Source organism: Mastigoproctus giganteus, chromosome 12 (assembly GCF_048544385.1).
Source record: "Mastigoproctus giganteus isolate SK-2022 chromosome 12, ASM4854438v1, whole genome shotgun sequence".
In the NCBI taxonomy this organism is placed as follows: domain Eukaryota; kingdom Metazoa; phylum Arthropoda; class Arachnida; order Uropygi; family Thelyphonidae; genus Mastigoproctus; species Mastigoproctus giganteus.
The window spans coordinates 52,616,022-53,021,656 of NC_143586.1; the positions used below are offsets into that span (position 1 = coordinate 52,616,022).

Sequence of the window (405,635 nt, forward strand, 5' to 3'; positions counted from 1 at the left end):
CATCACACCTTTTCTAATGCATTTTATGAAGAGTCTTGCCAGTTTTTGTGTTATGTCTCTTCCTCCCAATTTTAACAACTCTACAGTAACTTCATCTTCCCCCAGGGCTTTCTGATTCTTCATTTTCTTCAATGCATGTTCTACCTCATCAGGAAGAATATCAGGTATGTCGTATGTGTTGCTACTTTGCAATCCATCTTCCCCACTGCTGGCATCATTCCCTTGCTCCTTGTATAATTCTCTATATTAGCCTTCTGCTATTTGAATTATGTCTTCTCTGCTGTTTATAAGTACACCATCGTTATTCTTCAGTTTCAGTATCATTTGTCTTTCTGTATTACTGCTCATGGCTGTTGATTTAAATCCTTTGTTTTCCCTTAATGCTTGTTCTAATTTTCTTGTGTTAAATCTTATGTCCTCTCTGAGTCTCTTTCTAATGGCTTTGCATAACTCAGTACACTCAATTTTCTCCCTGTCAGTGTTTTTCTTCCTCTTCATTTGTCGTCTTCGGTTCATCATGACAAGTGTTTCTTGACTAATTTTTTCTTCTTTGGATTTCTTTTTTCCTATAGGTTTCTTGGGCTTTATCACTTTCAGAAAGTTGTAATATTCTTCGTCAATATCTTGGTCCTGAGCAGTCTGCAGAAGCTCAAACTTGTTCTTAAGTTCCGGTACATACTGCTTTTTCTCCTCTTCTGTTATCTCAAAGACCTTTCCATTATTTACTAGAGTCAGTTTTTTCCTTTCCTTTCCTACATTTATATCAAGTATACATCTTACCATTCTGTGATCACTTCCAACATTTACCTTATTCAGGACGGTAACATCATTCACATTGTTATCAGTCAGTTATCATTTTAGCTGGGTCCCAAAGACATCACAATAAACAATGTCCACTGTAGTTGATAGTTGGCTCTCTTGACTCAGGTGAGTTGAGTCTTGAAAATCCCATGCAGCCTTTGGCCACATATGGGGTCTTCAAGACTGTGGATATATCTTGCATCCGGTTATCAAAGTGCATGCTACTTATGCTTTATGGCAGTGCATCCACTCATCTTGCTTTCCATCACATAGGATGTCTTGATGGTGTACGATTGTTAAAGTGCATGGGTTGATTATTGACATTTCTCTCATTGTTCATCAAAGATGGTAATGTTCAATTAAGAGAAGATAAAAAAATAATAATAATGTTGAAAGCAGTGCAGAGGTATTTTTTATTTTCAAAAAAATAATTAAAAATATGTTTTTAATATAAAAAATTGAAAATAAAGGTAGCATCGAAATGTGAACAATTTTGAATTATTTCTAGTTGATTACTAAGGTTATAAATGAGATGACTTTTTATTCCATCAATGAGTTCACATGTGAGGGAAAGAAAATCACTAACATACCCAGTTATGAGTTAAATGTGGCCAGCCTAAATTTTTTGTTTAGGCTGACTAGAAATGGTAGCAATGGCATATCAAACTGCAGAGACTAAATGCGATTACTGTGGATTTGATAGTAGCTTGAGCTACTGATTTAGATTTGATAGCACCTTATGCATTTAGATTATAGAATTTATATACTTTAGATTTATATCTGACAGCACCTTGTATGTAACTTTAGTAATGTTAGCATGATGTATGGTGTGTCATTTACAACGCCATATTTTTTTAACTTAACAGCAAGAAGTAAAGTTGCAGTATCTAACATATCCATTTGTAGTCCATCACAAAAATTCTGGCCGGCCTCCGTAGCCAGGTGGGAAGGAGCAGCAGTGTGTAGCACATGCTTCTTGATTAGACCGGGGTTCGAGCCCATCACCACCAAATACAGAGCATGCGGAAAGGTCAGGGAATGACCACTGCACCGGAGCAATATGGCCTTAGTTGCTAATGCTCCTAAAAAACCAAATAACAACAACAACAAAAATTCTGAAGTCAGTAAATCATTCCTTCGAGTCCTGGCTAGCTCCAAGACAAGAACTTAAAAGTTGTAATTAATCGTTACTCTTTAGAAGACTTGGGTTAGAGATGAAGGCCCTTCTTAAATTATATATTTGAAAGGATTCACCACTGATGATGATGATGATATGAAGATATAAGAGAGTGGTTGTTGATCATTAGCTAATTCTGTTAAGCAGTACTTAGCTGCTCAACAGAATTAATATTCAACATTGCAATTAACATTACAAGAATGGTGCTTCAAGGTGACTTAGGCTCAGGGCTATTGTAGCAAGTATGTTTTAACTGTGAAATATAAGGTTTAACACTTTAAAAATCATTGATTTATAATTTTCACCTTGTTCACTGATATATGAAATGTACTCAAGAGTGTTTAATTGCAGTGAAAGCATTTACCTTGGAAGTAGAACATGCATTTCCTGAAAAATCAACACTTTCCATGCATCATTTAAGATACATCAAAGACAGTAATGAAACTACAAATTCTGTCTTCCACCCACAAAATTTCAAGTGCCCCATGACCTTTGATAACCATTGAACCAACTCACAGGCCCTCTAACTCTTTCATCCCCGCCCACACAGTGGCAGACCTGGCCATATGATAGTTTTGTCACTGATCAATGAACTTCTGATTAGTGTTTTCTGAAACATTCTTGCATATATGATAGAATAGGCTTTCCATCTGGGAAAATAAAGTGTTGGTGGAACTGATCTTCATGTTCCATTTGCAAATTGTGCATCGAATTTCAGCAGAGTCTGGTCATTCTTTTTTTTTTTATTAAAACCTCAAACACGAGAGTATTAGAACCTATAGTACTTAGTATTGTGCTTAGGTTGGAGATTGAGAAAATGAAAGAAGATATTTGTTGACATTAGATTTGAAATTCTGTAGACTATAATTTTCAGGAAATACGTATGAAGGAAGGTTGTTCCAGAAAACAGCAGTTGAATAAATAAACGAGGAAGATGAAAAGTTGGTTCTGTGAGTTTGAAGTTGGACAGTAAATGAATGTTGGCTGATGGCAGCACGTGTTCGGACTGCTTTGAAAGAGAGAGCGGGAATTATAGAAGCCAATTCAGAAGAACAGTGCCCATGGAAGTGTCTGTAGAAAAGGCATGCAGCAGAAACAGTACGTCTATGAGACAGCGAGTGGAGAGATTCTGTTAGAGTTGAGTCATCAGTTAACCTAACTGCCCTCTTCTGGATGGAATCTAGAAGCCTGAGAGAGGTTTTGGGGGCACTGCCCCAGATGTGGGAACATTATTCCAAGGTAAGGCGGATTTGCGATTTGTACAGAGTGAACAGCTAATTTCTTAGCTAAAACAAGAAAAGTAATGACGAGAGCGAAAGAGAAAACCAAGTTTTTTAGATGCAGAGGAAGCAATATTTGTAATGTGCTTGTGCCAAGAGAGATTAGAAGTCAGGGTAATCCCCAAAAGAGATATATCATCGTGCCCAAAAATCGGAGTGTCACCAAAGATAAGCATAGGAGCAGAAGAATCCTTTTTGCGAGATATAAGACAAGACGGAGTTTTAGAAGGATTGAAATCAACTAAGTTGTCTTTGCCCCACTGGAGAATTACCTGGAGATTGGCATTTAAGGAACTGGTAGCAGATATTCGAGAAGTTGAAGCTGATTGAGCAGGGCAAGGTTTCTCAAAATGGAAAGTGCAATGCAATGTGCTATCATCGGAAAAACTGTGGATAGGATTTCCAGTCAATGGAAGAAGGTCATTAATATACAAGAGGAAAAGAGTGAGGGAAAGAACTGAACCTTGGGGGACACCAGCATTAGTGAAGAAGTTAGAAGACAGAGCCATCTACCATTACCCTCAGTGAGCGATCAGAGAGAAAACTGGATAACCAATTACAAAAAACAGTTGGCAAACCATAAGATTTAGAAGACCTTTATGCCAAACATGATCGAAAGCCTTTAAGATGTCAAGAGCAACTGCTTGTGTTTCACCAAACTTTTCCATTGAATTTGTCCATAAATGGGTAACATAAGACAGAATATCACCAGTGGATCGACACTGATGGAATCCATACTGGCGATCATTGATCAGATGGAAGGTTTCTAGGTAGTTTAAGAGTTGGCAGTGAATTGATTTCTCCATTACTTTAGAAAGCGTAGAAGTAATTGCAATGGGACGATAATTTGATGAGAGGGATTTGTCACCCTTTTTAGGAACTGGCTGGATATGAGCAAATTTCCAAGGAGAAGGAAAAACACCTTTGGAATAAGAAAGTGAAAAAAGGTGGCAAAGAACAGGAGTAAGTTTAGGAGCACAGGTTTTGTGAACAAGTGGAGAAATACCATCAGGACCTGGAGCTTTCTTAGCATCAAGATTCGTCAAAATCCTTCTGACATCCTTTTGACGGAAGACCACAGGATGCATTGAATGGAGCGTGTTGGGAATGATGGGAGGTGTTTTACCAAGATCATTAATACATGAGTTGGAAGAAAAATGGGATGCTAGCAGGTCAGCTTTATCCTTGGCTGAAGTGACAACAGAACCATCTGGTTTTGACAGAGATGGGCAAAATTTGTGGCCAATAGATTTGGCAGGGGGGGGGGGTTATCACCAAGAAAGAGAAGAATGATGATATCCAGCTTAGTATCCTGGGTTTGCCGAGCCCATACTCACCAGATGTGAGCTCCTGGAGTTATTTTTGTGTTCATAAAAAATTGAAATTATAGGTGGCATCAAGAAAATGAGCAATTTTGAATTATTTTTTGCTGATTTTTCACATTTTTGCACAACCAATACAGGGTAAAGGATCTTATCAGCCAAAAATTTTTATCTTCCTTCAGGAAGAGAATTGGCTCCACTATTACATTTCTAAATAATGCTACTGCTTTTCTAATTTCTTAGCTAAAACAAGAAAATATGCCAACAATTTATTTACAATTCTTGTAAGTCACCTTTCCAAAGACACATTCTAAAAATTAGGGATATTCCAGATTTATACCTCTAAATCATAGTCCATTTTTTTCACTTTTGATCTTGGAAAGTGGGGACAGCAGCTGAACTTCCCAGGTTATCAAGCCCACGAAAAGAACAAGCAAAGTAGTACCACCAAATGGTTTAAAGTTCACACAAAGAGAAAAATAGAAGAGTGACTTCCCTTTCTGAACTCTGCTTACAACTTGTACAAGAAGTTTACTTTATAGTATAAAGAAATTAAGAGCACAATACAATATAATTAAAATAAACTACCTTTATTTAATCAGTATACTTTTTTGCATGTGAGACTGTTCAGTCATCAGAAGGATATACTTGGAGCCACTCCTATGAGAACTTACACAGTTATAAACAGTCAATTTCGAATGCAGTGCAGTGTTTTTCATTCCTACAGCAGATGTGTATAAGAATGAAAAACCTACTGATAACAATTAAAAGTTAGATACAATTATGCCATTACACCATGATTATTACCATTACCTCTGCTATCACAAGGGGGCACATGACAAATTAGATTAATTACTCTCTTATAACGTCAACATCATCTTCCTTCTCTTACTTTCCTGCATATCCAAATCACTAAGGGCAGTAGTACATGATCGAGTAACTGGCAGCAGTTCCAGTGCATGATGCTGTTAACAACTGGATTTGCTCCTTAATGCACCAATCTCATACTGCGCACGCACTTCACCTTTAGTTGCACACAGCATTGCATTACATTACATTAAATAAACACTGTTCCAAAGGTGAAAGCTAACAAGGAAACCTGCTATTTATAGTAAATATCATTACACACACACATGGCTTTACTTGCATAATAATATTCTATCACTCTCATTGCATGAAGCTTTTTCCTAAATTTTCAAAATTATAGTTAAGGTTCATGTTCACAATATCATAGTAAAAATTAAATCCAATTTTCGATTTAGTTTGGATGGTGGACCATTTACTAGTGGATTTTTTTTTTTATGTAAACCCCAAACACGAGAGATATTAGAACCTATAGCACTTAGTACTGTGCTTGGGTTGAGAAGACAAAAGAAGATATTTGTTGACATTGGACTTGAACTTCTGTAGACTGTAATTTTCAGGAAATACGTATGAAGGGTGGTTGTTCCAGGCTGTTGAGTAAATAAACGAAGAAGATGAAAAGTTGGTTCTGTGAGTTTGAAGTTGGACAGTAAATGGATGTTGGCTGGTGGCTGCACGTGTTTGGACTGTTTTGATAGAGACGGCAGGAATTATAGAAGCCAATTCAGAAGAACAGTGCCCATGGAAGTATCTGTAGAAAAGGCATGCAGCAGAAACAGTACATCTATGAGAATAGGATAACAGTCTAGGATAACATTCACTTTGAGGATAACTGCATATATAGTGCTTTATTATGATTAAATATTGCATGGTGTTATTTGCTTTCAGTATTCAATACAACAATTGCACTTCATTCTCTTTATATATATATATATATATAAAGAGAATGATATAAATATTGCATGGTGTTATTTGCTTTCAGTATTGAATCTCACAATTTGTATCAGATATAAATGAAATGAAAAAGTTTATATATGCCTTAAATTGCTTTTAACATTTCTAAATCAGAAATTTTGTACTACAAACATATTACTAGTACCAATCACTGTAATAAATGGTATTGCGAGTTCCATATAAGATGGTATCCATACTTTAAAACGTGGAATAGATCAATTGGGTGTTTTGATAAATGACGTTAATCACCGAAAACTATTTCGAATCGGGCATTATCTAATAATAGCACTTTAAGTATTTCAGTACATATACATATTTCATTTTTGATTTAAAAAAAAAATGCGGTAAACATGCGCGCTGACATTTTAAAATAATATTAGACAACGCTTAGCATATCCTTACAATACTACAACCAAATATTTATACACAAACTGTTTCATTATACTTCAACTTGTGCGTACACTAAAAATAGCATCTGTATTGATTTGCCATTCTTTTCTTATTTACCTCAAGGGAATTTCACAAAAGGATGGAGGGGATGAGGGACACACGGTTATTACCAGTTGTATGACAAACGTTAACACAATTGTTACGCTTAGCAATACCATATTACTTACCAGCTTAGATTTTCATGATGAAGCTTGTAAATCTGCCTTAATATTCCCGAATAAGAATTACAAATACGGAAACGAATAACTTCATTTAAAGAAATGCCAGGAACCATGTGCTGCGTTTAGCAAATTTCGAAAAATGTGATATTACTTGTGAAAGCATAATAAATATATAAATGATATATTCAGTACAAATCTAGCATGCTCGCATCCGTTACCATTACTACGGAAGAACAAGATTAATGATTTTTAGTAATTCCCGATTTGGATACCAAGTGTTCAACGGGAAGTTAGTACATCACTACGTATTCCACCGTGGGAGAAGCGGCTAATACTCTCACCGTGTACACACTGCAGGTGTTTCTGAGACTGTGAAGGCTGTATTATCTGAAACCCAGGCGGTTACTATTTCTGAGTGTAGCGACGGACCGCATCGTTCCCATGGCAATAACCAAGGGCTGGATAGGTGACGGCGCCTGAGACTTGCAAATACATGAAAAGGCCGTGTACGGAGGAAGTACGGATTCCAGTAGCAAGTATACAGTGGCAACGCAGAAACTTTCCCATGGGGAACTTCAGTAAAAGTAACAAAAGCTATTGCTTTATAATGCAACGTATATTTAAAACGATGGTTAAGATATAGTTCAAATGCAATTTATTCACGAAATATTTCTATCTTTATATTGGTTAACACAAATGTTCACGATAAGAAGTTCAAAGAGTGAGGTTCAATAATTTCAGAAAAATTACTTTGCACAGGTTTTTATACAAAAGCATATTTTCTATACAAATCACAAGAAATACAGGGACTTCAAACCTAAATTCAGATTATAATTCTTATAGTGTAGCGAGATCAAAATTCAACGGCTTAACTAAAGAAAACTAAATTTATAAAAAACTAATGTCACAGAAGAGAATTTTTCGAAATGTAATTCACACTTCCTTCTCTTTTAATTGAAACTCGATATAAGCATGTCTCGGTTTAATTAATAACTGTACCCGGGAGAACGTAACCCTCTATGAAAATCTTTTCTGAAATAGATCATTATATTTTTTTTTCCAGAGAACATATTTCCTCACAGTTAGCCCAGTGGCTGCGATCGCCATAGTAGTAGAAGTAGAGGCATGTGATGCAAGAAAGCAAGCTTCTGTAACATGAGCTAAAAAAAAAAAAAACATTTCATATCCATTCCCTCTAAATCTCTGTCCAGTTAAGCCTTAAATTTATTTAAGCTATCAATTTCCCCAACAACAGTTGGAAGTCAGTTCCAGCAATCAACTACCCACTGGTTAACAAATTTCCACACATCTATTCTATAACTGTTTTTCCCTCGATTTGAATTCATGCACTCTCTCAGGTTCAACCCATTTCAAGGTCTTATACACCTCAATCAGATCACCTCACACGTGCCTAGTCTCCAGACGCTGCAATTTGAAGAACTTAAGCATTTCTTCGTAAGACCACCCTTTTGGTCCCCTCACAAATCTTGTTACCTTTCTCTGTACTCGTTCTAGAAACTCTACATACTTCGTAAAATGAGGCATCCAAACCATATACGCAGTAATCAAGGAGTGTCCTGACCATTACCTTATACAAAGGGATATTCACTTTCTTTTCCCTACTAGCAAAATTCCTGTATATCAATGATATACAGGAATTTTGTATATCAATGTCCTGTATATCAATAATATACAGGACCCCATGACCTGCTCTGGCAGCCTGTTTTTACTGCTCAGAAAATTTCATATCTGAGTGCACAATTACTCCCAGGACTTTTTCATTTTCTACCACCCTAAGTGTAGTACCACACAGTTGGTACGTTTCTCAGAGGTTACTTCTGCCCCCATGTAGTACTTTGCATTTGTCAATGTTAAACTTTAGTTGCCACTTCTCAGCTCATCTGCCCAAATTTTCTAGATCCTGTTGCAGTACCACACTGCCATTAACAACCCTGCCAACCTTTGTATCATCTGCAAACTTCGACATTAAGCAATATATACCTTCATCAATATAATTGATAAATATACAAAACAACAGAGGGCCCAACATCTAACCCTGGGGGACTCCACTAATAACATTAGTCCACCCACGAAGAGCAGCGTCCATCGATTACCACTCTCTGTCTTCTCCCACTCAACCACCCTTTTATCCATTGTACCAACTAACCCTTAATGCCATGCTGCTCCAATTTGTACAGTAGGCTTCCATGCGCAACAGTGTCAAATGATTTTCAAAAAAAGCAGAGAAAATAAAGACAGAGTGCAGACAACTTAACACTAATTACTATTTTCTGCTTCGGTTGATAATTTTCACTTAACAACATTTATTTCTTTGATTACGTCCCTGGGTGCCAATCATTAAGAATTACAGATAGTAACATCATCAATTAGCTTGACCTCACTGAAAAGAATTTAAAACTCTCTAAGACTTTTATACTTTGTATAAACCGACACGCATGAGCGCAATTGTTATTTTTAAAACAGACTAATCAATTTTGAAAATCACACACTTGTTCAGAATACGAATCGAGACCCCATCCACATATTCAAGTGATTTTAGATCTTCAAAAAGGTGTCGCTAAAACGACAAGATTAATGAAAACAAATGCAGAATTTTTCCCCATAGCGTTTTACACAGGAAAATGTCAATTTTATTCAGATAATATAACGAAAAATATGTATTATCCCTTATACACTACATTTTGTCTAATCAGAAATCGTTTACGTATGTGATCCAATTCACTTCATAGAAACAGGAAGTACCCTCTGTACCTGTGACATTATCTTTATCATTATTAGCAATACGGTGAAAGGAAGCCTGAGGCTTTTGCTGCACCAAGCAAAAAAAAAAAAATTTCTGAGTTACCGTGTGAGAGAGAGAGAGAGAGGGGGGGGGGAATCACCAAGAAAGAGAAGAATGATGATATCCAGCTCAGGACCCTGGGTGTGCCAAGCCCTTACTCACCAGCTGTGAGCCCCTGGGGTTAATGTATGGGAAACTACCAGAACAGTCCAAAGCAATGTGACTGTGAGTGTGTGTGTGTGTCTCGTCTGACCCTTGATGTCAGCCAACGAGTTCCTGATCTATGAACGCGAAATCGCCGCTATCATTTCAGGCTTGCACTTCCGATCAGTTGATTCAACGTTGTATTGTGTAAAACGATAGACTTGCTCATGCCTATTTTTTTGAAAGGGAATGAAATGACCCCAGTTCTGACTTTGTGATTCAAGTTTTGGTTTTCGCTCGTGGTGCTACCATCCAAAATATCAGTTGAACCTTCTAACATAGGTAAAAATAATTTTGTGTTCTATCGAAAATTTGAATAGCAATCAACTCTTCGAGTTTCATATTACGAATTCGATCCCGTGGTGGTCCTTGAAAATGTAAACCCCTTCATACGTCCTTCCAAAACCCGATGGCAAGCATTAAAAATAAAACTGAACGAGATTCTTTTACTCTGAGCTCATGATGATGACACCCTACAAGTCGCCAAAGATTTAGCTCTTGAGATGGAAAATTCATTCGCAACTTTAGCATTGAACGTCAGAAGTGGTAAGCTTGCCACCCACTTAAACACATTCTAGAATTGTAACTTTTAGAGTAGAAAATTCCATTTATTGATGATTGCTTTCAAATTTTGGAATCCGAAAAGACAATATTCCATTTGATGGCTGACTGTATCACTGACAATATGGAATTACAACTGAAGTGCTGAAAGAGCCGTTTAATTTTCGAAATGCTGACATCCTTTTTTTTTAAAGTGTACGAATATTACGCACGAAGTGTTGTTCCTTTCAACGTCGTGACCAGCTTTTTAGCAAAGTGTAAGACAAGATGGAAACAGTCAGTGTTCAACTCCTTTGGTATTTTCCAAAGCATTATGGCTATGATATGGGAATTGGAGAGCACATATAATTTCAGACTAAATCCACCTCCCTAGAAATAAGTGTGAAAGGACTAATTGTACCTTTTCTTACGCCGTGGGGAGCTATTCGTGACTATATATTAATTTTGCATTCGGTCGGTTCAGATTGTAAATAGTTTGCATGTAATCTCAGGCTTAACTGCTTCCCTTGAATTGGGTGCAAAAGGACATATTGTGCTTCTTCTTCTTATAAGGTGAGTAATTCTTAGTGACACTATGAATATGCATTTTTGCTGGTGTTATCACATGAACAGTGGTATTCCTTTTAATGTGGTCGCGAATTTTTTAAGCAACGTATAAGAGGACCGATGTCATGTAAACAAGTTCATTTCCATTCAACAAACTCAAAAGGAAAAAAAATATTGGAATGTAGGTGAATAATCACAATTATGTCGATATGAATCTGTATTCTATTGTTAATTTGAAAAGGACAATTATATGTGTGTTTTTCTATCAACTGTGAATACTTCTTGTGAATTTGCATTCGACTTATAAACTTGTAAATACCGGGAGGTTATAAAATAAGTTTCCCTATTCAGAAAACCCTAGTGTCAAAACGATTAAAGTTAGCGATGTGAAAACCGGTGAGTATGTCATTTAGGATATGGGAAAGCGATCTGTAGAAGGAAAAAAAAAAAAAAAAAAGTTCAAATTTATGCCACTAGGGGGAAATGGCGCTGCACAAATGTAAAAGTTGTCATTTACTTCAATACACTATGCTTACGCAAATGACATCCTGTTAGATAAAAGCAGAAAGGCCAACGCAACAGTCAATAACCATTATGGCTCTTACAAAAAAAGGAACGTGCTCTTTTAGTAAAACTGTTTTACCAGAATAACAGTAAAACTAATGCAGCAGTACGTGAATTTGGAAACTTAAAGGTTTGCGTAAAGGATCTTTAACGTCAGTGAGGCTTCGAAAACTAATAAAGAAATTTGAAGCGACCTGGGAGTTGGGTGTAATTCCAGGCAGGCCGCGACCACGTGTCGGAACGGAGGTAGTGGATGAAGTGGCAGTTGCAATCGTCAGAATGCGAAACACTACCAGTCAGTAGTGCCTGCCAGGTGTGTCAAGAGAATTGAACCTTCCGGGGTTTACTGTACATAAAGTGCTTCGAATAATTTTATGTTGGTTCCCGTACAAGGTTCACGTAGTGCAAGAACTAAAGTCTTGTGATCAGCAACAACGAAAAGATTTTGCTCTACGATTTCTGGCTCATATGGAACTTGGCGATACATCTGTTCATGTGATCTTGTGGTCTGATGAGGCACATTTCATGGGCTGTAAATACACAAAACTTCTGAATATTCTCGTCCATCTGCTGTGCATGAAAGACCACAACAAAGTCCATACGTTACAGCATGCTGTAGATTCACGGCAGTGTTTATAATTGGATCTTCTTTGAAGAGACTACACTCCATGGGCCCATAAGGTGTATGGTAACTAGTGCATGGCACTGCACTCTTCTAAGAGATCACATTATTCCCGATCTGCAAGAAAGGCAATGCCTGGAGACCATAGTGTTCATGCAAGATGGTCTCCCCCCCACACGTTGGTCGACAAGTGAGGGAGCTGATTCGTTCAACATTCGGAAAGGATCGCATCATTTCTAGAGACTTTGCGCAGTTCTGACCAGCCCTCAATCCCATCAGATCTCAACCCCTGTGATTTCTGGCTATGGGGATACCTGAAAGACAGAGTTTACCATGGCGGCATACAGATGCTTGTCGATTTGAAAGCAAGCATTAAACAGCATGTAGCCAACATCCGCAATGAGATGCCACAAGAAACTGTGTCACACATAGTCCTCCGTTTCCAGAATGTCATCTCAAGTGAAGGAAAGCACGTAGAACAATATCTGTAACTTTCTAAGTTCTGATATTAAAATCTAGTCCCAAGTTAAGTATTCTATCCCATGTTTACAGTGCCAATTTCTCCACTGGTGGCGGAAATTTGAACTTTTTTCCCTTCTACAAATCGGCTCCCCATACCCTAAATGACATACTCATCGATTTTCACAGCGCTATCTCTAACAGTTTTGACACTAGGGTCTCCTGAATAGGGAAACTTATTTTATAACCACCCGGTAGTTTTGTAAGCTTGATGTTAACAATAAACTGTGGTTTTGTAAAATTTAGTTGTGTCAGCGATTACTTAGGCTATAAGTGCTTTTGAGAAAAATGAAATTTTAAAAAATAACTACTAACTGTTGATAAAAACAACTTAACTGCCTAATTTTCAATCTTAAAACTCTTACTTTGGAAATTAAAAGTATATTCAGTAAACTCACTTATAATTTAAGCTTAAAACTTTTACTTTGGAAATTCTCATTTTAAGTAGTTTTAGAAAACACTCTTATTTGCTGGTCGAAATATACACTTAAGAAGGAGTTTGTCCATGGCAGTTTTTCATCCAATGCCAACACTATTTGTTTGGTTGGAAATTCTAACTTCGATAGTCACAAGTCAAATTTTTCAGCGTTTCATCCCGCATAACGAGTAGGCACTTTGGAACAATACCTACAAATAAGATGGCAGTGTCAGCTTTTCATCCCAGCTATCAAAAAAAGGATGGAAAATCTAAGCTTAATGCCCACAAGTGAGATTTTTTTCAGCCTTTCATAGGCTATGAAATTCGCTTACACTGACGACTTAGTAATTGCTGTTAAGGGCCGTTCGAGGAGGATACTTGAGGAATAAATGCAAATTATATTAAATGATCTGTTTGTATGAACCAAACTTAACAAACTAAAAATATCACCAACAAAGACCAAATTTATGAACTTCAAAGCTCATTTCAACTATAATCGACCTCCTAAGATCTTGATAGACAACTTTCAAATCCCATATGTATCCCAAAACAAATATTTAGGCATCCTAATTGATGATAAATTAAGCTTTCTGCCACATGAATGTAACCTTAGAGATAAAATAAGGAATTTTACTGCCTCAATAATAAGAATATCAAGGAAAGAATGGGGACTTAGTAAAAGGATTTTGTTTTTATATTATAAAACAATATTTCTGCCAATAGTCTCATATGCTGCAACCATTTGGTATCACAGAGTCATAACGGTTAAAATGAAAATGAAACTTATTTCTTTTCAAAGATCCATGTTATTATCTGTTTTAAATTCCCCTAAAACTGTATCAAACAACGCATTTCAAGTCTTAGCAGGAATCATTCCAATGGATCAGTATATCGTATTCAAGGGGATGATAGGTCAGCTTAGGAAAGGTTTGGCTTCGGAACTAATGGGAATAACATCTGATCCAGTGAACAAGGTCAAACAAGAAAAGAAAAGATTGTGGGAACATCTGACATCTGTGTGGCAGGATCGGTGGAATGCCAGGGAACATGGAATAGTTACGAGGCAATTTATAACCAAAGTGGACTTTACTACCGCCAAGAAAATAAATCCTTGGTTTGCTCCTACGATGAATACAACATACTTATTAACGGGACATGACTCCCTCAGAGACAAGTTGCATGAACGTGGACTTGAGCCAGACCCTTACTGCACTTGTGGGGGTGTGGGAAACTTGGTCTCATATTTTATTTGACTGCCCACAGTATCTTCAGGCACGTTTAGTGTTGTTTTGCAGTGTATCGGATCGGACAGAAGATAACGTAAGTCCCTCGGTAGAAAGCTGTAGGAATTTTAATGCTTTACAGACATTTTCAGTGACTGTTTTTAAAAGAAGGCTAGAAATAAGATCCCTTCACCCTCGAGGAAATTAGATATAGGATGTACAGCTGAATTCTTAAAGTCCCAGTGTTCTTCTCCGTTCTGTGCCAGCATGTCTTAAAACTCTTCTTCAGGTGGTTCCCTTCTAGTTGCTGAAGACTTCTAATTATTCTTTTTCCCGAGAGTCCTAATTTGTGTATGATTTGGAATTCCAATGGCAGTCCATGGGTATCATGCCCCAGAACCAATCAACATTCTTATGAGAATCCTGTTAACACCCGAAGGTCCCTGTATATCCTCCCATTAGAATTCTATCAAAGCATCCGATCTGCAACTTCCAACCAGCTGAGAACTGGGGAGGACTACTGGAACTGACTTCTTTCTTGAATGACATCAAACTCAACAGTTCAACATGTGACTTCATCTGAAAATAAGAAAATGTACTGAGAATAATTGAACTGTGGGTAAAAGGACTAAGACTAGGAAAATATCGTATATATAAGTAAATATAATTGTTACAATTGTTTTGCTAGAACATCCTCCTAGCCTTGGAGTGGTTGGGCTTGGTGACTCGGGAACAAAATTACCTATCTCCTAAGAACAGGAGTGTGTTTGATCGAAATACTCAGACCATAATGTATATAATTACTAGTTTTTTTTTGCTGGCTTTCCGGTAAGGACAACCTGGGAGCAGGATTGCAGGCACTCACCAGTATTGCACTCCCTCTGGAGGATGCGAGGTTTTCGGTGGTAATAACACCGGTACAGGAGGGCTGTTGACCCAGGCCTGGTGCTAGGGATGGGCACCAGGCAGCAGCTGCCCATACGTTGGCTGCACCCTGGTGTCATAATAGTGTGACACAAACAAAACAACACACATTAATATTGCACACTGACACTTTTCACGTCCATTATGCAGAGTTTCTACACCATAACAGAGTACAAAGGTGGAGATGGGGTAAGGCCTATGAGCCACACCGATATAAGAACATACACGCAAACACACACAGTACCTTGATTACCATTATATAGAATGGATATATATATATATATATATATATATATATATATGATAATATCTATAAAACTGTATATAATCTTGTATATAAATTGTTTATATCATGAGAATGTAGATAAAATTGTGGGTGTAAATCAATAGAGTGGAATGCAATGGAATCCCGCAACAGTACCCACCAATTTTGTGAAACTCTCAACAAACATAATTTCGGGGCCCATACAGGACCGTATCTTCAAAGCAGGCACGTGGTGGCGAGCAGGCAAACCCCCACTACAACACACAGACCTAGATGCCACGAAATTTTCATCTTTCACCCATCAACTTCGAAGTGATCAGAACTGGCACGTTGTAGAACCTACCTTAAGGATCCACGTATACCCTCCTAGACTTCACACTTGAAACGTTAGCATTAGCAAAAGCATATGATGCAAGAAAGCAAGCTTATATAGCAGGGTTTCTTAACCAATGGATCTCAGGGGGTCTGTGAGCTTGGATGGGAAAAAATTCAACTCATTAATTTCCTTCACTTATGAATGTATGTAATAAATTACAATTGTATTAGCTGTATCTGTAGTCACCAATAGATATAACAGATATTTTCATATATTATAGTTATTGAATATCTCAAAAAACCGCTTACGCTTCTGCCACAGCATTTTCCGTCGTATTATGCGCTTGCCTATGAACGTACTCGTGAATCACTCGGCTTCCAGCAAGACCGAATGATACCATGTGTATCCAGAAAAACCTGGGTTTCAAATGATCTTCTAGCAGTTAAATTAGGACAATAAATCTTACACCCTCAAGCCCACTCAGACATAAATAAGAGTAAACCCGCAGCAACAAGATCGTGTTGTGATTAAACTCAAAGGTTCCTTAAGTTGACCTTTGAGCCCCGCAAATAATGGTTCCTAAAAAAATGTTCAGTGAATTGTGTGTAACTAGATGGAATGGTCAGGATCCAAAATAGTAAACAAAAAAAACAAGGTTTATTAAACATATAGGTATACAAAAGAGTACAATAGAACTGGTACATAGTTTGAATTAAATGGCATGTGATTGTTAGGTAAATTAACTGAATCGAGCATTATCTTGCTGTTAGCAATATTATAGTTTTGTAATGTTCTTCATGTGGCGTTTCCACTAATTCTCTAGCAAGTACAAAATGATTGATGTTTGTCAACACATATAACTGTTCAAATACTAGACAGGGTACTATATTAACTTAATAGTGTAATTAGTATTTTGACAACTAGATTAATAAGTCGCATTATCTATTAAAACTAAGTACTAAGAAAATGATACAACAATTATCTGGGTATATATATATACATGTGAGGAAAGATGTCTTATAAATGCATTAAAACGTGTGTAGATGGTAGGTTTGGCTTTGGGCAATTTAATACAGTTTGTTATTAAACAATAAGGGTTGACTTACCCGAAAATATTCTGCACCGCCTCGGTGGAGGGGGGAGGGGAAGTTCTGTACCAGCTGTCATTATGGTTCTTTTCTCATCTCTTACTAGTAATTATTATTTTACTTCTTCTTCACACAATGACAAAAATCGGCCAAGACTCTCACTGCTCTCATCTTCCTGTCATGTCTCACCCAAAGTTAATGTGTGTCCTTGTGCTTTCCCCTTTTCCAAAATATATATCTCTGCATCACCTCGGTGGCGGGAGGGAGAAATAAATGGATATTGTACCATGCATGGAGTGTCGAAGTGACACCTAATATGTTTATAAAGGTCTCATTACGCAAGATGTGCTGTGCCTTGTTCTGCTAATTTCTACTCTTAATACCATCGTCGCCTTCCTGCCTAACCTGCTCTTGGTACATTACATGTTCATTACATGTTCAACAGAGCTTAAAAGTTTAAGCTCCGTTGAAATGACGCTATCTTAAGTATATATGGCTGTGGCAAAAGTAAAGGGCGTCTTGAGGTACTGAATACCTCTTTTAAGGTCAAGAAAAAAAAACTAACAATGAAAATGTTTTCTTTTTTTTACACTCCTCTATCCTATGGCCATAAATTTTGTGCATAAAGAAAAAGTAATTTCACATGCTCAAAATTTATGAGTTTCTATGAAGTAATCGCGGAACATGAAATCTTCCGGTAAAACAAAAAGGGGAGGGGGGATGTAGACACGAACATCTCTCCTCTTACAAAATTGGATTATTCTTAACTATGATAAATGGTACCAAAAGAAATAATGTGTTTATATAACAATCTTCTGGGTCCTCTAGTAACAAACAATGATAATTTTATATAAATTTTAACATATTGTTTTGATATCGTTGCACCGAATGTTCTCCAAGCTGGGAAAGTCGGGATTGGAAATATGAAGCACTGGAATACTGATAAGATTGTTCATTGTTGGTCGGGGAAAATACTGGAACTTCTTCTCAAAGAATTATTTGGACACATTTCCTTTATCTTACTATTGACTCGACACAATAGTATTACACGCAACAAGAAAAAAAATCAAAGAATCAATATCTATTCTTGTTTTGACATAATTACTTTAATATAAAACTAGACATACTATTCGCTGTGACATTTTACAACTGAGACAACATAAATATGCAATACACATCACATTCTTTTGTAATGAATGTATTTGTAAATATATCAAGCAAACAGCAAAAAAAATTCATCTAACACATGAACAGTTCGCACTTATTCTATTTTATTTTTTTTAAAAGGGAAACATAGCAAATATCAAACACTAAGTGATTATATAATATAAATTCTCAAATATAATAGCAAATTCTATATATTATTTGCAAGAAGAACAAAAAATCAAAGAATACATTGAATAAATATGGCTGCAAGTTCCAACTTATAACTTGCAATGTTATAAGACTACAAATTGAACTGTAAAAATTGAGACAGTTATGTCAACTGACCAACTATATAGTTTAACTGTTCAGCACCTTCTGGTGGTGCCAATCATCATCTGTGGGGTATCTCACGACCTCTCCAGACAGAGAGAGTTCTCGGCTTCAGAAATCCTTTAAGTTCAAGCCTGAGAACACTTGTCGCCTGTGAAGACAGCATAATGTTCCTTGAGTGATGGGGGAAAAACCCTTCACCGCTGGCATGAATGTCATGTCCGGGCAGGAGAAAATTAAATGTTCACTAAAGTTCTGAATGGGAGAACTTCTTGCATGCCTTCAGAAGATTGGTTTGGTTTGGTTTGGTTTTGGTTTTATTGGCACATTAGCTACTAAGGCTATAATGCGCCAAGACCAGGTCATATATTAAAAAAAAATTTAAACTTTCAGTGACCTAATTGGTTAGGTCACTATGTTAAAAGGTATAACAAATGTATAAAAGGTATAAAAGAAAAATGTAAATTTTATATAAGAGCAAAAATTTTTATTGATTTTAAAAAGCTAAAAACGGCAGACACATGGTCATTGTCGGATAAAATCTGACTGAGTGTATACGGCTCAGCCAGATGATTAAAAGCAGTAAAACGGATATTGCTAAAATCTGGACAATCAATTAAAATGTGTCTAATAGTTAAAATTGAGCCACAGGACTCACAGATAGGAGGGTCATCAGCCATCAGCAAAAACGAATGTGTCAAATGACTATGCCCTATGCGGGTCTGGGCAAGAACAACTTCCTCCTTACGATTCCTGCGCAGACTAGACTGCCACGGTTCAATTACAGGCTTTATACGATATAATTTATTCCCAGTCTGTCTATTCCACAAATCGTGCCATTGGGAGTGTATCTTATGCTGTATTATTTGCCTGTAGTCTGTATAGGGGACTGACAGGCAGCGATTATTATTGGGGATTGCTGACTTGGCTGCGGTGTCAGCCAAATCAGCCTTCAGAAGAAAATCAACCGTCGTGCACAAAAAAACACTAAGACATCCTGAAAAATCTCATGGAATCAACTGAGCAAGAAGAGGGTAAAATGATAAGTGGATCTCATTTACTTTTTCTTTCTTTCTTCTTTCTGTTCAATACGTTCAAATGACAGGTTCACAACCTTTATTCATCTTTTCGCTTTTTGTTTCGACTACTAGGAGAGGGGGTGAGGTCTCATGTCATTTACATTTCACCTACATACTTTCCTCTCACTCTTCCTGTACTTGTTCACATTCCAAAACTGTCACTTTCTTATTTCCTTTCATTTCTTTACAAAAATGGACCTCTCTCTTTTATGTAAATTTTACATAACAAAACAGAAACACACAAGTCACTCATGACAGAATAACAAGATTAACATAAAAAGGAATTGGAAACCATCCTCTAAACTTGAAAAATGAGCTCTGATCTTCTCAATCAGCACACTGTTTTAATTATCAGCTGTTTGGATTATCAAAGGCAAGAGCACAAGAGCGATACTTCAACAGTTTGATTTCTGTTTTCTTTTTATTGTAGTTGATATTGACTCAATATGCAGACTATCTAAACCCTTTTACTTTAATACAATATCACTTACCCTTCTAATGTCATATGTGATAAAACTGTGATTAGTGAATATACTTCTTTTTAAAAAAATAATAATTTTTTATGGAACTACAACTCTGATTTATATTGTTTCAAAACTTTAACTCAGGATGAGGCTGAGTATTCTTTTAAAAATGGTACAAGGAAAGATCCTCTTATCTTCATCTTGAAATACGGGTGTTACTAATTCTTAAATTCTACTCTTCTCTTCGGAAGAACGACAAAACAAGCAGTGACTGGGTGGAACCAGCCATCTTCAGGCCACTTATTTCATCCGATCTTCAAAAGAAAACACCGAAATATATATAGATTTTTCTTTTCTCAGGATCATTTCTCTTGGACTGTAATTTTAGCCATGCAATGAGAGAGAGAGAGAAAACAAAAAGAAACTAGGGGGTGCGCCCATAAGGCCCTAGTCCCAACTGCAACCTTCCTCTCTACCTTGGCCTATAATTGCAACATGTTTTGCGGGAAGAGGGTGATAATATAGGTTCCATAAGAAAATATTTTCTCAATGGTCAAATTTGAATAGGAGTTCTGATACTTATCTTCTTTTACCCTTCATTTTTTTTTTTTTTTTTGACTCCTGAAAATAACCCTTGCCTTTATTAGAAATCCAGATTCTCTTTCCCGTGTTTTCACCTTCAACCAGCCGCTTGGTCACTAAGAGGCACTGCTCTTGCCTCCACGTGGCGGGGCTGGTAACCTGGGAGAGGAAAGTAACACTCCCAGTGCCAAAAGAGCAAACATGAGTAGTAAAATAACTACTAGTACTATAGGGCTTCAAGAGAAAGCTCTACTAAGTAGTGAAACAGAAAACACCAAATCAAAGAGACAGAAGACAGATATGGACCCACCAAAAATACCAACATTCATTGTCATACATGCAACAGGAGATCAGACATTAGGACATATGTCTCCGTTTGTTATTCAGAAAACATTAGAGGGTCTAGTAGGATCTCCCAAGTCAGTTCGACAGCTGAGATCTGGAGACATACTAGTGGAAACAGAAAATCCAAAACACTCCCAGAAGTTACTTTCAACAACAAATTTTGGAAGAATGCCAGTAGTTGTAACACCACACAACACACTGAATTCTTCCAGAGGGGTGATCTCAGAGTGGGACCTCTTAAATGTGTCATAGGAAGAGCTCACAGAAGAATTAAGAAGCCAAGGAGTTACAGGAGTGAAGAGAATTAATATCCGAAGGGATGGAAATATAATTCCAACAAGAACCCTTATCATTATTATAACATTTAATACCCCAAAACCTCCAGCAACAATCAAAGCAGGATATCTGAACTGCCAAGTATGACAATATATACCAAATCCACTGCGTTGTTACAAATGTCAGAAATTTGGACATTCACAAATGGCATGCAGAAACTAAGCAACCTGTGCAAAATGTGATTCTAAAGAACACGAGACTACAGTTTGCTCTGCCAACATCTTGAAATGTACAAACTGTAAAGGGGAACACCCAGCCTACTCAAAAACGTGTGAAAAATGGAAACACGAGAAACTAATTCAGAAATACAAAACAGAACACAACACAACGTACCAAGAAGCAAAGAGAATAATACAGCCGCGACCTACAAACAAGCCAACATATGCACAAGCAGTAATCCAATATAAATCAGTAGAAGTTCAAACCAAAATTTCCATGATGCCAAAAGAATCATCTACTGGATTGAAGGCACAGAAACAGGAGAAAACAGTGACTACCTCAATTTCTCTTCACACAGAACAGATATCCAAAAATCAGCATCACAACGAAAACCGACCTAAACTTATAAACACCAAAGAAACCGAACAGATGGAAATAGGAGAAATAAACACAACGGAAGAACCAGTATTAGAAATTTTCACAGAAGAAGATATGGACATGGACCGGCCAAACTATCTTAAAAAAGATAAGACAAAGCAGAAGAATGCTTCCTTTCGGAAGCAACCCGGAAGCCCTAGAAAAACCAAATAATGGATCAGTTCATCCAGTGGAACTGCAGAGGACTACGTGCCTATTACGAGGATGTCCAGTATTTAATAACACAACATACGCCAATATGCTTTTGTCTACAAGAGACATACCTTAGACAACAAGACACCCTTTCAGTGAAAAATTATAGAATGTATAGGAAAGACAGATTAAGAGAAAGGTCAACACATGGAGGAGTAGCCATCTTACACATACCTTTAAACAGCAATATAGAAGCGATAACGGTAGGAATAACATTGAAATTTAGGGTAACCATCTGTTCAGTGTACCTTCCACCAAGACCAGATATACCATTTGAGGAAATAGACCAACTAATCTCCCAACTCCCATTACCTTTCTGTATAATGGGAGACATGAATGGGCATAGTCAACTGTGGGGAAACACTGATACCAACAGACGAGGACGGATAATAGAAAGAATAATAGACCATCATAACCTTTCTCTACTCAATAATGGCAAACATACGTATTTTCACTTTCCTAGTCGTACAACCTCAGCAGTAGATCTAACTATATGCACGCCTTCCCTTCTACCAGAATTAAAGTGGCAAGTAATAGAAAACCCATACAGCAGTGACCACTATCCAGTAATCACCATACTGACCAGAAACCCTCCTTGCCATTCAAACAGACCACCCCACTGGAAAATAGAAAAAGGTAACAAAACAAAGGTAACAAAACAAAAGAAGACAACAAAACAAAGCTTGGAATAAGTTCCGGAGATATCCTACAACGGATAATCTGATAAAATTTAAGCAAGCACAAGCACTAGCTAGGTATACATGGAAACAAGCCAGAAAAACTTCCTGGATCCAGTTTACTTCCTCTATAAATAGAACAACAAACGCGAAAATAATATGGAATAAAATAGGAAAAATGAATGGGAAGTATAAAAACCAATCATCCCTAGTTTTACATTGGAATGGAGAAAGCATTACTGAACCATCAGAGATAGCTAATATATTAGGTGAAACGTTTGCTAAAGTATCGTCAAAACAATCCTACACTACTGAATTTTTGACCTATAAGGAGAAAACGGAAGAAAACAGAATTAATTTTAATACTAAAAGGATTGAACCCTACAACCGACCAATTACAATACATGAATTATGTCAAGCAGTATCACAAACAAAACCAAGTGCAGTTGGACCAGACAACATACACAATGGTATGCTTAAACACCTAAAGCAGAAAGAGATAGAAAACCTCCTTCAACTGTACAACCGCATATTTCTAGAAAACCAATATCCTGAAGCGTGGCATCACGCAATAGTATTAGCTTTCCAAAAACCCAATAAAGATCAGAAGGACTCAAACAACTATCGTCCGATAGCCCTCACAAGCTGCTTAAGCAAAGTACTAGAGAAGATCATCAACAAAAGATTAGTCTGGTTTTTTTGAGACAACCAAGTGGTTCACCAATATGCAGTGTGGGTTTAGACACAATCGATCTCACCTTGTACAAATAGAAGCAGATATAAGAGATGCATTTTTAACCTAAAAGCATATGGTTACTGTATTTTTGATATAGAAAAGGCCTATGACACAGCATGCAGACATGGTATATTACAAGATATTCACGATGCAGGACTCAGAGGACATTTACCACTATTCATTCAAAATTTCATGAAAAATAGAACATTTCAAGTTAGAATACAAAACACCATGTCAAAATCATATAAACAAGAAGAAAGAGTTCCCCAAGGGTCTGTCTTGAGTACCATACTATTCTCCATAAAAATAAATAGCATCACAAAACAACTACCACCCACAGTGTCATATGCACTATATGTAGATGACTTCAGTATTTCATATCAAGCACAGAACATGGGAACAATAGAAAGACAACTACAATGTGCAATTAACAACGTCAGTCATTGGGCCCAGAAAAACGGGTTTAGAATATCAAAAGAAAAAACAGTCTGCATACATTTCTGTAGAAAACGAAGTTTACACCCTGAACCTGAACTAATATTGCAAGGAAACACAATACCAGTTAAACAAAGTGTAAAATTTCTTGGACTTATTCTAGACAACAAGTTGACCTTTGTAGAACATTTAAAAGAACTATGAATAAAATGTATGAAACAACTCAATATTCTTAAAGTCTTAACAACAACATCTTGGGGGGGCAGACCGTTATACCCTACTCAACTTGTATAAAGCACTAGTAAGGTCAAAAATAGATTATGGAGCACCGGTTTATGCATCAGCAAGAAAGAGCGCCCTCAAATGGCTAGATCCGATTCACCATAGTGCAATACGAATAGCAACAGGAGCTATCCGCACATCCCCTATATACAGTCTCTATACAGAGGCTAATGAATCACCACTGTTCCTGAGGAGAGAACAGTTGTCACTGCTGTATGCTTACAGGATAAGACCCATAAGAGACCATCCGACTTGGACAGCTTTGTTCTCGCCAAAATGGGAAAACATATATAGGAACCACAAAAGAGCAAACCAGCCCCTAGGCATCAGACTACAGGAGCTACTGATAACACATGATCTAAAAATAGATAACGTTGCAAACCAAGAAGGACATATAGATCCACCATGGATAAACCATACCACAGCTTATGAACTCCTCACACCAAACTGGAATAAAAATACTTTATCAGACAGCAACTTTCAACAACTGCATGCAACACATAGAATGCAATATCCCAATCACATACCAATATATACAGACGGATCAAAATCAGAGAACCATGTAGGAGCAGCAGCAGTATTCCCAGGTGTTACATTGTCACGCCAACTCCCAAAAGAATGCAGTGTCTACACTGCAGAATTTGTAGCAGTTCAGATAGCCCTGGAGCATTTCAGAACCATCTCCCACCTGAGAACAGTAATATACTGTGATTCATTAAGTGTAATCCAAGCCATACAAAACACAAGCAATATAACCCATCCAGTACTCTGGAAAATTAAACAGATACTAACAGGCTTCACAAATAAAAAACAAGAGATACTTTTCTGCTGGATACCAGGACACAAAGGGATAAAAGGAAATGAAGAAGCGGATAGAATTGCAAAATCAGCCACTAACCTTCAAGAACAATATTTCACAGTTCCACATAAGGACAACAAGCCAATCATTAAAAATCGCTGTCTAACCCAATGGCAAGAACACTGGCAAAAACAAACATGGAATAAATTATATGAAATAAAACCAAAAGTTGAGCACTGGAAAACGAGCATAAGGAAATCAAGGAGAGAAGAAGTTGTTCTGACCAGATTGTGGATAGGCCATACACATTTCACAAATGGTTATCTATTACGTGCAGAAGAACCCCCAAGTGCCAAGTATGCAATACTATCCAAACAGTTAAACATATACTTATAGAATGCCCAACATATGAAAGTGATCAACACCGAATTTTTTCATCATTATATAAAGGAAACCAAAACATCACCCTTAAAGATCTTTTAGGTGACAAGGAACACGTGTCAGATATTTTTAGGTTCATACAAACAATCAACATATACCATCTGCTGTAAATTATAGTATAATACCACAGAAACAGTTAACCTTGTACATTCGAACAAGATTTATATAAAGAGAACATTGTATAACAAATGAACTGACGCACTATGATCTCCGTTGTTGATGCACCAATAAACACCAAAACAACAACAACACCTTCATCCTTTAATCCTCTTTGCTCACTGCATCATCCATAACAAAACTGCTGATAACCACATTAATAGAGTCTGATGAAAACTATCCTTTCTTTTCCCCTTGGAAGCATAAATTTCATGGGTCTGATGCTCTAATTAATCAGAAGCTTCATTTAATACATCTCTTAACTTTATAATCAAATCATCTTCAGCTGAATGCAATATTCATCTCAGGACACTATGAATCAATTTATCATGATATTGGAATCATCATTCTTGTGTAACTTTCCAATTTTCCCTTTCTAAGAACTGACTCCTTTACTTTAAAGACAGATGAAACATAATAACAAAACGTTTCCTCATACTGTTTTCTCTTTCTCCAAAATTTCAATTTTACTAATTTTTTTTAATCTTTCCACGCATCTCTGATAAGACCTGCCAAATCCAATCTTTTTCCATTACATGGTGCATCTAACCTCGCGGTAAGTGGACCTCCCAACATCCACTGAATAGTCCTATCTAATCCACTGGGTTGATCTGCTTGATCTGCACTTCCATGTTTTTCAATAATGAGCTCTGAAGGTTCGTCTCTCTGCATCTCCATTTCGCGAGAAGAGCTTCCCTGTTCTGTTTCCACTCTACTGTTAGAAGCTGATTCGGGAATTCTCACTTCATTTTGTGATGGTGGGTTAAGGGTTGCTACATATGGTGTGTGAGTTACATGACTATGACTATGCAAATTGTAGTCATGTGTCTGTGCTGGCCTATGGGTGGATTTAACTGCCTCCTCAGACTGTTTTATCATGGATGGCCTATTTTGGCTCTCATATTGAGACATCGTCAAAGGTTCTGGAATAGGCACTGTCTCTGTACAGGACGGATCCTGTAATTCACCATCTTCTGATTCTTCTGACTCTTCTACTCTAAGTTCAGGAAAAACTTTTCTATTTACTACCTTTGTCAATCTGTCAATGTGCAAAATCTCCTTGTCTTTCTGGTTATTCATATTCTGTATTTCATAGTTGACCAATGAAGGTTGACTGATTACCCTGTAAGGTCCTGTACTCAAGCCAGCCAGTTTCTTCGTGGTACCGACTTTTACCTTAGAGTGAAAAGGTAAACAAGACTTCCTACTCGAATATTCTTATGCACAGCTACTGCTGCTCTACGTTGTTCTTGCTTCAGCACTGCTTCCTCCAAATGTTCAGAAACAATTTCATAAGCTCTCTTAAGTCGTCCATACATCTGTTCTGAATAGTTCTCCAATGATGCATAATTTTGCCTTAATTTTGCATGCCATAAATCTGAAGGTAACGCTAAATCTCTGCCATAGATTAAAAAGTTGGGGGATTCTTGAGTAGCACTATGAGTTGCAGCATGATATACAGCCACAGCGAATGGTACCATCTGGTCCCAATCTGACTGGGTCTCATTTACCACATAGGATAAAATGTTAGCTAAAGTGCCATTCAAACGTTCAACTTTCGCATTCCCTTGTGGGTGGAACGACAAAGTATGAAGCTGGTGAATACTCAATTTTTCACACACTTGCCATACTAAGGAAGTCATGAAGTTTGTATCTTGATCAGCGAGAATGTATTTAGGTATTCCATGCCTCGCAATCACTTTGTTTATAAATGTTGTGGCTACTTCATCTGCCTTCTGGGTTTGGAGTGGAATTACTTCAGCATAACGAGAAAAATTATTCACTGCTAATAATAGATATTTGTGTCCTCTCAAGGACATTGGAAGAGGTCCTAGGATATCCAATGACACTCGCACCCAAGGTGAATTTTCAATGGGAACTCTCATCAGAGCTGCTCTGGCCTTAGGATTGTAATCCTTACGTTCCATACAAGACGGGCATGAATCAATATGGTTCTTTACATCAGAAAATATCTCAATCCAAAAAAAACTCTTCCTGGGTTTCTCCAACATCTTCTGCAGTGCCAAATGTCCGCCACTGAGAACATTGTCATGGCATGCCTTCAACACTTCCGTCTTCAGGCCAACTGGGACTACTAGTTGTTCTGTTGGCTGCTATTGTGTCGCTCCAGGGTCAGATAAAGTGTAGTGATATAGTATTCCCTCTTCAGTTAAGTAGAAGGAATCTGTGATATTTGCTGATGCCTGGGGTATTCCTTCTAATTGTTCTATTAACTTTGGTAAAACCGGATCTTCTGTTTGCAGGGTTTTAATTAAATTTCTTGTTTGTTGCTGGGGTATCACCAATGACTCCATGGTTAAATCAGTTGATATGGGAGTGACTAACTCAGTTTTTTCAGCTTTCCTTGGCCTTTTTTCTTGTCACCCTCCTCTAACACTGGCCTTGAAAGATAATCTGCATTTGAATGTATTTTACCAGGACGATACACGATTTGGAAATCGTACTCTTGTAACAGCATGCTCCATCTAGCTAAGCAGGGCGTTGGAATTTTTAGATTGAGCAAATGACTTAAGGGTTGGTGTTCTGTTATCAGGGTGAAACGATTTGACAATAAAAAAGGTCTGAACTTTGTTACTGCGAAAACAATGGCCAAAGCTTCTTTCTCCGTCATACTATAGTTCGCAACTGGCTGTCATGAATCCTCATTTACCTGGACCTTTAAGCATGCTGCAACACAATATGATGATGCGTCCGACGAGACAAAATTTTTGGCAAAATCAGGATAGACCAGCAAAGGTGGTGTAGTCAGAGCAGTTTTTAAGTGGTCGAAGGCCTGCTGCGTGGAACAGTCCCAAACAAAAGTTGTTTCTTTTTTTGTTAGCGATGTGAGAGGTCTCGCTATCTCCGCATAATTGAGAATGAATTCCTGTAGAATTCCCCATTCCGAGGAACGATCGGCCTTGTTTAATCGTTCTGGGTGGTTTCCATTCTCGAACTGCCTCAACGTTTTCAGGATTTGGGTGAATACCATCGCTGCTCACCAGTTGGCCAAGGTAACAAATTTGTTGTTTAACAAATTCACAATTTTTAGGCTTTAATTTTATTTTAGGTCATATTCTCTTAAACGCTGGAAGACTTTCCGCAATTTGGCAAGATGTGAATCCCAGTGTTCTGACACGACGATTACTTCATCGAGGTAAGCAAATATCGATTCACTTTCCAGGCCAGAAAGCACCAATGACATGGCTCTCACAAACGTACAGGGCCCATTCTTTAATCCAAACGTCATTCGAAAAAATTCGAATAAGGATTCACCAGTGGTGAAGGCGGTTTTGTGACGATCGGCGGGGTGCACCTCAATCTCAATTTGGTGGAAACCACTTTGCAAATCAAGCGAAGTAAAATAGCACGCTTGTCCGAGAAGTTGAAGAATTTCATCAATATTAGGGAGAGGGTACGAATCCGAAACAGTTTTAGAATTTAATCTCCAAAAAATCCACACAAAGTCTACATGATTGGACTTTTTTACGTACCAAAACAATTGGTGCTGAATATGGGGAGTTGCTGGGTTGAATGATGTTTGCCTCCAAAAGTTCATTCACCTGCCTTCGAACTTCATCTTTCAACAAAAAAGGAACTCTATTAGCTGACTGCTTTACTGGTATATTTTCCGTCAATTTAATTCTATATTTAAATACCTTTGAATTATCTAGCTGAGCTGGAGATTTAGCAAAAACATCTCTATATTCATACAACAAGTCTGATAGTTGATATTTCTGATCACTAGTCAAATGATTGAGTTCAAAATATTTTAAAGTCACAGGAAATGTCTTATTTTCCTCTACTTCCTTACCTGCAAAAGTAACTGGATTATTTTCAACACTTTCCAAACTAGTAATTCCCATCCCCTTTGAAAGATGTAAAGGCTTAGTCGTCAAATTTGCCACCAGGACTGATACCAATCAGCCGGACTGTTCTTTGTCCACTGAACAACAGACAGCTAAGTCTTCACGACCTAGGTTATAATTAGGCTTGGTTAACACAAGTTGTTCTGTGGAAACAGCAAGCTGGTTACAATATGCTGTCACTACCCTCTCTGAAGATGCTGGTTGCACATGTTTACATGTGAGCTTAGCTACCACAGGTTGAGAACTCATACTTCATTCCCTAACACCTACTTCTCTTAAACAAATATTCAATGGGTTTGATCGAACCATTTTTTGCCTAAGTCTATTATAAAAGAAAAACGTCTTAAAACATTTAATCCCAATATTACATCATATTGGTCTTTGAAATTCCCAATAGCCACCAAAACATCATCCTGAAAATTTTCACTGTCCAGCTTAAGGTTTACTATAACTTCCATAAGGATGGGCACTACATACCCTGAAATACCAGTTACAGTCACGTTTGGAGCCTTTAGATTTAGAGATTTATCATGTTTAATTTTATTAAATAAGTCTGTGCTTATTAATGTTATGCTCGCGCCTATATCTACCAAAAATTTAGCCTCAACATTTTGAAGTGATCCCATGATCAATGGCAATTGAGAATCATTATCTAAAATATATACCCCATGTTGTATATTTTTGTGGTTGGCATAAGGTTTATTTCCTCTATAATAATTTTTACTTGGTAAAACAGTTCTATGACACTGATATTCCCTTATATTTCCTTCAGACACCTGTTTATGTTAGAAATGCCTATCTCTATCTTGTCTGTAACTTACATTGCCTACCTGGTTCATTGACCTACCAAAAATTGCTTTAGGGTGAGTTTGTACCTGATTAAACTCATTTCTAGGTATTTCTTTTCTTACCCCTGTGTAATAGTTCATATTAGTCCGATTTCGATTATTATAATACATTTGATTTGCATTTCTAAACCCATTTCCATCAAAATTACGACTTTGTCTGTTAACATAGGGTGACCAATATTTTGGTAGCACAGTGTATTCGTGCACTCCGCGACTCGGGCACGGACGGTTAGGATAAATTGGTGTCAGTCAGGAGCTGCTCGGACAACCACAAGCCGCATAGCGTCTTTCCCACTGTCTTGATTCATATGTAGGATTACAGCATACATGCTTCCTAGCATAGCACAGTGCAAAATCGCGTCTCTCTGAAAAATCGATTTCCTTGTCCATGAAGCCTGAGGGCATAGCGACTCTTCATTCATCAGATGGCGAATACCCAATACGGATCGCTCTGTAACTGTGGGGGAAAATGATGGGAAGGCTACTGCATCATGATTTTGAAATCTTTCCATTTTGTTAACTAGCGTTTGTAAATTATTACAAGTAGCGTTATTTACAGTTAATGCTCCAAATAACTGTTGTAAGTCTAATATTCGATCTTGCCAATGTTTAATAATTTTTTCGAAATAATTTTCCTGCTGGCTACCGACTTCTTCACTGTTAGATTGACAATACATGGCATTAACTGGTCTGTGATTTGTTTCTGTAAGAAGTTCATTAATTTCTTCACGCTTGGCTATCGTAATTCCCTGCTGAAAAGTGAATGGATTCTGTGAGAGTACCATCCTTCTAATTTTATTTGAAACACCCCTGAGAAATTGGGCCAACATCGCCTGATCTAAAATCATATTTGCCTCATGAGATTCACTCTGTGTTTTGAACACCTTTCTTTCCAGATTCTAATTCTGGCACCAAAATTGGCGACATTTTCGTTAGATTTTTGCACAGTATTAGCGAATTCGCTTAAGCAAGTGACTATGGGTTCCGTTTTTTTCGAAATGGGCCACGAAAGCATTTTTGAACACGCTATAATTTTTTTTCTTACGTAATTCAGTGGATTTTGCTAGAAATTCTGCTGCCAATGAACGAAATTTTGATTTCGAAATGGCGATCATTTCGGAATTTCGCCAAGCTGCTAGTTCCCCTATGCTTTCTAAAGTTTCAAAAAAATATTGGACAGAAGGGCCTTCATCTGTACCAAAAAATGTGTGCACAAGGCCAAGAAAACCCACGATGTTAGCCACGTATGGACTGCCCGATTCGGGAGGGGATTGTGTTTGTTGCATATCAAACAATGCAGCCCACAAGGTCAATTGAAGTTTGTGGGAATTGTTCTTCCATGTTGGATTTATTGGTGTCTATGTTAAATTAGGTGGCTCTATTAATATTTAGGTAAAATTTGGGGTGGGAAGGGTCCCTCCAAAATAGTGTACTTACCTTTACGTAGCTGGAATAGAACTATACTGTTAGTACTGAACAATTCTAAAAAACAAAATGAGTTTCTAACATAGAGCAACTACAGTTTTTTTTTACATATAATAAACTAGTTCCAAATACTTCTAGTTGCTAACTGCTATTAATATGTATGTATTTGGAGATATCTTTGTTATTGTATTACTGAAAAAGAAAAATAAGATTAATAAAAATGCCTCTAACCATTCTCTGTATACACACAAAATCACTAGTGTTGGACGTTGTCCCTTTCTATTACAACAGTAATCACTTTTATTTTGTCTTCTATTCACTAGTTTCTCCTGTTGTGACTTTGCTCTTCCGTTTACAGTAATCCTCATAACTCACAAGCTTTCATATAAAAAAAGGTTTTTCATCCCGCAAAGCACATTACATCTTGGGCACGGCACCAGTGTTCCACAGCATTTTCCGTCGTATTATGCGCTTGCCTATCAACGTACTCGTGGATCACTCGGCTTCCAGCAAGACCGCATGATACCATGTGTATCCAGAAAAACCTGGGTTTCAAATGATCTTCTAGCAGTTAAATTAGGACAATAAATCTTGCACCCTCAAGCCCACTTAGACATAAATAAGAGTGAACCCGCAGCAACAAGATTGTGTTGTTATTAAACTCAAAGGTTCCTTAAGTTGACCTTTGAGCCCCGCAAATAATGGTTCCTAAAAAAAAATGTTCAGTGAATTGTGTGTAACTAGATGGAATGGTCAGGATCCAAAATAGTAAACAAACAAAACAAGGTTTATTAAACATATAGGTATACAAAAGAGTACAATAGAACTGGTACATAGTTTGAATTAAATGGCATGTGATTGTTAGGTAAATTAACTAAATCAAGTATTATCTTGCTGTTAGCAATCTTGTAGTTTTGTAACATTCTTCACGTGATTTTCCACTAATTCTCTAGCAAGTACAAAATGATTGGTGTTTGTCAACACACATAACTGTTCAAATACTAGACAGGGTACTATATTAACTTAACAGTGTAATTAGTATTTTGACAACTAGATTAATAAGTCGCATTATCTATTAAAACTAAGTATTAAGAAAATGATACAACAATTATCTGGGTATATATATATATATATATGTTAGGAAAGATGTCTTATAAATGCATTAAAATGTGTGTAGATGGTAGGTTCAGCTTTGGGCAATTTAATAGTTTGTTATTAAACGAAAATATTCTGCACCGCCTCGGTGGAGGGGGGAGGGGAAGTTCTGTACCAGACGTCATTATGGTTCTTTTCTCATCTTTTACTAGTAATTATTATTTTACTTCTTCTTCACACAATGACAAAAATCGGCCAAGACTCTCACTGCTTTCATCTTTCTGCCATGTCTCACCCAAAGTTAATGTGTGTCCTTGTGCTTTCCCCTTTCCAAAATATATATCTCTGCATCACCTCGGTGCGGGGCTGGGGAGAAATAAATGGATATTGTACCATGCACAGAGTGTCGAAGTGACAACTAATATGTTTATAAAGGTCTCGTTACACAAGACGTGCTGTGTCTTGTTCTGCTAATTTCTATTCTTATCACCATCGTCACCTTCCTGCCTAACCTGCTCTTGGTACATTACATGTTCGATGCTCAAATTACACAGGAGACAGGTGACGTCACTTTAGTGTAGTATTACGGCGACTGCACCCCTGGGGTGATTGAAAACGAAAGTAAAAGTTTAAGCTCCGTTGAAGTGATGCTATCTTAAGTATATAGGGCTGTGGCAAAAGTAAAGGCATCTTGAGGTACTGAATACCTCTTTTAAGGGCAAGAAAAAAAACTAAGAATGAAAATGTTTTCTTTTTTTTTTTACACGCTTATCGTTACTTTGAAATTACGGCAGTTATTCGAGCTGGGCTTAGATCGCACTTGATTGCACTCCTGATGTGGACAGACTATCGTGTCACATGTTGGCAAACTATCGCAAATCAGCGCCTAGTAGGCCACTTTTAACACGAATAGACACACGGGCTACGATGTAAACCAGGTATGTTCAAACACGTCGTACGGTTTAGATAACTGAATCAAGTTGAAGTAGTGTGTAATTTAACCTTTTCGCTACTGTGTGCATGTATACCGGTCCAACAGGGAGGCCCCTGCAGTGCTACAGGGGCCTCCCTGTTTGTGTCTGTCGATGCATACAGTCTTTGTATATGTCTTTCTTAGTTGCTAATATTGCATTAATTATTTTTACATTAATTATTTAACATTTGTTACAGACAAAATTTACGTTGAAATGTCGAAGAAAAGGAAGTATGATGAAAACTAAGTATTATCTGGTTTCACTTGCATTAATCAAGGTGACTGGGCTCAAATACCGCAGTGTTTTTTGTGTGGAAAAATTCTTGCGAATGGAAGTATGAAGCCAGCAAAACTGAAAGGCCATCCCAAGTCTGCCCATTCTGAAAATGCATCTAAAGATGCTGGTTTTTTTGTGCGAAAAAATATCAATTCGAAAAACCATGGACACTTCCGAAACTTTGATTTGCAATTTCACGAAAACCTTTTCTTGAAGCATCCTATAAAGTTGCTTACCAGATTGCCAAGCAAAAGAAGCCCCACACTATTGGAGAGACTTTAGTAAAGCGATGTGCACTGGAAATGGTTGAACTGGTCTGTGGACTGGAACAGAGAAAAAACTGGAAGCTGTTCCCTTGTCAAATGATGTAATACATTCTAGAATAGTTGATATGTCTTTTAATATTTTGAAGCAGGTCATCGAGGAAATGGCAGCCTCGCCATTTCCCTTCAGTATGCAATTGGATGAAACTACAGACATTTCTCAATGTAGCCAGCTCCTTGTTTTTGTTCGCTATGTGCATGCTGACGCCATCAAAGAAGGATTCTTTTTTTACAAACGAAACTTTGAATGGAAAGGAAAACTTCATTCTCTTTGCACTGATGGGGCTCCTGTGATGCTTGGTAATACATCTGGTTTTGCTACTTTAGTAAAAAAAGAAGCTCCTCAAGTCGTCGTCACTCATTGCTTTTTACACAGACATGCACTGGCAACAAAGATTCTTCCAACGACCCTTAAAGAAGTATTGTCAACAGCCATAAAAGTTATCAACTTTATCAAAAGAAGTTCTCTGAATCATCGTATTTCTAAAAGATTTTGTCAAGAAATGGGAGCAGAACATGAAGTGCTTCTCTAGCACACAGAAGTGTGCTGGATTTCAAGAGGACAAGTTTTGAAGCGTGTGTTCGAACCAAGGGCAAACGTTTCACTTTTTCTGGAAGAAAGAGAAAACCCACTCTTGGAACATTTTGAAATGAAGTATTTTATCCATGGGTTGGCTTACTTGGCAGATATTTTTCACCATATGAATGAGATAAATCTTTCCATTCAAGGTCATGAAGTCACCATTATCGATGCAACTGAAATATTACAAGCTTTCTTGGCTAACTTACCAATATGAAAGACGAGAGTAGAGACCGACATTCTTGCAAACTTTCCACTGTTACAGGAAGTGCTTTACCAAGATGTAGTTGAAATGCAAACTTCTCTGTCAATTTTTTTTGAAAAGAGATATCTGCGAACACTTGGAAATATTACAGAACCCTTTTAAAAGTTATTTCTATCTTGATGGTTTAAAAATTGAACCATGCATCCGAAATCCTTTTCTTTCTGATATAAACTGTATCGAAGATATTGGGTATTCTGCTGACGAGGCAACTAGAGACGGTCATGTTCAAAGCCACTAAGTGGATTTTTCTTATTTATTGATTTGAAATTATTGTTTTTCTAAAACTTTTCATTTAAATTTAGTAATATAACATTATTTTGTGATTTTCGGATTAATTTGGTGTATTTATTCATTACCCGGCCTTGTAATTGCATAAAAGTATCGGTAAAGGTTTCCACGTGTTTCAACTCCGGTACCATTCGTAATTTTCCCGCCTTTGTGATACGATAGTTTTATACCTACTAGATAGCATTAGTTGAACTTCGTTAGCAGTTAAATTGTACGTTTAAATAAATACATATAACGACTTAGATTACAAACGTAATATAATTAATTATATTTAACATAATTAATAACATAACATAATTAATTATAATAAATTAATAGAATCATGACTCAGACCAGAGCAGCAAAGCAAAAGGCTCAAGCTAATGGAAGTGCTGTGGCTCAGAGCAGAACTGAGGGGGGCAGTTGTCCTCTGACTCACAGCCTTATAAAATGCACTGTTTGCTTGATGTTTGCAGAGCAATCGGGTATGGGACATGATACTGCCAAGGGGGATGTCTTTGTGTGTGCGCGATGCAAGGAGTGTATCGATATCAATCAACAACTCGGCGTTCTTGTGGGCCTATATGAGAGCTTGAAGGACAGGGTGGATGCCCTCGAAGAAACTAAATTGAGGGGCCCATCAAGCTCTCAGCTGCCCACGTCAACGCCAGAGCTTGCACCTGGGCATCGCGTGACACAGAGACAACCCCCAAGGCAGAATGCGCTGGTCCCGAAGGAACTAGTAGTTGTTGGTGACTCTATTGTCAGAGAAACGGGGAACATGCTTTGTAAAAAAGATAGGTGGAACAGGACCAGGGTATGTCTGCCAGGGGCAAAGGTTGATGACGTTGTAGAGCGAATATCATCTTTTAAGGGCACAAAAGGTGATATAGTTGTACACGTTGGCACTAATAATATTAAGAGTAGGAGACCGGCAGAATTACTTAACAAGTACAGGTCACTGTTGAACAAAAGCCGAGAATTAGGGTTGAATTTGAAAGTGTCTGCAATTCTGCCCAGACACGATAGGAGGGAGTATATGATGAGAGCCTTGTCGATCAATTCGGCCCTGGAAAGATTGTGCAAGGCTCAAGGGGTAGAATTTTTTTCACCCTGGACTGTACTTGTTAACAGGAGAGATTGCTTCTACAGGGATGGGATACACTTAAATAGAAAGGGTGCAAGAATATTTGCTGATGCTATCGAGGCAGTGTTAGGTGGGTCGGAAAACTGCTAGCTTGGGGGGAAACAAAGACCAATAGATTGACAGTAGCCACTGGCAGAGGTGAAAGAGATTCTTGCACTGCTTCTATTAGAATGAGCAGAAGCCTGAAAAACAAGATGCATGGTATTTCAGAGACTGCTGGGAGCCATTGCGGTACAAGTAAACACATGGGTTGTGTTACGGTAGCTAAGAATAGAAACAGGTGCAGGTATACTTGTGTGTACACCAATGTTAGGAGTTTAGTAAATAAATTTGATGAATTTGAGGTATTGCTCAAAACATCAAAGGCAGATATTGTTGGGATATCAGAAACGTGGTGTCACACAAATATAAGGGATGCAGAACTGCAATTTGGGGAGTACAACGTCTACAGAAATGATAGACAGGATAGGAAGGGGGGAGGGGTTATGCTATTAGTTAAGAAACACATAAAAACCAAGGAAGTGAAGCCAGTCGACATCGCTGGACAGTGCAGTGTTGAGTCAGTTTGGTGTGACATAAGCATTGGGAGATCAAAATTGAGAGTAGGAGTGTGCTATAGGCCTAATGACTCTGATGAGTATAATAAGGAACTGTACAGGGAAATAGAGTGGGCCAGTAAATCAGAGAGTCTTATAATGGGAGATTTTAATTTCCCAGATATTGACTGGAATTTGGGGGTTGGTTACTCACACACTAGCAGGGCTTTTGTGGATTTATTGGATGATTGTTTTCTACATCAGCATGTTCGGGAGGCAACTAGAGGGAGTAATACTCTTGATTTGATTATCAGCAGTGATTCTTCATGCATTAAGAATCTGCAGATAAATGAACCACTAGGTGGCAGTGATCACAGTGTGCTGAAGTGGGATTTACTCAAAGAGGTAACTACCATTAGGGGTAAAAGGAAGGGTTATTGCTTCCGTAAAGGCGACTACGATGGACTGAGACAGTATTTAAATTCTATACAGTGGGTCCAACTGATGATGTTACCAACAGCAAAATCAAAATGGGAAGCATTCAAAGAACTTATCTTGGAAGCTACTAGGCTTTACATACCAACTAAGAAATATTGTTCAAGGTTTAGGCCAAAATGGATGTCAGATGAACTAATGAGGCATATGGCAGAGAAGAAAAATGCATGGGATACTTACAAATTAACACATGACACAGAAGCCTATGATAGATACAAGTTGATATGCAACCAAGTTACAAAGGAGGTTAGGCAGGCAAAGGCAGATTACGAGAAATCCTTGGCAAGGGATACAAAGAAAAACAGCAAAGAGTTCTTTACTGATGTTAACTCTAGAAGGAAGGGGATGAATCAGATTGGTCCACTTGATATTGATGGGTCAACTGTTGATGATCCTGCTCAGGTAGCTAACAAACTAAATGAATATTTTGCATCGACATTCACACATGAGGAGTTATTCAGCAAGGGGAATGCCAGAGGTGTATTCAACTCTAGCAGTAAGCTACAGAATCTTGAAATAACTGGGAGTAAAGTGGAGCAGAGGCTGTTGAAGATAAACACAAGAAAGGCACCCGGGGTGGATGGGATCTATCCAGTTCTATTAAAGGAGGCAGCAAAGGAAGTAAGCAAACCCTTAACCATAATTAGGAGAGCTTCCTTGGACTCAGGGGAGGTACCCATAGACTGGAAATCTGCAAATGTGACCCCAATTCACAAAGGAGGATCAAAGGCTGACACAAGTAATTATAGACCTGTGAGCTTAACTTCTGTTCCAGGAAAATTAATGGAGGCACTGGTTAAAGAAGCACTGCAGGATCATTTAGACAAGACTTCAGTTATAGCTCAGACACAGCATGGTTTTGTTAAGGGGAAGTCTTGCCTGACCAACTTGATTGGATATTATGATGCAGTCACAAAAGAACTGGATGCAGGGAATAACTTTGATATTATATACTTGGATCTTAGAAAGGCTTTTGATACTGTTGCACATGGAAGACTGCTACACAAATTGGAGCAGTGTGACATTGGAGGCAAATTGCTGCTATGGATAAAGGGGTGGTTGAGGGGGAGAAGACAGAGAGTGGTAATCAATGGACACTGCTCATCGTGGACTAATGTTATTAGTGGAGTCCCTCAGGGCTCAGTGTTGGGTCCATTATTGTTTTCTGTATTTATAAATGATATTGATGATGGTATATCAAGCTTAATGTCCAAGTTTGCAGATGATACAAAGGTTGGCAGGGTTGTCAAGGACACTACTGACACTATGCTGCTGCTGCAACAGGATCTGGAAAGGTTGAGCAGATGGGCTGAGAGGTGGCAAATGAAGTTTAACATTGACAAATGTAAAGTACTACACATGGGAAACAGCAACCCCAGAGCAACGTATCAACTCTGTGGTACTACACTGACAGTGGTAGAGAATGAAAGGGACTTGGGGGTGGTTGTGCAGGCAGATGTGAAGTTCTCTGAGCAGTGCAGACGGGCTGCAAGAGTAGCTCATGGAGTATTGTCAATGATATACAGGAATTTTTCTAGCAGGGATAAGGAGGTGATTATTCCATTGTATAATGCAATGGTCAGCCCACACCTAGAGTACTGTATACAGGTCTGGAGGCCTCATTTCAAGAAGGATGTAGAGCTGCTGGAACGAGTACAGAGAAGGGCAACAAGATTAGTGAATGGAACAAAGGGGGTGCTCTTACGAAGAAAGGCTTAAGTTTTGCAAATTACAGTGTCTGGAGACTAGGCACCAGCGAGGTGATCTGATAGAGGTGTATAAAGCCTTGAATGGTTTAAGCATGCTCAATGCTGATGGGTTTCTTCCTCTAGCTCAGAAAAATCACCTGAGAGGGCATAAATTCAAATTGAGGAAAGACAGATGTAGGATAGACGTGAGGAAATTTGCCTTTAGCCAGCGGGTGGTTGGTTGGTGGAACAGACTTCCATCCCTTGTGGTGGAGGTTGATAGCCTAAATAAGTTTAAGGCTCAGCTGGACAGGTATTTGGAACGAACAGAGGGGTGATGTGGAAGTGGGTTTTTTTTTTTTTTTTTTTGGCTGATGCTGCATAAGCTTGCTTTCTTGCATCAAATGCCTCTACTAATGCTAATGCTAAGTAATGCTAATGCTAATGCTAAAGATGTTGACCTAACCAAAGATGAACTTATTGATCTTAGGTCAAAAGACTTACTACGATTGGAGTTTACCTCAAAAAGTCTTGGAGAATTCTGGTGTTCCCTGAGAGAAGCCAATCCTCGTCTTGTAAAGCGAGCTATGGAAGCTTTGATACCATTTGTAATAATATATCTGTGCGAATCGGGATTTTCAGCACTTGTAACAATGAAAACAAAAAATCGATTAGATGTCCAACATGACATGCGTATTGCCTTGTCAAATACCACACCACAGTTTAATGTTCTTATTCAAGAGAAATAACAACAGTCTTCACACTTTTATGTCCTTAAAAAGTAAAATTTAACTTCAACTTTCCTATATTTTAAATGTATTGTATTATTATTCAATGTGTTAAGAAAGGAACACATATATTACTGTATAATGTTTTTTTAAAATTTTGGTAACTATTTCATTAAACTGGTTTTTTTTGTAATTTTATTTTATGCATTTAAAAACATTATTCTGAGAAGGGGTCCGTGGCATTCACCTGACTTGCAAAGCGGTCTGTGGAACTAAGAAGGTTAAGAATCCCTATTATATAACATCAGCCAAAAAAAAACTTTATTTCACCCATCCACTCGCTCCAAATTTTTGTCAAGTTCTGCCTAGAATCTATTTAAGCTGTCAGCTTCTACAACGACAGATGGAAGTTTATTCCGGCAATCAACCACCCGCTGGCTAAAGTCAAACTTCTGCACATCTATCCTACAACTGTGTTTCTTCAATTTGAATTTATGCCCTCTCAGGCGATTATGCTGAGCAAGAGGAAGAATCCCATCAGCACTGAGCATGCTCAAACTATTCAAGGCTTTATACACCTCAATCAGATCACCTCGCAGGTGCTTAGTCTCCATACACTGTAATTTGCAAAATTTAAGCCTTTCTTCGTAAGAGTAACCCTTTCTTCTGTTCACTAATCTTGTTGCCCTTCTCTGTACTTGTTCCAACAGCTGTACATCCTTCTTGAAGTGAGGCCTCCAGACCTGTATACAGTACTCAAGGTGTGGCCTGACCATTGCTTTATACAAGGGGATAATCACTCCTTATCCCTGCTAGAAAAATTCCTGTATATCATTGACAAAACATGATGAGCTACTCTTGCAAACCGTCTGCACTGCTCAGAAAACTTCATATCTGCCTGCACAGTTACCCCCATGTCCTTTTCACTCTATCACTGTCATTGTAGTACCACACAGCCGATATGTTACTCTGGGGCTACTGCTTCCCATATGCAGTACTTTACATTTGTCAACGTTAAACTTCAGTTGTTACCCCTCAGCCCATCTGCTCAACATTTCTAGATCCTGTTGCAGCAGCAGTGTCATTAACAACCCTGCCGACCTTCGTATCATCTGAAAACTTGGACATTAAACCTGATATACCATCATCAATATCATTAATGACTACAGAAAACAACAATGGACCCAACACTGAACCCAAGGGGGCTCCACTAATAACGTCAGTCCACGAAGAGCAGTGTCCATTGATTACCACCCTCTGTCTTCTCCCACACAACCATACCTTTATTCATAGCAGCAATTAAAATACAACTCAACAGTGGACTACTCCGACTCCACTTACACTGCTCAATGTAGAGGCAGCACAACGGCCTAGACGACTCAGTAATACCACAATAATGGACTCCACGGACGGGGCGACGTTCCCATGTATGGCCAAAAACCTAATTTAACAACTCTTGGATGGGACTGCACAGTCCTAGGAACTGAACTTGACCTACTTGATTTGACTATGACCTTTATTCTTTCTCCTGGGTGGGAGGACAGGAGACGGGCCTCTGTTTCCTCCTCTCCCACTTCTTCCTCTTGTGGGGCGTGCGCCTGGCCTGTCATGTCTCCACTGTTCTGTCTGGGGTACACTTCTGTATAGTCCCCCTATTTCTGCGTGTTTTCTCCCAGTCTTCAGTCTCCCCCTCCCACACTCTAACTAAAATGGCAGCCAACGCCCTCTATATTAACACAGCCAAATTGCTAGGGTTACAATTCACTCTGGCTCTTATTAAACCACAACACAACCAAATTACCAGCGTTAAAATTCAAACCTGGCTCTTATTAAACCATTTCGGCCTAATCAATCTCTAGCGCTTATCTCTTTTTTTGGTCCTTGACACTGAAATCTTCGGAAATTTGGTGGGAGGGCCTCCAGGGCACGAAATATAATCTACTGGGTACCTGACCTGCCACCTCATGGCAAAGTGTGGGCAACTGTGGGTCCCATTAGGGGCTCAAAGTCTAAATGGTCAGAAGATACAACGCACCACGACATTACACTACAGAACATTACCTGTATACTTTTTAAATCTCTGCCCCCACAGAGTTCTGTGTTTCACAAACGATGCATAGAGCACGGAGACGGGGTAAACCCCTGGTGCCGTTAGACCCTAAATACTTTAAACTTTACTGCAATGCGCCCATTTTCGACACCATAATTAAGTTATTATTATTATTATTAATATTATTATTCTTACAGCCATATAGTGCAAGGAAGCCTGAGGCTTATGCTGCACCAGCTAAAAAACAAATTTCCGAGTTACCCTGAGAGAGAGAGAGAGAGAGAGAAGTAGAAGGGCATCACCAAGAAAGAGAAGAATAATGATCCCCCAGAATACACTGTCCACAAATTAGCTCTCAAAATATTCACAAGTTTGATATTACAACCGATACATTTAGAGGCAACATCTAACCCGAAAGTAACGAGTGAGCCGTGATGATACGTCGCCAGCAAGCAGGCCCTAGTTCGAAACCAGCTCAAGGTTGATTTATTTGTTTTTTTCATAAACGAAAAACACGAGTTTTTCAGAGTAGAAAAGTTTGTTGTCCATGCCTGACTCCCATTAACTCTTCTCGAAATGAAAAATGCCCATAAAATTTCCTTGTCATTAGCGAGAGTCGAACCGGAGCCTTTTCTACACAGTGTGGGGAGTGTTCTTATAACTATTCGTTACCCACGGGGAAATATGATGACCCACTAACTGATTCGTATGACGTCTAGAGCGTTACCGATAAGTTTGAACAAAGACCATTTTTTTCTTATTCTAGCCTCGAAATATAAAGCGTATTAAAGAATTGATTTATGCATTTTTACTGCTTGTACATCATTTCTACCTGGATAGTAGAAATAATGCATTGTTACTGCTTGTACATCATTTCTACTGTCCAGGTATTACACTGAAAGGACCGAATTCATGTGATACCGTGTTCCTGGACTAACCGCTAGGCAGGTATGTAAGTACACTGCATCCACGTTGGCGGTAATTCGATGTCAATATGGATAAACGTCGTGAGTTAACCGACATTGAAAAAGGGATAAGAGTGGGTCGCTCTATTGTAGAGGTGGCACAGAAATTGTACTATCCCCATTCGATAGTATCAAGAGCGTATCGGGAATACGCCATTTCCGGAATAACATCTCATCTTGGATAGCGCTGTGGACAGAGAGAGGTGTTGGATGAACGTGGTCGTTAACGTCTGCCTCGTATTGTTTCCGACAACCAGAGAGCGACAGTGGCACAAATCCCCACCGATTTTATCAAGGGAAGTGCCAGAAATGTCTCTACCAAGACCATTAGGCAATCACTAGCCACAATAGGTTATGGGAGACATCGACCCACCAGAGTCCCATTGCTAACACTACTACACAGGACTCTACCCCTCAGCTGGGCGAAAGAACATCGGTAGTGGACTGTGGATGATTGGAGACAGGACTCCTGTCTGATGAGTCCCGTTTCCAGTTATTTCGAGCAAATGGGAGGGTGCGTATCTGGCGGAAACCGTAAGAAGCTCTGCACTCCTGTCAACAAGGAACTGTTCAGGCAGGTGGACGATTGGTAATGGTCTGGGGTGTGTTAAATGCCACACGTCTGGACTTTTGATATGTCTAGACGCATCTCTGTACGGTCCACGTTACATGTCCATTATTGCAGACCATCTGCATCTGGCCATGTTCTTTGTGCACCACAGGGCAATAGTTTCTTCCAGCAGGATAATGCACCTCCCCTCAGAGCCTTGGTGACTGGAACATAGTTCCAAGAGCATTCTGCAGATTTTACCACTATGGAATGGCCTCTCGTTTCATCGGTCATGAACCCTGTGGAGCATCTTTGGGATGAGGTGGAAAGGTTCGTTCGAGCTTTGGATCCTCCACTCAGGAATGCGATGGAATTATGGACAGTGGTGCAGCAAGCAACGATAGAAATACTCGGAGAACGCTTTCGTGAACTAGTCGACTCAATGTCTCGCCGTGTGACTGCCCTTATCCGGGCGAAATTTGCTTCTACCTGTTACTAGGTAGGTATCCCATGATTTCTGTCCACTCGGTGTGTGAATGCATCCTTTTATTATATCTCATATTGTGAATACCTTTACAAAAAGTGGCCGCGGTATTGCACTGCTTTGAATAAGTAACACCCATTGTGGACAAGGCACATTATAGCCTTAGCAGCTGATGTGCCATTAAACCTCCAGAGCAACAACAACAACCATTGTGGACTTATACTCCATAACTGGGTTGTCACTATTGCAACAACAGGGTACCTCCCCACTTACCAATGAGTAAGCCAACAAGCTTCGAAATGGTGGTGGTATCCGCCGAGAATAAGTAATATTAGTCTTCTCTACTAGTGAAGCATTACTTATTCAAAGCCATGCAGTACCTGGTCACTCTCTGTGAAGGTATTCACAATATAATTAAACGATGAATTCATACTACCTCGGCAGCAGAAATGCAGTAACCATGCATAAACCTACTCTTTGATACTCTTAAGACATTTAGTCAAGATATTATTTTTAGATAAAGCGGCCCATATTTATTGAATTTACACTAAGTATGGGCCGTGTACTTTAACCTTCAATTTCATTTAATTAAATTTTATATTTCATTATAAATTTGATTATGACCAAAACCGAAAGATGACACAACTCTCCCCTGCATGACTAACTAATTGTGAAACAACACTAGTGTCTCTCGACTGTCGAAAACCACCGCACCACACATCCAGCTCCAATCACTATCTTGCCCCAGCTACTGCTAATAAACATACCGATGTAATACCACATAACCCTGCTTTTCAATCACTTTCAATTAACAGTATAATTTCCATCAGGCCTAATCTGTTGAGGTGTTCCAAAGCATCTACAAAGCGATCAGCACTTATGAAAATTCCCTTTCAACTCACCCTTAGAGTTTTCTACCAAAATGTCCGGAGCCTCCGAAATAAGCTTGAAACTCTCGAACAACTCTTGTTGTCCAATAGCATGGATGTAATTTGTCTATCAGAAACATGGCTTGAACCTGACCAAGAGTCAATAGCCTATGCTGCGGCCGCTGGTTTTTCATCGTTCTTCACATCAAGATCTCAATCTAGAGGCGGCGGTGTTGCCATCTTCGTCAAGGATTCCAACCTGAAATTGGTGCACGTCACATCTAGCAACTCCTTATTTTATGAAGCAATACTCGTGACTGTGAAGTTTAATGCCTGTTTAATTGATTTAGTGGCAATCTACATTCCCCCAGCTCCAGATACTGCAACAATTGACGATGCTACTAGCTGGATAATGAGTAAGTTACACCCTCCTGCTACGCACATTCTCTGCGGCGACTTTAACCTTCCACCTCACCTGAGCCCTCTCCTTCAACGACTAATGAACAATCTCTCTCCATCAAACTTCACGATTATCAATGAGGAGCCAACGAGAGGCGCCAATCGCCTTGACTTGATTCTATGTTCTGGAATTTGCAGAGTCGACATTCCACCAGAAACGTCCTTCAATTCAGATCACGACCCAATTGCATTACTTCTTGTTCTGCCTATGCCCAGCTTCAATTTCCGTAATACTGTTGAAAAGAAAATCATATTTTCTCCGAATTTTCTGGATCCAAAAAAGTGCCTCGAGGCAGCGCAGTCTATTCCATGGCATGTGCTTGATGGATGTGACCCAATCCTCGCAGTTGACCTAATCACAAGATGGATAAATACAGTCACCCTCTATGCATCAGCCAAAACTGTACACATTTCTCCAAGAACTAGAGCTTGGTGGACCAAAGATCTAGCGCGCAGTTTCCACAACAAGCAGTACCTTCACAGGCAGTGGAAAATCTCTGGCACAACCCAAGATCGAATCCTATACTCCAGAACAAGAGCTATGTTCAACAGACTCAAGGCATCAGCAATAAAGAGATACACCGATACTACCTTGTCTAAAGGAAAAGCGCCATACTCATCAAGACACAGTTGCATTAATTCAAATCTTGATCTAGATAACTGGATGAACTACATTTCAAGATTCAAAACCAAGTCCGCTTCTGCCGAAATCCCTCTCCAAAACTCTCAATTTGCTGCTACTGATGACCTCTCCATAATTTCCATCACAAGACAGCAACTGATATATGCAATTAACTCCCTGCGTCCATCTAGTACCGCAGGCTGTGATAAGATACCTCATTTCATGATTAAATGCCTTAGCCCCTATATCCTAGATGCATTACTCTCAATCTACAACTCAGTTCTTTCCACACGAGTTTTCCCTGCTCAGTGGAATGAATACTCTGTGAGGCCACTACCTAAGGTTAAAGCACCAACAAGCCTAAAAGATTTCAGACCAATCTCAACTTCTTCCACCCTCCTGAAACTTCTAGAAAAGGCACTTCTTCCAGCATTAAACAAACAGCTGATGCCACAGAAGCTGAAACAGTTCCATTTCGCAGTCGAAAATAGATCAACCATAACAAACCTCATGGCCGCACAGATATCAATTCTTCAAGCCTTCGAAAATAAATCTGAATTAGCTATAGTGTACGCCGATATTGAAGCTGCTTTTGACAGTCTAGACGTCACAGCCCTTCTCAGTCTTCTACAATTCTTCTTCAGGATTAATGGAGACCTTCTAGCTTTCCTCACCGCCTTATTGAAGAATAGAAGTGTCCACCTCACTTTGAAGAAGACCCACTTTACAAGAAAAATCAATGCAGGAGTCCCACAAGGTGGTGTCCTGTCTGGCCTTCTTTTCTCAGCCATTCTGATTCCTTTTATGCGTCTTCGTGATGATGCTATAATATATGCCGACGATATAAAGTTTCTGACCTTAATCCCACCGTCTGCAGACCCAATGGCAATTACGTCTTCCATCACAGAGAATTTGACCGACCTTTCAACTTACTTGAAGATGTTTGAATTAAACCTTAACCCTTCAAAATCTGCAATAATGATAAACTCATTGAAACACCAACCAACAATAATTCAACCTTCAGTTTTAGGTACTCTCATCCCAGTAGTTACCTGCCATAAGGATCTCGGTATCTTTTTTGATCCGAAGCTGAAATTTAATGTTCACACGGAATACCTCCGGAAGCGATTTAACACCCTACGCTGGAGAGCGAAACAACACCTACTTCATTCTAATGATGCCGCAACCACTACCAGATATCTTCAAGCCACTGTTTATCCGGCTATTTTATATGCAGCTGAGATCTGGGCATCTGCGTCGCCCTCTCTTCAAAAACCGGTGTTCTCGTGTGAATACTGGACCCTGAAATGGGCCACAAATAAGCATCGCCGACCCCCTCAATTGAGAACAACTGACATGGCTGAGCAGCTAAATGTACCCAGGCTTCCGAGGTTAATTGACAGCAGGCGTTTAATGACCTCAGTAAAAATGTACACAGGAGTGATAAACGCCCCAAACATCTGGGATTTCTGTCAGTGGCACAATCCTCCGCCATCCTTGAGGTCAGAGCCCACACTAACCTTCAAATACAACCGGCTGAAACTGTGTAGTCGGTTCTTACCTGCCCAGGCACTCCCCAAAATTCAGGCACTGCTCCGTCTTGGAGTCGACCTACAAAAAATGGCTACCGACTACAAATACCGTCACATGCTCCTCGAGTGGATTACATCGGTGGAACTGGGATAACTTCCTCCATATGACGTTCAGTCCTCATATTTTCATTATTATAATTTCATTTTTACATGTTTAATTTGTGTAACTAATAATTTCCATGTAATGGTAAAAAAATGTTTTGCCAATTAATCTCAATATTATAATGTAAAACTCCTGGCCATGTCGCCGTGATGAGTATTATTGTCTCTAGTACATGTCCTGTACTTATCAGCAATAAAGAATTTATTTATTTATTTATTACAGTTAAAAAAAAAAAAGTTTTTTTTTGTTTTTTTTTTTTTTTCACTGTAGTTCACTACTAGGGCTCCCACTCACAAATTTTAAAAAAACTTAGATTGCAACTTAAATAAACCCAAAAAAAACCTAGTTTTCATCATATAGTATAGCAACACAAATAAGATAAAACTTACCATGCAAAAATATCTTTTATTTAATTGTAATCAGAATTTTCATCCCATTCAGTTCCCTCCACATTTATTTTTTGAAGTTCTTTCATTTTTTTCAAACGTTCTTCGTATCTTTTATGACAAGTTCCTTGTATGACTTCTTTTACCAATTCTGATTTAGGTTTCCATGTATAGCAATTTTGATTAGATCTATTTATCGCCTGTTTTGCCATTAGTCGATTTTTCACAGTTTCTAGTTTAAGGGAGTTTGTGGCTTTTGTTTTTATATGGTTTACTTGGGAGAAGATTCTTTCTACGCTTGTCGAAGAGTGAGGTAAAATAGTTAGACTGGTCATAAAGTTAGATAAAATCTCATATTTAGAATTATTAAAGCCATCTTTTACATTACGTAACAGATACCAAAACTCAGGGATGGTTTTGTAAGAGAAATCTAAATCTTGATTTAAACGAAATGATCTCCATTCATAATCTAGAAGATCTAGTTTGTCTTCAGAAACAAGGTGAGGGAACTGCATTGCTAAATGGAAAATTGAGGATGGCGAATTGGCACGATCATGTATCACTGCTGGGTCAAGAACATTGAGACTGGCGATAATTCCATCATCATTTAGAGGAAATCTTTTTCTGATTTCCATACAAAGTTCAACAAGAAATTTTAAACAATCATTTTTAAACCTGCTTTCACTGTCACCAAGTGGTGTTGAATTTAATAAGACCATATAACGGCCTCCCAAATATATTTTATTCAGAGGCTTATGATTTATTGCATTGCTTGGATCAATTTCAACCAGCTTGCACGAAGTAATGACTTCTTTTATGAAAAAACTAAGAATATTTTTATACTCAATTGAAACCATTGAATGAAGTAAGTGCAATCTGAAATGCTCAGATTGAAATTCAATATTCACAGTTTATTTTCTCCAGTACATATCCTAAAAACAACAACATATGCTTAGTTCCTTTGGTGATCATAGTATTGTAAATATTCCCTGCACCATCGATTTTGTCAATTTTTGATTGAGACTGAAAATAAAGAACTAACGCATCCCACTGCTCAATAATAATTTTTATTACATTGCCACGGGATAACCAACGTGTTTGTGCTAATTTGGGGATTTTATGCTTAGCAGTATCTACAACATCTTGAATCATTTTGAACTCGTTTAATCTTTTACTACTACAGGAAAAATAACAAGAGATATCTTTTATAAATATTTCTAGATATGATGGTAGTACCTTGACTGAATGACTAGCACATAATGCAAAAGAATGGCAAACACATCCCATTATAAATACTGATGGTACATCCTTTTTTAGCAATGACTGGAACCCACTCTTAGTACCCATCATAGTGGCACAATTATCACTATCAAAGCCAACGAGGTTACTTATTTGAATGTTTTTTTCTATGAAAAGATCTTTTACAGCTTGATAAAGCCCTTCTAAAGTACTTTTCGACACAAGCAGTGTCAAGTAACACATCTACAACATCAAGTTTTTGAATATCAAAATATCTAACAACAACAGCTAGAACTTGCGATAAAGATAAATCTGTACTTTCATCTATTATCATTGAAAACTTGTTGTTTCTGCATATGTTAGAAATGTATATTTTTTCATGATAGGCTATGCCATCTTGTATAAAATAAGAGACTTTAGTCGCCTTCATCTGAACTTGTTTTGCAATATTGCTATCATGAAATGCTTTCTTACATGCTTCTATAAGGTGATCACATTGCGCAAATGGAATATTATGCTCAGAAATGAGTGCAGCAATTGTTAACTCTGCCTTTGCTACTTCTTCATTCTCCGTAGGTTTACGTTTTGTGAAGAACGTGTCTAACGTTGAACTTGTCTTAGCAATATTTGCACTTTTTTTATGTTTAACTGTATTTTTATGCGCTAGTAACATCGATTTATTGGCATTCTTTAATTTCATTTCACAACAAATACAGTAAGACGCACCTTTTTCATTACTATCTTCTTTCAACCAATCCTTTAATTCCGCATCTTCTAACCATTCATTTCTAAAATTTTGAGTATACCACCGTTTACTCATCTTTCTCTGTGGAGAACAAGTTTCAGACATTGTGGGCAATTTGTGGGTATGGCTAATTAGCAGTTATCTTATTTAAAATGTTCTATAAAATAAAAAATAAATCACTAATCCATTAACATAAAATAGAAATAGTCACTACAATTTAAATTTATTATATCACTGTATGTAGTACACGCATAAATATAAAAATCACACCAAATAATGCAATAATACCACGAACGATCACGAAAGACTGTGCAGTAAAGACCGCCTTCCGCCTGCTCAATAGGCTGTGCATACATGTTAGTAGCACGATCATGTATGCTTACATGTATGAACATGTAGGCGTAATTTCATAGTGTAGAACCCTGCGAAAACTTTGAAATCCTTTTACATTTGTAGTATTTTGTACAAGCACTTGAGATATTACAAATTATGATCAGTATTGTTAGAATATAAAATTAAGAAAATTGTAAACTGTTATTAAATGTACAGTAATACCCCGAAGTTACGCGATAGGTGGGTCCGACGAAAATCGCGTAAGTCGAATTCGCGAAGTCGGGGTACAACTTTGCATATAAATACATATAAATTTTGCTTAATTGGGACCAAGGACTAACAAAAACACTAGTTTAGAAGAAAAATATTAATAAAATTGCAGTTCTTTATACATATTAATACAAAATATGTATTAAAAAAACAAATGACTTACGTTAAAAAGTTATTTCGATGTCGATGGCTTCATAAAATCTAACAAATTCGTCTGACGACACAGCGCGTTCTTTTTTTCACGCAGAATTTCTTCGTAGCAAGCTAATAATTTTTTTATTCCTTGCTTTGTAGCTATAACGCGTTCTTCGTTGGAGTCTATGTTTTCTAAAAATTTTAAGCCCTTTACAATTGAGCCCTTTTCAATTTTCAACCTCTCAAGTTTGCAATTGTCATGTGCTTTTCGCCGTTGCTTCATTTAGGCCTGTAGCACGTGCAATATCACATGGTCTTTCATTTCGCTCAAAGCGTTTCACAATTTCATATTTTTTCTCTATCGACAGAGGCGGACTGGCCATAAGCCTTACCGGGGAAACCTCGGTGGGCCAGTGTGATTTTGGCCATAAACCATAGTGTGAGGCCACTATAAATTTTCCCGGGTAAGAATTTTTGATCCAGTCCGCCTCTGTTTATCGATAATTGATTTTCTTTTTCTCTCTGAATCTGCAGAGTCTTCACCAGGACGCTTCCTTTTCACACCTTTTAATTAAGTATTTTACTCATTTTTAGGGAATAAAGCACAATTACAAAACGAGGAGGCACGCTTGATACGCATAAACAAAGCTGCGCGCATGTAGCAACTGAATAAACAACACCATAAAGGCAGAGATACACTATTAACACCTCACATTTCTAGGGGTTACTACCATAAAACAATAAAAATCCAGTTGTGTTTCTGCTAGTGAAATCTGTTATAAACTGGTAGTAAACTCGATCTAATTGCATTTGCGATTATACCGATAGCTGGAATTGTGTTGGTTTTTACGTTATTATGGTGAAATGTGTTTCCCCTTCACTGATGTAAAAAACATAAAAGCAGCAAAGTTGAATTTTGTTCATCTTTCGCTCTCATTCTCCGCCGTTGCACCGTATATCGATAACATATGAAAAACGACCTTGAAGATAGTGGGCGGCAGCGTTGCCAAACGAAAAAATCAAGAACCGCGTAACTCCGAGTTCGCGTAAGTCGGGGTAGCGTAAGTCGGGGTATTACTGTATTAAATTTTATTGTATTTACAAGAAATAAAAATAAATTTTGACTTAAAATTAAAAATTACCGAAAAAACCCAGATAATGAGATATTTTTGCGAAAAAAACCTATCAACCCAGATGACAATCAAAAAACCCAGGAGTGGGAGCCCTGTTCACTACAGTATTATGTTTTAAATGAGCAAAGAAGTTCCACCATTTCTTATCGCTATCCTGAATTTTCTAATCGCCACCTATTGAGAAATCTCTGATATTTCCGTTCGCCGCCGTTATTGTTGTAGTGTATTTCAATCATTTTTGCGCATGTTCATTGCGTGTCCATTACTACGTTATTTCTTTGAACTTGTATTATAGTCATAATGTTTTTTTTTTTGTTTGTTTGTTTTTATTTTTCCTGATGCAGTGAAAGAAGAGAAATAAATCTGTTTTAAGGTAATCATTTCGGTGTTTATTAGTGGAATATCGGTTGGTAATCTTTAACTAATCCATTGTTTAAGACATTGTCGAGAGCAATCTTATTAGATAGGAAAAAAAAAAAAAAATACTAAAATGGTTTGAATATATTATATCCAGTAAAAAGGCATGTAGGGCTGATATGATTTTCCACGTTGCAGATTCGCTCTCCACATTCATTCTGTAGAAGTTAAACCTTTCTGATCATTGAAGAATCTTCCGATAGCACAGTTCCAGTTTTTCTTTTATTTACAAAATAAAATTTTCTAGACAACACGCATGATACGATATCCCCCGCCTTCCATGTGGTATATTTATCTAGCCTTTCTGAATAGCTAACAACTTTAACTTCAAGCCAAGAAATGATGAAATCACAAGTATCATTCAACTACATGAAAGGGATATACAGTGGTTTACACCAAATGTCAAATTTAAATTGTTTACACCAAAATCCACAAGAATGAATAAAATAAATCATATTATTTCATTTTACCATACACATGGAGTACATTGGAACAAATGGTGTGCACAGTGAAACATAATGCTAGAGTGAGTAGTAACTAAAGTGACCAGAAGTCCTGGATCATGCGGGAAAGTCCCGGATTTAAGTGTTTGAATTATTAATTTATTATGAATCAACAGGGCTTACCTTTATTTTAGATATAGGAAGCTTCTTTTATATCTAAAATAAAGGTAAACCCTGTTGATTCATAATATAATAGAATATAGGAAATATCAAGCACTTAATAGCTCTCTAGTATCAAATCTATTGAATTATTAAGAAAATTTATTTCCCAGAAAAATATATTTAATTCCTGTTGTTTTTATTGTTAGAAGAAATGTATTTTTATTATGATGTTTATTTCACAGAAATAATCTATATAATAAAAATACCTATATAATATAGGTATTTCAGTGTAATTAAACAAATATATGTGGAAAAAAAAAAAAAAAAAACAAATGTAAAATCTGTCCCTTTGGTAATAACAGAATGGTCACTTTAGTAATAACAGAGCAGGATGTGCTACAAGATGGAGAATTTAGGCAAGTGGGCTGTGAAGTGACAAGTGAAACTTAATATTGATAAATGAAAGGTATAGAAAGGAAATGAATATTTATGAGCACTTATTAATATTAAGTTCGTTCATTGGACAATGAGCTGGCTGAAAGACAGGAGAGAGAGAGAGAGAGTAGTAATAAAAGGCAAATTCCTCAGGACTGTTTTATCAAGTGAAGTCCTCAAGATTCAATATTGGGGGCAAGTTCTATTTCTCATCTTGTGAGGGAGTGCAGGGTGAGTTGTCAAAGTTTGCCAATGATTTAAAGGTAGGAAGGGTGGTTAATGACAGACCATCCCATTTTGCTTCAGAATAACAGATTGACATAGTATAAAAAACCTTAAGGGAATCTTGTTGTCTAGAAACTTTAAACTAGACATGTTGGACAGACAACTTGTGTATTTGAGACCCACTAATATTCGTAAAATCAGACAAATGTTAACTTATTGGGATTTTTTCTTGTTTGAGGCAACAGATTCTCTACAAGAGAAAATCACTATAAGTTAGCATTTGTCCCATTTTACGAATATTAGTGGGTCTCATATACCCAAGTTGTCTGTCCAACATGTCAAATAACAGATTGATTGCAAAAATGGTTTGAAAAATGGCAACTGCAGTATAATGCTTCTAAATGTGAGGTTTAGCAGCTAGTAAACAAATCCAGAAGTTCTTATAAGCTGGGGGGGGATGGAATGGAGTTAAAAGTAGTACAGGAATGAAAACAACTGGTTATAGTTCAGTCAGATATGAAAATTTTCATTCAATTTAAACAAGTGGCACATAGTGTCCAGTTAATGATGTATAAGACCTTCACAAATAGGGAAAATGTTGTGAATGCCCTTTTTTCATAAGATGGTGAGACAGCATTTAGAATATTTTGGAGGAGGCCACACTTGAAGAAAGACATGAGCTTCTAGGGTTCAAAGAAGGGGCACGAGACTGGTTACAGGTGCTAATTGATGTCCATGTGAAGAATGGCTTAGGAGGTGCATACTGCAAAGTTTGATAACTAGACACCTTAGGAGCAATTAATAGAGTTGTATAAGGCCTTGAAGGGAATCATCAGAACAAGGGAGGTATATTTCACTAGTAGAAGAGAGAAAAACCAGGGGACACAGAAACTTTTGTGGAGAAACAGAAGGCAGGATCTCACAAAGTTTACTTTTGGACAAAATGTTGTAGATCATTGGAATAAATTGTCTGTTATGGTGGTTAAAGGAGAGAGTGGTAAAGTTGAAAGCAGATTTGGATCATCACTTTTTGGTGTATTGAATGTTTTTTTTTTTTTTATTTTTTTTTTGTAGATATAGAATTTGCTTCCGTATATCCTTTAGCCATTATAATAGTAAATATTTTTCTCTAGTTTCATATGTTAAGATTTTTGGGATGGGGGATGCCAGAGCTATACCAAATTATAACTGGGAGCTAAATGATTTTGTGATAGTTGCAAGGATAGGGGAAGAGAAATTGTTGAAGCTACAAGTGAATAATTCACCTGCAGCTGATGGAATGTATCCAGTTATATTAAAAGAAGCAGCAAAAGAGGTAAACTTTTAGCCTTCATTTTAAGGGCATCCTTAGGTTCAGGGGATTTGAGACGTGCAAGCATCTCCCATATTCAGAGGGATCTGAAGGAGAGATGTAATTACATACCTATAAGCTTGACTTCTGTTCCATGGAAAATAATGGAGTCAGCAGTTAAAGAAGTATTACAGGATTATCTGGACTGGAATATAGTTATGTGACAGTTACAGCATAGATTTTTGAGTGGAGATCTCTTTGACTAATCTGACTGCTGTAGTAACTCAAGTAACAAAGGAACTGAATGCAAAAAATAATTTTGTCATCATATACTTAGATTTTAGTAAAGCTTTTGACTCTGTTCGGGATGGAAGTCTACCGTACAAATTGGAGCAGTGTGGCATTTGGGGAGAAGTTATTTCTGTGGATAAAGGGATGGTTGAGTGGAAATCTTCTGCACCAGAAAATATCAAGATCTGCTAGTACATCTCTTGGGGTGTATTTTAATGGGTATTGCCCTTCTTGGATTAAAGTTATTAGTGGAGTTCCCTCAGGGTTCAGTGTTGGACCCACATTGTTTTCAGTATTTACTAATGATATTGATGAAGGCATATCAAGTTTAATCTCTACGTTTCCTGATGATACAAACATATTTTATAAGACCTAAATAAATTTGCAGAGAAGTTGCAGTTGATGTTTGCATTGATAATTGCAGAGTTCTTCCTGTGGATAGCAGTAATGCCAGAATAACATAGCAAGTGGATGATACTGCACTCAAGCTAGTGGAGAACGAAAAAGACCTAGGAGTAATTATACAGTCAAACATGAAGTTATCTGAGCTGTGTAGACATGTTACTAGAACAGCTAATTCTGTCAGTGATATACAGGCATTTTGCCAACAAGGATAATGAAGTCATTAACCTGTTGTGTATTACATTGGCTAGGTTACACCTTGATCCTTGCGTACAGGTCTTCTCATTTTGGGAAGGATGTAGATCTATTGTAAAGTGTGCAGAGAAGGGCAAGACGATTAGTCAGGGGCACAAAAGGGTATTCTTATTGAGAAAGACTTTTTGCTAATTGCAGCTGCTGGAAAATAGGCACCTGCCAGGAATCTGGAATGAAATGTTTAAAGCTTCTCGGACAAGCCACATAAGGGGACATAAATGTAAATTGAAAATGGTTGGTTGCAGGATAGATAAATGAAAATGTTGCTTTCAGCCAGAGTGTAATTGATTGTAGGAACAAACCTTCATCTGGAGTTGTGGAAGTGGCTAGTATGAATAAATTTAAGGAAGGATTAGGCAAATTATTGGAGGAGATGGACTGATGGTATGAGTATTTTTTGGCCGATTCTGCAAGGGAAGAAAGTTCTGTATACACTTTCTTCCCTGAATTACTTATCACTACTACTGCTTCTTTCTCTTTTGTTCCAAGTTCTTTTCGCTTGAAAATGACTTTCAGTAGTGCTTACCAAGATTTTTTTTCTCATGTGAGGTATGTTTCATTGTGTGCAACACTAAATATGTTTGAGGAAAAAAGGCAAAAAAAAAGTATCAATTTTTTAACAGCAGTTGCGTTATCCAATGTAAACTTACATGTAGCGAGAGAAATCAAAGCTGAAACCAAAATCAACATATGCATGGCCTGTGTGGCCTATTTTGTACATACACCTGAAACCGTAAAGAACATTTTTTAGCATTAGCATTAGTAGGGCATATAATGCAAGAAAGCAAGCTTATATAGCATCAGCCAAAAAAAAAAAAAAAAACACCCTTCCCATTTCCACTCATCTATTCGCTCCAAATGTTTGTCTAGTTCTGCCTTGAACTTATTTAAGTTGCTGACCTCCACTACGACAATTGTACTTCACTTAAAAACTAAGCAACTATGCAGATTGAGACTGCATACCATACTCGTGGAACACTAAAATTCACACTAATATAATTCTACCAGATATTTTAATTTTTCTTATTTTGTTTTATAAAATATACCTAGTATGCCTGCTAGACAGTTCAATAACTTTCCGTTATAACTTTGCATATTGTGATCATCATAAATAGAGGTTTGTTTGCATATAGAGCAAATACAGTTATCTATAACATTGTTGCTAATTGTAAAAAAAAAATAGGTAAATGAGATAATGGGCTGTTTGTTCCATTGTTGAGAGAAACAAAAATATTTTAACATGTTGAAAAGAGCACGGCATTGAATACATTATGTTACAATTATTTAAGTTATTCAGACATAATTAATTGCTCATGGTCAGCATTATTAATTAACTGTCACTGGGCATTCTGGTATTGGTCACCCAAAAAAATCTACATGGAACTGTAGAAGTGCAGTGCATTGCAGGGATGTTGTGAGTTGTTTGTAAAAGGTTTAATTCACATTGCAGGAAACATCAGTTTTTTGAAGACTTTCAAGTGGAGTTGTTATTAGCTGGGCTCAGGTGGTATCATTTGTTTTTCCAAAGAGCTGGCTTTTTCTCATATTTTCAGTCCAACTAAGAATGTATATATAATTTTCAGACAGTGTATTGGTGCTCCATAGTATTAGTTACCTTGGCACTTAAATAACCCAACCCATTAGCTCATATGTGTATTTATTTTCAGATTACTAAAGGAGCATGCAGTGATAAAATAATGATTGTATCAATAATTCAGTCTTAATCAGTTGTCAGGCATGTGAATCAGAATTAAGATTGCAGGCATATGAAGAAACTGGAGTTATGTCGATTGCATATTAGCACTACTAGATGAAGTTAAAGTCATGGTGATACACAGTTTGGATCTACTTTTATGCATCCAAATATACTTCATCTACTTAACATTTTCAGGTCCTTAGTTGACCTCTACAATATGATTAGTCATCCAGTTAAAATCTTTTATGAATCATTATTATGTTTAGTATTTCTGTTTTAGAATAATCATGGGAGACAGTGATGAAGAATATGATCGACGACGTGCGCGAGACAAATTTAGAAGAGAGCGAAGTGATTATCAGGAGAGGCGAGAGGAAAGAAACAGGCGGGAAGACTGGTCTGAAAGGTAAAGGTTTGAAATTTAATATTGTTAAGAATATCGGAGTAATTTTACTGTATAGTGAAATTATTTTCTCCATTTCATTATAGTGAATACAGCAGATAGTTGTATGCAGAAATTTTGGAAGATTTAAATAGTTAAATTATAATTTATTGATGTGTTTCCAAAATGTGTCACAACACACCAATTTATTGCATTATGTCCCAAAGGATGTAGTCAAATTTTGTTTGACATCGTATCAGCATTGTTCTCACTCTGAGTTCATTTCACTACATATATTGTTGTAATTGATTGATTAAAATATAATTACTGAGTAAAGCATTAACTTTCCAACAAATTTTTTACATGTTAAATTTTTTAAATTGGGAGCACATCACTCATGCCCTCAGTTTAACAGAGATGCTCACATGGCATATGTGACACACCCCTTTTTGTTTTAATTACAAAAAATAAATTTTTTGATTTTCTTACTGAATTGAAACAGTAATCCCTTAATTATAATCGGCTAAACTCAATTAAAAAATAATGAACAAGAATAAATAGAAACCAATAATAATAATAAAAAGAGGTTTTTATCATATTTTTTCAAATTTTCAAGGTCCCTCATTCCTCATTGAAATATGCTCACATGATATGGCAGAAACAATGTCTACATCTGTATTCTGGTCAGCTGTTCATGTTTAGCCAGTGAACTAAAGCCTATGGCAAGATTAGACAACTGTCACTGGCATCTCATAGATGCCACATGGGGATAGGATTTGCTTAGAAGAAAGATAGGTGCTTTTGGTATCTGTTAAACTCCAAACAAAAAATTTAATTGCTTGTAATTCATGGTATAAATAACCCTCATATAACACAGTAGTTAGGTTCCTATAAAATCTTGTGTTGTGCAAAACTGTGTTATACAGGACTATGAACCAATACAAAAAAGGGGGGTGGGGTTACGTTCCAAAAGCTAACAAAAATACATCATTTTTTTTATAACTATTGGAAACTTAATTTTTATTAAAAATAGTAATCTCAGCAAACATCTTACAAACTGTGATAATATGTCAGTTAATCAATTTAACTAAACAGATTAACTGTCATAATATGTCAGTTAATGTATGTTCATTTAATTGTCTTCCTCTTCATTGCTGCTAAGCACAATCAAATGAGAATGTTTTCTCTGTTGCAGAATATCTTCACCTTCTGAACTTTCTTCTGCAGCATCTAGATTTCGTGTATCTTCTGCTCTCTTTAAAATATGAGATTGTTTGCTTATGCTTGATAGATCTTTGTAAATTTCATGGTATGAAGCTAAGCATTTTTGAAGCTCCCTTTTGAACTTTGTATTCCTTCCAGTCGAAGAATCTGTATTAAAAAAAAAACAGATTCTAATTGCTTGGCTAAGTTTATGCCTTCCTGTATGCTTTTTAGTGCAAAATTTGGAACTTCAGAATTTTCATCTGTGCTATCATCCTCTGAATTGATTTGGTTTACCTCTGATGCCATTTCCACCAAATCCGCTTTGCCAGCCTCTTTTCTGCTAGTAATTCTTGAATGTCTTCAGTAGTCTTATTATCCAAACTTTCCCTTCCTACCAACTTAGCAAGTTCTACTATTGCACCGATTCTATTTTCTGCCGGTTTGACCATATTTCATGAATGAACTGACTCTGTCCATACAGTTTTCCAACACGCGTGTTAACAGTACTTCTTTGAGCGATAAAAAAACAAAGCCGACCGGGCTAGCCGGGTGGGTAACGTGCCTGCCTGGCAACCCAAAGGTCGCGGGTTCGATTCCCGCCTTGGATCAAAGTACCGCAAAAACCTTGGGAGGTGCACTATGGCCACAGAAGCCTATGCGCCAACAACTACCAAAAAAAAAAAAAAAAAAAGCGATAAAACTATCATAAAGCTGATACAGTCCACAATTGAAAAATGCTTCCATGCCTAAATCACTTCAATAGATTCGGAATCAATTTTTTAAAAAATCCATTGTAACGATTTTCTGATGTAATGAGTTTTGAAGGTAGGTATAATGCCTTTATCTGATGGCTGAATTAAAGAAGTTGTATTAGGTGGTAGGAACATTACTTCAACATTTTGGATGACTTAAATCTTTTGGATGGCCTGGCGCATTATCCAATAGTAATAAAACTTTAAATAGTTTTCCACAGCTGGCACAAAACAATTTAGAAACCATCCTTTAAATAAATCGGCAGTTACCCAAATTATGCCTAATTTCCTTAGGCATAATTTAGGGCTGGAATTTTGTTCACAACAAAGAAATTATTCCAACACGGTTCTTAAGAACAAAGTTTAGTAATAAATACCTGGAAAAATTTATAAACAATCAAATAAAAACCAATATGACCTTACAAAAACCTTTAAAAGTCACGAACTGCACGCTTCAAAGTCACAAATTTTTATGGTCCCAAACAAGCACGAGTTCAATAGCACAGAACCTAACATGGGGATTTCCCAATATATTTATTTTTTTTTTTTTTGCATAACGACTAGTGAGTCAGCAGCGAGGATTCACAAAAAATAATGGAAATACAGTGAAACTTCTCCTAACGGACACCTCTTGTTAACGGACATCTCTCTACAACGGACATTTTCAAATTCCCCAACTCACCTCCATTGGTTTTAACATGTTTGCAGCTTCTGTCTAGCAGACATTCTCTGTAACGGACGCGGACAGGCAATCTGCACTGTTTCATTTAGATTAGCACTTAATTTGATCTCCCCATAACGGACAGCGGGCGAGCTCACGGCCCTTTTTCTAGGAATGTTTCTTCCACGTATTGTCTCAATCGTGTGTTTATTTTCTATTTCCGATTCTCTGAATTTTATCAAGGTTTACATCGCGGTTCTAAACCCTTTTTCAAGAATTTTAAGGTACGTGTAAAATTTCTGATGAATTCGGTGTGTGCAGGGAGGGGGGGAATATGGTCGGCCTTTCGTCTTTTCAGTTTTACTTTTAAGTTTTGTTTAGTGTCGTGTGAAGTGCACAATGTCTTCTCGTAAACATTTAACTTTAAAAGATAGTCGAACTCATTAATGCATATGATCGGCAAAAAAATAGTGTTCGCAATCTCGCTGTAAAATTCAAAATCGGGAAGACGCAGGTAAGCGACATCCTAAAGAAAAACAATGAACTGCTCAAACAATTTTGGCAACACGTAAATGATCAGGTTCAAAAATCATTTCCGAAAACTGTTGGACTTCAAATTTGTCGCGCACGTGCTAAAAAAATTCCCATTAATGGGCCTATTATTAGGGAAAAGGCTTTGGAGGTTGCAAAATCTATGGGAGTAAATGAGTTCAAAGCTTCTGTGGGATGGCTAGACAAGTTCAAAACTCGGCATAAAATTTCTTGGAAAACCGTAAGTGGTGAAGGTGGATCTGTTGATACTGGGGTTGTAACAGAGTGGACCGTCAAATTGGAAGATTTATGTCGTGATTTTGAAGCTAAGGATATTTACAACTGTGACAAAACAATGAGTCTAAAAAACGAAAAGTGCCAGGGCGGAAAAATTTTTAAGGAACGCTTGACTGTACTATTGTGTACAAATATGCTGGGAGACTTTGAACAACCTCTTGTTATAGGAAACCCACAAAATCCTCGTTGTTTCAAGGGCATAAAGTTGAATCTTTTGGATGTTGACTGGAAGTCTAATAAAAAAGCGTGGATGACACGAGATATCATGAGCGAATGGATGTCACTTTAACCAAAACATGATTCGTCAAAACAGAAAAATTATTCTTTTCATGGATAATGCTGCATCTCACCCACACATTGAATTGTCCAACATTCAAATCATTTTTCTGCCACCAAACACATCTGCAGAGTGTCAGCCCTTGGATCAAGGGATAATAAAAAATTTTAAACTTCACTACAGAAAACGTGTTTTAAGACATCTCATTGCAAACATGAACGATGTAACATGTGCGAGTGACCTTGCAAAGAAAATCAGCATCCTAGATGCGATTCAGTGGATTTCCTCTTCGGTAAACGCAATTAGAAAACAAACTGTCGTGAACTGTTTTGTAAAGTCTGGCTTCTCAAACGCAAAAATTGAAGTTGTGAACAGCAATGTGGAGCACCAAGAAGAACAAGAACTTCAACATCTATTGATAATGTACGATACTTCCGCTACAAGTGACCCTGGCTACAAAGATATAGACTCGAACCTCACTACAGAAGATGGTGCTCTAGATATCAACGACATTATCATCGATATTTTTTCAACAAGTTCCTCATGAGGATGAAGAAATGGAAAGAGGTCATTCTGTCGAAGAACATATTAACGACAAACCACCGATGAAAATAGAAGAAGCGCTCATACAAATCAATCGTTTAAAAATGTTTTTCGCCGCTGAAGAAGATACTGAAGGACTTTCGATGGTTTCTTCACTCCAAACAAATGTTGAAAACAAAATTATCAGCCGGAAGAAGGTGCAGAAGAAAATAAGTGATTACTGTATGTATTTTTCTTAAGATAAAGTCATAATATGCATAGCACAATTGTATGTATATTATTTACAAAAATATTGTGCAAAATCTGTATATAATTTAATTTAATTTTACATTAAACGTTTAACGATTTGACTTTATCTCTTGTGTATGTAATTGTATATTATTTACAAAAATATTGTTCAAAATCTGTATATATTTTAATTTAATTTTACATTAAACGTTTAACGATTTTTCTTTCTTTCTTTTTTTTTTTTTTCTCCCTCAGACTTCTTGTTAGTGGACACTTCTCTCTAATGGACACATTTTCGTTCCCCATGGTTGTCCGTTAAAGGGAAGTTTCACTGTATTGAAAAATTATATCCAACACAATAACAGGGTTTTCTTCCACACAAAATCTCAAAAATACTGTGTTATGTGTAGTTTGCCGCAAACTGCACATAACATCTCTAACCATTTTATATGCAGTTTATCGCAATTCTCTATAACTGTGTTAGAGCGAAACTGTTTTATATAGGTACCGTGTTGTGCGAGGGTTGCTGCAATTTATCAATCGTGTTAGAACAAAACTGCATTGCAGAAGTACCGTGTTATACGTGGGTCGCTTGTATATCAAAATGAAAGCAGAAAATACTGTATAATCAGTTAGAAAATATTGGTGGGCATAGGTACGTAGGGGGATTTGAGTTCAATATAAATATAAAGGTGCCTCCATAGCCAGGTGGGCAGGAGCAGCAGTGTGTAGTACACGCTTCTTGGTTAGACCGGGGATTTGAGTTCAGGGAATGACCACCACATATCCCCGGAGCAATATGGCCTTAGTTACTAATGCTCCTAAAAACCAAATAACAATAAATATAAAAAAAATAATAATAAAAAAAAAAATTGGACATTTAAAAAAGTGATATTTGTCGGATGCCATACTAGCATCAAAAGGTTAAAAATTTGTGACATTTATTTCTTCACATGCTTTGTACTCTGTGATTAGTAAGCTGTGATTAGTGAGCTTATTCTGATTTACAGTTTTGGCTTGAAACAAGGAAAGTTAGATATTAAACATAAAGATAAGGAATAAAAAAAAGGGTGAGCGTTGAATGATTACAAAATTCTGGATGGGGATACACAGTTATTTTTGACTCATGTTTAGTGTGTATCACTATCAGAAAGTTCGTAAGGCACTGGTTTAGTGCATAACTCCAGCTTTTCTGCTGGAGTTATGCACTAAACACTCTGGAAATTGCACGTCTTTTGCTTCTGGAATTCATTAAAGTATGCATATTCATCCGACTTTTGGCAGGACAGTCCTGCTCACTCCAGTTTGCAGAAGTCCTTTTAAAATTCTGTCCCACTTTCACGCTTAATATTTCCACCTATTATGAAAAAACAAAAGTAGAATTCATTTGAATTTGGTGATTTATATTGAAGTTCATATCTTCCCCTCCTTCAGTGATATTGTTTCTCATGTTCTATATAGCCATTTCCAGTCTTAACCTTCTAACTGGCATGCCAAATTTATAAAATCATTAGGTGTGATGATGCCTTTTGTACACAGTTCAATTTGTGGATGAAAAATGCCAAGAAATTATTTGGAACTGTTTACTTTTTTTGATGGTAACATGATATTCAAACTTTTGTGAACGCTGCTGTGAAAAATCCATTTCTTTAGTATTGGAAACATTTTAAAAAAAAATACCCCCCCCCCCCACTCTCTTTACACATGCATTTTTTAACATTGATATTTGAACTATTGGCTAATGAAACTTGAAAAAAAAACAAAATTTGAAACCCCTGTGCACCTCAGTAACTGTATTTCACAGAGACACTTTCTGCAGAGTGTCAACAATCTCAGATGTTGCATAAACAACATTTCTGTTCATAGAGAGCATTTCAGGTTTTTCTAAAAACTTTCCTTTTTTTTTAATGGCCATTACAAAAGCATTAATGATACAGATCAAAAGTAAACTGATATTGAAGGAAAACTAAAATTCACATTGATCACTTTAATAGGGATTTTTATTTTCAAATTTAAATTATTTGGTGTATTCCATACACCAAAGCGATTCCTCCTGGGTTAAGGAGTAACTTATTTATCATTTGTTTAGTTACCCGAACATGTTGCTGCATATCATACCATGATGTTTATTCTTTATTCTTCTGTTTTAGACAGTTGTTTTTAGTGTATTTTCATATTCTGGATTCCAGAACTGAACAACAAAATCAGTTTGGCTGATATGAGATGGATGGTCATAATTATATAGCATTTTTCAAAAAATGAAATGCCTTATGAAAATTTAAAATGGACGTGGATACATATTATACTTACAGGAAATAATTTGAGTAGTGAACAGGTTTTTTTTCTGTTTGCAGAATTTAGGAAATTGGTGAATGAAATTTGGGCTACTTGCATTTAAAGTGGAATTTTTTTTTTTTTTTTTTTTTTAATGAAAACCCCAAGCACAAACAATATTAGAATCTATAGTATTTAGCATGGCAGCAGTTCTCATACTTGTACCACCAAAACTGAAAATTTCGGTACCACTCATTCAAATATGTATTTGTATTATGAGGAAAAGTCAAGAATATTCATGTAATAAGGCTATGTTATAAATTATACATATTTTTATTTCATTTTTAATACAAAAATTGAACAAACTAAATAACAAATATTAAACAAAACAAAACAATACAAAATAAACTATAAAATACGTGATTAACATGGTGATTTAATTGTAATCAATAACAATTGAATGCAATAAATCAGAACTTGAACAAATATTTAACAAAAATAATTAACTTAATGTAACACTTGAGCTTCTTTGACAGTAATTAGTTTCTTTATATCTGGTTCTATTTTACTTAATTTCAAACATAAATTTGGCTCCAAAACGAGTCTTATTCTACATTTATTTTTTAAATACAGCATAAAATAAAATCCTGTTTCATAAATATGTCGAACAAAATGGCATTAAAAATTTTATTGCTCTTTCTGAAATTTCTTTAAAATCTTTCTTATGCTTAATCCAAAAATTTATTAAAGTGTTGTTTTTGAAATCCTTCATTAAATTTCTGTCACAAGAAATTTTTAAAAGTTGCTCTTTTGCTTCAGAAAAAAGATATTCTGGTACATAATCTGAAGAAAATGGTTTCCTGATCCAGTTTTATTTTTCATAAGCTTCTGGGAAATACAATTTGAAATTATGTATTAACTAAAAACAATAATATTTTATATTTGGTACTAATGCTCATGATACATGTCTCAATGTTAAATTATTTTCTCCAAGAAAATTTTCTAAAGTTGGTAGGAAACTTAAGACCTTTTTATCCAAGTCTTTGATGATTAACTCAAGTTTTTTTATTGTTGCATTTACTTTGTCACTAACAGTGAAAAGAGTCACATTTGGTCCTAGTAAAGTTAAATTCAGATCATTGTTTTCCAAAAATATTAGCTAAATATGCTAATCTAGCCTACCATATATCATCAAAGAAATAGATTTTTAATTCACATTTTGAATCGCAAAGGAAAATTCACACTTCCAATCGAAGTTCAAAGAAACGTTTAAAACTTTACATCTGAACAACCATCTAACTTCGCTATGCAGTATTAGTTTTTCATGGTCACTCCCCCATCTCTTGGCATAAAATTCTGAAAATTTAGTGCACTGGATTTAATAAAATTAACAGTGTTAACCAACTGATCTAAAACAGTTTTCAGTTCTTCACATATTGCTTTTGCAACCAAGGCTTTGCGGTGAGTACTACAGTGAGTGAATTTAGCTTCAGGAGTGACATTCTTTATTGTAATTACAACACCACTATGCTTTCCTGTTAAAGCCTGAGCTCCATCAGTACACACACCAATGCAATTCTTCCAAAGAATATTGTGTTCTGTCATAAAATTGTCCAATTTTTTAAATATTTCATTTGCAGTTGTGTACTAAATCCTTACGCAGATCTTTACTAAATCCTCAATGCTGCACAGTAACTTACCAAAGCAGCAATGTGTGGTGACAGCAACACTGCCATGTAAGAGAGTTTTTCAGGAAGGAATAGAAAACTACGCGAGATAAGACTTGGTTGCTTTCCGAGAAATATATAGCTATCCTCTCGGAGGTTGAACAAGCAAAATATTTAATAAATCAACACATGATTTGTGAACTCCTGTTAGATTGAAAAAAGATTAGGCAAAACATGTAATTATTAACTTTAGAGGGGAAATTTTTAATGTTTTATTTTTCGTAATTTCATATTTATGTACCACCAGATCTTTTTCCACATACCACTGGTTGAGAAATGCTGTAGTATGGTCTGTAGGATGAAAAGACAAGAAGATACAGGTTAAACTTGAATTTCTGTAGATTGTAATTTTCAGAAAACACATGTGAAAGAAGGTTAGTTCTGAAAATGGAAACTGCAGGGATAAACAAGAAAGAAGAAAAGTTGGTTCTGTGAGTTTGAAGTTGGACAGTAAATGGATGATGACTGGTTGCGGCACATGTTCAGACTAGTGTGGAAGGGGAGAATTTACAGAAACCAATTCAGAGGACTAGTGCCCATGGAAGTATCTATAGAAAAAGCATGTAGCAGAAACAGAACATCTTTGAAATAGAGAATGGAGAGACTTTGTAAGAGATTGGTTATTAATTAACCTAATGTCCTTCTTTTGAATAGAGTCTAGAAGCCTGACAGAGGTTTTGGAGACACCAACCCAATTGTGGGAACAATATTCCTTAGTAGGACAGATTTCAGATTTGTACAGGATGAGTAGTTGTTTAAATGAAAAGTAACACCAAGCATGAAAAAGAAAATCCAGTTTTTTAGATCCAGAAGAAGCAATATTTGTGATGTGCTAAGAGATTAGAATTATAAGGTATTTGCCAAGAGATTAGAAGTCAGGATAATCCCTAGTAAAGATATCTGATTTTGTCTAGAAATCTGTGTCATTGAAGGTAAGCATAGAAGCAGTAGACTCCTTTATGCAAGATATAAGACAGGACTGAAAATGTTTTTTTTTGGAATACCGGTATCTCGGTTTCATAAATTAAAAATACTGAAATACCGGTATTGTGAGCCCTTTTTTATGAATTTCATGATGATGAATTTTGATTCCTTTTCAAATACTCCAATCACCCATTTCTTCTTAGCAGTTAAATTTCGTCTTCTGTGATGTTTTGGTTTTACTAATACAGTTTTCCCTGATCCCCCAACTTAATGGGTTTTTTAAAAACTGCAATTCGCAAATATCTCTTAGTTTCTTATAAAACTTAATTGCTGTTACTTTTGAAATCTCCAGATGGAATGCTGTCGTAGTTACTGGCGTGCATGTTGACCAAAAGTATATAATATACATTATCTTTTTTAATGGAAGTTTTGTATTTTCCATAAAACTATATTTTAATAAAGAAACGCACGCAGAACATTTTTTACAATACCAGAACTTTCCACATGACTGTTCATGATTCAATTAATTTAAAATAATCATTGCACTTAAAACAGTACAATTTCTGTCTTATTAACTTAGTTTCATCAAAAAATCAAGCAACGTTTTATTTTCCTTACAAATTTCTTCCATCTTTAAAAGATTCATCGCTACTATTATCTGTGTACCGTTCATTACAAAACTAATTATGCACCGTTCTTTACTCATAAATACACATCATAATGCCAACCAATGACTACACAGTAGCTTGTCATCTGTCACTCCCACCACCAATCATTTCATCGTTTGCCACGCCTACCTGTCAGTATCGTTCTCGACTTCTGCTCCAGACTGATAACACTTACCATCTGTGTACCGAGCAAGCAGCACTAGAGTGCGGTATCGGGAAACTAATTTTCCGGGTAAGTTAGCCGACATTTCCAGTGGTTCTCGTGTTGGCTTTCTTTACCTCAGCCAGAAAAACATCAGTGGAATAAGAAATTGTAAAAAGGTGACACAGAACAGGAATAAGTTCAGGAGCAAAGGTTTTGTGAACAAGTGTAGGAATACAATACCATCAGGACTTCGAGCATTCTTGGCATAAAGATTGCTTATGTTTAGAATTCTTCCGACACCCTTTTGATGGAAGACTGCAGCAAACATTGAGTGGAGAGTACTGGGAATGATAGGAGGTGGTTTACCATGGTCAGAAATGCAAGTGTTAGAAATATGATAGGATACTAGTCAGTTGACTTTATTTTCAACTGAGTAGTATCCCACCTCCGTTAAACCCTGATGGTAATTAGAACCATCAGGGTTTAACAGAGGTGGGAGTATAGATGAGCAAAAGTTGTGGCAAGTAGCTTTGGCAAGAGACCAGAATGCTCAACTACTGTTTGGATAAGAAGCAGGTTTTCTGCTAGTAGTCTATTCAAAATCTAGTTTGGAGTGATTAATAATTGCTTTACAATTGTTGGAAGCTTTAGTGTAGGCTGTTGTTGTTGTTTATGGGGTTTTAAGTGCAATGGCTACTTAGGCCATATTGCACTTAGTGTAAGAGGAAAATGAATGTGGAAATTTGGATGCAAGCCACTTGCAATGTGCAACAAACATTTCATTCTCATGGATATTGTTCAAACTTATTGTTAAAGAACCATTATTTAGTTTAGTATTAGTAGTGGTAAATTATGTAAGGAAAGCAAGCTTATGCAACATTAGTCACAAAAAAAAAAAAAAAAAAAATCCATTGCCTATCCATCCCCTCCAACAGTTTTTCCTATCCTTCCTTAAATTTTATTCAGACTACCCACTTTGACAACACCAGATGGAAGTTTGTTCCAGTAATCAGTTACTTTCTGGCTGAAAGCAAATTTTTGTACATCTATCCTGCTACCATTCTTTTTTCAATTTAGATATATGTAACCTTATGCATTGTATAAGAAAGAGTAAGGATAGTTTGAGAAATAACACTCAATGCATTCATTTTACTGTCTTTTCTGAGAACTTTCTTATATAGTGTGAGCAATATTTCTCAAACTGAAACAGTTCGAGAAATACTGCTCACACTTTATAAAAGAGTGTTGCTCACACTGTATAAGAAAGACACTGTAAACTAAATGTCTGGAAAACATATAGTTTACGTGATCGATTCAGAGCATGAAACACTTCAGTCAGGTCTCTGTGCAGCTAAATGTTTCCAGACACTGCAATTTGCATGCAGAACTGAAGTCTTTCTTGGTAAGCTTAACTTATTGTGCCCCTTACTAATCTTGTTGCTCTTCTCTACACCCATTCCAAAAGATCCACATCCTTTATAAAATGAAGCTTCTAGTCCTGTATGCAGTATTTCAGATGCACCCTTGCCATTGCTTCATACCATAGGATAATCAACCCCCTGTCCCTGTTGGTATAATTCCTGTATATCATTGACAGAACCCCGTGAGGTGTTATAGTGCCTGACTGCAGTGCTTAGAGAACTTTGTCTAACTACAATTACAGATCTTTTTTGTTTTCCACTTTTCATTTTTAAAAGAATTTAAAAACTGTCCTAGACCATTATAGTCAATCACCTTCATTGAAGAAAAATCCCTTCCCTTACCTTTACCCCTGACAGTAGTAATATCTTTTGGAAGATCTCACATCAATACACTGTGATCACTTCCACCTAATAGTTTATCTAGAGATTTATAATGCACGAGTCATTGCTGATAACAGATCAATAAGTACTGTTCGTTGGGGGGAAAAAATATGGACTGGATAGATCTTTGGACACTGTTCCAAATCTGTTTTTGATTTTCCTCTAAACAAGTCTAGTTTTTGTCATGGGACCAATTAATGAACATAATGAGACCAGTTGTAGCACTTGCATGCCTGTTCACCCAACCTACATGAATATAATTATTTATTTATTATTATTGTTTATACATTCATATTTATTTAATTGTTTAATTGTATCTGTATCCTTGTTATGTCATTTCAGTAATATAATTATAAATTGTTTCAGGTAAGATATAGTGAAACATGCTCATTGTCACACCTTAAAAGTATAAAAATCATCCTAACATATTATGCTGTATGCAGCTTTTTTCATAGCTAAATTGTGATTTTCTGAATATACGACATGCTGTCCTTTGGTTGTCCTTGATGATGTTTGCCATACCCATGATATGAAGGGAGCCAAAAGATCACAGTGGTGATTATTACTTTTGTAATGTGAATATAAATGGATTTTCAGTGAACAATCATAATATTGCTTTTTCTGAACCTAGATTTAGCAACAAGGCCAGTCCCTCATGATAACAGTATGCCAATTTTAGTACCTCCACAATGTGGACTGCCAACCGGGCTAGCCAGGTGGGTAAAGTGCCTGCCTGGCAACCCAAAGGTCGCGGGTTTGATTCCCGCCTCGGGCTTGGATCAAAGTACTGCAAAAACCTTGGGAGGTGCATTATGGCCACAGAAGCCTATGCGCCAACAACTACCAAAAAAAAAAAAAAAAAAAACAAACAATGTGGATTAAATTGTTTAGGAGATGAAATGGAAAGTGATGAAGATGTGATTGCTGAAGATGTGAGAACTTATAGCATGAATTTGTTGTGGGAAGATCTTGTCTGACCAATATGATTGGCTAGTATGATATAGTAACAAAGGAACTGGATAAAAAAAATAATTTGTGAAAAGTATCAAAAAATATTCTTAGTGTTTGTATTAGTAGTGGCAAATGATACAAGAATAAAGCATCAGCAAAAAAAGAAAAAACTTCCTGCATCACCTGTCCAGTACCTCCAATAATTTGTCTAGTTGGAATTATTCAAACTACCCACTTCCACAACAGATGGAAGTTTGTTCCAACAATCGGCCACCTGCTGGCTGAAGGAAAACCTCCACACATCTGTCCTCAATCATCCTTCCTCAATTTGAAATTATGCCCTCTCGTGTGTAATCTGAGCAAGAGAAGAATGCCATTAGCACTGAGCTTGCTCTCAATCATTCCAAGCCTTAAACATCTTAATCAAGATCACCTTGCAGGTGCATTTCCAGAAGCTGCAGGTTGCAAAAAAGCCTTTCTTGGTAAGACCACCCTTTCATTCCCGCTGATCTCACTGTCCTTCTCTGCACCTGTTCCAGCAGATCTACATCCTTCCTAAAATGAGGCATCTAGACCTGTATACAGTACTTAAGATGTGCCTTAACCATTGCCATACAATGGGATAATCATCTCCTTCTTCCCACTAGCAAAGTTCCTGTTTTTGTATCATTTTCAAAACCCCATGAGCTGTCCTGTCAGCCCATCTGACTTGCTCAGAGAACTTCATACCTGACTGCACAATTACCCCCCAGGTCTTTTTCATTTTCCATTATCCTGAGTGTAGTTCCACGCAGTTGATACATTAATCTGGGATTACTACTACCCATATGCAGTACCTTGCATTTGCAAATGTTAAACTTCAACTGCCTAATCAACTACCTTCTCAGCCAGTCTGCCCTAATTTTTTTATATCTTGTTACAGTAGAATACCCTGATTGCTATTGTTAACCCCCCCCCCTCTGCCAACCTTTGTATCATTTGCAGACTTAGACATTTTAATGTAGCTGTATCAATACTATTAAAGGGATGGTTGAGTGACAGAAGGCAGAGTGGTAATGAATGGGCAGTACTCATTCTAGACTGTTATAAGTGGTGTCCTTCAGGGTTCAATGCTGGGCCCTTTATTTATTTATTTATTTTTATTACTTTCCCCAGAACAGAAGTTAAACTAACAAGTCTGTAATTACTCATGTACCCCTTTGTGAATTGGAGATACATTTTTCAATATTTATTAATGAAGATATTGTTTAATATCAAAGTTTGATAATATGAAGGTTAGCAGAGTGGTTTAACGAGAGAAAAGAGTATAGTGTTTCAAGAAGACTGAGAGAAATTAGCCAGATGTGCTGGGAAGTACAGTTAAGGTTAACTTTGAAAAATTCAGGGTACTTCATATAGGAAGCAGTAATCCCAGAATAACATGTCATTTGGGTAGTACCACACTTGAAGGTAGTGGAGAAAGAAAAAGACTGGGGGGGGGTTAATTGTACAATTTGACTTGAAGTTTTCTGAGCAGTGCTGACAGGCTGCGAGAACAGCTCATGGGGTTCTATCAATGATATACAGGAACTTGGCCTGCAGGGACAAGGAGGTGATTATCCCATTGTATAAGACAATGGTTAAGCCACATCTCGAGTACTGTATAGAGGTCTAAAAGTCTCATTTTGGGGAGGATGTGGATCTTTTTGGAATGGATGTAGAGAAGAGTAACAAGGTTAGTCTACACAAAAGGGTACTCTTACCCTTAAATTGTACTCTTACCAAGAAATACTTCAGTTCTGCAAATGGCAGCATTTGGATAACTAAGCACCTGTGAGGAGATCTGATTGAAATATAAAGCTTTTAATGGATTGAGTAAATTAAATGCATTTGGCATCCTAACTCTTGCTTGGATGACACATAAGTGGACATAAATTAAAATTGAAAAAGGATGGTTGTACGATAGATGAATGAAAATTTGCTTTTTGATCACTCTTGATAGAAGATAGAACAAACTTCCATCTGATGTTGTGAAGAGGAGTAGCTATAATAAATTTAATGAAGAATTAGACAAATTATTAGAGGGATGGAGAGATGAGGGTTTTTTTTTTGACTGACTAACTTGCTTTCTTGCATTATTGGTCACTACTACTAATACAAATACCAACAGCCAATCATGATTACCCAACAAAGAGACTTTGGAGCTATAGCTGTTTATCCAAAATGAGTTGACTGATCTCATTCAAGATCTAACTCCCCCTTCCAAAGATAAAACCAAACTTGCCTCGGGTCTAAAGCAGAAACACTTATTTAAGAATAAAAGAATTTTCACAAGTACACATTACATCTGAAGAGCACCTCTTCTCATAATGAAATTTTAAAGCTGCTTTTTTGCATAACTGGAACTTAAAGCCATCCATCCCCATTGCCACACTGTTAATACTACTAAGGAGACATACATGAAGAACAATTCAAAGAAATTAAGTACATCAAGAAAATATTGATGATAGCCTCAAAATCATTGGTTTGTTAATGGCCATGTAAGAAGGGTTCACAAAATATTTGTGTCTTTCTGGCGCCTATGGGACAGCTGTTCTACTGCAGACCATTACATCAAACATAACTGGTTTCAAAGAAGCACATATGTGCTAGGAATGAGTAGTTTACAGTACAGTGGTACCTTGGATTACGAGTAACTTGGTATGCAAGTGTTTTGCAAGAAGAGCAAAAATTTTTAATAAATTTTAACTTAATAAACGAGCGAGGTCTTGCAATACGAGTACAGTCAGTCCTCGTATAACATGTGTTTACACTACACGAATTCGATCATACACGATTTATAAATACAGGAACGATATCTTATATAACACGAACCGAATTCGCTTATGCACGATTCGCCTTTGTGTTTACAAGAAATGGCAGTCGAACGCAGAATCACCCCAACTGAACGCAACCCGATAGGAATGAAGAGAAGATTTTGAAAATGTATTTATGGTTTTTTTATATCAGTGAAGGGGAAACACATTTCACCATAATAACGTAAAAACCAACAATTCCAGCCAGTATAATTGCAAATGCAATTAGATTGAGTTTACTACCAGTTTATATCAGACACTCAGCCTAAAACACTGATGGATCCAATATCTCTCTTACAGAAGATTTAGGAGAAGTCCGGTTGGCCTGCCTCCCTAAAATCCACTCATGCACACCTTCTCGATGGTAAGCCCTGTTACGTCACTTAGGTGGCAACGAACGTGTAGAGTGATTCTCTTCAAGATGCCTGGTCAGCGTGAAGAGGAAAAGACCAAACCCTCCAGCAATGAGAGCACAACAATACAAATGGCCCTCAGTCCCCAGCAGCTTTCACTCTCCCTCTTACGGCAGCGAGAGGATCAGAGTGGAGGCAGAGGGTGCTAAGAATCTCTGGGTACGACCAGGCTGCCATGCACGGAAATTGAACTTGGCCTGTTATAACGTACGATCACTCATCGGTGAAGACAGGATATTAGAGCTGGAAAAGGAATTAGAAAATGTGAATTGGAATATCATCGGTTTGGCTGAAAGAAGAAGAAGAAATGAATCACTTATAAGTTTATCAAGTGGAAATCTGCTGTACACCAATGGAAACAGTGAAAGGAGTGAAGGTGGAGTTGGGTTTCTGGTCCATAAAGATTTTAAAAACAACATTTTGGAATTCAAAAGTACATCACCAAGGGTGTCAAGACTAATACTCAAGATTTCTAAGAGGTACAAGCTAAAGATTATAATGATTTATGCACCAACATCGAGCCATGATGATGAAGAGGTTGAAGAAATATACACTGAAATTGAGAGTCTTCTAGATGAGCAGAAAACCCACTACACTATTATTATGGGGGACTTCAATGCTAAGGTTGGAAAAAGGCAAAACAGCACAGAAAGAGGAACTATAGGAAATTTTGGAATTGGTGAAAGAAATAAAAGAGGTGAAAGACTTGTGGAATTTGCAGAATCTCAAGGAATGTCAGTAATGAACACTTTTTTTCAAGAAAAGGGTGAACAGAAAGTGGACATGGAAGAGTCCAAATGGATTAACAACTAATGAAATCAACTTCATCCTCACTAACAGAAGATATATTGTGAATGATGTTACCGTCCTGAATAAGGTAAATGTTGGAAGTGATCACAGAATGGTAAGATGTACACTTGATATAGATGTAGGAAAGGAAAGGAAAAAACTGACTCGAGTAAATAATACAAAGGTCTTTGAAATAACAGAGGAGGAGAAAAAGCAGTATGTACTGGAACTTAAGAACAAGTTTGAGCTTCTGCAGACTGCTCAGGACCAAGATATCGACGAGGAATATTACAACTTTCTGAAAGTGATAAAGCCCAAGAAACCTATAGGGAAACAGAAATCCAAAGAAGAAAAAATTAGTCAAGAAACACTTGTCATGATGAACCAAAGACGACAAATGAAGAGCAAGAAAAACACTGACAGGGAGAAAATTGAGTATACTGAGTTATGCAAAGCCATTAGAAAGAGACTCAGAGAGGACATAAGAAGATTTAACACAAGAAAAGTAGAACAAGCATTAAGGGAAAACAAAGGATTTAAATCAGCAGCCATGAGCAGGAACACAGAAAGACAAATGATACTGAAACTGAAGAATAGCGACGGTGTACTTATAAACAGCAGAGAAGGCATAATTCAAATAGCAGAAGACTACTATAGAGAATTATACAAGGAGCGAGGGAATGATACCAGCAGTGGGGAAGATGGATTGCACAGTAGCAACACATACGACATACCCAATATTCTTCCTGATGAGGTAGAACATGCATTGAAGAAAATGAAGAATCGGAAAGCCCCGGGGGAAGATGAAGTTACTGTAGAGTTGTTAAAATTGGGAGGAAGAGACATAACACAAAAACTGGCAAGGCTCTTCACAAAGTGCATTAGAAAAGGTGTGATGCCTATGCAGTGGAATAATGCAATCATAGTTTTGCTGCATAAGAAAGGAGATAAATCAGAAATTGGAAATTATAGACCAATTAGCTTGTTATCCCATATCTACAAGTTGTTCACAAGGGTCATTACTAACAGATTAGAAAGAATACTTGATGAGAATCAACCGAAAGAGCAAGCTGGCTTTAGGACAGGATTCTCAACTATGGATCACCTTCACGTAATATCACAGCTAATGGAGAAAGCAAATGAATATAAAACACCATTATGCCTGGCATTCGTGGATTATGAAAAGGCATTTGACTCCATACAGCATGAGGCAATGTTTCGGGTACTGGAAAGACAAGGCATAGATACTCCATATATTATGATTTTGAAGAAAATATATGAGAGTGCTACATCCTTTATTAGACTAGACAAAGACAGTAGCAAATTTAAAATCGATAAGGAGTTCGACAAGGAGACACAATATCTCCGAAGCTGTTTACTGCTGCCCTTGAGGAAGCTTTCAGAAGATTAGACTGGTCGCAGAAAGGAGTCAATGTGAACGGAGAGTACCTAAACCATTTACGATTTGCAGATGACATTGTGGTCATAAGCCACGATCCCAAAGAATTAGAGGAAAATCTTAATCAGTTAGTAAGGATTTTGGACTAAAGATGAATATGGCTAAAACAAAAGTAATGATGAACAAGTATGCCACGGAAAGGGAAATAATGATTGAAGGAGCAGTAATTGAAAAGGTGGAGTCATATACTTATCTGGGACATGTTATTAGCTGTAATAATGATAAATGGCTGGAAGTCAAGAGAAGAATAAATTTTGGATGGATAGCATTCAGGAAATATAGTCACATACTGAAGAGAAATATCCCAGTTTGTCTGAAACGTTAAATAATGAATCAATGTATACTCCCCACCATGACTTATGGAAGTGAAACTTGGGCACTCACCAAAAGAATGGAAGAGAAGCTAAGAACTACACAACGAAGAATGGAACGAATTATATTGGGAATCAGACTGTTAGATAAGAAGAGAAACACATGGATTAGGCAGCAAACTCAAGTAAAGGACATTCTTATCAAAACTAAAGAACTAAAATGGTCTTGGGCAGGACACATAGCTCGAAGACATGATGGCAGATGGACTAAGAAAATAACAGAATGGTACCCAAGAGGAGCTAGAAGAAAACCTGGAAGACAAAGGCGGAGATGGATAGATGAAATTCATGAGTTTTTGAGTAGTAAATGGATGGCCAGTGCTCAAAACAGAAGGAACTGGAAAGTTGCTGGAGAGGCCTTCATCCTGCAGTGGATTGAAAATGGCTGATGATGATATAACAGGTTCCACTAGCAGGAACACAGCTGGAAATTGTTTTTATTGTTTTATAATAGTAACCCCTAGAAATGTGCTTTAGTAAAATGTGAGGTGTTAATAGTGTATCTCTGCCTTTACGGTGTTGTTTATTCAGTTGCTACACGCACGCATCTTTGTTTATGTGTATCAAGTGTGCCTCCTCATTTTGTAATAGTGCGAGTGATGAATCTGATTTCCGTGAAATTCTCAAAAGGAGGCAAAAGCAAGTGTCATTGGAAAGATTCCTTGTTAAAATCGCACAAAAAGAAAAAGTCAACAGATAGCAGTGATTCCGTTAGAGAAAGTGAAAGTCGTCCTACCCAATAATTAATAAATTCGATTGCTTTATGTATATTAAATTTAAATATTAAAAATATGAAAAGGTATGTATTTTGTATTAATCATTTTTACAGTATATGAATATTTTTGAGTTTTGGAATAAATCATCTGGGTTTCCATTATTTCTTATGGGAAAATTCGTTTTGATATACGAGTGCATTGGATTACGAGCACGTTTCCGGAACGAGTTATGCTCGCAAACCAAGGTACCACTGTATGTTCCATTAGTGGATCCAGCAAAGATTTTCATTCTACCTCTCCACGTTAAACTTGGCCTAATGAAGTTTGTGAAAGTTATGGCTAAGATGAATTTGAGAGGATTTCCTTACTTAAAAATGAGAAAGTTCCAAAGATCAGTGCACACTTGCTTCCTTGCAAATCAGAGTTTCTAGGTTGTTGTTATTTGGTTTTTTTTTTAGGAGCATTAGCAAATAAAGCCATATTGCTCCAGGAATATGCGGTGGTCATTCCCTGACCTTTCCACATCCTCCGTATTTGGTGGTGACAGGCTCGAACTCTGGTCTAATCAAGAAGCATGTGCTACGCACTGCTGCTACTTCCCACCTGGCTACGGAGGCGCCAGAGTTTCTAGGATAAAAACGTGGAAAAATGCCTAAGTGTATTAGAGCTAAAAGCATGGCAGGCTTTCAAATGGCTTTGTGGAAACTTTTCTGTTACCACAGATCTACTGCATACCATGATGGAGTTCAGAAACTTCTCAGTGCAAAAAGAATGGGATGTTTTATGATGTTCAAACTTTATTTCTTGAATTTGCATTTAGACTTCTTTCCCTAAAACCTTGGAACAGTGAGCGATGAGCAGGGAAGGCAATTGCATGAAGACTTTAAATGAGTGGAAAATTGCCACCAGGGTTTCTGAAATGAATGTATGTTGGTAGGCTATTTCTGGGTGTTGTGTTGCAACTAGGGCTTACAATACCAGGATCCTGGTCATTTTTTTTCCAGTATTGATACAAAAAATACTGGTTTTTCATTACTAATTTAAAAAAAATAATTGTTTATAATTTAATCACATAAAGGTTATAAAATCAACTTTATGTGATTATGATGTCATTATCTCTACTAGCAAATGTTCGATAAATCATCGATAGGACACCATGCAACATTGCAACCTGTCCACAATTCTTGGATAACTTCATGTCTGACCATATTGTAACCCCCAAGTCCCATTCCTCCACTACTGACTTTAGTTCAATTCCACCAAGTGTATAAGTTATTTTGGGGTTGCTGTTCCCCAGGTGTAAGACCTTGCATTTTGCTGAATTAAAGCATAGATGCCACTTTTCTGGCCATCCTGGAAGTCTATCTCGGTCACTCTGAAGAAACTCTGCTTGGCAGCGATCATTAACTACTCTACTGATCTTTACATCATCTGCAAGTTTAGACCTCACGGCCTCAATCCCTTCATAGATGTCATTTAAGATAATCAAAAACAACAGGAGCCCCACTACTTACATTAACCCAATCTGAGGAATAATCATTTATCACAACCCTCTGCCTGGTACCCTCAAGCCATCGTGCTATACATTTAAGGATTTTCCCTGATTCCAGCCTGCTCCAACTTATAAAGTAACCACTCATGTGGGACTGAGTCAAATGCTTTGCTGAAATCCAAATAAATAATGTTGAAATTATTCTCTAAATCAAGCTCACAAGTGACCTGTCAAAATGGCTAACCAGATTTGTTAAACATGATTTTCCCTTTACAAAACCATGCTGTGTATCCTACAGGATTCCATTTCCATTTAAATGACCTTGAATTCCACCCTTGATCGTTACCTCCATGATTTTTCCTTCTACTGAAGTTAGACGGGCCAGTCGGTAATTTCCCGTTACACTCCTAGAACTGCCTTTATGTTCCAATTTACACCAATCCAACAGAATCTCTCCTGTCCAGCGATGCTCTCACAACTAGCCTTAATAGTTCAATGCACTCACTTGCCACCTCTTTTAAGATTATAGGGTATATGCCATCAACCACAGGAGCCTTACTCACCTGTAGGCGCGAAAGTTCTCATTAAATAATCATTTGAAATTTTACCATCATTAATTACATTTTTTTTTCAACTTCACTTCCATAATATCTCATTGACACAAAGGTTTTTTTTTATGTAAATATCAATGCAAAGTAACTTGAGTTCATCTGCAACTTCAGATATGGTATCTAATACTATCCCACATCCATTACATAAGGGTCCAATCTGATTTGTCCTTCTGTTCTTTGCATTTATATATGAGAAGAATTCCTTAACTTTCTTTATTCCTTATCCCCACTCTTTGCTCTCTCCAAGACTCAGTAAAGAGGCACCTCCGTAGCCAGGTGGGAAGGAGCATCAGTGCGTCGCACACGCTTCTTGATTAGACCGGGGTTCGAGCCCATCACCACCAAATACAGAGGATGCGGAAAGGTCAGGGAATGACCACCACATATCCCGGAGCAATATGGCCTTAGTTGCTAATGCTCCTAAAAACCAAATAACAAATAACAAACTTAAATAAATTTAAGGAAGAACTTTTGAAAGGAATGGTGAAATACAAAGGGTTTTTTTTTTTGTTTTTTTTTTTTCAGCTGATGCTGTATAAGCTTGCTTTCTTACATCATATGCCACCACTAATGCTAATAATAAGTGGATCCCCCCCACAACTCTCAGAGCAGCCTGGATTCATCATGTCATACACTCAGTGTGACATTGAAAATGTGCTACAAAGATGCTGGTCCATATTGACTTAATTGCTTTTCATATTCATTGTGAATTGGATGTTTGCCGATCTCTATTCTGAAGAGATTGTTCACCTAATGTAACAGATGCTTAATTGGATTGAGATCTGATGACTGGGCAAGCCACCACTGTAGTCTGAATTTCTTTCATGTTCCTGGAATCAGTCCCCTCGACGTGGGCACCTGTACGTGGTGAGGGGACCTCCCAGTTACGCTGCTGGACTTCCAGACTAGCATCACTGGGATCCAACGCCCACAGCCCAGGTTCCAGGCTTACATCAATGGAATCCGGCGTGTTTGCCGTGCGCTGCGACCCGTGAAAATTCGGAAAGGGGGATCCTGGTGGTTGAGGGGCCCAGCTTCAATACACCACTTTGGCCCCTGCTTCGACAAGACGGGTGGTCCTGGAAGGCCCGGCTAGGATCAATCGGCTAGTAGGCTCGCCTGCGAGGGTCAACCGTGTCAATGCCACGCCCCTACCCTCATGGTCCGAGGGACAGGATTCAGGCTGGCGGCGGTGCGGGTATAGTGTCTGGGTAGCCCTGGCGTCCCACTCCCGAGCGCATTTATTGCATGCCGGGTAGTGGGCGTCCCTTTGGGCTCCGTGGTGGGTGGGGAGCCCGGGCACTGAACAACTAAATAATCTCTATGAATCCTGATAAACTTACTCCTTCAGGGGCCCCAACCCGGTCCCTATCTGAAAATTTAGATAGTGGAGCAGATAACATTATTGCTAAAAAGAGGCAGCGAACCGAATTACCATCAGGGCCAGTCCCAAGGTTCTTAATCATGCATTCTACCAATGAGACACCGATTGGTAAAATGTCGCCCTTTTTCATTCAAAAAGGGTTAGATGGGTTAGCAGGTTCACCCAAATCAGTTAAGAGGCTTCGTTCTGGAGACCTCTTAATTGAAACTAAAAATGACAGGCAATCTGAACATCTCCTCCGAACAACATCAATCGGAGGAATCCCTATAACAGTGACACCACACAGAACACTCAATTCATCGAGAGGTGTCATTTCGGAGTGGGACCTTCTCGATGTAACCGAGGAGGAAATCTGCTCCGAATTAAAACCACAGGGAGTCATTGCCGTCAAGAGAATTACTGCGCGAAGGGATGGAAAAATTGTTAAAACCAGGAGCGTTATCCTGACTTTTAACTCTCCTAAACCTCCTGACGAGATTAAAGCTGGATATATCAACTGTTCAGTGCGTCCATACGTTCCGAACCCTTTACGGTGTTTTAAATGCCAGAAGTATGGACATTCTCAAATGGCCTGCCGTGGAGTCCTTGCATGCGCTCGATGCGGTGCAAAGGACCACGAAACAACAGCATGTTCAGCCGCAAAACCCACCTGTATTAACTGTGAAGGCGAACACCCGGCCTATTCACGAGCATGCCAGAGGTGGAAAGAAGAAAAAGAAATCCAACGGCTGAAGGCAGAGCTAAATATATCATACCAGGAGGCAAGGAAATCGGTCAAACCCCTGAATATCAAGAAACCTACCTACGCCCAGAAGGTAGCAGGGAGATGTTCCGTCGGAACTCAGACGGACATGACCATTCCTCCAAAGGAGTCTTTCACTCCCATCGCGCGTTACCTTTTAAGTTCTCAAAAACCTGCGCAGAAGGACCAATCAGCTGCCACTCCTATATCGGTACCTCCTAATGCTCCACAAGTTCCAAAGGTAACTATGAAAGAAAAGAATAAAAAAGGGGAAGTGCCCCATAGTACCCAAGAAAAGATGGATGTCGAGCAGAAGGAGGTACCCGAAGATTCAGTCTTGGAACTCTTTGCAGAGGAGGAAATGGACACGGGACAGCGTCCATTCTTCCCCAAAAAAGATAAACCCAAGACTGATAAAAATAAGCCCTCAGCACCTCGGAAGCCGCCTGATGGACCCACCAAGCCAAAATAATGGCTAAATTCCTACAATGGAATTGCCGTGGATTCCAGCAAAATGCAGAAGACATCAAGGCACTCCTGCAAAAGCACAAACCATCTTGCTTTTGCATACAGGAGACTTACCTAAGGGCAAATGATGACCCCAGGATGCACAACGTTACTGTCATTCGCAAGGATAGAACTGGGGATGGCCCCGCTCATGGAGGAGTCGCAATCCTTGTGGGCAACCATACCCCTTTTCAGCATCTGCAACTTACCACCAGCATAGAGGCAGTAGCAATTCGAATAACAGTGGGGTTTTTACTAACCGTTTGCTCTATATATTTGCCACCTGGTACCTACATCTGCCAGAAAGACCTTGATGATCTCGTAATGCAGTTGCCACCCCCTTTCTTACTTCTTGGGGACTTTAATGGACATAACACCCTGTGGGGTAGTGCTAGCATTAATAGAAGGGGACGAGTCATAGAGCGTATGCTCATTGACAATGACCTCTGCCTTCTGAATGTGGGAACAAACACCTTTTTCCACATGCCTACCCGTACGTTTTCTGCCATTGATCTCTCTATCAGCTCGCCTTCTCTTCTCTCTTCACTTACCTGGGAGGTAGAAGGGAACCTGTATGGAAGTGATCACTTCCCCGTGATAACCACCTTAATTACTGGGAGACCTTGTCTTCCTGTCAGGTTACCGCGGTGGAAGTTTGATCAAGCTGACTGGAATGCCTTTCAACACCTGGCAAAATTTGACAACTCTACAGTCAGTCAGGAGCCTATCAATGATGCAGTTACGTACATAACAGAAAATATTATCCATGCAGCTGCAACCACAATTCCAAAAACATCCACCCGGTTTCCTCCATTTCCAAAGCCATGGTGGAATCCAGAATGCACAGCAGCTAAAAAGGCTCAAAACAAGGCTTGGGGGATATTTCGAAGATATCCTACCACAGTCAATCTATTAGCCTTTAAACGTGCCCGAGCCAAAGCACGCTACATCCGCCGTCAGAGTCAAAGGGAATCGTGGATCCGTTTCACATCATCCATTACCCAGACGACCAGTACTAAGGTGGTCTGGGAAAAAATCCGGAAAATGAAGGGAAAATACACAGCACACCCCTCATCGGTCCTTGAATATAATGGATGTACTATTGCAGACTCTACTGCAATAGCCAATGCTCTTGGGGAAACCTTTTCTAACATCTCTGCAACATCATCTTACTCCCCAGAGTTTCTGGTCTTAAAGCACAACATTGAAAAACAGGCCCTTAAATTCACATCAAAGGGTTCCCACCCATACAATGGGCCGTTTAATATCAATGAGCTGAAAACAGCACTCGCCCGTACAAAGGCTACAGCTGCTGGACCAGACAACAGCAATTATGAAATGATCAACCATCTTTCACCAGAATCCATGGACCATGTGCTCTTCCTGTACAACAGAATTTTCCGGATACCTGGCGCAAGGCAACTATTCTTGCTTTTGCTAAGCCAGGAAAGGATCCTACATGTCCAAAAAACTATCGTCCCATTGCTCTGACCAGCTGTCTGTGCAAAATATTGGAGAGAATGGTCAATGCCCGTCTCTTATGGTATTTAGAATCGAACGACCTTCTCTCCCGCTTTCAGTGCGGCTTCCGAAGAAACAGGTCCACACTGGACCACTTAATTAGACTGGAAACATCTATCCGAGATGCTTTCCTAAAAAGAGAACATTTGGTGTCCATCTTCTTTGATATGGAAAAAGCGTACGACACAACTTGGAGATTTAGTATTTTAAAAGACCTTTACAACCTTGGTCTAAGAGGCCACCTTCCAATTTTTATTAAAAATTTTTTATCCTGCCGCTATTTCCAAGTTCGTGTAGGATCCTCCCTTTCGCGGTCCTTTTGCCAAGAGGAGGGGGTGCCACAAGGATCCGTCTTAAGTGTCACGCTTTTTGGCATTAAAATAAATTCTATTTCTGAACAACTTCCTCCAACTATAAACAGTGCACTCTACATCGATGACTTCAGCATATTCTCTCAATCATGCAATATGAGGGTTATTGAGAGACAACTACAACAAGCTATTGACCATCTTAACTCCTGGGCCACGGCCAATGGTTTCAGGTTCTCACCGGAGAAGACCATTTGCGTACATTTTTGTCGCAAACGTAACCTCCACCCCGAGCCTGAATTACGACTTGGACAAAGCACCATTCCAGTTGTATCAGAGGCGAAATTCCTGGGACTCATTTTTGACAAAAAGCTGACATTTGTCCAACACATTCGTCAGCTTCGCACAAAGTGCACGAGAGGGCTTAACATCCTCCGCTCTCTCTCTCTTCTACCTCTTGGGGTGCAGACCGGTGCACTCTTCTACGTCTGTACCGTGCACTTGTACACTCAAAATTAGATTATGGGTCTCAGGTATATGCATCTGCCAGAAATAGCGCTGTTCGTTGGCTTGACCCCATCCATCATCAAGCCATTCGTATTGCTACTGGTGCATTCAGAACATCGCCTGTCCAAAGTCTGTATGTCGAAGCAAACGAACCATCCTTGTCGCTTCGACGAATGCAGTTGTCTCTACAATATGCCTTCAAGCTGAAGTCCCTGCTGGACCATCCCACGTGGACATCCGTTTTCGAGCCACGATGGGAAAATCTCTACAACACACGACGGTCCGCTAATTGCCCATTCGGCATTTGTGTTCAAGAGCTACTCAATGAGCTTAACATCTCAGTAGACAAGGTCGCTCGATCACCAAAGGAACCCATTCCACCCTGGCATGCACAAACACCAGCATGTGACTTCTCGCTCAAGATTGCGACGAAGTCGAATACTCCAATTTCAGTCTACCTTCAGCTCTATTCACAACACCGTGCAGAACATTCTGACTTCTTGCCAGTTTACACAGACGGCTCGAAGTCAGAATCGTATGTGGGATCTGCTGCTGTCTTTCCAAATAATACCATATCAGACCAGATACCCCTTGACTGCAGCATTTACACTGCAGAGCTGCATGCCATAGAGTTAGCTCTAGATCACATAAGAAAACACCGTTACCCACGGTGTATTATATATGCCGACTCAATGAGTGCACTACAGGCTTTATCAGCGATGTCACACACTAATCATCCAACCCTGTCCCGAATCCAGCAGATAATATACAGTCTCTATGAAAGTGGATTCAATATCCGCTTCTGCTGGATCCCCAGTCACATCGGGATTAGAGAAAATGATTTGGCTGACACTGCAGCAAAATCAGCAGCCCTGACGGATAATCTTGACCTGTTAGTCCCCTATACAGACTACAGGCAAGTGATCCGTAGTAACTTACGATCTCGGTGGCAAGATTCGTGGCATCGACTGATTACTACAAACAATGTCAATAAGCCTATGATCCATCCTTGGCGGTCCAGCTTACGCAGGGATCGCAAAGAGGAAGTTGTTCTTGCTCGGCTCCGCATAGGACACTGTCATATTACACACTCCTTTTTGCTGAGGGCTGATGACCCTCCTATGTGCGAGCAGTGCGACACCATTTTATCCGTTAAACATATTTTATGTGACTGTACCAATTTTAGAAATGCTCGTTTTACTGCTTTTAACCATCTGACTGAGCCATATACACTCAGTCAGATTTTATCCGACAATGACCATGTGTCTGCTATTTTTAGTTTCCTAAAAACAGTAAACCTTTTAACTCATATTTAAAAAAAAAATCTTATTATTTTAAGATTTACTACTGTTACTTTTTTACAGATATTTGTCTTTTACAGTTTATAATTGTTTTATACTCTGACATAGTGACCTAATTCATTAGGTCACTGAATGTTTTACTAATCGTTTTGGCGCATTATAGCCTAAGTTGCTGATGCGCCAATAAAACTCAACTAACCAACCAACCAACCAACCTGGAATCAGTTTTGTACAATCCTGACCTGTACAGAACTGATACAATCTGTACAATCATCAGTACAACTGATACGATCTGTACAATCCTGACCCTGTAAAGTTATCATGGCCTCATGTCACCTTGTGATAACGAAATGATAATGAAAACATTTGTGATACACATCACATCCCATATTGTTGATACCTTGCAGGATAAGTCCATGGACATGTGCAGTTTTTGCCATATTTTGGTCCTCTCATCAGTGCAATATATCAGGTTTCATCAGATCAGACAATGTTTTTCCAATCTCCACTGTACATTATGTTCCTAAACCTTTTATAGTCAGACTTTCTTGTTTTTGCGGATGGGAGTGGAACCTGGTTCAGTCATCAGCTACAATACTCCATTCGTGACAAGGTATGACGAGTTGTGTATTCTGAAATTCTTCTTTGATTACCACTGGAGGCCATTGGAGACTTGTTAGTCGGCCTCCATTGGCCTCTTGCATCAATGAGCTGTTTCCAATCATATTGCCATTTATTGGATGATATTTGGTTATTGGACCAATCTTCATATACCCAAAATGCAGTCATATGTGAAAACTCAAGCAGGCTTCACCTCTCCAGATACTCATATTGGAACATCTGGTACTGACTGCTGTGTTCATGAAAAGTGCAGGTGTTTGTAATAAAATGGCCACTCAGTGTATAGTATACTTTATAATATATACTAAGCTTAGTTTATTGTTTTAAGAACATAAGAGTAATAAGAATTTTTTTACTAGGGAAAGAGGAAGTCGGAGAGAATACAGGGATTATGATCCCCGAAATCGTAGGGAACGATACAGCCCAGCTCGTCATGACTTGAGTCCTCCAATGAAGAGAATGAGGAGAGACTGGTAAATTATTTTGTTATTTTGTCTGAGACAGTGTAGGTTTAATACAGTAATTAATGTTACATAGACAGGTTTTTTTTGTTAAATTTATATTTATTGAGGATGTGATCTAGATAAAATGTATATATGATTTGAATAAAATGATACAGAAATTATTTTACCAAATAACAAAAATGTGAAGTTGTGGCAGCAATCGTAAGTAGTAACAGAAGGGAAAACCAGGGCCAGATTTTCTACTAGGTAAAGTAGGCATTGATATTAATACTGTAACTCCTGCATTGTCTTTACATTATTTTTTTTTTTTTTTTAACTGGGGGGGAAAAAAAAAAAAAAAAACAGAGCCACTGGAACTCATGTCCCTGGGGGCACATAATGTGCAAATCCAGTCCTGGTTGAATTCTCTTTAAAGATCAGTTATTATTTTCAGCAGTTTATTTTCATTAAAGTGAGGAGGGGGCTAATGAAAAAACTCCCCATTGATTAAAAAAAAAGTAGATGTGTAATTTTTGCAATATTTAGATAAAATAGTTCACAAAGATATACAATATAATTTCTTAAATATGAACTATAACCCTTCTTTAGATTGAATATACCCCCGTATGTGTGAGATTTTTCCATTTCTTATTGCTTATGCAAAATATTATATTTTTAAACTTCCCCGATTTATAATGCATTAGGGCTTATGCCTCAAGCTGCGAGAAAGTTAGACAATGTACAAATTAGTGCAAAAGTATCGTGTTAGTACACAGCTAATCCTAAATTAGCAAATTATTTGCAAGAGCGGCATCGTTTAAGTCATATCTCATATTGTGAATACCTTCACGACAAGTTGCCATGACATTGTACTACTTCGAATAAGTAACACTTCACCCGGAGGAGAAGACTATTGTTACTTATTCTCAGTGGATACCGCCACCCAGATGGCACCGTTTCAGGGCTATTTGGCCCTTCTTCAGTGGGTGGGTAGGTACCCAAGTGATGTAATGATGGCAAAACAGTTATGAAGTATAACTCCACAATATGAGAGATGCCTGATGCATAAGCCCTAATGCATTATAGTCCTAATTCATTTTATACACCATCAGGCGTTTCTCATATTGTGGAGTTACACTTCATAACTGTTTTGCCATCATTACATCATTTGGGTACCTACCCACCCACTGAAGAAGGGCCAAATAGCCCTGAAACGGTGCCGCCTGGGTGGTGGTATCCACTGAGAATAAGTAACAATGGTCTTCTCCTTCGGGTGAAGTGTTACTTATTCGAAGTAGTGCAGTGTCATGGAAACTCGTGAAGGTATTCACAATATGAGATATGACTTAAACGATGCCGCTCTTGCAAATAATTTGCTAATTTAGGATTAGCTGTGTATAACATGATGCTTTTGCACTAATTTGTACTTCCCTGATTTTTAACTTTGTAGCAGTATTTTTACTATGTCATTTACAGCCAAAAGCAGATTAAAATCAATGAATATTCTACTGTAAATGAAGGATTTTGGTGCTGGGGAGTTTTATTTGCAACAATTGTTTGTTATACTGACCAGTTAACAGTCCTCTAAATGGTGCATCATCTTATTTAGTTGTCATTGTGTAGTATTGATATATTAATGTCTGACCAAATTCAGCATATGCATCAAAAGGTTCTACTTTTTGCATCAGTAACATAATTCTGTTGGCAAAATGTGAAGATATCTCCTTAGGGTGCTGCTTTTGGCTAAGAATCTAGGCGTAGCCAATGCCAGCATCTCTTTTCTAAAAAAATTCTTTAATGAATGCTTCCTTCATTACAGAATATGAATCAGTGTTCATTTGGTGAGGAATATAAGAGAGAACCTGGCTTTGCCTTGCACTCTGTTGTGTATAATACTAACCAGATGAACATCAGGCCAACCGGAAGTTGTCTGCAACCTCTTAAGAGGTTCAAGGAAACTCATGATAATGTCCAGAGAACATCTGGATTACTGAATCAGGATTCAGTATGCAAGCACAAGAACTAGATTGAGATGCAGCAGAATAAATAAGATAGAACAACCTTGTTGACAGATGAATGCTCCAGAATTGTCAACCCTTTGTGTATAAATCTAAATGTGTAACAAGAGAGGATATTCAATCCTTGGGAGTTCCACTTTTAAATGTGTGATTACAACTCAAATCAAATTGTCACAAAATAACATTTAGAGCATCTTACTAAAAAATTAAAGGAAAATGCAAAATTATTTTTTCTAGTTTTCTTTCAGTAGCAGTTCCAAAGAACCAAAGAGATAGAAAGTTATGTGGGCAGCATATTTGCCAATGTTTAATCCAAATATATTCCTGTTGCAGTGATGACTTCAGGAAATTACACAATAAAGATGTGAGGAACATCTGGCAAAAAATATACAGACTTGTTGCATGTCACACCATTAAACTTCTCACAAAATAACAAAATAAATTATAGCCTTTTGTTGGACTGTCTTTTACATCCAGTCATATTCTTTCTCTGTTTATCATTCTTCCCTAGATACAACATTTGAAAATCAGTAACACTGTTATGTGCATATTCTCTTTAATACAATATTGTGACCACTGGATGCTGTGAGCAGCCATTTGTGCTTCAACACCTCATTGGTGGTCTTTATAGTTTCTCTTTTTTTTTTTTTTTTTGGAACAGTCAAAATAAGCATTTACAAGAGAAATTACATACAACTGAACATTAATTCTTTCTAGAAATATATTGGATTATTAGATTAACAGATAAGTACAATTTCAGTAATTAAATGTTTAATTTACAGTTTTCACAAGCAAATTACATAAAGCAGAACTTCGGTGCTGTAATGTAAATATACGTGTTGTTAAAATTAAAATATCCCTATGTAGAGAGGGCTCTGGAGCGAGTTCTAAGGCTCGTACTGAAGAGAAATTTGGACAACAGGTACAATAAAGAATGCACTCGCCATTTATTGGGGAAAAAAATTAGTTACAAAATTTGTCATGGCACTGTGGCAATACAAATCAGTTGAACAGTGCTACAATTGTTCAATGTGTCCTCCATTTTGGCCAACAACAGTTTCCATTCGAAGAACAGCATTTTCTACAGCAGAATGTAAAATGTCAACTGGAATAGCCAGCACATGGCGTCTAATGCTGTCCTTCAGATCTGCTAGAGTTTGACATCCTTCCTGATACACTTGGTTCTTCAAAAAACCACAACCAGAAGTCGCATGGGGTGAAGGGTGGCGAAGAAGTCTGGAAACAACAGCTGATGACCCTTTCGTCTATAAAGTGCGTTGCCTTATCAATCTTTGGACACAGTGGTGGATGTTGGGTGGCGCACCATCTTGCATGAATATGATATCCTGAAGGCACCCACGTTGTTGCAGCTCTGGTATTGCGAAATTTTCCAACATTTCATAATATCGATGGAACAGGTGCAGGGTCCAGTCGGTGTTACCTGTTCCAAAAAATATGGCCCAATCATGAATGTGGCCGTAAATCCACACCACACTGTCACTTTTGGAGAATGCAACAGGACCTCTTGGATAACTCGAGGATTTTCTGTTGCCCAAATGCGACAGTTGTGCGTATTCACTTGTCCATTTAAGCAGAAGTGGGCTTCATCACTCCAAAGGATGTTCCATGGCCAAGTGATATGCACTGTCACTGAAGTGCATATGTGAAACAAATATCTGCATCACCATGCTTTAGCTGCTGTAGCATGTGCATCTTGTAAGGATAGTACCACAACGTTGACGCATTACTAGCCTTACAGTGAAATACGGCATGTCCACTTCATGAGAAACAGCTGGCACACTTGCACTACCACATGGAGATTGACTTGATAAATCCATGACAGCCATAGCCACATCTTCAACACGAGAGGACTCCACTTGTTTTCAACCTCTACCTGACTGAACACCAAGATGTTCTGTCGCTTCAAATTTCACAATTATTCTGTGGACAGCACAAACAAGTCATAGGTCCATGCCTTATATGCTTCTGATGCCAGAATTCTCTGATAGCCGCAGCTGCATTGTTGCTGTTCTGATAGTACAGCTTCACTAATAGCGCCTTTTCCTGCAGTGTTGTTGGCATTGCTGCTGTAGTCCAGGAAAACATCTACTGTATGATTATGAAGAGACTGCTTTGCTTGGGCGCCTCCGTAGCCAGGTGGGAAGGAGCAGCAGTGCGCAGCACACGCTTCTTGATTAGACCGGGGTTCGAGCCGGTCACCACCAAATACAGAGGATGTGGAAAGGTCAAGGAATGACCACCGCATATCCTGGAGCAATATGGCCTTAGTTGCTAATGCTCCTAAAAACCAACAAAACAAACTGCTTTGCTTTTATATAGTACAGTGGTGCTGTGGCAATAACTTACGATTATTATTATTTTTTTTTTTACTCAACTCATCTTTTTCTCACACACTTGGAGGGGATGCCGTGATGTGTAGTGTAAATTTAAATACTAATTAAAACTAGGGTTAGTGTTTACTTAACTGTAGCCTTTATGGTTTGTGTTCTTTTTCTCACACGCTTGCACTTTTATTCATTCTTCTAGCTCTCATCTCATTTATCCATCTCTTACTTTCTGTACTGCACTCTCTGGGCACCGCAACTTACTGTTATTCTTCAGTTGTGGTGCAAGTTTTTTTTTTTCAGGCCAGGGAAGAATGCAGTGGTAGTGTTTATGTGGTTAGTAAATGTTTGTTGGTACAGTATATATAAAGTAATGTAAGTTATTTTTAACTTTGTATTCTTTCGGCCAATTACATTTGCTCTTCCACTCATTCTCATTCACTCTCTCTTTCCCTCATGCTAGGTCACTCTTTCTTTCACCAAAACTGCCATTTATTCCCTTTTACCATAATTTCTAGTTCACTCAGTGCCCAGCCTATTTATTCTATCTTTCATTTTCATTCATTCATTCTATATTGTATCCCCTTGCTACTAGCTTACTGATATTTTTCAGTTAATCTGCTTCCCTGGCTGCCCATACATCTCCCTCCCCTACATGGTTACTTATTTGGTGTGGGGCTCCAGGTTCCTACACATGGCAGGGTAGTCCTGGGGAGTTTTGTTATGTAAGGTTTCTGCCAGGGTGCAGAATACTGCTATCCTAACAGTTTTTAAGTCATCGTCTGGGCATGGTAGGAAACGGGCAATTTTATTATTGTTTAATTGCTGGGGGGGGAGCTGAATTGCCATTCTTTGCATTGCTCTGTGCATTTCGAATACTTTCTGTGTGAAAGATGTAAAAGCTTTATAATTTTGCTCTTCTATGATGAACAGATGTTCTTCTCCCCCTGGGCCAACCGGGCTAGCCGGGTGGGTCAAGTGCTTGCCTGGCAACCCAAAGGTTGCGGGTTCGAATCCCGCCTCAGGCTTGGATCACAGTACTGCAAAAACCTTGGGAGGTGCATTATGGCCACAGAAGCCGATGATGCACCAACAACTAACTAAAAAAAAAAAAAAAAAAACTTCTCCCATGGGAAGGGGACCCATCTGTGCTATTAGCTCAGTTCTGGGGATGCTATATATTGTACATTCATATAGAATGTGTGCCCAGTCTTCACTTTCGCCACAGGTGTAGTTTGGGTCATCGGTCAAGCCTAAGGAGGTTAGTTTCGCCTTTAGGGAGCCGTGACCTGTCAATATAAATGTTGTAAAAAGTCCAGGGGCATACCACTTAGGTGGCTTTGGGCTAACCATTGACACCCGTGGCAGAAACCATTTGGTAACCAGACCTCTGGTTTCCTGCTCCCACTTTGTTTGCCTTAGCTCGTGGAGCTTTGTGGCTATTCTTTTTCTTTCATCATTGAAGGTGTTGGTTGTATCAAGGGCTATCCCCAGAAATTCTGTGGGTATGCCCTTTTTAAATCTATAATATAAGCCTCTTTTGGCTACTTCCAGGTAAAGTGGGAGAGTTCCAGCCAGCAACTGTAGTGCAGGTGTGCTTACTGTGCGACCTGCTCTGGTAATAGTGAGTAGTATTGTCCTTTGTATTGATTCTAATTTATTCCTATTTCTTACTATGGCCGAGCGGATGAACCACACACCAGCTCCATAGGTGATAACAGGTAGGAACATTGCACAGTATATGATTGCCGGGGTCTTTCTTTTGAGTCCCAAGTCTGCTCGACTGATCCTGGCAATCATACCTGCATAATTTCTAACTTTCTTCGCCAAGTAGATCAAATGTGGGTAAAAAGTTAATTTGGAATCAAAGACCACTCCAAGATATTTTAGTTCTGTTACCATTTTTATAGTGGTTGTGTTAATTTTGATTTGTGGACATCTTCTTATGTCCAAATTGCCTTTTAGAAGTATTTGTTTGGTTTTTTTCAGGTGATATTTTGAGCATGTACATTTGTGCCCACTCCTGCAGCTGCAAGAGGGCGGCATTGGATCTTCGCTCTACAGCCACTCATGAGTTACCTTTTACAAGGAAAATCATGTCATCTGTAAAGGCCAGGCTTTCCACGGGGCCCAGATCCAAGGCCAGAAATTCATCCAGAACAATGTTCCAAAAGAAAGGGCCAAGGATTTTTTTTTTTTTTTTTTTTAATGAAAACCCCAAACACGAAAGGTATCAAAACCTATAGTACTTAGTACCGTGCATGGGTTGAAGGAGAAGTATGGGGAGAGGGGGGATGCCAGAAACTTTGCTCTAGAGACTAAACATGGGTTTCACCACTTCAAGCCTCCAATAAGCAAAGTGGTGGTATTTCACTGGTTGATGAAAGTCATCTACCACCTGAAACCTGCGGATTGAACCCTGCGGGCAGCCTTTATTCACAGGGCGTGTCAATTCCTGGAACCTTGTGCGTACTGAGACACTTCTGTCTGTAAGGTAGCTGTTTATTACCTTATAGAGGTTTTGTGGGGCATTTGCCTGGCAAAGTCTCCTAAGGATACTAGGCCACCAGAGTGAGTCAGATGCCCCAGCAAAGTCAATGGAGATTGCCAGCATATATTTCTCCTCTGTTTTTAACTGTTGTCAGTAGGTGGTGCATGGCATCCTCCGTAGAATTGCCCTGCTTAAAACCATACTGATTGTTGGAATGCAAACCTGCTTCTGTGTAATATTGAGCTAATCTGCTATATATTAGTCTTTCATGTATTTTCCCTAGTACAGGGAGTAGGGCTATTGGTCTATATGATTTGGGATCAGTAGGGAGTTTTTCAGGGTTTTTGAGGATTAATCTTAACACAGCTTGTTTCCATATTTTTGGGAATATACCTTCTATCATACAGTTATTATATAGTGCTATTAATTTATCTGGTGCTATTTCCGCTAATTTTTTGATAATCTCAACCTCTAAGAGGTCAAAACCTGGGCATTTATTGTTTTTGGTTTTAGATAGTGCTATTTCTAAGTCTTGTATAGTGAACAGGGGTTCAATATTGGCATTGTCATATTCAGTGTTTTCTTTTATAATGTCTAGCTGGGTGGGGGAATGATTTCCAGTTTCAGTCTGAATGATACTGTCTAGGATGTTATTTACAGAATCCACCCAACACAGAGTTGGGGTTCCATCTGGTTTGAAAGTAGTTTCTAAGACTTGGCAGCTTGTTGGTCACTATTCTGTAGACAACTCCCCAAGGGTTATTGTTTCCAGTAGTTCCCACCAAGTGCCTCCAGCATTCCTTTTTCTTCTCTCTTGTGAGGGCTGTATACTGATTCCCGAGAGTTCTATAAGAATCTCTCAGTGCATCCACCTCATTTTGTGGCCAAGATGTTCTGGCTCTTTGAAAATGTCTCCTCGCCTTGTGTACCCTACTTCTGAGTATAGTCAGTTTGGGGCACCACCAGGGAACTGTCTGCTTTCTCGGTTTTTTCCGTGGGATAGACAGGGTTGCTGTTTTTGTTAAAATGTTTGTCATAGTTAGTGCTTGCTCGTCCGGGCTACAGTTGCCTGATCTAGACCACTCATTTTCCTGTTTTTGCAGCTCAGCTGCTGTATGTTCTGCAAAAATCTGCCAGTTTTCCTTTTTAAGGTTATACCTTTTGATATCCAACAGGGAGTGTTGGGTTGTTTGTAATTGCCTGTTTAGTTTGAAGGAAATGGCTCTGTGATCTGATGTGGTCCAGGCTGGCTAGACACACCAGTCTGTGATTTTATAAGCTATTGAATTGGTGGCAAGAATAACATCAATGTCACTCTCCCACATGGTACTGCTAAAAGTTGGGAGGTTATTTGGTTGGTTTAGCACTTGAAAGGATGAGGTGGCTATATAGTCTGAAAGTATCTGGCCATTGTGGGTGCCTGCTCTGTCTTCCGTACAGCTATGCCATAAGGCTGACCGGCAGTTGATATCAGCACACACTATGATATTTGCAGTAGGTAGCAAGTTTGTGACTACTTGTAGGTATTCAATAGTTGGATTTATATCTTCACCTGGTCTGGAATATAGTGAAATAATGTAAAACTGTCCAACAGCACTGATATGGGCACACACTCCCACTGGGGAGCAGAGGTGACCCACCTTTGTGACTGTAAGGTCAGTATTTTTAACTACTATTGCTGTAGAAGGGACACCTGAGGTGTATTCTATTATTTTATACCCTCTTGGGTATCCCTGAACCCTACCCATATGTGTGTAGAGTTCCTGGAGTACCAAGATATCTATATTATTTTCTTCCAATTTGAGTTTGATCTGATCTACAATGGCTCTTGCTCTTTAAGCATTCAATTGGACAAGATTTAGAGCCCTGGTCACATTTATGTTTTCAATCTGGCCCATAGTTGGTTCTAGATTGAATAAGTTTTGCCATTTTTTTATAACTGGGGCATTTATCATCCCTGATGCTATGTGTATAGTCAGTCAGCCGTGCTGCCTTGCAGGTAACACATTTTGGCTGCTGAGACTTATTTTTGCAATTTTTGTAATCATTACATTAGCATTAGCATTAGTAGAGGCATATGATGCAAGAAAGCAAGCTTATTCAGCATCAGCCAAAAAAAAAAAAAAAAAACCCCGCTCCCATTTCACCCCTCTGTTCGTTCGAAATACCTGTCCAGTTGAGCTTTAAATTTGTTTAGGCTATCAACTTCTACAACAAGTGATGGAAGTCGGTTCCACCAACCAACCACCCGCTGGCCAAAGGCAAATTTCCGCACATCTATCCGACATCCGTCCTTCCTCAATTTGAATTTATGCCCTCTGAGGTGATTATTCTGAGCAAGATGAAGAATCCCATTGGCATTGAGCATGCTCAAACCATTCAAAGCCTTATACACCTCTATCAGATCACCTCGCCGGTGCCTAGTCTCCAGACTCTGTAATTTGCAAAACTTAAGCCTTTCTTCGTAAGAGCAACCCTTTGTTCCATTCACTAATCTTGTTGCCCTTCTCTGTACCCGTTCCAGCAGTTCTACATCCTTCTTGAAATGAGGCCTCCAGACCTGTATACAGTACTCAAGATGTGGCCTAACCATTGCCTTATACAAGGGAATAATCACCTCCTTATCCCTGCTAGAAAAATTCCTGTATATCATTGACAAGACACCATGAGCTACTCTTGCAGCTCGTCTGCACTGCTCAGAGAACTTCATATCTGCCTGCACAATTACCCCCAGGTCCTTTTCATTCTCCACCACTGTCAGTGTAGTACCGCAGAGTTGATACGTTGCTCTGGGGTTACTGTTTCCCATATGTAGTACTTTACATTTGTCAATGTTAAACTTCATTTGCCACCTCTCAGCCCATCTGTTCAACCTTTCCAGATCCTGCTGCAGCAGCATAGCGTCAGTAGTGTCCTTAACGACCCTGCCAACCTTTGTATCATCTGCAAACTTGGACATTAAACTTGATATCCCATCATCAATATCATTCATAAACACCGAAAACAACAACGGACCCAACACTGAACCTTGAGGAACTCCACTAATAACATTAGTCCACGTTGAGCAGTGTCCATTGATTACCACTCTCTGTCTTCTGCCACTCAACCAACCCCTTATCCATAGCAGCAATTTGCCTCCAGTGCCACACTGCTCCAATTTGTGCAGCAGTCTTCCATGTGCAACAGTATCAAAAGCCTTTCTAAGATCCAAATATATAATATCAAAGTTATTCCCTGCATCCAGTTCTTTTGTGACTACATCATAGTATCCAATCAAATTGGTCAGGCAAGACCTGCCCTTAACAAAACCATGCTGCGTCTGAGCTATAACTGAATTCTTGTCTAGATGATCCTGCAGTGCTTCTTTAACCAGTGCCTCCATTAATTTACCTGGAACAGAAGTTACACTAACAGGTCTATAATTACTTGTGTCAGCCTTTGATCCTCCTTTGTGAATTGGGGTTACATTTGCACATCTCCAGTCTATGGGTACCTCCCCTGAGTCTAAAGAAGCTCTCATAATTATGGCTAGGGGTTTGCATACTTCCTTTGCTGCCTCCTTTAATATAACTGGATAGATCCCATCCACCCCAGGTGCCTTTTTTATGTTTATCCTCAACAATCTCTCCTCCACTTTCCTCTCAGTTATTACAAAACCATCCAGCTCACTGCCAATGTTTACTTTACCTACATCATTCTCCTTCCTGAATAACTCCTCATGCGTGAATGTAGATGCAAAATACTCGTTTAGATTGTTAGCCACCTGAGCAGGATCCTCAACTGTTGAACCATCAATATCCAGTGGACCAATCTGATTCATCCCTTTCCTTCTCGAGTTCAAATATGTAAAGAACTCTTTTCTGTTTTTCTTTGCATCCTTTGCTAAGGATTTTTCGTAGTCTGCCTTTGCCTGCCTAATCTCCTTTGTGACTTGGTTACAGACCAACTTATATATATCATAGGCTTCCATGTCACCCATTAATTTGTATGTATCCCATGCATTTTTCTTCTCTGCCACATGTCTCATTAATTCATCTGACAACCATTTAGGCCTAAACCTTGAACAATATTTCTTAGTTGGTATGTAAAGCCTGGTAGCCTCCAAGATTAGTTCCTTGAATGCTTCCCATTTTGAGTTTGCTGTTGGTAACATCATCAGTTGTTCCCACTGTATAGAATTTAAATACTGTCTCAGACCATCATAGTCGCCTTTACGAAAACAAAAACCCTTCCCTTTACCTCTGATGGTAGTTACCTCCTTGAGTAAATCCCACTTCAACACACTGTGATCACTGCCACCTAGTGGTTCATTTATCTGCAGATTCTTAATGCATGAAGAATCACTACTGATAATCAAATCAAGAGTATTACTCCCTCTAGTTGCCTCCCGAACATGCTGATGTAGAAAACAATCATCCAATAAATCCACAAAAGCCTTGCTAGTGTGCGAGTGACCAACCCACAAATTCCAGGCTGTTGGTAACATCATCAGTTGGTCCCACTGTATAGAATTTAAATACTGTCTCAGACCATCATAGTCGCCTTTACGAAAACAAAAACCCTTCCCTTTACCTCTGATGGTAGTTACCTCCTTGAGTAAATCCCACTTCAACACACTGTGATCACTGCCACCTAGTGGTTCATTTATCTGCAGATTCTTAATGCATGAAGAATCACTACTGATAATCAAATCAAGAGTATTACTCCCTCTAGTTGCCTCCCGAACATGCTGATGTAGAAAACAATCATCCAATAAATCCACAAAAGCCTTGCTAGTGTGCGAGTGACCAACCCACAAATTCCAGTCAATATCTGGGAAATTAAAATCCCCCATTATAAGACTCTCTGATTTACTGGCCCACTCTATTTCCCTGTACAATATCTTATTATACTCATCAGAGTCATTAGGCCTATAGCACACTCCTACTCTCAGTTTTGATTTCCCTATGCTTATGTCACACCAAACTGACTCGACACTGCCCTGTCCATCGATGTCGACTGGCTTCACTTCCTTGGACTTTGTGTTTCTTAATTAATAGCATAACCCCTCCCCCCCTCCTGTCCTGTCTATCCTTTCTATACACATTGTATTCCCCAAATTCCAGTTCCGCATTACTTATATCTGTGTGACACCACGTCTCTGATATCCCAACAATATCTGCCTTTGATGTTTTGAGCAATACCTCAAATTCATCAAATTTATTTACCAAACTCCTAGCATTGGTGTAAACGCAGGTATACATGCACCTGTTTCTATTCTTAGCTACCCTAACACAATCCATGTGTTTACTTGTACCGCAGTGACTACCAGCAGTCTCTGAAATATCCTGCATCTTGTTTTCCAGGCTTCTGCTCATTTCAATAGAAGCAGTGCAAGAATCACTTCCACCTCTGCCAGTGGCTACTGTTAATCTATTAGTCCTTGTATCCCCCCCCAACTAGCAGTTTTCCGACCCACCTAACACTGCCTCGACAGCATCAGCAAAAATTCTTGCACCCTTTCTATTTAAGTGTATCCCATCCCTGTAGAAGCCATGGCCAGTTACTGCACAGTGACCACAAACAGGTTCTTTCTGACTGCAGTCTCTGGCAATGTTACCATATTTATGGCAGTTAAAGCAACTTTGGATAGGGAAGTGTTCTCTAAATCTATGACTGGTCCAGCCAGCATAGATTCTCTGTTGTACCTGCAATAACTTCCAAATTTTTGGTGTAATTTCTGCAATTATGTTGAGTTGTCCATTTCTTTTGTTTTTTGTTGCTCTTTTCAGCAGCGAATTCATCTATTGTCATTTCAATGTTAAAGTTTTTGAAGTAGATATCCATCATGAATTCTTTTTCTATTACTGACACAGGTACATTAAAGATTATAATATTAGGATTTTTCCCTTTTGGTTTTTCAGGGAGCAAGCCCAGTTTTTCCATCTCAGGATGGGTTTTATTTTTCCTAGATCTTCTTTGCTACCTCGATCAGGACTCCATTATTCCTGATTTTCCACATGTTGTTTATCTTTATTTCTCTCAGATGAGGCCTCAGCTTTGTTACCACTGTGTCCTTAACTGCCTCACTGGTTTTATGAGTAGAGTCACTTTTTGCGTTCAGAATAGTAATGTTGCTTTCCTTGTTTATATTAGATTGCTTAGTAGCTATTTGTTTTGCTTTAGTTATGTCCTGTTTGCCATTAACCTTTGCACATTGGGCATAGATTAATGTGTTCATTGTTTTATAGTTGTTCTTCTCCTCAGTTGTAACCTCTAATTTTGATTTTAACACTTGGTTCTCTGTGTTTAATTCAATCAGGTGCTGCTCAAGCAGTGACCAACAGTTCACTATCTGCAGCCTAATTACAGAAGTAATCCTGCTGGTTTGCTTGTGCATATATTCTTCTAGATACATTCTGGTTTCCTTTTCCTGTTTGATAGGGTCAGTCAAATTTGTTAGGTAGTCTAGTTTTAGTTCTTCTTCTGTCTTTTGTTGCATCTCTGGAATTTCTATAGTTTCTTGATTTTTTCCTTTCCTGCCCTTCTTAATACTGAGGAGGCCAGCTATCCAGTTCATTACCATTTTCCTCATTAACAGGGGCTTTCTCCCTGAGCACTCTAGCTTCTTTTTCAGAGGAGTCTTTTAAGTCATTGTCCAGAATTTTGTCATTATTTGATTTTTCAGCCATAATTTCTGCATTAAATTCACTTTCGTAGCAATAAGTCAATTTCTGACATTTTAAGTAGTGGTTTAAGGTACTTATTTCCAGTGTAGGCTCACAAGAAATCAGAAATTGCGATTTTCCAGTTTTGGCGGGAAACGCCAGTAGACAAAGAAAACTATCTTATAAACTAAGTATAAGTTAATTCTGTCAGTAGTATTATATTTTCCATACAAAATAATCTTATCACAAGCAGTTTGAAGTATAATATATTCAAATTTTTGGACTTTTGAGATGTACTCAAATCAGTGGCTTGCCAGTGGGCTCGCTACCGCTGAAGCTGTAGCGATCGTGCTGAACAAAAACACTCTCAAAAGAGCAGAAATAGGCAAATACAATCACAAAAAAACTATTCTTGCCGGACATAATTTACTTACCTTCTTCTGTGATACTCTTCAAACCTGAAAAATCCATGTTGTAATACTTGCCTAAATCGAAGATCGCGCAATATCGTCGTCCGCCGTTTACATCAAGTGGAGCTTCGTGTAGATGCGTCACTACACTTCTGCGACCACAGCGACTCTCCTCTCTCTCTTGGGTAATGAAATACAGAGATTGATCAGAAAATAGAATCATTAGGATGAAAGTTTTAAACAAAATAATGAAAGTAACAGATAGAAGTAGGGGCAAGACCTTATTACAGATGGGGTAAAAAAATATACTCCATTAAATAATATACTCCAAATAATATAAAGCAAACTCAACTTCAGATGTTATGGCCACGTAGAAAGGATGAGGGAATGGAGATTAACTAAACAGATATTTAGAGGGAAAAAAAATAGTAATGGACCTATAGGCAGATCAGTAAGAAAGTATATTTCACTGGTGACAAATAAACATTAGAATAAAGAGGGGGACCTTACTTAGCAGGGCTTAACAAGAAATAGGAATACCTAGAGGAACAGTCAATGGAGGAAGGCTCATAGTCTAGGAGGAATACCTAGAGGAACAGTCAATGGAGGAAGGCTCATAGTCTAGGAGGACTATTTGTACTACCGTGCCCTAGATCATCATTTTCAGCGCTTCCTAAACTTTTTTAGTCACTGAACACTTTTCATTTCACAATATATTTACGGAACACAAGTTTGGCGGAAGCCAAAGAACTGTTTGCTAATATTTTATTAATTATGACACACTGTGCACCAGGAGCATCTTTATTTCCAAACATGTAAAGCCAAAATTCAAATAACTGTCATCATACTTTCGTTTTGGTCTTTTATTTTCACTTCATATTTTTGGGGAACAAAAGGCTGTGATTGTTCATCCTTACTTTGAAGTGTGACAATATTGTGTTTGTTTTCATCGACCACAGTTGCCATACTAGAAGGACTGGCTTCTTGTTTTAAAGTTCCTTTTTTCAACGACAGATCCATGGTCATTTATTTTAATAATAATATTTTGAAATACTGATAATTATCAAAAAAAATTTATACAAGGAAGTGAGTTTAGTTATGATATCGGTTCACTTCCCCCTCTCCTTCAACCCATGTACTCCAAACTAAATCGCATAAAAATGGCATATAAGATCACTACATTGCTACTTTTTTGTAGATCATTAGTCTACGCATACTTCTGTGCAAAAGCCCACCAAAATAGTGTTTCCCGGCCTATTTGATTATTAGTCTATGCCAGTATATTAATAACCAAAAAAAAAAAAAAAATGTTAAAAATTATAATGATACAAAAGTGGTGTACTCTACAAATATGCAAAATTTATTTATTTTTTTAATTATTAATTACGATTTTTCATGGAACACTAGTGTTTTACAAAACACAGTTTGCGAAATGCTGCCCTAGATTGCTGTGTAATGTACACCTGATTTAAAGGTGTTTTCCATCAGAGTTCTAGTTAGTCAATTTTAAGTAAAAGGAATGGTATTTTTTCTAGTAAGTTATTCTGAATTTTTGAGCCTACATAACATGCAGGTTTAAATGAGTTTAAATGTATAAGCATGTTTGTGTTCAAAGGAACACACACACACGCTTGTGGTGGGGAGTTGTTAATAAGACTTCATGCAAAAAAGTGCTTCATAGGCATGTGGCATTCTTGTATGGATTTTGAGTATTATACCACAAGAAGCATTAATTGTTGTTAACCCAGAAGTGTTTCCTCTCAAGAAAGGGTTTTTAAAAACACAGATACTTTAAACTTGTGATAATTGAACATTTCATTGCATTAAAAAATTTGTTTGAATGCTTGTACTGATAGTTGTGGGTGGCACATATTGATGCGCTTCTTTTTGGGTTTTCTTTAGTGGAATAGGGAGGTAGAATAATAGTTACAGGTTAAGAAATTAATTATTACTTTATTTTTGTTGAATACATAAAATATTATTCATCAACTGTATATTGTACAGCTATACAAATGAATTTTTTGTATCTTTTCCAAGGCCCAAAAAAGTAAGACAATCTTGATCAAATTTGAAGGTTATCCATATTGTATTTTTTTTACTCTGAGAACATTGTTCATTATAAATTTATCCCACATGTACAAACAGTGAACCAGGAATATTACAAACATTTCCCACAGCAGTGATTGTGCAATGCTTTTTTTTTTTTTTTTTTTTGATAAATGGACAGAAAAGTGGAATTCTAGAATGGACACTTGCATCATGACAATGTCCCGGCATGCTCAGTACTTCATTCAAGGATTTCTTATGAAGCACTCCAGCACTCCATTTATGAAAACCTAACCAAACATAAGAGGTATTAGAACCTATAGTACTTAGTACCGTGCATCGGTTGGAGGTTGAGAAGACGAAAGAAGATATTTGTTGACATTAGACTTGAACTTCTGAAGACTGCAATTTTCAGGAAATATGTATGAAGGAAGGTTGTTCCAGAAAACGGCAGTTGAATGAATAAACAAGGAAGATGAAAAGTTGGTTCCATGAGTTTGAAGTTGCACAGTAAATGGAGTTGGCTGGTGGTGGCACGTGTTCAGAATGTTTTGAAAGAGAGAGAGCAGGAATTATAGAAGCCAATTCAGAAGAGCAGTGCCCATGAAAGTATCTGTAGAAAAGGCATGCAGCAGAAACAGTACCTCTATGAGACAGAGAGTGGAGAGATTCTGTTAGAGTTGAGTCATCAGTTAACCTAACTGCCCTCTTCTGAATGGAATCTAGAAGCCAGAGAGAGGTTTTGGGGGCACTGCCACATATGTGGGAACAATATTCCATGGTAGAGCAGATTTGCAATTTGTACATAGTGAACAGCTGTTTGGAAGAAAAGTAACACTGAGAGCAGAAGATGAAAACCAAGTTTTTTAGATACAGAGGAATCAATATTTGTATGTGCTTGTGCCAAGAGAGATTAGAAGTCAGGGTAATCCCCAAAAGAGATATATCATTTTGCCCAGAAATCGGAGCGTCACCAAAGATAAGCATAGGAATGGAAGAATACTTTTTGCAAGATATAAGACAAGGCTGAGTTTTAGAAGGATTGAAATCAACTAAGTTGTCTTTGCCCCACTGGAGAATTACCTGGAGATTGGCATTTATGGAATCAGTAGCGGATATTCGAGAAGTTGAAGCTGATTGCGCAAGGAAAGGTTTTTCAAACTGGAAAGTGGAATGTGATGTGCTGTCATCAGCCAAACTGTGGATAAGATTTCTGGTCAGTGGAAGAAGGTCATTAATATACAAGAGGAAAAGAGTGGTGGAAAGAACTGAACCTTGGGGGACACCAGCATTAGTGGAGAAGTTAGAAGACAGAGCCATCTACCATTACCCTCAGTGAGCGATGATGGAAGAGATGGGGAAGGGCTGATCGGAACTTAGCTATGCAGACTAAACTTGGGTTCCACCACTTCACGCCTCCAATAATCAAAGTGGTAGTATTGCACCGATCGATCAGAGTCATATACCACCTAGTATTGCCTGGTAACACAGAGGGGTGTCATTTCTCCGTGTGGTGTGGGCGCCACACCTCCACCCCTGCTACAGTGGTTCACACCTGGGTGGTCACCACAGTGTGCTTGTGCATGGGGGTTATACCCAGGGTTACTAACAGTCCCACCATTGTGAAGGTTCAAGCAGAGAATTTGGCTGTCACATACCATCTTGACTTCTTAGATTTCTCAAAATAAATTTATGGTTCAGTGAATACAAAGCAATCTGTAAATAGGGTAATGCAACAATCAGAATGCCAATGCACCATTATAGAGCCCCTGTCCTTGAAAGGACAAGGTCATAAACCAGTCGCTAATTCAATGCGGGTGGTCATAAAAGCTAAGTCGCCCTTTTCATTTTTGTCTATTCCAAGAATTAGGTTTTTTCGACTACCTGAGCAATTGAGAATGTTTGCATAGTTACCAAAATTTGTACGGTATATCCGTGTAGTATGCTCGTTTTAACAGTGAGTGATTGTATGGGAATACGCATAAATTAAAATCATTATGGATTTTTGCTCGTTACAGCCATAATCTCATTATTTCTGTGCTCATTATAACCAAGTTTGACTGTACTTGATTTCACAATCATTGAAAACTTTAGTCTTTAATTTTTATTTTTATTAGATGTGCTGAGATGACCTATTGTGCTGAAAATACTGAGATTTTTACTATGTAAATAAAATGGTGTCCAAAATGGTGTGCATTTGTGTATGTGTTTCATCATAATGAATATTTTTACTATTTCTTTACTAGGGATGACCGAGGGTATAGTGGCTATGACATGGCATACCATGGTGGTGGTGGTGGAGGTGGTATGATAGGAGGTCATCCAGGTGGATGGGGTGCTGCTATTTCACCAGAAATTGGGATTTTGCATGGACATGGCTTTGGAGGACCACAGGGTCCTCAGAGGTATGTTTTATATAAACAGTTTTAATTATGTACAGTAAACCCCCACTATTCGCGGGGGTTACATTCCTGAGAAATGTTGCGAATACCGAAAATGCGAATACTGAGTTATGGCACCCATAGTAATAAAGGGGTTCCGTTCCAAAGTATGAAATGTATAAGAAAAACTAGTCTAAAATTGTGTCTATGTATGTATTATATGTACCTTCATAATATGACTATGTACATAGACAGTACATAGAGCGCCTCTGTAGCCAGGTGGGAAGGAGCAGCAGTGCGTAGCACACGCTTCTTGATTAGACCGGGGTTTGAGCCCGTCACCACCAAATACGGAGGATGCCGTAAGGTCAGGGAATGACCACCGCATATCCTGGAGCAATATGGCCTTAGTTGCTAATGCTCCTAAAAACCAAATAATAACAACAACAACAACAACAACAGTACATAGTGATATGCAAGCATATGGCATCAAAATGAAAATAAGAAACAATTTAATATTAAATGTAATATTTATTAGAAATGTCAAACAAATCTTTCAAACCAGCTCCTTTGCTAGCAAAAAAAACTTATCCCACCAGTGCTATCACCAGTTTCGCTAAAGTGTTGATAAAGGAGTTTTGCCTTTTCACGAACGATGAGTGAACTTAACGGAATTTTATTTTGAGTTCGGTCTTCTATCCACAGATTTAAAGCCTTTTCCATTTTTTCTAATTTAACATCACGAGTTACAGAGCAAATTTTTGAAGCAATTAGCACGTTTTCACGGACACTACGGCGAATTTTTTTCTTCCGATTTCTTGATTGATCGTACCGTTGACTCATTGATTTTATGTTTTGCCACTCAGGAGACACTTTCACCATTAGAAATTTTATTTAATAACTCAATTTTATTCGCTAATGTCATCACCTTTGATCTTCTCACATTTCCCTTGTTATTCGTAGCCATATTTTTGTAGGGGTTAGAAAGAACTTGTCCACAATAAAGTCACTTTCTTCCGTTAACACACTCGAGAAAGTCTGTTTTACACTACAAAATGGTAGATTTATCAATTTTGTAAGCATATCAATGTATAAATTGATAAATTTATTCAATTTATAAGCGTATAAATTAAAAACAAACGACGAAACCTTCCACGACAAGCACATAACACATACTGAACAAGGATTAGCGAGAAACATCCACACTCGCGATTTTGTCATCCCTCACCCCCCACCCACTGAACGCTGTTTTGACCGGGAAAGATAATTTTAGTCACGCCCATGTTTTTTTATGGCGGAAAATGTTCACGGTGCTTTAAAATTCACATTTGTTTAGGTTTCATTTTATATTAAATCGGCGATCGCGAATACGCGAAACCGTGAATACAGATACCGCAAATAGCGGGGGTTTACTGTATTTAGAAAAGAATAGAATGATGAAGTAAGTTGTGGGACTTAGAATTATATGAAAGTTCTTTTTAGTAATATATATTCAAAAAATAATTTTCTGTAGAAAGCATTTTAGTTCAGTTATCATTTATTTAAACTTTTGCATGTTGAGCAATCTAAAACTCTAAATATCAGCTTCAGGTCATGTTTATGTAGATCATTAATTCCATTACATAATGATTGTTCACTTATGTTTTAGTTTTGTTCTAGTACAAAGTCAAGTTTTAGTAAAAAAAAGTAAAGTGCAGCCATTATCAACCCACTGCAGGATGGGAGCCTCCTCAACAATTCATGCTGAGGGAAATGGACCATAATCTGCCACGCTGGTCCAGTGCGGGTTGGCAGATCGACCGTATTCAGCAGTCAGGGGCTTGAACCCCGGTCTACTCAAAGAGCGTGTGCTACTGCACTCCCGCTCCTGCCCACTTGGCTGCTGTGTATCTTGTCTGGGAGCAACTGTTTTGTCCAGTCAAGCTGGACAAAACAGTTGCTCCCAGCTGGACTTCCCCTCTTCTACTTTGCAAACCCATTTATGCTTTAATTTAATGTTTTTAATAAGAAACTAATCAATATTTTTAATTTCTTTGTACTATATATTTCATAGCAAATTGTTTTGCAGTATTTTTCACCATTTAGATAAATGTAAGCCACAAATGAATGATCAGTAAGGTTGTGATTCATTTTACTTTTAACTTATTTCCTTGTTTTACAAATTGCATTTATTTACATTGAATAGTACAATAACCACAAGATTCATATAGTACAATATTTCATTGATTATTAGATGTGGAAGCCAATGTTAAGAAAACAAAGCATACTACACTGAGTGGACAGAGATCATGGGATACCTACCTAGTAACAGGTAGGCCTATCTTTCCCCCTGGATAAGGGCAGTCACACGGCAGGGCACTGAGTCTTCCAGTTCACGAAAGCATTCCACAGGTATTTCCATCCATGCTTGCTGCACCGCTGCCCATAATTCTGGCATATTCCTGGATGGAGGATACAAAGCTTAAATGGACCTTTCACATCATCCCAAAGATGCTCCACAGTGTTAATGTCTGGTGAATGGGGAGGCCATTCCATGGTGATAAAATATGTGGAATACTGTTGGAACCATGTTCCATTCACCACTGCTCTGTGGGTAGGTGCATTGTCCTGCTGAAAGAGTCTGTTGCCTTGTGAGTGCACGATTGACCACAAAGGGATGTAGATGGCCTGCAAAGATGGTAATGTGACCTGAACCAGAGATGCATCTAGACGTACCAGAGCTCCCAATGTGTGCCAATTTAACACACCCCAGACCATTACCGACCGTCCATATGCCTGAATAGTTCCTTATTGACATGACTGGTGCATAGCTTTGTGCACCCTCCTGCTCACTCAAAATAATTGGAAACGGGACTCATCGGAGCAGGAGACCCATCTCCAATCATCCAAAGTCCAGTGCCACTGTTCTTTCGCCCGGTTGAGGGGTAGAGTCCTGTGTCATGGTGTTGGCAATGGGACTCTGGTAGGTCGGCAGCTCCCATAACCTATTGCAGCTAATGATCGCATGTGAATGCAGTGTACCTATATACCTGCCAAGCAGTGGGTTTGTCCACTAGTGAGAGGGGCGACAGTGTTGCATTGCCTAGGAACCAGGTATCTCATAAATTCTGTCCTTTCAGTGTATATGAGGGAGGGTTGAAAAGTTTTTAACCCAGTATAGTTCACAAAGGTTTTCATGAAAGACAACATTGCCAATCTGTGCTGTGACTCTTGTGTGTTCTCAGAAAATTTCAGGTTTGTAATTATATTCCTTTTTACAGATGGTGTTGAAGTATCGTAAGTGAATGAAGATTGCAACTGTTGAGAGAATCAAGCACTGTGCAGTCATTGAGTACTGTAATTTAAAGGGAATATCACCAATAGAAATTCATGAAGACATGCAGAAAATCTTCTCCTTTATGTGCCACAGTCAAAAACTGGGTTGTTGAATATAAGTGTACATGAGACAGTGTTCAAAATGCACCCCACAGTGGGAGGCCTGTTGCTGTCGACACTTATAAATGTGGAAACCATTCATGACCTGATCCAGGAAGACTACAGAATAATGTTGAAGCATGTTGAGACAATGTTCAACATCTCCCATGAGCGAGTTAACAATATTGCGGTGAATGTTTTAGGAAGGAAGGTTTCTTTGAGGTTGGTCACTAAAGCACTAAGGCGCCTCCGTAGCCAGGTGGGAAGGAGCAGCAGTGCATAGCACACACTTCTTGATTAGACCGGGGTTCGAGCCCGTCACCACCAAATACGGAGGATGTGGAAAGGTCAGGGAATGACCACCGCATATCCCGGAGCAATGTGGACTTCGTTGCTAATGCTCCTAAAAACCAAATAATAACAACCACAACTAAAGCACTGATTGCAGAAGCGGGAAATGGCGAGGTGTTGTCATGAGATTGTGCATCATTTTGAAGCTAACGAAGCTCGGTTTACGGCCAGTATGTCACTATGGATGAAACGTGGATGCATAACTTCGATCCTGAACCTAAGGAACAGTCGAAACAGTGGAAACATCCCACTTTTTCTCCTAAAAAGTTTAGTTCAGAAGTAGACTGGAAAAGTCATGGCATCCATCTTCTGGGATGCAGGAGTGATAATAGTTGATTTCCTTAAACGGGGTGCCACTATAAGCTGAGTATTATTCTAACTAACAGTTGTTTTGATGAGGAATTGAAGCTGAAGAGCTGTGGGAAATCAACCAAAGGAGTCATCTTGCATCAAGACAATGCACTGGTGAACGCAGCACATGTGACTCACACAACACTTGTGTGACGTGGGTTCGAGCTATTACAGTACCTGGCATCTCCGTAGCCTAGTGGGAAGGAGCAGCAGTGCGTAGCACACGCTTCTTGATTAGACCGGGGTTCGAGCCCGTGACCACCAAATACGGAGGATGCGGAAAGGTCAGGGAATGACAACCACATATCCCCGGAGCAATATGGCCTTAGTTGCTAATGCTCCTAAAAACCAAATAACAAACAAACATTACAGTACCTGCTCTACTCACCGGATTTGGCTCCATTGAACCGTTTTCTATTTCCAAATCTCAAAAAGGACAAAATTCGACAGTGACAATTCTGACAATGCCCTCAACAACTGGTTTGAGTCAGAATCTTTTGAATTTTATTTGAACAGGTTATGAATTCTAGTAGATCATGTCAGAAAGCTTTGACTTAAGGGGGGGGGGGTGGGCTACGTTGAAAAATAAATGGATTTTCAGAACTTTCCAGCATTCCTTCTATGAGAAGCTAGAAACTTTTCAATCTCCCCTCATACAAACCAATTTTAACCTTTTCTAGAGTATACGGGTAAATTTATGTTTTCCACAATCATTTCATACATAGTTCAAATAATTCATCTGTTAACATATAAATTGTTTTGAAATCATCCAGTATATGCTGCATTTTATTTTTGTTTCCAACTAATAGTATATACAATTTTAATAGATGGTAACACAAAAATAGCTTTGAAATCAGAGGAGCAGCAGTTTACACCTGTGTGCTGTTTTGTCCAATTTGTGAAGTTGAAATTCTCTGGAATTCAGTTCTAGAAATTGTATCGAGTGATGAATGAAGAGATATGTAGGATATTACTATATTAAAAAAAGATAACCACATTTTTTTTGCAAATTTTTAGTGTTTTTTATTTTAATTTAAAAAAATTTTAATTGAATTTTTTTATAATTTTTTAAATTAAAATTTTAGCATCTTTTAAAAATTCTGATTATATTTTTGACAGTAATTTCATCCTAACGTTGAGCAATCAGGTCAAAATAAGAATAAATTAATATTTAACATTTTTGCAAGGTTGCACACACACACACACACACGCACAAGCGTACACATATATTTATTGTTTTTTCATGTAGGGGAACAAGGCAGTACGAATTTATACATAGTCCTTTCATACTCTTTTGAAGGTAGTTTCAATGCAAGATCAAAAATTCATGTTTGTATTTGTGCAGATTTTCTTGAAACTCTCCAGAGAAGTGCTGCCATCTATCAACTGTGTTTTCAAGTAATGCTAGCCATGTTTATATTTATGATAGATTCAAAAATTGACATAGGAGGCTGTATTGTTTCAACAGGATTCAACATACCAATACTTTACACCAGCTAAAATTTAAGAAATTCTTTGGAATTGTGATCCAGAAGGAGGTTCTATCACCTTCTGAACTTACTGTAGGTACCCATGAAGCAATGCACCTGGATCCAAACTGATGAAACTGAATCATTTGTCATTGTGTACAAACTTAAAAATTCCTTGAAGAAATTTACTCTGTGTGACATACTACGGTTCAAAACCAACTTTCAAAAAGGGTTAAAAGCATTTAGATGCAAAGTTTTAATTTTTACAATTTTTTAAAAATTGTCTTAAAAAAATTCATGCCACAGAGCTAGTTGAAAGCTCACTTCCATGAGCTCATGAACTCATTGCTTCTTCTTCCCCAAGGAGAAAGCTGAATTGTTATTTTTCTAATAATTTACTTTTGTAACTTATAATAATAATAATTGGTAATTTGCATAAAAATGACTAAATGAGATGTTGTAGTACTCTTCACCACTTGATTAATCTTATCACCTTCTGAACTTACTGTAGGTACCCTTCATGAATCTTAGCTAGGGAGAGGCAACTAATTTTGTGATTAAAAAACTGGAAAATAATGGAAAAGTAAAGTAATGCAAGTTATATGTATATAAATATAGCAGTTTAAGTTAATGAAAGAAGGCATCAAATGGTTTCTTTAATGTCTTCCTCAAATGAGAGGTTGAAAGATGTTATTAGTTTATGTAAAAGATAAGAGGTGTAGGTGCAACAGCACTTGATGTAGTGGAGGTACAAATTGACTCCACGAATTTTGTGATTAAAAGTTGCTTATCTTTAATTTTGATTTCTTTATATAGTTCTTTATTAGGACTACAGCCTTTTTTAGGTGTATTAGCATATATGCACAAAACACTTGGTGTCATCCTTGTGTATGCCATCCGCATATAACAGCCCAATCCTGGTGGATGGATTTTCATGAAATTTTGTGTGGCTCTTAGGAAGATTTGTCAAACCACCCTATATTTCATTAAAATCGGGGCAATGCAGTTTCTGCAATGTTTCTTTGTCCATCTATCTGTATGTAATAACTCAACTCCCAGTGGATGTGGATTTCCATGAAATTTTTTATTTGGCTCTTTTAGAATGATTTTGCAAATTCTCCCAAATTTGATTAAAGTCAGACCAATAGAAATCTATCAGTTATTGCTTATTTTCAGTAATATCACATAGGTGATAGTGTATATATGGTTCGCTCATAAAATGCTTTTTTTTCCTTGTTATCAATCATAAATTGTTATTTGCTAATGTGTCTGAAATGTAATGCACTGCATATATTTAACTTAATCTTTATGGTTTTAAATGGCATCCACTTTTTTATAATAATTATTGTTAATTATTGTTTAATATAAATTAATATTTATATTAATTTATATTAATTATTGTTGTTAATTATTGTTCCATTTCTCTCTTGTTCCTCTCTACTTACCTTTTTTTTTTGTTGATAAAGGTTAAATAGATATTCACTGAACAGTTGCTCCTGTAGTTTTTGAATCCTTTTCCTCCAATATTCTTGACTAGTTCAAAAACCCTCACTACCTCTCCTTTATAATAGGAAATCTTTGAAGATCTTTGATGCATTCTGGCCAGAGTTTCTTCCAGAAATTCATCATGGTCAGATGTGGTAAACATTCACTTCATCCAGGATGCTTTCATCATTGTCAGAATATTAAAATCTTTCCAGAAATCCTTAACAGTTAACAGCAGGATCAGCTTCAGTTGCTTAAAAGATATGGCTATCACTAATATTTTACTGATAAAAATTGAACTCCGCAACATTGGCCTAGCAACAGTTTGCCATACTGTATGCAGAAACATTATCTTTAAATATATATATATATATATTTTTTTTTTAGTTATTGGACAGTACTAGGTTTGCCCAGCTTATATTTACATGTAAGCTACTGTATTAGTATTAGAAACCAATTAAATAAATCAAAATTATTTTATTATATAGCATAAAAGTGTGTTTTCTCTTTTAATATTGATAAATTTAAATCTTGATAAATAATAAAGAGTTATGCTGATATTTAAACTTTTTTTTAATGTTTTTTCCCTCTCAACTTATCAAATATCTTATGAATATAAACTCAATTCATTCTCTGCAAATAAACAAAATCTAGTTACTGAATGGTAAAACTGGAAAGTTAAAACCACTAATATGCAACACTGCAGTTTTCATAAATGAGAGTTCACATTTACAATTATATATGGGATCACTTTCTGATAATTCTTTTTTTAATAGTTTTGATGGATACAGTTTTTCCAGTAACCCTAAATGGTAAATTCATTCTCAAGTGATGTCTTCATATGGTAAACATAATCTGTCTTAAGAAAATGAAAGCCTCTTTCCCCTAACTGTAATTTCTATGAAAGTACCAAGACATTATTAGTCATTACTTCTTAACTTTAAGATTTTTAATAGCAAGCAGAGAATGAAAAAGATCTTGTGGGGGGGGGGGGGTAATTGTGCAGTCAGGTATGGAGTTCTCTGAGTAGTTTAGACAAGCTGTCAGGACAGTCCATGATATACAGTAATTTTTGCCAGTAGAGATAAGGAGGTGATTATACTGTTGAATAAGGCAATGGTTAAGTCACATCTTGTGTATTACATACAGGTCTGGAAGCCTCATTTACAGAAGTGTGGATTTGTTGGAGGTGCAGAGAAGAGCAACAAGATTAATGAGAGGGAATCGGGGGGTATTTTTACTAGTTAAGGCTTTTTAAAAATCCTCTGATGGTTTTCTTAGCTGTTAATTATTGTTCCATTTCTCTCTTGTTCCTCTCCACTTGCCATTTTTGTTGATAAAGTTTAAATATATATTCTGCAAATTGCAGCATCTGGACACTAGACACCTGTGAGGAGATCTGACTGAGGTATTGTAAGGCTCTGAATGGATCGAGTAAGCATTGAGCCAATGGAATTCTTCCTCTTGTTCAAACTGCACTCATGAGGAAGCATAAATTTAAATTCAGTAGGACGGTTGCAGAATAGTTGTGTGGAAATTTGTGTTCAGCTGGTGGGTAAGTAGTTGGAATAAATTCAAGGAAGAACTGGACAGACTGTTAGAGGAAATGGACAGGTGATATGGGAAGTGCTGGTTTTTTTTTGGTTGATGCTGCAGTACAAGCTTTCTTGCTTTGCTTGTCACTACTAATACTAATCTTTAGCATTAGCCATACAAGGCAAGGAAGCTAAGAGACTTTTGTTGCACCAGTAAAAAAAAAAAAAAAAACTAAATTAATGTGTTGTCTCTTTCCTTTGTATCAATCCAGAGCTGGTCTCTGAATTTCCCCAAACTGTCTGCCTCAGTTATCCCTCTTTATAAGGTGATGATTAGAATGCATTTGGAATATTGTATTTAAGTCTGGAGACCACACCTAAAAAGAAGACAGAACTTCTGGAGAGGCTTCAGAGAAGGGCAATCAGATTGGTGATGGGTGCAAAACAATGCAGATATGATGACCAGCTTAGAAGGTGTGGACTGCAAACTTTGACAACTAGACATCTAAGAAGAGATCTAATTAAGGCAATGAAAAGATCGGCTGTTCTTTCTTGTGGATGAAACACAAACCAGGAGGGATACAAATATAAAATCTCAGCATAAAGATTGGATGTCATGAAGTTTCACTTACAAGCAAGTGGGTTTTGAACATTGCAATCAGTTGCCTCCCAGTGTGGTAGGGGCAGTGAATCTAAGTTTAAAGCACAATTGGATGATAACCTTGTGGGAATGGAATTTGTATGAATATTCTGTTTTGTTTAAATTTATTTTTTTTTTTTTTTTGACTGACACAGAAAACGTTTTCTTCCTTGCATCATTCAGCCTTACTAATACAAATTATCCATGGAGGCAACTTATTCCACTTTGACTAAAAAAAAAAAAAAAGCTTTTACAATCCAGTCTGTATAATTCTTCCCCTTAGTTTGAATTTGAATTTATTCCTTCTTGTTCTAGCATAATTTAATACCATGGTAATTTCTCCCTCATTCATTTTAGTATTTTCTCTTGATGTAACCCCAATTTGATCCCCTTTAGGATACCTGGTTACTAAGTTCTGTAGCCCACTTATTCAGGGTCTCTTCTCGTATGGGTGTCTTTTAGCCAACCTCACTAGGTGCATTACTCCAACTTTGGACTTTTCCAGAATCCCACTTTTTTGCATGTGGTTTCCAATATGTGGTCATAAAGGAAGGTAATGAACCACTAGGTTGCAGTGGTCATAATTCAGTGACTTCTTAATTTATGCAAGGATTACGTTCCAAAACGTCTCGCACAATTTGAATTCACACATAATGTAACTGATCAACAAAAAATGCAATAATAGGCCTATAAGAGTATCTCTTGCATCTAGCTAAGTTACCCCTACTGGTGCATACCATTCGTTTTCTTTGGTTGGAAGCCTGGACACTCTAATAAAGAAAATTATGAGCAACCAAAGAGATTCACTCATTTTTATCAATTTCTTATTTTATTTATTTATTATTATTTTTTTTTATACAGTAAGAAAAAGTATGTTTGCTATAACCAACATATACAGAGTATAACACAAACAACAATTGAGAGAGAGAGAGAGAGATTGGGGCGGAGGGTTGCCTTAGGCAGATTGATGACAGGGATCATCATGGTCAAATTCTGTTCCCTCGGATTTGGACATGATAGGTGGGGATGTTACGCTAACCCAGGAGGTGGGAGGGTTCACTTGATTGCTTGAAAAAGGAATCCAGAGTTAGTTGCTGTGCACATTGTCTCTTCTCATGCAACAACTCATAGTAGCAACCAAGTTCTAGCATAACTTTTGTTGCATTTTTGAGCTTCATTCAAGATTAGGGTCCTCATCAGCTAACACATTTAGGTCTTCATCTATAACATTTAATGCTTTCAATATTCTTTTACTATCAGGCTCTGTTCTTCTTTAACCTCTGGGCTTTCACTCACTGCTGCCACCTCCTTTTGAATGCAATGCTGCTCCAGTGCAAACAGATCTTCATTTGCCAATTCTTGATGATGCAAATCATCAGTTGCTCCCACTTCGGTGACCCTTATCTTTTTAGCGAGTTTCACGAATTTGTCTTTAGTTTGTGCATCATGTTCATCGGTATCAGAGCCTTTGAAGGAGTTGCTAAGATCTGGACATAACTTATGCCATGAACTTTGAATACAGTTATGTGGAATTTCATGCCATGCAGCATCAATGAATTTTAAAGCATCTTTTATATTGAAGACTCACCAATATTTCTGCACACTCATCTGTTCACGGTCAGTCTTGTCAATTAGATCAGCCAGAATGCATTTTAAATACTGAGCCTTAAAAGGTTTAATCACATGTTGGTCCATAGGCTGGAATTATATTTGTCAGAAAAAAACAGTCTTGATATTGGAACAGACACCAGCAATACTAGGTAGATGAATCAAGGTGCCAGACCCTGCCAAGATGGTGGCCTTAAGGCAGTTAAGAGTTGATATAATAATACCGATGTTATTATGATATTATAAAGTTGACTACTGGGTAGATGGCTTGTGGCATTATCAAGAATAAGTAAGATGTTGAATAGAATTCCTTCTGCCTTGCAATACACTTCCAGTTCTGGTCGTAACTGTAATCCAAATAACTTCTGAAAATAAGAGCAGTCATCCACCCTTTAGGGTTTGAGTACCAGTGCACAGGTGTGTATGACCTGTCGTAACCTTTAAGGGCATGAGGATTTTGATAGTGGTAAATGCACACAGGTTTCAGTTTCTATTTGGTGCTAATATAGTGCTGACCATATTAGCACCAAACAAAAGTGTTAGCTGATCTTTCACCACTTTAAAGCCAGGCATAGTCTTTTCAGCAATGGAAAAATAAGTGCAACCAGGCATTTTTTTCCAATATAAACCTGTTTCGTCGAGGTTGAATATCTGTTTGGGTATATTCCCCCTTCACTATGATTGCCTTTGCTTTCACAGGGAATGCATGCGCAGCATTTTTATTGGCTGATGCAGCTTCTCCACACGTTTTCACATTATGAAAGCCATACCGGTGAAGAAAATTTGCAAACCATCCTGAACTTGCCGAAAACAGCTTAAATTCCCCATCTTCATGTTCTTTTAAATTATTATAAAGGCTATGAGCTTTCTCATGCACTTGCGCTAGGCTAATCTTATCGTATTTTTTCTTTTGGTCATTGATTCGTGTAGCAAGCATTTTTTCCATGCATTCCAGCAAACTTGATCGACCAAACAACAACTTTTGTGCAGTTAAGGGCACACCATTCTTAACACTTTCTTTAATTTTATCAGCACTAACTCGAATAGTACGTAATGTACTCTCACTCAGACTTGGAGCATGTTTAATGCATACTGTGCTCTCACCTCGTTTGTTTGTAGTGGCTTAAGCACTTCGAGTTTCATTTCATTTGAGCGCTTACCATCATTTCCACTAGAACAACGAATATGCTTACTAGCCATAAGGGTAATAATAAAAACAAAATGAGCACAAAAGAAAAAAAATATATATGCACTTCCAATAGACCGCCATTCAGCAATCTTCAGCAAAACAAAATTAGAAAATACCACTGGCCTCTTGTGGCACTTTCCGTGTGGTTGCCACGCATTATTTTAAATTCTCAAGTAATTTCAACCTGCATAAATCAAAGAAGTCACTGTATATTGATGTGGGATGTCCTTAAATATATAGCTGCAGTCAAGAGTATAGGGTAGGGATTTTGGTTTTGTAAATGTGACTACAGTGGTCAATTTTTGAATTCCTTTCATTGGGATCAACTGATGTTACCATTTGCAAAGATGCTCTCAAAATATGGCCTTTGGCCATAATTATGAGAGTTTGGTTCTAGGCCCATTGTTGTTTTCTATGTTTATTAATGATATTTCTGATCATTTTATCAGGTTTAATGTCCGAGTTTACAGATAATACAAAGGTTGGCAGAGTGGTTAATGACAGTAATGAAGGTAGGTATGTTGCTGCAACATCATCTAGAAAAATTAGGCAGATGGGCTGAGAAATGGCAATTGAAGTTTAACATTGATAAATGCAATGTACTGCATATGGGTAGCAGTAACCCCAGAGTAATGTATCAACTGTGTGGTAACTGAGGCTAGTGGAATATGAAAAGTTCCTGTGGGGGGTAATGTTGCATTTAGACATGACATTCTCTGAGCAGTGCAGACAAGCTGCCAGGACAGCTCATATGGTTTTGTCAATGCTGTACATGAATTTTGTTAGTGGAGACAAAGAGGTGATTATTCCATCATAAAAGGCAATGGTTAGGCTGCATCTGCAACAGGTCTGGAAGCCTCATTTGTGGAGGGATGTGGACCTGTTGAAACGAGTACTGAGAAGGTCAAAAAGGTTTGTCAGGGACATTCAAAAGGGAACTCTTACTAAGAAAAACTTCAGTTCTGCAAATACAGCATCCATTATTCCAAGTGTGGTCTTTCAGTTGCCGTATACAGTGAAATTATAACTTCTTGTTTATACATGCAATTGTTTGATAAACCAACTGCACATTATACAAAGGGTACTAGGAAAGTTTTGCAATACGACGCAACAATGAATCACAGGAAGCTGCTTGTTGCTGCATGTTGAGACATGTTCATACGTGCATAGTAGCCACCGCGCCAAGTCAACGGGCTCAGTTATTCATTAGTAGTGAGAGTGTAAAGTGCTTGCGATGGCATCGTGGTCACGAAATGAGATAAGGACAGTTTTGCGGTATAATTTCGTGCGTGGTTTAACCATAGACCAGTGCTTAGAAGAAATGACTCTTGCACTAGATGATGATTGTCCACATCGTACAACGATATTCAGGTGGTATAGAGAATTCCAAAGGGGAAATTTCACTCTGGAGGATTCTGAGAGGACGGGAAGGCCACGAACGTCAGTTACGGAGGAAAACGTTACTGCTGTGAGGAAAATGCTTGACAAAAACAGGCGAGTGACCTACCAACAGATAGAGGATACTTTGGGCCTAAATGCACCAGCAATTCGTTCGATTCTGCAAGATCATTTGCACGTGAAGAAACTTTCTCTCTGGGTGCCGCATCAACTGACTGAAGAGCAGATGACACGACGTGTGACTTGGTGCCAGGAGAGGTTAAAAAAGTTTGATAAGGGACAATCTCGGTATGTGAACAACATCGTGACAGGTGACGAGACTTGGCTGTACTATTACGATCTGCCGACCAAGGCTCAAAACAAAGTTTGGGCTTTTGATGATGACGACACACCCGTAATTGTCAGAAAATCCTGATCTGTAAAGAAGAAAATGATAGCCGTATTTTTCAAATCGAGTGGAATTGTGGAACGTGTCGTTTTGGACACACAGAAGACAGTCACAGCTAAGTGGTATACTGAACAATGCCTGCCTAAAGTCATTGGATCTATGAAGAACCTGCGGCCAAAGTCAAGAATGGACACCTGGTACCTCCATCACGATAATGCTCCAGCTCAACGCACCAAAGCCTGCACCGAATATTTGACCACGACAGGACTGAAACTTCTCGAGCACCCTCCCTACAGTCCAGACCTTGTTTCCTGCGACTTTGCACTGTTCCCGCATGTGAAAATGAAGCTAAAAGGGAGGCGGTTTTCCAGTGATGAGGACCTTCTACGGGCTTGGGACGAGTGTGCTTTACTCCCTAGTGAAACTTGGCAGAACTGGTTTAAAGATTGGTTTCGGAGGATGGAGAGGTGTATTGAATGTAGAGGAAATTACTTTGAAAAAATTAAATAAACAAAGCTGTATTGCAAAACTTTCCTAGTACCCTTTGTGGGCCCTTACCATTGCTTGTCTCCAGTGCACTAAGAATTTCATATCTGCCTTTGTAACTCTCCCAAATTGCTTTCTTCCTCTACCTTATTAACTCAACCTCCACATTGCATAAGTTATTTTAGGGTTTTAGCATTAAAAAGTTGTTGTCATTTATCCGATGATAAATGGCAACTACTGAAGAATGAGTTGTCCTGAAGCACTGCTTGATACTGGTTATTAACCACTCTCCCAATCTTCACATTATCTGCAAATTTTGATATCATGTCCTGTACCTCTTCACCAATATCATTTAAGAAAATCAATAACAAGAGCAGTCCAAACCAATATCTAACACTAGTCTGTTAGATATTGGCTTGGCTATACACTTCTGAAGAGTAACTGTTAATTATAAGCCATTGTCTCCTGTTGTGTAGCCATCCCATAATCACTCTAAGGATTTTGCTTGTAATCTTATGTTTCAACGTATATTGCAATATTTCAATATAAGTTAAAACATAATTACCCACTCATTCTTTGAACCACCTTTATGAATTGGAAATACTTTGCTTCTCCAATCAAAGGGAATCACTTTTGATTTTAATTTGCACCTCTCAGAATTTCCAGTGCATTAATGGTTTGATGCAGTTCCTTGCCACTTCCTTTAAAATAACTATATCTGCAGTGTACTACAGCTCTCAAAAATTTTTCTTACTTGCCTGCAGGACCAGCAGTTTTTTTTCTAGCAGTCATCTGTTATTTCAGTATTGTTGATTTTATAAAGCTCAGATTCACTATTTTCTCCTTGGTGCAAAGGGATTCATCTGCAAAGACTAATGTGAAGAACCAACGTGAATGGAAGTTAGTATTCAGAGAGAGAGTGCATGCATTTTGGTAATGGCTTAATTACTGTAAGATTTTGTTAATTGTAATGTAATATTTTGTAAAGTTAATTCTTACCTTCATGGTTGTTATAAGACCCACTTCAAGTACTTTGTCCAAGGATATCATGACTCAGATTGGAATGACTGTATGTGATTCACATTTGAGTTTGTCACTTGTGTATCCTGTGACATATATTCCAAGGTCCATCTAATAGATAATCCTAGCTCAACTAAGTTTTTTTCTTTATTCCTGATGTAAGGGGTGCACCAATCTCAAATCAGGGATGGGGTACACTTAAATAGAAAGGGTGCAAGAATATTTGCTGATGCTATCGAGGCAGTATTAGATGGGTCTAAAAACTGCTATCCTGGGAGGATACACAGACCAAAAGGTTAACGGTGGCCGCAGACAGAGGCAAAAGTGATTCTTGTACTGCTTCTATTAGAATAAGCAGCAGCATGGAAAGCAGGGCCATGGAGATTTCCATGACTGTTGGGAGTCATAGTGGAACAAATAAATACATGGACTGTGTTAGGGTAACTAAGAGTAGAAACAGGTGCATGTACACCAATGCTAGGAGTATAGTTAATAAATTTGATAAGCTTGAAGTGCTGATCAAGATATCAAAGGCAGATATTGTTGGGATATCAGAGACGTAGTGTCACACAGATATAAGCAGTGCAGAATTGGAATTTGGGGAGTACAATGTGTATAGAAAGGATAGACAGGACAGGAGGAGGGGTTATGCTGTTAGTTAAGAAACACATGAAATCTAAGGAAGTGCATCCAGTTGATGTTGGTGGACAATGCAATTTGACTCTGTTTGGTGTGACATAAGTGCTGGGAAAGGAAAAATGAGAGTAGGTGTGTGTTATAGGCCTAATGAATCTGATGAGTATAATGAGCATTGTTCAGAGAAATAGAGTGGGCCAGTAAATCAGAATGTCTTATAATGGGGGATTTTAACTTTCCAGATATTGACTGGAACTTGTGGATTGGTCACTTGCACACTAGCAAGACTTTTTTGGATTTATTGGACAACTGTTTTCTACAGCAGCATATTCGAGTGGCAACCAGAGGGAGTAATACTCCTGATCTGATTATCAGCAGTGATTATTCATGCATTAAGAATTTGCAGATAAAGGAACTGGCCCCGAGTGCCAAGCGAGTGATCTAGCGATTTACAAAGTGAATTTGAAAGAGAATTTGTAAAAGAGATTTCCGAAGGCTTTACTTTCAAAGTTATTTATTTTCTGGCTCTTTGTAAATAAAGAAGGAAGCCTCCTACAAGAAAGGAAAGACACCTTTCTTTTGTATATATAACTACTTTTCTAACACACTAACCACTAACCTTTTATCGCTTGGTCACTGGTTGCACCGCTCCTGCCTCCACGTGGCGGGGCCGGTAACCTGGGGGATAAATCAACCCTCAGGGCTAAAAGGAGCAGTAATGGAAACCAATGAATTTCCACGTCTAGAGCCCAAGAGTGCTCAATATGAAAATCATGAAACCGACCATGACTTCTCTACCTCGAAGAGAATGAAAAAAGATGCAGGCAGACAGGAATCACCAGCCTTCCTGATTATCCATTCTCTGTCGGCACAGCCTGTTAGCAAGCTCTCCCCTTTCATAATCCAACGATGCCTGAAACATGCAGCAGCATCACCAAAAATGATGAAACGTCTCCAATCCGGGGACTTGCTAATAGTGACTTCTTTCCCAAGACACTCTGAACAACTATTGAAACACACCACTTGAAGCGAAATTCCAATACAAGTCACTCCACATAACACCCTGAATTCGTCCAAGGGAGTGATTACTGAGTGGGATCTACTGAACGTGTCTGAAGAAGAAATAGTACAGGAACCAAAGACACAAAATGTAACTCAAGCAAAAAGAATCATGATACGAAAAGATGGTACCTTAGTTCCAACACGTAACGTAATTCTAACTTTCGATACACCGAATCTACCAGCATCAGTCAAAGCAGGTTACTTAAATTGCCGTGTTCGACCCTTTATCCCAAATCTCCTAAGATGCTACAAATGCCAGAAATTTGGTCACTCCCAGACAGCATGCCGTGGCGCTTCAACATGTCCAAACTGTGGCTCCACAACTCATATCCAGTCAGAATGCAAAGCACAAACTCCGCATGTCCTAATTGCAGGGGAAGCCATCCAGCGTACTCTAAAGAATGTGATCTCTGAAAGATAGGCAAAAAAATACAAAAATATAAGACTGAAAATAAAGTCTCCTATCAAGAAGCTAGGAAACAAATTAAACTAATCATGCCAAATAGCTCTTATGCCTCGGTTATCCACTCTCACCAATCAGTAGCATGTCAGACAGAAGTGTCACTCTCTCCAGATAAACCGATCGCAGACTGGGCTCGATCAATTCTTTCGACCCAGCCTACATCAAAGCCAAACACAGTAGATCAAAGTATGAATACACCTCTTACGGTTCCAACCCAAGGTAAAGTAACAGAAAAACTGCAAAAATCCGATCCTGTCGAGGTTAATCAACCAACCTCAACAAGGATGGATACTGATTATACGATTACCCAAGACCTTCTTGAATTACACGTAGATGGTGAAATGGAAGATATGGTGAAATGGAAGATAACAATAATTCAACACGCCCCAACTTCCCCAGAAAAGAAAAACCTAAACTGGATCGTCACAAACAACCCACTTATAAAAAGCAGTCAGATTCATCTCCTTCTTACAAATCCAAATAATGGAACAGATCATCCAATGGAACTGTAGAGGCCTTCGCAGTAATATCGATGATATCCATGAATTAATTCACCACTACAGACCTCTTGCAATGTGCTTTCAGGAAACGAATTTGACACCTCAGATCTCAATCAAAATCAAAAATTATACTATGTTCAGACAAGACAGAGCTGGCACTAACAGTGCACACGGAGGAGTAGCAATACTCGTGGATTCAAGCATCCCCTCCAGACTCATCCATTTACAAACCTCCTTAGAAGCTGTTGCCACTCGCGTTGTAAATGGTATTACACTGACACTGGTTTCAATCTATCTTCCACCAAATCATCAATGTACCATTCAAGAAATCGAAGATCTTGTCTTGCAGTTACCATCTCCATTTTGTATACTAGGAGACTTTAATGCCCACCATCCAATATGGGGTTCCCCTATATCAGACAGACGAGGGAAGCTTATTGAAATGTTGATAGACAGGCAAAATTTAACTTTACTAAATACTGGCACTCCCACGTATATCTATCTCCCTACAGGTTCAACTTCTACAATAGACCTTACCATTTGTTCCCCAATCCTCTTTCCAAGAATAGAGTGGGTAACTCTAAGCGATCCTTATAGCAGTGACCACTATCCCATAATCTGCAAAATTCAAACATCCTGTTCTTTCCCAACGGAAAATCCAATTAAATGGAAATTTTCAAGAGCTGATTGGACAAAATACAGAACGCACATATCATTTGACAACTACATTATTCAGTCCTGTTCCATCGACAGTGTTACTGAGCACATCACAAATCAAATTCTGACAACCGTATCTGCTACCATTCCTCAATGTCAAGTAAGAAATAGACGAAAAACAAATTACTGGTGGAATGAAGACTGTAATCATGCGAAAAAAGAGAAAAACAAAGCTTGGAACCTTTTCCGCAAACACCCAACCACCTCCAATCTTATTAGTTATAAACGTCTTAGAGCAAAAGCCCGTTTCATCAGATGTAAAGCGAAAAAAGAAAATTGGAGTAAATTCGCCTCATCAGTAAATAAAAATACCGATATCAGATTAATCTGGAGAAAAATAAAATGTTTAAACAGTAAATTCCCTTCTTTATCCATCCCACTACTGAACTGGAATGGACAGGAGCTTACTACTCCTACAGAAATAGCAAATGCACTGGGGGATCGTATTTTCTCAGTTGTCCTCTTCTACCGCCTATGATCAAACATTTCAAAAACTTAAAACGGTTGCAGAGAAATCGAGATTAAATTTTACTGGAAATTCCGCTTTATCTTATAATAAACCATTTACCATGCTTGAGCTGCAACAATCCCCTAACAACTCAAGAAACAGTGCTGCTGGCCCAGATGGGATATACTATGCAATGCTGCGAAATTTGGATCAGAGATCACTCTCCTTACTGCTCATATTTTTCAATCGAATTTTTTCCGAACATACCTTCCCAAGTTCCTAGCGTCATTCTTATGTACTAGCAATTGCAAAGCCTGGTAAAGATCATTCTGTTCCGCAAAATTACAGACCAATATCCCTTACCAGCTGTCTAAGCAAAACCCTCGAGAAAATGTTACATCGCCGTCTCACTTGGTTCCTGGAGTCCCAAAACTTGATTAACAACAACCAATTTGGATTCCGGAAAATCGAACTTCATTGGATCTCATGATCAAAACCGAGACAAACATTAGAAATGCTTTCGTCAAGAAGGAACATCTCGTAATGGTCTGTCTTGACGTTGAGAAAGCCTTTGACACTACATGGCGATTCGGCCTCTTAAAAGATCTGCATTCTCTTGGCCTGAGAGGTAATTTACCATACTTTATCAAAAATTTTCTACATCAGAGATCCTTTCAAGTTCGTTACCGGGGAACCCTCTCTAAGATCTTTACCCAAGAAGAAGGAATTCCGCAAGGGTCGGTTCTCAGTGCCACTTTATTTGCAATGAGAATGAACCATATAATTGAACTCATTCCGAAAACTGTAGATTCGTACCTTTTTGCAGATGATCTCTCAATATCCTGTCATTCTCAAAACATGCATTATATTGAACGCCAGCTACAAATATCAATTAATCGCATCCTGACATGGATGACACAAAATGGTTATAGACTGTCCAGCCAGAAATCTGCTGCCATACACTTCTGTAACAGATGCAGTATGCATCCTGAGCCTGAGCTCCACTTGAATAACCATCCTCTTCCCATAGCTAATTGTATTCGTCTAACTAGGATTATTTTTCGACAGCAAGTTAAACTTCCAAAAACACGTTGAATATCTCCGGACAAACTGTCAAAAGAAACTGAACATACTCAGAGTTTTATCAGCAACAACATGGGGAGCAGATCGTTACAGCCTGCTTCACCTATACAGAACCATAATTAGATCACTCCTGGACTACGGGGCGCCTGTTTTCGATTCTGCTAGGGAGAATGTTTTATCTCACCTCAACCCTATTCAACATTCAGCTCTTAGAACAGCATTGGGTGCGTTCAGAACATCTCCAGTGCAAAGTTTATATATCGAAGCCCATGAACCTCCTCTAAATATCAGGAGAAAGATGTTGCTGTTAAACTATGCAATCAAGATCCAAAGCCAGGTAACCCATCCTAATTGGTCAATACTTCATGATCCGCTGTATATGACCCTGTATAGAAACAAACCACAGACAGTTCGGCCTGCTGGTATTAGGCTAAAACATCTAACAGAAGATTGGGATATACACTTCGATAAAATCTTGCAAGATCCTATAGATCCTGACCCTCCATGGTCTGTCATCATGCCATGTTGTGACAAGTATTTCCATCAGTGGGGTAAACACTCTCTATCAGACTTCACCATCCAACAGCTACACATTGAACATGCTCAACATTATCCTGACTTCTCTAAAATATATACAGATGGATCGAAGTCTGAGAGTGGATCGGGTGCAGCAGTGGTACTCCCTGATAAAATAATTTCTCAATCTCTTCCGACAGAGTGTAGTAGCTACACAACTGAATTATTTGCCATAAAGCTTGCATTAGAAAATGTCTTCCATATGTCAATTCAAAAGAGCATAATATACACAGACTCACAAGGTTCCGTATTAGCATTGCAAAACAATTCCCCGCCTACTCACCCGATATTAAAGCTCATCAAAACAGTTGATACGTCTTAGAGAGCATCAGGAAAAGGTTATCTTCTGCTGGATCCCAGGCCATACCGGAATACCAGGAATCAAATTGCAGATGATGCTGCCAAAAATCCATCCAGCCCAGCCCCAACGAATTCGCTAGTACCCGTCATAGATTATAAAATGAATATACAAAGAATATGTAAGGATCAATGGACTCTTCAGTGGCAAACACAATTCCATAATAAACTACTCCAAATAAAACCGTTACCAAAATTATGGGCTTCTAGCTCTATAGCAAACAGACAAGTAATTCTAGCCAGAGCCAGAATCGGTCATACTCATTTAACCCATCTGTTTCTTCTGTCAGGAAATGATCCTCCCCAGTGTAATCATTGTCATACACCACTCACAGTCAAACACATACTTCTGGACTGTACTCTATATTATAATGCTTGACTAATGTCTTTCAATTCTCTGTCAAATTTAAAGGAACCTTTGTCACTTCGCCATATCATAGGCGAAAATTCAAATCTCGCAGAATTCTTCTCCTTTCTAAAATGAATAAGTTGTATAACCGTATTTAACTGCTTCTAAATCAACAAACGCAGACAGTATGCACCACTTCCATAAGTGCAATATGGCCTAAGTAGCCATTGCACTTTAAACCCCAACAACAACAACAATAAAGGAACCACTCGGTGACAGTGATCACAATGTATTGATATGAGAATTACTTAAAGATGTAACTACCATCAAGGGAAGGGATTTTGGTTTCGTAAAGATGACTACAGGGATCTCAGACAGTTTTTAAATTCTGTGCAGTGGGATCAACTGATGATGTTATCAACATTGAATTCTAAATGGGAAGCCTTCAGGGACTTAATCTTGGAGACTATTAGACTTTTCATTCCCACTAAGAAATACTGTTCAAGGATTAGGCCTAAATGGATATCAGATGAATTAATTAGGCTCGTGTAAGAGAAGAAAAATGTATGGGGTGCATATAAATTATCAGATGACACAGAAGCCTGTGGCAGATATAAGCTTGTCTGTAATCAAGTCACAAAGGAGGTTAGGAAGGCAAAGGTAGATTACGAGAAATCTTTGGCAAAGGATGCAAAGAAAAACAGCAAAGAGTTCTTTACTTATGTAAACTCTAGAAGGAAAAGGATGACTCAGATTGGACCACTTAACATAGATTGGTTGGCTATTGATGATCATGCTCAGGTAGCTGATAAACTGAATGAGTATTTTGCATCTACATTCACACATGAGGAGTTATTCAATGGGAGGAATGCCAGAAGTTTATCAAACTCTAACAGGGAGCTACATTATTTTGTAATAACTGAGAGCAAAGTGGAGGAGAAATTGTTGAAGTTAACCATAAGAAAGGCATATATAACTGGGGTAGATGGGATCTATCTAGTTATATTAAAGGAGGCAGCAAAGGAAGTAAGCAAACCCTTAGCCATAATTATGAGAGCTTCCTTGGACTCAGTGGAGGTCCCCATGGACTGGAGGTGTGCAAATGTATCACCAATTCACAAAGGGGAGTTCAAAAGGTGAACTCCCCTTTGTGAAGTAACTATAGACCTGTTAGTTTAATTTGTGTTCTGGGGAAAATAATGGAGTCACTGGTTAAAGAAGCATTGCAGGATCATCTAGACAAGACTGCGGTAATAGTTAAGACACAGCATGGGTTTGTTAAAGGGAGATCTTGTCCGACTAATTTGATTGGATACTATGATGTGGTCACAAAGGAATGGATGCAAAAAAAATAATTTTGATATCATATACTTGGATTTCAGAAAAGCTTTTGATAATGTTGCACATGGAAGACTGGTGTACAAATTGGTGAGGTATGGCATTAAGGGTAAGTTGCTACCCTTAAAGTTGCTACCTAAAAGGGATAGTTGAGTGAGAGACGACAAAGAGTGGTATTCAATGGACACTGCCCTTCGTGGACAAATGTTATTTAGTGGAGTTCCCAGGGTTCGGTGCTGGGCCCATTGTTGTTTTGTGTATTAATTAATGATATTGATGAAGGTATATCAGGATTAATGTCCAAGTTTGCAGATGATACAAAGGTTGGCAGGGTTTTTAACGGCAGTAAAGACAGTATGCTACTCCAACTGGATCTAGATAAGTTGGGCAAATGGGCTGAGAAGTGGCAACTGAGGTTTAACATTGACAAATGCAAAGTACTGCTTATGAATTGCAATAAGTCAAGAGAAACATACCAATTGTATGGTACTACACTCAGGGAAGTGGAAAGTGAAAAAGACCTGGGGGTAATTGTGCAGTCAAATATGAAGTTCGCTGAGCAGTGTAGATGGGCTGCCATGGCAGGTCATGGGGGTCTTGTCAATGATATATAGGAATTTTGCCAGCAGGGACAGGAAGGTGATTATCCCGTTGTACAAGACAATGGTCAGGTCACACCTAGAGTACCGTATACAGGTCTGGGGGCCTCATTTTAGGAAGCATATAGAGTTGCTAGAATGAGTACAAAGAAGGGAAACAAGATTGGTGAGGGGACCAAAGGGATGCTCTTACCAAGAAAGGCTTAAGTTCTGCAAATTGCAGCACCTGGAAAGTAGGCACCTGCGAGGTGATCTGTTTGAGGTGCATAAGGCCTTGAATGGGTTCAGCAAGCTGAATGCTGATGGGATCTTCCTCTTGCTCAGATTAAGAACCTGAGGGGGCATAGATTGAAATTGAGGAAAGACAGTTGTAGAATAGATGTGTGAAAATTTGAAAATTTGTTAACCAGCGGGTTGTTGATTGCTGGAACTGATTTCCATCTGTTGTTGGGGAAATTGATAGCTTAAATAAATTTAAGGCTGAGCTGGACAGGCATTTAGAACGAATGTAGGGATGAAATGGGAGGGTATTTTTTTTTTTTTTTTTTTTTTGCTGATGCTGCATAAGCTTGCTTTCTTGCATCGTATGCCTCTACTAATGCTAAAATCTCAAAACTTAGTGCATTGCAAGATGAATTTGCATTGCTGAAGAAAGTGGATGTCCTAGAGACATAAAACTAAGGAATTGTCAGGGACTCAAGTATCTAATGACCTGCCTTGTGATGCACTCCCAATGAGGCCCATGAGCAGAATACTCAAGTACATATAGTTCTGGTAAAGAGGATTTAACCTGATTTAAGATTCCCTTATATTTTGCTGCACCAAAACCAATAACACTCTAGTTCAGTGTTACTGGATTTGATGATTGTCTTCAGCGTTGACAACATCACTGCATTGGTAAATTCTGCTACTGCCCATAACAGTGTTCCTGCTGCACAAGCACCTGTGATAATGCCTTTTGTGCAGTTGTTGATATCATCTGGCTTTCCAGTATTGATCTGTTATACTACATGATCCACCATGCCATAGATTTTTTCATTTTCCTACAACACGTGTAGAGGTGTCAGAATACTGGATTTTCTAATAAATTTTTAGAGTAGTGTATATATACATATGTTTTTTAATTAATTAATGTCATCTGAGGAACCCTGAAATTCCTTGTCATATAATCTGTGCACATTACAAAATCTACTGTTGAAAAAAAAGAAAGAAAAACACAATTGAAAGTAATTTAACTCATGTAGTTGTCTTGTGTTATATTTAAAAATATTGGAAATGATTCATTGCTTTGAAGCATGACTTGAATATCAATTTTTCATCCTTTAAATATTATTATAGAAGTTTTTAGTTTCTTCTGGTAATGCTTTTTGAGATGGTACTATATACATAAAATCCAAATTGATAATAATTGCCTTCATATATTGTATTTTCTATAGGGATGTAGAACCTGGTCTTACTCAACCTCCAATGATGACATTCAAGTACTTCTTAGCAAACCAAGATGATGGTATTGATGACCAAGAAGCTGTAAAAAAATATGGGGAATATAAACTAGAATTCAGAAGACAGCAGATTAATGAATTCTTCTTAAATCACAAAGAAGAAGAATGGTATGTATGCAAGTTTCTAAGGTTATCTTGTGCCGAGCAATAGGAGTTAAGCTTGTCGGGTATTAGACCTGACAGGTTTGATATGTGAGATATTAGAAGCCATTTGGAACAGACTTTAAGGTATTAGAAACCAGCTGAGCAGCCTTTATGTGTGAGACTATTTTTTTTTTTCCCTTTGTCTTTTGTTAATTTGAAGTTTTGAACGTTGTTTTATTTACAAACGTTTAACTTAAAGAAATTATGGTATTTTATCTATAATTATGGTATTTTAATTATGGAAATGTTTAGAATTATTTATTTAATTCTACATGTTTTATTTTTGTGCTTGAATTTATCATTAAGTTTTGGAGAGTCACAAGTTATGTATTAAGTGAGGTAACTTATGTTAGTAATGGATATCCTTTTGAACCTAGAATACCTTAGATAACCAAAAGCTCAAAAAATCCAAAAGCTTAAAACCAAAACACAAAGCACAACCAAAAGCTTAAAAATTTGCTGTTTTTTTATAGTCAAATACAAATAAATAGAAAGTAAGTACACTTTCAGAATTAATATATGAATAGTACAAAAACCGATTGCATTTCAAGATACGGTTCATTACATTGCTCTTTACTAATAATAATCCTGTTTACATCATATGCACCTTGATGAGTTGTTTGCTTCTATAAAAAAGTAATGAATGAAAATGAATGCTGATTATTTATTTATTTATTTATTTATTTTGTATTGTGAACTTTTAATATTAGTGATGTAGTCAACAGACTTTTACTGCATGTACAAAAAAAAAAAAACTATAACTAAATTTTAAAAAATAATAAAAAAAAAAATAAAAGGACGTAAGCAGCTTATGTGTTTCCTCCACATGTAGGTAGCTAACCAGGTAACCTGAATATCTCCAAGCTATCAGCCTCAAGGTAACTTATTCCAGTAATTAACAATTTGCTGGCTAAAAGAAACTATTGTTAACAGGAGAGATTGCTTCTACAGGGATGGGATACACTTAAATAGAAAGGGTGCAAGAATATTTGCTGATGCTATCGAGGCAGTGTTAGGTGGGTCGGAAAACTGCTAGCTTGGGGGGAGACAAAGACCAATAGATTGACAGTAGCCACTGGCAGAGGTGAAAGAGATTCTTGCACTGCTTCTATTAGAATGAGCAGAAGCCTGAAAAACAAGATGCATGGTATTTCAGAGACTGCTGGGAGCCATTGCGGTACAAGTAAACACATGGGTTGTGTTAGGGTAGCTAAGAATAGAAACAGGTGCAGGTATACTTGCGCGTACACCAATGCTAGGAGTTTAGTAAATAAATTTGATGAATTTGAGGTATTGCTCAAAACATCGAAGGCAGATATTGTTGGGATATCAGAGACGTGGTGTCACACAGATATAAGGGATGCAGAACTGCAATTTGGGGAGTACAACGTCTACAGAAAGGATAGACAGGATAGGAAGGGGGGAGGGGTTATGCTATTAGTTAAGAAACACATAAAAACCAAGGAAGTGAAGCCAGTCGACATTGCTGGACAGTGCAGTGTGGAGTCAGTTTGGTGTGACATAAGCATTGGGAGATCAAAATTGAGAGTAGGAGTGTGCTATAGGCCTAATGACTCTGATGAGTATAATAAGGAACTGTACAGGGAAATAGAGTGGGCCAGTAAATCAGAGAGTCTTATAATGGGAGATTTTAATTTCCCAGATATTGACTGGAATTTGGGGGCTGGTTACGCACACACTAGCAGGGCTTTTGTGGATTTATTGGATGATTGTTTTCTACATCAGCATGTTCGGGAGGCAACTAGAGGGAGTAATACTCTTGATTTGATTATCAGCAGTGATTCTTCATGCATTAAGAATCTGCAGATAAATGAACCACTAGGTGGCAGTGATCACAGTGTGCTGAAGTGGGATTTACTCAAAGAGGTAACTACCATTAGGGGTAAAGGAAAGGGTTATTGCTTCCATAAAGGCGACTACGATGGACTGAGACAGTATTTAAATTCTATACAGTGGGACCAACTGATGATGTTACCAACAGCAAATTCAAAATGAGAAGCATTCAAAGAACTTATCTTGGAAGCTACTAGGCTTTACATACCAACTAAGAAATATTGTTCAAGGTTTAGGCCAAAATGGATGTCAGATGAACTAATGAGGCATATGGCAGAGAAGAAAAATGCATGGGATACATACAAATTAACACATGACACAGAAGCCTATGATAGATACAAGTTGATATGCAACCAAGTTACAAAGGAGGTTAGGCAGGCGAAGGCAGATTACGAGAAATCCTTGGCAAGGGATGCAAAGAAAAACAGCAAAGAGTTCTTTACTTATGTAAACTCTAGAAGGAAGGGGATGAATCAGATTGGTCCACTTGATATTGATGGGTCAACTGTTGATGATCCTGCTCAGGTAGCTAACAAACTAAATGAATATTTTGCATCGACATTCACACATGAGGAGTTATTCAGCAAGGGGAATGCCAGAGGTGTATTCAACTCTAGCAGTAAGCTACAGAATCTTGAAATAACTGGGAGTAAAGTGGAGGAGAAACTGTTGAAGATAAACACAAGAAAGGCACCCGGGGTGGATGGGATCTATCCAGTTATATTAAAGGAGGCAGCAAAGGAAGTAAGCAAACCCTTAGCCATAATTATGAGAGCTTCCTTGGACTCAGGGGAGGTACCCATAGACTGGAAATGTGCAAATGTGACCCCAATTCACAAAGGAGGATCGAAGGCTGACACAAGGAAGACTAGACCTGTGAGCCTAACTTCTGTTCCAGGAAAAGTAATGGAGGCACTGGTTAAAGAAGCACTGCAGGATCATTTAGACAAGACTTCAGTTATAGCTCAGACACAGCATGGTTTTGTTAAGGGGAAGTCTTGCCTGACCAACTTGATTGGATACTATGATGCAGTCACAAAAGAACTGGATGCAGGGAATAACTTTGATATTATATACTTGGATCTTAGAAAGGCTTTTGATACTGTTGCACATGGAAGACTGCTACACAAATTGGAGCAGTGTGACATTGGAGGCAAATTGCTGCTATGGATAAAGGGGTGGTTGAGGGGGAGAAGACAGAGAGTGGTAATCAATGGACACTGCTCATCGTGGACTGATGTTATTAGTGGAGTCCCTCAGGGCTCAGTGTTGGGTCCATTATTGTTTTCTGTATTTATAAATGATATTGATGATAGTATATCGGGCTTAATGTCCAAGTTTGCAGACGATACAAAGGTTGGCAGGGTTGTCAAGGACACTACTGACACTATGCTGCTGCAACAGGATCTGGAAAGGTTGAGCAGATGGGCTGAGAGGTGGCAAATGAAGTTTAACATTGACAAATGTAAAGTACTACACATGGGAAACAGCAACCCCAGAGCAATGTATCAACTCTGTGGTACTACGTTGACAGTGGTAGAGAATGAAAGGGACTTGGGGGTGGTTGTGCAGGCAGATATGAAGTTCTGTGAGCAGTGCAGACGGGCTGCAAGAGTAGCTCATGGAGTATTGTCAATGATATACAGGAATTTTTCCAGCAGGGATAAGGAGGTGATTATTCCATTGTATAAGGCGATGGTCAGGCCACACCTAGAGTACTGTATACAGGTCTGGAGGCCTCATTTCAAGAAGGATGTAGAGCTGCTGGAACAAGTACAGAGAAGGGCAACAAGATTAGTGAATGGAACAAAGGGGTGCTCTTACAAAGAAAGGCTTAAGTTTTGCAAATTACAGTGTCTGGAGACTAGGCACCAGCGAGGTGATCTGATAGAGGTGTATAAAGCCTTGAATGGTTTAAGCATGCTCAATGCTGATGGGATTCTTCCTCTAGCTCAGAAAAATCACCTGAGAGGGCATAAATTCAAATTGAGGAAAGACAGATGTAGGATAGACGTGCGGAAATTTGCCTTTAGCCAGCGGGTGGTTGGTTGGTGGAACAGACTTCCATCCCTTGTGGTGGAGGTTGATAGCCTAAATAAGTTTAAGGCTCAGCTGGACAGGTATTTTGAACGAACAGAGGGGTGAAGTGGAAGTGGGTTTTTTTTTTTTTTTTTTTTGGCTGATGCTGCATAAGCTTGCTTTCTTGCATCAAATGCCTCTACTAATGCTAATGCTAATGCTAAATTTTAAAAAATAATAATAAAAAAAATAAAAGGACGTAAGCAGCTTATGTGTTTCCTCCACATGTAGGTAGCTAACCAGGTGACCTGAATATCTCCAAGCTATCAGCCTCAAGGTAACTTATTCCAGTAATTAACAATTTGCTGGCTAAAAGAAACTATTCTGCAATCTAGTGTAAATCGCTTTCTTCTTAGCTTTAAAATCATTTATAGTAATGAAAAGTTTGCCTTCATTAATTTTATTATTCTCTCTCAGAGCCTTATATACCTCAGTGAGGTCTCTCTCACTTGGCTGGTTTCCAAGCACTGTAGCCCATATATTCAAAGTATTTCTTCATATCGATGCCCTTTAGCAGCCCTCACCAAGTGGTTTGCCCAGCTTAAGACCTTTTTAAGAAGCTTGATATCTTTTCTTAGGTGCAGTCTCCATATTTGGACACAGTATTCCAAATGTGTAGTTTTTTTTTCATGGATGACTGCATTCTACGCCAACATGTTAGAAGGGTAATGAGAGAAAATAATATTCTTGATCTGATTATCAGCAGTCATTTGGTTTTTTATGGCACAAAGCCGACTAAGGCCAGCTCCCTTCTTAACAAGCATAGACCATGCTGAGAAAAATTTTACCTCATGAGCCTTACACAGTCTTTGTGGCCAAATTTATTGACAAGTCTTATGTATATTCTCTCTCCTGTCATGTCTGAGCTGAATTGCAGACTTTCAAATTTAATCCTAGCTCACAGCTTTTTTTTTTTTTTTTTTTCAACATTTCCATATATTTAGTATTAGTAGTAGCAAACAGTTCAAGAAAGCGAGCTTATATACATCGGTAATAAATTCAAGAAGATTGGTTTATCATTGTTGATTTATTTTTAGTCAATGGAATTAAAGAGAAAATACAAATATTGGTTTAAATATGCACCTGGTCACTCCTTGCTGCTGACTGGTGGGTGGGGAAGAGAGAGGTGGCCATTAGCTCATAGTGATGAAAAATTAGTAGACAACCCAATTATTTTATCTCTTATATAATAATCTATGGTTAGTTTATATAATAATCTAATGTTATTAGATTATTATATAATCTAATGTTTATATAATAATCTCTTATATAATAATCTAATGTTTCCTCAGAACAGGTGTGTTGTTGCTTTAAATGATCTGTATCTGTCGTAAACATTTGAAATTACTAGTAATTGCAATTAGTTATTTCTCTGAATTAATTTGATAAAACTTTGTAGCATTGTTTAGACCTAGCTATATGTGATAGGATCTTTCATTAGCATTAGAGATAAGTTAATAATATTAACTTTTGGAATCTGAATTGATACTGATTTTTAAAATTTTTTTTATTATTATTATTATTATTAGCAAAGTAATAAAAGGAAATAAAGCTTATACAGCATCAGCCAAAAAAAGAAAACAAATAGTCCCTTCATTTGCCAATTCCTTCCGATAATTCATCTGAATCTTTCAAATTTCCATAACACTAGATGAAAGTCTATTCCAACAACAAATTACTCTTTGAATGAATGTGAATTTCCATCCATCTATTCTGCAATCATCCTTTCTTGATATAAATTTTTCCCCTTGTATGTATCATCTGATTTGATTTACTTAACTCTTTAAAGCATTATACGCTTCAGTTAGGTCACGCAGATGCCTAGTTTACTGATGCCACGATTTACATTACCCTGGGAAAAATGCCAGTCTTTCTTGGTAAGAATAATGTTTCTGGCCCCAATTAACCTGGTTCTCTTCTCTTTCTAGCTCATCTATGTTCCTACTGAAATGTTTCCAAGCCTGTATACAGTATTCCAGATGTGGTCTAACCATTTATTTATATAATGAGAGAAACACATATTTTTCCTGCTGCCAAAGTTCTGGTTCAAATAATCTCTAATTAACTGCAAAGGATATTCTCCTGAAAAATACCATAATTTATGAAACTACAATCACATAGACAAAGGGTATTGGGAGAAAAGCAATAAATAAATATGCCAATAAAATATATGAAAAAAAAAAGTAACATTCATTGTGGAACTTAACAAACTTGTTGAGCACTCATGAGATGTTTAGAGGCTATAATAAAGTGGCTGTGACTGTATTTGTTGAAAATTTAATTTGCAACATGCATGGTAATTTAATATGAACCTAATTTGCTTTTTCCCTTTGTCTTACTTTACTAATACTAATATCGAATGGAACTATATAAATTTCAAAGCATCAACTTGGCAGCAAGAGCTACATCTCTTTGCTGTGTGTGTGTGTGTGTGTGCGTGCGTGCGTGCGCGTGCGTGCATGCGTGCGTGATTACAGACTGATTAAAGTTACACTCTAGTACCCTTTTCTGTTTTAACATAATGGATGCATGTGGGCACAAAAAAAAAACCTCCAGAATGAGTTAAAATTAACTGTATAACAGTAAAAGTGAAGAATTACCGTAATATGACTAGAGTGAGCTATGCTGTAGAATGCAGAGGTCAGGGATGAGGGTTTCTTAGACATTCAAGGGGTCTTGTCTACAGAAGCATTACAAAATATAAACATGTTACAGGTGTTGTAACAGATTCCACATTTTTTTTTTTTTTTTTTTTTTTTTATCCAGCTTAAACTTACATAGACTTCCTCTCATGTAGTATTAGTATTGGTAAGTGAGGCAAGAAAGCAAGTCTGTACAACATCAGCCAAAAATATAAATAAATAAATACATTAAATAAACAAAAAAAAAAAAAAAAATACTTCCCATATTATCTTTTCATTCTCTATAATAATTTTTCTAATTCCTCTTTAAATTTGTTCCAATTAGCCACTTCCACAATCACCTTTGGATTATGCCAGATTTTGTCCAAAAGCAAGGAAAAGAAGGGTCAAAATGGATTGCAGTGATAATTGCATTGTTACTGGTGATAAAATGTGGGTATACAGCTATAACCCCCATCCCCCATAAAAAAACAAAATTCCAGTCAATTTAGTGGAAGTCACTAAACTTGTCTTATCCAAAGACTCATGGGTCTAAATTACTCTGTACTTAGAACCTTGAATGTCCTTGGGTATCATGTGTTGAATGCATTGACAGACTTGATCAAATACAAAAACAGTGTTTCTTGGTTTTTGGAATAGTACCTTACCATTCGAGGTACTACTGTTCATCATGAATTTTAGAATGGTCAGTTGGTAAACCAGCCATATTATAAAGAAGTTCTGGTTTGATTAGGGGAAAAAGTTAGGAGAAAATGCCTGAGCTGTTTAAAAATTGTTGGTTGTTTCTCTTCCACAACAGTGCTCCAGCACGTACCGCACTCTTTATTCAAGAATTTTTGTCAAAAAAAAAAAAAACTTTTATAGTATTACTACCTTCATATTCACCTGATCTTTCCCTCTGTGATTTGATAGAATTTTTTTTTCTTCTCCAAACTCAAAACAAACTTGAAGAATAAAGATTTGATGATATTCCAACTATCTAACAGAAGATTGCTACCAGCTTATAGTCAAATACTTTAATTGTGACTGTAAGCTGATTAAAGGATAATAAGTAAGTATCCCAAAATTCCTGCCATTCTGGAGTGCTTCCAGAAGTTGCAGGAATTTTGGGGAACTTGTTTATCATCAGGGAGAAGCTACTTTAAAGGAGACTGCTTATAAAAGTGTTGTGTGCATCCTATTTTTTTTTGAAAAATAGTCTTAGAACAACATCTTGAACATACCTGTATACAGTGGGGCAGAGTCAGCTAAATCCTTACAGTGTTATAAAGACAAAATTTCTAACTATTAGAGGCTTAAATATTACACAACAGATTATTTTTGTAATGTAATGTGAATTGGATTAAGGGAGGTAAAAGTTGTAACGGGGGGGGATCTTAAATTCTTGTGTCACTGCACCGGACTGCATTTTATAATTAGAATAAAATCACTGAAATAACCAGAAAATTTTACTGGCAGATCCTGTTTGAGACATCCCGGTTCTAAGTATTCTCAATAACAACTTCTAACAGTTTCAATAACAGTGCTCAATAAGTGCCAAAGCAACACTTCTTGCAGAGTGAGCAGTAGATGTTCATCTGTAATTGTTTGAAGGCTGTCAATCATATTTAAATGCACAATTTTATTCACATCTGTGGGTAAACTTTTTACCCAGTTTTTCTTGTGCTGAGTCAATGTAATCATGTATTTCTATGACAGTTGAGTTCTAAAAATATTAACACTTAAGGCTTTGAATGAAGTTAATTATGCTCTTGATTCCTGGAGCATTAGTGCAATGTTGCTCTCTGCCCTCAACATTTGTTATAAGTTGTATTTTACTTGCACAATGGCTCCTCTGTATCCAGGTGGGAAGGAGCAGCAGTGCGTAGCACACGCTTCTTGATTAGACCGGGGTTCGAGTCCGTCACCACCAAATACGGAGGATGCAGAAAGGTCAGAGAATGGCCACCACTTATTCCCGGAGCAATATGGCCTTAGTTCCTTTTTTTTTTTTTTTTTATGCAAACCCCAAACACGAAAGGTATCAAAACCTATAGTACTTAGTACCGTGCATGGGTTGAAGGAGAAGTATGGGGGGAGGGGGATGCCGGAAACTTTGCTCTAGAGACTAAACATGGGTTTCACCACTTCAAGCCTCCAATAAGCAAAGTGGTGGTATTTCACCGGTTGATGAAAGTCATATACCACCTTAATTTGCTAATTCTCCTAAAAACCAAATAATAACAACAAAAACTTGCACAATGCATAAAAAATTAAAAAAAAAAAATAGTCCATTTTAAAATATATATATTTTTTTATAGATATAGTAATTTGATGACTCTAAATTATGGATTCTGAGTACCTGTTTTCCTACTTAAGCTTAAATCTGCCACTTGTATTGACCCCTTGATGAATACAAGTATTGGTAGGGCACAGAGATTGATGATATAATTTATTTTTGTAGAAAGCCAGTAGTGAAGTTTAATGATAAAATAAGCTTGTTTCTTCATAAATTCATATATAGGTTTTTTTTAATGCATATAGAGTAGTAGCATATTTGGATTATAATATAGTAATTCAATTTTAATAATTACATTTCAATAATAACTGTGTTAATTATGAATATAATTATTACTGTATAGGTTTTATAGACTGTTATGCACCTGATTGAAATTAGTTAAAAAATAGAACACAAGCATGCAGTATATAAACAATACAGGTAGAGGTTGGTAAATCTTCATTGTGTAGGTGACCTGTTTTGATCATAATTGTGGTTAAAGTGAAAGTTTGGTGGTCATAGTACTGCAGTGTAAACCCATAGACCAGTGATTTAGAAAAACTAGATTCCAAATTTAATGAAAGTGCTTTTATATTTTACTTTAAACTGTGTGAAACAAAGGTGGCTGCAGAAAAACATTTCACTATTACTCACATATACTGTAATAAACATTTGAATTTATCATGGTATATGTGAGTAATGTATGAGTCAGCAGGCAAACAAAAATAAATCTGAAGTCCTCCCTGCTCACACAAACTGACTTATACCAACAAATTACTCTTATTTTACCTGGAATTGCATTAAGTTTTTGTATGTGCTGATATAAGGATCCTTTGAACAGGTTTAGCCATCCAAATTTTCATAGGTTTTTGGATTTATGTACCTGCAGATATCTGTTGAATCCACTTGTGTAAAAATTACTTATGAATAGTTTAGCACTATGATGCAGTGTAAAAGGGAGAAAAAATTTGTCTCAATTGGTGAAACAACTGATGTAGGGGGCTGGTTTATGGCCATTGGGCTCTTGAATCTGACAGTCTCAGCCATGTATTTCTTGATATATGACATAGAGTAAAAAAATATGTGGAGGTCCTAAAGTCTCAAAACTTTATTAGACAGTTGGACAGACAACTTGAGTAGCCAAGACCCACTAATTTTCGTAAAATCAGACAAATGCTAATATTTTATTGTAATTTTTCCTTGTAGAGGATCTGCGCTCTCAGTATAGATTTAAAATAAATTTTGTGGATTTTTTTTAAAAGGGTAGTATAGGCTATTTTTTGAAATTTTAAAGGAATATTAAATTTTAGGAATATTATATATTTTATTTTAAGGCAGAAGAATATGCTTACCTGGGGTTTTCTTCAGGAATGGCTGCATCTGGGTGAGGTGTAATTCAGAAGGTGTTGAAATTGCAATTATATGGAAGAAGGATGAAGGAAAAAGCCAGCTTTTGTCCTAAATCCTTGCACGGAGAGTAATTGTAGGCATAAAGGAAGATGATGTCCTGAAGCCTGATGGGGCTTTTCGTTAATACCGTCTTCAAAGGAGGGTGAATACGTATTGAGGCCATCTTGTATAGCCCTGGCACATTCCATTGCCGTATTTCAAAAGCGTGGGTTCAGGTTGAGTAGTCGAAAAAGGTTGGTTGGTTGGTTTGGTTGGTTGGTTTTTAGGAGCATTAGCAACTAAGGCCATATTGCTCCAGGATATGCGGTGGTCATTCCTTGACCTTTCCGCATCCTCCGTATTTGGTGATGACGGGCTCGAACCCCGGTCTAATCAAGAAACGTGTGCTGCGCACTGCTGCTCCTTCCCACCTGGCTACGGAGGCGCCTGTCGAAAAAGGGTGGAGAGGAAAAATCCATAATGAGATCGCAGATCCGCTACAAGGAAAAATTACAATAAATTATTAGCATTTGTCCGATTTTACGAAAATTAGCGGGTCTCAACTACTCAAGTTGTCTGTCCAACTGCCATGTATTTCTTTCGACAACTGCTGTTCAGAAAAGGTCACTCGGTGGTCTGCAAATTGTTTTATAAATCTTTGTTCTGCTACAGGTCAGGGTTGTTCAGCATGAGAATGTTCTCTTTTTTTTTTTTTTTTTGAGTAAGATAGTTACTGCAATAAGAGCATTCTGTTTCAGAATGTTATATGTTAACTCAACATAAAAAGCTTATGCTTTTATCTTGAATTGCTGAGAAACTATAAGCCCAATGTTTCAAATGCTGTGAAACACTTATAGGAAATGCTGAAAGTATTTTTGGAAGAGCCAGTTCTAGAGTTCGGGGAGCCTGGGTGCAAGAATTGTGCCTGTTTTTGGTCCATGGTCCTGGGTTCATTGCATCCACTGCATCTCCCCCCCAGGACCAGCTCTGGCTAGCTAATATTGAATACAGTCAGTCCTCGTATAACACGTGTTTACACTACACGAATTCGATCATACACGATTTATAAATAGGGGAACGATGTCTTATATAACACGAACCGAATTCGCTTATGCATGATTCGCCTTTGTGTTTACAAGAAATGGCAGTTGAACTCAGAATCACCCCAACCGAACGCAACACGATAGCAATGAAGAGAAGATTCTGAAAATGTATTTGTTTTTTATATCAGTGAAGGGGAAACACATTTCACCATAATAACGTAAAAACCAACACAATTCCAGCTATCGGTATTATCGCAAATGCAATTAGATCGAGTTTACTACCAGTTTATAACAGATTCCACTAGCAGAAACGAAACTGGAATTTTATTGTTTTATGGCAGTAACCCACAGAAATGTGAGGTGTTAGTAGTGTATCTCTGCCTTTACGGTGTTGTTTATTCAGTTGCTACACGCGCGCAACTTTGGTTATGTGTATCAAGCGTGCCTCCTCGTTTTGTAATTGTGCTTTATTCCCTAAAAATGAGTAAAATACTTAAAAGGTGTGTAAAGGAAGCTTCCTGGTGAAGACACTGCAGATTCAGAGCAAAAAAGAAAAGCAATACTGTATCGATAAACAGAGGCGGACTGGGTCAAAAATTCTTACCCGGGAAAATTTATAGTGGTCTCATACTATGGTTAATGGCCAAAATCACACCGGCCTCCGGCCCACTGGGGTTTCCCCGGTAAGGCTTATGGCCAGTCCGCCTCTATCGATAGAGAAAAAATATGAAATTGTGAAACGCTTTGAGCGAAATGAAAGATCATGTGATACAGACCTAAATGAGGCAATGCCGAGAATTAGAAAGAATGCAGAGAAAATAAAAAAACAACTTTCATAGCAGGAACAACTCAAAGCATAATTAAAATCCATTAGATTAAGACACAAAGAATTGGAAGAGATGGAACGGCTGTCATCTGTTTGGATAGAAAATCAAACAAAAAACAAGTTTGCTTACGATAGAAGCAAAAGCATTAGCAATATTTTATTACGTAATAGTCGTAATAAAATACTTGATTATTTATTGTGTTTGGTAATGTTTTGGTTACAAATGTGTGTTCAATCTTGGGTGGTCGGCACCTAACCCTATTTTTCCCATAGGACCTGTTGTTTGTATTGCACAATTTTGCATTGCATGAGGGTTTCTAGGAACACAACTATCGTGCTATACGAGGACTGACTGTATTTTCAAAAGAAAAGCAAGCCTCTATCCTTGTATTACCTCCACAACCAACAATAACAAGGCAAGGAATTTGATCAAATGCCTGTATTTATTATTGTACAGCTGGGGTTCAATCCCGTGCCCACCAAATACGGAGGATGCGAAAAGGTCAGAGAATGACCACCGCATATCCCCGGAGCAATATGGCCTTAGTTGCTAATGCTCCTAAAAACCAGACAACAAACAACAAACTTCAATATTGTGAAAGGAGTAGTGAACAGGGAAGTTGCTGCTTCCATCAAAATTGCACTAGACAGATTTGCCAAACTGAATATGGAGGAGAGTTTAATATATTAAATTAAAATTTGGTATTTTATAAGAAACAATTGCATACCTAGGAAAAAGGAAACCAGACATTTAATGATTGCTATGAAAAAGGTGTGTGTGCTGGTAGTGAAACTCAAGACAAGCTAATCCCATTGAAATTGAAGTCAATCTGCCGAGTTAAGGGCTGAATGAGAACACAGGATCTCAAACTGTGTGTAAAATTTCCAGTATATGTGATTTACTTCAGATAGTCTTCAAAGCATCTATTGTTGAAAACAGATTTTCCAGGTATAAGACTAGATAACCGCTGTCACTCCTTTACATCTGATAACCTGAGAATCTACTTCATTGTCAGCTGCAATGCAGATCGTTATGTTCACATGAATTGACAAACAAACTCAGATTTATGAGTTTATTTTGTTGTGATTGGAATTTCAAAATATATGATTGGAATGTATGTGATGATCAGTTAAAAGGGGTTAGTTGCTACATATTTCTAAAACTCACAAACAAAAACATAAAATGCTACACACGTTTTAATATCATATATATAATTTACTGACTTACTGGTGTTTATTTTATATTATTGAAAATTACTCAATTTTTGACTACCTCTCCTACCTCAGTGCATGAGATGCCAAAGTTTTTTCTTTGTTTTTTTTTCTACACAAAGTATTCTTTTTGGAATACTGAAATTTCTTTCTGTTTCCATAATTTTCATTTTATCTCTGGTTACAGCTCACATATATTATACAGGTCTTCTTTTGTCCATGATTCTCAGTTAATTTTCTTTTTATAAACTCTAGGTGTTTTATTAAAACAGTGAAACTGAAGACAATCCATATCTGCCAAATTAAATAAAGTGCTGAATAAGAACACGGTATCTGAAACTGTGTATAAAAATTTTCAGTAGTATCCTACTAAGAGAAAATTATAGTCATGTTTGCATTGAATAATTAACACCACATGATTTGATTTACTTTAGATATGCTCTGAAAACCTTCTATGTTGTATTGTGCAGCATAAGGAATGTGGCATCTGTATCCTCCCTCCAAGGGATAGACACTGCAGCACACCATAATGAGAAAAAAAAATGGCAGACAGTCTTAGCACAATATAAAGATGATGATGCCCACTATCCTAAGAAATCAGAATAACACATTTTTCTGGTCTCAGTTATCATAAGAATAAACAGAAATGTGCTCAACAGATCCGATCACCAGGTCACCATGTTAGATGAGAAAGTTGAACCTCACAGCCACTGAGTGGTCAGTCTAGTAGCTGTGAGGTTCAACTGTGAGTTCTTTGTTTTAATTTGTAATCTGTTCTCTGTACCTTGCTACAAGTTGGACTTTTGAACAGAGGTTTAGCACAGTGAACTCTTATTATGGACACTAAACTGCTGACACCATTCTGTTATGGAACAAATTTTATTGGTTATAGGAATTTTACAAAAAATTGTAAAACCCAGTCACATCTGGGAAATTTAGTGGAATTTTAAGGAGATAAATAAAGTCCAACCACCATTTACTTTGCATAAGGTAAATGGAGCAATTAGATAAAGAAGAAACTATAAAATGTCAGTGAAATGATAGGTCTTTTTAAAAGTTTTCCTAAATAAATTACACAACTAGCAGGAAGAGAATTTTCTGAAGTGAAAAACTCCATGAAAACAGTGAGATAATGCTGTCCATGGAGATTACATGTTTTATTAGAAGTATACTTATTATTAGTGTATGTTTCCATGTGCCATCAGTTTGCCAATTTTGGTGACTCACAAAAGTCACCAAAATTTCATATTGAAGTTTGTTCATTCCTTTTTGCCTTATTATGACATATTAAAATTATTATTTCACATTCTGTTATAATCTAATATTTTGTTTATTTAAGATTTTTTATTTGTTTTTGTGTTTGTTAGCTTGATCGCCAGTGTATTTTAATATTATAGAGAAAAGTATTGTATCGACCAGAAGAAAACTTTTCAGTGAGAAGTATTCATAACTACCTGTGCTATAAGCATCTTAAAATTTTTGTAGTGCAGGCTAGCTAAACTCATGTTTCAGAATGGGTTTAAAAATTTTTAATCTACTATGACCAAGAAACTACTACGATCAGCCTGTTTTAGGCACTGGTGCCTGATCAGGTAGCAAAAACACAGTGATAATGACATTCATAATTTTTCATAAATTTCTCTTTTCATAATTTTGAATAAACTAAAATAGCATTAGTCTTATGATGCAGTAATAGTAAAAGGGCTTGTAACAAATGATACAGTGGCACTCTGCATTTGTTAAATTTAAATAACTGTATGTATTCACATAATAAATATATTAAAAAATAACAGTGAACACTAATGGGTAGCACTGGTCATACCCAGAGCTACAATAGTTTGAAATGAAGTCACATCTTTGTTTGAAAGCATTGTATATCTGAGGATGACTGATACTTGTATATACTCCTGTTGTTGAAATGTCAGCTTTTGCTGATTATATTATATTGTAATATATTTATTTTGTTAATTAATATAGTTATTTCATTTAATGAACACAGTGCAATTTCATCATTCATCATTATTACCTACATAATGCCCTACAAGTTATACATCACTAATAGCTATTTATAATTTCAAAATTGTAGTTACCAGAATTGCACTGCTATATAGATTGAACTATCTGACATGAAAAAAATAAATCTACAGTAAAATAATTTGGATTTATTTACCTAACAGCCCTTTTATGAACAGAGAGAACTATCAAATTAAACTTCTGTATTCTTATTCTTGATGAATGAATTGTGTGGTGATTCTGTTATTCTCCTACTGACTACAGTTATAAGTTAGTCTTTCTTTATGCATTTATTTTTGGTATTCAGATTAAGGAAATATTAATTACTTATTGATTTGTTACAGTGATGACTGGCAAAGGCAGCTGTATGCTCAGGTACATGGCAACTTATTAAGGTAACTGCTGCACCTGAAATATTACTCTCAGCACTCTTAATCGTCTAGAACTAATATTAATCCCTTTCAAGCATAAGCCTGTCTCCTGTTCATAGAAGTGATTGATGGTCAAGGGATCAGTTTCTCCACTAGGGTATTGTGGTTCACAATTATATTGAACTTTACTTGGAATACTGAGAGCCTGGACCATGCTGTTGATAGGTTTCCTGTGGTCTGATGTTCAATGTTGCACTGCTTCCTGGATATGCAGTGCAATGTTGATAGAGCATTATCTACAAGTTCTGTGATGTTCTTTTTCATCTGCCATTGTAATAATCCTTTCAAATTAGCTGAATCTCTCATCTGCAGTTGGCACTATTTCAGTGTGCTTTGCTGCATGAAGAATTCTGTGGTGGAATATTGTCTTGGACTATCATGTGTGTTATTGTCATTTTCAAGATGTATAATTGCACAGACAGCTATAGATAAAGAGATTGGACAGAAATTGATTTTTGCCTAGCCTCTGAATTTTGCTGTGCTGTCTAATTGTTATACTGAAAACTCCAAAAAAAAATACCAATTTCATTCCCATTCTCACAGTCTACATTTCTCCATTCAGTATCTTTGCAATTAAGGACAAGCATACAAATTGAAAGTAATACAGTATGCTGTGCTTTGTTGTGTGAACAAAATGTGGACTTTGGTTTAGGACATCTATTCAGTGGTATATATACTCCTATTTGGAACATGGTTTTCATACTTAGTTGTCCTAATTTTGACAAATGTTATTTGTTCAAGTTTTGAAATTCAAGTGGTCAGCCCTGGTTCTGTTTTTGGCTGTTCTAAGACTTTTTGAAGTTCTGGTAACTTTTCTTTGCATAACAAAAACCAGAACACTACTACTACTAATATTTTTTAGAGACCACAATTTGTTCAGTTTCTGGCCAGTGTTTGAGCAATAAATTTCATTTCACTGACAAGTTTTTTTTTTTTTTTCCTTCTCTCACTTATTTCTTAAATTATACAAAGTATACAAAGCAATGTGCGTGGTACTTTAACAATTTTTATGGTTTTAATATTAAAACTTTAAAAACCTTAAAATTTAAACCAAATTTTATTTTGTTTAAATTTTAAGGCTTTGAATGCACTGAACTTTAAAATTTTAAATTTTAAAGTTCAGTGCATAGGTTGTTAATTGGTAGAAAAGTGAGCAGCTTCATCTTAATTGTCTTCATTTGTGAACGAATTTTCATTTTGCCATAGGTACAATGAGTTCAAATGCCTATATCCAGCTTTTGGAGTATCATGTGATTTCTGCATAAGTGATCACTTCCATTAGATGGATAACTGCATTTTTTAAGATAACCTTGCACCATGTCATTGTACAAAAAAAAAAAAAAGTTTATTTTTGTAGTTAAAAAAACAACATTCTGTTGTCATTTTCTAGCCATTTCATACCAAATAACTCAGTTAAAAATTATTACGATGATATTTTTATAACTCTCACACTAGTTTCATCTCCAAGAGAAGCATATATATATATATATATATATATATTTCTCTTTATATTTTCTATGTTAATATAGAAATGCAATTTTAATACAGTATCTACTAATGTTTTACTAGCAAAAATGCACTGTAGTATTGTCAGAACAATATGAAGAGCAGAAGACAAACATATGTACTGGAAAATAGGAATGTGAATCCAAAGTCACTTTAAGTATAAATCCTCAAAATATAAGTAACTGGAACAAGATCATAAAAGGTAGTTGAACAGAGCAAAGGAAATTGTATGCATTGAAATAAATAAAAAAAAAAAAAAAAAAAAATTGAAATAAATATTAAATGTTATCTTACAGAAACCTGTTTGATTAATTGGTTTCCAGTAACCTTGTGAAGCATCTCCCCCCCCCCTCCCTACCTGGATTAACCAAATTAGCAAAGTTGCACATAGCCAAATCATACATGAAAAGTAAAACAGAAAGGTTATATTTTAATATTAGTAAGGCAACTTGTGAGCAACTGAAAAATACAATAAAAATACAGTAATGGTATATGTTATCCCAGTTTGTCTTCCTGTAAATAGATTAACTTTTTAGTGCCATTCCCTAGTTTATGTTGTCAAACTCACAAACGCGTTGGCACTGAATTAAATTTCATCTTGTTGTGACCAAATGCTGTTTAGTTTATGCATGGAACTTTTGACATCATGGATAATAACTTGAATATATACCTGAATGTATTTTCATATTTTTGAAATATTTTAAGTATTATCCCTATTCACAATACATTTTAATGATAATCATCCATCTACAGGTGATACAGGCCTTCAAAATGCATAATTTAAAGACTTATATTTAGAAAATGGCTTAGAAAGAAATGGACAAAAGTTGGGCAATAGGAAAGGAATGATGGGGTAAAAAAGTTCTGTACATGGGAAGAGGGTGAGGACAGCGCTCATATATAGCATTTGGTTTGAACAGCAGTTATGCAATAGCTTAACAGCTAGAGGATGGTGCTATACATTGTGTGAACTGATGTTAGTTAAACATTAATGTTTGTCAAACTGTTCAATGTGATGTCAGTAATCTACTGGAATCCTAAAGCCATATTGTCAGTTGCCACTTCTAACATTTAATTTGGAATATTCCCGACATGTCTTGTTATGTTGTCTTTTACATCTGGCTGGATTTCATTGTTATCCCCGTACCTTTTGTCCTAATAAACCTACAACAAAAAATTACCTAGATTAGGATCAGGTGAGTGAAGTGGCCAATTAATTGAGGAAAACAGGTGGGAAATCCATGAAATCTGCTGTATCAATCTGCTGGCTTGAAGGTTGGGAATAATGTTAGGTAAGGAGATTTTAGTAATGCACCAGTCACAGTACATGCTATAAGACCATGTGGTTGAGCCTGAAACTGCACTGTAGTAACAAGTGGGAAATACCATTGATAACATGGATTTGATGTTCCCCATGTCTGACCTATAGGTATTGTGAACTTAATCTTACTGTTGTTAACCTTACTTTTGCTTAAACTGTCTTATCAGTTTAAATCCATCCTAATAACTTGAAAATAAAATCCAAACATTTCTCTGGACCAATTTGAGCCACCTGTGCACTGTATGAAATTTATACAAATACTAGTATATTATGCCTTAACAGGACCTTGCAGAGAGTTGGCCATGAATGGTTATAGCACATGTGCTGAAACTAGTGGATGATTGCAACAGCAGTCTCATCAACAAACCATGAAAAACTGGTCATCTCTCTCTACTGTTGCATGTCAACAAACTATCCATCTCCTCAATCTTCTACATCGTGTTATATCTTGGTTTTTTCCATGTGCAGTACAGTTCAGTTCTAGTTATCTGAAAATTTTCAAAGCTAATTCACTGATGAATTACCAAATTCAGAATGAAATATCGATTATCCTTAAATTTCATCAAGATATGTCTCTGCAATGAATTTTTGATTCTAGATTCTTAGTCTTTATTAATGCTTGACTTACCAGAACAAGTATTGAGTACACCTAGCCATTTCTGTGAGACCAAGTGTATAAACTGTCAATAATTTTAGCATCACGAGGACTAGTCTAGTGTTCTTGCCAAACAGTTCTGTGATCTTCCAGCCTAACTTTTAATCTTGTTTTGCTTTCACTCATGCAACTAACCTCACAATCTAGCCATAATATTCAATAAACTAAACCACTCTCATCATAGTAAGATGAGATATTTTTATGTTAGATGATAGTCTGCAGTTTTATTGAATACAAAATTTGGATTGTAAGTGTAGTTACAATGGCAAAACAAGATTAATAGATAGGTTTGCAGAGTAAAGGACTGCCATTTGTACTGTTAATTTTTAAAAGTCTGCCATAGCCCAATATTTTTTCATCGGGGGCTTAGGGGTTTTTTTTTTTTTTTTTATGTCAACTGCTTTGGTCATTGTTTATCATTATGAGCCTTATTATGTATTATATCTGGACAAATGTGTGTGTCCATGGACCAGTTTGTTATGCTGGCTTAAAAATGCTACCATAACTTGGTTATAATTAGCCCGAGACCTCTTAATATAGCCTTGATTGAAGAGACTTTTAAAAGTTCCTCCGCTCTCTAAAGTGATTTGAACCTAGACCTCTCCAAACAAGTTACAAACTTATTATACTGTCGTGGAGGGTTCAACTTTTTCTCTACTAGATGTGACATGATGAACATCAGCATCACACTGGGTTGGCTGTTTTCTTTATTCCAAATACAGAATATGTATCATTTGATCATAGGCTTGAACTATGATTAAATGATATACTATTACATATTTAGCATTGTAGAACACTAACACATGTTTAGCACTGTAGTGATATTGCAGTAGTATGATGCTGACACTGCTGGGAAGTTGTCTTGCTACACATAATGTAGTACTCTGTTTTTGCTTTCTTCAGTATGAACAGTGATTAATTTCCTATTATATAAAAAAGAAAGTTTTGTTATATAAAAAATAATAATTTCCTGTTATATAAAAAAAATTAATAACTACATACAGGTATACAGTGGCATAGAAAGCAAAGATAGCAAAAGGAGGAGTAGCACTGATGATACACAAATCCCTGGAAAAGAAAATTGACAACTACGTTTATTGGAGCAAAAAAAACACCACAAATCAGAATTAAACTACGCTGGGGAAATCTGACTGTCATTGGGGTATATGGCACCGGTGGAAGGTGAGAAAGAAAGTAGTGATAATTTTTCCTCTTCTTTACAAGAGGTAATGACCAAAGTAAACAAATCAGGTTTACCTTGTGGTAATGGTGGTTAATAAACATTAAGACCTAATGCTAGAATTGGAAATAGTAAAATCAATTCAGTTATGAGCATATATGGTGAAACCATATATGCTCATAAAAAATATATGGTATTAAGAACAGAAATGGGATAACACTGATTGATTTTGTGACCTATAACAACCTATAGATTAATAATACTTTTTTCCCACACAAGGACTGCCACAAATACACTTGGTTGGCATGAGGCAGCAGGTCTATAATAGATTATATATTAGTAAACAACAAAGTAACAAAATTTGTTTCGGACACAAGAGCATTCAGAAGTTTTGAATTGGAAACTAACCATTTCTATTAGTGTCACCAATCAGATTACTACCACAGTGGTTGAAAACAAAGAAAAAATGAATAGAAACAAAGAATGAAGTTTCAAAGTGAACCTCTTTCACAATCTTATATGGCTTTTCTAACAGAGTGTTAAAAAATTGAAAAAGATATACAAACTAGTGAATCAGTCGAAGAAGAAGAAGAAGAATGAACACATAGTTGTGAAATATTAAAATAGATAGTATCTAAAAGTTTAGTTAACAAGAAAAGATGGCACCACAGAAGAGGTCTACGACAATGGGATGAAGAAATTTCAAATTTATAGAAGATAAAAGAAATGCATTTAAGAAATACAGTAAACCCCCACTATTTGTGGTCGCTGATTTAATATAAAATGAAACCTAAAAAAAATGTGAATTTTAAAGCGCCGTGAACATTTTCCGCCATAAAAAAACATGGGCATGGCTAAAATTATCTTTCTTGGTCAAAACAGCGCTCAGTGGGTGGAGGGAGAGGCGACAAAATCACAAGCGTGGATGTTTCTCGCTAATCCTGGTTCAGTATGTGTTATGCGCTTGTCGTGGAAGGTTTCGTCGTTTGCTTTTAATTTATATGCTTATAAATTGAATAAATTTATCAATTTATAAATTGATATGCTTACAAAAGTGAAATCTATCGTTTTGCAGTGTAAAACAGACTTTTTCAAGCGTGTTAATGGAAGAAAGTGACTTTATTTGGACAAGTTCTTTCTAACCCATACAAAAATATGGCTATGAATAACAAGAGAAATGTGAAAAGATCAAAGAAGGTGATGACATTAACGAATAAAATTGAGTTATTAGATAAAATTTCTAATGGTGAAAATGTCTCCTCAGTGGCAAAACATTATAAAATCCAATGAGTCAACGGTACGATCAATCAAGAAATCGAAAAAAAAAATCCGCCGTAGTGTCCACGAAAACGCGCTAATTGCTTCAAAAATTTGCCCTGTAACTCGTGATGTTAAATTAGAAAAAATAGAAAAGGCTTTAAATCTGTGGACAGAAAACCAAACTCAAAATAAAATTCCGTTAACCATATTCACTCATCATTCGTGCAAAACTCCTTTATCAACACTTTAGCGAAACAGGTGATAGCACTGACAGGATAAGTTTTTTAGTTAGCAAATGCGTGGGTTTGAAAGATTTGTTTGAAATTTCTAATAAATATTACATTTAATATTAAATTGTTTCTTATTTTCATTTCGGTGCCATATGCTTGCATTTCACTATGTACTGTCTATGTATATAGTCATATTATGAAGGTACATCTAATACATAATAGACAAAATTTTAGACTAGTTTTTCTTATATATTTCATACTTTGGAACGGAACCCCTTTATTACTATGGGAGCCATAACTCAGTATTCGCGGCATTTCTCAGGAACGTAACCCCCGCGAATAGCAGGGGTTTACTGTACTTATCAACAAAATCAGCTGATGATAAAAGTAAATATAATAGGAAAAGAGCCATAGCCAAAAGAGAAGTCAGGAAAAAGAATAGAGAGCTGAATTAACTTTGTCTCAAACTTAGAGACCTAACAAAACTGAACATGGTTACCTATAAAATTTTAAATAATTTAAATTGGGAGACAAGAGAAAATATAAGAATTAGTGTGATAGATAAATCTACATGGCTTCAATACTTCCAGAACCTTTGGACACAGCACAAAACAATTAGAAATGCCAAAATCTAAAAATAACCTAGAAAAGGAAGTTTCCATACAAGAATTAAATGAAAAGTATTAAGTTTTAAGAACAAAAAATCGCCAGGAGAAGATGGTATCAACATAGAATTGTTCAAATATGCTGATGATACTTTGGCATTAAGACTTATGAACCTGCTGAACAAAATATGTCAAGTTGAAGCTCACCAGAATCGTGGCAGAAAGTCATAGTCCTTTCAATATATAAAAAAAACAATCGCAAAGACTGAAAATTTCAAAAGAATAAGTGTCCTTAATAGTGACTACAAAATATTTGCAAAAAAAAAAAAACTAGAGAGTACTATGGTGATAAAATCGGAGAAGAACAGAATGGATTTAGGAAAGGTTGATGTTATTGCATATGGATTTTTTTACTCTGAAATTACTGATTGAAAAACACACATAGCACTCATTGAAAGATAAATATAAGAAAGTCTTTGACCATGTGGAAAGAAATAAACTGTTATAAATACTAGCTGATGATGAAACTAGCAACCAAATAATAGTTGCAATCTATAATATATATAGACAGAATTCAACATCAATTAAATCAAATTGGAAACCAATAAATTGTGGTGTCCATCAAGGTTGCTCCTATCTCCACCTCCTTTTCAACATATACATCAATGCCATTGTCAGATGCTGGAGACTAACAATCCAAAAATTACATTAAAAAACGGTAATCACCTTAATACTTTATTATATGCTGATGACCAGGTGCTCCTGGCCAATAACAAAGCTGAGTTACAATACTCAATACGCTATCCAAATCTTATTGCAAAAAAATTTAACATGAAAATATCAACCGCATAAACAGAAATCTTAGCTTTTCAAGGAAAGGAACCTTCCTGAAGTAAAATTTGTATTGATAATACAATTCTTGAACAAGTAAATTGCTTTATGCATCTTGACTACAGCCTGACTTATAAAAATGAAAACAATATTAGTAATAAAATTCAGCACTATAACAGAGCACTTAGGATAATCAATCAAGTTTTTAATCCAACAGAAATACAGAGATATACCAGAATAAAAGTATATAAGACACTAGCGAGACCAGTACCTATGTACGAAAATGAATCCTGGACCATCAAAAAACAAGATGAATGCCGAATCACTTCAGCTGAAATGAAATTTATGAGAAAAACTGCAGGATTTACATTGCTAGACCACATAGAAAACAAGGACGTAATAGATAGACTAGAAATGACACCTATAATTGGATACATCCAACAGTACATACAGAAATGGTTACAACATGTGAAAAGAATGGATAAAACCAGGATACCTTGTCTATTCTCTGATACATCCTCAGAGGAAGAAGAATGCCAGGAAGGCCAACCAACAGATAGCTGGAGACTAACAGGCCACCTAGGCCTATTACCTGATAGGATGATGATAAAAAAAACCCGTGTGCCCTCTAAGCATGAAAGATGTTTTATGTGAAAATATCCTTGCCTTGGAAGAGGTTAGCAAAATCCAAGCCAATAGCCTAATTAGCAAGTATGATTGTAGCCATTTGTTGAATGGTATGATTGGAACAATACAAATATTTGTCAACAATTTCTTTTTTCATCTCGCATTTTTGTTACATTCCATTGTTGGTGCCGCTATAGATGTTTTCTCATCAAAAAGAAAGCATCAGCTTTTGAATCCTTTGTTATATATTTAATTCTTTCATTATATCAGTTTTATGTAGTACTTTTTAGTACAGTGAATAAACATTTGTAGTTGTATGTTGCGTCTTTAGTATAGTTGAGTAGCAAAAAATTACCTTGAATCTTTCATCTGACTTGCATAGATTTTTTTCAGATATAATCAGCTATTTTGTAGACTATTAATGCTTTGGATATATTTTTGTTAATTTTTCATTCCATTTGAGTTTTACAGACTGAAATGAACAATGAACTCTCTCCCTCTGAAAATCCTAATGCAAAAGGTATTAGAAACTTTAGTACTCCTGTTGAAGGCTGAGAAGACAGAAGATAGTTGTTCATGTTACATTTGAATTTCTGTAGATTGTAATTTTTGGGAAATACATGCAAAAGAAAGAGAATAAATATCCTCTGTGTTCTCAGCACATTCAGCAGAACAGTACCCATGGTATCTGTAGAAAAGGTATTCAGCAAGAATGGAATATCTATGAGACAGAGAGAGAGGAGAGACTGACTTTGTAAGAGGTAGGACATTAATTAACCTTCCCTCTTTTGAATGGAGTCAAGAAACTTGAGAGATATTTTGGGGTACCCCCCCCCCCAATATTGGAGCAATATTACAAGAGGAAGAGGAATGGGAGAAAGAACTGAACCTTGGGGAACACCTGCATCAATGAAGTTAAAAAACAGAGGCATCTACAATTACCTGATGAATGATCAGATTGAAAACTGGATACCCATTTGCAAAGAACACTTGGCAATCGGTAAGATTGAAGTTTGTTCAGAATCTCTTTATGCCAAACATGATCAAAAGCATTAGAAATGTCAAGAGCAACTACTTGAATTTCAGCAGACTTTTCTATTGAATTTATCCAAAGATGAGTAACGTAGGGCAGTGGTTCAACACTAACAGAATCCATACTGGTGACCATTAATCAGATGGAAGGGTTCAAAATAGTTTAAAAGTTAGTTGCTGGATTTCTTCATTACTTTGGAAAAGAGTAGAGGTAAATGCAATGGGGCAATAACTTAATAGAAGGGAGGATTTGTTACCCTTTTTAGGAACTGGTTGGATATAAGCATACAGCCACTCCTCGACTTGCATAATACTCGACTTTATGTAAGTTTTTGCCTACCGATGCAAACTTAAAAAAATCGTGGAACCATACTTTGCATCCCGTAGGAATAAATGGAAGTATCATGAAAATATTGTAATGTGAACCCAATAACACTTTTTTTTTTTGGTAATTCATTCAAAGACCTTGGAAGTTGAAATTTTCACTATATAACTAAGCTTTATTTATCTCTCTAAAAGGTCATTTTTATAATGGAAATTGCACTACACTTTCATTGTTATCATATGTTCCATAATAAGAATCAATTTTGAATACCTTTGTGATATTTTTCTAAAGCACATTTCTGGAGGTCACTACCATAAAACAATAAAACAATTTACACTTTCCAGTTTATTGGGCTTTTCTGTTAGCGCAATCTATTATAAACAGTTGTAAACTCAAACTTATTGCATTTGTGATAATACCGATAACTGGAACTCTGTGGGTTTTTACATTACGGTGTTATGGTGAAATCTTCAGTCATAAAAAACATAAATAAATTTTCAGAATCTTCTCTTCATTCCTATTTACTTATTACAATGGTGAAGGAAAAGGAACCAATGGAAAGTGCAAGTGCTGGCAGTGCTAGGAAACAAAACAAAATTGATTTAGAAATGAAGATGATTAATTAAGAAGTATGAAGCAGGACAAAGTTTGTCATCTATTGCATGGAATTAGGTCTCGCTGCTTTAACAGTGAATACTATTTTAAGGGACAGTGCACGTATAAAAGAACATATTAAAGGATCAATGCATTTAAGATCAGCAGTGATCGCAAACAGCATTCAGGTGCTATGTCGAAGATGGAAAAGCTATTAATGATATGAATGGAAAATCAGATTCAAACGCAAGTGCCCCTGAGTCCAATGGGCATTCAAGCAAAAAGTATTTATGAAGATATTAAGGATAAGTACGGCGAACCCCAAGCCAAGTTCATGGCAAGCAACTGGTGGTTTAATAGGTTCAAGCATCACGTTGGTTTCCAAAACATTAAAGTATGTGGTGAAGTTGCCAGTGCCGATTCTGCAGCTGTTCTCAACTTCCACAGCAATGTGCTTATCAGCTGGAGAGTTAATTCTGGCAACGATGCTCGAAAGGTAAAACTTGCTAGCGTTATGCCTGTCTCCTCTCTATTTTTGTAATTTTTCCTGCGTGTGAGATAAAAAAAAAAAAATTTAATAAATAATTTGTTGAAAAAAGTTTGTTGAACTTTTTTTTTTTTTTTTTTTTTGCTTCAATCAAATTCAATGCTTCATAAGCGTTTAGGGAAATTCCGGCTTACATAGAGTTCCACAGAACGCAACCCTTACATAAGTCAGGGAGTGGCTGTATTTCTAAGCAAAAGGATATACACCAGCGGAATGAGAAAGTGTAAAGAGGCGACACAGAATAGAAGCAAGCTCAGGACATTCAGACAATTAGTAAAATATCTTAAAACAGAACTGTTATTTAAGCTTCACTTGCATTTTTGTGACAACTTCTATTTTATATGCTTGTTAAATGCACATTATATTGTTTAAAACAAATATATGCACTTTAATAAGTATATATTTGCTTTATTTAATTTTTAATTATCATTATAAGCTTAGTATTAGACATGCTGCTGTTAACAAGGGGTGCCTGGGATGCCACAAAAAAAGAAAGAAAAGAAAATAATAGATTATAGATTAATAGATTACTTAGGTATAATTACAAACCCACCTTAAGTTCTGTATTTTGAGAAGTAAATCTTTAAAGAGAGTTTTGTTTATATTAGATATATAAAGATAAAGATGTGTTCTTATAGTTTTAGGAATTTATAACTGAAAAAAAAATGCAAAAGAAAGAAAAGAAAATAATAGATTATAGATTAATAGATTACTTAGGTATAATTACAAACCCACCTTAAGTTCTGTATTTTGAGAAGTAAATCTTTAAAGAGAGTTTTATTTATATTAGATATATAAAGATAAAGATGTGTTCTTATAGTTTTAGGAATTTATAACTGAAAAAAAAATGCAAATGACGATTGTCATTGCTAGTATTTTTAAACAACTCTCATGTTTAATAAATATTACTTCTACAGTTAATGTTTTGGTCTTTAGTCAAGTCCAAGAATAAGGTAGGAGGATATTCATTATTTCTCTTTCAAATTGAGATGTAAAAGGAATTATCACTGCTATTTTGAGGTCTGGTAGCCTTAACTTCATTACATGCTTGAAAATTTACATTACATATGTCTACTACATGAAATTGTTTTAGATGCTAGTTCTAAACATTAATTGTATTTATTTAGTGGCCACCATTCTAAGTGTGTTTAACATCATTAGAATTTAGATGCCAATTTTGTATGTTTTGAATCTGCAATAATTTGTATATATACATATATATACAGGGTGATTCACTACCAGTGCGACAAACTTGCAGGAGGTGTAGGGGGGGCACAAAGACGAATCGGAATCACATAGCATTGCAGGGTCCGAAATGCCTTCGTCATGCGGTAGAGGACGTTGAACGGGGGGTCGCGTGAACAGCGATCCCGCTGGAAGTCAGCATTTGCGAACCGGTTCCCGAGGCAGTAGGATGGGCGAATATTCAAACGTTGAACTGGCCGACATGCACCTCGCGTATGGAGCTGCGGACTGTAACGGGCGCGTCGCTCTGCGCTTGTACCAAGAACGTTTCCCGCACAGGCGTGCTCCTCATCATACGATTTTCGCACGTGTGCACAAAAGGTTACATGAGACTGTGGTTGTTTCACGAGAGGTACCATGAATCGAGAGCGAACGACGAGGACACCAGACAATGAGGAGAATGTCCTACGTCTTGCAGAAGACAATCCGAGTACGAGTACTCGAGCTATAGGCCAACGATTGGGTATTTCCCAATCCACTGTATGGAGGATACTGTCAACAAACCAAATGAGTTTCATACTATTTGCAACGCGTCCAATCATTGGAGCCTGCGGATTATCCACTCCGGAGGACTTTTGCTACTTGGTTTCTTCAACAGAAACGGTTCGCAAATGCTGACTTCCAGCGGGATCGCTGTTCACGCGACCTCCCGTTCAACGTCTTCTACCGCATGACGAAGGCATTTCAGACCCTGCAATGCTATGTGATTCCGATTCGTCTTTGTGCCCCCTACACCTCCTGCAAGTTTGTCGCACTGGTAGTGAATCACTCTGTATATTCTTTTAGGAAGTATATGATTTTATTTTTTAGAAACTGTTTAAGTTGAGTGTTTATCAGTGAATACAGAAAAGTCATTACGTAGGAGACCTAGGTCACTAGTGCTGGGTGTGTACTAGGGAGCCCCATGTCTACCAGAAGGATATTTTTAAAAGAAAATATCTTTGATTTAATTTTTAAAGTTAAATGGGTTGAAAATTATCCCAATTAGAGCAGTTTTAGGTGATTGCATGATGAGTTGCTTTTAAAGATAAAATAAGGGAGAAAATAAATTTAAGAACCTGTTAATATCGTGCAAAGTTAAGAACCTGACAAAATACTCAAAAGATTGAAATAATTTCATATAAGGTGCATCCTCAGAAACACTATAGCAATTTCGTCACTTGTTTAGAGAGCACTTAATTCAAATCCTATCAGAAGCTGAAGGAATTCTTAAAAGCCTCTTCAGTTGGGGACTGCAGTTATTCAATCTCAGGCAAAGGGAGTGCAGTTTTAACCCATGAATTATTCTTGGTTTTTTTAGCCTGCACAACATGCAGATTTGCTTGTGAACACACACTTGTTCTGACATTATTCATATAGTGCAATATGGCCTTAGATATTAATGTGCTATATAAATAACAAAAGCAACATGCATCAGGTGACCATATCACAAAATTCCTATACTATCCTCTTACTAAATTATTAGGCTTCAAAGCAGAGAATATATGGTGGTTCAATTTTTTTTTACTTAGAGCAGTGGTGTGCAACCTGTGGGGGGTAACATAAATATTATAAATGTATATAAAGTGAGTGTGCCATGGATAAGACTAAGGATTGAGGCACCACTGACTTAGGGGGAAAAATTTATGTTTTTAATGTAGAGAATTGCTTTTGTAAGTCGCTGTGAATACACGAGCAATGAAATAAACAGCTTAAATGTAATTTAAGCAAAGAAGTAGAATTATTGAAGAACTGGGTTGATATATGAGAACAGCAGGTATCACAGAAACCAAGAGGGTAAACACAGGAGATCCACAGCTAAACTAATTATAAACTAATTTATTCTGAAAGTAAGATATGGTATGAATGATTAAATAGTAGGAAATTGACAGTTGCAACTATAGAGAAATTCTTTCAGTGTAATAGTTTAAAGAAACTCAAGCAGATGCTCTTGACATTTTAAAGCTTTTGATCATGATTAGCATAAAGGTCTTATAAACAAGCTTCCATCTTATAATTTGCCATCTGTCCATCCCCCCCACGCAATTGGGTAGCAAGCTTTCTCTCTGGTCACTCACTTCATGTGATGATTGCTCTCTCAGTTCTCAGCTAATACTCCCCAAGGTTCTGTTCATTCATTCTCTCTTTTTCATCCTATAATGGGGCTTCATCCATTCCTTGCTGAATGCCTTTTCTATAAAAATCCTGTCCATTGTTTTTCTAATGGTATTGCACTAGCTTACACCTTTCAGTTCAGCAGATTGTGCCTTACAAAAACATTTGAAATTTCTAGAACGTTGCCACCAGTTTATTAAATGCTAATCCACAGAATGTCAGTGGGGAGATAAAAAAAAACATGGTAACTTAAAACCTTCTAAAAACCCAGGCATGCCTTTCCTTTTTTCCTTGTCCAGAAATGTGTAAGCAGCCCCCATGTTCATTCTTCAGCGACATGATCTAGAGACAAGATCATATATCTTTACTGAGGATATTCTGACTTCTAACCTTCCTTGGCATAAGAATATCATGAATGATTGTATAAAAAGAAAAACAATTTTTCTCTTTTGCTCTCATTACCTTTGTTATAAACAGCCACCTTAGCTGAGCAAACTGCAAATCGGCTCTACCGTGGAATATTTGTTCCACTGAGATGGTGCCTTGTAAACGTCTCTGAAATACCTAGACTCTCTATAAAAGTGCATTTAGATTCATCATTCAGTTTCTTCTGCATGCATTTTCCGTTATACAGGGTGTTTCAAAAGTGATGGTCAGTAATTTAAAGGTGAACTGTACAGACTACAATATGCAAAAAAAGCCTAGTAAACATGGATCCGTAAGTGAATCGTTTTCGAGATATTGCACATTTCTAGTTGGGCTCTATCACTGACAAGGTGAACTGTACAGAGATGGGATCCACCACTGACTTGTTTGTTTAGGTTAGGGTTTGCTCATTCTCTCCGTTTCCCCTCTCTCAATGCTTTGAGATGTAGGAGGCATACTAGTACTTGTCAAAGGATAGTCAACATGGAAAGAGGTTAAAGCAACAAAGAGTATGCGGACATGCACTTCGTGTATGGTAAAGCCAATGGCAGTGCACTCGAGACTGCACATTTGTACAAGAAACATTTCCCTTAAGGTAGCCCAACAGTTTTCACCTTCATCAGAGTACATCAATGCCTTAGAGAACATGGATGCTTCGCACATGGAGTACGAGCAGGTAGGACCAGAAGCATAACACCTGATGTTGAGGAAAGGGTGTTAGAAAGAACATCCTGTAACATGTAACATCTATAAAATCCTGTGGTGTTGAAACCAAAAATTAATCTTATGTTTAATAAACCCACCCTTATCAAAGGATTCACAGCTTTTTGATAAACTAGTGCTCCCATAGTCAGTGGCAGATCTTAACAGAAAATGTGCATTATCTCGAAAACGGTTCATTTGCGGCCCGATGTTCACTGGGACTTTTTTGCTTATTTTAGTTTGTACTTTTCACCTTTAAATTATTGACCATCATTTTTGAAACACTGTATATCTGTGGGCATCTGTAATTCCACCTATCTCTTCCAAACTAGCTCAGAGGCGCCGCCGTAGCCAGGTGGGCAGGAGCAGCTGTGTGTAGCACACGCTTCTTGATTAGACCGGGGTTCGAGCCCGTGACCACCAAATACGGAGGATGCGGAAAGGTCAGGGAATGACCACTGCATATCTCTGGAGCAATATGGCCTTAGTTGCTAATGCTCCTAAAAACCAAATAACAAACAAACAACAAACTAGCCCAGACATGTGCCTTGGCTAGTCAACATCCATTTACAGTTCCATCCCAAACTCATCCAACTAGCTTTTTATCTTCCTCATTTATTTCTTCTGTTTTTGTTCTTTGGAACAACCTTCCTTCCTATATATTTCCTGAAAATTATATAGAAAGTCATGTTCATCATCATCAAGTATCTTGTGCCTTCTCAACCTTCATCTTGTCCCCTATTGTGTTTTTTTAATTTTATTTTATTATTATTATTATTATTATTATTAGAACCTTTGTGTTTGGGGTATACATTAGAGGAGGGGGGGACTACCCATAATTTTGTGGAGATCATGATAGAAACAAGAAAACATAACTGGCTATATCATCACAAGAAAGAATCTTAAAAAAACTAGTTGAAAATGCAATGGTACATAGAGGATTTGTGCTTGTATGTGACTACCACCTTGTATCAAGCCAATTAAAAATAGTAATTAGTGACAAACAATAAGAAGTATATAAAAAAAAAAGGCATTCCTAATGCTAACATGATTTTAGGTACGAGTGTAAAATTTTAAGAGAACTTCAGTGGAAATGAAAAAATAGGTATATAGTTTACCCAAAAATAAATAATTAGAGAAATGAAAAAATATAAGAAATTTTTTGACAAATAAAACTATTCAGTGTTCATTGGAATATAAAGAGAAGTGTAAGAGAGTTAAGAAAAAGTGTGAAAGAGGCTAAAGCAGTCTGTCAGGAACTTATAAAATTCATGGAACACAAGAATCAGGAAGCTAGGAATATGTTTTGATGTTTAATTGTAGTAATCCAAAATGGTAAGTGAAATTAAAATAGATGAGAAAGGTGTTTTAGATATATGGAGTATGTTGATGAATATCTAGATGGAGCTGAAGCTATCATTGAAAAAGAAGAGGAGGAGAAATTTGTGGATACTTTCTCTGTTATTGAGGTGAAAAGGCCATGGAGAAATTAGGCCTGAAATGTTGAAACTTTGGGAAAAAAATAAGTGTCACAGTGGTTGCATAATATTGTCCAGAGGTGATTTAATGGTTCATTATCCAGAGGCTGGAAATATTGAAGCAAAGCATGATTGGTGTCAGTATGAATGTGGAATTACTGAAGAATTTCATTCCCTAGTGTACCAAGTAAAATTTATGCAAGCATTTTAGAGAAGAGGGTTAGGATATTGCTCAATGCAACCTTATAAAAGAATAATCGGGTTTCAGGCTGAACAGTGGCTACCAGAATCAAATATTTTCACCAAGATAGATTATAGAAAGGTTATGGAACCATAACAAAAACCTGTATAGTATATATACAGGTTTTTGTTATGGTTCATGTGGTGTATGGTTCATTTGAGATTTTTCATATGATAAAAAGCCTGACAAACTACTTAGAAATCTGCTCTTTAAAATTTTACAGAAATATAATATAAAGGGTTATCTTGATTATCTCTAAAGGGAATAAAATTCTCTTTGTATAAAAATAGTAAATTATTGATGAGAATTTAGAAAGCATTGAGAAATGGTTTTAAAGTTAAACTCTGAGTGATGCATGGCTGCACTTTGTTGCCTTTTGTAAGCTTGGGAGATTTAAAAATTGAATTATTTCCTGATGATATTGTACTATTAAAAATAGTAGCTTGCAAGTTCAAGAATCTCTGAATAAAGATAAAAGTTGCAGCAATTTGGAATGAAAATTAGTTATGCAAATGCAAAAATTCTAACATTTTAGAAATTATAAGTATGTAGAAAGGGTTCCTGTTATATTGTCACAACTACCAGGTCAGAGGAGTTTACAGTAATTCAGAATACAGTCATGCAGGTTAGAACCTTTTAATGAAGTAATTAAAGGATTTAAACCTTTAATTTATATAATATAATTAGACATAGAAATGATCAGTAAAGTAAGGAAAGCAGGAAGTCTAAAAAGTCAGCTGAACTGATTTCAGCAAAAGAGAAATTTACAGTTTATAACAGTGTTTAAGCTGATTTTAATCTATGGTTTAGATAGCTGGATAAGGAATAAAGGAATTGATTAAAAATTAGAATATTCAGAAATGAGAATTTTATGAAAAATATATGAAACTAACAGTTGGAAGTAGTAGAAAGATCATATTACAAATGAGGAAATAAGAAAAACTCTTAGGGTAACTAATATACAATCAAAGATAAATGATATGGGCATATAGAAAGGATGGAGAAAGTAATTTAACTAAACAGATATTTTACACAGAAGTGAATGATAATAGACCACGAGGCACACCAAGAGGAAGGTGGATTGATGTTGTTAAGAAAGTGTTAGAGGAAAGATGTTTTACTTTGGTTGGGGCCAAAGATACAACAGTAAAAAAGGTAGCAAGGAAAATAGTGATGGAAGGTTTGATAGCTCAGAATGACTGATTTGTAGAATCATAGTGACCTGTATACCCATTTAGTCATATTATTATGTCAACGGTTCTACATAATTTGATAATGATTGTATTGCATTTTTTCTTAATATCTTTTAATCAGACATAATTTTTTATAACGGATGTACTTCCACTTTATTTTTATTAACTGGGAAAAAGATTCATTAATTTTAATGGTTCATGCAAATGCAGTATATTCAAAGATTTTGATGGGCATAGTATTTTTATTTTTATAATTAGCTGCTCTGTGGTAGAGATGAATTGTTAAAGGTGATTGGATTTTGGAAACACTGTATATTTACATCATTATCAATTGATTGGGATGGGGTTATAGGGAAGATGTTGATAGTAATCTGTTAATTGAATTTAAAAATTCAATAATTTTTATTGGCTGTTTATATAAAAATTTCATATTAATTTATTTATTTAAAAAAATTCATTGTTGATACTGACACTGATTTATCTAGCATTATGTAAATCATTTAATTTTGATTTATTAAAGTTGTTTATTATAGCTGTCTCAAAAGGCAGAGGAGGGGGGATGCCAGTTTATAGAATGCTAGACACCAGTCATCTGAAATATTCTTTATCCTTAATAGTATGCTTTTTAATGTAGTGATTTTCATTGCCTGTCTTTTTTTTGTGTGATGCTGCTTATTTAGTGTATTTTTTATTTAAGAAAAGAGAACTGAATAAGTTGTTAATGTGTCCCATTGTGAACAAAAAAAAAAAAAAAAAAAAAAAAAAATGTAACCAGTTTCTTTTGTAATTCAGAAAAATCAAGGTTTTTTATTTTTTATCAGTTTGTAGGAATGAACAGTATTGTTCTGCAGGGGTTTGCAAATAGTTGTGTGTGTATGTACATATATAGAATGTATAGAATATTATTTGTATGCACACATACTACCCTACCAAAAGTGTTTGAACACCATCATCTTTTGAAAAAAATGAGTTTTATAGAACAAATTAATAAAGTGTAGCCCCACCTTTGGCCACAATTGATGATCCATAATGGAACAGTTTCAATCAGGTGGCAAGAATTTGTGTCTATCTCTTTCCAAGTATGGAAGTCATGAGCACAGTTGTGTATGGGGGGAAGGGATATTGGCCCTTGCCTGAACTTAGCAAATATATTTCATGAGATTGAGGTATAGATTCTGGCTCTCTCTCTCTCTCTCTCTCTCACACACACACACACACACCATTTCCATAGAACTTGTAGTGTAGGGACCATGAAATTGTCAAAAACATTAATGTGTTGTTTCACATACATTAGCACAGTACAGTGGTCTTTGGCATTACGGCTAACAGTCTGAGTCAGAACCCTGAGAAGCAGCCCCACTGTCATCTGTCTGATCTGAAGACTGTAACCTGATAATTCTCTCTTGCACCTGTTTCCACTGTTCCATGCTCCGAATATTAAGCACCATTGTAGACTGTGTGGCATTCATTGATGTAATATAGGGCACATTAATGTCAGCTTTGTCATGAGAAATCATGCTGGTGCAGTTCCTTAAATAACATGGACATGTACTAACACTCCTGTGGACATCTGGGACTACAATATGATGCTTTCCAAGAACGTTGCTTTGGAAAATAAGCATTTCCAATTGTTCAATTTTTTTTTTTTTTTTTTTTTGTGTGTGTGTGTGCGCTTGATCATTTGTGCATATCTATATGGCTCACTGTTTTGGTTGTAGTTAACTTTGCAAAGTTCTGATGTGTGACTGTCACCATATAGTGATACATTGCTTATATGGCATCCATTTATGGCATTTCAAAGATGCTTATATGAGCATCTTTGAAATGCCATAAATCCTTGCTTATTCATTCTCCTTGTTTGTGATCGTTTTTAAACATTTGTATGCTTCTCATTTTCACTGTTAACTACATTAGGAGTGAATATCGAAATGCTTTTGTTAGGGTTATGTGTGTGTTATTTGCAATTTTTAACATTGATATTCAGTTAATGGTTTTTATTTTCATGTGTTAGACTTAAGTATATAATTTACTTTTGGTTTATAATTTTAGCAGCCAAATATGCAGGCCTAAAGTATTTTATGAGAACTGAAAACCACGTGTGCTGATTCTTCTTATTATTCTTATCTTCTTTCCTTTTCAAACAGCAGGTCTCACCAAAAAAGAGAGATCTTGACTGAGACCAGTAACACTTTGACTCCAAAGCATTCCCTTAGGAGTCTTGTTTGAGCACCTCATTTATGTTGTGAATGATTGCAAGCTTAATGCACACATAAAGCTTTAGTTAGGGAGGCTGCGCACAACGCAGTTGTAGATTTATCAGTGTTGTTAGGCTAGCTAGTTATGTATTTGAAATCAAGGCATTTGGAAATTGTGCATATTTCTTGTGCAACGGAGTCTGAAGGTGAGAACATTTGTAAGTTACTGTGTGTATATACATATATATATATATATATATATATGTGTGTGTGTGTATATATATATATAATATTTCTATATATACATAAGAATTTAATAATTTTTTTCTTAAATCACTTATTTCCCATTATAGATTGAGAATCTTTTTATTATAAGCTTTATTGAGAAATGTTATATTAAGAAAAGAAAGTAACTATTTCAATATTTAAAATGTACTACAAATAGATCTTAAAACATCTCTCCATCTATCTCTTTCTTCATTGTAACCAATAGATTGCATATTAAATGTAAAACAAATAATAAACAATAAAAAATTGTAATGAAAGATACAGTGACACCAATAAATTAATGATAATTCTCTAATGCAAATTTACTATGTTCAGAAAATATCTTAAATATTTCACAATAATCCACCAATTTTTTTAATTCTTTCATTACAGTTTTTATTAGGGTATCCAATTTAAATTTTTTATTTAAATAATCTGGCTTTTCATATAGAATTTTAAAAGTAATTTTAATACAGTTACTAATAACAATACATTTAAAAAACTGTTTGATATTTAATTTTTTGTTAAGAAATAAACAAGAATAAATTTTCTGTTGTTGAATGGTTTTTAGGTTTAAAACCAAATTCCATCCAGAAGAATGTGGCAGAAGAAAATCAGAACAATTAGCAGCTTTCAAAAGAAGACTGGATGTATTTTTAGACTTATTGGAAAAAAGTTGGGTGGACTCAGTAAGTGTAGATGTTGAAAAAGCTGATCAGATAGTACGTCTTCTTGATGCAGGTACTAATTATCATTATAAAAATTTTAAAAATGTTTGTAATAATTAATTCTCTTAAATACCACTTATTATAAACTTTATATACTTCTTTCTTTCAGGGCATCCTCATTTTCACAGTTAGACTTATTGTTTCTCTCTCATATTATAATTGATTGAAAAAAGAATTTAAAACGGCCTTCTGGCCAAAAGGCTAGAGACCAGAAGGCATGCAACTATTTGCCACAATTTCTGTCCATCCATACTTTTGCTTCTGCTGCAATGTGATGATTCTGTTGCATTGTCATCAAATTATAAAGCTTCCTCAATAGAGTCCTACTTTTTCTCAAATCCTTGCATCACTGAACTTGGTAAATCACAACTTGGCCGTACATAAATAGCAAAATATCAAGGCAATTTGTGCATTAACAGACTATTATTTAAAGTGACCGTCAAGGTGTATATCTATGTTATGCTTTTTTTTCCGAGTCATGGTTACATCTTTATCATCAAGGAGTGCAAAAATTTAATAATTATAGATTTTTTTTTATCTGAGCCACCTTCACCATTCCCCACACACCCATCTTGCTAATGTGTTAGCAGTTTTCTTTTTTCTTTAGATTAATTAAGGCCAAAATTCCCTTGGGATTAAAGATTAAAAATAGATAAAATTCAAACTGTCTGTTAAATTTAAGTGTCATAGATAGATACTCCCCTCCCCCAGATGTTGGTAATATTCTGCTTGTGCAACCATGCATGCCAACATGTAAAATTGGAGACTTTTAGTTGGTATATTAATTTGATTTCCTTAGGGCAGTACATATAATATAGAGAATATAGAACACATTCTGGCTGTGTATCATGAGAGGATTTATGTTACAATGCAAACTTCTTGCTAAGCATTTAGAGTGGAGTGCTTCCTGTTTATTGTAGAAATTCCTTTCTGAATCACTTGTGTGAGGACATTTTCAGTTAACACAGAATGAATCCTGAAACACTTATGAATTGTGAATTGTTTTTGGAATGAATGTGATCTACAAGGTAGGATCAAAATGTTCCAAGGCTGAATTTTGATTTTAACAAATATATTTTCAGGAAATCATGATATTGAATTTTTCAGAATAATGAACATGGCCATTCACACATCTTTTCATCATTTATATAAATTTCAGAAAGCTTTTGTGAGAGTTCCTTGATTGTACTTGTAACCGCTGTTGTAACTTCAGCTTCTCTAAAAAATTGTTGAATCTTTAAGGTCTTTTGTTTGACAAAACAATAAAAATCACATGATGAATGAGGCGAATAAGGAGGAACATTGTCATTGAATAATTTTTTGGTATCCTTGGATTCATGGGAGGTCCCTATGGACTGGAGATGTGAAATGGTATCTCAAATTCATGGAGGGGATCAAAGGGTGACATGAATAATAACTACAGACCTGTTAGCTTGTCTTCTGTTCCAAGGAAAATAATGGAGTCGCTGGTTAAGGAAGTAATACAGAACCATATAGACAGGAATGCATTTATACTGCAGTCAAAGCGCGGATTTGTTAAGGGATGACCTTTTCTGATTAATTAGATTGGATACTACAGCACAGTGACAAAGGAAACAGATGCAAATAATAATCTTGACATCATATGCTTAGATTTCAGGAAAAACTAAAAAAATAAAAATAAAAAAACTAACTTTAGGAAAACTAAATTCAAATACAGATTGATGCAGTGTGGCATTAAAGGCCAATTACTGTCATGGATAAAGGAATAGTTGAGTGGGAGAAGAACAGACAGTTGTTATCAGTTGGCACTGCTCTTCTTGGACAAATGTTATTAATGGAGTTTCCCCCAGGGTTCAATGATGTGCCCATAGTTGTTTTCATTATTTATTAATGATGTCGATGAAGAAATATCAGGCCTAATGTGTAAGTTTGCAGATGATAAAAAGGTTGACAGGGTGGTTGGGTTAATGACAGTAATCAGGGTGTGCTTCCACAACAAGATCTAGGTAAATTAGACATATGGGCTGAGAAGTGCCAGTTGAAGTTTAACATTGACATGTGCAAGGAACTTCATATGGACAGCGGTAATCTCAGCTTTACTTATCACACTCTCAGGGTAGTGGAGATTCAAAAATACTGGGGTAATTGTGCAGACAGATATGAAGTTCTCTGAGCAGTGCAGACAGGTTGCCAGCACAGCTCATGGGGCTTTGCCAATGATGTACGGGAATTTTGCCAATAGGAATAAGGAGGTGATTATCCCATTGTATAAGGCAGTCATTAGGAATATTGTGAGTACTGTATACAGATCTGGAAGCCTCATTTGCAGAAGGATTTGGACCTGTTGGAGCAGGTGCAGAGATGAGCAACAAGATTTGTGAGGAGAACAAAAGGGTGCTCTTTTGTTCTCCTCACAAATGTGTGCTCTTTTGTGTGTTCTCACAAAAGGGTGCTCTTTTGTGTGTTCTCCTCACAAAAGGGTGCTCTTTTGTTTTCCTCTCTTACCATTTAAGCAAATTGTGGTGTCTGGAGATTAGACACTTGCAAGGAGATCTGAATGAGGTGTTGAAGGCTCTGAATGGATTGAGTTAAACTCAATGCCTATGGAATCCTTTGTCTTGCTTAGCCAACACACACACACACACAAGGGGGCATAAATTTAAATTGGGGAAGGATGGTTGCAGAACAGATGTATGAAAATTTTTCTTCGGCAAGCAGGTAGGTTAATTTCTGGAACAAACCTCCATCTTGTGTTTTAGAAATGGATAGGTTGGATAAATTCAAGGAAGAAGTAGACAAACTGTTAGAGGGATAAAGAGGTGATATGAGAAGTGTTTGGTTTTTTTTTTGTTTTTTTTTGCTGATGCTGTATAAGCTTGCTTTCTTGCATTATATTACTATATTAATACCATCTAGTATGAATTCATAATGAATTATGCCTTTATAGTCAAAAATAATCCTAACATAACTTTACCTTCGGATCTGTCAGTCAATTTTTTTCTTACTGGTAGGCATTGGAGATTTCCATTCAGAGCATTGATGTTTTGTTTGTAGGTCAGTGTTAAAGACCACATTTCATTTCTTTTTCTATTGTTATTAGAAAGCTTGTTTACGTCTGATCTGCTCTAAAATCATGGGAACAAAGTAGTTTCATAATATTTTTATGTTTAAAATATGATTGTATGGCAACTGTCATATGATATTCAACTTGAAAGTCTATCTCTTCAAATATTAACATTGGCTGAAAAATTCTTCTGATGCAAGATACAAGTTTGTCATTTGCTCACATGCTTGGTCTCTCACACCTTGCATCATTTTCTGTGATATTATGTGTCTTTGAAGTGCTTTTACTCTTCAAATATCCTTCCTCTTAATAAAGTCTTTTTGCTATATTAAACAGTTGTTTCTAGTCTCTGAGCCTGATTACTTTGACAGAAGACAAAATTTTATTGATCTTCATACAAAAAATGACATAAAAATGACATTATGAATTACTGTCCAAATAAAAATAAACCTTTGTGTGTGTAACTGGTCTTTGATCCTACCATACGTTATGTGGTTTCACCTTTGATTTGTGTTACCCTGTTATTAGCACAGTGGCTTGCAGTTTTAAAGAGTTTTCTTCTGAAAGAAATTTTTCATTCTACAAGTGTGTAGTGGAATATTAATTGTACAGAAAAGGAATTCTGTGCAACAAGCTTTGTCCTCTTGCAATGTAGTGGTTTCACTGCGTGTCACACATTTGGGGAGGTCTAATACCAAGCCATTTGAGTGGTTATGATGTGATGTATTATTGTTATTGCAAAAGATGAAGACCAAATATTGGTTGACTAGTTTTTAATATGCTCAGGTGATTGGGCACATTAAAAGCCTTTATGACAAAAAGCAGTGTAAAAGTACTGTATAAACAGTTTAATTAATTTGAACAGGTTTGCATGGCTGAGAGGCGCCTCCGTAGCCAGGTGGGAAGGAGCAGCAGTGCATAGCACACGTTCTTGATTAGACCGGGGTTCGAGCCCGTCACCACCAAATAAGATGCGGAAAGGTCAGGGAATGACCACTGCATATCCCGGAGCAGTATGCCTTAGCTGCTAATGCTCCTAAAAACCAAATAACAAACAAACAAACAAGCATGGCCGAGTTCCATAAGAATGGATGGTAATCCAGAAAATTGCTGTTTGTGTTGGATGTGATCCTAGGATATTTAGCCAATATTGACATAAGTGTATAGCAGAATATACTCTTTGCCATTTGTGCTCTGGTGCATCTGTGATGACCAAATAATTTGTCAGGCTGTAGCTAATAGATGTCCCTCTGAAAGAAGATTGGAGATGGCATTGATTCATAATTGGGGTATCCAGTATCAAGAGGCACCATTAGTAGACAGCTAGAAGAAGCAGGATTGCATTCATGTTGTGCTGTGTGACACCCCACCACTGCATCTTATTGTGAATTAGAGAGAGTCATCTGGAATAGAGAATGGCAAATTGTCTTTACAAGTGAGTCAACTTCTATTTTGGGAGCCATTACAGGAGGATCCATGTGGGACAACACCCTTATGAAGAGGTGTTCCTAAAAAGGTATACCAATCAAACATCAGGTATCATGATGTATGATGCCATCTCTTATGATAGCTATTCATCACCGAGGTTTGTTCATGATAATCTCACACGGTAACATTACATGGAAACTATATTTAGACCTGTCCTTTTGCCATTTATCCAATATTAATATAACCCTTTAGTAAGGCAAGGCTTTGCTCAATTTCATGCCACTAATATTGTCAATTTCTCTTGTAATGAGTCACACTTACATCTTTTCTTTTCCACTCATTACTAATTCAAAGGTTTAGTGTCAGACAACGTTAACTGCAAAATCATTTTGTAGTAAACGTTTTTGTAATTAACCAAGAAAAAGTCATTTGACATTTCGCAGTTAACCCAAAATGTGCTTATAGCTGAAGCTAACCTGTAAACTACTAGAGAAATACATTTCTATGACACTATATGCATTGTTATTTGTATAAAGTTAAACTAAAGTTGTCTCAAAACAAAAATGCAATTTTATAGTTAACGTTGTCTGACGCTAAGCCTTCAAATTGCAAATGTAAAAGGATACGAAGAGTCATCACCAATTCACATAACAGTGAAAAGTGTATCTTTAGTAGTGTTATTGCTCAATTGAAGTTAAAATATATTGACTAATGAACTGAACTGAGGTAATTACAAGCTTTCCTTTGTAAATAGTTAATTATATGATTTATGCTTGAATAATTTTATTTCTTTAAGATTTGTTATTTACAAAGATATTTATTCAACCAAAGTTTGCACGCATGTGCGCGCGCGCGCACACACACACACACACACACACACACATCAATATATCCACACTTCCTTCAGAAACATTGTTGTCAGAAATACAGCTGAAAGGAACATTTCATGTTAATGAGTATCTCTTTCTTTTCCCACTGAACCTGTTGATAGTGTTATGATAGTGAATGTAGAGCATTTCTGTTTAAAGTTTTATCTGTTTAAAAATCTGTTTTATCTGTTTAAAGCATTTCTGTTTAAAGTTTTATCTGTTTAAAAATCTGTTTTATCTGTTTAAAGCATTTCTGTTTAAAATTATAAAGTGTTATTATATATATACTGCATTTTTGGCACAGAGGAGGAGTCAAAAAAGGAAGAACAAATATAAAAGCATGTAGCTATAGACAAATGCTGATATGAGATTACTTGGAATTTTAATGTTGAACTGCGATAAGCAGTCAATAGTTTCCGCATGTCTGCAAAGTTTTATTTGTTTTGAGCAAGAATAATATTTTAAATAACGTTATCCAGCATTTCATAAGTTTAAAGAGACCTTTTAACTAGTTTGAAGGTGTTGTTCATTAATCCTCTGTTTTCTACAGAAAGAGAAAAGGCATTCAGCTACAAAGTGTTATTATATTTTACTATAGTCTGCTTCTTGAAAGATAATCACTCTCAAATGATAAAGATATTTTGACCTATTGTCGATTGCTATATAATTATGAAGTTAACAAAGGTAAGATCTTTTATTTTATATTCATCTTACATATGTGGGTGTGGAAATTTGTTTTAAAGAACAGTGTTCATTATAGAAAATGCACTCTTAAGGACAAAGGAAAATCAGTTATGAAACTATTACTGAAATGTTTTATTCCTGATGAAGAAAACTGATCAAAAGCGATTTTTTTTTTTTTTTTTTTTTTTTTGTGTGTGTAACTGCATTCTATATATTTGGATCTTTGGCATGTGTGTGAAGCAATATGTTGTTCTTTGGGATTCCATCTATCAATTAATATAAATTTAGTTGTTAATGGTGGCAATCATTGGATATAAGCAATAGTGTTTAGAGATAAAAAATTCTGAAAAGAACTGTATACATTTGCACGTTTGGACTATAAACTAAACAAAATTATTTAGAGAGAACAAAATATCTGGTGTCACTTCTTTTGCATATGTCCTGACTAAAAATGGTCACATGAGAACAATAAAGTTATTTTATTTTATTTTTTTTTTTTGGCATGATCAAAACTACTTATTACTTCTTATGTAGTAACAAGAGCATATTATACTTATTACTTATGTAGTAGCAAGCGTTCTCTAAGAATTTATCTATTGTTGCTGTTTTCTGATGAATTTTTGTTCCCTTGTCAATAATAATCGTTTATTTTCAGGGGGAAATTTGAATGTATATACAGTTGAATCTTGTTAATACAAAGTTCAAGGGAACTAAATTTTCACATTTTGCAATAACGAGATTTGTAGTAACAAGGTCCCCAAAAGTGCCAAAATTTTACTAGTTTTTTTTTTTTTTTTTTTTTGCGTGCTATATATATCTAAGAATAATAAAAAAAAAAATATATCAAAACTAAATTAATTTAAATTAATGAAATAAAATAATAAAAAGTCTTGTCTAACAATACAGTAATAGGAATAACACATTTTTTAAAGCTTTTATTTTATTTGTAAGATAAACTAAGAGAAAAGCAATTAGCAGAAATGAAAATGTTGTACAGTGTATATTTTTGATATATACAATATTTTAGTATCACAGTAAAAAGAATTACAAACTTAATATAAAATGAGACATACAAAGCATTAACTTTTTAATAAATTCATCTAATTTAAAGAAAGAATTCAATGTTATTTGCACAGTTTTTGTCCTATATGCATTTTTAACTACAGCACAGACATTATCAATTCCAATAGTTGTTTCTTTTTCAACATCACTGCAGGCCAATGCATTTTCTATTATGCTCAGTGCATTTTGGGCATCATTCTAGATGGCAGTGTGTGTGCGTATGCATGCTTCACTTTCGCTCTCACTGGTAACAAAAACATCATTTTGCTTGGTGCTCAGCAGTTCTTCTGGTGTTGGCGTGGTAGCAACTTCATCATCCACCTTCAAAAACTCTTCAAATTTGCCAACAAAATCCATATGCTCCTTCAATTTCCTTCCACATTCGTCTGCTGGACCATGTTTTTCAATATTCTCAACGAAGCCATTCTTTCTGAAGCAGTTCATTATTATACTTGATGCAATACTGTTCCAAGCAATAACAAGATTACAGATAGCATCCAAAACGTTCCAGTTTGGCTGCAAATTGTTCCCTCTTTCTGTGTTGCAGATTGAGTACCTTATCAGGTGAGCTGTATATGCTCTCTTGGGGTTATAAATAATGCCTTGATCCAGTGGCTGCATAAAACTGGTGGTATTGGGAGGTAAAAACAACAGCTGTATATTTGTCAACTTAAGTGTTTCGGCAGAATGTGCTGTACAATGATCATCAAATCATTGTACAGCACACTAGAATCATCAAAATGTTCCTTTTTTCTGAAGCCATTCTTCTGTCCACTTTTTGATAACCAAGATGAAAAAATTTTTACCATAAGGCAAGCACTTCTATTGGCCTCATCATCACGGGAAACTTGGTTAACTTCTTTAAAACGGCTTGGCTTGGAAAACTTAACAATCACAAATGGGCTTAGTTTTGTACTGCCATCTGAATTGCAGCATAACAGAACAGTGAGTCTTTGTTTACTTAATTTTCGCCCATGATAAGACTCTCCTTGAACAGCAAATGTTTTGTTTGGCAGAAAATTATAAAATAAACTTGTCTAGTCAAGATTAAAAATATCATTGACTCATATTTTTCAAGAATGAACCATGCAGAACACAAACCAGTCTGTAGCTTTTTGTTTGTTGACTAATCCAGACTCGCCACAAGCATTTCGCGAAGCCAAATTATTTTTAAATCTTTGAAATCCAGCCACTGCTGCATTTGAAATTGCTGATTCCACGTTGTTGAACTAGATAATTTGCCTTTTATTGCAAAATTGGACCTGATATTGGCAAATTAGATGCACACATTTGTTGGTGCCACTCGGTTTCAAGCTCCTTGTGTTTTGCGACACAGATACATTTCCTGTTTTTTTATTGCTAATCCAGTATCATGCACTTCAAGTTTTTTTTTTTTTTTTCCCGGTTTTTCAGTATTATAGATAAAGTAGGTAAAGGGATGTTGCATTCTTTTGCAATGTCCGATTTACTTTGATCCATCCTACCATCCAACCTATTTTAAGTTTAATTTGCAGACTTAATTCCATCCGTTTATGTTTTGTCGCCGTAACACTGCTAGATGAGATTTAATATAAACAAACTTTAAATTAATTTAAGGAGTGTATGTAAACAACTTAGAAAAACTGTTTTTGTTCTTTTGTTAATTTAACATCTCATCATTCACAATGATGTTTTTCAGAGTGCACTTACATTGTAGCTACCATAAACTAGTTTTGTTTACACAAAAGTAAATTCTAACAAGTCCTTTGGGAAGCTGGGAACCAGGTGGCCAGAGGCAATAATAGGGGCAATAATCAGACAGCTGTTGCAAGACTTGTATTAAACACACAAAATAACAATATTTATTTCTCACAGGGTGAAAACGAACTTTGTAATACATATCAACCAAATTTTGTGATATCCCTCTGCAAAAGGATAGGGCGGCTCTCGAACACCCTATCCTTTCGCAGAGGGTGTTCGAGAGCCGCCATAGTTAAAGTGTACCAGGACTGGCATCAAAATGGTCAAACAACGACCCGACAGCAAAACGTGAGAGGGCAGTGAAAAGTTGATGTTAGAGGTGAGCACCGGGTTCAACGACTCATACAGGTGAACAGGCGCAGCACTGTTGAAGAGTTGACTATCTGGAACAATATCTGGCATGACCATGCATCGCACGTATGGGCTATACCAGCAGATGACCCCTACGGCATCTCTCCTAACCAAGGTTCATCAGTGTAAAAGACTCGCCTGGTGCAAAGAGCATGCAAGTTGGGTGTTAGAAGACTGGAAGAAGGTGTGCTGGTCGTATGAGTCACGTTATTTACTCCACGCCATGGATGGTCGTGTATGGATTTGGCATCAACAACTTGAGGCTCTTGACCCATCATGCATGGTATGAAAAGTGCAGGCTGATGGAGGCAGTCGTATGGTGTGGGGCATGTTTCACTGACAGGAACTTTGACCCCCTGTGCATGTGGAACAATATATCACCCATGTATTTTTTCTGACAGGATCTCAGTTATCAGTTAATTGAGGTGCCTCCGTAGCCAGGTGGGAAGGAGCAGCAGTGCGTTGCACACGCTTCTTGATTAGACGGGGGTTCGAGCCCGTCACCACCAAATACGGAGGATGCGGAGAGGTCAGGGAATAACCACCGCATATCCCGGAGCAATATGGTCTTAGTTGCTAATGCTCCTAAAAATGAAATAACAACAATCAGTTAATTGAACTACTGTTCATCTCACATGCCCAAATTATTCGCTGTATGATTCCTTTCGCCTCAAAGGTGGTACTTGTGCATATGTCCGTTCCGATATTCCCTGTCAGAGAATTGGTAATTTGGAATCTCCTCTCTTCGATCTTCTCTGGCTTAAAATCTCTCTACCTCATTGTGTCAAATTCATCTGTTGTCTCTACCGTTCTCCCAACTCCACTAATCACTTGGAACTCTTTGACTTCCTCTCTTTGCAACTTGACTTTTTCCAGTCCAACTTTCCTAACAGTGAGGTAATTTTCCTTGGTGATTTTAATGTTCACAACTCCAGCTGGCTTCCGTTTTCTAGTCACACTGACCCAGCTGGTCAAGATGCTGAAACTTTTGTAATTTCTAATGACCTTGCACAGATTGTTCATTTACCTACAAGAATACCAGACAATTCTAACCATACAGCCAACACGCTTGATCTTTTTCTCACAAACAACCCTTCTAAGTATATGGTCGAAGTGAGTGGTCCTTTGGGTACCTCAGATCACAACTTGGTGATTTTCTCTTCTCCAGTGGACCCTTTATCGCATGGCTATTCCCAACCTCATATTGTTCGGCATTACAAGAATGCAAAATGGGATGACCTGCGAGATTTCTTTTCCTTGGTCGGACTACTGTTTCAAAACTTCTGATGTCAACGTTTTCTCAGATTGTGTCAGTGAAATTATTCTTGTAGGAATGGAATCCTGTATTCAACACTCCACTTTAAAATCTCGTCCTTTATATAAACCTTGGTTTTCCAATAAATGTGCTAAGGCTGTTCAAAAGAAGAATGTTGCATATCATAATTGGCTTGTTTCCAATTCTTCAGTTTCATTTTCTGCCTACACCAATGCTCGCAACAGTTGTAAAGCAGTCATTAATCAGTCCAAACTAGATTTCGAACAGGCTAAGAGTATAAAACTTGCTTCTTGCCCTAATGATAGCTGAGCATTCTGGTCTCTTGCCAAAGCTATTGGCCACAACTTTTGCCCATCCATCTCTGCTCTCACCTTTGTCAAAACCATATGATTCTGTTGTCACTTCAGCCAAGGATAAAGCTGACCTGCTAGCGTCCCATTTTTATTCCAACTCATGTATTAATGATCTTGGTAAAACACCTCCCATCATTCCCAACTTGCTCCTTTCAATGCCTAAGAAAGCTCCACGTCCAGATGGTATTTCTCCACTTGTTCTCAAAACCTGTGCTCCTGAATTTACTCCTGTTTGTCACCTTTTTTCACTTTCTTATTCCAAAGGTGTTTTTCCTTCTGCTTGGAAATTTGCTCATATCCAGCCAGTTCCTAAAAAGGGTGACAAATCCCTCCCATCCAATTATGATCCCATTGAAATTACTTCTACTCTTTCTAAAGTAATGGAGAAATCAATTAACCGCCAACTCTTAAACTACCTGGAAACCTTCCATCTGATTAATGATCACCAGTATGGATTCCGTCAGTGTCGATCCACTGATGATGTTCTGGCTTATGTTACCCATTTACAACATCCAAAATCTCCTCCTCTACTTCTGGAGTCATAGATCTTAGTTGTCCTGTGTCAGCAGCACGAGGTGTAAAGGTCCCATGTTTACAAAAGTGGCGATGGATACCTTCAAACGTTTTCCTGTCATGACATCTTCTTTCTGGGAACCTTTCGTGGTACAAATGACAAACCTCCAGAGCATTGCCATCTGCCAAACCGTACATAAAATGCATATCCGCTTGCTCCTGATTTGAGTACATGGTCGGAATGGAAAACTACTAGATTCTGCCAGTACCTTGTGATGAAGGAAATCACCTGCGAGAAATAAGACATTCCGGTTAATAACTCGGGAACCAAGCATTTTCGTAACTACAGTGATATAAAATATTTTTATTGTCTACATATGAGGAACTCATTTCTAAAGTTATGCTGTGTATTTTTGAGACACCCTGTATATATACACAGTCCATTCCGGTTATGTGGGACACATCGGGACTAGTGCATTTTGGCCCGATTAAGCAGCTGCCCCAATTATCGGAAATTTCACGTAAATAATTAAAAATACAATGTAACCCCCCCCTTTACAATTGGTTCAATGTACAATCAAATCACGTTACGACGAACTCACCATAGTAAAGTACCGTTCACTATACGATGTGTAGTAAGCGTCGGTCATTGTGATCACGCGAATTGAATTTTAATTCTATTAAACAGCAATTCTAATTAGCGAAAATAGGAGGAATATTATCCACGGGCTATAAAAGCAAAGACATATTAAGCACAAATTTACCCTTTATTACCTTACATTACTTTATTACCTTAATACATGCGAACTAGCCCCCTTTACAATTGGTTCAATGTACAATCAAATCACGTTACGACGAACTCACCATAGTAAAGTACCGTTCACTATACGATGTGTAGTAAGCGTCGGTCATTGTGATCACGCGAATTGAATTTTAATTCTATTAAACAGCAATTCTAATTAGCGAAAATAGGAGGAATATTATCCACGGGCTATAAAAGCAAAGACATATTAAGCACAAATTTACCCTTTATTACCTTACATTACTTTATTACCTTAATACATGCGAACTAGTTGACATTTCTGTTCACTGACATTTGTGGGTGGGGGTTAAAATTTGAAACCGTAAAAAGATAAGCAATCAATAACAAAGAACACAGCACACACAAATTGCAAGTAACACAATACGCGCAAGTGAGAACGGAGTAACGAGTTACAAAGATTTAAAAATAAGAACGAAGAGAAGATCTGAAAATTAATTTTTTTATATGATTGAAGATTTCATGGAAGTGTAAACACATTTCACCATAATAACCCACAGAATTCCAGCTGTTGGTATTATCACAAATTCAATAAGATCGAGTTTACTATCCATTTATGATAGATTTCACTAACAGAAAAGCCCTATAAACAGGTTACTGCTAATTGTTTTTATTGTTTTATGGTTGTGACCTCCAGAATTTTGACCGAACCATGTGGTACCGTTGGAGACAATTGTAGGGTAATCTCCAGTGCTGCGGTCTCCTGCCCCAATTAAATGGCATGCTGTCCCAATTAAGCGAAGTAAGCCCTGGCTATTTTCTCGATTGGTTTCTGTTTTTTAAGATTTGCCCCAAATAAACAGCTGCCCCGATTAACCGGTGGCCCAAATAACCAGAATCCACTGTATATATATATACACACACATACACTCTTTACAACTGTATGTAAAATAAGGTGGAATGGATGTTTCGATATCCAAAAAAAGGGTACTTTTACCCATTTATTGCTGAAATTATTTTTAATAAAGTCGCTTTTACTAAACACAAATCCAAAGCATAACTTATACCAGTAAACACACTCTGCAATGTCAGTATACTTCTCTTTTATGCTATTTGATTTGTTGATTATTGAGCATGATATGTCAGCAACTTAGAACCATTCCTCAACCATTCCAAAAATGGTGATTTTAAAGTGTGACAGAATGTAAGCATTGATCTAAACATTGAAGAATATTCTTCAGGAGAATACTGGACACTTTTGTTTCCAGGCGAAGATCTGTGATGTGTTGCATCATTGTCAGAAGGATTATTTCAGAATATGGCAGCTTTTCTGATATTGAGGGTGTAAATTGGTGGCTGTAGCTTGTTTATGTATCCTTATATTAATTTCTTGTATTTTGTATTCTGTTTTAATCAAAAAGGTTATTAAAAAAAAGGACTTTTCCTTTCTTAGTTGTCATAAAATTGGAAGGAGGAACAGATAATGATCTTAAAGTTTTAGATGAGAATTATGAAGAAGAAAAGCCTAAAGACACTGAGCCATTTATAAAAGTAGTAAAGTAAGTAAACACTAGAGGAATTCATTATTGTGATTCAAATAAACTAAAGTTGTTGGCAGAGAGCGTTCGCCATATTTATTTAAATTTAATGTGTGACCATCCTGTTTCAGACTGTTATATATCACCCTTTGTAAGTTTAGAATTATGCTGAATTCTCTTTAGCATTATAATAATCATATTTTATATTCCCCAAAGATTAAAAGTTTGAATGTGTTGCCCTCCAATATAAGCTGTAATATATGTGTAATGGCTGCTCCATGCTGCATAGAATTTTTTTAGAGAAATACTATTCAGTAGGACTATCAAAGGTCCAGTATACCCTGATTTATTATATAATATAAATATTATATAAAATTATTATACATACAAAATTTGTATAATTTTTTTCTTTCTCTTTCTAATCACACATTGCAATGTTAGTATGCTTCGCTATTTGATTTGTTGATTATTGAGCATGATAAGTCATTGTTAAGCATGATAACCTTGTTGAGCATGATATATCCTTGTTAAGTCGATATTGGACTATTCAAAATGCGATGTATTTTTCAGTTGCTTGTCTAATTCAAAAAGACTGGTGAAACCAAATAAAGGCAAGCATCATTAAAATGAAATTGAATCAAGGAATAATGAAAATTTATTAGAGTACTGCATATAGTATCATTATATACTATATGGCACCTTTAAATTTTGCATTTCTACTTGCTTTCCCAAGAATTGCATGTGGAGAATTAATATAATTGTAACTTACATTATGGGTGCACAAGTTGTTGTTGTTGTTATTTGTTTTTAGGAGCATTAGCAACTAAGGCCATATTGCTCCAGGGATATGCGGTGGTCACAGGCTCAAACCCCGGTCTAATCAAGAAGCATGTGCTACACACTGCTGCTCCTGCCCACCTGGCTACGGAGGCACCAGGTGCACAAGTAATCTATTTTATTTGCACTGATCACTAATGGTACAAAACACATGATTTCCCAACATCAGGTCACTGCATATATGCTCTCAATTTGTGGGAGAGTGACAAAGAATGTGTTTCAGAGAAAAATATACTTTCACATTGGAATATTTAAAACAAATTAACTATTCTTCTTAAGGAATTTACAATGAGGTGTGTAAAATCTTTTTCAATTTCTCACATGTAATAACAATCAATCAGTTTCATTTTTGTAGCCATAATGCAGCCCGATATTATGAGCTGTATATCAAAACATGAGCTATATTGTTTATTATGCATAATTATACATAGCTTCTAAAGAGAGAGAGAGTTTCCATATTTCTGGATATTATTTGCTGTTTAATAGTTATAATCCATGTAAAAAATATGACATTTCTCTCTTCTAGCACTATTATTTATTTACTGAACTTTGTAATTTAGTGCAAACCACTCTTGCAAATTACAGGTATGTAAGCTAGTTATGAAGCATTTCCATGCACCAGTGACTATTTTGATAATACTTAGAGCAAGAAAGGGAGACTACTCGGCATGTGGAAAGCTGGAAAAATGTGTTTAATTACATTTGTGAAATTTTACCCTGTTTGTGTGGAATTAAATCTGTTTTTTATATGCATAAATTAGGAGACACTATTTATGGAAGAAATACAGCCCTCCCCAATTAACACAAGGGTTGTGTTCTGCACTCACAACTATACGTTCTGAATATGATAGAAGCAAAAAAGAAATGTTTGATGAACATGTAAATAGAATTATTTATTCAATTTTTTTATTTCATGTGCAAGAAAAATTAAGAAAACTTCAAAATTATAAAATTACAAAAAGAGAGGAGACAGGCATAAAGTTAGCAAGTTTTATCTTTCGAGCATCATTGCCAGAATTAACTCTCCAGCTGATAAGCATGCCGCTGCGGAAGTTGAGGGCTGTGGAGATTTAGAAGAGGTTTTTTCCAACACATCACAAAATTTTTCTGCAGCTGCAGAATCGGCACTGACGACTTCACTGCGTACTTTAATGTTTTGGAAACCAGCGCGATGCTTGAACCTATTAAACCACCCATTGCTTGCCACAAACTTGGCTTGGGGTTTGCCGTACTTATCGTTATCTTCATAAATACTTCTTGCTTGAATGGCCATTGCGCTCAAGGGCACTTGCTTCTGAATCTGATTTTCCATCCATATTATTAATAGCTTTTCCATCTTTGATATAGCACCTGAATGCTGTTTTGTGATCACTGTTGATCTTAAATGCGTTGATCCTTTAACATGTTCTTTTATAGGTGCACTGTCACTTAAAATAGTATTCACTGTTGAAGCAGCAAGACCTAATTCCGTGCAATAGATGACAAACTTTGTCCTGCTTTGTACTTCTTAATTAATCATATTCATTTCTAAATCAATTTTGTTTGGTTTCCTAGCACTTCCCATTGGTCTCCCATTTCCCTTCACCATTGTAATAAGTAAATAGGAATGCAGTGAAGATTCTGAAAATTTATGTTTTTTATGATTGAAGATTTCAGTGAAGGGGGAACACATTTCACCATAATAGCATAAAAACACATACAATTCCAATTATCGGAATTATTGCAAATGCAATAAGATCGAGTTTACTACCTGTTTATAATTAGATGCACTAACAGAAAAGCCCAATAAACCGGAAAGTGCAAATTGTTTTTATTGTTTTTTGGTCGTGACCTCCAGAAAAGTACTTTAGAAAAATATCATAAAGGCATTCAAAATTTATTCTTATAATGAAACATATGATAACGATGAAAGTGTAGCACAATTTCCATTACAAAAGTGACCTTTTAGAGAGATAAATAGCTTAGTTATATAGTAAAATTTTAAACTTTCGATTTTAAAATTTCTTGGAACAAAGTACCAAAAAAAAAAAAAAAAAACAGTGTTATTGGGTTCACGTTACGATATTTTCACGATACCTCCATTTATTCCTATGGGATTCAAAATATGTTTCCGCAATTTTTTTAAGTTTGCACCCGCTGGACACCTGTCCTGCAGCCAACTTTGCTCAATTTGAATTTATCCCCCCCCCCATGCATAGTCTGAGCAAGAGGAAAAATTCCATTGCCATTGGGCTTACTCAATCCATTCAAAGCCTTAAGGCGCCTCTGTAGCGAGGTGGGCAGGAGCAGCAGTGCGTAGCACACGCTTCTTGATTATACCGGGGTTCGAGCCCATGACCACCAAATACAGAGGATGCGAAAAGGTCAGGGGAATGACCACTGCATATCCCTAGAGCAATATGGCCTTAGTTGCTAATGCTCCTAAAAACCAAATAACAAACAAACAACATCAAAGCCTTAAACATCTCAATCAGACTTCCTTGCAGGTGCCTATTTCCAGTCACTACAATTTGCAGAAATTAAGCCTTTCTTGGTAAGAGCACTCTTATTTTCTTCACCAATCTCGTTACCTTTCTCTGCACCTGTACCAACAGATCTACATCCTTCCTAAATGAGGTATCCAGACTTGTATACAGTACTCAAGATGCAGCCTAACCATAGCCTTGTACAAGAGGATAATCACCTCCTTATCCATCCTAGCAAAGTTTCTGTATATCATTTACAAAACCTCATGAGCTGCTCTGCCAGCCTGTCTGCACTGCTCAGAGAACATCATATCTGACAGCACAATTATCCCCTAGGTCTTTTTCATTTTATAACTGTGTGTTAATTTGGAATACTGCTGTCCATGTGCTGTCTCTTGCATTTGTCAGTGTTAAACTTCAATTGCTGTTTCTCAGTCCATTGGCCTAATTTTTTTTTTATCTTGTTGCAGTAGCTTACCTTGATTACTGTCTTTAACCGCCCTGCCAACCTTTGTATCATCTGCAAACTTAGTCATTAAACCTGATATACATTCTTAAATATCATTAATAAATATAGAAAACAACAATGGGCCCAGCACTCATACTTGGGAGATCTCCACTAATGACATTAGTCCACGAAGAGCAGTGTCCGTTGATAACCACTCTGTCTTCTCCCACTCAACCATCCCTTTATCCATATAATAAGAAACTGTTCGGAGAAATAGAGTGGGCCAGTAAATCAGAGAGTCTTATAATGGGGGATTTTAATTTCCCAGATATTGACTGGAATTTGGGGGCTGGTCACTCACACAGTAGCAAGGCTTTTGTGGATTTATTGGATGATTGTTTTCTACATCAGCATGTTCGGGAGGCAACTAGAGGGAGTAATACTCTTGATTTGATTATCAGTAGTGATTCTTCATGCATTAAGAATCTGCAGATAAATGAACCACTAGGTGGCAGTGATCACAGTGTGCTGAAGTGGGAGTTACTCAAAGAGGTAACTACCATTTGGGGTAAAGGGAAGGGGTATTGCTTTCGTAAAGGCGACTACAATGGACTGAGACAGTATTTAAATTCTATACAGTGGGATCAACTGATGATATTGCCAACAGCAAATTCAAAATGGGAAGCATTCAAAGAACTTATCTTGGAAGCTACTAGGCTTTACATACCAACTAAGAAATATTGTTCAAGGTTTAGGCCTAAATGGATGTCAGATGAACTAATGAGGCATATGGCAGAGAAGAAAAATGCATGGGATACATACAAATTAACACGTGACACAGACGCCTATGATAGATACAAGTTGATCTGTAACCAAGTTACAAAGGAGGTTAGGCAGGCGAAGGCAGATTACGAGAGATCCTTGGGAAGGGATGCGAAGAAAAACAGCAAAGAGTTCTTTACTTATGTAAACTCTAGAAGGAAGGGGATGAATCAGATTGGTCCACTTGAGATCGATGGGTCAACTGTTGATGACCCTGCTCAGGTGGCTAACAAACTAAATGAATATTTTGCATCGACATTCACACATGAGGAGTTATTCAGTGAGGGGAATGCCAGAGGTGTATTCAACTCTAGCAGTAAGCTAGAGAATCTTGTAATAACTGAGAGCAAAGTGGAGGAGAAATTGTTGAAGATAAACACAAGAAAGGCACCTGGGGTGGATGGGATCTATCCAGTTATATTAAAGGAGGCAGCAAAGGAAGTAAGCAAACCCTTAGCCATAATTATGAGAGCTTCCTTGGACTCAGGGGAGGCACCCATGGACTGGAGATGTGCAAATGTGACCCCAATTCACAAAGGGGGATCAAAGGCTGACACAAGTAATTATAGACCTGTGAGTTTAACTTCTGTTCCCGGAAAATTAATGGAGGCACTGGTTAAAGAAGCACTGCAGGATCATCTAGACAAGACTTCAGTTATAGCTAGGACACAGCATGGTTTTGTTAAGGGTAAGTCTTGCCTGACCAATTTGATTGGATACTATGATTCAGTCACAAAAGAACTGGATGCAGGGAATAACTTTGATATTATATATTTGGATCTTAGAAAGGCTTTTGATACTGTTGCACATGGAAGACTGCTGCACAAATTGGAGCAGTGTGGCATTGGAGGCAAATTGCTGCTATGGATAAAGGGGTGGTTGAGGGGAGAAGACAGAGAGTGGTAATCAATGGACACTGCTCATCGTGGACTAATGTTATTAGTGGAGTCCCTCAGGGTTCAGTGTTGGGTCCTTTATTGTTTTCTGTATTTATAAATGATATTGATGATGGTATGTCAGGCTTAATGTCCAAATTTGCAGACGATACAAAGGTTGGCAGGGTTGTCAAGGACACTACTGACACTATGCTGCTGCTGCAACAGGATTTGGAAAGGTTGAGCAGATGGGCTTCGAGGTGGCAAATGAAGTTTAACATTGACAAATGTAAAGTACTACATATGGGAAACAGCAACCCCAGAGCAACGTATCAACTGTGTGGTACTACACTGACAGTGGTAGAGAGTGAAAGGGACCTGGGGGTGGTTGTGCAGGCAGATATGAAGTTCTCTGAGCAGTGCAGATGGGCTGCAAGAGTAGCTCATGGTGTATTGTCAATGATATACAGGAATTTTTCTAGCAGGGATAAGGAGGTGATTATTCCCTTGTATAAGGCAATGGTCAGGCCACACCTAGAGTACTGTATACAGGCCTGGAGGCCTCATTTCAAGAAGGATGTGGAGCTGCTGGAACGAGTACAGGGAAGGGCAACTAGATTGGTGAATGGGACAAAGGGGTGCTCTTACGAAGAAAGGCTTAAGTTTTGCGAATTACAGTGTCTGGAGACTAGGCACCGGCGAGGTGATCTGATAGAGGTGTACAAAGCCTTGAATGGTTTGAGCATGCTCAATGCTGATGGGATTCTTCCTCTAGCTCAGAATAATCACCTGAGAGGGCATAAATTCAAATTGAGGAAAGACAGATATAGGATAGATGTGCGGAAATTTGCCTTTAGCCAGCGGGTGGTTGGTAGGTGGAACAGACTTCCATCCCTTGTCATGGAAGTTGATAGCCTAAATAAGTTTAAGGCTCAGCTGGACAGGTATTTCGAACGAACAGAGGAGTGAAGTGGAAGTGGTTATTTTTAATTATTTATGTTACTCTTTTTTTTTTTTTTTTTTTTTGGCTGATGCTGCATAAGCTTGCTTTCTTGCATCAAATGCCTCTACTAATGCTAATGCTAATCAGTAACATGCCCTTAATGTCACATTGCAGTTTGTACAGCAGTCTTTTATGTATCAATGGTATTAAAAGCCTTCCTGAAATCCAAGTATATGATATCTGTATGCATCCAGTTCCTTTGTTACTGTATCAGATAAGTCAGACAAGGCTGCTTCCTAATAAACCCATGCTGTGACTGCAATATAATTGCATTCCTGCCTAGAAAGTCTCATTATGTCTTTAACCAGTGACTCCATTATTTTCCCCTGGAACAGATATTAAGCTAACAGGTCTGTAATTACACCATTTGATACCCCTTTCTGATTTGGGAATACATTTGGACATCTGTTCATAGGTACCTTCCATGAATCGAAGTGTGCTCCATAATTATGGCTAAGGGTTTGCTTATCTCCTTTCTACCTCCCTTAATATAATTTAATAGATCACATCCACCCCAGGCACCTTTTTTACATTTAGCTTCAACAATTTCTCTTCCACTTTCCCTTCAGTTATCACAAAGTCATTTAGCTCCCATTAGAGTGTGTCAGCAACCTGTGCAGGGTTATCAACAATTAAACCATTGACATCATGTGACTCAATGTGATTCAATCCCTTCTTTCTACAGTTAATATGAGCATAAAAGTCTTTGCTGCTGCTGTTTTTTGCATTCTTTGTCAGAGACTTGTAATCTGCCTTAGCTTGCCTAACCTCCTTTGTGACTTTATTACTGTACCAGTTTATATCTATCACAGGCTTCTGTATTACCTGATAATTTATATGCATCCCACGCATTTTTCTTCTCTGCCACAAGTCTCATCTGTTCATTGATATCCATTTAGGTTTATGTATTGAACAGCATTTCTTAGTTGGTATGAAAAGCCTAGTAGCTTCTATGATTATTTCCCTGAATGCTTCCCATTTAGAATTTGCTGTTGGTAACATCATCAGTTGGTCCCACTGCATAGAATTTAAAAACTGGCCGAGACCAATGTAGTCCCTCTTACAAAAGCCTTCCCTTTACCCTTGACAATAGTTATGTCTAACTAAATTCTACATCAGTACACTGTGATCACTGCTATCCAGTGGGCCTTTTACCTGCAGATTCTTAATGTATGAAGAATCACTGCTGATAACCATATGCTTCTCTAACATGCTGCCATAGAAAACAGTCATCCAAGAAATCCACAAAAGTCTTACTAGTGAATGAGTGACCAAGCGACAAATTCCAGTCAACATCTGGAAAGTTAAAATCCTGCATTATGAGACATTCTAATTTGATGGCCCATTCTATTTTCCTTAATATATAGCTGTTCGGTATATTTATCACTGTCATTAGGCCAATAACTCCTCTCAGTTTTGTTTTTCCAGTGCTTATATCACACCTGACTCAACATTGCACTGGCCAACCATATTGTCTGGATGCACCATCTTAGATTTAATATGCTTCTTAATTAAGAGCATAACCTTACCTTCTTTCCTGTAATTTTTTTGTAAATCATTTCAGGTAGGATCTGTTGAATTACTGAAGCACTTCGTGCCTCAAAAATGTAAATACAAATTCTGCTGTGTGTGTGTAGCTTGTTCCTGACAGAATTGCAGTGCTATGCAATCATGATGGATATTTAGAAAATTTATGAGTTAGTGCTGTTTTCTAAGTTAACAAAATGAAGTGTGGGCACTACCTTATTGTACTGTCTTTCAAATGGCATTGAAGGTGATTGATTGAACAAAAGAAAAAGCTAATGTCAATGCTGTTTGCAATACCCATGACATGGAAAGAACCAAAAGATCATGATGGTAATTTTTCCTCTTGTAATGCAAATGTTACTAAGGTCCTAGCATAGAATAAGCACAAGAGTGATAAGTTCGATCTCTTGTGATGACAGTGTGCCAGTTCTACTGCCTCCGTTGCATGGACTTAATTCTTTAGAAGACAAAATAAAATGTGATGAAGGTGCAATTGGCAAAATTTTGAGAACTTTAGCCAATCCTGAGTACTCATATGACAAAGAGACATTGAGCCAGAGCAGTTTACCCAATATGAAGTGAATGAACTCGTTAGAGATCTGGCCCTCTTCAGAGATAAAAGTGAACTTCTTGCCTTGAGACTAAAGTAGAAACACTTAGTTAAGAAAAATTTTAGTGTTTTACTATAGAAAAAGAGGCAAGTTTTGGCAACATCCTTTTACAGTAAACAGTCTGGTCTGCTGCTGCCATGATATCAATGGAGTTTTGGGGAATTGTCAGTACACATTACATGTGAATGGTGCCTCTTTATTGACTCCTCACAGCTTAGAAGCTGTTCTCTTGCATAATAGGAACTTAAAGCCATCGATTTGCATTACTCACTCTGTTCACCTAAAGGGGACACTATTAAAATGAAGGCACTACTCAAAGCAATTCATTACAGAACTCCTCAGTGAAATATCTGCAGTGACCTTGGAGTCATTGGTGTGTTAATGACCATGGAAGGAGGATTTGCAAAATATGTCTATGTGCGTCTTTGTGGCTAGTCACATGGGATGTAAATCCAATGTGACTAGCCACAAAGAAGCACATAAGAGTGCTAGGAATGAGTAGTGTGCAGTATGTTCCATTAGTGGATCCATCAAAGAAATTTTTTTCACATTTTCATATTAAACTTGCCCAAAGTTTTGTGAAAGTGATGGATAAGACGAATTCAGGAGGATTTCAATACTTAGTTGAGGAATTTCCAAAGATCAATGCAGTGAAAGGGGACATCTCTGTGGGTCCTCAAATCAGAGCTTCTGCAGGATGAAAGCATTTGAAAATGTCTCAGTATATTAGAACTAAAAGTATGGCATTCTTTCAAATGGCTTTGTTGAAATTTTTTTTTGGATATCCACAGGCTTCTTGTCTTTGTATGTTGCTGAGACTTCTTTCCTGAAAACTTTGACACAGTGATGACGGTCAGGGGAAATGATTCCATCAACATTAAGTCAGTTGAAAGTTGCTACCAAGCTATTCTGGAATGAATATATGTTAGCATACTGCTGGATGTTGTACAGCAACATTCTAGATAATAAAGTGTACCAGAGGAAATCTTCGCACAACACTTTAAAATTGTACATACTTTTTTTACAATGGTGTACTCATTAGATTTATTTTAAAAATAAAGAGAGGAATTACCTCAATATATGCATGTAGAACGTTTCTTCACTAACACTCTCCTTGAATTTAAACGAATATTAAAATAACGAAATGACTATTACCCCCGGAGGAACCCATTAGCAATCCAATGCACCTGGTGGCTGTAGTCCGAGAGTTCTAAATCCGTCACCAAAATACATCAGCCCTCCAACGAACGATAATGAGCGGGAGAAGACATTGTGTCTATAAATTAAAAATAACTTCCGAAAATCTTAAAGTTCTAAAACCTTATTTACTTTCCTTAAGTGGACAGGACTTTTCAACCTTAGTCGTGATCACAGGATAGTATGCTTAAAACTAAAATGAATTGTTAAATTATATATGAGAGATTATTTGCTGTCATGGAGCATCTACATAAACTACCAGGGATCAGATATATCTTAGGGAACCGACATCACAACAAACTAAATGCAATATCTCAAAAATTTGGAGACTTGCATAGCATCAATTATGAATACCAGTCTATGCCTGACCATCCACATGTAACCAAACTCTCTTCATTTAATTTGACTCAAAACTATTTGTCTCACTCCTATCAAAGAGATTAAATTACAGTTTACCTCCAAATACATTCCCCAAGGAACAGTTAATTATAAATGTTGAATTTGGTCTCCGAAACATAGCACAAAAAGACATAACCATCCAGTAGATAATTCAAGTAGTAAACAACTTTAAAATTCCATGTCCCCTAAACTTAATAAGACTGAGCTTATTAAGTTTAGGGGGCAATATACAATAAGATTATTGCATATTGCCACATGGAACAATGTTGAACTTGCTTACTGTGATTTTTTAATGATAATGTAATGTTCAAGTGTAACAGTATTGAGAGGTCTGTATTTCTAGAGATTCTTATTTCAGCATACTCAGAGTTAGTAGCCACGAGAACAGGCATTCATAGTCCCTTACCTCCAAATAAATAAATTTTTCAAGTATTTTATGTAAGTATTAGTATTCTACATTTATAGATTTCATAATAAGCGTGAACTTGAAGTCAAAGTGGGATTAGTTTTGTGGGATTAGTGCATATGCATATTATGTCAAAAATTTTGTAAACATTTAAAATATTTCTTTTTCATATCAAGGCCTCATAATTTTGGGAATGTAGCTTATATTTAGGTGAATAGAGTACTTCACTAAATGTAAAGAATAATTACTATTTTTTCATACTAATAATTACAGATACCTGAAATATGTGTTGCACATTTCAATTTTTATAAAATCCAGAAGGAAATAAATAATGTACATTAGAAAATTACATTGCAAAAAGTTGATTGAATATTATGTGTGAGGTATGTGCAGCCAAAGAATCTTTTATATTGGATTATTTATTTTGTTTTCACTTATGTTAATCACAGGAAAGTGGAAAATTTCAGTTCATTTAAGGGTAAAAATCAACATGCCTGGGATGTAATGCAGTGTTTACTTTCTATAGATTCACTATTGGATTATTGTTTTTATTTAATTTTACAGGGAGGAAGAGAAGAAAGAAATTAATGAAGAACCAAAAGATACAACAGAGGTTAGAATATTGTATAAAATTCAAATTTAATGAAACTTAATATTTTAACAATAAATCCTAGCATGCCAGTAGGTATGGTGATGTGGTATTCCAGAAATTTACACAGAATTTAGTTAATTTGGCTTACTTCCCAACCAAGGAACAAATCCAATTCTTTTGATAGCGTAACAGTTTAAAACAGGAAATACTGAGTCAACATGTGATGAATGACCTTTCCACTTCTGTCAGTTGAACTTAGTTCAGTTGATGGTTGGACAATCTCTCTCTTTGCTTTGTTGTTACTTACTTGCCTTCCAAAGTTAAGGCTTAAATGATAGGAGCAATGCCACACTTTTTATCATTAGCATTAGTTGATGCATATGATGTAAGAAAGCAAGCTTATAGAGCATCAGCAAAAAAAAAAATAATAAAAACTTTCCCATTTCAGCCATCCAGTCATTCCAAATGTTTTTCTAATTTAGCCTTCAACTTATTTAAGCTAACTTCCACAACAACAACAACAAATGGAAGTCTGTTCCAGCAATCAGCTACCCACTGGCTAAAGGCAAACTTCCGCACATCTATTCTGCAACTGTCTTTCCTCACTTTGAATCTATGCTCCCTCAGGTTCTTAATCTGAGCAAGCGGAAGTATCCCATCAGCATTGAGCCTACTCAAACCATTTAAGGTCTTGTACACCTCAATCAGATCACCTCACAGGTGCCTAGTCTCCAGATGTTGTAACTTGCGGAATTTAAGCCTCTCTTGGTCAGAGAACCCCTTTGTTCCTCTCACTAATCTTATTGCTCTTCTCTATACTCATTCTAGCAACTCTACATCCTTCCTAAAATGAGGCCTCCAGACCTGTATACAGTACTCAAGGTGTGGCCTGATCATTGCCTTATACAAAGGTATAATCACCTCCTTGTCTCTGCTAGCAAAATTCCTATATATCACTGACAAAACTCCATGACCTGCTCTGACAGCCCATCTGCACTGTCCGGAAAACTTCATATCTGACTGCACAATTACGCCCAGGTCTTTATTCCCCACCTTCCTAATTGTAGTACAACACAGTTGGTATGTTTCTCTTGGGTTACTGCCACCCATATGCAGTACTTTGCATTTGTCAATATTAAACTTCAGTTGCCACTTCTCAGCCCATCTGCCTAACTTTTCTAGATCCTGCTCCAATTGCATACTGTCTTTACTATCATTAACCCTGCCAACATTTGTATCATCTGCAAACTTGGACGTTAAGCCTGATATACCTTCACGATATCATTGATAAATACACAAAACAACAATGGGCCCAGACCGAACCCTATGGGACTTCACTAATAACATTAGTCCACATAGAGCAGTGTCCATTTATTACCACTTTCTGCTGTCTCCCATTCAACCATCCCTTTATCAATTGCAGCAACTTGCCCTTAATGCCATACTGCTCCAATTTGTACAGCAGTCTTCCATGTGCAACATCATCAAAAACTTTCCTGAAATCGAAGGTATATGTTATCAAAATTATTTTTGCATCCAGTTCCTTTGTTACCAGATCAAAGTATCAAATCAAATTGGTCAGACAACACTTCCCCTTGACAAACCTGTGCTTTGTCTGAACTATTACTGCAGTCTTGTCTAGGTGATCCTGTGTTACTTCTTTAACCAGTGACTCCATTATTTTCCCCGGAGCAGAAGTTAAACTAACAGGTCTATAATTATTTGCGTCATCCTTTGAACCCCCTTTGTGAACTGGGGATACATTTGCACATCTTCAGTCCATGGGCACCTTCCCTGACTCTAAAGATGCTCGCATTATTATGGCTAAGGGTTTGCTTATTTCCCTTGCTGCCTCCTTCATTATAACTGGATAGATTCCATCTGCCCCAGGTGCCTTTTTTATGTTTAACTTCAACAATTTTTCCTCCACTTTGCTCTCCGTTATTACAAAACCATTTAGCTCCCTGTCAGAGTTTAGTAAGCTTCTGTCCACCCCTTCCTTACAGAATTCATGTGTGAACATAGATGCAAAATACTCATTCAGTTTGTCAGCTATCTGAGCAGGATCATCAACAGTCAAACCACCAACATCAAGTGGACCAATCTGATTCATCCCCTTCCTTCTAGAGTTTCATTAAGTAAAGAAAGTCTTTGTTGTTTGCATCTTTTGCCAAGGATTTCTCGTAATCAGCCTTCACTTGCCTAATCTCCTTTGTGACTTGATTACAGACTAGCTTATATCTGCCATAGGCTTCTGTGTCACCTTATAATTTATATGCATCCCACACATTTTTCTTCTCTGCCACATGCCTCATTAGTTCATATGACGTCCATTTAGGTCTAAATCTTGACCAGTATTTCTTAGTTGGTGTGAAAAGCCTAGTAACTTCCAAGATTAATTCCTTGAAGGCTTCCCATTTAGAATTCACTGTTCTTAACATCATCAGTTGATCCCACTGTATAGAATTTATAAACTGTCTGAGACCACAAAAACCCTTCCCCTTACGCCTGATGGTAGTTACATCTTTAAGTAAATCCCACATTAGTACACTGTGATCACTACCACCTAATGGTTCCTTTATCTACAGATTCTTAACACATGAAGAATCACTGCTGATAATCAGATGAAGCGTATTACTCCCTCTGGTTACCCCTCGAACATGTTGCTGTAGAAAACAATCCTCCAATAAATCCACCAAAATCTTGCTAGCATATGAGTGACTAACCCACAAGTTCCAGTCAATATCTGGAAAGTTCAAATCGTCCATTACAAGGCATTCTGATTTACTGGCCCACTATTTTTCTGCACAATTGTTTGTTGTACTTATCAGAGTCAGTAGGCCTGTAACACACTCCTACTCTTTTAAGATTTCCTTAATGTTTGCCAATCCTTTCTAGAATGTGTTATCATTTGCTTTGTCAAAAATTTGTCAGTATGAATTTTATCAACATTAATCCTTAAAAATTGATGTATCAGGGTTGATGTCTGAATGTAAGTGCTTAGTAAAACATCACTCCACATTCTTCACTTTCTTGTTAGTGTTGTTTATTAAATTTTTTCCGTCACTCTGATTTTACTAATATTATTTACTTTTATTCAGTGGCCAACAACATAGCTGCCAATTCTCTGGATTTATCATGAAGAATCCGTCTTTTTGCTCAATTTGACCCCTCTCCATCTCACTGTAATAATATACTTCATGACAGATTTTATCCATCTTTTTTGCAAAAACTTTTTTTTTTTCTTTTGGACAAGGTTCCAATATTTCTTGGTGTTGTTAAGGATAAAAAAATACATGAGGCAATAGATGTTTTGCAGCATCAGTTCTGTTAGTTTCAATGTGAGAACCTACTGATGCTATTATGAAAGAAGAATTGATGTATATGGTCCTTGTTTTGTGTACTGATAAGTGCACAAGGAACTTTTAAATATTACAAAGTGTCCTAGCTGAGTGTGAGAGAATATTCAGTCAGGTTAGAGAAACAAGAGTTCAGATCTTCTCTTTCTGGTAAATCTTTGGAAAAACAGTCAAGTCTAGACAGCAGAGCCATTGTTATGAAAAAAAACTTTCACTCAACATTTCTGATGATGGCAAAGTTTGCCCTCTTGAAGCAATCAAAATCATTTGATATTTAGTAGAATACCAAAATAGAAATTCACAGCTTAAAAAATGTTATGTAAGCTAATTTGTGAAAGCTGGGTAAAGAATTCTGTTGTTGGATTTTAATATAAAATGTGTGGGGTTCGGAAAATTTACCGGCGCGTCAGTTTATCGCATTTTATCATCTAGAAGCAATGATGTGTTTGGTCAAATCATAAAAAGTTATTTTTTATTTAAGTTTCTGCCTTAAGCTAAGATTAGCATATTTTTTGGAATTCTATGAACTGTGAGGGAATAGTAGGGAAATAAAAAAACACATGTATGGAAATATGTAATTTAATAGGTAGATTATGTATTTTAATAGTTACATGTATCACAAAAATAGTAAAAAATCCATTATTTGAACAATATAACAATTGGTTAATTTCAAAATAAACTAATTATAACATTAGGCATGTCATAGTACTGCAAAAATTCAAAATGAATGTTTATGCAATTTTCAGAATCAGTCACGGGATAATTAATTACTAAGAAACTGTAATATTTACAACACAGTATGTAAATTATTAATAAGAAATATTATGCACTATACCTCTTAGATAATCAACAATATCACCCCGTTCATCGTATGCACTAACAAGCCTTTTAATTTGTTCATCACAATCGCGATACTTCTTGTTTTTTTTTGTTGCTCGGATCACTTCCACTTAAATATTGTTCAATGCGCATTTCGTTAATACTTTGTTCTTTTTTAATGCAATCGATAAATTTCCAAATGTTGGGATGATAAGCAGCGACTTGTTCCTCAAATCTTCTATGCCACCCTTCAAACAGAATTATTTGTTCTTGGTAATCCTTCAAGAACAAGCTGGTGTACGTTCCACATTTCATGGGAATACTTTGGTGGTCGATGAAGATGTCTGGTTGGGAGTCCAATCCATGTATCCTCAAAATAATCGACAACTTCTTGTGATTCTGGAGGAAAAACACCATTTTCACACAAATGTTAAAAAACTACCACAATTGTGGAATGGGCACAAATGCAATTGCTGCCAAAATTCGCATATTTAAAGCAAAATTAGCATCAGTTTCATAACGTTGTTTCAATCCATTATTCTGAATGGAACAAAAAATACATTGTGAAAAGTGGAAAAAACAATCCCGTTGCGAAGCGTCAGGGAAAACTCTTCTGGCCATCATCGCCGTCTCAAAATCTATAGTTATTGAATGCGGCGACATAGTCAGTTCCAATACTTTCAGCTGCTGTAGTAGAGATACATATGTTTCCTCAGACTTGTTAGGCAATAATGCATAAACTAATGGAAGCGATATTTTGTCCTTGAATCCATGTGTCGTATGCAGCTGATAAAAAAGTAAGGGAACAGTTTTGAAAGTCCCATTGGCATACCAGTGTTCACTTCGCGCTAACAACTGCAAATTTATTTTCGTACTGAAAATTAACATACGATTGTCCTCAGGTCCAGAATCAAATTGTAGAAACAATTCTCCATTGCATGATGTTTATATTCTTCTGTAAAAACTATGTCTCTACGATGCTTTGGAAGAACTGGGCCATCAAAATTTCGATTTCTTATATTTCGCATCATTCGTTTCATTGTATCTACACTTGGAAGCTTAGGGGCTACTGCTTGGCTACAGATTCTCGAAACATTTGAAATAATACTATGAGGCATATTATTTGTTGTTTCTGCATAAGTTCGAATGGTATCAAGAAGTTGCCTCAACTCCTGCTGAGTCTCCACAATGATTGTGCTCCTACCATGTTTTAACGATGGTGTTATCTACCGTAGTAACTCGAGTGGCACATTTGGTTTTTCGGTAATTTTGACACTTTGAATGAATTTTTTGTTTCATTTTGCCTGTCTTTATAAAACAAATGTCCACTAAAGCACAATTTCGGGTTTCCTTTTTCTGATTTCAAAAATTCCACCAACATGATGCATTCACAAACTCAAAAGGATGAAAAATAAACTCAAAATAAGAAAATGTTGTGATTGTAAGAGATTATAAATATATAAGTACCTCCCTAATCGGCATGCCCTACCCCCATTCCCCTAAAACATGCTACTTAAGTTAAAGGAATTAAGTGGGTACCTACCTAATTCCAATTTTGGAATTAGGTAGGTACCCACTTATGTTTCCAAAATTAATTTTGGAAAATAACAGGCAATTAAATTAAAGCACCTGCAATGGTATGTATTTTTAGGAAATGTATACCTAGCATATAACTTCCATTTTTAACTGCACTTAATTCTTAAATAACACCTATAGAAAAGCCTTATTTTCAATTTAAAATGATCAATAAATTTATATAAATTATATGTATTGCCTGGCAATAAAATATGCTAGCGATCATTTGTAGGCTATAAATTGTTTATAAACTAAAATTTTCTTAAACTTTCGGCAATAAACTTTCCTAGACTAAGTCTAGGAAAGTTTATCGCCCGCTATTCACCGCCAGCAATTAATTGCTAGCAGTTAACCGCCACGTCAGTTTATCGCATAAACAATTTATAGCCTACAAATATCGCCAGGCAATTTATTTTTAACTTAAGTAGCATGATTTAGGGGAGTTGGGGTAGGGCATGCCGATTAGGGAGGTACTTATATATTTATAATCTCTTACAATCACAACATTTTCTTATTTTGAGTTTATTTTCATCCTTTTGAGTTTGTGAACACATCATGTCGGTGGAATTTTTGAAATCAGAAAAAGGAAACCCGAAATTGTGCTTTAGTGGACATTTGTTTTATAAAGACAGGCAAAATGAAACAAAAATTCATTCAAAGTGTCAAAATTACCGAAAAACCAAATGTGCCGCTCAAGTTACTACGGTACATAACACCATCATTAAAACATGGAAGGAGCACAATCATTGTTGAGACATAGCAGGAGTTGAGGCAGCACAACTTCTTGATACCATTCGAACTTATGCAGAAACAACAAATAATATGCCTCATACTATTATTTCAAATATTTCGAGAATCTGTAGCCAAGCAGTAGCCCCTAAGCTTCCAAGTGTAGATACAATGAAACGAACGATGCGAAATATAAGAAATCGAAATTTTGATGGCCCAGTTCTTCCAACGCATTGTAGAGACATAGAAGAATATAAAACATCATGCAATGGAGAATTGTTTCTACAATTTTATTCTGGACCTGAGGACAATCGTATGTTAATTTTCAGTACGAAAATAAATTTGCAGTTGTTAGCGCGAAGTGAACACTGGTATGCCAACGGGACTTTCAAAACTGTTCCCTTACTTTTTTATCAGCTGCATACGACACATGGATTCAAGGACAAAATATCGCTTCCATTAGTTTATGCATTATTGCCTAAATCTGAGGAAATATACTTATCTCTACTACAGCAGCTGAAAGTATTGGAACCGGCTATGTCCCCGCAATCAATAACTGTAGATTTCAGACGGCGATGATGGCCAGAAGAGTTTTTCCTGATGCTTCACAACGGGGTTGTTTTTTCCACTTTTCACAATGTATTTTTCGTTCCATTCAGAATAATGGATTGAAACAACGTAATGAAACTGATGCTAATTTTGCTTTAAATATGCAAATTTTGGCAGCAATTGCATTTGTGCCCACTCCAATTGTGATGGTCATTTTTTAACATTTGTGTGAAAATGGTGTTTTTCCTCCAGAACTGCAAGAAGTTGTTGATTATTTTGAGGATACATGGATTGGACGCTCAACCAGACGACATCTTTGTCGACCACCAAAGTATTCCCGTGAAATGTGGAATGTACACCAGCTGTTCTTGAAGTATTACCAAGAACAAATAATTCTGTTTGAAGGGTAGCATAGAAGATTTGAGGAACAAGTCGCTGCTTATCATCCCAACATTTGGAAATTTATCGATTGCACTAAAAAAGAACAAAGTATTAACGAAATGTGCATTGAACAATATTTAAGTGGAAGTGATCCGAGCAACAAAAAAAAAGAAGTATCGCGATTGTGATGAACAAATTAAAAGGCTTGTTAGTGCATACGATGAACGGGGTGATATTGTTGATTATCTAAGAGGTATAGTGCATAATATTTCTTATTAATAATTTACATACTGTGTTGTAAATATTACAGTTTCTTAGTAATTAATTATCCCGTGACTGATTCTGAAGATTGCACAAACATTCGTTTTGAATTTTTGCAGTACTATGACATGCCTAATGTTATAATTAGTTTATTTTAAAATTAACCAATTGTTATATTGTTCAAATAATGGATTTTTTACTATTTTTGTGATACATGTAACTATTAAAATACATAATCTACCTATTAAATTACATATTTCCATACATGCGTTTTTTTTATTTCCCTACTATTCCCTCACAGTTCATAGAATTCCAAAAAATATGCTAATCATAGCTTAAGGTAGAAACTTAAATAAAAAATAACTTTTTATGATTTGACCAAACACATCTCATTGCTTCTAGACAGTAAAATGCAATGAACTGACGTGACGGTCAATTGCTGGCGGTAAATTTTCCTAGATTCAAAATGTGTGTTTTGCCAGTTAAATTAAATTTTTAGTGAAATGTGAACTTTAAAAAAAAATTCTTCATTTTCTCGATCTGTTTCCTCTTGTTTTTAGGGAAGTACTATTTTTTACAAAAAAAAACTCCTGTTTTCCTCCTGCTTACAAATGCGTGATTTCCATTGTTTTGAAACTCAAAAGTTGAGAGCTATATACCAAGAAAAATTACCCAATTTTGGGATGCAGGATTAGTTAACTACTTCATCCATTTGACCAGTCTGGGTGGTTAAACCATTTCATTGAAGGTTTCTAGTTTATTCCTAACTTTTTTTGCCACCTTACTTGAGCCAGACTGTAGTCTGCTATAATATATATATCATCCCCCCTTTTCCCCCTATCCTGTGCATGTTTTCAAGTTGAATATTCAGTCCTTTATTAATTTGATTGATTAATAAAATAATTAATCATGAAGGATTCATTAGAGTCAGATGAATAAAATTTCTGTGGATTGGAGATAATGTGACTTTTCTGAAAATTTTTTAGGCTTATTTCCACTTGTTGAGATGTATGTGAAATGTACATGATGAAAATTTATTAAAAAATATTTATAAAATAACAGTTCCAGCTTCTTTATGATTTAACCGAACTTATATATAGAGTGTTCCAAAAGACTGTCAAAAAATTAAAAATTGATTACTGGAGAACTACTGGTCAATAAGGAACAGTATTTACAGTAATACACTATGAATTTGTTAGTATATAACAGAACTATGGTGCTCGATACGTTCTACATTGATATCAATATTTGTGCTCATGCATGCGTGTGAAACGCCACGATTATTTATCTTCACACATGCATGCAAAAGACCACGAATCGATAATTAGATGTGGATGACAAACATTAATAAAATTCTCATGTAATTTAATTTATGAGACTATTAATTGCAGAAAATGTCAAATTACGTGAGAATTCTATTAATGTTCGTTGTCCATATCTAATCTCCAATTCATGGTCTTTTGTGTGCATGCACGAAGACAAATAATCACGGTGTTTCACTTGCATGCATGAGGACAAATCTCTCTATTTAAGGTTCAGTCTCACACACCCCATAATTTCCATTCCTGTGATCAGCACACACAGTCTACTTCAGGAAGGAAAATCTTTTTTCAAAATTTACATTTAACTTTAATTGATTTTTTAATTAATTATTTTTTAATTGTTTTTTGAATTGTGTTCAATTGATTTTTTAACTAATCATTTTGCATTAATCTTTTATTCGTTTTAATTTCTGGAGAGTATTATGTGGAAGTGTTCTACTTATCATACTGAGGTAAATTTCTCTTATTCTTCTACAAATAGTAATACACTACAAGTTATGGGATTTTTTGTGGACTTGGAACTCTGTTTAGTTCTAAATAGCATCAGAAGGAACACAGTGATGTTAATGGGGTGTATGATGAATAGCAAATTTACAGCAGAAATTGCTTAATTTGTCCACCCCCAACATCCTAGTTAAGTATAAATGATATACTCTGCTCATGTAATTCCAGCAGATATGGTTAGTAGAAACTAGCATATCTGTTGGAATTTCTGCAACTTATTAGCACACATGGCATCTTTCAACCATGACAAAGATGTCAGATTATTTCTGACTTGAGGTAGCCTTATAACTAAATAGTGTCAAGTCTGAGGATCTAGGGTCTATTCATGTGGTCAACACTTGCCAAATAGATTGTCTGAGCCTAAGCAAAGGTTGATGGGATACACTGTCGTACAAGAATTTATGATGCTGACTGCATTCCTTTTCTCAAGGATAAATATGACAGCATTCTGAAAGGCTGACACAGTGCTGACCTATGGCTGTATAGGTTTACAAGCTGATATTCCTTAAAAAAAAAAAAAAAAAATGCATAATTTTTATATATACAAAGTATATATAAAATTTGGAATATAAAAAAAATATTTGGACGACCTTAAAAAACAAAACAATCATATAAAAAGTATAAACACATATGACTTCAAAAACCTCTTTACAAGTATAGCACACAACAACCTAATAGAAGTACTACAGATATATTACCAAAACTATCAAAACATACTGCAATGCAAAAAACAATACTGGAATGACCTCACAAAAATCAGTGTTAAAGGCAATTACATTCTAATGGGGGGCAGAACATATATACAAAGCAGGGGGATAGCTATGGGCTCCAGCAGTTCATGTGCCATGGCTAACCTCTACCTGCACTATTATGAAAGTAAAATTACCAACAAAATAAAATTCTACAGATACATAGATGACGTACTCGTGATCAACCATGACAACTTTATAAATGTAGCAAAGAACACTTACCCTACAGACCTAAAAATTGAATGCACAAATCCAGATAATAACCAAAAAGCTGTCTACCTAGACAGCGAAATTGCCATCAACACAGACAAAATAGATACACAACACTATGACAAAAGAGACCATTTTAATTTCGAAACAATAAAACTTACACACCGGGATAGTAACATAGCAAAACATATACACGGGAATACCATAAGAAACCAAACAAACAGACTATTAAAAATATGCAGCAATATAAATAGCGGAAAGATAGCAATACAAAAACTCATCAGAACACTGAATATAAATAAAATTCCCAAACAATACAGTAGATATCATATAAAAACTGCCATATACACTAATATTAAAAAACACCACCCCAATGAAGACCCGCATACTTTCATCAAAAACCATCTAAAAATAAAATAGTAATTACTCAGAAGAGTATCCCCATGATTATAAGGTTTACTGCACTCAGGCGAGGCTCGTCGCCTGACTGCACTACAACCTATTGACGAAATTGAAACCCCCCCAACAAAAAAACCCCCATAGTAAGAGGCTGTATATATGTATATAGCTTTGCCTCTGGACATACACGTGCTTTTATGCCTTGGAAAAGTGGTACCGGCACAGGCCGAGGTAAGGCATAAAACAAATGTAAAAATTAATGTAAATACACATGTAAATAAAGGAATTTAATCCACAGTTAACACAAACTACAGAAATTTAACATAATTTCATCGAACCAACAACAAACCACCATAATAGGCATTGGCTTGAAAATCGGGGACTTCGGCCAATGCGACATCAGCACACAGTGAAATGCTAATACGACTACGCCATAAAAATAACCATACATAAAAACAAATTAAAAGCGTGAAATTCCCTTTTTCGACTCTACCACCTACACTGGACCACATTAAGTAAGTAGTTGTAGTATAACAATATAAAATGCTTACCCGTTGGATTTTGTGTATTCTATCACAGTTGCTGAAGAGAATGTAAAAAATTAACTAATTAATAATTAATACTAGTTGAGCTAACAATAATTAAGAAAATTAATATAAATAAAATAGCAAAGCTGTGATAGATACAAACAGAAACGAGTAAGTATAAAAGCATTACATCGAATGGGCTGTTAATCCACTCAAAGCCCCCGATGAAGTAGGGGATTGACGGCCACGTGATGTAAAGCAAAAATGTATAAATATTATTATATAGTTATAAAATAGTATTGATAATTACCTATTGCTACAGATACATAAAAAATTTTTCATCAGTAATTATCATGAAAATTTCTTTAGCAATACGCAATAAGTTTCTAAATCCTAAATGTATAGGCCATGTGAATTTAAGATAACCGAGAAAAGGCTAGCTTAAAGACCAGTAATGTATTAACGCCAATACCTATATGTTAAAAAAACACCAGTATTTAAGAAAATCGAACTATTGTAAACGTATATATATATATAGCCTAGTGGTAAATGATTCATAAAACCACACCATTATCTTTGCTGCCTGCCTTTATTAGAGTCGATGTAGTCTCTTGCCCAGAGTTAGCAATTATGGATGTTCTCTCCCATTAACAAAAAAATGGGCGGGCTTCATCCATCCAAAACACATTGAACAACTAGTTCTTGTCTTGATCAACGTTTATAAAGGTGCATCTAAAAAGTCTCTCTTGCTTCAGTAAATCTTGTTTATAGCAATTGTACATACTGAATTTTATAAGGATATAGGTATAACATATTTTGTTTTCATATTTGGAATGGCTAATTAAAATTAAGTCTGATATTCCTAAAAAAAAAAAAAATGCATCATTTACCACTAGGCTATAATTAGCTGTCTTTCCATGAATAACAGCTAATTCATCAACATGCTCTTCAGTAGCAGGCCCACCCAAAGTGTGGATGTTGATGACCTTCCACTTCATGCACCAGCTGTTAGGTGTCACACTGACCAAAAATAAATAAATAAAATAAAAATAAACAAAACATGCCTCTAGAATAAAATTTGCAGATTCTAAAGGAAAATTATCTGCTCATTTTAAAAATACCAAAATTGTCTCTTTCACATCTCCATTGAAAAATATATTGAAATTTTAACTGATATTGATAATTTAATGAATAATCAGTTTCAAATATCATACAGTAATACATATTCTAACTTAAAAATGAGTCTTATTTATTTTAAAACATAATTTTAATTAAGTTTTAAAACAAATTTTAAACAAACATATAATGTACTACTTACACCGATGAGCCAAAATATTATGACCACCTGTCTAATATGATGTTGGTCCTCCACGTGCAACCAAAACAGCTTGTACCCAGCGAGGCACGGATGCTACAAGATTTCTAAATGTGTCTTGTAGTATCCGGTACCAACACTTAACCAGCAGATCCTTTAACTCCTGTAAGGTCTGTGGTTGAGACGCCGCAGATCAGAGTTGCTGTTCCAACACAAACCACAGATGCTCGATGAGATTGATGTCTGGGGAATTTGAAGGCCAGGGCAATACCTGGAAGTCTTCCTCATGTTTCGCGAATTAGTCTCAAACAATCCGGGTGGTGTGGTATGGTATGGCGCATTATCCTGCTGAAAGACAGCACTGCCAGAGGGGAACACTGTTTCCATGAAAGGGTGTACCTGCTCAGCAATGATGTTTAGGTAGGTGGTAGATGTCAGAGTGCCAGCATATGGATGACTGGACCCAAGGTATCCCAGCAGAACATCGCCTAAAGCATTACACCGCCACACCAGCTTGTTTTCATCCCACGATGCATCCAGGTGCCATCACTTCCCCAGGTAAATGATGCACACGTACCCGGCCATCCACATGGTGCAACAGGAAACGTGATTCATCGGATCAGACGACCTTCTTGCAATCACTCAAGGTCCAGTTTTTTCAATGCTCGCGTGCCCATTGTAGGCACTGTCGCCAGTGAACCGTGGTTAGCATGGGCACTCAGAGTGGCCTCGGCTACGCAGCCCCATTTTCAGCAGAGTTCGATGTGTTGTGACACATTACTTTCGTCACCAGCATTCCAATTATTGGCGAGTTGCACCACAGTCACCCTTCTGTTGCCACGTACCATCCGGGAGAGCCTTCGCTCTCCCGGATGGTACGTGGCATTGATGAGCTGTGTTCGTCCAACACTTTGCCAGTGCTTTGTGAGTTTTCCCTCCTCGAATCACTTTCAGTAGGTACTAACCACGGCTGACCGTGAGCATCTCACCAGCTGTGCTGTTTTGGACATGCTCTGACCCAGTCGTCTGGCCATTACAATTTGGCCTTTGTCAAACTCGCGTAAGTTCACTGCCTTTCCCACCTGAAGAACAAGAGTAAAACTGATTAACGGAGCTCAGTATCAGGTGTTTTTTATACCGACCCGCACACACACCGTAGTTCACGTGCAGTTGCTTCGATTTGCATAACGACTTGCTGGTCATAATGTTTTGGCTCATCGGTGTATATTTCTTTTGAAACATTTGCCACTCAGAGAATTTTTTAATAGTCTATTATGCTTTTCCTCTTAAAAAACCAGCAGTAATCTCCAATCATAGCAGTATCCAGTGACCTTGGTACTGGTTTTCCAATCATGGATATGTCCCGATTAAAGCTCATCACTTACATCCCCTAAATTTTGAGAAAACCTGAGACTGGAATGAAGAAAACGAATTTTCAAAGACATTTGGCAGCCCATATTAAATTGCAGTAAAGTTGACAACAAAGATTCGTAATTAACTTCTTTCCTTCCAGGAAATCCATGCACAACTGCTTTAAAATTTACCAAGCTGCTAGTTTAGCATCCTGTGTTCACAGTAGTTGCTTTGTTTCAAATGCATCATATTTGAGGAGTTTTTCTATTTTGAGCCCAATGAAAATTCCCTCCTTAAGTTTTGCATTTGTTAAATTGGGAAGCACTTCCCTTGGGTAGCAGAATCCACTTCCTTCTTTATCCAGAGCCTTAACAAACTTTTTCATTAATCTAATCTTTATGCAAAGATGGAAGAACTTTTTTTTTTTTAGTTCAATCAGAAATAATGTTTTCTGCTGCATGACTGTCCCACAAACACAGAAAACAACGTTTTGTGAAACCTCTCTGTAGAACACTGTGTAAACCAGTTATCTTAAGATCACACACATTACAAGCAAAGTCATCTAACTGCACTCAGGATCTTGTACCTAATTTTAATATTTCTTTCATGCCAACAGCACAAAGTAAAGGAAATTATGGGAATTTTTTCCGCTGTGCATCAAAAGTGCTTTTAAACTTAATTTTGAAGCATCAGTAAATATATTCACCATTCGGAAGACCATTAATATCTTTACAGAAACATACTGTCTTCCAAAATGAAATACTCTGCAATGTTTTTGATATACTGTAATTTTAATTTCTGATTCAAGTAACTTCTGCTGTTGTAACCTAGAGTCGAGGAGTTCTGTTTACCCTTTAGATAGGTGTAAATCACAGATTAAGTCATTCAACCCTCCTTGCTTAATTAACTGCATTATAATTTTCTGATTGGTAGTCCAAATCTGTTGAAGTTGATAGTCCAGCAAAGTCTTTAACAGAAGAATCCTTACTATATTCATCACTGCTTCCTTTATTCCATGATTTCATGGGATCTGGTATTTTCTGGTCTTCATTATGTGGAACAGGCCTTATTGCAGATGAAAGATATTTGATGCTGTGCTTGCTTTTTTTGGATGGCCCCGATATTTTTGTCATTCAGAAATAGCAATTCTCAATGTGCTTGCACAGTTCTCACCACACCACAGAAACAGCAAAAGGCATGCTTTTAATTTTCCCAGTTAGCCACTTACTCAGATTTGTGGTGCAGGTAATACAACACATGTGTGGAGCCCAAGGTTTTTCCTGATCACCAATCTTGCAACCAGGTATAACAAATGTGCACATTTAGTAATAAAAAATAAAATTTACTGTAGATTTTCTTTCTCTGGGTTTTTGTTGTAAACCATCCACACATGTAGCAGAAATTGTCAAGGTGATTCAGATACATCCTTTGCTTCTGCTTAAACATTTTAACAATACAATGCAAAGCAGAACAAACGATATGCAATAGATATGCAGATGCACATACTCATACTGCGACTGTCTCTTCATTACTGAATAAAAGAGGTGAGAGGCAGACAGATAAGGTTGAACATGTAATCTTCCCCAATGTTACCACCATCTGTGACGACATGCAAACATTACTATTTGTAGGTAATATGACAGATCAGTGTCATATCTACTTCCTCTAAATTTTAATATATACACACACACACACACACACACACACACACACACACACACACACACACACACACACACACACACACACACACAAAGTGGATAGAAATCATGGGATACCTACCTAGTAACGGGTAGGCCCACCTTTTTGCCTGGATAAGGGCAGTCACATTGGCGAGGCATTGAATCCACTAGTTCACGAAAGCATTCCACACATATTTCCATCCATGCTTGCTGCACCGCTGTCCATTATTCCATCACATTCCTAGGTGGAGGATCCAAAGCTCGAATGGACCTTTCCACAGCATCACAAAGATGCTCCACAGGGTTTGTGTCTGGTGAATGGGGAGGCCATTCCATGGTGATAAAATCTGCTGAATGCTCTGTGAACCATGTTCTCATCACCACGGCTCTGTGGGGAGGTGTATTGTCCTGTGGGTGCATGATGACCATGAAGGGATGCAGATGGTCTGCAGCGATGGACGCCCATCACCACCAGATACGGAGGATGCGGAAAGGTCAAGGGAATGACCACCGCATATTCCCGGAGCAATATGGCCTTAGTTGCTAATGCTCCTAAAAACCAAAAATAACATAACATAACATAGCAGCGATGGACACTAACTTGGACCGTTCAGAGATATGTCTAGTTGTACCAGAGGTCCCAATGTGTGCCAGTTGAACACGCCCCATACTATTACCGACTGTCCACCTGCCTGAACAGTTCCTTGTTGACATGATGGGTGCATAGCATTGTGCGGTTTCCACCAGATATGCATCCTCCCGCCCACTCAAAATAATTGGAAATGGGACTCATTGGAGCAGGAGACCTGTCTCCAATCATCCAAGGTCCAGTGCCAATGTTCTTTTGCCCAGTTGAGGCGTAGATTCCTGTGTCGTGGTGTTAGCAATGGGACTGTGATGGGTCGGCAGCTCCCATAGCGTATTGCAGCTAATGATTGCCTGATGGTCTTGGTGGAGATGTTTCTGACACCTCCCTCATTGAGGTCAGTGATCTGTGCCACGTTCATCCACCACCTATCTCCTCCCACAGTACTGTCCACAATGAGATGCTATTCCGGAAATTGTATTCCCGATACACTCTTGATACTGTTGAATGGGGATAGTGCAATTTCTGTACCACCTCCACGATACAGTGACCTATGCATTGGGCACCGACTATCATCCCTCTTTCAAAGTCATTTAACTCACAAGGTTTATCCATACTGACATTGAATTACTGTATATGTGAATGCAGTGTACCTATATACCTGCCAAGCTGTGGGTTCGTCCACTAGCAAGAGAGGTGACAGCATCATGTTGCCCAGGAACCAGGTAACCCATGAATTCTGTCCTTTCGGTGTATTATGGCTAAATACAAAAATTGGTATATGTAAAAATTATGATGTGATGTGAAATTTTAAAAATTATTTTTGAAATCTATAGATAAAAATTAACTAAAAAAATTCATATGAGATGTAGCAATAAAGTTCCCAGACTGGTGCTGTTGCAGTCATATTGAATGAGTTTGAAAATAAATGGAAGTGGTATGTTGTAATTCAAACTTCCTCCAACAGATGGTGTTACAGAAATTGTCCAGCTAGGCTGAAGGTTGGAATCAATTAATTTCGAAGTAACAATCAATTTCGTTAGTAGTGTTAATGTTCCACATCACAATTTTTCAGTGGAGCAACAAATGAATATTATATTTTGCCTTAAACTGGGAAAATCTGCAACAGAAATGTATCAGATGTTGAAAACTGTTTTTGGTGATGCTTATTTCGAGAAGTTGACGGACGTCCTCTGACCCAAGAAGAGGACATCTGTCAACTTCTTAAAATGAGCACAGAATTGCAAAAGTTCAGGAATCATGGCAAGAGATTGCCATTTAACCCTCAGAATGATAGTTGATGAGTTGGATACAAATAAGGAGACATTTCATCAAATTCTGCATGATTTTGGGAAAAGGAAAGCAAATCTGTGCAAAATTTGTGCTGCACAGCCTCATGGATGAGCAGAAGCAAAGAGTGTCATCTTGCAAAGACTTCATCCAGACTTGTCAAGACAATCTTAATTTCCTTGACTGTGTTGGTACTGGAGATGAGTGATTGGTGTTTTCGTACGGCCCAGAGACGAAGTGTCAGAGCATGCATTGGACTTCAAAATCATCACCAAGACCCCCAAAAAGTTTTGCTTACAGAAGTCTAGGATCAAGATGATGCTGATCCTGTTTTTTGACAAATGGTGTTATTTATAAGGAATTTGTACCCTAATAGAGAGAGAGAGAGAGAGAGAGAGAGAGAGAATATAAGCTGAGTTCTATGTAGAGATGCTTCAAAGACTATTGAAGTGCATTTTCTGGGTGAGACTGCAATTTTGAGAAAAAGGCAACCAGTTCTCGTTGCACAGCAATGCCCCTGTTCATTCCACACTTATGAAGACTTTTCTGACAAAACTTGGCACTGTACAGATCAATCATCCATCCTACTCTCCCAATCTAGCACCAGCAGATTTCTTCCTCTTTCCCAAGGTGAAAGAAAGAAAGAAAGAGGTTTAAGGATGTTGAGGACATAAATAAAACCATAACTGCCAAACTGAACATCTCTTTGGATGTCTTTGTTGACTCTTCAGAAACTTTTAAAACAGTGTAATTGGTGCATTCAGTATTAGGGGCGGTGATTACTTTGAAAACAAATAAAAATATTTTTGAATTCCTTCACTTTGTGTTCTTTTTTTATTGTACCATTCCAGGAACTTTATTGCCGCATCTTGTATATTAGTGCTGGTAAAAACATTGGCTAGTGTAATTAGGATATTTTGGATTAAAATATTATCCAGCGATGCACCTTGTGTCATTCTGAGTGAAGCATCTGTAATGTATCTGTCACACTGAATTCTCGTAATACAGTTTATTCTATAAACAGCATAGCAAAGATAACATGGTCATCAATGAAAAATAAATTACCAACATGCCTCCTTTGATATCACTTTGTGCAACCCTTTTCATTTCTGATGATATTTGGAACTAAATAACATTTTAATTCCAAAAAAAATTCCCATAACTTGTAAAGTATTATTTTAAAAATTGTATTCCTCTGCAATTAGTAGTTCTCCTGTAAATGATTTTAATTTTTTTTCCAAAGTTTTCACATGCTGTAAGTGTTATTATCACAAAGCCAAATAAATAAATTGTGAAAAAAAAAATTAAATTAAATATCAAAGTTAAATAAATTGTGAAAATCAGATGGTTGAATTGAATTTGATTTGAATTTGTGTTAAATTTTTATTTGTAGTGCTTAATTAGATTGTCCTGCATTTTTTCCCTCAAGTATTTTTTTTAAATATAATTACAGTTGAGCGTCAATAATCTGAACTAATTGGGACTGGAGGTAGTTCAGACTTCTGATTTGTTCGGATTTTTGAACTTATCAAAAATACTGTTCTGGAGACTAAAATAAAAAGGTTTAGTCAGTTTAGAAATAAAAACAATAAGTTGCACTTACATATTTTTATTTATAGGTAACAAAATAAATGGAACTTTCATCCACAATAACACACATGTATAGGCCTCTAACGAAAATAAGTACTTATTTTTTGCTGCACTATTTTTGAACTACGTTTCTTTATTGTCAGCTCTCTCACTCTTTTCAGAAAGAGCAGTTGAGTTGGACACCATTCAGTTTGTCGATCATTTGTTGTTCAGTTTGTTTGTCAATTTTCACATATAATTTGATTTTGATAATTGTAAGGTAATAAAAGTGTAAATTGGTGCTATATATCGTCATTTTTAAGCCTGTGGATAATATTTCTCTGATTTCTGCTTATCAGAATTGCCATTTAATAGAATCAGAATTCAATTTGCAGACGTGATCACAATAACCGGTACTTACCGTTATTATTTTATGGCACCAGCGTAAAAAAAATAAATGCTTGGTCGGATTTTCGACGCTCTACTGTATTTATTGGAATTGTTTAAGTAAACACAAAATGTTTATTAGAGTTATCTATTGCAGCCTCTTCAACTTCCTATATCACCTGAGCAGGAAGAACTACAACAGAAAGCTAAGGAATACCTTGAGAGGACTCAGGTAGCTAAGGTGAGATGTCAGTGAATGCACAATTTGGAAAAAAAAAAAAAAAAATTATTCTATGCTGTTGTACAAACCTAGACCATAACTAGCAAACAGGAGGTTTTTAAAGCAACTTTTCATTTGAAAAAATCTGACTTTTTATAAATCATATATTGAAATATTTTTGCAAATACAGTCGATTCCTGCTTATTCAGGATGGTAGGAAATAAATTTGTCCAGATAATCAAATAGCTGCCACTCTCCAGATATGTGATGGAAAATCCATCTTTTTTAGTTGATTTGACACCTCTTGCCATCGTAATAAATTGGTGAAAAAGAGTGTCTGTCTATGTTTTTGCAAAAACTGTTTTTGTGTTTTTTTCTTCTCACAAAATAATAAAATTTTAATAAAATTAGAATTTTTAGAAAAAATTGTGAATTTCTGCATATTTTTGATAATGAATTGACTGTCAGGTATGCCTACATTTAAAATTAGCAATGTGAAATAATAGCATTGTCCTCTGTTGTATTATCATTTCATATGATGTGGAATTTCAGAAAACGTATATGCAAGATTTACCATCTATCTAAAATCTGACTTGTGACTTAGACTGATTCAGAATAACTCTGCAGTTGTAGAAACTGTGGCTAATCTGCAACCCAGTTAATTAACCCCCAGGCGATCATGATTTCACTAAAAATTATCATCACTGTCATTATCTGAAGATCCCTAGGACAAGTAACAGTAACAGAAAGGAGTGAGGACAAAAGATGGTTAATGTCAGAGGTTTTGGATGTTAGTATATATATATATATATATATATATGTATATCACAAGATAGTTTTAAAAAAAATAGTATGCTTAATAGAGTTGATGTTGGAAGTGCTAGTTAAACGCAGACAAAATAATAGTATCAGTAAGCACAGTATCATTCTGACATATTGATTGCAAAAGGTGTCAGACAAAATGAATGATGTAAAAGAAGGATACTAGAAAAGTATCTAGCCGAATATGAAAATAGAATAGAATCTTGATTTTTTTTTTTTTTTTTTCTTATTGAGCCATATCTTTCATTGTAATGTACAAGGTGGTTCAAAAAAAAGTTCATGGAATGATCCAGATGATTTTGACTCTGAAAGTGCATGTTTAGAAAATATCATTCAATAAATAAATCTTATGTAACTTAATTTTAGTACAGTAAAATTCCAGTACAACAAAAGTCTTTGGAATATAATAATTATTTCTTTGTACTGATGTAAAATTTCATTTTAATAAATTTTGCTGAAAAGTATTTCCAAAGAATCATCATTTGTTGAAATAAATTCTGCTGTACTTTTCTGATATACAGAGGTAATAACTTCCACTTTATTTTACTTAAGTAGTGAATTTAAAATCAGGAATAAATAAATATAAAATGGTGAAATATGTTTGCTATAAAAAAAATATATTTTGTTCAGAGCAAATATTTTGTTGTTTTTTGGAATAAAATAAAAATATATTTTATTATATGAAAAATTATGCATTCAGAAATATGGCACAGTAGGTCCAACTTATTTTGCTTTTCATATATTAATAAATCAGTTTTGTTTTTATTCTAACTTTTCCCCTATGTAAATATGAAAATTCAACTCCAGTACAGTCAAAAATATGGATGCTGTAGGTGTATATATATATATATATATATATATATATATATATATATATATATATATACAGGGTTGTTAAAATTAAAGTATCCCTATGTAGAGGGCTCTGGAGTGAGTTCTAAGGCTCATACTGAAGAGAAATTTGGACAACGGGTACAGTAAAGAATGTGCTCACCATTTATTGGGGGAAAAAAATTAGTTACAAAATTTGTCACTATATGGCACTGTGACAATACAAATCACTTGAACAGCACTACAATTGTTCAATGTGTCCTCCATTTTAGTCAACAACAGTTTCCATTCGAAGAACAGCATTTTCTACAGCAGAACATAACATGTCAACTGCAGTAGCCAGCACATGACATTTAATGCTGTCCTTCAGATCTGCCAGAGTTTGACATCCTTCCTGATACACCTGGTTCTTCAAAAAACCCCACAACCAGAAGTCACATGGGTTTGAGGTCCAGTTATTGGGGTGGCCATGGCTGATGACCCATTAGTCTGTAAAGTGTTGCCTTAGCAATCTTTGGACACAGTGATGGATGTGGGGTGGTGCACCATCTTGCATGAATATGGTATCCTGAAGGCACCCACGTTGTTGCAACTCTGGTATTGCAAAATTTTCCATCATTTCATAATATCGCTGTTCAGTGATGGAACAGGTGCGGGGTGCAGTCAGTGTTACCTGTTCAAAAAAATATGGCCCAATCGTGAGTGTGACTGTAAATCCACACCACACTATCACTTTTGGAGAATGCAACAGGACCACTTGGATAACTCAATGGTTTTCTGTTGCCCAAATGCGACAGTTGTGCGTATTCACTTGTCTGTTTAAGCAGAAGCAGGCTTCATCGCTCCAAAGTGGATATTGCTTGGCCATGTTCCATGGCCAAGCAATATCCACTGTCATTCACGCCAGAAACTGAAGTGCGTATGTGAAACGAATATCTTCATCACCATGCTTTAGCTACTGTAGCATGTGCATCTTGTAAGGATAGTGCCGCAACACCTGATGCATTACTAGCCTTACAGTGGAATATGGCATGTATACTTCACGAGAAACAGCTGGCACACTTGCACTACCACGTGGAGATTGACTTGATAAATCCACGACAGCCATAGCCACATCTTTAACACGAGAGGAGTCCACTCATTTTCGACCTCTACCTGGTTGAACACCAAGATGTCCTGTCACTTCAAATTTTGCAATCATTTTGTGGACAGCACAAACGCCTTATGCGCTTATGATGCCGGAATTCTCTGATAGCTGCAGCTGCATTGTTGCTGTTCTGATAGTACAGCTTCACCAAGAGCGGCTTTTCCTTCAGTGTTGTTGGCATTGCTGCTGTAGTGCAGGAAAACATCTACTTCACCAAGAGCGGCTTTTCCTTCAGTGTTGTTGGCATTGCTGCTGTAGTGCAGGAAAACATCTACTATACGATTTTGAAGAGACTGCTTCGCTTTTATACAGTACAGTAGAGCTGAGTAGTGGCGTGGTGGCAATAACTTATGATTTATTTGCATAATCGTAACTAAGATAGTTACGTGCCATACATTGACAAATTTTGTAACTAATTTTTTTTTTCCCCCAATAAATGGTGAGTGCGTTCTTTATTGTATCTGTTTTCCAAATTTCTCTTCAGTACGAGCCTTAAAACTCGCTCCAGAACCCTCTCCACAGGGATACTTTAATTTTAACAACCCTGTATATATGAGGGTTGTTCAATAAAGAATTGACCTCACCTACTTCCACATATCGCAGAGTCGTGATATTTTGTGTGTAGCGTCATACATATATCTGTACTAAAGGTGTAAAATTTCAGCCCTGTGTCTTAATTTGTTTTTCTCTTAGAGAACTGAACGTGTGATGAAGTAGCATCATGGACAATGTTGAAGCCAGAGCTGTAATCCTGTTTTTGAAGGGGAAATCTAAAGAAATCCACAAGGAGATGATTGCTGTGTATAAGAATGAAGCCCCATCCTATGGCATTGTGAAGCACTGTTATAGACAGTTTAGGTGTGGTCAGACATCGGTAGAATCTGAGACCATTCCAGGTCATCCCCATTCAGCCATTGATGACAGCACGATCAGAAAAGTGGAGTCATTAATCATGGAAGATCACCGGATATCTGTGTGTGAATTTTTTCCCACGAGGTGAAGATTAGTGTGGGCTCTGTTGAAACAGTCCTTCATGACCAACTCCATTTATGGAAATTGAGTGCAAGATGGATTCCCCGATTATTGACTGGTTTCCAGAAGGCTGATCGACAACAGAAATCACAAGAATTGTTAGCCCTGTGCCAAAAAAATGAAGAAGACTTTCTCTCGTCTAAATCACTCAGGATGAAAGTTGGATACACCATTTCGACCCTAAAAGTAAAAAGCAGTCCATGGAATGGCGACATCATGGTCCCCCCCCAAGAAGGCAAGGGTCCAAGCGTCAGCAGGAAAGCTCTTGCTGACAGTGTTTTGGGATGAGAAAGGCGTAATAATGACTGATTACCTGCCGAAAGGTGGAAAAATTACAGGTGCCTATTATGCCAACTTACTCACAAAATTATGGGAGAAAATCAAAACATGTAGGCGTGGCATGCTGTCCAAAGGTGTGAGAATTCTTCAAGACAATGCCCCAGTTCACACTTCTGAAATTGCAACAACACAAGTGGCCACATGTGGATATGAAATACTGCCCCATCCAGCCTACTCACCCGATCTTGCACCATTGGACTTTTTCTTGTTTCCTTCCCTCAAATCATTTCTTCGGGTGGCCCACTTTTCTGATGACAAGACACTCATTTCTGCAACAGAGTCGTGGTTCAAAGAACAACCTCACCACTTCTACAAAAACGGTATTGTAGCCTCATGGAAAAATGTGTAAATCTACACAGTGGCTATGTAAAGGACTAAAACCTGTGCCAAGAATCAACAGGCTAGCACCTCTGCAGCTAGATCAAGGCGATTCTTTTTTGAACCACTCTCTTATAATATATATAATTTGTATTAATATTAAATTAAATTGAATAAGTATAAATGGATGTGAAAGTTACACAAGGTGCCAGTAACTATAAGGGTGAGGAAAGTAGAAAAAGAATAGTAGATTAGTGAAAGATGAAAGAATATTAATATCCTAAGAGATTATTATGAATGTGAATTAAGTAAATTATCAGCTGAATTACATATTTTCATTTTTATTCCATTTTAATTTTATTTTTATATTTTCATTTTCGTACCATTTTCATTTTATTTTTATTTTCATTTTTATTTGCATTTTATTAATATTTTGTTGTACTAATTTTACTTTACACTTTATATTGGCTTGGCAATTCAGCCCATAATTTACTTAATTCATCATAACCTCTAGGATATTAACATTATTTCATCTTTCACTAATCCACTACTCCTCTTTTTCTACTTTCCTCACCCTTATAGTTACTGGCACTTTGTGTAACTTTCACGTCCATTTATACTTACTCAATTTAATTTAATATTAATACAAATTACATATTAATACAAATTACAAATTACTCCTGCATCCTTTAATGCTGCTTTGCACTTTTAGGTGCATCTGTCATACCTAATTTATTAATCTTACTTTCACCAAAACCATTTCATCTACTGTTTACCTCTTTTCAATGTGACTCTTTAAACTTTTCTTTTAAAGAGTTACATTAAAAATCCACACACACACACACACATATATATAGAGTTGATTCCGGTTATTTGGGACACATCGCGACTAGTGCATTTTGGCCCGATTAAGCGGCTGCCCCAATTATCCGAAGTTTCACGTAAATAGTTAAAAATACAATGGACCCCGCTTTACAATTGGTTCACCATACAATCAAATCACGTTACAATGGACTCAGCATAGTAAAGTACCGTTCACTATACAATGTGTAGTAAGCACCGGTCATTGTGATCACGTTTTTGAATTGAATTTTAATTCTATTAAACAGCGATTCCAATTAGCAAAAATACGAGGAATATTATCCACAGGCTATAAAAGTAAAGATATATTAAGCACAATTTACCCTTTTTATTATCTTACCAATTAAAAAATTAAATGATATGTGAAATTCGGAAGAATATAACGTGATAATCGGAATAATTAATATGTAGTGTAACATATACATATGAACTAGTTGACATTTTTGCTCACTGACATTTGTAGGTGGGGGTTAAAATTTAAAACAGTAAAAAGATAAGCAATCAATAACAAAAAACACGGCACACACAAATTGCAAATAACACGATACGCGCAAGTGAGAATGGAGTAACTAGTTACGGATCTTTAAAAATGGGAATGAAGAGAAGATTCTGAAAATTAATTTTTTTTATATGATTGAAGATTCCATAGTAGTGTAAACACATTTTACCATAATAACCCGCAGAATTCCAGCTGTCGGTATTATCGCATGTTCAATAAGATCGAGTTTACCAGTTTATGATAGATTTCACTAACAGAAATGCCCAATAAACAGGTGACTGCTAATTGTTTTTATTGTTTTATGGTTGTGACCTCCAGAAATCCGATCGAACTACGTGGTACGGTCGGAGACAATCGTAGGGTAATCTTCAGTGCTGCGATCTCCTGCCCCGATTAAACGGCATGTTGTCCCAATTAAGCGAAGTAAACCCTGGCTTTTTCTCGATTCGGTTCTGTTTTTTAAGATTTGCCCCGATTAACCGGTGGCCCAAATAACCGGAATCCACTGTAAATATAGATAGACAGATAGATTGTGGTAAAGGGAGGGAGAGGAGCTAGCCTAATGAAACCAGACCTTTAAAATAAAATACAAAAAATATATATAATAATACTTAATGCTGTAATTCCAATGATTTTAATATTGTCTTCAAGGATCAGTCATTAAAACCAAGAGAAATACAGCAAGAAGTAAGGCCTCTGTTTCTAACATGAAATATATGTGGCACGTGGTGGGAACAATGAATCCAAGTTACAGATTGAGGGTATATAGAAGCCAGGTTAAGCGAGGTGGTAATTATATAGAATGCTGACATATATTTCACGGTGGCGGTAAATATATAGAATGCTGATGTAGAAGATTCCATTACGTCTGCAATGATTTCCTCTTCATTTGTGGATATCCTGAAACATTCGATGTGCCCATCTACTTCTGCATAATCTTTAAAAGCTTGAGTTTTCCTGTAAGTTTAGGTGATGATGCACATGCTCAAATATTTCTTCCTGTTATTGGACTGTTCTTGCAATTAATAGAGGGAGAAGCATGCAAAACATCACACATTGCATCATTCAAGGTGGTAAATCCAGCATGTTTGAAGGAGTTGGCAATCACTTTTTCATCAACTTCATCCCATGCTGAAACACAGAAATACATTGCCTGTGGTATATCGATTTCACACCGAATCTTGCTTTCAAGATAAGCACAGTTTTATTTAATAGCATTCTTCGATAGTTTTTCTTAAAACATTAGATTACACCTTGATCAAGTGGCTGAAACACTGACGTCATATTTGGTGGTAGGTACTCGACAGTGATTGCACATAGGTTGTTTACTTGACAATGAGGGTCACAGTTATCCACAAACAATGAAAATATTTCTATTCTCACTCATCCTGTGATCTAAGTCTCTGATTCATTCTTCATAGAATTGTGATGTCTCCATGCCTTTTGGTTTGCTTGATACATAGCGGGTAATGTCTTCAAACCTTTACAGCATTGAGGCCTCTGGGCTTTCCCAAAGTCCAGAGTCCAGTTTCATCAGCATTGAAGATATCATTGTGGAAATATATCAGTAAAACATTTTTTAAACAATTTTCCTTCCATTCCTTTGTAGCATCAATGTCCACAGCTGCACTTTTACTCCACACTTTTTTGAATGACAAGTCTTAAATTTCTGAAACCATTCATCTGAACTTTTAAATTTTTCCAATATCCATTAGATGCTCAAACGATTCAGCCCTAGCTTTTAAAAGATTACTGTCTTTGGGAACGTTTTTTGCATGCATCATCATTAGCCATTCCAAAAGTACCTTTTCAAGATCCGGATACTCCGCCTTTTGTGCTTGAATTCTACTCAGTGCAGCAGATTTCTCTAAACTTCAATCTTTTTCCAATCTTTCAGAATAGTGAACAGAGTACTAGGAATGCCAAACTATTTGGCAATGTCAGTCTTAGAATGCACACCATTATCCAGCTTGAAAAATCCTAATTTTATCTGCAGTTGACAAAGCTATCTGCTTTCTTGGAGCCATACCAATAAACATACACTCTTAACTAATGAAATGAACTTCTAGCCAATGTTCATTTCATAATCACACTGTGAGAAAAAAAAAAGGGAAATCTTAACAAATGATTTCTCACAGTCAGACTGCAGGCTCGTCGATTACTTCAGTATATTTGAAGTTCTGTCATTTTTGAATGCCAATATTGTAATAAAAAAATAAAAATTAAGAGGTGTAAATTTATGGTCCTTATAGAGAAATCCTTTTATTTTCATTGTCGTTATACTGAATGTAAAATAGCATTAAGGTAATGAGAAATTGGCCAAGACCAACCACATAGGACATTTTGTGATGTGTTTGGAAGTTAAAAAGAGGGTTGCTTTAAAGAGCTCCAACTGTGTATATCAAGCAGATTAAGCATATTGCTGAGTTATTTAGCATTCTAAAAGCAATGCATGTAGTACATCTGTTGATTAAATTGTGAAAGTTGCTGTGCAGTGGGTTCCGTGACTGTTAACAGTAACCTGAACGTTTACTTTGCAAAGATATTGGAGTGCCTTTTGGGGAGATTTAGGTGGAATCTTTCATCCCCCCCCCCCAACTTCTATTGAGTTTACTTAATCACTCGATTAAATTGTGAAAGTTGCTGTGCATTAGGTTTCATAACTGTTAACAGTGACCAGAAGCTTACCATGCAAAGATAAGCTTTCTGGTCACTGTTAAAGAAAGCTTACCTTGCAAAGATATTGGAACCACTTTTGGGGAGATTTAGGTGGAATATTTCATCTCCCCCCCAACTTCTATTGAGTTTACTTAATCACTTACGACAGCATTCACACTGAATAGATTAGTTTAATTAAAACATTAAGCACTAATGTTTTAGTAAAATAATAAGGTAAACTTCTTATTATTTTACAAATATTGATATCTACGTAGAACGTATCTAAGAGAAATTGTATATAGATGGTGCTAATATTTCATTAATTTCACTCTGATTTTCATTTTGAATTTTACCTTGTGGTGGATCATGTTTAGGACATTGGAGAATTCATTCAGGGTTTCCCTTGCCTAATCCCATATGATTAAGGATCAATGATTTATTTCCTTCTCAGTATTTGGGATTATGTATTTAGTATTCTTCTAGGAAAAGGCTTTCCAAGGTTTAAATGAAGACCTCAGTTAGCAGAGGTTATGAGGTGTTCCCATATTAAGACCAGGCTTGTTTTAGAGGGAACCATTAAAGGATAAATATAACCCCCAAAACAAACACATACATCCAGAGGTTTGTGAGGTCTATGACTTTTTGTATACGCAAAGGTTTAATGTAACGTGTATAAATCCTATCATCTAAGATGCTCTTGAGATTCATTTTGGCATCTAGAAGTATAGCAGTGAACACAGTCTACATCAGATGTAACTAAAAGATTGGTGGATGTGGTGGGAATGTTCTCAAGCTTCTGTAAGAGGTACTGACTTTTTTTTTATGGCATAACAGAGATATAAGTAAAACCCCAGGCACCACTTCATCAAAGGACACAACAGAATGGTTGTTCTTTATGGCATGGAGATTTGGAATAATAAGTTGAGAAAGAATTCCAACTAACTATTTGGATACCATTTTGTGCTTGAGCAGATCTTTCTACTTTGAGAGGATAGTCCCATTTGTGCACTTTGCCATTTGCTAACAAATCTGTTGGATCAGTGCTATTGGAGTTCAAATTTTAATTCTAATGTCATCTATCTTCTCCCCTATTCAGTTTCGCTGAAAAGGCTTCTTGGGTTCTTGATATTCTGCCAGCGATGTATAGGAATTTTGTCAGGCCGGACAAAAAAGTGATTATCCTGTCATAAAAGACAGTTGTTAGGCCACATCTTGGGTACTGCATACAGGTTTGGAAGTCTCATTTTAGAAAGGATGTAAATCTGTCGGAACAAGTGTCAATGATGATATATAGGAATTTTGCTAGCAGAGACAAGGAGGTGATTATCCCTTTGTATAAGGCAGGCCTGGCCAACCAAAATCGTTCTGCTGGCAACCTTGACAAACTGCAATTTTCCCCGGGCCACCTTGACAAACTACAATTTTCTGCAGGCCCGCACACAAAATAAACCAATATTTAAAAAAAAAAAAAAAATTAAATGCCATAAAAATTTATTTTATTCATTCATTTTTATTATATATCTACATCAATGAGATATTTGCTTTTCTTTGCGATCACTCAATTTTTTAAAATCTATTTCAATATTGGTAGTTACATAACTTAATTGATTTTCCAGATTTTCATCTCTTTTTGAAGTTCGAGATTTACTTTTAATAAATTTAATTTTTGAAAAGAAAGTTTCACAAACATAAGTGGATCTGAAGCCTCTCGCAACTTTTTTGTGCAATAAATCTTAATTTGGGATACTTTTCCGCTGTCACATACGTGTTGTGAAAACTGATTTTGATGGGTTTTTTTTTTTCCCCCTTTAGAGACGTCCAGTCTTCTCTCCACCTGTACCTATTGAGTAGCTCACTCAACTAGTATGAGAAGATACGAATATTGTTCAGGACCAAGTTCACCCTTCCTGGCATTTCTGTGACACAACATGGTTCAAAGAAGGGAAGGAGTGGTTGGGATTCGGTGGAAGTAGAGCTGGTCTAGTATTATTTTTGCCGTCATTTATTGTGCTTAGTGCAGCTAGTGAATGATTTCCCACTGATACAGTCTAGTATAAAATCATCTGGCTGGCTGCAAAAATAATGCAGAGGGCATTATTGGCCAGGCCTGGTATAAGGCAGTGGTCAGGCCACACTTTGAGTATTGCGTATAGCTCTGGAGGCCTCATTTTAGGAAAGATGTAGAGTTGCTAGAACAAGTACAGAGAAGGGCAACAAGATTGGTAACAGGAACAAAGGGGTGCACTTAGGAAGAAAGGCTTAAGTTCTTCAAGTTACAGCATCTGTAGACCAGGCACCTACGAGGTGTATAAGGCCTTGAATGATTTCAGCAGGCTCAATGCTGTTGGGATACTTCTGCTTGCTCAGATTAAGAACCTGAGGGGGCATAAATTCATTTCATCAGTTTCATCAAATTGAGGAAAGACAGTTGTAGAGTAGATGTGCAGAAGTTTGCCTTTAGTCAGCAGGTGGTTGATTGCTGGAACAGACTTCCATCTGTTGTTGTGGAAGTTGATAGCTTAAATAAATTTAAGGCTGAACTAGACAAACATTTGGAGTGACCGGATGGGTGAAATTGGAAAGGGTTTTTTTTTTTTTTTTTTTTTGGCTGATGCTGTATAAGCTTGCTTTCTTGCATCATATGCCTCAACAATGCTAAGAAGTGCAGAGAAGAGCAACCAGATTAGGCAGGGGAACAAAAAGATGCTCTTACCCAGAAGGACTTGGTGTTCTGAAATTTGTAGCATCTGAAAACTAAGAATTTGCAAAGAGACCTGATTGAAGTGCTTAAGGCTTTAAGTGGGTTGAGTAAACTAAATTCAGATGGCATCCTCACACTTCCCCAGACTACACATGTAGAGGGGGGACATAAATTTAAATTGGAAAAGGATATTTGCAGAATAGATGTGAAGGATTTTGCCTTCAGCTGGGAAGTAATGTGGGTAGGGTTTTTGGTGGATGCTCTATATCATACACTGAAATTTCATTACTTTAAACTGCAATACTACATTACTTCTCTTATATCATTTTGTTGTAAGGCAGCAAGATACTAATTACTATGTTTTTTGTATTAGTAAAATATTATATATGATATTCTGTATAGTTGGCTACATAAAAAATGTATTGTTTCAAAGTTTTAATTTAATTTATTTTTTGGTAATTTTAGAATGATGATAAAAAGAGGAAACGATCACGCGATTATAGTTATGATGAGAATGAAGAAGAAGAAAGTAGTGCAGAATCTGATAGTGAATCAGAACCAGCACCACCAGGTATTGTTACGTAATTTTATGAAATGTGAGCAGATGTATTTAGAAGTGGTAGTAAAGATATTTGAAGGTAATGAAAGATATTTGCAGATGAGTGGTAGTAAAGATATTTGCTATTGAGGAATTGTTAGGTAGGTCAGAAAATTGCTAGTTTCGGGTAGGTGGAATACACAGACCCTTGCCAGCGGCAAAAGTTAAATTTGTAAAAGTTATCTTTTAAGGGCACAGATGGTTGTATTATTGAGCATGTTAGTACTGATAATATTAATATAGGAGATCTGAGGATTTATTTAAAATGTATAGGGAAATGTTAAAAAAACACAAGTTAGGATTAGGATAGTTGCAGGATAGAGATGTGAAAATTTGCTTTATATCCAGGGATGCTGTATAAGCTTGCATCCCTGCATCATTTGTCACTACTATTACTAATTTCAAAGAAGTCTCATTGATCTATCCAGTGATAAAATATAAATAATCTTTGTATTGAATGAACCTGTGGGGTGGGGAGATTTGGTATGTTTTTCAATATTTATTGTAGTTTTTGTTTATTGAACTGAAAATTCATTATAATGAAAATTTCTAAATACATGCATGACCTCAGATTATTTCGTGGTTGTTTATAACATGACATTGCAAAATAAAATTAAATTTAGCACCATGTCCACACATGGGATAATTACCGTATTTCCCCATGTATAAGACGCACCTTTTTTCAAAAAATTTGGGGTCTAAAAACTGGGTGTGTCTTATACAGTGGTTGTAGATTTTTTTTTACTTGCATTTCCCGCTTTTTCGTGCTTGTTGTCTTTGCGCTCATTGTTTCACATTTGTTACCGGTATATTAGGTTACATTTTGCCCAGAAATGGCTCAGAAAAGAATTTCGTACAGTGCTGAATTCAAGTTAAAAGTGATCCGGTTTGCTAAAGTGAATGGAAATCGTGCTGCTGAACATAAGTTTGGTCCTCCAACTGAGAAAACAATCTGCGACTAGCTACTGGAAGAAGAAACCCTACTGAAAACGCTGTGGCGTTTTCAATAGGGTTTCTACGTTTTCAGAGGCAAATCAGCAAAATGGCCTGATTTAGAGAGGGAATTGAAGATATGGATTAAAGGGCAATTGGAATTCCTGTGTCCACAAAGATGGTTCATCATGAGGCAAGAAGAATTGCTGATGAAAAAAAGAAGTTACTGATATCAAAGGAGGACACAATTGGTGTTTCAGGTTCATGAAACCGAATGGACTAAGCATGCATTCACGCACCAGACTTGCTCAAAAGATGCCTGAAAGTTATGAGCAGAAGGTCCTTGAATTTCATCGTTTTGTCATTCAATGTCGGAAGACACATCAGTTTGAGTTGAGACAGATCGCAAATATGGACAAAGTCCCCCTTCAATTTGATGTCCCAAGTAACAGAACTGTTGATAAGAAGGGGGTGAAAACTGTAACTGTGAAAACAAGTGGACATGAAAAGAGCCATTATACAGTTGTTCTAGCTTGTTGTGCCGACGGAACCAAGCTGCCTCCTATGCTGATTTTCAAACACAAAACAATGCCAAAAGAAGACATTCCTCGAGGAGTGATTGTCCACGTTCATGACAAGGGTTGGATGGATCAGGATGGGATGAAGATCTGGTTTGAGAAAGTTTGGAGCAGGAGACCAGGTGGGCTCTTACGCAAACCTGCCCTATTGGTGCTTGATCAGTTCAGGGCACACATAACAAAAAATACAAAGAAGATTGCTGCAGAGCAAAAAAACAAAACTTGCCATCATACCTGGAGGTTTGACATCCCAGCTCCAACCACTTGATGTCAGCATTAACAAACCCTTCAAAGCTGCCATGAGAGACGAATGGAACCAATGGATGAAGTCTTCTGGGGACAATTTGACACCAGCAGGAAGAGTGAAGAAACGAACTATAGGAGAAGCTTGTACCTGGGTGAAAAGATCTTGGGATAATATCAAGATTGAGATCGTTGTCAAGTCATTTAAGAAGTGTGGCATTTCAAATGCCATAGATGGAACTGAGGACGAGGCAATATATGAAGACAGTGATTTGTCATCAGACACAGATGAGGACAAGCTAATGGATGGGAGTTTTGACAGTGATGAGTTGTATGAATTTTATGATGAATAAAATTTGAGTTCAATAACTTTATGTAATACATTTTTTTTTTTTGGGCCCCAAAATTAAGGTGCGTCTTATACATGGGGAAATACGGTACATCATGTGCATCTTTTAGAGACAATTTTCGTGAGGCACCCAAATGACTGTTGTTTATTATAATGGTCCAGTACTGCATTATGTTTATGTTCTAAAGAAAAGAAAAACAATAAAAATGGATAGGTAACAACATAATAATAAAAACTTTTAGTGTGAAGGAAAAGAAGCACTCTTATTTGTGTGTTTATTTTACTAAATCCTCTAAAACAGAGATAGAGCATTTTCTCTAGATAAGCTGAAATCATGAAGTTTCATAAAATATACGGGGTATCCACAGACCTCCTTTATAAAACTAAAACGTTATTGTGTGAATAAGGTATATGGTACAAACCTGAATGGTACTTCCATATGATAGAGGATATCTTTAAGTTTTTATTCACCAGCCAGAAAATGTGTGCATGTGCTGCAGTAGATGGCAGCATAATTGCAGAACCGTAATCATGAGAATCTACCAACAAAATTCCATCCTTTTGGTTTTTTTTGTCAATCAACAAACTAACTTGTATGGTTTCATCCTCAGATAGCAATGTAACACATTACATGCTGTTGACTTGACATGTTAAGATCACAACTGACACGTCATGAGTTTCACTGGGATTTGGGTAAAACTTCCTTGAACTAGCTCCACTGCTTTCTCATTGACCTTTCTTTAGGCAAAACCTCAGCCGGGACAATTGTTTAGACAGGTTACATCTTTTATGAATTTTCTGTATCATTGCAGAACTGTAGGTCTGCTCAGTGGCTTTTTTTAAAAAGATGTTCAAAATTGCACATACCAGTGGTGACAGACTGCAGTTCATTGAACCAAAGTATGCACAGCATCTTTTCAGGATTGGTGAATAAAATTTAAGATATTCTTTATCACCCAGAAGTGGTTTCAGGTATGCATGATAAAAACCCATTATGTGAATAGGATATGTCGTGAATAGGGTATAGGGTGTGTTGTGGATAGGGTATGTTGTGATGCCCTAAAGTGCTGCAGATATGATAAATCTCTATAGCCAGGCCTCACATAACGCGACTTCGATTAACGCGTTTTTCAGTTACCACTATTTGAAAAAATTTTATTACCACTTTTCACTTTACAAATTTCCAATTAATGCGATCTTTTTTTTTTTTTTTTATGCGATAGTTGAAAAAGATTTGAATCGCACGTTAAGCTTACCACGCATCGGACAGGCAATAAACAAATGTTTGCCTGCTGCTCGCCTCAGTGTGTTCCATCAACCATCGGAAGAAGATGTGTTACTCGTTTGTCTCCCTCTAATAAAGTCAATGCAGACTTGCATTTAAAAAATTCAGATTTTTAAATGAGCCAGATGAAAATGTTACTGCGAAGGAGATAACGGTAAAAGAACTAGATGAAATCTTTCGTATCGCAGAGAACCTCAAACAAAAGGTTTGAGGTTCTCTGTGATATTTATTTCGCCAGGGCCCAAGAAGATTGCTGTCGGCTATCGGAAATTGATTGATGAAAAGAGAAAGTCAACACTGTTCAAATATTTCTGCAACAATAATTTCTTCATTGTGTATTTTATGTCAGAGGTTCCCAAACTTTCTCGGTTCACAGTGCCCTTAGCGTCTCATTAGTTTTTTCACGGTGCACCCAGACCAAAAGAAATACCTAACAGTTCCATCTATTAAGTAGTTAGATCCAAATAACTTAATAAGAAATGTTGAAACTGTGAACTACCTTGAGCTAGTAGTTCGCACGGTGTCCGACAGATGTCGAATATCGCTGTGTTTCCGTCGAAAATTTAAAATATTCCATCGCGCAAAGTTTGGGTACCGCTGTTTTATTCAATAAACATTTAATTCCATAATTATTTTCATTATCTTTTACATTGTATACAGTTAAAAAGTTATTTAAAAGGTATTTTTAAAATTTTTTATGGACATTCCAGAAGGTCAAGGACCAATTATAATTTTTCCTATTGATTATTATATTCGATTAATGTGTTTCTGTTTTGCACGGGATGAATTAATCGCGTTAATCGAGGCCAGCCTGTACTGCATTGAAATTTTGCTTTATGACATTCTGTTGATGATATTATTGTAGAATAATACATTTAAATAATAGATTAGTAGTGGAATTTACTCATTTTACACAATGTTTGAGCATTAGCAACATTCTGAATGCTGTCGATATTATCCAAGGCTTACTTTCAGTACTGTGGTACAGGGTGATTGGAAATTATGTATAATTACCACTTATGAGGAAGAACAGTTATTACATTCAAGAGACCAAAATATGTCCATTTTGATGTAAATGGATGCATAGTATCTGTACAATGATCAGAACTTGTCTGTATTAATTAATCAAGAAAAATTTTTAGTCAGATACTACTACTCTTAGTAAAAATGAGAATTTTTGTAATTCTCATTTACATTAATAATATTTTAGGTTCATTGTGGTAGACATTTGTGAGTAGATGGTTATTGCTTTAATTGAATAAATATGAGAACATTACAGTTGTGCTGTGGAGAATTTCAGTAATTACTTGGAAAAAGTGGGTCTGCAGATTTGTTCATTATTATGTTAATGAATTGATAGACACTACACTGTTATATCATGTGATAGATTAAGTAATTTATTACTGAAATGATACCATTTAAAGGATTAGCCACCTCAATGCCAACCACTTAAACAATTTATGGCTGTTTCCAAAACTCACTGTCTTCCCATCTTCAGTCCTATGGGGGGTTAGAACATTGAGGAGTGATACAAGTTTTCAATTTGATAATGATATATTCATTGATTGAATTACGTTAGAGGATAATTTGATTATTTATAATACAATGTATCATAATCACATCTGCAATATTATAATATACTCTATTATCTATATAATTGCCATCTAATTAATATGCTTTTTCTTATTATTTAATTAATTTATTAATTAATAAATAAATATAGTTTATGAAAAATCCCTAAAGTTACTCCCCAATTAGGTTGGAAGGGCTTGCCTGTTACGTGATACAGGAGTGGAGTTTCTTGGTCTGGTTTGCAGGACTGGGAGAGATAGGAGTGGACTGGGTGTTTGTGTAGGTTGGAGTTGACTTAGATGTAGCCAATGGGAGGTTGTTGTGTGGTTAAACCTGACAGATTCTTGGGGCAGGGATATATTAGATGAGGATGTCCAGGAATGGGAGTTGTCCATTTTCTTCTGTTGCTATCCTAAATTTGAATTTGTGGTGGAACCTGTTGAGGTTTTGATGGAAGTTGGTGAGTTAATCTTTTCCTTGACTCCAAATGTGGAGGATGTCATCTGTGTATTTTACCCAAATCCAAGCCCATAGCATTATCAGACATCTTAGAACTTATTGACCTTTTGGGAGGACAATCCCACTTCACCTACAATGGATTCTTCTACATCCAGATCTCTGCCCTCAGTATGGGCAGTTCACTATTCTCCCCTTCTGACAGAAATCTTTATAAGCCACTTAAATCTTAAACACTAAAATTAAAGTTCTGGATCAGCTATGCAGATGACATACTCCCCATTTGAAGTCAAGGAAAAAACCAAGTTCCACAAACACTTCAACAGCTTCCACTACAAATTCAAATTTAAGGTAGAAACAGAAGAAAATGGACAACTTCCATTTCTGGACATTCTCATCTCAAGAAACCCGAACAACCTACAGATGACAGTATACAGGAAACCCATAGACACAGAATCCATCCTAAACTAAAAGTCCTCAAATCACCTCTCTGCCAAAATAGCCATCATCAGAACCTGTGTTGACAGAGCCCTAAAAGTTTGCAGCTGTCTGGAATCACTGGAACAGGAAATCTCAACCATAAAAGCAATAGCTTTAAAGAACCATTATCCTCTAGCATTAATAGACAGCATCATCAACAAAACTCTACCCAATAGTTCCAGACCTCCACAGAAAAAAAAAAGAAGGCAAACCTAAGACCAAGCTCATTATTCCATGCATCTCAGGAATTAGCAGCATCATAGCAAAAGCAGAAAAAATATACAGAATACCTGCATTCTATACAGGAACCCAATCTCTGAAACAAAAACTATCTAGGAACCAACATCAACCACCTAATCTTAGAGGCCCTGTGTACACAATCCAATGCTCATGCAAATCAATCTATGTCAGAGAAACAAATAGGACACTAGACAAAAGGATACAGGAAAATAAGAAAGACACTCAACATGGCAGGACCAAAAAGTCCAATACAGCTGCACATGCAATTTTCCAGCAGAGGCACATGAAACTTCTCAAACACCATAATACTGATGACAGATTTACGTACTCCAGAAGAACTTTCAAAGAACTACTTCACAAAATGTTTCAGAAGCAGCGCAATCAACAAGAAGCAAGGAGTTAACTTCTATGATGATTATTACAATCTATTCCTGGAGAGGAAGGAAGTGAATGAAATAGTCAACAAGAATTTAAAATAGGAATATTGAGGTAAATTTCTCTTATTCTTTTACAAATACAACCTGTGAATGAGCAGCAGCCTGGAAAGTGTGGTACTGGGGATTTCAAAGGCTGCTAGTACATGGAACAAGTAAATAAATGGGTTGTGTTTGAGTAACTAAGAGTAAGAATAGGAGTATGTATACTTGCATGTACACCAATGCTAGGAATATAGTAAATAAATTTGATGAATTTGAAGTGCTGGTCAAGACATCAAAAGTGGATATTGTTGGGATATCAGAGATGTGGTACCATACGGATATAAGCGGTGCAGAATTGGAATTCGGATTAAACATGTACAGAAAGGATAGACAGGACAGCAGAGGAGGAGGAGGAGTTATGCTGTTAGTTAAGAAACATAAAATTTAAGGAAGTACATCCAATTGACATTGGTGGACAATCCAATGTTGAGTCAGTGTGGTGTGAAATAAGCACTGGGAAAAGGAAAAATGAGAGTAGTTGTGTGTTAGCATTAGCATTAGTAGAGGCATTTGATGCAAGAAAGCAAGCTTATGCAGCATCAGCCAAAAAAAAAAAAAAAAACCCCACTTCCACTTCACCCCTCTGTTCGTTCAAAATACCTGTCCAGCTGAGCCTTAAACTTATTTAGGCTATCAACCTCCACCACAAGGGATGGAAGTCTGTTCCACCAACCAACCACCCGCTGGCTAAAGGCAAATTTCCGCACGTCTATCCTACATCTGTCTTTCCTCAATTTGAATTTATGCCCTCTCAGGTGATTTTTCTGAGCTAGAGGAAGAATCCCATCAGCATTGAGCATGCTTAAACCATTCAAGGCTTTATACACCTCTATCAGATCACCTCGCTGGTGCCTAGTCTCCAGACACTGTAATTTGCAAAACTTAAGCCTTTCTTCGTAAGAGCACCCCTTTGTTCCATTCACTAATCTTGTTGCCCTTCTCTGTACTCGTTCCAGCAGCTCTACATCCTTCTTGAAATGAGGCCTCCAGACCTGTATACAGTACTCTAGGTGTGGCCTGACCATTGCCTTATACAATGGAATAATCACCTCCTTATCCCTGCTGGAAAAATTCCTGTATATCATTGACAATACTCCATGAGCTACTCTTGCAGCCCGTCTGCACTGCTCAGAGAACTTCATATCTGCCTGCACAACTACCCCCAAGTCCCTTTCATTCTCTACCACTGTCAGTGTAGTACCACAGAGTTGATACGTTGCTCTGGGGTTGCTGTTTCCAATGTGTAGTACTTTACATTTGTCAATGTTAAACTTCATTTGCCACCTCTCAGCCCATCTGCTCAAACTTTCCAGATCCTGTTGCAGCAGCATAGTGTCAGTAGTGTCCTTGACAACCCTGCCAACCTTTGTATCATCTGCAAACTTGGACATTAAGCTTGATATACCATCATCAATATTATTTATAAATACAGAAAACAATAATGGACCCAACACTTAGCCCTGAGAGACTCCACTAATAACATTAGTCCACGATGAGCAGTGTCCATTGATTACCACTCTCTGTCTTCTCCCCCTCAACCACCCCTTTATCCATAGCAGCAATTTGCCTCCAATGTCACACTGCTCCAATTTGTGTAGCAGTCTTCCATGTGCAACAGTATCAAAAGCCTTTCTAAGATCCAAGTATATAATATCAAAGTTATTCCCTGCATCCAGTTCTTTTGTGACTGCATCATAGTATCCAATCAAGTTGGTCAGGCAAGACTTCCCCTTAACAAAACCATGCTGTGTATGAGCTATAACTGAAGTCTTGTCTAAATGATCCTGCAGTGCTTCTTTAACCAGTGCCTCCATCAATTTTCCTGGAACAGAAGTTAAGCTCACAGGTCTATAATTACTTGTGTCAGCCTTTGATCCTCCTTTGTGAATTGGGGTCACATTTGCACATTTCCAGTCTATGGGTACCCCCCCTGAGTCCAAGGAAGCTCTCATAATTATGGCTAAGGGTTTGCTTACTTCCTTTGCTGCCTCCTTTAATATAACTGGATAGATCCCATCCACCCCGGGTGCCTTTCTTGTGTTTATCTTCAACAGTTTCTCCTCCACTTTACTTCCAGTTATTTCAAGATTCTGTAGCTTACTGCTAGAGTTGAATACACCTCTGGCATTCCCCTTGCTGAATAACTCCTCATGTGTGAATGTCGATGCAAAATATTCATTTAGTTTGTTAGCTACCTGAGCAGGATCATCAACAGTTGACCCATCAATATCAAGTGGACCAATCTGATTCATCCCCTTCCTTCTAGAGTTTACATAAGTAAAGAACTCTTTGCTGTTTTTCTTTGCATCCCTTGCCAAGGATTTCTCGTAATCTGCCTTCGCCTGCCTAACCTCCTTTGTAACTTGGTTGCATATCAACTTGTATCTATCATAGGCTTCTGTGTCATGTGTTAATTTGTAAGTATCCCATGCATTTTTCTTCTCTGCCATATGTCTCATTAGTTCATCTGACATCCATTTTGGCCTAAACCTTGAACAATATTTCTTAGTTGGTATGTAAAGCCTAGTAGCTTCCAAGATAAGTTCTTTGAATGCTTCCCATTTTGAATTTGCTGTTGGTAACATCATCAGTTGGTCCCACTGTATAGAATTTAAATACTGTCTCAGTCCATCGTAGTCGCCTTTACGAAAGCAATAACCCTTCCCTTTACCCCTAATGGTAGTTACCTCTTTGAGTAAATCCCACTTCAGCACACTGTGATCACTGCCACCTAGTGGTTCATTTATCTGCAGATTCTTAATGCATGAAGAATCACTGCTGATAATCAAATCAAGAGTATTACTCCCTCTAGTTGCCTCCCGAACATGCTGATGTAGAAAAACAATCATCCAATAAATCCACAAAAGCCCTGCTAGTGTGTGAGTTACCAGCCCCCAAATTCCAGTCAATATCTGGGAAATTAAAATCTCCCATTATAAGACTCTCTGATTTACTGACCCACTCTATTTCCCTGTACAGTTCCTTATTATACTCGTCAGAGTCATTAGGCCTATAGCACACTCCTACTCTCAATTTTGATCTCCCAATGCTTATGTCACACCAAACTGACTCAACACTGCACTGTCCAGCGATGTCGACTGGCTTTACTTCCTTGGTTTTTATGTGTTTCTTAACTAATAGCATAACTCCTCCCCCCCTTCCTATCCTGTCTATCCTTTCTGTAGACGTTGTACTCCCCAAATTCCAGTTCTGCATCCCTTATATCTGTGTGACACCACGTCTCTGATATCCCAACAATATCTGCCTTTGATGTTTTGAGCAATACCTCAAATTCATCAAATTTATTTACTAAACTCCTAGCATTGGTGTACATGCAAGTATACCTGCACCTGTTTCTATTCTTAGCTACCCTAACACAACCCATGTGTTTACTTGTACCGCAATGGCTCCCAGCAGTCTCTGAAATACCATGCATCTTGTTTATCTTGTTTTTCAGGCTTCTGCTCATTCTAATAGAAGCAGTGCAAGAATCTCTTTCACCTCTGCCAGTGGCTACTGTCAATCTATTGGTCTTTGTCTCCCCCCAAGCTATCAGTTTTCCGACCCACCTAACACTGCCTCAATAGCATCAGCAAATATTCTTGCACCCTTTCTATTTAAGTGTATCCCATCCCTGTAGAAGCAATCTCTCCTGTTAACAAGTACAGTCCAGGCTGAAAAAAATTCTACCCCTATTATGTGTTATAGGACTAATGATCTGATTAGTATAACGAGCAGTTGTGCAAAGAAATAGAGTGGACCAGTAAATCAGAATGTCTTATAATGGGGGATTTTAACTTTCCAGATATTGACTGGAACTTGTGGATTGGTCATTCGCACACTAGCAATTCTTTTGTGGATTTATTGGATGACTGTTTTCTACAGCAACATGTTCAAGAGGGAAGCAGAAGAGTAATACTCTTGATCTGATTATCAGCAGTGATTCTTCATGCATTAAGAATCGGAAGATAAAATATGAGGTGGCAGTGATCACAGTGTACTGATGTGGGATTTACTTAAAGATGTAACTACCATCAGGAGTAAGGGAAGGATTTTCGCTTTCATAAAGGTGACTACAGTGGTCTCAGAGAGTTTTTAAATGCTATACAGTGGGATCAACTGATGATGTTACCAACGATGAATTCTAAATGGAAAGCTTTCAGAGACTTAATCTTGGATGGTACTAGGCATTTCATACCAACTAAGGAATACTGTTCAAGGTTTAGGCCTAAATGGATGTCAGATGAATTAATGAGGCTGCAGAGAAGAGAAGTGCATGGGATGCATATAAATTATCAAGCGACACAGAAACCTTTGGCAGATATAAGCTAGTCTATAATCAAGTCACAAAGGAGGTTAGGCAGGCGAAGGCAGATTACGAGAAACCTTTGACAAAGGATGCAAAGAAAAATAGCAAAGAGTTCTTTGTGTAAACTCTAGAAGGAAAGGGATGAATACGATTGGTAAACTCAACATAGACAGTTTTGCATCTACATTCACACATGAGGAGTTATTCAAGGAGGGGAATGCTAGAATTTATCCAACTCTAACAGGGAACTAAGTGATTTTGTAATCACAGAGCAAAGTGGAGGAGAAATTGATGAAGTTAAACATAAGGAAGGCATCTGGGGTGAATGGGATCTATCCAGTTATATTAAAGGAGGCAGCAAAGGAAGTAAGCAAACTCTTAGCCATAATTATGAATGCTTCCTTCGACTCAGGGGAAGTTCCCATGGACTGGCGGTGTGAAAAGTTGTTCCCAATTCACAAAGGGGAACAAAGAGTGACACGGGTAATTACAGACCTGGTAGTCTAACGTCTGTTCTGGGAAAATAACGGAGTCACTGGTTAAGGAAGCAATGCAAGATCATCTAGTTAAGACTGCAGTTATAGTTCGGACACAGTATGGGTTTGTTAATGGGAAGCCTTGTCTGACAAATTTGATTAGATACTATGAAATGGTCACTAAGGAACTGTATGCAAAGAATAATTTTGATATCATATACTTGGATTTTAGGAAAGCTTTTGATACTGTGGCACATGGAAGACTGCTGTACAAATTGGCATTAAAGGCAAGTTGCTACAATGGATAAAATGATGGTTGAGTGAGAGAAAACAGTGGTTAACAATTAACAATTCTCTTCGTGGACTATTGTTATTAGTGGAGTCTCTCAAGGTTCGGTATTAGGCCCATTGTTGGTTTCGGTATTTATCAGTGATATTGATGAAGGTATATCAGAGTTAATGTCTAAGTTTGCAGATGATATGAGGGTTGGCAGGGTTGTTAATGACAGTAATGATAGTAAGCTACTGCAACAGGATCTGGAAAAGTTGAGCAGATGAGCTGAGAGGTGGTAACTAAAGTTTAACATACAGAAATGTAAAGTACTGCATATGGGTAACAGTAACCACAGAATAACATATCAACTGGGTGGTACTACACTCAGGGCAGTGGAGAATGAAAAGGACCTTGGAGTAATTGTGCAGTCAGATATGAAGTTTTCTGAGCAATGCAAAAAAGGCTGCAAGAGCTCGTGCTGTCCTGTCAATGATATACAGAAATTTTTCTAGCCGGGATAAGGGGTTGATTGTCTCCTTGTATAAGGCAATGGGCAGACCACAACTTGCATACTGTATACAGGTCTGGTGGCCTCATTTTAGGAAAAATGTCAAGCTGCTGGAACAAATACAGAGAAGGGCAACGAGATTGGTGAGTGGAATAAAGGATTGGTGTTACCAAGAAAGACTTAAATTCTGCAAATTGCAACTTCTGGAGACTAGGCACCTGCAGGGTGATCTAATTGAGGTATATAATGCCATGAATGGATTGAACAAGCTCATTGCTAATGGGATTCTTCCTCTTGCTCAGATTACTCACTTGAGGGGGCATAAATTTGAATTGAGGAAAGAAAATTGTAGAAGAGATGATGTGTGGAAATTAGCCTTTAGCCAGCGGGTGGTTGATAGTTGGAGCAAACTTCCATCTGTTGTAGTGGTCAGCAACTTAAATAAGTTCAAGGCAGAACTAGACAAATGTTTGGAGTGAACGGATGAGTGAAATGGGGAGGGATTTTATTTTATTGTTATTTTTATTTTTTTTTAATTTATTTATTTATTATTTTTTTTTTTTGGCTGATGCTATATAAGCTTGTTTTCTTGCATCATATGCTTCTACTAATGCTAATGCTATTCCATGAAGATATCCTGATGAAGTTCTCAGCAAAAAGAAGTTAATGGAAAAGGTAACTCCAAGGAGTCCCAGTGAGAATCAAATCAAAATTATTTTAAAATTTAAACTTATACTTGAATTTAAATAAGCAATTAATCAACCAAAAATTATTATTTTTGTTTTCATTATCATTCTAATAATCATAACAATTTAGCAACCATATGGCAATTTTTTTGGGTTTTGGTAGTATAATATGATCGGTTATGGAATAGATCAGTGCTTCCCAAACCTGGGTAAATTACCCAAAATTGGATAAAAGTGGTTTTTCTTTGGGTAATGACACCTCGGAATTCACATTAAAATTTACCATAAAAGTCTAGACCTACTCTGAAGAAAGTGATCAGTCAGTGTGCACTGATACTCTAAAACAGCCTGACAAGTATTTATTTGCTATTTAATCAATACACCATACACTTGTTATTAGATTCAATCACTTTTGCTGCACTTGCATGCACGTGGAGAATTGACAAAATACGTCTACACCTACCGCCCCCTAAACTAAAGCGAGGGAGTCTAGTCTAAACTTTAGGTGCAGTGTGTTGCTAGTTGTGGCAGTGTGAGGTATGTATTGCACTGACTGTGTTTATAAATCGTACCTACCATACACATTTGGAAAAGATAATCTTCATTATGTTATTTTTAGTTGATTTAAAATAATATAATGAATATTGAAATCCTAATTTATCTTTTTTTCTTACCTAGAATGAGTGCTACCAAACGCACTTATGTGCAAGTTGTGAAACCACAATGTGTTGTGTGCCCTGCTGTGCTATATATTGAGTCATTGAAAAAGAGTAAGCTCCAAGACCATATGAAGCGGAAACATCCAACATTGTTGTCCAAGCCTCCATCATATTTTCAATGTTTAGAAGGGATTATAAAGAAGCAGCAACTTACTAACAAGAATTCCAAAGCAATTAATCAAAAGGATGCAGCAAAAGCAAGCTTTGAAGTGGCTTACCTGATTGCAAAATCAAAGATGCCACGCACAATAGGGGAAACTCTTATCTGGCCAGCTGCTATTCACATCCACAAAATAATGTGTGGGTCTGACCAAGCACGAAAAGTGGCAGCAGTACCATTGTCCAATAATACCATTAGTCACTGAATTGAAATCATTGCTGGAGACATAAAGGCTGAACTTCCATATCATTCGGAGTGGTAAGTTTGCTATTCAACTGGACGAAACCACGGATGTCTCCAGCGACTCGCAGTTGATGGTCTACATCCGTTATAAGTTTGAAACCACAGTTGAACAAGATCTTCTTTGCTGCAAGTTTGAAAATGACCTTGAAAGGAATTGACATATTCCACGCTATTCATGCATTTTTTAGCGAAGAAGGTTTAACTTGGGATTCCTGTGTGGGGATTAACAGTGATGGTGCTCCCTCAATATTGGGTGAGCATTCAGGCTTTATAGCTCATGCAAAGCAACATCACCCCATTGTATGATTTGCCACCAATCTCTGGCTGTCAAAGGTCTTGTTCCTGAACTAGAGGAAGTCATGAAAAACGTCATTACCATAGTGAACTTAATCAAGGCAGGCACTTTAAACACGAGACTCTTCAGAACCTTGTGTTCCAAAACTGATTCATTACATAAGAACCTTGTTTCCTACACGGAGACCCATTGGTTCTCAAGAGGGAATGTTCTGAATCACTTTTGGGGGCTGAGGACTGAAATCGAGATGTTTTTTGTTGAAAAGAAGCATGCTCTCATTGAAAGAATTTCAAACATGAAGTGGTTAGCTCAACTTTGTTATTTAGTTGATATTTTCTCCAACATGAATGCACTTAATCTGCAACTTCAAGGAAAAAAGGAAAATAGTTTTTTTGCAAGTGAAAAAATAACAGTGTTTCAAGAAAAGCTCAAGTATTGGCTAAAAAAGGCAGAGCAACATAAAATTGCATTCTTCCCCACCCTTTCTTTGTTCCTGGAGGATGCTGATGGAGTTGATTTCAGTGAAATCAAGGATGGCTTGATCTAGCTATTAGTCTGGGACACTGCTAGTAATAGCAGTGTCCCAGATCAATAATCCACTATTATTTATTATTATTAGATGTGCTGTTTTATCATTACAACCTATTATATATATATAATAAGAATAAAAATGGGGTGAAAAGTTAAGTGATAATAGAGGGGAAAAAATAAAATTAATATGACAGTTATATGACACCTGAGCATGCAAAGCTGCAGCAAAAGATACAAAAGCTTATATATATGAGGTAAAATCATCATATATATGAAATAAAGCTATTGAAAAGTGTGAAGATGGAGGCATAAATGCACAAAATGCCAAAACTAATAGGAGAAGGATAGCAGAAATTGTAGATATTGAAGGCATGAGAAAGAATGCAAATATTCCTATACACATATGAGCCAAAACATTACGACCAGCGAGTTGTTATGCAATTCGAAGCAACTGCAGGTGAACTACAGTGTGTGCGCTGGTCGGGACACAGAATAAAAAAACACCTTATACTGAGCTTGGTTAATCAGTGTTACTCTTGTTCGTCAGATGGGAAAGGTAGTGGACTTAAGCGAATTTGAAAATGGCCAGACGACTGGGTCAGAGCATATCCGAAGCAGCACGGCTGGTGGGGGTGCTCACCGTCAGCCGTGGTTAGTACCTACTGAAAGTGGTTCGAGGAGGGGGAACCCACGAAGCGCTGGCGAGGTGTTGGAAGACCACGGCTCATCGATGCTCGAGGTGAGTGAAGGCTCTCCCGGATGGTACATGGCAACAGAAGGGTGACTGTGGCACAACTTGCCGGTAATTGGAATGCTGTTGATGGGGATAATGTGTCACAACACACAGCACATTGAATCATACTGAAAATGGGGCTGCATGGCCGCAGGCCATTCCGAGTACCCATGCTAACTACGGTTCACTGGTGACAGTGCCTACAGTGGGCACGCGAGCATTGAAACTGGACCTTGAGTGACTGCAAGAAGGTCGTCTGGTTCGATGAATCATGTTTCCTGTTGCACAATGTGGATGTCCAGGTACGTGTGCATCATTTACCTGGGGAAGTGATGGCACCTGGATGCACTGTGGGATGAAAACAAGCCGGTGGCGGCAGTGTCGTGCTTTGAGCGATGTTCTGCTGGGATATCCTGGGTCCAGTCATCCATGTGCCGGGCACTCTGACATCTACCACCTACCTAAACATCATTGCTGACCAGGTACACCCTTTCATGGCAATGGTCTTCCCCTCTGGCTGTGCTGTCTTTCAGCAGGATAATGCGCCATGCCACACCACCCGGATTGTTCGAGACTGGTTTGCAGAACATGAGGAAGACTTCCAGGTATTGCCTGCCAAGTATGGATTCACACCAGAATCATCAACAAATGAAGCCATCCTAGGTCTGGTCACAAAAGCAGCTCAATGCACCAAGAAGTACTTCCTTGTTATAGCGGTGGACTTTGCCAGGTCATTCGACATCCTTTGGTGGTCGAGCGTTCTGGCCAGGCTCATGGCAGCGAAAGTACCAATGAATTTATACAACAGCATTAAAGCTTACCTCACAGACAGACGGGTACAAGTAGTGACACCCTTCCGAAGCTTAAACAGGCCAGTTGGCAGGGGCTGCCCTCTGTGATCTGTCCCGGGGCCGCTCTTGTGGAATATGGTATTCGATGAACTACTCACCGTGGACCTGGGAGAAGTCGAGGCCCAAGCCTTCGCGGATGACTTGGTGCTAATGATTGTGGCAGACTCACGATCCAGATTGGAGGCACATGCAAACCAAGCCGTTCGAATCCTACAGGACTGGGCCATGCTCCATACTCTCAAAATTTCACCCAAGAAGACAGACTCAGTACTACTCAAGGGAAACTTAAACTTGAGAAGGCCACCGCAAATCAAGATAGTGGGGAAAACAATAAAACTGTTAAATCAGATTAAATACCTTGGAATCATCCTTGATCAAAATTTATCCTTCAAGCCACACCTTATGTACCTAAAAGATAAACTCAGAAAGTATGCGCCATTGGTAGTCATAGTTACACCCAGGGATTGGGGACTAAACAGCCCCCAATAAAGATTGCTTTATAATACAGGGACAGGGTCCCTGTACTATAGAGCAATCTTTATCCCGGTTATCACTTCCGGGTCTCTGTATGGTATGTGAAAGTGGGTACTGCAGTGAATAGAAGATTAATGGAGACAATTCAAAACATTCTGCTCACAATAACAAGGACGTGTCGTACAGTGAGCACAAGTGCACTGCAGGTCCTGGCAGCGGTCCTACCTCTGGACCTGGAAGTGACCCGCTGTGGGCTTATGTATCATCTATTCAAGGGAACGCCAACCACAATAAATGACTTTACCATCGACATTACCAACAATCGGAAGAGAGAAAAACAAAGATTAGTAGATACTTGACTCGTATGTGGCAAAACAGGTGGAGCGAAACCAGCAAAGGAGCGAAAACATGCAAATTCATCCCGTATGTCACCAAACTATATCAAAAGGCCCCAGCATGGTTATACCTGGGATTAAACACAACCTTCCTACTCATGGGCCATTTAAAGCCAAACTGAACGCACTAAGCATCACGGAAGACTCTAGCTGTACCTGCAGAGAACAGGAAACATGGCAGCATATTATACACGAGTGTGAGTTGTACGAGGACCTTAGAAGCTTCTTAATCCCAAGGATCCAATACGTGCCAAACAATGAGGAGCACCACCTACTAGACATGCACTAGGAGTTCACAGCCCTCAGCCTCTATGCACAAGAACTCTTCTCCAGAAGGAAGACATTAATAGCCATCTACCAAGATGGGCCAAACTGAAAAACCCCAGGCTAAAATGACAGATAGCAGAGACATATCCAGCCAAGTACAACACAAATTCAATGCAGTTAGATTTGTACTTATGAATTTTGATAGCTGTGTGGGGCGTACGCTGTTAGGGGAGGGAGACTGAAAGCTTGAGAAAGACAGAATTATGGGGTCAACAGGAAGGTGACCCCAGAGTCTGGCAGTGGGCATGCTCTGTCCCCACCCAGTGGTTGCGAGGGGGAGTCTTCCCCTGCCAGGGAATGAGCAAGGAAAGCAACCACGCTAGGAATGCAGTACAGGTCATCACATGGTGCCTTTGCAACAAATGCAGCGATGCTGCAAAGGCACCATGTGATGACCTGTACTGCACCCTAGCGTGGTGCCTTTCCTTCCACATTCCCTGGCAGGGGGAAGACTCCCCCTCGCAACCCTCTGGTGGGGCACGAGCATGCCCCACTGCCAGATCTGGGGTCACCTTCCCTGTTGACCCCATAATTCTGTCTTTTCCTCCCAGCTTTCAGTCTCCCTCCCCTAAACAGCGTACGCCCCACACAGCTATCAAAATTCATAAGTACAAATCTAACTGCATTGATATTAACCTTTCGACTTCCATTTTATCCGGCGATTTCCCAAAAATTTTATTTTTTATTTTATTTTTTTATTTTTATTTATTTATTTATTATTATTATTTTTTTAAGGTCCTAGCCACTGAAATCTCAGGAAATTAGGTGGCAGGACCTGCCAGAGCGAAACTAAAACTACTGGGTTCCTGGTCTGCCTCCACGGGGTGAAGGTGGAGCAATGTTGGGCCACAGCAGGGGTCCAGCAGCTAAACAACCAAATGAACAACGGTACATGATACTACACATGTACAATATCCATACACACTTTAAATCTCTGGCATTTCTAGCGAACTGGTACACCCACAATGAAACCTATGCAGAGATGGGGGAAACCCCTGGTGCCATCTGACACTAAATACACCTTACATGTTATTGCCCTGGCCTCCAGATTCCCCAGACATCAATCCCATCGAGCATCATCTGTGGTTTGTGTTAGAACAACAACTCCTATCTACGGTGTCTCGACCACGGACCATACAGGAGTTAAAGGATCCCCAGGTTATGTGTTGGTACCAGATACCACAAAACACATTTAAAAATCTTGCAGCGTTTATGCGTTATTGGGTACGAGGTGTTTTAGCTGCACATGGAGGACCAATATCATGTTAGGTAGGTGGTCATAATGTTTTGGCTCATCGGTGTATGATATAATGAATCAAATAAAATTATAGGCTTAATTGGATAGCCAATTAGAGAGAGAGAAGGGAACTGTAAAGGGAAAATGATTCTATTAATATATAGAGTAATAGCAAGATTAGATAAGGGTGGGATACTTTGGTTATAGAAAAAATTATAAAATTAAAATCTGCTGTTAGCTAAAAATAAATATCAATACATTATCAGATATTTCACCAGGGGGCTACACCTGATCATGTATCAAATACTGCATTTCTATACTTGTCTCTACTTGTGGAAGAAAAGCAATTTTTAAAATTGCTTTTCTTCCACAAATATGTAAGAGCAAATAGGAGGATAAAGCAGTAGAACTTCCACAAAAAATATGGACAGGGTAATCCCAACACAGTGTATATTGTAGAATATAAGAAATTAAAGTAAATTAAGAAATAAAATATTAATAAAATTAAAATAAGCGCTTAGAGTGTAACTTAAATGCAGTAATAGATGATTATACCAAGTGTATGATATCAAAATTATTTTTTGCATCCAGTTCTTTTGTGACCTCATCATAGTAACTGATCGAATTGGTGAAACAAGTTTTCCCCTTAACAAACCTGTTCTGTGTTTGAAGTATAATTGTGGCCTTATCTAGATGGTTTTGCATTATGCAGTACAGTAAATTTAAGCTCTTTTAGCTTATATTGAATTTTCCACAACTGAAAGCACAGTTGTTGTTATTTGGTTTTTAGGAGCATTAGCAACTAAGGCCATATTGCTCTGGGGATATGCGGTGGTCATTCCCTGACCTTTCCGCATCCTCCATATTTGGTGGTCACGGGCTCGAACCCCGGTCTAATCAAGAAGCATGTGCTACGCACTGCTGCTCCTGCCCACCTGGCTACGGAAGTGCCATTGAAAGCACAGCATATAATTTATATTTATTCACTAGTGGTAGAGTGGTTGCTAAACCTTTTGTGATCTTCCAAGTGTCCTGTGATTTGCTGGTACCCAACTAAACTGCACATAGCACAGCAGCTGATTCCAAGTTAACTTTTGTTTCTTAACAAGAAACATTTTGATTTTGCTCTTCAATTCTTGGTTTGGATGAAGATAAAGAGTACAGCAATTGGCCTTTGAACTTGCTGTGGAGTGCCAAGGCATTCTTCCAACCAAATGGTAATAATCAACACCTTGAATTGTGTGATGTAGGAAACATCGTCTACTGTGAGTTGCAGTTTCACCACTACATTCATTTTCAGGAACTTTCTTCAAAGAAGTTCACCACATGGATTTGTACCATGAGAGTACACAATAGCATAAACTCCTTGCCCAGCAAGACTGAACTATAAACTGTTTTTTTGTCAGAGTGGTCTTTGTTCATGAGTGAATGCCACTACGTATTGCTTGCCCAGTGACATGGCTGTTCATGTCATGTTTCCAAAAGACCAAATAATATCCTTTCTGTTCCTGCCAGCTTGGCCACCTCACTCACTCAACTTCAGTCCATACAGGTTTTGGTTGTAGGGTTATCTGAAGGAAAAATTGTGCTGCTGCAAAAATGGAACCCTGGCAGGTGTAAAAGACTGTATATGTTGAAAACATTCCAGAATTAAATATTATGTATGATAATTGACAATACAGTTCTATGGTTACCATATACTGTTGACCTCAGTTTTTCAAGTTGTTTATTGAACACCCCATTGAACAATTTTTAAGAAGATTAATGTCTAACACAGGTACCAGTTTGTAATGTGAATTTGTTTTTCACATAATTCCATTTTCAATTCTGTGTGATTAGCCATTTTCTATTTACAGGCTTCCAGGCAGTGGTGGGAATCAAAAATTTTAAAAACTGATTCTCTATCATCTTACTCCCCCTTTTCAAAGTAAAAAAGAAAACCAAACATAGACCAAAAGTAGCGTAGCTCGCATGGCTTTCGGTGTGAAACAGCCTTTAGGGAGCACTTTGGCGAACTCTGGAAATTCTAGGAATAGGTTCGTGCAAACTGGCTGAATCCCACCACTGCTTTCAGGGTAATATGGCTTAATTATAATCACTGTATAAAGATACATTCAGTACTAGCTTGAAGTTTCATTTTGTTATCATTTTACTTAATTACTCCATGGCACTATGGTCCATGTAGAACCTTGACCTCCTCAATGATTTTTCTCCAGCTGTCTTTTTCCCTGGCCATTGTTCTCCATAGTCTCACCCTAAGCTGTCGTAGGTTGTTTGTTCTTTATGCCCTCCACCCACCTCCTTCTTGGTCTTCCTCTCATTCTTCTTCCTCCTGGTTGCCCTTCCATTGCTTTCCTTGTCCATCTGTTTTCCTCCATTCATATCACGTGGCCTGCCCATAAGTCTTGAGCTCTTTATCACTCTTACTATATCTGGCTCTCCATACAGTTCCTTCAGCTCTTGGTTTGTCCTTATTTTCCACTCATCCCCAACTTTTACAGGCCAGAGATTTTCCCTAATATCTTTCTTTCCCACACATTTAAAGATTTTTCTTCCTTCTTATTAAACATCCATGTTTCACTAGCATAAGTCATGACAGGTCGTACCACTGTTTTGTATAACACTAATTTCATTCTTGTAGAGGGCAGTCTTGGTTGAAAATGTTTCTGCAGGGAAAAATAGCATCTATTACCAGCATTAAGACAAACCTGAATTTTGGTATTCCCAGGCTTCCCATCGTTTCCAACAGCTCCACTCTATCCACCCGTGACCACTAAATACGGAGGATGCGGAAAGGTCAGGGAATGACCACTGCATATCCCCGGAGCAATATGGCCTTAGTTGCTAATGCTCCTAAAAACCAAATATTATAACACTCTATCCACACTATCGTATGCTGTGCCGAAATCAATAAGGAGATGATGCAGATCTACATTATATTCGTAGCACTTCTCCGAGATTTATCTGAAGGTGGAAATATGGTCAACAGTTGACCTCCCACTTTGATATTCACCGACTATTCTTTCTGCTTATTATCTTGTTATCATCATAGACAGGCTTATTTTTCAGTATGTAATATTTCAATATGCAGTATTTTATTTATATTTAGAATTGTAGTTAAACATTATTCATCATTGTGAGGATGAGTTAGATGAAACCAAGAATTATATTTTTACCTGGTACTAGTGCTTTATATTTTTCATAAAAATCTACACCAATTAAGTACTTGTCACATCTGTATACTAAATATTTTATATCCTGCTCATAAAAGTCTTTTAGATGCTGTTGGTGCCATGATTTCATGACTTCCTTCATTTCATTGTTCATGTCCAGAAAAATGTTCTGGCATCCTGCCAGAACATTTTTCATTACCCATCAAAGTTGTTTCCTTCCTGTTTATATCACATTAGGTGCTGTATACAAAATCACTTTCACAGAAGTTTCCATTCATTGTTGAGACACTTGGTAACTCACTTTGTGTAGACCTTTCTGTTATGCATTGATATTATAGGTAAACCCATGACAAATATACTTTTCACTGGCAACACTGTCAACTGTTATATACTGATCTGCTTTGTTGACACTACTTACTCCAACAACATTTTCTCTTGTGATAACTGTGCGCTTTCTTGGGCTAGAGTCATCTTCCAAAGTGTTCTTCCTTCGTGGTAATGATATGCCGATTTGTACACTTATGAGCATACAGTTGCTCAGCATACATTTTTTCATATTCTGAAGAATTTAAGCCAGGAATGCATTGGATGCCCCATCACTAAATGCCATATTGTCTTTGCTGCTGCACATTTCCACACATACAGGACAGCCATCATGCCCTGTTGTTTAGTAGAGGCACTAGTACCAATCCATAAATGTACACCCATAGCAACATGTAATTTAAATGTAAACATTCATTCATTTGACCTGCCCTTAATTGTACCCAAAATTTTCTAATTTTGAATCATACTGCTGTTTTTTTGCAATTGTTTCCCCTAATTTATGTTTTCAAAATCTGGTGATGCAATGTTTTGTCATCATTGCATCACCAGGGTACCCACCCACCCACCAAAGAAGGTCCAAATAGCCCTGAAACAGTGCCATCTGGGTAGTGGTATCCGCTGAGAATAAGTAACAGTCTTCTCCATTGGTGAAGCGTTACTTATTCAAAGTAGTGCAATATCATGGGAACTCGTTGTGAAGGTATTCACAATATGAGATATAACTAAAATTATGGCGTTTTTTAGTTATTTTAGGGTTTTGCTGCTGCTGCTGCGTACTGACATGCTGCTTTTGCACAAACTTGTACGTTGTCAAATTATTTCACAACCTGAGGCTTAAGCCCCAAAAGCCGTTTAGGCATTATATGTATTTAATTCTAAATGTATTATTTCTATTCCATCCTTCCTATATACCAAATTTGTGCTGAAAATTTTCTTTATTTTTTACTTATATTAAAGGACTGGAAGAAGAAGCAGAACCTGAGAATTCTAGGGAAGATGGCTCTGTGGACACCAAAAAAAAGAAAAAGAAGAAACCTTCTAGAGATTCTGAGTCAAGGTCTGATCAGGAAAACAGCCCAGAAAAGGAAGCGAAGGAAGGTTTGCAAGATGAAGAAGAGGAAGCAGTCGAAGAAGGAGAAGAGGAGGAAGAGGAGGAGGAGGAGGAAGAAGAAAAGAAGGTGGAAATAGAAAATAATGAGGGTAAAAATATTTTAGTAGCGTAATTAGTTGGGTTTATCATGTGGAACTTTAGAACTAAATCCAGTTTGGGTGTTTTTTTTTTTTTTTTTGTTCAAATGCAATGTACTCCTGTTGTTTATAGTAAAATCATCTGATATTCATGTACAGTGTGAACAAAAGTCAAACAAGCCGACAAGTATATTGTGATAATGTTAAGCACTTTCTCTGTTGCCATTAGACTTGTAATTCTAATGTAATTCTAGTAGAACATGCAACTGCTCTTGTAAGTAAGGTGAGACAGGTTGTACTAGCTGCTAGGAAGCCAAAAATAGAAGCAATAATTAAATGGCCTGTTGGAAAAGTAGCAATTTTAGATAAAGCTACTAGGTGGGGTAGCACATATATGATGGACCGCTTACTGGAACTGAAACTCATGGCATGGACAGGTACCGTGAAGTCGCCTTCCTGGTGAACACTGCTTCGTAGTAACTAAAATGGCCAGAAACAACTAAACAACACACATGCTACACAAACACAGCACTACACTCATTTCTGGCCATTGTACAGAGTTTTATATATCATCACAGAGAACCATGGCTGAGATGAACTAACATTTATGAGCTGCCTTACATAAGACACAACACATGTCCACATATCCTTATATGTACATATCCTTATTGACATGGCCAACCCTGAAATAACACTAACACTAACAGAAGTATTCTGGGACCAGGTGCAGAAACTTAAAAACTTGCTTTACCAACCGCATACTACTACAAAGAAAATTCAAGGTGAAGACTTGACTCCTGGTCAGTTCCTAAATGAATGGAAGCCTCTGATCTACTGCCTCTCCAAGGTATAATATAGTCGAAAATTTTTGAGTTGTGTCACCCAGCAAGAAAAGTGACACAATTCAAAAATTTTCGATTTTTGGATTTTCTCATAAATCTGAAGATTGTGTTGGACTTGTAACAGGAAAAATGTCACTACAATAATACTAAAATAATCCTCTAGGTCGCACTACGTGTCACTTTGGCATTACCGATAATGCGATGGAGGCAAATGGAAATAGTGTCGTAGCAGTTTTTGAGTTGTGTCACTTTTCTTGCAGGGGTACTGGAAAAGTAGCAATTTTGGATCAAGCTATTAGGTGGGGTAGCACCTATATGATGATGGACTGCTTACTAGAACTGAAACTCATGGCATGGATGGGTACTGGGAAGCAGCCTTCTGGCAAGTGATATTATCATTTCCCAATAATATGGTCATGACACCTTCAACTATAGGACCATATTATGGTCCCATAGCTGAAGGTGTCATGACCTCGATGGAAGTTAAGGAAAAATCTTTATTGGGAAATGATGTAATATTAGCTAGTGTTTATGTTGATCTCAAGTACAGATGTTTATTAACAGATGGACAACAAAGCAAAGGAAGCTTTATGTGATAAGAAACCCTCAAGAATGCCCAGCCCCAGGAGATGAAATACAAAGCAATTCACCACCATCATTATCATCTAATACTAATTCTGAAGATGAGTTTGACTTTGAAAAATTATTGACAAACAGCATCGCTCAAAGGCTGTCTACTGGATTTAGAAAAAGGCATACCACATGTTACTCCTATTAGACATTGACTAAATTCAAGTTAGAAGTATGTGTCCCTCACTGAAGTTGAAAAAATTGATCGTCAATCAAAGATGTAATAAAAGATGCAATATTAAAGTACCCTAAAATCATACGAGATGTTATGCAACTGGTGTTCGCATTGCCCTCTACTCAGTGTAGAGCATTTTTTTTTTTTTTTTTTTTTTTTCAGCTCTAAAAATTATAAAATCAGATTTGAAAGCATCAGTGAAAGAGGACTTGCTTAGGCAGTCTTGTTCTTAAGAACAAACTGCTATACATAATTAAAAATTTGAAAATTCAGTTTTTAAGGGAATTAAAGTTAATTTGCATGTTTTTATATGGCAAATATGTCAGTGCTTTTTCCTATAATGCAATAAGTTGTTTTCAATTCATAATTCATTCATTTTTGTTCCTTTTTTTCATTAAATTAAAGGTCAAATTAACTGTGTATTTTTAGCCTGTATTGTAAAGATCATTCCAACAGTGTTTTCATTTGTCAGTTGGGCATGATCATTGCTCACTTCAGCAGTTCAAAACTAAATCAAAATTTTGGTAAATTAAAGGAGCCGGAGATGGAGCTGCAAAATTTTCTTCTGGCTCCACAGCCCTGCTGAGAACTGTCTTTATGTATTGACGATACATTGGCACTTTTCCAATCTAACAGAATCTCTCCTGAGTTCAGTGATGCTCTCATAATTAGCCTTAATGGTTCATTGCATTTACTTGCTGTCTTCCTTAAAATTATAGGGTTAAAAAAAAAAAAAAAAAAAAGGTAAACTGCATCCATTTTCAATCCACTGCAGGACGGAAGCCTCCTCAACAATTCATGTTGAGGGAAACGGACCATAATCTGCCACGCTGGTCCAGTGCGGGTTGGCAGATCGACTGTATTTAGCAGTCAGGGGCTTGAACCTGATCTACTCAAGAAGTGTGTGCTACTGCACTTCCACTCCTGACCACTCGGCTACGGAGGCCTTTATAGGGTTAATTATGGGGTATATGTCATCAACCACCAGGAGCAGTGCTTGCCTTTAGGCTCAAACGTTTTTTCATTAAATAATCATGTGAAATTTCGGTATCATTAATTACATATTTTTCAACTTCACTGCCATAATTTCCCATTTACTACTACTATTTATAATAATTCTCATCATTACTTGCATGAACCAACAGTGTCTCACACATTGACACTCCAACATTGCATATTGAACTGCAATATAAGTGATTCAAACACAGGTCAAATGTAGCTTTCCCCATAACCATCTTTATTCATAGCATATATTGCGCCTCAGAGTGCAGTTTCACATGTTTCCCTTCCAGTCGTGTTCAGTCACTGCCTAGTTAAAATTAGCATTCTGTGGTGTAAATATGGTTATTCAGATGATTCTTGAGTCATCTTTTATTCTTGCTGATCTACCTCTCTTCACGGTATAAACATTGAATTTTGTAAATCACTTCACCTACAAAGGTGACAAATACCAAAATAAATGAATGAAGGATAAAGGTTAAACAAATGAGAGAGAGAGAGATTTAACTAAAGGCAAATTACTGCACTTTGTATATTTCTTAGTTCAATATTGGCACAACTTTGTATATTTCTTAGTTCATTATTTAGCAGGCCTCCGTAGCCGAGTGGTCAGGAGCGGGAGTGCAGTAGCACACGCTCCTTGAGTAGACCGGGGTTCAAGCCCCTGACTGCTAAATACGGTCAATCTGCCAACCTGCACTGGACCAGCGTGGCAGATTGTGGTCCATTTCCCTCAGCATGAATTGTTGAGGAGGCTTCCATCCTTCAGTGGATTGATAATGGCTGCAGTTTTTTTTATTTGGCACAATAGTGTTCTTGGAATATTGAACTGTTTATAAGTCAGTTTCAGGACAAATTTCTCTTTGGTATGCATATTTTGGTTATCTTTTTAAGTTCCATTGAGCACTCATGTAATGAATTGCTCTCTCATTCTGCACAGTGCAGTGCCAACTTATTTCCCTAACCTTTGATTCTTAGAAGATATGCTATATAATGTATCTGCTAAAGGCAAACAGTTGCTTCAACTGACAAGATGATAATAATTATGAAAATACGTGTACTATACTGTATCAGTCAATTACCCATAGATGAATCTAGGCCTTTTCATTTTTAATCAAGTGGCAGGTGAATCAGGCATGGAGAGTTACATGTGAGATTTTATCTTCTCTGCAAGAAGTAGGAAAACTGCTTTTGTTCAAAAAAATACTCTAGTCAAATGTATTGCCAAAATGGCACTGAAAACAATAGCTTTGTTGTTTTGGACAAATTTATGTTGTTAACTGTGCAGTAAATAGAAACTGCATGTTTTTAAAATTGAGTAATTTTTGTTGGTTACAAGATTTTTGTTATCAAAAATGAAATGATGAAAAAACAGATGTTAAAATTGAGTACTACCAGAGCTACCACTGATTTGTTTTTTATTTATGTCGAACAAATATCCAGATTTTTTTGCAAGTTGGTTGTTTGATTTATACATACAGGTACAGAAAAAGTGGACAGTGTTGAAACTACTACTAATGAAACACCCGAAGTAGATGAGGAAAAGGCAGCATCTCCAGATGATGGCATTCAAAAACCTCGGCCTCTTCACAAGACATGCTCCATATTTTTAAGAAATCTAGCTCCCACAATTACCAAGCAAGAAGTTGAAGCTGTGAGTAGTTAATATAGAATAGTCTATATATATACATTATTACTAATTTTCTTTTCACTTTTGTTTATTAGATACATGTGAACCCCCAACATGTATATAGTATAATATGTAACCAGCAGAATATTACTTTTCAAGTTATTTATTTATTTTATTTTAATTTTTCTGCTTATACATTAAATAGCTCTTTCCATGCTGTCACTTTCAAACTAGTTCCCTTCCAGCATTGTGTTATGAACTAATCAGGAGAAATATGGAGGATAGGAGGCAACAGTCATTATGGGTTTTTGGCAAGAAATCCTTGTTTTGCAGAGTGAATAGGCATGTCACCACAATAGAGGAACCAATCCTTGAATTTGGTCCTTGAGGCTGTCACAGACATTCTCTCAGATATGCCAGACAAGCTGTTCTTGCTACCTGTGAGTCTAAAACGCTGATGGAACTGATATTCGGGTGACACTCAAGTCAAAGTGGACCCAATTTCGGCGAAGTCCGGACGGTCTATGACAGCCAAATCCTCTGCTTGCACCTTCACGATGGTGGGACTGTTAGTAATCCTGGGTATAACCTTCATGCACAAGTACATGGTGGGTGACCACCCAGGTGTGAACCAACGTAAGCAGGGGTCGAGGTGTGGCGCCCACACCACATGGAGGAACGCCGCCCCTCTATGTTACCAGGCAGTACTAGGTGGTAGATGACTTTCATCAACCGGTGAAATACCACCACTTTGCTTATTGGAGGCTTGAAGTGGTGGAACCCATGTTTAGTCTCTAGAGCTAAGTCCCGGCCAACCCTTCCCTATCTCTTCCATCATGCAGTATGATTGATGATTTTTGAGGTTATGATGAATGTCGTGGCGAGATCCAATATTCCTTACATTTCGAGGGTACAGCTCTAAAACGGTGTTCGCAGGCCGGCCGCTAGTTAGTACATCGGACTGAACCTATTGGTAACTCTCTAGGAAGCTTCCCGATCAGCTAGTGTATAATCTTGCTACCTCTACTCTGCCAGATAGTGACTGGAGGGAGTCCAAGTAGTGTGTATGCGGGGAGCATTGTCGAGGCCACGTTATGTCAAGGATCTGGGTATATTCTTACCACATGTACGCCATATCCAAAAATTTCATTACTTCATACAGCATGTCCCACCCACTTTTTCTTACTATTGAATACACCACGAATTGTCAAAATAATAGAGCAAGCTTATCTGCGAAAAGATCTAAACCTCCCAAGGACTTCCTAATTCATTTCACAAATATACGTGGTCTCAATTCTAATCTCAATGATGTCCATTTCCACTTGCAGTCTTCCAAACCCCATGTACTTTTTCTGACTGAATCTCAGTTATCAGTTGATTCAACTACTGCTCATCTCAGATGTCCAAATTATTTGCTGTATGATTCCTTTCGCCTCAAAGGTAGTACTTGTGCATATGTCCGTTCTGATATTCCCTGTCAGAGACTTGGCAATTTGGAATCTCCTCTCTTTGATCTTCTCTGGCTTAAAATCTCTCTACCTCATTGTGTAAAATTCATCTGTTGTCTCTACCGTTCTCCCAACTCCACTAATCACTTGGAGCTCTTTGACTTCCTCTCTTTGCAACTTGACTTTCTCCAGTCCAACTTTCCTAACAGTGAGGTAATTTTCCTTGGTGATTTTAACGTTCACAACTCCAGCTGGCTTCCGTTTTCTAGTCACACCGACCCAGCAGGTCGAGATGCTGAGGCTTTTGCAATTACTAACGACCTAGCACAGATTGTTCATTTACCTACAAGAATACCGGACAATCCTAATCATACAGCCAATACTCTTGATCTTTTTCTCACAAACAACCCTTCTAAGTACAAGGTTGAAGTGAGAGGTCCTTTAGGCACTTCAGATCACAACTTGGTGATTGCCTCTTCTCCAATGGAACCTTTATCTCATGGCTATTCCCAACCTCGTATTGTTTGGCATTACAAGAATGCAAAATGGGATGACCTGCGAGACTTCTTTTCTTCTTTTCCTTGGTCTGATTACTGTTTCAAAACTTCTGATGTCAACGTTTGCTCAGATCGTGTCAGTGAAATTATTCTTGCAGGAATGGAATCCTTTATCCCACACTCCACTTTAAAATCTCGTCCTTTATCTAAACCTTGGTTTTCCAATAAATGTGCTAAGGCTGTCCAAGAGAAGAACGTTGCATATCGTAATTGGCTTGTTTCTAATTCTTCAGTTTCATTTTCTGCCTACACCAAAGCTCGCAACAATTGTAAAGCAGTTATTAATCAGTCCAAACTAGAGTTTGAACAGGCTAAGAGTAGAAAACTTGCTTCTTGCCCTAATGGTAGCCGAGCATTCTGGTCTCTTGCCAAAGCTATTGGCTGCAACTTTTGCCCATCTCTGCTCCCACCTCTATCCAAACCAGATGGTTCTGTTGTCACTTCAGCCAAGGATAAAGCTGACCTGCTAGCATCCCATTTTTCTTTGAGCTCATGTATTAATGATCTTGGTAAAACACCTCCCACCATTCCTAACACGCTCCATTCAATGCCTCCTGTGGTCTTCCGTCAAAAGGATATCAGAAGGATTTTGATGAATCTTGATGCTAAGAAAGCTCCAGGTCCTGATGGTATTTCTCCACTTGTTCTCAAAACCTGTGCTCCTGAACTTACTCCTATTCTTTGCCGCCTTTTTTTCACTTTCTTATTCCAAAGGTGTTTTTCCTTCTGCTTGGAAATTTGCTCATATCCAGCCAGTTCCTAAAAAGGGTGACAAATCCCTCCCATCCAATTATCGTCCCATTGCAATTACTTCTACTCTTTCTAAAGTAATGGAGAAATCAATTAACCGCCAACTCTTAAACTACCTAGAAACTTTCCGTCTGATCAACGATCGCCAGTATGGATTCCGTCAGTGTCGATCCACTGGTGATATTCTGGCTTATGTTACCCATTTATGGACTAATTCAATGGAAAGGTTCGGTGAAACACAAGTAGTTGCTCTTGACATCTCAAAGGCTTTTGATCGTGTTTGGCATAAAGGTCTTCTAAACAAGCTTCCATCTTATGGTTTGCCAACTGTTTTTAGTAATTGGTTATCCAGTTTTCTCTCTGATCGCTCACTGAGGGTGATGGTAGATGGCTCTCTGTCTTCTAACTTCTCCACTAATGCCGGTGTCCCCCAAGGTTCAGTTCTTTCCCCCACTCTTTTCCTCTTGTATATCAATGACCTTCTTCCATTGACTGGAAATCCTATCCATAGTTTTGCCGATGATAGCACATTGCATTCAACTTTCCATTTTGAGAAACCTTGTCCAGCTCAATCAGCTTTAAGTTCTCGAAAATCTGCTGCCATTTCCTTAAATGCCGATCTTCAGGTAATTCTCCAGTGGGGCAAAGACAACTTAGTTGATTTCAACCCTTCTAAAACTCAATCTTGTCTTATATCTCGCAAAAAGGATTCTTCTGCTCCTATGCTTATCTTTAGTGACACTCCAATTTCTAGGCAAAATGATATATCTCTTTTGGGGATTACCCTGACTTCTAATCTCTCTTGGCACAAGCACATTACAAATATTGCTTCCTCTGCATCTAAAAAACTTGGTTTTCTCTTTCGCTCTCGGCGTTACTTTTCTCCCAAACAGCTGCTCACTCTGTATAAATCGCAAATCCGCCCTGCCATGGAATATTGTTCCCACATCTGGGGTGGTGCCCCCAAAACCTCTCTCAGGCTTCTTGATTCCATTCAGAAGAGGGCAGTTCGGTTAATTAATGATTCATCTCTAACAGAGTCTCTCCACTCGCTGTCTCATAGACGCACTGTTTCTGCTGCATGCCTCTTCTACAGATACTTCCATGGGCACTGTTCTTCTGAATTGGCTTCTATAATTCCCGCTCTCTCTTTCAAAACAGTCCGAACACGTGCCGCCACCAGCCAACATCCATTTACTGTCCAACTTCAAACCCACAGAACCAACTTTTCATCTTCCTCATTTATTCATTCAACTGCCGTTTTCTGGAACAACCTTCCTTCATACGTATTTCCTGAAAATTACAATCTACAGAAGTTCAAGTCCAATATCAACAAATATCTTCTTTCGTCTTCTCAACCTCCAACCCAAGCACGGTACTAAGTACTATAGGTTTAATACCTCTCGTGTTTGGGGTTCTCATAAAAAAAAAAAAAAAAATCTCCGAGTGCACTGTTCCAAGAATGTGTTTACATATTCTTGATATAGATGCTGCAGAACATCTTTCGAGAAGCCCTCGTGGGTAGCACAGTTGGTAGGAGAGCCATTCTGCCCACACCGGGTGGAAAACACCAAAGTTCGAATCTTGTCAATGACGGGAGGAATTTTTATGGGTCTTTTTCACAATATGGCTGAGTTAGTTGGTCTCAGACGAGGGTAGCATGGTTTTTCATCCAGCGAACAGAAAATCGACCTCAGAACACATGCAATTTACAGACAATATACACAGAGCAACATGACCTTAAACGTCAATGCTCCTAAAACACAACAACAGCGACATCTTCAGAGAAATTTTAATTTACAGTTTGTTAATGTGGGATCAATTCCTGATTTCACAGTTCCATTGGTGTTCAAAAACAGAATCATCACATTCTTCACATCTGTTCTTTTTTTTTCTTTTTCTTTGGACATTGTGTTTTTTGCATTTTCCATTGTGAAGACTTGTTTCTCTGTTTCAAGGTTTATCTATAAATGTATGTCATCATTTATATTGATCTTAGAAAGGAATTGCAGATCTTGATCTTTCATGAAAACTTGCTTATCATTCAATAGATAAGACACGAAGCTCTGAACAGTCTGCAGAATTCATGTCTAATCTGCTGAATGATAAGCAAAAGGTAAAATATATCAAATCTATTATGTACAAATCTTGCATCAGATTGAGATTTAGCATGGTCCAAATGAGATCCCCACTTCATTAACAAAATCATGGATTCAGTCATATTTGTTTTCATGAACAGTTTCTATAATGCATTGTACCTGTTCTTTGCTTGTGGATGCATCCTCATTCAAGAGCATAACTTTGTTAAGCTCTCAAATGTTTGAGTTATATTCACTAGTACCTCTCCAGAAACAAGTTTTAAAAGTTTGAATAGCAATTTGTCCTAGTTTTAAAAAGAAATTTACGTGCTCATGCTGTTCCTAAAGTTTATTGATTATTTTGGGAACAAATCACCAATAGCACTATACATGATGATGTGCCACTTCTGAGTGACACATTCTAGAGTTTGAAATAAACAGCAAAAGATTGCACAGAATGCATCCTTGCTTTCTTGCATCAGAGGCATATGATGCAAGAAAGCAAGCTGATATAGCATCAGCCAAAAAAAAAATAATAAATAAAAACTTCCCATTTCACTCATCCGTTCTCTCCAAAAGTTTGTCCAGTTTTTCCTTGAATTTATTTAAGCTATCAACTTCCACAACAACAGATGTAACTTTGTTCCAGCAATAAACCACCCGCTGGCTAGAGGCAAATTTCTGCACATCTATTCTACAACTGTCTTTCCTCAGTTTGAATTTATGCCCCCTCAGGTGCGTAATTTGAGCAAGAGGAGAATCCCATCAGCACTGAGCTTGCTGAAACTATTCAAGGCCTTATACACTTCAATCAGATCGCCTCGCAGGTGCCTGGTTTCCAGGCACTGAAATTTGCAGGGCTAAGCCGGTGGTTGATTACTGGAACAAAGTTACATCTGTTGTTGTGGAAGTTGATAGCTTAAATAAATTCAAGGAAGAACTGGACAAACTTTTGGAGAGAATGGATGGATGGGTGGAATGGAAAGTATTATTATTATTTTTTTTCTTCTTGCCCTTCCCTTCTCTGTACTTGTAACAGCGCTCTACATCATTCCAAAAATGTGACTTCCACATCTATATGCAATAGCAATACTCAAGGTGTGGCCTGACAATTGCCTTATACAAAGGGACAATGACCTTATCCCTGCTAGCTAAATTCCTGTATATCATTGACAAGACCCCATATCAGAAAACTTCATATCTGACTGCACAGTTGGTACATTACCTTGTGGTTACTGTTACCCATATGCAGTACTCTGCATTTGTAAATGTTAAACTTCAGTTGCCACTTCTCAGCCCTTCTGCCCAACGTGTCTAGCTCATGTTGCAGTAGCATACTGTCATTAACAACCCTGCCAACCTTCATATTGTCTGCAAACTTGGACATTAAGTCTGATATACTTTCATGAATATCATTGATTAATATAGAAAACAACAATGGCCCTAATACTGAACCCCAGGGGACTCCACTAATAACATTAGTCCACAAAGAGCAGTGTGCATTGATTCCCACTCTCTGTTTTCTCCCACTCAGCCATCCCTTTATGCCACCTTTGCTGCCATCTATCAGCTCAGTTTTACTAACAGGCCAAATTTTATCATGCAATGTAAGCTGTTGGCCAAAGTGCATAGTATAATATTGATGATTTGCCATACTTCTGCATCTGGAGCAGGGGTCCCTAAACTTTTAGAGAAGCAGGCCACATATGAATATTTGGAATATTTGGCAGGCCATAGAAAATTCCTAATTATTGAAAACTATATTCAGTCATATTTATGCAGAGAAACAAATTTTATATCTACCTTTATATACAGATTAAAAATTAATCAATGGATATGTAATATAAAATGTATTAGTTTGTTTATATCAAATTTTAATTATTACTTATTCATTGTACTAATCACAAAAATACAGTTAGTAATACAACAACTGAATTTTGTAATATCGGGTTTTAAAAATACTAGTTCCAATTCATAAAAAGTCATGTAAATGTAGTTCAGTTAGACTTGATCATATTTTTGATTTTAGATATTTCATTTTTGAAAAGGTCTGCTTACATATATGTACTTCTGTTCAAATGTACAAATATGTACTTCTGAAAATTGATGTAACCTTTCTTGCAAAATTTTTAATTTTTGGATAATATGACTCAGATACTGCTGAATAAAATTGAAGATCTACCAACTCTAATTGTAAATTCTCATAAACATCATTGATGGGTACGTCAAATGGATTTTGAAAAAGTTCAAACACCTTTTAATTATTTTTAAAATCAGAAAATCTATCCACAAAATTTTCCTGCAACAAACTAATGTTTTGAGCAAAACTTTCAGTGGAAAAATTACAACTAGGCACATTTTTAGATAAATTATCGCAACATGGAAAATGTGAAAAATTATTCTGAAGTAGTTGACTTTTAAATAACTCCAGTTTGTTTCAAATGCTTTGGCAGTATAATATTATAGTTTGTGAATCCAAACATTTTTCAAAAACAATTGATGAGAGTGAAGATACAAGCCATACAACTCAATTACTAATTTATATCAGAGGTGTAAGTCAGAGTTTTGAAGTAACTGAAGAGCTAGTTGCATTGAAAAGCTTGAAAGATATAACAACAGGCAAAAATATATTTTTGAGTGTGTCAGAAGCAATTGACGGCCTCAACTTGAATTGGGATTTGCTATCAGCAGTGGCCTCCATAGCCGAGTGGTCAAGAGCAGGAGTGCAGTAGCACACGCTCTTTGAGTAGACCGGGGTTCAAGCCCCTGACTGCTGAATACGGTCGATCTGCCAACCTGCACTGGACCAGCGTGGCAGATTATGGTCCATTTCCCTCACCATGAATTGTTGAGGAGGCTTCCATCCTGCAGTGGGTTGATAATGGCTGCACTTTACCTTTTTATCAGCAGTTACAACAGATGGCACTAAAAATATGGTCTGTACTAAAATTGGGTTCATGGGTCAGCTTCATAAATACCTTGAGAGTAAAAATATTTAAAAAAACCAATGCAATTTCATATTACAATTCACCAACTGTCTTTACAGAAAATTCAGGCGTTGGCATGCCTGAATAGATTCAGGCATGCCAACACTAGACTGGTCTAAATCATCGACAATTCAAACATTTTCTTGAAACTATTGAGGCTGAATACGGTGATTTGTCATGCCACACTGAAGTATGATGAATGAGTCACAGTAACATGTTGAAGCAATTTTTTGAACTTAGGATTGGAATAGATCTATTTATGAAAGAAAAATTGAAACCTATTCCGAAACTGTCAGATCTCAAATGGTTGTGCAATCTTGCCTTTTTAACAGATATATGTGAATACCTGAATTTTCTTAATATGAAACTACAAGGATGAGACAAACTTGTCAATGGAATTGTATTATAATGCCAAAGCATTTGAAACAAAATTGTAGTTATTTAAAAGTCAACTACTTCGGAATAATTTTTCACATTTTCCATGTTGCGATAATTTATCAAAAAATGTGCCTAGTCGTAATTTTTCCACTGAAATTTTTGTTCAAAACATTAGTTTGTTGCAGGAAAATTTTGCAGATAGATTTTAAAAATAATTAAAAGGTGTTTGAACTTTTTCAAAATCCATTTGATGTACCCGTCAATGATGTTTATGAGAATTTACAATTAGAGTTGGTGATCTTCAATTTTATTCAACAGTACAGTCGGTCCTCGTATAACACGTGTTTACATTACACGAATTCGATCATACACGATTTATAAATAGGGGAACGTTATCTTATATAACACGAACCGAATTCGCTTATACACGATTTGCCTTTGTGTTTACAAGAAATGGCAGTCGAACGCGGAATCGAACGCAACCGAACGCAACACGATAGGAATGAAGAAGATTCTGAAAATGTATTTATGTGTTTTATATCAGTGAAGGGGAAACACATTTCACCATAATAATGTAAAAACCAACCCAATTCCAGCTATCGATATAATCGCAAATGCAATTAGATGGAGTTTACTACCAGTTTATAACAGATTCCACTAGCAGAAACGAAACTGGAAATTGTTTTTATTGTTTTATGGTAGTAACCCCCAGAAATGTGCTTTAGTAAAATGTGGGTTAATAGTGTATCTCGGCCTTTACGGTGTTGTTTATTCAGTTGCTATACGAGAGCAGCTTTGTTTATGTGTATCAAGCGTGCCTCCCTGGCGAAGACACTGCAGATTCAGAGAGAGAGAGAGAGAGAAAAAAAGCAATATCGATAAACAGAGACGGACTGAGTCAAAAATTCTTACCCGGGAAAATTTATAGTGGCCTCATACTACGGTTTATGGCCAAAATAACACCAGCCTCCGGAGCCCACCAGGATTTCCCGGGTAAGGCTTATGGCCAGTCCGCCTCTGTCGATAGAGAAAAAAATATGAAATTGTGAAACGCTTTGAGCGAAATGAAAGACCATGTGATATTGCACGTGCTACAGACCTAAATGAGGCAATGCCGAGAATTACAAAGAATGCGGAGAAAATAAAAACAACTTTCGTAGCAGGAACAACTCAAAGTGTAATTAAAATCCATTAGATTAAGACACAAGAATTGGAAGGGATGGAACGGCTGTCATCTGTTTGGATAGAAAATCAAACAAAAAACAAGTTTCGATAGAAGCAAAAGCATTAGCAATATTTTATTACGTAATAGTCATTACGTATTATAAAATACGTAAGTATTTTATTACGACTATTTTATTTAATATAATAATTTTTTTACGAATAATATACATATTTTATTCGTAAAAAATACTTTTTTAGTATTAAAAATACTAAAAATACTTTATTATAATATAATAAATAATAAAAAATATTTATTATTTATTATATTATAATAAAAAAATATATTATTTTTTATTACGTATTTTAATCGTTATAAAATACTTACGTATTTTATAACGATTAAAATTACCCGATTATTTATTGTGTTTGGTAATGTTTTGGTTCCAAATGTGTGTTCAATCTTGGGTGGTCGGCAACTAACCCCACTTTTCCCATAGGGAAAAGTGGGGTTAGGTGCCGATTTTGCATTGCACGAGGTTTTCTAGGAACACAACTATCGTGCTATACGAGGACAGACTGTATCTGAGTCATGTTATCCAAAAAATAAAAATTTTGCATCAATTTTCAGAATTATGTATATATGTGAGCAGACCTTTTCAAAAAAATGAAATGTGTAAAATCAAATATATGATCACATATAACTGACCCGCATTTACATGACTTTTTAAGAATTGGAACTAGTACTTTAAAACCGGATATTGCAAAACTCAGTCACTCTCCAACCTATAATTAATACGATGAATGTATTAATTATAATTTTGTTGTATTACTAACTGTATTTTTGTGATTAGTACTATAAATATGTAATAATTGATATAAACAAACTGGTATATTTTATATTACATATCCATCAATTTATTTTTGAATCTGTAGACATAGGTAGGTATAAACTTTGTTTCTCTGCATAAATGTGATCGAATATAGTTTTCAATAATTAGGAATTTTTCTCTGGCCCACCAAATATTCAAAAAATTCATATGTGGCCTGCTTCTCTAAAAGTTTGGGGACCCCTGATTTATACAAATCTCGTGCATTTTTTATTCTCTACCACAGGTCTCATTATTTCATCTGATATCCATTTAGGTTTAAGCCTTGAAACAGTATTTCTTATTGGTATGAAAAGCCTAATAGATTCTACAGTTATTTCCCTGAATGTTTCTCACTTATAGTTTGCTGTTAGTAGCACCATCAGTTGGCCCCACTGTATAGAATTTAAAAATTGAGACCATTTTAGTCCCCTTTACGAAAGCAAGAGCCCTTCCCTTTACCCTTGAGAGTAGTTGTGCCTTTAAGTAAATCCCACATCAGTACACTGTGAGCACTGCCACCCAGTGGGTATTTTACCTGTAGTTTCTTAATGCATGAAGAATCACTGCTGATAAGTGAAACGATAAATCTGTGACAAGTTATTGTTAACAGGTGAGTGCGTGGTGCTTACATATATATGGAGTGTGCATGTAGTAGTAGTAGTGGCATGTGATGCAAGAAAGCAAGTGTATGAACTTACGTAGCATCAGCTGGAAAAAAAATTTACAAAACAATTCCCTCTAAATGTTTGTCCAGTTCCTCCTTAAATTTATTTAACCTATCAACTTCCACAACGACAGCAATTAACCACCAGCAATTTGTTCCAACAATTAACCACCCGCTGGCTAAAAACAAATTTCTGCACATCTATTCTACATCTGTCTTTCCTCAATTTGAATTTATGTCCCCTTAGTTTCTTAATCTGAACAAGTGGAAGAATCCCATCAGAATTCAGCATGCTCAACCCATTCAAGGCCTTATACATCTCAGTCAGATCACCTCGCAGATGCTTAGTCTCCAGCCGCTGCAATTTGTAGAACTTAAGCCTCTCTTGGTAAAAGGATTCCTTCATTCCCTCACCAATCTTGTTGCCCTTCTCTGTACGAGCTCAAGCAAATCTGCATCCTTCCTAAAATGAGGCCTCCAGACCTGTACGCAGTACTCAAGGTGTGGCCTGACCATTGCCTAGTACAGAGGGACAATTGCCTCCTTTTCCCTGCTAGCAAAATTCCTGTATATCATTGACAAAACTTCATATCTGACTGCACAATTACTCCCAGATATTTTTCATTTTCTAGCACCTTAAGTGTAGTACCACACACACACACACAGTTAGTATGTTTCTCTGGGGTTACTTCTACCCATATGCAGTACTTTGCATTTGTCAATGTTAAACTACAGTTCCCACTTCTCAGCCCAACTGCCCAAATTTTCTAGATCCTGTTGCAGTAGCACACTGCCATTACTGTCATTAACACCCTGCCAACCTTTGTATCATCTTTCTATCATGTTTCTTTTGAAGCCCCCCCCCCAACTTTACTACTACAGAGGAGGCAGTCAACTTAGTAATTTTGTTTAGGAATCACTGCTTCTATATGATGACCATAGAGGAAGACTTTTTTTTATTTTGCAGAGAGATGTTATTAAGCTTCTAAATATGGTTGTTTTAATTATCAATATGATATTTTGTATTAAATTGCTGCAGGATTAAATGGTAGCATAGACTTCAAAATAATATAATAATAGTATACATCTTTGCATTTCATTTTATGTCTCGGAGACACCAGAAAACACTTTAAGACATTCACTCCTAGATAATGATGTCATTTCATAAGCAAGTATTATAAGCCCACCCATTTATCTGTCACTGTCAGGACCAGAATATCCCCAAAAGAGAAGATGGGAAACAGATGCATATTGTTTTTAAATATTTTATCTTTATGGCACTAAGGATACTCTTGATTCAAAAAGAGAGGAAGAGAGAGAAATATTCATATCTAGTCATGTTAAAAAATCAGAGCATTATGAGGCTTTTTTTATTTTTTTATGAAACAAAACCTACAAATTATTTTCATAACTTTTCATTTTAAAGTGATATTTCATTTTGAAAACATTCATTTGTGGCTGCATTGCTGCTCTCAAAGTTGTAAGTGAAAAAATTGCTGCAGAAATTAGGGTAGTGTAAGATTTTAAATTTAGAGAATTAGCTATGTGTGCCTTCTCATTTGTCAATTTGTTATTAATGACAACTGATATCTATGCAGTATACCAGGGAATAAAAAACAAATTCATTGTACTAATACCAAAAAATAGTAAAGATTATTATCCCTTTCTTTCTTAAGTTAATTAGTAACTGATATGGCGTTGTTGTTGTTTATTTTTGACAGATGTGCAAGCGTTATTCTGGATTTTTGCGAGTGGCAATTGCTGACCCTCAGCCAGATAGAAGATTTTTCAGAAGAGGTTGGGTTACATTTGAAAGAACAGTGAACATCAAAGAAATCTGCTGGAACCTTAATAATATTAGAGTAAATGCTCTTATGTTAATTTTTTTTTAAAAAAATGTAAAAAATAAGTTGTCTATGAATCTGTTTAAACCAGTTTCTTTATTAAGCTACAATTCTTGATATCCCTTGGATACCTTTATTGGTAGTTAATTCTTTTTTTGACCTTGCTATACAAAATTAGATTTAATTATCAATTTAATAAAACAGTGTGACATTTGATGAATGATAAAAGTAATTTATTCATTCAGAATGAGAAAGTTTTCATATACCAACTTATTACATTATTTATTTATAGATTGTTCTGTGATGATTTTAAAAGTGAGTACTGTGCATAATTAGACCGTGATTTCATATACACGGGCATTTTTCTGTCATTTAAATATTACTTTGAAAGCTTTATTTTCCAATTGTAAAAAAAAACAATCTAGTGTACTAATAATATGAGGCTGTTTGAAATGCAAGGCAACATCTGTTACTTTGCTTTAAAAACAGTTTGTTACCTTGCGTTTCTGAGTAGAAACTTCTTTTATCTTACTTCTCCAGCAGATGTTTCTGGGAAGAAACATCTGCTGGAGAAGTAAGAAGTAATCCACATTCATGAATAAAGGCATATGTGTAATTTTCTTTTCTTCTGGTATCAGGACTTTCTTATATTAGGTGATTGAACTAAAATGACTGCCCCTGCTTGAAATGTGAATAAATGAAGATATGCCCACAGTTTTCTGATTTCTATGAGGGGTGATCATTTAATTCGAGGACTGATGAAAGATTTTATGTTTACCACGCAAACTTTCCATAACTGCTGCTGGAGTCACTCTCCCTAATTGCTACTGAGCAGACTGTGTATATGCCAAAACTTGTCAAGCTAGTGTTGCATGAAAGGAGTTTTTTTTAGCCCCATGTCACTGACAGTCATGTTGAAGCACGTATCTTGTTGGACATATAAATTGAACAGCAGTATGTGATTCATTATTCTGTCAGACGGACAGAATAATAAGCTTAAATGTATCAGAAACAGTTAGAGATGAATGAAGCATGTGGTGATAATTGGTAGGATGGCCATATTTAAATGACACAGGCTATTCAATGAAGGCCATGAGTCTGTTGCAGATGACCTCCTCAACTCCTGAGCAAATTGCTAAAGCTCAGGAAATCTTGGATGAAGACAGGCAAATTACGCTTCATGAATTAGCTGTTAGAATATCCATTTCATACAGCAGTGCTCACAATATTGTGAACGATCATGAACGATCACCCGAAAATATCATGAATCTGTGCCTGCTGGATTTGACACAATTTGACTCCAGAACAAAAACATGGAAGAGTAGACTTCTGCAAAGAAATGATTGATCGTTTTGAAACACAGCCGAAATTTCTTAAATCAAATAGTGACTTGTCATGATACTTGGATTTTTCACTATAATCCAGAGACAAAACAACAGTCAAGTGAGTGGAAGCACTCTGATTCACCAATACCTAAGAAATTTCGAGCTTCTCATTCAGCTGACAAACAAATGGTTCTTGTAATTTTTGACATAAAAGGCATTCTTGTTACATATTTTGTGCCTCATGGAACAACTATGAATAAAGAATCATGCTCTGAGGTTCTCAGAGTCAAACTTCACTTCATGAGAAATGTCAAGAACTTTCCAGCATGAAGTGGTTTCTCCATCAAGACAATGCCAGGCTCATACAACTAATATTGTGCAGCCAGTGACCGCTGCCATGGGTGTCGAGGTTCTGCCACTCCCCCTTATTCACCAAACTTAGCCCTGTGTGATTTCTTCCTGTTTCCACATCGGAAGAAAGCTCTGAAAGGCAAACGTTTAGCTGTTCAGGTAGAATATTTTTCTGGTTTGTGCAACATCAAGTGTTCTAATCGGTAAGCATTACTTTTGCTGATTTAATATTTCTTCTCTGTATAAAGTGTGTGTTTAATTAGTGCCTAAAATGAAGAAAGCTAAAATAAAAAAAAAATTTTAATTTAGAGGAAAATTTAAAAATCGTTAAGGAGTTAGAAAATGGCAAAAAGGTTGTGACACTGGCCAAGAAATACAGCATAAATGAATCTAGCATTCAACGAATTAGGAAAAATTCTGAGAAAATTAAAAGTTCAGTTATCTGTTCTGCATCATTGGGTGCAAATAGCACTACAAAAGTGAGAAATCCGTTAATAGAGAAAACAGAAAAATTCCTTTCTTTATGAATAGAAGACCCTAATCAAAATAGAATGCCTTTTAGTTCAGAAATTATCCATGCCAAAGCTCTGCAAATTTTTAATCGCTTAAAAGAAGAAGAAGCTGGTCCATCTAATGCAGATGTCTTTCAGGCCAGTAAGGGTTGGTTTGAAAATTTAAAAAAAACTTTAAAGTCTTCACAATCTAAAATTAATGTGTGAAGCAGCCAATGCTGATACAGAAGCTGCTTCTTTGTATCCAAAAACTTTAAAGAATGTTATTGCCACTGAGGGCTGTTTAGCAAGTCAAGTGTTTAATGCCAATGAGACCGGCTTAATTTGGAAGTATATGCCAAGCCGAACATTCATTGGAAAAGAAAGGAAAACTGCCCCAGGTTTCAAAGCTGCAAAAAATAGGCTAACACTTTTGCTATGTGGCAGTGCAGACTGCCACATAGCAAAATAAGACTTTATAAGTGTAAACTACTTATAATTTATACATCAGAAAATCCTCGTGCTTTTAAAGGAATATCAAAAAGCTCCTTACCAGTTCATTGGAAATCGAGCAAAAAAGCCTTGGATGACAGCTAAAATCTTCAAGGATTGGTTTTTAAATTGCTTTTGCGTCGAAACAAAAAGATACATCACACCCAGGGGCTCACTTCTAGTGAGCCCCTGGGTGTGAATGATATCCAGCTCAGGTACTTGAGCTGGATATCATTCTTCTCTTTCTTGGTGATTCCCTTCGACTTTTGTCACACACACACACGCACGCTCGCTCGCTCGCTCGCTCGCTCACTCACTCGCTCACTCACTCACTCACTCACTCACTCACTCTCTCTCTCTCTCTCTCTCTCTCTCTCTCTCTCTCTCTCTCTCTCTCTCTCTCTCTCTCACTCTCTCTCTCTCTCACTCACTCACTCACTCACTCACTCTCTCTCTCTCTCTCTCTCTCTCTCTCTCTCTCTCTCTCTCTGGGTAATTCTGGATTTTTTTTTTTTTTTTTTTTGCTGGTTGCAGCATAGGCCTCAGGCTTCCTTGTACCATATAGCTAATATAATATTGCCTGAAGAAGAACATAGCATTCAAAATCTTGCTCATTCTTGACAATCCTGCACATTTGTCCGATCTGTACCTAAATGTGAAAGTTACCTTGTATTTACCAGCGAATACAAGTTCGTTAATTCATCTGATGGACCAAGGCATTATAGCTTCTTTTAAACTTTATTACCTGAGAAGATCTTTTTTACAATTAGTAGAAGCTACTGATGGAATATGCAGTCTTTCAATTCAAGATTATTGGTGGAATTATAACATCCTTGATGCTGTAAAAAATATTGAGTTCGCATAGGGTGAAGTTAAGAACTCAACAATGAATGCAGTGTGGAAAAAGCTGTGGCCATATAGCTGCACTAAATAAGCCATGGTTGAAATGCCGGAGGTAGTTGAGATTGTGAGAAAAATGATTAGCGGAGAAGGATTTGAAGAACTGGAACAGCAGATATCACAGAAGTCCTTGAATCTCATAGAGAACAATTATCAGTGGACAATATTTTTTTACAATGTGAAGAAGATAACAAAAAGTATAAAAACGAAGAAGATGCACACAAAAAATTTGACTGCAAAGAGACTAGCTGAGTTTTTAAGACTTGCAAATCAGCTTACCCAAGAAGCTCTGGATATGGATCCTAATTTGGAGAGGAGTTTAAATTTTCGCAGAACTTTATCATTAGCTTTAGTTCCTTATGAAGAAATTTATAGAGAAAAACAGCGTGCTTCTAAGCAAACAGTTTTAATTAATTTTTTCCAAAAAGTGCCAGATACTGTTGCAAGTTTATCACAGGAAAACAGCGACAAATAAGCAATCAATTTAGATTAAAAATCTAGAGGTACGTATTATTAAGATCAGTTTTATGAACGTTTCTAATTTTGAATGAAGACAATTTTTTTCAATTTATTATTATTTTTTTTTTTTTGTGTACAGGTAGAGAACTCTATGTCATATAGACTACGTTTCACCTTGTGTGTGTTAGCATTAGCATTAGCATTAGTAGAGGCATTTGATGCAAGAAAGCAAGCTTATGCAGCATCAGCCAAAAAAAAAAAAAAACCCACTTCCACTTCACCCCTCTGTTCGTTCAAAATACCTGTCCAGCTGAGCCTTAAACTTATTTAGGCTATCAACCTCCACCACAAAGGATGGAAGTCTGTTCCACCAACCAACCACCCGCTGGCTAAAGGCAAATTTCCTCACGTCTATCCTACATCTGTCTTTCCTCAATTTGAATTTATGCCCTCTCAGGTGATTTTTCTGAGCTAGAGGAAGAATCCCATCAGCATTGAGCATGCTTAAACCATTCAAGGCTTTATACACCTCTATCAGATCACCTCGCTGGTGCCTAGTCTCCAGACACTGTAATTTGCAAAACTTAAGCCTTTCTTCGTAAGAGCACCCCTTTGTTCCATTCACTAATCTTGTTGCCCCTCTCTGTACTCGTTCCAGCAGCTCTACATCCTTCTTGAAATGAGGCCTCCAGACCTGTATACAGTACTCTAGGTGTGGCCTGACCATTGCCTTATACAATGGAATAATCACCTCCTTATCCCTGCTGGAAAAATTCCTGTATATCATTGACAATACTCCATGAGCTACTCTTGCAGCCCGTCTGCACTGTTCAGAGAACTTCATATCTGCCTGCACAATCACCCCCAAGTCCCTTTCATTCTCTGCCACTGTCAGTGTAGTACCACAGAGTTGATACGTTGCTCTGGGGTTGCTGTTTCCCATATGTAGTACTTTACATTTGTCAATGTTAAACTTCATTTGCCACCTCTCAGCCCATCTGCTCAACCTTTCCAGATCCTGTTGCAGCAGCATAGTGTCAGTAGTGTCCTTGACAACCCTGCCAACCTTTGTATCATCTGCAAACTTGGACATTAAGCTTGATATACCATCATCAATATCATTTATAAATACAGAAAACAATAATGGACCCAACACTGAGCCCTGAGGGACTCCACTAATAACATTAGTCCACGATGAGCAGTGTCCATTGATTACCACTCTCTGTCTTCTCCCCCTCAACCACCCCTTTATCCATAGCAGCAATTTGCCTCCAATGTCACACTGCTCCAATTTGTGTAGCAGTCTTCCATGTGCAACAGTATCAAAAGCCTTTCTAAGATCCAAGTATATAATATCAAAGTTATTCCCTGCATCCAGTTCTTTTGTGACTGCATCATAGTATCCAATCAAGTTGGTCAGGCAAGACTTCCCCTTAACAAAACCATGCTGTGTCTGAGCTATAACTGAAGTCTTGTCTAAATGATCCTGCAGTGCTTCTTTAACCAGTGCCTCCATTAATTTTCCTGGAACAGAAGTTAAGCTCACAGGTCTATAATTACTTGTGTCAGCCTTTGATCCTCCTTTGTGAATTGGGGTCACATTTGCACATTTCCAGTCTATGGGTACCTCCCCTGAGTCCAAGGAAGCTCTCATAATTATGGCTAAGGGTTTGCTTACTTCCTTTGCTGCCTCCTTTAATATAACTGGATAGATCCCATCCACCCCGGGTGCCTTTCTTGTGTTTATCTTCAACAGTTTCTCCTCCACTTTACTTCCAGTTATTTCAAGATTCTGTAGCTTACTGCTAGAGTTGAATACACCTCTGGCATTCCCCTTGCTGAATAACTCCTCATGTGTGAATGTCGATGCAAAATATTCATTTAGTTTGTTAGCTACCTGAGCAGGATCATCAACAGTTGACCCATCAATATCAAGTGGACCAATCTGATTCATCCCCTTCCTTCTAGAGTTTACATAAGTAAAGAACTCTTTGCTGTTTTTCTTTGCATCCCTTGCCAAGGATTTCTCGTAATCTGCCTTCGCCTGCTTAACCTCCTTTGTAACTTGGTTGCATATCAACTTGTATCTATCATAGGCTTCTGTGTCATGTGTTAATTTGTAAGTATCCCATGCATTTTTCTTCTCTACCATATGCCTCATTAGTTCATCTGACATCCATTTTGGCCTAAACCTTGAACAATATTTCTTAGTTGGTATGTAAAGCCTAGTAGCTTCCAAGATAAGTTCTTTGAATGCTTCCCATTTTGAATTTGCTGTTGGTAACATCATCAGTTGGTCCCACTGTATAGAATTTAAATACTGTCTCAGTCCATCGTAGTCGCCTTTACTGAAGCAATAACCCTTCCCTTTGTCCCTAATGGTAGTTACCTCTTTCAGTAAATCCCACTTCAGCACACTGTGATCACTGCCACCTAGTGGTTCATTTATCTGCAGATTCTTAATGCATGAAGAATCACTGCTGATAATCAAATCAAGAGTATTACTCCCTCTAGTTGCCTCCCGAACATGCTGATGTAGAAAACAATCATCCAATAAATCCACAAAAGCCCTGCTAGTGTGTGAGTAACCAGCCCCCAAATTCCAGTCAATATCTGGGAAATTAAAATCTCCCATTATAAGACTCTCTGATCTACTGGCCCACTCTATTTCCCTGTACAGTTCCTTATTATACTCATCAGAGTCATTAGGCCTATAGCACACTCCTACTCTCAATTTTGATCTCCCAATGCTTATGTCACACCAAACTGACTCAACACTGCACTGTCCAGCGATGTCGACTGGCTTCACTTCCTTGGTTTTTATGTGTTTCTTAACTAATAGCATAACCCCTCCCCCCCTTCCTATCCTGTCTATCCTTTCTGTAGACGTTGTACTCCCCAAATTGCAGTTCTGCATCCCTTATATCTGTGTGACACCACGTCTCTGATATCCCAACAATACCGTGCAGTCCAAACACTTTGGACTGCACGGTGTTTTCCCAGAACATAACCCCTGCGCAAATCGAGGGATGACTGTACCTGAAATCCGTGTACTGATATCATTAGTCCTAGATGTATTGAAGAATGTTATATACAAATTTATTTTAGCAACAGTTTGAAACCTCCACTTCTATTTTGGAAATTGATTATCATAGCAGACTAAACCAGTAGGTTGATTCTGACTAAGTCACAGGCACTTCTACTGCCAAGATCATGGAGAGTCTAAAACAAGAGAAGATTCTGTTCTTTTGTTCACTGAGCAAGTGCTTTATGGCTGCATGCTACACATGATACACAAGTTCCTATTGCCAAATGATGTTTTTATATGCTGAAGAAGGACAAATTTCATTGTTTGCAGTGCATAATTTTAAAATATGAAAATTTTTTTAGACAAGTTTGCAGTACTTCTTGGTGTTATTAAAGGTAAAGAAATAGATGTTTTGCATCAGTTCTGACCAATATGAGGTTAGAAAAACAAATTTGAATTTCTCTTTCTGATGAAGCCTTGGAATCATTTCAAAAACGTTTCCTTTGGAAAAGTTTTTGAAATGATAGCCAAGTCTAGATGGGCCATTCAGAGCCATTGTCATGAAGAAAAGTTTGACTCAACTTTTCTGAAGAGGTCTGGGGATGGGGGGCATGAGTCTGTTGCAGTACCTTTACTAAAGCAATCAAAATTAATTTATGTCTGATTGAATATCTAAACATAAATCCACAGACAGAAAGATGTTAAGTAAGCTAGCTACTGGATAAAAGCATACTATACTGATAAACAGTCCTATGGCTGTATTTTAATATAAAATGCATATTTTGCCAGTGAAATTTAATTTCCAGTGCAAAGCTGCATTAGAAATTAAATTGACATTAATTTTTTAATTAATTTTTGATTTCTAACAGTGCTTGCTTCAGTATATCAGCATTCAGCTGGTACACTGAAGCAATTTGCATTCAGCTTCTAGGCAGATTGGATGAAGTTTGGGAAATTTTTGTGAAATCCAGAGGACTGATAGTGCTATCAATATTTCAGTTATAGGCCTTGCAGTATTTCGAATTTAGCCCTTTCCAATAATTCCCTCCTTCTTAGAAACTTCTAAGAAATTTTTCGCTCTTAAGAAGTAAATGACAAATTATGCTTAGAAGTAATTTGCCTTTACTTAAAACACCTTTCCTGTTTTCGAAATTGAGAACGTTAAATAATGAATATTTCACTCCTCTTGTATTTTTTTCCCCCATTTTTTTTTACCTCTTAATAAAGATTGAATTGAATATTGAAATAATCAAATTACTTACAATAATGCTTTTTATTTCTTGTAATCTTTACTAGCTTCGTGACTCTGAGCTAGGAGCTATTGTAAATAGAGATCTGAGTCGACGAATACGCTCTGTCAATGGTATTGTAACTCACAAGCAGATAGTACGTTCTGATATCAAGATAGCTGCCAGAGTTATTCAAAATTTAGATAAACAGAGGATGCTGTGGATTGGGGAAGAGACAACTGAGGAACCAGAGGAGCAGGCATGTTTCTTTTTTAATATTTTATTTTTTTATTAATTAATATATTTGATAACGTCATTTTACTTTTCAATATCTTTTAGAGCCAAATTAATTTCTCACTAGTGACATCACATGGGATTCTATGTTGAGAAAACAATTTTTGTTTTGCATTCTTATTGAAATTAAGATAAATTGACAGTTTTCTTCTGAACTTTTCACATTTATTCTTCTAGCTTATCAGAATATGTAACTGGCAAAGGTTTTAGACAAACTGCTCTGTAATGAAACATTGAACACATAATAAAAAAATGGGAGGGGGGGGGTTCCAAATGAGGCAATTTTAGTTGGGAACTTAATTGTTAGGGGACAGTGGGGAATATTTTCTGTAATAAAGACGGAACAACCAGAGTATATCTCCTATTTGGAAAAAAATACATATTGACTAGTTATCAGTTTTTATACTGAAGGGTGTATAGTTATCCATGTAGTAAATCATGGTGTAAAGCAAAAAAATGAATTGAAAACTTGGTTGCAAAATGTGTTCAGATTTGAAAAATGATGGAAGATAAGATGAGTAAAAATGTTAGTGTTCTGCAGTACCGTCCAAACAAGCAGTACTGCAGAAACACTCAATAACATTTTACCTGTTTTATGATGATTGTAGGCTTATGTGATGGCAACCTTGTTGATTAACTTTTGATTTGAGGAATTCCGCAAGGCTATTTGGGCAAAATTTTGCAACGGTAAAGAAAGAGACTGAAAACTATCGGCAATCTATGGGAACTGCTTTCCCAGTGATTCATCTGTGTCACTCATTCACTTAAACTTATGACATTATGGTTTGTTAAGCCCACTTGATATACAATCTGTTACTCCCACATCATCCAGTCAGTGGATTTAATAAACTTATTCACTATTATGACATACATTATTAATTTTATGCAGTTGATTTCTGATTGCGTAACTTACTAAAACAATGCAGTTGACTTCCGATTGTGTAACTTACTAAAACAAACCATTGTTGGTTTGCCATCAGGGTTTTTCTTTGTTTCTCCAAACAGACGTTTAAGTGGGAATGTTACTGCTCAGTTGCTGAAGACTGTTGAACATTATCCAACAACATAAAAGATACCTAGCTTTTAACTTTGCATTCAGCAGCAAAATTTATATATGGTATAAGAGTTTGTGCTTAGACATCATTAATTGAGCATACTATGTTTATTTTATACATTGAATTTTAACTTTTCATTTCTTTCAGAGCTGTTTTAAATGCAAAAGTTGTGCATAAGCTGCAAAATTTTAACCAATGGCATAAATAAGAGGATATCTTGCTTTTCACTTTTGTTCCTTTATGCAAGACATCCCTTCAGGTTGTTACTAAAATATTTCAGAGGTTCATGACTTAGTAGTGGCAAATTATGCAAGAAAACAAGCTTTATACTGCATCAACAAAAAAAAAAAAAAAAAAAAAAAAACCCACCTTTCTGACATCAATCATCCAACCTCTAATAATTTGTGTAGTTCTTAAATTTATTCAAGATATCCACTTCTACAATACCAGATGAAAGTTTGTTCTGACAGTCAACTACCCACTGGCTGAAAGCAAAAATCTGCACATCTATCTTGCAACCATCCTTCCTGAATTTAAATTTGTCCCCTTGTGTGTTGTCTGAGCTAGAGGAAGGATGTCATCAGCATTTAGCTTGCTCAATCGGTTCAAAGCCTTAAACAAATCAATCGGATCATCTCACAGGTGCCTACTCTCCAGATACTGCAGTTGGCAAAACTGAAACCTTTCTTGGTAGCATCAGCAGTGGCAAATGATGCAAGAAAGCAAGCTTATACAGAATCAGTAGGAGGACCTTTTGTTTCCCTCACCAATCCCGTTGCTCTTTTCTGCACCTGTTCCAGCAGATACACATCTTTCCTAAAAGGGGCTTCCAGACCTGTATTCAGCACTCAGATGTGGCCTAACTATTGCTTTATACAACGAGATAACCAGCACCTTATCTCTGCTGGAAAAATTCCTATATAGCATTGACAAAACCCCATGAGCTCCCCTAGCATCCTCTCTGCACTGTTCAGGGAACTTTATTATTTCTATTGGCATTCTTTTACCTGTGGGGCTTGGATATTTGTGCAATTTGTAGTGTCTGTAACTGTATTGTAGTGTTTCTTACTAACAATATAAGAGAATTATTAACTGTTATAAAAATGTATAGTAATTTTATGCTGCAGATTGTGAATGTGTAAATTACTGAAACAAACCATATTTATTTGCTGTTGGAAGTTTTATTCTTTTAGTGTAAGTCTTTAAAAGGTACTTTGAACATTCTCACATGGCAGCTGTTTATATTGGTCTCCCAGCAACCATTTCTGCATTTACTATTAAACATTTCAAAAATAACATGTTTTAAAAATAAAACATTACATTAATCTGGCAGTGATGATGCTCCAACATATAGCAAAAATGAAGGCAGGTCACCTGAGACGTACCCAACTTCCTTTTTAATTTTTGGAAAAATGTTTTGGGTTTTTTTTTTTAAATTCCGTTTGAACAGTGCCAATATTTAATATATTCTTAATGGATTGAGGTACTTATTGCATGTACTTTTTAAACTTTAATAAAAATTAAAAATTTTAAAACATGCTATATGTGTTTTACGCCTTTTATTTTAAAAATTAATTCTGTTGATCATGAAAAAAAGATTTTAAATATAAAATAGAAACATCAATACCTTATTCCTTTCATTTTTCAGTTTAAAAGACTTAAGTGCATGAAATTTCAAATGTGTGTGGCACATATTTCTACTTATTATATATATAATTATTATTAAGAAATTTTTTTTTTTTTAAATTGAGTCAAAGCTCTTATAGTGATCAACCAGGGGAATGAGAAAAACAGTCATTATATCAGGTTGTTCATGAAATCAGAAAAAGACAAAGAAAAGTTGAAATATTTAATGTAATTCTACTGATATAGTATAGTAAAATCAATTCAGAATATGTATTACAGAGGGTGGGTAGCTCCTTCTTCCTCTGACCCAAATTGCTGAACGAGAAAATGAAGATTGTACATACTTATATACAGCAATACCTCGCTTAGCACGGCTTCAAACAACTGGCGCCTCCGTAGCCAGGTGGGAAGGAGCGGCAGTGCGTAGCACACGCTTCTTGATTAGACCGGGGGTTCGAGCCCGTCACCACCAAATACGGAGGATGCGGAAAGGTCAGGGAATGACCACCGCATATCCCGGAGCAATATGGCCTTAGTTGCTAATGCTCCTAAAAACCAAACAAACAAACAACAACAACGGCTTCAAACAGCACGGGTTTCACTATAACACGGTTTTCAATTAAATGTAAGTTGAAAATTTACTGTACATATTAAAACTCATTCAATAGCCTAGTCACGTACTCTACATATATGCTATGTTGTTGTAGCCTAGGTACGGGTACATATATGCTGCGATGCCAACTGTATTGTCTCATATATGCTGCACATATGACAGTAGTCCCCTAGACAGTCAGTGGCAGCAGTGTCCACTTTTCTTGATTCCATCCTGACGAGACAACATGATAGCTTTTCATTTCACAATTTATTTTTTACCCCTCTAAATACGATCGAAAATATATCTGCGTCTTGGTTAGAAATCATTGCCAACAACATGCGTTATGTTTGGCAGCATATTTTGCCCCATTTGGCAAATGATTTCATTGGTTTTGAATCGCAAGTTCAGACAATTACCAAAGATATTGTGAAGATCGGAAAAGACTTGGGATTCAAAACTTTGGACACTGCCAATGTACATGACTGCATTGACTCACATGCAAATAACTTAGATGATGCAACTCTCCTTGAAATTGATAAGAAAATTGCATATGAAGAAGAGGAAAACAATTCTGACAGGGATAACACCAAAGTGGCACCAAAAGAATTTTCAACAGAAGAGAAGAAAGTTTTTCGGGGCTTGACATTGCCTGCAAGGCAATTATGAATGGAGATCCAAATGTTGGATGTAGCATCCAGATACAGCAAATTTTATAAGATGGAATTCAATGCTACAAAGACTTGTATACCGAGAAAAAGAAGAGATGACTTCACCAAACTTCATTTTTATAATACCCAAATAAACGATAAGCTTTTTTCTCATCTCTCATGATTGTTACCTTTTCATTAATAAAATTTTTTGCAGTATTTTTTATTTCAAATACTTTTAATTGGGTATCAAGCGCAAATTGTTTATAGATTTATTATAATTTGTTTATAGACTGTTTCTCTGGTACGCATTCATTTAAAACCCATTATAATTATACCTCAATCAGCACGGTTTTGCATAACACGGAACAGTTTCGTTACCAATTATCAGTGCTATCCGGGATATTGCTGTATATATTAACACCTAACAGTTGACAGGAGGAGTTGGTTTCAGACTTAAAAATAATCTGTCAAAATGCAGTCTTTCAGAGGCAGAGCATATTTCAAAAGAGAATTATGAAGGCACAGTGGCAGCTATTCATTCTCTTTTGCAGTTAGGCTGCACTTGAAAAAAACAACATACAAGTTCTAATCCTTGATATGGTTCCTTCAACAAAAATTCTTGCTCAACAACAGTAGGTTTCTCTTTATTGCCAAAAATTTCAGGTTCCATTGCCTCTCCATTTGTACATCCTGTAACTCAATGTCCACATCTACTTTGGCTAATCTTCAAAACATGTTTACACTCTAAGTTGGTGATACACATCCTTAAAAATTTCTACACTATTATCAGACCATTCTTCATGATTAATAGAGGAAGAAGCATGGAAAGCTTCATTTGTTGCATCATTGAAGGTGACAAATCCACCATATTTAAAGCAGTTTAATCACTTTTTCATCAATCTCATCCTGTGCTGAAACATGCAACTACATTTTCTGCAGTACCACTTGTCATTTTGCCTTGTGCTTTTTCTTTGAGACAAGATACAGTTATGTTTTAATAGAATTCTTTAAAGTGCTGGATCACACATTGATCAAGCTGAAGAACAGATGTTATGTTAAGTGGCAGGTACTCAACGGTGATTGTACGTATGCATTCACTTGGCAATGAGGTGTGCAGTTATCCTCAAACAGCAAAATTTTTCTATTCTCTCCTCTCATCTTGTGATCTAAGTCTGTGATCCATTCTTCATAGATTTTCTGATGGTATCCAAGAGCCTTTAAAGCACCGAGGCTTCTGGGCTTTCTCACTTAATCAGTGGAAAGTTTCTCTGTGCCAAATATTTTGCTGCTGGAAGAGTTTTTGCTTTCTTTTTCTCAGCTTACACTTCCCCATTGGTGGAAGGAATTTGTTTAGTAAAAGTAGAATATACTTGGGGTTTTTTTTTTTACTAGTGTCACAAAGAGGACTTAAGAATTCAGTGACACTGGTAATTTGTGTGGTGAACATTATAAAAAGGTCAGTAGCATAGACCAAGGTTCTTGCACTGCTTCAATTCTTCTGTTCAGTTACACAAACTTAAAATGTATTAAGAGAGAGAGAGAGCTGAAATTGACTGCAAGACTAACTGTGGGACTACAACAAATTGCTGATGGATTGTTTCAGAAACTACTAGTGCTGACCAGATAGCCATTAAAATGCAGTTTTATACTAATGCTGGAACTATGGTTGATAAATGGTGTTATGATATACTTCATGCATAATTTGAATATGTAAGTAACAAAGAAAAGTAAAGTAAGTAAAATATATACTGGAAAGACAGATGCAAAAATAGGAAGAGGGGCTAAACTTTTAATTAGAAGACATGGATTCATGAACAATATTAGCATTAGCAGAGGCATATGATGCAAGAAAGCAAGTTTATGCAGGATCAGCCAAAAAAAAAACCCCTCCCATTTCACTCATCTGTTCACTCCAAATGCTTGTCCAGCTCAGCCTTAAATTTATTTAAGCTATCAACTAATATATCCATTGACTGAGAAACATTAGAATAATATTAACACTCTGGTATAACAAAGTGTGAAAACAGAACAGAATAGGAGTGTGTTACAGGCATAATAATTGCATTGAGTGTGATGATCAGTTATGTGATGTATGTTTGAAAAAGTAATCAGATTATGCTCATTGTTCAAGGTTGGGATAACAGAGTGCCATCCAGCAAAGCATAATGTATTTAGACATATCTTATCCTTACTTCCATGTAGTGAGCTGTTCACTTTGTTATGGCAGTTTATTATTGTCAGCTAATGAAGTCATGTTTTCACATATTGTCGTATTAAAATGTTGGAATGTACTAAAAAAGAGTGCACATGTTAAATTTTGCTGTAAATTAGAAAAACTGCAAGTGAAACATATGATCATATTAAAATAGCATATAGGAGAGTTTGTACATGACTGGTACAACATTTTGACTGGTATCATCATTTCAAGGAGGATAGGGAATCTGTTGAAAGTGATCTGTGATCTGGATGGCCCCCATCTTCGACTATAATGAAATCATGCCTCGAGTACAAACTTTGGTATGAAATGACCAACTATTAGCTGTTTATGAAATTGTTGAAGAAACCTGCATCATCCATTGGACCGTGCCATTCCATTTTTGTGAAAACTTTAAGTACGAGCATGTTTATGCAAAGTTAATGCCGTGATTGTCAACAAAGAAAAAATGTGACAGCTGACAAGACATTTTTGAAATTAAACTGGAGGTGAAATGTGGATTTACAGGTATGATCCTGAAAACAGAGAGCAGTCACACCAGTAGAAGGTGCCCTCTTCCTCTCACCCAAAAAAAGCATGGCCAGTGCACAGCAAAATGAAAGCCATGTTGGTAGCATTTTCTTACTCCAAGGTTATCCATTATGAATGTACTGCAGAGGGACAAATAATTAATAAAGAATTCTACATGAAAGTTCTGAAGATGCTTTTTGATGCAGTTGGAAGAAAAAGACCAGAAAAATTAAACTCCAGACTTCTCACTTCATCACAATAATGCACCATCAGATTTAACACTACTTGTTCAGTTTTTTGGCCAAGCACAGAACCCCCAATTCATCACATATGGCCCCGTGTATTTTTTGTTTCCTAGACTTAAAAAACCCCTGAAAGGATGTTGGTTTGATGATGTACATATAATAATGTGATATGACAGCTCATCTTTTGGCAGTTTCAAAATCAACTGTCCTGAAGTGATTCCAATAACGGGAAAATCTTTAAGCTTAGTTTGTCATCAAAGGGGAATTAAGTTGCCTACTTGATGAATGTGCTTGTTGCCACTATATCATAGCAGTCCTGATAATTTTTGAACAGATCTCATACATGCAACTGGATGGCAAGAAAATCAGAATGTTTTTTTTTTTTTATGGGGGGGTGGAACTTGAGCTATTCAGACATTGTGACTTGTGGATAGGATACTTGCCTGTTAACAGTTGGTTCTTGGACCATCTAGATGATGGGTTTCTACATAATCGTTGAAGAAGCCACTAGAATCAATATTTTTGTCATTACTAAAGATTCATCTGTGAAAACTTAAAAGTTTAGTATCCACTAGTCAGTGACAAAAACATTTTGGTATGTGAGGAATCCAAGAATTACAGTTATTTTGAGTAAACTCAAAGGGTTTTCTTAAGGGGGAATATATTGACTTTCGACATAGTTCTATTCAATGAAAGCAGTTGGAATTTCTAAGGGATACATAAGTCAGATGGTAAGTGTTTCAGAAAATAATTGACAAGACACTACAACCCATTTCATACCTTGAGAAAGATATGGCACACTCTGAATGGACATTCAAAGAATTGATATCAGAAAAGATTACTTAGGATATTCACAGAGTAGTTCACAGTCATATTACTCAGGGAATAAAACAGGTAAAGGCAGATTATGATTTTGCAGAGAGAGAGAGAGATGGGGGGGGGTGGAGATTGTTTGCATATGTGAAAATATAAAGGAAAAGGATGAACTGATATTGACACATGACAGGAACAGCAAGATTATAAACACCCCCAAAGAGATGCTAATGAACTGAACATGTTATTTGCATATATATTCATACAAGAATATATAGTTTTACAGAGAAGAGTGTTATAGCTTGGCAGCTTTGAAAAGAACCTGTGTAGTACTATGGTCATGCATAAGGCAATGTTACGTTGAAATTTTAGGGATGTTCTGTATTAGTGGCACATCAATTTTTGACCAAAAGTTAATTAATATTTTGTGGTTAACTTATATACATATGCACAACTATTTATTTATATTCAGACAATGGAAACAAAAATGGCACCAGCCAAAACAAGTATACAGTCAGTCCTTGTATAACCCTTGTTTATACTACACGAATTCCATCATACATGATTTATAAATAGGGGAATAATGTCGTATATAACACAAACCGAATTCACTTATGCACGATTCGCCTTTGTGTTTACAAGAAATGGCAGTCCAATGCAGAATCACCCCAACTGAACGCAACACAATAGGAACGAAGAGAAGATTCTGAAAATGTACTTTTGTTTTTTATATCAGTGAAGGGAGAAACACATTTCACCATAATAACATAAAAACCGACACAATTCCAGCTATCGGTATTATCGCAAATGCAATTAGATCGAGTTTACTACCAGTTTATAACAGATCCCACTGGCAGAAACGCAACTAGAAATTGTTTTTATTGTTTTATGGTAGTGACCTCCAGAAATGTACTTTAGTAAAATGTGAGCTAGTGAGGTGTTAATAGTGTGTCTGCCTTTATGGTGTTGTTTATTCAGTTGCTACACAAGCCAGCTTTGTTTATGTGTATCAAGTGTGCCTCCTCATCTTGTAATTGTGCTTTATTCCCTAAATATGTGTAAAATACTTAAAAGGGGTGAAAAGGAAGCATCCTGGTGAAGACACTACAGATTCAGAGAGAAAAAGAAAAGCAATATGGATAGATAGAGGTGGACTAGGTCAAAAATTCTTATCGGGGAAAATTTGTAGTGGCCTCATACTAGCGTTTATGGCCAAAATCACACCGGCCTCCATCGTCTTCTGGCATCCGGTAAGGTTTATGGCCAGTCTGCCTCTGTCCATAGAGAAAAAAATATGAAATTCTGAAACACTTTGAGCAAAATGAAAGAACGTGATATTGCATGTGCCACAGGCCTAAATGAGGCAATGCTGAGATTTAGAAAGAATACAGAGAAAATAAAAACTTTCACAGCAGGAACAACTCAAAGTGTAATAAAATCCATTAGATCAAGACAAAGAATTTGAAGAAATGGAACGGCTGTCATCTGTTTGGATAGAAAATCAAACAAAGAACAAGTTTGCTTACGATAGAAGGAAAAGCATTAGCAATATTTCATTACATAACAGTCTGTTTGGTAATGTTTTGGTTACAAATGTGTGTTCAATCTTGGGTGGTCGGCACCTAACCCTATTTTTCCCATAGGGCCTGTTATTTATATTGCACGAGGGTTTATAGGAACACAACTATCGCAACTAACTGTACTTACTTTTTTAATTCTGATTACAGTTCATTTTCCAATTCTTTAATACTGATATCAGAGTCAGTTGAATTGCGATTAAGACAATAATAATATCATCAGTGGCTTCATGAAGAAGTAGTGTTCCAGTATGCATCCTCAATTTTTCTCCCATGATCACACAATTTTTGCACACTGTTGAGAAGGTTACTGCCATTGTCTTAATATAATGCTATGCCATTCAGCTGAATTTGACCAGAAATAGGAAAGTTCTTTGCTCATACTGTGCACTGATATATGCTATTAATTTTTTTTCTCTCCAGGGATTTCTTTTGGTATCCCAGAATCCACTTTTAAAGAATATTACAGATTACCTCATAGAAGAAGCTAGTGCAGAAGAAGAAGAACTTCTGGGTATGTCAGAACAAGAAGAGAATAGAGAAGGAGAAGGTGATGTTTCCAAGTTTGAAAAAGATGAAACTTTGATAAAGGTAATTAATGTATTTAATTTAGTATTTTATTAATTTAAATTAAATGTATTTAATTAAGTACTTTATTTAGTTAAATATATTTAATTTAGTAATGTTTTTTTTGTATCTGCAAAAAAAAATTGCATGGTGTGTCATTCAGAATGAAATTGTACATCAGTATTGTATGGAATACAGGCATACCTCGATTAACGAATAGGATGCATTCCACGAAATTACTGAAATTACTTCGTTAAGCGTTACTTCGTTTTCAGAGATAAAAATACGTGGCTAGAATAGGGATACGTTCCTACGTAAAGAAAATGAAAAGCTTTTTTTCGAACAAAGATAAGTTTTATTGAATAAACAGTCAACTTACATACAAAGTGAAATCACATTTTAAAATATGAGTCTAAAGTTGATTGTTTATGCTTTTTTTTCTCTTTCATTTAACAATTGCCTATACGGAGTTATTGCATTTAACACCGTTCGCTTAACAATAACACTTCTTCCTAAATCACGATCGTTTTCACTAAAAAAATTTAAAACGTTTTCAATGTCATTTAAGCACCTTTTTAAATCTTTGGTTGTTAACACTTTTTCGTCAGGGACTTCTTTAACTTTGTCTTCATTATCTTTGTCTTCGTTGCTAACAAGGTTTTCTAAATCTTCCACTGAAAAACTATCATCTTCTGCATTCAATAAATTTCTAACATCCTCTTCATCGACATTTTTGAAGCCTATTGATTGAGCCATCTGGATAACTTCATTTCTAATTTCTTGGATGTTATTTTCTTCTTCTAGTACAATTTCTGGCCATATTAGCATTAGTAGAGGCATTTGATGCAAGAAAGCAAGCTTATGCAGCATCAGCTAAAAAAAAAAAAAAAAAACCATTTCCACTTCACCCCTCTGTTCGTTCGAAATACCTGTCCAGCTGAGCCTTAAACTTATTTAGCTATCAACTTCCACGACAAGGGATGGAAGTCTGTTCCACCAACCAACCAACCAACCACCCGCTGGCTAAAGGCAAATTTCCGCACGTCTATCCTACATCTATCTTTCCTCAGTTTGAATCTATGCCCTCTCAGGTGATTATTCTGAGCAAGAGGAAGAATCCCATCAGCATTGAGCATGCTCAAACCATTCAGGGCTTTATACACCTCTATCAGATCACCTCGCTGGTGCCTAGTCTCCAGACACTGTAATTTGCAAAACTTAAGCCTTTCTTCGTAATAGCACCCCTTTGTTCCATTCACTAATCTTGTTGCCCTTCTCTGTACTCGTTCCAGCAGCTCTACATCCTTCTTGAAATGAGGCCTCCAGACCTGTATACAGTACTCTAGGTGTGGCCTGACCATTGCCTTATACAAGGGAATAATCACCTCCTTATCCCTGCTAGAAAAATTCCTATATATCATTGACAATACACCATGAGCTACTTTTGCAGCTCGTCTGCACTGCTCAGAGAACTTCATATCTGCCTGCACAACCACCCCCAGGTCCCTTTCATTCTCTACCACTGTCAGTCATATTTTGCGACAAACTCCATTTAAGCATTTCTTAGCGACTTCTTTCCAAGAACTATCAATGTTTTCAGTTGCGTTTTTAATGGTGTAGTTTTTCCAAAAAGTTTTAACTCTTTATCCCCTAGTTCAGTTAAATTGCTTAATGTTCGACGCAGATAATAAGCTTTAAATGATGCTATTACTCCCTGATCCAATGGTTGAATTAGGGAAGTTGTGTTTGCTAGAAGAAACTCAACTTTGACAGGAATGCATGTGTCCGACGTGTTAAGATCAGTAGGATGTCCCAGAGCATTGACTAACAACAAAAAAGCTTTTTCTTCAAAGTTATTTTTTTGACAATGCCGTTTTACTTCAGGACAAAAGTGGTTAGCAAACCAATCAGTAAATAACTCCTTGGTAACCTACGCTTTTCTATTTGCTTTCCATATTACAGGTAAATTCATTTTTATGTTACCTTTTAACGCCCTCGGATTTTCTGAATGGTAAACTGTGGCCGTTTCCAGAACAAACTGCTTTCGTCAACATTGAACACCAAATTTGGTGGAAATTTTTCACATTCAATTATTTCCTTTAGTTTTTTTGGAAACTTATTTGCAGCTTCAACATCTGCGCTTGCAGCTTCTCCTGTTAATTTTACACTATGAATTCTGGCCCATTTTTTAAATTTCTCAAACCAACCACGAGAAGCCCCAAAAGTTTCCTTAATTCTTCCATTTGTTTAGATTTCAGGTGATTAAACAAACAAAAATAATGCATTTTCTTGAATCACCATTTGACTTAAAGGCATATGACGTTGTGACATATCATCTATCCACAAACTTAACATTTTCTCCATTTTTTCTAAAATTGATTCCTTAAGCGAGTTAATTTTGCCGCTGTAACATCTGTACAATTCTGAGCAGACTGTTTTATTTTTTTTTTTGATTGACTTAGTATGGTTGTTAAAGTTGATTGCACTAATCCTAAAGAATGTGCCACATTGGATTTTCTTTCGCCTTTTTCAACACGCCGTACGATATTTAGTTTCCAAAGAAATTGCTTTTCTTTTCTTTAATTCTGACATTTTAACTGAAACAAAAATATTTCTATTAAAATTTACAATATGTTATGTAATGCTATCAAAGAACCTACATCAATTATTGCAATGCGCTACACTGAAACAACGTCAATCATGTAAAGGAAATGGAGGACAGTTAAAAATCACGATCTGGCATACCAAGAAAACTGACAGATATGGATCGTTGCAATGCACCACACTGAAACACACCCTGTGAAGTGTAAACAACGATTAAATTAGGCGAATGATGCGCAAAACTGTTATAACAGACACACCCACAGCTCAGGAGCACTCGGGAGTACGTAACGAGTCGCCTTCAGTCACCAATCGGATGATTGTCGGGCATTGGCCTTAAATTTAAATATTTTTTTTATGTTAAATGGGGCTTGAAATTGTGGACTTTGTTATATCGAAGCTTCGTTATCAGAGGTAACGTTAACCAGGGTATGACTGTATTAGTATTGAATCAATGTCAACATGCTAGTTGGAAAATGTTTATTAAAATGTGATGAGTTATACTAAACCTCTTTGCGAGTTCATGCATATTTGTTTTTCATATGTGGACTCTAGAATACATACACATATATCCTTTTTTCTCTGTAGGTTCTGTATATATATTCATGTGCTTATCAAGGTCATTTCAGGTGATGGGCCCATTTATGCCCAAATTGTTTAGAAATCTTCAAATAGATGTTGCCACATCTTATTTGTATTTCCAAGTAATTGTTGATATAGTTTTATAATAGATGGAAAATAGGTTTGGAAATAGGAATAAAAATTCATACCTGTTAGCATCAATAGTCCAATTTAAGCATGTAAAAGATGAAACTGAATCACATGATAAATAGATGTATCAATATTACTGCATAAAAAAAAAGTAACAACAAAGTATTTTTCTTTTTAATTGTGTTTATTTTTTAGAATTTTGATTTTTGACTTATTTTGATTTGATTTTTGGTAATTTCACTGTGATGTTAGAGAACTAATCAAAAAAACAAATTAACATTTAAAAAGTGTGTTATGCACAAATGGAAAACAAGTGTTAATTTTTACAAATCCAAAATTCCAAAAGAAACCCAGAACTGATGACATTTGGAAATTCACTACCTATAGCTCACATGCATTCAAAAATTCATTGCCGCAGGCCCATGCGTGTTCCAGGAACTCACTGCGAGCCCACACATCTTCACGAAACTTATTTTTGAAAAGAGTGATAAATTTTGATAGTTTATAAGGTATAAATATACTTCATGTGATTTTATTTTCCTTCTAAATTTTAAGAAACTGAAATAGATCTATTTCAGAGATAACATTTTGAAACTAAGATGGAATATCAACAGCAAAATTTAACGACCGACTGGAACTACAGTAGTGCTTACTTAATGCTCAGGTTTCTCATTATTTTTAATGTTTTATTTATTTATTATTATTTTTATTTTATTTTTTTCTGGTTAGTAATATTATCTAGTTCATAAAATTAAAAAATTGTATTTATTCCAGTCACTTTCAATTTGATGCTGGATCTTGGAAGTTTATAACATTGCTTCCAAATAGAAAATTTTTCCTGAAATTTCATTATTAAGTCAAATATATATCAAAGAAAGATTTAGTGACAATATAATTTTCAAAAAATAATCCATTATGAATAGTGCACACTTTTTTTTTTCTGTTTTTTTTTTTTTTTTTTTGTATGCAAAATAACAATGGATGCAGAAGTTTCGGTTTGATATCAATTCTTATAATTTTATAACACAGCTTCCAATAGATATTTTTTCTTGAAAATTTGTTACAAATCAGATTCACATTCAGGAAAGGTGCTGTAGCAATGTTGTTTTCCAAAACAATTATGTATGAATATTGCACTCATTTTTTTTATCCAGTGTGCAGTGTTTTTTTTTTTGTTTTTTTTTTCCTATTTGACAACAGTTTTGCAATTTATAATTCAACTGCCAACATTTGAATTTAAATATTGATAATAAGTGCAATAAATACTAAAGAAATATATAATAATTTTCTTTTCAAATAGATAATTTGTTGTGAGGAGCAGGAGTATTTTATTCTTTGCATGCAAGGAAACAGTTATAGTCAATGTCATTTCTATTCACAATGTAAACAAGTGGGAGCATGCGGCTGCCTTAGCTGAGTGAATCGATTGTGACTGCCTCATGCTAGCCTACACTGCACCTTAAATTCTGGAAAAAAACATTCAGCAAATGTGGTTCCTTCCTAAGCAAACCTTAGCAAAAGCAACTCCTACTTGTTTACATAAGAAATACTTGTTTCTACATATTTTCATATTTGTATTTTCGTACTCAGCTTGGCATCATTTTTTCCTGTTTGTGAAATAACTAACAGAGATTTCTGATATTTTCAATAGAGAAATCAGAGAAAGCAATTTTATTTAAAGATATTGGGTGGTATTTGAAAGGTAAAGGTATGAACAGATGGAGTAAGTGAAGAATGTGAAATTGCAGAATGCATAGTGTACATGCATATCTTAATCTTTAATTTGTTTTTTGAATAAATGGGTTTTAATCTCTGATGTGTACAAAAGAGAAATCCTTTCTGATTCAAAAAGAAATTAACATAAAATTATCATCAGTAATCTTACTATACAACCAAATCCTTCATTCCACTTGACATTTACATATAAGTTATATACAGAGATGGCCCTTACCTAAAGAAGAAAATGACATAAACAAAAAATTATACATATTCAGGTAATATAGACTGAGAGTTGTGTTTGCAGAAAACAGCTCAAACAAAAAAAACTAAAAGGTTCTTTACAAACATCAGTTACCCTTTATACCCAAATGCATATAATATATTTCTAAGTTCTGAGATATACACAGGGCTGAAGTCCTGAGACTCAGTATTGAACTTTGGTATAAACAAAACTGAATTTAAATAAAGACCCTTGTTTTGAGGCTGCTTTGTATCGGATCTCTTTTGAGAGCTGCTGAGTGGAACTTTCATGAATTCTAAATATTTATTTAATTTGTTAGTAAACCAAACAGGATCATCTATATTTATGACATTTATATCCAGTAAGCCAGTGTTGCTTATCTCTTTCCTTCTCGTGTTAACATAAGCACATGGTAGGGGAATTCTAGTGTCTCAGTTGTATTTAATGGGTATCTCGAAAGTTCAAATCACATAGGTTGCCGGTAATAGATAATTTTATTAACTGTTTTAATTAACTTAACTTGATAAGTGTAACGGTATAGCATAAACTTGATAACGTATGACTTACATTCATAAACTCAGTATCATAATATATGTATTTAATAATGTAAAACTTAATAGTGTAATATACATTATTGCTGCAAAACAAGTGCACAGTGTTATTATTGCATTTAAGTATATTAGTTTAGTGTAGTATTCTCAATTAAATTGAGAATACTACACTACACTAAACTTTGAATGGAAATCATACCTCACACCAGAGCAGCAAAGCAGTCAAATTCTGTACAATGTGGTTGCTTGTGGGAGAATTGGGGGAGGGGTTGTCCTCCAAATCACAACCTCGTGAAATGTATAACTTGTTTGATGTTTGCGGAAAGAGACATGATACAGCCACTGGAAGGGGGTGGTATCTTTGTGTTTGTTCAATGTAAAGAGTGTGAGAATATTAGGCGTTTACATGAGCTTGAAGAATGGGGTGGATACCGTCAAAGGAATTTAGTGGAGCCCATCAGGCAACTCAGCGGCAACCACAAAGGCAGAATGCACTGGTCCCACAGAAGGTAGCTATTGTCATTGACTCTACTGTCAGGGAAGTGGGAAATATCTTATGCAAAAGGATAGGTGGAATAGCACCAGGGTATGTCTGCCAGAGGCAAACGTTGATGTAGAGCAGATATCACTCTTGTTCATCAGGCAACACAGAGGCAATCTCCAAGACAGAATGCACTGGTTCCACAGGAGTTATTGTTGGTGACTCAATTGTCAGTGAGATGGGTAATATATTGTGTAAAAAGGATAGATGGAATAGGACCAGGGTATGTCTGCAGGGGCAAAAGTTGATGATGTTGTAGAGCAAGCAGATATCATTTTTTAAAAGCACAAAGAGTGATATTACTGTACACGTTGGCACCAATGACATTAAGAGTAGATCTGCAAATTTACTTAACAAGTACAGCTCAATGTTGAAAAAAAAGTCGTGAGTTAGGGTTAAATTTGAAAGTGTCTGCAATTCGCATAGGCACAATAGGAGAGAGTATATGATGAGAGCCTTGTCAATCAATTTGGCCCTGGAGGGATTGTGCAAGGCTCATGGGGTAGAATTTTTTTCAGCGTGGTCTGTGCTTGTTAACAGGAGAGACTGCTTCTACAGGGATGAGATACACTTAAATAGAAAGAGTGTTTGCTGATGCTATCGAGGCAGCATTAGGTGGGTCGGAAAACTGCTTGGGGGAGGGATTCACACGGAAAACTGCTAGCCTGGGGGAGGGATTCACAGACTAAAAGGTTAAAAGTAGCCGCAGGCAGAGGTGAAGGTGATTCTTGCACTACTATTAGAATGAGCAGTGGCCTGAAGTGAGGGTTGCTAGGGGTTTCAGGGACTGATGGCAGTCATCATGAAACAAATAAATACATGGGATGTGTTAGGGTAACTAAGAATAAGAATAGGTGCATGTATACTTGCATGCACACCTATGCTAGAAGTATAGTAAATAATTTTATTGAATTTGAAGTGTTGGTCAAGACATCAATGGCGGATATTGTTGTGATATCAGAGAATGGTGTCACACAGATATTAGGAATGCAGAATTGGAATTTGGGAAGTAGAACGTTCGAGAGGCAACCAGAGAGGGTAATACTCTTGATCTGGTTACCAGCAGTGATCATTCGTGTATTAAGAATTTGCAGATAAAGGAACCACTAGGTGGCAGTGATCACAGTGTGCTGATGTGGGATTTACTTAAAGATATAATTACCATCGGGGGTAAAGGAAAGGGCTTTTGCTTCCATAAAGGTGACTACAGAGATCTCAGACAGTTTTTAAATTCTGTACAGTAGGACCAACTGATGTTACCAACAGCAAATTCTAAGTGGCAAGCATTCAAGGAATTAATCGTGGAAGCTACTAGACTTTTCATACCTATTAAGAAATATTGTTCAAGATTTAGGCCTAAATGGTTGTCAAATGAACAAATGAGCCTCGTGGCAGAGAAGAAAAATGCATGGGTTGCATATAAATTATCAGGCGACACAGAAGCCTATGGCAGATATAAGCTAGTCTATAAACAAGTCACAAAGGAGGTTAGGCAAGCAAAGGCAGATTACGAGAAATCTTTGGCAAAGGATGTAAAGAAAAACAGCAAGGATTTCTTTACTTATATAAACTCTAAAACGAAGGGGATAAATTCAGATTGGTCCACTAATATCTCCTCACACATGAGGAGTGCCGACCAGGCTAGCCGGGTGGGTAAAGTGCCTGCCTGGCAAACCAAAGGTCACGGGTTCGATTCCCGCCTCCGCCTTGGATCAGAGTACTGCAAAAACCTTGGGAGGTGCATTATGGCCACAGAAGCATATGCACCAACAACTACCAAAAAAAAAAAAAAAAATATTAGGAGTTATTAAAGAAGGAAAATGCAAGAAGTTTATCAAATTGTAACAGGGTGCTTAATGATTTTGTAATAACTGAGAGCAAAGTGGAGGAGAAATTGTTGAAGTTAAACATAAGAAAGGCACCTGGGGTGGATGGAATCTCCAGTTACATTAAAGGAGGTGGCAAAGGAACTAAGCAAACCCTTAGCCTTAATTATGAGAGCATCCTTGGACTCTGAAGAGGGGACCACTCCAGATTGCCTTGGACTCTGCAGAGGTCCCCATGGACTGGAGACATGCAAATGTATCTCCAATTCACAAAGGGGGATTGAAGGGTGACATGAGTAATTACAGACCAGTTAGTTTATCTTCTGTTCCAGGTAAAATAATGGAGTCACTGGTTAAAGATGCATTGCAGGATCATCTAGACAAGACTTCAGCAATAATTCAGACACAGCATGGTTTGTTAAGGGAAAGTCTTGTCTGACAAATTTGATTTGTTACAAAGGGATTGGATGCAAAAAATAATTTTGATATCATGTACTTGGATTTCAGGAAATCTTTTGACACTGTTGTGGATGAAAGACTACTGTACAAATTGGAGCAGAATGATATTAAGGGTAAATTGCTGCAATGGATAAAAGGGTGGTTGAGTGAGAGAAGACAGAGGGTGGTAATCAGTGGACACTGCTCTTTGTGGACTAATATTATTAGTGGAGTTCCACAGCGTTCGGTGTTGGACCCACTGTTGTTTTGTATATTTATTAATGATGTTGATGAAGGTATATCAGGCTTAGTTTGCAGATGATACAAATGTTGGCAGGGTGGTTGACAGTAATGGCAGTGTGCTACTGCAACAGGATCTAGAAATTTTGGGCAGGTGGGCTGAGAAGTGGCAACTGAAGTTTAACATCGACAAATGCAAATTACTGCATATGAGTAGAAGTAACCCCAAAGGAACACACCAACCGTGTGGTACTACACTTAGGGTGGTAGAAAATTAAAAAGACCTGGGGGTAATTGTGCATCGACATTCACACACAAGGAATTTTTTAAGGGAGTGAATGCCAGAAATTTATCAGATGCTAACAAGGAGCTGAATGATTTTGTGATAACTGAGAGGAAAGTGGAAGAGAAATTGTTGAAGTTAATTATAAAAAAAAGGTCCCTTGGGTGGATGGGATCTATCCAATTATATTAAGGGAAGCAGCAAAGGTGGCAAACAAACCCTTAGCCCTAATTATGAAAGCATTTTTAGATTCAGGATCCCTGTGGACTAGAAATACACTAGTGTATCCCCAATTCACAAAGGGGAGAAATCAAAGAGCGACATGACTAATTACAGACCTGTTAGCGTAACCTCTGTTCCAGTAAAAATAATGGGGGCAATGGTTAAAGAAGTAAGACAGGATCAGCTAGACAAGAGGCAGTTATACTTCAGTCACAGCATGAGTTTGTTAAGTAGAGATCTTGGCTGACCACTTTGATTGGATACTGTGATGCAGTGACAAAGGAACTGGTTGCAAAAAATAATTTTGTTGTCATATAATAGGATTTCAGGAAAACTTTTGATACTGTTGCACATAAAAGTTTGCTGTACAAGTCCAGGCAGTGTGGCATTAAGGACAAATTACTGCTATTTGTAAAAATATGGCTGTGGTGGAAGACAGAGTGGTTATCAATGGACACTGCTATTTGTGGACTAATGTTATTATTGGATTTTCACAAGGTTCTGTGCTGGGCCCATTGTTGTTTTCTGTATTAATGATATTTATGAAGATAAATCAGGCTTAATATCAAGTTTGCAGATGATAAAAAGGTTCAACAGGGTGGTGAATGACAGTAATGAAGGTATGCTGCTGCAAAAAGATCTAGAAAAATTAGACAGAGAAATGGGCTGAGAAATAGCAGTTTTGAAGTTTAACGTTGACAAATGCAAGTTACTGTATATGTGTAGCAGTAATTGCAGAGTAAAGTATTAATTGCGTGATACTACACTCCAGGTAGTGGAAAATGAAAAAGACCTTGGGGTCTTTTTCATTTTGTGCAGTCAGATATAAATTTCTTTAAGCAATGCAGACAGCCTGCTACAACAGCCCATGGGGTTTTGTCAATGATATAAAGGAATTTTGCTAGCAGAGATAAGGTGATTATCCTATTGTATTAGACAATGGTCAGGCCACATCTTAAGTACTGCTTACAGGTCTAGAGGCATCATTTTAGAAAGGATGTAGAGCTGCTGGAACAGGTACAGAGAGGGGCAGTGAGATTGGTGAGCGGAATAAAGGAGTGGTGCTCTAACCAAGAAACGCTTCAATATGGAAAACTGCAGCATCTGGAGCCTAGGCACCTGCAAGATAATCTGTAATATTAAGGTGTTGAATGGCTTGAGCAAACCCAGTGCACATGAGGGGGTGTAAATTCGAATTTAGGCTACCATCTGTTGTTGTGGAACTGGATAATTGGAATAAATTCAAGGAAAAATTAGACAAACTATTGGAGGGAATGGATAGTAAAATGAGTTTTTTTGTTATTTTGGCTGATGTATAAGGTTGCTTTTTTTTTTGCATCAATTTTCACTGTTAATACTAAGCAAAGAATTCTTTGCTAATGCTTATTTACAGAAACATGAGTTCAATGAACAGATCTGATATGACATTTGTACTGTGTGTACAAAACAGTAAAGTGGTACAAAAGATGTTTTTACATTTTGTAAACAAGTTCTTTTGGAATACCCATGCCACTGGAAAAAGAAAATAAATTTCTGTTGCAAAATTTCAGTTATCTGTAAACAATTTTCAGATTGGAAAGTGGTAGAAAAAATCAATCTCTTTAAACCTAAGTGGATGTCATTCTTTCTCCTTCTACTGTGCAAATTTCCTCATGCAAAAAAAAAATAAAAAAAATAAAATAAAATGCATCAAGCTACTGCCATGTTTGTACTGATACGAAAAGAGGGCAGAAAAAGAGAAAATATTTGTTCTGAATGTGATATGATTTGTTTGTGCATTGATCCATTCTTTAAATTGGCTCAAACTGTACAGAACCTTTGATAGTAATCTGTTGTTCTGAAGATACTACATATTTTGATATCCTTGTGTTATAATTCTAATGTTAATAAAATGTTCCACATATATATATATATCATGCATAAAATTTATTTTCTGTGTCATTTTTCTTATGTTTTTAGAAAAGTCAACTTTTTACAAAAATAACTCAGTCCATGGAGGTAGTAGTATCTTTGAAAATAACATGGTACTTGAGTTACAGCTAATTGCCAGTAAAATATGTCTTGCACTTTTAAATTATGGAATTGATTAGCTTGGTGGTACTATCATCCTTCAACAGCCTTGAAGGCTACCACTTGTAAGAATCCAGATCACAGAAAGTACCTGGAAATGTAAAGCTAGAGAGAAAATTCTATCAGACAATTTTCAATGTGATGGGCAAGATAGTCATGTCTATTGTTTGGGGGGTGAAAGGGGTTGGGATTAATTTATGAATGCCATGCATTCTCGAACCATTTCATTGCGATGTGCTATATCACAGTATGTCAATATATCCTATCTATTGGTTGGGGTGGGAGGGATTGCGATTATCTTATCTTCCTTCTTGGATTAGGCGATCCGCCTGTTCCAATCTCAAAGTGGTCTGCCCATCTTTTCTTTGGTCATCCTCTGTCTCTTTTTCCTTTTGCTCTACCCCTCGACGTGGACACCTGTACGTGGTGAGGGGACCTCCCAGTGACGCTGCTGGACTTCCAGACTAGCATCACTGGGATCCAACGCCCACAGCCCAGGTTCCAGGCTTACATCAATGGAATCCGGCGTGTTTGCCGTGCGCTGCGACCCGTGGAAATTCGGAAAGGGGGATCCTGGTGGTTGAGGGGCCCAGCTTCAATACACCACTTTGGCCCCTGCTTCGACAAGACGGGTGGTCCTGGAAGGCCCGGCTAGGATCAATCGGCTAGTAGGCTCGCCTGCGAGGGTCAACCATGTCAATGCCACGCCCCTACCCTCATGGTCCGAGGGACAGGATTCAGGCTGGCGGCGGTGCGGGTATAGTGTCTGGGTAGCCCTGGCATCCCACTCCCGAGCGCATTTATTGCATGCCGGGTAGTGGGCGTCCCTTTGGGCTCCGTGGTGGGTGGGGAGCCCGGGCACTGAACAATTTAAAAATCTTCATGAATCCTGATAAACATATTCCTTCAGGGGCCCCAACCCGGTCCCTATCTGAAAATAATGACGGAGAGGCAGATAGCATTATTGCTACAAAGAGGCAGCGAACCGAACTACCATCAGGGCCTGTCCCAAGGTTCTTAATAATGCATTCCACCAACGAAACACCGATTGGTAAAATGTCACCCTTTTTTATACAAAAAGGGTTGGATGGGTTAGCAGGTACACCCAAGTCAGTTAAGAGGCTCTGTTCTGGGGACCTCTTGATTAAAACAAAAAATGACAGGCAGTCTGAACATCTACTCCGAGTAACATCAATCGGAGGAATACCCATAACAGTGACACCACACAGAACACTAAATTCATCGAGAGGTGTCATTTCGGAGTGGGACCTTCTCGACGTCACCGAGGAGGAAATCTGCTCCGAACTAAAACCACAGGGAGTTACTGCCGTCAAGAGAATCACTGCGCGAAGGGATGGGAAAATTGTTAAAACCAGGAGTGTTATCCTGACTTTTAACTCTCCCAAACCTCCTGATGAGATTAAAGCTGGATACATCAACTGTCCAGTACGTCCATACATTCCGAACCCTCTACGGTGTTTTAAATGTCAGAAGTATGGACATTCTCAAATGGCCTGCCGTGGAGTCCTTGCATGCGCCCGGTGCGGTGCAAAGGACCACGAAACAACAGCATGTTCAGCCACTAAACCCACCTGCATTAACTGTGAGGGAGAATATCCGGCCTATTCAAGGGCATGCCAGAGGTGGAAAGAAGAAAAAGAAATTCAACGGCTGAAGGCAGAGCTAAACATATCGTACCAGAAGGCAAGAAAAGCAGTGAAACCTCTTAACATCAAAAAACCTACCTACGCCCAGAAGGTAGCAGGGAGGTGTTCGATTGGGACTCAGACGGACATGTCCGTCCCTCCAAAAGAATCATTTACTCCCATTGCACGTTATCTTTTAAGCTCCCAAAAACCTGCACAGAAGGACCAATCAGCTGCCACTCCTATATTGGTACCTCCTAATGCTCCACTAGTAACAAAAGCAAAGGAAAAGAATAAGAAAGGGGAAGTAACACCTAGTACCCAGGAAAACATGGATGTCGAGCAGAAGGAGGTACATGATGAGTCAGTTTTGGAACTCTTCGCTGAGGAAGAAATGGACACAGGACAGCGTCCATACTTCCCCAGGAAAGATAAATCTAAGACTGACAAAATTAAGCCCTCAGCACCTCGGAAGCCGCCTGATGGACCCACCAAGTCCAAATAATGGCTAAATTCCTACAGTGGAATTGTCGTGGATTCCGGCAAAATACTGATGACATCAAGGCACTCCTGCAAAAGCACAAACCAGTTTGCTTTTGCATACAGGAGACTTATTTAAAGGCAAATGATGACCCCACCATGCATAACATTACCATCATTCGTAAGGATAGAATTGTGGATGGTCCTGCCCACGGAGGAGTCGCAATCCTCGTCGGCAACCAGATCCCATTTCAGCCTTTGCAGCTTACAACTAGCATTGAAGCTGTAGCAATTCGCCTTACAGTGGGGTTCATATTAACTGTCTGCTCTGTTTATTTGCCACCTGGGATTGACATCCCCCAGAAAGACCTTGATGATCTTATCATGCAATTGCCGTCCCCTTGTTTAATTCTTGGGGATTTCAATGGACATAACAGTCTGTGGGGTAGTGCTGACATCAATGGAAGGGGACGAGTCATAGAGCATATGCTCACTGACAATGATCTCTCCCTCCTAAATGTGGGAACAAACACCTTCTTCCACATGCCTACCCGTACATTCTCTGCCATTGATCTTTCTATCTGCTCCCCTTCTCTCCTTCCTTCATTTACTTGGGAAGCGATCACTTCCCCGTGATAACAACCCTAACTAGTAGTAGACCCTGCCTGCCATTTAGTTTACCGCGGTGGAAGATTTATCAGGCTGACTGGAATGCCTTTCAGTATCTGGCAAACTTTGACATCACTACAGTCAGTCAGGAGCCAATCAGTGAAGCAGTCATGTATGTCACAGAAACGATTGTCCAAGCAGCTGCAATTGCAATCCCAAAATCATCCAGCCGGTTCCCACTATTTCCCAAACCTTGGTGGAATTCAGAATGCACGGCAGCAAAAAAAGCACAAAACAAAGCGTGGGGGATATTCCGCCGATATCCCACCACTGAAAATTTAATATCATTCAAACGTGCACGTGCAAAAGCACGTTATGTACGACGTCAGAGCCAAAGGAAATCTTGGATTCGTTTTACATCTTCCATAACTCAGGCTGCTAGCTCAAAAGTAGTCTGGGATAAGATCCGGAAAATGAAGGGAAAATATTCACCATGCCCTTCAGTGATCCTCGAGCACAACGGATGTCCAATTGCAGATCGAACTGCAGTCGCAAATACTTTAGGGGAAACATTTGCAAAAATCTCTGCAATAACATCTTTTCCCGCAGAGTTTTTGGCCCTGAAAAAGAAAAGTGAGAAAAACCCACCGAACTTCTCTTCAAAAGGGCTTGAATCGTATAACAAGCCCTTTTTACAGGAAGAGTTAAATACAGCACTCTCTCTCACACATGCAAGTGCCGTGGGGCCTGATGACATCCACTACGAAATGCTTAAACACCTCTCACCACAGTCAAAGGATCACCTTTTAATTCTATTTAACAGAATTTTTATTCGCAAACAATTTCCGGATTCCTGGCAAAGGGCTATCGTCCTTGCTTTCCCAAAGCCAGGAAAAGACCCTAGCAATCCAAGTAACTATCGTCCTATTGCTCTGACAAGCTGTTTGTGCAAAGTCCTGGAAAGAATGGTTAATGCACGCCTCGTATGGTATTTAGAAACAAATGGTCTGCTTTCCAGGACACAGTGCGGCTTCCGAAGAAATCGATCCACTCTGGATCATTCCGATTGGAAACGTCCATTCGTGATGCTTTTATTAAATCCGAGCATTTGGTAGCAGTTTTCTTTGATATTGAAAAAGCGTACGACACAGCCTGGCGATTTGGGATTTTAAAAGACCTCTATAATTTTGGTCTTAGAGGTAACCTTCCTGTTTTTATTAAAAACTTTCTTTCGAATCGCCAATTTCAAGTCCGTTTAGGATCCACCCTCTCTCGAGTTTTCTCTCAGGAAGAGGGAGTCCCACAAGGATCCGTTCTAAGTGTCACGCTTTTCGCAATCAAAATAAATTCTATCGCAGAACAACTTCCACCCACTGTAAACAATGCCCTCTATGTTGATGACTTTGCTATATTTTGTCATTCATGCAATATGAGGGTCATTGAAAGGCAACTGCAGAAAACCATTGACCATCTTACAGCTTGGTCTTTGGCTAATGGGTTCAGATTTTCATCACAGAAGACTGTTTGTGTACACTTCTGTCGCAAACGTAATCTTCATCCTGACCCAGAATTAAGGCTTGGGCAAAATAACATCCCAGTTGTAGCAGAATTCAAATTCCTTGGACTTATTTTCGACAAAAAGCTGACATTCTTACAACATATTCGTCAGCTGAGGACAAGATGTGTCAAAGGGCTTAACATCCTTCGTGCCCTTTCGTCAACCTCATGGGGCGCAGATCGTGCTACCCTTCTTCGTCTCTACTGGGCACTTGTCCGTTCCAAACTCGACTATGGGTCTCAGGTCTATGGTTCTGCTAGAGATAGTGCACTTCGGTGGTTAGATCCAATCCACCATCAAGCCATCCGGACAGCCACTGGAGCATTTCGCACATCTCCTGTCCAAAGCCTTTACGTTGAAGCAAATGAACCATATCTGTCTCTTCGACGTAAGCAGTTGTCCTTACTTACAGTACACCTTCAAATTAAAATCCCTGCCCGATCATCCCACGTGGCCATCCGTTTTTGAGCCGCGCTGGGAAAACCTCTACAACACCCGTCGGACTGCCAACAAACCTTTTGGTATTCGCATTCAAGGGCTGCTGAATGAGCTGAACTTGACGGTAGACAACGTTGCCCAGTCACCAAGGCAATTCTTTCCACCCTGGCATGCTCATTTTCCAACTTGCGACTTCTCCCTTAAGATCTGGGAGAAGGCTACTACACCGCCATCTGTCTACCAGCAACTCTTTGCATCACATAGACAGCAGTATTCTGACTTTCTGCCAATCCATACAGATGGCTCAAAGTTAGAATGTCATGTGGGATCTGCTGTTGTGTTCCCTCACAAAACATTATCCTATAAGATCCCACAAGAAACTAGCATTTATACTGCAGAGTTGCATGCAATAGAAACAGCCCTAGATCACATTAAAAATCGCGACTACCAGAGGTATATGATTTATTGCGATTCATCGAGCATGTTGCAGGCTCTGGTATCGGTGGGGTTTAACCCTCATCCAATCCTGTCCAGGATCCGGCAGAGTCTTTTTTCTCTCAAGAAATTAGAATTCGATATTCGCTTTTGCTGGATCCCAAGCCACATTGGGATCCGGGGAAATGAATCGGCTGATGCCGCTGCCAAATCAGCCATTTCCCTGGATAATCATTGCCTGTCAGTCCCCTATACAGACTACAGGCAAATAATACGTTCTAAACTGCTTTCCCAATGGCAAGATTCTTGGCATGGACAGGCCACAAATAAATTACATCACATCAAGCCTGTAATTATGCAATGGCAGTCCAGTCTACGCAGGGTCCGAAGAGAGGAAGTTGTTCTTGGTCAGCTCCGCATAGGTCATAGTCATCTAACCCATTCCTACTTGCTGAGGGCGGATGACCCACCTATGTGTGAGATGTGTAATGTTATTTTAACCGTCCGTCATATTTTAATAGAATGTCCCGTTTTTATAGAAGCACGGCGCTTGTATTTTACCGCTTTTAATAATTTGACTGAGCCATTTACACTCAGTCAGATTATAGGTGACAGACACAATATGTCTGACGTTTTTAACTTTTTACAATTTATTAATTTTTATACAAAGATCTAAGTTTTATGCTTTTACTTTTATACCTTTTTAACACAATAATTGTTTGACGTGGTAGCCTTGTCTACCAAAATATTTAATAGCATTTTAAAATTTGACTTGGCGCATTATGGCCTTAGCTGCCAATGTGCCATAAAAAACCAAATCAAATCAAATCAAACTTTTGCTCTATATGTATAAGCTAATTTAGGGAATCTATCATCTTCCATTCTTTCTACATGTTATTTCCATCTTTGTCTATATTCTATAATTTTTCCATTAATTGAGTAAATCTTTAATTCCTTTCTAATATTTACTTTTGGTATTTTATCTAATTTTGTACATCCTTTAACATATCTTAAAAATTTCATTTCTGCAGCTTGTATTCTATTAATGTCTCTTTGTTTCGGTATCCATGTTTCAGAACCATAAAGAAGTGTTGGTATTGCCATTACTTTGTAAAATTTCAATTGTGTTTCTTTCCTTGTTTTCTTAGCCAGAGTTTTTTTTATTGTTCCACATATATTTTGAAATTTCGCCAGTTTCTGGTTCATATCTTCTTCAACATCATATGTTATATCACATCCTAGATATTTAAAATGTTTTACTTGTTCTCATATTTTGTCTATAACTATTTTTGCTCTCACTGTATTTTTCCCCTTTAAAGCCATTGTTCTAGTTTTCATCGTTGATATTTTAACTTTATATTCTTCTGTTATTTGGTTTCATTTAAATACTGCTCTTTGAAAATTATCTTCACTATCTTGAATAATTACTTGATCATCTGCAAATAACAGTATATTAATCCTATTCTTTGTATTTAAATATATACCTGTATTCAGTGCTTTTTTTGGGATGGTACGCAACAGTATGCATACCAGGGCGCCTCCGTGGGCAGGAGCAGCAGTGCATAGCACACGCTTCTTGATTAGATCGCGGTTCAAGCCCGTGACCACCAAATACGGAGGATGCAGAAAGGTCACGGAATGACCACCACATATCCCCGGAGCAATATGGCCTTAGTTGCTAATGCTCCTAAAAAAAAACAAAAATAACAAGAAATAAAAAAATAACGGCATACCGGCACCTTTATTAACAGTGACATGTGAATATTTCAATGCAGTGCACTTCAAAATTTTTTTCGCATGTTTACCTACTATTCAAATAAGCTTAAAATTATTTAACTAAATTTGCATTTTTTACTGTCTATTTTTAAGATATTTTCTATATAAAACTGTATAACCATTTTTAAAATTCTAAATTACTCAGTCGGACCTCTGTTTAACGAAGTCCTTTTATAGCGGATTATTTTGAATTTCCTTGGAAGTTACATTTAAAATAGTTTCCGTTGAGCAAAGAAAATTTTCATATAGCAAACGGATTAGGAGAGAATTAACTCGGTACGCACTGTTTACATTTCTGGCCTTCAGGCAATTAGTCCTGCTGCACGACTTAAGAGAGCTAAAGCATTCTACAACTTGGTAAAACCTATCCAACCACCAGTTCCACATACGGAGGAGTTGCACTAATCAAAAGTGAGCAGATCAAGGTGTATTCCCAATGGACTCTGGCCCACTTTCTACTGCAATGGTGTCCAACCTTTTCCCATACATGGACCATATTCAAAAAAATTCAAAGTTAGATTTCTTTAGTGTATTACATTTTCCATATCTTGTTGCATGTAAAAGTAAAATTGAAAGTATTCGAAAATTTTATTAAGTACAATACACAATTACATTTACTGAACAAAACATTTAATGAGAATTTTTTTTTTTTAATAATTAACAAAATTTAAAATGCTGTTTTAGTTCACTTTCCTCGTGGGCTGTAGGTTAGACACCTTTGTGAATCAACTGTAAGCGCCCCATTCGAGAATTAGAAAAGTGATTTTCTTTTACCCCGACAAATAATCATCTGTTGTTTCGCAGAAGTGCATTATCCACATTTTTCCGTAAATATTCCCTATCTCTGTTTACATGGTCACAGTACCTGAATATCCGAATGACACCGACATTTTGGACAGTTTCAAAAAAAAGAAAAGAAAAAATTCAAATTTAAAAACTACTGACAATACCGAGGACAACAAAGGTATTAATCCTTCTAAACATGAATTGTTGGCATTTGGTGAAAATGAAGTTAGAAAATTGTCAATTAGGTTACAGTTAAATGCAAGAGATGCAATTCGTGAATTTCGGGGATATCTAATTGATAAGAAGGTTCAGAAGAATTGAAGCATTTGATGAACGCTCCGAGTACGATACCAGTTTCATCGAGTGGATGTGAATGAGGATTTTCACAAATGAATCTGATCGCCTGCCCAACCAGCGCTTCGTTGATGACAAAAACAGTTTCTTCACTACTGTTTTTTAAAATTATATGCCCACCGCTGACCCGCTTTGACCAAGCAAAATATGTCGATTTGTGGCTTCTTTGAAAACGTCATTCAGCAACCGACACACACAAAGTGGAAGAAAAGAAGTTGGCATAGGACAGGGGTCGGCAACTTGCGGCGCACGAGCCGTGTGCAGCTCTTTTAACATATAACTGCGGCTTTTTAACTTTACAGCTCACGTGAAGCACAATTTGAAATGGAGTTAGAGGACTTAAAAATCAAGGACACGTGGAGTGCAAGACTAAAATGCCTTAAAACTGAAATTGAGGATTTGGACGGCGATAGATGACTTTAAAATGCAGACCAAATTGTGTTCGATGCGTGGAGTAGCTTACCGGACCCACATATAAATTTGAAAATATTTGCATTTGGACTTCTCTCAGTTTTTGGTTCGACGTATTTCTGCGAGCAAATATTTTCAACATTAACTATATTAAAAATAAATCAAGAAACCGTCGTCTGAACAATGTGAGCATGTTTAAAGCTGAACGTGTTTTTTAATTACGACATACTCGCATGATGTTGAGAGATACTTGCTCAAGAAGTTCATCAGCAAAAGTCACATTAAATTGTACCTAATTGGATGTTTTTTTAGTATTAATAAATAATATTTCAAAAAATATATATTTTTTTAATAAACATCTTCCCACTGTATTCCATTTCTTAAAACAACCCCCCCCCCCAGCTTGAGCTGAGGTACGGCTCTTCGGATTCTCTCTTTTTTAAAAAAATTAGATCAAAAATGGCTCTTCACTCAAAAAAGGTTGCCGACCCCTGGCATAGGGTTTCTGATGAGAACTTAATAAAAATTTGGAATATTCTACAAGAACTTTAATATGAAATCATTTTTACTTATGTTATTATTTTTTACTTGTTTTACTTACATTTTACTTTTTTTTTATATACTTGAATAATAAATTTATGCTTAATAAACTGTGTTAATACACTTAATTTGTTGGTTTTATTCTAAAAACATTACTACTAAAGTAACAATGTCAGGGGGAAAAAATTTTCAGAGTACTTTTCATATCCTTTTAATTTTCAATTTTTCCTGATAGCAAAGAATGAGTACCAGCACCTGTTTTTTTTTTTTTACAAAAAAAGCACTGCCTGAGTTAATTTCTTCTTTACATTTACATATCATATCCTCGATATATATGTTAAACAGCGTTGGTGACAAGCTACATCTATGTCTAACTCCTTGATTTATTATACTTTCTTCTGTTAATTTATTACCTGTATCTATTACTATTTTTGTTCCTTGATATAAACTCTTATTTTTATAAGACGCTTTGAGTATCCTTTATTACTCAATATGTCCCATAGTTTTCATCTGTTTGCTCGATCAAATGCTTTTTTATAATCTATAAATGCTAAATGCGTTTCTAAATTAAAATCTTTTTGTTTTTCTATTATTTGTTTTAATATAAATATATTATCTGTAAATGATCTTCCTTTTCTGAATCCTGCCTGTTCTTCTGTTAATATTTCATCAGAGATAATTTTAATTCTGTTTATTATTTTGCTATACATTTTATATACTGTATTTAGTATGCTAATCCCTCTATTGTTCTTTGTATCATTTCTATTTCCTTTTTTAAATATTGAAATAATTTTTGCTATCTTCCATTCTTCTGGTATTTTATATTTTTCCCAACATTTATTAAATAAATTTAGTATCCTGTCTTTTAAAAACTTCCTCCATACTTGATCAGTTCTGCATTTATACCATACATTCCTGCTTTCCTATTTTTTGTAGCTTTCAATGCCTTTTCCAATTCTTCCTTCGTTACCAGCTCTATGTCACTAACTGGGTCTAATTGTATCTCTTCTGTTTGATATGTTTGGTATTCCCACAGTTCTTCATAATATTTTTTCCATTGTTCTTCCTTTATTATATTTATTCTTGAAGTGTCTTTCTCTGTGCTATTCAAGCGTTTCATCTTTTTATATACCAAATTTTGTCTTCCATGAACATCATGTTCTATTCTGCTTATAAATCTATCCCATGACCGCTTTAGCCTTCCTTATTATATCTTTAGTTTTATTGCGTTCTTGTTTATATATATTTCTTCATTCTCACTTGTCCTGTTTTGTATATATTTAAGATATTTATCTTGTTTATCTTGTACTGCTTTAGCTATTTCTTCATTCCATATCTTTACCCCCCCCCCCCCTCTTCTTATAGTTTTTCCTGAATTATCCTAGTGTCTGTTTTGCTATCTTTTGAATTATATTTCGTATATTATTCCATTCTTCTTCTATTTGTTCTCTCTCTGATGTTTTACTTATTTTGTCTTTAATCTTTTTTTTTTTTTACTTAAATTTTGTATACTTTCTTCTTGAAGTAGATATGCTTTATAACCCAACTGCTCCTTCCCCTGTTTAATAGCTTTTCTCTTCTTCCATTTAGCCCATAACTCTATTTTTGAAGCCACTAAAAAATGATCTGAATTAATATCATATCCTCTAAACACCCTAGTATCTCGACATTGTTTTGCTAATTTTTGATTTATTATTACATTGTCTATTATTGATTGTGTACCTCTTGCCGACCATGTATATTTATGTATATCACATTTTCTAAAAAATGTATTTGTTATCTTTAAATTATTAAATGTTGCAAAATCTCTTAATTTATATCCATTTCCATGTACTTTATTTTCTCCGTAACATCCCATAATATTTTTTATTGGCTTATTCCCTACCCGAGCATTATAATCTTCCAAAATAACTACATGGTCCTTTTTTATATTCTTTATATTAATTTATATTATATTAATAATAATTTATATTAATATTGTTACCCCTCCACTTGTTCTTTCCTTTTGATCTACTCCACTGTATATCATTGTATAAGAATCATAATCTTTCGATTGGGATTAATTTTTGAAAATTAAAAATTAGGCATAAAATAGGTTCTTTATTTATAAATGCCATGCATTCCCAAAACATAGTTCGTAAAAATATAGAGCAATATTCTCATGCATTGGTATAATGGAAAGATGCGTTCCAAAAGCAAAACAAAATTTTGTGTCTTCTTTATTGTATTGTTGATATAATTGTACTCTTTTAATACAAACCTTGCACTTTATTTGATATTTAGTATAGCATTAATATCACATTAAAACTATTTTAGCCTTTTTTGATTTTTTTCCCCCTACAGGTTTTAGACCGTCTCTTATTATACTTGCGCATTGTACACTCAGTAGATTATTATAATCACAGTGAATATCCCAATGAAGATGAAATGCCCAACCGATGTGGGATAATGCATGCACGGGGATCTCCGCCTACCAGCAAAGTTACACAACAAGAGAGTAAGTTAATTTTTATCTTGTTTTTATCATGTTAACGTAAAGTTCAAGGGACCTAAATTTTCAGATTTTGTAATAATGAGGTCTTCTAAAAAATGTCAAATGACCATTTTGTTAATACATAAGAATTTTAATTTGAAAATTGTATGCATTTCTACATTCAGTTTTTGTCTTGGAAACATTCTGGTCCTTCCTTGTGATGTGGAGATTTGACTTTGGCCTAAAAAAAATTGGACTTTTGAAAGAAAAACTTTTAATTAAACACATACCAAAAGTTACATGTACTTTTTTATGTGTAAACTTGATTACATTTGCTCTTCACAGCAGAATATTAATGTTAGCAAGGTTATATTTTAATGCAGGCATTAATTTCAAAATTGTATGCATTTTTGCATTCAGTTTCTACCTTGGAACATTCAACCAACCAAAAGTTACATGTGGAATAGCCACATGTATTCAGTGCCCATGGTGAGCATTGTGTGTTTCACATCTGCAATGCAGCACAGTGACCCAGATACCTTTGGTCTCTCCATGACAAGAGATAACTTGGAAAACGAACTTTTGACCTTTGAGGTTGTTGGAATTATGCTGTAGGGAACAAAGTGTCCCAAAGTCAGAAAATTGAGAGCAGAATTATGCATAATTTCTGTATTACTTCAATGCCTGAATTGAAATAAAACTACACAACCTATACAAAAATCTAAGACCCATTAGACATTATTTTTTATACTGATCTGCTAGTCTGATAAAATTTTAGAATCTGCTGTATTAATCTCAGTTTGTGAGTTAGATAAATTTGTGACTTGGTAAAAGGGCATAAAAATAATTGAGGAACAATTCTGTCAATAATTTCTGTAGCCTTTGCACAGTAAAATATAATTAACTTTTCTTCAGTGGGGTGCTTCCTCCCACTTCCTATTTTCCTTGCTTCATTGTCTATGGAATTTTCAATACTTTCGGAAGCTGCAAGCAGTCTGGATATTCCACTTTTTATATGTGTTATTTTGGATTAAAGAATGAACAAATAATTTGTAATACAACCTACATTTTCATATATACAGTAATTTTAATTTCGTTATGTGATATGTAGATTTCATTGAGAAATGCTTTTAGAATTTTTTTTGAAGTTTATATTTTCAGAAATCATTATAAACCTACATGTTAATAATGCTCATTTTGTCCATTTTATTGTTTTATTTTCAAATCACGTATTGATATTTGTAGTTAAATATGAAAACTTGCAAATGTGCACACTAAGAATTTCAGATTACCAGTATTGAGCTTCTTAGGATTTGAATTCTAACAATTTTGAATAATAAAGTATTGTCACTTTAACCTTAAAAACACAAAAAAAAAAAAACAATTTCTAGAAAATATGGTGAATTTTTGCATTTTATGAAAATTATTGAAAGAATATATTCTTGACTTTATTCTGATCTTGTTGTTTTTTTTTTTTTTTTTAGTTAATGATTATATTAGTCATTTTGAACAGAAGATTGTGCCATTTTTACAACCACACATAAAGCTTAGTGAAGATGATGCTATCAAATTAGGAAAAAAAGATCCTGAAATGTATCCTTTTTTTTTTTTAATAATAATATTTTTTCTGTAAATATACACTGTTGACTTTGCATTAGCAACATCCCCTTGCATAAAAATGGACTGTTCTGCGATGCTGGTGAAGGCTCAGAGTTGGGAGCAGCTGATATAAGATTGTAGTTTGAATGTGTGGCAATGTTTTTCGAGTGCCTGCTAAGAAGAAGAAGAAGACCTATTCGCTGACCTATTCTTCTTAGCCTGCTAAGAAGAATAGGTCAGCGTCAAGATCTTTCCAACTTTGAACATGCAATGACTGTGGGGAAAGATGTGCAGGTGCCAGTTTTTACAAAACCCAACATGGTTGAAGGCTCCTATTCTGTGGTGCCAGGAGTCTATCATGACTGGGTTAACAGCAGTTTAACAATCAACCAACCAAAAGTTACATGTGGAATAGCCACATGTATTCAGTGCCCATGGTGAGCATTGTGTGTTTCACATCTGCAATGCAGCACAGTGACCCAGCTCACTGCAAGATACAAGAAACTGCCTCATGTACACACATTAGCACCAACACTTGGACAGCTGACACATGGAAATCTGTCACCTGGTCTGTTGCATGCCCATCAGCTCTGACATGCTGATAGGCATGTCTGCCTTTGGAGAAAGCAACCTGAGGCCATGGCACCTGGATGCATTGTTGGTGTTCAGCAGGCTGGAAGCTCTGGTATTATGGTTTGGGGAATGTTTTTGTGGCTTGCCCTGGGTCTTATCACTGTTAGTGAATGGCTAGATGGGAATGAATACCTGCCTTTCTATCATTGCTGACCCAGTACACCCCTTCATGGTGACAGTGTATTCAGACAACTCTTGTCTATCAACAAGACAACATGCCACAAGGCCCAGCAAGGTGCTAATTGGTTTCAAGAAGATGGCAATGAATTTTTTTTCCTGCCATGATGGCTGCCCAACTCACTTGACATCACCCCGAGTACATTTGGGACTTGCTGGAAAAAGACATTTGATGCTACAAACATCCACCTGACAGTGTGCATACATTACTGGATACCTTGTGCAACACACAAGTAGCACTCTCATAGAATACCATGTGGAGTCCATACCAAGGTGTATGGACTGTGTTGTGGGAAAAATGTGGCCCCCACAAGGTATTAGGTAGGTGTTGCTATTACAATATGAATGCATGTGCAAAAATTGCATGAAACATCGAAGTGCAGTAGAACTTTGATTATCCATCAGTCTCTGTTTAACCATCACTTAACCCCACTACACCATAATGCATTGTGATACTGGTGCCATGTGTCACTCAGTATTTGTTTACAACTCACTATATGTGGTTGTACTTTAACCTCTTATTTCTTATTTTAATAATTTTTATTTAGTAAACCCATTGATATGAGAAACGTAAGCAAGTAGTGTTGGGATTATCACAAAAAAATTGAAATAATCAATCATCTAAGAAAAGGTCAAAGTGCTACAAGTATAGCATCGGTTTGTGGAATAGGAAGAACAACAGTAAATGATATAAAGCATGATGCAGACAAATTTGAAAACCACGTGTCGAAAATGGAAACCACTGACAGTAATGTTAAAAGTTGTAAAACAATGAAGCTTGCTAAAAATGAACAGTTGGGTACTGCAATGTTTCAATGGTTTGTTCAGAAACGTAGCCAAGGAATTCCATTGTTGGGACCTATAATTGAAAAAGCCATTTAAATCAATAAAAAACTAGGCGGAGATCTTTCATTCAAGGCTAGCATCGGATGGTTGGACAAATTTAAATTTTGCCATGGTATTCGACAGTTGTCAGTCCAAGGTGAGAAGCTAAGTGCAGATAGCACAGCAATTTCTGTTTATCGTGAAAAGCTATAGAAGGAAGTAGCTGATCAAAGGTTGGTTAAAGACCAAATATACAACTGCAATGAGACTGGCCTTAACCGGAAGGCACTACCTCAAATGACACTGGCCTCAGTGACTGAACATATGGCACCAGGATATAAGATGCAAAAAGATTGCATCACTATAATGGTATATGCTAATGTCAGCAGTAGTCATAAATTGCCTTTGATTGTTATAGGAAAACCAAAAAAAGCCTAGATCATTTAAAAATACAGTAGATTCCGGTTATTTGGGCCATCAGTTAATCGGGACAGCTGTTTATTTGGGGCAAATCTGAAAAAACAGAACCCAATCGAGAAAATAGCCAGGGTTTACTTCGCTTAATTGGGACAACATGCCGTTTAATCGGGGCAGGAGACAGCAACACTGGAGATTACCCTACGATTGTCTGGGACCATACCACATGGTTTGGTTGGATTTCAGGAGGTCACAACCATAAAACAATAAAAACAATTAGCAGTCACCTGTTTATTGGGCTTTTATGTTAGTGCAATCAATCATAAACGGATAGTAAACTCGGTCTTATTGAATTTGCAATAATACCGACAGCTGGAATTATTGGCGATCTGTGGGTTATTATGGTGAAATGTGTTTACACTTCCGTGGACTCTTCAATCATATAAAAAAATTTATTTTCAGAATCTTCTCTTCATTCCTATTTTTAAAGCTTCATAACTTGTTACTCCATTCTCACTCGCACATATCATGTTACTTGCAATTTGTGCGCTTTGAGTTCTTTGTTATTGATTGCTTATCTTTTTACTGTTTTAAATTTTAACACCCAACCACAAATGTCAGTGAACAGAAATGACAACTAGTTAGTATGTACATATTACAGTACATATTAATTATTCCGATTTTCACGTATCATTTAATTTTTTAATTGGTAAGATAATAAAGGGTAAATCTGTGCTTAATATATCTTTACATTTATAGCCTATAAAAGTAATTTTTATAGGCTATAAAAGTAAAGATATATTAAACACAAATTTACCCTTTATTATCTTACCAATTAAAAAATTAAATGATAATATTCCTCCTATTTTCACTAATTAGAATCGCTGTTTAATTGAATTAAAATTGAATTCACAAACGTGATCACAATGACTGGTGCTTACTACACATCATATAGTGAACGGTACTTTACTATAGTGAGTCCATCGTAACATGATTTGATTGTATAGCGAACCAATTGTAAAGCGGGTGTCCATTGTATTTTAAATTATTTATGTGAAACTTTGGATAATTGGGGTAGCCACTTAGTTGGACCAAAATGCACTAGTCCTGATGTGTTCCAATTAACCGGAATTGACTGAATTAATTTAAATGCTTTGCCAGTTAAATATTTTTCACAAAACAATGCATGGGTGAGCCAAGATATATTTCATGATTGGTTTCATAAAATACTTGTACCATGTGTAAGATCACATTTGGCATCAAAAGGTTTACCACAATATGCAATGCTACTTATGGACAATGTGCCTACTCATCCCATACACGTATGTGATTTAAAAAGTGATAATGGCAAAATATCATACCACTTTCTGCCAGCAAACACGACATCTCTCATTCAACCAATGGATCAAGGGCATGGTTGGGAGTATGTTGAAACTTGTTTCAACAGAAAATAAATTAGATGTGATAGAGTTTTGGAAAAACTACACTATTAAAGATACAATTTTCAATGTTTCTGATGCCTGGAATGATGTTCCAGTTCAAACAATACAAAGAAGCTGAAATAAGTTGTGGCCAGAAATATATTCAACTGAATACAGAAACCATTCCAAAAGAAATTGAAATTTTGCAGTTATGTTTGAATGTTCCTGGTTTTAAAAATATTTCAATGGAGGAAGTAAATGATTGGCTGGATATGGACAAAATGGACATCGGATGCAAAATTTTAGATGACAATGAAATTGTGCAAAGAGTGATGACAATTTTGGTTGATTCTGAAACTGAAGAAGAAAAATCTGCTGCTGATGTTTGTTATTTGTTTTTTTTAGGAGCATTAGCAACTAAGGCCATATTGCTCCGGGGATTGCGGTGGTCATTCCCTGACCTTTCCGCATCCTCCGTATTTGGTGGTTACGGGCTCGAACCCCGGTCTAATCAAGAAGCGTGTGCTACGCACTGCCGCTCCTGCCCACCTGGCTATGAAGGCACCCCCTGCTGATGGAACAACAAACATAATTAACCACTGTGAAGCTGAAACTATATTGTCAAAGTGCTTTGAGTGGTTCGAGGTACAAGAAGAAGCAGATGTTACGCAAGTGTTACTTTTGCGTAAAATTCATAACATTGCCTCCCAAAAAGCTTGAGGGGTAATGAAACAAAAGAAACTGACTGACTGTTTTATAAAAGAAATTTAATTATGTAATATTGTTTTCTTTTAAATTTTTTATAACATTGCTAGACCAGTATAAGTCAAAATATTAAAAATAGGCATATATGTAGATATCTGTACTATGATTTTTTGATGACCTGGTAGAAAATAAATAATAATAATTAAAGTTTAATTAAATTTAATTAGGTTATGTATTATGTAATAAAATAAACAAGTTAGATGATCCAGTCTGTTGTATGTATAATATTTTTAACGTACATATTTTATTATCCATTATGGTCTCTGTCCCGTACCCTGACGGATAATTGAAGTTCTGTACATACTATATGTGAAATTCATAAATGTATAACTATCTACAATGGATTAGCGAATAGCTATTTTGATTAGTGAATCAAATAATGAATAAAGTTATGTCTGGTAAGGTGCTAAAGCAGCCATTCCCAAAGCAAACAAACTATACAAGTTGTCAATGTATACAGTGAGTTACATTTCAGATGCAGTAGATTTTTTTTTTTTTTTTTTTTTGTGATTAATGGATGTAAAAAGTACATAACTAATTAACTTGTTACTACTTAATTAATAATTGATTAATTAATAAAATATAAACGTAATTGTTTTCTTTTTTTCTTTCTTTTCACTACATATACTTCTCAGTGTGATATTCACTCCATGTTTCGTAATACCAAATCAACTGTGTGAAATGCAACATGTATTTCACGCATGGTTTATTAAATTAAACAAGTTTTTGACAGTATACAATCATAATTTACTGTTAGTACTTTTGTAATGTGGTTTTCTTATTTCTTCCTGGAGTTTAATATCAATTAAAATATAACACTCTTTAACATTTCTGCTGTGAATTTATAAGAAAATAGTAATAATTCATGACTTATGTATTTAGTAAACTGATAACAAAAAAATAAGCAAAAAACAACAACTTGTATGTATAAACTAATGTTTCATTTCTCTGCATGGCAACATATATCCACTGCTTTAACTATAATATATGGATAGCCTATGTGCTATGGGTGAGAGAAAATGAAATAATAATTGCCAGATTTCTGGTTTAATAATTGCTGATCAAGTTGTAATGAAATTTGGGAGGACAGAAGAAATTATTCTAAAAGAGCCAAATATAAAATTTATTGTAAATTAACCCAAGTCAAGTCGTTACATGGAGGTAAACATGGTGAAGACAGTCGGTACTTTACATTAATGCTAATATGCCAAAAAATGAGAGTGAAATACTCAATGTGGACATGGAAAATAAGTGAAAGTTCCCAAAAGAAGAAAGGAAAGGAAAGGTATAAAAATCTTATAATCGAGCAGAATCAGTCCTAGTATGCTCCAGAAAATTGCATATTTGTCATCTGTATGATAGGAAGCATTGAAGGGTGTCCCTATGTAATCCATAATTACCAGTAGAATCTAGACACAGAATGGACTGAAATGAATGAACATATGAATAATAAATGAATGCTGAATTAAATATAATGTGGTTTATATCCTTTGTATTAAAAATAAACTAAAATTAAACAAAGATATGCAGGAATAACTGAACATGCAGAACTACCATATCGCCTTAAGTAAACATTTCATTGCTCTAAAGCAACTAAAGAAAATGTTACAATATTATATTATAATGTAAATGTATGAATAAGCACAATGGATTAGTAAATGGTAATAAAGTTATGCCTGGGAGGGCACTAAAGCAACCATATCCCAAAACAAACAATTTAAACTAGACTGTAGAATGGAAGGGTGAAACACTCTGTCGTAGACATAGAAAATATGCAAAAATTACCAAAAGTTCTTTTGTTTTTCAGTTTTTAAGTTATGAACTATATTTTCATTATTTATTAGCATTAGTAGAGGCATACGATGCAAGAAAGCAAGCTTATGCAGCATCAGCCAACAAAAAAAAAAAATCCCCACTCCCATTTTGCCCCTCTGTTCGTTCCAAATACCTGTCCAGCTCAGCCTTAAATTTATTTATGCATTTAACTTCCACAACAAAAGACGGAAGTGTGATCCACCAATCAATTACCCACTGGCTAAAGGCAAACTTCCGCACATCTATCCTACAACTGTCTTTCCTCAATTTGAATTTATGCCCTCTCAGGTGATTATTCTGAGCAAGAGGAAGAATATACACCTCAAGTTTATGTTCCTTCTTGTTATTATAATTTCTTCAAGTTTATTTTGCATATTTGCACATTGCTTTGGCTAACTCAATTTCTGGAGTCTATCTGTATTCGCGATCACTGATTTAATATAAAATGAAACCTAAAAAAATGTGAATTTTAAAGTGCCGTGAATATTATCCGCCATAAAAAAACATGGGCGTGGCTAAAATTATCTTTCCCGGTCAAAACAGTGCTCAGTGGGTAGGGGGAGAGGGGTGACAAAATCGCCAGCGTGGATGTTTTTCACTAATCCTTGTTCAGTATGTGTTATGCGCTTGCAATGGAAGTTTTTGTCGTTTGCTTTTAATTTATATGCTTATAAATTGAATAAATTTATCAATTTATAAATTGATATGCTTATAAAAGTGATAAATCTACCGTTTTGCAGTGTAAAACAGACTTTTTCGAGTGTGTTAACGGACGAAAGTGACTTTATTGTGGACAAGTTCTTTCTAACCCGTACAAAAATATGGCTACGAATAACAAGAGAAATGTGAAAATATCAAAGAAGGTGATGACATTAGCGAATAAAATTGAGTTAATAGACAAAATTTCTAAAGGTGAAAGTGTCTCCTCAGTGGCAAAACATTATAAAATCAACGACTCAACGGTACGATCAATCAAAAAATCTGCCGTAGTGTCCGTGAAAACGCGGACACTACGGCGGATTTGCTCTAGTTGCTTCAAAAATTTGCTCTGTAACTCGTGATGTTAAATTAGAAAAAATGGAAAAGGCTTTAAATCTGTGGATAGAAGACCGAACTCAAAATAAAATTCCGTTAAGTTCACTCATCATTCGTGAAAAGGCAAAACTCTTTTATCAACACTTTAGCGAAACTGGTGATAGCACTGGCAGGATAAGTTTTTTTTTTTTTTTTTTTCCTAGGAAAGGCGCTGGTTTGAAAGATTTGTTCGAAATTTCTAATAAATATTACATTTAATATTAAATTGTTTCTTATTTTCATTTGGATGCCATATGCTTGCATTTCACTATGTGCATAGTCATATTATGAAGGTACATATGATACATGCATAGACAAAATTTTAGACTAGTTTTTCTTATATATTTCATACTTTGGAACGGGACCCCTTTATTACTATGGAAGCCATAACTCAGTATTCGCGTTTTCGGTATTCACAGCATTTCTCAGGAACGTAACCCCCGCGAATAGTGGGGGCTTACTGTAGTATTTTTTAAAAATTTTAGTTTTGTTTTATTTTGTGTTTGGGTTCCTTTGGTAATTAAAGATTGCATAGAGACTGCCAACACTATTATGCAGTTGATATAAATGCAGTCTTTTGGTGCATCCAACAATGCAATCTTTGTATCTTTTTTCCTTTGTATTTTGGTAATTTTTGCTTATTTTCCCTGACTGTGGAGGTTTCACCCTTCCATTTTACAGTCTATTGTATATATAATTGTCATTTATATATAATTATATTAAATTATATATATTATATGTAATTTAATTAATATTATATATAACTTAATTATAAATTAAGAATCTAAACAACTGTATATAAATATTAAGAAATGAATATTGATAAAGCCAAATAGTAGCAGTATTGAAGGTAAAGGACTATTTTTTTTATTATTATTATTATTATTGTGTCCTTTGACTGATCAGAGCCTAGGGTTCCCCCATTATTTCATTGTGTAGAAGCCCAATTAGCAAAGCCATTTGTGTATGTTGTTTTGGGTACTGTGTATAGTGCTTTGTTGTGTTGTATATATTGTCTGACTGGCCACTTAGCAACTCGGGAGAAGTTATACAAAGAAGTCCTCTGGTTCCCATCTCTAATAAAGCCTGCTACTACTATATTACCTTTGATGGGACTACCTACAATCCAGCCATATGTTGTATATGGAGAAAAATGCTTGGTAATATGTGGGAAGATGCAGAGAGAGAGAGAGAGTTGGAAGGTGGGCAAAGATATAATATAGAGGGGGAAGAAAGTATGAGACCACCCCACATGAGGATCAAGCAGAACAGTGAAGAAGAGAGTTCACTGAGTGGTCGCTTGTCCATAATTGTGCACAATGGGCAAGATGATGCTAAAGAAATTTCACACATGAAGGGAAAACTTTACTGTCTGCATTATTCCGCTCCTTAGAAGTTAGGAGCCTGCAGGGGTTATCCATCAGTGAAAAATGATGTTGTTCAGAAACCACATAAGGTTGTTAAAAGTTGTGGAAAACCTTAATAGATTCTGCCAAAGTTTTTTTTTTTTTTTTTTTTCCCCCTTTACCAGTTAAATTGGAATACAGGTACAACAATTCACAATAATGACGGTTTTGAAATCAGAAGGACAATATCAAAAAAAAATTTAAAAATGTGCAACTATGAATACTGGATATGATGTAAAGAAACAGCACAGTGAATCAGATGACAACTGTCATCTGACACACCCAATGGTGTGCTGTAGCCTACTCTTGCGAGCTGATTGTTATGTTTTCAAGAATTTTGTGACAATTAAACTGACAATGGCTATAGAGTGGCACACACTTTAGTCCACAATGGCTAGTGGCATTTGGCAATAAGAAGGTGACACAGAAAATTCAGCTGGTGTGCACTTATTTCAGCGTCCTTTGTGTTTCCTTTCTCCCACCCCCTTCCTTACATGGCAGCCTATGTAGGGATTATCTCTGCTATTAATTTTACAGCAATATTATTTCCAACAAACATCTTCTTAATATTGCCTGGGCCACTTCTTCTGAACCTTATCAGGTTCACGGCAATTCTAGAATTCTCAACAATTCAACATAACTAAGAAGAAGCGGCCCAGGCAAATTGAAGCGGATGTTTTTGATACTGTAATGGAATTCATTCTTTCGGGGGATTGTTAAAAATTTACCAGCACACCACTGGATCCCCATTTACCATCTAAGCCAATTGGATGAAGAGGCCAGAGATAAGAGAACACTCTGTTGGGCCATTATTCTACAGTGTCGATTTGTGAGTTTGTCTTAAAAATTGTTGATTAAATTAATAAAATAGGTGCCACTATGTCACTAAGAGAAGTGCAGTAAAGCCAAGTGAATGTGAAAATGTTGCTAAAAAGTCACGTAGATCTATCACGTTGGAAAAAAAATGGAGGTAGTTCGTAGAATGGAAGATGGTCAGACACATCCTAATGTGCGTAGAAGTATGAAATTGCCCCATCAACTGTGAGTACCATAATGAAAAATGCAGATAAAATAAAACAGTCAATGCAACATACTATGACAGTAAGTGCAACACAAGTGAGTTACAGCAGAAGTAAACTTTTAGAAAAAATGTAGAAGTTATTGTCATTGTGGGTGGATGACTTAAATCAAAAAAAAACATTCCATTGACTCAACTGTTATTACTGATAAGGTAGTCAATTTTTGAAGACCTTAAGAAAAAAGAGGGTGTTATGAGACATTTTTAGGTAGCAAAGGATGGCTCATGATTTAAATCTCAAAGTAAGTGCTGCAGGATAATTATCTTCCTGATCTCATTTTTAATGTTGATGAGACCAGGCTTTATTGGAAGAAATTGCCATCATGAACCTTCATTGCCCATGAAGAGCAGTCTGCACCAGGTTTCGAGACTACAAAAGACAGGATAACGCTTCTGCTGGGCACAAATGTCTCTGGCACTTGAAAATTAAAACCAGTGTTGGTATACCATTCACAGACACCACGTGCTCTCAAGGGCCTAATCAAAGCCATGTTGCCAGTCTACTGGAAATCAAACAGGAGAGCATGGGTGACACAAGAAATCTTTTTGTATTGGTACATAAATGAGTTACCAGCCAAGGCTCTTCTCCTGGACAATACCCTTGACCATTCTGCAAACCTTCCTAAAGTCAGGACATCTCTGGGTGTCAGTGTTGTGTACATGCCACCAAACACCACTTCAGTTTTGCAACCGACCAGGGAGTAACAGGAACCCCCGCCAACCCTTCATGGAAATGCTGAGAGTTTTGGTTGTTGTTGTAGTACTTGGATTTTTTGGGTGCAATGGCTGCTTAGGCCATATTGCACCTATCAGTGTAATTAATACTATTTGGAGAGTTTTGGACAGGTCAGACAAAACTATTTCAAAGAATTTTAAAAACTAAAAGGATTATTAGCTCTCATTTCACATTTTAAAGAGTATTAATAACATCAACTCTGCTTGGAAGGAAGTGTCAGTGAACTGTTTGAATGGAGTGTGGCACAAACTTCTCCCACAATTTATGCATGACTTCACAGGATTAGAGCCAGTGGAGAACATTCTTAAAGACGTTAACAGACTGGTGCAAGAGGTGGGATTGGACAAGGTTACATCTGAAGATGTAACAGAGTTGTTGGATAGCCGTGGACAGCAGCTTTCCAATAAAGACTTGGAAGAATTGACTAAAGAACTAAGCCAACATAAGGAGGAGAAAGAAAAAAGAGGAAGAGCCACCTCTAAAATCTATGAGTACAAGCAATCTACAATGAATCCTTTCAACCATCAAGACCCTCACTGGTGAGCTCCATGAGATCAACTATGACAGGGAGTGAAGTGTGAAAATGAAAAGGAGCGTAATTGCATCCATTGGCCCTTATCCTCAGATTCTCAAAGAAAGAATGAGGAAATCTCGACAGTCAACCCTGCATTCTTTCTTCAAAAAAAGGACAATCAATACAGGGGGCCTTACAGTGGTGCTTACGAAAACTTTCAGTCTGGGCTCGAAACATATCTAAGTAAATTTTTTTTGTTTAATTAAATTTAGTTTAGTTTACTGTATTGCAGTTAATTGATTTATATTCATAAAAATACTGTCATAACATTCATTTCAGAGCTTTAAATATAGTAATATTATATTACTTATGTCAATTTTGAGAGGGGCCTGGAATGTAATTCATTGAATTACATTATACAGTGGATTCCGGTTATTTGGGCCACCAGTTAATCGGGGCAGCCGTTTATTTGGGGCAAATCTTAAAAAACAGAAACAGATAGCCAGGGTTTACTTCGCTTAATTGGGACAGCATGCCGTTTAATCGGGGCAGGAGACCGCTGCACTGGAGATTACCCTACGATTGTCTCCGACAGTACCACGTGGTTCGGTCGAAATTCTGAAGGTCACAACCATAAAACAATAAAAACAATTAGCAGTCACCTGTTTATTGGGCTTTTCTATTAGTGAAGTCTATCATAAACGTACAGTAAACTCGATATTACTGAATTTGCAGTAATACCGACAGCTGGAATTCTGTGGGTTATTATGGTGAAATGTGTTTACACTTCCATGAAATCTTAAATTATATAAAAATTAATTTTTATATGATTTAAGATCTTCTCTTCATTCCTGTTTTTAAAGCTTTGTAACTCGTTACTCGGTTCTCACTTGCGCGTATTGTGTTACTTGCAATTTGTTTGTGCTGTGTTCTTTGTTATTGATTGCTTATCTTTTTACTGTTTTAAATTTTAACCTCTCCCCGCCCACAAATGTCAGTGAACAGAAATGTCAACTAGTTCGTATGTACCTATTAATTATTTCGATTTTCACATTATCATTTAATTTTTTAATTGGTAAGGTAATAAAGGGTAAATTTGTGCTTAACATATCTTTGCTTTTACAGCCTGTGGATAATATTCCTCCTATTTTCGCTAATTAGAATCGCTGTTTAATAGAATTAAAATTCAATTCACAAATGTGATCACAATGACCGGCGCTTACTGCACATCGTATAGTGAACGGTACTTTACTATGTTGAGTTCGTGGTAATGTGATTTGATTGTACAGTGAACCAATTGTAAAAAGGGGGGGGGTTACATTGTATTTTTAACTATTTTAACTATTTATGTGAAACTTCGGATAATTGGGGCAGCCGCTTAATCAGGCCAAAATGCACTAGTCCCGATGTGTCCCAAATAACCGGAATGGACTATATAGTTAGGTTCATTTTACACCTTTTTTTTTTTTTTTTTTTTTTTTTTTTTGTGACAGTTCCTTCAGAAATGGAACCCCTTTGCAAACCTAGGACTACCTGTACTGAGTCCTAATGGCTGTGTACTGCTTCTTAATAGCATTCAGTTCAGCCACAGGAGCATGTCTTTGTCGTCTCTCTCTCTCTCTCTCTCTCTCTCTCTGGGCGCCTCTGTAGCCAGGTGGGCAGGAGCAGCAGTGCGTAGTACATGCTTCTTGATTAGACCGGGGTTCGAGCCCGTAACCACCAAATACGGAGGATGCAGAAAGGTCAGGGAATGACCACCGCATATCCCCGGAGCAATATGACCTTAGTTGCTAATGCTCCTAAATAACAACAACTCTTTGTCGTCTCTGGAACTTGTTGCACATTCCCTGCACAACTGAGTCTTAATTATATTAGTCCACCAAGAAATGCTATTTAAAGGTGTGCACTTTTGTTTCATCACTTTATCTATAGCAACATGGATGGAAAATTCAGACAGATTGCCAAGTGCCTTCATCCACAGGAAGGTCTGTCTTGATGGACGAATCAAATCTTATTTCTTGCTGAAAAACTGTAGATGATTATTCTGTATTCACTTGTCATCTGTAGGGTATGGACCTTCCATTGGCAGGTCTTTTTTTGCCTTGGATGTAGTGGAGAGGGTCACATCTGTGTTAGACTCTCTTGTGGTAGAGCTGTGTGTGTGTGTAGGGATTGTTAGGAGCATTTGTGATTTGAAGGTGATTTAAATATATGCCCCCCCTTGTGCGTTTCATCTTAGAAAGGATAAAGATGCATAGAATTTAGTTTACTTAGCCCTTTTAAGTACACTTTAATTAGGTGCCTAGTTTCTAGAGACTGCAATTTACAGAATCCCAGTCTTTCTACGTAAGAATTATCCTTTTCTGACCCCAGTTAATCTTGTTGGTTGTACTGCACCCTTTCTAACAGATCTACATCCTTCCTGAAATGAGATTTTTTCCAAACCTGTATTAAGTATTCCAGATGTGGGCTAAGCATTGCCTTGTGCATTGGGAGTAATCTCCTCTTTGTTCTTGCTGGCAAAATTCTTGTATAACATTAACAGTACTTCATGATAGTACCAAGCATTTTAATTAATAAATAAGTAGCGTGTAGTTCTAATCACTTGTCGGGCATATATCTTTTTGTGTTTAGCTAAGGATTTTTACTTAGGATATAACTAATATAACACTGTGGTCGTAACAATATAGGGTAACGTATATATTGAACTTGATAGCATTAGGTATAACATATTTGATAGCGTAATTATGTATCACTGCATTTAGGAACCTATTAGCTTAGTGTAGTATTGTAAATTAATCAATTAAATTTATTAATTTTTCATTGTTAATCAATTAAATTGTATTTAAATAGAAATCATGCCCCGGACTAGCACAGCAAAGCAATGGGCACACAGTAGTGAGAGTGTTGTGGCTCAGGGGAGAACTGAAGGAAGTGATTCTCCAATGTATTGCAGCCTAACAAAATGTGCAACTTGTGAAATGGTTGCAGACTTTCTGAAATGAGACATGATCCAGCCAAGGGGGATAGATATCATTGTGTGCTAGGTGCAGGGAGTGTGAAGAAATTAGATGCTAACTCAGCATTCTGATGGGCATTTATGAGAGTTTGAAGACTAGGGTAGATGCCCTCAAAGGAATTAAAATGGAAGTCCCATCAAGCTCTCAGCTGCCCAACTCAATGTCAGAGCTCACACTTTGTGCATCAGACAACAGAACAGCAATCTCCAAGGTGGGACGTGCTGGTCCTACAGGAGCTAGTTGTTTTCAGTAACTCTGTTGTCAGGGGGAGAAATGGGAAATATATTGTGAAAAAAGGATAGGTGGAATGAGGCCAGGGAGTGTCTGCCAGGGGCAAATGTTGATGACATTGTAGAGCAGAATACAAGTAGTAAGTCGCGAATTAGAATTGAATTTGAAAGTATCTGCAATTCTGCCCAGACACGATAGAAGGGAGTATATATTGAGATCCTTGTAAATCAATTCAGCCATGAAGAGATTGTGTAAGGCTCGTGGGGTAGAATTTTTCTAAGCGGGGTCTGTGCCTGTTTACAGGAGAGATTGTTTTCATAGGGATGGGATACACTTAAACAGAAGGGATACAAGAACATTTGCTGATGCTATCAAGGCAGGGATATGTGGGTCAGAAAACTGATAGCTTGGGTTGAAATACACGATAATAGCTTAACTAGAGCCACAGGCAGAGGCAAAAGTGATTCTTGCACTGCTACTATTGGTACATGCAGCAGCCTGGAAAGCAAGGTGTCTGTGACTTCAGGCCCTGCTTGCTGTGGGTCATCATGGAACAAATGAATACATGGGCTGTTAGAGTAACTAAGAGTAAGAACATGCACATGTATACTTGCATGTACACTAATGCTAGGAGCATTGTAAATAAATTTAATGAATTTGAAGTACTGATTGAGTTATCAAATGCAAACATTGTAGCAATAGTGAAAATGTGGTGTCATTTTAATATCAGCAGTCCTCCCAATGTCTTATAATTTCAGTACAGCTAAATAGCATTAGCTATTTTATAATTTTGAATCCTAACTGGGTATAGTTAAATTTCATTCATGTAAATTTCCAAAAATAAAATTTTTATCTTGTGAGATGTTGTCATTTGAATAGTGAGATGCATGCTAACGTGACACAGCATGAGATAGTTGTAGCCCAATTGAAAGCTTCCAACATCTGCACACAGAAGATGAATTTCATTATCAAAGAGTTCATTCTCAAAAGTATTCAAAGAAAATTCGTGAATAACAAATAGTAAGTTTGCAAATATTGAGGTTAGGGTGGTGTATAATGAAAGTGTACAATAAAATATACAAAATACATTAAATATAATGAATAAATAAAGTGAAAATTTTAAGCTCTGTTAAAAACCGATAAAGTTTTCAACTATAATAGTATGACAGAAAGGAGAGGTAAATCTGGCTTTTATTTAGTGGTAAAAATACTGTTATTGAGAAAGACTGTCAGAAGCTTCAGAAGGTATCTAATCAGATTTTATGATTTTTTTTTTATTTATTCATTATTATAAGTTGAGCAGATGGGCTTGAGAGGTGGCAACTGAAGTTTAACATTGACAAGCATAAAGTATTGTATATGGGAAGCAGTAACCCCAGAGTAATGTATCAACTGTGTGGTACTACACTGACAGAGTACAGAGTATTGTCCTGGAGGATTTGGAGTGCATGGTTTGCCAAGGTCTCAAGCTGGGCCCTGGAATTTGCAGCCACCATCAGGATGAGGTCATCAACAAAGGTTTATGAACGAACCTCCCCGAGGTCAAGGCATAGAAATTCATCCATCACCATGTTCCATAAGGTCGGCCCCAGGACCGAGCCCTGGGGGCAGCCACAGTGTATCTGTCTTGTGAGTTTCTGATAAGGTACATTTTCTGTGATCACCCTGACAGTGGTAGAGAATGAAAAGCACCTGGGGGTAATTGTGCAGGCTTCCTGGACACTCTGGAATCCCAGAAAATGAACACGCAGATTTAGCCGCCAAAAATGCTTCAAATCCGATCTTACCCAATTTCAGAACACCTTATGTTGACTGTAAATGCATTATACAGCAGACCTCTAAAGAACAGTGGAAACGTATATGGGAAAAAGAAACAAATAATAAACTTTTTGAAATAAAGAGAGAACCCAAACAGTGGCAGTCCAGTCTGAGGGGAAGTAGAAAAGAAGAAACTGTACTAGCACGACTGCACATTGGTCACATGTACCTCAGTCACAGTTATCTATTAAGAAAGGAAGATGCGGCACAATGCAGTAAATGTTCATGCCCACTCAGTGTAAATCATGTCGTTATAGAGTGCCCACTATATCTAAGAGAACGAAAAACTGCTTTCTCCTTACTTTTCAAAAATTGCAATCAATTAACACTACAGAATGTTCTAGGAGATCGTCAGGATATGGATGACGTTTTTGTTTTTCTAAAATCAATTGATAAATATCACCTTGTCTGAACTGTTATCAGAATCAAAACCAACAAGAAAGATATACTAGTCAGAAATCAGTGCATTATAGCTGCTGATGCACTAACAAACCGAACAACAACAACAATTGTGCAGCCAGATATGAAGTTTTCTGAACAGTGCAGACGGTCTGCAAGAATAGCCCATGGTGTCTTGTCAATGATATACAGGAATTTTTCTAGCAGGGATAAGGAGGTGATTATCCTCTTGTGTAAGGCAGTGGTCAGGCCATACCTTGAGTACTGTATACAGAGAAGGGCAACAAGATTAGTGAATGGAACAATGGGTTGCTTTTACACAGAAAGGCTAAATTTCTGCAAATTACAGTGTCTGGAGACTAGGCACCTTTGAGGTGATCTGATTGAGGTGTATAAGGTATTGAATGGGTTGAGCACACTAAATTCTTCTGCTTGCTCAGATTACGAACCTAAGGGGGCATAAATTCAAATTGAGGAAAGACAGTTGTAGGATAGATGTGCAGAAGTTTGCCTTTAGCCATTGGGTGGTTGATTGCTGGAACAAACTTCCATCTATTGTAGAAGTTGATAGCTTAAATAGATTCAAGGCAGAACTAAACAAACATTTGGAGTGAGTGGATGGATGAAATGAGAAAGGGTTTTTTTTTTTTTGGCTGATGCTATATGAGCTTGCTTTCTTGCATCATGTGCTAATGCTATGTTTTATATTATTATATATTTGTAAAAAAAATAAGAGAAGTTTGCCTCAATGTGATACGTAGAGCACTTCCGTATGATACTCTCCAGAAATTAAAACGAAAACAATTAAAAAATCGAAAATCTTACATTATAGTAAGAAATAATTAAAAATCAACTGAACACAATTAAAAATTAATTTTTTACTTAATTTTTAATTGTGTTAAATTGATTTTTAATTATGTTAAGGTGATTTTTAATTATTTCTTACTGTAATGTAAGATTTTCGATTTTTTTAATTGTTTCGTTTTAATCTCTGGAGAGTATCATACGAAAGTGTTCCACATATCACATTGAAGTAAACTTCTCTTTTTTTTTTACAAATATTGATATCAACGTAGAATGTATTGAGCATTATAGCTCTGGTTCATACTATTAAATATTATTATATATTATATTATTTTTAATTTTTCTATACTGTTATTTTAAGTTTATGCAGTTTTGAAAAGTTTTAGTCCTCAAAATTTATTTTTAGTCCTATTATTTTGTATTAATTACAACCAATTCTAATTCAAGAATGAATGCAAATGAGCTACTTGGCTTTATAAGACTATTTAGTTATGCAATATTATTTATGGTACTTATTTATATTCAATTAAAAATGCTATAATTTTGTGAAAAACACTTTCCTATTAAACCAAGTATTTATAACATTTAAAATAATTACATGATATAAGTCCAGCAACATGATCAGTAAAAAAAGAAAAAAAAAAAAAAACACTAATGTGAAATAAAATTTAGGACCCAATTAAAAGGCTTAAAAACAGTAATAGCTCCAGGTAAGTTTAGCATTGGACTCCAATCACAAAATTTCATAAAAATCATTTTTACTGTGATCAGCCTGATTTCTTTTATTATAGTTTCATGGCTGCACAGATGAGAAAAATAAGTAATCTGAAATGGTGTGTGGTGATTAAAAATCAACTGCAGAAAACAATTTTTGCTTTTTTTTTGTTTTTTTGTTTGTTTTGTATTTTTAATAGGTAAAGTCATTCATTGTAATAATTGTATAGAAAACATATGTAAAAAATTATAAAACTGCCTTAATCCATTTTACCAGTGAAGTAGAAAAATTCATTCAGGCAAACACACAAGAATTAGCAAAAGATAAGTGGTTATGTCCCTTATCAGGAAAGAAATTCAAAGCACCCGAATTTGTTAGGAAGCATATATTTAATAAGCATGGTGAAAAAACAGAAGAAGTAAAGAAAGAAGTAAGTATGAATGAATAATTTGAAATGGTTTAAAAATGTAGTTGGACATGTTAACATTGTGTAAGTATATATGGCTTTGAAGAGAGAATCTCTTCTTATTTATACTTAGAATTCTTAGAGCTCTCTAGAATTCTTGAGTCAGAACTGATATTGTCTCAGGTACAAAGTTAATAGAGGCATTGACAATAAGCTTTCAATTTTTAGCCCACATTCTTTACATCTGTATATTGAACATAGACGGGCTTCTAATATTTTACTGAATATTGTTTATTTGTGTTTTTGATGCTCCTTCCATAAATGTTTTGTCACTTTTATGACATTTCCATGCTATCTGTGACAGTCTCCAACTGTATAACAAACAAATATAGCTTTTGGATTCAAAGAACGGTTCCCAGCCCTCTTTTCTCTTCAGTTACATTTTTCATGATCAAAATTATATGTGTTTATAATTTTTAGTACTTTTGCCACACAGGATTTTTAGTACTTTTGCCACACCTAATTTTTAGTACTTTTGCCACACAGGAACATATTTTAATGTATCAGGTTTTGCAATATCCCCATATATCCAAAATTAGGCTTGTGGATGACAAATGGGGACCTTACCCGATGTCCACACCTCATCTTATGGAAGGGAGCTATACAGCTGCTGACCGAGCAAGGACAGACTGCTCAAATGGGACTAAACCTATCGCCATAGTAGAACAAAGCAATCAAGACTCGTTCAGGCTGGAACGTTTCCCCGGTCCTAGCTGTGCTTGTCAAAGAATCAGGCCACTCATCGCTAATATACTACTGAAATAACTATCAGGATAGGTACTATCAGTAACAGAAGGGCTTAAGTGACAAAGAAGTAGAATTAGCAGAACTAATGCATTTGTGTTGTTAAAATACTTGGTTGTTAAGATATCAGGTAGGCATCGCAAAAATAAGGAACATAGCTGAACTTTCTGGATTAACAACTAAATGGTTCCATTCTTTTGACCCCATCTCCTGTTTAGTGTCCTCACATTGTTTTTCTCCATCTTTTTCACACAAAAAAAAAAAAAAAAAAACCTACATACAGCTTCACCAGTAAATTGCAGTGTTTTAAAAAAATCTGCAACTTTATTTATAAAATTTCATTGTTCATCTGTAGTTAATGAATTGGCCACCATGTCTGCTAGTGCGGAAATTATGTGGAATGTGCGTAATTATATTTTAGATAACACAATATATAAGTTTTACTCTGTGCTAGCAAACTGCAATGTTAAATCATTAGCATTAGCAAAGACATATGATGCAAGAAAGCCAGCTCTTACAGCATCAGTCAAAAAAAACCTCATTTCACCCGCCCGTCCACTTGCTCCAAATATTTGTCTATTGTCTAGTTCGAACTTGAATCTATATAAGCTATCAACTTCTACAACGACAGATGAAAGTTTGTTCCAGCAATCAACCACCCATTGGATAAAGGCAAACTTCTGAACATCTATTCTACAACTGTCTTTGCTCAATTTGAATTTATGCCCTCTCAGGCAATTATTCTGAGCAAGGGGAAGAATTCCATCAGCATTGAGCATGCTCAAACCATTCAAGGCCTTATACACCTCAATCAGATCACCTTGCAGGTGCCTAGTCTCCAGACACTGTAATTTGCAAAACTTAAGCCTTTCTTTATAAGAGCAACCCTTTGTTCCATTCACTAACCTTGTTGCCTTTCTCTGCACTCGCTCCAGCAGCTCTACATCTTTCCTAAAATGAAGCCTCCAAACCTGTATAGAGTACTCAAGGTGTGGCCTGACCATTGCCTTATACAAGGGGATAATCACTTTATCCCTGTAGAAAAATTCCTGTACATCATTGACAAGACACCATGAGCTAATCTTACTGACCATCTGCACTACTCAGAAAACTTCAAATCTGACTGCACAATTACCCCAAGGTCCTTTTCATTCTTTACCACCGCTGTTGTAGTACCACATAGTTGATATGTTACTCTGGGGTTACTGCTTCCCATATGCAGTACTTTACATTTGTCAATGTTAAACTTCATTTGCCACCTCTCAGCCCATCTGCTCAACTTTTATAGATCCTGTTGCAGTAGTGTACTGTCGTTGGTGTCATTAACAACCCTGCTAACCTTCATATCGTCCATAAACTTAGACATTAAGCCTGATATACCATCATCAATATCATTAATAAATACAGAAAACAACAATGGACCCAATGCTGACCCCTCAGGGACTCCACTAATAACATTAGTCCACAAAGAGCAGTGTCCATTGATTACCACTCTCTGTCTTCTCCCACTCAACCATCCCTTTATCCATACCAGCAATTTTTCTCCAATGCCACACTGCTCCAATTCATGCAGCAGTCTTCCATGTGCAACAGTATCAAAAGCCTTTCTAAGATCCAAATATATAATATCAAAATTATTCTTTGCATCCAGTTCCTTTGTGACCACATCATAGTACGCAATCAAATTGGTCAGACAAGTCTTCCCCTTAAACCCATGCTGTGTCCGAGCTATAACTGAAGTCTTGTCTAGGTGATCCTGAATCATAATCTTTACGTGTGAGGCTCAAAGCTAAATTTGATATAACAGTGTCCTTCACTGAGACGCTAAAGAATATTTAAGAAAGCAGATAATTTTCTTTATGTATACTGTATGTAAGTGTGATTTTTTTTCAGTTTCAAGTGGCATAAAAAATATGACGTAATCAGACATCTGCAAACAAACTATTGGAGGAAATGGTTGGGTGAAGTGGAAAATGTATGTGTGGTTTTTTTTTTTTTTTTTTTTTTTCCCTCTTTGCTGATGCTGTATAAGCTTGCTTTCGTCCATCGTTTGCCACTACTAATGATAATGCTAGATATGCATAAGAACAATGTGCAGTGCATAGAAAGAAATGATAAAATAGATATAGCATTTCCGCAGTGAATATGATAATGTCATAACAAGAACATGCAACCTGGTTTTTGTTGATCTCAAAAAAAAAAGATACAGCAAAGGGTCTAGAAATCTGCTCTAGTAATAGTAATAATATTTGCCATATAGTGCAAGGAAGCCACAGGCTTTTGCTGCAATGGCAAAAAAAAAGAGAAAAGAGAAAACAACCAAATAGATAAGAAAAAACAAATTATATGCTTCCTTCCTCGCACAGGTAAGTATCCAGCTGACCTCTGAATTTATTCAAACAGTCAGCCTCTACTACCTGCGAGGGCAACTTATTCCAGCTATCAGTGGCTAAAAGAACTTCCTATAATCTAATCTAAACCTGAAGTCCTGTAATTTGAATTTATGACCCCTGGTTCTGGTATTCTATAGAACAGTGAAAATTTCACCTTCATTCATTTTACTAATCCCTCTCAGAGCTTTATAAACCTCAATCAGCTCATCTCTGAGGTGCCTGGTTACCAAGCTCTCTAGCCTAAATAATCAGTCTTTCCTCATAATCAGTCCTTCAGCTGATCTCACCATTTGAGTTGCCCATCTTTGGATCCTTTCAAGAAACAGTCTTTTTTCAGATGAGGTCTCCATACTCAAACACAGTATTCCAAATGTGATCTTACAATTACCTTATACAGTGGTATTATGACCTCCTATCTCTACAAGATGACATTCGATAAATCATCGATAGGACACTGGGCTTTCCTGGGTGCCTGTTTACACTGTTCAGAAAACTTCATATCTGCCCATATTATAACTTCCAGGTCCCTTTGCTCCTCCTCCACTGTTTTTAATTAACCCCACCAAGTGTATAATTTATTTATCGGTTGCTATTCCCCAGACCTTGCATTTAGCAGCATTAAAACATAGCTGCCACTTCTCTGACCATCTTTGAAGTCTTTTCAAGTCATCCTGAAGGAACACTGCTTGGTACTGATCATTAATTACTCTGCCAATATATACATCATCTGCAAATTTTGACATCACACCCTCTATTCCTTCATTGATGTCATTTATGAAAATGAGAAACAGCAGTGGTCCAAGAATCTATCATTGAAGGACTTCAGATTAGTGTAACATCCACTCCTGATGTTACACTAATCTGAAGAATATCCATTAATCACACCCTCTACCTTCCCCTGTGCAGCCATCCAACAATCCATTTTAGAATCTTACCAATAATCCCAACCTGTTCAAGCTTATACAGTAACCTCTCATGTGGGACCAAATCAAATGCTTTGCTAAAATCTAAATAAACTATGTTGAAATTGTTCCCCAAATCCAGCTCATGAGTAACAAAATTGTGTCAAAATAGCCTACTAAGTTAGTTAAGCATGATTTACCCTTAACAAAGCCATGTTGTGTGCCCTTCCGAATGGCCATATCTATCTAAATGTCTCTTGATTGCACTCTTAATCACTGCTTCTAAGGCGCCTCCGTAGCCAGGTGGGAAGGAGCAGCAGTGCGTAGCACATGCTTCTTGATTAGACTGGGGTTTGAGCCCGTCACCACCAAATACGGAGGATGCAGAAAGGTCAGGGAATGACCACCGCATATTCCCGGAGTAATATGGCCTTAGTTGCTAATGCTCCTAAAAACCACAATAACAACAACAACACTGCTTCTAAGATTTTTCCTACCACCCTGAAGTCAAACTAACCGGTTTGTAGTTACCAATCACTCTTAGAGCCGCTTTTATGTATTGGCGATACATTGGTATTTCTTCTTTGCTGTGTTCATACACATGAAAAATTCCTTGTCCCCATTCTTTGCTGTCTTAGCCAATACTTTCACATATACAGTGGTACCTTGGTTTGCGAGCATAATTCGTTCCGGAAACGTGCTCGTAATCCAAAGCACTCGTATATCAAAGCGAATTTCCCCATAAGAAATAATGGAAACCCAGATGATTTGTTCCAAAACTCAAAAATATTCATATACTGTAAAAATGATTAATACAAAATACATACCTTTTTATATTTTTAATATTTAAATTTAATATACATAAAGCAATCGAATTTATTAATTATTGGGTAGGACGACTTTCACTGTCTCTAACGGAATCACTGCTATCTGTTGATTTTTTCTTTTTGTGCGACTTTAACAAGGAATTTTTCCAATGACACTTGCTTTTGCCTCCTTTTGAGGATTTCACGGAAATCAGATTCATCGCTCGCACTATTACAAAACGAGGAGGCACGCTTGATACACATAAACAAAGCTGCACGCGTGTAGCCCGGTGGGCCGGAGGCCGGTGTGATTTTGGCCATAAACCGTAGTATGAGGCCACTATAAATTTTCCCGGGTAAGAATTTTTGACCCAGTCCGCCTCTGTTTATCGATATTGCTTTTTTTTTTTCTCTCTGAATCTGCAGTGTCTTCGCCAGGATGCTTTCTTTTCAAACCTTTTAATTATTTTACTCATTTTTAGGGAATAAAGCACAATTACAAAACGAGGAGGCACGCTTGATACACATAAACAAAGCTGCGCGTGTAGCAACTGAATAAACAACACCGTAAAGGCCGAGACAACTCTATTAACACCTCACATTTTACTAAAGCACATTTCTAGGGGTTACTACCATAAAACAATAAAAACAATTTCCAGTTGCGTTTCTGCGAGTGAATCTGTTATAAACTGGTAGTAAACTCGATCTAATTGCTTTTGCGATTATACCGATAGCTGGAATTGTGTTGGTTTTTGCGTTATTATGGTGAAATGTGTTTCCCCTTCACTGATATAAAAAACCATAAATACATTTTCAAAATCTTCTCTTCATTCCTATCGGGTTGCGTTCGGTTGGGGGTGATTCTGCGTTCGACTGCCATTTCTTGTAAACACAAAGGCTAATTGTGCATAAGCGAATTCGGTTCGTGTTATATAAGATATCGTTCCCCTATTTATAAATTGTGTATGATCGAATTCGTGTAGTGTAAACACGTATTATACGAGGACTGACTGTACTCGTATTGCAAGACCTCGCTCGTTTATCAAGTTAAAATTTATTAAAAATTTTTGCTCGTCTTGCAAAACACTCGCGTACCAAGTTACTCGTAATCCAAGGTACCACTGTATGCAGCTTTAACCTGTTGTAGGCTTCAGTACTTTTCATTGCTCTGTAACTGTCCCATGCTATCTTTTTCTGCTCTGTGACCAGCCAGCTCCACAGTCATCCATTTCAGCATCCTACTCCAATATTTTCTTAAAGGTATGTATGCGTTCATGACTTCTGTGATTTTTTCTTTAAAAGTATTCCATAATTCAAATATATTCACCATCCTTCGCAATCTACCCAGTTCACAGATGCCGCATAGCATCTTAAACTGTCAAAGTCCCCTCTGCTGAAGTTAAAATCTCTGTTTTTACCTTTAACTACTGCAACATCTTTCTTCATCATCCAACTGACAATTGCATGATCACTTCCTGAAAATGATTCCTGTTCTCTAAGTCCTGTGATGTCATCTAGACAAGACTTCAGATAATGATGAGGTCAAGAATATTTCTGCCTCTAGTACTTTCTCTAATATGCTGGTACAAATAATAATCATCTAGTTTATTTTAAAAAAAGGTTTTCCCCATCGTGAGTTTCCATCCTACTTATTCCAGTCAGTCTGGGGCAAATTAGTCACCCGTAATAAAGCATTCGTGCTTGCTTAACCATTCCATCTGCATATAAAGACTCCTCATATTCTTCACCATCTTGTGGTCTTTAGATTACTCCCACTCTCATTGTTCCTTTGATTCCAACTATCTCACACCACACAGATTCTATGCTGACAGGTATAACTTCAACTCAGCAAAAGCTCCTTTCATTTTCACAGGCTGCTTTTGATAAGAAGCATGACCCACCCCGTCTATCTTTCCTAAATACATTATACATACTATAGTGGAACTCAAAACTCATCATCATCAATTTCCGGGTGTCGCCACATTTCTGTTGTCCTATTATATCAACATTAATTGTCCTAACCAGGAGTTCAAATTCAGCCATTTTATTGACAGTGAAATGGGTGCAAGCATTACTTTGACCCATATCATCAGATAAATGCAGATCTAAATTAACCTTGCCCCCCCCCCCCAACTAGCAGTTTCCCTGAACCCTTAGGGTATCTTCAATGATACTGGCAAAAATCTTTGCACCACTTTTGTTCAAATGAATGCCATTTCTACAAAATAGATTCCGTCTACCTACAGATGCAGGTCATGCTGATAAAAATTCCGCCAGTGCCTTGCAGATTCCCTCAAGTTTCCAGTTAACCCACAAGCTTTCAGCTTATAATCCCTCCTATTGTGTCTGGGCAGAATTGCAGACATGTGCACATGTTGACCTAACTTGCAGCATTTTTTTTTTTTTTTTTTTTCATTTTAAAGTTATAGGTATTCTAAAGTTAATGTCCCTTTGCTTCCTTCCTCTCCAAAATTAATTTGATTTTTAATGTATTCACATTTTGTAATTATGAGGTAACTTGTAATCTTACTATTTTAAGATTGAAGTGGAAAATATTTTATTCTCACTTGGTGCACTTGTCTTTGAATACTTATATTCTGTTCACACATTTTCTGTTTCATTTTTTCTTGGCTTTGAGTGCTTCATTGGTTAGGCGATGTCTGCCTATTAGTGCATAGTGTCAGGACTACAGCTGCTCAACTCAGACTCTTCTGAGTTGAGAGGACTTGGAGTTCCATATAGCTTTCCCCTGAAAAGATGGGCACATCGGCAGCCGAATTTCCTTTCTATTCTTTTTCAGGTAATTTTGTTTATTCTTCATTAGTAACCTTTGTTTTATTCAATTTACTCTCTCAAAATACTACTTCAGTTTGTGTCAGCTTTTGCCAGTCAAGGAGACATGTCATCCCACTGGCATTCTGGAATTCTCACTTCTGAAAATTTCCTTCCATTCATTCTAGTTTTTCATTTTTGAAAAACCCTAAGCCTACAAAGAAATATACCTTTCACTGGTTTTTGGCATTTTCCTTCTTTTCCTGTTATTCTTTTTCTGTATAGACAGAGTTTATTTTACTATTTTATTTTCAGATACATTTCCTTTGCAAAATATCCTGAGTCATGCATAACATTTTAGCAATTCTGAATGTAAGAGGATATTCATCCAGCTGAGAAAAACAAAACTGTGTCCAGAACTTCTCTTTCTGGTGAATCCTTGGAAATTCTCTTGACAGCCAAGTTTAAACAGCAGAGCCATTATTATAAACAAAACTTTCCCTCAACATTTCAGAAGAGGGAAAAATCTAATCTCCAACAGTATCTTTCTTGAAGCAATCAAAAATCAGATATCTAATCAGAAATCTGCAGACAGAAAAATCCTAGGTAAGGTAATGTTTGAAAGCATGTGGTAAATAATCATATTTTAATGTAAAACATGTATTTTATCAGTGAAATTTAATTCTAGTATAGTGTGATGTAGGAAAGGAAAAAACTGACACGAGTAAATAATGCAAAGGTCTTTGAGATAACAGAAGAGGAGAAAAGCAGTATGTACTGGAACTTAAGAACAAGTTTGAGCTTCTGCAGACTGCTCAGGACCAAGATATCGACGAGGAATATTACAGCTTTCTGAAAGTGATAAAGCCCAAAAACCTATAGGGAAAAAGAAATCCAAAGAAGAAAAAATTAGTCAAGAAACACTTGTCATGATGAACCGAAGACAACAGATGAAGAGCGAGAAAAACACTGACAGGGAGAAAATTGAGTATACTGAGTTATGCAAAGCCATTAGAAAGAGACTCAGAGAGGACATAAGAAGATTTAACACAAGAAAAGTAGAACAAGCATTAAGGGAAAACAAAGAATTTAAATCAGCAGCCATGAGCAGTAATACAGAAAGACAAATGATACTGAAACTGAAGGATAGCAATGGTGTACTTATAAACAGCAGAGAAGGCATAATTCAAATAGCAGAAGACTACTATAGAGAATTATACAAGGAGCAGGGGAATGATGCCAGCAGTGGGGAAGATGGATTGCAAAGTAGCAACAGATACGACATACCCAATATTCTTCCTGGTGAGGTAGAACATGCATTGAAGAAAATGAAGAACCAGAAAACCCAGGGGGAAGATGAAGTTACTGTAGAGTTGTTAAAATTGGGAGGAAGAGACATAACACAAAAACTGGCAAGGCTCTTCACAAAGTGCATTCGAAAAGGTGTGACGTCTAAGCAGTGGAATAATGCAATCATAGTTTTGCTGCATAAGAATGTAGATAAATCAGAAATTGTAAATTATAGACCAATTAGCTTGTTATCTCACATCTACAAGTTGTTCACAAGGGTCATTACTAACAGATTAGAAAGAATACTTGATGAGAATCAACCGAAAGAGCAAGCTGGCTTTAGGACAGGATTCTCAACTATGCATCACCTTCTCGTAATATCACAGCTAATGGAGAAAGCAAATGAATATAAAACACCGTTATCCTGGCATTTGACTCCATACAGCATAAGGCAACATTTCGGGCACTGGAAAGACAAGGCATAGATACCCCATATATTATGATTTTGAAGAAAATATATGAGAGTGCTACCTCCTTTATTAGACTAGACAAAGACAGTAGGAAATTTAAAATCGAGAAAGGAGTTCGACAAGGGGAGACAATATCTCCGAAGCTGTTTACTGCTGCCCTTGAGGAAGCTTTCAGAAGATTAGGCTGGTCGCAGAAAGGAGTCAACGTGAACGGAGAGTACCTAAACCATTTACGATTTGCAGATGACATTATGGTCATAAGCCACGATCCCAAAGAATTAGAGGAAAATCTTAATCAGTTATGCACAGTTAGTAAGGATTTTGGACTAAAGATGAATATGGCTAAAACAAAAGTAATGATGAACAAGTATGCCACAAAAAGGGAAATAATGATTGAAGGAGCAGTAATTGAAAAGGTGGAGTCATATACTTATCTGGGACAAGTTATTAGCTGTAATAATGATAAATGGCTGGAAGTCAAGAGAAGAATAAATTTTGGATGGACAGCATTCAGGAAATGTAGTCACATACTGAAGAGCAATATCCCAGTTTGTCTGAAACGTAAAATAATGAACCAATGTATACTCCCCACCATGACTTATGGAAGTGAAACTTGGGCACTCACAAAAAGAATGGAAGAGAAGCTGAGAACTACACAGCGAAGAATGGAACGAATTACATTGGGAATCAGACTGTTAGAAAAGAAGAGAAACGTATGGATTGGGCAGCAAACTCAAGTAAAGGACATTCTTATCAAAACTAAAGAACTAAAATGGTCTTGGGCAGGACACATAGCTCGAAGAAGTGATGACAGATGGACTAAGAAAATAACAGAATGGTATCCAAGAGGAGCTAGAAGAAAACCTGGAAGACAAAGGCAGAGATGGATAGATAAAATTCATGAGTTTGTGGGTAGTAAATGGATGGCCAGTGCTCAAAACAGAAGGAACTGGAAAGTTGCTGGAGAGGCCTTCATCCTGCAGTGGATTGAAAATGGCTGATGAAGTAAAGGACATTCTTCTCAAAAATCTTTTCCTCCTGCTTAAATTACTTGATTTCCAACTTTTTGAAGGTAAAAAATTAACAGTTATGAGGTTAGTGTGGAGGAAAATAGAATGGAGGACTTAAAATAAGTGGGAAAGCTCGTTGATCCTTCAAATAATACCAGTAGTGACCTATACACCCATTTGTATAGTAAGTTTGGATATGATAGCAAATCAAAAATGCACTAGAGTTATTAAGTGAAGTGAACATTTGCATTATTTTCAAGCAGATCCAGTAAATTTTCTTGAAAGGTTTGTGACCATAGATGAAATTTGGGTCCACCACTTTCAGCCAGAGACAAAAGAACAATCTAAACATTGGAAAACACACTTTTCTCCCCTCCAAAGAGAGCCAAGTCAATTCTTTCTGCTGACAAGGTGATAGCATTGGTTTTTTGAGATGCTGATGGAGTGTTGCTGGTGGATTACCTTCAGAAAAACCAGACATTCACATGAGCATACACAGACCTTGTGTGGTGTTTGTGTAAAAATATCAAAGACAAACAGCAAAAAATACTCAGCAAAGAGGTCTTGTTCCACCAGGACAACGTGGCTGCTCACAAGTCTGTCACTACCATGGCTACACTGCATGAGTGCCACTTTGAAATCTTGGACCATCCCCATATTCACCAGATTCGGCATCGTTGGACTTTTACCTGTTTCTTAATTTGAAAAAAATACTTGCCTGAAATCCATTTTCCCACTAACAGTGACGTCATTTCTGCAGCAGATGCATTCCCAAAGCCCAAGAGAAAACTTTATTTGCAGTTGGAATCAATGCATTGCACCATTGATGGGAAAAAGTATATTGTATGAAGGATCAAATAAATCCTTCGTACTCAGGCCACAAATTTTTCAAATGCCTGTCGTATGTTATAAGAATTTTTGTAGCATTTGGGTTTGCACATTAGGATTTTTAAGAGGCATTATCATTGCATAGTGAATATCTATTTACTGACATAAATATTATATTACATATACAGCTGTGCTATTTTATTATAGGTGGAATATTTCAACAATTACTTAATGGACCCAAAGCGACCACAGCTTCCTGAACATCCTTCTAACAGGAATTCAGGCAGTCGGGAAATGCACGGTATGGGACCATTTCATGGAGCAGGCTTTCACCCACCTCTTCCTTATGCTGGTTATGGCCCTAGGGGACCACCAGGACTTCCATTTCAAGGTTAGTAAAGTATTTCTGTTAATTTAGTTAAAGAATTTATAACTGTAGTAACTGTATTAAGATAGAATTTCTCTGGATTGTCAGAAGTTGATGATTTTATTACTAGACTTATTTTTTTACTTTCTCTGCAATTTTTTTTTTTTTTTTCATTACATCATTACATATGATTTTAAGTAGCATAAATTCATAATAGGAAAATACAGGTAAGGCAAAATTAACTTAGTTTAAATATACTGTATATGTGCGTACTGTACAGTAAGTATAAGTAGTAGTAATGGCAATTGATACAGGAAAGCAAGCTTATATAGCATCAGCCAAAAAAAAAAAAAAAAAAAAAAAAAAAACAATTCATCTACTGTACCCTCCAAGGATTTGCCTAGTTCTTCCTTGAATTTATTCAACGTGTCCACTTCCACAACAACAGATAGAAGCCTTACCCAACAATCAACAACCTGATGAGGGAAAACCTCTGCACCTCTATCCTTCAACCATCCTTCCTCAACTTGAATTTATCCCTCTTGTGTGTAGTCTTATCAAGTGGAAGAATACCATTAATATTCAGCTTACTCAGTTCATTCAGGGCTTTCAACACCTCAATTAGATCTCCCCTCAGGTGCGCAGTCTCTAGACATTACAGTTTGCAGAACTGAAGCCTTTCTAGATAAGAGCACACTTCTGTTGTCCTTCTCTGCTCCTGTCCAGCAGATCTACATCCTAAAGTAAGCCTTCCAAAACTGTATACAGTACTCAAGGTGTGGCTTAATCATGGCCTTATATAAAGGGATAATCACCTCTTTATCCCTGCCAGCAAAGTTTCTATATATCATTGACAAAACACCATGAGCTGTCCTGGCATCATGTCTGTACTGCTCAGAGAATTTCATGTCTGACTGCACAATTACCCTCGGGTCTTTTTCATCCTTGCCAAAATTATTGGCATGGTTGTTAAAGCCAGCAATGGCAGTGCGCCACTGCAATGAGATATAGCAGATGGGCTGAAAAGTGGCAACAGAAATTTTAACATTGACAAATGCAAAGTACTGTATATGGGTAGGATAACCCCAGAGAAACGTACCAACTGTGTGGTACTACACTTAGAGGGTGGTAGAAAATAAGCAAGACCTGGGAGTAATTGTGCAGCCAGATATGAAATTTTCTGAGCAGTGCAGATAGGCTGCCAGAACAGCTTGTGGGGTATTGTCGGTGATATACAGGAATTTTGCTAGTAGGGAAAAGGAGGTGATTATCCCTTTGTATAAAGCAGTGGTCAGGCCACACCCTGAGTACTGTGTATAGATCTGGGGGCCTCATTTTAGGAAGGATGTAAAGTTGCTTGAGCAAGTAGAGAGAAGGGTAACAAGATTGGTGAAGGGAACAAAACGGTGGTGTTATGAAGAAAGGCTTAAGTTCTGCTAATTGCATTGTCTGGAGACTAGGCACCTGCAAGGTGATCTGGTTGAGGTGTATAAGGCCTTGAATGGGTTGAGCTGGCTGAATCCTGATGGGATTTAAATTGAGGAAAAACAGTTATAGAATAGATGTGTGGAAATTGCCTTTAGCCAGCAGGTAGTTTATTGCTGGAACAAACTTCCATCTGTCATTGTAGAAGTTTGTTGTTTGTTTGTTATTTGGTTTTTAGGAGCATTAGCAACTAAGGCCATATTGCTCCGGGATATGCGGTGGTCATTCCCTGACCTTTCCGCATCCTCCGTATTTGGTGGTGACGGGCTAGAACCCCGGTCTAATCAAGAAGCGTGTGCTACGCACTGCTGCTCCTTCCCACCTGGCTACGGAGGCGTTTCCGTTGTAGAAGTTGATAGCTTAAATTAATTCAAGGAGGAACTGGACAAGTGTTTAGAGGGAATGGATGTGTGAAATGTGGTTTTTTTTTTTTTTTGCTGGTGCTACCTAAGCTTGCTTTCTTGCATCACATGCCTTGATTACTACCACTAGTACTACACAGTTGAGAAGTTACTGCTACCTGTGTGAAATACCTTGCATTTGTCAATGTTACACTACATAACATGTACTTTTGAATGGTAATGGGTGAGAGGTAAAGGACTAGTAGCAGAGTCATACAATTTAGTTTTGATCGCAGATGTAGCATCATGTGTCTGTTTGTCACAGTAGTTAGTGCATTAAGAAGTGACAGAATTCAACAGGAGTGAATGTTCAGTGACGTAAAGATATGTGGACTGTTTTCCTCATGGAGCAAATGGTAATGAGTATTCACTGTACAGTCAGTCCTCGTATAGCACGATAGTTGTGTTCCTAGAAACCCTCGTGCAATGCAAAATCGTGCAATATAAACAACAGGCCCTATGGGAAAAACAGGGTTAGGTGCCGACCACCCAAGATTGAACACACATTTGTTACCAAAACATTACCAAACACAATAAATAATCGTAATAAAATACTTAAATATTTTATTACGACAATTATGTAATAAAATATTGCTACTGTTTTTGCTTCTATCGTAAGCAAACTTGTTTTTTGTTTGATTTTCTATCCAAACAGATGACAACCATTCCATCTCTTCCAATTCTTTGTCTTGATCAAATGGATTTTAATTACACTTTGAGTTGTTCTTGCTATGAAAGTTTTTATTTTCTCTGCATTCTTTGTAATTCTCGGCGTTGCCTCATTTAGGCCTGTAGCACGTGCAATATCACATGGTCTTTCATTTCGCTCAAAGCGTTTCACAATTTCATATTTTTTCTCTATCGACAGAGGCAGACTGGCCATAAGCCTTACAGGGGAAAACCTCGGTGGGCCAGAGGCCGGTGTGATGTTGGCCATAAACTGTAGTATGAGGCCACTATAAATTTTCCCAGGTAAGTATTTTTGACCCAGTCCGCCTCTGTTTATCGATATTGCTTTTTTTCTATCTGAATCTGAGTGTGCACCAGGACGCTTCCTTTTCACACCTTTTAAGTATTTTACTCATTTTTAGGGAATAAAGCACAATTACAAAACGAGGAGACACGCTTGATACACAAACAAAACAGCTCGCGTGTAGCAACTGAATAAACAACACCGTAAAGGCAGAGATACACTATTAACACCTCACATTTTACTAAAGCACATTTCTAGGGGTTACTACCATAAAACAATAAACACAATTTCCAGTTGCGTTTCTGCTAGTGGAATCTGTTATAAACTGGTAGTAAATTCAATCTAATTGCATTTGCGATTATACCGATAGCTGGAATTGTGTTGGTTTTTATGTTATTATTGTGAAATGTGTTTCCCCTTCACTGATATAAAAAACAAATACATTTTCAGAATCTTCTCTTCATTCCTATCGTGTTGCGATCGGTTGGGGTGATTCCGCGTTCGACTGCCATTTCTTGTAAACACAAAGGCAAATCGTGCATAAGCGAATTCGGTTCATGTTATATAAGATATCGTTACCCTATTTATAAATCGTGGATGATCGAATTGGTGTAGTGTAAACATGTGTTATACAAGGACTGACTGTATTGTGACATACTTCAATAGTTTCTGATTTCAAGATGATTTGCAGTACCAGGGATCATCTTACAATACTATTAGGCACATTTATTTCCATTTCCTTATAGATGTTCAAGTAGGCTTAGATATTTCCCTAATACCTTGATTAGTTGCAAAGACCTGATTCCTTGACTGTTACAATTACCTGACTTAACCATTCAATGTTTCTTATTGATTACAGCTATTATATGTGCCATTACCAAAAATATTATTATTAACTGAAATGTAGTGGTGGGATGTGCTTAATTAATTTCTTAATTACTTTTCAGTAGTGGGATGTGCTTAATTACCTGTGGGATGAACTGCATTTCGACCAGCTGGGTCTGTTTGACTAGAAAATAGAAACTATCTGGAGTTGTGAACATTAAAATCACTAAGGAAAATTACCTCACTGTTAGGAAAGTTGGACTGGAAGAAGTCAGTATTCAAAGAGTTCCAAGTGATTAGTGGAGTTAAGAGAACGATAGAGGCAACAAATAAATTTGACAGAATGTAGCAGAGAGATTTTAAGCCAAAGAAGATCGAAAAGAGGAGGTTCCAAATTACTAAGTCTTTAACAGGGATACTTGTGCATTGTCAGAATGGACATTGCACAAGTACCACCTTTGAAACAAAAGGAATCCTACAGCAAATAGTTTGAACAACTGAGATGAGCAGTGGTTGAACCAACCAATAACTGGGATTCTGTTCAGAAAAAGTACATGGGGGTTTGGCAGATTGTAAGTGGAAATGGACATCATTGAGATTAGAACCGAGACCATGTGTATTTGTGAAATGGACGAGGAAGTGTTTAAGAGGTTTAGATCTTTTCACAGATAAGTTCTATTGGTTTGACAATTCATGGTGTATTCAGTAGTAAGAAAAGGTGCTGTACGAAGGAATGAAATTTTTGGATATGGCATACTAGGATATACCCAGCTCCCTGACGTAACATGGTCTCAACAATGCCTTCCCCTTACACACTACTCAGACTCCCTCCAGTCACTATCTGCCTGAGTAGAGGCAGTGAGATTACACACTAACTGATCCCAAAGCCTCCTAGAGAGTTACCAACTGGCTGCTAAATAGTCCACTGGACTATTTAGCAGCCAGTTTGCAAACACCATTTTAGAGTTGTACCCTCGAAGTACCTACTTTCCATATTCACGAAGAAGTGGATATGGAAAGTGTAACAGTTATGGCCAGTAAGTTTTGAATATTAAGGAAGATTAGATATCGCCGATGTCTATCATAACCTCAAAAGTCATCAATCATCGTGCATGATGGAAGAGATGGGGGTGGGGATATGTATACATATTGGCTGTCCTTGGATAAGTGTTTAATTAGGCACATTATAGCCTTAGCAGCTTATGTGCCATTAAGCCTCGAGAACAACAACAACAACAAAATAAGTGTTTAATTAGACTGGTAGAACATAGCAGCCTCTGACAACTCTATTTAAAGAAGGGGCTAGAAGTAATGAGAAAATCCATATGAGCAATTTTTAGAGTTAGCAATTAAAAATACAAGCAATCATTAGAGAGTGACACTGGCTCATTTCCAAATCCAGTTCACAATCCAAAAGAAATTTTAAAAGAAGAGAAAGTAGTGAACTCCTCAAGGAGAAGGACTTCTGTATCACTTCTGAATGAAGTGATATCTTTATCCTCACTGACTCACTTGCTCACTCTGGTTACCCTCTGTTAAACTTTAAGCACTGTCAAATATGTAATGTTCATATTCACCTTGTTTGCATTATCATGTTTTATCTTCTGACCTAAACCTGATGCTTTATTCTAATGTTTTAACGAATATATTCTTATATTGCACTTTTTATATATCTTTATAATTCTTTTTCTCTCTCTCTCTCCCTCCCTCATCTTCCCCTTTGATTTATTTCATTTTATTTCTTAAGGAGGGTTTGGCTCTCAGGCATATAGGAACAATTTTGATGTATATGGAAGAAGTGGATATGGAAAGCGTAACAGTTATGGCCGGTAAGTTTTGAATATTAATAATTACACTAGTTATTATTATTTATTATTTATTTTTAAATCATATTTGTTTTTGATATTTTCTTTTTTTCCAATTTAATGCAGCTTTTCAGAAGTTTATAATAAAATGGCTGCTAATAAATACATTTTTTTTTTTCCTTTGAAATTTTGTTAGTTGATGCAATGTACCATGAATAAAGAAGATGGGTGTGTTTTTTTTTTTTTTTTTTTCTCTCTCTCCTCTGAAAAAAAATTTATGAGGAACTCAAACCTTTATTTTTATATTATGTCCAAAAAACCACTATAGCTTTTTTCTTTTCTATTCCAATCTAAACACATTAAAGCACAGATTCTTAAAAAATCCAGCAAATGAGATAGCTCTTTCCAAAGCCAGCTTGGTGAGGGCCACTTGCTAATGCCATGAATAAGCAAAAATGGCTTAGTAGAATTTCATACTTTATCCAGTATTTTTTCTGTGTTTTCACAGTAACTAACAGAGATTTATGGCATTTTAAATGGGGAAATCAAAGAAAACATTTTTTGCTGAAAAGTATTGAGCGCTTCAGCTGTGTATGAATGGAATAGGGGAATAGCACAAAATCACTGAAATTTGAACACTAATCTAATCTAAGAATGTCTAATCAACCCACTATAATACTTAATAAATTAATATTACAGGTGACCCCCGCTTAACGCTGATAATTCGTTCCAGAAAAACAGAGCGCTAAGTGAATCCGCGCTAAGCGAGTGCCACATTCCCATAAGGTAACATGTGTATTTGTGAGTTGCGGTCGGTGCCATAGGATATTTCCTAATCAATAATAAACAGTAGTGAAAAGATGCACAAATGTCGGTCAAAATATATAATATTCAAATATTTGTACATATAAAATATTCTGCATTCATCATCATCATCATCATCAGCCATTTTCAATCCACTGCAGGATGAAGGCCTCTCCAGCAACTTTCCAGTTCCTTCTGTTTTGAGCACTGGCCATCCATTTACTACTCGAAAACTCATGAATTTCATCTATCCATCTCCGCCTTTGTCTTCCAGGTTTTCTTCTAGCTCCTCTTGGGTACCATTCTGTTATTTTCTTAGTCCATCTGCCATCATGTCTTCGAGCTATGTGTCCTGCCCAAGACCATTTTAGTTCTTTAGTTTTGATAAGAATGTCCTTTACTTGAGTTTGCTGCCTAATCCATGTGTTTCTCTTCTTATCTAACAGTCTGATTCCCAATATGATTCGTTCCATTCTTCGCTGTGTAGTTCTCAGCTTCTCTTCCATTCTTTTGGTGAGTGCCCAAGTTTCACTTCCATAAGTCATGGTGGGGAGTATACATTGATTCATTATTTTACGTTTCAGACAAACTGGGATATTGCTCTTCAGTATGTGACTATATTTCCTGAATGCTATCCATCCAAAATTTATTCTTCTCTTGACTTCCAGCCATTTATCATTATTACAGCTAATAACTTGTCCCAGATAAGTATATGACTCCACGTTTTCAATTACTGCTCCTTCAATCATTATTTCCCTTTCCGTGGCATACTTGTTCATCATTACTTTTGTTTTAGCCATATTCATCTTTAGTCCAAAATCCTTACTAACTGTGCATAACTGATTAAGATTTTCCTCTAATTCTTTGGGATCGTGGCTTATGACCACAATGTCATCTGCAAATCGTAAATGGTTTAGGTACTCTCCGTTCACATTGACTCCTTTCTGCGACCAGTCTAATCTTCTGAAAGCTTCCTCAAGGGCAGCAGTAAACAGCTTCGGAGATATTGTGTCTCCCTGTTGAACTCCTTTCTCGATTTTAAATTTGCTACTGTCTTTGTCTAGTCTAATAAAGGATGTAGCACTCTCATATATTTTCTTCAAAATCATAATATATGGAGTATCTATGCCTTGTCTTTCCAGTGCCCGAAACATTGCCTTATGCTGTATGGAGTCAAATGCCTTTTCATAATCCACAAATGCCAGGCATAATGGTGTTTTATATTCATTTGCTTTCTCCATTAGCTGTGATATTACGTGAAGGTGATCCATAGTTGAGAATCCTGTCCTAAAGCCAGCTTGCTCTTTCGGTTGATTCTCATCAAGTATTCTTTCTAATCTGTTAGTAATGACCCTTGTGAACAACTTGTAGATATGGGATAACAAGCTAATTGGTCTATAATTTCCAATTTCTGATTTATCTCCTTTCTTATGCAGCAAAACTATGATTGCATTATTCCACTGCTTAGGCATCACACCTTTTCTAATGCACTTTGTGAAGAGCCTTGCCAATTTTTGTGTTATGTCTCTTCCTCCCAATTTTAACAACTCTACAGTAACTTCATCTTCCCCCGGGGCTTTCCAATTCTTCATTTTCTTCAATGCATGTTCTACCTCATCAGGAAGAATATCGGGTATGTCGTATGTGTTGCTACTTTGCAATCCATCTTCCCCACTGCTGGTATCATTCCCTCGCTCCTTGTATAATTCTCTATAGTAGTCTTCTGCTATTTGAATTATGCCTTCTCTGCTGTTTATAAGTACACCATCACTATTCTTCAGTTTCAGTATCATTTGTCTTTCTGTATTACTGCTCATGGCTGCTGATTTAAATCCTTTGTTTTCCCTTAATGCTTGTTCTACTTTTCTTGTGTTAAATCTTCTTATGTCCTCTCTGAGTCTCTTTCTAATGGCTTTGCATAACTCAGTATACTCAATTTTCTCCCTGTCAGTGTTTTTCTTGCTCTTCATTTGTCGTCTTTGGTTCCTCATGACAAGTGTTTCTTGACTAATTTTTTCTTCTTTGGAAAAAAAAAAAAAAAAAATTCTGCATTACGTACGTATATAATTATGTGGTAACTACTTACTTATCAAAAGTAGTAAACTTAAAATTCCAATTAAAATAATGAATTTAATTGATTTAATTTAATTGAGGAATTTAATCATGAAAAATGTGTGGATTTTGGGTTGAACTTTGGCCCTCTTCCAAATAAACTAAAAGGGGTATTAATTTTAAATCCCCCGCAGCGTTACCACTCAACAGTAAAGTCAAACGATCCTTCACCGCTATGAAACCTGGCATGTTTTTTTATTCTTTCAATATGAAATTTCTTTTAGGCATTCGTTTCCACAAAAGTCCTGCTTCATCTATGTTAAAACTTGTTGAGAAGTATAACACATAACACCCCTCTTCAATAATTTTAACATGTTCTTTTTTGAAAGTTTTGGCTCCTTGATCTGCACTAGTGGCTTCTCCCTGGATTTTAAATCTATTCAACCAGCCCTTACCAGTTTTAAATGGTTCCACGTTTTTTTTTTTTTTTTTTTTTTTTAACTTAATTGAATTCTGCATTGGAATATTATCTTCAATAAAATTAAAGTCTTTCCATTTCAATCCTAATAGCCGGCCTAGTCCTAGTTGCAATTTCAATACAGTATTTCCAAATACTGTATTGAAATTGCAATGAGAATTTTTTTAGTATGATGGTGACAAATGCAGACAGTGAATGTTCATTTTCAAAGTTAAAGTTTATAAAGAATGAATATAGAAATAATATGAACCAGTCGCATTTAAATCGTTCAAGTTTAATGGCAATAGAGAATGAGCTTTTACAAAACATCGATTTTAATGATGTCATCCAGGAGTTTGCCACTTTGAAATGTCGAAAACCACTTTTATAATTTTTGTAAAAAAACCTTTTCTTAAAGTTGTTCATAGGTATTTTCTTCATATTTCGAACAAATTTCATACAAATTAAAGATTTCAAAAAATATAAAAATAAATTTTAAATTTTAAAAAGAGAAACGAGAAAAAAATTTATAAAAGAAAAACAAAAAACTTTTTTTAAAAAAAGAAAAAACCATCGGCGGGTTTCCACCTTGACGTGGTGATGGGACATAGTTTCCAGTAGCTCTTTTAATACATGGGTTAGGAATGCGACTGAGAGAGACCCAGAAAAAAATTTAAATTGAATAGGGGCCACATTTGGAAATTTGCCGGGAGGCCCGAGAGTTCTTAAAACAGCCCTGACTCTATTAGGTGTATAGTATATTTAAAAAGTGTCATAAATATGGATCGGCGTAGAGCAGATTGTCTTAAAGTAGACTACACCTGAACTACAAAATTTTGTAGAGACATTCATGTTTTAAATAAACATATGTGATGGCACTTTTTTTATACAGAATTTTTTATGTCAATAAAAGTTATTCATAATCAACTATAAGTTACAAATTACTCAGAATTCTGAAAAATTCTTTTCCCTTTTTTAAGAGTGTATACATGCTTATATGAACATATCTTTTATGTATACTGTCTTGTAATATAATGGCACATATCGGGAAATTTTACTGAGAAACTTCATGTCATTTTATCAAACTCTTTATAAAAATCTTTAATAAAATTCCAAAAAATATATTAAATGTTTATGTAACTTTAAAGAAAGCCAAAGAAATAAGTCAATACCACCAGTTTTAAATTAAAAGGTTTTACATACTGAACTGCTCTTCATACAGTTATATAAAGACCTTATCATCACATAGAACTGTTATATGACAGAAACATGTTTTCAACTTTCTTTACCTGACTTTTCTACACCAGCATGCCAGAGGAATTCTTTTTCCTCTAGAAAGCAGTATTCTTGGTTATCAGCAGTGACTCATCATGGATTAAGAATCTAAATAAAGGAACCACCGGATGGCAGGGATCAAAGTGTATATGGACTTACTTAAAGATATAACCACTGTCAGGAGTAAAAAGAAAGGATTTTGCTTTCATAAAGGTGACTACAGCTGTGTTGGACAGTATTTAAATTCTTTTCAGTGTGCCCCACTGCAAATTCTAAATAGCAAGCATTCAAGGAAGCAGTCATAGAAGTTACTGGGCTTTTTATACTATCTAAGAGATGTTGTTCAAGGTGTAGACCTAAATGGATGTGAGATGAACTGATCAGACTAACAGTAGCAGAAAATAAAAATTCATAAGATGATTATAAATTATCAAGGAAAACAGCCTGTAGTCTATAATCAAGTTACTCAGGGAGTTAGACATACCATGACAAATTGAGAAATTACGGTAAACCTCTGCTATTCGCGGTTTCGCGTATTCGCGATCGCTGATTTAATATAAAATGAAACTTAAAAAATGTGAATTTTAAAGCCCAGTGAATATTTTCCGCCATAAAAAAATGGGCGTGGCTAAAATTATCTTTCCCGGTCAAAACAGCATTCAGTGGGTGGGGGGAAGGGTGACAAAATCGCGAGCGTGGATGTTTCTGGCTAATCCTTGTTCAGTATGTGTTATGCACTTGTCATGGAAGGTTTGGTCATTTGCTTTTAATTTATATGCTTATAAATTTATCAATTTATAAATTAATATGCTTACATAAGTGTTTAATCTACCGTTTTGCAGTGTAAAACAGACTTTTTCGAGTGTGTTAACGGAAGAAAGTGCCTTTATTGTGGACAAGTTCTTTTTTACCCGTACAAAAATATGCTACGAATAACAAGGGAAATGTGAAAATATCAAAGAAGGTGATGATTAGCGAATAAAATTGAGTTATTAGACAAAATTTCTAATGGTGAAAGTGCCTCTTCAGTGGCACTTTCACCATTAGAAATTATAAAATCAATGAGTCAAGGGTACGATCAATCAAAAAATCGGAAGAAAAAATCCGCCGTAGTGTCCCTGAAAATGGGCTAATTGCTTCAAAAATTTGCTCTGTAACTCGTGATGTTAAATTAGAAAAAATGGAAAAGGCTTTAAATCTGTGGATAGAAGACCGAACTCAAAATAAACTTCCGTTAAGTTCACTCATCATTCGTGAAAAGGCAAAACTCCTTTAGCAACACTTTAGCGAAACTGGTGATAGCACTGGCGGGATAAATATTACATTTAATATTAAATTGTTTCTTATTTTCATTTCAATGCCGTATGCTTGCATTTCACTATGTACTGTCTATGTACATAGTCATATTATGAATGTACATATAATACATACATAGACAAAATTTTAGACTAGTTTTTCTTATATATTTCATACTTTGGAACGGAACCCCTTTATTACTATGGGAGCCATAATTCAGTATTCACATTTTCGGTATTCGTGACATTTCTCAGGAACGTAACCCCCGCGAATAGCAGGGGTTTACTGTATTGTAAGAATTATGATTAAGAGATTTTGTGAGAACTGAGAGGAAAGTGGAATGAAGCTAAACATAAAAAAGGCACTTTGGGTGGATGACATGTATTCAATTATATTAAGGAAAGTACCAAAGGAAGTGGGTGCCTCCATAGCCAGGTGGGAAGGAGCAGCAGCAGTGCATAGCACACGCTTCTTGATTAGACCGGGGTTCGAGCCCGTCACCACCAAATACGGAAAGGTCAGAGAATGACCACCGCATATCCCGGAGCAATATGGCCTTAGTTGCTAATGCTCCTGAAAACCAAATAACAAACAAACAAACCAAAGGAAGTAAGCAAACCCTTAGCCATAATTATGACAGCAACTTTGAATTCAGGGCAGGTCCCAGTGGCATGGAGATGTGCATTTTATCCCTAATTCACAGGGGGAAGAGCGATCAAAGAGTGATACGAGTAATTGCAGACCTGTTAGCTTAACTTTTGTTCCAGGCCAAATAATGGAGTCACTGGTTAAAGAAGTACTACAGCACCATCTAGATGGAAGTGCAATGGATTTGTTAATAGGCAATCTTCTCTGACCAATCTGTTTTGATACTAACAAAGGAACTGGATACAAAATAAAATTTTGAAATGGTATCTCTAGATTTCAGGAAAGCTTTTGATATTGTTGTGCATAAAAAGACTGCTGTACAAATTGAAGCAGTATGGAATTAGAAGAAAGTTACTGCTATGAATAATGGGATGGTTGGTTGGGAAAAGAAAAGAGTTGTTATTAATGGACTGCTTATATTGGACTAGGGTTATTAGTGGAGTCTCCCTGAGTTCGGTGTTTTCTGTATAACAATGATATTGATGAAGGTATACCAGGCTTTTATTGTCTAAGTTTGCAGATGATATGAAGGTTTGCAGGATAGTTAATAACAGTAATGATGGTATAACTGCAACAAGATCTAGAAAAATTAGGCAATTGGGCTGAGAAATGGCATTTGAAGTTTAATATTGACAAATGCAAAGTACTGCATATGGGTAGCAGTAAATTAAAGTACCAATTGTGTGGTACTACACTCAGGGTAGGGGAAAATGAAAAAGACCTGGGGTAATTGTGCAGTCAGATGTGAAGTTCTTGGAGAAGTACAGGCAGGCTGCCAGGACAGCACATGAGGCTTTTGTCAATGATATACAGGAATTTTGCTAGCAGGGATAAGAAGGTGATTATTCCATTGTATAATGCACTACACTAGTTAGGCAGCATCTTGAGTACTGCATTCAAGTCTGGAGTCCTCATTTTTTGTAAGGTGCAGAGAAGAGCAGTGAGATTGGTGAGGGAAACAAAAAAAAAAAGGCTTCAGTTCTGCAAATAGCATTGTCTGGAGACTAGACACCTCTGAGATGATCTGATTAAGTTGTTTAGGGATTGAGCATGCTCAGTGTAAATGGCATTCTTCTCCTTCTTGCACAGACTACGCACATGAGGTGGCATAAATTCAAATTGAGGAAGGTTGGTTAGCATTAAAATTAGTAGAGGCATATGATGCCAGAAAACAAACTTATATAGCATCAGCCAAGGAAAAAAAAAAAAAAAAAAAAAAGTTCCCATTTCACCCATATATTCACTCCAAATGCTTGTCCAGTTCTGCCTTGAACTTATTTAACTTGTCAACCTCCACTAGAACAGATGGAAGTTTGTTCCAACTCAAACCACCCCCTGCTAAAGGCAAATTTCTGCACATCTATTCTGCAATTGTCTTTCCTCAGTTTGAATTTATGTCCCCTCAGGTGCATAATCTGAACAAGAGGAAGAATCCCATCAGTATTGAGCTTGCTCAAACTATTCAAGGCCTTATACATCCCAATTAGATCACCTTGCAGGTGCCTAGTCTCCAGACACTGCAATTTGCAGAACTTAAGGCTTTCTTGGTAACAGTAACCCTTTGTTTCACTCACTAATCTTATTCCCCTTCTCTGTAATCTTTTCAACAGCTCTTCATCTTTCCTAAAATGAAGCCTCCAGATCTGTATGCAGTACTGAAGGTGTAGCCTGACCATTGCCTTATACAAAGAGATAATCACCTCCTTATCTCTGCTAGAAAAATCCCTATATATCATTGACAAGACCCCATGAGCTGCTCTGGAAGCCTGTCTGCACTGATCAGAAAACTTCATATCTGACTGCACAATTATACCCAGGTCCATTTCATTCTCCACTAGCCCAAGTGTAGTACCACACAGTTGGATACAGGATAAATGTGCAGAAGTTTGCCTTAAGCCAACTGGTAGATGATTGTTGGAGAAAATTACATCTGTTGTTGTGTAAGTGATTAATTTTAAATAAATTCAAGGAAGAACTAAACAAACTCCATGCCAATACTTATACTAAGTCTTTGACTAAGAGTTCAAATAAAGGTAACAAGGAGTTCTTTTCATTTGTTGAGACCAAAAAAGGGGAGGGGGGATAAATTACATTGATCCAATTGAAGATAAATTGTTGAAGCTAAACATAAATAAAACACATGGGGCAGATGGGATCTATCTAGTTATATTAAGAAAGCTCAACAAACTTTTAGGTATCATTTTCAGAACATCCTGTGGGGTCTACTCAGATTTGAGATGTATAAATGTTTCCCCTATTCACAAAGAGAGAATCAGACGGTGAGTTATTACAGAGTTAAAGAGAGTTATTACAGACCTTTAAGCTTGACTTCTGTTCCACAGAAAATAATGATTTTTTCATTAAATACAGGATCATCTTGACAGGAATGTGCAGTTATGTGCCATTCCTGTCAAGATAGTAGTAGTAGTGGCAAATGATCCAAGAAAGCAAGCTTATATATAACATCAGCCAAAAAAAAAAAAAAAAAATTATGCACTTCACCCATTCATACCCCTCCAAGAACTTGTCTAGTTCTTCCTTGAATTTATTTACACCATCCACTTTCACAACAACAACAGATGGAAGCCTGTTCCAACAATCAACCACCCACTAGCTACGTGGTCTCAATTCTAATCTCAACGATGTCCATTTCCACTTGCAGTCTGTCAGACCCCATGTATTTTTTCTGACAGAATCTCAGTTATCAGTTGATTCATTTATCCTGGGTATAACCTCCATGCACAAGCACACGGTGGGTGACCACCCAGGTGTGAACCAACATAAGCAGGTGTGGAGGTGTTTTGTTTTGTTTGGCATTACAAGAATGCAAAATGGGATGACCTGTGAGATTTCTTTTCCTTGGTCGGATTAGTGTTTCAAAACTTCTGATGTCAACGTTTGCTCAGATTGTGTCAGTGAAATTATTCTTGTAGGAATGGAATCCTTTATCCCACACTCCACTTTAAAATCTCGTCCTTTATCTAAACCTTGGTTTTCCAATAAATGTGCTAAGGCTGTTCAAGAGAAGAATGTTGTATATCATAATCGGCTTGTTTCCAATTCTTCGATTTCATTTTCTGCCTACACCAAAGCTCGCAACAATTGTAAAGCAGTTGTTAATCAGTCCAAACTAGAGTTTGAACAGGCTAAGAGTGGAAAACTTGCTTCTTGCCCTAATGGTAGCCAAGCATTCTGGTCTCTTGCCAAAGCTATTGGCCACAACTTTTGCCCATCTCTGCTCCCACCTCTGTAAAAACCAGATGGTTCTGTTGTCACTTCAGCCAAGGATAAAGCTGCCCTTCTGGCATCCCATTTTTCTTCCAACTCATGTATTAATGATCTTGGTAAAACACCTCCCACCATTCCCAACACGCTCCATTCAATGCCTCTTGTAGTCTTCCATCAAAAGGATGTGAGAAGGATTTTGACGAATCTTGATGCTAAGAAAGCTCCAGCTCCTGATGGTATTTCTCCACTTGTTCTCAAAACCTGTGCTCCTGAACTTACTCCTGTTCTTTGCCGCCTTTTTTCACTTTCTTGTTCCGAAGGTGTTTTTCCTTCTGCCTGGAAATTTGCTCATATCCAGCCAGTTCCTAAAAAGGATGACAAATATCCTCCCATCCAATTATCATCATATTGCAATTACTTCTACTCTTACTTAACCGCTAACTCTTAAACTACCTAGAAACCTTCCGTTTGATCAACGATCGCCAGAATGGATTCCATCAGTGTCGATCCACTGGTGATATTCTGGCTTATGTTACCCATTTATGGATAAATTCAATGGAAAAGTTTGGTGAAACGCAAGCAGTTGCTCTTGACATTTCAAAGACTTTTGATCGTGTTTGGCATAAAGGTCTTCTAAACAAGCTTCCATTTTATGGTTTGCCAACTGTGTTTTGCAATTGGTTATCCAGTTTTCTCTCTGATCGCTCACTGAGGGTGATGGTAGATGGCTTTCTGTCTTCTAACTTCTCCACCATTGCTGGTTTCCCCCAAGGTTCAGTACTTTCACCCACTCTTTTCCTCTTGTATATTAAACCTTCTTCCATTGACTAGAAATCCTATCCATAGTTTTGCTGATGATAGCACACTGCATGCCACTTTCCAATTCGAGAAACCTTGCCCTGCTCAATCAGCTTCAACTTCTCAAATATCCACTACCAATTCCTTAAATGCCGATCTCCAGGTAATTCTCCAGTGGGGCAAGGACAACTTAGTTGATTTCAATCCTTCTAAAACTCAGCCTTGTCTTATATCTCGCAAAAAGGATTCTTCTGCTCCTATGCTTATCTTTAGTGACACTCCGATTTCTAGGCAAAATGATATATCTCTTTTGGGGATTACCCTGGTTTCTAACCTCTCTTGGCACAAGCACATTACAAATATTGCTTCCTCTGCATCTAAAGAACTTGGTTTTCTCTTTTGCTCTCAGTGTTACTTTTCTTCCAAGCTGTTCACTCTGGACAAATCGCAAATCCACCCTACCATGGAATACTGTTCCCACATCTGGGACCATGCCCCCAAAACCTCTCTCAGGCTTTTAGATTCCATTCAGAAGAAGGCAGTTAGGTTAATTAATGATTCATCTCTAACAGAGTCTCTCCACTCGCTCTCTCATAGATGTATTGTTTCTGCTTCATGCCTATTCTACAGATACTTCCATGGGCACTATTCTTCTCAAATTGACTTCTATAATTCCCGCTCTCTCTCTTTCAAAACAGTCCGAACATGTGCCACCACCCGTCAATATCCATTTACTGTCCAACTTCAAACTCACAGAACCAACTTTTCATCTTCCTCGTTTATTCATTCAACTGCCGTTTTCTGGAACAACCTTCCTTCATACTTATTTCCTGAAAATTACAGTCTACAGAAGTTGAAGTCTAATGTCAACAGATATCGTCTTTCATCTTCTCACCCTCCAACCCAAGCACGGTACTAAGTACTATAGGTTCTGATACCTCTCGTGTTTGTGGTTTTCATTAATAAAAAAAAGCGGAGTGCAAACTTCCACACATCTATCCTGGTATCATCTCTCCACAGCTTAAATTAATGCTCCCTCATGTGTGTAATCTCAGAAAGAGGAAGAATTACATTCGTCTTACTCAGTCCATTCAAAGCCTTAAACATCTCAATCAGATCACCCGACAGGTGCCTATTCTCCAGGTGCTACCATTTTGTTCCCTTTATCAATTTGATTGCCCTTTACTGCACCCATTCCTTCCTAATTGAGGCCTCCAGACCTGTATACAATACTCAGGATGTGGCCTAACTGTGCCATGTACAAAGGGATAATCACTCCTTATTTCTTCTAGCAAACTTTTGTATATCATTGACAAACCTCGTGTCTGTATTGCTCAGAGAATTTCGTATCTGACTGCGCAATTAATCCCAGGTCGTTTTCATTTTCCATTGCTCTGAGTGTAGTACCACACACTTAATACAGTACTCTGGGATTACTGCTTCCTGTAACTTGTGGCGCCTCCGTAGCTAGGTGGGCAGGAGCAGCAGTGTGTAGCACGCGCTTCTTGATTAGACCGGGGTTCGAGCCGATGACCACCAAATACGGAGGATGTGGAAAGTCAGGCAATGACTGCATATTCCCGGAGCAATATGGTCTTAGTTGCTAATGCTCCTTAAAAAAAAAAAAAAAAAAAAAAAACTCTATAACTTGCATTTGTCAATGTTAAATTTCGACTGCCATTTCTCAGCTTATTGACCAAATTTTCCTATATCTTGTTGCAGTAACTCACCCTGATTTCTGTTGTTAACCAACCTTTGTATCATCTGCAAACTTTGACATCATGTCTTATATACCTTCATCAGTATCATTAATAAATATTGAAAACAAAAGTGGGCACAGCCACTTAACCATTCCTTTATCCATAGCAGTAACTTGCCTTTAAGCCTACCTGAAATCCAAATACTGTATATGGTATCAAAATTATATTTTGCTCGTCATAGTAACCTATCAGATTGGTTAGGCAAGACTACCCCTTAACAAATCCATGCTCTGATTGCAGTATAATTGCATTCCTGTGCAATTATACTGCAATTACTTCTTTAACCAGTGACTCTGTTACTTTCTCTGAACAGATGTTAAGCTAACAGGTGTGTAATTGTTTGTGTTACCTTTTGATCCTCCTTTATGAATTGGGGATACATTCACATATATCCAGTCATTAGTAACCTCCCGTGAATCCAAGGATGTTCTCATAATTATGTCTAACAGTTGGCTTATCTCCTTCCCATAATATCATTGGATAGATTCCATTCACCCCAGGTGCCTTTTTTTATGTTCACTGTAACTTCTCTTTCACTTTCCTTTCAGTTATCACAAAGTCATTTTGCTCCCCGTTGGAGTTTGTAAAACTTCTGGAATCTCCTCCCCTAAAGTATTCCTCGTTGTGTGAATTTAGATGCAGAATACCCATTCACTTTGTCAGCAACCTGAGCAGGGTCATCAACAGTTAACCCATTGAAATTAAGTGGCCCAATGTGATTCAGTCCCTTCCTTCTATTGCTAATATAAGCATAGAAGTCTTTGCTGCTTTGCTTTGAATTCTTTGCCACAGACTTCTCAAAATCTGCTTTAGCTTGCCCAACCTCCTTTGTGACATGATTACCAACAAATTTATATATACTGTAAACTTATGTATTCCCTGATAATTTATATGCACCCCATGCACTTTGCTTCTCTGCCATGTGTCTCAGTGGTTTAACTGAGTTCCATTTAGGTCTAATCATTGAACAGTATTTCTTCATTTGTATGAAAAGCCTAGTAGCCTCTGTGATTTCTTCCCACTTAGAATTTGCTTTTGGTAACATCACCAGTTGGTCCCACTGCATAGAATTTAAAAACTGTCTGACCACTATAGTCAACCTTACAAAAGCAAAAGCCTTTCTCTTTATTCTTGACAGTAGTTCATCTTTAAGTAAATCCCACATCGATACCCTGTGATCACTTCCATCTAGTAATTCTTTTATCTGCAGATTCTTAATGCATGAAGAATCACTACTGATAATCAGATCAAGAGTATTACTACCTCTAGTTGCCTCCCGAACATGCTGATTTAGAAAACAATCATCCAATAAATCCACAAATTCCAGTCAAATCTGGAAAGCTAAAATACCCCATTATAAGACATTCTGATTTCATGGCCCACTCTATTTTTCTGTATAGCTGTTTGGTATACTCATCACAATCATGAGGTCTATAACACACTCCTACTATCAATTTTGTTTTCCCAGTATCGCACCAAACTGACTCAACATTGCACAGGTCACCCATGTTGACGGGATGCACTGCCTAAGATGTATTATGCTTCTTAACTAAGAGTGTAATCCCTCCACACCTCCTGTCCTCTCTCTGTCCATCCTGTATACATTTTACTCCCCATATTCAAATTCAGTATCACTTAATTCTGAGTGACACCACTTTTCTGCTATCCCTACAATGTCTGCATTTGATGACTTAATCAGTACCTCAAATACATCAAATTTATTTACGATGCTCCTAGTATTAGTGTACATGCACATGTTCTTACTCTTAGTTACCCTTACACAGCCCTTGTATTCACTTGTTCCATGATGATCCACAGCAGGGCCTGAAATCCCTGACACCTTGCTCTCCAGGCTGCTGCATTTTCCAATAGAAGCAGTGCATAAATCACCTTCACCTCTGCCTGCTTCTCTAATTAATTTATTAGTCTGTATCCTCCATGCTAGCAGTTTTTCAACCCACCTATCACTGTTTCGATAGCATCAGCAAATATTCTTGCACTCCCCTCTATTTAAGTGTATCCCATCACTGACAAAAATTCTACACCTAGACCTTGAGTCTTCTACATTCTCTCCAGGGCCAAATTGATTGACAAGGTGCTCAACATGTATATATAGATATATGGATTCATTGAGGGGAGGATCTTGTCTGACCAATTTGTTTAGCTACTATGATGCAATAACAAAGGAAATGGAAACAAAAAAATAATTTTGATTTCATATGCTCCGATTTCATTAAAGCTTTTGGAACTGTCCAACATCAAAGACCGCTTGCTGTACAGTTTGGAGCAGCATGGCATTAGAAGAAAAGTTGCTGGGATGGTTGAGTGGAAGAAGACAGAGTGGTCATTAGCGGACACTGCTTTTTTTGTACTAATGTTATAAGTTAAGTCCCCCAGAGTTTTGGTGCTGTGCTTCTTATTGTTTTTAACATTTAGTAACAACATTGATGATGACATATCAAATTTAATGGCTAAGTTTGTTGATGATAATGACTGAAATCAGGGTATATTACTGCAGTAAAACCTAGAAAATTAGGTAGATGGTCTGAAAAGGGTAATTGATGTTTAACATTGATAAATGCTGTTAACTTCATATGAGTAGTAGTAGTAATTCTAGAATAACATACCAATTGGGTGGTACGACACTTGCGGTACTAGAGAATGTAAAGGATTTAAGGGTAATTGTACAGTCCAACATGAAGTTCTCTGAGCTATGTAGACAGGCTGATAAAACTCGAGATACATATGAATTTTGCTAGCATGGACAAGAAAGAGATTATCCTGTCATATAAAGCAATGGTTAGGCTGCACCTTGAGCAGGTCTGGTAGCTTCTTTTAATGAAGGATAAAGATTGGTTGGAACAAGTGCAGAGAAGAGCAAAAAGATTAATCAGGACATTTAAAAGGGTGCTGTTGCCAAGACAGACTTCAGTTCTACAAATGCAGCATTCCGAAACTAGGCCCCCATCCAGTGACTTGATTATTGAAGTGTTTAAGGCTTTCAATGGATTAAGTAAATTAAATGCTGATTGCATCCATAATCTTTTTTGGATAATGCATATGGTTGGGAGGAGGTAACAAATATAAATTGACAAAGGGTGTTTACAGGATACATGTGAAAAATTTTTCTTTTATTCAGAGAGTAATTGATTTTTGAATAGAGTTGCATTATGGAAGTGGGCAGTTTGAATAAATATGAGGAAGGATTAAACAAATTGTTGAAGAGGATGGATGGATTACCAACTTACTGAACTACTCAAAATTGTAATGATTCTTCTGGAATCCAAATGCATAACAGAAGAGAGAGAGAAAGAGATGTTGAATGAATTGAATCAGTAGTTCTTGTATAGAGATGGGTGTATGAGTGAAATAGGTTCACCTATAAACTTGAAATTTTGTATGCAAGTTCAAAAAAATATTCTAAATAAGTTATGAAATTCTTATTTGGATGAGAACAAATACAGTATATCCTTAATATTCGTCATTTCTCATACCCCTCATTTTTTCCTTTATCTTTCATGTTGCCACCAGTTTCATCTGCCAATATGTCACTTCTTATTATTCAGCAGCATAACTCTACCAGGAATACTCCTAGTGAGAGTGGATATAGTCATATGGATTTATTTTCTTTGTATTTTTTTTTGGCCTTTATTAGCACCCTCAAAGCTTTTCGAGCTCTTTGTTCTTTTGTTCTCAGTGAAGTTGATATCCAGTCAGCAAGTTTGCATGAAATATTGAGGAGTTTGGATACTGTCCTAAACAAGACTTTTGACATTTCCAAATTTATACATAACCAGCAGAACTTTCATCACAAAGGCGAAGAGTACAGGCTTTCTTTATTTGAAGTCAAACAAGAAAGCTTGTGCTATCAAAGCATTACTCCAAGAGTGGTTTTCCATCATTTTTGTCGTACAGTCAAGATTTTCCTCAGCAGTCAAAGACGATATTTCTGACTGTTGACACTGCTTCAGGTCACCCAGACAACCTTGATGACATGAGTTTGAGAAACCAAAAAAAAAAAAAAAAAAAAACCCCATAGGGAGCCAAATCAAGTAAGGATGGGAGATGAGGGAAAGTACAGCAAAATTGTGGAATAAAAAACACGGTCCATAAGAAATTCTATTCTTGAATGGAATGTGGAGTTGCATTGTTATGACGAAAGTACCAATTTCCCAAAACTCGCCTTTCTGGCCATTTTAATTAAATAGCACTGCACAATCGCAGTAGAATAGTTTGAGTATTCCTGATTGACTGCTTGACCATGCAAGACAAATTCGTAATGAAAATCCTGTTCATCAAAAATATAAGTATGATCTCACATTTGATTGATATTGTCTTGTTCTATTGGCCTTGGAGAAGATGCTCCATTGAGATGACTGGACCTTTGGTCATATCCATACACCCTTCATCACCAGTAATGATGGAGGAAAGAAAGTGTAGATCAGCAGAAGCACATTGATGAAGATCTTGATGTGTGGGAGCTTGCTGCTCATTGTGAGAAGGAACTTGACTGAAATGCATCAGATTCCCAAATCTTATGCCGAAATTGATTGACATGTCTCATAAGAACTACCAATATTGCTAGCACTTTCACGGATAGTTAAATATCGATCACTCCTGAATTAGATCATGAACAAATGTGATTGAATCACTGGTTTCTGAAGCTGAAGGGTGACCAGAATTAGAATAATTTTCTACAGACAAGTAACCCTCTAAACTTTGCAAACCACTGGAAATTCTTCAAACAACACAGGGTCTTCTCTAAAAGCTGTTTTTAACAACAGAACTTTTCCATAATTTGAAACAAATCACTCATTTTAAATTCTGATGAAACACCTATTCACTGCATGCTAATTCAGACTGCAAATAAATGGGTGATTTGTGCATTACTATATCTAGATGAGACATCAAACTTGTTGCAACTAGCTCAGACGCTGCAATTTCAATTTCAAGGCACAGGTCAATCCCAAACCTTTTTAATTGCACTTCATATTGTTGTCTCCTCAGAGGTATGTTTGGAATTAGTTTGATTGTGGTAAGGGTCAGCCAAGAAGGCAGGTAACAGGGTAATTGCCCTGTTACCTGCCTTCTATACCAACAGACATTTTAAGATTGTATATTAAGAATTCATGAGCTTGTTTTTTTTTTTTTTTTTTTGTATTTTCGGAATAATTTAAACCCAGAATGACAGTTAAATTATATTGGTAAATATGAACTGGTACATAATGTAGATCTTTTAAGTTAATAACATATGACTTAAAATTGCTCTCTTTCTCTTTTTTTTTTCTTTTTTTTTTTTTGTTACATCTACCAGCTAAAACAATTATCTCTAGCATGTCGAAAGCCATTTTGCTTCATTTTTTTGCAGTGGACCTGATCCTCGGCAGATCATTGGCTATCACGATCTGGATTCCCCGCAGGATGTCGACAATTTTTAAAACCCAGCAGCTTCAGTTCATTATTAAATCTGTTTTCAGATTAGAGCTGATTAGTTTTTTTTTTTTTTTTTCATATATATTTAATTATCGCTTTTTTTTTTTTTTTTTTTTTTTTAATCTTACTCAGTTAGATATCCTCATTGTAAATAAACAGTACAAAGAAACAATTCATGCCTAAAAAGTCAGTTTGACATTCTCTCATGCTGTGATAATGTCTATCCATCTTTCATTTGCAGAAGAAGTCCACGTACAGAACCTAGAAAAATCATCACTTACAGAGACCTTGATGCCCCGAATGAAATGGACAACTTTTAATCGTATACATCTAACTTATATCATTTATCATTTGTTTTGTAAAGCATCTCATGTTTTGAAGACTCTTGTATCATCTTTCAGAATATTCCATATTGACCCTTGGAAAAAACTTGTTTTATATAAATTAAAGATTGTTTCTATAAACAGTGGAGTATATTTGTTTTAAGTATGTTCATTTTTTTATCTCTGTAAATATTTTAGAATTCGTAAAAGTTTTAAGAAAAAAGTTGTACAGGTTAAAATAATGAGCAGCCATTCGTTACTGATAAATTCTATGTAGTTTTAGTTTATAATGAAGAATATATTGGCCACTTAGGGATTTTTTGGTGTATTGGCAACTAAAGCCATAATGCTTCATAAAATTAAAAAAGAAAAAAAGCTTGTTAGATGTGCACTCTGGAGGTCAGCTTCTGTTGCTTACAAAGAAAGCAGTTTCTTGGAAAAATCTGAGAAAGAGTTTTGCCAACCATTAGTGGGGAACTTTGAACCATAGCCCTTCCAAGCAACTATAAACAAACATCACTGAGTAAATCATGTAGTCCTGATAGAAATGTACAGGGTAGCTATAAATTATTCACCTGATTATGAAGCTTGATTAAAATTATAATAGGTATCTTAAAATGGTTTGCTGCAGTTGTCAAAGCAGCTCAATGAGTTTTTCTCGTGCGATTGGCAGCCTTGATCCCAGCAAGCATTGTGATAGTACAGCATTAAAATGGCAACAATGCAGGACAAATCAGTGCGCATGTTGTGGCTGTAGGATACCAAATCTCCAGTGGCTGTAAAGAGATGTTTTCAGCAGGAATTCCAGAAAGATCCACCTACAGAACAATCAGTGAAGCAATGGTTGAAACAGTTTCAAGAAACTGGCAGTGTACTACACCAGAAAGGAAGAGGTAGAACAAGTGTATCTGTAGATAAAGTTTTGGAAATTCAGGAAGATTTTACCCCATTTCTACAAAATCTATCTTCCAGGCAAGCTTGCAGTTGCAAATACTGTGAGCAACATTGCACAGGGTAGTTCACAATACATTAAAACTTTATGCTTACAAAGTGCAAATCATCCAGGAAATTAAGCCTTGTGACAAACCACGAGAGGAATTCACTGTTCATATTCTCAACTGTATGAATGAAGATCAGCACTTCCTGGAAAATTTCATATTCAGTGATAAGTGACATTCCACCTCTGGTAAAATTAACAGACACAATTGTCACATATGTGGATCTGAAAATTCCCACTTAGTTCATGAGCATGATAGTTCCAAGGTAAACTTGTGGTGTGCACTGTTCTTCAGCCAGGTGACTGTGTCATTTTTCTTGCATAAAAACACTGTGAACTCTGCATATTACCTAGACATGCTTGAATTGTATGCTACACTCCTGCTGGAAGATGGCAGCCACGTGTGTTCTAACAGCAAGATGGGGCCCACCACACTGGAGCATGCATGATTTCCTTAATAAAGAAATTTCCCAACCAGTGAATCACCTGAGATGAGATCATCACCTGAGATGATCCCATTTTGTATATGGGCTATATAAAGGACAAGATGTATGCAAAAAAAAAAAAATTAACAATTTCATAGGGTTAAAAGACCAGATTGAACGGACAGTGACTTCCATTTCTCAAGAGCTTCAAAACATTTAGAATGAAATTGGCTACCGTCTTGACATGGAGGTTTACTGAAGCACAGTTGTGTGATAAAAATATTCTTTGATTTGCTTTATTAAGTCCAGCAAACCATTTTACAATGCTTATCACAATGAAATTTTAATCTGGTGAATAATTTATAGACACCCTGTACGTTGACTATATATCTGACTGTGTGGAATATATTGGTTGGCAGGGGCAAATGGGCTTGTACTCATGAACTACTGTATTTCCCCATGTATAAGACGCACCTTAATTTTGGGGCCCGAAATTTGGTAAAAAAATGTATTACATAAAGTTATTGAACTCAAGTTTTATTTATCATAAAATTCATAAAACTCCTCATCACTGTCAAAACTCCCACCCATTAGTTTGTCCTCATCTGTGTCTGATGACGAATCACTGTCTTCATATATTGCCTCGTCCTCAGTTCCATCTATGGCATTTGAAATGCCACACTTCTTAAATGACTTGACAACGATCTCAATCTTGATATTATCCCAAGATTTTTTCACCCAGGTACAAACTTTTCCTATGGTTGGTTTCTTCACTCTTCCTGCTGGTGTAAAATTGTCCCCAGAAGACTTCATCCATTGGTTCCATTCATCTCTCATGGCAGCTTTGAAGGGTTTGTTAATGCTGACATCAAGTGGTTGGAGCTGGGATGTCAAGCCTCCAGGTATGACGGCAAGTTGTTTTTTTGCTCTGCAGAAATCTTCTTTGTATTTTTTGTTATGTGTGCCCTGAACTGATCAAACACCAATAGGGCAGGTTTGCGTAAGAGCCCACCTGGTCTCCTGCTCCAAACTTTCTCAAACCAGATCTTCATCCCATCCTGATCCATCCAACCCTTGTCATGAACGTGGACAATCACTCCTCGAGGAATGTCTTCTTTTGGCATTGTTTTTCTTTTAAAAATCAGCATAGGAGGCAGCTTGGTTCCGTCGGCACAGCAAGCTAGAACAACTGTATAATGGCTCTTTTCATGTCCACTTGTTTTCACAGTTACGTTTTCACCCCCTTCTTATCAACAGTTCTGTTACTTGGGACATCAGTTTGAAGGGGAACTTTGTCCATATTTGCGATATGTCCCAACTCATACTGATGTGTCTTCCGACATTGAATGACAAAACGATGAAATTCAAGGACCTTCTGCTCATAGCTTTCAGGCATCTTTTGAGCAAGTCTGGTGCGTGAATGCATGCTTAGTCCATTCGGTTTCATGAACCTGAAGCACCAATTTTGTCCTCCTTTGAAATCAGCAACTTCTTTTTCATCAGCAATTCTTCTTGCCTCATGCTGAGCCATCTTTGTGGACACAGGAATTCCAATTGCCCTTTGCTTCTCAATCCATATCTTCAATTCCCTCTCGAAATCAGGCCATTTTGCCGACTTGCCTCTAATGGCCTTCTTCTGCCGTGACGTTTTCAGTAGGGTTTCTTCTTCCCATAGCCAGTCTCGGATTGTTTTCTCAGTTAGAGGAGGACCAAACTTACGTTCAGTAGCACAATTTCCATTCACTTTTGCAAACTTGATCACTTTTAACTTGAATTCAGCACTGTACGAAAATCTTTTCTGAGCCATTTCTGGGCAGAACGTGGCAAAACGTAACCTAATATACTGGTATCAAGTGTGAAACAATGAGCGCAAAGACAACAAGCGCGAAAAATCGGGAAATGCAAGTAAAAAAATCTACAAGCACTGTATAAGACGCACCCAGTTTTTAGACCCCAAATTTTTCAAAAAAAGGTTCATCTTATACATGGGGAAATACAGTACTTTATCTTAAAGATGCCCAATTTTGCAGGCTGTGTGGTCCATTTATTCACATTGTGTGGCCTGCAGTCCTAGGTGTTATGTGGATCACTCAAGTTTAAAAATAATGCATCATCACAAATTATAATTTATCTTTTGAAAATATCCGGTTTCAGTAAAATTAAATTTTTCTATATTACTTTCTTATAATGTTTTATGTATCTTTCCCAATATTTAACAATATTATCACAACCTATAATAAGAATTTTATTTAATATTATGTAATAATATTTAGATTTTCGTATCTAATTATTAAATATTTGTAAAAGAATAAGAGAAGTTTACCTCAATATGATATGTAGAACACTTCCGTATGATACTCTTCAGAATTTAAAATGAAAACAATTAAAAAATCGAAAATCTTACATTACAGTAAGAAATAATTAACAATAATTTGATTTTTTAATTTTTGGAGAGTATCATATGGAAGTGTCCTACATATGATATTGAGGTAAACTTCTCTTGTTCTTTTACAAATATTGATATCAACGTAGAATGTATTGAGCATTATAGCTCTGGTTCATACTATCTAATTATTAAATGTAATAAAAATAAACTAAATATAAACAATGATAAAAAAATTTTAATTATATATCTTTAAAAATGTGTAATAAGTGGTAAAGAAATGCTATTGCAGCTGACAACCTTCAGAATTTTATCTGAAGGTTGTCCCCTAGCCAAAAAATGTTGGATACCACTGCTCTAAAATACATTCAATTTATATTGACCTGAAATTTTGATATATGGCCATAATCCTTAGGTCCAAAGCTCCAAAATGTATTTTGTTAAATAGTTAAGCCTTTATTAGTTTGAGCTCTTCTTTTTTTAATGTCATCAAACAATTAATAAATTAATTAATTATTGCTAAATAGATAAATGAAGGACTTTGCTACAGTTTTTGGCTAATTAAGTTTATTGAACCTTAAAGTGAAATAATTGCCTGGCAAAGCCATACAATCAATCCTGAACACAGCTAGTCAACATTTCAAAATCAATTTGGGCACCACTTTCAAGACAGAAGAAACTGGTAACAACAGCACCACTAATGTATATTGATGTCAGCATACTGACATTAGTATATGATTTTTTTTAGAAATTTTTTATTAGAAAAACTTTTCAGCCTAAAGGCAAATAAGGCTCCTGGATTTGATAGCATATGCCTAATAATTTTGAGGGAAGTATCCAGAGTGTATGTAACCATTGGGGTTAATTATAAGGGCATCTTTCAACTTGAGAAAGATTCCTTTGGATTAGAGAAGTGCCAACTACTATGTCTACTAAAGGCAATTCCAAGTGGTAACTACAGAGTAGTTAGTTTGACTTCAGTGATAGGGAAAATATTCAATGAGAGTGCAATCCAGGGATATTTAGAAAGAAATGGCATTTTTGTGGACATGGTTTTATTAAAGGAAAATCATGTTCAACTAACCTAGTAAGCTATTTTGACAGTTACTCGTGAGCTGGATATAGGGAACAATTTCACCAGGTAGTAGTAGCAATGGTAAATGATGCAGGAAAGCCAGCTTATATAGCATCAGCCAAAAAAAAAAAAAAAAAAAAAATGCACAGTTCACCCATCTGTACCCTCCAAGAATTTGTCTAGTTCTTCCTTGAATTTATTCAACCCGTCCACTTCTGCAACGACAGATGGAAGCCTATTCCAGCAATCACCCAGCTGCTGGCTGATGGCAAACTTCTGCACATCAATCCTTCCTCAACTTGAATTTATGTCCCCCTCATGTGTGTAGTCCTAGCAAGTGGAAGAATGCCATTAACATTTAGCTTACTCAATACATTCAAAGCTTTAAACACCTCAGTCGGATCTCCCCACAGGTGCCTGATCTCAAGACACTACATTTTACAGAACTGAAGTCTTTCTAGGTAAGAGCACCCTTTTGTTCCATTCACCAATCTGTTGCTCTTCACTGCGCCTGTGCCATCTGATCTACATCCTAAAGTGGGGCCTCCAGACCTGAATACAGTAATCAAGATGCAGCCTAACCATGGCCTTATACAAAGAGATTCACCTCCTTATCCCTGCTCACAAAGTTTCTGTATATTTTTGACAAAACCCCATGAGCTGTCCTATAGCGTGTCTGCACTGTTCAGAGAATTTCATGTCCAACAGCACAATTACACCCAGGTCCTTTTTCATTCTCCACTACACTGAGTGTAGTAACAGACAGTTGATAAGTTAGTATGGGGTTACTGCTACCCATATGCAGTACCTTGCATTTATCAATGTTAAACTTCAACTGCCATTTCTCAACCCATCAGCCCAATTTTTTTTATGAAAACCCCCAAACACAAGAGATATTAGATAGAACCTATAGTACTTAGTACTGTGCTTGGGTTGGAGGTTGAGAAGAAGAAAGAAGATATTTGTTGACATTAGACTTGAACTTCTGTAGACTGTAATTTTCAGGAATTATGTCTGAAGAAAGGTTGTTTTGGTCCTTGAGGTTGTCTCAGACATTCTCTCAGATATGCCAGACAAGCTGTACTTGCTACCTGGGAGTCTAAAACGCTGATGGAACTGATATTCGGGTGACACTCAAGTCAAGTGGACCCAATTTCGGCGAAGTCCGGACGGTCTGTGACAACCAAATCCTCTGCTTGCACCTTCACGATGGTGGGACTGTTAGTAATCCTGGGTATAACCTCCATGCACAAGCACATGGTGGGTGACCACCCAGGTGTGAACCAACGTAAGCAGGGGTCGAGGTGTGGCGCCCACACCACATGGAGGAACGCCGCCCCTCTATGTTACCAGGCAGTACTAGGTGGTAGATGACTCTCATCAACCGGTGAAATACCACCACTTTGCTTATTGGAGGCTTGAAGTGGTGGAACCCATGTTTAGTCTCTAGAGCTAAGTTCCGGTCAACCCTTCCCTATCTCTTCCATCATGCAGTATGATTGATGACTTTTGAGGTTATGATGAACGTTGTGGCGAGATCCAATATTCCTTACATTTCGAGGGTACAGCTCTAAAACGGTTTTCGCAGGCCGGCCGCTAGTTAGTACACCGGACCGAACCTATTGGTAACTCTCTAGGAGGCTTCCGGATCAGCTAGTGTATAATCTTGCTACCTCTACTCTGCCAGATAGTGACTGGAGGGAGTCCGAGTAGTGTGTATGCGGGGAGCATTGTCGAGGCCACGTTATGTCAAGGATCTGGGTATATTCTTCCCACATGTACGCCATATCCAAAAATTTCATTACTTCATACAGCATGTCCCACCCACTTTTTCTTACTATTGAATACACCATGAATTGTCAAACTAATAGAACAAGCTTATCTGCGAAAAGATCTAAACCTCCCAAGGATTTCCTAATTCATTTCACAAATATACGTGGTCTCAATTCTAATCTCAACGATGTCCATTTCCACTTGCAGTCTGCCAAACCCCATGTACTTTTTCTGACAGAATCTCAGTTATCGGTTGATTCAACTACTGTTCATCTCAGATGCCCAAATTATTCGCTGTATGATTCCTTTCGCCTCAAAGGTGGTACTTGTGCATATGTCCGTTCTGATATTCCCTGTCAGAGACTTGGCAATTTGGAATCTCCTCTCTTTGATCTTCTCTGGCTTAAAATCTCTCTACCTCATTGTGTCAAATTCATCTGTTGTCTCTACCGTTCTCCCAACTCCACTAATCACTTCGAGCTCTTTGACTTCCTCTCATTGCAACTTGACTTTCTCCAGTCCAACTTTCCTAACAGTGAGGTAATTTTCCTTGGTGATTTTAATGTTCACAACTCCAGCTGGCTTCCGTTTTCTAGTCACACCGACCCAGCAGGTCGAGATGCTGAGGCTTTTGCAATTACTAATGACCTAGCACAGATTGTTCATTTACCTACAAGAATACCGGACAATCCGAATCATACAGCCAATACGCTTGATCTTTTTCTCACAAACAACCCTTCTAAGTACACGGTAGAAGTGAGAGGTCCTTTAGGCACTTCAGATCACAACTTGGTGATTGTCTCTTCTCCAATGGAACCTTTATCTCATAGCTATTCCCAACCTCGTGTTGTTTGGCATTACAAGAATGCAAAATGGGATGACCTGCGAGACTTCTTTTCTTCTTTTCCTTGGTCGGATTACTGTTTCAAAACTCCTGATGTCAACGTTTGCTCAGATCGTGTCAGTGAAATTATTCTTGCAGGAATGGAATCCTTTATCCCACACTCCACTTTAAAATCTCGTCCTTTATCTAAACCTTGGTTTTCCAATAAATGTGCTAAGGCTGTTCAAGAGAAGAATATTGCATATCGTAATTGGCTTGTTTCTAATTCTTCAGTTTCATTTTCTGCCTACACCAAAGCTCGCAACAATTGTAAAGCAGTTATTAATCAGTCCAAACTAGAGTTTGAACAGGCTAAGAGTAGAAAACTTGCTTCTTGCCCTAATGGTAGCCGAGCATTCTGGTCTCTTGCCAAAGCTATTGGCCGCAACTTTTGCCCATCTCTGCTTCCACCTCTGTCCAAACCAGATGGTTCTGTTGTCACTTCAGCCAAGGATAAAGCTGACCTGCTAGCATCCCATTTTTCTTCCAGCTCATGTATTAATGAACTTGGTAAAACACCTCCCACCATTCCCAACACGGTCCATTCAATGCCTCCTGTGGTCTTCCGTCAAAAGGATATCAGAAGGATTTTGATGAATCTTGATGCTAAGAAAGCTCCAGGTCCTGATGGTATTTCTCCACTTGTTCTCAAAATCTGTGCTCCTGAACTTACTCCTATTCTTTGCCGCCTTTTTTCACTTTCCTATTCCAAAGGTGTTTTTCCTTCTGCTTGGAAATTTGCTCATATCCAGCCAGTTCCTAAAAAGGGTGACAAATCCCTCCCATCCAATTATCGTCCCATTGCAATTACTTCTACTCTTTCTAAAGTAATGGAGAAATCAATTAACCGCCAACTCTTAAACTACCTAGAAACCTTCCGTCTGATCAACGATCGCCAGTATGGATTCCGTCGGTGTCGATCCACTGGTGATATTCTGGCTTACGTTACCCATTTATGGACTACTTCAATGGAAAGGTTCGGTGAAACACAAGCAGTTGCTCTTGACATCTCAAAGGCTTTCGATCGTGTTTGGCATAAAGGTCTTCTAAACAAGCTTCCATCTTATGGTTTGCCAACTGTTTTTAGTAATTGGTTATCCAGTTTTCTCTCCGATCGCTCACTGAGGGCGATGGTAGATGGCTCTCTGTCTTCTAACTTCTCCACTAATGCCGGTGTCCCCCAAGGTTCAGTTCTTTCCCCCACTCTTTTCCTCTTGTATATCAATGACCTTCTTCCATTGACTGGAAATCCTATCCATAGTTTTGCCGATGATAGCACATTGCATTCAACTTTCCATTTTGAGAAACCTTGCCCTGCTCAATCAGCTTCAACTTCTCGAAAATCTGCTACCAATTCCTTAAATGCCGATCTTCAGGTAATTCTCCAGTGGGGCAAAGACAACTTAGTTGATTTCAACCCTTCTAAAACTCAGTCTTGTCTTATATCTCGAAAAAAGGATTCTTCTGCTCCTATGCTTATCTTTAGTGACACTCCAATTTCTAGGCAAAAGGATATATCTCTTTTGGGGATTACCCTGACTTCTAATCTCTCTTTGCACAAGCACATTACAAATATTGCTTCCTCTGCATCTAAAAAACTTGGTTTTCTCTTTCGCTCTCGGCGTTACTTTTCTTCCAAACAGCTGCTCACTCTGTATAAATCGCAAATCCGCCCTGCCATGGAATATTGTTCCCACATTTGGGGTGGTGCCCCCAAAACCTCTCTCAGGCTTCTTGATTCCATTCAGAAGAGGGCAGCTAGGTTAATTAATGATTCATCTCTAACAGAGTCTCTCCACTCGCTTTCTCATAGACGTACTGTTTCTGCTGCATGCCTCTTCTACAGATATTTCCATGGGCACTGTTCTTCTGAATTGGCTTCTATAATTCCCGCTCTCTCTTTCAAAACAGTCCGAACACGTGCCGCCACCAGCCAACATCCATTTACTGTCCAACTTCAAACCCACAGAACCAACTTTTCATCTTCCTCATTTATTCATTCAACTGCCGTTTTCTGGAACAACCTTCCTTCATACGTATTTCCTGAAAATTACAATCTACAGAAGTTCAAGTCCAATGTCAACAAATATCTTCTTTCGTCTTCTCAACCTCCAACCCAAGCACGGTACTAAGTACTATAGGTTCTAATACCTCTCGTGTTTGGGGTTCACATAAAAAAAAAAAAAAAAAAAAAATATGTCTGAAGAAAGGTTGTTTTAGGAAATATGTCTAAAGAAAGGTTGTTCCAGAAAACGGCAGTTGAATGAATAAATGAGGATGATGAAAAGTTGGTTCTGTGAGTTTGAAGTTGGACAGTAAATGGATGTTGGTTGGTGGCGGCACATGTTTGGACTGTTTTGAAAGAGAGAACGGGAATTATAGAAGCCAATTCAGAAGAACAGTGCCGTGGAAGTATCTGTAGAAGAGGCATGCAGCAGAAACAGTACGTCTATGAGACAGCAAGTGCAGAGACTGTTAGAGATGAGTCATTAATTAACCTAACTACCCTGTTCTGAATGGAATCTAAAAGCCTGAGAGAGGTTTTGGGGGTACCGTCCCAGATGTGGGAACAATGTTCTATGATAGCACTGATTTGCAATTTGTGCAGAGTGAACAGCTGTTTGGAAGAAAAGTAATGCTGAGAGTGAAAGAGAAAACCTAATTTTTTAGATGCAGAGGAAGCAATATTTGTAATGTGCTTGTGCCAAGAGAGATTAGAAGTCAGGGTAATCCCTAAAAGAGATATATCATTTTGCCTAGAAATCGGAGTGTCACCAAAGATAAGCATAGGAGCAGAAGAATCCTTTTTGTGAGATATAAGAAAAGACTGAGTTTTAGAATGATTGCAATCAACTAAGTTGTCTTTGCCCCACTGAGGATTACCTGGAGATCGGAATTTAAGGAATTGGTAGCGGATATTCGAGAAGTTGAAGCTGATTGAGCAGGGCAAGGTTTCTCAAAATGGAAAGTGGAATGCAAGTGATATCATCAGCAAAACTATGGATAGGATTTCCAGTCAATGGAAGAAGGTCATTAATATACAAGAAGAAAAGAGTGGGTGAAAGTACTGGATCTTGGTGGACACCAGCATTAGTGGAGAAGTTAGAAGACAGAGAGCCATCTACCATCACCCTCAGTGAGCAATCAGAGAGAAAACTGGATAACCAATTACAAAAAACAGTTGGCAAACCATAAGATGGAAGCTTGTTCAGAAGACCTTTATGCCAACCACAATCGAAAGCCTTTGAGATGTGAAGAGCAACTGCTTGTGTTTCACCAAACTTTTCCATTGAATTTGTCCATAAATGGGTAACATAAGCCAGAATATCACCAGTGGATCAACACTGATGGAATGCATACTGGCGATCGTTGATCAGACGGAAGGTTTCTAGGTAGTTTAAGAGCTAGCGGTTAATTGATTTCTCAATTACTTTAGAAAGAGTAGAAGTAATTGCAATGTGATGATAATTGGATGGGAGAATATTTGTCACCCTTTTTAGGAACAGGCTGGATATGAGCAAATTTCCAAGCAGAAGGAAAAACACCTTTGGAATAAGAAAGTGAAAAAAGGCTGCAAAGAACAGGAGTAAGTTCAGGAGCACAGATTTTGAGAACAAGTGGAGAAATACCATCAGGAGCTTGAGCTTTCTTAGCATCAAGATTCGTCAAAATCCTTCTGATATCCTTTTGGCAGAAGACCACAGGAGGCATTGAATGGTGCTTATTGGGAATGGTGGGAGGTGTTTTACCAAGATCATTAATACATGAGTTGGAAGAAAAATGGGATGCTAGCAAGTCAGCTTTATCTGTTTTTTGGCTGAAATGACAACAGAACCATCTTGTTTTGGCAGAGATGGGCAAAAGTTGTGACCAATAGCTTTGAATGCTCACCTGCCATTAGGGCAAGAAGCAAGTTTTCTACTCTTAGCCTGCTCAAAATCTAGTTTAGACTGATTAATAACTGCTTTACAATTGTTGTGAACTTTGGTGTAGGCAGAAAATGAAACCGAAGAATTAGAATCTAGCCAATTACAATATGCAACATTCTTCTCTTGAACAGCCTTAGAACATTTATTGGAAAACCAAGGTTTAGATAAAGGACACAATTTTAAAGTGGAGTGTGGGATAAAGGATTCCATTCCTACAAGAATAATTTCACTGACACGATCTGAGCAAATGTTGACATCAGAAGTTTTGAAAGACTAATCCAACCAAGGAAAATAAATCTCACAGGTCATCCCATTTTGCATTCTTGTAATGCCAAACAATACAAGGTTGGGAATAGCCATGAGATAAAGGTTCCATTGGAGAAGAGACAATCACCAAGTTGTGATCTGAGGTGCCTAAAGGACCACTCACATTGACTGTGTACTTAGAAGGGTTGTTTGTGAGAAAAAGATCAAGCAAGTTGGCTGTATGGCTTTACTGTATGGTTAGGATTGTACGGTATTCTTGTAGGTAAATGAACTATCTGTGCAAGGTCATTAGTAATTGCAAAAGTCTCAGCATCTTGACCAACTGGGTCAGTGTGACTAGAAAATGAAAGCCAGCTGGAGTTGTGAACATTAAAATGACCAAGGAGAATTAATTCACTGTTAGGAAAGTTGGACTGGAGAAAGTCAAGTTGCAAAGAGAGGAAGTCAAAGAGCTCCAAGTGATTAGTGGAGTTGGGAGAATGGTAGAGAGAACAGATGAATTTTACCCAATGAGTTAGAGAGATTTTAAGCCAGAGAAGATCAAAAAGAGGAGATTCCAAATTACGAAGTCTCTGACAGGGAATATCGGAAAGGACATATGCACGAGTAGCACCTTTGAGGCGAAAGGAACTGTTCAGCAAATAGTTTGAGCAACTGAGATGAGCAGTAGTTGAATCAACCGGTAACTGAGATTCTGTCAGAAAAAGTACATGGGGTTTGGCAGACTGCAAGTGAAAATGGACATTGTTGAGATTAGAATTGAGACCATATATTTGTGAAATGAACTAGGAAGTGTTTGGTAGGTTTAGATATTTTGGCAATAAGCTTACTCTATTAGTTTGACAACTCATGGTGTATTCAATAGTAAGAAAAGTGGGGGTATAGGCATGCTATGAAGTAATGAAATTTTTGGATATGGTGTACACATGGTAAGAATATACCCAGTTCCTTGACATAACGTGGCCTTCTAGATCTTGGTGCAGTAGCTCACCTTGTCATTAACCACCCTGGCAACCTCTGTATCATCTGCAAACTTAGACATTAAGCCTGATATATCTTCATCAATTTCATTGATAAATATTGAAAACAACTATCGACCCAGCACTGAACCCTGGAGAACTCCACTAATAACATTATTCCACAAAGAGCAGTGCCCATTGATAACCACTCTCTGTTTTCTTGCACTTAACCATCCCTTTACCCATAGCGGTAACTTTCCTTGATGCCATTTTGCTTCAGTTTGTACAACAGTCTTTAATGTGCAACAGTATCAAAAGCCTTTCTGAAATCCAAGTATATTCTGTCAAAATTATTTTTTGCATCCAGTTCCTTGGTCACTGTTATCATAGTAACCTATCAGATTGGTTAGATAAGACTGCCCCTTAACAAATCCATGCTGCAATTGCACTATAATTGGATGCCTGTATGGTTTTGATTTTAACCATTGATTCCATTATTTTCCCTGGAACAGACATTAAACTAACAGGCCTGTATTTATTCATGTCGCCTTTTGATCCACCTTTATGAATTGGGGATGCATTTGTACACCTCTGGTTCAAATGGACCTCTCCTGAATCCAAGGATGCTCTTATAATTATGGCTAACAGTTTGCTTACCACCTTGGCTGCCTCTCTATTTATAATTGTGGAGGGATTCCACCCAGTCCAGGTGCCTTTTTTGTCCATCTTCAAAAATTTCCAGTCCACTTTACATTCAGTTATCACAAAGTCATTTAGCTCCTCGTTACAGTTTGATAACCTTCTGGCATCCTCTTTCCTAAAGAGTTCCTCATGTGTGAATGTAGATGCAATATACCATTCAATTTTTTTGCAACCTGAGCAAGATAATCAACTGTTAACCCACAGACCTCAAGTGGCCCAATGTGATTCACTCCCTTTTACTGTTAATAAGCGTAGAAGTCTTTGCTAATTTTTTTTCCCTTTCTTTGCCAGAGACTTCTCATAATCTGCCTTCAGTTGCCTAACCTCCTTTGTGACTTGATTAAAGATTAATTTATACTTACCATAGGCTTCTGTATTACCTGTTATTATTTATACGCATCCCATGCATTTTTCTTCTCTGCCACTTGTCTCAATAATTCCTCTGACATATGAACAGTATTTCTTTGTTGGTATGAAAAGCCTAGTAGCTTCTTTGATTACTTCCCATTTAGAATCTGCTGTTGTTAACATCAACCGTTGGTCCCACTGCACAGTATTTAAAAATTGTCCGAGACCCCTGACCCATGTTGTCACCCCTTATAAAAGTAAAAGCCTTTCCCTTTACCCTAGTTATGTCTTTAATTAAAACCCACATTAGTACACTCTTATTGCTGCCACCCATTGGTCTTTTACTTGGAGATTCTTAATGCATGAAGAATCACTGCTGATAACCAGATGAAGAGTATTGCTTCCTCTTGTTGCCTCTCTAAGATGCTGCTGTAGAAAACATTCATCCAAGAAATTCACAAAGGTCTTGCTAGTCTGTGAGTGACCAACCCATAAATTCCAGTCAACATCTGGAAAGTTAAAATTGCCCATTATGAGACATTCTTGCGTGGTGAGATCAGCAAAAGGGCAACCATTTGAGGAAAGACTCTGATCATGTGGGCTACAGATCTTGCTACCCAGCCATCTTCGAAGAAACCTAATTGATGTTTATAAGGCTCTGAGAAGGGGGTTACTAAAATGAAGGTAGAATTTTCACTATTATAAAGAATTCCACTATAGCCAATTCAAATTACAGGAGGAGAGGTTTAGACTAGGTTCTAGAAAGTTTTATTTTAGCTAGCAAGTTGTTGGTTACCAGAACAGGTTGCTTCCGTGGGTAGTTGAAGCTGAGAGTTTGAAGAAATTCAAGGTTCAAATGGATAATTACCTGCATGAGGATGGAAATGTATAATTTGTATTTTTTATATAGATTTTTTATTTCCAGTGAAGCAAAAGCCTGTATCTTCCTTGCATTATATGGATAATGCTAATACTAATTTTCCTTAACCCTTCATTATATGAAAGTTAAACAAGAGAGGTCTAGCTAATATAAAGCTTAGCTATTTAACAAAATAGAGCCAGGGTGTTTATAAAAGCTGGCCTCTTTGTAAAAGTCTTTTGACATCTACTATTATTCCCTTATTATTCTGATGCAAGTAAAAGATGTTATAGTTGAACAAGAATAGAAGGAAGTACATTTTCTTAAAACTTAATTGTAAATTTGCTGGTTTCTCTGTTTCCTCCAGTAGATCATTCTTTGGGTATTTAATTTATTTATATCACTTTAAACATTGTGTCCTTAAACCAGTGGTAGAGTGGCACTGCACCCAGCAAGTGTAACTCCAAAATAACAATCCCACATTACCTTTAACACTGGAAAAGTATCCTGTGAATTGACAAGTCTAAACTTTCTTTTTTAATTACTGGAAAAAATATATGGGTTATTTTGCATTCTACTTAGAGTATTCCATTATTTCATCCTTTCTTAATACACTAAATACTAATTGAATGCAATGTTTTTTGGTTTTTATTTAATTAAAAAATTTATTTTTACCCCTTTTAGAAAAAAAAATATAAGAATGAATCTGTTAGTCTTCCATTTTTCAGTTTAAAAAAAGCCATTAAACATGCAAAATTCAAGCATGCCCGTGTATTTCTACTTATTGAATGTATAAAGATTTAAAAAAAAAAATTTTATAAAATATGTATGTTAGATACTATTACTTTCATTTTCAAAATTTATTTCAAATTTGGCATGCCACGAAGTGCACAGAATTTGAATGTTACTAACTCTATTCCAAGTGAATATCACCTTTTGTATTTAGTCTTTTCATAATGCATGAAAAAAAATTGTTGCATACACAGAGGACATTGTGAAGTATATTTTTTGTCCCTGTTCATTTGAAATAGTTTATATATATATTTACTTAAACCCTTTATTTTATATTTACTTAAACCCTTCACAGGATCAATCATATTTGCTTTATGATATTTCCTTTATTCTTACCATTTTCAACATGTGTGTATATGTTTCATATACTGAGATTGAAGAGATCAGCCCAAAATAATACATCTTTTAATACACACACACGTGTTCAAAGAAAGTGCATCACCTAGGAATTTCACATTTCTAACCCTTTTTGAGGCGGTATGTTACATTAATGACTAGCATCACAAATAGAAATATAAACAAAAGATATTTATTAATAGTTCAGGCAAAGCTAAGTAATATTTGATAGGTGCTCTCAAATATTTTGAAATGAGCATTTGCAACCTTTATGCAACAGTTTTGGTAAACGCAACAATTATGGTTGAAATGTTATTAGAAACCCTCAAACAGCAGCACACCATAGAGGCATTGACAAAATCAATTTCTAAAAATAATCAACTGATAGTTCGTGGTTCCAAACATAAATTATGGCTTCCTCAAATTTACGAAGGGTCTTTGATTTCTTTCTGTCAACTGCAGATTCCACACGATGCCAACAGTTCTCTATAGGATTCGGGTCCAGGCTGTTTCCTGGCAAGCTAACAGTTGTAATGGACTGTTCTTCCAACCATTTTTTCACCTGTAATAAATGTAAACACATTACTGTTAAACCTCTAATGCAGAAATGAAGCTAAAATAACTACAGAAGTGCCTACTTACACTTTTTGCCCTACTACTTGGCAGGTTGAAATGGTCTCTAATGGTTGGCAGCAATTTGCCTTCCAATATAGCCAGGTGTCCATTGCCATTTACAGAACCTTTTATAAACTGCACATGATATACTCTGCGATACGAAATGCACCCCCCCCCATATCACTTGGCTGATAGGGAATTTCACTGTAGACATCATACAGTCTGGATGGTATTCTTCACGACTACTGCAAATCATTTGTCTCCCATCAGAGCCATGCAGGTTAAATTTCTTCTCATCCAAGAAAATAGCTGACTTGCACTGCTCGGGAATTTGTTTGACATGCTCCTTACAGCAAATTAATCAAGCCTTTTTCATTTTTTGTGTGATGAGAGGCTTCTTCTTAGGACGACAGGCTATGAGTCCATTTTTGAAGAGGCGTCTTCTGACTGTTACTGCACTTTCTACCACTCCTGTATGTTCTTTCCATTCTCTTTTCAGCTCAGACGAAGAAGCTTTATGATTTTTAAGGCATAAGCACTTCAAAACGCTATCTTGTTTTGGCATAGAGACTCGTTTGCATCCGGTTCCTTTTTTCCTATCAGCAGAACCAGTATTCTTGAGTTAGGAAAGAAATCTACTCACTGTCGACTGATTACAAGACACTCTATGAGCAATATGACGGGAAGAACATCCTTCCTCATGTAAAGCAACAATAGCACTCTTTTTTCGTGGTGTCAACTGCACATAACTCGCCATCCTGACACAAGCAAGGAGTGACTGCAACGCTTGCAGAGCATGCCAAAAGTAACAGCTGATGCAATATTATGTCATCACCTATGCATGTCAATCTTATCTGATGCAATCTGTAAGAAATATTGCCATATACAGTACTTACATTATTAAGACGACAATTACAGTTTTAAGGGATGATGCACTTTCTTTGAACAACAATATATATATATATATATATATATATATATATATATAAATAATAATAATAAAAGGGAGAAGAGAACATACCATAGAGAAATATTCAGCCATCTGTATAGAATCAACAAATCAAATGTGTTTACATTCAAAGTTGTCTGAACCCAAAATGGCTGTTATAAAAAACTTGCACAATCAACCGTCTTGAATTTTCATACCATTTTGCATTCAAAACTAATTATTTCTTAAACTGGATGGAAAGTAACAGAAATAGGTAGCAACACGCTATTGTAAAATAACTTGTGACATATCTGTCACAAGCTATTTTGACAGATATATGCTAGACCTGACAGGTCTTCTCATGCTATAACTCTAGAAAAATAAAATAAGCAATTTTTATGCTTTCACAGAGTAATTAAATGTGTGTACCTGTCTAGTGTGGTGCCACCATCTTTGCAACTATTTGAATGAATCATGGCTTGGGACTTGATAGGTGCTAACGTAGTCAGGAAGTTTCAAATTACAAGTTGTGTATAGTTAAAGGTTACTTGCTTTTCCTCTCTCATTAATTATATAAACATCTACTGTGTTACAGTTTTTGAAATATTTGTTATTTTTTCACATAAGTAAAAATGAGAACATTAAACTTGATTTGATATTCACTTGAAATGTCTACTACATACATTTTAAAGTTGGCATGCTTCGCAGCACACCAAATTTTAAATAAATTTTGGAAAAAAAAATTGAAAATGGAAGTGAATAATAGTATCTAATATAGTGTATATACAGGGTTATTCAAAATGAAGTCCGGGGTTTGGGAAAGCGCATGTGTCATAATCATTTGTAGCCATCTCAAAAGAACGCATATCTCAAGTTTTGTTCCCACGCTCGCATTGTTCGGTATGCTGCATGGCTAACCACCAGATGGCGTTGGGCACATACCGCCGTGCAGTCGTTCATTTGCCTGTGACGCTAGTTCTGCTCTGTTGTGACATGGCTTTGGAGTGTAATGAGAAAGCTCTTACTGTGTTGGAGTTTCATGTAAGTAAATCTGTTACCGTTGTGCAATGCCACTTTGCTGACACTGATTTTTTCTGATGAATCAACCTTCCATTTGTTGGGGAAAGTGAATAAGCAGAATGTGCGATTTTGGGCAATTTCACTAAAGGCTCTCAAATTGAACATTTATGAGGTATGTAAAAACACTTCATTACTATACTTGCATTCTGGAAATATTTCTTTCTTCCTATGTCTGCTCATGTGTGTGTACAGGAATTGTTTGAAACCCCGGACTTCATTTTTGAATAACCCTGTATAAGCAATCCTGTTTTACATGTTAAGAAATTTAATGAGAATATGTTATTGGTGGTAACTGTAATAAAATTAGCCATAGCTTTTGCTATTAATTATTAGGATTTGGTGGTAAAGGTTGCAGATTTCAGTACATTGAGACACTAGTGCACCTGCCTAGGTGTAAGGAACCGTTAGCTAGGAATGTTAACAACTCTGGGCAGCTACTCTTGTTTTTTTTCACTTAAACGGCTTGTCCAAAATAGTAACACGTCTGCCATTCAGTGTTAAAGTATTGAAGTCACTGCTATTGAATTCAGTTGCACAAAAATTAAAACAGAAATAAGATATTAAATAATTTTATTTAATTAACATATCCTAATTTTCATTCAATCTATGTACTGAAATACTTTGCATCCATAAACCATGGCCATGCTGTCACTTCTTGAGAAGATAGTGTGTACTGTGGTTTATGGTTATTTTATTTTAGTTTAATTTTTTATTATATTTTTTATTCCATATCAGTAGCATCACCTAAAAACAATATACACACGCACACACAGTAAACTCTCTAAAATCTGACACATTTTACAAATAAAAATCATTTTATAATATGAAAATATTAAGACAGCAATCTAGCACCCCGACCCCATTAAGAATCCATGCAAAAAAGAGTGATGTTTCTTTACATGGTGCTTACAGGATTGTCTTGTCCTTTAATCAGTTTATGCAGACTGCACAGACAATGAAATGGTCTTAATTCTCACAACAGAACAAATTGCCTTTGCAGTGAGTTTCCCTACTACTGCACTACTTTCAATCAGATGAGCTCTATAAAAAATTAAATACCCATTTATTTAAAAGATGAGAGACTGCTATGACAGCCCTTTTCTGGATTAAATGGCCCCTCATCAGATCACAAATGGTCTCTAGTAACAAAAATGCAAACAAAACAGGTGTAAAGAATTGTTGTGTGTTTAAAATTTTAATATAGTTCAAGCTATCTGTTGAAAGTAGTGCAATACCGAGGCAACTCATAACATTACATGATTCTTCGTGTATTAAGAATCTGCAGATAAAAGAATCGTTGTGTGGCATTGATCACAGTGTATTGATGAGGGATTTACTTAAAGATGTAACTACCATCAAGGTAAAGGGAAAGGCTTCTGCTTTTGTAATGGCGACTACAGTGAGACCAACTCATGATGATACCAACAGCAAATTCTAAATAGGAAATGTTCAGAAATAATTACAGAAGCTACTAGGCTTTTCACATAAACTAAGAATTACTGTTCAAAACTTCCTAAATGGATGTCAGGTGAATTATTGAGACTCATGACAAAAGAAAAATGCATGAGATGCATATAAATTATCAAGTGATACTTGTGGTAGATATAAACTAGTCTGCAATCAAGTCACAAAGGAGGTAAGGCAGATTATGAGATGTCTCTGGCAAAGAATGCAGTGAAAAGCAGCAAAGACTTATATAAACACAAGAAGAAAGGGGGATGAATCACAGGCCACTTGATTTCAATGGTGTAACTGCTGATGATCCTGTTCAGATTGCTGACAAACTAAATACACATTTTGCATCTATATTCATGCACGAGGAATTGTTTAGGGAAGCCAATGCAAGAAGTTTTATCATAACAAGGAGCTAAATGATTAGCATATAGTTGTTTTGTACAGACATTCCACATTCACTAATCTTTCCTCTTAATTGTTAAAATCATGTCACCTCTCTCAAAATTCTCCAAGTTTAGATTACAGACTACAGCCCATGTAAATATCAGACACAGACATCTTAGCAACATTCAACGTTGTATCATTATATACTAACATAGATGTCAATTACATGTTATCTAAATTAAAAGAGTGGCTTATACACGATATTAATTTAGAACAACACACCACTCTCTCCATAGGCAATATTATCACACATCTGTCCTTATTCAGGCCAGGCATTTTAGGATATTTACAAACAGATATACAGGCTTCCGGGACTAGGTATCTCAGTCCCACTTCCAGAAATCTATTTAGCTTCATGAAAGAACATATCCATCCTTAATCCATTTCTCCTGCAGTTAAACTACAATAGAACCCAGATAAGAAGTTTTCCAAGGGAGTGGAGGTTTAGAACTTATGAGGCAAAACTAATTAGAAGATAAATGACCTAAGGGTATGAAATATTAACTACACAAAAATAACAAGATACACATAAGTTAAAGATCGTTTTTAAGTACTATTTCAGAATTTATAGATATTTTACTTTGCCCTATGGGAAACATTTTTATACTGAGGATTTCTAATTGCTTAACATTCTGTTCATTAAACTCATTACCAAGTTGGAAGAATGAGCTCCTTTGGAGTTTCAACATACCTTAAAAGGTCACAATTGCAATAAGACAGAACTGTTTGTTATTTGGTTTTTAGGAGCATTAGCAACTAAGGCCATATTGCTCTGGGAATATGCAGTGGTCATTCCCTTGACAATAAGACAGAGCAACAGTCTACTAAGTAATTCAGAACTGTTCATAACCATTAGAACTTAACGCTTAACATGGTTGATGTATCCAATTCTCGATAACAGTGAAAACAATTGCAATCTGTCACTTCCATTATATCAAAATATTTATACTAAAACCTTTTTAGTATAAATATTTTGAGTTTTAGTGCTGAAAGCCTCTGACTACGCAAAATCACTAATCGAACAAGTTACTGCGTAGCATCATTTTAGGTCATAGTAAATCACCTAAGTAGGTAAAATGGCATTGTTTTTGTTATATCTCATATTGTGAATGCCTTCACAATGAGTTGCCCTAAATTGAACTACCTTCGACAATGGATTCTCAAATATGTAACACTTCACCAGTGGATTCTCGGTGGATACCACCACTCCTAGGTGGTGGTATCCACTGAGAATAAGTAACATTAGTCTTTTCCAGTGGCGAAGTGTTGCTTATTGGGGGTGCAATATCAGGGCAACTTGCGAAGGCATTGACAATATGAGATGTAAAAAACAATGCCATATCACCTAGGATGGGGCAATTTCTTATCCGGGTTCTACTGTATTTATTCGTTATGCAGACAATATCCTTATACTTTCTAACAAGAAAACCGTAGATGTTCTCTTTTCAGAATTTAACAATGTTCATCAGAGGTTAGAATATATATATACTCAGACAAAGCAATAACATAAATTTCTTGAACTTATGATTGTTAAGGATAATAACCAAGTATAAACTTGTATTTAAAAATCCACAACAAAAAACTCCAAAAAGCTGCTGTAAACCAGTTCTCAGATGTCACTGTGTGCAAAACTAAATTCAGAAAAGAAGATGGTAAACCTGGCCACATGGAATGTAAAACATTTAACAGAAGGCAAAATAGATATGGTTGTGTACAAAATTGACATTTTAGGAACAACCAAAGTCATTTCAACACTAGAAATGGGTCTTTGGTTGTTTTCTCTGGAAGTGACCAAGTAAAAAAATGTGGCAATAGTAATAGAAGCGTATGATGCAAGAAAACAAGCATATGAGCTTATGTAGCATCAGCCAAAAAAAAAAAAAATCACAAAACCATTTCCTCTAAACCGGTGTTTCCCAACCTTTTTTTTACCATGCCCCACCTAAGTCTTTCTAAAATTCTGATGCCCCCTATGTAACGTTGGGAAACACCGATATACATATTTTTTATATTCAAAAATTGAATTATTCCCTAAATGAGCCTAATTACAACTTGTTCAGGACACGAGACTTAGGTTTTAGGAAGAAATCATTAGGAAAAATTAAGAAAAAAATAGGAAGTAAATTTTCAAAACATATAATAGACATTGTGATATCCAGTCGATTTCTTTTCTTTAGTAACAAATCATTTATGGCACTAAATCCACATTCAGCTAAATATGAAAACGGTAACAATAGCTCTCTTGCAAAGTTGGTTGAATTTGGTATTTAATTTCTGTTTCATCACAAAGCCATGCCATCGCTTCTTTTATATTGAATAAAGTTTTAACTGACTCATCATTTTGCATTTCTGAGAATTCTTCTTGGTACTGCATTGATACATCAGACAAATCCACTAACATTGGTTGCATCATCCAGGTTGGAAAATCAATTTGTTTTAAATTAAAAAACCTTTCTTTTAAATCATCGGACAGAATTTTCAGATGAACAACAATAACAAATACAGTACAGCGGTATCAGTCACTTCACATTTTTGCAGACAACGAAACTGTTCAAACTTTTTTTACAAATATATTTTTGACATAATTTAATAAATGTAATGAAACCAAATGTCTTCGCTTTTGCATCGACGAGAGTTTTGTTCCTTGAAGTTGTTTATTTAATATATTTAGTTTTTCAAAGATATCAGCTAAATAACTCACAAATGCTTTACCATCGACCGTTAACAGATGCTTCATTTTAGGTTTGTCACTTAAAAAGTCACTAATAGTATCAAATAGTTCCATAAATCTTTTCAAGCAGTTCCCTTTCGAGAGCCACCTTACTTCAGTGTGAAGTAAAAGTCTCACATGGTCTTCATTTTGTTCTTCACAAAAAAGCTTGAAGAGACACAAGTTTTCCCTAACACAATGCACAAGAAGCATTTCTGGATTCTCATCTTTCATCAATTTTAAGCAGCCATTTTTCTTGCCCATCATATTAGGAGCACCATCTGCAGCGCAAGATGTTATATTTTTCATTGGTATATTATTGTCATCTAAGTAATTTTTTAGCTTATTATATATATCTTTGGAGGTAGTGGTGCTCTCTAACGATTTACAGAATAACATTTCTTCAGCAAAATTACCTTTATCAATATATCTTTCATAAGTTATCAGTACGGCTTCACTGTCTCTCAAAGTTGAGTCATCCATTTGCACTGAGAATTTTCTTGTTTTCAGCTTTCCAACAAGTTGTATTTCAATATCTTCACTCATTTCATCTATTCTTTCGCTAACAGTATTGTTATTGAGTGGCATAGCTTTCACGTCTTTGTCATCTTTTTCCAGAACTGTTTTAAGAAATGCTGATATTGATGGTTTGATTAAATTCTCTCCTATAGTATGATTTTTCCCAGATTTAGCAATGAGTAAAGAAATTTCATAACTAGCCTCAAGAGTACGATTGATAGTTGCAGTATGAGCAATAAACAGACTTTACCAACAATTCTTCTTTTGTAAAAGTTAAGTCATAGTAGGCGGTTGTTTTAAACTCTAGACGAGCAATTTTTGAATTGCCCCCCCTGAACAATCAAATTTCCGCCATGTGGGGCGTAGGACCCACGTTGGGAAACACCGACTCTAAACGTTTCTCCAGTTCCTCCTTGAATTTATTTAAGCTATCAACTTCCACAATGACAGATGGAAGTTTGTTCCAGCAATTAACCACCCGCTGGCTAAAGGCAAATTTCCACACATTTGTTCTACGACTGTCTTTCCTAAATTTGAATTTATGTCCCCTTAGGTTTGTAATCTGCGCAAGCAGAAGAATCCCATCAGAATTCAGCGTGCTCAACCCATTCAAGGCCTTATACACCTCAATCAGATCACCTCGCAGGTACCTAGTCTCCAGCCGCTGCAATTTGCAAAACTCAAGTCTCTCTTGGTAAGAAGACCCCTTTGTCCCCCTCACCAATCTTGTTGCCCTTCTCTGTACACACTCAAACAAATCTACATCCTTCCTAAAATGAGGCTTCCAGACCTGTATGCAATACTCGGGGCATGGCCTGACCATTGCCTTATACAGTGTGGTGTCGCTGTTATACTGAATAAGGAATACTCAAGGTCTCTTCTTGGATACAATCCTGTTAATAGTAGAATGATGATGGTTAGATTTCATAGTCAACCAGTAAATCTCAGTTTTAGTTGCATATGCACCAACCTGGAGCCACACATGAAGATATGAATGTTTATTATGAAAACCTTCAAGCAATTCTTGACCTGGTGCCAAAAAAGGATGTTTTGATACTCATGGCTGATTTCAATGCAAAAGTAGGCAAGACAGTTTCTTCTATTTGAAATGTGAAAGGTTTAGTCATGGCACTAGAAATGAACAGGGAGAAAGATTAATTGAATTTTGTTATCTGAACATACTTTTCATAGTAATACCTGCTTTCAGCAACACCCAAGAAGACTCTACACATGGAAATCTAATCATAAAACAAGGAATCAAATTGATTACATCCTTATTCAGCAAAGATGGTGTTCTCACAGCAAAGACACTTCCTGATGCAGATTGTAGCAGTGATCATCAGATACTTCATGTCAAGCTGAAAAAGATCACGAATATGGTATTCCTTAGATGACTGGATATAGAAAATATTCCCAAAACAATTGTATAATTGAAACAAGCTCTACTAGAACTGAATGAAGAAATATTGTCTGAGAAAATGTGGGAAAATACAAAAAGCATTAATTAAGGATTCAGCAAATAGATACATTAGAGAAAGGAAAAAGATTAGGAAGCCACATTTAAACTTATTGAACAGAGAATTGTAAAAGCCCAGGATGTACAAGGAAACAAAACGCATTGGAAACTGAGCAAAGTCATCAAGCACTCTTTAAGTCACAACAAACAGGATTATATCAATTTAAAGTGCAAAGAAACTGAATTCCACAACGAATGAAACAACACTAAGAAGATGTATTAAGTCCTTAAGACAAAAGTTCTGCCCAAAATTTAATGTAATCAAGGACTTCAGGGGCAAAGTTTTTAACAGAGGAGAACAATTAAAGGAAGGTGGAAAGAATACTGTGAGCAGCTCTTCATAGCACCTGCTAACACTAGTGAGCTGCCATCAGAGAACCAATATGTGGATAGTGTGGCAAGTCACCTGAAATTGATGAAATTGCAGCAGAATTGATTAAAGTTACAGGTGTAAAGGGCACTGAGTTTTTTCATAAAATGATTGTAAAGATTTGGGAAATGGGCAAATGGCCATCAGATTGGAAGAAATCAATTTTCTTTCCCTTACCAAAAAAAGGAGATCTGAAAGTTTGCTCAAATTACAGGACTATTAACCTAACCTAATTAATTTCTCATGTTAGTAAATTTCTTCTTAAAATCATACTAAACAGAATTTCAAGAAAACTTAAAAGAAATGCCAGAAGAATAAGCAGGTTTCAGAAAGGGCAGAGGAGCCAGAGATCAGGTCTTAGGTCTACATCTGATTGTTGAAAAATGCAAAGAATTCAAAGTTCCAGTCGTTTTGTGTTTTATAGATTATTCAAAAGCATTTGTGTTCAACGTGAGAAACTATGAAAAGCAATGATTAATATGGGATTCCCAATCCACATAATTCAGCTGGTTAAGCTACTATAGCAGGAACAGGAAGGAACTGTAAGAACCAACATGGGAAACACCAACTTATTAAAAATCGGTAAAGGTGTTAGGCAGGACTCCATTTTGTTACTTCACCTTTTGAATCTTTTTGCCGAAGGTACCATGTGAGAAGCTTTGGAAGATTTAGACACTGGCATCAAAATTGGAGGACTGAAGATAAACCTTCGTTATGCAGATGATATACTAATTTGCAATTCCAAGGATTATATGAAAGAAACTCTGAGAAGAGTTTGTGAAGCAAGTAAGAAAAAAGGATTGTTTCCAAATGTGAGTAAAACTAAAATTATGGTGATTGGTGATAAGCTTGGTTCCAGTGATGTGAAGGGTAATTGGCAGTGTATTGGAGTTGATGAATTTGATTACTTAGGATCAAGAATAAATAAAAATGGTGAGTGCTCAAATGATGTAAAAAGACAGGCAATTGCTAAAACATTGGTCACTGATCTGACAAAATCATGGAGAGATCTGCCTCTAAAGACGAAACTGGGAATCATTGATTCTGCTATTTTTCCATTTGCCACTTATGGATGTTAAGGATGGAATATGAAAAAAGAGTAGCCAAGAAGAAAATTGAGGCATTTAAAAATGTGTTACAGGAAAATACTGTGTATTTCTTACCTTGATCGAAGAACAAATGAGTGGGTATTGAATAAAATTGACAGGCCTAAAATTCTTCTTCACATCATCAACAGAAGAAAACTCAAATGTTTTCAACACATAGCAAGAAAGGATAACTTTCTGTTTAAGAATATAATGGAAGGAAAAATTGAGGGGAAGAGTAGCAGAGAAAGATGTGCAACTAGTTGGAAGGATGGAATCAGTGACCTTCTGGGCATGGCAGTTTGCGATGCCGCTCATAGAGCACAAGAGTGATGCAGTTGGGAGAAACTGATCGTGGCCACAACAGTTCCTCAGGGAGCTACGCGACGAAGAAATACAGTGTTAAAAATCATTATTTAGGGAGCTACGCGACGAAGAAATACAGTGTTAAAAATCATTATATTTACACAAATGTACAATTTCAGTAAAATATTTTTTAAAATACTGTTTTCAATCTGGCAATTTGCAAATAAAAAACAGCCATATCACATCTTCAAGAAAAGAATCCCAATCCAAATTAAAAATTTAAACTTTTAAACTTCCAACAATATTATTTAGCATTAGCATTAGTAGAGGCATTTGATGCAAGAAAGCAAGCTTATGCAGCATCAGCCAAAAAAAAAAAAAAAAAAGCACTTCCACTTCACCCCTCTGTTCGTTCAAAATACCTGTCCAGCTGAGCCTTAAACTTATTTAGGCTATCAACCTCCACCACAAGGGATGGAAGTCTGTTCCACCAACCAACCACCCGCTGGCTAAAGGCAAATTTCCGCACGTCTATCCTACATCTGTCTTTCCTCAATTTGAATTTATGCCCTCTCAGGTGATTTTTCTGAGCTAGAGGAAGAATCCCATCAGCATTGAGCATGCTTAAACCATTCAAGGCTTTATACACCTCTATCAGATCACCTCGCTGGTGCCTAGTCTCCAGACACTGTAATTTGCAAAACTTAAGCCTTTCTTCGTAAGAGCACCCCTTTGTTCCATTCACTAATCTTGTTGCCCTTCTCTGTACTCGTTCCAGCAGCTCTACATCCTTCTTGAAATGAGGCCTCCAGACCTGTATACAGTACTCTAGGTGTGGCCTGACCATCGCCTTATACAATGGAATAATCACCTCCTTATCCCTGCTGGAAAAATTCCTGTATATCATTGACAATACTCCATGAGCTACTCTTGCAGCCCATCTGCACTGCTCAGAGAACTCCATATCTGCCTGCACAACCACCCCCAAGTCCCTTTCATTCTCTACCAGTCAGTGTTGTACCACAGAGTTGATACGTTGCTCTGGGGTTGCTGTTTCCCATGTGTAGTACTTTACATTTGTCAATGTTAAACTTCATTTGCCACCTCTCAGCCCATCTGCTCAACCTTTCCAGATCCTGTTGCAGCAGCATAGTGTCAGTAGTGTCCTTGACAACCCTGCCAACCTTTGTATCGTCTGCAAACTTGGACATTAAGCCCGATATACCATCATCAATATCATTTATAAATACAGAAAACAATAATGGACTCCACTAATAACATCAGTCCACGATGAGCAGTGTCCATTGATTACCACTCTCTGTCTTCTCCCCCTCAACCACCCCTTTATCCATAGCAGCAATTTGCCTCCAATGTCACACTGCTCCAATTTGTGTAGCAGTCTTCCATGTGCAACAGTATCAAAAGCCTTTCTAAGATCCAAGTATATAATATCAAAGTTATTCCCTGCATCCAGTTCTTTTGTGACTGCATCATAGTATCCAATCAAGTTGGTCAGGCAAGACTTCCCCTTAACAAAACCATGCTGTGTCTGAGCTATAACTGAAGTCTTGTCTAAATGATCCTGCATTTAGATTATATAATTTAGTTTATTTATTTAATTTTTATTACCTATCCTTAAATTGTCTATCACCATTACCCATTATGCAAATACCTGCAGTAATGATGCCCTCCAGGCACAGGTAAACCCTGGGATTGAAACTATAAAAGGTAATCCCTTAAAAATATAAATATTTTCAGAAATTTTAAAGCATAACCTTATATGTTCCTTTTGTTAAATTTTGACATGCATTGTCTAATCCAGTAATTTCAAACTACAGAGTGATTATGAAATAACTTTGAAGTTTTGAGGCCTTGTATATCTCAAAATTTGTTTGAAAGGGGTAAAATTTTGAGAGATAAGACCTCAAAAGGAGTTAAGAATTAAAATTTCAGAAATCAGAGCTAAAAATATTTTAAACTCAAAAATTCAGTTTTTTAAAGCTTGTTAATAAATTAGTAAAACAAATATATTAATTATAATTAAGGTTATATTCGTATTCAAAAATATTCAACACTAAAAAATGCATATAGATACAGTATTTTGAGAAAAAAAAGTTAATTTGTTGGGCAGTGTAATTAGTTACTTAGTAACTTTTTAACAACTTAATAAACAGCATTTCCCCCATACTAACAGCTCTATTTATTTGTAGCCCAACATTGGGGAATTCGAGGCAATAGTGTTCTAAGAGATGAGTGACTAGTGCATGAACTTAATAGTCTTGTCAGATAGAAAAAATATATATATTTTTGCACAGACAGTGGTAGACAGCTATCAAAATCTTGTTTTATATCTCGATAACTTGCAATCTTCCTATTCATCAGAAATTACATTTCTAGTTAATTCTGTCGTCTATACGTTAGTAGCAATAATGAAATCATATACAACTGCAGTTTCATATAACAAGCTTTATTGTGGAACATCTGAAAATGAAAGCTTTCAATGCAATGACAACAAAAAATAATTCTGAAGTCCCAAAAAAGTTAAAGGAGCTCAGTTATGTATGTAAACAATATGATAGTAATACCATCTTAGCAAAATAATTTTTCACACATTTGATATAGATGACAAACCGTGGTTTGCAGTCATTTTCTTTGCAATGAAGGACAGTATTTATTCTTTTTGACAAAAAAATAAATAAATAAAATAACAACCACAAAATATTAAAAATCATTTTCTTAAACCACCTAGCAGCTTCAATGGATTTCATGAAATTTTAGATTTGGCTCTTATAGAAACCTTGCTGAAAGTTAAATGTTCTTGATGCTAAAATAACTTTAGATGAAGAACGGCAAAATTTTAAGAAAACCCTAGTGAGACCTGCAAAAGAAGCATACTTCTTTGAGGAAAAGATAGAGAGAGAAAATCCAGAACTCGTGGTGGACCTAGGAAGCTAAAGGGGCAGTCAGAGAAAACAAAGTACTGAGAGAGAGTTTAATAATTCTTAATGGAATATAAAGAAAAGTTCAAGAAGGCTAAAGCAAAAGAGGTTAAATTAAAGAAAAATCTTCTGAAGATTTCAGGAATGATTGAAAACAAGTATCAGGAAAGTGGATGAGGGATCAAATAATTCCACTAAGACAAATTATAAAAAGCATAGGAACATAAAGAGAACCTGAATTTAGGATTTCTTGAGGTTGAAAGACATGGAGTACCTGAAAATCTGATCTTCCAAATGTCAGAAAACTATGATATCAAGAATAAACTTTTGAGGGATAAAGAGTTGTTAAAAAAAATTACAAATCAGCAGTAAAGATTGGAAAATGGTGTAAGGTTAAACTTGGAATGAGGTATGGCATGCTTGATGCCACTTCTTTTTATAATTTTCCACACACAAAAGGTATCAGAACCTATAATACCTTCTCAACGTTCAACTTATACAGAGTACTTATCCTAGTATAGCTAGGCCTTGCATAACACTATATTCAGTTAACGCGATTTTTTTTTTTTTTTTTATGTGATAGTTGAAAAAGATTTGAATCGCGCGTTAAGCTTACCGTGAGTCGTACGGTCAATAAACAAACGTTTGTCTACTGCCCACCTCGGTGTGTTCCATCAACCATCAGAAGAAGACGTGTTTGTCTCCTGCTAATAAAGTCAATGCAGACTTGCATTTAAAAATTCAAATTTTTAAATGAGCCAGATGAAAATGTTACCGCGAAGGAGATAATGGTAAAAGAACTAGATGAAATCTTTCGTATCGCAGAGAACCTCAAACAAAAGGTTTGATGTTCTCTGCGATATTTATTTCGCCAGGGCCCAGAGAAGACTGTTGTCGACTATTGGAAATTGATTGATGAAAAGAGAAAGTCAACACTGTTCAAATATTTCCGCAACAGTAATTTCTTCATTGTGTATTTTATGTCAGAGGTTCCCAAAGTTTCTCGGTTCACTGCGCCTTTAATGTCTCAGTAATTTTTTCAAGGCGCACCCAGACCAAAAGAAATACCTAACAGTTTCGTTTGGTAGTTAGGTCCAAACAACTTAATAAGAAATGCTGAAACTGTGAACTACTTCAAGCTAGTAGTTCGTGTGGTGTCCGACAGATGTCGAGTATCGCTGTGTTTCCCTCGAAAATTTAAAATATTCCGCAGCGCACAGTTTAAGAACCGCTGTTTTATGCAATAAACATTTAATTCCATAATTATTTTCATTATCTTTTACATTACAGTAAACCCCCGCTATTCGCGGGGGTTACGTTCCTGAGAAATGTCGCGAATACCGAAAACGCGAATACTGAGTTATTGCTCCCATAGTAATAAAGGGGTTCCGTTCCAAAGTATGAAATATATAAGAAAAACTAGTCTAAAATTTTGTCTATGTATGTATTATATGTATCTTCATAATATGACTATGTACATAGACAGTACATAGTGAAATGCAAGCATATGACATCTAAATGAAAATAAGAAAAAATTTAATATTAAACGTAATATTTATTAGAAATTTCAAACAAATCTTTCAAACCAGCGCCTTTGCTAGCTAAAAAACTTATCCTGCCAGTGCTATCACCAGTTTCGCTAAAGTGTTGATAAAGGAGTTTTGCCTTTTCACGAATAATGAGTGAACTTAACGGAATTTTATTTTGAGTTCGGTCTTCTATCCACAGATTTAAAGCTTTTTCTGTTTTTTCTAATTTAACATCACGAGTTACTGAGCAAATTTTTTAAGCAATTAGCGCGTTTTCACGGACACTACGGCGGATTTTTTCTTCCGATTTCTTGTACCGTTGACTCATTGATTTTATAATGTTTTGCCACGGAGGAGACACTTTCACCATTCGAAATTTTATCTAATAACTCAGTTTTATTCGCTAATGTCATCACATTTCTTTGATATTTTCACATTTCTCTTGTTATTCGTAGCCATATTTTTGTAGGGGTTAGAAAGAACTTGTCCACAATAAAGTCACTTTCTTCCGTTAACACACTCGAAAAAGTCTGTTTTACACTGCAAAACGGTAGATTTATCATTTTTTAAGCATATCAATTTATAAATTGATAAATTTATTCAATTTATAAGCATATAAATTAAAAGCAAACGACGAAACCTTCCATGACAAGCGCATAACACATATTGAACAAGGATTAGCGAGAAACATCCACGCTGGCGATTTTGTCACCTCTCTCCCCCCACCCACCGAGCGCTGTTTTGACCGGGAAAGATAATTTTAGGCACGCCCATGTTTTTTTATGGCGGAAAATATTCACGGCGCTTTAAAATTCACATTTTTTTAGGTTTCATTTTATATTAAATCGGCGATCGCGAAAACAGATACCGCAAATAGCGGGGGTTTACTGTATATACAGTTAAAAAGTTATTTAAAAGGTATTTTTAAAATTCTTTATGGACATTTCAGAAGGTCAAGGACCAATTATAATTTTTCGTATTGGTTATGATATTCGATTAATGCGTTTCCATTTTGCGCGATGCGCTCGCGGGACGAACTAATCACATTAATCGAGGCCCGCCTGTACTCTGTACAAGTTGAATGTTGAGAAGACAGAAGATGCTCATTGATATTGAATTTCTGTAGTTATTCCAGAGTACAGAAGTAAAAAGGATAAATGAAGAAGAGAAAAGTTATTTTGGGAGCTAAATGGTGAATGGATTTTTCCAAGTTAAGTCAAGTGTTTGGAAGAAAGAAATGGAGTTACAGACACTAATTTCAAACAAAAGTGTCAATGCTCAAGAAACCTGTTTATACTTTAATTGTAAACTCTAACCACTAAGTCAGAGTTTACAGTTAATTATTTTAACAATGAATAGAATCATTAACTGTATTTAGCAGTCATGTAAGCTTGAACCACGGTCCACTTAATCACATGTGCATGAACAGCACTCTTGCCCACTCTCATGTGTTGGGCCTGAAGATCTCTTTCTCTCCCCCTTCCCTCCTTTATATAGGATTTAGGAGTTTGAGAGAGGATTCTGGTGGACACTGTGCCAGATATGGGGAAAATATTTCATGATAAGATGGATTTGTCGAGTTTGCATATATTTAGGAGAACAATAATGCTAAGCGTAAAGGAAAATACTTTAGTTTTTGCAATGCAGAAAAGGCAATATTTTATGATATCCTTATCCAAAAAAAAAAAAAAAAATAAATAAATAAAAAATGTAGTTAAAAAATAAATGAATTGATCAAAAACTGCAGTCTTCAGAAAAGCATTTTAAGAAAAATAAACTGAATTAACAGACAGAAGCAATGGTAAGAACTAAATTACAAAGGAGAAAATCAGAAAAAAATCTTGGGATAATAAACATCTAAAGAAAAGTAAGTGAAAGAAATTAGCTAAATAAATATTTTAAGAAAAAAATGGCTAAGTGAAACCAAATGGCCTGGAACAAATAAGTTTATATCAAACGACCACCACGTCTTCTGTTCCAGAGGAGAAGAGAACACCAAGCAGACGTACGGCGTCACTTTTGTTGTCCATAAACAACTGGCCAACAAAGTCACCAGTTTCACCCCAATATCGGAACGAATCGCACTACTACAGCTAGCAGGCAACAAGATCAACCTGAATGTGCTCCAGGTCTACGCACCAACAGCGGACAAAGACGATCAAGAAATTGAATTGTTCTACAACAAGCTAAGCAACACTTTAAAGTCGCTGAAGAAGCACGACATGACGGTCATCCTCGGTGACTTTAATGCCAAAATCGGTCAAGGAAAGCTACAAAACATAGTCGGAGAACATGGCTTGGGGACACGGAATGAACGAGGCGACAGACTCGTCCAGTTCTGCCAAGAAGAAAAATTTAGCATTGCCAACACTTGGTTCAAACTACCACCTCGACGACTATACACCTGGACCTCACCACAAGATTCTAACAACAATATCGTCAGGAACCAAATTGACTACATCTTAATCAACATCAGATATAAGTCAAGTGTCCTCAAGGCAAAAACTTACCCCGGAGCTGACATATCATCAGACCATAACCCAGTAATAGCAACACTACGTCTCAAATTACGAGCAGTCAAACGCACAAGCACAACAAAAAGAATCGACCTGGAGAAACTGAAGAACACCGCCAACAGACGACAAGTACAGCTTCATCTCAACACTACAATCCGATCGATCGAAGCAGTAACAACAGACGTGCAAGCATTCGGGCGTTCACTCAAACAGTGCATCAATGAAACAGCAGAAACCCTGCTAGGACATCAGGCGTCGAAAAAGAAACAACGGTGGATGACCCAGCACATACTAGACCTAATGGATGAACGGAGAATATTCAAAAGCAACAACAACCGGGAAAAATACAAAGAAATACAACAAAAGATCAAACAGGAAATCCGGAAGGCGAAGGAAAAATGGATGGAAGATCAGTGTGCAGAAATCGAAGACCTAATCAAGAAAAATGACAACTATAACCTGCACAAGAAGCTTAAAGAAGCTGGAAACATCTACAAACCGGCTCTTATCCCAAGTTTATATACGGACAACAATCAACCTATACTAAGCAAACAAGCCAAACTCGACACCTGGAAGAGCTATATATACAATCTGTTCGGCACCAACAGAAAACCGGCAGAAACGCAACAAACACAGGAAGACAATCTCCACATATTAACATCTGAAGTGGAACATGCCATCCGAATAACAAAGCCAGGCAAGGCCTGTGGACCTGATCAGATTCATGTGGAACTGCTGAAACAACTAGACTACAGCAACATCCAACAACTAACGAAATGGTTCAATCAAATCTACAACAACAACGACATTCCATCCGAATGGCTCCAATCCATCTTTGTGGCCCTACCAAAAAAGGCTACCAGCTGGAAATGCGAAGACTTCAGGCTGATCAGTCTAATGAGCCAGGTGCTAAAAGTCTTTCTCAAGGTGATTCAGCAAAGGATAAGATGTAAGTGCGAAAGTGCACTAGGAAACACACAGTTCGGATTCTGCAAGGGACTAGGCACCAGAGAAGCAATTTTCTGTTTACAAATATTGCTACAAAGGTGCTATGAACATCAAAAAGACGTGTATATATGTTTTATTGACTACGAGAAAGCCTTCGATTCAGTAGACCACGACCGCCTAATTGACCGACTGAGAAAACTTGGGCTTGAAAACAATGATATCAACTTTATTACAACTCTCTACTGGAATCAAACAGCCCAGCTTCGCTATGACAATGATCTGACAGACCCAATTCCAATAAAAAAAGGCGTCCGGCAAGGCTGTCCATTATCTCCCATTCTTTTTAACATCTATTCGGAAATGATCTTTGACCAAACACTGGCTGACAAGAACATCGGCATAAAAGTTAACGGACACTACATCAATAACTTAAGATATGCCGATGACACAGCACTAATAGCGGATTCAGAACAAGATTTACAGACCATCTTGAACGAAGTGGACATAGAAAGCCAAGCATGGGGGCTACGAATCAACAAAAAGAAAACAAAGGTGACGAAGGTCAGCAGGACTGCAAGCAAAATCACGATCAAACTAAACAACGAAAAATTAGAGCAAATACACCGCTTCAAGTATCTCGGAGTACTCATTGATGACCAGCTGAACCATGAGGCCGAAATCAAAAGCAGAATTGAACAAGCCAGGCAGGCATTCACCAAATGGAGAACCCTCCTCACCGACAGAAGCTTGAACATCATGCTCAAATTACGCACATTGAAATGCTACATCTGGCCAATACTGCTCTACGGTGTAGAAACCTGGACTCTAACATCAGCCACTACAAAAAAGCTCCAGGCCTTCGAAATGTGGCTCTACCGAAGAATGCTGAAAATTCCGTGGACAGCCAAGATAACCAACGCACAGGTCCTGCAGGACATGCACACGGAACGGGACCTGCTCAAAACCATCATCAGCAGGAAATGCAAATACCTAGGTCACATCGCTAGGAACCAACAAAAATATCACCTACTACCACTCATCCTGGAGGGAAAGATCGAAGGCAAGAAACGCCCAGGCAGACCGAAAATGGCATGGCTAGATAACATCAACACCTGGCTTCACATGACAACAGCACAAATTCTACACGCAGCGCTAGACAGAGAACAATATCAAAACGAAGTCGCAAACGCCATTCGGCAGCATTAAAGAAGAAGAAGAAAAAATTAATGGTAAACAGGTTCAGAGCCAAACCAAGACAGGAAGATGGATTGATGGTGTTAAACAAGAATTACAAAAAGAGCACTTAATCTGGGCTAATGATCTAACATAAAATACCATTTTTATGTTATTAAAAATAACATAAAATCAGTCCTTCCTCCTGGATAAAAATCTCCCTGACTAGCAGGCTACTAGTCCAGAAGGAAGGACTGATTTTTACTATCAATAATGACCTGTACTAACTGTATTTAGCAGTTCAGGATTTTCATGATCCAAATCTGCTACACCCACTAGGTATCATGAAAAAAAATTTTTTTTTTTTCATTCCAACTTTAATTAAAATTTGACACTGGTTGATGACTTTCATCAATCGGTGAAATACCACCACTTTGCTTATTGGAGGCTTGAAGTGGTGAAACCCATGTTTAGTCTCTAGAGCAAAGTTTCTGGCATCCCCCTCCCCCCATACTTCTCCTTCCATCCATGCATGGTACTAAGTACTATAGGTTTTGATACCTTTTGTGTTTGGGGTTTTCAAAAAAAAAAATTTATTTTTTATATATGCAAAGAAGAGGACAAACCAGATCAGACCCTTATGTAATGGATATAAGAAAGGGACTTGGGAATTAAGATACGGTCAGACATAAAGTTCTTCAGGCATTGTAGACAGGTTGCAGAGAAGGCTCTTGGTGTCCTATCAATGATTTATCGAATGTTTGCTGGTAGAGATAAGTACGTTATAATCCCATTATATAAGGCTATTGCCTGGTGAGATCAGAAAAAGGACATCCTTATGAGGAAAGACTTCGAACATGTGGGTTGCAGAGCTTGAAAACTAGGCAACTTGATTGAAGTGTTTAAGGCTCAGAGGCAATAGTAAAATGAATGAGGATGAAATTTCCACTGTTTTAAATTATTCTAGAACTAGGGGAGAGATGTTCAGACTGGATTGCAGCAAGTTTTCTTTTAGCCAGCGAGTTAGGAATAAGTTACCTACATGGGTGGTAGAGGTTGACAGTTTCGGGAAATTCAAAGGTCAGCTGGATACCTATGGGAGGAGGAAAATGCATAGGTTGTCTAATTCCTTTTCTCTTATTATTAATATTTTTTTTTGGCTGATGCACCATATTATCATGGTATCATTGAGTGCATGCTAATGATAATGGGGGAGGGGGGTTCAAAGAGTAAGTTGAGGGGCTTAAGATTTTCTGTAGTGGTAGTGAATTAATTGGAAATCTTAGATGGATGGGTGTGGGGGTGCTGGGTTTTTGGAATTAAAAAAAAAAAGCTCACTGAAAAAGAAAGGATGAGAAAGCAAGCTCAAATGCCATTTCATGTTATCTGAAGGAATTTGCCTGCATTTATTCTCCTAAGACCAAAATGTATTTTTGTGTTAAGTATCATTTCGTATAAACGTTAAACAAATAAATATACACTGAAAAATATAGCTGCCAGAGTGGATGCAATGTGATTTGTATTAAGAGAGTTCCACTGCAAATGTGATCAAATATTACTAGATTAGAAGATGGATCAATGCCAAATTTTCAGATTATGTGTTCAGTTGTTTCCCCCTTCCCCCTCAGAAATGCTGCTAAAAGTTTGGAAGCAGCACCATTCTTATCAAAATATCAAACCTCATTTAGAATATTCTTAGGAAACTTTGCACCAGAGTGTATATAAACAAATTCATGTAGCTCACAATATGCAAATGTTGTGAGATATAAAACAATTATTATTTTTTATATATTCTTAAATATTGCAAAAAATAATATGATTACAAAAAGTTTAATAGGAGCTGAGTAATAATATTTTGCCATTGTTTTGTTTTTATCTATACATTGCATCTCTGGCCTACACAATTAGTTTTCTTGTCTTGTTAGATGAAAAAAAAAAAAAAAATATATATATATATAAATAATTTGTATTAAATTAAGTAAGTATAAATGGATGTGAAAGTCACTCACACACACAAACACACGGTCATCCAACCTATCTGGCTGATAGGTTGGATGAACAATGATCACTTACATGAACAAAAATTTCAAGAAGTAACAGTAATGATGATGCATGTTATTAATGAACGATTTCAAGGCCTTGAGAAAATAATTTTCCAAAATCGATAAAAATGCTAAAGCATCAATAGGAATAGTGTTGAACTTTGGGGGGAATTATGTGCGAAATAAAATTAGTTTTATTGTTGTTTATTAATAGCTTCTACACTGGGAAATTAGAACTCTTTGGTCACCCCTTTTAAGCACTGTGCTGCTATTACTTTTTTATTCCACAATTCTCATAAATAAATGTACCTAAGCATAATAATAAAATGAACATTAAATTAACTTAAATAAATATGCAAAACAAATTGACAAATAGAAAAATAATCATCACTGGTTTGACCAAGAAATTCTATTTTGTCATATTATAAAAAATTGTTTGTTTCAGAAGTTAACCCAAAATTATATTTTAGATAATGACAGAGAAATTCTCTTGTTACATTATAATTTTAATATTATATTTAATTAAATGTTATTAAACTATATTATGAGCTTTTTATTTTTACTTTTGAAATTCAAGAGTTTCAGTAATCTCCTCACTCTCATAAGGGATCAACATACTACAGTTTGTTCTTTACATTTTCTGAAATCCCTTAAATACTATATAATAACAATTATTTTATAACTTAGTTTCATACAATGTATTTCTTCAAAAACTCAGTAGCAGTGCCAATTTAACTTCAAAGGCAGAAGTAATGAAAACACATTAATCTTCTCATGGCTTCCACTAAATTATAATGAGATGTAATATTCTTTATGATATTACTGTTTTGTTTCTATATCTACAACTGTACAGTATGTGGACATGTATGCACATATATTCATTGAGTGACTTGGAATATTTATTTTTACTGCATAATTTCACAACACATTGCACTGCATCGCTTAGTAAGTTTATATAAATATCATTCTTGGAAACAAACATTTTTTTAAATATGGTTAAGATGAAATTAACTGCAGAGTTTTTTGGTTTCTATCATGAGGCCCACAAATGCTGCAGTTACATTCTCAAGATGTTATAGATTACATATATATTTTATAGACTTTCAGAACATTATTCTGCTGCTACTATTCTACTTTTAAATGCTTAAAAGCCAATAAATCACAATGTTATACCATATAGAGACACTACTATATATACATTCAACGTAGAGTTAAAAAAATAAACATATTAAAGCATGAAATGTTAACTAATTAGAAGGGCTCTACTTAAGACAACGGTAGACACATTCCAAAGAACAAATATATATATAAAAAAGACACTTAGGATAGATGGAAAACGAGCAGAATGCATAGCACACAATAACATTGGGGGGGGGGGCACTGCCCATGTATACATCTAATAGCCATCAAAGATGGATTAAATAAGTAGTTATTGTTGGACTAGAGGCCATTACAGTGAACCATCAATTTGTGCCCCTATACAACTGTTAAGTAGGACATCAGAGCACTTAAAAGATTGGAATTAGGAAACCTGAAATGAATATACAGGTATATTCATTTCAGGTTATTATTAGCAGGAAATACTACCCTAAAAAAAAAAAAAAAAGTGTCGATTACCAACAGTTGATGAATCTAATTGGATGCAAATATGTAACATAATTAGAAATAAATTATAAAACAAAATTAACTTAAAATGATTAAAGTAACAGTTTTATTTGCATATTCAGATAATCAAGGTAAGTACATTGTGAATGAAAGTGAAATTATATTTGAAAAGAGTGAAGGTTATAAAATATGAAATAGCATAAAAAAAAAAAAAAAAAAAAAAAAAAAACTTTGTGCCTCCTACTCAAGAAGACACAAAAGTATCCACATTCTAAAGAACAAATACAGTAGAACCCAGATAAGAAATTCCTGAATAAGAAGTTCCCCCTCGGTACTAGGTTTGGTTTCTAAATTCCCATTATCAACTCTATATATTGTAATGTATTATTTTCCCACGTAAGAAACTTTCTTGCATAAAAAGTATATGATAAAGAATACACAGTGTATTATTATTATAATGACTCTAATAAGTACAATGAACAATTGTACAGAGAAATAAAATGGGCCAGTAAATCAGACTGTGTTATAATGGGGGATTTTAACTGGAACTTTTGGATTGGTCACTTGCATGCTAGCAAGACTTGTGAATTTATTGGATGATTCTTTTCTGCAGCAGCATGTTCAAGAGGCAACCAGAGAGGGTAATACTCTTGATCTAGTTATCAGCAAAGATTATTCGTGCATTAAGAATCTGCTGATGAAGAAACCACTAGATGGCAGTGATTACAGTGTACTGATGTGGGATTTATTCAACGATGTAACTACCATCAGGGGTAAAGCAAAGGGTTTTCGCTTTCATAAAAGGTAACTATAGTGGTCTCAGACATTTTTTAATTCTGTACAGCGGGACCAACAGAAAATTCTAAGTGGAAAGCATTCAAGGAACTAATTGTGGAAGCCACTAGATTTTTCATACCAATTAAGAAATATTGTTACAGGTTTAGGCCTAAATGGATGTCAGATGAGACTTCTGGCAGAGAAGAAAAATGCATATAAATTATCAGGTGACAAAGAAGCCCATGGCAGATATAATCAAGTCACAAAGAAGGTAATGCAAGCAAAGGCACATTATGAGAAATCTTTGGCAAAAGATGCTAAGAAAAACAGCAAGGACTCTTTACTTATATAAACTCTAGAACGAAGGGGATGACTCAGATTGGTCTACTTGATATCAATGGTTCGAGTGTTGATGATTCTACTCACATAGCTGATAAATCTGAATGAGTATTTCGCATCTACATTCACACAAGGAGTTATAAAGGGAGGAAAATGCCAGAAGTTCATCAAATTGTAAAAGGGTGCTTAATGATTTTGTAATAATTAAGAGCAAAGTGGTGGAGAAATTGTTGAAGTTAAACATAAGAAAGACACCTGGGGTGGATGGGATCTATCCAGTTATATTAAAGGAGGCAGCAAAGGAAGTAAGCAAACCCTTAGCCACAATTATGAGAGCATCCTTGGACCCAGGGGAAGTTCCCATGGACTGGAGATGTGCAAATGTATCATCAATTCACAAAGGATAATCTAAGGGTGACACGAATAATTTCGGACCAGTTAGTTTAACTTCTGTTTCAGGGAAAATAATGGAGTCACTGATTAAAGATGCATTTCAGGATCATCTAGACAAGACTGCATTAGTAACTGAGACACAGCATGGGTTTGTTAAGGGAAAGTCTTGTCTGACAAATTTGATCGGATACTATGATGTGGTTACAAAGGAACTGGATGCAAAAAATAATTTTGTTATCATATACTTGGATTTCAGGAAAGCTTTTGACACTGTTGCACATGGAAGACTAGACTACTTAAAGGTAAGTTGATACAATGGATAAAAGGATGATTGAGTGAGAGAAGACAGAGTGGTAATCAATGGATGCTGCTCTTTGTGGACTAATATTATTAGTGGAATCCCCCAGGGTTCAGTGTTTGGCCCACTGTTGTTTTGTATATTTATCAATGATACTGATGAGGGTATATCAGGCTTAATGTCGAAGTTTGCAAGATGATACAAAAGTTGGCAGGGTTGTTAATGACAGTAATGGCAGTGTGCTACTGCAACAGGATCTAGAATTGTTTTGTTTGTTATTTGGTTTTTAGGAACGTTAGAAACTAAGGCTATATTGCTCTGGGAATATGCGGTGGTCATTCCCAGACCTTTCCGCATCCTCCGTATTTGGTGGTGATGGGCTTGAACCCCAGTCTAATCAAGAAGTGTGTGCTACGCACTGCTGCTCCTTTCCACCTGGCTACGGAGGTGCCAGGATCTAGAAAGCAAGTGATTATCCCTTTGTATAAGGCAATGGTCAGGCCACGCCTTGAGTACTGCGTACAGGTCTGGAGGCCTCATTTTCAGGAAGGATGTAGAGTTGCTTAAGCATGCACAGAGGACAAGATTGGCAAGGGGAATGAAGGGGTCCTCTTACCAAGAAAGGCTTAAGTTCTGAAAATTTCAGTGAGATGGATACTAGGCACATGGAAGGTGATCTGATTGAGGTGTATAAGGCTTTGAATGGGTTGAGCATGCTGAATACTGATGCGATTCTTCTACTTGCTCGGATTACAAACCTGAGGGGGACATGAATTCAAATTGAGGAAAGACAGTTATAGAATAGATGTGTAGAATTTGCCTTTAGCCAGTGGGTGGTTAATTGCTGGAACAAACTTCCATTTGTCATTGTGGGAGTTGATAGCTTAAATAAATTCAAGGAGGAACTGGACAAAGTTTTAGAGGGGATGGATGTGTGAAATTGATTTTTTTTTTTTGGGCTGATGCTACGTAAGCTTATAATGTTTGTTTTTTTGCATCACATGCCTCCATTACTACTACCACTATGACATTTTCCTACTTAATAGGTTTTTTAAATACAGACATTTTTTATTTTATATTAAAAAATATTAAACAATATAAACATTTTGATAATCGAACTAGTTAGTGCATGACATCACTTTAGTTTGCAGTAAATCATCGAAGTAGGTGAAATGGCATTATTTTTGTTACATCTGATATTGCACTACCTTGAATAAGCAATGCTTTGCCAGTGGAAAAGAATAATTTACTTATTCTCGGCAGATGTTTGGTTTTTAGGAGCATTAGCAACTAAGGCCATATTGCTCAGGGATATGTGGTCAATCCCTGACCTTTTTGCATCCTCCGTATTTGGTGGTCACAGGCTCGAATCCCAGTCTAATCAAGAAGCATGTGTTATGCACTGCTGCTCCTGCCCACCTGGCTATGGAGGAGCCTCTCGGCAGTTTCATCCTTCCAACTTGGAAGGATGAAACTTAATGAGAATGTTAAGCAATTAGAAATCCTCAGTTTAAAAATGTTTCCCCATAGACAGAGTAAAATATTTATAAGTTCTGAAATAGTACTTAAAAATGATCTTTAACTTATGTATGTGTATCTTTTCATCTTTATTTGTGAAGTTAATATTTCATACCCTTAGGACATTTTCCCTTCTAAGAAATTTTTTCCTCTTAAGAAGTTCTAAACCTTAAGTGGGTTCTACTGTATATATAAATCTGAGAACAAATAAGTATGTACTTACCACAGAGATAGAAAATCTTCCATCTCTATGGTAAGTGTACACTTACTGTGTACCCTCTTCCATTTTATGATTAAAAATTAAAAGGACAACCAATATGACGCTCAAAAATATACCCAGTGAAATTGCTTTCACTTGTAAGTGCCACCGATATGACACGGTGGCACGAAATGACAACTGATTACAGAACTGAACTAAAACTCTATTCCACACATAAAAAGTTTATTAATTTAACTAGTTTTGTTAATTACAAAATGTTAGGGACTTCTATTTTTGGTAATAGATTGGTCTTCTAATATGTCCATAAACCTACATTGCAATATCACAAACACTCAGAATTGTTCATATTTGTTACAGGGAATCAAAGTTAGTTTGCGATTTAGTCCCTAATTAAAAAACTAATTTGCAAACACATCCATCTTCCATTCAATAAATTTTACTTTAATTATTTTTAATTTCTTTTTATGATTTATTTACTTATGATTTAGAGTTATTTTTATTTATGTTGCATATTTGAATCTGCTTTAGATCTGTTGACTACTGTTATTCAACAGGTCTAAACAGATGCAAACTACAGGTTTTTATAGAGGGCAGTATTTCACACTGTTAATATTCTACCATGGCCACCTCACATTCATTTCAGGTTTTCAGATTCCAGTCCATTAACAGCACGCTGAAGGTCTATTTAATGACTGTAATGGAACACCGATTTACAATTTGCTGTAGTAGCATTAAATGATGGAAATGCGATCTATTAAATGCCTGCTATGGCAGATATCCCCCTGCCCCTTTATGAAACTGTATGCTATTCTATCTGTTTTTCCATCTCTATGTAAATTTACTTATTCATTCTTAGGTTTATATAGGTACATATAAATAATGGGCCACAAGAAAAACAATAAACCACTTTTCAAACAGCAAATTACATTTTTACAACTTTGATTTTGATAATGTAGCTATCAAACCATCTGTTTACTGTACAACAATTCCATAAGTAATACTCAACCCAAATTTCCTGTGTTGGTCTATATGTGTGTTTGGTACATTTTACAGATGTATAAACTATAATACATGCAAATTAATATTTCAAAAAATGTGGCAACAGTCTGCTATGATTTGCACAGTGCTACTTGGTACCTTCCACAATTAAAAAAATGTATAAAATTTCAAAGTTGGAAAGATCAAGTAAATGTGAAATGCATAAACCACTTATACTGTCATAAACCCATCTTTTCATATTATTTTTTTAAAAAATATAATGAATTTATTTTGTTTTTATGAAGTCAGTGATAATGGATTCCATATGCTTTCGTGATATGATTAAAGCATTTTAGTACTAAATACAGTGATCAAATTTTATTCGATCCACTGCATAAAATGCTTAATTTATTGAGCAAAAAACCATGTGTGTTATAAAAATTGAATTGTAATTAAAAGGAGGGTTCGTGTCCATTCATTATAAATGAGCGGTCTTACAAAAATTTGGCAAATGATATTAACTGTGAACAATGTTAAGAAATTCACAAGTTTAAAATACATGACATGTTTAAAAATTTAAGAAAAACTTACTTACTCTCAAGTGATGAGTACAGAAATGCCTAAGTAGTAACTGTTACTGTTAGCCACTGATTACCACAA

The 405,635-nt window shown here is 36.8% G+C and overlaps 1 protein-coding gene across 1 annotated transcript; it reads left to right on the plus strand.

Moving 5' to 3' along the window:
- The first annotated feature begins 52,366 nt into the window (after positions 1–52,366).
- Positions 52,367–361,085, plus strand: Ars2 (arsenic resistance protein 2). Its single transcript, XM_090386894.1, has 21 exons — positions 52,367–52,483; positions 58,008–58,133; positions 87,031–87,144; positions 105,318–105,476; positions 130,351–130,524; positions 167,432–167,601; positions 181,124–181,229; positions 192,363–192,411; positions 212,114–212,197; positions 223,850–223,955; positions 247,270–247,512; positions 251,628–251,800; positions 264,393–264,533; positions 272,858–273,049; positions 282,794–282,961; positions 305,757–305,910; positions 307,371–307,479; positions 325,610–325,763; positions 337,222–337,405; positions 342,813–342,894; positions 360,863–361,085. The coding sequence occupies exons 2-21, from the start codon at positions 58,015–58,017 to the stop codon at positions 360,939–360,941; spliced, it is 2,760 nt and encodes a 919-aa protein (XP_090243020.1). The 5' UTR covers positions 52,367–52,483; positions 58,008–58,014; the 3' UTR covers positions 360,942–361,085.
- Positions 361,086–405,635: the final 44,550 nt, after the last annotated feature.

Excerpts from the sequence above, each read along its gene's own strand:
- Ars2 (XM_090386894.1), top strand. The coding sequence starts at position 58,015 with ATGGGAGACAGTGATGAAGAATATGATCGACGACGTGCGCGAGACAAA. Across the intron at positions 130,525-167,431 it reads AATCACAAAGAAGAAGAATG|GTTTAAAACCAAATTCCATC; the intron begins GTATGTATGCAA and ends AATGGTTTTTAG. Across the intron at positions 273,050-282,793 it reads CTGAGGAACCAGAGGAGCAG|GGATTTCTTTTGGTATCCCA; the intron begins GCATGTTTCTTT and ends TTTTCTCTCCAG.